We start from the raw sequence: 545,847 nt of genomic DNA, 5'->3' as shown, positions 1-545,847 counted from the left end.
CCCCACATGTTCTGATGGTATTAGGGTGCATTGTGAACCAGTATCAACTAATACCCTATATTCTTGTGGTTCTGATGTGCCAGGCCATCGGACCCACACCATCCAATAGACTCTGTTATCCCGTGCCTCTCCCTGGCTAGAGGCAGGGCCCCTCTAGCCCTGGCTATTATTCCTTTCCTGAACATACATAGTGGAGGTTCCTTCAAGTGGGTCTGACAGATCATCTTCCCTTCTGTAATGCCCAGCACCTTGGTCATGGGAGGTTGAGGCTACCTTCACTTTAGTGTAGCTCCCTCGGTTAGCATTTCCCTCCCTGAGTTGACGCACCCGTGCTGCCAAGACAGAAGTGGGTTTCCCGTCCCATTTTCCCATGTCTTCCCCATGGTCACGCAGGAAAAACCATAGGTCAGCTCGTGGGGTGTACCCTTTTCCACTAGCTGAGGGGCGTGGGGCTGTAACCTTGGGGTACGAGGCTCGCACTGGTGCTGCCTTGATCTTCCTGATCTCCTCCCTCATCTCACTTATGTCACCTCTCATGCCCCTCACCTCCCTGATCTCCTCCCTCATCCCCCTCATCTCCTGGACCACGGAAGAAACCTGGGCCTGCACTACGCCATTCATCATACTGTGAAAATCCCTAAGCTTGTTAGCAACAGAGCTCACTGTTTCTCGGTGCTCATCAGCATTAATCATTGCAATGAAGGTGGTGTATTGAGATGGCCCTCGGTTTGCCAGGTTCCACAGCATGTGACCTGTGCACCTGACCTTGTCAGGGTCATTGTCATGCTGTCCATCCCTCCCAAAGAGTACCTCCAGTACCGCCACCTCTCTCAGCTGTTGAATCCCTTCCTCAACGGTTTTCCAATGCACTCTATTATGGTACTCCTGCATTCTTTCTTTGTTGACAAACCTCTCTCTTACACTCATTAAAAGCCGCTCCCAGAGGGGAAGTGGGCCTGGCTCCCTTACGAATATTTGGTCCACACCTGAGTCCTGGGACAAGGATCCCAAATTCCTTGCCTCTGTACCATCCAAGTGCACACCTGTACCCATAAGGTCCCAGACCCGAAGTAACCAAGTTGTCAAAGCCTCCCGGCCCCGTCGTGCAATATCTTTCCGCAGATTGCGGAGATTTTCATAAGACAGGGACTCAGTGATGATTTCAACCTCTGGCTCCCCTGCTGGTTGTGAGGGCCCTCCTCTCTGGTCCTCTTTGTCTAGGTGCCTTGCTTTCATTTTAGACTTCCTAGTTTCTACAGGGGCGACTGCTGCTGGCTGTGAGTGCCCTTGCAATTCAGCTGGACCCTGGGCAGATGTAACACCTAGGGGTTCCACTACAGCATCACTGGATTCTCCCCCTTTATGGCAGGGCTTGTCACCAGCTGGGGAGAGGTACTCCTTCATCATCTGGCCCATCTCACTCATCTGCTTCACTAGAAGCCCCACCCACTCCGGGTGGTTTCTTTCTGAGATGGCCTGTGGGGCAGGGTCAGGCTCTGGGGCAGCATCCCTAGTCTTTGGGGCAGGGTCAGGCTCTGGGGCAGCATCCCTAGTCTTTGGGGCAGGGTCAGGCTCTGTGGCAGCATCCCTGGTCTCTGGGGCAGGGTCAGGCTCTGTGGCAGCATCCCTAGTCTCTGGGACAGGGTCAGGCTCTGTGGCAGCATCCCTAGTCTCTGGGGCAGGGTCAGTCTCTGTGGCCGCATCCCTAGTCTCTGGGGCAGAGTCAGGCTCTGGGGCAGCACCCCTATTTCCTGGAGTAGGTATCAGAGTTGTTATCCAGCTCAATCCCCCGTTATCTCTTAATGTTAAATAGGACAAGCCTATCAGTAACACCAGCCACTGTACGATATCATTAGCATTCAGAGGAAATCTGAACCCTTCAAAAACTGGTGGGGTAGACCCAAAAATTTGGGTGAGGGGTTGGGAGAAAATTTCCCCTGGTGTTATTCCCTCACAGTAGGTGCCATTATTAAAGTAATCCCAAAAACATGCATTTAGTGTGTGGTATCCCTGAATCCATGTACCCGCCGTCCAAAGGAAGTTAAAAATCCATGAATTCCTCACCTTATCAACCCACAAAGCAAGTTCGATAACAGTCACAGTAGCCTTAGTTACAGGGCCCATGCTTATGTAAGGGTTTGCAAATGGGAGATATACATGTATGAACACGTGCAGCCCAAACCAGATTAAACTGGACCACATGTTGCTAGCACACACAAAAACAAAACCAGTCTCAGGCAACCGAAGAACTGTTATTCCTTAACCTCCTGCCCCACGTTGGGCGCCAAAATCTGTCCCGGTTTAAAGGGACAGTATTGCCAGGAAAAGGGAATTCAGGAACTCGCAGGCACTAAAAAGGTATAGGTTGGGAATAACAGTTCTTTACTGAAATATTTATAAGACAAACAAAAACAGCATCAGCTATACGAAAGAAAAAAAACAGTGACAGAACAGAATGGAATTCAGTCCCAGTCCCTTTGTCAGTCACCGATGACTCTCCGATGGACCAGGGCGGGCGGCTTCTTAGTCGCGGCTGCTGCAGGGGCAGGGGAGGGGGCCAGGTGGCCTCACCACCCCAGGTGGAAGAAAAGGGTGAGAGGAAGGAAACTCTGCTCACCGTGGGCGTCCCAGTTCCCAGTTGTTCAGAGGAAGCAGAAAACTTTAGCAGTCCAAATCCAAGAAGCCTGATCCCAACAGGAGAAACGGAACCTCTCTCCTCCAGTTCGGCCGGCGAGCTGTGTAGTTCTCCTACCCCCGGTGTCCTCTTACTTGCCGAAGACAAAAGCAGGACTCCACCTTTCCCTAATGGGCCATCATTGCTTCAAGTAGTCCTTGGTCTCCAGCTCTTAACGGCTAATAGGAGAGCCATCCCGGCTAGCTTAACATAATAATGGGAAAAAATTTCTAAACCTCGCCAACCCACAACACATATTAATACCAAGTCCTTGTTTATTACCAACAAGTAATTGTTGGCTCAACAGCCATACAATTATCTATGTTTGAGCCACACACATTAGCTCCCTTACAATATGGGAATAGAGATCTCAAGGAGTCTCACTTTGGACTGTAGTTTACAGAGTGTCTTGGTTTGAAAGACAGGTGCCTGCCACCAAGGAAACCTCCCTTAGAAAGGAAAATATGGCACGCTGCCCTCCAAATTATTATAAATTCAAAATTATGGGTCAAATATATGGGAAAAGAAAAAACAGTTTTTTACTACAACATATATATATGTATACACGCACATACACACACACACACACACACACACACACATATATAAATAAATACCAAGACAAACAAACAACAGCAGCAGCAACAGACAGAGCCAGAATCCCAAGCCCAGCCTTCTCTGGGCCGCGGGCACTTTCCCCTGGGTGCAGTTCCGGGCACAGCCAGCAGGGGCGCTGCTGGCTCCTGGCCGGGCAGGGCAGTGCGGTGATTCCTCCACGCCTGCAGGGGGCGCTGTGGCGCACTCAGCCGCCTCTCCCCTCACAGTAATGGCGCCTCAGGCAATAGTGGGGGGAGAGAGAGAGAGAGAGAGAAGGGGCTGCCTTTGCAAACTCATGGAGGGCAGCCGGTCTCAGGGCCGCTCCAAATGGCAAAGTAGATCATAGCAGGAACCTTGGAGCAGGAGGCTGGAAAAACACAGGTGAGCACACCCAGAGTGGCAAAACAAAGTATAGCAAAAACTCTGGAGCTGTGCCAGGAGCCACAGGGTGTCCACAGGGCAGGCACAGGATATCAGGTTAAAATGTAAAAGCCCAAAGCAGTGGCAGAAAACAGGGGTGGGGCACAGCAGAGGCAACTCAGAGAGGGAGCGGAAGGGGTCCCGGATTTTCCCCTGGGGCACTCCAGTAGATGGTGAGTTTGGGTGTTGAAAAGATCCCAGTTCCACAGCCACTCTTAGAAGCAAAGGCTCACCCATGGCAGGAGAAGCAGTAAAGAGCTGGCCTCTGTGGTGGCAGCAAATTTTTCCCCGCAGTGGCACCAGCCCGACCATTGCCCTCTGGTCCTGAGAGCAAGAGAGAGCAGGGAGCTGAGCCCAGCCCCTCCCCTTCCAGCCAAAATCTCATGGCATCTCTGCACTTGGCAAGAAAAAGCTCCAAGCCAAGAGACAGCAACAAACCCCACCATTCCCCCTCCTCCTCCTCCCAGCTACATCTTTTGTCTCCCGAGTAGCCATCTCCCAAGTTACTATCTCTTGGGCAACAAATGGGAGAAAATTCCCTGAAAGAAAGAAAGAAAGGAAAAATCCTGACCTCCAATAGAGAGTCAATAGAGAATGAGAGGCCTTAGTATGTATTAGCCCCTCATAACTGAGAGCTCCAAGCAACTCACTTTTAACTACTTTATATAGAATTGAATGACAGTAGGCCTTGGTTATTAGCAATTTTTCTTCCTGGTTGCAATTCAGGTCAATAAGTTTCTTTGAAGGTTCTGTAGCAAAAGTATTATTACACTTGAACTATTATTCAGGCAAGAAAAAATAAATTTGCAAGGCTGTGTGTTAAAAAAATAGGTGCTTGCTAGATACCATTATTTCCTGGGAATAGTGTTTCTGATAAGCTCAAGAGGGGCTTAGTCCAGGTTCAGTTCATCAAGGCTGATGTCTAATGAGCATTAGATCATAGTGTGACCTGGGGAAGAAGATGCATCAGCACAATCCATCCCGCAACTAAAGTCAGCTTCTCAGGACCTCTGCTGTGGGTAACTTAATACTGGAATATTCTGGAGTTTTAGTATGACTGACTGGCTTAGTCCTGTAGATTAGATCACAAGACTATATGCTTCTTCCCTATTAAATTCCTGTGACAAGAGGAAAAGTGTGGTATTACTAATGAAACAGTCATAGTGCTTAGTTCTTCACTTGCAATCAGCTTCAGAGTGGTCATTTATAAAAACCACAGTTCAAGGACTGTTTTAGCCCTTTCTGAAAAAGCAGCACTTTACTGTCTTTACCCAACTTTTTCTTATTAGTGTCCTAGTAGAAAATAAGCAGAGTCTTTTTTTTTTCTGGATAGGAGCTGTCCCTAGGTACAATAGTCTTTGAAGTTGTCTTGTCTCATTTATCTTGGCAGATAAATCTTGGCAAAGTATTTGTTTGGGTTTTTTTCCTCCAAGTGTGCCTTTAGGTTTATAAAAAATAGAATGCTTTTCATTGGAATAAGAAATTTTGGCTGAATTTGGATTCATAGGGGAAAGTGGTGTGAGCATCCATCATTGCAGATCATATCAGAGAAGTACAAGTTCCACACTGATTACAAATGAGGAGGCAAGTCATAGGTCTGACAGATTTTGACTGTAGCCATATGATTTCTTGTTTACTGTAGGTAATTCTATGGAACAAGATAAATTCACATACACATATCCTGTCACTGTATGATAGTCACATGCTTGATACATCTACCATACTGCTCTTTCTGGTTATAATATTGTAGCTTTCAGGGAGAGAAAATCATAGAGTCATAGAATGGTTTGGTTTGGAAGGGACCTTACAGCTCATCTCGTTCCAACATTCCTGCCATGGGAAGGGACACCTTCTACTAGGCTAGGTTGCTCCAAACCCCATCCAGCCTGGCCTTGAACACTTCCAGGGATGGAACAGTGTGTTGATTTGGCACAGCCTGGTTTCTGGTAGCAGGGAAGGGCCACAGAGGTGGCTTCCATGAGAAGCTGCTGGAAGCTGTGGCCATGTCCAACAGAGCCAATTTCTGATGGCTCTGAAGATGGACATGGTGCTGGCCCAATTGGAGAGGTTGGTAATGCCTCTGTAATGACATATTGAAGAAAAAATCAAAACAGCACAAGGGCAGTTTGTTTTCCAAGGGTGGCGAGGCACCGCCACCAGGGCCATCCCAGCAGCTGGTGGCAATGCGCTGCCGTGGCCGTGGCCATCTTGGCACGGCCTGCGTGGGGCCTTGCCTGCCTGGCCACCCCAGCCAGGCCCTGGGGCAGAAGGGCAGGGGTGGCGGTGGAAGCTTTCCCTTCCCACGCCCCACACGAAGAGAGGCTCAAACAGCGCCAGCCCCGGGCGGCTGCCACTGCCCACGCCATGGAGGGGCCACAGGGCCGGCGGGGAAAACACGACCAGCGGCTCCAATGTGGGACTTGAACGAGATCGACCTCTGGGCACTGCGGGATCCTGCAGGAGTCTTTGAATTGGTGGAGCTTGATGGCAACAGGACCTACGAGCAGCAGTTTTTGTACTAGCCAGAGAAAACAAGGAAGTGAGGACATGGGAGGGAAAACAACATGGCAGCACCAAGGTCAGTGGAAAAAGAAGGGCAGGAGATGCCCCAAGTGTCCGAGCCAAAATTCCTCTGCTGGCCATGGTGAGGGCCATGGTGAAACAAACTATCCCCCTGTAATCCATGAAATCCACAGGGAATGCAGAGATCCACTTGCAGCCCATGGGAAAAGTTCTCATGCTGAAGTGTGTGGATTGCCTGAGAAAGCTGTGATCCAGTGGGAGACCCAAACAGAGAGAGGGCCCTTGCTTCCAGAGACAGAGAGGGAGGCTCTTGCTTCCAAACTAGAACAGCCTGTCCCCAAAAGACTGCACTCCATGGACCAGTGACCCACACCACGATTTTTGGGAAGACTGTTTGCCTGCAGAATGGGCCCCACAGCATAGCAGAGACAAGACTCCTCTTCCTGAGTGAACAGAAGATCTGAGGTGACCGACTGACTAAAACGCTCATGCCCTGTCTCCCTGCACTCTCAGTGAGAGAGAGGAGCTGGGGGGGAAAAAGGTGTTTTAAAGGCTTATTTTATTTCTCATTATCCTCCTCTGACTCTGTTAATAATAAATTTACCTTATACCTTTAAATTTGAATCTGTTTTCCCTCAGAGTGTTTTTCTCCCAATTCTTATCTCAGCTCATGAGCGTTTCATTAATTTTTTCCCTCTCTTCTGCCCAACTATAGCAGAAGAGGGTGAGCAAGGGACTTTCATGGGTGCCTGGTGTTTGGCCAATATTAAACCACGACAGGCAGCCACAGCTTCTTTGGGCAACCTGTGCCAGGGCCTCACCACTCTCATAGGGAAGAATTTCTTCCTAATATCCAATCTAAATCTCCTCTCTATCAGTGGGAAGCCATTCTCCCTTGTCCTGTCATTCCAAGCTCTTGTCCAAAATCTCTCTCCAGCTCTTATTACCAAAGGCAGTTTCAGTGCGGAATCAGTAGTGAGGGTTCAAGTCTTGCCAGAATACCAGCTGCTGTTTGGGATTTTGCCACATTCTTCTTCATGCTGATTTCTTCCTCAGAGCAGCAAAACTTCATGAAAGAGTGAGCTGCCTCAAAACTGTTGTCCATGTACCCATGACAGCATGATGACCTCAGCATCATCAACAAACAAGGCTGTAATATCTTGTAGTGTCCTCTTCAGTGAGCTTTTAAATAAGGTGAGCTAAGTATTTCCTTTAGGAACAGCAAGTCCGTTGCAATGGAGTGATTACTCCATTTTTTCATGGATGTGAGAGAACTATCTTTCTCATCTAGGACTAAGCTGAATGTAATTTGCTGCACAATTGGTAAGCAAAATTGATGCATTTTTGTTTAAATGTGGTGTTCCCAGTTAGCCAGTGCTAGCCAATGCTGGCTTTGAACATTCAGCTGTTGACCTCCCAATGAATTGCTGCACACTGTCTAACTGTATCCTCCTTCAGCATTCCCTGCTGAAATGACCCACCATCCTTCTTCCCATAATTAGCTTCTAAAGGTTATTTTCATCTCTGTGCTGATGTGAGTAAAGTGTGTAAATTTGCACCTGTTGATTTCTGACAATAGTGAAGCTTTTCCAGTAATATTTCTATCTTCAGCTTTCATCTTGTCTTCCATGCAGAGTTACACAGGGATCTTTGGCAGCATCATATCTCCAAGGCTTCAGCTTGCTTTGTCTCAGCAGAATTAGCTTTTTGCAGTTTCTGCCTGGAGTTTGCTGTGGAAGTGATGGAGTTTTTCACTAGTCAGGTTTTCAAATATTTTGCAATGTAGTTATTTGCAGATGATCTTAAGGCAGGTGTAAAAATTGCTGGGTCAGCTCCTGTAAATCCACATTACCTTAATTAAGCCAATCTTTAATTTCTCAGCAACTATCTCCTTTACTAAATCTGTGTGATCCTATGTAAGTGAATTCAGCTATTGCATATCCATTTGTCATTCATTATAAATTTGCTTTTTTACTCTCTTGTAATTGAGTGCACAATGTATTTTTCCCACTGATGTTAATGATTTGATTTCATTTAATCTGATGGGGTTCAACCATTCATGAGAGTAGAGCTTTGGGGAAAGTACATTATTTTACCTGTGTTAAAATACTACCTAGGCAGGGCAACCAGAGGTAATACCTAAGAAATGCTCTGTTGGTTACTCCAGTTTTTAGGATATGGTATGTTGGATTGTGAGTTATTTTGCTCTGTGTGCAATTTCAGGCAATACCTTTTCTTTTTTCTTGTTTCTTTTTTTTTTTTTTTAATTTCTTCTTGGAACATCTTCTGTATGCTAGAATATTTAAAGTGTATTTTTAAATAGTCGCTGGCAATCTGTGAAACACCATTTTAGCATGAATGAGGTCATATGCTACTAAAATACTACTTATACTGGGACACCGAGATGAATTTAAAGTAGCACAGCTAAAAAGTGAAGGCAACAGGTGTTTTATTAGATTGCAGATATTGGCTTTTTTAACATCTGTAGAATACCTGATACTTCATCCTAAAACTTTTTGAAAATTTGCATGTTTCCACTACTGAATATCAGTAAGTCCTAGTGTTCCTAATTTAGAGTATATTCCTTTAAGGTGTTTTTGACTAATAAAATGTGACATCCTCTTCTAGCACATCACCAGTTTCATAATGTGATGCAGGACTGGAAGAATTTTGGTTGGATACCAGGGACCTGATGACTAAGAGTATTCTGAGAAAGGAACAGGGCAGGCTCTACTCCTACAGACACACACCCCCCCAAAAAAAAAATTAAAAAAACAAAAAATAATTTTAAAAACCCTAGAGTTATCAGTGTTCTGTAATTTTCAGAGACGACTGTAAGGTGTATGTGCAGTCTGACAGGGAGAAGTATTTTTGCAAGAAATTTGAGAGTAATTTGTTTTTGTGCAATTATTTTCATCTACTCTTTAGTAAGTAAGAATTGTGGGATTTATCTCTACCCAAATGCCTTGGACTATTAAATTGAGCAAGTCAACAAAGTGAAGCATCCTAGACTTCAATTTCCCCATTGTTTACAATTGTTTAAAATTAAATTAAAATAAAATTCTCTAGTTTACGCTTATAAAGGAATTTAAAGATCTTTTAAAAATATACTGAGTTCATGTTGTTGAGAGTTTTAGCACAATCATCCCAAGAATAGATAGATGATAAAGCAATTGCATTCATCCTGATGCTTCAAATTTGGTCTTCTGTATGCAGAACGCTATAATAATCTCACGTTTTAAAAATATGCCAACTCCCATAAAGTACTAGTTTCAGGTGACTAATCATTGTGTAAAGCAGAGAGCTGATATTTGAATGCAAATTGGGGGGCTTCTGGTTTGTGCCATTTTGGAGCTTAGCCCATAGTTCAGAGGTGGCACACTTCACAAAAGCGTGTAACTGTGTCCTGTTCTGGGCTCCTGAGGACAAGAAAGATATGGAGCTGTTGGACAGGGTCCAGCAGAGGCCACAAAGATGATGAGGGCTCTGGAGCATCTCTTATGAGCAGAAACTGTGGGACCTGGGCCTGTTTAGTCTGGAGAAGACTGAGATGAGATCTCAATAATCCTTACAAATATTTCCAAGGAGGGTGCCAAGAGGGTGGTGCTAGAGTTTTGTCAGTGGTGCCCACTGACAGGACAAGGAGCAATGGCTATAAACTGAAACACAAGATGTTTCCCCCAAACATGAGGAAGAACTTCCTTTCATGGAGAGGGGCAGAGCACTGAAACAGGCACTCAGGAGTCCTTGTGAAGTTTCCCTCTCTGGAGATATTCCAAACCCACCTGTAGGCATTCCTTTGTCACCTGCTCCAGGTGACCCTGCCTGGGCAGGAGGGGTTGTACAGGGTGGTCTCCAGAGGCCCCTTCCAAGCCTAAAAACACTGTGGTTCCATGAGTCTGTGAATAATACAGATTTAACTAGAATCAGTGACATTTTAAAAAACATGGATACAATGGCTACAAGACATAAAATGATGATGTACTTAATTTGCAAATGCACATGCTATTTAAACTCATTGCAACTGAAGAGTCAGTCTGGAAATGTGGAGTGTCAGAACCATCTGGAAAAAAAACACCCTGCACTATTCAGACATTATTTCTGTCCAAGACCCTTGCTGTCATGGCTGCTGGAAATTTTGCCTGTCTTAAGATTTTATGTAGAGAGCCTTTCTTAGGCTTTACTGTAATGGCATGTAACAAGGGTACAAATACCCTCTGAATACCACCTGTCCATACAGAGCAATATCTTATGATTTGGGGAAAACCCCAGCTCCAAGAAAACTGATGCCGAATATTTTTTGCGACTGGAGCTGAGATTTAATGTATCTTCCAACAAATACTTTTAAAGGAATTGGATGTGGAGCTGGAGATCAATACCAACTGCTGATAATATTGAGCTGTAGAATGTTATTTGCGTTAAGGGTTGTGATCAGAGGCAAATCTGTCTTCTGCCCCATCCAAAGGAGACATCTAGGGAGGAACCATCAATCTTTTCAGAAACATATCGAGAGAAGAGAAAATGGTCAGTGCATGGGTGCAATCCAGCTTTCCACTAGCTTTTTGGGCCAGAGCTCTGAAATCTCACTGCAGTTAAAGACAGCCTCAAGAGATACCTGACTAATGGTCTACCTGTCTGATGCCTTCCCAGGTCATTGCTGGGGTAGTGTGGGTAGCATATTTTTGCAGTTTTGTAATTTTGAAGTAGAAAAAAGGTCTTTTGAGGCCGCAAGGGCAACTGCTAGCTTCCAGAGTTTTACCCTGGTGAAGATCAGTCCTGGACTAGGGCCAGAAGGTGAGAGAGTGAGGAAGGATGAAAATTTGAGTTCACATCTTCACATCTTTATTTGTCCCGCAACCTCTCTATATCTCAGCTGAACCAAGAGAATCTAGGCATGTGTCTGTACAGATCTGGATCAGATAAAGATGAAATATACCTTCACATACATTTTGAAGGAGACCCCCTTTTCAAGCACAAAACAATAAAAGTATTCTGTAAAATCATTCTGTAAATGTTCTCCATTTTTCTCCATTTGTTCTAATGACAGTGGTAGCACTCAAAGTCATGTAGGTAGTACATGTGTGTGACAGGGATTAAATTTTTATTTTCTAGCAACAGAAAATAAAACTTTGTGATGAAGAAATTAATCTCTTGTAATACTTCAAGATTTATCTATTAAATTGCTTGCCAGTAGTTTGTGGGGAAAAAAGCTATCTGAAATCACACTAGGACATCCTCTGAATTCAGACAAATCCCTGATTGAGTCAGCTTCATTTATCATCACCATCACCAGCTGATCTATAAATACATCTGCTTTTACAGCCTACGCATTCCGAGATTTGCCTGTTATCTCCTCAGAAGAGAAGGGCTAGCGGCTTCTCTTAAACAAGCCTGGCTTAGCCAAAGCCAGCACAAACGTAAGCCTAAGAGGCCAAGCCCATCGGCTGTTGTTAGCTTTGATAGTCAGTGCTATCATTTGAGAGTGTGCTTGTAGCCAGTCCAAGTTGGCAGTGTCAGCCCAAGCTGATTGGAGCTACAGACATTTTTGCTGACTGGAGTCATGCTATCTTTGCCAGTTTGCTGGAATAGACACAGACACTGATTGGGTCATGCTGAAAACATTCCTGTCCTATGAAGCAAGTCTGTTTGTATTTCAGGTTTGCCAGGACTAATGAATTAAAAATCTTGGGCTCACTACAGTTTTCTGCTAAATAATGCCTGTGACAGAAGGATTTTTTCCTCCCTGAAGTGTGACAGCATCACAATCCCTCATCTCTGGCAAGGAGAGGAAGGAAAAGCAGAATTGTGGAGAAAAGTGGAAAAGGGTTATCTTTTGGTACGGCAAAGCCTATGGGAAGTGCAGGTAGCAGCATGTTGCCCTGACAGCTGTCTCAGCTTCTCAGACCTTGTCAGTTTGTTGCTATGCAGCAGGTGCAGCCTTTTCTTTTATTGAAGCTTTACTCCATAAAGGCAGCGACAAGCCAAGGCAGTGGCTGGCCCTGGATTATACAAGTGCAGACACTCCGCAAAGTGAGGTAAGGCAACAGGTGTGAAAAAAATCTGTAAAGCTGTAACAGCATTTAATCTGAGTTCTGCTGCAGGTTTTTTACAGAGGAACAGCAGCCAGCCAGCTCTACAGGCAATTGTTGGGAAGACAAGAGCTGCTCATTAAATCTCATTATGTTCCAGGTTGCCCACTCGCTCTCATCTTTGTCTACAGAGATACTGTTCTTCATTCATGGAGAAAGCATGTGGGGAACTGGGTGCAGTTGGTCTGCATGTTTCCTAATATCACCTTGTTTGCACACAGGCTTTTTCCGTCCCTCTCTGTTCTCTGTGATTGCTTTTTGTGATGAAGAGCTTAAGGATTTCACAAAAAAGGAGCAAAGGGATAAATGCAATATTAAAAAAATAAGACCACGGTAAATGCTGAGTATAAATATGAGATTTCTTTTTTCTGAATTAGAATAAAATGAAGACTTTCTTTTGTATTTTGATAGAATTCACCGTTTCTTATTGAAAGGGTATTGATTTTTGCCCTCACAGAGCAGATGGTTAAAAGAGTTAATTTAAAAACATTGCACACCATATAAAATAACAGTCTTATAGCAATATTGTTATGGCAACTTTAAAAGCTCTAGCAGAATGCATCCTTTTAATTTCTTAGACTATGATGTGAAATGTGAAGTATACTCTTACGTGGAAGACCACTTGAGATAGTCACTGTCAGGGACAGTGTACGAACAGCACAGAACAATGAGCAGCCTTGTTTTAAGGATTTGCTTATCACTCAAAATCTCTTCATTCTGAGGGGTTTTTTTCTTTACCTTGTGTTGGGAAGTAAGGAAGGAAAATATGTTAAGGAATTTTACACTGGTAATTCTGTTTTATTTTTTAAAAAATGAGATGTCTCAGATGCTTCTTATGAAGTGAGGATGGGGAAGAGATCAAGAATGCTTAGAAGGCAAAAATTATTTACTCTGATACAATGCACTTCAAAATAAAATATTTCAGTTGACTCCAAGGGTCTTTTCCTGAATCTAAAACATGTATGGCTGCAATTTATTTGGTTTTTCTTTGCCTCTGCTCCATAGATAACAGTTCCATTTTTGTAGGTCTTGAATACTAGTAATGGGGAATTAAGAGCAATCCCTGGTATCTTAATCCTTTGTATACTAGCAGAAAGAGACACTTTCAGCTTCAAATAAAATTTATTCAAAGTAAGGATTTTAGATTATTTGTTGTTATTGTAAGAAAAGATTATGCACTTCAAATAACAAGTAACCATGTCACTCTGCTAGCTAAATATCAAGAGAAAGCAAATAAACAAGAAATGCTGAAATTAATGGACCCAATGCAAATTTGATCCTCTTCCACTGCTTGCATGGCAATGATGCCAGAGAAGTGGTTGATTCACTTGTGCTCTACTGAGAAAGATTATACTCCTGAAATTGTCTTTTGTTGTATTGACTTTTTGAGACTGCCAAATAATTCAGTATGAATTAGAATGACTTGGTAGAATTTTCATGCAATACAATAGCCACTTTACTGAAAAACTGCAGGATTATTGGCTTAGGAAACTGGCTCTTGTTTTCACTAGCTAAATGCTCTGTTGTCTGCTGACAATGAATTAGTAAATTCTTTGTACTTTCCCGATGAATCTCCTAATTCCCTAAGAAATTTTTATGGTAATTTAAAAGCATTATTGTCTACATATTTGGTATGAATACAATGTGTGCTGGACTGCTGTGGATAGCAGTCCAGAGTCCTAAAATAATTTCTTTATGGGCAGATCTTTTGCATGCACAAAGTCCCACTGACTTCACATTCTCCACACATGGTGCTAATCAGAAGATTAATATCTTTGAATTTTAGCAGCTCTGTGCTAGATAGTCAAGGGGATTGTTTGCATTCGGCTACCCAATAGACTTTAACCAAAACCATTCATTCAAAAGGTTAAATATACATAGTAGAGCTCAGAGTGCAACTTTTCAGGGCACAGAAATGTTTTAATTACGCCGTTAGAGACCAAAAATAGCTAATTGTTTTTTGCTCAACAATTCTTTAGTGCCATATTTGAAACGAACCAGCAGTTTTCTTAATGGACAGGGTTTCATCACAGTAAAACCACTTTTTGGAATTGATGGTCTCCGAAGAAAGACGGAGGACTGAGTAAGGTCCCGACCCAGGAGCCAAATCCATGCAGACAGACCCCTACACCTGCAGAGGCTTCCACTGAAGAATCACCACCAAGGTTTGGAGACCCCATGAATTTCTGGTCATGAAGTGTGTGACTTGCAGACGCAGTTGGACTGGGGGAGCATGGGTGGAAGGTAGGAGGATGAGTGCCTCCTCATTGACACCATGTGGAGTGGTGTGCACGGTTCCAATCACAGGGCAGGCTTGGGGTCATGTTACTCTCAACTCCCCACCCCTTCTTCCTTCTTCACCTTCAGAACCAGGCAGCATTGCCACGAGTCAAGGCTTGCTGAAGGGGCAATGGCGGGGAGCAAGCAGGTGAGAAGAGAGGCAGCTTCCTTTGCCATCGTTCTTTCTAATCTATAAATAGCAAAAATAAAAGCAGTCTCTGAATTTCACTTAAATTCTTTTTAAATGGAAAAGTGAAATGGCACTCCCTTGACTTTGATTCTAAACATTGCTTAGCTAGGTTGGGAAAGGCAGCTCTGAGTGCATGAAAAGCATTAAACTCATTTGTTGAATGATGTCACATGCTCTGTAATAAATATATTTTTTGTATTATTGCAGCTGGAACAAACAAGTAAAAACATTGACTCAAGTGCCCACATGATCACCACCGCCAGGGTACCTGCTGATAAGCAAGTACGAATTGCCTTCAGCCTTAATGATTCCCCAGGTACAGTTTACTTTATGGGGTAAAACACAATGCTTTTAAATTTAAACCATAACTGCTTTTAAATTTTACATTAACTTACCAGTGTTTACATTATCAAACCTAGTCCAGTGTAATGGATGGATTTTTTTTCCTGAGTGGCAGCATGTGATCAGTTTTCCTGTCTGATAACCTTTAATGTTTCCATTAACAATTTCATTAGACTAAACCATTAGATTGACAGTTTCAATCTTTGCTTTCTTTCAGTGGTTTGTGGAATGCAGTTAGAACTGTAATTAACTATCAAATTTACCCACGTGCGGAGTATGTCTGATTTTGCGGAATTGTAGAACAAAAAAAGTAAAAACTTTTTTGTAGAACAAAAAAGTAAAAGGACAAATTTGCATGAGCCTAGAGCAGGAAGAGACTTTTTCTAGGGGGAAGGTTGGAAAGTGCCACACATGCCCAGCTTGGTGAAAGGTTTCAGGAAACAGGTGCCCCACATGGCATGTTCTCTGAGACAGCAGCAGAAATTTCATTGATGTTATCCTACCAGCTCGTGCTGAGAGAGTATTACTTTCCCCAAATATACCCTGTACACACATGGACCCTTTGGAGTAGATAAATATTGTTGGTTTGCACTTTCAATATTATTAAGGACCATAGAGCTATCAAAATTAAAGTCAAAATTAAATAAATCAAAGGGGAAGCTGAAGCTGAAAAGAATCCAGAAAAGGTTGGCTGTTGCTTTTGCTGAAGGTGAGTGCCTGGAGTCAGGACTGAAATGTGTTTATGGCATGAGGTATAAGGACAACTGTTGAGTACTTTATGGGACTCTGTGCATTGTAGCATAATGTGTGAGGTCACTGAGTTTTGTGTGAACAGAATCTCAGCTTGAATACAATTTTGTCTTTTAACAATATTTTAGAATATGCATTATCTTTACTAACTAATTGTTGTGTACTATTAATTTTCAGCTACAATACTGAAATACAATCTCATCCTCTAAGCAAGGGAATTAAAAACCAAACATCTTCATATATTATTGAACCTAACTTTCAATTCATAAAGATGAGTGACAAAGAAAGATTGGGACAAGGAATATAAAGAAACGTGTGATAATCTATGCACTCTTTTTTTGTAAATTAAAATAATGTGGTAATTACATTTTTATTACAGAAAGCAGTAAGGAATCATTCACATCTTTCAAGATACAGTCACATCATAAATTGCTTGCAGGAATTATGGCATAAATAGGTCTTGAAAAGACATGTGAAAGGGGAGTGCTCTTAAAAATTATGAAAAAAGAATGCTAAAGTGAGACACTGAAAACAAGTCAGAGAAAGCTGAGACCATGGGAAAATCAAAGAGAGCAGAGAGGTTTGTGACAAGAGATGGCAGTAGGAAATGACAAGGTTGTGAATAGCTTGGAAGAAGGGGATATGAAAGGCAGGAAGCTCAACTTCCTTAACATTGCATCATACTTTATTTTTTACTTTTTTATCCTGCTCATAATTCCAGCCTCTCTCTTAACATTTACAAAAATAAACTCAATTAGAGAAAGGTATTCTTTTTCTTCTATATATTTTTAAATTGTTCCAAATGTTAAATTTTTTAAAATTTTGAGTCCTTTATTGTATATATACAAATGTTCCTGCAGTATGCAATCCAGAATCTTCATGAGTACTGATTTTAAAAAAACAGCAACCATTAGAGTGCATGTCCCCCTCTGCATCACATCCCTTTGGGGGCTACCAGGAGGTCTAAACTAACCTTATTGTTTCACTGTATCATAAGAATTTCAAGCATTTTTATGTTAGGTATATTTCAAGAAGGCAAAGGAAATAAGCTTTCGGTAGGTGTGAAAATTTCCAGCAAACCATGGTTGAATGAAGAGAGTACATACAAGTATTTAACAGGTTTTTTTTTAAGATGAGCTACAAAAACATTCAGCACAGAGACCTTTAGGTATTCCATAGCAGGTGCACTTCTTTTCCCTTACTCTTTTATATTTTTTCACTTTTTTTTCCCTCCTTGATGAGGATATTTGTTTTCAGTTCAAACAGGAGTTACCTGATGCGTGGTAGTAAAGCATCAGCTGAAGCTCATGCACTGCCAGAATACAATAAATTCTTGGCAAGGGCTAAGTGGTGAGGAAATCTCTCTGACTTAAGCTTTTCCTTAAATTCTACCTCACTTGAAAGGCACAGTGACACATTTCGCCAAGAAAGGCAGCATTCTTCTTCCGGGGGCTGTGCAACTGCTTACTAGGAGGAACTGACAGCATAACTGGATATAAAAAGAGGAAATGGAATGTTTCTTCTGGGTGGTGATTATCTCACTGGCTAGGATTGTAAGCAAGCAGTGGGTGTGAGGAGCAGTGAAAGGAAAAACTACTCTCAGCTCATGAGAAGAAATTACTTTGTGTTAACTGACCTACAAGACCAGAGCTGGCTTGTCCTGAGTGTACAAGAAATTATGTGTGTTACATTATTTGTCAGTCAACACCTGATGACTGAAATTCTGGCCAGCTTTGTGAGGTATTTTTAATGTGAAAGTAGAGAAACCAGTTCCTTAAAAGTCTCAGGAGCAGCCCATCAGCGGGTGCTATATAAGAAGACAGCTTTATTATGTATCTTTATTCCTGTATATATAAATGTCTATATTTGGCTCTTTCACTCAAGTTCACTAACACACGCTTCTCAGGGTATGTCTGTGCACAGTATCACAACAGTTTGACCTAAGGTACCAATTTAAAGTAATGAATTGGAAACATTCAAGTATTTCAACCTACCTTACATCACTTGGAAACTAATGCAGCTTGAACTGAATGTGTTGTTCCAAGGTTCAAATAAGTAAGTGTTCCAAAGTTGAAAATTCATTGTGGTTTATCAGCATCAATTTCGTTTAACTGGTGAAATTCAGTATGTCCTGATCATTCTTACAAATACATGAACTTCATGGAATTTAGACAGCTGGATTTATTTTATGTAATAGTTCAAAGGGAAGATATACAAGTTCATATCTATTCACCTTGCCTCCTAGAGAGGGAGAATATTAGAATAAAAGCTTTAATCTAGCTGTAAAGTTCTGCTCATGGTGTGTGGTGATAAATGACTGGGTCTGAAATTGTCAGTGAGTTCTTTAATTTTAAATTAGTCTGCCTCTGACAGCACTTTCCAGAAAAATCACTGAAAACAAAGGCAAAACATACATCTTCTAATGAACCTGACATACAGTGGAACAGCATCATATTTTTGCAAGCATAGCAAAATTACTTATTTTACTCCTCTTTGTGGTCATTATCAAGGAATTTATGCTTTTCTAGTTTCATATAAGACTGTTTTGCAGTGGTTGCTTCTTCAAAACCAACCTTCAAATTCCTGTCCTACCCTCTTATTGATTGTAATGGCCACAGAGCTTTTCCAGCGCATTGATTGACAACCAGTGAGGATTGCTAAAATATATGGCTAAAATTTAGTGAGCTGATTTCCTAAATCTACACCCAACCTACAGGGCTTGGTTCTTGGGGAATTAGATGGGAAATCAGGTGAGATACCCTCAAAGGGACATTCATTTGAGGATGCTTAGGCTTGAGTGAAGGTATATGAACTAGAAGCATTTTGCTCTTACCTCTTCTGTTATGGACGGTTTCTATTTTTGGGAGGCCCATAACTCTTATTATTGAGCAAGCTTTCACATCCTATTCCTGGGTGGGGCAGTGACCGTTCCCCACTATTTTACGAGTGAGGTAACTGCGAGGTTGTGTAAGGTCGTGTCAGGCAGGGCTGTGAATAGAAGCCCCGGAGCTTAACAAAGCAGTGCCAAGTCGCAGTCACTTAGCCACACAGCCTTCCAGGATGAATCTGATGAGTCTATGCTTGTCTGTCATTATCCAGGCTCAGAGCTGCTGGATCTCACAGCCCTCCCAGGGCCAAGACTGGACCTTGACAGGCAGTTTGCCACTGTTGTTGGTGCAAGTCGTGGTGCTTGCAGTTCAGTTTGAGCACTTTTCCTGTGCAAGAGCTGATCCACTTACAGGATAGCAGCCTACTTATGTTGCCAATTTAATTCATTAGTTTAGAAGGAAGAGATCTGAATACATTGGCCCACACATGTAGGAGAAAAAAAATAGAACCTGACTGTATAATTAAATACTGGATCATAACTCAGTTACTCAAGGAAGCAGAGCTGTGATTGGCATTTCCTAAGTTTCAAGTGCTTGATTTAGCAACCTTAATGTGCTTTCAACACGTTTAAATTTTTTTTATATTCTATTTCTGTCTATCTTAGTGAAGATCATAGAGAAACTAATTTCAAGATTATATTGCAAGTGAATCAGATATTGTTCTTAAAGAACATACTGCTTTTAGCTCACTGTTCAGTTAAATGGAACAGCCATATAGGAAAAGATTTGGGTATTACACTTAATTGCGCCAGACATTGTGTCAGTCAGACAGCAACAAGTCAACATGTGAAGGATTGCTCTCATTTGACTACGTGATGGAGGTTCTAGGATATTGGAATCTGCCAGAACACAGTTAAGTAAGTGAAGCTTTCCTGAAATCAAGCTTCATTCTCAAATGTGCAGCTTTAGCATATATCAGCTGCCTCAGGGCTAGAGGTGATCTTTTTGTACAAAGACAATCAGTGTTAATAGAGTTCAGATGCTCTTTGTTACAAATTACAGTTATCTGAAAATCACACTGTTTCATGCACATGAACTGAGTCTGTGGTTAAAAACACATGGGTTTTAATCAGGGTACAGGTCTTTAGGGCATTTTTAAATATAGAACTTCAAAATTAGATTTGGGACCTATGAGAAATCAGGAAATGCTACTCATTTAGAAATCATGTTACAGATATACTAACTTAGGTGGCTGTAATGAAATCCCTGATCTGATTCTTTCACATCACAGGATAGTTCTGTTGAGTTTGCTGGGATGGCCATAATATGCACATGTACATTTTTCCTCCTTTCTTATTTCCTTTTGGCCAAAATTTTGACTCATTTACAGGTGCAGTGAGTTTATGTCTCTGATTTTTAAAAATATTTTTATTTTAAAATAAATAGGTTTTCGACATCCAGATTGAGTTATAAATCACTTTTCTATCTGTGTTTCCTTACAGTGACTATAGGGATGAGATGCTGTTTGTAGCTGGTGAAGAATCAGCCTAGGTATTTTCAGGGATTTGTAGTACAGAAAAGCCACCAGTTCTATTATAAAAGGGGCCTTGATTATATCAGTGATTCCTTATAATAATCTAGATATTCATTAAAAATTGATAATTAATTGAGAAAGGGGGAAAAAGAGGTATTTCAGAATTTTGTTTTCTAGTTGAGAAGAGGTAGAGTAGAAAATAATAAACACAGAACAGGAGATAGCTTTGAAAATGTTTTGATCTTCAGAATAATTTCATTGGCATTTCAGACATTTCTTGTATCTGATTTCAGAGTGAATAGATTTTTAAGGCTAGAAGTCAATGTGATTTTGACTGTTATTCTGCATTTAAGGGCAATAGCAATTCTTCAGAAAAAAAATGCAGGAGTTTATATCTTTCCTCATGACTTTCTGAAAACATCCTCAAAAAAGTTTTAGGAGGCAAATGTCTGCTTTCATTTTCTTTCCCCTTGTGTGAAATTTAAGTTTTCATTAGTACCAAGTGCTTTTTATTGTTATTGATGTGGTTGTTACTTTGACAACAGTGAAATAAAGACTGATCCGGGGTAATAATTTATTTCACTGAAAGCTGTGGGGAAAGACTTTTGTTGTTCTTTTTGTGAAAAACAAGATTGCAGTTAGCTAAGAACATTTCTGTTAATTTTTGTAAACTAAAAACTTCAGCTGAAATTCTCAGAAGAGCCTAAGAGAATTAGCAACTCAGGATAATTTCAAAACACTGAAGTCTGTAGCATTTCTCGATGATGTTCTGCACATCAGATGATGATTTAAATAAGTCTTAAACTAGTATAACTAAAAAAAACCCCTAGCAGCTGTTCAATAGATGCTAGGGCAAGCCCATTATAAAATGTACTATGGTATGTCATAATGGTTAGGATACCAGCACATTCTATTTTTAGTACCATTGACTCAGTCACTTGAGTTCAAAAAATAAGCAGGGAACATCTGTTTATTGAAAGGATTTCCTCTACATTAATTTCTCTTTCTATTTCATCTTTTATAAAGTACTTCAAAAAATTTTAACTGGTTCATTTTGGATCCAATTTATTTTCCAGTATTTTGACACTGCATTAATTTTATTTTCTTATTAATAAATGATGCTGTGAAAATGTAATTGCCGTCTGACATTTCTTCAATTTTTCTGAATCATTGGAGTGTTACTTTTGCTATGTTTTTCTGAATTTTAAAGGTGTTCAAGATCCCGTAATAAAGCTACTGTACCAAAGATTGTACTGCTGGAATTGCCAAAACAAATAGCAGTTTAACTGCCATCCATGACTCTGGTCCAATATCCCTGTCAGAATATTTAACAGCTATTCAGCCAAATACTTGTGGAGCAGCTGTAGCCCTAGTCAGACTGAGTCTTATTCTGTCCTTCCTTTTAGCCCTGCCATATGATTCATCCTTCTTCTTTTAGAATAGTAGTCTATTTATATATTGTACAAGAAAGCAATAGCAAGTTAAAGGTAAACACTTGCATATGAGCATGATCTATGCAATTAAAGCAATTTAAGTGTTTTCCAGAATGGACATTCTTGACATATAGTGTGAAGAAAGGAGGACACTCACATGACATAGGTATGACCTTTTGATAATGCTAGCAAGACAACTACTCCACAAAAATACAGGAACTTCAGTTTGTCTTCTGAGGAAGTCCAAGAGCTTTTGCTTTTGTATCACTGTATTTTTTTTCTTCTCTGAGCATCTCTTCTCAGAGGCTGCCCAGCTCTAGCTATGTTATTGAGTAAGCTCTGACCATGTGTTTGCCAGTATGTTTATCTTCCGTAGGATAAGGTGGCTTATTTTGCTTTTACTCCCCAACCTCCTTTGCTGTATAACCGCAGAGGACAGGAGAAAGAGATATCAAATATTTAAAAAATAATTTAGATGCTAGTCTGTACTCTTTTAGAATCCTGCTTTGATATGAGGTCCTCTTGTTCTTGTTGGGGTTTTGTTGCTGTGTTCATGTCTACAGGTACACAGCAGGTTGCAGGATCTGAACTGTGTTAGCAATTTTCTCCTGCAAGAGCCATCATTATTTAATTTTGACACATTGCAAATAACAGACTGTAAGCTAATAGCAGCGTTCTCCTCACCTCCCATAACCTGTGGTAAGATGAATAAACAGTCATCATAATCCAATGCAAAACTGAGAGTGTGAAAGTCACTGAGAAAGAAATATTGCACTGGCGCTACCAAGTGTGATTCATATTTCTGATCTTGGTCCAGGTACTAGTGGGCAGGTGTCCACATCACAACCCTGACATAACTGGCACAATCTGTCCTACCTTTGCTGGAAGTCTGTACTAAAAATAAACCAAAAAAATCTCAAACAAATAAATAAAAACACAGCTTGGTTTGTTGTCATGATTGAACTAACTCTAGCCCATAAGGATTGTAATTGACAGGTTAAAGTCCTTTAAGGCAGTCATTTACTTAGCAGTGTAATGGAGACAGCTCAGGAAGAAAAACAGTTTAGATTTATTTGTTTTACTAAATTATCACGTATTCTACTGGACTAACAGTTTTGTTTCTTAATCACTGCAATGTAAAAAAGACTTTCTGTATTTCCAGAATGTAAACTTTTTATATTACCAACCCACTAGTATCTTCAAGGATTCTACTGAGGCATCTCAAGTGTAAAAGATAAGATGTGGAGGTGTTTTCAGGATCCTGATATAACTGTCCATATATGCAATATAAAACTTCATCAAACAGATTACTTGAAATGCCCTCTTTGGTAAACAATGACATTTAACATCATGTTTACTTTTTAGATGATGCTTCCCCTGAAAACTTCTCTTTGGCGTTTCCAGAACTAGATCAGCAGCTGCAGGTAAACTTCTCTTAGACAGTTCTACTTCACATACACTGTATTTGTTGTTACACTCTGGTGGAAGTTTTTTGTGGTGTTTTTCTAGCCTATTAACATTTAATAAGATTGTATATATCCATGTAAGAAAACATTGTCTTTTCAAGATCTACAGAAAAATTTTTGGTCCATCTGCAGGAAAATTACTACTCTAAAAATCTTGCCTGCTTTTAAGATTTTCTAACCAATTCCTGCAGTGCTGCTGCACTGCAATGAAGAGAGTTCTTGTTCAATTGATGGGAGAAGGAATGAGACCAGCATTATACATTCTAATGCCTGCAGGCTGTGCTATGACTGATATCACCAGTTTTCTCAGAAGCATTCCAAGAGAATCCTTGGGTGACCAGTCTGATTTGTCACCTCAGGATGATGGGCCTCCAATATACTGGACAGAGAGCAGGTGATGGCAACTCCGTGGTTCACCGAGCACAAAGCCAATTCTGCATCCAGGGATCATTTCCCTTTCCTCTGTGGTGCTTCTGGAGTGTTTGCTGGCTTTTGTAGACTACTTCAGATCATCTGTTTTCCCAGAAGCACTTAGACTTCCTCTGGTATTTGACTATGGAGGCAGTTGTTTCCTGACTGTAAATTGAGAAAGGCATTGGTAGGCCACTCTTAGTTGTCCAATAATGTCATCTTTTCTGTACCCATCAACTCATGAGACAACATGGGGGCGCTGCTGACCTCAAGGGCTGATGCTTCTGTCCTGCTGCTCTCATCAAAAGGACGATTGAGAAAGGAATGGAAGGTAACAGAGACTCTTCTTGCTCTATGCCTCTCATCCTGAGGATATGAGCAGGTTCTTTAGGCATAAGTAGGAATTAAGAACAGCTTAAGATTTGTGACAAAAGGAACTGGGTAGTATGCTAACGTCTTTATTCCACTAACCTTCCAGTGCAGCAAACATGATTGGTATTCTATTTCCTTAGAAGAATTAAATTTGAGAAAAGCAATCATGTTTCATGGCTGAAGCACTGTATTGAAAGTAAAGAACCTGCATTTTGTTTCCAGCTCTCTCAGTGACTCCTAATCCTGGAGTTGCTTCATACCTCTGTTAATCTCTGAAATTAAGTAAATAATTTTTACCTTTTTTGTTAAAGAATATTAAGACCAGTGGGTAAGGATTGTTCTAACAGAGCAAAGTATGGTTATTATTGCTGCTGTTGATACATAAAAACAAAATTAATAGCATTATATATAAGTACCCTGCAGAACAAGCAATTTTTTTATTAGGACTTTTATGACTTTTTCATTTCTGGAACCTATAATATACTCTATTTAAGGAATTTCATGATAGGCTGAAAATGGTCCTCTGGAAGCATTCAAATGTGCTGGTTAGATAATAGCCCTTCAGTAAAAGTTTTTAAGTATGCACTAGCACAGTCCCACTAAGTGCACCCAATTGGTCTGTTAAGTACTTGACATTTGTTTCATGAAAACCTTCATTTACTCTCATTATACTCATTATGATAACAAATTCAAAGAATCAATCAAAGGCTTTGATTCATGTAATGTTCTTTTGATTGTCCTTCCTAAACTCTCTTGGTAATATCAAGGTAGCTGAAAGGATAACTTTAGAGAACTACCTGTCTGATTCAGCTGCTTAGAAGTATACAATTTGTGGTAACAGTTCATCCTTTAGCTTTTCAGTCTTATGTGCATATTTATATTTTGATGCCTTTATGTTCATCCAAGGGCAGTGAAGTCAATACAAGGTTGTGAGCTGATGCAGAGGTAACGTTGCATTCAAATTTAGCACTAAAAGCTTGAATTTCCTTGCTTTTGTGAATCTGGATCACAGCTTCATGTGATAACTATTTAATGTAATTACAATATTTTTAATCTGCTTTAAATTTCAAACAAGCAGTAACTGTTATAAAGTTTTATTTACCTTGCTACATTTCTTATTAATTCAGTTACTACAATCCAAACTGCTGCGGGTTTGTCAGAACTGTATGGCATGTGCTTGCAATTCATGCCAAGTACCTCCTGTATTATGGAAACAAGTAAAATGGGCTTCACCAGGACTTGCAGAAGCAGTGAATGCTGATGTCCCTTGTCATTCCATCCATGCTTTTTTCTGTCCTGAAGTGCATTAATATAGAGCACACACATGAAAGGTCGTGTAAATGAAGCTTTTAATCAATTGTGGCAATAGCAGCCTGAAATGCTTGAATTTGTGAGAATGCTGGCACATATGTTCATAATAAAAATATTGTATCTTAGAGCCACAAGATTTTCATCAGTGTGCCATAAATATAGTCAAAAACAATTGAATTTTATTTAAAGAAGCAAACTATAAATGCAGGTTATGTGGCTATATAGTAATAGGAACCTTAAAAAAATAATAATAACTTTACAGATTTCAAGGAAAATTTTGAAACCTGTTTTTATAACAAACCAACAAAAAGCCTAAATTAGCTGATCTTTAAGCTGGATTTTGAAAGCAGCCTGAAAGCTATGTAAGTTCAGCGAGTCACTTGGAAATCCAGAGCCTTAGAATTCTATGCATGCAGGCAGCAGACCACAGCCTGAGTACCAAGCAATTTGCACCTCTGTTTTAGGCTTCGAGCCCTCGTCCTCCTATGTTAGGCCTTGGCAGACAACTTGGCTATTTGAGCAGAATTACCTAGTGGTCCCACTTTTCCTCCCACAATCCTTCCATACCTATTCCCTGGGCAGCAGTATCAGATGGCAGGGCAAAGTTCAGTGCAGCCTCCCCTTGGCAGGGTAACAAACCGTGCTGTCCAAGCACTCAGTTCTGCAGAGGTGGAGGTGGGATTGCCTGGAGAGAAGGAGCCGCCTCTCTTTCTAGGAGACTTAGCAAAAAAAACCTAATTCTCTGTAAGAACTCTTACTAAAGGACAGTCCTAGTTACAGCTTCTTTGAAGAATAAAAATGATCAGTCTCTATGTTCTGATGTACTAGCTAGCTTCAGACTAACATGTTTTATTTTCAATTTACTTTTTTGAATGTTACATTTTTCTACACATTCCAAGAAGTAATTTGTAAGAAAATAACTCAACTGCTCTAGATCAAAATTGATATGTGATCAACCAGACATGAAAGCCCTACAATGAGAACAGGTCAGTTTAAGCTGTATTTGCAGCTTTATTATTAAAAAAAAAAAAAAAAAAAAAGAACAAAAAAAATACACAGAGCTAAAATAGCTTCCTGTAAAGTTATCAGTGAAATAAAACTCATATTAATAAATTTCTTGCTTTCAATTCCTTTTGTTTGCAGTATTGCAAGTGATTCTCTTCCCACTGATGAGCAATACCTGCTCATTTGAGCTTTGGTGTTTTTCTCCCCTCCCGTGTGTGTGCCATGTAGTGCAGCAAGGGTAGGCTGGGTACACCTGTCACTCTGTCACAGGGAAACTTTAAACTTTGCTTTGTGTAAAAGCTGGATGGGTCCTTGGAAGGAACTTCCTTGATTAGCTGCATAGTGACCCCTCTGACAGACACTTAACTACAGGCTATCTGCTGTATTTAGAAACATGCATCAGCATCCAAGGCTTGGTTGTTCAGGTCACTGAATGGAGAGGAGGGTATCTCGTGTTAAATACCTGCATTGCTATGCCCTGTGCATTGCCTGCCCCATTCCAACACTTCCTGTGGCTTGCTCAGTTCATCTCCCTGTTCTCCATCAAAATCTTTATTCCAACTGATAGCTTGATCCTGAAGAGGGAAGAACACAAGTCACATATGGATATATAGGGTGCTCTATAATTTTTTATCTTTCAAAACCAGGTTGGATGAGCCTCTGAGCAACCTAGTCTGGTGAAAGGTATCCCTGGCAGGAGGTTGGAGCGAGGTGATCTTTAAAGTCCTTTCCAACACAAAACAATTTGATGGTTCTGTGATGTCTTCTCATGAAACTGTGAGCTTGAAAGACATTTATGTCATATTTTGTTTTGCAAATCTGTGTAGTTAGATGACTGTAAAATCGCTGCAACAGAGAAGAAGCTCCAACCTTTTATAACATCAGTTTTTTAAGTCAAAGGATAGTTTTTCTTCCTTTAGTAGAAAATGCTCATATAAAAGAAGTAGTGAAAATGTTATGAAAGGGGCGGTGTATTGTGTGTGATATAAGCATTTAGCAGAAACCATTTTCACTCTGCATCTTTAATTGCTTCTACTGAATGCCAGGATTCTTGTTAGACACATAAATTTATTTTAGAATGTTTAAAAGCATACTGTGTTTTTAAAGAGGATGCTGTAATTTTTTTTTACTATGTATTGATTTCCATGAGAATTCTTAGAGCACTATGTTGCTCTATAATTAGATTTGATTGCCTATGAACTTGATAAGTCTCCCATAATGCTGCTGTGATAGCTTTGGTCTTAGATTGTGTAAGACCATTTTATGCATGCGTGCATGTTCACCAAGTCAGAGCATCATACTGAGGTTAGAAAAGAATAGAAAATCTCCCAGGAAGGAGAGCAAAACTCACAATTGCTCTCATCCAGTTGACCTGAATTGTTTGGAGGAAAGAGAACTGTCTACTTTCATAGCAAAACTAGACTAGACTAGATGTATCCTAAGCTGGGTATCTGAAACTGGTGGAAGAGTTCCAGTTGTAGAACAAAAAGTAGCTGCAGTGTGCTGGTTTTGCTTGGCACAATGTGGGTTTTTTCGTCATAGAAGAGTGTGCAAGGCCATATAATGAACATAGGCCACATTCAAAATATTGCCATTGGATTTTCCAGAAGAGTTCAGCTGAAAGTTAGCAAATTTACAAAAAGCAACACACCACTCTTTAATTAGATCGGTGCTGAAGACTTCTAGACAAGTTCACGTGAGCTGGAAAAAAATGCCTGCTACAATTTTTTCCTGAAAGTTTAACTTTTTCAGGAGAAAGTTTTAACTTTTTTTTTCACAGTTAACCAAAATGTAAATGCAAATAAATGATGGCGAATTTAAAAAATCAACTGTTTTAAAGTTTTTTAACAGTTGACTGGCATTGTCAACTATACAGCTTTTGTGGATATGGAATGCTGATTTCCATACGGCAAGATAAAAGAACTTCTCATGTGAATGAAGCAAAAAAAAAATCCAAACCTGAAAACTTTTATTCTATGTCACCCCAGCAAAGATTTTATTTAGAAAACCTCATTCAACCTACCTTAAAAAGGAGGCAGAGAGGAAGCCACCCAGATAATTAAAGGAATGGAGCACCTCTCCTACAAGGAATACAGGTCCCTTCCAACCCAAACCATTCTGTGATTTTCTGTTTCTTCATTAACTGCTTTGGCATGTCATCTTCCAGCATCTTTCATATCTGGATTCTGATCAAATGTGTAAATAAACAGTGCATGTGTCTTGTAAAGATCTACATATACATGTCTAGGATGGTCTATAAAAGGATCCCTTAGTGTCTACTTGCTGAATTCTTCAGAACATTTGTCAATGTTACAGTGAGTTACTCAACAAAATACAAGGAAAAATCAGACCTTGTTGAAAATCAGGCATAATAGGATAGACCACCAGCACGACTTATAGCTCAGTACTAGCTTTGTGAACAAAATCAGAGATGCTGCATGTGCATATTTTGCCAGCACAGGAAAATGAGGGTGGATGACACTGAAGCCTGAAATAAACCAGATTAAAACTGGAACTTACTTTGGCAGGGATGTTTTTTGCTTGTCTAGCAGGTATGCTTTTATTTATTTATATTAATTTATGGACAGGCAAGGTATTCATGAAGTAGGAAGCTAAGGCTGTCATAAGAGGAAGTATGGCTGTTTGCTTCTGAGTAAAAAAAAACTACTGCAAACTGAACTTTATTAAGACCTTCTGAAATTAGTCACCTCGGTAAACTAGCAATCTCTTAACATAAAAATGTTATTGTGGAATGCCATTGGGCATTCTATACTGCAGTATCTGCAGTACTTCCCATTGCCTGGCCACAGACAGTTTAAAAAGTCCTTCCAGGTGGAATGGAGACTTGTCTCTCTCCTTTTCCCATGTTATTGCAGTAGAAGGTGCTTGCTAAATAAGCCTGTTTCATATCCTACTGACCAGAAATTACTCATGGATGCTGTAGGTAATATCTCTGGAGCCTTTCTTAGAAGCTTCCAAAATACAGGGGAGCAAACCAAATTCTCTAATTCTGGCTGCGCCATCCCTGGAAGTGTTCAAGGCCAGGTTGGATGGGGCTTGAAGAAACCTGGTCTAGTGAGAGGTGTTCCTGTCCGTGGCAAAGGGGCCAGAACTAAATGCTCTTGAAGGTCCTTTCCAACCCAAACCACTCATTATATGATCCAATGATATTCTATCTAGTAATTTAAAAACATAATCACATTTATGTTTTAAAGAAAAATATATTAATAATTTAAAATATTTTTGATATAATGCTTGCTTCCATCAGACAAATTTAAAATAATTGAGCAGAAATTAGTAAACTGATAGTATAATTTGTTTTAAGTTTAATTTAAATGTTAAAATATCAGTGTAAGAAGAAATGTCACTGAAGAGGAAACAATAATAGGAAGGGGTTTAAAAGTCAGCAACTGGTTCTAAGTGAGATTTAGATACTAAGTTTCAGCATGACTAGATAATTTTTAGCTCTCTATATATATCTTTTGAGTGGGAAGCTGGAATATAGAAACTGAACACTGTTTTAATTTTTAAACTGGTTTAAACCAGCTAAATTAGCAGAAACTAAATTGGAAGCATATCCAAGGTGTTTTTTGCTTTGTTTTGTTGTGTTTTTCTTTTGAAGTATCACTGTTTGGGGACTTTCCTCTTGGTACTGTTCGAAATTGTTTTATTGTGACGCACTTGTTGGTGGCTGCTATCTGGTAGACAGCAGAGATGCTGCTTTGGCTCATCCATGCATTCTTGGATTAGAGCACTGAGACTTCTATATTCAGTCTTGCCAAATTTATGCTTATTATTTGGGTGGCTATATGAATGGTGCTCTTGCTCATCCACATTGAAATGCAATTAAAAGCCCTTTTCTAGGGATTAGATTAATCAAGCATTGGGCTGCCCTTTCCCTGGGTTCCCAGAATCTCTAAGATCAGGGAGAACAAAACAATGTGCTGTGAAACAATTCTGCTGCAGCAGTGTTACATTTAGAACATGGAATATGAGTGTCTGTGTTAAAATTTCAGTGAGGAATCACATACCAACTACAAGTACTTGCAAGCTCCATACATTACTTATACCTGTGCTTTGGGTTATGTCTGAAGCCAGCTTACCTTGTCTCCTGAACTAAAATGTTTTTAATCTTTGTCTCTGAATGTCTTTAGTAAAATTTAAATTTCCAGTTTAGCTAAAACAAAGGATTACAAAATCATAAATAGGAAAAGTCTGAATAGTTGTGCTTTTCTTTTCCTAATAATATCATTAAGAGAATATTATGCTACGCAGAAGAATCAAGGTAGGACAGCAAGAAAAGCAAAATAATCTACTAATATTGTGAAATGCAATTGGATATTATTTAACTGAGCAGTAAAGGAACTATTTTAAGTGTTTCCTTTTACTTCAAACACGTGGCTCAAGCATGCTATTTGGAGTACATTTACAGTCAATAGATTCATAGCTAATAACTTAAAAATACTTCCTAAAAGTGTTATAACCAAAATGTGACAGTTGAACCTGAAGCCTGCATTGAGATGCATTCTTTTTTAGGGAGCAAAAAGCACCTACATTTAACCAAAATGTATTTTCAAGAATTTTGATGAAATTCACAAAAGGAGTCCTAGAACAACTTGGTTTATTTGCCGTATTTATTACATTCAGTGTGCATTGAGAAAAGGTTGATCTTTCTGCAATGATGTCAGTTCCTATAAAGATGTATGTGATAGGTCTGACCAATGCATCAGCTTTAGCATTTACATATCACTCTAGCTGAAAAAGAGGGAGGTAAGGGAGAAATCCTTCTTTGAAAAATCTTCAGGGATATTTTGCAAAGCTGACAAAGTGTCTTCTGAAAATTCTCACAATGTTTGAAGTTGTACACATATGTTCGAAGTTTTACACATATTCTTATGCAGGGGACTGTTTTGTTTTTTTCCTTCCATGAAAGGCCATCACTAGGAATAGTTGGCCACATAAAAAATTCTTTAGGTATTCTCACAAGTATTTAAATAAATATTGTATCTTTCAAAATATGTCGAGTTTTAACTAATATTTGTTCCTTCTTTTTTTTTTAAAGCCTCTGCCTCCTTGTCATGACTCTAATGAATCTATGCAGGTGTATAAACAGCACTGCAAAATAGCAGAAGAGTACCATGAGGTCAAGAAAGAAATTGCTCTGCTGGAAGAAAGAAAGTGAGTAACCTTCCCAAAGGATTTACTGTTGTATATTCTCTTTATAAAACCCTGTTTGAAACATGAAGGTTTAACATTGTATTTTCTGACCACATATACATATACGTATACGTATACGTATACATATACACTTATATACCTATATACTTATTTATACATATATTACAACTGTGGCCTTCCAGTATCTGGAGGAAGCCTACAAGAAAGATGGAGAGCAACTGTTTATAAGGGCGTGGAGTGACAGGACAAGGGGAATGGCTTCAAACTGACAGAGGGCAGGGATAGATAGGATATTGGGAGGAAATTCTTCCCTGTGAGGGTGGTGAGGTCCTGGTACAGGTTGCCCAGAGAAGCTGTGGCTGTGCCATCCCTGGAAGTGTTCAAGGCCAGGTTGGACAGGGCTTGGAGCAGCCTGGTCTAGTGGAAGGTATCCGCTGCCTGTGGCACAGGTTTGGAATTGGATTATCTTTGGATTCCCTTCTAACCCAAGCCATTCTATGATGCTGTGGTTTCATGCCTCTGCCTGATGGTCACAGTAGAGCACAAGTTGACCATTGCTTTATAGGATCAACTGAGGCCACTAAGGGCTGTCATAGTTCTGGGCCCTCAGCTTTGTGGATGTCCCTTAAAGCCTTCACTGACAGCCTCCACGTCACATAACAATCAGTTCAGCTGGTACAGGTTGCTTTTCAATTTTAGTTTTTTCAATAAACCTTGAAAACTTAAATAAAGAACAAAATGGATCCTCATTTAGGCTTAGAATACTTGTCAATATTAGTAAACATGTTTCTGTGAGGTGGTTTTTTTGTGTACACTGGTTCAATATACATTGGCATTTCAGGTTTTCATACCCAAAGTGAACAAGCTGGAGACTTTTTTTCTTGTCTATGGCCTGTGCTCACAGCCCTGTCATTTTTGCTTGACTTTCAAATGGCAAAGTGGCTGTCAGTCTCTTTCCACAAGAAATCTGAAAAAGAAATTCACAGAGAGGAAGGAAGGTGAGTAGTGAAATCTCTGCGCAGCTGAACTTGCAGTTCAGCCAAGTTTGCATCCATGGGAATTTTCAGCTGCAGAAGCAAGATGATGAGAGGGAAACAGTTTAAATCCTGTAGTCTTACAAGACAGTCGAAGAACTCCCTGAAATCCACACTGTGCAGGGTAAGAAAGTGAGATGTCTTGATCCAGGTTCATGGCTATAGGCACAATATAGTAACTTTTTGACTAGAGTGTCAAAGCTAGTTGAAGTTTCCCACTGCAAATCCCCTTTTACTGAAGAATCTATGTGGCACTCAGATGCTGGCAGATTGGAACAAAAGCTAAAAAAGAAGATGCGCAACGTCATGGGAAAATGCATTTTGCGTTTGATTCATATTTGGAGTGTTTGAGTTTGATTCACCATTAATTGAACTTGGCCGATCAAAGGCAATTAGCATTTTTTTAAAAATGGAAGAAAAGTGATTTTTTTTTTTTTAATTTACAATGATTTTTTCAAATTTGGGTGTCTGATATAAGCTGCTTACATGTGCATTTAGTAATCAATTCAGTGGAAACTACATGTCATTGTCTACTCTGAAAATCCAAGCGCAATATAAAATATTAAATAATTGTTTAAGTGCTTGACTTCACTTATATAAAAACCATAGGTAGCCTCCAATCATTTGGGGTTTAGAGTCTACTAATATCAATCCATTATTATTATTATTTATTGGCACTACCCTGAATCAGTTGTACCTATTTATGGAGAATTCTTGGAGCCCATGAAAATGAGACATTCGTGTATATTTTTGCACTTTCTGGAATTAAAAAAAGTTGCTGTTTGAATGCAATTTTTTAAAATCTATAAGTCTGTGGTACTAGCTAAATTAGAAATTGTTTGCTTCTTGAGACCAGTAGGTACATGCACAAAATTGTTTACCTGAACTCACAACTATCCTAATCAACCTCTGAGTCCAGAGGTCAGCCTCTCAGTGGTGCTTATCCTGGGTGAATTAAAGGGCTTCAGGCAGGCATTTTCCTTCATTCCACCAGTGGATGTCAACAGTGGAACAATGCCAGGAGGCTTCCACCACTGCTATCTTTGCTGAACCTGTTCTGGGAATCCCATGCCCCAGTAAACATATGAGTGGCTTTTTAAGGAATTATATTATTATATTTTTATGGAATTATATTATTGAGATTCATATGTACTTTCTAATTACATATTTGCAATCTTTTGTTCACATGCTATATAGCTGTGAAATGTCTAAACATGACAAATATCAGGGCAGCACCTTTCACACCTCCCATGTGTCTTAATCTGAAAAATTGATCCTACAGCAATGGGATCAAAGATGTTTAATTTCCTACAAACTGATGCACTGTGGTTGCCTGATTTTGAGGTTTAACAAGCTGCAAATGCCAACTGAAAATACTTTTTCGCCAGATGTGCACTGTTTATAACTCTTCTCTCTAGATAGATTATCCATTTTGTAGTCTTTTGGAGCAGGTCTCCTGAGACTGCCTTCCCCCATCGCATATCTTTCCTTTCTGTAGCAGTCTGTTTTTATTAAACCCTCTAGAAACTAATTGGGATCTCTTTACCGCATGAAGTTTGGCTGAAACTGAAAGGTGGATTAGAAAGTTACTAGGACCCATGTAAATTTACACACATGTAAGCAAACAAACCTGAACATGACAGCCTTAATTTTTATCTAAAACTAGATAGGAAGGGAGTATAAGAGTAGAGGCAAAGGAGTAAGCAAGAAGTAAAAGAGACGTGTTCACTGATTTATATCTAAAAACATTCTCAGCACTTACAGTTAAAGAGTTAAAAGTAGTTTAGGGGCTAGCATATCTTGATTAAAGAGTGAATTATAATGGCTGGGGTGGCATGCATGTTTTGCATTGAGTGTGTACATATATATATGTTTATATATACATACATATGCACCTTATAATTGTGGCCTTTCGCTACTTGAAAGAAGCCTGCAAGATGGAGAGAGACTATTTACAGGGGCATGTAGAGATAGGACAAGACAGAATGGTTTTAAGCTTATAGAGAGTAGGTTTGGATTGGATATTATTGAGAAGAAATTCTTTCCTTTGAGGATGTTGAGATGCTGGAAATGGTTGCCCAGACAGCCCTGGCTGCCCCATCACTGGAAGTACTGAGTATTCCATTTTTAAAAGGAAAGAATTCATTGACTTGTCTAAAAATTCTGATGAGATGCACAAGCTTTTAGCCTCAAAACTAATTACAGTTACAAACTAATTACAAACTAATTAATTGAAAACATGGGGTTTGCAGTTTTCTAAAATTTGCCTCTGCTGTGCATGTCTACTTTTGAATTTGCATGTATGGAAACAAAGATTTCCAATTGTCTACTACACCTGCTATCTATTGTCTATTTGTCTTAAATATTATTTTGATAAAATGGATAATGATCAAGTTACATCCCTTGTAATGGGAACAAACAGCTTTTATAGTGGTTTTCAGTGTACATTTTTACCAAGGCAATCACAAGTGCTGTTGGACAGTACTCTTGCCAGTGCTCCCAACTTATTTCCACCTGTGTCATTCCAATGACAAGTACCTGTGATGCCTGCTGATAGTACACACAGAATGCTGAAGGCTATGACTGACAGGAGAAAAGCAGAAAATGGATTGAGCAAATTTTTTTTTATTTGTTGACTAGGAGGAAGAAATAGTGTTAACCTGACATAAATATCTATATAGGTGTTAGAACTTTTTAGCAAAAAAAAAAAAAAAAAAAGAGGAATAGCGTTACTTCTACTTTAAACAATTTTTGTTCCAACCTCCAAAGTAAGTACAGTGTAACCTTTCATACATAAAATAATATATGCAGGTATATTTTAATATTATTTTATAATAAATAGAAAGTTGTAAAACATTGTTTTAACAATAGTGAAAAACATTGAATCTTTTACAACTTTTCAAAGGCTCTTACTTCTGCTTACCTTGACATGTAATGTGAGCATTGAGTATGGCCAAAGTAAAAAGTCAGTGAACCGAAATGACAGGAATTGCTTTCCATCAAGGCGAGAACAAAGTTTACTTGCTTTTTCTCTTTTGTGCAATATAGATGGCAAGAGAATATACTAGGCTGGCAGTGGGAGAGAAGATGACAAGTATTTCACAGGAAAATGGGAAATGTGTGAGAGAAAAAGAGGTTGCAATTTCATAAAAGGGAAAATCAAAGGACAAAGCAAATAAGGATGGGAAAGGAAGTTACTCAAGAACAAAAAAGGAAGCAAGAATTTGAAAGAATATTGAGTAGCTTTTTTTGCTAATTTAATCACAGCTTTGTTTGCTGTCTTCACTCAAACTCTTCACATTTATGCCAGCAATATGTAGTACAAGAGAAAAAAAACACTCTGGAATGGGAGACATGATTGAAAATAAAGAAAAGGGTGTGGAAGCGAGAGCACACCACATTTAGGGCACAGAATGTAATTTAATTTATGTTCCAGAAACACACACGTATTTCCATAGCAGATGGTTTTGGGTATCTAACTTTGGGTGAAAGGGATGAGATGGCTGGTTATTTTGAGCACTTGTTATATTGCTATTACTAGATAATGACCCTGGATTATGTAGTTAAATATTAGAGTTGCCATGGCTGCTAGCTGTATCTTATATTCTTAGCCCTGGATGGTTATCTCTTTTTCCTCCCCCAGACAATTCTAATATAACTCTACAGAAAATATAATTTGATCAGCACCTTGTTTGGGATCACTCATTTGCTTTGCCATGGGTATGATTTCTTTTCCTTCTTCTACACATTAGAGTGGACATAGAATCATAGAATTGTTAAGATTGGGAAAGACCTTTAGGATTATCATGTCCAGCCACCAACCCAACACCACCTCCCTGTTCACCATTAAACAGTGTCCTCAAGTGCCACCTCCACAGTTTTTTAACACCTCCAGGGATGGTGACTCAACCATTTCCCTGGGCAGCCCATTCCATGCTTGACAAACCTTTCAATTAGAAAGTTTTTCCTGATATCTAATCTGAACCTCCCCTGGCACAACTGTAGTCCATTTCCTCTCACCCTGTCCTTGTTCCCTGGGAGCAGAGCCCAATCCCCACTTGGCTTTACCCACCTGTCAGGGAGTTCTGGAGAGTGAAAAGCTCCCCCTGAGCCTCCTTTTCTCCAGGCTGAGCCAGCTCAGCTCCTCCAGCTGCTGTGGTGCTTCCCCAGCTCCATTCCCTTCTCTGGACCCACTCTAGCCCTTTAATGTCTCTCTGGTAGTGGGAGGTCCAGAACTGGACTCAGGACTCATGTGGCCTCAGCAGTGCTCAACAGGGGAACAGTCACTACCCTGGTCCTGCTGGATACACTAGTGATGATAAAATCCAGAATTTCAGTGACCCTCTTGGTAAATGGTATGCAGTGGAGATGTCTTAATTTTGTGGGAGCCTTTCATAGGTTTTAGCTTGCTCTCATGACTACAGGACTCTTTCTATGCTTTTTAGTCCAGAGGATTTCTCCAGGTATGCTGTTTCCTGAGTGTCTTTCCCAAACCATGAAGACAAGTAGTTTTCAGAGTTCAAGGTGCTTCAGAAAAAGGATTGGTGCAAACCTTAAAGGCGATATTTTGGCTCAATCATTTTCCCATTCTATACCTGTTTATTCATCATCTCATATGTATAGAAAATGTATGTTACTTGCCAAATACTAGAAATTAAATTACAGCTCTTCTAATACAAAGAGAGATCTCTTCTAGAGGAAGTGTCCTTGCCTTTGGAAGGTCCTTTCCAACTTGAATTATTCTGTCATTCTATGACCTTTTATGTGTTGGCATCTGAGACACATTTTTATTTATGTTAAAGCAGACTTTAATGTCTCTAATGGTGTTGTTTTTAAATTAACTAGTAGACTTTGAACATGCAAGGGCAGTTTTCTCAGACAGCAATTACCTTATAGGGTCTCATAATTCCCCCTGATGGGAAAGCCATGCCAAATGTGGGAAGAGAAAATGACCTTATGGCCACCAGTACGCACCAGTTGTTGAAGAAGATACTGAACTACCACAGATGCATGATCCTGAATACCTTGTTCACAATTGAAGAAAGGCAGATCTGATTCTTTGTATTCTGGAAACTGTTTTCCTTGTGTCTAGTCCATCTCTATCTCCAGACAGATTTATCTGTTTAGTGTGTCACTTTTCTTTGTATTTATTCCTTGTGAATATGAGTGTTGAGGAGCTCTGTTCTCTGCATGTTTAGTCATTAAGGCCAGAACAAGAGAAATAATTTCCCAAAGACCATGCTGTGTTTTTCTCCTGCTCATGGTTTATTGGTTCATGATGCGAATCACTAATGTTGCCTCCCAAACCCCTCCCCAAAAAAGAACCCTTCAAGTGCATGTTACAGATTGTCCCAAAGCTTTGAGTACCTCAGCACTAGTTTAGAAAATACCTTATCAATACTGTTAATATTTAAACTTGGGGTAACCATTAACAGAAAACACAGATTACACAGTGATACATCTATTTATTAAGCATCCACAACAAAGTCTAGATGGTGCAAGAGCTTAGTATGGTATTCTTTAACCTCTGAAAGATAAGTTCAAATCTTGGATTAGATCAGATGTAAATGTTAGTTACTGTCCTCATCCTTTTGTGAGCTCCGTAAACTACACCATTCATAACATTTAGCAATTCCCTGGTTCTCTAATTTTAGATCTGTGCAGGCTGACAGTATTAGCCTGAAACGTCACCCTATCCCGTAAACAGGTGTTGATCCTGATGGGAAGGAACTAAGTAGGTTCTGCTGACTCAGAAGTGGGCAATTTTACTACCTCAGTGCAAGGAAATTGCTTTCTGTGAGGGAGGCCCAAGAGTGTAGACTACAACAATGAATATATTGTGATTTTAATGCGTTTATAGTTTGATAGCAAAGCTAAATCCTGGGGAGGGGAGAGGGAAGTTATCTGTGCTGCTTGAACATTACTGGAGAGTGGCATGAAAGCCATGCCTGCACAGGATGTCATCAAATCAGGACTGACCTTCACTACTAGAGCTGTCTGAGTTTGCATGTTGTCTGTCTGTGCCTCTCCTGGATCAAGTCCAGGATAGTCAGTACCATTCCTTTTCAAGTACTGAAAGTTCCCACAGAAAAGGTTTACCTGCTTGTAGGATGCTGATTACTTAGAGTAATCCTCTCCCTTTTGAGAAGCTCATGAGTGTAAGAAAAGTGAGGAAGAATTCATTTGTTTGGACACTTCTAATTTAACAGTCTGTAATTTGAAAGAACTTAATTTAGCTCTTCGGTCCAATACTGCACCAGAGAATAATTGCAAAGAAATATTGCAGAAGTTCTCATTTAGTCTCCAAAGATAAAAGTCTTCCAGAGGAGGTCCAGGGAGACTGAAAAAAAAAACCAACAAAAAACAACTGTCTGGAGTTGTAAAACCTCATTGTGCCTCAATGTATTTCTCACGTGAAATCCATGGCCTCTGGCCCATGAGGGAACTGTCTAGCAAGATTGTCTTGACTTCGTTGCAAACTGGTTGATCCAGAATGGCCCAATCACAGAGAAATGAACCTGTTAGTGGCTTGCTATGTTTCAAATTTGTACAGCTATATTGTGTTAAACGCAAACAGAATTCCTCTGAGCAAAAATACCCTCTTGATGTTTCCCCTCAAAGACCTATTGAATGCATCCGTCACCTAGTGAAAGGAAAAAGAAGAGGCTTTGCTGCAGCATAGCTGCTCTGCATTACCTCAGTAGTATAAAACAAAGATATCATATAGGAGGATGCCTATATGCTGCCACTTTGGCTGATTTTAAAATTCTATAACACCTGCTAATTCTTCTCTCTTTTTTTTATTTTTCCTTTTAGTTTTTTGCCTATGGGAAAAATGGTAGAAATGGCTGTACAAGGAGTCTCTTCTAACTTGTGGCTCCTTGAACTGCAGTAACTGTGACTGTAAACAGTCAAGTAAACCATGGGCAAACGCTGCTATCACTGAAGGATGAAGTAAAGGCAGAGGAAGGTTAAATTGATCCTAAAAGAAGAATACACAGAAATGATTTTCAAAAGACAGATTTACAGTTTTGCTGCTCTAAGTGGTAGCTTTTCAGCTACAAGTCACATAAGTGATCTGCAAACACAGTAATGTTGTTATCTTTAAATGAATACTCTAACCTGTGGGAATAGAATTCCCAATCTGTAGGAATTTCCCGTCAGAAAGCAGTGGTCTAGCCTGACAAGCGGCTCCTTTAAGGACTGCAGTGAAATCTATCCACTATGAAAGCATTAACAACTTCCCTCTGATGATCTACAAGCATTGTTTTGACATGACTGAGAAATAAAGTCACAGGGTTATGAATAGTTAAAAGATTAATTAATCTCTGCGATAGAATGATCAAAAGAGTCCTTTAGCAGAGACTTCCTGTAAGTCGGTGAATTTTTGACTCAAAGGGAAAAAGAAAGCCAGAGGCCAGGCTAGCCTGGTGGGTGACTAAGGGGAGAGCAATTAGATACTCTGTGAGTTACTCATGCCTTCAGCGTGTTTCAAGACCTCTTTTATCTTAACTTGTGCTGAGGTAATTTCAGTTGATACTATATAGGAAACTCCTGCTCCTGGCCAGCTCTGGGAATACAGGGCACTGTGTGACTCCATCCAGAAGAACTCACAGCTTAAATCCTCTTATGTCTGTACTTAAGAGGACCAGGAGGGGTCAGGTTTGCAGCTGTATTGCTCTTCCTCAGCAATAGGGCTAAGGTCTGAGCCTAAGCACATTATAAAAACAATATACGTAGTTCAGATTCAGTGACTATTACTTACTGGATTTGTTTGTAGTAGAGAAAAGGAAACCAGGCACACTTGACAGAACTTACTGATAAATCTAAACAACCAAACAAAAACACCTCTCTCTCTTTCAGTGATATCTGGTAGTAAGATAAAAGTAAATTGTTATTCTTCTGGCAAATTATTAGCAAGTCATCTCCAGGAGCTTGATTCTCCATCGTGAACTTGTGCTCAACTCTTACTGAAGTTAGAGATCACAGAATCATACAATCAGTAGAATAGTTTGGATTGGGAGGAACCTTAAAGCTCATCCAGTTCTACCTCTTGCTGTGAGCAGAGACGCCTTCCACTATCCCAGGTTGCTCCAAGCCCCATCTAGCCTGTCCTTGAACACTTCCAGGGATGCGGCAGCCACAGCTTCTGTGCCAGGGCCTCACCACCTTCACAGGGAAAAATTTCTTGCCAATATCCCATTTCCTGCTCTCTCTCAGTTTAAAGCCATTCCTTTGTCTTGTCACCTGTGTAGAGTCCCTCTCCAGCTCATTTGGAGCCCCTTTTGTTACTGGAAGGGGCTTTAAGGTCTCCCCAAAGACTTCTCTTCTGCTGAACAGTCCCAAATACAGACACATAAACACAGCATTTTTCAGGCTTGGTCTATCCAAGATTTTGGAAGTTTAGTCTTTTAAAGGGGAAAAAGAGGACTCTAAAAAATTAATTTTCTAGGTCCCTGTATCACACAAGTTCAAGTAATAACAAGTAAGTTAACAACCCACAGCCCATCTATGATCTAATACATGACAACAAATTTTGCCTACTGCCATTTTTAATATTTGGGGTTTTTTTTCATAAACATCAGAAAGGAGCTGATTGCCAGACTGGAACAAGTGGAAAAAGAAAGCATGGATGCTGCTCAGCTGGCTAAGGAGTATGCAGAACTGACAGAGGAGAACCGAACACTGAAGCTGGCCCAGACGCAGTGCGTGGAACAACTGGAAAAGCTCAGGATACAGTACCAAAAAAGACAGGGTTCCTCATAACTCCCAACTAGCTCACTTCATACAGGATTGGTCCTGTGCTGGAAAGATATTTTAAAATAAAAATCTGTTTAATATGTTGCAACACTTTACTACAGATACAGAGTATGTAGAAGTCTATATTTGATTTAATGCTTGCCTCCCAGTAGCTTAATATAATGGATATTTCATCTGTTATATAATGGATGTTTTATTTCAAGTAACATAATTGAAGTTTATCTATACCCATTATATGTTCTAGTGCATCAGGTTTCTTTTCTAAACTTATTTCTTCCAATTTAAGAAGATATGGACACACTAGAAAATTATATAAATAGTCTCTGTGTTGGAAATTTGGATCATACTGAGGCATACGGCAGGGACAATGTTAATATATCAAATAAATGTATGTTAATTTTAGTTTGGTGAATTCTTTTTAAATTATTTTCCTCCTGCCTAAAGTGTTTGGAAGTTACCTTGACGCAGATCTCCTCACTAGTAAAAACTATACTTCATGTCATCTTCACACTGTTGTACAAAATTTGAAAAACTGCACATTAAAAATTGAAGTAACAAAATCTTTTTTTACCAAAAAGTGCTCTGCCAATGATAATTTGCAAGTTACAAAATTAAAAGGAAACCAATGAAATCAAACTTTCCTTCCTCAAGTGTAAAGATTACTTGAGTGTCTTTTTATTGTACATTTTGGCATGCAAGAAATGAAAAATTAATGTAAGAATCATAGTTTCATCATAGTTTCAACCAAGACTATGTCAGTAAAATTATTGTGAGGATCTTTTGTTCTTATTTTCTGGTCTACTTTGAAACATAAATGGCTGTAAGTAGGAACAGGAGTTTGTGATACACAAATAACTGAGAAGTAAAATGCCAGTTTTACTTGCTCTATTTATCCCTACATTTTCTTAGGTCAACTTAAAAATCTTCATTATACTTCCATTTCTATTCATACAGCAGTTTTTTCATTAAAAGTGCATGTAGAAAAGTCGGTTTATGTTCTGAATGTTCTCAAATCACCATGTATTTTAAACTCTGCTTGACAGATGCAGCTTGTTACATCTTCATGAGCTTGGAATTCAACTTAATTTGTTATTAGTACTGAAATGTGTCTTACTAATTGAAAACTATCAACTTAAGATATGCACCAGGACTTTAGCTTTGATTATTATCATTAATCTATCATGACAATGGAATTTCATGTTAATCAGAACAATTTCTGGCAGCAAAAAGGACGAAAAAAGGAATTACAAGCTGCGTGTAATTTTTCTGTGCTAATTGCCTTCAGTATTCCCTGCAGTACAGGTGTGAGAGCTGGCTCTGTGTTACTCCAAGCAGCTGGCACTGCAGCAGGAGAGCAAGAGGCAGCAGGAGAGGATAACCTTGTTCCCACATCTCCTCCTGAGCCACCAGGGCAGCATCAGCATCCAAACCTGGCACTGCTTCCTGCTGTACCCAGGAAATCACCGCTTTTGAGGCATGGCTTCCTGCTGGGATGCTCCCTGAGCAGTGTAACACTGTGTTTACTCCTCTCATTGTCTGAGGATCCAGTTTTCACTGTACACTGTGGAAGTTGAAGAGGAAAAAAAAACATAGTTAATAAAAAACGCTTGGAATACCGGACATGGACATGCTGAAAAAGCCTTGTTTGAGTTCTGCACTGATGGGAAACATAAATTGAAGAGAAATAAGAGCTTTGCTTTGAGCACAGAAAACCACAGAAGCTAGAATGTACTTTTTTTTTTTGCTTGTGTTTATGTGTTTTGAACAACAGAATTCTCATTTTAAAATAGTTTGTTATTTTAGTAGAAGGTTTCTCCATCTAGCCTTGAAAACATCATCCAGCTGGATGATTTTAGTGAATTCATTGAAAACCATATAAAGTACATAAAATTAGTTTCTTGACAGACTGACTTTGGATGCAGATGGATCAGACAGTAGACCTTTACTTGCAAATAAGTGTGTTCACCTTGAGATTTTCTATTTAAGTGCAGTCACTATGCTTTAGATATCAGAAAAATAGCAAGCCATATGCTGGGAGAAAAACCTGAGGCAGAGCCACAATTAGGTGGAGAAGGAAAACTGGGCCTCATTTGTGACAATCAGCACTTGGAGAATAGTCAGGGAGTATGTTTTTCCTAACCTGAAGGTACTGACCAGTATAGAAGAATTCAAGAAATATTTTACAGATATGCAGACACCAAATTTTTGGTGTAGTCCAACCTACCAGCCTGGATAAATACGAAATTCTTAAACCATCCCAAACTAATTTAATTCAATTATTTATATTCAACTTGCACTGCAGCTATGTGCAATCAAACTTTCTTCCTGCTTTTAGTTGTGGTGAAAGTAAAAAAATAACAGTCTTGTATGAACATATTTACCTGCATGCACGCTCATGTGCCTGAGAGCAGGAACTCAGAGAACTTGTATCACAGTACAAATGAGTAAAACTGATAAAGAAATACCAAGGAAGAAAAATGAAAGTGTCTCTTGAAAACTATTTTTAAAAGAAAAAATATTTGAGGAAGTGGGATTCAAAGGCAGGAAGGTAAGGAAATGGAATTTTCCAAAAATATTCATAGGCAAGTTAAATTAAAATGTAGCACAGTCAACATAATGCAGAAAATCATCCATTTGGAAAAAAGAGTAAAAACATCTGGAACCACTCTCTGAGAGGTAACTGCTGTATCTATCATCCATCTCTTGATTTGTTTATCATGAGCATAATAGTGAGAAATATTTTCACATTCAGTAAGTCTGCAGTTTTGACATACTGAGTTTTTCTCTGGATACCGTGGAGCTCTGCTGACTAAATAGCTGAAATTAAGCTTTTTAATAAAGCATTTATCATAGTCATCCTATATTTTTCACACAGACAATATGGTTTGTGTCCTGGTTGAAGCAGTCCCTGTGTTAGGTCCTGTTGTTTGTATAACACTATAAAAACAAGTTTTATACAATTATTTCAAAGATGATTTTACATTGTATTTCTGTTTATACCCAAGAACATAGAAGCCAGTTTTTGAAATCAAGTACCAATAAAAGGTTCAATTCTATAAGGTGACTACAGCCTGTGAGAACTGCAGTTGTATAACAAAATGTATTTCTTGCTGTTACACAGGTTATTCAAGTTAGCAAAAGTAAGCATGCCACTACCATGGTAAATGCATTTGCTTCAAAACCACTTAAAGCACAGTGAAATACATGGGTTTAAAATGAAAACAAGACCTGTGCTTTCCATTTTCTATCATTGTTAACTAACTTCCTTCCATCATAAAGAATGCTGAACAAACTCAATTTAAGGCTTCCAGTCAGCAAGGATATGACTCATGCGGTCTTGAAACAGCCAGAGCCAAGGGTGACTTGACACTCAGAAAGTCTGGAAGACGAGGAGCTGTGAGTTTGAGTTTGGTGCCTTTTCTTAAGAAAATGTTTCCCTTTCCAGGATTACCTCTATTCTGTCTGGTTTTGTGGATTAATGATCTTTGGAAGTGTGCCACCTTCCTCCAGGGGCTTTATTGCCATCTAGGCCTTTGTGAGGATTACACACTGGGGAGTGGGGATGAGTGGGGCAGAGAGGGGTTCTCAGCCTTCCCTTGGGTTGTGTGGTTGGGGAGCTCTGCCATGTGACTCTGCTGCTTCATCTCCAGTCACAGGACACCTTGCAGAAATGAGCTAGTCACAGTAATAATCATGAAGCCACTTGATGATTTTCGCTACCTAAAATTCTTTTTTTTGATCAGCGCATAAAGTGGAAGTGTCTAAAGGAACAGGGCACACTTGACTGGAGGAGTCTTGCGTCTCTTTCTGTGGGGAGGTACAAGATGTGCAATGGTGGAAAAATAGGGCTGCAGGGAAGGGAAGTTTGGTCCAGGCAGTGATGTAACAGGAAGAGCACTGGCCCAGTCCAGCAGGATTACGAGGAGAGTTGACAAAACCTTTTCTCTCCCATCCTCATTCTTCCACAGTCATACCTGTGCACCCACATCTTCTCACTTCTGGTGGAATGTCATTACATGCACATGCACGGATGATATGGTGATACATATCCTTGGAAAACCCACAATGAAACTATTAACTGTCTTCATGACAGGCCTGGAAGGTGTGCAGTGATGAAAGACTAAGGCTGAACCAAGTACCAAAAAGCTGGGTCCTGTTGTCCATCTTGATATACTTCTCTGGGACAAGACCAGACACCAACTGCTTGACTACACCATGGTGCACTTTATGGAGGGAGGGAAGTTGCAGGGGCAGCCTCAACCTCACCATTTCCTTCACTGAATCACTTGGTTTTGGATGCTAAACTGGGAGTTATCAAGATGGTCTTTCAGCTGCACACCAAAATTGTGAGGCTGATACTTAAAATTCAAAGTAGATTATTTTATAAGAATGAAAAATCTACTTTGCTGGAGATAGTGCCATTCACCTCTAGGTTCTTCAGGTCTTCCTAAGAAGTAATGTCATGTGTTACTCATACCTGTATGAATGAAAGGTGACAACCATTCACAAATCACTGTTATCCTCAACCCAGGCTTCCTCCACTGCATGGTTTATTGTGTAGAAAGCACAAGATTTAGCATATGAGTCACTCTGCTTTCCTACACACCAATTATCAGTTCCCCCTTCTAAACCTCAGTTCCTGTAATCCCCCGACCACAATCCATCCCCACTGAGTAAGCAGCATCAGTCTAGAGCTCAGATCCAGTTGTCTGACGATCTTATGACATGGTCTGATGATCACCATGTGGTCAAGGTGGTTTCCAAACGCTACATATGATGTTTTGTGGTTCGGTGCTGGTATGTGGCAGCAAGGAATTCTACCAGCCTGCAGGTGCCTGCTGTGAGACATACTTGGTTCCCTTGAACTGGTTAGAAAATATAAGAATAGGTGGTCTGTGGATTTAGTTATTCATCTGAATCTTATACTAAATTTTAATACAGGAATTAGGGAAATGAAATGAGGATGTGTGTGCTGACGTAACAAATGTGCAGCCAGATGCCAAATGCTTTGGGTGCTTAGAATGAGTTAAGCGATAAGAGAACTGTAAGTGATGGAAAGGAAGTAGGTACAGCTAGGAAGAGGAACTGGTGAGTAAGCTGTTGCCTTAACTGCTTGCTTTCTGGCTGCTTATGGCTTGCACCAATAGAGTGTATAGGCTGTTGTCTTTAGCTCAGCATTAAGGAGCTTTTGTTTGGATGTGTCCCAATGCTCCTCCAAGCCTAGTTTACACTAAAATTTTATACTGGAACATTTACTTCATGAAGGTTATGTTTTTGTCAACTGTGATACAGCTGTCAGAGCATTGCAGATGGTTCTTCTACAGAAAGAGGAATAACCAGTATAAGGAAATGACTATTCTGCTAATCATGGAATCATAGAAGATCTTGAGCTGGAAGGGTCCCATAAGGGTCATTGAGTCCAATCCTATTCCAGCTGCTGTATTTGCATTAAAGATAAATAAAACCTTGATAAACAGCCTATGTAGAATAAAAACTGCACTGAAGCCTGAGCACTTCAGTACTAAAAGAACTGCAGCCTCACTAATGGTCTTTTGCTGATTTCACTGCACAAGTAGAGTTTGGTACTTTAGATCCCCAGTTTCCCATATGAAGAAGTAACAGCAATGTGATGTTCTGTGATTGAAAAACTTTCACCTCTGTCTTGTAACTTTCCTATAAGTGTATGACAAACCTCAGTGCACAGCCCAGATTGCCTTGTGGCCACAGACTTCTCCAGAGTCATTTCATCACAGTGCTCTCCCCAGCTTGGGTCTTTGACTCTCACATTCCTCTGCTGTGTGTGCACAACCGAAATAAGTAAATCACTCTTAACTTTCTCAAGCTGTCAGGAATAAATGCATCATTTAACATTACCTGCTAAGAACCTTGACTGTCTTGTGGTCAGACCTTTTTGTATTCCTGGTCTGCAAGTAAATCTGTATATATGTTTACTGATCACATGTCAGTACAAAAAATACAAATGTTAATGTTAATGGAAGACAGAGGCACATTCAGACATACTCCTACGAATGCTGTTCTAAATGATAGAGTTTCATTCCCTATTATTCAGAGTGGCTGTGAAAATAAAAGCCAGCTACTCACATATGAAGAAGTACTTCCTGATGAAATTATCTATGCCAAGAATAAGAACACTTCTTTTTAAAATAATTTCAAAAAAGGAGTATTCTTTCAAGCAAAAAACCACAAACCACCCACGTTACAGTTCCCAGCTAATATAAATTACATCCAGCTATGCACTAACTGCTAAAATTGTGCTTAAACCCTTATTTATAACCCGTCAAATAGCTCTCTCTAATTTACATTGGTGGAACAGGCCCTTACATTTGACTGAGCTCCCTCTGGTGGGTAATGGGACATTACTATTACAAAGCAGAGATACCTAAGAAAACACACAATTATGTTTGTCCAAGTGGAGATTTATTTATTTGTTTATAGCAAATAGTTTTTTATATAAATAGGTAAAGGTCAGTGTACAAATTTATCACTATCTGATCACTTCTGAAACTACCCAAAGAGTGATATCCAATATTTTTAAGATACTGGAGATACTTCAACAGCGGTATAGCTTTCAACAACACCTAATACTGAATAGCATCTAACAGGAGAACCCAAGTTAAATGAGTTCTGGCACCCTACAAAAGCTGAGAGGGCTCATAATTAAAAATTATTACCGAAAGAGGGTAGGTTTACGTAAGATATTTGGAAAAAATTCTTCTTTGTGAGGGTTGTGAGGTCTTGGCATAGGTAGCCCAGAGAAACTGTGGCTGTCCCATCCCTGGAAGTGTTGAAGGAAAGGTTAGACAGAGCTCAGAGAAACCTGGTCTGGTGAAAGGTGTCCCTGCCCATGGCAAGGGAAGTGGAACTGAATGATCTTTAAGGTCCCTTCCAACCCAAACCATTCTATGATTCTATCAATGATAGAATAAAATCTCTGCTTTGTCAAACTACTTTTGGAGCTCAGCTGGATTTATATGCCTAGAAATCTGGCCTATATGGCTTTAGACAGCAGGCACTTTGCAGTGCTTATTTAATGGCACAATAACTAAGAGTCAAATATGCTTTAAATAACACAGTACAGAACAATGGACAAACATGCCTCTTTTTTACTGGTAAATTTTAATATGCCTTAAATCTCATACACCCTGGTATTAATGAGTGACCATTTCTAAAAGAAAGCACAAGTGTTCTCTTCCTATTTTTCTCTTTGTATTTAGGTTAAGTAATCTGAATAGGGGAAGTGTCAGGCTTCAAGAGTGTCCTAAAGCATGGGCAAGGTTCCAACCACAGTTTGAGTTTCAACAACCCGAAGTGGTTGTGCTGGAATATTAGGACTGCTTTGCCAGTAATTAATTTGGTGGCTCTTGCACATTCCACAGTCTATTTGAACAAACTTGTTTCTGGAAATTTTGGGTTCCTAGAACATGCTGAAAAGAAAAAGAGCAGAAAAAGCACGCTACGAAGTTTGGTCTTCTACTTTAGCTGCTTCAGAATTCACCTTAAAGTAATAAAAATAAGTTTATGTTTTGTCATTTGGTTGAAATATTGTAAGAGGTAAAATTCTAGTTACACTGTATTTAAAGGTGGGACACGAAGACAAAAAATAAGGAGGATTTTACAAAAGACACCATTTTTACTGGCAGGTTTTGAAAGTTTTGTATCTCCTGAGTATGGCTGTATGTGCAGTGTTTTCAGATGTTTATGATATTCTTCTAATCTGTAAATTCTGTTCAAGGGAATTTCAACTCATGGTTTGATTGGCAGAGTAAATCTACCACTATATTACTATAAAGGAAATCATCACTGAATGTTTATCATTAGAAAGTGGCATTTAAAAGTTCTTAACATTGCTTTTGAAATGAAGGTGTCCAAGTCTAAATGAGCAAGACTGCCTGGTAAGAAATCAGCAATGCCATAAAGGCACCACATGGTAAACTGGATTTAGGCTCTGGTTCAAACAGCACTTACTGTGGGGCACTGTGCCCACATCAAACAAATCTCTGGAACATACACCTAACTTGAAGCAATGAGTAGTTCCCACTGATTTGCCAATAGGACTATTCAAAGTAGGTTTATTCATGCACTGAAGTGTTTTTCTGGATTGAGGCCAGAGAGACTGGTGCCTCAGTTTGAGCCTTGACTGTTTTGGGATTCATTGGAATTTAATTACATGCTTGCAGTTTTCAAACACTGTGCTGCAACAGGGCCTTTCCATTGAGCTGTCTGTCAGGGGGCTGAAAAGGTCTTCACAGCATCTCTCAGCAGGGAGATGCTTCCCTTGGTGTGGTGAGGTGCACGCAGAGCCTTCTCGCTGTGGCACCATGAGCTGGGCTACATCCACTTGTAGTTGCCACACAAGCCAGATGCTTGTCATGCAGAAGTGGTGAACAAAACATTCTCTTTGTCATTCCTGGTAAGCACATTTGTTCCCACTCACACAACTGCAGCCATGCCAACCCATATGAAGTGACTCTGTAGGGTCATTATATGAAACTATATGAGTTTAAAAAGAAAAAAAAAGCAAGCAAATACAGAAGAAAGGTCAAGTATTTCTAAAGCACTATAAAATACATTTTGAAATAGTTCCTAACTCACAGACTAACAGCAAAATACCACTAAAAATTTTAGAAATGCTCCTCTTGCTTTGTTTTTTGGTGAAAGATGCAGCAGAAATACTGGACTAGGACAAAAATGCTGTGGGTGTCTGTCAGATGGGCCCCATTCCTCCTCTTCTCTCTCTTCATATACCCTTCCCTGTTTTTCCAGCAAGAGGAGATAGCAGCTGCTTCAAGGATGAGATAGAGAAATAAAATGTTTCCCACAGTTGTGGTTGTGGCACCCTTTTGTTGCAGAAAGTACCTGCTGTTTTTAATGTAGGTACTGGGCAGAGGAGGAGTCCTTGGGTTAAAGGTGGGTCCTCTGCACTCCCCATGAATTGCTACTCAAATTTGGATGTGTGATAAGCAAATGAAATTTTTAGTTGGCATGTGGTAAGTAAAGACATAGAGCTAAAATATTTCCCAGCTGAATTTACTCTGTAACCCAAGAATTTTGATGTGTTGGCAACAATTCAGCACACAGATCTCTCTCCTCACAAATGCACACCTCACACAGGCATATGTGGACACAGACAATTTTGGTTGTGATTTCATCTTACAATTTGATTTTCCCGTGCTGTCAATACCATTCCTTTGGTGTTTATAAATTGTGAAGGAAGAATATATCAAGTTCAAACACAAAATAATCCAGTATCTGGACCTAGGAAGGAGGAAGACTGCCTTTAAATTTGGCTTGAATCTGTTACTACTTTATTGATTTGCTAATAAAAATCACCAATCAGTACTAATCAAAATTACAGCTTTTCCTCCTTATTCTCTTCCCCATTTCTTTACTTTTTCTTTTTTTTAACCTAGTCAGGAGTATTATTTAAAGATATGTCTACAAAAGATAAGGAACTCTGAGTGCCTTTATAAAATGTCAGATAGCAGTGAGCTCAGACCTATAATGACATGTACAACTGAATAAACAAAATTACTATTTCAGCATTTGGAGGTTTTAGTCTGATGATGCACTTTCCTGTTTCAAGAGAAGGATTTACTCAACATCTCTGCTGTAAGCAGAGGATTTATGAAGCACATCAGCTAGTCTCAGCCTTACTGATGTGTAATTGAGGACTTTTATGTAAAAACAAATAAAAATATTTCCACGCCCATTTAAATATTTATTAAACACATTTCTAAATACCATTTTAGTTATAAGGGTCAGTGCCAGCTAAATGATGAATTAGAAGAGGAGTAATCTACACTGGGCTTAGATTGCTCACTGTGAAGTCTGAGTTTACATAAGCAGCATGCAGAGTCTCTTGGGACTTCATTCTCACGGACTGGGTAACAATTAAAAAACCAAAGTAACAATTTTTTAAAATATTATTGTGTTGCTGCAATGAAGAAGTATGAGACACAAACTGACAGTTGTCTGTACTGTATGGACAATTATATTCAAGAAGAACTTGAGCTTTTTCAGGGTTCAACTTGCAGCTTCTTCCAATAAGGGGAAATCCTGGAGAAGGGCAGTAGATAAGGGACAGGACACTGCTTTCCCAACATGCTGAAAGAATGCTATTGCTTGGTGATCTGTGCTAAGAAATGCAAGAAATGTACCCTACAAATAAGTTTGCTCATCTGCACTCTGACCTCCAGAAGGTTTTGATGATGTCTCAGCTTAAGAACAGACAGCAGAGTAATAAAGATCTGGAAAGCTGTGCATGATAACCTTTGTGACAGGAAAAATGCGTCTTAGGGAACTCCCTTGGAAAACTGCTTGGAATCATTTCATTCATGTGCAGTGAACAGGAGAAGAAAAGCATGCGGTGGTTTCCTGCCAGTCCTCCTCTCCAGAGCCAGTCTGTCAGACCAAAACCCCCAGGATACATCTGCTGATTCATCTCTGGTGCTCCAAGAACTCCTGGAAACTCCAAGCAGGAGCAGAGCCCCAGGGAAGGGAGGGAGGAAGCAAGGGATGGAAAGAGGCAGGCAGGCATGGTGCCTGGGCTGCCTGGCATCCTTTGCTGTGCCCACTTTGCCCGTTCACTCTGGGCAGCTGATCTGCATTGCTATTTTTTTCAGTTGCTACTCCAGGTGATTTCTTCCTTGTTCTTGTTACTAATTTTCATTAATGTTGGGCTATGCACTCTGTGAAGTCAGCTCCAGATTTGTCCTTTCTTCTACCTAATTATTTCTGGAAACCCTGTGTACAATTTAACCATCCATCATTGGTCTGAGCCAATAGTCCTTTCTGATAAAGCAGAAATGTTTAATTTTAATGCTGTTTACTAACCCTCTCAGGGCTGAACTTTTCTGTTACTTGTTCTCTGCTAGAATTTTTGTTCCTCATTTCATTTTTTAAATTGAACCATTTCATTGTGTTTTGCATTAGAACTGCTCAAACTTTCTGTCAGAGAGCTCTTTCTATAGAAAAATTAACTTATCCACCAATGCTTTATTTAAAAAATATAAAACCAATGCTTTATTTTTAAAAAAAAGAAAGATTTAGTGGTGGCAACACAACTGTCTTAATGGCCAGTTCTTCCCTCATTGTAAGAGTTTGTTGCAATTAACTGCTTGCTTTATAATTACTCTACTTCCCAATCTCTTACAGACTCATTGATTTATTTTTCCTCAATGCTCTTCTGAACTCCTTTTTTCATCTTTTTTTTTTTAACTAACAGCATCAGGTTTTCTCCCTAGTACAAGCTTATTTCCCTCTGACAGTTTGTAGGGTAGGGAGAGGACTCTATCTCTGGTATGTCTGCTCTGGCACTGATATGGAGGCACCTTTCCTTTCCAGAACTCGTTTTCATAGAAGTTTGTTTTCTGCTTTTATCTGATAATGCAAACATATTTTGTATTTCAGCAGCTTCTGACTGTTGAAGTACAAAATATGCTGACTTTAAATTCAACCCACAACAGCACAACTTTTCTCAGCACTTCTTATTTGTTTTCCAGAGAAGTTTTTGGTTAACTAATTCTAATTCATTCCATCAGTGGTTAAACTTTATGTTTGCACTGCAAGGATATTCCAGGGCTTTATCTACCTAAATACCATTTTTCCCTTTGGATGAAGCGTCATTATTATATATATAGATATAGATGTATGTAGATATATATAGATATATATACACACACCCCATAATACTTGCTCAGCTATGATGGCTGTGTAGCCAATGAATCAAGGCTATCTTGGATTTGGAAGTTAGCTAGCAGTTGACAATACGTTGTATTTTGCTGTTTGAAACTCTGACAGTATCTGAAAAAGCTCAGTTTAATCCAAGCTAATTATCACATTTTTAATGGCCTGCTCCCTATTTTTTATAACTCATGAATTCCAAGCTTAAAATAATACACATGGATTAAAATCAAATCCAGGTGATATCTTCAGAAGAGCAATGTTTGATCAACACAAACAGGCTAATACCTGGAGAACTAATGGTCAGAAGGAGATGAGAAGAGCTAAGGAAAACTGATGATGCAAGTTTTGGTTTTTGTGGCTCTTTAGTAATTTCTACCAAAATAATTCAAAGAATGCCCAGAGGAATGCAATAAAAAGTCTTATCAGCTTCAGAGACAGTGTCCCCACCACCAGAAAATAGACTGAGGAAGTCAGAGGACACAGGCAGAGGATGAACCCTGATCCTGTCATGTTGCAAACCAGTTATTTCCCAGCAACTTTTGCAAAATTTTGTGAGTGGGAGGAGACCAAACAAGGGACAGAAACCTAGTGTTTGGGTACTGGAGCTCTCCACTTAATCTCACACTTCTAATTTTGAAATACAATTCACAGCCCTGAGGTGAGGGGCCAAGTCCTCTCTGTTTCCAGTGAGGTACCCCAGCCAGAAGGCTGCACTTTGTCAGAGGCCAGGCTTCACCTGTGCTCCTAGATGGGGACATTGCAAATGCCCGTCCTGCACCTCAAAACTCCAGCACTGCGCTTAATCAGGGGTGAGCATGCGGCTTTCCTGGGCTGTGGCTGGTCAGTGTGTGCACAGCCAGGACCACTGGAAGATGCTCAGGTCAAACAGGGAAGGATGGACCAAATCGAGCAGTGTGAGAAGAAACAAGGAATATACTCCTTGGTTTTGCATTTTGGATGTACGTGGAGGTCAGCTTTGGAAAACCAGGTGTATTTGTGTACCTCGATACACCCAGGCATATTTCCAAACTCCTCCCACAGAGCAGTATTTGCAGTTGTGCTACTCTGTCACCAGATCAGGGCTGCTGTTTGAACTGCTTTATCAATGCAGTGCTTCAAACACACCAGCTATTATGGAGTTGCCTCCCTCCCCTTTCAGTCCAGTTAATATTTTACTTCTTCTAGCTCCCCAGAAGAATCACTGAAGAGCAATACTTGCAAATAAAACCTACGCTCTTTCATTTTGCAGCACAAGTTTTTGCTAATGTCTTTGCTAATTATTTAGCTAGAGGCCCTGTCTAACCTGTGGGTAAAAGTGAAGCTAAAACAGTGACCCTTGCAAGGAAAGACACTGAGCACAGCAGGTCCCCCTGAGCCTGAGTTGTGCACCCCTGGAAAGTTCTGGGATGTGCTCTGCTTTCCCAGGGGTCACTGGCTTTCAGACTAAGAGCCTTGAAGAACAGGCTCCCCAGGGCTGTGGTCATCTGGCCAAGCCTGCCAGAGCTCAAGGGGCATTTGGACAACACTCCCAGGCACAGGATGGGATTCTTGGGGCTGCCCTGTGCAGAGTCAGGAGCTGGACTTCAAAGATCCTTTTGGGTCTCTTCCAACTAAGGATATTCTGTGATTCTGTGATTCTGTGATTCTGTGATCATGCTTTTCTTTGTCAGAGACCTCCATCACAGGCTTTACCTGGTGAAAATGCTGTCTTCCTTGACTGAGAGAAATATATTCTTTATTATCATTCATCAGGGGATTTATAGTACCAGTGGCATTGTGTCACCTTGCACATTAACTCACGACCTGGTTGTCCAAATGTTCTGGTAAATCACAGATTTCTACAGCAGCAGCAGCAGCAGCAGCCTGGTCTCCAATACACATGATTCTTTATACTACTCTTAAGACACATTGCAATTTAAGAAATATCATTAAAATATTATGTGACATTTAATTAAAGATAATTTTATATTTAATATTGAAAATAACGAGATATGAGTTAAGAAGTTGCTTCTAATGTTGATCTCTCTATTCTCACCAGCATCAGCAGTGTAAAAACTTGGCAGCAGTTGAATTCAAGCAACTGCACCACTTGTGATAATCGATAGTGTTATTTCAAAACCAGAAAGTACCTAGAAAATACAACTGACTCTTCAGCAGTTTTTTTCTGCTGCATCATTTCCACCGCAATTGGCAAATAACAAAAAAACCCAAGCAGGCTGTTCATGTCCTGGCAGAAATATGTTTTCCTTTTTCCTTTGCCCTATGCAACTGAAAACCTTAAACCCAAATCTATACTGCAATGTACGTTTGAGAAGTTTCTAGAAAGTTTTAAGTGGTTATCAAAAGTATTTCTCAGTTTCTGCACCAGCAAGTATTGATATCAATGGCAGCCAATTTTATATTAATAGAAACATGTGAAGCTTAGTCATCATGTCCTTACAAATACGACTGCTGGGAACATAAAAAGTTTAATGTTTCTTGTTGGAACAACAGCTACTAATCCGAATCAACATGCCTGTGATGACACATGACCTCTCTCAGTCAAACAGGCAAGATTTAGACAATGAGAGACAGAATGGGTAGGACCTCAAACTGTGTTTTATCTATAAATCATTTTACATTTCAGCTAATCTGAATGAACATTGACAGACAGGTTTAGAAGCCCCATATAAGGAAAAGTTGCAAAAAAGTAATTTTCCAAAGATGATTAACTTGATTATTATTATTTCACAAGGGAATTTTCCCAAAACTGGTTTTACACAAAATATCTGTTACTCCTTGTTTTTTGAGATTAGTGTCTGGAAGTTTCCTTCTTATTCTGCTATATTGTTTCAGTTTGTTAAATCGCATTGTGCCACCAATGAAACTGCCAAGTGGTATTATAATAGCACAGATCAGAACGATGGAGAAACGTTTCTCTGACATTTCCTGATATGCAACAGAACAGGGTATGTTTTGAATAGATTTTTAAAGGCTTCTTCACTCATATCTTAGTGGGGCTACTCTTCTACTTATGTGCAAGTGCTCTGTTAAATGACTAAGTGTTAGCAGAAGAGGGACTCAGCCCATACTATATTCCATTTTACTCTCTCCTTGGAGTATTTAACTCAACAATCCTAGAGCTGTATAATTTTGCATAAACATTCCTTACATAGGCTGTAAGTGCCAGTCCCAAAGCCTACATTCCCAGATGCAGAGGCAGTTGATTTGCATTCCCAAATCCTTCTGTTATGTTTGTCATTTTACTTCAGAAACACTGTTAAAAATGCCCCTGTATTGTTCACCCTCATCCACACCTCGTGATCTATTAATGAGGAAGGAGTCACTACTGTGTATTTATGTACAATTTCTGCATGTATTTATTAAATTCACCTTCAGAGAAAAACATCTAATTTTGATTCATCTAAGGCATGTGAGGGAGCACTCTGAGCTGAAGGCTTGTGTCTTATCAGGTCCAAACCTTACTGTGCTCTGCCGTGGCTGCCAGCAGAGATGTAAACAAGTTGATCCTAACTTGAAAAACTCTACCTGAACTCCAGAATCCCAAATTTTCCAAGTACACCCACCCACAGACAACAGTCTTACACAAAGCCTTACTACAACCAGCTACGTAGTGGGACAGTCCTTGAGTCAATACAGCTGGAATTTGTGAGACAGAGAGAAAGAGGAGGATTTTGTAATGGAGAAAAGAATCACAGGGACACAGGAAATACTAGGAGAAAATAAATCTCCTAAGCAAAGCAACAATCAGGAATCTCCTTACAGGAAATTCAAGTTTGTAGGTCTCTTTATCAGGGAGAAAGTGGGCAAAGAAGGACCCACAAAAACTGGATTATCTCCCAGTCTTTTGGTAGTGTGGCAGCCCTTCACTTTCACACTCCTTTTCCTCAACCTTCCAAATACTTGCTGAGAGGTAAAACGCCAACATGTAACTAAGCCAGTCTCTCCTGGGGACTGGAAACCCAATGTGAGCTCTGCAAACAAGAGATAGGGGCCAATTTCAGGAAAGATACAAAATTTGCAAAAAACTGTCACCAATATGCCCACAGGCTGCTTTTCACCGCTGCACTCAAGCCTAGCATATGTTTGACCTTTCTGGATATCAAACCAGTCCCAAGGCATACTGTAACAGTAGGCTGCTGCACAATCCTGGATGTATTTTAAAAGCCTTCATTGACTTTTTCAGGTGCTTTTTTGCAGACTGTTTTGGAAAGGTCTCAGGCTGTGGAAGTTCTGACTGGAGCAGCACCCAAGCTCCAACAACACTCAAGACCTGCACTGTCATTAAGAGTGACATTTCCATGTTTGTCTGGGAAAAAAAGCAAGCTTCAAAACTGTTTGAATCATCAGGTTTTTGCTGAGGCACTTTGGCCTATTTCAGCCTTCCTTTAGTACTTTATCCCTGTTAAACAAAAGCTGAGGGAGGACCTTAGCAGGTAAAATACCAGAAGGGATGGTAGAGAGATGATGGACATGGGCTCTTCTCAATGGCATCCAGTGACAGGCAGCTGGCACAAACTGGAACACAGGAGACTCCATCTGAACATCAGGGAATCCCTTTTCCTTGCAAAGGTGACCAAGCGCTGGCACAGGTTGCTCAGAGGGGCTGTGGAGTCTCCATTTCTGGAGGTTTCTCTTTGATACCCAAAAGGTTTCTAAAAAAAGAGTGTGAGTCTCCTGCAGTCCTGATCCAACCAGACTCCTAAGGTGTGGATCCTGAGCTGTGCAAAGGAGAGAGAGGAAAAGTGCGAACAGTAAGAAATTCACTGATTATTGTGTGCTAAGATATACCTCATAAGACAAAAAATTAGCCAAGAACCAAGTTATCAGGAAATGACACTGTATAATCAGTTCCATCAGTTCTATAACAAGTTCCAGATTTGCAAATGCACTTTCCAATTGTCAGCTTGCTGTTTTCAGCAACTTTCATCCTCTGACAAGCACCAACCACTAGTTTGTGCATCATCCAACGATCTGGTTTTGAGAAGCTATCACAGCCAGTACAGAGAATTGCAGGCTTATGTCTCTCTTTTTTTTCCTTATTTTTCTTTTTTAAAATTTTTTTTAATTTTTAATTTTCATGTTGATGGCAGTATCTCCTTGTGCATCTGATTTGCACTAGGTTACTTTTTGCTGTGTGTTGCAGTTCTGGTGACTTTCAGGGAACTAACCTGGAGATAAAATCAAAAGTAGAGTTAAAATTGGCCTCCTTTTCCCTTCAGTGGAGTTGAGTGCTTAAACCATGACTCATCATGACTTGCAGTCACACCCAGGCCCATGATGACTGGCCAGTCCTGAGAACAGAAGGCAGTCCAGATAGACACAGCAGACGGGTGAAGGTTGGCTCCCTCCTCTTACTGGGTCACCACAGTGACAAACAAACCAGCAATCACCTGGTTTCTCAACTGAGGTTCCAGCTTGGTAATGAGTCCCAGAAACTGAACAGCCTCTGTTGTGGGGCATTTTAATGTGCAGCTCTAGACAGAAGTAGATACTGAATCAATTTTTCCCCTGCTATGACAAATGGGAAAATGTACAACGTCAGAAAAATAATTCACCTTTACTGAAAGCTGTAACAGGAGAGTGACTATGTCAAAGTCAAACTGTTTTATTGGCAAGTCATTGCATAATAATACATGAATAGCAGGTTACAATAAAACCTTATGTTATGAAATTAAAACTTAGCCAAGTGTTTGAATGCACAGTATTCTTTCCTACTTTTGGTATGCTTTCCAGCTTTAGCCAGGTCTTCAAATACATCATTCACTTTTGTAATCATTCTGTGTAGCACAAGCAAGGTGGGTGATCATAAAAAAGAATTTATTTAAGCTTCATAAGGTCCTTTAAAAATTATGTTATATCATCCTCCAAAATATGTGTTACTTTATACCACTGTCAGACACCTCCAAAAGCAAATGCAATTTCATTGTTCTCACTTCTGATCCTCATATATTCACAGTAGCCCTCAGACAGCCTAAGTATAAGTAATTCAGAGGTTTTGTACCAACAAATGTTAAAATTAATCTTTCTTCAGGCATTAGACTCAAAAAGAAAAGATGTTTTATTTCCATATTTTCTTTCAGAGTACTTGAACTGTTTCAGTCTGGTGCCTGAAAAACCTAACCTTTTGAGTCATTTAACCAGTGTTTGTGTTGTTCATCTGTCTGTCTTGGTTGCGTCTGACCCCTGGGATGATTGCAATAAAAAAACATTCAGTTGTTCTTTCTTTCCTTTCTTCACTATGACTCAACATCCTTCTCCTCTCAGGGGTATGACTACAGTTCACAGGGAATAGGTCCAAAGTTTCAACATTTCAAGTGTCTCACCCATAAATACTTTCATCATTTAAGAAATCTCTGGGTACCTTCTTGCAGATATACTGAACATTCCCTGGGTTATAGGCTGGGATGGGGGGGGGTTAACATTCTTCTAGAGGAGCAACAAACCAGTTCTCCAGATAGCCCAGATAATGAAGCACTAAGGAGTAGACTTCTGGCTTAAAGCAGTTCAGAGTGGAAGCAATAACCAGATACGTGTGGGAATATTGCACTACCAGCAATTAATTCTCCTAAACTAAACATATGCAGAGGGGTCATCCCAAATTGCTGCTTCAGGAGACTCTCAATAGACTGTATTATAAATTAAAGAAAACAGATGGGTTCTTCCCACCCTAGTAGTTTGTTTTGTGAAGAGATGACTCTTTTCCTCCAGCATGACCCCTTCAAAGGGGATGGCACAGGGAAACAGTGGGGTCTGTTACGCATTTAGTCTGTGCTCCTCTGAATGCACATCCTCAGTCCCCTGAGCATCAGGTGTTTCACCAGCTCTCCCTCCATCTTCCCAAACTGCTGGTGTTTCCATCAGTCCGTGTCTGGATATGCATCTGGCTGGAAACTAAGAGCCTGCTGGTTCCCAGATCAATCGGCTCAGGCATTGCTGTCTGACAAAATTACAGCCATTGACAGTGTTTACTCCAAGCTTCCAGGAAGGCAAATCCATTTTTCATCAATAAATAATTTTCCTTTTTAAAGTACCCTTATGAGGCTTTTTTAGCTGTCCTGCTGCAATTCCCTTTCTTTGGTCTTTTCATACAGCTCCCCCAGCCTATCTAAGCAGACCTCTTTTTTTTCTGCAGCTAGACACTTAGAAATGTTTCCCACCTTTTGGCATTGTTATACATGGTTTATATCCCTTCTCATGGAATCAAAAATCATTCTCATTCTATTCAAGAGAAGAAGTCTCTTTTTTCCCCATTGAAATGTTACTGCTAAATTTAAGGATGATGGCTTTAAAAATTATATCTGGGGAAAAAAAAGAATACAAACCAGATTTAACTGAGATACTAGTTCTGATTTTAAGATTTGATGTGAATCTGGACCATATTAGCTGTAGGTTTAAGAGAATCACCCTTACAATTGCATTTTGAGACAGTTTACTAGAATAGGTCTTACTTCTGGATAGAAAGCATTTTTTTCTCATTTTTTGTAAAGAGGAAATGTAAAAACATTTTCCTATGATTAACACCATGCTTTCCCAGGATGAACAAAAGACTTTTGTAATCGAGAAACCACAAAAAATAAGCATGTGTGTTCCCAAGGATTAGAACAGTATTACAAGCATGCAGCAGAAGACGGTATGGAAATAAATTCTAAAATAATGTATTCAAAGGCTTCAAAAACCACTTTAAAACAAGAGTCAGCTCATACATATTGACACAGCCCCGAGGTTTCAATCACTTAGACACATACCACAGTAGTTCCTTGGTAGCTCAATTTACAGTTAGAAAATGTTATCTAAACGTAGATTAGAAAACAGCTTTTGTGTTTGCAAGTTCATAGGAGGGAGTGGCTTGGCTTTCATTTACTGGAATGCAAAATGGATGAGTCTTCCATGTGATGCCTACAGAAGTCCCATTTGGTGTGGCCATGTGTTCAACAGGGTCATCAGCCTCTGCCCTCTGAAACTAGAAAATGGGACTTCAGCATCAATTTTTCCTAATGATTCCCCAGCACTTTTGCTCTGAAGGATTCTGGTGGCAGCATCCTGCAGAACTCTGTGGCCGTGGGTTCAGTCTGGGAGTTATATCTCTAGCCTAACCCACTTATACACAGGAGTTTGATCACATGTGTCACATGCACAGCCACACAAAGGGAACAGTTACCCCATGGAGATTCCTATCTAGTTCCACCAGGGATCCTGGATGAGCGGCTTAGACTAGACAGCTAAATTTTAGATGGCTAAAGATAGGTGAGATGAATCTTACCTTTAGCCTTGGGATATGTCACAATTTACCTCTGGAGAATTTATGAGTCAAGTTTCTATGGTAGGAAACCAGCTTCAGTATAGAAAGGATAAAAAGAGGGGACAAGGGCAGAAGAGAATGCACCCAATATTCCACAGTACAGCCTGTACCCTGTAGTCCACACAACTGACCTGCAGATTAGAGCACTTAAATCTTTCTGGGCCAGTATCAATCCACAGACCAACCAGAGCTCAACAGATCAAGTTACAAACTGGTGGTAGCTGAGGCTGGAGCCTTTAGGTGCCAGAAGCAGTAAACAACACAAAGACAGCTCCAGACAGGCTTCACAAGGAATTAACAACATTCGATAGAAAGGGACTTGGAGTCCTATTAATGCCACCAATGTATCAGAAAAATAAATCTAATATTGTTATTATTTGTTATCATGCATGCTAATTTTGTGAACATTTATCACCTAAGTTTTTCTATTGTTTTAAATGCTTAAAATATTTATTATTCATCTGCAGGAAGATGAATGTCCTTGATTTTTAGCTTAGATTCCCAGATCTCCTTTTTATTGGTTTTACTTCTCCTTTTTAGGAAAAAAATGGACTAGTTTTTCTTTTAATTTTTTTCCTCTTCCAGTTGGGTCTAATTTCAATGCAGAAAGCACTTATGCAGTTCTTCAGTTTGAGTGAGAACCAAGCTATTGCACTGTAACTTCACTCCCTATTGTGTGGGAAGTAAGAATTGCATCATCCCTAATATCCAGCACAGGAGATGAAGATCCCTTCTTGGTGGGTGCGGTCTGAGATTTGGTAGTCAATCTTTCAACCAAAGTAAGAGCTCCTTTTGTTTGGATTCATTTCTTCCCTCTTCTGTTTCCCTCTCTCCTCCACAAAAAATCTTTGTGGAAGATTTAAAAAAAAACCAAAAAAACTCAACTTTCAGTCTAGTAGTAGGTATTTTAAATGTTATGCTTAAACATTGTAAACACCTCATACTTCTGCAACTCAGTTTTTATCATCTAAAGAGTTGTCTTTAAGGTCCCCTCTTCACGTGGGAGTGCCAGGGGATTAGGAGTTCCCAACACATGTAAGAGTATGACAACTGCAACTCACAGGAAATATAAAAAGCAGGCACAGAAACTTTGGTACAGAATACCTTAAGTATTGTTAATCTCAAGCCAAATACCACTTTTTGGACACCATTACCTAATAGTTGTTCTTAAATTTAAATTCCAACAAATTGCTTAGGTTATTTTGTAACGTGACTCTTTGTACTGGTGAATACATTGATCAACCAATAAATAAAAGTAATTAAATTCTGCCTTCTTAACAAGGTGAAAGGCCATTAGCAAACAGACATTGAAGGAAAATCTGTATTAGCTTCTACCAGAACTGAAAGCCTACTGTAAAAACGGCTGAAGAAAGTTACATTTTACTTAAATACAACGTAAAACAGTGTGACAGTCTACTAGACACAAAACCAATCATTGAAAAACTAAATTGTTAAACTGAGTTAAAATATCTGAACAATGAAATTTCCATTAGCACTCTCGGCAGTGCATCATTTGCTGCCATTAGCGTTTCATTCAGGAGCTTGGGGAGGAGGCGCCCTTGGATGAACAGGTACGTGGAATTTGGGAGGGAAGAAAGGAGGGAAGGAAGAGAAGAGAAGGAAGAGAAGAAAGAGAAGGAAGAGATGGAAGAGATGGAAGAGATGGAAGAGATGGAAGAGATGGAAGAGATGGAAGAGATGGAAGAGATGGAAGAGATGGAAGAGATGGAAGAGATGGAAGAGATGGAAGAGATGGAAGAGATGGAAGAGATGGAAGAGATGGAAGAGATAGACGGAAGAGATAGATGGAAGAGATAGATGGAAGAGATGGAAGAGAAGGAAGAGAAGGAAAGGACGCCAGGGAAGGAGGCAGTGAAGGAAGGGAGGCAGGGAAGGAAAGGAGCCCAGGGAAGGAAGGGAGACAGGGAAGGCAGGAAGTCAGGAAGGGAGGTCAGGGAAGGAGACAGGGAAGGAACAGAGGTTAGGAAAGGATGGGAGGCCAAGGAAGGCAGGGAAGGAGGGAGAGAAGGAAGGGAGGCAGAGAATGCAGGGAGCAGGGGATGAAGGAAGGCAGGGAACGAAGGAAGGAAGGCAGAGAATGAAGGGAGGCACGGAACGAAGGAATGAAGGCAGGGAACGGAGGAAGGCACGGAACGAAGGGAGGAAGGCAGGGAATGAAGGGAGGCAGGGAACGAAGGAAGGGAGGCACGGAACGAAGGAAGGGAGGCACGGAACGAAGGAAGGCAGGCACGGAACGAAGGAAGGGAGGCACGGAACGGAGGCACCCAGGGCCGGCGCGCTCCGGGACCCGGCGCTCTGCAGCCGCCCCGTGCGCCGGCGGGGCCGCGCATGCGCAGCGCGCGGCGGTGTGGGCGGCCGCGCGTCGGCGGCGAGCGCCGCGTCCAATGGGCGCGCGGGGCGTGCGCGGGGCGTGCGCGCGCGGGGGGAGCGGCGGGCGGCGCTGCGGGCAGTCACCTGACGGCGCGCGCCGCAGTCGGGCCGCAGCCGGAGCCGGGAGCGGCCGGGCCCGGGCGGCGCGCGCGGGGCGAGAAGGCACGGCGTGAGGCGGCGGCGGGGCTGCCCTGCCCTCCGGCCCGCGGCGGCGGGCACCGAGGTAAGGCCGAGCCGGCCGCCGGCGGGAGGGTGCGCGGTGAGGGGTTGGCGGCGGGGGTGCTGAGGCAGCGCCGCTCGGGCGGAGGGCGCGGTGAGGCGCGGGTCGCAGCGCGTTCGCACGGCCGGTGTCCGCGATGCGGCCTTTCCGCCCCCGCGGCGCGCTCCGTGGCCCGGCCCGTGCAGGGTCGGGGGTCCCGCCCGCGGGGGCGCCGGGGCGGTGGCGGAGGAGCCCGGTCAGCGCCGGGCACCGGCGGCCGCTGTCCCTCGGCAGCGCCCCGGTGCGGGTGTTGCCCCCGCTCCCCCGAGAGCGCTCCTTGCTCGGTGCCTCGCCCCCGGCTCGCACGCGTGCCCTCGTGCCCCGCTGACACGGGCGCCGCTCTCCCACGCCGCGTTCCCCGGCACTGGGCGAAAGGGCCGGCTCAGCCCCGCTGGGAAGTCGGCGAGAGCCCCGCTCCGCCGGGGCGAGGCGTGCGGCGGGTGTTTGCTGCCCTTTGGGGGGAGCTGGGGAAAGTCTGCTCTAGACTGTAAACAACGAAATACAATTCCTGTCCGTCCTGTTCTGTGCGGTGAGATCCTTGGCGTGTTTTGGGGCTTGGTGAAAATGTAGTATTCGCAAAAGAACAGTTACCGATTTTAGCCTGACAGTAATCCCAAAATCATCAGCAGCGCCGTCTTCCAAATCTTTATGGAACTAAAAAAGGAGGGAGAAAGTGTTCTAGCAGTAAAGATAACTGTATGCGTAGTAAATTTTGACAGACACATTAATTTGAGGCACTTGAGGAAGGCAGTTTGTGTGAAAAACATCTGGCTGCCGTAATTGAGTAATTGCAATCCAGAAGCACTGTAAATTAAGGTGATGTGGCACTCAGAATGCTCTAGCATATAGAGTCAGTTCTTTAATCTCAAGTATTGCACCACACAGCAAGAAAAGGAAGGACTATATTCCTGTCAACATGATGAGTCTGAATTAAGGCATCTAAGGTAGACCACGGAATATGATTTGTAATACGAGTTTAACTGTGAAGGTGACTTAAGTAACATAATTACTCTTGGATGCCCTAACTCAAGTGAGTAAGCCTTGTACCTTAGCAAACAGTGAGGTCCAAAACAGGCAGATTTGCAGAGAGAAACAGTTGAAAACTGAATACTCACTGTGTTTTTCAAAGGGCTCCCTTTGACCTGGCTTAGTAAGTCTGAAAAAAACCCCTAGTATTAGTATTTGAAATTGCTGAGAACTTCTAGAGTGTGTTTTCCAGTTTACTCCAAAAAAGAACCTACTCTTGTTGTCCAGGTTCATCTTGTGAAGTGAAGAAAAGCTTAATAAATGGGGTGTTTGAGAAGTTTTCCCTTCTGGTTTTAACCAAAATGCTGAAGTACAGCTTTAACTTCCATCAGCTGTATCTTTGAGTTTATATGTGTAAAATGTGGAAGATCTTAATGTGTTTAATGGCTTTTAATAGGTTCTAAAATTCTCATGGAAAGGACATTTGGAATGCTAATAAATTTGTTATGATACAAATGGTCTAGTATTAAAACCCATACCCTTTGCCTGATTATTGGGATCAGGTGGGCACTCTTGTGACAGGTCTTTGCACGTGAACTCTGTAATTCCCAAATAACTCTGCCCTATGGTTCAGGGAAACATAGCTCAACAAGTCTCCTTGTCATGTCAACCCTGCCTTCCAAGTCTGATAATCAGAGTGTTTCTATAAGCACTTCATGGGTTTTCTTTTAATCACATTCCTGCACTGGACATGCTGGTGTGGGGGCAAAGAAGAGTAGTAGATCAGTCAGAGGGTTCACGTTTGTGTCTGAATGCTGGCATTTTAATTGTCCTGTAGAGTTTGACAACTGAAAGTTTCGTGGAGGAGGTTTTGGGGAGTGGGAAAAAAACTTGTGATATTCATAACGTGAGTCCTGTTTAGATGTAGTCCTTAGTTAAACCAGAGGTAGTGTGTTAGTTGATGCAAGTGTGGGTAGGAGCAAAACATTGGGTGAGCCAAAATTCACTGCTGAACCAATCATTAAGTTGTGTAGATTCAGCCTAGTGTCACCACAGTGGGGATGATGTGTGAGGATCCACCTGCAGCTTTCCCTGCCCCCACCTCTAATGGAGAGGTAAGCACTCTGGAGAGTGATGGAAAGGCTTACTTTGCTGTAACAAATCATGGGCTGCACCACAAGTCACTGTTTCCAGCAGTATGCAGTGTTTTCCTGTGAAGGCCCTCTTAAGGGTGGAAGAAAGTTTTGTTCCTGTGAAGTATGAAGGGAAAATGTAGTATTGGGTATAAATGTGAGTTAGAAGGTCAGACTAAGGCTCAACTGACTGATCAACTACTGAAGCTTTAAAAAGGGGAAAGTGTGCTGTGAAGGGTAAATTGACTTTAGAATCATTGGTGAAATACAAATAAATAGAGTTTAATGATTAAACATACATTGGAGAATAGGATAGGTATCCTAGGGTATCAGGAACTCAATGTCTTTAAATGAGAGCCTGTGTCTTAAAGAATATTCAGCTAATCTTAGAAATTGCTTTGAGATACTTTGTTTGTGAATGACTTCATTTGAACTGTCAATATAATGTTTATAGGTGTTTGGATTCCAGTCTTGGCCCACTGACAAATACTTTGATAAGTAAATATATGGCTCTTGTTCACCCTGTTCATGCTACTTTTAAGGTCATCAGATCACAGAATCCTGCAGTGGTTTGTGTTGGAAGGGACCTTGAAGATCATCCATTTCCCCCTGCCATGAGCAGGGACACCTTCCACTAGATTAGGGTGATCCAAGTCTGACCAGCCTGGCTTTGAGCACTTCCAGGGATGGGGCAGCCACAGCTTCTCTGGGCAACCTGTACCAGAGCCTCACCACTCTCACAGGGGAGAATTTTTCTAATAGCTAAGTCTGCCTTCTGTCAATTTGAAGCCATTCTTCCTTGTCCTGTCAGTTCAGACCCTTGTCCAAAGTCCCTCTCCAGCTCTTGGAGGAGCCTCTTTAGGTAGTGGCAGGGACTCTAAGTTCTCCCTGGAGCCTTCTCTTCTCCAAGGTGAATACCCCCAACTCTCCCAGCCTGTCTCCAGAGCAGAGGGGCTCCAGCCCTCAGAGCATCTTTGTGTTCTTCTCTGAACTCATTCCAGAAGATCCATGTCCTTCTGATGTTGGGGTCCCCAGAGCTGGAGATCGGTATTTTATGTGGTGCCATCCCAAAAGTGGTTATTTACAGGTCAGCTAGCAAGATCATGTCTTCAGACATTATATATCACATAGGAAATAGTCTACAGTTTCAGAATGAGAAGACTGAGGCAGTTTGATGTGATTTGGTGGAGACCTTTACTAGGGCTACTACCTGAAGCCTGGTCTAGGGCATTTTTTTATTATTAATTTTTATATAGGTATTGTTAGTTCTGATAAACCTGTGCTGTTCTGTTTTCATTGAAATGTTCCTGAGGTTCTTTGTGATTTATATCTAAAATATTTGTGGATTTCTTTTGGCTTCACATGCTGTGAAGAACAGTTGTGGAAACAAATCAAAGTTAACCAGATAATACCAAAAATGAGATTCTAAACGTAATTTTCAACCAGGATTTTCTTTGACTTGTCAATATAGCTGTTTCACAGTTCTTTCAGGTTGTTTCTTGTGTCCTTCTAAGCTAAAGTACATTAAATGGTTAATTTAGTATTCACCATAAATATTTTGACGTATATACTCATGATTGGACTGTGGTAGTCATTCAGGCAAAATGATTCATGTGGTTTGTTTAACAGTAGCAAGGAGTAGAGTATGCAGCTCTAAATACAAACGTGTTTGTCCTTTAAGTAAAGGCAGGAATTGACAGTAGATTTTTAGTTGTGAGTTCTTTACTTATCCTAAGTGAATGTTTTATTATCTAACCTAGTTCTTATTTAAGAAAAAATATAAACCAGTTTTTACTTTTATTTTTGGGGTGTTGTGTTTGTTATTTTTGTTTTTGATAGATGCTTTGGGGTTTTTTTTAAAAGTTTAGGAAATCTGTGGATCATTATCTTTCCAGAGTAATTCTCTTTGAATAACAGCATAACAGAAGGGCTTTAAGTGATGGAATTTTTCAGAGGAGTCTCTGAAATCACTTCAGACTTGTTTCATTTTTTAGCAGTGAAACAAAACAAATCTCACAACGTGATTTTTATTCCTGATCCAAAAATTAAACAATTAGTGTCATCTAAAATAATGGGAAACTGCAGAGTAATTTGGGGTTTATTTGGCTTTGATACTGACCTTGTGTCATCCTCAGAGGGAAACTTTTCAAACTCGTGTTCTTTGGAGAGTGTCTGCATTTGGTTACATGTTATCGATCTCTTTTTTTCCTTTTGAAATCATGGCTTCTTGGAAGCTTGTGACTACTAACGTTCTCAGGATCCCCCATGCTCTCCTTCCCATGTCCCAGCTTCTCATATAGCTTGCAAATACTGAGAAAAAGTATGTAGTCAGTCTTAAAACCTGGAAAACAAATTAAGACTCTTAGCACAGACTTAAGACTTGCCAGACTTCCCGTGATTCTTTTTAATACTCGCTTGTGACTTGACAGGAGTCCAAATGCAGTGTTTAAAATTGTGCCACAAAAATACAAACTGTATTTTTGTAGCATGGTTTTAAACACTGCATAAATGAGATTTTTAAAAATTACTAAACTAGTAGTTTTTCTAAATCTCATTTATGTAATTAAGCTGTCAGGAATATCATCCGAGTGTTGGACTAATAAAGACCATTTAGAATTATGATTCTGTTAATAACTGAAGATTAAATGTACTTTTTTCCTAAAGGAGAAAACATTGTTCTTGGGCAGCAAAGCTTGCTTTTTGCTTTTTTTATCACTTTCTTCTTTTGCAGTCTTTTTGAAGATGAAGCAATGAACATGCACCCTGAAATGCTTGTTCATTCTTTGTCAGCATAATGTGAATCAGCAACTATTAACCGCTGTAGGCATTCATCTGTAATATAACTATTTCCTTAAAAGGAGAGATAGCTGGGGGCAAGGACCGAGAAATAGAACTGCAGGAAAAAAGCCTTTGCAGTATGTTTTCAGTGAGCTGTGTCTTATCTAAACTGTCTTGTTTTAGCAGTAGTAAGTGATAGTTGTCCCTTTGGACCTCACATCTGTGGATGACAATTTTTATAGTCTAAAGGAAGTGTAAATGTCCACCCTAAGAGGACTGACAGTTACTGATGTGCTAGAACTTACTCAATAGATCAGCATAATAAGAGTAGCACCATGAGTTTGTTTTCTCCAGGCTATATTTTGGAGGGTCTACAATTGTATTTTTCCAACTGTTGAGGAATTTTGTGTTCCAAGAATACGGATATGTTAGAAGCATGGTGCTAACTGAACAGACCCTTATTGTTTGCAAGTAGTAAATTAATCTTGCTAGTTTTATCATTTTGATGATCAAAACTGAATTTACATCTGGGTGCCCAAGTTCAAGCAGCTCAGTGACAGCCAAGGTGTCCTGCCTGGGTTCTGCAGCTGCCAAGGGGAGCTTTGTTCTCTACTCTTCTATTTCAGGACTTCTGTGTACAAGTGACACTCACTGTGATTGCTAGAGAGGATTGATATCCAGTGTGGTATTGATGGATGCTTGTTCACTAAGGAAAGACTAAGGAATAGGGTTTTTAGTAATTTGGATAACTTTAGCTGGATCATGCATGGGAATGATATGGTAGTGCAGGTCAGAAAAAAGCCAAACACATGTAGACTGAGTTGGTTTGGATGGTAGGGCTGCATAATTGATATCTTAGTCTAGGAATAAAAGGTTAGCTCTTCTTTATAGGGTTATATGAATATGGTTTATTCACCAATGGAAAATAAGAGGCTTTTGCTCTTTAAAAGAAAGCACTGAGCTCATAGGATGTGACTCTTGTAGCTCAAGTGTTTTTGCTTGGCTCGTGCTAGAGCTATGGCTTAGTGGAGCTTAAAACAGAAGGACCACAGGTCCGTATTAGCTCATTTATTGCCCAGTTGCTCTTAGGTATGTTACAATTGATGGTAACAAGGTAGATTACTGTGTTTTATTTGGCAGTGAGTCTTTGAGACAATTGTTAGGTTTGGATCCTAGATTGAGTTAGATATGGATGCCTTTGGATGCGTCCTCTCTTCTTCAGTGTTCAGCTGGTGAGAAGGAAATTCCTGGTCACAGAGGCACGGATAGAAGTAGCTGCTCTGCAAGGATTACTGAAGTGCTGGGTCTTCAGCTGTCCAGGAGGAGAGGGAGAACATCAAATGATTTATATGTCAAAACCTTCTCCAGTCTACTCTGCTCTTCAATCTGCTTTGCTTGAATTTGGAAAACATGTAGTTTTGAGGAGGGGAAAAAAGGATTTGGAAGGCAAACTTTATGTGGGGATGGATTCTGCCTCTGGATTTGGTGTTACCACTGTATCTTAGTGACCATTAGATACTGGAATTTCATTTTCCAGATCCTTGGATTTAGCAGTTAAGATTGTGAAATGTAATCAGCTGTTTTTCCTGAAAGTCTGAGTCTTCAAAGTAGTAAAGGTACTGCTGTCATTGATTTCCATGGGTTTCTGTGCTCTGATGTAGTATTTTTAATGACACTTGAGACATTCAGATGCAGAATGTTCAAAAAGCATTTTGGTAAATGTGTACACAAATGTGTGTGCTTTTGTCATCTTCAGTGACAACTTGATGCCTTTTAGCTTCCTTCAACTCTTCTAGGACATTCATTTGTCCACAGGATGTTGATTGCACGTGTGGTGGTGGCGCTGAGCTTGGGTGAAAGTTTGTCTGCCTTGTGTGAGATGTTTGTGTGGATGGGAAATAAATCACATTATTATGAGTTCTACTCTGGTACTCTGTTCCTGCTCTTGTACTCTACCTGCACTAGGTACATTCCTCAACAATGTTACCTCTTTTATTAGTATTTTTCTTCTGTAACTTAGCAACAACCATTTCTTATAACTTTACCTGGTTTCAGCAATCATGATTCCCATCTTTGGAATGCCTTGGGTTTTTTTAACTATCAATGGAGAGATTTTATGGTTGACTGAGGGTCTGCACCAAGTGACTCCTTAAAGCAGAGATTGTGGTGGGAGGAAGTAAAGGATTTTATATCTGCCATTATTTTCTAGTCAGCTAGTAAAGAGCAGTAATTGTTACCAGTTGTAAGCAATCAGATAAGCAAATCTGCAGCCTAATTTTAAAGTACCTTGCACTCACTGTACCTCACTATTACCTTACTGTAATAATATATTGAATGATTTTGAATACATGAGAAAAATGAACCATGGAGGAGATTTGTATTTTACAATGAGTCCTGATAAGCATCTTGCTTTGGTCTCTGTACTGTGTACTTAAACAAATGTGTATTCCTTTTTTAAATGTGGTCGCAGTATGGATTTTCATTAAGATAAGTATTTATATGTTCTTTGGAAATAAATATGTGTGTGTGTATATAGTCATTTGGATGTAGAGATGTCTAAATTTACTGAAGATATGGTAATTTTGCAGGTAACTATTTGGCATATTTTTCATAATTGTATACTAGTAGGGAGGAAAAAAAATGGAGTTACTTCCCTTTGATAAAGTAGAATAAAGTTTTATAGCTGGTACTTAGGAGGAAATATTTCTGTCCTTATGCAAAACATTTTTTTTATCCCAAGTTCATTGATAAAGAATGAAAACTTTGTAGTAGCAGGCTTGGTTGTGTTCTCAAAGCAGAACTTGACTGATTGTGCTTCAAGTGTTTATGTAGGTTTCATATTAGCATGTATATGTGCTTATATTCACCTGATTTTTTTTAATTTTCAATTCCAAGAGTGAGGGGTTATTAGGTGTGCAGAGGAATTTCAGGAACAGTCTCAGTACTAATTTTCCTCCATGCACTGAGGATTTGAGTGAGTTAGTTTTCATGTTGTTACTTCTTGAGTCCTTCCAACCTGTATTGTAAGAACTGTTTAAATTTTCAGGATCTTTTTGGGCTCTCCATATTTTTTGTGGTAATGTCTGTTACAAGTATCTTAATACTCTTGCATGGGGTTTTTTTTTCTTAGTATCTTCTGCATCAGTCACATGGTTGTTGGCACCTCCTTTGTGAGCAGTGATTTCGACATAGAGTCATCTGCTTGTTGAATGCTTTTCCAAGTAATCTGTACTTGCTTTTAGTTTTCCTTGTTTGAAGGCTACTTTTAAAATGCAAATAGCATTATAGGAGTTTTAGGCTGCTTTCCAAGGATATGATTTGTTACTGTTGTTTGTAGTATCAGTTTTCCTTTTTAATACCTGGTTGCTGATGTTAGTAATATTATTGAGAGTGGAAAAAAAACCCTGATAAATAATACTTGTAGGAAGTTAAATGACGTAAAATGGACAGAAAAGCCTAGAAGGCCTATCCTTATGACAGTTGCAGCACAAACTTGTAAGTTTAATTGAATTGTTTTCTCTCCTTCATACCTTTTCCCCTCTCTGTCTACCCATTCATAAATAAAACTAAGTCTAAGAACTGAGTGCTCTAGAAGAACAGTTATGGTGGAAGAGAAATTAAACAGTTTACAGAAGAGATGTACTTTTTCTCTTTGCTGTGACAGAAAGCGTTCTTGTTGTGGATGTGTGTACAACAGATCTAGTTACAGAGAAGTTGTTTTGTACTCACACTGCTGGGGAAAATCTGGTTGGCTGTTGTGACAGATATGTCACAAATGTGATACTGTGCCCTTATTACTCAACTCGAAAACAGAGTTCAGACATTCACAAGTTTGACCTCTGTTAGTTCTCAAGTGTAACAGCTTTTTACAGTGGTTACATTCTCTTTCCCATTTGATGCTTTTGTTTTCACCAACATTTTCAGTTTTCTGGTGCTTTACCTTTGGATTTTTTTAATTGTATTTGACAGTACCTAAATTTTACTAAGACTGAGATGAATTTAGTGTTTGAGTGTAGTGTAGGAGTGGCGGGGTTTTTTTTGGTTTTGTGGGTTTTTTTTAAAGGTTCTCTTAAAGTTTGACATGCTTATTAAATGCTTCATTTTATATTATGGATACCTCAAAAAACTTGTCATCCTATTTAAATATAGAGGGAATGTAACTTGGCTGATGAAGTCCTCACAATTAGGATGTAGAACCCTGTGTCAGAGTCAAGTGTTAAATGGAGTTATGTTCAAACTGTGTGTTTCATTCACTTCTCAAGAAACAGAAGGTAGTGTTGCAGTGTTGAAAGCAGTTTTAGTTTTTTTGGCAGCTGAAACATTGGAAGCTCTCTCTCAGTGCTCCAAGTAGTCCACAAGCTGTTTTGAAAGGATGGTGAGTGCCTCACAGATAAGTGAGAAGGAGGGTTAACTCTTCTCTGCATTTGTCTGTATCTATAAAAATAGAAATAAACTAGTGTTCCTTTTAGCCTTCTGTGCTATGGAAGTGTAATGAACTGAACTGGATATTGGAATTGATTCTTTTATCAGGAGAAACCCAAAAGCACCATATATGATATGTGTGCTGTCTGTCTGAAGGTTCTTTCTTCAAAGAAGATAGAAAAAAAGAACACTTTAAGGCTTGTGTCTCCCTCATGAGTGTTCATCCAGAATATGTCCTCATCTATAATATTTCCCTGCACTCCCTACCACTGTGGATTTAGTCTTCAATTTTTCGGTTTTGTCCTCTGTTCCTTTTTGGTGTTTTAAGGTTTTTTTACTTTGTAACAAATACAGAATTATACTTTGTGTGCTGTAAGATGTGAGCAATATGATAAGTTAGGCTATGGACCAATCTAGTTAGGAATATATAATTTATATTGCACTGGTTGCTTCTCAAAAGCTCTTAAAAAATAGAATTTCATGAATAGCAGTTCCATGAGGAATTATTTTGTTCCCTTGTAAATTGACTGGAAATTAAATATTTCTTAAGTTAATCAGTCTGTAGCCTTGTTGTTAGGTATTTGAAAACATTTGACCTGTTTCCTTCCAAAAATAAGCTCTTTAGGTTTAACAGTTCATGGTATATAGCACTTTTCTCTACCACTTCTTAGAGGAGAAAACTCAGGTTTGTGGAACTCCTGGGATTTTCCCCTCAAAACTTTTGTTTTCACCATAGATTTGTACATTTTGTTGGTGAAGTTAAGCATACAGTTTTCCATAAGGGTATGGGAAGGGCACATGCTGATGTGCTGGGCACTTTACTGGGTCCCAGACTAGTACTGTGCTGCTATTGCCACTGGAAGTGGGGATCTTTTTCTTCCCTCTTTCTGTTCAGAAGTTCACTCAAAATGCCTGTGTGCCATGAAAATAGCTTGAGCAGTGAGTAACCAGGAGCACAGCTGGCAGCATGGTTGCTTTTTTTCCACGGTGTGTTTAAATATGGTCATGTCCTCTGTGCTCCCTGTGTTGTGAAAGTTTCCCCACATCTGAAACCTGAGGATGTGCACTGGCTACAGTTTTATTATTGTTGGGAGCTGGCAGATGGTAACAACCTCTGTTGAGCAATAGAATGATGAGGTAGTCCCATGTCAGCTGAAGTGCGTCTCTACAGCTGTGCTCAGTTACAGGAACTCTGGGGTCAAGTGTAATCTGAATGCTTGGTTTGTTAAGGTATAACGTGTCCTAGTCATACCATGTTTTCTTTGCAGGGTAGTTCCAAATCTGACTTAAGTGGTTTCTTGATTGAGCAAGGGCACTTCTTAGCAATCTTTTTTTCTTCCTTTTAAGTGGAAGAAGGGCTCAATTGAAAGTGAAATACAGTGTAAAGATCAGACTTGGAAATACTTTCAAATTTTGCACTCTCTAGCAGACCCGTCTTCTCCCTAGCCCTTCTTTTTTTTCTGCAAATTTAGGAATCTTCAGAACAGTTATATGAGTTACATATTTCAAGGTTTTAAATACTGTATACCTTTAACTGTTATTATCCAATTAATACTGTTATTTAAGAATTTTGTCAGAAAGGTGGTACTCCATTGCCAGATGATCTGAATCATAATGATCTATTGGAAAAGCAAACACGAACAGAAAAGGGGAAAAAAGTTTGCATTAAGGCAGGTAGAGAATTCAAATTTAAAAACAAAACACAAACCTACTAGAGAGAAAAATCGGCATTTTACCAATGCTGGATTGGTTTAGCAGACACAATACTTCCGGAAGAAGACCGAACATATATATTTTAGTCTACACTAGATGAATCAATAAACAGAAGTAGCTCACATAGTATTTTGGTGAATTTTAGTATAATGCATCTGCTTTATTTCTCTACATTTTCATAGTGTTGGAGTTAAAATATACCAATTGCTAAGAGTGAAATCCTAGGTAATTTCTAGGTGTTACAGTAAATTTATGTCCCTGAATCACTTGACGAGGAAAGAACTGCTCTTTTGCTGAAGTCCACTTTCTGGTCTATAAGATTACAAAAGCAGTGTTGAGATGTACATATCAAAGTATGGGTACTTTAAATGGGCACAACCATGTATTTATTTGAAGTACTAATTTGAAGAATTAGGCCAGAGCAATGAATGTTTAACATGCTCATGTTTCAGCACCCATAGGTTCACGTTGGACATGATTTTAAGAGGCACTGTTTCTTTGTTCCCCAGGTCTGAAGCACAGAAGCATGCTTTCCACTGAGCCTCACACTACCACCTGTGATACAGAATGTCTCTAAGTGAGAACAACAGTGTGGTGTTTGCCTACGAATCTTCAGTGCACAGTACCAATGTACTCCTCAGCCTGGATGATCAGCGAAAGCAAGATATCCTTTGTGATGTTACAATTTTAGTGGAGGATCAGCGATTTCGGGCTCACAAAGCTGTGCTTGCAGCTTGCAGTAGTTACTTCCTTTCAAGAATTGTGGGCCAGGTGGACGCTGATCTTATCATCACTTTACCGGAAGAGGTGAGTGACACTCCCTTCTGCATTTTACCTGCCAGTGCTTCTAGCCTGTTTTGTTCAATTCTCTTTTATGGTAGGCTGGGGTTTAACTGACAAGTTACAGTGGGGGATTTAAGAGCTGAAAGACATTAGCCTACAATCTAAGATACCAAATTTTTATTTTAATTCAAGTACTTTGTATGTATCTTGTAAAGGCTAAGTACTATCATCTTGTGGGGTCTGTTGGTTTTTTGCCAGTGTTTTTATTCTTTGACTTTCATCCCAAATAAAAATTAAATAAATGACTGCTGCAAGAGTTGTTTTTCTAGGTCAGTCACACTAAGAGTCTTTTTAGGGTTTTTTGTTTGAGCATAACTAGCTAGAAATGTGTAAGAGAAAGTGAAAGGAGTAGAGTGTTTGTCCCCTCTTAATCCTTGCAGTTTTTGCAGTGTTTCTCCCTTAAACAGAAAGAAGGTAGAATTTGAAAATAACATTGTATTTTTTTTTTCAGTTTCATTTATGAATGCTACTTATTTGTGAAGCCACTTTAATGCTTTGTTAACTACGCTGAGTCTGAAGACATCTTGACAGCCTATGGATAAACTCTTTGCATTCTAGTTCCCCACATTATAAAGGATGAATTAATGTGGTGGTGTAATCTCCAGAGCATATTTCAAATGCTATTTTAAGAATTCTTTAAGTAGTCTGTAAGAGTTTACAGACAGTTTTAAAGAACTGGTCTCTGTGCAGATCTCAACTTCCTTTCATGTGTTGTGTTCTTGAAAAACAACATACCAAACAACTACCAAAAAAACAAAGTAAACAAATCCTCAACTGATTCTTAAATTGAATTGCATGAATAATTCATTATTTTGCTGGCAGAAGGATTCCATGTAATTAATGCATTGATATAGTGCTTTATTTAGCATAAAATACTGTTCATTTCAGTAAAGGCAGGGAGCAGAGTGTGGACTTGAGTTTAAGTATTAGTAGTGGACATACTGCTTTATTCTTCATTTGCAGAGAAAAGGCTAAAGGAAGCGTCATGTAGTTAGTAATGTGTTGTGGGATTTGTTTGTGGCTTTCTACTTGATTCCTTAGACATTTTTTCATGTGCAGAAGATCTTGTGCAGTTACTAATGATACAGTTTTTGTTTATCTGTGAATTCCCTGATAGGCAACTATGTTGTGAAGACATAAATGTTCATTTAAAGTCACTTGCTCTAAAGGGGCTTTGAACTGAGAATTCTGTTTGGGGTACAGTTTTTGAGTGCATTTCTTCAAATGTGGGAGGAAAGTAGGTGGCTGTAGCAGTAAATAATAATATGTGGTCAAACTCCATTTTTTCAATTTTTTTTACATCAGTGGTGCACAAGACTAAGTGATTAACAGCAATTGCACTTCAAAAACTACAATTAAATACCAGCAGCATACTCCAGAGTAATTAATATACAACTTACTTTGAAATATATCTTTGTGGGGCTGGAATCTTAATTACTGGTTTTCAGCATACGGCAATGTTTTTCACTTTTAAAACATTTTATTAGGAGATTGATCACAGTGAAGAAAATTGTCACAAAATGTGCATGATACAATTGTATCAGAAGAATTGTTTCAAAAAGAGTTTCACCAGGTTTTCACCACAGAACAAGTCTGCTGCTTTTGTCCTGTTCTCTGTCTTGCTGGCAGGACAGGTAAATTTGTGTATTTCTCTGCTTAAACCCAAACTGACCATACTACTGTTTGTTTTTTTGTTTGTTTGTTTTTGTAATAGGTAACACTTAAAGGATTTAGTCCTTTGCTTCAGTTTGCATATACAGCAAAACTTGTTTTAAATAAAGACAATGTGTCTGAAGTTTGCAAATGTGCAGAATTTTTGGGTGTACGCAACATTGAAGAGTCCTGCTTTCAGTTTCTCAAATTCAGATTTTTGGACTTTAAATTGGATCAGCAGGAATGTCCTAGGAAGAAATGTTGCACACAGCTTTGTCAGAAAGCAAACCCTAAAACTGGCAGTGCAGATGATGGAGACCTAGAAATAAATGATGAAGTAGAAGCCCTTCTAGAAAAGGAATATAGTCAAATTCCTGACACAAAGCCCTGTAAAGATGAAGAAAATGCTAAATCATCACCTGTTCTCCAAGATAATGCCAGTCAAATCTGTGATCCTGTACATTTAGAAAGGGGAAGCGCTTCCAGCTTATCTTCCCAATGCCCAAAGTATAGAAAATTCCAGAAGGCTTTTGGAAATGACAAAGTTCATACTTCGGAGTCCAGTTCAAGTGTTAAAGATGTTCAGGTGCCACCATTTTCAACATCTCTTGAGAAGGAAACACCTGATAACGATGGCATACAAAAAGCTCAGGAGTGTGTGCCTATGCAGCTGATCTCAAACTGTGAAGAGACTCAGGTAGAAATGGAAGAAGGAGAAGAAAGCATTCAGAAAAAAGAAGAGTCAAAGAAAGATTCTGTAACTTGGAATGTGTCGTGTCCTGTGGAGAAAATGGATCTTGCTGCTTTCCCCCAAAACTCTGCTGCACCTCATGGACTCAACTCTGTGTCAATTTTACATAGTTGTGAGCAATATGGTAACTTGAATTTCAGTAGTATGCAAAACAACACAGTCTTAGCGGAAAAAACTGTGTCAAGTACTGGAGCTGGAAATGACAAAACTGAAAGTCAAGGGAACCCACCTTCAAAGGTGGATTTGTGCATTAGGGAAGCCACTAACATCACCTCAGCTGGAGATCGAAGCAGTGTGGAGAGAGAGATAGCAGAACAGCTAGCACAGGGGTTCTGGAGTGATGTTCACAGCACAGACACCTGTCAAATACATCTGCCACCTGCAGTTTCTAAAGAGTACTTGGAGCCAGTGTATTCGGGGAAAAAGTCCGAGTGTCCGTGGCTGGGGATCAGGATCAGTGAAAGCCCTGAACCTTGCCCTCAGCGAACTTTTACAACTCTGAATTCTGTCAACTGCCCCTTTATAAGCAACCTTAGCGCTGAAGGATGCTCCAACACCTCTGAAATTAACAGTGGAGATTATGCTCAGGGACAGCAACAAGAGCAGTGTCCCTATAACTATGTGATAAGTCTGGCAGAGGATTCGGAGACTGACACTGAGGGAGACAGTGAATCCTGTTCAGCAAGAGAACAAGAATGTGAGGTAAGAACATCCTCGTGTATCTTTTGCTTCCCAGTCTCTTAAGGCCATATTGAAACATCCAATTCTGAGCCTTTTGTGTTTTGTTGTTTTGAGGGTTTTTCCTGTGGCTGCTTGTTTCAAAAAGGTCTGGAACTGAAGCTTTAAATAATCATTCAGAGATTTGTCTTGAAGGTCACTGTTAATTCAGGGAGACTGAATTAAAATGTAAAAGTATTTTTGGTCAGATACTGAAGTGTTAGATGCTTACATTTTAGATCTTTTAAGATTTTTTCTGGAACAACTGTCAGAAAAGGTTGTGAGTCTTAAATCAAGGCATGAAGGTTTGTTCTTATTTTTTTTTTTCTTTTATGTGCTTCAGATAGATTTAGGAAAACTAAACTTCTTGGAACCTTTGTATAATAGAAACTTACCAGTTTTCTTGGTTTATTCTAACTGTGAGGTGAAGGTGGGAGAGACTTTCATGTCACTTTCATGTGACATGAAAATTAAGTTTTTAAGCTGGCTTTGTATTTAAGACTGTTTAATAATATCTCCTTCTCCAACACTAAGGTTATTTTTGTTTCTCCAGGTGCATTAATTATCTGACACTTCCTTTCTTTGTTTGCTTTAGTAGTGGTTTAGGCAGATGCCATACAAGAGTAGTCTAATCCTAAAAGATATACCTGGAACAATTTCCACCTCAGTTCTTGGAATCGTAGAAATGCAGTGTAACTCTGCATGATGGATCATTCAATATTGCAAAACTTTAGTTGTTCTCAAAGCACTAGGGTTTTTATCTTTTCAAGACACAGGGCCTTACTGAGACTGAGCATAAATGAAACCTGCCATCAATACAAAAATGCTGGAATGCCAGACAAAAGGCCAGAATTGGTTAAATACATTCCTCACCTTTGTGGTGGAGAAGATGGCATCATTGTTGAGGACAGTCCTCTGGGGTATTTTATTATTTTTTGCCTGTTTGTCACCAGTAGTAGCAAATCAGACAAAATATTTGTGTTGTTTTTAAACTATATTCAGATCTTTGACAACAGCAAGGTAACATATTCTGCTACTTACTATACTCAATTGTAAGGGTTAAAATCAGGTGTCTTTATACTCAAAAAACATTGTGATTATTTTGTAAAGGTAAATATGTTTTTCAGTATTAACACTCTGATCTCAAATGCTTTTTTAGCTCAGGTATACAATAGTAGCAACAGCCTGATCCTCACTCTTCTCCAACACTAAGAAATAAAAGACAAATACTGTAACTTCTGTATTTTAAGGAAATGCCTGTTTCAGATGAACTTTTCCCTGCAAAAAAACATAGGTATAAAAATGTATGCAGGATACAGTCTTAATAGCAGCTTTGGGAAAACTTTAGACTACATTAGTGAGTCTTGACACCTGTTTTGTATCACCTCCATATCTGATGCACAAACAAGTAGCTTTCATCCTGGTCTGAATATGCTTCTAAGGATCTAATGTAAATGTGCAAATATTCTCTTGCACCTGTGCTTGATGTCCTGTAGTTGAATTCCCTGGATTTTATCCCATCATCTAATGGTTGTACTAGTTTGCTATTGTCTCTGAGATGTAGGAAGAAAGATGGGTTGTGTGGTGAAGAATGCTTAAAATGGAAACTTGACTTGTTGGTGTTTGTGTATATCAGTTCCACCTTGGATTTACAACTGTGTCTCACATTCTAGGTAAAACTGCCGTTTAATGCACAGAGGATTATCTCACTTTCCAGAAATGACTTCCAGTCATTTCTGAAAATGCATAAATTAACTCCTGAACAATTGGACTGTATTCATGATATCCGAAGACGAAGTAAAAACAGAATTGCAGCACAGCGATGTCGCAAGAGAAAACTTGACTGCATACAAAATCTTGAATCTGAAATTGAAAAACTGGTATGTATAAATATTCATTGCTGTTGTCATGTCTTTCTCTAAACATCTTGACTGGCTATCTGGCAGTAGCTTGAGAGTGAGGTGGTTTACTACGTTTTCTACTCCAGCTTAAAAAGCTTTATTAGTCTTGTATAACTTCTTGATAGCAGTTCTTGATTTTTCTGAGCCTTGCTCTAAAGTACACATCTGTCCTTCTGTGGACTTGTTTCCATTCAAATAAAACATGCATCACAGCATAGTTTTTGGTAAATGATGTTTCTGAAACCCATAAGGTTAGAATTTAATTGTACAGAATAATTCCCAGACTGTTATCCTTTGCTGTTTTTTGCCTCTTCCCCTTTCTTGCTTTGAGACTTTGTTCTTCAGCTCATGGTATTGCTCATGGTCAAGTTTGCAGTTATGCAATTGTTAGTTGTGTAAGTACTGTTCTTGGAACACGTCAACATGGACTGGCAAACTGTTTCCTGAGTCTTGAATGTTAAAAATGAGACCCCTGCAGAAAGGCGGAAGATACAGAAGAACTTGGGAAGTTGCTTGCTTTTTTAGCAGTTGCATCAAGATTGTAGCTGAGGAATTGATGCATCCAGATTTCTCTGCAACCATCTGTTCATACATTTTCTCCTCCTTTAGAAGGCAGTAAAAAGATGCATATTTAACTTAAGAGAAATGTAGGTAATCTGAGGTTAGGATTATGCAAAAATAGCAATGGCAAGAAGATAATTGAGTGGCTTTTGAGAAAAACAAGTCTTTGTTTGACTCTCTCATATCAGTTTCATAGTGCATACCATGTGCACTAAATAGTTCAGTTGTTTAGGACTAGTGTACTCTTATTCTTGTTCATGGAGCATTTTAGGCTTGGTGTACCTGAATTTGGTGTTTTCATCAGCTGGAATACAGCGGTCATGTTGCATCTTTTTTGACATCAAAGTGAAAAGGAAAATAAAATTAGAGCCAAGTGCCTTGGACTGGAAACTTATATTCCCGTAATCATCATCTTTCACTGCATCTACTCCTACTTCTGCAGTGAGGAGATTGACTTTGAAGGGTGTGTGATGCCGTTGAGCTCTGGTGAGCTGACAGAGAAGGTTGTGCTCAATGAAAAAGGTGCTCTCTGAGGGAGGGTGATCAGGTAATTACCTGAAGAGAGAAGTTGCATTTCTGACATTTCAGAACTTTTTGCCTGGTTTTGTCATCATGTTGTCATTTCTTTTATGTAACTCTGTCAATATTTTGCAATACTTGGGCAGGGAATTAAAGGTTGATCTGCAAGATTAGACATGTGGTTGTTTGAGACTAATAATTATAACATAATATCCTTCTTTCTGTGGACCTGCTCTGCAACAGACTGAATGTCTGCTGTTTGATCGGTAACACTGTGCAAGACTAGATAATGAGTGTTGAGTCTTGAGAACTGTGAGGTAAGGTCTGAGTTATGACTCATTCTCTAGGCACAAACATGTTGCAGTTGCATAAATTTTTTTCAACTGTGCTGATAAATTTGTTCAGAAATTCCTGAAAAGACCCTCTTTGGAGCTGTTGACCGTGCCTGACGGCCACAGATCATCAAATTTGTGTAAGTTGTACACAAATACAGAAACATTAAGATCTATCTAGGTGGGTGGAAGAAAAGAGTTGTCTCAGAAGGGCTGTGTGTGATACATCCAGGTTGCTTCATGCATGTTAACTCCTGCCTTGTTCCTGTTCTCTGGGTCACTTGTGTCTCAGTCCTTTTGGACTTTGATCTTTTTGTGGTGTCATCTGTCATGTGGCTTTGAGAGGGAAGAGAGTGCTGTAGCTATTGACAGCTCTTGACAAGTAGATAGTACTCTGTACTACCAGTTAGGAAATACTTTTTGGTGGAATTCCTCATCCTGGTTTCCAGTATATGCAGCATGTTGTCTTGTATTAGTTTCTATTTGGTGCTGCTTCAGTTTTTTTTCCTCTCTTAGAAGATGCTTGTGACGTGTTTCTTGGAAAAGTGCTATATTTGGAACAGACTGACCCCTGCCTGACTAGAGGCTGGAGACTGACAGCTGGCAAGTAGCTTTGCTGACAGGCACCTTGGGGCCTGGGCAGATACCAGGCTGAGCATGGATCAGCAACATGTCCAGTCTGAAGAAAAGGCCATTGGTGTCCTGGGCTGTGTTGTTGGAGGCAGTGGTTGTTACATGTTGGCATGTGTAACACTGAATCTTTTGCTGGGTTTACACCCCTCCCAGTTCTAGGAGCACATTGATAGACAGGTGGGAGGTTGGGTGAAGGCCACTGGGATGGCCAGGCCTGAAGTACTTCTGTGGTGAGAGGCAGAAGAAATGGGGCTTCTACCTGGAAAAGGGTTGGGAAGACCTAATGGCTATCTGCCTGCATCTGTGGGGCAGTCCTTGAGGCTATACAGCCTTTGCTGGTGGAAGATCTTCAGCTTCCTGGGGGAGTACTTGACAGCAAGAGAACAAGAGACATGGGCTTAAATTACATGGGAGGATTTCATCTGAATATAAGGAAAGTTTTTTTTTTCTTGCAGTGAGGACAGGCAGGCAGTGGAGTAGTTCACCCTGAAAACTGTGCATGCCCTCTCTTTGAGGGTTTTGTGGCATGACTGAGCAAAGCCCTGAGCAGCCTGATCTTACCTGATCTCTGACTTTGTTTTGAGTAATAGGTCAACTACAGACCTGCTGAGGTACCTCCCCTACCAAGTGATTCTGTAAAATTGGAAATTTTACTTTAAGTTCTACTTATATTGAAGAAGAATACTGTTCAGTGCTGAATCTATTATCTGGGAGAGTTACCTTTAGTCATGTCTCTTGATCTTCTGTACTGATAAAGTAATTTTTTAGCTCTCCATACAGCTTTGCTTATTCACCTTTCAGGTGAATCTTGGTGTTCTTGTTGGCCACTAATGTTCTGTATTTCAGAATACACAAGGGCTACTTAAGAAGATGTTGACTTGTTAGAAACAGTTCTTTCAGAGACTGTGTATATTCACATTCCTTGTACTTTCTCCTGTACAATGGGATGACCCTGCCCAAGCATTCAGGTTGGACCAGATGACACACTGTGGTCCCTTCCAGCCTGAGACCATCCTTTGATTTTCACTTTGTAACTTTTAAAATGAGAGTGCTTGCAAGGGGGAGCAGAGTAGAGGACAACTGGTCTCAAGAAGCATTACTTTGTTGACGATTCTGTAGCTGAGGAGAAGGAGGATGTGTCAGTGCTCCAAGAAAAATGTAATTGAGATCTTGTTATATGTATTATAGCAGGGTGAGGTGTGTAAACTAAGTACATTCTTTAGCAGAAGATTCAGCTCTCAGTTTATTATAACCTCAAAACTAGCTGACATTACTTTGTAGTATTAGTTTAATGCTGATAAAATGAAACAATTATATTTTAATGTATTGACCTGTCAACACCTTCAGAAGGGGGGTGAGAAATGTATGCTGGAATAACTATTTCTGAAGATTCATGTTTGTTTTAAATAGCAGTCCAGATCATTTCATCAGTCCATAATACACAGCTGAGTGCCTCTACATACACAAAAAGTATTAGGTGATCTCTAACAGAATGGGAGAGATTATTCTGATAAGTATTAAACACCTGGAGGACAATGCAGGCATCAGACACAGGCAGCAAGGCTCCATGAGGGGAAAGTCCTGCTTGTCAAACCTGATTTCCTTGTATGACAGGACAACCCACCCCGCTGATCTAGGAAAGCCAGTAGATGTAATCCTCTTGAACTTCATCAAAGCATTTGAGAGGCTCTCTCAGGATCCTTCTGAACAAAATGTCCAGCCCACAGCTGGATAAACACATCACGTGGGAGAGCAGCTGGCTCATGGGTCAGGAACAAATGGTGGCAGTGACTGGGGTGGCACCAGGTTGGCACTGGTCCCTGGTGGGGCTCTGCAGGTTCTCCATCCTGAGCCCTGTGCTCTTCACCATCTTCATTAATGACCTGGACACAGGACTCAGTGGAACACACTGGAAATTTGCCACTGACACTAAACTGGGAGGAGTTGGCAACTCCCTCAAGGAGTTGCAGAGAGACCTGGACAAATTGGAGACTTGGGCAATCACCAGCTGGGTGAAGTTTAATGAGGGCAAGTGCCAGATTCTGCTCTGGGATGGGGCAAGCCTGGCTGTGTGTATGGGCTGGGAATGAGAGGCTGGAGGGCAGCTGCAGAAAGGGACCTGGTGTTCCTGGTCCATGGCCAGCTGAACAGGAGTCAGCAGTGCCCTGGCAGCCAGGAGGGACATCCATGTCTGGGGGGCATCAGGCACAGCATCACCAGCCAGGCAAGAGGGGCATTGTCCTGCTCTGCTCTGCTCTGGGGCGGCCTCACCTTGAACATTGTGTGCAGTTTTGGGCACCATGGCTTAAAAAAGGACATTAAACCATTGGAGAGCATCCAAAGAATGGTTATGAGAATGGGGGAAGGTCTGGAGGGGGGAAATCTTATGAGGGGGGACTGTGAGCATTAGTCTGTTCACCTGGAGAAGGGTTCATTGAGGCCTTCACTTGTTGCAATAATGCAGATGGGACTTAGTTTCTTCATGCAGAAAATCTCCTTCTTTATTCACATAACTCATGTTTATACAGTTTTCATAGATCTGTGTTTAACTCCAATTGGCTAATTGTTTTCTTGTCACTGAATTCATTAGTTAGAAAGTGCTTATGTGTGTGCATGTTAAGACTCTATGTGCAGGTGTTGACATTTTTTCTTTGTGGATTCTCATGGGACATCTTTTATTACAGGTGCAATTTATTTTTCTCTTCAAGAATAAGTGGTTGTGTTAACTGACTTTTCATTCCTCTGATTCTTTCTTATGGGAACTTACAGGCTTAACTGGTAATTCAGCAGAGCAAGGCCTGATTTTTATATGGCGTTTCTTTTATAATACCTTTACTTGTATGCAACATTCAACATCCTCAGAAGGGGCAGTGCTAATCTCTTCTCTTTGTGACCAGTGACAGGACTTGAGGAAACAGCATAAAGCCAAGTCATGGGAGAATTAGGTTGGTTATTAGGAAAAGTCTCTTCCCCCAGAGGGCGGTTGGACACTGGAGCAGACTCCCCAGGGCAGTGGTCACAGCACCAAGCCTGACAGAATTCCAGAAGCGTTTGGACAAAGTTCTGAGGCACAGGGTGTGACTCTTAAGGTATCCTGTGCAGGCCCAGGAGTTGGACTCAGTGACCCTGGTGGATCCTTTCCAGGGTGGCATATTTTATGATTAACAGCTGCTCCCAGTATGCTGACAAGTAGAAATTTATTCACAAAGTCCTCTTTCTACTAATTTTAGACAAGAAGAACTGGGAGCAACTGTTCCTCTTGCCAAATGCTCCCTAAACTTAATCAGTTCTTTCAAGAAGAAGTTGTAGAGATTGCACTATGAGGTTTCTCTGCAAAAAGGGGATGTCGGGAGGAGTGAAAATAATAAAACTTTCCAGGAGTGAATTGACATAACAGTAGTTGTAACATAGTCCCTATGATTAAAACTTGAAAACTATTTAAAGCTTTGTGTGTCTTAAAAACTGTATTTTAATTCATTACAGAATTTAAAGTGTATGTGTTGTGACATGTTTGGATTTGGGTTCTTTGTCCTTTTCATTCAACTTCTTCATGATGGTCTTGCTTGTTCCCTGTCCTTCTTTGCCATTTCCTCATTTTTCTTTATTCAAAAAATTGCTTGTTTCCATGATTAGACCTCTCAGTTATCAGTGTCTTTTCATCTTTAGCCAGTTCTATCAGAAACCTCAGAAAAATTCACAACATTGAAGCCAAAAATCAGCTTAATTTAACACAGGCTATTTCTTTTCTACTTGATATTTATCAGTGAGTTGCTGTCCTGTTTGTTGCCATGTGTTTGGATAATCCTGCTACTTTATCTCTAGGTTGTCAGTTCTTCAGCACATCTTCTTTCTTTACCTTTCCTAAATTTTCTGTCTAATTTAGGAACTATGCTTCATTGTTTGTCCTATAGTGGAGACTGGAAGTTACTTTCACCTAGTGGAATAGTATTAATAATTAAAATGTGATGTTTGATTTTCAGCATTTCAATTTTAAAATACATATTTCTTTGAAGACTGCTTAATGTTTTGTGGAATCATCAGTAATGGTTTGTGTTACTGTCATGTTAGTGCCAAATTTAGCTTTGATAGGAGCTTAAGCCGTAGTTTTTATGAAAATGTAGACTAAAATACTGGTTTTCTTTTTGCAGCAAAATGAGAAGGAGAATTTGCTGAAGGAAAGAAACCACATTTTATCAACTCTGGGTGAGACAAAGCAGAATCTGACTGGACTTTGCCAGCAGGTGTGTAAGGAAGCAGCCTTGAGTCAAGAGCAAATACAAATACTCGCAAAATATTCTTCTTCAGATTGTCCACTCTCATTTTTGTTCCCGAAAAGAGAACAAACAGCTCCATCTGATAATGAGCTTGTGGTACCAGCATCTGTAGAATCAGCAAATGGTCTTTCAGGTGTCACCCCTGAGCAGAGTTCCTGTTATCAGTGTGTCAAGAGCGTGTGCGAAACCACCTACGATCAGGTACAAGAACTGCATCCAGTTCCTGCCAGAACATTGGAGCAAACATCGCTCGTGGAGCCGTGTGGACAGGGCAGTGGCATCACAGACTTCTGCCAGCAAATGACTGACAAATGCACTACAGATGAGTGAATCTCTCCTTCCCACTGCCAGCCTCTCAGCATTGCAACTAGAAGTGGGATTGAGCATTATTGGAAAGTAACTTACTAAGTGAGACAAAAGAGAAAAGTTTAATCTTTTGAAAACTATATTGACAATTACATGGTCACCATTATTACTTGGCAAGCTTTGAGTTTGCTCTTTGTAGTTCCAGAACATAATTTGTATGTGTCAGCCTTGGAGCTTTTTCTATGTAGTGATGCCAAGGAGGGTTCAGGAAAGCTGTTGGAAAGTACAAATTCCATGCACAGGTGCTTATTTATGAGGAAGTTTTGTTCAAGTATAGAGCAGCCTACTCTGATTTATGCCACAGTTCTTAATGCCACTCTGCATTTTAAGGAAAGCCTCCTAACAGCTGTTTATGCACAATGACCTTTATACCTGGAATTCTTTTTTCCTGGTAGACAAACCTTAAGAAGCATGTATAGCTCTGTAAATGTTCATTTTGTAGATGGGCTAAGTAACCTGACAGGATGAGGAGATTCTGGAATAGCCCCCTCCCCATCATAGAGAAGACTTTTACTGAATTAAAGTAGTAGGCAACTATTACTACTACTAGAATTGGTTAGTAGTAGGCTTTTATTGAATAAGTGCTCTTGTCTTGTCTCTGTAGCACAGAATTAAAAGAACTGGAGCAGCAGAGGTGCTGCCACGTACTGCTCTCTTCTCTAAATCTAGTGGGAGAATAACAACGTGCTGTGGAAGGCAGACATCTGAAACTGGTGCAGTTCTTGGATGAGTGTGCATTGGATCCTCTGGCATCCGAATCCCATAGGCTTACTAAAACTCACTGCTGTATTGTGACTTCCTGTCCTAGCACCTTCAAGCTCGCTGCTTGTTTCTGGCAAGTTGGAATCAAAGTATTGTGAAAGTCTAAGGACAGACTTTTTTTTTTTTAAGGTATTCAGGCGCCACATTTTTTTCTTTCAGTGCCTAACTGCCTAAAGTAAGTTACAAATATTTGTTTTCTGATCACTGGGACCAGTAAAGTTCTATTTCAGAATCAGTCTTCAGAATGCTTTATGGCTAAACCTGTAGTATATTTTCAATGGCTTGTGCGATTAGCATAGATATATAAAGAGTTTATTGAAGAAATGAGCTGGAGATATTTCCTTTATTACTTTGTGAAGGAGAAATTCAGCTACTGAAAATAATCCCCATTTTCTAGATTTTTACATAGCAGTGGATGCATATTGTATACCAATGATGCTTTGTTATTTTGATGTTATTCTCACACCAGAACTAAGTATTGAACCTCACCACAGAAAACTTTGGGTTTGCTGGTTTACAAAACATGAAGAATCTTGTACAAGCCAGTGGAATTCTTCATTTCCTACCTCAGAATGTGTATTAGCTTTTTGTGTCTTTGTGTGCATGTACAGTAGGCAGCAGCTAAGCAAAGGCCCTTGTAAATACTGCTTTTCAGTTTTACCTTGCAGTGAGACAGAACTTGGTCTTGGCAAGGCTCTCTTTTTCCTCCCCCCCATCCATAGGTAACATAGCATTAATAAATACAGTAAGCCACTTATTTAAAACACAAATTTTAAAATTGACAGATTTCAACAGGACTTCTCATAACCAGCACATAACACAAATGACTACACTACCTCACCTATGGGACTGAAAGTTGATTCAAATCTCTAGTAAATCCTTGGATTTTCATCATATATTGTTACTTTTTAAGGGAAAAATTATGGATCATAGCTTGTATGAATCACAATACTTGCAATAATTGAAATTCAGAAATAAATACTATACGACAGACATCATGATAATTGAATTGAAATTCTTTTAAATTACAATCACTGAGATAGGATGATCCTGTATATGTATTACTTTATGAGGCTCTTTGGGCTTTTTCCCCATTTTCTGTAGATTCCTGGTTAATTTAATCCTGTCTCCCTCCCAGGCTGCCACCCTGGGAGCATTTTGCTCTTATGTCTCTATTTTATTTAAAAAGTAAACCAACAAGAAACAATCAAAACAAAATTCAAAGGCCAAACCTCTACTGTTCATAACTACTCTCACTTTTAAAGCTGGTGATATTCTGAAATGACGTGGACAGTGGCATTAAAGCATTGTCCTAATAGTGCACACAGTTGGAAATAGAATTCCCTGGGGTAAATCCTTGTCATAACAAGGTAGAGCATCTTTGTAGGGAATGGGAGCTTATCCAGTGCCCAGAGCCCTGACACACTTGGCTGCAGGTGAAGTTTGAGGGTAGGTTTTTACCTGACCAGCTGCATCTAAATAATTTTTAAAATATTTATTTAATACCATAGACCTACAAGTTGCATGTTGACTTCTATAAGCCTATATCATCAACTTGCAAATGTTACGAATGAATGGCAATTTTATGATACAGAATTCTCAGGAAAATGTTTTTGGAGTTTGGTTTTATTTTTTTTTTCTTCCAGTAAAGAAATACTCAATTTTGAAATTGTAAAATACTTTGTTAAAGCATGTTTTAAAATACTTTGGTCAGACTATCTTAAAGCCATAAGGGTATGATGGCATACAGATTGTAAAATAAACAAATAATTACAACAGTTGATTTTGTATTTTTCATAATTCAGTATTTTCTAAGTCTACAATAAAAACCACTATCCTTTCTACAAAGGCTTTTCTATTTTGTGTAAGTCCTCTGCTGTGAAAGTCTCTACTGGTGCATTATTCATTAATGTAATACTGCTCAAACAGTTCTGAAAATGGTACCAAAGTAGTCTCTATGTAGTTTATAAGTTTAATTGTCCCAAACCACTAGCTCAGACAAAGCTGATATCTGAAAATCCAGAAAGGTAATTGTACCAAAGTTGAGTATCTGCTAAACTACTCTCAATATTTCCTTAGTAGTGTGCATTTTGGTCTATTGATGTTTTTCTTTTTTAATTCCATATTCTTAAATACATGAGTGTTCTCTACTGAAGACTAAATTTGCCATGTGGAAGACTGTGCTGTTTCATGTGAATGGCAGAGCAAAGATAGGCAGAATGTAAAATAAAAACCCTAAAAATGATTAACAAGTAAGTAATGAGTGAGAGTAATATTGCAATACAAGTAAGTTGAGTATATCTTGTTAACTTGAGAAATAACATTTAAGGCTTTCTTGATGTGTGATAACAGTCTAGTAAGAATTCAATATGATACTTTAACAAGGTTTCCTAATTTTTTACAGTCTACTGTTTCATATTTACTGTGAAAGAGGAGGACATGGATGGGAGAGACTTGGGAAGAAATAAGACTCAGTAATTAAAATAGCATCCGAGAGCATGTATATATTCAACTTCATTAACTTGCTGAAGGCCATAAGTCTCAAGCTTTCAGGTGAACTGATTTTGTTTAAAAGTATTTGGTGATGAGAGGGCCTCAAAAGTTCTAAATCATATTGCAATTTTATTTCTCAGCCCAGTGGTGATAAATCAGATGATACACTTCATGTCAACCTGGCAACATTTGGGGCTTTTTCAGGCAATGATCTAGGAAATAAGAAAGATTTTCAGTGAACAGCCCCTACCAGTCTGAGTTTTCATTCCTGTTACTTTGACTCTTGTTAAAAATACACTTGATTTACATTAATACAGGATCCTCTAAAGTCCTTCAGATGGAGCCTCACCAGGTTGCACTTATACAGGCCTGTCAGATACTTCTGGGTGGCAGTGGAAAATGGTGCATTGAATCAACATGTGAAGGTAATTTAAATGCAGATGTTACAACACTGTTGGTACAGTGACATAATTGCTCATTGTAATTATAACTATCCATACGTAGAGTATTTGCCTGAAAGATAATCAGCTAGCAACTGTGTGAAATTGCAGAAATTATTATTCTTAACTTACAAGTAGAAGGTTAAAAACCAGGGGATGGGTGTAGGGATAAAAGACAGCAGAAGTCATAGAATGCCTAGATTTGGATTAATATCAGCCCATGGGATTTTGAGGCATATCACTGACAACTGTCTGTTGGGCTGGTCCATTTTTCACACATGGTGTAGGAATGTAGGAGTCCTAAAAGGAACATATACTTTTCAGACTCTTTATTCTGGTCTCTGAAGTAAATCAGTCCTGCTTACCCATAAACCCAAGAAACTGCTAACCTGCATCTATCCAGGTGTTGTCCCTAAAAGCCTATGGACCTGTCGTTATTCTTGTTGAAAATCTGTCCTGTGACTTGTTTCATGGGCTTTTATAAGGACTTTAAAAATGCTGACAATTTCTGTGATTTTATGTCCTTTCTTTTTTCCTCCTTCTACAAGAATTGCAGTAAACCTTTTACAGGCAAATCAAAATAGCAGATGAAGGACTGAATTAAATTCTGTGCTTTGTGTTATACAGAATACCAGAATTTGTCTTGGTCTTTTCACTTACAAAGTCTACTGTTTCACCTTGGTGATGGACTCACAAGGCTTCAAATTCTTACATAGAAATCTGGACTCTTTGGTTGGAAATCTCAGACTGATGGGCAACAACAGGACCATGTGGGCATGTTCTTTTGCAGGCTTTGTCCTTTTAGGTGTTTCCCTTCTGCTGCGTCCCAGGCTGGCAGGAATTGTGTAGTGTAGCCAGACCTGTTGTGAGTTCAGAGCAAAACACTTAAGTAGAGTAAGTGTTGAGGCTTGTATGCCCTCAGTTGCCATCAGAGGGCATGTACCTGTTCAAACCAGCTCTCACCCTCCATCTCCAGCAGTGCATTAAGGACAGAACTGGGAGCTCTCTGCCCTAAAAGGCAGAGCGTCCGTGTTGACCTCAAAAAGTAAGGTTTTGTCTGTGTGACTCCCTTTGTGAACACATCAGGTTTTCATGCAGTACTGTGCAGCTCTGAGTTTCTAGGTTTGTAGAAGGCAAATTAATCTCTTGCATTAAACTTTCTTATGCCCTTTTTAGTGAGAAAATACTGTGATGTGTGGTGGGCTGCTGAAGGAGGATGGCAGTGCCTTGCTTGGGAAGGAAAGCACCTTGCCACAGTGTTGGTGTGCAGATGATTTGTTGCCCAAGGGAGGTTAAGGCCAGCAATATCTTTCTCTTTTGGCATTGTGTTTGGGAGGAATACCCAGTGCTATTCCAAATTTTGGAGGTTGACTCACAAAGGAGGATTACATTACCTCACCTTGGGAAGGAAAGAACCCAGCTCCAGTGTTGGTAGTGCACATTTGTAGGCTGCCTGTGGAAATTCTCGGCCAAGAACAACTTTCTCTCTTGACATTTTTGGTGTGGGAGCCATCCCAGACATATTTTGGAGGTGGTGTCAAGATTCTGGAGTGGGCTCCTGAAAGATCAAATTACCTTTCCTTGGGAAGGAAAACACCTAGCCCCCAGTATTGGTGGGGCAGATTATAAGATGCCCAGGGGAGTTAACAGCCAGGAATACTTTATTTTCTTGGAAGATGTTGTGTGGGAGCAATTCCCGCATGTGTTCAGTTTTGGAGCTCAGCTTCACATTTCAATGTTGGGTTCATGAAAGAGGATGACAGCACCTTTCCTTGGGAAGGAATGCACATAGTGCCAGTGTTGGTGATTCAGAAGAAAGGCTGCCCAGAGGTGGTAAAAGCCAGCAACAACTTTCTGTCCTGAATGCTTTCATGTGAGATCAATCCCTGAATGTATTCAGGATGTGTTGGAGCCTGGCTCCAATTTTCAGAGCAAATCTTCTAAAAAAGAATGACAATACCTATCCAAGGAAAGGACAGAGACAGTGTTGGAAATGTGAGGTGCCCAGGGAGTATAACAGCCAACAATAGGTTTCTCTTCTAGCACTTTTCCTATGGGAGCAATCCCCATTTGTATTCAGTTTTGGAGCTGGTAGCCAAAGTTAGGAGAGGAGCTTCTGAAAAAGTATGGCAGTAGCTTTCCTTGGAAAGGAAGGCACATGTACTCCCAGTGTTGGCAATGCAGATGATAGGCTGTTCATGGGATATAAAGGCTGGGAAGGGTTTTCCATCCTGGCACATTTTGTGTGAGAGTAATTCTGCAGGTAGTCTGCAGAAGTGGGAAATGGGCTCCTGAAGGAGGATGAAAGGATTCCCCTTTTCTGGGGAAGGAAAGCACGTATTGGCAGTTTGAGTGCTCTAGATGATTGTCTGCCTGATGGAGGTAAAAGCCAGCAACAACTTTCTGTCCTGGAACCTTCTGTGTGAGAGCAGTCCTTGAATGTAATCAGTTTTGGAGCCCAACTCCAATTTTCAGAGTTGGTTTCCTGAAAGAGGATGATACTTCCCACAGGGACAGAATAGAACTAACTCCAGTGCTGGTGCCGCAGAGAAAAGATCACTCAGGGGAGGTAAAGGCCAGCAATAGCATTTTCTCCTGGAACCTTGTGTGTGGGAGCAAATCTTGAACATACTCAGTTTTGGAGCTCAGGTGCAAATTCCAGAGGTGGGATTCTGAAATAGGATGTCACTACTTTTAGCTCTCCTGAGCAGCCTATTGACTTCAACCACCACTGGGGCTACATGCTTTCCTTCACAAAGAAAGATATTACCATTCACTTTTTGGAGGGCATATGCAAATTTAAATTGAGTCTTAAAACTAAATAGGGAACAGGATTACTCTCACTGAAAAAAAATTCCAAGAAGAAAGGTTTTATTGTTGTTTACCTTGCCTGGGCAGCCCACCATCTATACAAAAGCCATTGGGGCAAGGTGCTCTCCTTTCCTAGGAGGGCTGTTTCACCCCCTTTTCTCTCCCTCTGAAAAATTTGATACCACTGCTCAAATACATCCAGGAAATGATCCCACACAAGAAGTTCCTGAACAGAAGGCCCTTGCTGGCCTTTACCTCTATGAGGCAGCCTCTCATCTGCAACTGCCACATTGGGACATGCTGCTTTCCTTCCCAGGTAAAAGCACAGTCATCCCCAGTTCCTGGACCCCACTTTTGGAAATTTCAGGGTAAGCTCAAAAACTGAGTATGTCCAAGGATTGCTCCACCACATCAGGTGCCAGGCTAGAAAGCTGTTGCTGGCCTTCACCTCCAGTGGGCAGCCTGTGATCAGCACTTAAAAACACTGCATCTCCAGGTTTACCTTCCTGTGGAACAGCAGTTTACCAGCCATAAGAAGGAGTGAATGCTGCTAGAACGTTATGTGAATTACGGGTTGCAAATGTTTGTCTGGCCTTCAGTTTCCTTTTCTGTCCTGGCACATTGCTTTTTGTCAGTACTGACAGTTTCAACTTGGGATGTGCACACTTCATCGCTTCTGGAGAACCAGGACATTTATTGCAACTCCACTGCTGCCATCATGTGGAGCTGAGCAACAGTGATGGGGAAGGTAAAAGACACCACAAGCTTTTTGTGACACCCTTAGTGCGGGAGCAGTTGGTAAACTGTTTGGGATCTTGGGTCTGTAAGAGGGAAAGAATGGGAAGGTATGTAGAGAAGGACATGGAATAGCACCAGGGTGTGCACAGGCTGCAAGTGGAAGGTGATGCCCAGCCCCTTCTTTATGCTCTAGGACCTTAGTCTGGGGGATTTTGGAGATTTCAAATCGGCGGGTGGATTCACCAGACTGTAGGAGTGTGACACCCTATATACAGCTGGCAGTATAGCCCCAGTTTTCAGGGATGAACTCCCAAGCCACTGGAGCAGAGAATTCCTCAAAAAATTGGCCAATTTTCTGGCCCATTCCATGCCACTCATGACTATTCCCCCTTGGGACAGGTCTCTGAGTGGCCTTCTTGGAAATCTCTGTTCTGCCTTACAAATGTGACTCCAAACAGTGTGGACTGCACTGAGACATAGCAGACATAGCAACAAGAACATGCTTTCCTTGCCATCCAAAGGGAATACAAAATTCTCAAAAGCTGTTGTAGCAGGCCTGAAGGAGGAAAAGGGGAGGAAAAGGGGAGGAAAAGGGGAGGAAAAGGGGAGGAAAAGGGGGAAAATCATCCTTCCCCTGTTCCCCCCCCCAGACTGGGTACGGTTATTAATGGACTCCCAAAGGTAGTGCTGAGGTAAGGGCAGGAGAGCAGCACTGAATGCACATCCCCGAGTACCATCATTGCCCTGGATGTTATCATGTCATAAACTCATATCCCACAGTACAGCAACAAGAAATCCTTGTCCCTGTTCTGTAAAAGGCTGCCCTGAGGAGCACATACAGGAATACAGGAATAGAGCCAGGGTTAGGTACCAAACCCACATGAACAGACCAAGCACCATTGTGACCATGGCTCCGGACCTAATCCAGCAAACGCTGAGATCAGGTTTGTTCCCAACCCACTCTTTTGTGGGTCGTGCCCTCCTTGTGTCTCACACTGGGACCCAAGTAAGGCTGTCTTGGTTTAGGAACGGTACTTCCAGATTTACTGCTCCCACTGAAACCATTCTAAACTGTGAGCCACTTGATCACTTCTCCCCCTCCCCAAGGCAGATTTGGGCACACGAAAGGTGAAGATCATGAGATAGAACAATGTACTAGAAAAGAGGGAGGAGAGAAAAAAACAGTAACAGCAACAGTATCAATAACAAACACTCCCTCAGCTCCAATTGATACTTACCTGTCACTCCCAGCCCTTGTCCAACGTCCCTCTCCAGCTCCCTCACAGGCTCCCTTCAGGTCCTTTTCAAGATACTGAAATCAGTAACATTTTTAGCACAGAAAGATCAAATCTGTCACTATTAAATCATGCCAACTACAACGGTATTTCAACTATCTAAACTATGATTTATGTAGGTATGTGCATTCCAGTGTTCATCCTGTTTGTGTTCACTCCAGAAATCCAGTTTTGGAAGATTATTTTTTTTCTGACATATTGAAATAGTCAACCAGAACCAGCACCCACATCAGTTCTCCTTCACTCCCTTCCTAAAGGAACAAAGCTTACCACGTTGCACTGAAACAACTCCTTGACAGATGAGTTTATTGAAGCCATTTTTAAAAGCAGGTATTTCTGAGTGTGCTTCATCAATCCCAACTGTTCAAAACAACTATCCAGTGTCCCAAGGAAGCGTGCATGTTACAAATGGTACGTGTTTCATACTCATTTATACCACATGACATAAGCATAAATATTATTCAGTATGCAAATTAATTGCTACAGTTCCCCTAAAAAAAAGTTGGGCACACATGGAAAACAGCTCTTAACCCAAGGTTATTGCAGCTGCCCACCTCCCTTGGACCCCAAAATCAAGTCACTAGTGCTCTCCTGCATATAATAGATTTTTGAAGTGGTTTTTCACATTTAAATTAAGCACCTTGGGTTTTTTTAGGACTATCCTTAGATGATATTTAGTGGGAAGTACAACATTTGAATAATTGCTACAATATAAATATTCAAAGGTTTTTTTCACCTTCATTTTCCTCCCTGTCTTCAGCCACTCTAACCTGAAGAAATAGGTTTCATGAATAACATTACAAAACAAAACCAAAAAACCAAAGCAAACAAAACACAACCCCCAACTCAAAATGCTGACACAACTTAAGCAACTTAGAAAAGGAAGGAGGGTCCAGAAACCAGAGGTAAACTATTAGTCCTACAAAATGAAAGGTGTTTGGAGCTTAGGAAGCACCACCATCTGCACATGCACAAGAATCACAAATTCTCATTGTTTGCCTATATAAAAAAAAAACTACTTCACCATTCATCCAGATCTTCCTTTGAAGAACAGTCATAAGAGTTCCATATTCAGAATGCAAATCACTTTTTAGTTATTCCACTTGGAGCGCACAGCTGCTTTTTAAAGGTCAGGATCCACTTCAACTCGTGACTTTTCACATATTTAAATGTTTTACCAGTCCTTTTGACCAATAATAAGATCATTTTATTGTCAAAATAAGTATTTTTTAGCAAATGAAAAGCTTTTGCGACAGTACAACATCTCTATATCCAGTGTGAAAGCAACATGGTGGTATAAATATATGCATACATTGTTTTACACAGAATCTATTATACACATTCCAGTTAACCATGGAACAATTAACAGGAGCAGATGACCACTGATTAGGGGCACAAAGTAGTTTTGTGAGCAAGGTTTTGAGAAACTTGAGGAAAAATCTGGTTTCTGGAAAGATGACAACCTTGGGATTCCATTTTTGTTTTCAATGAAGTCAATGATTTTTATTTTTAAGGATGTTGTATATAAGAATGCACTTTGTATTAAAACGAAGATCAATACTTTACAGTTTAAGAAACTTTACATATGTACATAAATTACACATCAGGAATGGTTTTAAAGCTCAAAATGAGTGGTGGGGAAAGTCTATTTTCCTTCTATTAGAATCTTGAACTCTTTTACATTGTGATCATTTGCAACAGTAACAGCATGATCCAGGGCTCGGATACTTGCTAGAAGCTTTATGATCTGCTTGATGTGCTCCCTAAAAAGGAGGCAGAAACAGAACAAAGACATGGATTTATTTTCCAGCAAAATACGACATGATGGAGCCATATATTTCATGTTCCTGTTGCAGATTTATTATATTTGCTTAATGAGGGTAATGGCAACAGATTTGTTGAAAGCTGGGAAAAAGCAGAAGGGCAGAAATCAAATTAGAACCTGCTATCCTGAAAGCAGGATAACTGGATGTTCCTCCTCCAACAAAAATTTTTACTAAGTTATAATTTCACCTGGTGAAGAAAATTGTTTCAAATTTAGAAACACACCAACAGAAGAACAGAGTTCAAAACTTAAATGAACTTAAATCCTGAAGTGAAACACAGGACTGTACCACGACTGGAAGACTGCTCATTCCTGTGCTGTTGCTGTTCCCATAGCATGTCAGCTTACTTGGCAGCAGTAACATGTCTAACGCAAACATTTAATTAAGCTCATCCTTGGATTCAAGTAAAATTACTGTTGGATCTCAGGCAAAACCAGGTTCACCTAGTTGGTTGTGTAACTAGCCAGAACTTTTGAACTGTATACAAAAGACAATTTGCCACCATGCAGGAATCAGCAACAGGCTCACCAGTGAAACAGTCCAAACTTGGTAGCTGTGAAATTTGGCAGAATCATAGAATGCTTTGGGTTGGAAGGTACCTTAAAGCCTATCTCAGTCCAAGCCCCTGCCATGGACAGGAATAGCTTCCAGCAAACCAGGCTGCTCAGAGCCTCATCCAACCTGGCCTTGAGCATTTCTAGGGACAGGAAGCTTCTCTGACCAACCTGTGCCAGGGCTTCACCACCTTCATAGCCAAAAATTCCTTCCCAATATCTAACATAAATATCTCCTTCAAATTTAAACCTACTCCCCCTTGTCCTGACACTATTTGCTCATATAAAAAGTGTCTCTCCCTGCTTTTTATAAACCCCCTTAAGAATTCAGGACACTAAGCAGTAGGGCAAAATATATTACCAGTGTTTCAGTATTTCTAGCAGTTGCTATTTTCAGATACTTTAAAAATATCCATTTCTAACATGCGAATTCACAAAGAATTTTCCAAAGACACACAGCAGGATGTAGTTACCCATGACTGCATGCACTGGCAAAATAAATTACAAGAACTGCAACTGCTTTAACTCAAAGTAAGTTACCTTGCATTTCTCTTCTCTACATCAGAGCAACCAATGCTGTTTCTGTAAATTGTATCAGCCAGGTGAACAAGGTATCTACAGAAGTTTTCTAGCTGAGAAATAGTCTTGTCTCCTGTTAGATGAGCGAACCACTGCTTAGGGAAGCAAGCAATTACCTACGAAAAACAGGAAAAAGGAAGTTCAGCACAACACAGTAAGATGTTTAAAAGCTATGTAAATATGACTTGTGAAGTCTGCCTAGTAAGACTGCAGAGACAAGGCCCAACTGAGTGAAAAAATGAGAAAACTACAAAAAAAACCCACACCAAAATACAAGTAGTAAAGCACTGAAACCCACAGTATACCTAATCCATCTACAAGCATGATTCAGAGAAGGTTCTTTAGTCTATATACTATAAAAAATAAAAAAAAACCAACTATTTTTCACTGACTACAGCTTTTAAGGTATCAAAGCCAAGATTTCATAGGCAACATCAAGTTTATAATAACTGTATTTTTCTTTCAGTTGAAGTCCATTACTTTAAACATTGTTTGATTTTACTTACACTTTGAGCTTTCTTAATGCTGTCCTCTCCATACTCTGAGTTTTGAAAAGCCATAAGAATGTATCTATTTAGCAACCCATCTATGGACAGCTCCTGTAGAGTTTTGTTTGATAGGATTCCATACCACTGGAGAAAGTTTCCCAATAACTGAAAATAGAACACAGGGAAAATAACTATTCCAAAATGTACTGAAACCAGAGAGTTGATCAAACACATCAAATACTTTAAAATATTTTAAATTTTTTGCAAACCTATTCAGGATACAGTCACCCTCGCTGCTGCAATTTAAAGAGAAAATTCCAAAGAACAGATTTTGTTCGTGTGATCATGGAGAACAGTTGTTCAGTTAACATCAGTCTCTACTTTTCTGTTTAGCAGCGAGTTAATTTTCTTCACAGTGTTTTATTGGAATAAACTATTACAGCCACAGCTTTGAGCTCTCCAATTCCCCAAAAGTAGCATATTTTATTCTGATAAGCACAAGGATATAAAAAAGCTGGGGTGAATAAGCTAAGTGACCCCATAACATTCAAGTTGAAATTATGGTGCTTCCACTTGACAACCTTTTCAACTACAAAACCAATGAGGCTGCAAAAGACCTCTGAGATCAAGTTCACTCTTAGACCAAACACCACCTTGTCAATTTGACCAGAATATGGAGTGCCACATCCACATTCTAAAACACTTCTAGGGATGTGACTCCACCACCTTGCTAGGCACTCCATTCCCACCGGTAATTATCCTTTCTGTGAAAAAATTCTTCCCAATGCCCACCCTGAAGCTCTCTTGGCACACCCTGAGGACATTTGCTGTCACTGGCTGCCTGGGAGCACAGCCCAACCCCACCTGGCCACACCTGACTGTCGGGCAGTGATAAGGGGTCCCATCCCCAGGCTAAACAACCCCAACTCCCTCAGCTGCTCCTCACAGGACTTCCCCTCTGGACCCTTTCCAGCTCTGTTCCCATCTCTAGATATGCTCCAGCCCCTCAATGTCCTTGCTAAATTGAGGGGCCCAGCAGCATTTGAGGTGTGGCCTCAGCAGTGTCCAGCACAGAGGGACAATCACTGCCCTGGTCCTGCTGGATACACCATGGCTGGTACAAGGTGCCCTTGACCATCTTCCTCACTTGGGCACACCTGGCTCACCTTCAGCTGCTGACCTGCACCCCAGGGCCTTTCCTGTCCAGCAGCTCTCCAGCCACTCAGCCCCCAGCCTGCAGCTCTGGGGTTACAGTGGACAAAGAGTAGGGACATTTGGCCTTGTTGACCCTCACCTCACTGGCCTCATCAATCCAGGTCACTCTGCAGAGCCTTCCTGCCCTCCAGCAGATCAACATTCCTGCCCAACTTGGTGTCATCCACAAAATTACTGAGGCTGCATTTGATCCCCTGATCCAGATCATCAATAAGGATTTAAACAGGTCTGGGCCCAAAACTGAGGCCTGGGGGACACCCCTAGTGACCAGACACACCGTGAAGAGGGAACAGTGCTTATCAAAGACTGAGAATCCAGAGTAGGAGTTTTTGTAAATGAAGTTGAAGCAGTTTACCATGTTCCACAAATTTGGGGAGGATTTTACTGCTACACTGTCTTAGACCAAAGATTTACTGGACATATTTAATGACTTACCTTAACAGAGGACCAAAACTGACGTTGGAAAAACAAATATGGACCAGAGTTCTTGTTTTCTAAGATGCTGGAAAGTAAGAAATCTCTTTAATGCACAACCAAGACCACATCTCTGTCTTGCATTTGCTGGCTTTTTCCTTCCAACACACAGTTCATTTCCATAAAAATTCCCTTCCATCCTTTTTGCCTTTGCTAAATGCTCCCAAAAGGATAACAAAAGATCTCCTGTACCCAGTCACTGAACCACACTGGGAGAAACTCCTGTTAACTACGGACAGAACACAGTGACTTCCTAAGAAAGGTCTGACACCATAGTTGAAAGCAAACTTACTTTTTTGGATACAAGGGCATGAATACATCATCATCTAGTGTTCTTCTCATCCTTAGCAACAGCGCCTTTAAAAGCATCTGAAACAGGTAATTTTATTTTAAATGTCCAATGCACTGCTTAGTAGTTAAACACTCAAAAACTGATTTTTAAAGCAACAGAGAACACTTGTGACCGTAACAGTAAACATACATACGTATTTCAGCACACAAATAAATAGTCTTAAAGAAGTCTGTAATAATTACAGAGGTGAAATTTGACACTCAATTAAAACCTGAACTCTTAATACTGGTTCCTGCATTCATAGAAGGCAAGTAAAACAATCCAATTTTCAGGCTATACATTTCAAAAGGCTACAAAGATCTAAAAAAGAAAAGCCTGAGTATTTGTGGCCAACTCTTACAGCAAAACGGGAGACCAACAAGGCTTAGTACATCTGGTGTACTTTCATCTCTAGTATCTGTTTTGGGGAGGCCCCACTGAGTTTCTTCTTTCAATTTATCACCATACTTTACTCCCCACAATCAGGCTGCACAGCACCAAATAATTTTAGAATTCTTTTTACTGCTGTATTTCCCAACCTAAGGTATTAAAAATGCATTCAAATTCCTTAATTTATGCAACATATTTAAGAAAAAAATCCAACAACTTACTTGTGTATTTTTGTTTTCTGCATTCACCACTGAGGGATATCCATCTATTAGTTTCTGTACCATTGCTACCATTCTAGATGTCTGTGTGGTAGAAAAGGGATCCCAGATATTTTCAGAAATTACTGTAAGAGATTAAAGACTCCACTTTACAAATACCCAAATACAGGACATCCATGCAATTATTTACAAAACGGACACCACAACCCCTCCCCTCTCATTTTCTAAGCCTATACCTGTTAATTTAGGAAGAACGACTCTCTCTACAATGGTAGGCAATAGTGAAATATCAGCATCATCTTTCACCTGCTCCTGCTCTTCACAGCCATAAAACAGCAATGACTCAAACCACAGCATTGTTTCAAAGTCTCGACACTTGCCCTAATAAAGAGAGAATTGGGGTTAGGCTCCTAAACAAATATTTGAAGTCAACACACAGAAAAAGTTTATGTATACAAGTACAACACACTCACAAAAACAGCTTTAAAACACTCTGCCAAAAGAAACAATTCATTCTACCAGCACAGCCACTAGATGCAATGAAAACAGAAAATGGTTGAGGCAAGATTGATTTTTTTAGCAGTTTTTGCCCCACAGATTTTAACTTCAACTTACACCTGAGCCAAACCAAAGGCTACAGATTAGGGTACAAGCTGGAAGTACAGCTCAGTTGCGCTGCATTATAAAATTACGCCTCGTGGATTTAAAACTCCTCTTTATGAGCATCTGGTAACTCCTCTACCTTAACAAAACGCTTACCAGGATCAGTAACAGATAGTAGTGAATACAGTTAGACTTGACAATTCTGTAACATGTCTCCAACTAACATGAGCTTTGTTTTGTCAACCTGAAAACTCAGAGAAATAGCATGGGGGAAGGGAGAATGCACAAAAAACATTTTAAATTCAATGAGGGCATCTTTCTTAGATTTATCCTTGTTTGATTAATGAAGTCAAACATCAAATTAATAAAATTATTTTAATACTCTGAACTTTCCCTGAGGAGGAATCATGCCTCCCCCTCCTGTGCACTTGGAGAAGAGGTGACAGAAAGTATTCTGCAGATAGTCTCTTCCTAGCTGAGGGGGAAAAAAGCACTTCTGTAAAAAGGAGGACCAGAGAAGGAGTCAAAAGCTACATAAACTGTTTGTCCTGGTGGCATCTCATGAAAGCATACCCAGGCTGGACAACCAGTGTGTGCCAGGGATACTGGGCTGCCATAGTGCTGTCCTGCTTTTCCCATGTTCCCTACATAACAGGGCAGTGAGTGAGTACTGAGAAAAACTTGGTAATTGCCAGCCAGAAGTCTACAAGGTATGGATGTGTAGGTGAGAGACAGATCTATAACCTAGAGACACAGGTTGCAATTCCATGTAAGAATAAGCTTCTTAGTTCTACTTCTGATGAAACAGCATTATCTAGAGTCACAATTTTCTCTGAAGTATTTTAAAGACTAAACACATTTTCATAGAACCATGCGATGTTCCCTGGAAAGGACTTTAAAGATCACCTAATCCCAGCCCATTGCCATGGGCATTTGCAGACTTTGGTCCACACCACTTCCTGAGAAGGAACTGGCAATGTGCCAAATTGTATTCTGGTCTGCTTGGAACATAGAAGATCAACTAGCCCAAGCACTCCCCAGAAAAACTTTGCCCCAAGGCAGGTGCCCATTTGAAACTTCATCCCTAGAACACACCTTTAGGAGAAGCACACATCAAAGGGGCAATTTACATTGCTCTGCTCAAGTGTGAAAGAACCACCAAGAAGCAGCTAACACAGAAGCTGCTTGCAAAGGAGCTTACCTCCAAAGGAGTCCAGGTAAGCAGCTGAAGTCTGATTAAAGGGTTAAACAACTTTGGTAAACAGAGGCCAATGTAAGCATCCTTATAAGAGGCAAAGTACTTGGAACGCCAGGCTTCAAACTGTGATTTAATGCAATCAATGGAGTAAAAGCTTTCCAAAACATCTTCGAAAACTTTGCTGGATTCCTTCAATATACGATCTAGCATGGGAGAAAAGAAACAAAAAGTTAATCACCTATTCCCTCTAATGCCTCTTTCAAGACATTCTTCAATGCTCACTGGCATCAGCTAACTCCCATCAACAAAACAAAACAAAATAAACAAACAAACAAACAAAAAAATCCATCATCTTTAGAAGTTCTGTTACTCCTGCCTCAAACACTCAAAGTTATAAAAACAGGAGCACGAGTACTCTTCAATACACTGTTTTATCAGAGGTCTTACTCTTCATGGAAGGATTTTAAGTTATAAGACACAATTAGGATTGGTGATATACTGTGCTGTACTCAGAGTGAATCTAACTTCAAAGCTGGCCTTGTTTCCTTGTTTTGCATGGGAGTTTCAAACATCTGATCTCCAGGCCCCTTCTAACCCAGATTATTCTACATCTTTGATAATCCAAGTGCAAATATAGGAGGGCATCTCAGATAAATCAACTGAATTGGCAGTTCAGACAGGGTGGGTCCTAGCAGACACCATGCCCAGAACATGACTGTTAGCACTGGGCAGTGATTACAATCCTTCAGCACCTTCTTTTCTGGCTTTTTGGGGTTTTTTTGTTTTGGTTGTTTTTTGGGGTTTTTTTGGTTTTTTGTATTTACAGTTGCAGTATTCTATACAGTCCAGACCTTTTTCTCTCTATATTATTTTCCCTTCACCTTTTCTAATCAGCTTCATTTTAACCAGTCATGTTTGCCACAGTTGTAAACGTTTGGTTACAGCAGTAACTCTCACACAACAACACAACTAGTTCACACAGCAGGCAGAGACAGGGCTGAGGGAACAAGAGATTATGTCATATAACCACACTTTTCATACTGGGATTAAGAAAAAACACTACATGTAAAGTTAGTAGGTCCAATGTGCACTCTTCTGTTCCACTGCTGTTTCTGGACTAACGTGAGGGCTACAAACAATAGCAAAAAAGCTTTACAAACACCGTGCCTATTCAGAAACTGAAGAAGTTTCTACAGAACACTTTTGCACACATAAACTGCCAAGTTACCAAGTACAATTCAGCCCCATTGAACCTAGATAATTTAATTTAGCAAAGTGAATTATAGCACCTAACAACCCTGAACAGTTTTACTGTTTTTCCAATACTCCTCCCTGTATGCAGAAAATCAGTGCAACCATAAAGTCGCAGTAAATCAGCTGGCAACTAATGATGTGGAAACTGTATGCCTTCCAAAGGACCTAAGAGCTAGACAGTTCACCTGTTTTTCTAATAGGTTTTTATTCAGGTCTCCACAGCCACCTACAGCAATGACTTTTCCATTTATTACCTTCTCTGTGGGAAATGACCTCTTTATTTTAAAACCATCCTATCACTTAATTTCATAGTCCCTAGCTCTCATACTGTGAAAAACCAATATTGTTCTACTTCAAGAGACCAAAACCATCCAATCCCTCCTAAAATGCAACACAAACAATTCTAGGTATGTAATCCTTGCTGCTCTCCTGCTCCTTGCTTCTAACCTGATTCTCTTTTAATCAGAGCAAATGTTATTTGTACCACAAGATTTTTCTGCAATGTTTGCATTCAACGTTGTTTTCTATCATTTGCAAGCTTTGTCAGGTTCCACAAAACTTCTGTCACTGCACTTCTAGAAGCTTATTCACAACTCCACTAAATACTTGCCACAAACAAAAAAAAGATTTTTAAAGCACTGAGGTTTTCAAAATTTCACAAGTAAGACAAACACGTATTTCAAGAATGATAAACTATTTCACAACTTGGAAGACTTACTGACAGTCCAAAAGTTTAATGCTTGCCAGCAAAAGCATGTTTGAATTAAATAAAAAGAACCTCACTAAGGATGGGCTATTCAATCAACTGCAAGACACACAACAGAATTGGTGATAGAGATTACTTAGGTCACACTGATGATCCAGGAATCAAAAGTTCCTAAACTCCTTCCAAAATATGGTGAAATATCTAAATAGGGCTGCATTAGCATCAATGTTTTCCTGTCAAATATTTGGTATTTTATTATGGAAGAGAACTGGGATTGTTCAGCCTGGAGAAGAGCTTCAGGGTAACTTAACTGTGGCCTCAGAGCACCTGACGGGAATCTGCAGGATGGAGGAGGACTATTTACAAGGGCCTGGAGTGACAGGACAAGGGGGAACACCTTCCCACTGACAGAGGGCAGGGTTAGGTGGGATATTGGGAATAAATTCTTCCCTCTGATGGTGGTGAGGCCCTGACACAGGCTGCCCAGAGAAGCTGTGACTGTCCCTTGCCTGGAAGCGTTCAAAGTCAGGTTGGATGGGGCTTAGAGCAACCTGGTCTAGTGGAAGATGCTCCTGCCCATGGCAAGGAGTTGGAACTGTGTAGACTTTAAGGTCCCTTCTAACCCAGACCACGCTGTGATTCTGTGACAAAGCTTGGGTAGCTCTTCTAACCTCGCTCCAAGTTGAAGTTTGTGATATCTGTTGAAGTTTCCTCGTCATCGCTGGAAAGGCCTTCGAGGTGATCTGCCATTTTCCCAGTTTGCTCTCTCGCTTGTCTGCGGCGAGCTCTGGAAAGGAGCAGCAGTATAAACCAGCTATCATCTGTATAAACCAGCTACAGTAAAGCAAGAGAAACCAGCTCTTTTCCCCCCCTATACAATGAATACACCCACTTAGGCTTGTCCTTTTAATTCTAGGAGAATAAAGCCAAAAAGAACTTTTACTATGAAAAGAACATTTACTATGCCACCACCTCAAACATTCCACTGTGTTGCTGTCTCAAACAATGAGAAGAAACAAAACCAGCAGAAACCACACAGATATGCAATGTATTTACTATGCTTTCTTTTAGTAATTTTAAATCAGTATCATAGAATGTTTTGTACACTTCCATTATAAACTGGGATACACAACAACACCCCTGCCTAGCATACAAGCTTTGCAGGGAAGAAGCAAACATTGCCACTCATGTTAGTATGTCACACAGGACAGCTGCATCTTGGAAGCAAAGACACATAAAGAAGAAAAGAAATCTCATTCTGTACCTTCTAGCCTCTCTTTCTGCAGTTCGACGCTTGACTTGTTCTTGATAGATCACTCTGTCTCGCCCAAAAGAATCAAGATTTGGTGCCATCAGTGCTTTATCTGTAAAATTACATCGATGAAAATTAAAATGCTTATTTATAATTCTATAAATGTGCTGTAGGCAGTTTCAAAAGAGCCTTTTACCCACTTTTAAACTAAGTGTAATTTGAAATAGAAAGCTCAAGTATTAAAAAAAGAAAAAAACCCACAATGCCCCCCAGAAGCCTGAATTCACAATGTGTAGAGGTTAAAATGGAAAGCAGGGGAGTTTGGAAAAATTTCCACTTAAATGTCAAATAGTTTTCACCATACTTCACTCAGTGCCAAACTACATAAAAGTCAGTTTTAACAGAAATAGCTTAAATGAAATGTCCAAGAGAAAAGTGTTCCTTACATAAACACATTCACCACATAATTTTTGAGAAGAAAACTAAAAAAAAAGAAAAAAAAAAGCAGACGAGTGACTGGGGCAAGAATATATGTTATGTTAGAGTTCCAGTAACAGTGTTTCCAAGTTCATATGCTTTAGATTGCCTGAAGTTTAAAACACATCAAAATCTACAGAAAGATAAACCATCTTCCCTCTTCTTTTCAAGCTTTGCTTATCTATGTTCCTGACTAAAGAAAACAACACAGGTAGAAAAGCAGATAGCAGGCAGGAGTGTTTCCAGTTCCTCCTCTCCAGGTAAATTTTAAACAGTAGACTAAATCCTAACCACTACTCAAATCCATCCATTAAAGTATAAACATTAACATTTAAACACCAGCCTATCCAAACTTCGGGAATAAATGTACACATTCTGAAAACATCTATTTACAAATTCATCATTTGAAGTATTAATGCTGATCTATGTCAGTATTCCAATTCAATACCTGCTCTGCTAACAGCCTTCTCTAACATTCCAGATACTAAAATAAGATCTCTCTGTAAAACCCAACCTCAGCAATGAGAACTATTTCTACCATTAAATTTCAGTATAAAAAAATCCATGCTAAGCTTCTTTCAGGAAATAGGTTTCCAGTTCTCACAACAGCATTTTCATGCTAAAACTGCAAGGCCGTGTGATGCCCAAAACTCCAAAAAACAGACCTAAAAGAATATGTATGCTAACCACTCTACAGAGGAATGATCAACTCTGACACCCTAGCACTTCATCATCTTCAGTGGGTTCTAGCTAATGGTATTAACAAGACTTTAGCTCTGACAACTGTGGTAGAACAGGGAAATGGTATTGATTATAGAATTTTACAACAGCAAGAAGACAAATCCGTTTTTAAAAATGGGAAGCTCTCTGAAGCATAAAGAGGATTAATAGGATATTTCATCCATTGATTTAGTATGCTGAATAAAACCTCCTCCAAGAAATATGTATTTCCATCCAAGTGAACATTAATGCTTTTGTAGAGTTCTACACACTGAAGAGTAATCACCACAAGAAACCTCCTCAGTGAGAATGCCCCAGCCACAAACTCACAGTAAGCAGAATTTAACTGACTAGTCTTTAGCTGTATTTCATACAGGGTCACTGTATTAGTCTGATTAGTCTTCCAGTTCTTTAATTTCCCATTAAAATGTCTGAAATCAAATACTTACACTGGCTACAAAACAGAAAATTAGACAGAAGTCTAGCCCAATGCTTTGTGGCTTTATAACTGTACATGTTAAATGACATTTATAGATTCAGGAAGGTTAAAATAAATTTTTTAGAAGTCCTGATATAAGAAGAAAATGGGGAGTCACATACTACCACTACTCCCACAGCCACCATGCATACATTTTTAGTGCTAGGAAGGAGAATATATAGTTAAGATAAACAGAAAGGAGAGACGAAATCAGAGTTACAGTGTTTTCAAGTTTAAAACAAAACAGATTAGAGAACTTTCATCTAAACTTGCTCCTACTCATCTCAAGAGTAAGAATAAACTTTAATAAGACAGTCATACATTAAACATTTACATTTCAATTAAGTTATACTAAGTAAACAAGGTTGTTTAATGAATAATAAAAACCTTCAAGATGGACTGACTTGAATGGCTTGAAAACTCCGAAGATTCATCTTTAATATCATCTTGTCGTCTTTGGACAAGGCGGGAAGCTCGCTGTTTGTACAGCTGGTGCATTGCAGATTCAAGTTCGTTAATCAGAGGCACCTGTAAAAATACAACACACCACGTAATACCCGGATCCTGAGCTGCTCAGCTTCTGGGGTCCCAGTCTATTCCGGAGCAAAACGCTGTCACTGTGCTCCCAGCAGCACAAGGTCCTGCCTTTTACTCGTATCATTTGCACCAGGAAATAGTTCAAGGTGTGGAAAATGCATACATTTAAGCTTTTAATCAGAACAAGAGCATTCTGACAGCAACTTCCGTGGCTTGAATGAGTCTACACAGCCAGACATCCTATTTAGAGTGGGAAATTTTCTTTCCAGTACTTTTGCTTTCCCTATCAAGTGTGTTATGTGCTGTCTAAAGGTCTGCAACTCTCCGACGTCAGCTGTTTCCTCTCTATCCTTAAACAAGAATGTAGAATTGTTCTCTACTTCAGTGAGAAAATAACCTGACTGTACACAGTGAAAAAAACCACCTATCAATCTAACCTACTGAAGCAGGCAGCTATTGTTTAACTCTTAATAGCATATGCTGAGATATCACTAAAATGAAATCAAACCCTGCACAAGGGTGTTATGCCAACAGGTAATTCAAATCAAATACTCCTCTAGCTAGCTTATCATTAAAATTAAAATAGTACAATTTGTGCAAGTTATGCATTAAGTATAACCTTGAATTAATCAGGTAGGTCAGGTCAGACCTGTCACTTTTTTTTTTTAAATGAACTATTTTAGCAGCATCTCTAACAAAAATAGATGATATTATGACAGTCGGGAATTTCCTGACATTAAATAGCAGGTTCACTGATCTTTTATTTTCCACTTCCTGGGACAAGTTAAAATTAGATCATTATAAATATTCAAATGCAAACCAGAAGTTTTCACAATCTCTTAATTTGGAAAGGCAAGTCCTTTTGGTATGAACACTTCAGCCATGTCCTCCTTACCTCTGAGATGTATGCTTACTCCAGTCTTCCAGTCTTTTATATTTCATTGCTGCCTACCATCCAGGATTATGTTTTTTTCAAAACAGAAGATAAAATCAGAAATTGTTTCCTGATGTATTTTAGAATGTGACTCAGCAGCTATTAAAGCTATTTACTCCTTCAGTAAAATGTAAAATTCTGAGTTTATAGCTACAGGGCCATTTCAGCTTACTGAGACTGACACACACATCAGAGAAGAAAAAGGTTTTAGCTCTGTGGGATAAACCAGGCTCCAGGGATTAAAATGAAAGCAGCTCTGCACCAACTCAAAATACACACACATCTTTCTTTCGGAGAAAAGAGTAGAGAGAAAGACAAGGAGGGAATAAACTTCCAAGTGCTGGAAGTTTATACTCTGAATTTAAGACAGTTTTGAAAGTAGAAATAATGGTTTAAAAATACTAGTTTTAATGTAGTTTACCATACAAAATATAGCTTTTTCTCTTACGCATGTTGAGGAAATACTAAGACTGAAAAGTTAAATGAAAATTTTTCAAAGCACCCCTAGTGGTTCCTTCTGTAAACTTCTCAGGATTAAGAAAGAAATTCAGTGATGCATTCAGATATAAGAATACACTCAAAATCTTTCCCAAAGAAACTTGGAAGTCCTTATTCTTCTCTATCAATACTATAGTTAATGAGTGGTTGACAATTCCACTGACTACTATAAAGTTACAGCTCTCATTCCCTGTTCTGTTTAGTCAGTACCTTAAATTCAGTGTTTTCAAAGGGTTTTTTTTGTTCACTTTCCCTGTAAACAGTGGAAGAGGAAAAGCAGAAAGGTCTCTAAACATTTAGATCACAAGGATAATTCTGACACACAGAGAGTGTTTTGATAATTCACTTTTGCAGGTAAAGAAGTAGTTCATCTGCTTGTACTGTCAAAGGTATGCCCAGAACAACGCGATCTTTCTGTATCCGCTGTACGTTCCTACATTCAAAATGTAAAAATGCCACTGCGACTCGTCAGCTTCCTCAGAAAGCACAATTTTGACAGTAATTACTTCTGAAAGAAGTAATGCAACCATCTTCCACTCTACTGGTTTTCTTATTTATGGGGGGAAAAAGGTATTACACAGGATTTGACCTTTCCAGTGCTTGTTTCTAGAATCTGTGTAATAGCTGTCTTGTTATACTCTCTGCTGAGTCTTAAGAATGGGCAAAGTGATCCTAACATTCAGAATCTCTTCAAAATATCATATTTAAAGATATGTTTTCATATATGTATGTATATATATGTGTATACACTATGGTACTATTATTACACACATATATAAACACATTCTCATGTATAATAACTACATATATCATTGTAAATATTAATAACAACACTTTAAATAGAAGCAGTTGGGAACAAAGGTTCTACAAAAAAGCTGAAGGTAATTTATCTCTACACTCAAAAGATTAGAACAATTTACCATCCTAGTGCATTTCATTTAAATAAAAACTAATACTAGTTTTATTACTGGACTTCATCCCCTCCTGACACCTCCTTTTTAGAAAACTTTTCAGTGTCCTGTGGGCTACTGGTTCTGAATTTGCCAGTACTCTCGTCATACTGGAAGCACTGAATTCCAAACATTACCTGGCCAAACAATATCAAAATAAATGAAATGTTCCTGTTAGACTGACCACATCAACTGCTGCTTTTGCAACTCACTTTACATACAAGTACAGCAGCAGCCACCACCTGAAACCAGCAAAACTCTATGAATGCCCCTAAGAAGCCTGAGATTATAAAAGTCATATCTTAAAAACATTTGAACAAGGCAGCTTATGCCATCAAGGAGAACCTCCAGACATGGTTTATAGTTACCACAAAAGTAATTTAACAAAAGGTCTTCACAAAGCAAATAGAGATACAGATATTTAACCTGACTTCTGAAATACAAATTTAACTCTGAGTAATAATGTAAAAACTTATGTTTAGTAGGAATTCAGGCATCTGGGTGACCAGCACTGCCAACACTGCTTAGGAAAGCACCTTTATTAAACTTCAACAGCTAATGCTAATACAGACTCAGGAATAGGGTTTCTTAAGTGAACAATTAACTGCAACTAATTAGTTACATTAATCAATCAGCTGGGTGAATTAACTGTCCCACACTTCCTGGGTTTGCTCATGACACAGTTACTCTTCACTTTTACATGATGAAGACTGGACTCTCCCAATGCCACTAACAGTGGACAATTCATGTCTAACCCATCAGCACCTAAAACGCTTTTCCATTCCTCTCCCACACCTAATGGGCTAGGCAAGCAGTAGCTTAAAACTATTCAATTATTCTGACAAGATATTAAGAAATTAATGTACTACTACTGTGCTCAAGTCAGAAGACAATGAAGAAATAGCCAATATACTGCTAACTGAATTCTACAGCTCCAGTGTGTGCCTAATATGTATGTCTTTTTTTCAGGAGTTTCTATTATATTTACAATGAAGTAAGTAATCAAAGCACAGTGCATAACACAAGAAAAAATACTAAGTTTTTGACTTAGAGAAGTATCACACTACATGAAAGAAATATATTTTTAAGTGTGAGTATCTTTGAACAGATATGGTAGCTTTAAAACCTCCCTCCTTCAGACTCCAGAGCAATACCAAGAAACATCTGGCAGGAGGAAGTTTATAACACAGAAAATACAAGTCTCTGTTATTGTGTACACCAAGCATTCCAGAAAGTAGCAATGTCATAATTCAGCCCTTATTTTTGCTAACCTGATATCCCACTCAAGTAAAAAAGAGTATCTGAGTAAAGTTGAAATGCAAGAGTATCTACCAAAATCCTGAAGGCATAAAATCTGCAAGTTTTTAGGCAATCTAAAGTCAGTGAGGTGGGAGGAGATTTCTGGTCATCAGCTTAGTATGATAAAAAGTTCTTTTCAATCCTCAAATAACCAAACCTTTTGAAGAATATGCTCTCAAAGGACTTTTTTTCGAAAACAGAGGGAGTTGTGGTGTTTGGCATGTAATAAGAGACTTTTTTTTTTTTTTTTTTTTTGTAAAGAGATTAATGTTTTTGCATCCTTACCTTTTCACTGAAACACTCAAGCAAGTCTTGGACATACCCTCGCATTTCTTGCAAAAACTTATACCGTTCACCAATACCCCCAGAAGACCCTTCTAATCTTTCAATTGCCTTGGTAGAGTCCTCTTGGCTTTGCTGATGTTTCTCATATTGCTGCCGATTAGCTTTGTGCATTTCTTTCATAGAGTCCAACCTGAAGGGCAATGGATAAATAGTAAATTTACATCCAAAAGTCTGCCTATTTCAGACCATTGAGACATCAAACAGACTGTACAGTGCAAGTACTGAGCCTATAGACCAGAAATTTTGCAAAGACATTCTTCACCTTTGATTTGTCACCTTCTCCCCTCTCTTCATGAACTGCAAGGCCAATGACTGCAACTCATTTGCTAGACTATGCTGTAGTGCATTGCACTGGCCACTCCCACAAACTTTTACAGGAGCTGATAGCACACAGAATAGTGCAAGCTGGACAGACTGGGGGTGGATGGGAACTACAGCTTATACAAAGCATTCTTTTTCCTCTACTAACTTGATTCACTATGAAAGGCTGCAACACTAGAAGGGGCATACCAACCAGTTTTGAAGACATGTAAAGTGCAAGCTGTTCATTACATATGATTTCTCATTGCAATTGTGTTGCTCATTCCATACCTTTTGTGTACCTGACAAGCAGATTAGTGTTTAAGCCAAAAATTCCCTGAATACACTAAAAATTAAATTCTTTATCTACTGAAGGGGAAATCTCTGATTCACAGTTTAAAAGAATGCAGCTTGATAAGCTAAACACCTCACTGGCCTTTCATTTCTTCACTATAAGACTGTGCAGTGTCCAGAAGATGCAACTCAGACCTCTCTTCAACAAGATCAGTGGCCTCATATTTAAAGCTTCACTTCCAGAGAAGCAATCCAAGGAGATTTTCGAACAAAGTGTCAATGTCATCTTCACTTTGAGTTTTTTTGTTTGCCTTTTTTTTTTAATGGATGTGCCAGTCAGTACTTTTCCAACGATGAAACTCTGTGTTTGCTCACCGAGACTAAAAGACACCTGAGGAACAGAAACCTAGGGGACAGGTCTTTAAGTCTAAAAAGATGGTCTGTCCTACCTGTCTTTAAGCTGTTTCTTTACCAAATCAATAGTAACAGGAGTCATCTCATTACTGGGAGTTTTGAAAGGAACTGTATTATCTGCTTTTTGAGACTTGGTATCCGATGATCCATATGCAGCATAGGTGTATGGAATGCCATATGATGAACCATAAGACAGTGTCTGGTAAGTGTTCTGGTAGTACACATTATTCACTTCTGCAGGCTGACTTGGTTGAACCTAGTGGCAGAGGAAATGCAATTGTACTATATTAGGCTTTAAAGAAAGGGAAAACTTACTCCCTTACATTCAAATCAAAGTGTAAAATGAAAGCAGATATGATTACAATATGTAATTTTCAAGGGGATTTAAGCATCCAGTATCTAAGGCAGAAGAAACAAATGCCCTCAAGAAGGTCAATGGACAAATTGTTAGTATCATTACCATTCTAAATAGTTACACTATTTCTCCTTAAAGAGCATCCAAAATTACAGACCTAATTTCTCACATGAAACAACCTTCTGTGAACTATTCAAGTTTATAAAGGATTTAGCCAGTACTTGCAGAAACAAATGAAAAAAGAGTGCACAACTATATACATGCCTGGGGTATGTTGATTCCTTTTCGTATCTGCTCTTGCTCCCATCTACTGAGTTCTTCATCTTGCTCCCCTGCCACTAGCGCTTCATCATCGCTTCCCTCAATACCTTCGTACAAGAAAAAGAGGATAATGCATTCATAAATTCAGATTCAAAAATCTGAAACCATGCCTCAGTGAGAACATCTCAGAGCATCTTCCTTTCCTCTTCATGAGGAATTAAGGACACTGGCCTGTGAGTTATTAGCACAGGGGTTCCACTTGAAAGATCCAATGGTAAAATTGCAACTCACTGCTGGTAAAATCCTCTAATGTCTAACTCCTTTTCCAAAAGGTCATTTTACCTGCTTGCTAGCAAGAAGAATTCTATATCATATGTTTTTCTTTTCCTAACTATATACTTCCTAAAAACAGAGTACAAGAAAAGCAAGAATTGATCCTTAGTGTAAGTTTCTATCACAGTCAGCAGTGTGCACAGGAACATAGTTTGATGCTCAAAATTTTACAAGCGTATTCCATTATGTAGTACTTTTCCTCAGAAATGTTATGCAACTCCAGATTGTTTGAAAAACATGTTGCTTAAAAATGCTGAATGGGAGCACTGACAGTGAAAACAGTGTGAATATTCATCAGCTGACCTTCCAAAAAAGGGTTTACCTATTTCCTCAGCAATCTTTTGCCTTTGGGATTTTTCCTTCACTGTAAAAACTATCCTCCTCTTCTCGTCATCATCTTCATCATCACTGGCATCATTTTCATCTTCTCGAACAAGGCGGCTTTTACCTGGTTCACTGTCAACGGGGGTAAAGTCTCCGAGTTCACGAGCCATTTGACGCTTTTTCCTAGCGGCATGAATAAAAGCAGCATCTGGAATTTCTCCTAGAGACAGATGTGTGCACTGTTAAACGACCACTGCAACAAAACAGGTGTTACAATTTCTTACTGCTCATCTCTGTCACCATACCAAATCATCTGTGCATATAGAAAAAAAACCCATGAGAGGAAACAAATCCATACTCTCAGAAAACATTTGCAAGCAATTTAGACGCTAAACATATCAACTTTCTGACCAGAAAACCTCAAAGCTGGGATCATAACCAGCAGCTCATGTCTTTAGAGCAGAAGCCTGATGTTTCTAAGGGAAATATTCCTAAAGAAGAGGATGCCCTTTACTGCAGCTGACTACTGCAAAGGGAGGAATAAAATGAGGTGTATGACTGTGTCACTTCCTAGCCCAATATTGCTCCCAGCTCTTCTTAGTTTGACAGAATAAAAAGCATCAGCTGTTTCAACAGACAATCACTGGTCAGAGATTAAGAGCCCACCAAACCAGACTCAGTTAATATACAGAAGACTGTACAATCAAGGGGAAACATGAAAAGCCTCAGACCTAACTGAAAACGCTGAAATCTACAGCACAAAACTTAACACAATTTACGTAAGTCATACAAATCAGTGTGCACCAAGGACACGCATGTGGTATTTGGGGAACAGACTACCATAATTAGCAAACCAGTTTCAAAAAGATTTTCTCAGAGGGATTTCTTTGGCCTCAGGGCCTGACTAGAACCTCAGTATACAAAACAGGATAGCAAAATATTTCTGCTATCTTGCAGACCCATAATTGAAACATTTGAATTAAAGAAGAGATTTTAACTGAAAGCAGTTAAATCTCATGTGAAGTCATCTGTTCCAAATCCAGATGTTTTTTACCAGTGTAATCTACTTGAGAGACAAATTCCTGCATCCTACATCAGGATGAAGCATTCTGTAGCAAAACGTTTTCTCCCATAAGGCTTGTAAAACTAAACACCTTTAGGAAATACCATTTCTTGAATTCTCAGATGCTAAATAGTTGGAAACTATTTCCTAATCTCTCACACACATTAGTCTGCTGTAAACATTGGCTAAATCACTTGGTAACTTATCAGACATATTACAAAGACCAACCTGGGCGGAGAACATTCAGTGATGATAGAGCACTTGAAAAAGCACCACCAGCTTTTGGTTTTTCCTCTTCCTTCTCACTTTCAACTTCCATTTCTTCTTCACCATGCTCACTGTTTGCAGTCCCATCTTCTTGGCCTATATCCTTATTCTGTCCTGTCTTTTCTAGTGGTGCCTCAGCTGGTAAGACAGCAAAGTCCATGTTTTACTCATTTTATAAACATCACTCAGAAGTATTTTTTTCTAAGATGTAACAACCAAAAGTGAAAATCAAATTAAAATGTTGAAAAATAGTATTATTGTTTGAGATCTAGGAAAAAATACTTTCTTAATTATGATTAAATCACAGACATCCTCTCAAAATAAAATATGACAAGGCAGGTCCCACTAACCACTAAACATTTTTCATATTGTGAAGTATTTAGAAAGTGGGGGACTCAACCTTGTGCAACCTTGTCAAAGTCTCTTACATATGCAATAAGCATTGCCTGTTTTACACCAAATCTTTCCACAAGAACCAAAAGAACCTTTCACTTTCTTCTTGGGCTACACCTGCTTTAGGTGGGTAACACAGAGATACGGGCAGCAAGTACAAATAGTATGCAAAAAAATTCATGTTAAACCCAGCTACCCGATCTGCACATATCTGAGGTTTCACACTCAAGCACTTGTTTAGAAAATCCAAGCTGCTCTCTCAGTAGCAGCCTTCAAGTCTTTGAACTATAGCCACATGAATTAGGGAGAGCAAAACAAACAGAAATCAAATAAATATGGCCCACACAGCCATGTGCAAAACGCAATGTTTTAAGGATCTTTGTGACAGAAGCAAGAATCCAGGTTTTCACAGATGACCTGAACATTAGCCACAGAAATTATAATTTCTGGTTTTGCTAATGCCCCACAGCACTACATAGGCAATTTAAGGATTCTAATAAGAATCTGTGGGTTTTCTAAATGCAGACAAAACCTTTAAAAACAATTTAATTAAATTTCAAAAGGGTATTTCCTGCATGGGACTGAGCTCAACCCCATGTGCTTCTCTAGATCACTGCAATCTTTGGATCACAAACCTCCCAGCTTGTGCTTGTAGCATTACATAATCTGTGGAAAAGGAACCTCTACACGTTACCAATGAGCTTCCCAACAACCAACAGTACAATGAAATTGAAGCCCCAGGCACTATTTCAAGCTCTCAAAAACTGGACACTGTTAACAGATCCTTTTGCTCCAACACTTTCAGTGTCATCTTAATCAAGTCTACTCGAAGGTCCAAGTCCTGAAACAGGCAGCTGTTGAACAATTAACTTAAAAACCACCACTCTGCTCACCCCAACAATCTTCCTTTTTGAAGAAAAAGCATTAGAAGGACACTTGGTACCAGACAAGCACCAGGTACATTTTCAAACTAATGTAATTCCTTCCTAATTCAATAAGCAACTCCTCTGTCATAAACACAGCTGCGTTTCAGAATACTGATGTCTACTGACAACCATCCAACAGAGCTGAGAAGTTCCATCCTTCTATGTTAATTTCTACACGAAAATCAAAGAACTCTACCAACTGCAAAACAGCATTCCTAAGGTGCAAGTGACACATTTCATCTGTGCTTTACTTCAGCTCTAAACGTGAAACCCTCTAGAAGACTAACAACTCATCTTGAAACAAGAAATTAAATTACAGTACTTCATATTTTCCACTAGAAAAATTACTATAAGTTTTGCAGTTACCATCTGTTGGAGAATTGACCTCTGTTCTAACTTTTGATTTTTCAAGATCTTCTTTGTATTCTTTCTTCAACTGTTTTACAATCTTTTTGCTGTAACTTGATTTCTTCACTTTAAAAACTTCTTCTGTTTCTTTAAAAGAGAAATTGGATAACATTACATTAGATCTGTCAAGCATACTTATTTATTAAACACCTTGATTTTGTACCTGGAATTTCACAGTGCGATTAACAAGCATTGTAAGGCTCTCTCACAGTCTATACTGAAAGCGTAATTCTACGTTTTCAGTACTTCCATCAAGATTTCAAATCACGAGTCTTAGAAACCAAATTTCAGTGAATTCAAGAGAATTCCTTCAAAGACGACTCAAAACTGTACGAACTGTTCGGGCAACAGGCAGCGAGTGCGAGGTGACCCGTGAACACCAGCCACATCAGATTCAAACAAACTCCACACAAAGCCACGGGACAGAGGCTCCTGAGCCAACGCTGCTGGCTCCAGGGGGAGACTACGGGCTGCACGACTCCCGCACAAACCTGCGGGCCACACAGGTGCGGTGAACGCAGCACAGGTGACGCATCAGCAACACAGAAGCAGAAGCCATTTGACCACAACTACAGCACGGCTAAGGCCGCTCGGAGCAGCACCAGGTCGGGCTGGGGAAGGCGCGGGCCCGCCGCTGCATCCCTGCCCGTCCGTACCCTGCCCTCAGGGATCGCCCCCTCTTATTGATCCCACATCACCCCACGCCACACGGGGGACCGCCTTAAAAAATAAATACGGATCCCGGCTCTCCAAGAGGAGAGGCCCGGTGCAGGCTGAGCAGCTCCGGGTCCCTTCCATTCCCGCAAAAAGCGACCCAAAAGCCAGGCAACCACCCGCCTCACCCTCCTCCTCGTCCTGGAAGCTGAGCAGGCTGGCCCTCGGAACCTCTTTGTTCTCCCGCGACCGCTTCTTCTCCTTGGTGCGCCCGGCCGCCGGCAGCCCATTGCCCTGCTGGGGCTGCGGCGGCGGCGGCGGGGGGCGCAGGGCAGCGGGCGCGGGCAGAGCCCCCAGGCCTGCTCGGTCGCCTCCCATCAAGCCCAGCCCCAAGCCGAGAGCCGCGCCGTAGCTGGCGGCACAGGCGAAGGCCGCGGGGCTGCCGGGCAGGGCGAGGGGCACGCAGCCGGCGGGCAGCGGCAGGAGCCCGGCGCCCGACGCCAGCGGCATGGAGGCCTCGCTGGGCCCTTCCCCCGCCGTCCCGACCGCCGGCGCCGGCTCCTGAGGCGGCTCCTCGTCGCGCTCCTCATCCTCCTCCTCCGAGTCGTTCCGCTTCCGCACATTCACCCTCCGCGCCTTGCGGAACATCCCGCCGGGCACCGACCGGCCGCCCCGCCAGGCCCCGGTGCCGCCCGCTCCGGCCGCCCCGCGCCGCGGCCCAGGCCCGGCCCCGCGAGCATGGCACCGCCGCCCGCAGCGCCCCCTGCCGCCGGCTCGGCCACCGGCGGGCGGAGGACGCGGCACTGCGCCTGCGCGGCGGGGAGCGCGCGGAGCGGCGGCTCGAGCGGCCCGCCCCGCCCCCGCTGCCCCCTCACGGCCGCCGCCATCTTGTGTCGGCACGGCAGCGCGAGCCGGGCGGGAAGGGGGTGGAGGAAGGGGTGGGGCGGGTGATGTAAGTATAACGTGAGTTATATTAAAGAAAAGATTCATCATGTGAAGCGAGTTTGTTTTACAAAATATGTATTATTACAGCAGGTGTACGCGCGTTTTGGAGACATTACTGTGGAAAAAATTCTGAGAGCTTCTTAATGCAGTATTTCCATAGGGCAAAGCCATATAAAATAGAATTGGAAGAATCAGGTTCGTGGTATCCGCTGGGATAGAATAGGGCCGTTGGGAAGATCACCACGATAGCGGAGCTGTGGATTGCTGTAGTTGAGGATTTTTTTGCTCTTTCCAGGAAAAAAAATCTGCAGTGCTTACTTAGGCACTGGAATAAAAGGACTTTTACACCAGCCACCTACAATGACAAAAGTAACTGAAATTTAATTTGCTCTGCTAGAAAACCCATGGATTTATTGACCTCGTTTCTTCTCCACAAGGCCAGAATGCATACATCTTCAGCTACTGCTGCATGTGTGAATTTTTGGACACCTCTGTCGTAGTAATGGGCAATTACTGTGATTCCAATTTTACCAGAGGGCAGCAGATCTTTGCTGAAGATCGTCTAAGTTTCATTTTTCCAGATTTTGGAAGCCTTGGTAACATTTAGAAATAAATACATTTGTGTGTATTGGTTGGTGGTTTGTTTTAACACAACACTATCAAATGTTGGATTGTTGAGTTGCTAGTTTGTGAAGGCAAGGTTACTTCTGTTGCACAGACAGCTGGATAAGGGGTTCCTGGGCAGATAACATGAGTTATGTGCCTGTGTGTGTAATAGACAGTCATGAGAGGTATCAGTAGAAACATTTGTAATTTGGAGAAAAAGGCTTAGGGTTTGTTGCCAAGGTGCTGACAAAGGAAACAACCTACATTGCTGATTCCAGTAGGAAAACTCACAGTAATGGGGGATTGCCATTATCACAAAAGTTGAAGCTTCCTGCATTTGGGGAAACTGCAGGTCTCAGCACATCCATCATGCAGGTGGCAGCCTTTCCCTGGAAAAAATATGGATCAGCTGCAGTGGTCCAGAGGGGAGTCATCGAGCTGGGGGCTGAGTGCCAGTAACCCACAGGTGTTTAGTTCAACAAATCTCCATATGGGCCATTCACTTAAGGGTTAGACTTAATGATCCTTGTGGGTCCCTTCCACCCCAGAGTATTCTGTGATCTGGAAATAAAGATTATGTGTGAGTTAAGGACGAAAGGACAGAGGCAGGGAAATACCTGCTTCACAGAGGGAAGTCCAATACCACTGTTTCTCTAAATCCTAAATGACTTTTTTCTAACTGAGGCACAACCTTAAAACAAAATCTATCTGCAGATTTCAATTCTCAGCTTAGAATATATAAACAAAAAAATTTTAACAATGCTTTGGAAAACAGTTGTTTCACATTTACTTTTAAGAAAGAGTTTCCTGAATTAATCTGAGTGTCTTACTTCAAACACCTCCTTGTAGAGTTGTCTCACAGTCCCCTAACACATCCTCCTGGACAAACCAGACAGGTTTAAAGGCATCCCATCACTCTTAGCAGCCTCCCATGCCTCTCACTGCTGACTGTGTTAAATAACTCAGTAAATGAATGTTACAACATAGCTCTCGTTGTCTGAAGTTGAGAAAACATCAGAGTACAGCAGGCTGGGAAAGTGCTTCATGACACTAGAGACGTTTTCCACACTGTACGACTTCAGCAATGAATATCCATTGAAAAGTGAGGTATCCAGAAAAGAGATATGTGCAAGCATTTGCCTGTCTTTGTTGTGCACCTCAAGCAAGTCTCCGTCATTGTTGCTGCTGCTGGAGATGGTTATGCTCTGCTCTGGAAATTGTCCCTTGACCTTGTTTACCCGGAGCTTTCGAAGTCCCCAGATGGCCAAATACTCCGTTGGGAGAGGAGTGGTGCCACAGAAGGACAGCTTCAAATCCCACACCCTTGTGAAGTTGAGGACCATCTCCAGCACAGAGGTGTCCGTGAACCAGATGGTCAGGTGGCTGTTGTAGGTAGTTTTTTCCATTGTAGAAGGCAGCACTGTTTTGCAGTTGCACATCAAGTTTGCCAGGCAGTAATCACAGTCACGGATAGCCACGGAACAGCTGCAGTTGCGAATTGTGTTTTCCTTAGTGAAAATTAGCGTGTGGTTCTTCTGACTTCTCACAAAACTGATGTGTATGCCAAGGAATTTGGCCAAAATGAGAGCCAAACAAATGGAGAAAGCAGAGTAGGCTACTGGCTTCATCAGCACTGCTGCCAAGCTGCCAAGTGTCTCCTCCTTTTACTGAGTGATTTAGGTCACTTGGCTTTACCTACTGAGGAAAAACAGTTTATTATACTGAAGATCTCTCAATGGTTAATATTACTTTGCTTTTCCACTCATTTGTCACAGCTCCTTGGCCTGGCCTGTGCAGAGGTAAGGACAGGATGAGGAGTTGTGCAGGACAATTCCTGCTTGTTTCTCCTTTCTGCTTTCTTTGCTTCCAGCCAGACAGGGGTGACAAAGAACCCTGTTCTCCACTTCACTGAGTGAGGCACTCTGAAAAGGGCTAGAGGTGATAGTTTTTACTGAATTGCTAAGTGATATTGTGACAACCTTTCCCTTAAACTGAGCGTGGGATATACTGGGAAGAGGGAGGGAGAGCAGTTAAGGGCAGAAGTATTGCTGGCCCAAGCACATATCCTTCTGAGCTATGTGAGGTGCTGATAAAACCTGATTTTGATCCATGTGAAGCTACATCTGCTCCAGCCTTAGTCTGTAAGTTTTGAGGACCAGGGACCATCTCTCATTATGTCTTGCACAGCAATTACTATAGGATAGATCTAGGCTTGGTCATTTGCTCTGCCCCCACTTCAGTTACCCTGGCAAAGCAAACTCCACACATACTATGACAATGGAACAAGTTTTCATCCCAGCCATGGGTCACCTCAAGTGGTTGGGAGCATGTTTAGTGGGATTCTTGGATCCTCAGATGCCAGCCCTTTGGTTTTCAGAGTGAAGTTGAATTTTACCAGGAGTATCTGTGTTTTCCTGACATATTATTATATGATGGTACAGGCAATCAAGCACAGTGCAATTTCTTAACACAAATTATAAAGATGTGGGAAAGTTTGTCTAATTTGATATAACTGTTTTGAAGCACCAAGAAGCATTAGAGACAAATTTTGACCAAAGATAAGTTCTAGTGAAAGCAGCAGTAGGGCACAGAATTTGGTCCTTAGCACGTAAAAAGACTGATTCACATCCAGAATGTTTGTCTGCAGCACTTCAGAAAACTTGGCAATACACCTACAGTTTTGTAGATTTCTGCTATTAACATTCCTGTTCCCGTTTGTCTTATTCCAGTTTCTGTTCATTTTCTTATCTCATTGCTGTTTCCAGTAAACTGTTCTTATCTCAACCTGTGAGCTTTGCCTTTTGTGCATCCAATTGGAGGGGAGGGGAGAAGAGTGTGGGAGGCTTTTTTAGTGGGAGTACTGAAGTGGAGAATACCATTCCCAAACCATGACATAAGGATGCAGACATTTAAGTTTTTAAATCAAACATTTAATCTATGTTGTGGAACATACCAGAAATTCCAGTCCAGCTGCTGGCTGATGTTTAACTCCAAAAGTCAGACTTACCCAAGCTGGAGATGCTGTGGTATCATTATTGCTAGAAATGGTTCCACTATCTAAGCATTTAATCACATTGGAAATCCTATTACTAGACCTCCACATTGCTTATTTTCTCAGTCCTTAACAGTGGTTAACAGTTGTGATAGACAAGAAATCTGTAATATCAACACAATTTCACAACTAAATGAAATTATTTCCATTTTTATGTGTTGGAGGTAGTGTTTGCAAGAAATCCTAGACAACGTTGACAACATGAGTTCGGTCCTGTGTCAAAAAGAGTGATACTCCTTTTTCCACTTAACATCTGAGGGCTTAATATTCATAAAGCATTAGACCAAAATACTTTGATGCATCCTCATTAGTTTTAACTCTTGTTTCCTTTCTTTTTCTCAGTACCTGAAGAGTGAAGAACCTTTAAAGTTCTCTACTGGTTTGCAGCCAACCAATCATGTTTAGCTTAGCTGAAAACATTTGGGCACCATCCATCAGAATCCAAACAAAATTCTAAATTATAACATTCCAGGAAATTTAAACTCCAGAAATACTTCTATTCTTCTCTGTTCCCTGCAAATCAGAAACATTCCTATCCAGTTCTCGAGATTTAGTTTCTTTGTGGCTTTGGTGAGGGATATGCAAGAAGTGAAATATATTTTGCAGGTTATGTGTCTGTGAAGTGAGAAAGTCACCCACAATGCATCTTTTCTTAAGCTAAAAACAATCTACAGAAAAATATGCATTATATGGTTCTTAAACCACATTGTTGTCTCCACTGCTTAAGGCTTGGAAAATTATTTGCTTTAATTTTTAGGGATGGGAGAACTGCCTTCAGTAGGGTTCTTGGAGATACACAGAGCCCTTTTTTGTAATACTGCCATTAAGATGAATTAAAATATGGGGTCATTTTCTTGCCTGTTGTAGTTCTGTTCTCCATCATCTCCAAAATTAAAAAGATGGAGTATTTTCAGAAAACTGCTGAATATGGTGCGTGGGGTACATCTTTCCACCATGGTCGCTCTCTGAGCATTACCCACTTCCCGTAACAGAGTTAATGTATCCCTTGAACTCACCAAAATAGTTCTAGATATAACCTATAGAAATGCAAAGAACACAGCAGATTGTGCTAAATGTCAAGATTTTCTATGCAATTTTCTAGGGAAAACTGGTGAGTATACCTTCTTCTCTTTCCTAAGTTTTCAGTAAAATTTAACTAAGTTTCCAGTATAATCAGAACAACTATTTAAAGTCTCATCCACCTGACACAATGGAATTTACAGCAATTTTACATAGCAGGTATAGAAGTTCTGTAAAAATCATAGAAACCCTTGTCAGCTTTCTAGTTTATATTAGAGGACTTTTGAACTCAGGAAACAAAAACAGGCTTTCAAATCTGAACTTGGCAAATTATCTGGATGCTCTTCCCTCACTGATGGGTAACCAAATCTACCTGCTTTTATGTGTCTGTTCTGATGAAAAGAATAACTCCTTTGTCTACAGAAGCTCAAGGTAAGAAGGAGCTGGTTTGTATTTTATCTCCATATAATTGTCCAAGACAGATGGTTTAGACCATCATCATTCTTGTCCAACCTTATACCCAGTGTCCATCAATGCTTGAAAGTGGCTGAAGTATAAAACTGGTAACACATTTGCATACCAAAAGTGATTGAACTTTTAAAATTATCAGTGAGATGATTAATAAATACATTTTTATTAAAACACATAATGACTCCATAACCTAAACGTGGCATGCACTGAAGGGGTCTTGGACTACTGCTGAAGGTTTTGAAACTTTCAATTAAAAGAATCCAGAGCTCTACCAGGCTGCAAGATGACCTCCAGCAGAAATAATATCACATTGGTAAATATCTCTCCTTTCCAGTCCAGCAAAAAATAAATTTCTCCGTGGTGGTATTTTTTCTATCAACATCCCAGACAACCATGGTTCAAATGATGCATGCCCTTCACTCAACTGCACTGCTATTTGTTCTAAGTTGGTCTCATACAGTCAGCTAAAAATTACACCGTGTTTTGAAATTATGCCCTCTGATTGCAATGTTTCCTTTTATGAGTTACTAGTCAGTTTTTGTTCCAGTGGTAACCTTCAAAAAATTCCCCCACCTCTGCATGGATAAATTAGAGATAAAGCCTACAGTCCTGTCCTTTCCATCTTTACATGCTCTGGTTTGGGACCTACGATTAGAAGTAGAAAAAAACAGGACAGTAAAATTAGGAGATAAATAGCTGCTGATCCCTTTCACCACCACCACCTCACCTGGCTTCCCAGAACCACAGTGTGGCAAGCACTTAGTGTGTGAGAATGAAGCAAGAAATCTGTGTGTAAGAACACATTAGTGCCTTGAATACTAATTAGACTGTATTCCCTAAGAGGTCTTTTCTTATGCCAGGTTAAGCTGTCACCCAAATTCACTGAGCAGGGTTGCATATTGCTACCCCATAGTAGGTAATCCAATTCTTCAAACAGCTAAGAATGTTTCCCCAGCAATTACCAGCCAATTACAGCATTAAAACAGCTCAGAAAATTTTGAAGTGTGGATTTTGCTTTCTATGACCTTAAGATACCTCAGTTCTGGTATCAGAGGGTAAAGATTCAGCAATTACAAGAAGAGTTCTGTTAGAAACTCTGCCACTGCAACTTTCTGGGAAATGGGAAAGTGGAAGTGAGATATGTTCGAGATCAAAAGATACTTATTTGTCCTGAAGATGTTAATTATCAAGGAGACCTTGGTGATAGGCATCATTTCTTGATTTTCATGTGGCTGAAGTCTGAAGCTACCATTGTTTTCCTCATAGACATCCCTGGGAGAGCTGAAGGCCAGGCTGGACAGGGCTTAGAAATATCGATTTCTAGGGGGAAAAAAGTATTTTAGGGAAATACTTACTTCAGGTAGCAACAAGCTGCTTCTGAAAAAAACTATTTTGAGTGATCTAAATGTAGTAAATAATTTGTTCATTTTTTGTCCTGAGTGGGGGGCCTCTCAGGAGAAAACCAGACTAGATATAAATAGCAGCAGAAAATTATTAGTTTGATTGTTTCAGCCATGAATGGTTTTAGATGTGGATCCTCCTTCCAGCATGGAAACACATGGTTTATTATGTCTTATCCCAAAAGTTTTCTAGCACAAGACTCCATCCCTGTTCCTTTTGCTTCACAGGTTTTGACTGCTAAAGGAGATTTTCAGTGTTTATTTAGTACTAACATCATTTCAGGTTTTTTGATAATTCCACTTTTTTTTCCTTCTAATTACAGGTCTGTGTATTAAAAAAACTGCAAAAAAAGCAATAAAAAGCTTTGACTATTGTGTGAGAATGGTACTGTCAAAAGGAAAGTTTATCCTATTCAATGGAAGTTCCATGCCTATAAAATTGATTTCTACCATTCTTTCTTCAGAAAAAAACTAATTACAGCCCCTCATTGATCACCTGTGTTAACATATGCCTATCTGAAAGTGGTGTATTAAGCAAAGAGGAGTTTAAATCTGTATAATCTTGTGCAGCTTGAGTAATGTACACAGGATGAATAGCAAACCCACCCAATTTACATCAAAATGGCATTTTGAACCGAGCAGGTGTTAAAATGCAAGATTACAGGAAAATGCAATGAGTCAGTCCCTGAATAAACCTAATCTGAGTCTTGACTGCAGACTACATAATCTGATCAGAAAGCCTGAGGGAGACTGCGGCCTTGAGGAAAACAAAATGCTAGATTTGCTGTTTTTACTCCATGGGAATTTTAGGAATTCCCTAAGTGGGCTGATGGCTGAGAGGAATTTTGTTTTCCATCTCTTTGGTTAAACAATTACTGTACTTAGTTTGTAGATAAATTGAGGCAAATAAATTTGTGATCAGAACTAAAGTTCTACAACCTTTGAGGCTGCAGCATGATTAATTCTTGTTGTCAATGACTTGAAAGTTATATTTGTGTCTGCTTATGCAGCTGAAGCCTGGGCTACTGGCATTAGGTTGAAGTGGTGGAGTATTCAAGTGTAGTGGAACACATTCCTTCCCAGCAAGATAGAAATGCAAGATAAAATAGGCAATACTGTAAGCACTGAACTTGAACAGTGCAATGACCCTTGAAATGTTCACTGTATGGGTGTTTTGATTTTCAGGTGTACACAGACTCCAGGAGAGGCAATTCATCTATAAACACCTCTCTAAAATCCTCAAGCCTGTCCATCCTATGCAGAGCTCCTGTCCTCAGCAGAGGCAAATGTTAGAGCAGGGAAGGCTGTGACATGAACTGCAGGGAAGCAGAATAACAGATAAAACCCAAGGGAAAGGAGGACATCTCCCAAAGAATGAGGAGTGGTGATACTTTCCGTTTTCCCCCAGATGAAGGTCACAGCCTTATTATTCCCAACCCTGAGAGAGGAGTACTTCATTTTCATGCTGTATTTCATACATGCAGCCTGCACTTTTCCCAATAAAGAGTAGGGGACCAGGATGAGTGGCAGGATTTGCTTTGCCAGAACAACACCTGGAGTTATTCCAGCTTGGAGGTGTGCACGGTACATGCTGTCTGGGAAAACAGACAAACACAAACCTGGGTATTCACATTTGAATTGCATCAGGATGAGCATTTAAATAAATGAAAAGTAAGAAGGAAGCGTTAAAAAGATTTACCAGCCTGGGAGGAGAGAAGTGTTTTGCACAGATGTAAGGCAAAATGATTGGTAGAGCTGTGTTCCCTGGTATTTAAAGTCCAAGTATTCAGAAAAAGCCCACAAGTGTATATCCATGCATAAAGCATGAACATGCAGGCTCACAAATACACAATTGTATTATCATACAAGAAGTACTTCTGTCATTGTAAGGTATGCACAGTCAAAGCCCTGTTTATTCATGTGTCCTCAGAAAGAGACACCTTCTGGGAAGCCAGGTGTCCCAAGGATGGGTGATCACCACTGTCCAAAAACCAGAGCTACCTTTGGTGGCTCAAGCTGAGCACTTCAACACTGAAATACTAAGATTTATTTTTAAAAGACTTTTCAAAATTTTCATTTTTTTATGTCAAACCAACTACTCTCTAGAACAAGGGCACTTACACTGAGTGAACTTTAGGAAAGAAAGCTTGACTGCAATTTTGGTTATTTCCCAGTACCCTTTCTAATGTGACCTGGACAAAAGTTCAAGTTAAATGTTACATGAAACTGAAGATTTGCTAATACCAAAACATAATGCTGAAAATTAGCCTGTTGGAGCACTTAATTTTCTATTGTTCAGATCCTAAATTAGGGGGGAAGAAAGTCAGGGCAGAAAGCTGCATGACCAAAAATCTGGTATGAAATATTAGTGGTCACTAAGCAGCTGGAGACTTAAACTCTGGAGCAGGGCACCTTAGGGCCAGATTTCTCAGCTCTGTTCACTCAAACAGTGGATGTTGCCATTGAGACTCCAGAGCTACATAGAGATAGTATATTTACTTTAGTTTGTCCTTACCTATCACTGGCTTTATTTATAAAGCAGAATAAAACAGAGGTCCTAAATGCTCTTTCCTTGAGCCTTCTCTTCCAATGCTTTTCTCAAGCAGTTTTAACTGAATAAAATGTCTCAAATTTTGTCAGCCAGAATAATTCACATGAAAATTCCTGTCCCCTTTTAAGATTTGCCTAAATGAGTCTTTGCAAAATGAAGCAAAATCTCTCCACCATTCTTTGTGGTTATTATTCATAGAACCATTAATTATTACCTTAGGCATACAGATAGTGTATAAACAATTGCAACACATGAGAAGCAATGTTACTTCACCCCGATTACAAAGGAACAAATTTGAAACACAAATACCTGTTAAGAAGAGTTACTGTAAAGGGAGAGAAACAGCCTCATTCATAAAAATACAAGCTATTAAACATTTCTCTCTTATTTAACCCCCTCCTCTAGAGCCAAAACAGTGACTTACTCTTTCTCTGGATGCCAGCAGGTTTGCCCGTGCCCAGTTTCCTGCTTGGTGAACTTCTCAGCTGTGGCTGGGAGTGGGGTCAGTCTGCAGGGCAGGCAGCAGTGCCTCCTCTCTCACTCGATGCTGCTCTTTTATGTTTTCATGGGCCAGCACCCCTTGGCATTCCTCACCAGCCAGGAGGGTGGTCCAAGGTCTGCTCCAACCATTAACACCACCTGTACCAGACTGTCAGGCACAAAGGGCTCACCTGGAAATGCTTAGAGATGCCAGCCAGCTCCCTGCTCACTCTGGGAGGGGAGCTGGCATGCTTGGCTGGTGACCTGTGTTCACAGGGGGTTGGCCAGCCTGCTGTGCAGGGTCAGAGGCAGCACCTCTGGTGCTTTGCTCACCTCATGCTCTGTGCTGGCCATCCACCTGGGGAGCCCTGTGACTGTCCCATGGGACATATTCTGCTCTGCCTGCTTCCTGGGGACTTCAGGCAGAGGTTTAAACCAGAAATTCAGGCAGACTTGGAAAGCCTGCTCAGCCAGCTGGAGGGAGTAGCTGCAAAGCCATAAGAGGAATGAATGGCTGAGGTCACCTGGCTTGATCAGTCTGGAGAAGAGGAGACTGTGAGGGGAAACATAGCAGTCTGCAGCTTCCTCATGAGAGGTAGCAGAGGGGCAGGCACTGATCTCTGCTCTCTGTGACCAGGGCCAGGACCTGAGGGAATGGCCTGAAAATGTATCAGGGGAGGTTTAGGCTGGATATTAGGAAAAAGTTCTTCCCCCAGAAGATGGTTAGGCAGTGAACAGGCTCCCCAGGGCACTGGTTATGGCCTCAAGGCTGCCACAGCTTAGCAAGCATTTGGACAATGCTCTCAGGCACAGGGTAGGATTGTTAGCGTGTTCTGTGCAGGGCCAAGAACTGGAATCAATCATCCTTGTGGGTGCCTTCCAACTCAGGATGTTCTGTGATTCTGTGAAATTTTCTGTCATAGCTTAGCAGAGGCACAACTGGCTCTCAACTGTTCAAACACGTTGTATGCTTCTCCCTGATCCAGCATGGAAAACACCATCTTTGTATCATGTTTCACATTCCTTCTTTTCACAGCAGAGTACCTACTAAACACTAGAATTTCTGATAACTGTCCTGAATAAGTAGTGAGATTATTTGCAAGAACTCATAAGCTGCTTCACAAGGAAATGTAGTAGGAGTACCCTAAAAAAAAATCATGATTCAATGTGCTGTGGAGCAAAGGCACTCTAGTACAGTACATGTAAGGAGCAAAGACTAAAATTTGATGTGATTCAAATGAAAATATATTTACTGCTTTTTCAAAAACAATGTCTTGCCTTTACATATTCCAGGTCCCTCTGGGAATGGCCGATACTGGTACCACAGTAAGAACATTTGGCCACAGTCAGGAGGAGTTAGGGTGCCATTCAGGCATTTTTTTTCTCCCTAGCAACCAGTGAACTTGTGCAAGCCATGAGCAGGCAGTTTCTCCAGAAAGCTGTGGGAAATGGTGTCAAAGGCTTTACTGAAGCCCAGGTAGACACATCCACAGCCTTTCACTCACCCACTGAACAGGTCATCTTGTGAATCATCATCACATCAGAAGCCAGGTTGGCCAAGCAGAACTTGCCTTTCACAAACCCATGTTGGCTGGGCCTGATCCCTGATTGTTCTGCACATGCCACATGATGGCACTCAGGATGGTCTGCTCCATCACCTTTCGAGGTACCTGGGACTTTTCCTCATTTGTTGTCTCTAGGTTTCCACAGCCATCCAAAAAATGAGATTCTCCTTAACCCCTGTTTTGTGGTTAATGCATTTATAGAAACATTTATTTTATTGTCTTTTACAGCAGTAGCCAGGCTTCCACTCTTCTCATTTTCTCTCTGCATAACCTCATGACATCCTTGTTGTTTTCCTGACTTGCTGCCGTTTCTTTCAAATGTCATAAACTCTCATTTTTACTCTGAGTTCCAGACAAAGTTCTTCTCCCTCTGGCTCTTCTTTCAGTATAGCCTGCTCCTGTGCCTCAAATGTTTCTTCTTATAGCACATCCAGCCTTCCTGGGGTCCTTTGCCCTTCAAGACAGCCTCCAAGGGACTCTGTCAACCAGGCCCTTGAACAGGCCAAAGTCTGCTCTCAGGGAGTCCAAGGTGGCAGTTCCACTGACTCCCCTCCTTACTGCTCCAAGAATCCAAAACTCTATCCTTTCAAGGTCACTGTGCCCAGGATGGCCTCCCACCATTGTGGGATTATATTTTCAGCAGATGTCTAGTGTGTTGAAGCCCCCATGAAGACAAGGGCTGGCCATCATGAGACTTCTTGTCTGCATCTTGGTCCTTGGTTGGGTGATCTGTACCCAGCTCCCACCTGGATATCTGCCCTGTTGGCAGACCACCAACACTCGACAGTTGCATCACCACTGTCAAGCTCTAGACAGTCAAAACACTCCCTCATTCATATACAGGACTACCCCACCACCTCTCATTCCTTGCCTGTCCCTTCTGAAGAGTTCACCACCATCCATTGCACCATTCCAGTGGTGCCAGTCATCCCAACATGTCTTTGTGATGGCAACTATGCCATTGTTTTCCTCCTCCAGGATCTCCTGTTCACTGCCCACACTGCAAGCACTGGAGCAGATGCACTTTAGTTGGGTTATCAATCCCAATGCCTTTTTGGGGAGAGAAGCTCTAGTTCTGACCATTCTCAGGAGCTTCCATGGTTTCTAGCACATCAATAAAACACTTGCATTCTTGCTGCTTCAGGGATCTCCATTTCCTATGTCTACTGAAATGGTAGCCTGAATGACCTCACTAACACACCATCCTTAGAACAGTGTCAAGCCGCTCCCAGGCTTATCTCAAGTGACCTGGTTCTTATCCCCTTCCCCCTTCAAATCCAATTTAAGGCTCACTCAACACACCCCTCTAACTCCTGCACAAAGATCCTTTCCCACATATACCCAGTCTGTCACCAGTAGGCTTGTTGCCATCTAAACCATCCCATAATCAAAACCCCCAAAATTCTGTTGGTGATACCTGGCTTAAAGCCAGGGATTTGTCTTTACAACTTTCCTGTTTCTACACTCCCCAGACCAGCCTCCCCCAGTTTTACTGCTCACCATGACAAGCTGTGGCTGGGAAAATGTCTGGGGTCAGCTGGGGTCCAATGTCCTGGCCATGCGCCCCTTTCCAACTCCTTTCACACCCCCACCCTACCTGCTGGTAGGGCAGCATGAGGAGCACCAAAGGCCTTGATGCTCAGCATTGACTGAAACATCCCTGGTTTATCAATGTTCCCTCCAGCAAAAATCCAAACCACAGCCCCAGGGAAGAAATAGAACTTTTCTGCCCAACACAATACATTGTCCATCCCTTATTCTATGCCATGTACATCCTGCTCAGGTCCTGTGGTATCCAATACCCACCAGTCCCTTCCCTCCCTTAGCTATCATGCACAGATACCATTCCCTTAGTCAATGGACCACTCCCATGAAATACCCATAAAATGCCCATAAAAAGTCCACAAATGTTCATAGAATCCGAATCATAGAATGGTTTGGGCTGGGAGGGACCTTAAAGCTCATCTTGTTTGAACCCCCTGCCATGAGCAGGGACACCTTCCACTGGACCAGGTTGCTCTCCAGGCCCCATCCAACACTGAACCTTTCCAGGGATGGGGCATATACCTGGTCTAGTTTGGCCTTCTGCATGGCTACAGTGCCTCCAGAGGTGTACCAGCTCTGTTGGGGGTTTATGCATGGCCACACACTTTGAGGTGTTTCAGCATGACCTCCAGCACAGCCACAGACACTTCAAGTTGTACCTTCTCCAGTGTGGGCTAATTCTTGGGTCACATTCTCTTCAGAGGTGCTCCTGCTGCAGCATGGACACGCCCACGGTCAGTGATGCTTTGAGGCGTCCTACTTCCACACGGACACATCCACAGGTCACAGTAAGCAGAAGCAGCCCCTAACAAGAACCAAACTAATTTACAGTAAGGCGAGCATAGAGGATTGTGGTTTCACTTTCCCTTCCTCCTCGGCCTCCAGGGCTGCCCTGGCCAGACTCTCCTCACACCAGAGCTTACTCCTCATCCCAGGTGCTCCAAGGGGACAGTGTCTCCTTCTCCTCACCAGGGTTCCCCCAGCTGGACTCCTGCCTTCAACCATGGATAGTGCTGCTTGCACTTCCCACACTACAGCAAATCCTTTGTGCAAATCCTCCTCCTCAATGTCCCCAACACCTCCAACTCTCATCACCCATGGATATCCCCCCATATCTGGCTATTGTCCATCTCCCTGCTGGCTGATGGTGCCCCTCCTCTGGGGTGGACCCTGCTCCTGATGGGTGAGCATGGCCAAGTCACTGCTGCCAGCATGGGAGGAGTCAGAGGTGGCTGAACCACACGAGTGATAAAGTCTTGGGGGTTCACTTTGGCTTGGAACCTAGCTGCAGGCTGCCATCCCAGTGTCATGAGCATTAGCCCCATGGTCCCCCTGCTTTGTCTCTGAACCTCCAAGTGTGCTGTGCCCTGCTGTGCAGACCGGGGTCCCCAGGGAGAGGTGTTGCTGCTGACCTGAGCCTACACTGTCGTCAGCAGCATGATGGGGACTGGGGCAAGCATCACATCCCAGGCCAGGAGCGCCCTGCACCCATACACCCAGAGGCTCAGGATATGCTGCTGGCTGGGATCCCAGTGGGATTGCTCCAGGTGGGTGATACAGGAGGGCAGGTCTCAGCTGGTGCTGGCATCAATGTCTGGATCAGTTCTGGGATGTGTTAAGGAGGGATTCTGCCCTGTGATGCAGCTGGGGTGCTTCCCCCAGCCTGCCCTGTCTCTCAGCAGCCCTTCCCAGCCCTCTATGACCTGACCTTGCTCCTACTGCCACTCCTCCCCAGCCACTTGCAGAGCAGCCAGTTGCTTCCCTGTCCGCAGCACCACAGCATCTGGAAGCTTCCCTCAAGGTGGCTCTGCCCACCACGGAGCATCTGCTGGCCAGGACCCTGGCCACTGGCAGCCCCCCACACCAGCAAGACCTCCACCTCATCAAGGAGATGGTGTTGGACATGGCCCCCACCTTCTTAGCTGCTACTGTGTCCACGGGAGCATCCCAGTGCCACCAGCCCATCCATGTTGGCTGCTCCACCTCACTCTAGAGAACGGGCACTCTGGCCTTCAACTGGGATGTCATCCTCATAATGGACACCTACTAAAGTCTCCCTACCAAGGACTTGTTCCATGAGGACAAGGAAGTCCTCATTCTGCTTTTCCAGATGTTTGAGGTTGCTGACATCACCCTCTTCCAGCTTTTTCCAACTGTGCTCAGCACCTACGACTGTGATTTTGTGAGAGGTGATGTCCCCACAGGAGAGTCTCTCCCACTTCTGGGCCACACAGACTCGTGCCAGGGAATGGTCTCATCCCATCAGCTCTGCCAGGACAGGGAGGTCTTGATCTTGGTCGTGGGTGGGGGGCATGCCACAGTCACACATGGCCTTGTGCCACGCTATCACACTTTGCTGCCCACAGACCCCACTGCAAACCCCAGGTCAGAGCAACTCGGCACGATGCAGCGTGGCCCGAGATGGCACCCAGTCCTGCCATGCTGTGCAGAGAGGAGTGTGCTGCTGCCATCACACTGCAGCAAGGAGAAGGGACTGGGGATGGAGCCACCAGCATCATGGGGACAGCAGGACAGGAGAGGGGACACGGAGATACCCACATAGGGTCTTGCAGGACGGGTATCTGCCCCCAGCTCAGCCTGGCCGTAGTGCCACTGCCCCCAGGACATTGGCTGAGCCTGGCAGAGGCCTTTGCTGAGTGGCAGCTGTGGTGTCAGGATGCAGCTGTGTGTGGAGTCTGTGAGAGGCTCCCCCAGGAATGGAGGCTGGAATTAATTGGGCTAGGAGGTGCAGCAGGGCTGCCTTAGGCAGGTCTCTGGCCAGGTGGCTGCTCCACTGTTTGACTTCCCCTCGCTCCTAAGAGTCACTGTGGAACTGGGGTGTCCCCAGGTGGCTTCTGTAGCTCCCTGGGCCAAGGGCAGCTCATGGGGGCTGCATCTGGAGGCTTCTCCAACCCCCCCATCCCTATCCCTCCCACATTCTGAGTATCCTGAAGTGTGATGCCCATAGCCCAGGGGTTGCTCAAGGGGTTCAGGATCTGCTCCCCTAGCCTGTCCTACAGCCCAGGGAGGTCACACACCCCAACAAGCACCTGAGGGAACAAGAAGGGGACTGGCATCCAAGACCAGGGGTCCTGCCAGCACAAGATAGTAATGGGGGCTGCCCCATGGAGCAGCAGATGGGACTCAGCAACGCCATGCTGAGGAACAGCTCCAACCCCCCCAGGTTCAGAGAGGCATGTGATGGACCCAACTTCTGGACTGCCAGCACCCCAGGGCTTCTCCACCCGACCCCCCCACTCCTCCAGGGCAGGGCACAGCCATTGTGCTGGGCAGAACTGGGACTGACTGTGGCTCTCCAGCCCTCTGCCAGGCAGGAAGGGGGTCAGGAATGGATCCTGCCCTTCACGGGCACCAGGACTACCTCCTCTCCCTCCCTCCTCATCCCACAGGTGCCCTCTACACCCCTGGGCAGCACCATCCCCAGGATGCAGGTGACACTGGGCAGCCTTGCTGTACTTTAATGAACTCTGGGGTCCCAGCTATGGGCAGGGCTGGTTCCCAGGCAGCACTCCTGACTCGGCTTGGGGCACCAGGAGCCCCACTCGCAGTGGTGCCAGCACATGTGGGGCCATGCAGTCCCCAAAGCAGGTTACAGACAGGCCTCCCTGGAGGTGTCACATGTGAATGCAGTGTTGTGGGGTTGAGCAGGGAGCTGCACTGCAGGGTGCTCACCCAGCACCCAGCACGGGAGCTGCTCCCCCATCTCAGCCCAGGTCCCCACTCTTCCCAGTGACAGGGGCTGGTGCTGGGGACGGCCATCGCACCTCCCTGGTATCGACACCGAGGGGACTGAGCAGCACGCAGGTGAAGTTGGTGTGCAGGTGCTGGCTGTCGAAAGAGTTGAAGTGCAGATCACGGTGCAGAGCCCACCCTGAGCCCTGCAGCTCCTCTCTGTGAACCCAGCAGGGACCAGTCAGTGCCCACTCCAGACAGGCAGACCCAGGGGCCCTGCCCCAACGGGGGGCCCTGCCCCAACGGGGGGCACTGCCCCAACTGGGGCTGCCCCACTGTCACCGATCCCCAGGCCTCCTGTCCCCGTACTCACTGCACTGTCCCCTCACGCACAGCCCCGTCTGGGTGCAGGCTCTCCACGAAGGAGCCGTTCTCCAGCCAGTAGAGCAGTGTCAGCTCTGGAAGCTCACTCCATGCCTCGCACGACACAGTCACGTTCTCGCCTGCAGCCGGACAGGGTGTGAAGGTCAGGGGGGCTGCAAGGGTGCCCAGTGCCCCCCAGGCACAGGCACAGCCCCCCTCCCCAACTAAGGGGAACATTCCTCCACCTCATCAGCACCCCAAAAACTTGGCTGTGGGTGGAGGATTCACCTTGTGTCTGCTGGAGGCTGGCACAGGAGCTGGCCCCCATTGCAGCCTCCTCACCCTTAGGTTCTGCCATGGCCCCGAGGGTCTCTCACCTGGGCGAGGGAGCTCTGCTGGTATCCGCAGGACGGTGATTCTGGGCAGCTGCAAGGCCATGGCATCTTGGGGAGCAGAGTAGGGTGAGGCGGGAGATCAAGGGTGACCTCCAAGACCCCACATATTTATAGTGGGGGAGGAAGCAGGGCCCCATAAAGGGACAGGGGCACTGCTCATCCCAAGACCCTTGAACAAGCCTCTTAAGGGGCGTAGAGCCCAGGATTCACCTTGGGCTCCCCGGCCCCCCAGTAATCCTACTTACCTGTGCAGCAAGCGGCCAGACCCCAGCAGAGCAAGAAGATCCAGGCAGGACGTCCCAGGCGCTCTGCAGACAAAAATGGAGCTCAGTGCTGGGCACACAGGGATGCTCCCCAGGAGCCTGGGATGGTCCCGTCCTCTCAGCATCCTCCCAGCTGGTATCCACAGTATGCCCACCCCAGGTCGACGATGCCGTACCTTCGTACCCACCCAGCACCCCCCGAGCCCGGGCTAGTCCCGTACCCCCCAGCATCCTCCTCCCGGGGTCCCTGCAGTCGCGGCCGGTGCCCCCCAAGGCTGTCCGCGCAGCGCTGCGGTACATACGAGAGCAGAGCCCGTGGCTCAGACACGGCCGGAGCTCGGCACCGCGGCGCTTTATGAGGCGGCCCGGGGAGGGGCGAGAGGCAGCGCCGTGACTCACCGGGAGCCGCCCTCGGCCTCGGCCACGTGGCGCGACGGCACCGCACCGGGACCTCACCTGGGCGCCGATGTGTGTCGCTGGCTCCTGTGCCGACATGTCACCCTGTGCTCTGTGTCGTCTGCACCTGGGGATACACATCCCTCAGGCGTCCCTTCCCATGATCGGCATCCCATGCCATCCCCCGCCCCCGGGGGAGCATCCATGGGCACCCCAGGGATGGAGGAGTGGAGCACAGTGGGGTTCCCAGTGTCCAGCACATGGGGCTGTGGCCGAGTGTCACAAGATTCTGAGCATGCTGGTTTGCTCCCCGATGCTTTGGGATCAGGGACAAGGCAGGTCTGCACAGGAGGAAGATGGGTGAAGCCCCCAGGAGACTGAGTATGACACTGGCTGGAGGAGCCAGGGTGCTGGCCCCTGGGTGTCCCAGCTGGTGCAGGACAACAGCTTAGCAGATAGAAACCCCCGGAGCTTTAGTTCTTGGCTGCAAGAAGCAATCTCCTGCGTCCCACAGCAGTCCCCCTAGAGCCAGCTCTTTGACAGCAGACATGGTTTTGACAACCCACTGGTTACAAAACCAGGGACCATATCCCACACCCCACTCCCCAGCAGCACCAAGGCTGGGAGCCAGCGTGGGCACAGCAATAGGGCAGAAGCAGCCACCTGAGTCACAGGCCCTGGCAAGGCTTGGGAAAAAGTCCCTAAACTCCCAGTGAGTTTTGTTATTCCTTCCCAGCAGAGCAGGAAGGTGGTGGGAACAGTTATCTTGGAGAGCTGACAAATGCAGTATGTTCCCACCCTCCTGCTGAGATGAGGCCAGTGGCTGCATCTTCCCCACAGCAACCACAGGTGTCCAGTGGACAGTGATGAGCCAGAGGCAGCATCCATGGCAGCACCCAGCTCTTCTGCCACCTTCCTGCTCCCACCACCACCAATCAGCTCAGGGTGCTATAGGGTGAAAGACAGAATGCAGATGGGTGCTTGGTCATCACCCACACAATATCCTTCCCCTGGGAGAGATGAAAGGAGGAACCATGGCCCTACCCTGCAGCAGGGAAGACGATCAAGAAAAACCCAGGGCAGCATCTCCGTTTCCAGGGCTCTTATTTCGGTGTTTGGCACAACACTGCAATGTGGTTTCACCCAAAAGAAAACTCAGAGAATGCAGCACGGTGCTGGGGTTTCCCAGGGGGGAACACAGGCGACGCAGCACCCACACCCATGCCACCACTGTGGCCACTTCCCAAATCCCCTGAGCCAGGAGCTGCCTTGTAACCCTCCACCATACCCCCGTACCCTCAGGGAATACGACTCAAGTCTCCACATGCCAAAATATCACCGCTGGCCTGGGACTGGGGACTTTGCCCCCACCCACTACCAGAATTGAGCCCGAGGCCACTAGCACCAGCAGGACTTCGGCATGGCTCCTACCAGCATGACCAGTAGGATGTCATGGAGTAACGCTGGGGCAGGGAAACACCAGCACCAGCCCGACCTTCACTCCATCCCTTTTATTCCAGTGCCAAGAGCAATACCCAGTGAGGGCGGACCCGCGCCCTGGGGCAGGGGCACCCGCTCTTGGCTGCTCTTGACGTACCGTTACCGTCACCCGAAAGGGCACAGAGAGGAACAGCACCGGCCCCGCTCCATGCCTTGGCTGAGCCCCCCTGAGCAGTCAGGGGACACCTCTGGACTCCAGGGAGAAACACAGAAAATTTGGGAGCATACAAAAGGGTTCCCCGAGGCAGAGCCCACTATCACCACACCAGAGAGCAGCTTGGTTCCTGCTGGCATACTCATGGTGCCCAGAGCAGACCTGGCAGCTGGGAGTAGCCAGATGACCTTCCATCCCCTCCTTCAGGGTGCTGGGCTCCAGCCTCTCCTCCAGAGCCTCCATATCCCATCCTCGCTGCCAGCAAGGCTGATCCAGAGTGCTGGTATTGGAGCTGGCAAAGCCTTCTCCCCACGGCTTCCCCTGACAGAGTGGCAGGAGTGAGCTGGAGAACAGCCCCCAGCCCAAAGCTCAGCCCAGCAGGGCACTGCAAAGGGCCAGAGAGCGGCAGGGAAAGGGGACAAGTGTCTCTTTTTGGCTGCAATAGAAAGTTTTAAATATGCTCATTAAAATAATTGCTTTTTAAAAAAATCCTCCCCTAGCCCCGGCAGGAGGGGCCCTGATGTTGCTGTCCTTGTGGGTGGCCAAGGTCCTGAGAGGTGACGGAGCAAAGCCAGCATCCCCGGTGGCAATGTCCTCTCGTGGTTCCGCAGCTCCCCAGCGCCTGCCCTTACTCCAGCCCGAGGATGTAGTTGATTCCCTGGACCAGTGCGATGATCACTGGCTGCCAGGCCACCAAGTAGCGCAGCCAGTCCAGCAGTTGCCCATACATGACATGTGGCCTCTCCCAGCTGGGCAGGAAGGAGTTAAAGAGCTGTGAGGAAATGGATGAGAGGAGCATGGCCCACCCAGAAACCACCCAAAGGTGCCCCAAAGCAGGGACAAAGAACAGAGGTGCCCAGGGAGGGATGGACAAGCAGCCAGGGAAGGACAGACATGGGTCCTCATGGAGGGAAAGCTGTGGCCAGGCTTGCCTTGGGTGTTGCAGGGTCTCTGCCACAGCCACACGCTGCAGCAATCTACTCAGGGTGCCAGGCAAGCCTTTCACCCCTTGTGTGCTCTACCCACTGCTTCCCTTCCCAAAGTGCTGGCTTCCAGCAGGAGAAAGGATACGGATTACTGAACATCCTCTTGAGATCCACCTTCTCTTTGCAGTATGGACACGTCTGCTTCTTCCCGACAATGCACCAGCCCCGGATGCAGAACTCGTGAAACCTGAGGAGTGGCATGTTAAGGGGAACTGGAAGAGGGGGATACACAGCTCAGTGTGGAGGAAACCACCAAGCCCAAGGAAGCGCCCCCAGAGCCATGGAAACATCCCACCATGTGATAACGGGGTATTGCACAACCACAACCCTTTCCTAGAAGGTGCAGCAGCTTCCAGGGACAGCGGAAGGAGTTCATGGGGCAGCAGGACGGAGTCAGAGTGGCAGTATGAAGGCCCTGACGAATGCATGGGCACCAGGGAGATTGAAACTCTTCAGTGATGGTGCCCAAGCACTGGGAAGGTGGATAGCCTGGGAGAGCTCTGCGAAATGCATGCATTTTGGAAGCCTTCAAAGGCTTCCTGGAGATTAACATTTAAGGAATTTCTCTGTAAGGGTGTGGCTTGCTGGTACCTGCTATGCTCTGTCACAAGGATTTGCACAACCTGAGCATAATCTGGAGCAGTTACAGGAAAACATGAGGTGGCTGCAGCTGACTCTGCAACGGCAGGGGTGTCACTGAGTGAATAAACTTTCCCCAGAATATCTCTGCTGCTCAAACATGCCAGGGAGCAGCAACAGGAGTAACTTTCTTGTCAGCCCTAGAGCCATCGATGCAGGAGTGCCCAGCCAGCTGCCACCCCCAAGGACTACCAGGAGCACCAACCAGCTCCTCTGGCAGCCACACCACCCCAAGCTGCTGCAGTCCCAGGCCCTTGCAGAGTGTCAGCCATAAATCTCACCAACAGTTCCCAAGAGTTAAATTTAGGCTCTGAGTTTTGCCAGCATGACCTTTGCTCAGGCTCAGTTTGGAAATCACCTCGCAGGGAGTAACACACAGTGCCAGAGGACATCCCATCTCCACACTGAATCACCACGGGGGAAAAACCGACTCGCTGCCCCAGCTGAGCACTAACCAGGACTACCAGTTTCAAAACCCACTTCCCATCAATCAGCTGACAGGAAGGGCTGAATGACTCCAGCGTGCTGGAAATCCTGGAGGACTTCTGGAGGAGAAAGCTGCTGGGCTGTGGCCAGAGCAGCTATGCTGGATCAGGGAGCTGTTTCCATAGGAGGGCCAGCAGTGTTTCCCCACTTCTTCCCACTTCTTCCTTATGGACATTTGGGACCCACTGTGATGAATCTCTGATGACAGGTCAGTGTGGCATGGAGCAGGGATGCCTTATAACCTGACCTCACACCATCACTTCTCCCAGAACATCTGCCAGGGCACTGCCAGGCAGATGGGTCACAGCAGATTTGTCAAAAGCAGGTAAAAACTGAGGTTCAGCTCCATGGCTTAGCTGAGGTAGCTGGGGAGAAGGAAGAGGAGACACCATTTCTGAGTGGTGACAAAGTAATTTCAGGGACACCTCCTCCCATGCAAGTCAGTAATGACACAGGCACAGATCACACGCAAATTCAGCCGGACAGCCCAAGTCCCCACAACAGGCATTTCTTCACGCAGTGTGAGAGAGGCCATGGGGCAGGAGCTCCCTGCTGCCCACCCCAGCGTGGGACCAATGAGGCAGGAGGCTGGCACCTGCAGAGAAGGATACACGTGGTTGCAGGAGAGGCGGTAGGTGTTCTCGATGATCCCTTCCTCATTGACATCCACGAAGATCTGCTGGCCACAGACGGCACAGACGCTGTCGGAGAGGTGCTTGGTGGGCATCCCTGAGGCGCTGTAGAACTGAGCGAGGGCAGAGCAGAGGGAGAGCGGTGACAGTGGCAGGGCACGTGTCCCACACCCACGGTGGCACAGCTAAGCTCTAAGGAGGGCTAGGGTCAGAGCCCCAGGAGTCCAGCCTTGGCCTTGGGGGCTTAAAAACCTTGTTACAGGTCCGGCTGTGGGAGACAACTACAACAGGACAGCTGCTCAGTGATGCAGTGGCCCATCACATCCCAGCCCCATGCAACCCCTCCACATGTTGAGGGGCAACCCCTCTTTGCTCCCCAACAGCCAGATGGGTTTTCAGCTGCCTGCCAGGGCCATGCACCCAGGGCAGAGACTGGGGGAGAGAGCAGGAGAAGCTGGAGGTCATGGCTTTGACCCAAAACAACAACCTTGGGCTGATAGTCAGATACAGCCCTCACCTCCAGCCCTGCAGGTCCCTGACACTCATTCAGCAAAGCACAGATCAGCCACCCCTCTCCATTTCCAAGCCTGCTGGCTCAGCACAGGACTGACACAGCACAGGAAGTGTGGGCACAAAGCCAGGTCCCATTCTCCCACGCTCCAGCTGTGAGAGACCCTTCAGGATCATTGTGTGAATGAGTGTTCCACCACACTACCTAAAGCTAAACCATATGACTAAGGGACTCTGAGCTCTGGCAGACTTGAACATGTCCCTGGGGAGCCTGTTCCCTCTGGGTAAATAACCTTTATCCCATATCCAACCTGCATATCTCCTGATTCAGCTTCACTCAATTTTCTCGTGGCTTGTTGTTGGACAACCACCTCCCCTGGCCACACAGTGATGCTGTGCCTGATGAACCCCAGGACACAGCTGGCCCCTTTTAGCTGCCAGGACACACTACTGACTCATATTCAACTTGTTGTCAACCCAAATTCCCTAATCCCGTTCACAGAACTCTCTCCAAACTCCTGTTCCCAAATTTGTACCTATAACCACAATTACACCATCCCAGGTGGGGAATCTGGCATGCCCCTGTTAAATTTCACACAGTTGGTGCTTGCCCAGCTCTCATCTTTCCAGGTCTCTCTTCAAGGAGGTCACAGCTCCTCCTGTTTAGTATCATCAGCATAACATGCCTCTGGCACACCTTTGCTCTGAGCATCCAACCGAGCCCTGAGAATTTAAGAGAGACCTGAGCTGTGCCAAGGTGTCCTAAGTGTGGCAGGCCAGGGGCTGGAGCAGAACTTCAAGGAGCAGCAGCAGAAAGTTCAGAAAGAAGGAAACACAAAGTCCAAGACCCTAAACAGCTGCTGCAAAGAAGAAACATGATCTACTCCGCTGGTGTCCTAGGTCATGTATTTTTGGTGGAGTCAGTTATTTTGATACCAGGTGAATGGGCTACAGATTTCAGGCCACTGCGTCCTCTGTCCACAGGGACAGCTGAAGTTGCAGCAAGGAGAAGGAAGGAAGGGAGCCCACAGTGTGAATCCTTCCCTGGTGACTGCAGGTCATAAGTCAATGCAAGCAAAGTGGTGCAAGAAATGGGAGTGTTTGTTGGCACTGGAGATTTTAAAGGCCCAGGAAAAGAAATACCTGTCAGTTTAGCAGGGCTAAACAGATCCTTCCTTCTCCACAGAATCAGAGAATGCCTTGAGGATCACCCAGTTCCAACCTCCTTCCATGGGTAGGGACACCTTCCACTAATCCAAGTTGTTACAAATCTCATCCAATCTGGCCTGAAACACTTCTAAGGGATGGGGCAGCCACAGCTTCTCTGCACAATCTGTGTCAGAGCCTCACCACCTTCACAGGGAAGAACTTCTTGTCCTGGAGATGGGACCCTTCAGAGGCTGTGCTCTTCAGGAAGGATTTCAGAGCAACTTGTTACATTAGGGACCCTTCCTTGAGCGGGGTGGGGAATTCCAATTTGAGGGAAGCTAAAGCTGCTGCTGAGACCAATATGTTTCAAGTCCCCCGATATGGGGCACAACTCTGGCCTGAGACAGTCCATCATGAACTCACCCCGATGGTTGAGGCCATGTAATCTGCACACATCTCAGCAAAGTCCCGTTCCAGCACTCCGTAGTAAAGACCATAGAAGAGGAGGGAGATGCCAAAGTCCATGGCATCTTCTGGTTTGATTCTACAACAGAAAAACCATCAACAGGGTTTTTTTGAGAGCAAAGCCACTCTAATCATATTCCAGAGAATGTATTATTCCAGAAAAGTATTTGACTTCTCTAATGATGAAGGGGCTAGAGCCCTCTACCACCACCCATGGATTGGCTGCTTCTTGCAGTATAGCAAAAAAAGGAAAAAAAAAAAAAAAAAAAAAAAAAAAAAAGCCACTGCTGCCCCCAGGCTGGACACCACAGAGCTGGGGGAGCTGCCAACAAGTGAGCTGGAAGGAGGGCTCTGCAGCAGCCCAGACCAGTTCAGGTACCAGCACCTCATCTCTGACCCTCCCAGGAGTGAAAGGGCTCAACAATCTCTTTGGCCCCATTAATCAGATTGCCAAGTAAACTGTTTTACCAAAGTAATAGCCAAAGGTGTGTTCCACCCATTGCCCCAGGAACGGGAGCTGAAAGATTCTCTCACCTGAATAATAAGTTAAGACCAAAAAGCGTAAACATGACAGCCATGTACCCCACGATCCCAGTAGCATAGCTGATCTTGTATATTAGCAGAAACCATTTATAAACCAGCCTGTAAAGAATGAAAAGAGTTTAATTACTTCATTTTCTCCTGAATGGAAGTGTGCCAATCATCTGAAGAGTTTTATTTTTCACACCTGTTGTGTTTTGGCAGACAATTCACCTATCCCTAGACGTGGGCAAGAGCTTTACATTCCTAATTCAACCTGTCACAGGCTGCTCACAGTCTTGACTTCCAAACTAGAACTCTCATGATCTCCAAAGGCTTAAGGAAGTGTGCTGCATGCTGGGAATGCCTTGAGTAAGGACACTGGCCCACGTGGAATCCACCTTTCCACCCTCCACCCAGGTAGCAGGAATACTGGGCTGGCTGCCAGCAGCCAGTCAAGTGATTCACACCCTTTCACATAAAGCAGGGCTCTCACACTCTCAGAGTGAAAAGCTTAACACACATCTGTAGCAGGGAAACTGGAAAGAGATCCTTGGAATGATTACCCTGGGGCTGGGGAATTTCCCCAGGAACAGCAGACAAACCTGGGTGTTGTCTGTACCAGAGGCTTTCGAGTTGCCCGGAAGGTGACAAAAGCTGTGACTGCTGAGAAGAGCACCCAGATCACCAGGAACCGCCACCAGTTCAGCTTGATAGTGAAATACAGAGGCACTACCCACATCTGGAAGAGGGTCACCATCTGCAGGAACAGAGGAAAGGCATTGGGAGCTGGTTCTCTGCTCCTCAAACATCAGAAACACCCTGCCAGCTGTGGCAGCCATTCTCCTGCCTGCATCAAATGACCCTGAACTGCATCAGGAACCCGGGGAGGTTTGACCTGTGGCACCCAAAGAAGAGCTCAAAGCTCAGCACACGAGTCAGATAGAGAGCAACTGAGGGAGCTGGGGAGGCTCAGCCTGGAGAAAAGAAAGCTCAGGGAGCACTTTCTTGCTCTTTTCATCTGCCTGAAAAGAGGTTATAGCCAAGTGGGGCTCAGTCTGTGCTCTCAGGTAAAAAGTGACAGGACATTAGGAAAAAGCCTCAAGTTTTGCAAGAGAAGGTTAAGGTTGCATATTGGGAAAATTTCTTCCCAGAAAGGGTGGTGAAACCCTGGCACAGGCTGCCAGGGGCAGTGATGGAATCACCATCTCTGGAGGGATTTAAAAGCTATGTGGACGTGGCATTTGAGAATATGGTTTAGTGCAGGGCTTAGCAATTCAGAAGGAACAGTTGGACTCAATTATCTCAAGAGGGCTTTTCCAACCCAAACAGTTCCATGATTTTGTGAGGGAGTCAGAGGCAGCAGCCACGTGATTTTTGGTACCAAAAGGTACAGCTGGCAGGAGAACACAGAGGAATCATCTCCAGAGGAATGTACAGAAGATGATCCACACAACTAATTGTTATAAGGCAGCTATATAAACCTTCATCTTCCCAGGGTCCCAATCCTGCAACCAGACACCTCAGACAGGTTATTACACAAGGCATGAAGGTTTTGGCTCTGCACTACAGCCTCTTCCCAAAAGGATCTACAGCTGTGCATCCGAGCTCTCTCCACTGCTGCTGGAGGAAAATAAGCAAACAGGTTTGGTTTAAAGTTCACAGAGGACTACAGGTATTACCTGGAAACATTAAATATATAATATTATTATTGTTATTGTTATTATTAGGAAATCAGAGTGAAGCTGCTTCAAGTAACTAACAGACCCAGACAAGCTGGTGACATCAGCAAGTGGCAGGGCTGCTCAGCTGAGTGCTGCAGGAACCATCAAACCCAGGCTGCCAGCAGCAAGAAACCCCCAAGGAAGCTACATAAAATGCAGCTTCCCTCAGGAAAACCCCCAGGACCTGCTTGTCCATCTCTGATGCTAAAGCACTATGTCACACCAAGTTCTTTGCATCACTTCCAACAGAAATCCAAGGCCTTCACCCATCCTCACCCCCAGCTAGAATCCCCCACGTGCTGGGAGAACAATGGAATCACAACACTGGACAACAGGAAAACCAGGAACGCTTTCCTCATCAGCGAAAGGAGGGCATCCCTCAACGCTCTCATGCAGCTGTGGGGGGAACTTACATTGTAGGAGCGAGGGTGCCGCTGTTTCCACTGGACCAGGAGGAGCTGTGCCACCACAAGTGTGGCGATGAGGATGAGGACCATTTCGGCGTGCATCGCCTCGTGCCCACGGTGCTTGGCGTGCATCCGTACGTGCTCCACCCTGCAACAAGCAGGAAAAGGCGGCTGAAGAGCACGCTGGCACAGAGTGCAAACACCTCAGGAGAGCCAGGAAGACCAGATGGTAAAACAGCACTAAGTATTGTGCCTGTGAACAATCCAGAGGGGAAGGGACAAAAGGCTGCTCTGGGACCAGCTCATTTTCTACGCTGTGAAAGCCAAGAACAACACTTTGCCCATCTAAGCGTGAAGGAGGTGGAGAACTCCCACTGATGTACCTGGACTAAAGAACATGGAGTGCACAGTCAACATAACTCACAATCCCAGAGTGGGCAAGGTCAGAAGGGACCACCAGTGGGGTCATCTCTCTCAACCTTCCTCATCAAGCAGCTTTTTTCTAGAGTACATTGCAACTGTTTGACCCAAAGTGTGTGCTAATCCTTAACACCAAACCCTCAGCCCTCAGTTTTGGAACCACTAACACTGTTCTCCCTCTTGTCCGACAAGGGAAAGGCTGGAAGGGTCAGGGTGGAGTGTGGGGAGAACAGCTGACATCTGGCAAAATCCCCAAACCCCAGCAAATTGCTTCTCTCCACCCTGAACATTCTGGAACAAGTGATTTCCAGACTGATATTTGCCAGACACCTGGGGCTTCTTTGCCCAGCTTGTACTGTTGGATCAAAAAATAAGGTGGAATTAAGAGCTGTGACATCCTCATGTCTTGGTCTCTAGGTGATAATACTGTTCAAGAAATTAGAGAAAAAAAAAATCCAAACCTAACAAATATGCCAAACTCTCTGATTTTAAGTCATTCTCTAGAAACTAACACAGAATCACAAAATCAGGTTGGAAGGCACCACAGTGAGTTATCTGGTCCAACCTCCCCGCTCAGGGCACATACCACAAGATTGCATCCAGATGGTTCTGGAGTATCTCCAGTGAGGGAACTCCACACCCTTTCTGAGCAATCTGTTCTAGTGCTCAGTTCCTGCACAGGAAAGAAGTTCTTTCTCATGTTCAGAAGAACATGGATCCGTTTCTGCCTGTTGCCTCTTGTCCCATTGCTGGGCCCCACTGAGCAGAGCCTGGTCCATGCTCTGACCCCTCCCTGCAGGCACTGACAGACACTGATGAGGTTCCCTCTCAGTCATCTCCTCTTGAGCAGCCCCAGCTCCCTCAGCCTTTCCTCATACGAGAGGTGCTCCATCCCTTCATCATCTCTGTAACCTCCAGGACCCACTCCAGGAGCTCCCTGTCTCTCTTGGACTGAGGAGCCCCAAACTGGACACAGCACTCCAGATGTGCCTCACCAGGGCTGAGCAGAGGGGCAGGATCACCTGCCCTGACTTGCTGGCAAAGCTATTCCAAATGCATCCCAGGATCCCATTAGCCTCCTTGGCCCACAGGGACAGCTTGTTGTCCACCAGGACACAGAGCCCCTTTTCCAAAAAGCTGCTCCAGCAAGTCAGCCCCCAGCCTGTGCTGGTGCAATACTGAGAGTCCAGTCTGACTGTGATTTTCAGTAAGCATCTGGATTGAACTGCTTTGGCTAAGGGAAAAAGAGGAATTTTTCATGCCCCTTACTGTAAGACAGACATGGAAGGGCTGGAGGGTGTCCAGAGAAGGGTAAAGAGCTGGAGAAGGGTCAAGATCGTAACTCTGGTGAGGAATGGCTGAGGGAGCTGGAGGTGCTCAGCTTGGACAAAAGGAGGTTTGGGGGAGATCCTCTTGCTCTCTACAAGGCCCTGACAGGAGGGTGGACCCAAGCAGGGGTTGGGCTCATCTTCCAGGTAATAAGTGATGGGACAAGAGAAAATGGCCTCAGGTTCTGCCAGGGGAGGTTTAGGATGGATATTTGGAACATTTCCTCACAGAAAGAGGTGTCCAGCCCAGTCACAGGCTGCCCAGGGCAGTGGTAGAGTCCCCATCCCTGAAGGGATTGAACAGACATGTAGATGTGGCAGCTGGGGACATGGTTTAGTTTCTCCCAGTTCAATGACCTCAGCAGTGCTAGGGGAGTGGTTGGACTCTACGATCTCTGAAGGCTTTTGCAACCTAAACTACTCCGTGATTCTATCTTTAGCAGCAGTTTAAAAGAAAAAAAAATATTATTGCCTTTTAAGGCAGTTCATACTTCCTCCCCATCAAAAAATGGTGACCCTTTCCTGCCCCACTGTGATCACAGGCTGTGCTGCTGCTAGCTCTGGTCAGTAGCAGGAGCTCAGCTGAGTTGCATGCACCAAATCAGCTCCCAAAACACTCACCTCCATCTCTCCTCTGGGGACAAGTGTGAAAGATCGACCTAGGGAGAAAAAAAAAACACTCATGAAATCAGCTGCTGTGAACCTCTGCATTGAGATGCTTTAAATAAGAAACCTCGACATGCCCACAGTGCTAGCACAGCCCAGAGCTGTCCTTCATCCTCCCAGGAAGAGCAGCAACTCCCGCTGCTCCTCTGCCACTTACACCCCCATATTTTATGGGAGCTGAGGCTCTGTCCACCATCCCATGTTACCAGAACCTGACAACTGGTTTAAATCCCACATTCACAACCCAGCCAGGTGCCTCAGGGCACAGAGTGGTGATCCCAGTGAAGCCAATGCTCTCACCAGAGGTAGGAGCCCAAAATCTCACTAGGCTGCAGGACAGGGGGCAGTATGTCACACACCAGCAACAAATCAGTGCCAAAGACATTTCAAAATCACAGTAAAAGAAAGATTTAGGCCTTGCTTTGCTGAGATAATTGGAAAGTCCTCCCAACATCACAGGCAGGAGCTACTGAGAGCAAAGGGAGCTGCTGTTATTATTGATGATCGACAATGGATAGTGGTATGCCATCTTCTCCAGGTGTGAAAACTCTCACTTCTGGACAGGGTAGGAGTAAGGGGAGTTTCAACACTGCATTTCTGCTTTCACCTTGATCTTTACATAGAATCATAGAACCATGGAATGCTTAGAGTTGGAGAGACTTTAGAGCTCATTTTACTCCGACCCTCCTCCTGTGGGGACAGCTCCACTAGAACAGGTTGCTCCAAGCACCATCCAATCTGCCCTTGAACACCTCCAGGGATGGGGAGTTCACAGCTTCTCTGGGCAAAACCTTCTCTCAATATCTTCACCTAACTGCTGAGAAGCCTCCTGCACCAGTCATGTCCCCCCATGGGCTCACTGACAATCCCACAGCTCTTCCCATCACCTTTTCTTGATGGAATACAAACTCAGATTAAATCAAGGGCAGCTCATCTGGGCTGGGAACATACAAACACATGGGGTTTCCAAATCCTCACAGTGCTGGAGACGCTCCAGAATTGCTGAAGTGCTGGAGATGAAGGTTGGAAATAAGCCATAGCATGGACTGTTATCACTCTTTCCTGCACACACTGGAGATGTGTGCACAGGAACAAGTTCCGCCTCACCCCACTAGGTACACGGCCACAGGCTTGGATCCAACCTTTATGCTGGGGCAGCAGCCACCTCACCTGCCTGATCACCACCACCAGCACACAGGTGTCTCCCAGGCAGAAGCTCTGATCACAGCCAGGCTCAGCAGAGGATGCACAGCTGCCTCCTTTCCTCTGTGGCACCTAATTATTCCCCAGGGAGAGAAGGTAGGAAAAAACACACGGCAGCAATCTGTCTGCCTGATGTGGAACATCTGCTGAGCTTCACCCCAGAGCAACACCTGCGAGAAATTCAGCCCTTGAGAAACAAGTCCTGAAGTGTTTCTTCAGGATGCAAAATCTAAAGCCATGAAAATCCTTGTTGGAGCTCACTGACTTGTTCACTGGTCAGAAGCCAAGAGAAGGGGGTGACAACCTAACACCAAGACAGGTGTTTGTATCGACCAGATTCCTCAAGTACCTCTGCTCCTAAAGCAGCCACATCCAGATCCATTAGTTCAGTAGCTGTGGTGTAATTTGGAGCAAGAACTGCTCCAAATAAACAGGAAAAAGGGAGATTTTAAAATGTTTGCTAGTCACTGCACACAGGAGAAGCTGAGGAACTCCTGGTGCTTGTTGGTTCCAGCACAGGGAGCTGGTCAATCCCTCCACATGCTCTGGGAGTCACCTGGGTGCTCCCACTGCCTTCCCCCACAAGACCCCCGCTCCTCCCAGGCTCTGCCCCCACTCTTGCTGGATGAAGACATTTGACAAGCACCTTCCAACCCCAGCAATAATTCTCATTCCTTTACAGTTAACTCCTCTGTACCACACCAGTAGCCACTCCATCCACAGTGCTGGTCCCTTCTTAGAGACTGGGATATTTACCAGCCTCTTTCTGTCGGCATCTTCCCTGAATCTCCAAATTCTTCCAGCAAATGCATTCAAGCTGCCTCAGCCCCAAACCCTGTGGAAATACTCCTGGCACTGCTCAGAGCAGGCTTCTTCTGAGCCATGCACCCAAACCAACCAGGGATCCATGGCCCTGGACACAATTTTCTCTCAATTACGAGGACTGAGTTTTACCAGATTCCCCAGAGCTCCAAGCTCCTGAAATAACTTTATTAAGGGGGGGCCAAGACGTGACAGAAGGGATGTTGGGAGGGATCTGATGACTGTCAGACAGGACTTGGCAGAGCAGCCACCCTGAGTCAGACCTGCCAGTTAACTCCTCCTTGATCTGCACTCTCTTAGCACAGAAGTTTTGGGATGGGGCTAAAAATGTACAGCAATGATGAAGGAAGCACCTGCTCTTGCTAGCAGGCATTCATTCCACTTGTAGTTTGGGGTTGACTGATTTTAATATGCAGTTTTTGAGCCTTTTGGATCTCTTTCTAACTCAAACAGCTAGGTAAAAGAACCTCTAAATCTCCCTTTACCAAGAGCAGTTTGACAAGAACATTTAGGGTGACTGAAGCAGCTGACGATCAGCTCTACCATGTGTTGAGCACCAGCCTACTCCTGCTTCAGCATCCTCCAGCTGCTACACCAACACAGGACTCAGTGTGCAACCAGCTACAGCTCTCAGACAAACTTTTTTTTTTTTTTAAAAAAAAAAAAGGAATTAAGAACAACTCTTCTGCTCTCTGTCTCCTTTGTAAATCATGATCCTCTCACAAACCTCAGCCTCCTCTGGTCATGACTAGGAGAAACTGGATATCTAGGACTAAAGTCTAATCCTCTCCTCAGACGTGGTATCATGGCCTTTGGAAGAGCCTCATGCCACTCCCTGGTTTTCTGCAGAGGCTGATGCCCCAAATCCTCCACAAACCTGTAATCCCCACCACTGGGACAGTCACAGAACAACTCCCTCTAGAAAAACACAAAGGTTGTTGATATGGGTAACATCCAAGCTGGAGCCACATGTTCCTCACAGCCCAGGGAGCTGGGAGGATCTCTGGACAAACATACATGCCACAGTGAGCTGTAATCTACTTATGCTCTAAATCTCCGAAGGAGGCAAGAAGAAAGTCTTGCAGGTGGAGAATAAGCAGCTGCTGATTTCAATTCAAAGCTCCAGGGCAACCAACAGCCCTGATCTCACTTTTCTCATTGCCCCAACCTCAGTCTTTGTCTCCCAGCACCTACCAGGAATAACCTGAAATAAGGGGAAGATAAATCTCTTTACAGAGATTTAGCACTGTAAGAGATAAAGCACTGTAAGTCCAACCAAGGCAGGTTGGGATGAGGCATATTCTTTAGTGAAAGTCTGAAGAGATTTTAGAACCTCAATTCTGCTCTTTTTATGCTCATAAGACACAGCAAGAAGGAGGGGGGAGCGGAAGTGTCCCAACTGATCAAATATTTGCATAACTGGAAAGTAAACCTTTGCCTCCCCACAGGCAGAGCCAGGGCCATGGGACACTTGGCTTTATTCTGGTGGAATGTCAAACTGCTTTCAGATCCCCACCATGAGTGGCTCATCAGCAACCTGCTCTGCCCACAGAGCTGCCAAGACCTCAGGACAACACAAGCAGATAGGTTTTGCACCAACAATTTGTGGAATCACAGGGAGAAGTACAGTCCTATATGCACCTCCTCATTCACTGCCTCCTTGTGATGCCCTCTCTGTCAGCCCCTGATGGAATGAAAAGTGGGAATTTCACTTCTGAGAAGCAGACAATTGGATCTTCCACTTTTTTACATACAAAGTCACCAAGGAGTATCTTAAAATAAAAGCAGTAGCAACTCAAGAGTGACTGATCTGTGGTTTCATCCTCCCATCACCTCAGCTCACCACTCTCTGGGAGCAACACAGCGCACAAGGAGGAGGGACAAGCTCCCAGAGCTCTGCCATACCCTAGGGAATCTCCACAACTTGGCCCTGACAGGAATCTTCTCCAAAACCATTATCACCATCTGAGAATTTTTAAGCCACACCACCAATGCTTGAGGAAAGGCACAGAAGAATACCTGACTGTACCAGCTAAGTGACTTATGACCCCTGTGCTGCTGCTCCCACAGTGCAGACAGGATGGAACCAGGTTCTCCTGGCTCTCTACAGGTGGAAGAAAAACTCCCAAGCATGAAGCACAGGGGACGGTGAAGAACCACTGCAAAGCCCGGGGCAGAAGTGTCAGAAAATGGCACACACACTGTGACAGACGCACCCACCCTGCTTCCAATTCCATCTTTCCAGACAGATTTTTTTTTCCCCAGTTTTGTAGCTTTTCATGCCCAGGAACATTTAAAAGCCAGCATGGGAACAACAGCTGAGCCTCCATCCCTGCCCTGCTGCCCCAGGGCCCGCACTGTCCCCTGCCCAAAGGGCCCTTCAAAGCTCCCAGTGCCACCTGGCTCGGGACCCTCAATGTCCTCCTACACCAAAGAACTCCCCCAGCCCTAACACTCCCCACACCCCCTTGCCCCGAACACCTACAAGCTCAGAGTGACCCAGAGCCGCCGCTGTCCCATTCCAGGGACCCTCCAAGCTCCTCAGCGCACATCCCCACCCCGCTCCCCCGGACCCCGCGTCCCCCAGGCCCCACGTCCGCTGCGCCTCCCCTTCACAGAGCACCCCACACCGCTCCTGCTCCCCACTCCGCAGCCCGTCCCCGCCTCCCCTGCCCTACCCGGTTCCCCCTAGCCCGGCCCCGTCCCCCGCACCTCCTCCACCTCACGCTCAACGGGGCCGCCAACCTCCACCTCCAGCACAGCCGCCATCTTGCCCCGCCCCCTAGCGGCCAGCTCTTTCCGCCGCCGTCCGCCAATCAGCGGCAAGCTGCCGCAGCGTGGGCCAATCGCTGGGCGCGGCGCTGCCCGGGCGGCCAATCAGGGTAGGGGAGGAGCGGAACAGCTGCCGGACGCGCCACTTCGGGCGCATAAAACCGGTGAGCTGGCCCGGCTAGGGACTGGCTCTTATTTCTAGGCCCGCAGCGGGGTGTGTAGCCCCCCCCCCGTCAGCAGCACTAGCTACCTCGCACTGTAATACCGGCACTGTTAGTGCTGCTGGGCCGCCGCCTTGCCCCCGCCCGTCCCTTTCCGCCACGGCCTCGCGGTGTTCCGGGAAGGGCACAGACGGCTCCTGAGCTCCGCCCGCGCGGGGCCGCGGCGCGGCGCTGCCCGCGGGCCGTGTGTCCCGTCAGGCACCGCGGCGGGCCCGGGACTGAACCGGGGCGGGAGCGGGAAGCGGCGATCGGGGGATCACGTGATCGGGCGGCGGGAGATTCGGGATCGGTGCGATCGGGATGGGGGTGAATGGGGAGCTGTGGGGTGAAGCACGGGGCTGGGAAATGGAGAGGCTGCGGGCAGAGCCAGGGGTTTAATTGGGCTGAGAAAGTGGGGAAGGGCTGGGAAGCTACAGCGATAGCAGTCTGGGGCGTTGTTTGTGGGTCTGGGAACGCGGGCCGTGGAGCTGAAGGGAGATACGGGTGAGGACTTGAGGGCACTGGAGATTAGGGCTGGATGTGGATGGCACCCGGGTGGTAGAATGGTGGTTTGTGGGGTGAGCTGGGGGCACAGGGGTGGCTGAAGGGGGCTGGGGGGTTGTGAGTCAGATGTGGGGATTAGTGCTGGGACAATGACCTGAGCGGTGGTAGGGCAGGTCTGGGCAGCACCGGGGCGGTGGGATGGGGCTGGGGAGCTGCTGAATGGTTCTAGAGCCAGGAGATGCCCAACTCTCCTCTCCCCACACCAGGTACGGGAGAGATGCAAAGGGAAATTGCGTTCTGGCACAGCGTTGTCTCCAAAGGATCCTGAATGGCTCCGATTAAAATCAGCTATGTGGTGTCCTTCTCCTCCCAGGTGCTTGATGGTTTCCTCTGATGGGCTGGGTGTGGGAGTAAATCCTCTGAGCTGCTGGGGTCTCGGGACAGGTGGGTCAGGGTGTGACAGGGTGCAGCACTAGCTCTCCTTGTTAGGCGGAAGGGCAACAATTCACGTGATTCTCCCTCTCTCAAAATGGGGTGTTGTTCCTGTAGGCTATCAGAGAATTCCGTGCTTCTCCCCTGTGCCCAGAACAAGCTGGAACTGGAGGGGAAGGTGTTTAGGGAAGGGCTGGTGCATGATGCTGTATCCCTACTGTGTATGCAGGACCCCAAGTACCCAGCAGAGAACCTGCTGAGTGAGGATGGCATACAGCCCTGGCTTGGCTGCCCCAAGAAGCACAGCAAGCATCTGAGTGTGGAGCTGCAACTGGAGAGAGCCAGTCCCATTGGCTACGTTGACATTGGTACTTCCCTGTCCCCCACCCCTGTGCAGGAGCCAGGGCTGTGCCCCACAATGGGGTCAGCAGCTCTAAACCCCCATGCCCCTGTCCTTCTTGCTGCTCCCAGGGAACTATGGCTGCGCCTTTCTGCAGATTGAGGTTGGACGCTCCTCATGGACCTGTGACCAGCCCTATCTCACCTTGGTGCCCACTGTTACACTGATGACTCCAGCCGAGTCGAAGCTGGACCAGAATCGCTACGGGGTTCGGATGTTTAAGGAAGGTAAGGACTGATCCAAAGGAAAAAGGCAAGGTGGAGAGCTGTGAGCCTGGTGGTGGGATGAAGCAGATTAGGGGGGATGGTGATGGGATGGGGCTGGCAGTAGGAGAGAAGAAGACAGATAGACCAGGGGTTAGGGTTGCTCATGGCCTCAGGAAAGCTGTCCCAGCCCTGCTTCCCTGCCCCAGCCTCTCTTGTGCCCATAATTCCCCAGATGTCCTGTTGGCACAGCAACAAGCAGAGGTAGTGGTGGTGTTGGGACGGTGGTCAGGGCCGTGCCTCATCCACCCCAGCTGCTGTTCCCCACAGCGGATTTCTCGGAGCTGACAGTGGGGCAGAAGTGGGACCGTGTTCGGCTCACCTGCAGCCAGCCCTTCAGTCCGTGCAGCCGCTTCGGGCTCTCCTTCATCCGCCTGCGCACACCACAGGAGCAGGAGCCTGACCCCCCCCGGCCACCCCTGGACACAGTAGGTGTCTCTTACACCTTCGTGTATCCCTCTCCGTGGGGAGACAGCAGGAAGGGGCTGCTCCTCCACAGGCACTGCTTGTGCCCCATGGAAAGCTCAGGGCTGAGCTAGGGGCTGTGCCCAGGGTGGTGGGCACATGGGAGCTGTCTCAATTGCCTGGGGCCTCCCCTTGTCCCACAGGAGATTGCCAAGCTCTCAGACACACCCTGGTGCTCCAGCCCTGCCTTTCGCCAGACTTCCTTACCTGAACCATGCTTGTAAGTGGCCTGGTGTGGTCCATCCCACCCTGTCCCTGCACAGTGTGGCCTGGAGCCCTTTGAGGTGCTTCCTTGTACCCTAGAGCCCCAGCTCCCATCAGCTTTGTTCTCCTGCGAGGCTGACACTGCCTATCCTTAGGAGATCCAGGGAGGAGGAGCAGCTGAAGAGCTGCCTGTGGAAGCTGGAAGGGGCTGCCTGGAGCCCGACCCACCTCAGCCGCTCTGCCCAGATGGTGCTGCTGGCAGCGCAGAACCAGGCGCTGAGGCCCAGAGCTGGCACGAGCACCTCGGGGGCTCACCTGGAGCTGCCGGCCGAGGATGTCGGAGGTCCTGCGGTGTCAGGTGGGTTAAACTGCCCAGCCATGTCCTGGGCTGGTCCCAGCCACTGTGGGCAGCAGGGCAAGGGGGAATTCGGCCCCTCTGCTCAGGTGAGACCTGCAGAGCAGCTCTGGGATCCCCAACATCAAAAGGGTGTGGAGCAACTGGAATGGGTCCAGAGGAAGCCATGGAGATGTGCTTGAGGGCTGGAGCTCTTCTGCTGTGGTGACAGGCTGGGGTGCGTGGAGATGAGAAGGTTCTGAGAACTGGGAGCCCCTTCCACTGCCTAAAGGTGCTCCAAAAGAACTGGAGAGGAACAAGGGCCTGGGAGGGCAAGACAAGGGGCAGTGGCTTCAAACTGACAGAAGACAATGTTAGATGGGATATTACAAAAAAATTCTTCCCTGTGAAGGTGGTAAAATACCAGCATAGATTGCCCAGAGCAGCTGTGACTGTCTCATCCCTCAAAGTGTTCCAAGACCAGGTTTGATGGGGCTTGGAGCTACCTGGTCTAGTAGAAAGTCTCCCTGCCCATGGTGGGTGGGCTTTGAACTAGATGAGCTTAAAAATCTCTTTCTACCCAAACTACTCTCTGTCTCTGATTCCCTACTGTCTGCTCTTCCCTAGGCTCTGCACTGGATGTCCCTGCAGCTCTTCCAAGAACCTGCAGGCAGCTGGACAGGCACTGTGCTCCCAGCCCTGCTGGCAGGTAATCCCATGGGTCACCATCTTCCTCCTGCTTTCACTCTTGCCATTCACTGCTCTCAGTCTTTCCCAGATGGTTCTGGGCCCAGCCCTTCACTCTTTTGGGCTGGCAGAATGTGGCATAGCGTGCCTTCAGCATGTGACTCCTCTACAGGGCTCCGGCTGCCACCTCAAGGACACCCAGGATGAAAGGAAGAGCCCGAGCCTGTGGCCCCCGAGAGAAACGCATCAGGAGGAATGACAGGGGCCAGGCCAGCAGTGACAGGGGGACAGGTGTCTGCCCCATCTGCTCAGGTGGGTGCTTGGCAGGGTGTCCTCTGGTGGCCAGGAGACCCTGAGCAGCAAATGGGGAATAGTGGTGGCAGTTCTGTTGCTGGGACCCATCGCTCCTGCTGAGGCCCTGGCACTGGAGGAACCTCACACTGTATTCCCAGGCTGCCATAAGAACCATCAGGAAGGGTATCAGTCCAAACCCCATATCATCCCAACACCAGTGAGCCTGTGACAACCACATCACTTTCCTTTTCCACAGGCTGCTTCCTGCTGGATGTGCTCCCCACACATGCCTCTCAGTGTGGAGAAGACCCTGCTGCAGCCTGGCCTTTCTTGTCCTCTGATGCCTGGGTATCCTGCCCCATTTGTCAGCTGCCCTTTGATGTGGCAGAGGTGGAGCAGCATGCCAGCAGCTGTGGGGAGACACCAGGGGCCCTATCCTCACCCCAGGCCCTGCAGTAGGATAGCAGAGCTGGGGCCAAACCCCTGGGAGCTGAACCTGCAGTACTCCAAAGGGCCGACACTACAGCACCTGGACACTTGTGGCAAGGCTGGTGTGAGGATGGAGAAGATGCTTCCAGCCCCATGGCAATGTTTGATGGGGTCTGAACTACTGTAATGGCAGAAGTTGCTACTGGAGAAAAATAATTTAAAGGAGAAAAAGAAGAAAGGAATCTGCACTCTGCTTGGTGATACAGCAGATTCCCTGGGTGAGCATCCTGCCTTGGGACACCCTGTGTAGTTCATGGGGACAGTGAGAGGACAAGGAGGAGGTTGTGCTTTTCTTTCCCTCGGGCCCTGATAAGGGTTTCAGTGCATGTGAACTGTAGGAGAGAGAAAGCCAGGATGCCCAGAGAAGTGAAAAATACACTTTATTTACAAGTAGAAACATTTAAAAATGCTGCCTCAGCTTCCCTGGGAGGAGCAGGAGGACAGGGCAGGTGGGGGAGTTCCACACACAGGGAACAGGGGTGGTGGCCCTAGGGATGCTAAGATTCACCTCTGTCCCTGTAACGGGGTGCAGGATCTCCCTGGGGAGAGCTCAGCCCCTCCAGCTGGAGCCTGATGCCAGCCCCTGCATCCCCATTTCTAGCCCTCAACCCCTGCACATCCCCATGCCTTGGGTCCCAGAAGGGTTTAGGCTGACAGTAGGTGCAGGAAGGGCAAGGGGGCTTTGCCATGCCCAGGGCACCTCCACAGTTGTCAGTGGGATCTGCAAGGCAGTCATGTGGGTGAACCCCACCTGTTCCCCCTCCGTGCTCCTGGGTCCTGGGGGGAAAGGGAGAAGTGAAGGGGTACAGGTGGGGGCCAGGGCAGAGCCAGCAACACAGGGACTGGGGAAACCTCAGGAGGGCTTGTCCTTGCGTGACTGGCGACTGGCCTGGAAAGGACAGAGCAAAGGCAAGAGGTTAGGGACCATGAACATGACTGGGGCACCATGATGGGAAATGCTGCTGCCATGGTACCTCAAGGACAGCAGGGACTGTCTCCCTTTTCCCATGGCCTCTATGAGCCAAGGCAGGGGTTGGGGCCACTGGGGCAAGCATGAGCTCAGAAGCGTGCCTGGGGGTCAGGCAGTACCTACCTTGCCCTTGGGGGACTTGGCAGTGGCGATGCGGGGTGAGCGGCGGGTGCCGCTGCTGGTGGAGGGTGTGGGAGTGCTCCTCTGGGCACGCATCCGGCCCAGCAGGTGCCTCCCCATCTTCCTGGGCGTGTTGAGGATATTGAATGCCATTGACTGGCGCCTCTGAGCCTGCAGAGGAGGGGCAGGACCATTAGCTCAGGGTGGGACAGGACAGAGGAGTCCCTCCTGATCCCTTTTTTTCCCTCTGACGCTTACCTGTGTGGCTGGGGCTGGCCGCTCACTCTCTTGACTGACCTGAGAGCTGCTCTGCTCGCTGCGGTCTTGGGTGGTCTGGGGCCGTGGGAAGCAGCTGGTCGGCTTCTTGGACTGGAAAACAGGGGGACTAGTTAGTACTGTCATCTGTTGAGCTAGCAGCAATGAGGGAACTGAGGGGATGGAGTGAGGGTAGCAGTGCCCAGGGAAGGCAGAAGGCTGAGCCCTTCGCCTCTGGAATGGCCTCCTTGCCAGCACTGAGAGCATGACTAGGTGGCACACCACTGGATGCTGGGAACACTGGGCACTGGGATCCAGGATCAGTGGGAATGTGTGGCCAACAGGGGTGTTGGCCACAGCAGCTCCCTCAAAACCTGGAACACCTGTTGTTCCCAGTAGGGTGCTGTGATGGGGGACTGGGCTGAGCTCACCGGGGGTGTATCCAGGCCCTGCTGCGTCTCCTCGGAGAGGCGCTTCCTCTGCTGCCGGGTAGTGATGCTGCTGGCCTGGGCGCTGTACTGGCTGCTGGTAGCCATGATCTGCGAGGGCAGCATGCTGGCACGTCGCAGCGTCTCTTCTGGGTCCCCTGTCTTCACTTCCTCATCCGTGATGGTCCCCAAGGAGGTGGAGGGCTGGAGAGGGCACGTGGGAATGTTGCCAAGGGGCACTGTCCATTCCCAGACCCCCTCCCAAACCCCAGTTCTGGAGAAAGGGCTGCCTGACCTCCCCCTCCCACCCCTTACCCTCTCTACGGCGTAGCTGGTCTTCAGGTGGGGAGGGCGGGCCTTGTTCCGCCGCTGCAGCTCTGCAAGACGGTTCCAGTCTTCTGGCTGTTCCGGCTCATCCTGGCACATGCCCAGGCTCAGGGTGCTGCGGCCTAAATCCAAAGCAAGGAAGGATGAGGGGTGTCCCAGGTAAGACTGATTCCCCCAAGCCAGGGCAGAACCCCACAGCCAGCAGTCTAAGTGCCTACCCTGCCCACCGAGGCTGGTCCGCTGCAAGCGCAGGGAGCTACGGGTGGCCGGTCGGTACCCAGGGAGGCCCAACAGTCCTGAAGTGCCAGGGTTCTTCTCTGGGGAGGAGGTTTCCAGCTTTGCAAGTGTTTCCTGGGAGGGGAAGCTGGTGAGGGAACGGGTGGAGGCACCTGAGCGCAGACGACCCTTAGCAGGGGAAGAAGTTTTTGTGGACTGAGCCAATGGCATGTTCTTGACACAGACCAGTTCCTCAGACTCTGCCGGTTTCTGGGAGAGAAAAATCCACACATGAAGGGATCACAGATGGGTTTAGGCTGAACAGACTTTAAGAGATCATATCCTTCTACCCCCACTTCCCTTGGCTGGGATGCCTTACACTAGACCAGGTTGCTGCAAACCCCATCCAACCTGGCCTTGAACACTTCCCAGACATGGGGCAGTTACAGCTTCTCTGGGCAGCCTGTGCCAGGGCCTTGCCACCCTCACAGGGAAGAATTTCTTCCCGGTATCCCATCTAACCCTGCCCTTTGTCACTTTGAAGTCGTTCCCCCTTGTCCTGTCACTCCAGGCCCTTGTCCAAAGTCCCTCTCCAGGTCTCTTGGAGCCTCTATAGACACTGGCAGGAGCTCTAAGGGCTCCCTGGAGCCTTCTCTTCTCCAGGCTGAACACTCCCCACTCTCCCAGCCTGTCTCCAGAGCAGAGGGACTTCAGCCCTTGGAGAGCTTCTGTGACCTCTGTCCTCACTCCAGTAGCTTCATGTCGTTCTGATGTTGGGGTCCTGGAGCTGGAAGCAGCTCTGCAGGTGGGGGTCTCACCAGAGTGGAGCAGAGGGGCAGTATCCCCACCTTGCCCTGCTTCCCACTGTGCTGGGGATCAGCCAAGGACATGGCTGGACTTTAGGCTGCCGGTGCACAGTGACAGATCATGTTCAGCTTTTCAGTTCCCAGCACGCTGGGTCCCTTTGCAGTGCAGCTCCTGATCCCTGCATTCCCCCAGCTGGGGCCCCCTGCTCACATCTGTCATGGTGATGTTGATGGTAGTGCGGCGCCGGGCTGAGCGGGTCTTGCACCCGGAGTCGAGCGAGATGTCATCCGGGAAGAAGCTGGTGCTGCTCTCCAGCTGTGACCGTGTCTCACACGCGATGGGGGTAGAGTAGATACTCTCCATGGATGCCTTCCTCTCGGCCCGCTGCTGAGACAGCAGTGACTCTTCACTGTCTGATGGCACCGCTGAGATGTCCAACTGAGAGCTGGTAGCCTTCCTGTAGAGACAGGGCACAAGGGTAGCACCAGCAGGCTTACCAGGTCATCAGGAACAGTGCATCTTTGGGGTGCTGGAAGCAGATTGATCTGGTACCTGGTGGAGCTGAGCAGCTCTGCCTCCTCAAGGCTATCAGTGCTCTGGTCAGCCACACTCTGGCGGGAAGTCTCTTGTCCCTTTGCTGTGGCAGTCATCACCTGGAACTTGCTGAGCTCCTTCACCTGTCGTTTGGCAACCTCAACCTGTGCCTGCAGCTCTGCCACCTTCTCCTGATGGCTGGTAACTGCTGCCTGCAGCTCCCCTTCGAGTGCCTATAGGCAGGGAAGAACTGGCTTAGAGGCAACCCAGGAGAGCCCCCTGGCAGCACCAACAGCTCCAGGGCTCACCCCCTGCCAGGCTTTCAGTCCCTCTTTACCTTAATTCTCTGCTGCTGAGTGCAGGTGGCCTTCTCATGCTGAGTCAGCTTTTTATTCAGCTCCTCCACCTGGAAGAACATGGCTTGGTGAGACCAGCTCCAAGTACAAAGCGACCATCTTCCTGTGGATGAGCACATCCCCTCCTCTCTAGCCAGCTCTAAGGCATGACAAAAATTTCCTGCCACAGGGCAACCATTCAGCACCCCCCACAGCCAAGGAAGATTCCAGGATATGGCAAGGTGACAGTCACCCCATGCTAGTCGTAACAGGCAGGCTGGATGAAGGAGCAGCCACATGCTGGAAGCAAAGCCTGTGTTAAGCTCCCTGCCCCAGCTTGCAACCTGGAGTCCCACAAGTCATCCAGCACTCTTGACACAGGTAGAACTTGGTGCTGCAAGTTCTGGCCTGACCATGCTCTCCCTGCTCCAGGGGATGCTTGAGGAGCCCCCAGCCCCCTGGACATAGTCGCAAGGCCTCTGCAGAGTCCTGGGCAGCTCTGGCTGAGACTGGACAGGGAAATGGGGCTTTTCCAGCATTGTTTCCCAAGTGCTAATTCCCACCACATCTGAAATCAGTGCTGCTCTAGCCACATCGGGACCATGCTGAGCACAGCTGTTCCTACCAGTTGTGGCAAGAGCTGGGCCTTGATTAAAAGTGGGGGGGAAGCCATCACAGCACTGAGAGTCCTACATTGAGGAGCCCTGGATGTTCCCAGCAGCCACTTGCTGTGTGTGCTGCCATGACTAATGTGAGGGGGCAGGTAGCAGGACAGGACCCCTATTGCTACCCCCTGGAGGTGAAGGTGCTCAGAGACTGGGAGCCAAGTGCCCCATGGCTGGGTCCATATTGTGAGCAACTCACAAGAGGAGAGGGTGGGTCCAATGGGAAGTGACAAACAAGGAGGGCTGTGCACTAAGCAGCCCAGCACTTGGTGCATATTACCTGCTTAGTTTGGTCCTTCTGGATTATCTCCAACTGCTCCACCTTCAAGCACAAAAGGTAGAGGTTAGTACACAGCTGGAATATAGACAGTTTTTCATAGAACTGTGATACCATTTAGGTTGGTAAAGCCCTCTAAGATGGACTCCAACTATTCCCCCAGCACTGGCAAGACCACCACTAATCCATGTCCCCAAGTGCCATGTCCACATGTCTGTTAGATCCTGCCAGGGATAGGAACTCTACCACTGTCCTGCGCAGACTGTGCCTTGGCTGGACAACCCTTTCAGGGAAGGAACTTTTTCCTAATATCCAACCTAAGCCTCCCCAGGCACAACTTGAAACCATTTCCTATTGTCATGTCACTTTGTTAACTGGGAGAACAAGTTACCTGGGGAAACCCCCATGGCTGTACCTTCTTTTCAGGGAGCTATTTCACCCTTTCAGGGAATAAATGGTCCCCCTGAGCCTGCTTTTCTCCAGGCTTAGACCCCCAACTCCCTTAGGCTGATGCTCATCAGCCTGGTGCTCCAGATCATTCCCCAGCTTTGCTGCCCCCTTCTCTGGAAAGACTCCAGCACCTCAACGTGACAATCCCTTTCACACCTAGGAATGTGTCCCAGAGCCCCAGTCCCCATGCTAAGCAGGACATGAATTCAGGGGTGTGCAGAAGGCTGAACACACCCCTTTTCCAGGAGGGCTTCCTCACCCTCAGCCCTCCTGCTGGGAGTGGCACCCCTACCTGAGTAGTCAGTCTTTGCTTCTCTTCCAAGAGTTTCTTCCTCTCTTCCAGGGCTGCTGCTTTGTTGCTCTCATACTTCTTGCTCATGTCCTCCAGCTTCTGTACTGCTTCCTTAGCCTCCTGCCTGCTGCTGGTCACCAGCTTCTCAGATGCTGCCCGCAGCTGCTCCAGCTCCTGCATGTGCCGCTGCCTGGCCTGGCCCAGTTCCGCCTCCAGCTGCAGCTGCCCTTGGCTGCGGCTCTTGCTGAGCCCCTGGTTCTCCTCGGCCAGCCGAGCGTTGGCCTGTTGCAGCCCTGCCAACTGTGCCCTCGCCTCTGCTGCCTCAGCCTGCAGCCGCTGAATGGCCCGGTCCCGTTCTGCCAACTGCTCCCGCAGTGACGGCACCGCAGCCACCTCCAGCTTGGCCTGCGCCAGCTCGGCTTGCAATGCGGACAGGGCTTTTGCTCTCTGCTCCAGGTCCTGGTGGTGCTGGCTTTCCAAGGAGGCACGCTCAGCCTGAGCGCTGTCGAGCTTCTGCTGCAGGGCAGCCAGGAGCTGCTCCTTCTGTAGACACTTGTCCTGGCAGACCTTTGCCTCCTGCCGCAGCTCATCCTCCCGCTCGCTCTGGCAATGGCGGTCCCTCTTCAGGGCCTCGATGGTCATCCGCTGCTTCTCCATCTCTTCCTGGCACCGCTGCACCTCCACCTTCATCAATGAGCACCTCTCAGCTGCACGGGAGGCTGCGGTGGCCATCTCTGTCTGCAGCACCCGCAGCCTCTCCTCCAGCTTCTTGCTCTTCTCTGACTCAGCTAGGATCAGGCGTTTCAATTCCTTGCTCTCCCCTTCCTTCTCCGCCACCTGGCGACGGAGGATAGAGACCTCTTGCTCCAGGCTGCTGATCATGCTGTTCTTCCTCTCCATCTCCTGGAGACACTGGGACACTTGCTCCTTCCAGCTCTCCTTCTCCTGCACGGCAGAGCGGAGGGACACCAGCTCCTTCTCTGCAATACGCAGCTGATCCATGGTGCCTTCCAGCTCCTTGGATTTGAGCTTCTCCTGGGAAAGCTGCTGGGAGACTCCCTCCAGTGCCTCAGCAGCCCTCTGGGCATCTGCCTCCAGCTTGGCCACGCGCTGGGCTGCTGTTTGCTCTGCCACAGCCATCTTCTCCCGCATGGAGGAAATCTCAGCCCTCAGCTTCTGCTCCTCATTCTCCTTCTCCTTTGCCCATGCCTGAGCGCTGGACAGGTCAGCCTGGAGGCCAGCCAGCCGCTCTGCCTGGGCCTCCAGCACAGCCACCTTCTCCTGCTCAGCCTGCAGCTGCTGGCAGGCCCGGCTGTGCTCCCGGCTCAGTGCCTGCATTTCCTCCTTCAGCCGCCTGCACTCTTCGTCCTCCCCTCGGGCAGCAGGAGAGGCTCCCGTGGGCTGCTCCCGGCTCTCCTCCAGCACCTGGCGTTTGGCCAGCTCCTCACTCCGCTCCAGCAGAGCTGCCTCTCGGTCCTGAACCAGCTGCTGTCTCTCTGCCTCCAGCTCAGCAATCCTGGCCAGGTTGCCCTCCAGGCACTCAGCTGCCTGTCTCTTCTCATCCTCCAATATACCCTCAGTGTTCCGCAGGGATTCCTCCAGGAGCAGCAGCTGCTCCTGCAGGCGGCTGTTCTCCCGGGCCAGCTTCTCCTTCTCAGCCAGCCTCTGCTGGCTCTCCTTAAGTCTGCCCTCCAGCTCCTGCAGCTGGGCCTTCAGTGCCTCAGCTGCCATTCCCTGCTGCCGCTGGGCACCCAGCTCCAGGATCTGGGCTTCCAGTTCACCGACCTTGTGGCTCAGTGCAGCCTTCTCCTCATCCACGGCCTGCAGCTGGCTGCTCAGGGATGTGTTGGCCTGCTGGAGCTGCTGCAGGGCAGAGTCCCTTTCCCGCAGGGTCTGCTCATGCTGGGCATTGAGGGCAGCCAGCTGTTCAGCCTGGTCCTCAGCAGCCTGTGCCTGCAGGTCTCGCTTCAGCCTCTCTCGGGCCTGGTGGCTCTCAGAGAGGGAGTTCTGGAGGCTGGTGACAAGGCTGTCCAGCTGCTGCTTCTCCTCCTCCAGCCGCGCTCCTTTGGCCGTGAGGCTGGACACCTCCTGCTTCAGCTCCTCCAGCTGGTAAAGAGAAGAGCAGGGAGACTGTACTGGGTCTGACTGAGAGAGATAGTGCTGCTCAGCAGTAGCCAAAACACTGGTGTGTTATCAAAACCTTTCCAGCTATCCATGCAAAGCACAGCACTGTGAAAGTATCTAAGGGAAAATTTACTCTTCACCTTTTTCCCCCTGCAAGGGTCTGGGAGTGGGGAAGATCCTGGGAGGGGACACAGTGAGGCCAACTGACCCAAATTAACCAAAGGACTATTCCACACCATGTGGTGTCAGCTCAGATATAAAAGCTAAGGGACATAGGAGGATGGGGGGCATTCGTTATTTTAGTTTTTGCCTTCTGAAGCAACCACTCCCTGTGTTGAAGCCTTGCTTCCCAAGAAAGTGTCTAAACATCACTCACTGATAGGAAGTAGAGATTAACTTTTCTCTTTGCTTATGCACACACAAACTTTCTCTTTTCCTTTTTTGCTTTAGTAAATTGCCTTATCTCAACCTACAAGTTCTTTTCCATCTTATCCTTCTCTCCTCTGTGCTGCTGGAAAGCAGAGTGATAGCGGGGCTTGGTGGGCACCTGGTGCCCAGCCAAGATCAGACTACTCCAGGGACAAAACATTCCAAAGCATTCACCCCCTGGGTGTTACTCAAGCTGTAGCCAACATGCTCACAAGAGCCCCCCATGCTGCATCCCACTGGGAGCTGCCCAGTGCCTGCCTTCCCTCCCATCACACCCCCAGCACACCTTGCTTTCCCCTCAGCCTTAGGCCACTCTGCTCCCTGGGACCAAACACCTTTTTTTCACCATGCAGGAGACGTTCTCTTCACAACCAATTCACTGGGAGCAGTATTTACAAATTCAGCCCAAAAGGGGTTCTCCCAGAGTGCTCAGCCCCACATCCCCCATCCAGCAGCAGGCTCTGCCCCACATGGCTATGCCATGCAGCTCGTGGCCCCTGCTGCTCTCTCCAACTGGAAGAGTTTACCATTCAAACCCTTGCTGCAGGAGCCACAGTGTACCTTCAAAATGTCACCCATGACTTCTCCCTTCTCCTGGGTGCTGCACTCCTCCAGCTTGGACAGCTGGTCCTCCAGCATAGAAATCTTTCCCTGTAGAATCTCGATTTTCTCTTCTGAGCATTTCTGGGGACAGAAATGGGACTGAGCATGGTGCAAGAGAGAAGAGCCAACCAACCAAGGAGAGGCAAAGCCACCCAGTCAGTATTGACACCATGCTTGTCTCTCCCCACTGCAAGGACAGCAGCCTGCCCCACCATGGAAAACCCTTCCTAGGAATAGGGAGAGACTTCCCACAGGAGCTGACAGCTACACAGCTTCTCCCTGTGTGCTGGCACAGATAGGCAGGAGGCTCCTGGCTGCTGCACTCTGCTTGCAGTTGGCATGTCCCCCAGCTGGAGGGGCATGGAAGAGCTACAGGGGGGCACCCACCCTGCCCTAGGCCCCCTGACCTTATCCTGCAGGGCAGCATGCAGCTCCTTCTCCAGCTGTTGCTGCTTTTCCTGCGACTGTGACATGGCACTGTTGTGCTCCTCCGAGAGCTCGTTCAGGGCTCGCTGCAGCTGGACCATGTTGCTGGCGATCTCCCGCAGCTGCCAAGTGAAAATCCACCCAATGCAGAAGAGGGTCAGAGTGTGCCTTTGCTGTCCAGGGCTCTGCCTACTCCCCATTCCCAAGAGCTGCAGCACACATGGCCATGTGGGTTCTGGGTGCTCACCACATGCAGGCAGCTCCACCCAGTTCCCATTCCCCCACAGTTCCTATTTGGACCAGCATCCAGAATCCAAGGCAGGTTTGGTTACTGGGTCAAAGATCACGTTAGCAGAACCATAAACACCCCAGCATCTGGCACTGCCATCAAATCTTCTCCCTAGGTTCCACCACAGCCATCTGGGTTGTGGGGACACAGAGATGACACTGCACCCCATACCTTGAAGGAAAGATCCCCATTCTCTTCAGAGAGCTGGTTGATTTTTCGGTCCATCTGGGCTTTTTCAGTCTTCAGGTCCTGGCACTGCCTGAAGGCCTCATGCAGGCGCCCCACGAGGCTGTGGGAAAGGAGGTGGTTAAGGAGGGGGTGCATGCTGGTGGCAGGCAAGGATATCACCAGGGATCAGTGCTGCTGGATACTGCCAAGGAAACTAAAGGCTCCAAGGGATCTCCACACCTTGCTGTGACTCTACCATCACCCCAGCTCTAAAACTGGGTCCCAACAAGTGGCAAAGCAGAGTAGAGATAAGCAATGTTTCTGCTTTGCAGAAGCCAAATCGCTCCAAACTGAGAACATAGGCAGCTGTTGGACTCCAGCCACACCCCTACAAAGGTAAATAAGTGAGGAAAGGACAAAAAAGACATGGCACTTGCAGTGGAGGCTGGGCAGCCTTCCTGAGTAAACAATGGCACAGGGACAGAGCAAAGATCAGAATGCAATGTGACAGGTGATTTCAAGTGTGTGACAAAGCCCAGTACATAGGATCAAAGTAAAGGCCTGGGAAACGGGCTGGAGTCAGGAGTTCCAGGATCACCCTGAAAGCTTCACCTTTTCCAGGACAGATGAGACCCACATGGGCAGCACACCCTTTTCACATAACAGAAAAGCTGCTCCCATGCAGGGTTTGGGTTAAGAGTGGACTGTTAGAACAGGCTGCATGGTTTGGGACTGGATCCATGCCCACTGCAATAAAAATGTGCTGCAGGCCTTAACTGCCCTGAGGGCATTGGCAGTGTGATGGACTGACCCCACAGGTTGGGCAGCAAAGGAGGAGGGGATTCTGCTCCTCTCTGGTGGGATCCCATCTGCAGAGCTGCCTCCAGCTCTGGGGTCCCCAGTATCACAAGGATGTGGAGCTGCTGGAGCAAGGCCAGAGGAGATGCTCCAAGGGCTGCTAGAGACAGGCTGGGAGAGACCAGAGGGTGCTCAGCCTGGAGTAGAGAAGGCTCCAGAGACACCTCAGAGCACCTCCCAGCACCTAAATGGAGCTCCATGACAGCTGGAGAGAGACTCTGGATAAGAGTCTGGAGTGACAAGACAAGAGGGAACAGCTTCCCACTGACAGAGGACAGGTTTAGATCAGATATTGGCCAGAAGTTCTCCTTGAGAGGGTGGTGAGGCCCTGGCACAGGTTGTCTAGAGAAGCTGTGTCTGCCCATCCCTGGAGGTGCTCAAGGCCAGGTTGGATCAGGCCTGGAGCAACCTGGTCTACGGGAAGGTGTCCCTGCACATGGTAGCTGAATGAGCTTTAAGGTCCCTTCCAACCCAGACCCTCTCTTGATTCTGTGCCTGCTGTCTTCTCCCCAGGGCACAGCAGCAGAGGACCAAGGTGGTTTGCTTTCTCCCCTGTTTTATGCACTGCTAGAGAAGAGACAGACAATATAGAGTCTGGGGATGTGGGAGTGACAAGGTCCCACCCAGGAGGAAGGAGCTGATGTTCCTGGAGGATTACCTCTCATTCTTCTCCCTCAGCTCCTCAATTTCTTTGGGCTCCAGACGGTCTTCAGCTTGCTTCTCATTGAGCTTTACCAAGCGATCAATCCGCTGCTGCATCGTGGTGATCTGAGCATCTGGGGAAGGGGCAAAAAAGGGCCCATTACCAACTTTTCATGTCACCTGAAGCCCCCACAGCAGCATTTCTGCACAGAAACCCTCTGCAAGAGATCAAAGAGCCAGACTACCAGTGCTGCTGCTCAGCATAGGTGTTGCTTCCGTCATGGCTTTTGTTGCCCAGGATATATAAGGGAATACAAGATGGAAGAAGGAACCTGGAGTCTCACTTGCGGCCTGGCAGGATGGACCATGTATAAGCAGAGTTGAGGTGGGGTCACAACAGCAAAGTCAGAGAAACAAGGGGAGATCTCTGCCCCACAGACCCCTCCCTGCACCTCAGGATGTCCTGCTAGTGACTGACCCTTCTCCATGACGAGCTTGTTATTCTCGGCCACCTCCACCTCCAGCTCTTCCCGGTTCTCTCTCTCAAAAGCCAGCTGCTCCTTCAGCCGCCGCAGCTGAAACTGGGGGGTCTGCATGATGTCCCCCATGGGTGAAGATGGAGTGCAGGGCAGGCTGCAGGGAGACACACACACACAGCTGGATTATCCTGAGCCAGCCCAGGCCCCATAGAGCCAGATCCACTCTGCTACCCCCATCTCTGGGGCAGGTTCTCCTGCCCGGCTCCCCAAGGAACTGCTGCCTTAAAAATCTACGAACAAAACAACACACATGAGACAATTTCAATAAAGGAGGTGATATAAAAGCTGCTCTTTAATTGGAGGCCTACAAGGGCAAATATGGAAAAATGCCCCTGGAGGCCTCCAATTAAAGACAGGCTTTCATATTACCTCCTATATTAAAATTGTTTTTTATGTGTGTTGTTTTGTTCCTAGGTTTTTAAGGCAGCAGTTCCTCCCCCTTCTGGTTCAACCCTCTTCCAGAGCCCTCCTTTGCTAGTTGTTTATGGGAAAGTGTCTTGGGAGGGTGGCTCATCCTTGGTTCCCAAAAGAACCAAGATTAGGATAGGGTCTTTGGAATGTGTTTTGTTTTTCTGTCTGTCAGGGTAGGAAAAATACTGGAGACAAATAGGAACTATATAACTAAATAACAGTCTACAGAGCTACAAATATATATGAAGGAAATGCAAAAGCAAAAATCGTTTTGGCATCAGGTTCACAGGAATAGCTTTGATGCCACATCACTTGAGCAGAAAGGCCATGCTCCTCCTCCTGCCTGTACTAACACAAACTTTTAAGTGTTGGGCTAAAACCACCTCCAGCATGCCCAGGTGACCAAGGGCTTCTCACAGTGTGACCCCACAGGGTTGAAGCAGTGACTGCCCCCCTGTGCTGGGCACTGATGAGGCACCTCCAATCCTGGATTCAGTCGTGGACCCCTCATAAGAAAAGACTCTGAGGTGCTGGAGTGTGTCCAGAGAAGGGCAACAGAGCTGGGAAAGAGTCCAGAGCATGAGTCTGATGAGGAGCAGCTGAGGGACTGAGAGGCTCAGCCTGGAGAAAAGGAGGCTCAGGGGGGACCTTCTCAATCTCTACAACTCTCTGAAAGGAGGACAGGGCCTGTTGAGTGTTGGTCTCTTTTCCCAGGTAACAAGGGACAGGACAACAGGAAATGGTCTCAGGTTATGCCATGGGAGGTTTAGGCTGGATATTGGTAAAATTCCTTCCCTGAAAGGGTTGTCCAGCCATGGCATAGACTACTCATGGCAGTGTTGGAGTTCCCATGGTTGGAGGGATTTACAAAAACCATGCAGATGTGACATATGGAGACATGGTTTAGTGGTGGCCTTGGCAGTGCCAGGGGCACAGCTGGACTTGATGGTCTCAGAGGGCTTTTCCATCCTGAATGATTCCATGATTCCACAAGGAGCTCAAGCCCAAGCTTATCCCCACCATCCATCCTCACATCATGTCCCTCCTTTCCTCATTCCTCCTGGGAGCCAGGAGGCAGGGCACGTACTTGGCGCTGGGGAAGGAGGCGATCTTCTGCAGCTCCAGGAAACGCACCTCTCGCTTGTGCGGGAGAGAGAACGGTGGGGAATGCTCCTCAAAGCTGCTGCTGGACACACTGGATGAGGATGGCTCTGCTGGAAATAAGAAAGGAGAAGGCGGCTGCCATCTTTAATATCTAAGAGGCTGAGCAGCTGAAATCTCAGGGGCACAAGAACCACAAATTCCAATGGGAATGGAACAGCCCCAATGAGGAAACCATAAAACTGCCCTACATCCCCATCCCTCCTGCTCCACAGTCCTTCCCCAAGGACTCTGCTCCACTGTCAGCATCCCACCTGCTCCATTCCTCCAGGGAAAGGCTGAGGTACTGCTGACTACCAGCAGGTCAGAGGCAGCCCCGCTCTTGGAGTTTACAGGGCACTGTTTTGTAGCTGAGGGCATCTGGTGGTGCAGCTGCCTTTATGGCTGGGCAGCTATAGCAGCAAAAACAGGAGGAAAAGCCAGGGCCGGGCACTTACCTTTCTTCTGCAGAAATGCCTCCAGATTCTCATTCAGGCACTCCTCATTATCCAGCACAAATTTGAGGATTGATGCCAGTTCAACCTGTGTTGAAGGAGCTGCAGAGTTAGTGGCTCTGCTGCAGGTCACAGGCAGCACCACAGCAGGCATGGGGTAGTGGGCAGCTCCCTGCCTGCCTGTGCTGCTGCCCACACTTGCCACCACAAGCTTTAGATAGCCCAAAAGCATCAGTGAGCACCACAGTGCCCACTCCACACTGTCTTTCAATGGAACCCAGGAGGGCAAGTCTCAGAGCACCTCCCCCAAAAGCACTGCTGCTTCCCCCTGCACCCCAGATCCAGAGGGGGAACCCCAAAGGGATTACCTGGGTCTTGTAGTCAAATTCATACCAGTCCCCAGGGTTCTTGGAACTCATAGAGGTGTGATACAGGAGCAGCACAGCCACCTGAGCAAGGCAGGAAAAGCATCACTAACCCCAGGCCAGTCACAAGCACATTGGCGTGACTAAAACATGCCATGCAGTTACCTTGGCCAGCGCCAGCTCCTCTCCATCCAGGAGTTTCTGTGCAGAGACCAGGTTCTCTGCAGCCAATTTGTGCCTGCAGTGCTCTGCAACATGAAGCAGAATTCCCAGTCAAACAGGGAGTGTATGCTGCCTCCCCTGAGGTCACACTCATGGCCAGGAGGGCACTGTAATGCATCCCCAAGGAGAAGGGACATGGGGCAGGATGGGCTCCAAAGCTGAGATCCCAGTGGTCAGCCTTGGCCATTAACTCTGGCCAACTTACATTCCCCTCCCTGGAACCTCACCCTAAATCCCAGCCTCCCCACTTTGGCATCTCCCCTCCAACATCAGCACAAACAGACAGTTCCATCTCTGGAGGGTGGGATATTGTGCCTTTCCTCCAGGAAAGGCTAAGCAAGAGTATGAGATACTTCCCATTTCCCCTCCCAGGAATTCTGATTGGGTAAAGGTTTTCCACTGGGATTTGAAGAGCTTGAGTCCAGGTACTCAACAAGGAAAGCTGCTCCAAGGTGGTATCACCAGGGCAGCCAGCCCTTCACACCCAGGAAAACTCCTTTGCTCTGAACCCAGGCTCCGGCAAGGATTTCCATGTGGAAGTTTCCCATCAGGAAGGTTTCCCTTCCACAAGCTGCTGCAGGAAAGCTGCTGATGCAGGGTGGTGGGGGGCAGGGGGGTGACTTTGTGGAGGGGGAAGCTGCAGACAGCAGATCAGACTCCCTCAGAGGTCAGGGGCATGAGCAGGGGCAGTTGCTTTCCCCAGCATCAGCGGAGGGTCTTACTCTGCAGGAAACCATGGATGAAGGAGATCCTCTCTGGCAGCGGCTGCTCCAGCACAGACTCCCCCTCCTTGTTCCCGTGGCTGGAAGAGTGCAGGGTTTGCATTAACTTCTTTTGGAGGGATTAGACCAACACTGAGTTTTGTGCAGCAGGGTTCACTGAGCCAAGGGCTGGCTCTGGGGCGCTGCTCTGCCTTCCACCCCCACACCAGGGCCAGCAGAGCCAGGGCCAGCCACACCATGCACGGGAGCGGAATCCCCTGGAATCTCCCTGCTGGGAGAGCAGCTGCAGCTGGGCAGCTGACACTCCCCCAGCACTGCTTCCTATTCTGCCTGCCAGCCCTGGCATCCAGCACAGCACAGGGAGTTTGTGGTGGCCACCAGGAGCTCCTCAGATCAGCCAGCTGCTGTGGTGGCTGCCCTGCTGCAAGCCCACTTGATCAAGCAATGGCCAGGCCTCTTTAGAGAGCACACGTCACCAGGATCCCTACTAATCCGAGCTGGAGCACGGACCCAGGAGATTAACCAGGTCTGACTAAATATATCTGCGGTGCAGGCAGCTCCTTCCTCCCCACCCACTGCAGGCAGATCCTTGCTCCAGGCAGGCTCTCCTTACCTCACACAGGAGGTAATCATAGCAGATAGGCTCCCAGCAAGCCTCCCACTGGAAGTTTGAAAGCAATGCATGGCAGCCTCACACCCTCTCAATTTGTTTTGCCAGCTCCTTAATCACCAGGCTTAATCCCGCCTCTGATGCCCATTATGGCCAGCAGATTTCAGTTGCCCCTTGCTCCCAGGCAACAAACACAATTCCTGAAAGAGGCATTCCTCCCACCCCTGCCCAGCCACCGCAGGTCTCAGGACAGAGCAAACAGGCTCCATCCTGACCACACTATACTGAGCAGCCACCTGGCATCCCCAGGCAACAGAAGCACTTCATGAGGCAGAAACTGTCATTCTTTACATTGTTTTCCAGACACAAGGCTTCCTTGGGATCCCAAGCCTGCCGCTTAGGAAAACTTGCTGTGCTGTTCCCTCACCAGAGCAGCATCAAAGGAAATGAATAATCTCCTGTGCAGCTGCAGGAACCCCTGTGCCACTGGCAGCAGCACTCAGATCTTTTCTTCAACGCCAGGAGCCAACCCAGATGTTAAGTGCCAGATGTCATAACAAGTCTCAAACGACAGGAACTCTGACCAAAACATTCCCCGGGCAGCTCTGTGGGAAACATTCCCCAACAGCCCTGCAGGCAGATTCCAGCTGTACAGTGGCACGAAGGAGATGGAGATCCCAGCATCTTATATGCCAGAGGAGGAATAAATACCCCAAGACCCCCACTCCCACCCTGCCCAAGAAGAGAGCCCCTTAGCTCCTGGGGGCCAAGGCCATGGCTCCAGGAAGGCAGCCCAGACCCAGCTGCATGGTTTGAAATGTGCACACAGCTCCCCAAACTCACATTTTGTGGATAATTCTGATGAAGACACTACAGTCCTGGAGCTGGGACAGATGATTGAGGGGATCAGGACAAACCTTTGTGCTGTTGACCTAGAAATGGGGTGGGACAGTCAGAAGGCAGAAACCAAGACAACACTGTGCTGTGCCACCCACCACCACCACCAGTCCTGGCAGGGGACAGCAAGACTGGTCTGCGTGTGAAAGTAAATCTACCCCTTCAAACCACCCCTTCCCAGGGAACATGATCCCCACAGTTCCACATCTGGGAGTCTGGCACAGGTCCCATTTATCAAGCTACTGGAGCCCCTCTTCTCTGGAGAGGCTGAGAGACCTGGAGGTGTTCAGCCTGGAGAAAAGAATGCTCTAGGGAGACCTTAAAGCCCCTGCCAGTGCCTAAAGGGGCTCCAAAAGAGCTGGAGGGACTTTGGACAAAGGCCTGGAATGACAGGACAAGAAGGAATGGCTTCTCACTGACAGAGGGCAGGGTTAGATGGGATATTGGGAAGAAATTCTTCCCTGTGAGGGTTGTCCAGAGAAGCCATGGCTGCCCTATCCCTAGAATTGTTGAAGGCTAGGCTGGATATAGTTTGGAGTAACCTGGTCCACTGGGAGGTCTCCCTGCCCATGGCAGGGCATTCCAGTTGAATGATCTTAAAAGTTCTTTCTAACCCAAACCATTCTATGAGTTTTTGCTTCGACACAGCAGTGCTTTGTGAGACAGATCCAACAACCCCTTTACAGTACAGCTGCTGCCTGCTTCAGGCTCAACTCCATCTCCCAGGCAGTTTCCATGACCAGACCAAGCTATTCCAGCTTTTCTGGTTACTCAACAGGAAAGGTGAGCAAGGCCTCACCTGCAAATTCCCATCTGCCCAGGAACAGTAGGAACTGGGCTACCCTAGGACCTGCCCCAGCCGCAATCCCTCCTGTGACAAGCCCCAGCATCGTACCCCAACGCTCCCAGTGCTGGCAGCAGCATGTCCCACCTATGCAGCAAGCTCCAGCAGAGGAGGGGGGACTTACCCAAGCGAGCAGAGCAGCAACTCTTGCGCTGTGAAGAGACATTGTGGCCAGCCTGTCAGGTCCCTGCCCAGACCTAAAAACATCAAAAGTGGGGGGAGGGGGGGAAATAAAAATGTGAAGTAGAGTAATTATGTTACTAAATTACTTGTAGCCATCACCAGGTATTTGTGGCCACCAAGGGAGGCCAGTTGTGCAGGAGCAGCCAGCATCCTCCTGCTTCCCCACAGGCACAGCGTGGGGAACAATGCTGAGCAGCAGCCAGGTGCACTCCCACAGATTAGGATCCTGACAAGGTATCAACAGAAAACTGCTGCTCAGGCTCCTCATTCTCCTGTTGTGCCTTCTTCCCTCCCTCTCACCTCCAAATGACACTAACATTTCTTGCCTGGCAAGGCAGTGGCCAGGCCATTGAAGCACTGCCAGCTCCCCTTCTCACTGCTGCTAGTGAAAGAACCACCTGCTAGAGGCAACAGGGAGCTCGCTGGGCATCGCTGCATTGGGTGAGAGCAGGGATGAGCTGCCCTGACGTGATCTGGGAACAATGCCAGGTCCCCTTCACAGCGACCTTTGCCTCCACACTGGCTGCCCCCAGGGCCACTCTGGTAGTCTTCCAGAGAAGGGGACTGCTGGGAGCCAAAAAGTCACCCAGATGAGGAGGGCGCTCCTCACCCTGTATTGCACCTGGACACCTGCACCATGACGGGCCAGGAGCCTGGTCGGGATCTGCAGCTGTTCCGCACAGCGCAGCCAATCAGTCATGGTGGCTCTGGGGACTGCAGAGCTCCCACTGCCGTCAGCCCAGCTGGGAAGCATGGGATCCTCAGCACGACAGGTCCTCCCTCCAGTTTGGCTAAAACCCAGCTCCTTGTCCCATCGCTGGGTCACTCAGCAACTACTGTCCCTCCACCCGGTGGCACAGCCGGGACCTCCCCCTAAAAATCCATCCAAAGGTACCGGGGAAAAGCGCTCGTACAGCACTGGATGCAGACCTCGGAGAAAACCATGTTCCACAGACGTCGAGTGGGGTTTTACCAGAACCAGCAACACACCGGTGCCTGGCGTGAGATCTGGACGAGCAGGGCTACCCGCTGCGACTGCGGGCACAGCCTGGCTTGTCACTGCTGACACCGGCCACCCTGAGCATCTGAGACAACGCCATGACCCTCGGTGAGGACGTGCCATTCGTGATGGCAGGCGGGAAGTGCCGGGGGAGCCCGCCAGCGGCCGTGAGCGCCTTCCAGCCGCATCCCCGAGGAGAGCAGCTGCAGGGGGGCGGTGGGGACGAGGAACGAGCCCCGGCGGTGGCGGCGGCCGCGGCGGCATTGTCCTTCCCCGCGTTCCCCTGCGCCGCTCCGGTCACAACACGGCGTTACGCAAGCCCGCGCTCCGGAGCTCCCGACGTGCCAGCGCGCCGAGGGGACGCGCCCGCGGGCCCCGGGCTGTCCCAGGCCAGGGCTCCGGCTGCGGGAAGCAGCCAGGCGGGCTGAGCGACCCACGGCAGCCCCCGCGCACGGCCGGGCCCGCAGCTGGCGCGGCGCGGAGGGGGAGAGCCGCCCCGAGCGCCCGGATGTTGGCGAGCCCGGCGCGGCCACCCGCGGCCCCGGGGATCCGCACCCCGGGGGCTGGCGAGGCGCTGGGCCGGGAATAGTACGCGGCGGCGGAGCTGAGCGAACTGAGCTTTGCCGCCCCCTCCTCCCTCCCCCCTCCTCCTCCGCGCCAGCCCCGTGGAAAACAAAACAAGGAAGAGGCAGAAAGTCTTTGTTGGGGCCTTACCGGGGCCGCGCGGCCCGTCGTCGGCGCGCTGGGGTTAATCCGCCATGAGCGCTGGCAAGCCGGGGAGGGCCGGGGGACCAGCGGCCACGCACAAAAGAAAAGTTGTTGAGCTTCTCTTCGGCGGGGCTGGCAGGCGGCGGTTCCCCTTCCTGGCCCCGGGCCATCCCACGTCACCGCGCCGGGGCCGTGCTCATTAAAGGCGCACGGCACAGAAAGCTCCGGCGCCTCGCCGTGGGGAAGGGGAATCGTCCGGCCCTGGACGCGCTCACTGCCATCACCCTGCCCAGGCCCTGAGACGGAGAGCTGGTGGGGCCGGCACAGACCCGCTCCCGGCCCCAGCGCAGCTCAGGAAAAGTCAGGGGCTCGGTAGAGAATGGCCCCCGATGCTACGTCTCCCTCTAATCTGACTGGAGTCACATCCCAGCTGACCCCCGAAAAACTACCCCCGATACGCACACACACCGCGGCCACGGATTCAGCGGGAACCGGACCCTACGGGTCACCAGCTAAACCAGGGAGCAGTCGGGCGAGGAAGGGACGCTCACCCCTCGCTGCTGTTCCGGAGACCCTCGGAAGTCATCTCCGCAGCGTCTGGGCCGCCTGAGGAAGCTCAGGGCCGCAGGATGGGGCTGCCCCGAGCACGGCACAGGAAGGGCACAAGGAGAAGGTTCCTCCAAACCGGCGCTGGGGGCAGCAGAGGAACCCGTGAGGAGCGCGGCCGCCGAGCGCTGGCGGAGGCTCCGACTTTTCCAAGCCCCAGGAAACGAAGAACCCCGAGCTACAAGGCTCCGGCCGGGACCCCCTCTTCCTCAGGGAAGGGGACGCCGCTGGGCTTGGCCCGAGACGGAGGGTGTGCCACAGGCGTGCCCCGCCGGCCCGAGGGTTTCGCGCCTTGCCAGCCCATGGCACAGCCTCGCTCTGCGGCCCTGAGCCCCGCCGAGGGAACCGCCGGGCCCGCCCCGCGGGTGACCTCAGCTTTCCCCCTACCTTGACCGTGGCCTGGGGATCGTGCTCGTCTTCGGCGTTGCCGGGGCTCCAGCCGTACTGATGGTCTTGTACCAGACTGAAGCCGCCAGGATCTGGGCCGCGGCCGCTCTTATTCGAACGGCAGCGCCCGCCCCCGCTGCTGCCCATTGGGCACCGCCGGGCCGGGGGCGTCACACGGGCGGGCGGACCGCGAACCGCGGGGCCCGGGACACACGCGGGACCGTGAGGGAGAGCACTCTCCAGGTCACCGGGACACACGCGGGACTCTGGGGGAGAGCACTCTGCAGGTCACCGGGACACACGCGGGACCGTGGGGGAGAGCACTCTGCAGGTCACCGGGACACACGCGGGCCCACGGGCTACTAGGGGACACATGCAACAACCCAAGAGAGGGAAGCCCTAGTGTTGAGGGGGTTATAGGGCTGCCTGTGGCCAAGAGGAACACAGGCAGCGGCCCCCCGTGAAGGTAGAGTGACACATGGGACCACGGGGGTGTGTGGGAGTGTGGGTCTCAGCCCCCACTCAGAAGAAGACACGAGGGGCGTTGTGTGGAGCCACATGCAGGGCACAGAGTACTGGAAAGCCACAGTGAGTAAGGGGACAGGTGGGGGACTCTGGTGCTGTGTCACATGCAGACACCCCATAGTGCCAGCTAGGCAGGGGTCCTCACCAGCCCCTAAACCTGTCCTGACCTATTAGTGGGGCCTCATCTCACTTGGGCTTGTCCCCATGGCCACAGCCCTATTTCATCCTGTAGAGGCCCAGAGAAGTTTAGTCATGGACTGGATTCTGGTGGTGCATGCCACCACCACCACCCAGGCCCCACCAAGACCTGAGAAATGCTTGTTGGACCTTGGCTTCACAAACAGCACCTGGGCTAAGCCCCTCTCAAGCTTATTGGATGTAATCTGTTCCAAGGAACTAACAGATGCTTATCGAGCATCTGTTTTTTAATGAACTGACTTGGAACCTGCCTGAGTAACAATCCAAGTGGAATAGTATTTTTGTTGTTGAACCTTCCACTAACTCAAATTGTGGCCAGGATGGAAAATTACTAGGACTAAAGCCCACTCTCTTGCAACCTTCTAGACAGCAATCCAAAGTGAGACCCTTTGAGCTCTCAATTATAAGGGGCTAACACATACTTGAGCCCAATCTCTAATGACCCTATAAACCACAGTCCAAAGGAAGTCTCACCGAGCATTCTATTCCCAGATCATAAGAGAGCTAATGTGTATGTCTCAAACATTATCAAACATAGATAATTGGATGGCTGTTGAGTCAAGCAAGGACTGTTGGTAATAAACAAGGACTGTTGATATTAACACACCATGAGAAAGAGCAAGATGTGGCTGAAGAAGAGGGGCAAGGTGAGATAGGGTAGAACTGAAAAAACATCCTTCTTGTAGTTCTTGCTGATAAGCACAGGACAGTACAGCATAAGCACAGGAATGAGTGGCAGGAAGTGGGCATGGACTATAGGGTGGGATTAAGATCACCCAAGACCCCTAAACCCCTCTGACCCATTTCCAGGAAGACCTGAAAGAACAGACTGTTCATGATAACTAATTTGCTTAGAAAATGAGAAATCTTCAGGATGGGGAAACCTATCCATAAAAAGGTACCCTGCAATTTCCATGCCAAGTGATTCCTGATTATTTGTAAACCCTCTGACTTTTGACATTCCTTTTGACCATGAGCATTTATGAATCTTAGGTGCTTCCTTTCCCTTAAAGGTGGGTGATCATACATTCCCTGTCCCCTTGGCCCTGTGGGACATGATCAAAGGGGTGACAAGGGGCAGACAGATCTGTGTAGCCCCCCCACCAGGGAACGGCTTCCCCACCATGTCCATGATGTATTCAACAGACAACAGTGGAGACAAGCACTGGATGAACGTGGCTTTATCTACTGTGGCAAAAAATAATAGTAATTAAAAAAAAAAAAAAACCAAAAACAAAAACAAACAACCGAAATAAAGGTCTAAACATGTAAAAAGGAGAAGAGATGGTGTTGGAGCCAGCAGGCCCCACGCAGAGCATCACATCCGCCTGGCTCCAGCCCACCCGTCCTGGTGACCTGGCACACGGTGCTGACCCACACCAGGGCCTCCTTGCACCGGCTGTTCCCTTTGTGTTCGTCCCTGTGCAAGGCAGCGTCCAGCTGACACAGCCTCCTCCCCACGCACACCCACCCACTCATGAGGAGGAGAAAGCCTCAAGCAATGCAGGTGGGCTCGACGTGCCAACGATGGGCGCCTTGGCATTTAGTAGGAAACAGGGTATCTGTCCAAGTTCTGTGGCAGCAGCATGGGGAGGGAAGGGATATAAAGAGAAAAAAATGGGGAAAAAACCGAAAACAACCCAAAGCGGTGAAGCAGCAGTGGCGGGGGAAGGTTCAGGGGATGCCAAACTGTACAACCAGTTCTTCTTTGGCGTCAACACGGATCTGTGAGAGCGCACTGAAGGCGTAGGCAGCTATCCGGGACACCTGCGGGCACGAGGACATGGCTGTGTCACCAGTGGCTGCTGAAACTCCCAGTCATCCCAAAGAAACTGTCGCAGGAGGTTAGCCTCCAGCCCTAACGAGTCCCTAAGCCTGTCCTGGCTTTGTCCCACCCCTAACAAGGCCTTAAACCTGACCTAGGCTTTGCCCTCAGCTCTAATAAGTCGTGTCAGGGCTCTGGGCAAGCCAGGAGGGCATCACCACTCCTCCAGGATGAGGATGTGTCTCTGGGGAGCATCACCAGGGCTCAGGGCTCACCCCAGCCTTGCTCACCTGCTGCAGGTCTGCAAAGGGGACAGGGTCACTGGCGAGCACTTGGTGCGGTTGGTTAGTCAGAGACGGCAGCAGTGGAAGCTTCTTCCAGTGCGTCAGGTTGTTGCTGAGCATGGCCAGGCGTGTGCTGCAAGGAGAGAGCAGAGAACATCAGTGCCATGCCAAGACATGGGGACACCCAGAGGATGGGTGCTGCACCCCCAGGCACCCAGCACCCACAGGGGAAAAAGGGAGAGCAGTGGTGCTGCACTCCCAGCATCCAGCCCTCTTCCCTCCCTGCAGCAAGAGGATGAGGGAGCTTCCAGCTCTCCCACATAGGCACCTTTCAAGCAAAAGCTTGAAAGTCACATCCAGTCCCCCACCATCTGCCCCAAGGGCTGGGTGAACACAGAAGCCCTTTGTTCTGGGCTCTGCCACCTGCACTGCCATGGGCCTTCCCTGAGCAGGCAGCACCCAGCTCTCCGAGATGCAGCCCTTCTACATGCCAAGTTCAATCCCCCAGGCCAAAACCCCTGGGACCCGCCCAGAGACAGACTGTGAAGGGACAGCAGGCACCCCAGGGGAGAAGTGCAGGTCCCACCTGTACTGCCTGGCTCTGTCCATGTACTCATGCTGCTCCATGCCCTGGGAATCTGCTGCCGACACGTCGATGATGTTGCTGCAGAGACAGAAGACAGTGGCTCCCACTGGAGGCTCATTGCTCCTCCTGAGTTCCCTCCCCATCTCAAAGCATCCTCTGACCAGGGCAGACAAAATCCAGCACCCGTCAGCACCCCAAAACAAACATCTCAAGGCCAAAGTCACCCAATGAATGCTGCCAGCTGGACACAAGTGTGCCAGGCTGGAATGGCTGTTTGCCAGGAAGGAAATGCCAGGGACTGTTTGCCCACAGCTGCCCTGGGGCAGAGGCAGGCAGAGGCTGCAGGAAGCTGGGGGCTGGTCTGGGCTCTGGGGAGCTTGGCACGCAGCCACCTGGAGAAAAAAGGAACCACTGGGAGGACAATGCCACTTGGCAGATGTCCTGAGAGCCCTGGTACTGGGCCCTGGACTCACAGAGGACCTGGGCACTCGCCCAGGGCCCTGCCGCAGTCCCATTGTGTGCACCCCACAGCACTCAGAGCTGCTGTGGCCCTGCATGTTGGACACACACCAGTAACCACCAGCTCCCCAATGTCAGGCAGGGGAGCAGAGGGGCCTACAAGCATCCCAAAGCCCCCCCAGCCAGGCTGGACACAGCCCTCTCCCCACATTGTCCCAGTGCATTTGAGGAAAAGCCTCCTCAGAAGGTGATACAGTGCTGCTGCCCCACCAGCCACCCTCTCCACATCCCCACAGACTCACTTCCTTATCCAAACTCTGCTCCTATTTCCAGCCCAACAGCCAAGGGGTTACCTCACATCTGGGGTCTTCTCTGTGTCCCCATGGGGCTCAAAGCTGAGGAAGGGGGCTGAGGGCAGAGGGACATGGGGGGCTCTGCCACAGCTTCTCCCTTAACCTCAGCACGTATGGCTGACCACCAGGGCCCCCAGCCAGACAGCCCCCCAGCCATGTGCCACATCCATGGTCACCACTGGTCCCTGAGGCATGCTGCCTGCCCCGAGGGCATGGCCTGAGGCTTACATGGCTGTCTTGGCGAGGATGGAGGACAGCATAGCCTGCTCATCAGTGCGTGCTGACGGAAGGTTGTGGTAGCTCTGCTCCGCTCCATTCAGCACCTTGTTGGGTGGGCTGGCTGTTGGCTCCAGCAGCCGCTTTGTCTCTTCCTCCTGAGTGAAAAGCAAGAGGAAAATCAGCTCTGGCTTCCCCACACCAGCACCGTTAATTCCACGGGACGAGGCGAGTCTCACCCTTCCCTCACTAGCCAGGAGGGCTTCCTGTGCATCCCAGTGTAGTCCAGAACAGCCTCAGCTCTACCAGGCACCTCTTTGCCCAATTCTTTTTCTTTCTTCCAGCTGAAGCCCCCCCAGCCACAAAGGCAGCAAGTGCAGCTGAAATCGGGCAGCACATTTAGAGTGGCCAATCCTGCAGGCAGGAGCCTGCAGCCAGCATCCACCTGCATGAAACCCTGCAGCTAATGAGGACCTACCATGGCCCCACCTCTGACTGGGCACCACTCTGGCATAGCAGGGGGCTCACCTGAGCCAGGTGAACCCCACCTGCCATAGCCCAGGGACTGTGTGGGGTGGGAATTCCCAGAGTCACAGGGCACAGTCCCCCACTCTCCACCCCCAGGAGGTGCAGAGCTGCAGCTCAGCCCGTGATCCTCTGGTTTGTCTGAATGGTGCTGCAGGGGCTGTGAGAAGAGCCCAGTAAGGGAGATCATGGGCACAAACACCCAAGAGAACACGATCACAGAATCAGTAAAACTGGAAAAGCCATCTGAGCCCAACTGTTCTTCCAGCACTGCCGAGCCCATCACCAAACCATTTCCCCAAGTGCCAAGTCTACACAGCTTTTAAATCCCTCCAGGGATGGGGACTCCAAGACTGTTCTGGGCAGCCTGTGCCAGGGCCATACAACACTTTTAGGGAAATTTTCCCAAATATCTAACCAAAACCTTCCATGGCACAATCAGAGGCCCTTTCCTCTTGTCCAGTCCCTTGCTCCCTGGGAGCACAGCCAGACCCCAACCCTCCTGTCGGGGAGAGTGAGAAGATCATCTCTGAGCCTCCTTTCCTGGAGGCTGAGCCACTTCAGCTCCCTCAGCCACTCCTTGTGATCCAGCCCCTTTTCAAACTCTGTTCCCTTCTCTGGACATGCTCAAGCCTTTCCATGTCTGTCCTGTCCTGAAAGGACGCTCAGCCTGTGACCATGGTGAGCTGGGAGTGCAACCACTCCTCCATGCACGCCGTCGGTGGCATCTCCAGCTCCTTCCCGGCCAGAAGCTTCCTCTCCCCTTCCTTCTGCTGGCAAAGGCTGCTGCGATACTCTAGCCCAGGCCGTTCTCCTTCCTTTGTGGAAGTGGGAGCTGGCTGGGCTCCCCTGGGACGGGCTGTCACAGCCGAGCTCTCGCCGCACCCGGGGATTAAGTTTCGCGGGACAGGTGACAGCCCCAGTTCTGCCCCGGCCCCTGAGCTGCGCAGCAGTCACGCTGCCCGAGAAGGAAAAGCTGGCGCCGAGGCCTTGGACCTATACCTGCAGCGGGACGGGGGAAGGGTCCGGCACGACCCCCGAGCCCCCGCCTGCAGCCCCCACGCGGGGCGGCGCGATACGCGCGAGGAACGGGTGACACGAAGGCGGCGACAGGCGGGAGCAGCGCTCAGACACTGCCCGGGAACGGCGAAGGGCCGGGCCCCGCCGGGGACGCGCGCTCTGCCCCCCCCGCCACCGGGCAGCCCCGGGGAAGCCGGGAGCGGGGCCGAGCGTCCCTCCCGGCGCCACCCCCGCCGCGGGCCTCGTGTCCCCCCGGCGCCAGGCCCACCTGGTCCGAGGCCTCGGCCTCGCTGCTGTAGCAGCAGCCCATGGCGAGCGCGGCCCCGGCTCCGGCACGGCCCCGCCGCGCGGTCACGTGAGCGCCGAGTCCGCCTGGTCACGTGAGCGCCGGGGGAACACACACACACATATACACACACACTCGTGCGCGCGCGGCCGCGCCCGGCACCGGGAGCGCGCACGGCGGTGTCACGTGGGACGGGACGGCGCTCGCACGCGGGCTAAGTCACGCGGCCTTGCGCGCGCGGTCACGTGCCCCCGGCAGCGCGCCGCCCCCTCTCCCCCGCGCTCCCGGAGGGTGCCGAGCGCGCTCCCGGAGTGTGCCGAACTAAGGGCAGGAGAGCAGCACTGAATACACATCCCGGAGTGTCAATTGGAGCTGAAGGAGTGGTTGCTACTGATACTGTTGCTGTTACTGTTTTTTTCTCTCCTCCCTCTTTTCTAGTACATTGTTCTATCTCAACCCGTGATCTTCACCTTTCGTGCTGCCAAATCTGCCTTGGGGAGGGGGAGAAGTGAGCAAGTGGCTCACAGTTTAGAATGGTTTCAGTGCGAGCAGTAAATCTGGAAGTACCATTCCTAAACCAAGACAGCCTTACTTGGGTCCCAGTGTGAGACACAAGGAGGGCACGACCCAAAAAAGAGTGGGTTGGGAACAAACCTGATCTCAGCGTTTGCTGAATTAGGTCCAGAGCCATGGTCACAATGGTGCTTGGTCTGTTCATGTGGGTTTGGTACCTAACCCTGGCTCTATTCCTGTATTCCTGTATGTGCTCCTCAGGGTAACCTTTTATTTTTTTGTTGCTGTACTGTGGGATATTAGTTTATGACATGATAACATCCAGGGCAATGATGGTACTCTGGAATGTGCATTCAGTGCTGCTCTCCTGCCCTTACCTCAGCACTACCTTTGGGAGTCCATTAATAACCGTACCCAGTCTGGGGGGGAACAGGGGAAGGATGATTTTCCCCCTTTTCCTCCCCTTTTCCTCCCCTTTTCCTCCTTCAGGCCTGCTACAACAGCTTTTGAGAATTTTGTATTCCCTTTGGATGGCAAGGAAAGCATGTTCTTGTTGCTATGTCTGCTGTGTCTCAGTGCAGTCCACACTCTGTTTGGAGTCACGTTTGGAAGGCAGAACAGAGATTTCCAAGAAGGCCATTCAGAGACCTGTCCCAAGCGGGAATAGTCATGAGTGGCATGGAATGTGCCAGAAAATTGGCCAATTTTTTGAGGAATTCTCTGCTCCAGTGGCTTGGGAGTTCATCCCTGAAAAACTACAGGACTTGGATAAAGTGACAGAATATTTGCAGGGAAAATGGTGTGGCAACTCCAGACATGAGCAGCTTACTGCAGTGTGTTGGACCCTGGCTACTCTTCATGGGACACTGCTGGTCAGTAGCCAGCACCCTCAGGGGAGCAGGAGGAAACAGAGCAACAAGCCATGCTAACTGCACCTGAACCAGGGGAACAACCCGTGCTGGGAGCAATCACCCCTGCCCAGAAGAAGGAATCCAAGACAAAACCAGTTCAGTTAGTGAGGGATGGCAAAGCAGGGCCCTCAGAACAGGAGGAGGAGGGAGGGCCAGAGAAAATCACCTGGTCTATGTCCCCGGGTGAGCCGTAAGATGTGTGAAAAAGTTCCAGTTACCCGTTAGGTGAGCCCCTGGTGACCTGGCTATTCCAGTGCCATGAGTGGAAGTGAAGCCAAGCAACTGGTATCCTTGTCCTGGATGTGAACATTGACAGGGGCGTCGGGAAGAGGACAGAAACTCTTAGGCTCTGAAGGCAACTCCTGTCAAGCATGAGGAAAAGGCATTCTCCCAAGGATGATGACTAGTGCACTGAGACAAGTGGAACACCATGCAGCAGGGTACCCAGTCGCTTGGAGAAAATCAGCTGTGCTGGAGGTTGATTCTACTCTAGGGATTCAAAAAACGAAGTCCCCTTTAGGCCCAGATGACCAGTGTGCACAATCCTTGTGGCACAAGTTTGTACAGAGCATGCCATTGTCATACAGCAACTCTGTTGAGAAAATTTTCTTTCCTTGTACCCCCTGTTGTTAGTGTTGTTGCTGTTACCATTCATGTTCTTAAAGCCAGTAAATTGTTCTTATCTCAGCCTGAGATCTTTACTTTTGAGCCTCCAATTCCATGCTACCACTGTGGGAAAGGGGAGAGGAAAGTAGGGGAGCAAGAGAACGGGCATGGTTTGGGGGGTCTCAGTGGGGACACTGAACAGAGGAGTACCATCCCTAAACTACAAAAGATTCCAGTGCCCCAACCCTCCACACCCCCAGTGCTGCCAATGCCCCCATGGTACCCACTGATTCTGGCTCCCCCCAGTCCTCCCCCCACCTCCTGGTGCCCAGTGCTTCTGCCTCCCCGTGCTCCTGTTGCCCAGTGTTTCCAGTACCCAGTGTTCACAGTGCAGTGATGGGACTCCAGCTCCAGTATCAGTACCACAGCTCCAGTATCACCACCCCAGGCCCCCCTGTGCAGCCCAGGACTACCTCCCAGCCCCCAGCCTGCTCTCTATTGCCAGCCCTACTGAGCTGGTAACCGGAGCTCTGACAGCAGGCACAGCCGAGGTGACACCATCAATAATTGAGTAGCAGCAGGGCTCCACACAGGACTGCCTGCCTCTGCCTGCCTGGAGCGTGGGGACAGGTAGGTGCCACCCCCATTGCCCTATCTTGTCGCCGTGGCTGGGCACCCCCAACAGCTCAGGCTGTGGGGAGCAGGGTGTGAGGTACAGGATATGGGGGGGGTGGGAGCAGCAAAGCTGCACCAAGGGGGGTGCAAGGGGTGCAAGGCACAGCAGCACAATCCCCTGGGATGCCAGCACTGTCGACCCCAGTATCTGGACCCTGGCAGATGAGTCCCCAGCACTCCCTAGCCCTGGCACAGGGACCTCCACAGCATCCTGGGGTGCCCCAGCCCTGCAGGTCCAGCAGCACTGGAGCCCAGGGAGAGCTACTTCCAGGGGGTGCCCGGCACAGCCAACTCATGGCAGGAGTGGGAGCCGTGAGGCTGGCACCCTGGGAGGATAGATTTGCCTCGTTATAGTTTAGGGCTCACATGCTTCAATGATCTCTGCACAGGGGAGATTTTCAAAGCCTGGGCTCAGGCTGATGGGTGCAGAATTTCCCATTTGGCAGAACTCTAAGTAGGAAACTAACAAAGTCAACTCAGTAACTGTGCAAAAATCACAGGCTCACTCGCTTGTGATGGTGTCTCCAGCGATTGCCCTGGCCTTCCTCCCCTTCATTGTCACCCTGCTGATCCGGTATCGGCACTACCTGCTGCTGCTGTACCGGGCAGTGTTGGTGGTCTGGCTGCGGGACCGGCTCACTGGCACCTCACGGGAGCAGCGTGCCTTCCAGTACGTGCTGGCCCATGCCATCCCTGGGGACCCCCACCACATCCTCCGGACCTTCGACCAGTGGTGCTACCACTGTGAGCACCTGAGCTGTGTGGGGCCTGACAAAGGTGAGTGCTGCCCTTGCTTGCTCACACCACATGGGGCATGGCACTGGGCACAGCCATGGCACTGCTGACATGGCTGAGACACCACTGAGACACTCATGATAGTGTTGGTGTGGGCACAGCACCATTGGCATGGCAGTGTTGATATAGCCATAGTATTGTTGGCATGATTGTGGCACCATTGCCACAGCCATTGCACTGCCAGCACTGTTGGTATGGCTATGGCATCACCAACCTGGCTGTGGCATTTCTGGCATGGCTGTCCTCCATCCCTCTGGGCACTGGGAACTGCTTGGCACCTTCACCCTGCCCAGGGCTGGGGTGGCACAGGTTCACGGGTGCTGAGAGGCACATGCTGTGGCAGGGCGGATCGTGGAGCGGGTGCTGTTGGAGCGGGCACCACTGCGGGTGCTGGAGCTGGGCACATACTGTGGCTATGGCACCGTGCTGCTGGCACAGGGGCTGCCCCCAGGCGCACGCCTCTACACCATCGAGGGGGACCCCCGACACGCTGCTGTGGCTGAGAAGGTGATCCGCCTGGCTGGCTTCAGTGAGCAGACGGTGAGTACCCGGGCACTGGGATAATGCCCAGCTCTGCACCTGAAACCAGGGAGGAGATGGGTGGGGGTCCTTCGCTGCTATGGCAGGGACTGTGGCACCTGCTGGGCAGTACACGTGGGAAGAGAAAGGCCCTGTCCCATGTGGACCTCTCACTACCTTGTGAAGCAGGGTGGTGGGTGGGCACCCTGATACTCTGCCCCAGCAACTGAGGGTGCTGCAGCACAGGTGGAGCTGATCGTGGGCCCCTCGGAGGAGGTGATACCCCGTCTGCGGGAGAAGCACGGCCTGATGAACGCCAACTTGGTCTTCATGGATCACTGGAAACGCTGCTACCTGCGGGACCTACGGCTGCTGGAGAGCCACCAGCTGCTGGCTGAGGGGGCCACCATCCTGGCTGACAACGTCCTCTTCCCTGGGGCACCCCACTTCCTGCAGTACGCCAAGACCTGCGGCAAATACCACTGCAAGGTGCACCGCGCCAACCTGGAGTACTTCCGCGCCATTCCTGATGGTATCGCCGAGCTCCGCTACACCGGCACCCACTGAGCGGGCGGCAGGCTCCTGCCTTGTGGTGGCCACGGTTACCATAGGAGTGCCAGGTTCCCGACTCCCCGCCTTGGCCTCAACATGGGCTCTGGAGGAAACGCAGTGGCTGCTGTGGTCTGTGGTGGGGTGCAGCGGGTAATGAGGGGGCTCATTCCCTGCAGTGCTCCTGCCTGCACTGCACAGGGAGGTGTGCCAGGCGCACCAGTGGATGGTGGGATGTAGCCCTGCACTTGCCTGGCTGGCACCCCCTGCCTGCCCTGGTGGCTTCACACACCAGATTTGGCGTTGTTTTCTCGAAAACAGTTTATTAGAAAAGATGCGTCAGCTCCAATGTGTTAGGTGCAGTCTCCCCTCTGGCTCCCCTGGGGGGCTTCCCTCTGAACCCCCTTCCCCACACAGCACCCATGGGAAGAGGAGCTTCACTGAACTGTCCCCTAGAGATGTGGGGGCAAAGTCTCTCCCCCAGACTCCGGTTTGGTGTGGTTGTGGCAGAATCAGATCATCCACTGGTCCTGATCCTGCTCTGTCCCCTCCATGTCCACCTGGGAAAGAAAGAGGTTTGAGATCTCCCACCAGACTGAGAACCCAAGAGAGGGAATGAAAGAGAAGACCCAGAGCTCATGCTCAGGGTCCCATACACTTCACATCCCCTGCTTTGGGGTCTCACACTATTTACCTCATTGATCTCCCCATCATCAGGAGACTCATTATAATCATTCATCTCGTCCATATCCTGCATGTCCTCATCATCTTCTGAGTCCTCTTCGCTGTCTTCATCATCCTCGTCATCCTCTTCCTCCTCCTCATCATAGTGCTGTGGACACAACAGCTCCAGCAACCCCATCTGCCCCTGAAGCCCTGTGACAACCCCCACTTCCATGCCCACACACCCACCTCGGACGCTGGCTTTCCTATGGGCACCAAGTTGTTGTCCTTCTCAGCGATGCTCTGGAGCTGGGGAAGGGAGAAAGATGTGTGAGCACCCCAAGAGCTCCATGATACTCAGGCAAACAGACCCTTCTGGGGCTGCTGGCTTGTGTCATTTCCAGACCATGCCTATTCCCAGCCCGAGTCCTGCTGCCTCCCTGGCATCCCCCAGCCAAGCAGGGAAGAGCAGCTACAGACATCTGCCTGAACACCCTGGCACCAGGCAGGGTGGTCCCAATGACACTCTGGGGCTGAGAGGGTTCGAGGTGTCCCCTGTGTGGCATGAGGAGCTCAAACACAAAGCTTACATATTTCTTTATAAAAAAGAACCAAATCTGAGACATCTGATCAGCCAGATGAACACAACCGCAGCAGATAATTAAAGCTCAATTAAAATCGTCAGCACCTCCCACCCAGAGGGACTTGGAACCTCTTCTAAGTGCAGGGGTTTTAATTGATTTAAACTTTATTATTTAATTATAAAAACTTAATTACTGATTTTTTTTTTAAACTTTAATCAAATACATGTTCTTCCCCCCCATACTCAGGGGCACTGCAGCACCAAACCACGCTCACAGCGCAAACATTTGTCAGATACAAGGATCAGAAATCGCTCCGCGCCTCCCTCGGGAGATTAGGTAATTAATTAATTGGGAGCTAGTGCAGGAGTCTCGGTTCAGCAGCAGTTTATTAATTAACCCCCACACAATAAACGGGGAGCTCCCGTACCAGCCCGCACCGAGACAGTGTGACACAACGGATGACAGACACGAGAATAGCCGTGCCCGAGCCGGCAACACCGGCACAGGACGCGGAAACACGGGCACAACCGGTGAACACGCCGGGGAGCGACGCAACGGGCGAGCCCCGTGTGCCGGGACACCCGCGAACCCCCACCCCGGCACCGCCTCGGGGCTGCAACGAGGAGAAGCGGGGGGCGCTTCCCCAGCCCCGAACCCGTTCCCGGCCTCCTGACACTCGGCCCCGCATCTCCCCTCAGCCGGTGCCCACCCAGGCCTGGTGCTGCTGCTCCTGCTGCTGCAGCTCGGTCTCGTCAACGCACGGCCGGTCGAGGTTAAACCAGAGCGACTCGGTGAGGCGGGGCAGGAGTGAGGGGAACAGCGTGGACATGGCGCGAGCACCGGGAGCAGCGCCAGGCCGGCGCCGGCCGCCCAGCCGGAAGTGGAGTCCAACCCGGAAGCAGTTACAGCGCACCGAGCATGCGCAGAGGGAGCGCGGTTATGTCTGAGGGGGCCATGCCCACAAGGGGAAGAATGGACGGGGCGTGGCCTAGGGCGTCGTCTGGGGGCGAGGCGATCCTGATTGACAGGTCGGGCCCCCCCGCACTGGGCATACGTGAGCACCCCGCAGCTATCTGTGACCCCAATGGGGAGGATCTGTGAGCCAAGTGAGGGGGTATTTGTGATCCCACGGAATATCTGTGACTAATGGTGGGTATGTGACCCCCACGGGTACCAGTGACTGCAGTGGGGAGGTACCTGCTCCTTTGGGGGCAACTGACACCCATGGGTGGGGGTGTCTGCCATCTGTGAGAGGGACATCTGCGACCCCACTAGGGGGTATCTGCGACTCTCCTCAGGGCATCTGTGACCCCCGGGGCATGTCTTCCCCATCCTGTGTGACCTTGGAAATACCTGCCCCTTCCAAGGCTTTTTACCTCCCTTCCCCTCTCCGGAGCCATGTCTCTCACTGGTGGATTTCTGTCCCTCCCCAGCCATAGGTGACTGCTCTCCCCCAGGGTATCTGCTGCTCCCCCTCCATGGGGCATCTGTGATCCCCTGGAGTACCTGTAATTCCATGAGGGGTACTTGCCTCTACCCTGTGATCCCCACCAGCAACATCTCTTACCCACGGTGGTGCTCCCCCCAGTCTCTCACAGGGACCCTGTAGTGTTGGGGGCCAGGCCCTTCCCCTTGTGCTGGTGTCAGGGAATCAGGCCACCTCCCACAGAAGGGAAGGAAAAACAGCCACAGGTGGATTTTGGCTGCTGCTGGCCCCAGCCTGGCGCCGGGAGGATGAATCCCAGCTGCATGCGGGGCTGGGGGGGGAGCAGCATGGTCACGAGTGTCGATCCAGAACACAGCAGGGTGCCAGGGCGCGGTGCACTCTCCTCCATACCCTCAGTGCTGCCCAATCCGCCGCATTCCCACATCCCGTGATCAGTGGCCAAGGGTTGTGCTGCGCCCCGACCTTTGAGATGAGCTGTGCTGGTCCCACGGCACCCGGAGCCCAGCTGCCCCCCAGGTAAGAGCCCCGACCCCTGGCACCCCCCGGTAAGATCCCTGAGCCCACTCTTGGTGGTCCTGGACAGTGACCGTGTGCTGCCGCGCTTCCATATGCACAGAGGGGGACTTTGTCCCTGCTGCCACCGCGTCTCTCAGTGCTGCTGTCCTGACCTGCTGTCGCCCTGGTAGAGCGATGGCAGCGGTGTGCTGCAGCACTCTGCTGGTGCTGATGGCCTGGCCAGCTGCCACCGCAGCAGCGGCAGTGACACCGGACTCGCTGCTCAACATCTGCATGGACGCCAAGCACCATAAAACAGAGCCTGGCCCTGAGGGGCAGCTCTACGGGCAGGTACGGTCCTCATCCTCTGCACCAGCACCCACTGGTGTCACTTGCTATGGGGTCACCAGGATTGAGGCTGGGGGACTCTGTACCCCGACATCAATTCCATCAGCCAGTGTCACCCACCTACGGGCACTGGTGCTTTCCCTGGACCCACAGCAGGTCCCACTGAGCCCCTGGTGGGTCCTGATGGGTCCCAGCTGAGCCCCGGCTGCCCCGGTGCAGTGTGTCCTCTGGAAGGACAATGCCTGCTGCACTGCCAACACCAGCATGGAAGCCCACGAGGATCAGTCCTACCTGTACAACTTCAACTGGGACCACTGTGGGGCCATGCCAGAGAAGTGCAAGCGCCACTTCATCCAGGACACGTGCCTCTATGAGTGTTCCCCCAACCTGGGGCCATGGATCGACCAGGTAGGTGCAGACCCACCCCTTACCCACCCACCGGGATCCCTGGGGTGAACTGGGGGAAACTGGGGACCCTGCAGGCAGATAGCAGCTGGAGGAAGGAGCGGATTCGGGACGTGCCACTGTGCAAGGAGGACTGTGACCAGTGGTGGGAGGATTGCCAGGACGCTGTCACCTGCAAGGTCAACTGGCACAAGGGCTGGAACTGGACCACAGGTGAGTGGGGGTTGAGGGGTACCCCCCATCATGCCGCAACCCTCCTGTGGGGTCTCCAGTCATCCTCCATCTTGCTGCAGAGGAGGTTGTGTCCACCCTCTCTGGTGGCTGTGAGTGGGTCCAGGGGTGTGAGGTCCCCATGGGGTGGGGGTGGCAGCCAGTGGGAGTCCCTTGTGCATGTGAGTGGGTTAGGGGGTGTGACAGTCTTCATGGGGTGTGGGGTGATGCAGTGGAAGACCCTGTGTCGCCTTGAGCTCAACTCGGTCTTCCCTAGCAATGCTAGTGGGACCCATCTGCACCCCACACGCAGGGGAACAACACCCATTTCCCAAAGCCCTTCACCCACTTCACCCCCTGCCACCCACAGGCACCAACCAGTGTCCCAAGGGTGCCATGTGCCAGAAGTTCAAGTATATGTTCCCCACGGCGGCTGCACTCTGCGAGCAGATCTGGTCTGGCTCCTACCGCTACACGTCCTACCACCGTGGCAGCGGTCACTGCATCCAGATGTGGTTCGATCCCGCGCAGGGGAACCCCAATGTCGCCGTCGCCCAATATTATGCCCGTGGCAATGCTCCCTCAACCTCCCCACTCTCCCTCCTGCTGTCCCTGCTGCCCCTCACCCTCCTGGCCCAGCTCTGAGCAGGAGGGGCTGCGGACAGGAGCAGGCAGTAGATGGTCAGGGGGGTCACCAGGCTGCCTTGTGCCTCCCCATGGGATGTCCCCATGCTGTGTCACCCCCAGGCATGTGACTCATGAATAAACGCTCCTGCTCTGCTTGGTGTTGGGGTGCTGTGGGGCTGAGGGTTGGGGAGGACAATAGGATGGTGGAGGGACCTGGGGGTGTCTGATCCTGCTTCTGGTGGGGAGATGAAGCAGACATCCTTCTGATTCATTTGTACCAACCAACCTGGCTACCCAACACTGCCTCCCCCAAACCACTGTGCCAGCCAAAGCAGAAGGCACAGGGCTGCCTGCCACTAGGGCATCCCCAGGGTGGTGGCATCGCTGAATGTGTCCTAGCACCTGACATGGCTCTGGGTGTCACTGGCATCCTGGGGTGTGCAGGCCAAGACTGGGAAAATTATGTGGGAAAAGAGGAGGACATCCTGGGGACCCTTAGGTGGGAGCATAGCTGTCAAGGGAGTTCTGCTGGCCTGCAGCCCACCCCAGGGGTGCCTTTCCCCACATGCTCCATATTCCCAGCTGTGGGGTGGCACCGTCCCGGTCCCTGGCCCATGAAGAAGTCACTGGTTTGGGTGGTGGAACCGGGTCGCCCTCCCCACTTCGTCCGACCCTGGCCCCAGCCCTGCCCAACCGCGGCCCCCCTTCCCCCAGTGCCCCGCTCCTCGGTGCCTTCACACTGCTGGTGCCTTCACACCACCGTGCCCCCCCTTCCCTTCGGTGCACCCTTGGGCGCCCCCAACCTCCCGGTGCTCTCCTGGTGTCCCTGTCTCCCCAAGTGCTTCCCCCGTCCCTGATGCTCCTTCCCCGGTGCTCCCCACTGCCCCTGCCCGCTACTCCGTGCTCTCCGCCCCTCGCTGCCGCTGCCCCTCGATCGGACCCCCTGATGTCCCCCTGACCATCCCACTGACGGCCCGGATCTGCCCCGGTGCCTCTCGCGGTGCGCCCCCCCGACCCCACCAATGCTCCCCCGTTACCTCCCCGGTGCCACCCCAAGCTTCCCCCCTGCGCGGAGAGATCCCCAAGGATCCCCCTCCGGTGCCACCCTCGACCCCCGCGGGTCCCCTCCCGCCACCGCCCCTCCCGGTGGCCACCCCCGGATCTCTCCCCGCGGGCCCCCGGGTACCTCATCGGTGCCCCCCTGGGGCTCACGGTGCCCCCAAGGCCCCCGCCTGTCCCCTGGATGTCCCCGTCCCCACCTTTCCCCGCCCCGGTGCCCGCCCCCCGGCTCCCCCCTCCCCCTCAGAGCGCGGCCCCGCGGCGCGGCCCCGGCGGCGGACCATGGCGGGTGCGGGGGGCGCGGGGGGCGCGGGAGGAGCGGCCCCGGTGCCTCTGCCCCCCTGGTACCACCGGGACCTGAGCCGGGCGGCGGCCGAGGAGCAGCTGGCGCGGGCCGGGCGGGACGGCAGCTTCCTGGTGCGGGACAGCGAGAGCGTGGCGGGGGCCTACGCGCTCTGCCTGCTGTGAGTGGGGTACGGGCGGGGGGGTGCCGGCGGGACACCCACCAGGTACCGGGGGGGCGCAGGGAGAGGTCCGGGAGCGGCCATCGGGGGTGACTGGAGGGGCTGCACCGGGAGGGGACCGGCGCGGGGCCGGGGGAGCTGCGGAGGCACGGGCAGGGTGTCCGGGGGAGGACGGGGGGCGACCCTGAGGGAGCAGCACGGGCGGAGCTCGGGGGAGCACCAGCGAGTTTCCGCCGGAGCTTTGGGGGGGTCCCGGGAGAAACGGGGCGGGGGTGCCGGGCGAGATTCGGGAGTGGGAGTGGAGTGTTCAGAAGGGCCTCGGGAATTGTCCGAGGAGAACAGAGGGTCGGAGGGGGAGCCGAGGGTGGGTCCTGGAGGAGCAGCAGGAGGATTTGGGGGAGCACCAGCGAGGTACCGGGGGGAACACTGGGGCGTCACGGGGTGGATCACTGCAGGGGTTCAGGGGAACACCGGGAACTTGGGGCGGGTGTCCGAGGAAGCACTGACTGAGGACCGGGAAGAACAGTGAGGGTAACAAGGAGCACAAGGGGAAGCATTGGAGATCACCAGAAGGGATCCAGGGGAGCATGCAGGGAGCATTGTGGAGTTCCAACACCAAGAGGGCAACAGGCAGACAGGGAAACTCACCTGGGGGTTTGCAGCAGACATGGGGGTCACCAGTACTGTTGGGGTACAGGGAGACTAGGACAGCTCTGATCAGTGGGTGCTAGGGGGACTTGAGGAGACCTGGGAGTTCAGACAGACACTGGCACTTCTGGGACACTGGGCACCAGGGGAATGGCACCTGCTCTGGCCTGGGTGTCCCAGGAGACCAGACACCAACAGACTCTGGCGGGGCTGGGGATCTCTGGGCACTGGGGGGGTACTGGGCTAGCTCCAAGGAGAGCTGTGGTACCCACCCTTGGTACCATGGGGGTCTATGAGATGGAGACCTGATCCCTACTCTACACTCTTGGGGTCCCTGAGCCTACACATGGCACTGGCTCCTGCCGTCATGTCTGAGAGTCCCCAGCCTGGGGAGGGGGGGCAGCTCTGTGACCTTGATTTGTGCCATGGAAATCCATGGCTCCCAGCTTGTGCCAGGTCACAGGTGAGTGTCGACAGCCCTGGGGGTCCTGAAATGCCTTTGCCCTGTGGTGCACCCCAGCACCCCACCATATGTGGAGCCTCTGGCACCTCATTGTGCTGGTGATGTTCTATGTGCTGGGATGCTCCCAGGGCATGCCACTGACTCTGTTTGAAGCTGGCTACCTGTGCCAGCACCTGGACCTTGATGTGGTTGTGGGATGGTGGTGAGGACACTCGAACTCAAAGCTTTTCTGTGCCCTGAGAGCCTGTGGGAGAACTGGGAGTGCACTGTGAGCTGGCCTGCCCTGGCCTGAGGTTGCCGTGTGCTGGTGCCACGTCCAGGTGCCAGGCATGCAGCCTCCATGGTAGAATGCTTGTCCTTCCCCATGGACAGTGCAAATGCAGTTTCCCAGCCACGCAGGCACAGCACGGCTCTGGGCACCGGCTCCCCACCACAAAGCTGGGCTGGCAAGCAGCACTAGGCACAGCACTGGGAGAGCACGCAGTTCTGGCACCTAATGGTGCCATGTGACTGGGGGGCATTGTGGCACCTGTGTGGGTGACAGGGGGCTACAGACAGCATCGTGGTGCAGGTGCCTGGGTGAGGTTTGTCTGTCTCTGATGTGTCTCACTGCCTGGTGAGGAGGCCATGGGTGCCCATGTGCTGGGCTGTGGGATTGTGACCATGCAACATGGCAAAGCCCATCATGGGGATGCCAGTTTGGGAGGCTGCACTCCAACAAGGACTATTGGGAGTCCCTGGTGCTGTGATCTCACCAAGCTCCCCTGTTGCCACTGAGTGGGTGGACAGGGCTGTGGGACCATTGGCCCCAGCAATAGCTGGGGCCCTAAAAATAGCTGCAGGGTCAGGAGGAGGAAAGGGAACTGCAGCGGGATCCCGGCAGTGTCGGCTTCCTTTAACCCTCCCACTGGTGTGCTGTGGACTCACCAGGCTGGATGTGGCACACTGGGACATATCACTGTGCCCTCGCCATGGCACACCAGGGTGTCACACTTGTGGCATACTGGGGCATCACTGGGACTCACGGTGCTGGCATACGGCAGTGGCACCCCAGGGCGTGCTGACATCACTGGTTGGGTGAGCAGTGCCAATGGGGACAGTCCTGGTTTGATGTCCCACAAGAGTGTGAGGACTTGGAGCTTCCATCCTGGCTCACTGCCAGTTCATGGGAGTTCATGGGGATCAGTGCCAGGGTGGTGCCAGTGGGCACATCTTGCCAGGGTGCCCACATCTCGCTCTTGGTGGAGCAGGGTGGTAGATACCCCCCTCTGTGTATCACTGAGCAGTGGGGATATGGGGTGCCTGCTGTGCTGGCAGGGCTGGGCCAGGGTGCTGGCTGTGCGTCACAGCCGACAGGGGAGTCCCGTTGCTCTTGCATAAAGGCTCTTTGTACCCAAGCCGGCAGCTCTCTGGCCACCCGCCCCCCGTCATTGCTCACCAAAATAGCAGCCGACAGCGGTGCGGGACTGGGCAGCCAGGGGGCCCTGCAGTCCCCCTCCACAGTACCACCCCCTGTGCTGGGTGTCCCTCCAGCCCCCCCGCCATGGAGAACCCCTTGATGTCCCCCACAGCTGAGGTTCCTCCCAAGGGTCCTGCTCCTTACCCCTCTGATCTGGATTTCCACATACTAGTGCTGTGCTGGGGTTCCTCTTGCACCCCCCATCACACCTCCACTGGTGTTCCTGCTATGGAGACCCCAGTTGTGTATTAGGATTTCCTACAGAGACCCCTTACGTTACATTTGTTTGGGGCTGTCTCTTTGTGCCCCTCCCCCGCCATCCTACCGGCTGGGATTCCCTCACAGACTCCTTCGAGCTGGGAACCCCTGATCCCCTCACCCACCCCAGCAGGGTTTTCCATACAGCCCCCCCATAGTGGATTCCCATTCAGTCCCCCCTTCGAGGGTTCTCCATGGCCCCACCCTCCCAATGACCCCTGACTGGGCATTGAGACATCTGAGAAGTCCCCAGCGGTGCTAGGATAGATCGTACCTGCAGGGGAGGCAGGAGAAATGAGGTACCTGGCCCTGCAGGGAGAGTGGTGATACCAGGGGACCTGGTGCTGGGGGCGGGGAGGCGACAGGGTAACCAGAACTGTAGGGTGACACCAGGGGACCTGACAGCGTGGGGCAGGACGTAGGGGCATGGCACTCTGTCCGGGGACACAGCACAGCATGGGGGGATGGATGCCTCCTTGTCCCAGTCCTCCAGTCCTGTGTCGAGTTGCCACCGGGGCAGGGGACACCGCAGCTGAGTGGCCTTGGTGTGGTGACAGCAGCCTCAGTGCTCACGGTGACCTCTGTGGCCAGAGGCCAGCCAAGGAGTTATTGTCCCTGCTGGCAGCCCTGGAGTGGGGAGGTCTGGCAGTGCTGAGGCTCCCTGTCTCCTGGAGCCCTGACATGAGGAGGGGTCCCAGTCCTGCTCCTTGCACCCACTGATGTTGTCACCTCATCTCTTAGCACTGCCTGTCACCTGCTGCCCTGGGATCACGTCCCCGGTTCCTGTCAGCTTCCACTGGAAAATAAATTGCTTCCTGGTGTCCTGGCTGCCAGCTCCTGCCTGCGCCTGCCAGCTCCTGCCTGTGCTGTGGGCTGGGGACAGTGCCTCTGGCACAGACAGGCAGTGCAGCAGGGGCAGCAGCACTGCCAAGGACATAGTGGTGTTGACTATGGGGTGGGAGCAAGCAGGGCAGTCACTCTGGGACTCCCAGCACCCATCCTTCACGCATTTTCCCATGGGTTTTCCATGGGTTTCCCTGTCAGCTCCTTGCATTCCATGGGGTGTAGTGGTACTGGAGCTCCTCGCTGTGGGTGCTGGTGAAGTAGGGGTCTGACTGCATGAGTACTGGGCATCCCTTTGGGGCTGGCAGGGGCCGTGCAGGCAGGTAGGGGGGGACTTCACCCAACCCCCAGCACCCTGATGCCCTCCCTGCTGCCACAGGTTCCAGAAACACGTGCACACCTACCGCATCCTGCCGGACGAGGAGGATTTCCTGGCTGTGCAGGTGGGCAGCGCGGGCATAGCAAACCCTCTGGCTCGTGGGCACCGGGGGTCTCCAGCTCAGCAGTGCTCAGTGCTGACCTCGTGCTGTCAGCTTGCCTGGCTGGCTGTGCTGGGTGGCTGTGCCGGGCTCAGCCCTGGCCCCGTGCCACGTGTGTGCCCGGCTGTGCCGGATGGCTTGGCTGTGCCCGTCTTGGCCGGCTGTGGCACCGGGTATTTTTAGAGCAACAGAACCCTCTTTGTGCTGGCCAGGCGGGCAGGAAAAGCTGCCCCTGGGAGGGAGGAGGCTGAGGGACGGCTGCTGGCTGCACCCTGTCTGCTCACCTACCAGCCCTGCAGCCCCATTGCAATGGGCCCTGCTCCCCACCGTGGGGCTGGGGGGTCAGCCCCCCATCCGCCATGGGGCTCCCTGCATGGAGGGGTTCCTGCACAGTGGCATTTCTGCATGGGAAGATCCCTGCATGGGGATCCCTTAATGGGAACATCCCTGCATGGTGGTAATTCTGCATGAGGGGATCCTTGCATGGTGTTTTCCCTGCCTCGGGGTCCCTGCATGGTGGTATCCCTGCCTGGGGACATTCCTGTCTGGGGAGATCCCTGCATGGTGGCATCCCTGGGTGGTGGGTTCCCTGCTCGGTGGTGTCTCCACCTAGGGGGAGTCAGGTGATGCTGGCTGCAGGTGCTGATGGTCCCGGTGTCCCCATGTCCCCGCAGACGTCACAGGGGGTGCAGGTGCGGCGCTTCAAGACGCTCAGCGAGCTGATTGCCCTGTACCTGCAGCCCAACCAGGGGCTGGTCTGCACCCTGCTCTTCCCTGTCGAGAGGGAGAAAGAGAAGGAGACCGTGGAGGACAGGGACTACTCGGGTATGGCAGGGTGACATGGGTGGGTGAATAGGGTGCTGAGACCCCTGGGGCGGCAGTGACTGGCCCCCTCATTGCCCCATTGCAGATGGAGAGGATGAGAAGCCGCCGTTGCCACCACGCTCCGGCTCTACCAGTTTCTCTGGAACCTCAGTGGGGCTCAGCCCCACTAGCCTGGGACCATCTGTGCCAGAGGGGCCAGTGGAGAGGTGAGGGTCTCTCTGTCTCCTGCCTGTCCCCTGTCTGTCCCTTGCTCCTCCCTGCTAGTTCTCACCCCCTGGGTGCTCTCTCTGCAGCACCAATGGGCTCAGCAGTATCTCCCATGAGTACCTGAAGGGCAGCTACGCCCTGGACCTGGAGGCAGTGAAGGGAGGGGCCAACAGCCTCCCCCACCTCAACAAGACCCTCGTCACCTCCTGCAAACGGCTGCACAGGTAAGTGCTGGACTCTGGGATAGATGGAGGGACATCTGTGCCACCTGGTGAGCCTGCTTCTCTTGCCTCTCCAGTGAGGTGGACAAGGTGCTGGCAGGGCTGGAGATCCTCTCCAAGGTGTTTGACCAGCAGAGCTCCTCCACGGTCTCCAAGATCCTGCAGCAGGTAAGGGGAATATGGGGACACAGCAGTGGCAGCCCCCACCATGGGGAGCACCCACAGACCCCACCATGGCACCGTCCATGGGTGGTGGGAAAGCTGTGGAAAAGCACCCACCATCCCAGATTGCCAGTGGGCTCTTGAGGTTGGGGGATGCTCTGGGGTGGGTCTGGGGTTCACATCCCAGTGCTGGGGTGTCCTGCTGGGGGTTCTAGACTGCAGGGCAGAGCGGAGAGCAGGAGCTGGAGAACCTGGTGCTGAAACTCTCTGTGCTGAAAGATTTCCTGTCCTCCATCGAGAAGAAGGTGAGGCTGAAGATGCAGGGGTGGATGGCCTGATGGGGGTGTTCTGAGGGGTCTGGGCTGAGGGCACTGATGGGGTTGGGGCAGCTGGCAGGGATTACTGGGCTGGTGGAGATGGGGGATGGGATGGGCATGTGGGATTGAGGCACCAGTGGGACTGGGGAGGAAGAGTGGGGCTGGCACTGGTAGGGCTGAAGGGGCTGGTGGGGCCTTGTGGACTGTGAAACTTGGTGGGGCTTGGAACACTGGTGGGACTGGAGGGGTTGGTGGAGCTGGGGGGACTGGTGGGCTCTCAGCTGACCCTGCTGGGGCTCTGGCAGGCACTGAAGGCCCTGCAGGAGATGAGCTCGGCCACCCCCGCCACCCCTCCTCAACCCCTCTCCCGCAAGGCCAAGAGCATCCCAGTGCAGACCTTCGAGGTGAGCACTTCCCTGCCCCCTGCCCTGCCCAGGTTCAGAGTTTTGAGGGAATTTCAGCAACAACTGAGTACCTCCAATGTGACCCTGAGGGCACAGACCCCCTAGGTGTCTCTGGGGGAGGCCAGATGCCAGATTTGGTGCTGGGGTGTCCCCTTTGTCATCCTTCATCCCGATGTTCCCTGGCAGGTGAAGCTGGATATCACCCTGGGGGACCTGACCAAGATTGGGAAGTCACAGAAGTACACACTGAGTGTGGATGTGGAGGGGGGTAAACTAGTGGTGCTGAAGAAGCAGAAGGACTCCCAGGAGGACTGGAACACCTTCACCCATGACAAGAGTGAGTGGGGAGGCATCTGGGGAGCCCCAGCACCTGTGGGACTGCCTTTGTGCTCGGGAGCATCCCTGTGAGGCTCAGTGGTGGGCTGGAAGCTCAGGGATTTCCTCATGCTGGGGTTGTCCCCATCTTTGGGGTACCCCAAAGCATGGATGGGAGAGTGGGGTTCCAGCACCCAGCTGGCACTCAGCACCCTCCCAGCTCTTGCCACTCCTCTCCAGTCCGGCAACTGATCAAGTCACAGCGGGTGCAGAACAAGCTGGGCATCGTTTTTGAGAAGGAAAAGGATAAAACGCAACGGAAAGACTTTGTTTTTGTCAGTGCCAGGGTGGGTAATGCTCAGCTGGGGGCAGGTGGGGGACACGGGGTCCCTTGTATGGATGGGATAGGGCAAGATTTAACTCCTGAGCCCTGGTGGGGGTGGGGACAGGTGCTGGGTACCAGTGCCTGATAGCTGGGCAGTCCCCTGTGCCCAGAAGGTGCCATGTTTGGCTGAGCCAAAGCAGGGAGGCTGGAGAGGGTTGTGGGGAGCCCCTCTAACCCCCCTCACTGCCCCCTCCTGCAGAAGCGTGAGGCCTTCTGCCAGCTCCTACAGCTGATGAAGAACAAGCATTCTCACCAGGATGAGCCTGACATGATCTCCGTCTTCATTGGCACCTGGAACATGGGTGAGTGGGCTGGAGGCAGCCCATCGTGGGGTGTCAAGGCCCTGGGGTCCCCCCTAACTGTGCTGTCCCCTTTGCAGGCAGTGTTCCTCCCCCCAAGAACATCACTTCTTGGATCACCTCCAAGGGGTTGGGCAAGACCCTGGATGAGGTGACGATGGCCATACCACATGACATCTACGTCTTCGGCACCCAGGAGAATTCTCTGGGAGACAAGGAGTGGGTGGACTTCCTGCGCACTGTCCTCAAGGACTTCACAGAGGTTGAGTACCGCCCGGTAAGAACCAAGGAGTCCAGGGGACCCTGGGGGTTGTGGGGTGCAGGCAGTGGTGGGTGGTGGAGGTGTGTGATGCTCAGTGTCCCAGGGAGTGGCTGTGCTCTGGCTCTGTGACACTGGCTCTTCTGGGGTGCTCTCATGGTGCTGGGTGGCTGTGGATGCTCTAGGTCTACTGACTCCAGGTATTTTGGGTTGGTCTCCTGGTGCTGGGTGGCTGTGGATACTGATTGATGGTGGTGGGATTCCCTGGGGAGCAGCCCTTGGTGGGAGAGGGTGGGGTGAAGCAGTAATGAGCATCCCCTGTGGACACAGAGGGGCCCCCGTGGCCCCAGGGGGCCCCAGTGCCTGCTGGCAGGGGGCTGAGGGTGCGGGCACCCACAGGTGGCCATGCAGTCCCTGTGGAACATCAAGGTGGTGGTGCTGGTGAAGCCAGAGCACGAGAACCGCATCAGCCACGTCAGCACCTCCAGCGTCAAGACAGGGATCGCCAACACCCTGGGTAGGGGCACAGCAGGGCACAGAGGGACACAGGGGGTGTGCACTGCTCTGGGGGGAGTCCTGGGGTATCTGTGCTATGGGGGGTTCTGTTGTTGCATGTGTTGCATGAGGAGGAGTCTCAGCATGTGTACCTTGCATGATGAGTCTTGGTATGTGGGCATTTCATGGGAGGGGTCCCAGGGTGTGTGTTGCACATGGAGGGGTCTTGGTGATGCACAAAGAAGGGTCCCAGAGCACAGGTGTTTCCAGAGGAGGGCTTTGTGCACAGGGAAGGTTCTGGGAATGTTTGTGTTGCATGAGGAGGCCCTGGATGAGTGTGCTTTGCACGAGGGGGACTATGGAGGGGGTGTTGTTGCAGGAGGAGGGCTCTCAGCGTGTGCCAGGCTGCATGTGCCCATGCTGGCCAGGTGGGGACTGTGCCCCATCACTGGGACCTGGGGCTGGCTGGGTGTCCATCCCCAAGGTAGAATCAGAGGTTGCCTGATCCCATCCCATGTCGCCATTTCCTCACAGGGAACAAGGGCGCTGTGGGTGTCTCTTTCATGTTCAATGGCACCTCCTTTGGCTTTGTCAACTGCCACCTCACCTCTGGCAATGAGAAGACAGCACGGTGAGCATCCCCACCCTGGGCTGGGCTGGGCTAGGACAGGGCTATTGCCCCTGTCCTCATGTCTGTGAAACCATGTCCCCATGTCCCCTACTTCAGGAGGAACCAGAACTACCTGGACATCCTGCGCCTGCTCTCACTGGGGGATAAGCAGCTGAGCTCCTTTGACATCTCCCTTCGCTTCACCCACCTCTTCTGGTTCGGGGACCTCAATTACCGCCTAGACATGGACATCCAGGTCAGGGGAATGAGTGGGTGGGGGTGGGAAGGCAGGTGGGGGTGTCAGAGTTCCCCTCCCAGCTCAGTGCCAGCCCCTTTGTCCCTGCAGGAGATCCTCAACTACATCAGCCGCAAGGAGCTGGAGCCACTGCTGAAGGTGGATCAGCTCAATCTGGAGAAGGAGAAGCACAAGGTGTTCCTGCGCTTCGGTGAGCACTGGGGGGGCTCCAGGAGGGTCTGGGGCTGCAGCCCCTGCTGTTGGGACTGTCCTGACCCACTGCTGTCCCTGCAGGTGAGGAGGAGATCACCTTCCCCCCAACCTACCGCTATGAGCGGGGCTCACGGGACACCTATGTCTGGCACAAGCAGAAGCCCACAGGGGTAGGTGCTGGGGCAGGGGTAGTTGGGGGAGTGGAGGACACCCTAGTCTGAACCCCCACCTGCTCCCCACCCCTGCCAGGTGCGTACCAATGTGCCATCCTGGTGCGACCGCATCCTCTGGAAGTCCTACCCCGAGACTCACGTCAACTGCAACGCTTATGGTGAGCAGTATGACCACCCCCTGCACCCTCATCCCTGTTCTGGGGACAGTCCCCGCCCCCATCCTGACTTCTTCCCCATCCCCAATGGCTGCAGGGTGCACAGATGACATTGTCACCAGTGATCACTCACCTGTCTTCGGCTCCTTCGAAGTGGGAGTGACATCGCAGTTCGTTTCCAAAAAAGGTGCCTATGCCCCTGCCCCTCTATGGTCCAACCTCTCCCTCTAAATGGAGAGGTCCCAGAGAGGTTCCAATGCCTCGCCTCTCCATGGAGGGCTCTCCAAGTCCTCAGAGCAGGCATACATCGAGTTTGAGAGCATAGAGGCCATCGTGAAGACTTCCAGTCGCACCAAGTTTTTCATCGAGTTCTATTCTACCTGCCTGGAAGGTGAGGACTGAAATGGCAATGGAGGGTCCCAAAGGGCTTGAGAAGGGTCCCAGGAACCTCATGGCATCCTGGAAGGCTCAAGGATTGATTCCATGTCCCGCTATCCTCACAGAGTTCAAGAAGAGCTTCGAGAACGACAGCCAGAGCAGTGACAACATCAACTTCCTCAAGGTGCAGTGGTCATCCCGGCAGCTGCCCACGGTGAGGAGGGGCTGGGGGCTGACATGATGGGTGCTGGGGGAAGCTGCAGATGGGGAGAGCCCCACTCAGTGCCAGCACCCCATTCCCTTGGCCGCAGCTGAAGCCCATCCTCTCCGAGATTGAGTACCTGCAGGACCAGCACCTCTTGCTCACGGTCAAATCCCTTGATGGTTATGAGTCCTATGGTGAGTGTCCACTCCAGCACCACACCAGCACCGGGGGGGTCTGTGGGGTGCAGATCCCCAACCTCCCCCACTGTCACCCCCAGGGGAGTGTGTCATTGCCCTGAAGTCGATGATTGGCAGCACAGCGCAGCAGTTCCTCACCTACCTGTCCCACCGTGGTGAGGAGACCGGCAACATCCGCGGCTCCATGAAGGTCCGGGTGCCCACGGAGCGCCTGGGCACCCGCGAGAGGCTCTATGGTGAGGACCCCTCACCCCAGGGGGGACAGTGGGGACAGGACTCCACCACTGAGCCCCTGTTCCCCAACAGAGTGGATCAGCGTCGATAAGGATGAGGCGACAGCCAGCAAAGGGAAGGTGCCGCTAGGTGCCAGGGCCACCCAGGACAATGCCAAGTACGGGGGACAGGGCTGGGCTGGGCTGGGGGTGGGGGGCTCTGGGATTCACCTGAGCACAGGTATTGCTCAGAGTATCCCTCGGGGTTGGTGTGTGCGATGTGTCTGGGGACAGTCCTGATGCCAGTTCTGTGCCACACAAGGCAGGGATGGGGCTCTGAGCCTCAGAATGTGGCTCTGGCTGTGTTTTGATGGCTGAACCCTGTCCTGGAGGGTAGAGCCCCATCCTGGGGATCTGAGCCCTGACCTGGGCTGCTGAGACCCATCCTACGGGGTCTGAACCTTGCCCTGGGTGATCTCAGCCCTGTCCTGGGGGTCTGAACCCCATTGAGGAGGTTCAAGCCTCATGGGGCACCCAACTCCTCCTGTTGCTAGGTCTGTGGGGAGGAAGCCCGCCAGTGCTGAGCCCCCCACCACCATCCTGGCCAAGCTCCCGGAGGAGCCTGAGAAGAGCAGCACCACAGCAGCATCGCGTCCCCCTGCCCCACACCGCAGCACCCCCAGGGATGAGGCCGCCCCGAGCCGGTGAGAGAGTGTGGGCAGGGCTGGGGAGGGGGAATGCTCTGGGGCTGCCACACTCACCCCTGTCCCTGTAGGTCCAAGGCAGAGGCAATGCCAGAGCTGTCAGGGGGTCCCCTGAAGAACAGCTTCAACAACCCAGCGTACTACGTGCTGGAGGGTGTCCCCCACCAGCTGCTGGTGCCAGGGGACCCTGGCAAGCCCCCCAAGGCCAAGGTGCAGCTGGCAGTGCCGGAGCGCTGCCAGTGCCCCTCGGCATGCTGCGGTGGTGAGAGCGATGAGGAAGAGGAGCTCGGCACCCTCAACCTGCCACCGCCGGATTTTCCCCCGCCGCCGCTGCCACGGGAGCTGGAGCTCCCCCCAAGCACCTTCTTTGGCACCCCCAAGGAGCTGCCGGTGTCCACCGGGTGTGAGGACCCAAAATCCCACCCTGCTGCCTTCGGAGAGGCTCCCCTGCCCAAGCTGCACCCCCGGCCACCCCCAGCCGCCAGGGCTGGATTTGGGATGGAGGGGGCTGGTGGGACGCCTGTTACCGGGGCGCTCCCTGCAGTTGGGGGGCTGCCCCCTCCAGGGGGCCTGCCAGGAGGGCTGCTGGATGACCGCTCCTGCTCGGTGCTGCAGATGGCCAAGACGCTGAGTGAGGTGGACTACGGGGGTGGGAAGGGGAGGGTGGTCCCCCCACCACCACTGCTGGCCAAGGGGGGGCTGCCTCCCCGCTGCCTGCACCCCGACTATGGCCGCCCCCTTGCCTTCCCTCCCCACTCCATCCAGGAGAGCATCCAGGAGGACCTGGCTGAGGAGGTGAGTGATACAGGGTGGGCAGGGGTCATCAGCACCTCAGTTGGGGCTCCCTTTGGGGTGCCCCTTGGTGCTGAGGCTGTTGGGTGCAGGCGCTGGGCCGTGGTGCGGGCGCCGTGCCCGGCGTGGGCGAGTGGCTGCGGGCACTGGGGCTGGAGCGGTACGAGGAGGGGCTGGTGCGCAATGGCTGGGATGACCTGGAGTTCCTCAGGTGAGCAGCCCCCCAGAATGGTGGGGAGGGACCCCTACCCATTCCCACCACCAGCCTGGCCATGTCTTCCTCAGGGGATCATAGTGATGCCTGGGTTCTGGGGAGGTCTGTGGGGATGCTGCATTTGATGGTCCCCACTGTCCCTGGGGGTTCCCCACTGCCCACTGAGGGTCACAAAACCCCACAGCAGGGGCAGGATGGAGCCTGGGTGGGTACCCAGCAACCTGAGTGGGGGCTCTACCGCCCCCAGGTGGGGACCCCACGCGAGTCTGGGGTGCCCCTTGGGGGCAGAGAGATCCATATTTGTGCCTCATTCCCAGTGACATCACAGAGGAGGATCTGGAGGAGGCTGGGGTGTTGGACCCTGGCCACAAGCGCATCCTTCTGGAGAGTCTCCAGCTGCGCAAGTAGCTGCCACCGCACATCCAGCATCCCGTGCATCCCATGGCCCAGCATCCCAGATCCTGCAGCCCTGCGTCTCAGACCTTGCAGTTGTGTGTCCTGCATCCCACAGATGCACATCCTGGATCCCATGGCTGTGCATTCTACATCCTGCTGCCACATATCCCGGACCCTGTGGCCTTGCATCCTGCAGCTGAGCATCCCAGATCTCCCGGATCCTGTGGCCATGTGTCTGCAGGCCAGCATCCTGTGGCCACATATCCTGGGTCTTATGGATGTGCATCCCAGATCCTGCAGCCGTGGATCCTGCAGCTGAGGATCCTTCATCCCACTGTCCTACATCCTGCATCCATTCATCCCACCACCAGCAGCAGCAAGTGGGAGCCCCATGACAGCCCACCCCCCACCCTGGATGCAGGGTAATGGGGTGGGAAGGGGGAGTGGGGGGATGGGGATGGTGGGTTCTGGTCAGATAATTTCACGTGAGGATCTCTACGGGGTACCCTCACATTTAAGTTATTTTTTATTTATTGGAAGAAGGGATGGAGGAAGAGGTGTCTGGGGGTAACCCTTGGGATCCTGGCTCCCCCCATGACCCCTCACAGCTAGAAGGAGGAGGCTCTGAGCAAAGTCGTGTCTCAACCCAAGTGCCTTCATGATGGGATGGGATGGGATGGCTTAGCCAGCCCCCATAGACAACACTAGACACAGCTCAGGGTCAGCATCCCCAACTCTAAGGATCTTGTCCCCACCCTGAAGGTCCCATCCCCACTGTAAGGGTTCCTGTCTCCACCCCAGGGCACCTGTTCCCCTAAGAGTCCCTGTCCCAACTTGGATGTCCCATTCCCACCCTGGAAGATCACTATCCCCACCCAGGGGGTGCCTGTCACCATCCCTGGGGGTCCCATCCCCTTGCTGTAAGTCCCTGTTCCAATTCCAGAGGATCCTGTCCCCACCCTGGACATCATATCTGCACACAAGGGGTTCTACCCCACCCTGATGATCCCCATCCCTGCCCTGGATGTGCTGTCCCCACCCCTGGGGGTCCCTGTCCCTATCTCCAGGGGTTCCATCTCCACCCCAGGTGTCCCTGTATCCACCAGAGGAGTCCATGTCACCATTCCTGGGGATCTCATCCCCACCGTAGGGGTCCTTGTCCCTTCCCTAGGGGTGCCTGTCCCCCATTCCTGGGGATTGTTTTCGCACCATGGTGGTCCCTGTCCCCACCCTGAGGGTGTTGTCCCCACCCTGGGGGTGCTGCCCCCATCCCCAGGGGTCCCACCCCACCCTGGGGGTCCGTCCCACCCAGAGGTTCTGTCCCCAGGGGTCCTATCTTCCCCATACTGGGGATTCCGTCCCCACCCCCAGGGTTCCTGTCCCCACCATGGGGGTCCCCATCCCCACTCTGGGAGTCCCTTTCCCAGCCTGGGAATGCTGTCACAGCAGAGCCAGACCAGTGCCTTCCCCCAGAGCCCACCCCACACCACCAGTGCCTCCGGGGCATCCCCCCCACTCCCACTCCCACCCAGTTTGCCCCTCAGGTACTTGCTGGGTCTGTCCCCCCTCCCCGAGGATTTGTGTTGCCCTTGGGGACAGTGGGGCTGGCAGCCAGGTCTCCTTGTGGGTGCTCAGCCCCCAGCCTTGCCAAGTGTCCTTCCAGGAGGGTCCCCAGGATGGGGATCCCCAGGACAGGGGTCCTCCCACTGTGCCTTCCCCACTGGGATGCCCCCTCCAGGCTCTCCCTGTCCCCAGGGGGGATGGGGGTGATGCCGCCCCCAGACCTCCCAACCCCCCACTCCGGCTGAGATGAAGGATGGGCCAGGCACCCCTGGCATCCCCCAACACCCCCCCTCTGTTACTGGGGGGTTTGGTGTGAACTTCCCCCCACTAAACTCCCAGCTCCTGTGTTTGGAGGTGTTTGGTAAACCTGGAGTGATTTTTGTCATGTTCATGTGGTGGAGCTCTCAGTGTGGCAAGCCAGGGAAGGGCCTGGGGAGGGGGGCAAGGTGGGGAACCAGGGGGAAGAACTGGGTCCCAGCATAACCTGTGACCTCTAAAAGCTGGCTGTACTGGTCCCAGCAAGGTGGGGACCAGGTCCCTTCTCCCTTTCTTGCCCATCTTGGGTACCTCAGACCACTCTCCCAATAGCCTGGCATGCTCCTTGTCACCATCCCAATGCCCTGAGACCTTCTTCATCATCACCTCCCAAAGGGCCCCTAGAGGCCGGGGGGCTGTGTGGGGCACCCCTCTCCTCACCCCACTTGAGGGGGCTTCCCCTGGGGTGCCCCCTCAGCTTCCTGCAGCTTCTCGGGGTCTTTAAATCAAAATAATCCCTAAGGTGCTGGGGGTCTGTGGCATCACCTGAAGGGTTCTGGTGGGGTTCAGAAGGTTCAGGGGTGGGGATTATGCATCACCCCCAACCCCCTGCTGCAAGGGGGGGCGAGGTGCAGCAAGGCCGGGGGCCAGCAGCAGCGTCAATAAATTAAGTTTAATTTGGATTAGTGGCATTTGCAAACATGGGTAATAAATTACAGAATGGTTAAAAAAAAAAAAATGAAAGAAAAGTAGGGAATCCACCTCGGGGGGAGGGGGGCCTTGGGGAACACAGGGGGAACAGGGACACAGGGATGGGCTGCCAGCATCCTCACCATGCCATGAAGCCCCCAGCACAGCAGCACCGGTGCAGTGGGGGCACCACCCCCGCTTCGGGAACTCTTTGGGCGGTCACGGCGGGGTGTGGGGAGTCCCGGCTGCACTCGTGCCAGCTCCAGGGGGTCCTGGCTGCTCCCAGGCATCCCACTGGCTGCTCCAGGGGGTTCCATCCCACCTCACCCCCAGCAGCTCTGGTGCCCTGTCCCCATTGGCAATGCCTGCAGCAAGGCAGATGAATGCTGAACCCCCCAGCCCTGCGTTTCCTCCCCGAAATATTCAGGGGTGGGGGGTGTGTGTCTTCTTCCTGCCAGGGTGCTGCTGCGGCGGAATCCTTATCAGCAGGCAGGATCTGGGGGAAATCAGCCCCTCCCCACAGCAAGGGGCATCTCCATAGCGGAGTCCCCGGCACTGCCCCCCGTGGGGCCCAGAACACCCCCCCCATAAAGTGCTTGCTCGCCCCCAGCCCAGCGGCACAGACCAGTGAGGGGGGCGTCTCCTGGGGCAGCGCTGTGGGGAGCCCCGCATCTGCCCCCAACCCTGCAGTGCCCCCGGAGCCGAAAGGGGCTGAGCACGGGGCTGGTGTCCCCCGCCTGGCACCCCACGGTCCCGCAGCACCCCCGGGTGTCGGGGGGAGCTGCCCCCACGCCGGGTCCGTCCCGTCAGCGCAGGGTCCGGGAGGGGGCGGGGGGCGGCCCCTGCTCCCTCTCCCCGTTTGCTGAAGCAGCGTGGCCGGGTCCGCGGTGGGGGCGGTGGGTGGAGGGTGCAGGGCGGGGGCCGAGGGGGGTTTGGGGGGCAGCCGGATCCGGTGGCTCGGCGATCAGAAGAGGTTTGTCTTGATGCCGTTTGGTTTCCGATGGAAGGAGGAGAGGACGCCGGAGAAGGGTCCCGGCACAGCCTCGGTGGGCTGCCAGGCCTTGAGCAGCTCGGCCGTGTTGGGGGCACCGCTGCCGCCGCCCACCCCTGCCCAGAGGGGTGCCTTGAGGGGCTGGGGAGCATGGCCGGGTCCCAGGGGTGCCCCCGCGCCGGGGCTGGGGCTCAGGCTGCCGCCGGGGCTGCCGATGGCAGCGGCGGGCAGGGACGCCGTGCTGTCTGGGGTCGGGCTGCAGTTGGATTCCTTGGATTCGTCGTCTTCCGACGAGGAGCGCGGCTCCGACTTCTTCCCGGCACTGCCGGTGCCACTGGCACCCTTGGCATTGGCCGCACGCTCCTGCTTGCGGAATTTGGCTCGCCGGTTCTGGAACCACACCTGGAGGGGATGGAGGGCACGGGAGCACCCCTTGCCACGGTTCCTGGGGTGTCGGGGAGCCCGGGGGTGCAGGCAGCCCTGCCGGCTCCGGGGTGGATCTCATAGCCCTCCATTCCCTCGGGGAAAATGTCTCCCACAACACCAGCGGGATCCGCGCATCCACAATACTGTGGATTTGTGAGGTGACGCCAGGGCGTGTGCTCCGGTGTTGGCAGGGGAGGGAAATGGGGAGGGGACATGGTCACACTGCACCCACAGCTGCAGTCAGAGCCCGCCCCACAGCCTGCACCCCCCAGCTCCCCATGGTGCCAACACCATCCCCCGGAGGGACAGGAACAGGACCCCCACTCCTGCGGGTCCCTGCATTCATATGGGGACAGATGTTCTGACAAAGGGGGTGTCTGCAGCCACAAAGCGGGGACCCCACACAGAAAGATCCCACAAAAAGGGTTCTGCATTGACACAGGGTGTCGGCACTCACGAAGGAGGATCTGCACCCACACGGGGGGTCTGCATCCCCCAGGAGAAATCTGCACCGACACAGCGAACATCTGCACCCACAAAGGGCCACTCTGTCCTTCTTGGACCCTCACCAACCTCAAGGTGTTTGGGACTGGACTAAATCATTGATTCCGGTGCTGTGGCATGAACCAGTGCCAGGCTGTCCCCCCGCGCTCCCGGCACAGCACGGCTGTGACAACAACGTGTCACTGACTGCAGCAGTGCCAAGGCCAAGTCCCTTCCTGCCGCCCCTCCCAACCAGGGAGCAGAGCAGCAGCGTCCCACGGTCAGGGTCCCTGCTCCGGTGGGATTAGAGCTTTCCACCCCCATCCCCAGCCCCCTCCGCCCTCCCCGGAGCTGACCTGCACCCGGGCCTCGGTGAGGTCGATCTTGAGGGCCAGCTCCTCGCGGGTGTAGATGTCGGGGTAGTGGGTCTCGGCAAAGACCCTCTCCAGCTCCTTCAGCTGCGAGCTGGTGAATGTTGTCCGGATCCGCCGCTGCTTCCGCTTCTCGTTGATCCCCGACGGGTCCGAGAAGAATTTGTAGGGAACTGGGAGGGAAACGGGGAGTCAGTACGGCTGGTGCAGCAGGAGGGACACTGGGGGACACCTAGGCAGGGGGCATCAGGCAGGGAATGGACCAGGAAGGGATGCACCGAGAAGGAATGCAGCAGGCATGAGACACTAGGCAGGGATGGATCGCGCGGGGATGGATCAGGCAGGGATGGATCAGGCAGGGGACACTGGCCAGGGACAAATGGACCGGGAAGGATGAACTGGGTAGGGGTGAACCGGGAAGGGAAGAACGAGGCAGGAAAGGATTAGGCTGGGATCGCCTAGGAAGGAATAGACGGGGAATACATAAAGGGGCAAGGAATTAAAGGATAGATGAACCAGGAAGGACGAACTGGGCTGGGATGGACTGAGAAGGTGCGGACTGGGCAGAATGAACCGGGCAGGATGAACCGGGCAGGATGGGAAGGACGAGGGCAGGGCTGGATCGCTGTCCCCGCTGCACCCCCGGCCCCGTTCGTTCGTTCGGCGGGACGCGGGGCCTCCGGGCAGGAGCGGGGCTGGGGGGCAATGCGGTGCCGGTGCGGATGGGGCGGCCGGTACCGAGCGGCAGCTCCTTCGTTGTCGGCGCAAACACAGGCAGTGCCTCCGCGCTGGCAACGAATGCGGAGCGGGGAGCGGGGCTCCGGTGGCGAGGACCTTCCCCAGACCCGTTCTGGGGCCGCCACAGCTCCAGGGATCCCCGGGGATCCGCGGCCGTGCTTGGCTCCCCACCGTGCTTGTTCGTCCCCACCGGCGGCGGCGAGCGGGGAGAGCCGGGATGGGGGGTGGTAGGGACCGACCAGGCAGGGCCAGCCTGGGCTTTGGGCACCGGCAGTACCGGGAACCGGCGGGACCGAGCACCGACAGTGCCAGGAATCGGTAGCACCGGGAATCGATGTCACGGGGAACTGACGGCACCGAGGAGCGACAGCAGCCGTTACCGACGGCATCGAGCCTGACAATGCCGAGCACCGGCGGCAACGGGAACGGGCAGCACCGGGCACTAGCGGTAGCGTGCACTGACGGTACCGAGAACCGACACTATCGGGAATTTGCAGGAACGAGCACTGGCGGCACCGGGAACAGAGGTTCCCGGAAACGGCGGCATCGAGCACTAACGGTGTTGGGCACTGGGGTCACCGGGAACCGATGATACCGATCACCAACAGTACCTGGAACCGATGGCTACTAATCCTGACAGTGCCGGGCGCCAGTGGCACCAGGAACTGGCAATAACGGGCACTGCTGGCACCGGGAACCGATGGTATCGAGTGCCGACAGCACCGAGCACTGACGGTACTGGACAACAACGGTTCCGGGAATTGGTGGGATCGGGCACCGGCACTACCGGGAACTGGCAGTCATGGGCACCGTCGGCATCGAATCCTGACAGTACAGGGCAGCTGCGGATCCGGGAACCGACAGTATCGGGCACCGACGGCATCGAGCACAGACGGTACAGGAGACCGACGGCTCCGGCCACCGATGGCACCGAGTCCTAACATCACCGGCAGCCGCCCGTCCCGAGCCCCGGCGGCCCCGGTCCCCCGCCAGCTCCGATCCCTGCCAGCCCCGACGGCGCGGCCGCTTCCTCACGCCCGTCCAGGGGCTGCTCGGGGGGTGTCCCTGGTGGCTCCCGGCGGGTCGGGGGTCCCTCTCCCTTACCTGCCGAGTAGGGCGAGGGCTGGTGGTCGCGGAGGGCACCCAGGGCGCAGCTGGCGGAGGCGAGGGGGGCGCAGGCGGGCGCGGGCCCGAAGCCCCCCCGCATGGGACTGTACTGGAAGGAGCCCGCCTGGCTGCAGGGGCTGAACTCGTAGCTCGCCTCCATGGCGGCCACGCAGGACTCGTAGGAGTTGAGGTAGGAGTAGTCCATGGCGAGCCCGGTGCGGCCCCGGCTGCCGCCCGCCCGTCCCCGCCGCCTCCTGCCCGCCGGGCCCCCGCCCGCCCCCGCCGCCGCCGCCCCGGCCCGTTAATATACCGGCGGGGGGAGCGCGGACAAAGGCTGCGCTCGCCGGGGGCTTTTGCATGACAATATCTCCCGGGGACGGCGGGAGCGGGCGGAGCCGACACCCCCCTCCCCTCAGCCCCCCGCCCCCCTTAACCCTTCGTGGGCGCACGCACCCCCCACCTCGGGCCGGCTCCAGCAGCCGCCACTTCGGGGCGGGGGATGGGGAGCGGCCCCTGGGCACCCCCGGAGCAGCACTCGGCGGGCCCGCTCTGGGACCAGCACTCAGACCTTCCCCCCCGTGTCCCCATCCTTCTGTCTCATACCTGTCCCCATCGCCATCTCATCCCGGTTCTGTCCCTGTCTCTGTGCCTGTCCCCATCCCATCCCGGTCCTTTCCGTGTCCCCCATCCTATCCCATTCCATCCCATGTGCGTGTCCATCCTGATCCCCATCTCCCTCCCTGTCACCATGCCGTGCCGTGCCATGCCGTGCCTCTGGGGCTGAGCATCCCAGGGACAGGAGGGCAGCAACGCCACCACACCCCATCCCTGGTGCCCTCCACCGTCCCCGGGTACAGGGGGGACGCTGGCTTTGGAGGGGTGCTCAGTCCCACCCCTCTCTCCTCGGGGGGCTCTGGCCTTTGCAATCCCCCTCCCCAGTTTTCAGCCCGGATGAATTTCAAAGCACCCCATCCCCCCACCCCCCTGCGGGGACCAAGGCAAAGGCTTTCGCCCCTTTCAGCGGCACCAGAGGGGGACGTGGGGAGGGGGGATGCGGGAGGATTTGGGGAGGATTTGGCGGGATTTGGGACATTTTCAAGACAAACACTTTCACTAAAGAGGATTTAAAAGTCTAATTGTGCCCAGTGAAGGACTTTGGGTCTCCCAGGGGACTGGGGGGGCAGGGGAAGAACGGACTCTGGTTGGGTCCTGTGAGATCGGTTCGAACCTGTCCTGCCCCATATCCTTCCCTGTATTCATCCCTGCATCCTGTCCCACCTTTTCCCCATTTTCTTGTCCCATCTCCTGTCCTAACCTGTGTCCTTCCCCATTTCCTGCCGAGCATCCTACCCTGTGTCTTGCCCTGTGTTTTTTCTCATATCCGATCTGCCCCACGTTTTGCCCCGTCTCTTGGCCCATGTCCTGCCATCTGTCCTGCCCTATGCCCTGCCCCATGCCCATCCTGCATTCTGCCCCACGCTTCAAGCCACAAAGGGTCCTGCTCCCTCCCGGACTCTGTTTCCTGGGAACAGCCCCCACTGGCCCCGGCTGGTCATCTCAGCCTCCGCTCCCCCGCCCGAGCCCCCGGGCCCCCGGTGGGTGCTGGAGGTGCCCCCCCCGCGCCCACCCCAGCTGCACGGCCGAAGCGGGCAGGTTGCTAAACAAGTTAATTCGATCAGGGCGTGGGGCTGGCGCGGAGCGAGGCCCCACTGTCGGGCTGCTGGAGCTGTGAAAAGTTAATTGAATTAAGTTTTCCCTCTAAACTAATTAGGCAGCAATCTGCCACGCAAGGAGCTGCTGGTGCTACCCAGAGCCGGGGAGAGCCGGGAGGGCGAGGAGGAGGAGGGAGATGTAGGGGGAGAGCAGAGGGAGGGGAACATGGAGGGGAGTGGGATGGGGCACAGCTGGGGGGTAGAAGCAGGGAACTGTCCCGAGTCCCTGCGGCTCCCGTGGGATGTGGATGATCCCTGCGGACTGTGGTCGATGAAGGAAGATGGGTGCTGGCAGTGGCCCAGCCACCGAATGACGCCCCCTGCCCCCAGAACGGGTAAAATTGGCAGCAAGGAGGGCTGGACACAGTGGGGGAGATGGGAACAGGATCCACCATCCCTCCATCCCATTGTGTGCTGGGAGCTGCCTGTAGGCTTGGAACTATGTCCATGTGCCTGGGTGGATTGGGGTCCCTCCAGAGCTGATTGGGGAGGGCTGATGGGACCCTCTCCAGTGGGACCCCTTACGATAGAATGGCTCCAAATGTCCTGATGACAGTCTGATGGGGGAACTCCTTGAACGGGACCCCTCTGCTGGATCCCCTCTGATCACACCCCAGACTCCCCCAGCTCTAGCCCCACCTCGGGTGGGATGATAGCACCCATCTCATTGTTGCTGTATTGCCCACGCTCTCCAGCCTTCATCGCCCATGGAGTCCCCCAGGTTATGTGTCAGGGGGTCCTGGTGGGTGCCCCAGCCCCACAGCTGCTCCCAGTGGTGCTGAAGGCTTCTGTCCACTGCCACATTGTTCCTGGGGACAAAGCTGGGGTGCTCCAGGGTGTACTGAGGTGTACCCTCTGCCCTGACTGGATCAGGTGCCAGCATGGGGTTCAGATGCTGGGAACTGCATGTGTCTGGCACAGCTCAAGTGGATTCTTCCTCCAGATCCCATGCTCCCAAGCACCCTTCCTGGCAGTGGGAGCCCATTTGTGCTGGTACCAAGAAAACCATCTCAAAGGAATGGCGTGGTATAGGGTGATGTGACTTGGCATGACACAGTGTGACCTGGCACAGCAGGACATGGCACAATATGGCACGGCACTGTGTGGTGGCACAGCACGGCATGGCATGGCAGGGCACACCTGTACCTCTGTGGATGCCTGAGCACAGACCCAAGGACACAGCCCAGCGCTCAGAGGTGCACACCCACCCATCTGTGTACATTTCCCCTACCTTTGTGCTTCCATGCACACACACGCAGACCTCAGACCACCTCAGTGCACACCTATGGAAGTGAATCTGACCTTGGGAGGCTCCAGCAGAGCCTGCTGACACTCCCAAACCCTCCAGGGATGGGATCCCGTTCCAGCCCTGGCATTAAGCCAGGAAAAAGCTACTGGGATACGAAGGAGGTTCAAGGAATCACCCACCAAACCTCCTTGTATCCCTGGAAGACAAGAACCAGCATCAGAATCCAACCCTCCTGGGGATATCAGGGTAGGGGGTAACAGTGAGATGGGGATCCTGTCTGCATCCCAAGAGACAGGGGACTTGGGGGTCATTAATCCTGGGAGGGTTCAATTTCCATATGTATTTCATGTTCTACTCTTCAAAACCTGTATCTGGGGTGCTCCAGTAGTGACCATGTCTCCTATTCCACCATGAGCAGCTCCCTGAAGGAGCCCCCACGGAGGGGCCACAGCCTCTGTGTCCCCATGGGGACAACTTGGACACCTCAGCTCCACCTGAGATATTAAATATTTTCTGGAAGAAGGTCAGGAGAAAGATTCAGCAAGGGGTTTGCACTAAGATGTTGCCTGGCTGGGCTGGAGAGATGTGACAGTGGGTCCCAGCTCCCAGTGGTGTTCCCCACTCTTGGTGACATTCCTGGTGATGAGCAGGAGACCCAGGAGTGCCCTGGGATGAGGATGGTGGTCTCAACAGCTGCTCCTTCTGGGGACACAAAGGGCTGGATGCGCATAGCATGTTTATTGCCATAAAGAAACAGGGACAATGCAGAACAAGTGCTTGGTGCCTTTTATACTCACACTCAGTTCCCATTCCCCACCTTGCCAGTCCAGCTAACGCAGCAAGCCCCCTCCCATGGGAATGACAAATTCATCCCAGCTCCTGCATGGTCCATAATTTGCTTCCCCTTTCCTTAAAAAACTCCAGCACCCTGTGAAACCCCAGGACCATCCACTGGCCCATCCCTGAATGGCACCAGGGCACCTTGCCACCCACAGCTGCACCCCCAGAGCCCTTCATGCCCATCCCGGGGCAGCTCCTGCCCATATCTGGGTCTGTGCCTCTGTCCATCTCCAGCAGTGGCAGGATGTGGCTCTGCCCTCTCTGACAGCTCACTCCAACTCCTGGGGTATTTTACCATCACTGTGAGCGCCCAGCGCTGCCTACAAGAAGTAAGTGATGTTTTCGGGGTTCAGCGGTGCCTGGATCTCCAGTTTTCGGGCCTTGCTGTCCTTCTCTACAATCTCCAGCCGCAGGGTTGGAGCCTTGGATTTTCCTGTGCTGGAGGAAGACCCCTCTGTGGTTTTCAGCAGCTGCTTGTCAGAGTCCTCCACGGTGATCCTGAGGGTGCAGCCCCGTGGCAGCAGGTCCTGCTCGTAGGCAGCTGCCAGCTGGTTCACCACGCGCCGCTCCACCTGAGGGACAGAGCAGATCCTGACAGGAAAACCCTGTGGAAAGCCTCCTGTGGAGATGGCCAGCTCCTGCCCACCCTCAGGTAGTGCAAAATGATGCAACCTTTTCTTCATCCCACTTATTCCCTGTCTCTGGAGTGTGGGTGTGCCACTTCCTCCCCCAGACCACGACATCTCCCCAGAGATGAGGACAGTCAGACCCACACAGGCATAAAATCATGGAAGGCTTTGGGTTGAAAAGGAGTTTTTAAAGTTTGTTAACATTTCATATCCCCCTGCTATGGGCAGGGTCACCTTCCACTAGACCAGGTTGCTCCAAGCCACATCCAACCTGACCTTGAACACTTCAGGGATGGCGCCGCCACAGCTTCTCTAGATAACTTGTGCCAGGGCCTCGCCATCCTCACAGGGAACAATTTCTTCCCAATATCCCATCCAACCCTGCCCTCTTGCAGTTTGAAGCCCTTCCCCTTCATCTATTACTCCAGGCCCTTTTTCCAAGTCCCTTCCAGCTGTCTTGGAGCCCTTTTAGGCACTGGAAGGGGCTCTAAAGTCTCAATGGAGCCTTCTTTTGCTCAGCTTGAACACCCCCAGCTCTCCCAGCCTGCCTCCAGCCCAGAGGGGCTACAGCCTCAGAGCATGACATCCTCTGGATTTCCTTCAGTGATTTTATCTCTCTTTTGATGCCTTTCCAACTCTGGCTCTCCCATCGGAGGTGACAGTACAAACTTTACCCCCACTTCCCTCGTGCCTTCACCTCGTGTTTGATGGAGCGGGCACCGTAGTGGAGGTTGTAGCCATCAGCCAGCACGTCCATGACCTCCCTGTCCCACAGCAGTGTGATGTTGTGCCTTGCCTTGGCCTGCCAGAGGGAAGGGGAGGAAAAGGAAGAAGAATTATGGATGCCCCCCAGCAAGCCTGGCACCCTTCTCCTTGAGCAGCACTGCAGTGCTGAGAAGGTTTGAGCTCCACCAGGTCAGTTCTTCACAACAAAGGGACCCCAAAATCCCATTTAGCCCCCAGAGAGCTCAGATGTGCAAAGACCAATCAGACAAATGGCATCTATGAAGGCAGCCTGGAGCTCATTCCTGCTCCAGTCCAACAGGAACCATCTCTGGTGCTCCCAGAGGTGCCAACTCTCCCCAGCAGCCCAGGTTCAACAGCTTGTAGGATAATGGTAAAGATACACATCACTGTGTATCTTTACCCCAGGACAGATGCTCTGGCAGGGATTTCTTCCAGAGTTATTCTGAGAAGTCCCCTCTAAAACAAATGATGTTTTTTTACCTTTTTGGCCCAAAAACTGAGCTCCTTGTTGACCAGCTGGATGAGCTCCGAGTGGCAAAAAGGGAGAAAATAGACAATTTCATTGATCCTCCCCAAGAATTCGTCCCGTCTGAAGTGAGCCTGCAAGGACAAGGGAGGAGGTCAGCAGGGAGAGGGATGGTGACCCTGATGGGAACAGCAGTGAGAGTGGCACTGCAGAAAGAGCTCCCCAGGGATCACCCCATCTCCCACAGCTTCCAGCAGCCATCCAGCCCCCATGCCATGGAGCTGGACAGCATCCCCTGAAGTGCTTCAGAAACATCTTAAAGAAACTGAAGGTCATGGGGATGTCACTGCAGTGACAGGAAAACCTGACCTTGGAGAGCAGACAACCCCCAAATCACACTGCAGCACTTCCTGTCCTGTGTCCCCTTCCCACCACACATCGTGGTTCCACTCCAAGAGTAAAGAAGCTGTGATTTATTTCTCCTGGGCTCTGACATCTCCAACATTTTTAGTGGGGTTACATCCCTTCTCTCATAGCTGGGAGAGAAACACAGGGAAGGAGTCTGGAAGCAAAGCTCAGGACAGCTGAAACATAAGCCATGAAAACACCACCCATACCTTCAAGATGGGGCGAATAACCTTCTCCTTGAACTGCTTGGAAATGGTGATCTTGTCGGTCATCTGTACGTCGTCTGGAAGAGAGGTGGATGGAGGGTGTCAATAGGGACAGTAGGACAGTGGCTTCACCTCTGTCTGGACAAGCTGGAGCTGAGGGCAAGGAAGGGTGGGGTGGGTACTGCAGGACAGACCTGGGACCTCCACACATGCCAGCAGTTTGCTTTGGCAGCGTGGTGTCCCTGCACTTGGCACTGTGGACAGCAGTTCTGGGTCCTGTGGTGCTCCAGGGGAACATCCTATGCTGATGTGGCTTCCTTGAATGGCCAAAATGCCCTGGCTCTGCCTCTGCTCCCTGTTCTGTACCCACAGGAGCTGCTCCCAGAGGTTTTGGGAAGCTGAAGTGCCCAGCTGGGCTCCACAGCAGATGATGACCTGACACACAGAGCACTCTGCCCCTCTGGGGCTGTGAGCACTGGAAGAGCCTGCGGCCTCTCCAGCAAACACAAACTCATGCTCAGGGCGCCTGCAGCACAGCTCAGGCTGCAGTCTACTTCCCTCTGCTGACTGCAGATGGAGCCAGGGTCTGGCTGCTCTCGAATCCTGGCTCCCAGCCACTCTGGATGTTTGGCTGCAGCATCACCCTTCTTCCTCTCAGTGCCTGTCTTCCTCTTTGTCTTTATCATCACAGTTCTTCCCACAGCTTCACCCATTCCACATTCATTCTCCTCCATGTGCTGTTCGATACCAGGGTGCTCACAGTGAGATAGATTCCTGTGCTCTGTATTGGATTCTGGCACACAGGGCAGGGGATGCAAGACCCATGCTGGGTGCTGGGACCCTGTCCCAGCTTTGCAGCCTCCATGAAGATTGCTGCCCCTCACCAGCAGTGGCAGAAGGGGTTCTCAGACTCCATTGGATAGGTAGTTTAGGCTGGAAAAACCCTCTGAGACCATTTAGTCCAAGTGTTCCCCCAGCACTGTCAAGCCCACCACTAAACCGTGTCCCCAAGTTCCCCATCCACGTATCTTTTAAATCCCTCTAGGGATGGGAACTCCACCACTGCCCAGGGCAGCCTGTGCCAGGGTTGGACAACACTTTCGGGGAATGAATTTTCCCAATATCCAACCTAAACCTCTCCTGGCATAAATTGAGGCTATTTCCTCTTGTCCTGTCACTTGTTACCTGGAAGAAGAGACTCCAACCCCTCTCTCTTGGGCAGGGATGCCAGTAAGTCCCAGTGTTTTAGCAGAGGAGAGCTGGAAAGGCAGAGGAGCCAGCACTGCTACCAGCATTTCCACTTCCCATATGTAATATCTGCTGCTGCCACCAGTAGATGCAGAGCCTACTGGGGAAGCTGCTCCTTCCCTTTATCTTCCCATTTATCTGCCTGCCAGGCACTTTAGTGACCTCCTGCCACGGCATCTCCACACTGAGAGCTCAGGAAATGGACAGGAGCTCCTTGAAACCCAATTGAGGGCAGCTGCTGTGCCCAAATGCCCTCCCCAGCTCCTCTCCTGCTGCAGCTGTACTGTCCCAGAAATTAAAATTCAATGCTCTCCTCATTGAGCAGGGAAACGTTTGGCATTTTCAAATGTTATTCTGGAAAGTTCAGTTGACAATGTGTTTTGTCCTTTACCCAGCCTGATTGAAGTTTAAAGATTCTGAATTAAGCCAGTGTCGACAGCCACTTCTCCAAAGTAAAAGGAAGAGAGAGTAAAAGAAAGAGAGAGTAAAAGGGAGAAAGAAGCTGCAAAATAGATTTGATGCCAAAATCCAACATTTTTTCCCACTCCTGTGGAGCTGATGCAGGAATATGGTGTATCTGAGATGGCACAGGCTGCTGGATACCTTGAGAAAGATGTGGCATCCAGACAATTAAGATCATAAAAGGATCTTAAAAACCCCAAAGTAAGTTTTTTAAGACTGATGAGAAAAGAAGGGATGCAGTCTCCTTGGTTATCCACTGGCACAGCAGCATCTGATGGAAACAGGCTTTCCCTCTGCTCTGTGTGACAAACATTGCCTAAAAGGGACAGTCCCTAGTGCTAGGTTCACCATTCATCTGTATATCCTCAGAGTTACCAGCAAAGGCACTGGAGGTTGCACATCAAGTTGTTAATTTTTAATCTCAGAGACTGCCCTTCTCCTCATTCCCTTTTTATTACCTAATTCACATTTTGGGAAATTTTTCTCCAGGAGCCTGATATGTGAGGCCAGGGCTCTCATTCCACAGGGAAGTAAAATTCACTAAGCTCAGTCCTTTTGGGAAGGACTGAGAGGAAACAAAACTTTTCCCCTTTCCTATGAGAACCTGAATCAGCCACAGTCTTTTGCAGGAAGCATTTGGAAGGGTAAAAAAAAAGAGAAGGGTGAGTTGAGAAAGAGAATCAGGGAATCACATAAGAGTTTCCACTGAGAGGGACCTTAAAGACCATCCAGTTTCAATCCACCTGCTCTGAAATCCTCATTATTTTACATTGCATCCTTCAGAGGAAGACTGCATCTTTTAGGTTCTGTCCAGTCTCAGCCTTTCTCATCCCATACTCACTTCTCTGAGTGTTTCAGGCCAGATTGGATGGAGCAACCTAGTCTAATGGAAGGTGTCCTGGCCCATGGCAGGGGGTTGGAATGGGATGGTCTTTAAAGCGCCTTCCAACCCAAACCCTTCTGAGATTTCAAACTTCCTGGCAGAGGAGCATTCCCAAGCCATGTGGGCCAGTTAGAACCAGTGGAGAGGGTCTGAAGGGTCTGGGTGTGCCCCCTGCTGAGGGATGGCTGAGCTGGTGTTAGAGTTGTGTTAGGAAGGAGGGAGGGTCTTTAGGGATTTGAAGATTGAAACCCCAGTACCTAAGTTTTCTGCGATCCTTTTCTTGCTCATCTCCATGGCCTCTTGCCGGAGCTGCAGTGCATGCTCTGCAATCTCCTCACTGGCCACGTTGGAGGTCATGATGAAGATGGCATCCTTGCAGTCAATGGTCTTCCCCTTCCCATCTGTCAACCTGCCCTGCAACAACAGCAAGATGACACCAGCCATGTCAGCAGGTGCTGGAGGACATAGCAAAAACACCAGGAAAAAGAACATGGAACATCCTGTTTTTCCCCAGAGTGAATTTATTTTTGAAGGGACACCTGAGGATTGAGTGGAAGGAAGCAAGGATGAGGTTGGAGAAGTCCTTGTCTCTACATAAATGGAAGGAACTTCTCCTGCACATGGTCCCAGCCTGCCCCATCCAGGACAGAATTGACAGAAGCACTGGGAGATGCCTTGCCAGGAGGGTTGGGCCAGTCCATGTTCAGACTGGAGAGAAGGAGGCACTTCCCATTCTCTACAACTCTCTGACAGGAGGTTGGATCTGGGACAGGGTCCTGGTCTCCTCCAGGTAACAAAGGACAGGACAAGAATAAATGGCCTCAAGTTGCACCAGGGAAGCTATAGGTTGGGTGTCAGGAAATATTTCTTCCCTGAAAGTGTTGTCCAGCCTTAGCACTGTCTACCCAGGGCAGTGTTGGAGCCCCCATCCCTGGAGGGATTTGAAAGCTGTGTGGATGTGGCATTTAGGTTTAGTGATGGGCTTGGCAGTGCTGAGGGAAGGGTTAGACTTGATGGTCTCAGAGGACTTTTCCAACCTCAGTGATTCCGTGACTGCGTGGCTGCCCATATGTAACTTGTCAGCCTTTGACCCTCTGCCTGTCTCCCTGTGGTGGTTTTAGGTCTGACACGAGCCCCAGACTCGGGTCAGCGCTAATGCTAGTGCTAATCCTAACTCTGCCTGTGGCTGTGGTTTGGGCTGGGCAGAGCCCACAAATAACAACGTTATGGCTGTAACAGAGTGACCTGAGTAGCAGAGCTCCTCATCCCTGTGGGATCAATCACCTAGAAAACCAGGGCTGCCCAGCACACTGCTGCAGTGGCATCAACCCTCAGCCCCCAGTCCAGGAACCTTTCCAAAGCACCATTGCTCTTGATTAATAATATAAAAAAGAGAGGGAAATAAGGAAAAAAAGCAGCATCTCCCCAGGCTGTTTCTTTCCTCAATCCATCTCCAACAGCAGAGATCCAGCACAATGACACAAATCCTTGTTGGGTGCTTGAGATTAACATTTGGGTTATTGCCCTGTCAAGTGCCTGGTACAGGAATTGATTTCACATTGAACTGCTACTGTGATGATCTATGCAAGAAAAATGGTGTTATTAATCCTTACAAGAAAAACAAAAAACCTTTTAAAACCTTCCGGCATGTTGGCCTGGACTTTGGTGGCTTCTGAGGACAGACTGGGACCTTCAAAATCAACCAGACAGCTGGAGAGTGACTTTTGACAAGGGCCTGGAGTGACAGGACAAGGGAGAATGGCTTCCCATTGACAGAGAGCAGGATTAGACACGATATTTGGAGGGAATTCTTCCCTGTGAGGATGGTGAGGTCCTGGCACAGGTTGTTCAAAGCAGCTGTGGCTGCCCCATCTCTGGAAGTGTTCAAGGCCAGGCTGGACGTGGCTTAGAGCAACCTGGTCTAGTGAAAGGTGTCTCTGCCCATGGCAGGAAGGGTGGACTAGATGTGCTTTTAAGGTCCCTCCCAACCCAAACTTCTCCATCTGTCATCCCTCTCACCCCACATTGTCACCTTCTGCATGTCCCTTGTGTGGACTCTAACCTGAACAGTGAATTTACCTCATCGAACAGCTGCAGCATGATGGTGAGCACATCAGGGTGGGCTTTGTCCACCTCGTCGAAGAGCACCACAGCATTTGGGCACTGCCTCAGCTTTTTGGTGAGCTGTCCACCCTCTTCATGGCCCACATAGCCAGGTGGTGAGCCAATGAATTTTGCCACCTGGAACAAAGGAACAGGGAAGGTGAAGGCTGATCCATGGACAGTAGGAATGAAGCCCTTCTGGTAGCTCGTCAGGCCACCACCGCTCTTTGCTGCTGACAAAGCAAGTTCTATGTTCTTTGTGACACCTACCACACCCAAAATCAGATTAATAAGCAACAATTAAGCAAAATAAGGATTGAGCAATTCCCTGTGCAGAGCTCAAACCAGCATCCACGGAGCAGGCATGGGCAGGTTGGAAAGCACCAGCCATGCTTTGGTATGCAGGGTCTGAGCGACCTGTCCCAGACATCCAAGACCTATTTTCATTCATTTTAGCCTTTTTAAGAGCAAGGATTCAAAGGATTCTGAGTGGCAGGTGGTTCTGGTGCAGAATCAAAGCCGTAAGTAGGCTTTGTGGGAAGAGGCCACAAGTAAAACACCTTTCCTATGTCGTCATTTCTTGACACAGTGGTTTTTTTTTAATGTTTAGAAATTTAGAAGGTTATATAGAATAGTATTTCTGACAACAGGAATGTTTCGGCAAATGACAATTTTTGACACACAGCTTGGTGTGTCTTACATCCACCCGTGTCTGAGTGTCACCCAGTCACAGTCTGTTATCACAGAATCATGGAATGGTTTTGAATTGGAAGGGACCAGGCAGTGCTAGCCCTGCTGTAATACACAGGGACACATTCCACTGCACCAGGTTGCTTCAAGCCCCATTCAATCTGGCCTTGAACTCTTCTAAGAATGGGGTAGCCACAGCTTCACTGGGCAACCTGTCCCCGTGTTTTACCACTCTCAGTGCTAGGATTTTGCTGCTTTTTGGGGACACAGGGCCCTCCAAAGAGATTCAGGACCCCCTCAGCTGCAGGTGACCTTGGCAAGGATCACAGAAAACCTGGCATGTTGGACCTCCTGTGGCACCAGTATTAGGCAGAAGCTATGATGGGAGGGGTGGACTTGGCACCACTGTCCTGCATTCTGCTGGATTCTCCCCTTTTCCTCCATGGAAGGTAGGCTGAGGCAATGGTCCCACACTGGACCTAGAAATGTTTTGGGGATAAGGTGTTTGGGGTAAGCTGTGCCTGCCTGGGCATTAATAGGTGATGAACAGCATGTGGCTGTGGGTTTTCATGCACAAGATGCTTCTCAGCTGCTCCCTCCCCAAGGGCTCACCCCACCCTAAGGAACTCACTGTTAATTTCCTTGCTCTTTGGTCTCTGTTCCTAATTTGCCTCAATGCCTTGGTTCCAGCCAGGACAGGGTTAATTTTTGCAGTAGTCAGCAAGTGCAAGGCTTGGACCTGGAGGTATCTTATCTCATTGCTGGGAGCACAGGGAAAGGAGTCTCTTCTGGGGAGAACGGGTTCCTTCTGGTCAAATAAGAGTGGCAGAAAGATGTGGAGAAACCTAAGTGGCCAGTTCTGAGCTGGAGGGCGTGGCTGTGGCTGTGGCTGGGTTGGATCAGTGAGCATTTTGCATGTGAATCACTCCCTCTCTTTTTTACATACTTTTGTTACTAATATTGTTGCTTGATTGTTTTCTTATATAATTTCTGTTTCCAGTAAATTGCTCTTACGTCAACCCACGGCCTTTACCTTTTGAGCCTCCAGTTCTCCTCTCCAGCCCACTGCTGTGAGGAGGGTCAAGGGGAGATGGGGAGTGAGTGAGTAGATCCTGGTTTGGAATGTCTCAGTGGGAGCACTAAATTGGGGAGTACCATGTCTAAACCACGACACTCAAAGCTGCTTTCTGACAATTTACTTGCAATTTAATGCACAACTTGGAAAAACTCCTGTTGTTCTGCTGTGCTCCCACCCTGACACACCAAAATGCCCATTTTTTCTGGATTAAATTTCAAGCTGCTCCCTTCAGAGCCCATTTACTGACCTCATGCCTCTCCTGGAACTCTGACATGTCCAGTCTGATGAAACCCTGCAAGAGATTTAGGACGAGATTTGATCAATCTGCTCGCTGCCAGAGCTGGAGCAGTACTGACAGGGCTGAAATTTTCTAAATAAAATAGTTATTTTTGTGGTTCAGCTTTTCAGAAATCAATCACAAGAAGAATGCAACACCCCTCTACAAAAATCCAGCAAAAATCATAAAGCTGAGGTGAACTGGGCTTGTGGGTGAGCACCTGAAACAGAGAATAGTGTTAGAGAATTTATAGCTTCCGCCCCAGTTTCCATTTTGCATATGAAAAGCTGATGATTCACTGCAGCTACTGAATATTGTGATCATGGAGCTGTAATCCACATCCTAGATGGAAAAGGAAAAGAATGGCAAGGGGAGGGAAGAGGAATATTTCAGTTGGAAAGGACCTACAGTGATCCTCTCATCCAGCTGACCAAGAAGCAGCCAAGTCTGAACTTCCCAGAACCATCCTGGACATAGTCAACCAGATATAAGCACTGTCCATGATGGAGAAGGAGACATGTCTGGGAATACATCTCATCTGGACATGTGTGCATGGCACACACATGGACACCACCACCTGGGGATCCCAGAATTAGAGAACAGAATCATTGAACCATTTGGATTGGAAAAGCCCTCTGAGACAACAGAGCCAAACTTCCCCTAGCACTGCCAAGCTCACCACCAACCCACGTCCCCAGGTGCCACATCCACACATCTGTTACATCTCTTCAGGGATGGGGACTCCACCACTGGCCCAGGCAGACTTTTCCAGAGCTGAACAGAAAAAAAGAATCCCTAATATCCAACTTAAACCTTCTTTGTTGCAACTTGAGGCAGTTTCCTCTAGTCCTGTCATTTGTTACCAGGGAAAATAATGGAATCAGAAAATGGTTAGGGTTGGAAGAGACCTTTAGGACCAACCCATTCCAACCCCCTTGACACAGGGAAGGACACTTTCTACTAGACCAAGTGGCTCCAAGCCCCATTCAGCCTGGTTTTGAACACTTTCAGACATGTGGCAGTTCTCTGGACAAAATATTCCCATGCAGTAATTTCCCTTAAAATTATTAAAATATCTACAAACTGCCCAGGGCAGAGCGAGATGGAAAAAATTGACTCTGTCTTGCAGACGAAAGGGGGACAGTTCCAGGTTTTCCTTTCTTAATCCATCAGTTCCTGTGAATTGCTGCCCCTCATCAGAGCCTGTGGGGGGTATGACCCCCTCTCATCCCTCATTAGGGCACCAATGGCTGAGCTGGTTCATTACTAATAAATCCCAGATTCCCACTGCTATCAAATTAACACAACACTCAGGGTTTAACTGATTTCCCCACTGGATGTCTGGCCATGGAGCAGTTCCACGTGTGGGATTAGGGATGAAGGTGCTTGAGATCCAGGATTTATGGCTTCTGGAAGGCATTTATAGAGTCTTGAGGAAAAGAAACCAGAACAGTTGTTTTTATAGCATTGGTTCCAGTTTGGTCTTTCTACACGAGTCGCTGCATTGTGTGTCCATCCTCCACTGCTGGAGGATGTGGGGAAGAGGGGATTCATCAACACACAGCTCCACTTGTCTTCCCTTCTTTTCCCTGGCACCATGTGGAAAAGACCTAAGCACCTCTTACAGGAAGGCAGAGGCTTAAATGTGAAACATTGAAGAGAATGTAATGTAACAGATTGGAATGTAATGGAATAGAATAGATTGGAATATTTTGGAATGAAACAATAGAAAGAATGGAACACATTAGAAAGGAATGGAATGGAATAGAATGGAATGGAATGGAATGGAATAGAATAGAATAGAATAGAATAGAATAGAATAGAATAGAATAGAATAGAACAGAACAGAATAGAAACCCCAGACACCACTGAAGTGTCCTCCTGCAAAGCTACCACCTTCATGAAGTAATTCCAACCCATCTTCTCTAAAATCCGACCACTGGGTAACAAACTAAATAATTCAAACTGCTTATGGATACCAAAAACTTCAGCACTTAAAATTCTGAGCAGGAAATCAATGTTGCATTGCTACACTCCATACTGGCAGGATGTGACAAGTGGTGGAGCTGGGGACATGAAAACCAGATTTCTGTAATTTTGTCCTTCTAACAATTTACAGTGATATTAGTAATAGAGGCAAAAATTATGGATGAGTTTAAAAGGCCCTTCCAACCCAGACCAGTCTGTGACTCTATGACCTTCAAAGGTCCTTCTCAGTGCAGAAATCTTTTCTCAGGGCAGCACAGCCACACAATGAACCCCCTGATGACCCTCCCCACACCCCTTTACTGCCAGCACAAAGCTGGGATGAGCCATTACCTTTTTGATGTCCTTATGGATGTACTTGGCTGTTTGCTTGGCCAGCTCTGTTTTACCTGTTCCAGAGAAGGGAAGAAAAAATTTACATTAAACCAGGTCTATCTTCTGTCTGTTCACCAGTTCTGCTAACACCAGGGCTGGAACTTCCTGCAACCAATACATGTATTGGGAAGTGGTTATTGCTGTTTTACCTCTGGGATCACACTCACTGGGGTTCCCTGCCTGGGCAGGGTGAACAGATGCATTAGAATAGCAGCATCTCTGCACTGGCTCCTTCAGCTTTCATTGATTCTCACATGATGGGAACAAAGCTCTTGATGTTTTCCACAAAAAATGTGGATAAATCAGAGCTTTGCTATATTGCGTAGATCAGATTTTTGTAAATTTACCCTCAATATTCCAAGTTCTTCATGCAATGCCTTGTAATCTTCAAATAAAGAATTTCAAGGAAATGGGGTGTTTTTCCTTTGCTTTATATAAGATAATGGTCAAAAATTTCTGAGATTAGGAACAATCAGTAATGGAGCAAATCCACCGTGATGGGGGTGAACACATGCACCAGCTCATGCCAGGCCATGTTTTGTTCTCCCAGCCCATCCATCTGGGAAAAAACATCATTACAGAGGCGGTTTTATTGAAGTGTGGGTGCCAGAAAACTTCTCTTCTCTGCTGCTACCCCCCAGCATGACACTGCTGGCTTTGTCAGGTTGACTGGGAAGGACTAGGCTGATTTTGGCTCCTGGGGTGACTGGCAAAGCTGAGGTGAAGCCCGTCACCCCTCTGGAGATGGATGCTCTGGGGGTTCACACTTGTCCCTCACACACCCATCCGCAGTGCACTGCACAGGGATCCCTGTGGGATTTACCTGCACACTGAAAAATAAATGAGCATGGACAGAAACAACTATTCTGAAGAAAAAACCCACATGGTTTTAAATGGAAATTAGGTTTAAAAGTACATTCTTACTGGAGTATTGTACATCTGCCCACAGCTGTATTGCAGGAACAATAGATCTGGTGGGTCAGATCAACAAACCACCAAAAAAAAGGCTACAAATATGGGAATTCATGGGGTGTGCTCTGCTCCACCTGATAAATCTCTGCCAAAATTTAGCCTTTGATTTCAGTTTGAGCTTTGCCAACTTTGGATGATGCTGGATCAGAGCTCGTGATGTGTAAGGATGCAAGAAACTTTGCTTCCTATAAAAAATAAAGAGAGAAAAAAGGAAAATAAAAGAGGAAAGGAAAGGAAAGGAAAGGAAAGGAAAGGAAAGGAAAGGAAAGGAAAGGAAAGGAAAGGAAAGGAAAGGAAAGGAAAGGAAAGGAAAGGAAAGGAAAGGAAAGGAAAGGAAAGGAAAGGAAAGGAAAGGAAAGGAAAGGAAAGGAAAGGAAAGGAAAGGAAAGGAAAGGAAAGGAAAGGAAAGGAAAGGAAAGGAAAGGAAAGGAAAAGGAAAGGGAAAGGGAAACTCCCATGGAAGGCCATGGGAGTGGAAAAGCCAACAATTTACATCCCTGAGTCTTCAGATCTGCTGTAACAGGGCAATGAAGTATCAAAAATATTTAATCCTGGTTTTACACAGCTTTATAGCAACTTATTTGGAGTTAATGCTTGGCCTGGCACTGTTCTGTGGCAGGAGCATGGTCTCACCTGTGCCCCTTTAACCCCTTGGCACCGGAGCATTCCTGAGCCCTTTGGGAGGCAGTGGAGGCAGTGGAGGCAGAAGCCCTGAGGTTGTTCCAAATGTCACAGATCAGTTACTTTGAAGCTGTTTTGTTGGGGTTTTTTTCCACAACTAAAAGTCATTTGGACCATTTCATGAACTGATCAGCTGTCATGTGGCATTTGATTGGGCTGGAGGACAAATCTTATTGGTGTCAATAAAATCCTGTCATTCCAAAGCAACCTGTGCCCACAGGAGCAGACGAGCAGAGATTCAGTTTGCAGGCAGCAAATTTCTACCATTATCCCACTATTCCCACTGAATAGAGGGGTTTTCACCAGAAAGTTGTTAAAGTAATACTTTTACTCTGAAAACTGTCCCTTTTTGAGACTTGGAGGGGACTTGTCCTCTGGGATAACTCAGCATGAGGCTGGATGTGGCTGTGTGTGCTGGTGTCCAGCTGTGGTCACCCTGCTGGATGATGGGTGACCTGCTGAAAGATGACAGTGTGTTTAACTGATATTTTATTCCCTGCAGCCCTGCAACAGCTCCCACCCCCTCTCCTCAGGGCTCTGCATCCCCCTCACCACAACCCAAACGTTACCTATTCCAGATGATCCCAAGAAAAGAAACACCAGCGGGTGCTCCTCATCATACCAGCCATTTTCCTTCCTCCGAATAGCTGCATTTGAAGACAATGAAAACAAAAAAGAGGGGGGGAAGCATATAAATCAATGCCACAAAGCAAGTGTAATTATCACTAAGTATACACTATGTTTTACTGCTCTCTACCCACTCCCAGTCCTCCCTGCCATTAGTGCTCTCTAATTTGATTAGCCAGCCAAGGCCCCAGAGACACCTAATAAGGTTAGCATGGATTTGGAAAGCTGCCCAGAGCAGATTTCGGATAAAGTTTTCCAGGATGTGCACTCAGCGTTGCCAGGGAGACGGCAGAGGGGGGGGACAAGGATGGATGGATGGACAGAGGGATGGAGAGGCACTCGCCAGCTCCCAAGTGCAACCTTTCTGTGAGGAAAAAACAGCAGTTTTGAAGAGCTTTATAGGTTATTTCTGGCATGGTACGGGAAGAGGGAGGTGGGTGAAGGTCACAAATGCTCTGAATTGGTGCAAGGACTGGGAAAAGTGTGGTGATTATCTCAGTGCCTCTCTGGACAGCAGCATCCAAGTGCATCCTGGGTGAGATACCAGTGGAAAATTTTACAAAAGGCAAGAGCTCTGATTCCTTCCCAAACTCCCAGTCTGACCAGCACAGCCCTTTCTCAGGACAGACATGGATCTGCTGTGCAGAGTGGGTGATGGCTCCTACCCCCATGGGAGCCCATGGCTCCCCAGGATGCTCTTCAGCCCCGCAGAGCAGCCTCAGTCTCTGTGAACATGCTCACCAAACCAGCAATATAATTTCACTGGGCTTATTTGAAGGAGAAGGAACTGCTTTTGAGGCAAGAAGATCAAATCTCATCCTCTGCTGGCTGAATCTGGTCTCTGGAACACAGAAGTTGTTCCCCTGGATCAGACCAGCTTCTAGCTCAGTGTGAGAGATTACTGACATCCCAGCCTTTCTGCTTTATCCACAGTATTTCAATCCAGCCTGTAAATCTTGTAAGGTGTTTTGTAAGAGACAACATGCAGACTCAGGACCCCTCAGATCCAGCAAGGTGTCATGACTGGCACACAGTGCTCCCAAGTCCAGCTGAACCCAAAATGTGGCGCATTAGGAAGCATGGCATGAAAATGGTAAGATGTCCAAAAATTGTAACTGACAGTAAAATGAAGGTAGTAGGGGAAAATAGCAGCACTGGAGGTGGGATGAGCAGAAGGAAAACACTGGGAGAGCTGTGGCTTAAAGCTCTTGGAATGCTGCTGCACACAGGCACGGCAAAGCTCGGCCTCTGCTGCCTTTCAGTGGTGTCCAGAGCAAAAGCAGGAATAACACCAGTAAAGAATAAATCCACTACTTTTTGTGACTGTCACCCTCAAAGCACAGCTCCCTCATCTCCTGACCACTATCCTTGTGCCTCAGACCTGTGTCTCCCTTGAACGAGGCACTGGCTGGCTCTGTGGGGAGCTGTGGGTTTATTTTTTTCCCTAAGCTGGCAGGAGAGCACGAGAGTGGTTTTAAAAATTGTGGAATTCTTAAATTCAATCTCAAAGTCAGTCCATAAAACCCTTTTCTTGACAGGATATGGTAAATAGAAGACATCTAAGAAAAGGCATCCTGGGCATGGCATGCTGAGAGTTCTTCCTGCAGGGGTGAGCAAACTGACATGGGAAATAAATAGTGCCATTTTGCACATAAAAAGATTTGCACATAAAAATATTTAAACAATATTTCCATTTTGCATATAAAGCCATGGAATGTCACAGCCTACAGCCTGGCACAGAAATGCTGCCTCTGCCAGCAGGGACACACTGGGAAGATGTTAAGCACCAGCAGCAGCTCAAGTGAGGTATTCCAGCAGCTGGACTGTACAGATACATGGAGGGGTCTCATGGGAATTTGGAGCTGTAAGACCTGCATGAAACCGAGCTCCTCACAGTCCATGCTTGTATTCCAGGAGACCCAGGTAGCATGGGAGCCAGCAGATCCAATGAGGATTAGGAAAACAAGAGCAAAGCCTCACTGCAAGAACAAATCAATGAGCTGAGGTTAATGATGAGGGGTGTGAGGAGTGACCTGACCACAGTCATTAAGGATCTCCCCAAGAAGGCACTGAACTTGCTCAGCTACAGAGAAAATTAAGGTGCTCCAGGGGCTAGAGTGAGAGGATCAAACTACAAATAAAGCAGAACAGTTTTAATAATGAGGGTGATTAACCACTGCAGCCACTTAGGAAGACAGTGGGACTGAATTCCTAATCCCTGTAAAGTCTGCAGGGAAAGCCAGAAGGGCTTCTCAAAAGGCAGTGGTAACTCAAGATAAAGATAAGGTTTGCACTGCTGTCCAAATATCAAAAAAAGCCCCCAATTAAACTTAAATCCAAGGCATGTAGAATCATGTAACTGTAGAAGGATGTGGGTTGGAAGGGACCTTAAAGTTCCAACTGCTTCAGAAATGGGACTGAACCCTGGGATTGTGTATTTAGTCGGAGCTGGACCCCAGTGCTGCAAGAACTTGCCATTCCATACCCAGACACAGGCAGATGCATTACCTGTCCCCCTGGCCATGCTAATGAGTCCTGACTCCTGCCAAGGCTTAATTAGCTCGGGCACAAGGCCAGATGCAGCACTGGCTGGTGCCTGGCTCTGTCTCACCCAGCCTGGGCATATCAGTACAACAGAGCAGCCAGCAGTCTGGTTCTGTTCAAAATCCTGGGCAAAGCCTGGTGGGTGGGAATCCCATCCTGCCCTTCAGCTGCTCACTGGACATGTCATCCCTGGAAACCGCAGGAGATCAGGAAGAGAAAATGCTCTGCTACTGACAGGAAGGTGCAGAGGAGGGTCTGTGCTGCATTCCTCTGTGTGCCCTTCCAGTGCTGCACATGTTCCTTCTCAACCCTTTACGAGAGGTCAAACACCTGGGGTGGGGAAATTTCATAAAAATTGATGGGGAGTAACACAACCACCGACAATTCCTGCAGCCGTCTCAGCTAGGATAATAATGGTAATAAAAGTAATAAACTTCTGCTTTGGGGCATGGAGTGACCACTCACACGGTCAAGCACATTCAGGGTCCATAGACAGTGGGGTTAAGTATTGCCTTCTTTCCTTCCCCTCTGCACCAGCATGCCAGAGTTTATGGATTACTAGACAACGTCACTCCAGGGATATAAAGCACCCCTTAAAAAACTGCCATGAAGTTAGAGCTTGATATTCAGCATGTGATCTCTGTTGGAAGATGCTGAACCTCATACTTAGGAAGAAATTCTTCCCTATGAGGCTAATGAGGCACTGGCACAGGTTGCCAAGAGAAGTTGTGCCTGGAAGGTAAGGCTGGAACTGAGCTTAGAGCAACCTGATCTAGTGGAAGGTGTCCCTGTCCATGTCAGGGGGGTTGGAATGAGATGGGCTTTAAGGTCTCTTCTAAACCAAACTGTTCTATGGTCACCAGTCAGCAGGTTAGCCAGATCAAGACAGTGATAAGGTATAAATGCTTTTCTACAAGCAGCCTTAAAATGATGAGCTATTCGAGCACACAGCACTCTTGAGGTTTGGAAAAACTTAAAGTATCTAGATATTCCTAGGGAAGGGATATCCCTAGATTCCACCACTGAGGCTGGAGGAGGCTGTCTCAGGCTGTCCAGTGCAGTGCTCAGCTTCAGCAGTAGGAACAAAAGCCCCATCCTGGGCCAGAGCAGAACATCAGTGCCAGTTCCAAGGATGAAAATCTCAGCTAGGAAAGCCACAGAAGTACTCTTCTCCTTGGATTTTGCACTCCCAAAGCAGCTGCTGGCCACGCTGACCGCCTCTTCATTATCACCCAAGCATGAAATCCATGCTCTGCCTCTGGGAAAGCTGCCCCCTTTCTTCCTCCTGGCAGAAATAACTAACTAACTAACTACCTAACTAACTAACTACAAGGAGGGAGGTCACACTGCTGTGCTGAAATCTCATCATGACATTTAGCCCCAATGTCCAAAATGAGAACCTGATGATGATGACGCTGGGGCCTTCTTCTGCAGAGCTGTTCCTGGCATTGCTGCCGTGCTCTGGCTTTATTTTGTCCATCTGTAACGGTGTGACTGCAGCCCTGCGTCTCCAAGAGGCCCTTCAGCCCGCTATTGAACTGATAAATTCACTGTATTACTTTACACAAATCAATAGCCCAGCAGTTATCAGCACTTGATGTGACTGAAATTGGTTTCAGCCAATTTGTGAGTGTAATAAATGTCCATTTATCAAATCAATTCATTCTGCGGGGCTCCTCGGCCTGTCCGGGTTTGGGGTACCACAGGGTGAAGGCTCTGGGGCCAAACCTGCCATGGGATCATTGCCTTCATCCAGGTTCTGCACTGATGTTCCAGGGTCTGCAGCATTCCCAAAGAAGCTCCCTTCCAGCCCTGCTGCTGGTGGCTCAGGGTTATGGAACCCCAAATTAAACCAAAGCTGTATCCTTGCAAAGTTTCACCTGACCTGCAGGCAGCAACACACATCAAAAAACAGCCTTCATAAAGGATCCTATAATGTCCAAAATAACCCCAGTTGCCTTTGGACCAGAGCAGGATGATAGTCCTGTTCATCCATTTTCCTACAGTTTTGAAGCACTGACTGATTTCAACATTATAGCTGCTCAAAATTGGGAATTTTATCATTAAAACATAGATTTTTCTGCACTACCCTTTCTTCAAAATCCCTGAAAAATAAAGAGCACCTTTCCTTCCTCACTCCTTATTAAACTTCAGGAAGAGCTGAAACAGATCGCTTCAACCCTCAAGATTTATTCCCCCTGAAAGGGGGAAGTGGTAGGTTTGAACCACCCTACTTCTAAAATGAGCACTGACCAGCAAACATGGCATATCCATATAAAAAAAGTATTCTTAACCTGGCATAATATTTAGGATGTTAGACCAAAAAATAAATACACATATATATATTTGGGAAAAATGCCTCCTTTAGCTTATAACCTCAGAGCAGAGAGATGCTGCTGATCCCTTCTGCCTCCACATCTTCCAGTGAAAAGGCAAAGCAGCCCTAACCAGATCCAGAGCTCAACCATTTATGGAAGTGCTTGGAAACACAACCCTAAGCCTTTTAGCTGCTCATTCATATGTACCAGTTAGAGAATCCCAGCAGTTCCTGAGATGGCAGCAATGACCTGCCTGTTTCTGATGTCAGGAGATGGAATATTTAATGGGGATTTTGTTAAGATGAACTGAACATCTACATCCGTTGAGGGAGGTGCCTCCTCCCAAGCTGCCTCCCACCATCACCCAGACACTGGTGGAAACCCTGTATGCTCAGAGATGCCCAGTTACCATCAGTTAACCATCATCCACCTTTTCCCAGTCCTGTCCTGCTCCACATAGCAGAAAAGAGTGCTGCAGGGCTTGGATATATCCCACAGAGGCAACAGGGAAGGATTTTCCTCTTTGGCAGTGATGCTGTGCAGTCAGGGCTGTGGTTGCAGTGAGCTCCCCACCAGTGTTCCTGGTGCATCCCCTTGTAGGGGGTTGCTGGGATAACAGCTGGACTCGGTGATCTTAGAGGGTTTTTCTAAATGATTCCATAATTCTGTGATTCCATTCTATCCCCACCGCTTCAGACCTTGTGCTTCTAACCCCAGATCACACGTTCCCTTTGTATTCCTGGCTAAGCCCCTCTGGAGACTGTTTGGATCATGCACTGAGTGACAGATTAAATCCAATTATTTAATTAAGACACCAGTTATAAATTAAACATATCAGCCAGGCTCGGTGGATCTGAAGATGTGGCGTGTGGCAGGTCTGCTCACCAGCAAATGGCAGTGGTGAGGGCAAAGTAGAGGGATGTAGGGTCCAAAAAGCTGTAGGAAAACCAGCTAGGCACAAAATAAATAGCAAAGATGGAGAGGGAGTGCTTGAGAGACAAAGTCCTGTCTCAAAACTTATCCTTTTGGACAGAAAACAAAAAGAAAAGAAAATGAAAAGAAAAACCGGGCAGAAGGGAAGGGGGGGAGGAGGGGACAGAGAGTCTCCCACTACCTTTTGGTCCAATATCCTGAGGCTGCAGGGGTATCAAGCACATTCCCTATAATTCAATAAGAAAAACCTCCATAAAGGCAAGGACGTTAATGCGCAGAAACGCCACCTGTGTCAGGAACAGGCACTGCCCATTAATCACAGCTCCCCAATTAGCCGGGGCTGCTGCCCCCAGGCACAGCCGCTCTCTGAACACACAGGGTGGCTGTTGTTTTTGCAGGAGTGTAGACTCCTTCCCAGCTCCTTCTCAGCTCCCAGCCCACACTGGGCTCCTCTTTGTTAAGTAAAGGCAATGGGGTTGTGTTTATGACAGGCATGTTCCTTGTGGCTCTGCCCTGGCCTCAGCAGCTCTTATTTTGCTCAACCATTTTCAGGCATTAACTGGGATGCACAGATCGGTCAGGAATTATTGACAGGATCCAGAGGCTTTGGACTGGCAAATCAAACCCAGCCCAGATTGCTGGAGCCTTGATTTCACAGAATCACAAAATGATTTGTGTTGGGAGGGAGTTTCAAGCTCATCTCATTCCAACCCTCTGCCATGGGCAGGGACATCTTCCACTAGACCATGCTGCTCCAAGCCCCATCAGACCTTTAAACACTTTCAGGGATGGGACATCCACTGTGAATTCCCCAGCAACCTTGGAGACCTGCCCAGAGGCAGTCTCAGATCAAGGCTTGAGGAAACAGTTTGTCTTCCCTGTGGAACAGGTGTGGGAGGGCAGCCAGCAGCATGTGAAGGGTCCTACCTGCCCCCACTGTGGCTATGGCATTCTCCTGACCAATGATGTGTTCTTTCAGCCGCTGTTCCAGTGGGAATCTCCGCCGTTCCTCCACCTCCCTCCTGCGCTGCTCCTCCTGGAACTGTAGAGGGAAGCAAACAGAGGGATCAGAGACTTCACAGAGCATTGGGTCAGTACACAGATGTCAGAGCCCTATATGGGGATCTCTCTGACATGGAGCCAGAGCATCCCCAAGGCAGATGCAGTTTGGTCTTGGTGCACCAGCCCTAGCAAGAGGAAATTTCTGGATTTGTCATGGATGCAAGTTGGGGTGAGTGGGAATGGGGATCTGTTTATTTTGGGAAATAAAGACATGACTGTTCTACCTAGATTTGTCTTCCTACCCTCCAACCACTTCCCACTCAAAGACTCCAATCAGATCCTGAAGGGATGGCAGAGTATCACTGTGCCTTACATCCAAGAGAGCTAGAGAGAGACTTTGGACAAGGGCATGGAGTGACACAAGGGGAACAGCTTCCCATTGACAGAGAGCAGGGTTAGATGGCATATTGGGAAGAAATTCTTCCCTGTGAGGGTGGTAAGGCCCTGGCACAGACTGCCCAGAGCAGCTGCGGCTGCCCCATCCCAGGCAGTGTCCAAGGTCAAGTTGGATGGGGCTTGGATCAGCTTGGTCTAGTGGAAGGTGTCCCTGCCCATGGCAGGGGCTTGAAATTAGGTGAGCTGCAAAGTCCCTTCCAACCCAAAACCTACGATTCTAAGACCTTTAGAAAGTGCTGCTGAGCACCCCTTCCTGCCACGAGCCGAGCCTGGCCATTCCCCACTGAGACCACTGCCATCCCCCAAAGCCAGACTCAGATGAAGACAGAACACAAATGGCCCATGGGGTTTGCCAAGTGAGTAACTGCACCCACAGAACAGTCCCTGTCACTGAACCCACCTCACTAGGGGGAAACACCCTCTAACAAAGCCAGAAGGCAGGTGCCAAAGCTGCAGCAGGATCCAGCTGCTAGAGCTGGAGTGGAAAACCCCCAGCCAGGCTGCTGACATCTCCTGGGCCAGCAGTGATTCTGACAGAAGTTAAAAAATAATAAATAGCAAACAATCCAATTTTGGCCAGTGCTATCAGTCTCACATGTAACAGAAACGACATCAGCCCCGATCCTCACAGAGAGCAATAACTTCCCTGCAGATCCCAGTGGAGCAGCTCTGGACAGACATCCTGCCTGTGCTGATCCCCTGGTGCTGGGTACAACCTCACAATACAGCTGTGTCTGTTCTAGGATCCTGACAAATCTTTTTTCTCTCCCTTTTCCCTGGCCTTTTGGAAGGTGCAGGGATGTGATCAATGAGTTAGGACACCAAATGATTCCCATGGGTTTATGGAGAGTGGGTAAGATGTGCAGAAAGAGGAGTAAAAGATACCCCTCTCTGCAATGCCCTCTCCCTCCCTCCTTGGAAAACTGACACAGTACAAGACTGGGTAGGAAGAAAGTCCCTTTTATGGGTAACAGACCAGTGTTAGAGCTTTTTCCATGCTGTCCCACTACTGTTTTCTGCTCAGGATCTGTTCTGGAGAGCTCTGCACTCATGGCAGCTACTCAGTGGGCCTGAAGTGCTAATACAGATCCTAACTGGATCATGCAGCTGGCCTGGAGCATCCTGAACATCTGCCTTAGCTCACACTGTATAGGGTATACTGGGAAGAAAACCCACCAAGAAAAACATATTTTAGATTCATCTGTGACAGAACCTCCAAGAAAAAGCCCCACTAATCTTGGACTTCACATAAGACACAAACTTCTACTCCTTTCTCATCTATTCTTCTCTGCATATACATCCAGCTGTTCCCACTTCCTCACTTTATGATGTGCATGGTGTTGGTGTCTTCACCCTCTGGCAGCTCTGACTAGGCTGCTCCAAGCCCCATCCAACCTGGCCTTGAACAATTCCAGGGAAGGGACAGCCACAGTTTCTCTGCACAATCTGTGTCAGAGCCTCACCACCCTCATAGGGAAGAATTTCTTCTATCCCATCTAACCTTGCCCTCTGGCAGAGTGAAACCATTCCCCTCTAGTCCTGTCCCCACAGGCCCCAGTCCAAAGTCTCTCTCCATCTCTCTTAAAACCCCTTTAGACACTGGCAGAGGCTCTAAGGTCTCCCTGGAGCCTTCTCTTCTCCAGGCTGAACACTGCCAGCTCTCCCAACCTGTCTCCAGAGCAGAAGACCTCCATGAAGGCCTTGGAGCATCTCCATGGCCGCCTCCAGATTCACTCCAGCACCTCTACATCTTCCTGATCTTGGGAGCCCCAGGGCTGGAGGCAACTCTGTAGATGGAGTCTCACCTGAGTAGAGCAGAGGGGCAGAATCCCCACCTCATCTGCTGCCCACGCTGTGGGATTAACCCAGGACACAGGGGGCTCCTGGGCAGAATAGTGGAGAATAAAATAACTGAACTCTTTAAGAGCAGGAAGGGTAGAATTATCTGCTGGGTAAATGCTCTCTTGAGCCCAGCACCAATAAGAAAACCTGCCTTGAACAGTTTGAAACTTGCCTTGGTTTTTATGCTTAAGTAATAGTTGGAAAAGAGAAAGGAAATATATCTCTGGAGCTGTTCCTGAGGAAGATGATTGTACTTGTATATAAACCACCAGACTGCCAAGCCAGCCTGTGATGAATATTCAGCTGGGGGGGAACTGGTGCTCCCGGGGTTTCATCCTCCCCAGCAGCCGCATTCCACAGAGAGTCTTTGAGAATTTATTGCTCATTTTAATCACTGCTAGAGAATGAATAGGCAGAACTATTACGGGACGGACATATCCCATAGATTTTATTTACATATCCTTGTGACAGAATAACAAGGAGTTTTCATATGTATTTTTAATTTATTTTGATTTCCTTTTTTCTTTTTAAAAAAACAAACCAGAACTCTGTGTGTGCTTTTCCTGAGCTTAGAGCACACTTGCCTGGTGTTGAGAACTCTTAAGTAGGTTCCCAGTGCTAAACAGTCTGAAGAAATTTAAATAAGCACTTGTGTGTCTACAACTAAAAGGGAGGGAAAAGCCCTTGAAACTGGTGTCTTCCCTCTGTCACTGGAGGGATAGCTGCCCTCGGACTGAGCTTGGCTTTTGCAAATCTGTCTTAGCCATTCAGCTCCTCTTTGCACTCTGTCAGACCCATCTAGTGACCTTCCTTGTCTCCATCACTGTCTGCTGAAGGATTTTTAAGGAATATTTCAGCCAAGAAGAGCACACAGTTGCCCCTTCCCTAATCCCCTTCTGGAAGCAGCAGTATGAGACCTCCTGACCAGGAGCTTCATGCCAGTGAGTGTCCTTTGATAGACCTTTCCAAGAAAACAAGCCTCTAGCTGTGATTTATGTGCTTCTTTTTTCATCCTGAACATCCTCAGGTTGCTGGTTTAAGCATATCTCATGAGAAAAATGTCTCTTTTGGTTATTTGAAAACTGGCTGTTGGTTAATCTGGGCACAACCTTCTATGTGGAGTTTGGAGCAGTGAAAGCTCATTTTAGCCTTTCTTTAAACCTACAAGAATTACCTCAAGATCTATTCTGCTCTTCCTATGGACCTCTCTGGACCTCCACAAAGCTACCACAGCTTAGCTCACGTCCCTGACATCTGAGCTGATCAGTTTATATCCTGTTTTCCTTTAATCTTTCAAATTTTTTTTTCCTGTAAGGTGAAAGACACTGTCACCCTTCGCAGGTATTATGCCAAGGTTTGGTTCTGCTGGTGTTGTGCCCATGAACCTCTTCCCTTGGACTGTTTTCTAACAAATCCAGTTATGCTTGGGAGGGATAATTGATAATGAAGCTGATGAACACAGAGGTACTGGATCACCTCTGTTCTGGAGACAGCGTGAGAGCTAGGGGTGTATACTCAGAGAAGGGAAGGCTCTGGGAAGACCTTAGAGCCCCTGCTAGGGACTAAAGGGCTCCAAGAGACCTGGAGAGTGATTTTGAACAAGGGTGTGGAGGGACAGGACAAGGGGGAATGACTTCCTATTGAGAAAGGCAGGATTACATGGGATATTGTGAAGAAATCCTTCCCTGTGAGGGTGGTAAGGCCCTGGCACAGGTTGTCCATAGAAGCTGTGGCTGATCCCTGGAAGTGCTCAAGGCCAGGTTGGACAGGGTTTGGAGCAACCAGGTCTGGTGGAAGGTGTTCCTGCCCATGGCAGTGGGGAAGAATAAGATGAGTTTTAAGGCTTCTTCCTTCATGATTTTATGAAAACCTGCTCTCAGAGTTTCCAAAGTGACTACATAGTGCTATTGGCTACAAAAGCAGCCATCAGGGCCACAGAGGATAGCCATGAGAGGATTTCCTTTCCAGGAAGGAGTATGGAGAACCTCAGAGGAAAGATCACTCAGTCCCTGCTTAGGACAGAGGTTCAGCACTGGGGAACGTGGTTTTGAACTCCTGCCTGAGCAGTGGCTTTCAGAGATAAGCACAGACAGTGCAGCAGTTGACACCTGGAGGGTTTATTTCGTGATAATACCTCCTAAGTGCAGTAATTGACACAGTTTTAATTACCTTCATCCTCCACTTGTGGCTAAGTTCTAAACCTCAGGTTTACAGCATGCAAGTTTAAATTCCAAACCCACAGAACAAACACTGAGGTACACAATGTCAGAAGAACTTTGCAGCTAGGATCAAACCTCGACCCCTTGTGCCTCAGCTCCTGCTCTTGCAGTCTGGTGGCAAGGGAATGCCCCTTATCTGGGATGCAGGGGGTCCCCTCCCATAGCTGATCTGTGCTGCTTGGAGAGATGATGCTCACAAGGCATCACAGAAGGGTTTGCGTTGAAAGTGATCTTAAAGCTCACCCAGTTGTAATCCCTCCCATGGGCAGAGACACCTTCCACTAGATCAGGTTGCTCCAAACCCCACCCAATCTGGCCGTTGAACACTTCCAGGGTTGAAGCATCACTCATCACTGCTGTGATGGCCTCTCCTATCCATTGATAATTCACAGGACAAGGCCTCTGCCCAGCAATTTTAAATTCCGGAGATTTAGCTGCAGATCTCTCACTGTCTAGTATCTCACTGCTCCACAAATGTACTGATTCCTGGCATTTTTATTAGAACCACGATGGCAAATGTGTTTCTTTTCCTTCTTTAAAGCAAATGGGACTTGGAAGCTGAAGGGATGAGATCCCACCATGGAAATGGGTGTCTTTTGCCTTAGTCTGGTGTACATGAATACCTTGATCCCAGGCCACAGCTGGACTCTGGATTCTCAGCCCTGCTTGTCTGACAGAGAAATTCAGAAAATACAGTAAAAACAGGCTATGGATTTTCCTGCATCCAGGGGTTACAGAGCAGCATTACTTGTCCTGGGCAGGTCACTGCTGAGTCAGAAATGGTAACTTGGAAGGGGTGGGCACAGCCACAGTTAAAATACTACAGGAGTGGGTGTTTTTCTTTATGCATCATGCTGTTAGTTTTTACAGACTATTTTGGAAAAGGATAGAGCTATAGGGGTGCTAAGGTGGTCTTCCATTGCTTGCACCCTAAAATCATAGAATCATAGAATGATTTGGGTTGGAAAAGAGCTTTCAGATCATCGAGTCCAACTGCTCACCCAGCACTGTCGAGGCCACCACTAACCCATGTCCCCACATGCCACATTCATGTGACATCTTCTTTAAAATTGTTCTTGTAGTAAGAAAGGAAACCCAAACTGGCCAGAATCTCAGGCTCACCTTTGCCTCTGCTGCTCTCAGAAGGTTCATGACCTCCCCTTCACGGGCATAATCCAGGGGTGTGTGTCCCATTTCGTTCTTCTGCAGGGGGTTGGCACCTGACAGCACAAGAAATGAGTAAGATCAGGAGCTCAGAGTTCAGTCTTGGGACAGAAGGAGCAGGAAGCACATCCTGTCTGTGTCCCCTCCTAACCTTTGCTCTGGAGGGTGTCTGGATGAGAAAGAGAGATCAGAAAAAAAGAATGGACAACCAGCGGTGGCGCAGATCTCCAGGGAGAAGGAAAAGGGATTGTCACTGCTAACAGCTGGTTTGTCAGTGAAGAACTGCTGAGGGGGAATGAGAGCACAAGGTCATCAAAAGGAAAGACAGTCTCACAAAAGCACCCATTCCTGTGGGAGCCACATGGGACCATTACAGCTTCACTTGGACACACTGCCTGTGCCAGTTGGAGTGGAAGCTGAAGCTGGAGCTGAAGCTGGAGCTGGAGCTGCCTGTTGCCTGTGGAACAGCTGCTCCACTGAGCCCCTGGAGCAGTTCTGGGGGAAAATCACACCCTTCCTTGGAGTACAATCTATTAAAAAATAAACAAATCCCAAAGACTGAGCTGGATTGAGTTGGATGGGCACCCCACAGAAACACATGCACATGGAGAGAGCTCTCCCTCCAAGACTGAAGAAGAGCATTCCATGTCAAACTGGTGCAGTTACAGTGATGGGAAGCATATGGAGGGAAAGTCAGCAATATCAGGAGACAGGAGTAATGGGCAATAGCCAGAGGGGCAATTAAGGACTGGAGATTCATCTCTGACTCTCAGTATCTCAGGAGCTGTCCCTAAAGGCAGAAACTTGTCACTAACACTGGTGCACTCCATGACCCCATAGCAGCTCCTAACTGCAAGAGTTTATGAGAATGAATCTTCAAATTGGTCCCAAATCCCCCAAAATGGTGCTCAAACAGACTATCCCACCAGTTATCAAGCCTTGGAAAGCAGCCTGTGTGCAGCAGGTCTGGAATGTCTTCTATCCCAATCCTTCCACTGCAGTTTTGTGCCATGTGCTCCTGCCTGAGCAGGGGAGCTGGTCCAGGTGACTCCACTGGTGTCCCTTCCAGCCTAAATTACTCTGTGATCCTGCTGGAAACATGGGATTGAGACAAGTACCTTGGCAGAAGTAGACCAAGCTACTCCTGCGCCATGAGACAGCGCAAAGCACCAGGAGTGCTCAGTAACAGCGAGCAGCAATCAGAATAGATAAATGAAGAAAGGGGAGTCTGTGGGAGTGGAGCCGGAGAGATTAGCCATTCCTAGGCATTGGCATCAGGGAACTATATTTGCTTACAGAATGAAAAATGTGCTCCATAAACATTCGACACGGACTAATTTCTACGGCAAGCCTTGTCTTCACAAATAAAGAATATGATCAAGACAGGTGAGATTACACACTGCCGGGGCTGGCTGCTCCATATACGTTAAAGAGACAGTGCTCCCATCATCCCCCCCTGCCAAAACCCACCTGGGTCTGTGCAGTGAGCAGTGGGGCATGTTCCTGACTTCTCCAAATGATGACATCCTCGAGGCTAGGCCTGCTCTCATTTCTGATGGAGGGTTTGTTTGGTTTTGCCCTGGATCTATCAATAATGGCTCTCCAATATTGGCCTAATCCCCCTGTTAATGGCTTTGACGACTTGACTAATTGCTGCAATAATTGATAGAACCCGACTCCTATAACTGGTCGATTCCAACCCCGAGTACCGGCAGCAATAAAATATTATGCTGCCATAAATAACGGTATCACTTGGCTTGCTAATAGAAGGTAAAAGTGGCCACTGGTCTGTCGGTGCCCTGGCTGACCCCACTCCACATCCCCACCTCCTTCCCTGCCCTCTCCCACCCTGTGCCACAGGCTGCAGCAGTATCCAAGGGGACATCAACCTTCCACGACTTAATAGAAGGCAATTTGTCACCTCCCACTCGCTGTCTGTAGCTGGGGATGGACACCTGGGCAGCACCTCGGGCTGTATGAGCCCATCGCCTCCTCCCGCCCTCCATGCTCATATTAGAAGGCCCCGGCTGATAATATTTGATAAATAGCGTGGGGGTTCTCTCCCTGCACCCGCCCAGCATTGTGGTGTTGCAGCAGCTGCAGAAGGTCACTCATTGGGGAAATATGTTTCTGTCAGTGGGATCGAAAAAAGTTTAGTGGAGTGACAGGCCTCAATTTTTCAAATTTTATTAACTCCATCCTCTTAACAATTTGTCTTGAATTCCTTCAGTTCCTGGATAACTGTCAATAGAGCTGGAGACGCAGCGGATACTGGTAGGATACTGGACCTATGCGGATACTTAGGTCCCCCACTGCTGTCAGGATAGGGATGGGGATGGCAAGAGGAGGGAGAGATGGCAGGAGGAAAAGGAGAATGCCAAAGGGCACAGACAGAATCTGGAGGAACATCCCAGTAATGCTCCCTGTGTCCTCAGCAGCCCCAAGACTCTCGTCACTCTGTCCTGTCAGGGCAGAAGAGCAGCAGATCTGAGCCTGCTGCAGCCAGAAAAAGGTTCACACTTCTAACAGACAGGACAGGGCACACAGTGGTACTGGAGTCTCATATGGACAACCAGAGAATGACATTCCCCCCACGAGTGGACACATCACAGCTTGAGAAAGCCCTGAGTACTGGGACAAGGAAAGGACTCTTGAGGACCTTGTTTCATAGCCCAGCCAGATGGTGTGAAAGCTCCTGCTCCTGGGCATACCCACAGGTAGCCTCCAGCTGAGTGCCTGGGTCCTCAGCTGTTCCCAGGAGTGGGTGTGGGGACAGAGAACCAGAATGAGACAGTCCCTGTCCTGATGCCACTCCAAAGGTCCTGCCTGCAAATGAGCTGGGCAGCAGCAGTGGCCTGTGGTGACCTGTGATACAGAAAGACAAGATTCCAAAACGTTCAATGTCTCCTATCTTCCTTCTTTGGTGTCCAGAAGGTACAATATGGTGGAGGTGGCAATCAAGTGCTTGTGCAAGTCTCTGGCACAGAAGATGGCACTGCTTCAGTCAGGAGAGTCAGGGAAAGCCTTTCTGCCAGTATAAAGCCATTCAACAAGGACAGAATCACAGAACATTTTAGGTATGAAAAGCTCTCTGACCAACCATTCCCCCAGACTGCCAAGGCCACCATTAATCCATGTCCCCAAGTGCCACAACTACAAGGCCATCCCCTTCAAGGATGGGGACTTCACCACTGCTTTGGACAGCCTGTGCCAGGGCTGGACAACCCTCAAAGGGAAGGAATTTTCCCCATATCCAACCTAAACCTCCCCTGGCACAACCTGAGGCCATTTCCTCTTGTCCTATCTATCACTTGTTATCTGGGAGAAGATACAAATCCCCACCTACATAATACAGCCATTGCATAGAGCCACTCTCCCCAGTATAAAACTGTTCTCCCAGTATGAAGTCACTATAAAGCCATTCTTCTTGTCCTGTCACTTGTTGCCTGGGAGAACGTAGCTACGACCTCCTTTTGAAGAGTAGTAGAGAGTGAGAAGGTCCTCCTTGAACCTCCTTTTCTCCCATGAGGGGCACAAAACCGACCCTGATTTGAAGTGCAACCTCACCAGTGCCTGGTACAGGGATCAGTCGCTGTCCTGGTGCTGCTGGCCACACTAATGGTGACACAGGGCAAGATCCCCTTGGTCTTACCGTCCACCTGGGCACACACATTGCACCTGCACCAGCTCCAGTTCCACCACATCAAGTGCTGCCTAATGCACAGCCCTGGGCTGGCAGCAGCGCTCACAGAGCTCTACGGAACAGGATCTGTGCACCCTTGCTCCTGGGGCTGCACTCTCAAAGCACAAGAAGCCTTTCCAATCTAAATTTGTCCAGTCAGGTTGGATGGGGCTTAGAGCAATGTGTCCTAGTGGAAGCTGTCCCTGCCCATGGCAGGGGGTTGGAACTGGATGAGCTTAAGATCTTTTACAATCAAAATCATTATGTGATTCTGTGGACGAAGGATTTTGACTTAACTAAGAATTAGATGTTTCTAGAGTTGAGTTTACATGGAAAAGCAGATATCCAGAGCTATGAGATGAAGATCAGATGCAGACAAGGGCAAGTAACAATCAGCAAGGAGAGGTCCTCTTGGAGGTGCAGTACTTGGACAGATACAACAGTCGTGTAATGTTCAGGACTGGGATGTGCAGGCTGGAACAGAGGCAAAGAAGGAGACTGGTTGGAGCAGTATGTAAACTGGACTGCAGGTAAGGACTGAGCCCCACTGGTGGAGCAGTGAGACCAGGTATTAAAGACTGGAAAAAAAAAGAAACTAAAGAAGGCAATTGTATGAGCCAGTGACCCAGGATTTGTACAGAATTAAATGCCCTGACCGAACAGGGAAAATACAGCTCGAGGGTCACCCCTCTGAGAGACTGAAGGGCACTGCAACACACTGAAAACTAGCCCAGGGACTGCAAGGGTAAAGAGCACAACACCAATAAACTGTTAAACTGGTGAAAACCAGAAACTAAGAGCTCTGGCAGTCAGAAAGCTCCCAAGACAAGGTGCAAAAGGCTTTCTCCAAACCTCAGCTCCTAAGCACCACACTGCAATGGGACACATGTTCATGCCAAACTTCCTCACCAGAAAATCCAGCAAAGAATCCATGGCCAAAGAGCTTTTTACCACAAGGGGAAAACATGGATCTTGCTAGAAACAAAGCAGCAACCCACTAGCAGGTAACATGGATGTAAAGACTAAAGAAACCCACGATATTTATTAAAGTCCTCATCATAAGAAGAATTAGGAGTTTAGGAATAAACCACACCATCATCCTTCCAAACCCAGGGGAGATGAAGAAAACCCAATGAAGTGTTTGCTCTGGCAAATTAAATGTAAAAAATCCACAAGTAAAGAAGGATTTAAAAGAAGTCTCTTCTTTAGGAATGAAAGCTAGGATCTCTGAGCCTTATCAGAAACTGGAAGTCAGCCTGAGAGGGTGAGTTTCCACAAGTGATAAAGATCAAGGCCAGGCTGGACAGGACTTGGAGCAACCTGATCTATTGAGAGGTGTCTCTGTCCATGAGGGTGAGGGTTTGTAACAAGATAAGCCTGAAGGTCTATTCCAATCCAAAACTGTTCTCTGATTCTATGGCAAATGGGAAAGTTGCAATGGAAGAAATAGAGAAAAAAATGAATGAATGTCTTAAATGTTTGCACCTTTCATTCTTGCTTTATTGGAACCTGAGTGTAAGCTGGTCTACGCTTACTTGACAACTGTGTGTGAAAACAACCCACCTGACTCCCGACTCTTGTTTTGTAAGGTTAGAGAGAGGAAACTACAGAATCATACTCTCCCCATATATCCATCACCCTTTCTCCATATACCCATGTGTGCAAAGCTCTTAAGACCACGCCAAACATGTTGTCACTGTCATGTTTCTCCCCAGAAACACTTCAAAAGGGATCTATTTACTCTCCTGCCCTAAGGGAAAACTATTCCTAAGTGTTCCAACACAGACAGAAATGTGCTAGCACTTTGGACTCTTATTGCTCTCACCACCAGTGGGATGCTGGATGCCTCGATGCTGGGATATGATTGGTTTCTAAATCCCAGTTTCATAGGATTTTAATTACTGGTCTGGCATGGTGGGGAGTGGAACTGGCTGCGGTCAGACGAAGGATCGATACGCCGGCCCAGAACATATTGAGCCTCGGCACTCGCAGATGCTATTGCACTATTTAATCATCTTTTGCAAAATTTACAGTGCAACACAAGGAATCAATACGGAATTTATCACATTCCCTTGTAAATATGAGCATGGAGAGGGAGAGAGGATGTCAGGCACTCTGGCATGACAGCTGGCCTGGGCAGCAAACCTTCACCACAAACCACCCAGGACAGCTACCATGCATGTGACTCGCCAAAAAGGGCTCAGCATTCCTGGGGACAGCTGCATCCACAGTGGCTGCATTTGCATGCTCTGACCTGCCTCCAAGTTAAACCTTGTCCCAGTTACACTAAAGGAGACACGGGAGGAAACCATACAGGTTGTGCAAAGCCTTACTCTGCACAGCGTGGTTTACAGAGCCCGTTATACAGTCATCAAACAGTTTCATGGAATTTTTGGGCTGGAAAAGGCCCACCAGACCATGAAGTCCAACCACTCCCTCAGCACTCACCCATATTCCCAAGTGCCACACCCACAAGGCTTTTAAATCCCTCCATGGATGGGGACTCCAACACCTGGGCAGCCTGTGCCGAGGTTGAACCACCTTTTTGGGGAAGAATTTTTCCCCACACCCAACCTAAACCTCCCTTGGGGCAATTTCCTCTCATCCTGTTGCTTGTTACCTGGCAGAAGAGCCCGACCCCCACTTAGCTCCACCCTCCTTTCAGGGAGCTGTAGAGAGGGAGGAGTTCTGCCCTGAGCTCTTGTTTACTGTGGTAATTGCTGACTGCAGCAAAATGTTACTTTCCCAGGATGTGTTCAAACGAAAGGTACCTCCTCTGTGGAACTGGCTGCTGGGGACCTGAGAGCCTACTCCCTAGGCATATCCTTTACTCTCCCTCTGGAAGAATGAACACTTTGAATCTGGGATGCAACAGAAAACACTCCAAGACATATTATGCAGTAGTTAATAATAAATTAATCGGGTTAGAAAAACCCAATTAATTAGAACCTGATTTTCCCAGAGAATACCATAAGCACTTTTGCTTTCTGATGTCCAAAGCCCATCCCTTGCAATGCCAGCTCCATAATCTGTTTACCCATCACTCACCCTACTCACAAGATCTGCAATTACACTGGACTGAGGAGAGGAGTGCACAATATTACGAACAAATGCACTGGTCTAAATTTACCAGCAAATCGAGTTCAGCAGACCAGGTTATTGCAGCTTCAGCTAAAATGTTTTCACAAATGTATGTTCATTTCTTCCTCTCTCTCTTTCACATCTAATTAGAGATTAGAGACTCCAAGATTGCTGAAGAGGACCTTTGGACAAGGGCAAGGAGTGACAGGACAGGGGGAATGGCTTTCCATTGACAGAGAGCAAGGTTAGATTGGGTATTCGGAAGAAATTCTTCCCTGTGAGGTTGGTGATGCCCTGGCACAGGTTGCCCAGAGAAGCTGCGGCTGCCCCATCCCTAGAAATGTTCAAAGTCAGGTTGGATGGGGTTGGAGCAACCTGAACTAGTGGAAGGTGTACCTGCCCATAGTAGTGGGGTGGAATGAGAAGAGCTTAAAGGTGCCTTCCAACCCAAACCATTTTGCAATCCTGTGATTCTGCTGAGGATGTATTGCAGGAGGCATTTCCAATGCAATGACAGCCTGGTCAGCCTGTGTGCTGGCTCTAGGAGGAGCTGGGAGCAGAGGGATGATTTATGAAGGTGGGAAATAGCAGGACAGTCAGGGAAGAGGAGAGTACTGGGGAGAATGGGACACATACGGAACCTGCTCAGGTTTGGCAGGAGGGCAGGTGTCAGTTTCTGCAGTGGGGATAGAGACAGGGGAGGTCCCACAAACTGGCATGGGTCAATCTCTGAAGGAAGGAACTGCTCTACTTTTGGGCAAAGATAGGAAATACAAGCCTCTACCCACCTATATGCAGCAGCAGAGTAGTGCACTGCCCTCAACTGTGTGAAAACAACACTTACGTGTGTCAAAAGATGACAGTTCAGACAACCCCTTGCTACATGGACACACACACACATTCCAAACACACCTTGGAAAAGCACTTGGAAATTAATTTTGAGATACTAGAAAAACATTAGCTGAGCTGCTACACACCAGGCAAACCTTGCTTCTATGCTTCTTCCTGTGCCTAGTTTCTCAGGTGCATACCTAAGCAAGTGCTCACAATATTCTGATTTTGCATTTTATAAGCTCCAACCTAAGACACTTCCTGCAGCATCTTCTGTGCTTTGTCTAGTGTAACTTCAATTTTCTGAAAGGTTACCACAGCCATGGCAACTCTTCCCAGCACAAGGCTGTGAAAGGGGAACAGTTTCTCACGCTGGGAGAAGGGTCATTTACCTGCAGGGCAAATCCCTGAGCAGCAGCAGTGCTGTCCCTAGCTCTGAATCACAGAATCTCAAGATTGTTTGGGCTGAACAGACCTAAAGCCCACCTCATTCCACTTCCCTGCAATGGGCAGGGACACCTTCCAAAAAACCTGGTTGCTGCAAGCCTCATCTAACCTGGTCTTGAACACTTCCAGGGATGGTGCAGCCACAGCTGCTCTGGGCAACCCGTGCCAGGGCCTTGCCACTCTCACAGGCAAGAATTTCTTCTCAATATTTAATCTCACCTTGCCCTCTGTCAGTGGGGAGCCCTGGCTTGTCCTGTGACTCCATGTATGTGTCCAGAGGCCCTCTCCAGCTCTCTTGGAACCCCTGTAGGTACTGGCAGGTGCTCTAAGGTCTCCCTGGAGTCTTCCTTTCTCCAGGGTGAACAACCCCAGCTCTCCCAACCTGTCACCAGAGCAGAGGGGCTCCAGCCCTCGAACAATCTCCATGACTTGCTCTGGACACATGAATCACGTGCCTGCCTGATCTCTGGCTCCCTGCATTTCAGCAACAGGTTCTGGAGCAGAACCATTTGTAGAAGGGTGGTTAGTGTTGGCTATGCTTCATGTCATGGTTATGCCATTGCCAGAAAGCTGCACCTTTTAATACTGGCTATTTCACTTAAATACTGACATAATAAAAGCTCCCTCTAAAACAAAGGAGCTGGTGACCCTGCCTGCCTTCCTCCGAGCCAAACACAAAGTCCCTGGAATCAATTGTGCCTGCAGTAGCAACTGGTGCAGTCTGTAGATACGAGTGCTCACCCACCCCTTCCCCAAACACTGATATTTATGGTGTCGCCTCAGGTCAGGGGACTGTGAAATGTCACCAACAACTGCCAGAAAGGACAACAGAGCCGCCACTTTCGTCTCGCGGTCTGCTGGGCACACACATGCTGACCACAGGGCTATAAGGTCCTGGAGGGGTCAAGCGAGTCACTGAATGAGCCACAAAAGGCTAGGGATGTGGGGTGAGGGGCAAGTGCAGGGGGCTTCCCTTAAAAAACAACAGGGGGGTAGGGAAGTGGTTGGAGCAGAGAGGGGCTGGGCGGTTAATGGCTTTGGCCTGAGGGCAGGGCACCATCGAGGGAAGTTAGAGGGAGAGTAAATGGAGAGTTAGTAAAAGGCAGGTGTAGGGAGAGATCAAGGGGAGCCTGTTACTTGTCAGCAACCAGAAGCCACCCTGTGTGCGAAGTCAATGGCAGCACACGGGCATTACCCTCACAAAGGGCTGAACGGTGTTCGATCTCCACACCAAGACCCTTGGCCATGTATTCATCCCAGATTACGCTGACGAGGAGGCAGGGATCCCCTGCTTTGTTATCACATGGAACTGTGAGGAGGGGAAGGCCCCCAGTGAATGCCCTGAAATCCTCCTATCATGCACCCGTCAGGAAATCCAACTCCAGCACCCAAAACTTGCTGAAAGGGCAGGGGAAGGGTCTGCTGTCAGCCTGCAGCTGAGAGTCCACCTGACAGAAAGGTGAAGCTTATTACATTCAGCAAATAATCCTCATAAATCTGCATCCAAACCATGACTGCAAAGGGTAAGTGGACATTATGGATGGTAAACAGGGATTAATCTGAGGAGCACTGTGAACTCAGATCAATCAGCCTTGGGATTCTACCAGGGCTCCAATGGGATCTTTCACACCATCACCAAATGGAGATTACAATCGGTGCGTTGCTGTCTCCAGGATCTGAGCACTGGGACATGCTCTGCAAGACCAGGATTTCCGCTTGGAAATGAACTCTTAGTGCAGGCTCTTGAGCAGGATCCAGAAGGATTTCTGTGGGGCTGGACTAAGAATGGAATAGTGATGAGTGACCGTCACATTTTCTGGCTAAGTTTTGAATTTTCACTTTGATTTCACACACTCTTCCCATTTGTACCCAAACAAACACAGTCCCACAGATTGTTAAATGCTTTTTTTTTTTCTGAGATCTAAGTGAGTTCTTTCAAGCTGAGACACTTTGCTACAAACAAAGAACTCTCTGTGGGCACCAGTCAGAGAAAGGGCCATTCACAGGGATGGCAGTGGCTCCAGGACAGACACAGAAACATCTCTGGAACAAAAAGCACAGTTGCCTCTGTGAAGTGAGCCCTGGATTAGAACAGTACTCAGAGAGCTAAGCAGGGCACAAATGGAGAAATAAGGTGGACTTACTGCTTACAGTGATTTATTCAGAATGGAAAAAATGTTTAGTGCCAACTTCACTGATTTGCACCCATCTTTTACCTGTACTTAGGGTAACCAAGGATCTGCTTTGGTACTTTCAATCAACTGAAAAATACATATTATGCAAGAAGACTTTCCAAGGCAGAAACAAGAAGCAGTTATCTTTGTAGAAAATGCTATTCCAGGTGATTCTGCCACTCTGCCCCACTCAGGTGAGTGCTGCAGTGCTGCCTCCAGCTCCAGGATCCAACAACAGAAGGACCTAGAACTACCAGAGTGAGTCCAGAAGTGGACTCACAGAAGTGCTTTGAGGGCTGAAGTCCTTCTGCTCTGGAGACAGGCTGGGAGAGCTGGGAGTGGTCAGTTCAAACCACTCTGTGATCTTATGATTCACACCATGACATATGTGAAACACTCTCCAGCCTCAAATACAGCCTCTCTCTGCACAGATCTGTTCCCAATACTGCTTTGACAAGAACTTTTCCAGCACTTCAACCTCAGTATCACTCTTTGTAACAGCCCCTAAGCAACAACCTGTTGCTTAAGCAGGTAAAGCCCACTCTGCTCCACTCCTCCTGTGGGCATCCCTGCCCACAACTGTGGGATCCCAGAGCAGTTGCTTCTGATTGCCAGTGCCCATGGCCAAGTGACCACAGCTGGCCCATGCAGCAGGCATGCAGTAAGTCATATGCTCTGGGACTATGCCACATTCTGTGTTCACACAATGCTCACATGTGCTGCAAACAGAAAGGGGAGCTTCTATGTCAGAAAAATGCGATGGACCCCACTTAGGCCAGTATTTTTGTCTGAAGACTTCCCAGCCACCATGTCCACGCAGCTTCCTGAGCAGCTGCCTGCTTTTTCAGCTCTCTTCCTTGCAAGGAACACTGCCTTTGCAATAAAATGTCTTTGTTCCTTTAATTCTTTTGTTTCTTTAACTTATGGCCAGGAGCTGGGGTTCTGGTACCTGTAAGGCTCCCAGAGAAACCCTGACTTGGAGTTTAGTGCTACAGAATCTCACCCTTTCACTCTAACATTTCTATTTGTGAAAGATAATAAGGGTACAGTACAGATGAGTATCAAGGTTCAATGTTGCCACAATTAATTTTCCTCATCCCATCTGGGGATGTTAAGCCATCACAGAGACTTCTTTCTATTATCTTTTCAGCTGCTTTCTTAAGGAGTGAGCCTTATGAGACCACATCATACCATTACATATTTGTCTGCTTCCCTAGAATCAACTTCTGAGATGCCCACACCATGAAGACTACAACATTCCTCAAATCTTTGCAAAAATCAGCATCTGGCCAGCCAGGCCCTGGTGAACCTGTCTCTGGTAGGGCCAGGCTGGGACAGGTGGCCACTTTATGTTCCACCTGGCAGAGGCTGCTGGCAGCATACACCTGAGGCAGGCACAGCATTGCTATGGCTGGCTCATCTCCAGCTGACCTTGGGGACATCACAGGAGGAGAGCTGCTGAAACTGCTGGAGGAGAAGGAATGCTGGGGAAGAAGGACATCACATCTGGAGGAAAGCAGAACTATGAACTAGCTTGGTGGACTGAGAAAGAAGGTAAAAGCACTGTGCAAGTGCAGGTACACACTAAGTAGATGCCAGCTCTGGAGAACAGCTTAACAGTCACAAATATCTCAGGAGGAACAGCAGGAAGGCACATATAACAACCAGTGTCATGGCAGCACATTCCTGTTCTGTTGGCTAAATGCATCTTCTCATTCTACTCCACTAGTGCTGATAAGCTTTTCCCTCATGAAGACAGCTGAGCACTGAACAGGTTGCCCAATGTTAGTAGGGTGTGGAGCTGCAGGAGCGAGGACAGAGGAGGTCACAGAAGCTCTCCAAGGGCTGAAGTCCCTCTGCTCTGGAGACAGGCTGGGAGAGTGGGGGGTGCTCAGCCTGGAGAAGAGAAGGCTCCAGGGAGACTTTAGAGCCCCTGCCAGTGTCTAAAGAGGCTCCAAGATATCTGGAGAGGGACTTTGGACAAGGGCCTGGAGTGACAGGACAAGGGGGAGTGGATTCCCATTGACAGAAGGCAGGGCTAGATGGGATATTTGGGAAGAAATTCTTCCTTGTGAGGGTGGCAAGGCCCTGGCTCAGGCTGCCCACAGAAGCTGTGACTGCCCCATCCCTGGAAGCATTCAAGGCCAGGTTAGATGCAGTTTGGAGCAACCAGGTCTAGTGTAAGGTGTCCCTGCTGATGGCAGAGGGTTAGAATTGGATGATTCTTGAGGTTCCTTCCAACCCAAACCATTACAGGGTTCTGTGGTTCTCTGGCTGCTGAACTGCAGGAGGAAAGGGAAAACTCAGTGACTAAGGCAAGAAGACCCATCAAAAGCACATGGGAAAAAAACACTGGAAATGAATGGGAACACAGAAACAAAAAAGTAAAGAGACGAAAGCAAACAGCAAATCACACCCAATTGTGACAGTGACAGAGTGTGGTCTGTGTCTGAACCTGACAGTTCTGTGGGATGGGCTGACTCAGAAGTGCTCCTGGCCCATGAGCTGGGTAGAAATACAAAACTCACCTGCATCCAGCAGCAGTTTGACTGTCAGGTAGTCATCGGCCAGAACTGCGTAGTGTAGAGCTGTGCAGCCCTTGAAGTTGGCTCGGATGTTGAGACGGTTGCTGAAGTCATCCTCCCGGGTGACAAGGACTGCAGGGGACAAAGAGTGAAAGCTCAGCTCACTGAGATAACTACAGAACTGCTTGTCTGGATGTGCAGCAGCAGCATGGACACACCACTGCTCACCAGGCAGGAAGCTCCTTAAGGGCTTTTCTGGGACCATCAGTGGGGATTTCTGGTGGCCATTGTCCCCACTCTACTGAGCAGCAGTAGAGATAAGGAGAACATGGTTTCCATCTATCCCGGACTGCCTACACAGCACCCAGGCAGGGGAGGAGGTGGGTGGAGAACACCTGAGCAAAGACCTCAGCCTTCTTCCAACCATTTATTGTAGGGTAACAGGATGGCTTGGAAGGGACCTTAAAGTCCATCTGGTTCTGTCTCCCTGCCATGGGCAGGGACACCTTCCACTAGACCAGGCTGTTCCAAGCTGCATCCAGCCTTGCCTTGAACACTTCCAAGGACAGGGCAGTCACAGCTTCTCTGGGCAACCAGTGACAGAGCCTTGCCACCCTCACAGGGCAGAATTTCTTCCCAATATCCAACCTAAATAATGATTTTAGCAAACAGAAGGGAAGCTGCAACAGGAAAGAATGCTGCCCAATGTGGCTTGATTATCAAGCAAATTCCTGATTTTGGGAGTCTCCAGCACTAAGTCCATGCATCTCAGCAGGGCATGGCTCTGCAGGAACAGTCTGCAGCACCCCTGCTCTCCTGCGGCTAGTCTAAGGATCAGGCTTTAGAAAAACTGCATTTTAAACTCTTTGCTTTAGTCATCAGCAAAAAAGTAAGAGTGACTTTTTACAGGGTCACTCTCCTGTCACTACAGATAGTGACAGGACAAGTAGGAAAGTCTTCAAACTGACAGTGGGCAGGGTAAGATTGAATATTGGGAAGAAATTCTTTCCTGTGAGGGTGGTGAGGCAATGGCACAGGTTGCCCAGAGGAAGCCCCATAAATACCATGGAGCATGAGTAATGGTGGGACTGGCATGTGCTGTCTCCATTCAAATGAACAGCACCCACCTTGTGGGCCAAATTCTGCTCCTGGAGGTGTGTCCAGCTCCTTGGTGAAAGGGTCTGTACCCAAAACTCAGCATACTCAGATTCAGGGACAGGGAAAGCTTCAAAGTGCTCTGAGTACCTTATACTGTGCTATGGCAAAGCAAGCAGAGCTGGAAAGCAGGTGGGCCACAGGGACTTCTTCACGGTCCCTCCTAAAAGCCATCAAAAGATTTCCAAGGGATTCAAAAAGTTCAGAAGAGAGAAATGCTGTGATGAATACCTGATGCTGTCCAAGCCCAGCATCTCCACTAATGAACCACAGTCCCTCCAGGAAGATCAATTAATGCCCTGGCTCCTTTCCTTCCCTGGGTCCTTTCTTCAAGCACACAGGGTGAGTATGTATATTTATTTATTTGTCGTCATTTCCTACCCAGGGAGGAGCAGGATAATGAACTGCGTGCGTCAGGGAAGATGAATCTGAGATACTAGGGAGCAGCGCAGTAAAGAGATTAAAGTGTTATTATTGTTGGTTTTTTTCCCCCATGGTCCGTTGTGACAGCTCGGCCGTCATCTGTAAAAAATGTCTCTGAGAGAGATAATCATCGGAAACTCAATAAAGCGTCAGGGGAAGCCTCGTGCACCATCCATCACTGGGTGCCTGGAAATTTTCAGCCCTCTGTCTCCCTTCCTGCCATCCATATAAATGTCTGTAATATATTTTGTGCAGTGGTTGTGGAGCACACCCTCTCGATTTGGATGTTTTTATGAAAAAATATTTATACACGAAATATGTAAATGTCTAAAAAAAAAGGAAAAAACAAAGGCAGTTTCTCTCTCTCTTTTTAAAAACGCAACTGAATTTATTCTTTTTAATAAAACATGTCAACCAAAGAATTAATGCAACTTCTCATGGAGTGGCCTTATCTTTTCTTCACCCCAAAATATATAACATTACCGAGGAATGAATGCAGACAAAAACAATTAACTTTCTTGGTTGATATACTTTATCTTAAATAAAGTCTATGTACATGCATTATGTATTGGCATTCTATTGCTCATTTTTTAATGTAGTTTCATACATTTTACATTCCCTGCTATAGGGATGTGATCTATGCATGCTCTCTTTCCCATCAAGAAGTAGGTCTGCTGCACGGGTGGGTCAGTGAGGGATGAGAGCAGGGAGCTTTCAAAAATACAGAATAACGCCCTGTCAAAGCTGTCACTTCACTGTTCCATCTTCTTAACTCAACCTGTGCTTTATGAAAGGTTCAAATATTACACCTTCATTAGCACTGAGTCAAAAGCACAGACAGGCCTGTGGATAATGTCACTGTGCCTCAACAGCATCCATGGCTGCAGGATGAGGGAACTGACCCTGTGCTGGGCGTTGCTGAGGCCACACCTGGGCTCAGTTCTGGGTCCCTCACTTCAAGAAGGACACTGAGACTGGAGCATGTCCAGAGAAGGGCAACAGAGCTGTGGAATGGTGTGGAGCACCAGTCTGGTGAGGAGTGGCTGAGGAAGCTGCAGGGGCTCAGCCTGGAGAAAAGGAGGCTCATGGGGGACTTTCTCACTCTCCTCAACTCCCTGACAGGAGAGTCAAGCCAGGTGGAGGTAAGGATCATCTCCCAAGGAACAAGGAACAGGACAAGAGGAAATGTCATCAAGCTGTGCCAGGGGAGGTTCAGGATGGATACTGGGAAACATTTCTTCATGGAAAGGGTTATTAAGCCCTGGCACCATTGGCCCATCCCTGGAGGGCTTTAAAAGTCATGTGGATGTGACACTTGGAGACATGGTTTAGTGGTGGCCTCAGCTGTGCTGGTAGAATGGTTGGACTCTATGGTCTGGAAGGGCTTTTCCAACTGAAATGATTCCATGATTCTATTCTATGATTCTATGACCCTATGACTCAGGCTCTGCAAACCACGCTGTGCTGACTGAGGCTCTGGACAAACTACGTGGCTTCCCCCAGTTTTCCACTCAGAGCAGCTGGGACAAGGTTTAACTTCCAAGTAAGTGAGAGCACACAAAAGCAGCCACTGTGGATGCAGTCATACCTGGGAATGCAAGTCCCAGCAGTGGCTAGGCTCTGGTAGGGCAAGGGGGATGTCTGGGAAACATCCTGTGATCTGCCAGCTCAGAGGTGAGGCTGGTAGGCCAGCACAGTGCTTGGGTGGAGAAAAGGCTTCTGGAATGGGGAAGGATATTTTAGGGGAGTTTTGAGTCCTACTATCATTTCTGTCAATGTGGGGAACAGAAGAATCTCTGAACATGCAGCTGGCTGCTCCAAAGCACAGCTGGGACCAAGAATTAAGGCATATTCTCATCATCACAAATCCAAGAAAATTTTATCACAATTTATTCTCATAAAAAATGGCAACAGTCTGGGCAATTTAAATAGGCTTGAATAAACAAAGCCTATTGAAACCTGGCCTAGTGGAAGGTATCCATGCCATGGCAGGGGGTTGGACTGGATGGGAGCTTTAAAGGTCCCTTCCCACCCAAACCATCCCATGATTCTATGATTCTGAGTCTGCATCAACATCCCAGTGATGAGGATAATGAAGGGGTGAGAGTGGAAACTGAGATCTGCCAAGAATATCCATAATGAGAGGACGTGACTCTGCAGAAAATGACCTTGTTTCCATGGAAAGCTATCTAGGGCTGAGAGCTGGTCCGGATGCCTGCCCAAACCCAACAGTAGTCACTGCAATCACTTACATCATTCAGTTTTATTTCCATTGGCCAAGTCTGTCTGCATTTCACAGCTCCTGATAAGATCTGGATTAAGGCTGCTGGTGGAATACACTGCCCTGAACCCTTCTCCTTCCCCAAGATGTGGCTGCATGCAAGTCAATGGAATGGTGTTCCTATCTATGACTTTGCATTATGCTCTGGCTATATAAAAACAGTTTATCTCTGGTAAATTGAAGGATTGCTTCTATATAATATCTATGTAAGGCTTCTTTCCTCTTCAGACACACATTTACCCAAGTACCATCAATTACTTTGCATTTAAATGGAAGAAGATGAAACAAGCTCTAAAAAAACCACATGAGGTTAGATCAGGAAACAAAATTTTGGGACCTGAAAAGCAAATGTCGGTAGCTACACACAAACCATCTTACCTTCCAAGGAATGGAGGCCTCTTTCTTTGGCAATCTCATACACACTGCTGAAATCATCCCCAAGGTTTGGATCTGCATTAGCTGTGAGCAGAGCCTTTACCACACTGTCACAAAACAGAAGGAAAGTAAGGCAGACGTAGATGAGGAATTGAAGCCCTTCAGAGACTGAGAAGTGCTCAGAAAGCCCTCTTCAAATATTCATGGGAATGTTAACATTCTAGGGAAGTTAACCCACAACATAACTGAACATTTCAACAAACAGAGCTCCACCAGTATATGCTAAAATGAATGAGATGGGGGAGGCACTGGAGGAAGGTTTGATGCTGTAGAGGTATGCAATCCTTCTGAGGAGACATGCACAGAACATGCTTCTAGCACAAGACGTATTCCTAGATACAGACCTTGGCCCTAAGGCCACCCCTGTCCATGCAAAAAGGAAGATTATTGTAACACTCTGCAGATTAAGGGAAGCAAAAAGACAGAAGCAAAATTTCTTTTGGGAGGCAATTGTACAGCACCTGCACCTCTGATACTAAAGGTGCCATCCTACCACAAGAAGCGCAAACAGCTTCCACGGCAAGCAGTTCAGAGGAGGCTCTGAAGATAATCAGATGCTCCAAGGTCTGGAGCACCTCTGCTGCGGAAGACAGGTTGAGAGTGTTGGGGGTGTTCAGCCTGGAGAAGAGAAGGCTCCAGGGAGACCTTAGAGCCCCTCAGGGCCTAAAGGGTCTCCAAAAGTCTTGGAGAGAGACTTTGGACAAGGGCAAGGAGTGACAGGACAATGGGAATGGCTTCCCACTGGAAGAGGGTAAGGTTAGATTGGATAGTGGGAAGAAATTCTTGTCTGTGATGGTGGTGGTGCTCTGACACAGGTGTCCCAGAGAAGCTGTGGCTGTCCCATCCCTGGGAGAGTTCCAGGTCAGACTGAGGCTTGGAGCAAACTGATCTAGCGGCAGGTGTCCCTGCCAATGGCGGGGGATGGAATGACATGGGCTTTAAGTCCCATTCAACCCAAATAATCCTTCACTTGAACTTTAAAGCCCTTTTAGAAACTGGAAGGGGCCCTAAGATCTCCCTGAAGCCTTCCCTTCTCTAGGCTGAACAAGTCCAGCTCTCCCAATCCACCTTCAGAGCAGAGGTACTCCAGACTTTGAAGCATCTCCTCGGCATATGTTGACTCACTCCAGCAGCTTCCCATACTAGTGATGTTGGACCCCAGAGCCAGACGCAGCTCTGCAGGTTGGGTCTCATAAAGTGGAGCAGAGGGTCAGAAGCTTCTCCCTTCCCCAGCTGCCCATGGAGCTGGGGATCAGTCCAGAACACGCTGGATTTTGGGCTGCCAGCAAATGTTGCACATTATGAACATCCTGCAGCAGGACAGAACGCATGGGATGCACTGCCCAGACAGTTTTGGTGAGGAAGTTCTCACTCTCTGCTTCTGAATCCAAACAATCATCAGGCCAGAATTAGATTTCTCCCTCCTCCTGAAAGCAGCTTGAAGCCAGTTAATTCTTAATTTTTTTCCAGTGTGCAGGCTTCCCATGACAACTAGACAGTAACTCATTTGTTAGCATTCATCACCAGTGACATGGCTCACAGGCTGACAGCGATGTGTGCCGCAGCCTGACATGTACCTGCAGGCTGTGGCTTGTCAAGTCACATCTGGAATTTAACTTAAGCTCCTCTTCCATTTACCCTATAATTGCATTAGCAGAATCAAAGGTGGTTATTTTATTATTTGAGCATGGTATAACAGAGGCCGGCTCCTTATCAGCACTGGTGTGCTCCTCACTGTGTGCAGAGTCGCCACTAGTGAGCACAGCACCAGGACTGGGGGCAGGAGATACAACCATGGAATTGTTTAGGTTGGAAAAGCCCTCTAAGACCGAGTCTAACAGTTCCCCCAGAATTGTCAAGCTCACTGATATCTGGAAAATAGAACAGATCTTTCCAACAATGTTAGAGTGAATATAGAAGCAAATCCTGAAAGTTTTCAGGTACACAGTATGGTGAAAATTGCACATGGTATAGTAATTCTACAATTTTTATAAAGTTAGTTGATTAGTATACTTATCATATACTGTCCAATTAAAAGGTTAATTGGTTAAGTAATAATTCCTGGGGTCTTGTCTCACTGGAAGCAGTCCAGAGGTTTCTTTTGCCCCACTTTTGTTGTGTCTGGTCCAGATTCTGGTTGGAAAAGAGAATGCCCTTGTAGCTGCTTCTCTTCTTGGAATAAGACTAAACAGTACTTAGGAATGCGTTTATAAGGTTAGCTTACTGTTCCTAAATGTAGAGAGGAAAACCAGGAAAAGTACTAGAAGCTACAGCTATGCTTTAGCAATCTACAAAGCTACAAATAAATGAAAAATATAAAAATCTTAGGCATCATTTCCCCCAAAACTACATCCCCATGTCAAACATGAAAATGTTTTTAAACCCTCCAGGAATGGGAACTCCACCACTCCCCTGGGCAGACTGTACCAGAGCTGGACAACCCTTTTGGGGAAGAAATTTTCCCAATATCCAACCTAAACTTCCTTTGGTGTGACTCGAGGCTGTTTCCTCTTGTCCTGTCACTTTTTGCCTGGGAGAGGAGACTGACCCCCACCTGGCTCCATTTTCTTTTCAGGCAATCCCTGTGAGCATATGGAGCTCACTTACATCTGTAAATACATTTATATCCATATTTCATTTATATCCATATTTCAACAATATTCTATAATATTTAGGTTGAGAGGTTCTGGCTCTTGTTCTGCAAACAGCAATTTGAATTAAGACCCTTCCCCTTTTCCATCATCGAAAGCATGCTGCAATGCACAAGTTCTTGAGTGGATTGAGTTGCACAGCCATGATCATATTACATACCTGATGCCTTAGAACAGGCACTAAGGATGGGCATCACAAAAACCTGGAATGCTTTGGGTTAGATAGGGACCTTAAAGTTCATCTCATTTCAACCCCCTGCCAGGGCAGGGACACCTTTCACTAGACCTGGTTGCTCCAAACTCCAACCAATCAAGCCTGGAACATTTTCAAAAATGGGGCAGTCACAGCTTCTCTGGGCAACCTGTGCTGGGGCCTTGCCATACTCACAAGGATGAATTTCTTCCCAATATCCCATCTAACCTTGCCCTCTGCCAGTGGGAAGCCACTCCCCTTGTCCTGTCACTCCAGGTCCTTGTCCAAAGTCCCTTTCCAAGTCTCTTGGAGCCTCTTTAGACACTGGCAGGGGCTCTAAAATCTCCCTGGAGCCTGCCTTTCTCCAGGCTGAACAGCCCCACATCTCCCAGTCTCTCTCCAGCCCCTGGAGCATCTCCACGTCCTCCTGAGTACTTGCTCCAACAGGTTGACATGTTTCTTTCCCCTCCCCTGCTTTCAGACATCAGCAGTGGAAGCCATGAAGCCTAGAGCAGCTTCCCATCACAGACATGCTCATTCTCTACCATACAAATCTCTTCAATGAGCCTCACTTTTCTCTCAGTTCATTAAGTAGTTTTGATCTTGTTTGAAGGGTCAGTGTGTGAGATAACCCATGATCTTCAGTACAGTTCCAGTGAGACATAACCTCACTGTCTCATCCTCAGGCCTCTATGGTGGTGCATCCCCTGCTCCATCCCCAGGCCACACTATGATCTGAGAACAGACAATGTGATGCCAGGGAAAAGACACTGATCCAAATATCTGCTCCATGTTCAGAAGAGACATGTCTACACTGTCTTGCTACACTGCTCCTTAAGGCCCTATCAGCGAGGACATCCCATGTAGGAGAGACACAACAAGCCTATAGAGCCCTCTGGACTACCTTAGGAGCACTGATAAGGCACAGGGCACAAAGCATATCCTGCAATTCCTTCAGCACCTCTAGGAAGGGCTGCTCAGCATATACCTAGTTCCACTCCCACCTCTGCTTCAGAACTCAGACCTTTACCGCTGCCCTCTATGGGTGCAGCAAAATGCAAAGCAAGGAAGTTGTCTGGCTGCAAGAACAGCCCTGTGAGGCCAAGAGTGTGGCCTTGGACATCCAGAATAGATGTAGGCAAAGGCCATCAGCCAGGCTTTCCCACCTCTGGTCACTAGGTAGGTCAGACCTACTCTCAGCATCTGTCTGGCACTATGCCATCTGTCAAAGACTGTGGAACAGAGGGAGATGTGCCACATCCAGTCTTTCTGCCTGGGAAAGCTCTAGCACAGGTCACTGATCTGTGCAAAGTTATTCTGGAAGATCCAGTGCTGGATTCTTCTGGAAACATCTTGCCTTTCCAGTACATGGTGCTACTGTGGTGAACCCAGTCATCAAGAGAACTGCATCAAGAACCTTGAAGAGGAGGTCCTCATGAAAGCAGCATGTACAGGATGGAAGAAGGTAGAGCAGGTTCTGTCCTGTTGTTTTATGGGAACCTCCATAAAATTGACAACCCCCATGCTGTTTAGAGATGGATATCCACCTACTGAACAGAAATGATCATAGAATCATGGAATCACAGCTTTTAAATCCCTCCAGGGATGGAGATTTCACCACCGCCCTGGGCAGCCTGTGACAGGGCTGGACAACTCCTTCAGGCAAAAAATTACGTGCTCCAATTAAGCCTTTGATGATCTTGCCCTAGCAGTTGACTTACTGTGATCCTTGCAATCAGGGCTTCCAGCATCCCCACCAGGAAGCTGAGCCTCATGGATCACTCAAGTTTTTGGAAGCACAGGTTCTGATATGGTCAAACCACCCTTCTGGGACCCCATTCTCATGGCTATCACCACCAAAGAGATCCCTCTACTTCATTATTAGCTCACAGGCTACGATATACCTTCAGGTCCCTGAATCTGCTTCATTTTAAGGGAAATGATCCCAAGTCCTAGTGTAGGACTTTAATCCACAACATTGTGCCTCATGAGTGAGCTATAGGTACTGAGTCATATGGTAAAACAGGACTTGTCATTTTCTTGATAACTCCATCCATCTGCCCCTCCTGCCCTCAGTGACTACATTGAAATAAGCGTTCTTCCCAGGCACAGATACTACCTCCATGTGCTGCTGGATACTCAGGACACCCTGTCCTTTTCATCCATTCCCTATACATTCACCATTCTTCTCTGGGAAGTGACCTTGTTTAAGAAGTTGAGCAGAGGACCACAAGTGCTAGATGCAAGGTGGTCCAAGAGTGATGCAGCAGGTGATGGTGGCAAACTGCTCTGCTCTCCCTGTGAATTACCCTCTGCACCATATTCCCTGTGGTAAGAAACATTTCCATAGCTCTCATGATGGCCAGGAGGCTCAAGTTTAATAATAAGCACTAAGATCATCATTTGCTGGCAAAACTGTGCCAAAATACTGGCACTGGTCTAATAACAACACATCACACATCCAGCCTTCCTTTCCAATCATCTTTCAATCTCATCTCCTGCTTCTGGGATGTGCCGACCCCTCCAGGCACATGTCCATCAGCTAGACTCCTGGAATCACAGCTATTGATTGTAACTATTCAATTTGCAGGTAATGGGACATTCAAGCAAATTACCCTGTAGGAAAAGTAACAGCACCATGAAAATGCAGAGGAACTGTACTCAGTGATAAGAAGCATATGAATATCCCTGGAAAAAAAGGAAGGGACTTGCAAAATTAGGTGATTAAAGGGGCTCCAAGGGAGCTGGAGGCAGACTTTGGACAAGGGCCTGGAGTGACAGGACAAGGAGGAATGACTTCAAAGTGACAGAGGGCAGAGTTAGGTGAGATACTGGGAAGAAATTGTTCCCTGTGAGGGTAGTGAGGCCTTGGTACAGGCTGCCTACAGAAGCTGTGACTGCCCCATCCCTGAAAGTATTCAAGGCCTGGTTGGATAGATCTTGGAGCAACCAGGTCTAGTGGCAGGTGAACCTGGCAATAGCAGGGGGATTGGAACGAGATGAGCTCTAAGGCCCTTTCAAACTCAAACCATCCCATGATGAGTGAGTTTCAAATGAGGGATTCTCTGGCCCACACACTTTTTGTGTTCCTCCTCTTACTGTGAGGCACTGGGGCAGAACAACACCTTACACCAGATCCTAGAAGGAGTGGGATGCCACTGTCCAGCTGGGCTGCTCCAGCTTCCCTCCATAACTCACCTGTGCTCAACAGCCTCAACAAGCTGAGTTTTAATTTGCTGATCAAGTTCTGATTGGATTAGACACAGAGCCTATTCATCAGCACGAATATAAATCTAAATTGACCCTGGTGATGACTCAGAGGGCAATGCTGAGCTAGAGTTGGCTGGGCAGTTCAATCGATTGGGGAAAGTGCTTTCTGCTTGTAATGGCTGGACTAACATATTGTTCAATAAATAAATACATATATACAATACAGGGGGTGGGGAAATCAATGGTGACATGGTAGGAGGTGACTGGGGCTGAGTCAAGAGAGATGTTGTGCCTGGACTAAGGCAGCTGGGGTTGGTGAACCAAGAAGCCTGGTGATCCCCATGACCGTGTGTTATCAGCACAATGCAAACGCCTGCGTGGGTTTTGATATGCGGCTGCCCTGAGCTCTGGCAGGAGCCACATGTCCTGCCTGGACACAAAGAAGATCCTTGTGTGGTTATATCTTAACTGTGTAAAACTCAGCACAGCAGGAGGGCTGGGAGGAGCTATTGCTCAGATGAGGCTAAATGTGGATGTGTGCCTTCCCAGGAGCATGTTTATATCTACCTATGGCACAGAAAAACAGGCAGCTGCAGCAATCCCTCGTGCTGTGATGTGTTATTATTAACCCAGATGAAAATGACTGACTCCTCAAAAAGGGATAAAAAGGTATTATGGAATCCAAAAAGTGGAAAAAAATAAATCTTGAAGGGTGGTAATTGTTATATTGTTCAGTTTTCTTTAAGAGTGTGACATGGGTGAATCATTTTTCAGAGGCATAGTGAAGACACACAAGGGAGTTGAGGAGTGTTAGAAGTCCTGCTCCCTGCCTGGAGCAGTAAGAAAATGTGAAGAGAAGCCATTTCTGTGGGTTGAAGAGGTGCAGGAACCTGCTAAACTGACAGTATCACATTGTGCCTGAGTTGCAAGACATCAGGTGGTGTTCATCCCTGAAAAGAGGGATGCTCATGCCCAGGGGTCTGAGATGGGGGCGCTGCCAAGGCAGAGGCATGAATAACAGCTGCAGGAACAGCCAAGTGGTCACTGTTCATCAAAAACACCCAGAAACGGAGTAGTTCAAAGTCAAGGCCCCAGTTTGTAGGATCAGGCTCCCCAAGTGTTCTGTCATCACAGCTGAAACCCACTCCACTCCTGAGCTCTCTGACAGGTGACACATTGGGCCATATCTTCTTCCAAAGGTACTCAGATATTTCTCCAGCTCCACTGCAGACAGCTCTGAATGACTTGCCTAAAGTGAAAGGAGTGAAAAAAACCCCATGGAACAGATGTATGTACCTAATATAGGTGACAAGACTGCACCACTTCATCATGTCACTGTCTGTAGACAGGGAACAGCTCCAGCTCTGTCACCCTTCACCAATCTCAGAACAAACCCACTAGAATACCACTGTGCATGAGGAATTGTCATTACCAATATAAAACAGCCACACAGCATCTTTTGTGCACATGTGGATGAGGCACAGCTCCCAGCAATGCACATGAAGGCAAGGAACAAACTACTCCCTGTCTCCTCTCCCTAAGGATGGTTGGAGGAGGGCGAGGGATGGGACGAGGCCATGTTGGCCCCTGCTGGTTCTGGTTCCATGGGACAACCCTTGACCACAGCCCCTTTGATCTACATAGAAAGGCAAGAAGGAAAAGGAGAGCCAAGGCTCAGGGAGGAGTCACTTGACATTCGTCATTCCCAGAAGAAAGTTGAAAAGCAAAAGTGAAGAAACACAAAGAGATCCAGAGCTGAAAAGGAGAGCAAAGAGGAAAGGGTGTGCAGGAAGCCAAAGCTGCAAAAAGAAAATGAAGATGAGTAGATGATGTGGGGAAGAGTCAAGAGGAATTTGGAGGCCGAAACCCCCAGTGAAACAGGAAGACAAAGCTCAACATGACCAGACAGTGTGCTGTCAGAAACCCATGCCCTGGGCTGATCCCACAGCATGGGCAGCAGAGGAGGGGGCAATTCTGACCCTCTCAGATGAGACCTCACCTGCAGTGCTGCCTCCAGCTCTGGGCCACCCAAAATCAGAAGAATGTGGAGCTGAAGTGAGTCCAGAGGGAGACAAAATGATGCTCTGAGGGCTAGAGCACTTCTGTCCAATTAAAACATGAGTATTGCTGCTGCTGCTACTACGAAAGCCATTATGGATCTTGCACAGACTTGAACTGTGCTTGAACTGGATTCTGAGAAAGGAATCCCTATGAGTGCACCCAGGTGCTCCTCCCCACCACCTGAGCCATGCAGAGAACTTTGGAGGCCCTAAAATCACAGAATCACAGAACCATTTAGGTTGGAAAACCCCTCTGAGATCACTGAATCCAACTGTTCCCCCATCGCTACCAAGGCCACCATTAAACTTTGTCTCTAAGTGCCACATCCATATGACTTTTAAATCCCTCCAGGGATGGTGACCCCACCACTGCCCTGGGCAGTCTCTTCCAGGGCTTGGTAATATTTTCAGGCTTGGAATTTTCCTAATAGCCCACCTCAAGCTCCCATGGCATGATTTGAGGCTGTTTCCTTTTTTCCCTGTCCCTTGTCACCTGGAAGAAGAGACTGACCCCCTCCTGTCAGGCTCCACCCTCCTGTCAGGGAGTTTTACAGAGTAATGAAATCACTCCTGTACCTCCTTTTCTCCAAGCTGAGGCTCCCAGCTCCCTCAGCTGCTCCTCAGCAGACTTGTGCTCATGCTCCAGCCCCCTCCTTCAGAACTGCTGCCCAGGGGTTGTGCCAATGCAGTTGAATGGGAGCAGAAGCAGGTTCCGGTGTTTGTTAGAACTACTCAAACTTATCCCAGATTTTCCATGCTGTTCTGTGCCTTAGTTTCCCCTACTACACAAGTAGTTTTCTGCCTCAGAGGAGCCTGAGAAGATGACTTGATATTTCACTGTCACTCTATTTCTGTGGAAATGAGAAAAACCGGAGTAGCTGATAACTGGATACAGAAAAGGTCACTATGCTACAAAATACAGACATACAGCTAAAGTCCTACCTTTGGGGTTTCATTCATGATAGCTTTATTGCATATTTTAACAAATGCACAAAACCCACAAAGCTCTGAGCATGCATTTAATTAAAGCTTGAATACTAAAAATATGCCAATGCTCCGGTAATTTCCGCAGCAATGGGAATTACAGTATAAAACTTTGCTGCTGTAAACATGGTCACAGTTGATATGTCTGTAGCCCACGACCCAGTTACAACCTGTATAATCATGGAGCCAAAGAATTTGGACGTTGACTCTGTCTCATGTGAAAAAGGAACCCTGAATGTCCATCTCCATTAGATCCACTGCTGCATCTCCCCTCCTAGGCAGACACCAGCCTCCTCTTGGAGACCTATCCATGGCAATATTGCAGAATGCTTATTAATGCCTCCCCACATTTTGGATATAAGACATTTCCAAGAGGAAGAAGATGATGATTGTTTTGCTGTAAAGAGAAAAGATGGACCCCAAACTTGCCTTCCAGCACACTGGATTTCATCTTGTAGCTGATGGCAACTGACAGAAATCATTAAAGCAGTGCCTCTGGAATTAAATTAAACAGATGGACTGAGGCTGTCTAATTGGAAGAGTGAGGGCTGTGGAAATTGGGAAACATGACAAAGCTAAAGGACAGGTCACAGAAATCTCCAATGCACAGCAGAGACTGAAAACGCCATTCTTCTCAGAAAAACACCTTTGGAAAGCCAGTAATCTGAGGGTGAAGGCTTCTTTTTTCTTAGCTGAAAACTCGTCTCATTTCCCAGTTCCTTACTGAACTCATCTCAGTTCCCAGTATCCCAGCCCTTCAGAACCATGCTGAGGAACCTGTGCAGGTATCAGCAGCCGTAAAAGAGGAAGTGGTGAGAGAGCCGTTAAGTTAAACATTTCAATGACCTTGATCTTTTCGCAGGCAAACAGTACCTGTAGGTCCTGTGAGCTGGACCTGGAGCTCAGCTGGCTGCACCTCAGCCATCTCTTGAGCCAGGAATAGCCCAACTCACCTCTCCAGAGGCTGCTGGCCTGAGGGGTTAAGGACCAAAAGCCCTAACAACTTCAAATCCATCACACTGTGTGGATGACACAGGCAATTGGACAAGGAGGGGATGGCTTCACACTGCCAGAGGGTTAGAAGTTAGATAGAATATAGGGAAGCAATTCTACCTTGAGAACATGGTAAGGACCAGGCACAGGTTGCCCAGAGAAGCTGTGGCAGCCCCATCCCTGAAAGCCAGGGATTCAAGCAACCTGGAGCAACCTGGTCTAATGGGAGGTGTTCCTGCTCAGGGCAAAGGGGTGGAAGTAGATGATCTTCCAGGGCCCTTCCAACCCGTGGTTCTGATTCTGAGATCAGCTGCAGTGGCTGGAGAAAGCAGATTTAGAGCATGACCTTTTACAGAGGGACCACACTCTACAAACAAAACCAACCTGCATCCTTGTGCCTCTGACTCTTCCCTTCCACAGTACACCCTGACCAGAGCATCTAGTTTCAGTTACACAGTTCACCTTGTGGACTAGGTCCATTAGCAAACCCTTTCAAACTCTCTGTGGGTCATGTTCCAGCTCAATGCATTTCCCACTTTGCACTGTGGACATTACAATTCTATAAACAGGACCAAGGTCCAAAATGTTGTCTGGCACAATGCTGGAGCTGGTACATACAGAGTAAGTCTGGTTTGCATTTATATTTGCTTCCAAGAAGGACAGAATCAGAATCACAAAGATGGGAAAAGACCTTCAAGTCCAACAGTATTTAATTATGCTTCTGCTATATAGAGACAAGTTCTACTGAGCTTCAGGTATTCCAGGTTTTCTTAATTTTCACTTTAAGTCAGTATTAATCTAAAATGTGGGAAAATTAAACAGAATTTACAAAACAGCCAAACCTTTTTTTCTTTTGGCCAGGTACACAACAAACAAGGATGTGGCAATCGCTCTGTCCTCTCAGCAGGGACCAGCCTGGGGTCCACAAATTTTTTACTGTCAAGATGTTTTCATTAGCATTTCCACTTGATTTTAGGCCTGATTTTAGGTAATTATTGTCCCATGAACAGCCTTTCTCCCTGTCTCCCCTTAGCCTTTGCAACTCGGGAAGTCCTGTTCTGCTTCACCAGTCACTCGGAATGGTCAACAGTCGTCACACTCTGCTGCTGACCATTGTCCACTGGGAAAGGTGGGAGGCTCCCAAGCCCATCCCTTCGTGGACAGGCAAATAAGAGGGCCCGTTGCTGCTTGGACATCAAAGTTAAACAAACATTAGCAAGCCCCCACCTCTGGGCCTGTTTTAAGGAGCTCCCTGAGGAGGTCACGACTTTCAGCTTGTCATAGCACACATCAAAGTTTGCACCACACACGAACTCAGCACATGGATTGGAATAGTGTCACCCGAGAGCGGATATTCAGCCTTTGTGCACTGCTTTAATCCTGTGTTTTCCCAAGTAATTAAGCTTTTTTGCTTATGAACTTGTGACTAAGTAAAGCATCCCTGAGAGGTTGTAACATCAAAGCTCATTCTCCCGTCTGTCCCACATTTTCCAAAATTGGATTTCTTTTTCTCTTTTTTTTTCCCTAAATAAAAAAAACCCTAATTGAATTTAGTTGTAGACTGAATATATTTAGGAGTGTCTTTAAAAGGTTACAAGAAGCCAGAGTGATCATCATGGGAACTGTGGAGCAAAGGCACAGTATTCAGCCCCAGCTACAGCCTCACCAGTGAGAAGGGATGGGACAGTTCTTACAGGAGCAATTTTGCCTGGTGGGGTACCCACGGCAACGACACCACGAGCCACACAGGTATGGGCTCATCCATGGCCAAAACCTGAGAGCTGCTGTGGAAGGGCACCATCAGCTCAGCTGTCACATCTGTGGGACTGGGGAGCAGCCTGACCTGATCTGTCACACCACATACTGGGCATAAGGAGAGTGACAAGCTCCTTTGGGTTAAGCTCCACAATACATCCCAAATTTTATGGAAAACCTCTACAGAGCTCAATATGACTTCAGGAAAAGGTTGAAGTGAGTCACCACAATGTGAGATGCACATACCTGGAGTTCCTGCTGATGGCTGCCACCATGAGAGCTGTCCAGCCAAGTTTGTGCCTTGTGTTCACATCTGCACCTTCTTCCAACAACCTGGAAAGAGGAGAGATGTGGTCAGGAAACAGATATGAAGAGAGCACCCCAAGCATCCTGGAGCTAATGAGGGAAAGCAGAATGTTTTACTGTGCAGGCACCTGCTCTAGCACAGCCCAGAAGACCCAGCATGAAGTTGATTCAATGCAGTTCTCAAAGGTGACCAAACTTAAACAAACATCCAGGTGATGGCAATAATTTCTCTGCCCCTTGGTTTATTCTTCTCCCTTTTCACAAGGGCTTTTCCATCTTATTTTCTGTCTGAGGCTGTCCCTGCACAGTGCATTCTCCACACAAGTATAACAGGGAAGCACTATCATTAAATTCCCTGCTGGGAGAGACACAAGTGAACACAACAGCCATGTTCCACCTGTGCAAGCACCACACTTGAAGTCTTGAAATTCCACCCAGAATCCCAGGCAAGGAAATCAAAGTCAGGCGTGACTGCTTGCATGCACTGATCAGGTCAGATCACCTCTTTAAGGACTTGGAGAGGTACACATCTGAACTCAGCCTTTCCAAATGTTTTGGTCTGCTCTGGTGGCAACACTGTCAGCTGGTTAAGAGTGCTGGGATGGAATGAGTGAAAAGGAGATAAATGATACAGCTGAGAAAAAAAATAACGAAAGCAGGAATGCTGGTTCAGGGAACACTAACAGCTACACCCAGGGTGTCTTGCCAACCTTCCTCCACCTCACTGGAAACTTTCATAGTGGTTTCACTAGAAATTTATCCCAAGGAACAGACACTCATACACTGAGACACCCGGGGTGTCCAACCTGAGTAAGAGAAGGTTCCAGGGAAAACTTAAGAGCCCCTGCCAGTGCCTACAGGGGCTCCAAAAGACCTGGAGTGGACTTTGGACAAGGGCCTGGAGTGACAGGACAAGGGGGAATGGCTTCCCACTGAGAGAGGGCAGGGTTAGATGGGATATCAGGATGAAATTCTTGGATGTGAGGGTGTAGAGGCTCTGGCAAAGGTTGCCCAAAGAAGCTGTGGCTGTCTGATCCCTGGGAGAGTCCAATACCAGGTTGGCCAGGGCTTCTGGCACCCTGGTCTAGTGGAAGGTATCCCTGCCCATGGCAGAAGAGTTGGAACTAGATAGTCCTGAAGCTCCCTCCCAACCAAACCCTTCAATGCTATGATATATGGTATGATAATCCTAAAGTTATTTCCAACTAGCAATTCCACTGCCTGAACTTTGGCTGGTATCTTGAACACAGCTGAATGCAGTTCACCCCACTGACTGGAGAAACCAGCCAGACAAACATAATTTGAATAAAAAGCCTGTATTCTAGTGCTGTGGTTCTGGATGCTCTGAACTGTTCATCACACACTTGGACAGAAACCTAATAGTTGAAAGACTAGACTCATAACTGGCAGCCTTCATTTGTTGCTCCCAACTGTGATTCAGGAGGCTGTGACCACTGTAAATGATCACAGCACCAACAGAAGGTTTATGCTCTCTTTACCATGGTTACAATTTAAAGTTTAATGGTAATGAACTACCTGGTTGGTCAACAACAGGACCTTGGTCCAAAGAAGTTTGATATTTGAGCAACAAATTTTCACACAGAATCCATACCAGATCCAATTTTTATTTCTTTTTTCTATGCAGTTTAATACCTGAAGAAGCACCCAGCAGCATGATGGAGAGCAGGGATGATTCACCCACAGTCTTATGGGGGTTTGGATCTACACAGCCCTGCACAAGGCTAACACTGTAACTCCTGCACTATGCAGTGCCCCAGTAAACTCATCTGGGGAGTTATACAAGAGCAGCTTTGGTCCTCACGCAGCGTATGGAATAGAATTATGGAATCATTTGGGTTGGAAAAGCCCCTCTGAGACCATTGAGACCAACCCCAACACTGGCAAGCTCACCACTAATCCATGCACCCAAGTGCTACATCCACACGTCTATTAAATCCCTCCAGGGATGGAGATTCCACCACTGCCCTGGGTAGCCTGTGCCAGGGCTGGACAACCCTTTCTATGAAGAATTTGTGAAAATATCCTTATGGTTTCTCCTTCTGCCAGCACCACATTCCTGCAAGTGAATGCTAAGAGCTGGTGCTGCCAGTTCTGCTGCCTGAAGAGCACTCTCAGACAACAGAATGCTGAAAGGAGAAATATCCCTGTGCAGCAGCCACAAAGCTTTCTGCCCTGGTGAGGCCGGATGTGCCCAGCCACACAAGCGATAGCAGATTGCTATCTGCAGAGATCAGCTCTCTTTGCAGCTCCACTTACAGAGGTGTTTGCACTCACAACAGAGATAAGGTAGCCTGACTCAGACCTATGGCCACTGCTGGTCACACCATCACCTGCTCCAGCTGGAAGGACACTGCCTGCGGGAGAAATCTACACCACAGCTCCATCTGTGTCACCATGTGTGCCGTGTTCTCTGCACAGGCACACGGAGTTGCTCCCTCAGTTGCAAAACTGCTCGCTGCCACTGCAGGAACTAACTCCATACCCAGCTCCCCCACACCCTACAGAGCCATTCCCACCAGCACCAGAGCTCAGGATGCTGGTCAGGATGCTGCAACGGCAGAGATCTTACTGTCTCCCCCTGACTCACCCAACTGCTTCCAAAAATCCTTTCCCACTGTGACCCCCTTCCACTTGTCTCTCAGAGTGGTGTGGACTAACATGCCCAGGTTATTTCTGCATTTCATTTACTTGGCCATTTGGAAGTCCTTTGAAAGCAGTAACATTCACATCACTCCCTTCCTACAGTATGTCACTGTGACAGCCTAATAGCCACAGAAAATCCAGGAAATAAAGGTATCTTGATGACAAGGGAGAGGGAGCCTGAAAGAGGAACCCAGAAGGGGCAAGGTAATCCCAACATCAAAACTGCAGGTAAGAATGCATCAGCTATGCCAGGATGGAGGCACACAAACCCCTCCAGGCTGGGAATTTTTGCCAGGCAATAAATACCTTAAAGCCCAACACCAACCACTGATCAACATCCTCAGTAGAGTTTAATTAATGTAGTTTTGCAAAGTATCAGGCCCATTTGCACCTGACCATGGTATTTACATAATTTTACATTAAAGGGGCAGAGAGACCATCCTGGTCACCTTCTGTCAGCCACTGGGCTGCTGTGCTGCAAAGGGCCAGTCTTAATTTATTCTGTCATGAGTTTTAACATTTCATGGGAGGGTTTCGACTGGAAGTGACCTTGAAGATGATCCAGTTCCAACCTCACTGTCATGGCCCTCCCCTTTGCCATGGACAAGGACACCTCCCACAAGACCAGGTTGTTCCAAGCCCCATCCAACCTGTCCTTGAACACTTTCAGGGATGGGGCAGCCACATGGATGGACATTTCTTCTCAATATACAATCTAATCCTGCATCATGTTAGTATGAAGTCAACCCCCTTTTCCTGTTACATTTGTTTTCTCATAAATGGGACCTGCAGTGTAACTCCTCAGCATCTCCCTTTGAGACAAAGGGCAGGACATCAACCCTTATTTAAAATAAAAAGATGATGTTTTAAACTGAAAGATGAGAGATTTACATTGGATGTTGGGAAATTATTCCCTATGAAGTTGGTGACACCTTGGCACAGGTTGCCCAGAGAAACTGTGGCTGCCCCAACTCTGGAAGTGTCTAAAGCCAGGTTGGACAGGTCTTGGAGAAGCCTGGTCTAGTGGGAGGTCCATGGCAAAGGGGCTGGGACTAGATGATCTTTAAGGTCCCTTCCAACCAAAGCCATTCTACCATCCTGTGATTTTAGAATTCTCAAGGCACTTCAGAGCCACTGCAAAATACCTATGAACTCGCTGAAAATCTTTTGTCTCTACAGACTGTACTGGAAGAACATATGAATAATGATTTTTCTTCATTCTTTAAAAAAAATAAAAATTAAAAACATCCTAGTCCGGCAGTCAAACCAGTTTTATCATCGTGCATCCAACAGGAAGGATGCTGGAGCCTCTCCTGTGGGATCAGGTTGCAGGTTTGGAGCAAAGGTATTAGGATCAGTCAAGTAGTTTTCCGTTCAGGAATCTAGATCATCATAAGCATCTGGAATGCCACATCACTGAGCCCAGTGAGAGAATTACTTGTATCACATCATCTACCATAATATGCATTGACATTTCATTTAGGAGCTGGATTGCCTTTTTTTTCTTTTTTTTTTTTTGTTAAATCATTGCAAGATGCTCAGCAACTTAACAGATTTTCAGACAACTGAACTTTATGTTCAGGGTCTTCAGGCCCATCATTTATATTTTCTCCGCCTGATTTAATGATATGACAATCGATAAAGCCACGACCACTGCTCAGATCCCAGACAGCCAAATGTATTTACCAGCAGGAGTATTTTATTTTAATTAAATAAAATCCTCTGATCAATGTTTAGGATGTTTATCCACATTTTAACCAAGTAAGATCCAGGACACTCACCTCCTAAGGAGTTTCTCACATGGATACAGCTCTATTAGCGCCATTTCCAGGGTTTCTCAAATGACAAACTGTTCCTTGACTGCAGTGGTGCCACCAAGATGTCCCTGCCCATGGCAGGAGTTGGACTGGATGACCTTTAAAGGTCTCTTCCAACACAAACTCTTCTGGGATTCTGCTATATAAGACCCGGTCAGGAGAAGAGGCTTGAGTCAGAGCTGGTGCTATTTCTGATTGGGGAAGTACTCATATTTCAGGGATTTCAATTAAACTTTTCTTTCTATTTGTTTGTGGGTTTTTAAAAAATGGTTTTAGGGCAGAAAGCTGACAGATAGCAGGTTTAGATTGAATTATTAGGGAGATTTTTTCCCTGTGACAGTGGTGAGGCCCTGGCATAGGCTGCCCAGGGAAGCCACGTCTACTTCATCCCTGTATATGTTCAAGGACAAGTTGGATGGGGCTTGAAGCAACCTGGTCTAGTGAAAGGTGTTCTGTCCATGGCAGAGAGTTGGACCTGGGTGAACCTTAAAGTCTTTTCCAACCCAAACCACTTTGTGATTCCCTGATTCTATGAACATCACTGTCTGCTCTGGAATTTGCTGGAGGAATCTGGGCAGAGCAGCACCCACTGCTTTGTGCATATGCCCTATTTTACCTCGAGACAGCAGCTCCCAAGGCTCCAGCACTTTGATCCCCGCAGAGGAGATAAAGAGCCCACGTCGGCAGCGATGAGCCTTCTCCCCCCACTGCCCTCGGACAGATGTGCCTTCTATTCACCCCGCCACTGGGGTTCTGGGTGACTGACTCGGTGACACTGCTGAGCCCAGAGGGCATGTTTGAGTTTGTGCTCAGTGCCGGGAGCATGCCCAGCGCTCCCTCCTGACAGGTGGAGGAAGAGGAAGCTGGAAACTTGAACTTTTGCAACAACAATAGCTTCTGTTTCTCTCAGCCTCTTAAACACTTCCCCCAGCCCTGTCCCAATATGTCACTGTTTAACTGCGGAGTAGGGGACACTCTCAGATGTGCTCACCCTCTTGGGAACTGCCCTCTGCTTTGCAGAAGAAGGGGGAAAGAAAAACATCCCAACCGAACAATATCTTGGAACATGAAAGCACAATCCCTGCTAGAGGCCAGGGAAAGGATCTGCTTGGACGGGAGGACACAGCGAGCTGCTCAAAACCCTTTGATGCAGTTGCTGCCTTCTTGGAGAGAGCTCATGGCTGTTTGGCACTCCTTACCATCTTTGCATGGCCAGGAACACACCATGGTGCTCCATGAAAATTTATGGACCAGTACTTTGTGGGGAAGGGAAGGGAAGGGAAGGGAAGGGAAGGGAAGGGAAGGGAAGGGAAGGGAAGGGAAGGGAAGGGAAGGGAAGGGAAGGGAAGGGAAGGGAAGGGAAGGGAAGGGAAGGGAAGGGAAGGGAAGGGAAGGGAAGGGAAGGGAAGGGAAGGAAGGGAAGGGAAGGGAAGGGAAGGGAAGGGGGAGAGGAACAGAATTTTTCTGCAGCTCTCAAGGCAGGAAAGCTGCTCCCAGGACGTGGGGAATCCTGGAGGAATCCTAGTAACCCTAGCCCTGACAGCACAAACAGGCCATGCAGAGGGGCCAGTGGCCAAGGAGAAACTCCTGGAAATAAATTTTCAAAATCAAAGGGAAGGTCTTATAAATCCAAGTTTCAGGAAGTAAAGCAAACTCCTAGAGGAGAGCAGTCTGGGGGCACAAAGGGTGGGCAAAACCACCACGAGTGAGAGCACACAGAGTGGGGAAAGAAAAGGAGGTATAAGCCAAGCATGAAAAGGCTAATATAGACATGTGAGTAGCTGTAGCTGCCCCGTGTCTGTAAGTGTTCAAACCAGGCTGGACAGGGCTTTAGGAGCAACCTGGATTAGTGAAAGATGTCCCTGCCCATGGCAGGGGGCTGGAACTGGATGAGCCTCAAAGTCCCCTCCAATCCAAATCCTTCTGTGATTTGACAGTTGGCATCAGCAGGTTTGGAAGAGAATGTGAAACCTTACATGGAGCAGCCCCAATTCAGTCAGCCAAAGCAACAGCTGAGCTGTGTGCCAGAAAATTATCCTACCAGCCTGCTGGCCTGCTGTGGCAGAGGCCAGCAGTGTAGTGGGAGATGAGTCCTCGCTGTTTGCACAGGAATTTGAGCATAATACCCTAACTTCTGACAGTCCATTTCCACTGGAGGTGGCATGTGCTACCTGCTCGACTCACTCTGCGCAGGTCTGAACTCAAGTGTCACACTCCTTCACATCCACCAACATTCACGGTTCATGTGCTGTGCAAGCAAGCACTTGGCATGTTTTTAACCTGCTGCCTGACATCTTCCAAGGTGTCCCCTAACTCCTGAGCTGTGAGGAAAGTGGAATAATTGCTCCCCTGGTTGTACAGGCCACAGCTGGTGGACTGCTTCTCCTCCAAACCCAGAGCTGCTCAGGAGGCTGTCCTGCACTCAGCCCTGCTGATAAACATCTCCACTAACTGGAATTAACCCTGTGATGGTTCCCAGATGTATTCCAGACACACAGAAGCTCCCATGCATCCAGGTGTGTTGGTGTCTGCTTCCAGAGAGAGGGAACTGGGATTTAGGGGCTTTAAAGCTTTTTTGGAAAGAAGCACGAGATCGCCTGTCTCGGTGCCAACTGCAGAGACACTGCTCTATGACTCGGTGTGCAAACTCAAACAATCCTGGGAGGCCAAAATACACCAAGAAGCAAATAAAAAAGGGCAGATTTCCAACTATCTAGTACGGGAAAGCACAGCACACACAAATCTCCCCCAATACTTCATTGCCAACATGAAGAAATCTGGGCTGTTGTACCTGCTCTGAATTCCCAGACCCACTGGCCAAATCAAACTCAATAACCAGTAACAAAACTTCCACTGAAACCCAGTCCTGGGTTATGTGGTATTTAGGAGAAAAGACTAAAGGGGACACTTACATAAATAAATGTCTTTTTATTCTAAAAACTCTAGGACTCTGTAACTCAGATACACACAGACAAATGCAGGCTCAACTTTATATAAACACAGAGCAATGGAAATAAATGTAATTATAAATCATCTCCCAATCCTGTCTCCAACTTGCCCACACTACCACTGCTGAAGATGTGTCACAGCTGTTCAGCACTGAGATAAGGTACATGATGGCTAGTGGCCAGAGGCCATTATGCTCCAGGAGCCAACATGACTCTTCTGCTCACCCTGCAAAGCATTCAGGTATCCCTCAAGCCTCAGTCATGACACTCACAATTATCCTGTGAGAGAAAACGCTTCAACAGGTACAGCATGAGATACCAGGTCCCATAAAGGCCCACCTCCTCCATACAGTGCCTTTCAATGACCTGCATGCAAAGCCTGACTCACTACAGAGGGATTTTTTACCTATTCTCTGAATTCAAATGCAGTCTCTGAATTCTTTAACGAACCCTTGAGCCAGGAGCAAACAAAAGTACCCCCAGTCCACCCCTCAAACTGGAGAGAATTGGAAGGGTTACAGCTGGGAGAGATTTTAAAGACCATCTTGTTTCTACCCACTCCCGTGGGCAGGAACACCTTCCAATAGGTCATCTGCTCCAAGCCTGTCCAACCTGGCCTTGAACACTTCCAGAGACAGGGATGGGGGAAGTTGTGCTCAGTGAGCTGTGCTGCTTGCAAACAAAGGAGAAGAGACAAGCACAGTCTGGAGGAGGCAGAACTGCGATGACTCAGAGCCAAGATGAGTGATGCTGCTTGAAAATTGAGAGATCACTGTTTGGGGCAATCAAACCTAACTTAGCTGTTTCTGTATCACTTCCACCTAAAAAATCAGCTTGGGGAGAGCAGACTCAGCTGCAGCAACTGAGCAGCAGGAGCTTCCTGCCCCACTGCCATGTCTGACAGGATCCCTGTGAGAGTAGGAGAGCACCTGGTCAGCTCCAGATCTCACTGCACACAGATCTGAGTGGCTCCTGCTGTTAGGAATGAAGCTGGTAACACGCATCTGACACATGCTCTGTCTCCATGAGTCACAGTTGCACAGGGCTGAGGAAAACACTGTTCCATCATGGTTATCTGGTGAGAAAACTGCTGGAAGCCTGTGCTTTTGGGGTGGCTTTACTAAGAAACAAAACTGGAACACAAAGAATCAATATAAGTACTGAATATCAACACAAGTGGGATTGAGGTGGGCATTTTTTTCTGCCTTTGCTTCTTGCTTTCCCTCCAAATGCACAGAACAACTGAGGGTGAGAGAAATTAAACTATCTACATCAATTAGGCATTATCTTTTGTGTAGGCTAACAGCACGAACGGCTTGGAGGGAAGAGCTGGTTTGCCACATGCTCCAAAAGGGATGTTCTCAGAAGCTACCATGTTCTTTCAGCTCAGTGAAGAATTCAGCCTGGTTCCCTGCATTGAACAAGTGGTTAAAGATGAGAAAACTTGGCTGGAAGAGCAGAGAAGCCAGACAGTAGAGGGAAACCTACAGCAGAGGGGCTGATTCAGCCTGTGGGTATGCGTTCCTCCTGCAGCAATACACACTTGTATTCCAGTGAGTTGTGTCTGCTATGCCTAAAAGGCCTGTTCCTTCTGAGAGTTAAAAATCACTGCTTGGAATAATGACAGAATCATGGAATGGTTTGGGTTGGGAGAAACCTTAAAGTTCAGCTAGTTCTAACCCCCTCTGCCAAGGTAAGGGACACCTTCCACTTGACCCGGTTGCTCCAAGACCTGTCCAACCTGGGCTTGAACACTTCCAGGGATGGGGCAGCCACAGCCTCCTTAGCCAGCCTGTGCCAGGGCCTAACCACCCTCACAGCGAAGAATTTCTGCCCAGTATTTCATCTAACTCTGCCTTCCATCAGTTTGAAGCCATCCCCCCTTGTCCTGTCACTCCATGCCCTCGGAGTCAGTCGCTCTTCAGCTGTCATGGAGCCCCTTCAGGCACTGGCAGGGGCTTCAAGTTCTTTCCAGAACTTTCCCTTCTTCAGGTAAACAGCCCCAGCTCTCCCAGCCTGTCTCTAGAGCAGAGGGGCTCCAGCCCTTAGAGCATCTCCATGACCTCCTCTGGGCTCACTCCAGCAGCTCTACAGCGTTCATATGATGAGGGCCCCAGAGCTAGAATAAGTACTTCAGGTAGGATCTCATGATTTTCTTGGTACATGTCACCCTCTCTCACATGGCCATTTTCTACACTTCAGACTAAAAGATTGTAAATGTATTCTGATGTTCTCATGTGCAGAGGGCCATGACCAGCTGTCAGCTGAAGAAGGCACTTGGAAAAGGTCAGTATTCCACTTCAAACCAGCCTGAAGCTGTACAAGAAATACCAGCACAGCCTCCCCTCTCCTGACACCCCAGGGGACAGCAGTATGGCGGGAGGACAGGTCATGTTCCATGGATGGATGCCCAGCTGGATTGTCACACTCCTGCCCCATCAAGGCTCAGTTTGGACTTTACCTCGTGCAGGTGGACAGAGCATTGAAGGCAAGACTGTTTGTGTCTTCTCTGTCAGCCTGCAGTAGCTCTGGCAATCCTGAGCTGTGGAAGCTTGTTGCAAAGCGATTCATGGAATTAGGGAGTGGCTGGAGTGGGAAGCAACTTCTGGAGATCACCTTGTCCAACTTTCTCCTTCAGCAAGTTCACCCAGAGCAGGCTGGACAGGATTGTGTCCAGGTGGGATTTGAATATCCCCAAGGAAGAAGATTCCACAGACTCTCTGGGCAGGCTGTTCCAGTCCTCTGACAAACTCACAGTACAAAGTTCTTTCTCATACTGAGATGGAACTTCCTGTGCACCAGTTACTCCTGATGCCTCTTGTCTCACTGCTGGGCACTATCGAGCAGAACCTGGTCAATCCTCTGACAACCTCCCTGCAGACACTGGCAGGCAAAGATGAGTTCCCCTCTCAAATCATCTCTTCTGCAGGCTGAACAGCCTCATCTCCCTCAGCCTTTCCTTGTAAGAGGGATGCTCCAGTCCCTTCACCATGTTTGAGGCTGAAACTGCCTGCAGCAGGGCGAGTCAGTAGCTTTCACCACTGATGGTTTTTGCACAAGCAAAGAGCACGTGCCAAGCAGAGTTAGGCACAAAGCTTCAAACAGTGGGAGGGCTGCCTGCCCCACAGGGAACAGGATGGGAAGGAAGGCCCTGGAGAGCCTTTGCAGAGGGATCTGGACAGGCTGGCTCCATGGGTTGAGGCCACTGTATGAGGTTCAGTAAGGTCAAGTGCTGGGTCCTGTACCTGGGTCACCATAACCCTGTGCAGACACACAGGCTGGGAGCAGAGTGGCTGAAAGTGCACAGCAGGAAAGGCCCTGGGGATGGCTGAACATAAGCCAGGTGTGCCCAAGTGGGCAAGAATGCAAATGGTACCCTGACTTGTATCAGCTACAGTGTGGCCAGCAAGCCCAAGGCAGATCCTTATTCCTTTGCACTGAGCATGGATTAAGTATCTCCAATCCTGTATGCAGTGCAGAAAGACTTTGAGGTCCTGGAGTGTGTCCAGAGAAGGACAGTGGAGCTGCTGAACGGTCTGGACAAAAGGGGCTGATGAGGAGTGGCTGAGGGAGCTGGGGTAACTCAGCCTGGAGAAATGGAGGCTCGGAGGGACCCTTCTCACTCTGTACAACTCTCTGAAAGAAGGGTGTAGCCAGGTGGGGGTCAGGCTATTCTCACAGGTAACAATGACAGGATGAGATGAAACAGCCTCAAGTTGTGCTATGGGAGGTGCAGGCTGGATGTTTGGGAAAATTTGTTCATGGAAAAGGTCACCAAGCCCTGGCACAAGCTGTTCAGGGCAGTGGTGGAGTTCTCATCCCTGGAGGGGTTTAACAGACATGAAGACGTTGCACTTGGAGACAGGTTTAGTGGTGGGCTTGGCAGTGCTGGGGGAATGGTTGGACTAAATTATCTCAGAGGGCTTTTCCAACCCAAATGATTCTGTGATTCCGTGGCAGAGCACAAAAAAAACCGGGAGAAGCAGTAGACGTGCAGCCCAGCAGGATGGTGTACAGCCACCAGCCCTGCCCTGACCAGCTGGAACACAGAGCATCCCTCTTGCTGTTCTGCCTGACCAGGCCCACAAATCACCCAGACATCCCTAAACAGCAGCTTCCTGCAATTACAAGCAGCAGAACACATGTGCCAATTAGCTGCACACCAATATCCTCTTTGGCCCTTGATCTAGGCCAGATCTCAGCCCTGGGGTACAGCAGAGCCAGGCTGCTTCATCCAAGATCCTGGAAACTGGATGGAACATCCCCTGGCTGCAGGCAAGAGTCTCCTCCCCCTCTCCTCTTCCTCACTTATCCTTTTCTTCCCTTTTCTTCTCCACAGGGACAGCAGCTCCTGCCTCCCCAGGTGCCTCTGCTGGGTGGGTGATCTCAGCCAGAGACAGAAACACGTGTGTGGTGTACACAGAACAGCAGCACTACCTCTTCCCATCCTACACAGGCTGCCAGGCTGCCAAAAAGTCTGAATTCCATACTGGCTGAGGGCAGCACTTGGGACCTGGGAGAATTGTGGCATTCTGAGAGAGAACAGGTAGGAGTGCCAGGATCATGTTCAAGAAGCAGCTCCAAGGTTCTCACACTTCTCTTCCCAGTTTAGGGGAGAATTGCTTTCTTCCCACGGTCTCAGACCTTGTCCCCAGCATTGGGTGCAGCAATTGGTCAGAGACATGGTACTGCTGCTCACAAACCATCCTGGGAACCTTTGAGTCCCCCCTGGAGTTTTGGCTGCAGAAAGAACATGCCTTCTGGGGACTAATCACATGTTGAGCCTGAGAAACTGGCTCTTTGGTACCACCTCAGGGAATGTAATGCTGCCACATGCACCTGAAAGGTGCCCTGGCACCACCCCAACGGGGCAGGCACAACCAACTGTGACAAAAAGCCTGCTGCCATGGGACACAGGCTCTGGAGATGCTCCACTCCCTAACAGCTGTATCTTTGGTCACACAACCATTCACTTCCCTGACTTCCCTGGGTGGGTGGAGCTCTCTCCTGTGCTCCTTGTGGGAAAAAGGCCTTGGAGAACCCCTGGCTCAGGTTGAGTAACCCACAAGGGCTGTTTGTTCAGAGACAGATCCCAACAATTGAGCCTCTGCAGGGTGTCACTTATGGGGGTACATCCACATCTGCACAGTACGGCCTTGCACTGTCCTCTCTCAGCACAAGGATCTGCAATCCACCTCCTACTCAACAAGTAACAGTGCTCCCCATCTCTCCCCACCCATTCTGGATCTGAGAGGGTGAGGGGAGCACCCTATGGGGGCTGGGAGCAGCCAGTCCCTTTCTTCTCCATGTGCTGATGGGGTTTTCCTGCCTTCCCAGCCCTTGGCACACTTCTCTCACGTCTCAGAACCCTGCTCACCTCTTGACTTCTGAAACGTTGTTAATCCTTGCAGCTTCCAGAAGGGCATCCTCTGAAATGCAGAAAGAAGGGAGAGGGAGTTAGCATGGAGGACATACATGGCCATCCCAACCTGGAATGTGCAGGGGCTGCTGCTGCTCAGAGCTCTCACTGCCCACCCCAGTGAGCAAGAGCCTGTTCCTGTGAGCAGGTTACCTAAAAACTCCTTGCTGTCTTGGTGACTGACTCCAGCCCCCCATCACACACCCTGAGAACAGGGGGCTGTGGGATGCAGCAGGCATCCCAAGGCAGTGGACACTGTCACCCCAAGGCGTCAGCCTCAGCCAGAGGTTTCCAGACAACACAGCAGCGTTCCTACCACAGAGCCAGAATGACACCCCCTGGCTAGAGAAGGGAAGAGCAGCACTCGGCTCTGGGAGATGGGATAAGGGACTGTTTGGGTTGGGAGGGACTTTACAGCTTATCTCATTCCACCTCTCTGCCATGAGGAGGGACTCCTTCTATCAGACCACGTTGCTCCCAGCCTTGTCGAACACGTCCAAGGGACAGAGGAGCCACAGCTTCTCTGGGCAACCTGTGCCAGGGCCTCACCAAACCTCACAGGCAAGAATTCCTTCCCAGTATTCCATCAAGCATGCCCTCAGGGTTAAAAGAAGCCAGTGAGTGGGCAACCATTCCCCCTTATCCTGTCTCTCCAGACCCATGTCCAAAGTCCCTCTAGCTCTCTTGGAGTCCCTTTATGCACTGAAGCATTAAGGATAACCCTTTCCCTGGAGAGCAGTCAGCAGGCAGGTTCCATCCCCAACGAGGGACCCCACATCCCCTCCCAAAGCGCACAGCACTCTCTGTCCTGCATCCCACTCCTCCCGCCCCAGGGGCGGCCCAGCAGCGATAATCACCCTTGGACAGGCGGTCCTGCAGGTAGCAGTAAGCCAGCGCAGCGATGAGGGCAGGCAGCCCTGCTCCCGGGGAGCAGCTCCCAGCTCCGCTCTGATGCCCGCCGGGGTCTCCCGCATGACAGCAGCGCTGCTCTGCACCTGAGGGCCATGGCGTCGGCTCTCTGAGGGATGCCATGAGGCTGGACGGTGTTCCTGGCACAAGGCAGCCAGTGCCGGCCACACCGGTGGCAGGTGCCCGGGAGGGCTGCATTGGGACCAGGTCTGGAACAGGCAGCCCCGGCCTCTCCGCTGTGGTGGCCGCCTTTAGGCCTGGCCTGTTAACCACGGGAGAGCGCCCTGGGCCTGGCCCCACAGGTAAAGCGGGGCCTGGCGGAGCAGCTACCGGAGAGCCCCCGGGGACCGGCCCCCCCACCGGGGCTCTCCCCCCCAGGCCCTGCTGTCGCCCCCTGCAGGCAGCGATCCGCCATGGCAGCCTCGCTCTTGGCGGCGGCGCGAGCTCACGGCGCCCCCTGGCGGCAAATACCGGGAGCAGCCGCGGTCGGGCGGCCCCGGCCCCCTCAGCCGCAGCCGCCGCCGCAGTCCCGTAGGTCGCACGTGACGGCGACCACCATGGCCGCGCTCGGAGGAGCCGCGCTAGCCCCTGTGGCAGCGGACGGAACGCCAGAGAGGCCAGCATAGTCCTCTCGCTCCTCCCGCTGCGCCGCTCGCACCTTACCCCCCCCCGTCGCTGAGGCCGGTGGACCAAGATGGCGGTTGCCGGCCGGCGGAGTGTGATGCGGGGGCGCGCAAGGCATGCCGGGAGATATAGTCCCCACAGCGCCCTGCGGCCCGCTTTTTCTCCGCTGCGGACTACAACCCCCAGGAGGCACCGGCGGCGCGGCCTTCCCGGAGCATGCCGGGAAACCAGCGTCGGCTGCGGGACATGCAGGGAAGTGGGTGGCGGGCCGGCAGGGGGCGGGCAGGGGCGCGCACGCACATCAAACACCACACACATCAAACACACACATCAAACACCACACGCACACATCAGACACCAAACACCACGCACACACCAAACAAACATCGCACGTCACACATAGACACACCTGCACATGCATGGATGCGCACGGGCACACACATGTACTCACACATGTACTCGCACGCACACACAGCTCTTTGCCCAGTGCCATACCACCATCACTCCTGTGCTTCCACATGGTCCCACAAACTCCGGGATTAAACAGAGCTGCCAAGAAGATGCATTTTAAGATTTTTTTTTTTTAAGAAGACTTAGGTGTATTGCCTGAATTACTGATTCCTGGATTTAGCTCGGCACACTGCTGGCAGGTGTGGGATGGTGGAGCAGAAATAAGGATTGGGAGCCAGGGAGCTGGGAAAGACCCAGGAGTGTGGGGGAGGGTGTCAGAAATGGGCATTTCTGCACGCAGACTGGGGCCCGCACAGTACTCCCAGTTCCCCAGTCCACTTCCCCAAGCTCTATCAGCTCAGTGCTCCCACTTCCCCAGCTCAGCTCGCTCAGCTCCATCAGCTCAGTGTGCCCAGTTTCCCAGCCCAGCTCCATCAGCTCAGTGTGCCCAGTTTCCCAGCCCAGCTTGCCCAGCTCCATCAGCTCAGTGCTCCCAGTTTCCCAGGCCAGTTTCCCAGTTCCATAAGCCCAGTGCTTCTAGTTCCCCAGCCTAGTTCTTCCAGCTCGATCAGCCCAGTGCTTCCCTTTGCCCAGCCCAGCTTTCCCAGACTGACTGCTGGCTCCCCTTGCTCAGTTGCTCAGTCCAGTTCTTCCAGCTCTAACAGCCCAGTTTCCCAGCACAGTTTCCCCAGCTACCCAGCCCAGATATCCCATTTCCCCAGCCTGTCCTCCCTACCCCATTTCCAGTGTTCCAGACTGGAAATGGCATGTGGTGCCACATGGCTGGACTGGCTGGGAATGTGGGTGCTCCTGCTTCAAGCACAGGACTGCTGGGGGCTGGGAAGGGCTGTAGTGTGATGGTTTTCACCTTTCCACTTTCCCTGGACACAGGGTGGGAACAGTCCAGGCTACCACACCAAAGCTGCCAGAAAGGGCAGAGAAGAAGGATGAGGGGACAGGGCCCCCCCTGCACCAGCCACAGCACTCTGTCCCCAGCCATCCACTGCAGATGTCCACTTCCAGTGGGACAGGATGCCAGAGATTCCCTTGGCTCCTTTTCCCAGGTGAGGGTGCTGGGAGCAGTGGTGTGGCATGGTGAGCCCTGTAATGCCAGGTCCCTGTCTCCTCACAAGTGCTGAGCATGGTGACATGCCTGTGCCCTCCTATCCCTCTGGCTATTGCATCCCTGGAAGAGCCTCATCCTGGAAAAGGGACTTGGTCCCACATTCCTGCTGCTGAGACAGGCTTTGCTTTGCTTGTCTAGGTACACGCCACACTGCTCTGTCATCATTTACACAGTTATTCATGGGAGCTGGAAGAGGGTTCCTCAGTGTTCCCAAGTGGAAAGAAAGAAATCCTGAGTCGGCAGCATTTTCAGAGCTGGATGGGAGCCAGAGCCTGGGCTTTTCCAAAAATAACATCCTAGTCAGCACTGCCAATGGCAGCATGCCCACCTGCTCCTGGCCACGGTACTGTGGGGATGTCATGGCAAGGCCCAGCACTGGCACAAAAGATTTGGATAATGCTTATGTGCTGCACGGGTACAGAGCAGGGGCTCACAGTGACAGTGTCACACCAGGGTGACCTGCAGGCTGGACAGAGGCCGTGAATCTCTGTCTTGCACTTGTAACCCCTCCTATCCCAACTGGAATAATGGAATCATTTGGGTTGGAAAAGCCCGCTGAAACCATTGAGTCCACCCACTCTCCCAGAACTGCCAAGGCCACTACTAACCCAAGTCCTCATGCGCCACATCTACATGATTTTTTACACCCTCCAGAGACGGGGACCCCACCAGTGCCAGGGCTGGACAACACTTTCACAGAAGAAATTTTCCCAATATCCAACCTAAACCTTCCCTGGCGCGCAGTGCAAGCGCCACAACTCTACACCTGTGTCCTTCAGCTGCTCCCGGTACCCCGCCAACCTGGGCTGCTCCCCTCTGCCACGGGCTGCCCTTCCTCCCAGAGCTCTCGGTTCCCGCCTGCTCCTCCCGGTTTCAGCTTCGACGTTCCCGTTTTCCCCTCGGCTCCTCCCCATTATTTCTCCCAGGGCTAGTGCTAGTACTGGTGCCAGTGCCGGTGCCCCCTCCTCCTCCCTCCCTCTCGGTGCTCCCGGTCCCCCCCAGTTTTCCCCCAGGTCTCCCCCCCGGTCCCGCCCCCCGGTGCTCCCGCCCCGGTCCCGCCCCGTCCCCGCCCCCGCCGGTCCCATCGCGCCCCGCGCCCCGCAATGCCGCCGTAGGGGCTGGCGCCTCCCGCGGCACCGGCACCGGCGGGGCGGGGGCGTTCCGGGGCCATGTCGGGTCACGACGGCGGCATGTCGGGTCGCGACAGCGTGCAGATCCCCGACGACCGGGACTTCGGGGCGTTCCGGGCAGAGTGCGAGTCGGAGCGCGGCTGGAGCCTCACCTACAGCAAGGGCGGGGTGGGGGTCTGGGTGCAGCTGCTGGAGCCCGAGCGCGCCCTCCACAAGATCAAGGTGAGCCCTCCCGCCCGGCACACCCTGGTGCACGGTGAGACATCCCCACCCACGCTGGGCACCCCCGGTGCGCGGTGAGACCGCCCCGGCATCCCCCGGGATTGGGGTACCCAGCGGGAAGGGGGTGGCGCGGGTGAGTCCTGGAGGCAGGAGGGACCCTGGGGCGATGCTGCCCCTTGGGCTTGGGGGGAAGGAGCGGGGACCCCACAGGGAGCGGGACTGGGGACCCCATAGTGAGTGGGAACTCAGGGGTTCAACCACCACCCAGAGGTGAGTGGGAATCCCAGGGAATAGTGGGGTCCCTCAGGTGATGCAGCACCTTGGGGCAAGTGGGGACTTGGCCGAGCTGGCCCCCGATGGCCAGCAGGGATGCAGGACAGGTGGGGTTAACTGGTACACCCGGACAAATGGGCAGTCTCCGGGGGGAATGGGGACCTCAGGATAAACACAGCTCCAGGGGTGAGCCAGGGACAAGTGGGTACCCCTGAGGGCTGTGCAGGGGGCACTGGGGACTCAGCCAGCGACAAACAGGAACCCCCACGGTGTGTGGGGCCACGACTCCTGCATGCTACTTCTCCCCACTTCACCCATTGGGAACACACCTCCCGTGCTTGCTGGGCTAGGGGACACCTTGGAGCTGCAGCCACTGGCCTGCTGTCAGTGGGGTTGTCCCCCTTGCCCAGAGCTCCCTATGTCCCCACTGCGTTTCCCCGTGGGTCCCTTCCCTCTTGGTGCCAGTGTGCTGGCACAGGCAGGTGCACGCTCACCCTGGCTCTTCCCTCTGGCAAAGCAGGGACACTGGGGTTCCAAGAGGACAACTTGAGACAGGAGCAGTGTCCAGATGGGGTTACACTGGAGTTTCTGGCCTGTGTTCCTGTCCCTGGTGGCACCCTCATTAAGCTGTCCTGGTGTGGTGGTGGCATCGCCCTTGCTGTGGTGTCGAGCTCGGGTGGTGGCAGGGTTGGTGACGGTGGCAGCAGTGACGACGCGGCCTGCTCACACACTGCTCTGCAGCACTTGGCACCGGCGCTGCTGGGGAAACCTGTCCCTGGGGCACTGGCACTGGCTGTGCCCAGCTCCCGCCGTGGAACCACTGCGTTGCTGCCGCCATAGCATGTTGGAGGAGTTTGGGCTGCTGTGACCCAGGAACGGGTCCCTGTTGTGCCCTGGTGGCAGCAGTGAACCCTGGAGGGGGGATGGTGTTCTCTGGGGTGTAGGGAGTCACTGGTCCCACTTGCGCCCTACCCCATCGCCACAGAGATGGGGACCCGCTGTGGGTGGGATGCAGAGTGTCCATCACTGTGGCATCCAGGCATGATGGCATGAGCATGGCTCTGTGGGACAGTGCATCCTGACTCCCACCCCCCAAACTCCTTGTGTTCCCCAGCCCTGCTGCTTGCCCTTGGGGGTTGCATACCAAAACATCCCCCAGACTGAGATGGCGCTTGGGTGCGTCCCCTGCCTGTCCCACAATCCCAGTGTGCCACGTTGGCGGTGCAGGGACCCAGCCCACTCCAGGATGTCCTGGCACAGCTGCTCCACCACCTGGAGCTGTCTTTTGCCTGCGGGGGTCCCTGAGCCAGGTCCTGCCTCTTTCCACACCCTCCTGGACAAATCCTGCTTGGAAAGGTTCTGCTAGTTGTTAATGTGTTGATTCCACGTGTGTGCCACTGGATATTGGAGACCCTGTGAGCTAACAGTCCTTGTCCCCTCCCCATGGCCCCCAGCAGCACCCAGACCCACCCAGGATGAGATGGTCCTGCTGGATTTTGAAGGGATGGACTTCATCTGGCATTGCTGACATGGCACGGCAAGGTGCCCCTCATGCTGGGGGTCTCTGTGGCTACTGGGGATTCTCTGCAGGTTCCCTGCAGCTTCCCAGGAGCTGTTTTCCCCCTGAGTTCATCCTGGATTCCTCCTGGATTCCTCCTGGATTCCTTGCCTAATTAAGTGGAACCTGAAGGTCTCGCCCTGCTCTGAGGCTGCCGCCCCCTCCTCCCCACCCCCCTCCATTAGGGATGCAGCTCCCGTCTAACCTGTTTTCTGGAGTCTGGGAACAAGTTGGTGCCATGGCTGATTTCTCAGTGGGACATTTGGTGGCCTTGGGACTGGCTACAGCTTGCGGGAACCCATCCAGGACACCCCATCCTACCCGGTGGGGCAGTGAGTTGGTGCCCTGGGTATCTGAGATCTCCCAGGGACGATGGTTTCCCCTCTAAATGGGCTGTTCCCAAAGGATGGCCATCCTGTAGGATGCAGCCAAAGGATTTGGGGTGTTGGTGAAGCCACCAGTGAGGCTGAGCTTGGGGACCCCCTTGGTGCAGCCTTCACCACTCTGCCAGGCAGGGGTGGTGGATCTCGCCTTTGGATCTGCTCCCGTCCCACAGTCTGCCGCCTATTCTGTGTTCCCTCGGGCACAGCATAACCCCAGCCCTGGGGACTTCATCTCTTCCTCCTCCACGTCCTCTTCCTCCTCCTTCTCACCCCATTAGTCAATATTGACTCAGGGCTGGGGCGTGCGTTTCCAGACGCTTCCCAGGTGGCACCATCTCCTCTCCTGCCGCGACCCCCCTAGCACCCCCCCGGGCTGTGAGTCACCTGCAGGGCAGGTCCTGCACTACTGGCTTGACCAGCCTCGCTGCTCTGGGAATAATCCACCTGAGCATGGTGCCGGGCTGGCCTGGGTGCAGGTGGGAGCAGGGGTTCTTCAAGGAAGTAATCCAGGCAGGCTCTCCCCAAAACTGCCCTGCAGGGGTGGGTGTTCCCAGACAAGTTTTTGGGTGGATGGAGGAGCTGGAGATGGGCTCTGTGGAGCAGGGATGGGTCTCTGAGATTGAGGATAAGCACTGTGGGGTTAGGAGCAGGTTCCATGGGGCAGGGATGGATCTGTGGGGTTGAGCACTGTGGGGGTGAGGATGGGCTCTGTCCAGCAAGGATGGGATTGAGGACGGATGCTGTAGGGGAGCAGGCTCCATGGCTGTGTCCCACCAAGGGGCGTTGTGAGGCTGTGCTCCATTTCTGGGTGCTTCTGTGCCCCTTCCCAGGACTGGGGCATCTCTAGTACTGTGTGCTGGAGTGACAGGGCCACCCCTAAATCCTGAACCACAGGGTCTGGGGGGCAGGAAGAGCTGGTGCCATCCCTGGGGATAAACAGTGGCATTCCCAGGGACAGGCTGCTGGCTGCTCTCCCTGCCCCACACTTGGCTCCAGTGCCCTTGACCTTGGCAGATGGCATCCCTGCTACAGGGGTAGCTGCCCTGACCTTCTCTGTTCTCCTTGTCTCCTTGCCTTCCCTGGCAAGGAGAACCTGCTGTGGTTACAAACATGTCCCCACTCTGCACCCCCCAACCCCTTCTGTGTGATTCATGCTGCCCCAAGGCACCAGGCACAGCCCCACATACTGGCTCCCCTGTGCAGGAATGCCACTTTGTGGGGAGCACATCTATAGTGATAAGGGGGCAGGTGGGAAACAGGGTCCTAGTACCCAGGACTCAGCTCCACAATGCCTTGAGGCCCTGAGTGTCTGTGCTATGGGGCGGCTCTGGATGGCAAACTGAGCTGCTGGTTGAGTTCCAGATCTTCTTGGAGGAGGTTGAATTGATTTTTCTAAAAAAAAGTCTGAGAGAAGACACTTCCCCCACTGCTTGCTGAAGCTTTCCATAACTGCCTTCCCGCTTGGGGGTCCCCATGGCCGTCCTCTTGCCCAGGGTCCCCACTGCCACTCTCACACTTTGGGGTCCCCACTGCCACTCTCACACTTTGGGGTCCCCACTGCCTCCCTCCTGCTTGAGGGTCCCCAGTGCTGTCCTTTTATGAGTTCCCCACAGACACCTTCCCACTTGGGGGTCCCAATGACCATCTTCCCACCATGAGGTCCTACTGCCATCCTATTGGGGGTGCCCACAGCTGACCTCCTGCCCAGGGGTCCCCATGGGCGCTCTCCCAGCCTGGGGCCTGTGGTAGGTCTCTCATGCCCCCTGCCTTGCAGTGCAGGATGGAGTGCAGGGACGTGCCAGCAGAGACGCTGTACGACGTGCTCCATGACATCGAGTACCGCAAGAAGTGGGACACCAATGTCATCGAGACCTTTGACATCGGGAGGCTGACGGCCAACTCCGATGTGGGCTACTACGCCTGTGAGGAGGGGGCTGGCGGGATCTGGGCGGTCCTAGGGGAGGGCTGAACCCCAGGGCTGCTACCACTCCACCCCTGGGTTTGGCATCTGGGGTATCCACCGGGGTATCCATGGTGTCTGGCATTGAAGGGAGGAGCCTGGATACTGGTTTGGGGGAATGTGGAGGGCAGGAGGGGACGCCATACTTGAAGGTGGGTGTCTCACTCTGGAATATCCTACCCGGTGCTGTCCCTAGGGAGGTGTCCCAAGCCCCTGAAGAATCGGGACGTGGTCACACTCCGCTCCTGGCTGCCCATGGGCTCTGACTACATCATCATGAACTACTCTGTCAAGCATCCCGTGAGTTCATTGGGGCACCGGGGGTCCTGTGGTGGTGGGTGGGGTTGGGGCTCACTCAGAGCTTGGAGAGGTTGGAGAGTTGAGGGGTCAAGACAGCTCTGATTGTGGCTGGGGCCTGCTGTACTCCACCTGCCCTACCACTGACTCATGTTCCCTCCTTGTTCCCCACCACAGAAGTACCCTCCCCGCAAGGACATGGTGCGGGCGGTCTCCATCCAGACAGGCTACCTGATCGAGGGGACGGGTGCCAAGAGCTGCACCATCACCTACCTGGCACAGGTGGACCCCAAAGGTAAGAGAGGGACCCCCAGCTCTGTGCCTGGGGGCTCAGCACCCTCAAGTCCTTCCCTCATGTCAGTGTGTGCTTGGGGGGGGGTCCCAGTGGGTTCTTGGGGGAACTCAGGGGGGGCTTAGTGGAGGTCTCAGTGTAGGCTCATTGAGAGTTCAGGGTGGCCTCTGTTGGGGCTTAATGGGGGCTTTGGGCTCAGTGGGGGCTCAGGAGTAGCTTGGGGGGCTCAGTGGGGGCTCAGGGTGGTTGGTGGGAGGGCTGAATGGGCACTCACTTGGACTTAATGGGGGCTCACTGGGAGCTCAGGTTGGGCTGGAGGTGGCTCAGTGGGGATTCAGTTGGGGCTCTGGGACTTCAGTACAGCTTCAAGAAGTCTCAGGTTGAGCTCAAGGGGACTCAGGGTGAGTTCAGGAGGATCTGTGGATATGCTCGAGGTGGGCACAGGATGCAGCCAGAGCCAGACACAGAGCATGGAGCAGTGTCAGGAGGAAACATCTTGGGCTTGTACTCTTAAAATCTTTCATTTTGGGGCGTTGAGAACGGACCCAAAATGCTGAAATCACTGTTTTTGACCTCCGCAAGAGCAGACAGCAGTATGGACTGACCCCTGTTCCCTCTCTCCAGCCACATGTCCACATTGAGAGTGCTGTGGGGGGTCCCATGTGTGGGGGTCCTGATTTTCAGGCACCTGGGGGGGGATGCTGGGGGTCCCACTCCCAGCCACCCCTCCCTTCTCTCCAGGTTCTTTACCAAAGTGGGTGGTGAACAAATCCTCCCAGTTCCTGGCTCCCAAGGTGAGTTTGTGGCGCTGGGGTGGGTCTGGTGCGGGGGTAAGGGATCTCTTTGCCCATCTCACTCTTCCTCCCAGGCAATGAAGAAGATGTACAAGGCATGCCTCAAGTACCCTGAGTGGAAGCAGAAGCATGACCCTCACTTCAAGCCCTGGCTGTTCCCGGAGCAGAGCCGACTCCCACCCCTGGCACTCTCCGAGCTCTCCCTCCAGCATGCGGATTCCCTGGAAAACATTGATGAAAGCTCCCTGGCCGAGAGCAAGGAGGACCGTGGCGAGGGCAGCGACGAGGACAGCCTGACCTGATTCCCCTGGGAGCTCCTCTTCTTGTTCTCCTGGCTAGGACAGCCTGACATGACCCCCCCGGGGGCTCCTCTCCCTGTCCCCCTACTTCCAACATGGTTTGTGTCTCTATCTCACACACCTGCACACATGCACCCCCACTTTGGGTTCAGGGGGACCCCCCGTTGTTGTACTCCTGTCTGGGGACAGCAGGGACATCGTGGGTCCCCCGGGGTGGCAAGTTGGGGGTTGTCTGGTCGCTTAGCCCTTGTGGGACACCAGTGTTGTCCCTGTTGGTGGCAAACCCAAAGTGCCCTTCAGCTTTTGAGGGAGCAGAGGAAAAGGGGGACCCTGTTCCTGCTCCTCAGCCCTGGACACCTTTACACTGCGCTCCCCCTCTACCCTCCATCCTTGCTTCCCATCTCTGTTTTGGTCCAACAGAACTGCCTTCATCCCATGGGATCCCCACCCCCAGCAGAGCCCCAGGAGGTGCTTGGGCACCTGCCTGCACCTCTGGGCATGCAGAGGGGTTTTGGGGGGCTCCTGGCACCTCCTGGCATGTTGGGAAAGGAGGGCCTTTGGGGTTTTTTGGCATCCCCAAGCATGTAGAGGGGAAGCTTCTAGGCTCCTGGCACCTCCAGCATGTTGGAGGGGATATTGGGGTCTTACCTTCAGGCATGTGGGAGGAGTTGAGGGGCTCATGGCACCTCCAGATGTGCTGCAGTGGGTGATTTGGGGGCTTGTGGGATCTCCATTCATGTTCAGGGGGATCTTATGGGCTCTCAGCATTTTCAGGTTTGTTTGGGGGAGGCTTGGGGTAAGCTCACACCTCCAGGTGTGCTGAGTGTCTCTGGGGGCTCCCAGCATCTTCAGGCACGTTGAGAGGACTTGGGGGGGCTCCTGGCACCTCCAGATGTTCTGCAGGTCCCTGAAGGCTCCTGTCCCCTCCCCCACCTTTCCAGGATGGGGACCCTTTCCAAGCTGGGTGCCTGGACCCTTCCTCCACTGGAATTTGAGGCCTTGACTGGGGGTTTGGGAGCTGGTCTTTGGCCATGCTCCTGCCCCCTCCTTTTCTGGGGGTGCACAGGGACATGGGAGATTTTGTACCTTGTACTGGAGCTGATTATTTAGGAATAAAATAATTAAATCTGGCATGGGAAGGACTCTGCCTCTGTCCCACCTCGGTCCTTTGGGAGCCATCCCTGTCCCCACAGTGTGCTCAGGCAAGGGGTCCCTGCTCATGGTAGGTGCTGGTGAGACCCTCAGGGGTTGTGGGCACCTCCAGGTGGACTCTGGGTGATGGTGATACCACCAGAGGGTGACAAAGAAACCCCTAAACTGAATTTGTGCTGGGCATTAATTAGGGATGAGGCTACACGCCCTTGTAGCCAGTTTTCCCACAGCCTCAGCCAAGCCAGTACTGCCAGTACATTTCCCCCAGAAGCCCCTCTGGGAGAGGAGACATGGGGTGCTGAACTTTCCCCCATTCTGTGGGGATACATCCTGGCTTCTCCTGGAGGAGAATCCTGCGGAGCAGAGCTGACATTCCCAGGGACTGTGAACCCTTTGTGGAGCTCTGGGACTCCTGTCTCCTGGGGCAAAGCTGCTTGTGCACCCTACTTCTGCCCTCCTAGTGCTCTGGCACCCCAACACCTCAGCAGACCCCAGCTCTTCTCTGCACCCCAGCAGGGGCTTGGTGAGAGGGATTGGTGTGGGCACTAGGGACATGCTTCCCATTTCTCCTGTTAATTTCCACCCACCATGCCCTCCTACCCCTCCCACCCTCCTGCGCCGATCCCAATTAAAAATAGAACCCAATTAAAAAGGAACCTGGCCACCATCCCCCTGCAGGGTGAAAATGGAGCTGGACTGGATACAGGACGTACTGCAGCAGCTCTGGAGCCAGGGGGACACATAGCAGGGCAGCTGATGGGGTAAAGCCCCTTGTGGGGAGGGTTTAGGTCTGTCAGCTCTGGGAAGTACAGCTGGACACCCAAAATTGCCAGCACCGGGGAGAGAAGAGGCTCCAAAGGGAAGTGGAATATGCTCTGGCACACGTCTGGTGCCAGGGGGTTTGAGAAGAGCTGGAGCTCAGGTAGGATATGTGGAAGGGGGCAGTGATCTCAAGGCTGTGCTGGGGATATCCTTGGGTACTGACATGAGTGATCCCTGAAATGCTGCTGGGAAGGACTACAAGGCTTCAGGGCTGAGGTTTCGGCATTGCCACTGGCCCCTGGGGTCTCAGACAGCACTTTGTTGTGTGACACCCCCAAACTGGGCAAGGCCATGGCACCCTTATCCTCTGCCAAAGGCTCTGGGAGGGTATCCCCCCGGATGGATCTGAGGGTCCAGGATCGGATGTGATGCGATAGGCTGTGATGGATGGGGCAGTGGGAATCCTGGGAGTAGGGGGGATGCAGGCAGCAGAGGAGTATTTTTGGGGTATTTCACACTGTCCCCCTGGCTGAGCCCCACCGAGCACCGAACCCCAAGTGTGGGGCCGAGCCATGGCCCCTCCTGCCCTGGCCTGGCGTGGGCGAGGGGCCGAGCGGGGGGGCCCTCCCACCCCCGGAGCAGGCAGCCAGCGTGTCCCGCTCCCTGGGCGCCGCGATGAAAGGACCATTGTCCCAGGCTGGGCAGCCGTGAGGGCTGGCCATGGACACCCCACATCCCCTCTGCGTCCCCAAGCCCTCCCACTCTCCTCCTTACCCCCCACCAAGGCCTTGGGAATTGTGTGGGGAGGCGAGAACGCCCCACACAACCCGTTTATTATTTTTTTGGGGAAAGTCCTGGCAGCCTTCCCCTTGAATCCTGTTTCCATGAGGCAGCCAAAGCTCCGTGCGGGAACAAGCCTGGGCCTGGCAAGGGGGGCCCTGAGTGCCCCCGCCCCGGGAAGCGCCCCGGCATCCTCCGGGAGCCGCCGCTGCCACCAGACTGAGGTACTGGGTGCTCCAGGGGGGCTGAGGGGCAGCCCAGCTTGGGTGGGGGGCGGCAGGGGGGCACTCCACCTCCTCAGCCGTGGTTTCTCTCCTGGGGGAGGCTGCCTTTCTTTCCACGTGCTTCTGTGGGTCCCTGGGCACACAGTGCTGGGGGGGGCGCTGGGAGCTGCTGGGGTGGTGGGGGGAGTACGGATTGTTCCCTGCTCAGCTGCAGCAGCCGTGTGCCCTCCCCATCCCCCCCCCCCCGCTCCAATTTGGGCACTCATGCCCCAGATTAACCCCAGCTCAGCCCCAGTACTCCCCAGCCAAATTCCAGTATGCCCCAGCTCTCTCTCAGCGTTCCTTAGCTCGACTGCAGTATGTTCTAGTTCACCCCCAGAGCACCCCACCGCAGTCCCAGCACATCCCAGCTCAACCCTGGTTCAATTCCAGTGTGTGCCAGCTTCCCTCCAGCAGACCCCAGTTCACTCCCGGCAGACTCCAGCTCACCCCCAGGACACTTGAGTTCAATCCCTGCTGAACCCCAGTACACTCCAGCTGAACCATGGTATTCCCCACCTGCCCCTGAGCAGACCCCAGCTCATTCCCAGCACACCCCCACTGAACCTCAGTTTACCTCAGCACATCCCAGCTCAAACCCAGTTCATCCCAGTACTCCCCAGCATATTCCAATTCACCCCAACACTTCCCAGCTGAGTACCAGCACATCTCATCTTAACCCCAGTTTAACCCCAGCCTTCCCAGTTCACTTCCAGTATATCCCAGCTCCCCTAAGCCCACCCCAGCTCAACCCCAGTATAACCCAGTTCAGTCCCAGTCTCCAGGGAGCCCTGGCATTGCTGATAGCCCTCATTCCTGTGCCACTGCAGGGGTCCCACTGCCTGTTTGGAGCGAGGGATATGTTGAGGGACACTGGGTGGTTTGTGCTGCCGATGCTGGGGGTGAAGCTGGGGAAAGGGGACCCTGAGGGCCCAGCTGGCAGATTTGTTTTCTGCTGGGGATCTGGCATGTCCCTGTTCACAGCCAAGAAATGGTGTCAGCTGCGGCTGTGCCAGGGCGCCTGCCGGCAGTGCCCGTGCCATACCAACCACCCCCAACAGCACCCGGATGCTGGGTGATGCTGGTAGTGGGCTTCCCTTGCTTTTCTTCTCCTCTTCCTCACTTCTTCCCAGTCTGTCTGGTGAGGCCTTGAGCTTTATCAGTGCTGTGCAGCTGGAGCTGGGACGGTGGTTGCTTTGTCCTCCTGTAATGGCAGGCTGGTTCCATGGGATACCTTCACACTGCTGGGGCCGTCAGGTTGGTGTTTGGGGTGCCCAGGGGCTGCACCTGCAGGGGAGGCTCCTAGGTCTAGCACCATTGCAGGGGCAGCAATTTTAATTTGTAGGTTCAGCCCCAAAAGCCAATTTTTGGAGGCACGGTGCTGAGTGCTGGGGGGATGTAGGTGGCTGTTCTGGAGTGCTGGAAGGAAGGGAGCAAGGAAAGCTCGTCCAAGAGCTGATAATGGTTTTCTGGGGGTGCTCCAGCAGCTACTGGGGATGAGTTATTATGGGCCACAGCCAGGACATCAGGGATAGGGATATTTAGAGCAATATTGAGGATGTGTTTGCTGTCAGAACTGAGCCTCAGAACTGAGCACTTGAGATTTTGGGGATGTCTCGTGGGAGGCAGGGAGTGATGTTCCCCCATGCAGGGAGTGATGCAGCTCCTGTGGCAGGACTCTGTGGCTGTGGGCGGAGGGTGGGTTGATACTTGGGGAAGTTTTGCAGATAGGCCCCCTGAATCTACAGGTGAGGGAGACCCTGGCTGTGTAGAACGGCTTTTGCAAAGTAGGGGGTGGTGCATGTGGTTGGCAGTCCCTGTACTTCCGTCCCTGTTGCAGCATCCCCTGGCTTGGCTTGTCTGCAGTGGTGTGGTGGCCAGGGGGATGCAGGGGGTGGCCCTGGTATGGTGTGACCCTGCTGTTGGGGACAGGGACTGTGCATGGTGTCGACTTGCACCCCAACGAGCATGAGGAGGAGGTGGGAGGGCATCAGGGCTGGAAAAGGGGACACCTCATCCACAGCTGGAGGGGTCACCCCTTCCCTATGACACTTTCACTTCTCACTTATGGGAAAGTGAAAGAGGGACCCGCATGGTTTCAGTGCTGGATGTTGGGTGATGGGGCTGATTCCTCACAGAGGAAGGAGGTGCCATGGTTCCCAGGGGGACCCATCAGAGACCCATCTTCTGCAGCCAGGCTGTTGGCACAGCCTTCCCCCAGCATAGCCAGACCCTGGGACACTGGGGCTCCTCTGGGATGGCTGTGCACGTGGGGTTTGGCTTCCTGACCTAGTTTGCTGGCAGCTTCCATAAATTGTGTCAGGAGCTGAGGGCGTTCCAGTGGGACTCAGTGGGTAACAACAGCATTGCCAGATGTATTTACCCCCTTTCTGGCTGGACTTGCCCATTTCTGGTTGGATTTACCACTTCTTTGACTGGATTTGCTCATTTCTGGCTGTATTTACCCCTTTTCTGGCTCACATTTGTGAGGCAAGCAGCAACGCTGTGGAAGGGAATGCCGGGAAACTTATCTGTTTGTTGGTGCCACAGCCTGGGACGTTTCACCTTCCCAGGTTTTACTTCTATGGGGGAAGGGGAACGCAGGTGGAACCTTGGGGAAATGAGGAAGCCCTAGTTTTCCCGCCCCTTTGTCCCTGACTTCTTACCCACCTCATCACTGGCCGCCTTCCACCTCTATGCACACCCTCTATCTGCACGTGGAGCCAGCTCGGGGCAATTCCCATGTTGGGGCACATCCTGGTGTGTGTGTGAGCCCTCAGGCTCCCGCGCAGGGGCCAGGCACCCTCTGGCTTCTTCACATGAACCACCTGGAAATGGCAACTCATGGCAGAGGGAGGAGGCTCCAGAGAAGCAATTCCACCTCTGGATTGTGATTCTGCAAGCCTGAACTTGATCCCTGAACAGCGCCTGGGGGGTGTGAATATCATTTGCAATTTCTTTGGCTGAGAAGATCTTGAAAATGAAAAAGCTTCACTCTGCCAGGAAAGATCTTGGGCACTGCTGAGCAGATGGATACCCACTGAGGTGGAGTGTGGAGGGTTTGGGTGGGAAAGGGTCTGTGGAGTGCTGGGTGCTGTCCTGGGACCCTTTGTTTGCTTTGGGGTATTCGCTGCTTGCTGAGGATTCTGCTTGGGCAGTTTCGGGGTGAGGATGTGGTGCTTTCAATTCCCAGCTGGGAAGGGAATCTGCGGTAGCCCTGGCAGGTCTGTTGGGGACATCACATTCACCCCCTGGATCCAGCAGGGACACTGGTGACATTGGCTTCATTCTGGCTGGCCATGGCCAGCCATGGCCTGAGGATCTTTCCTTAATTTAGGCAGGAAAAGGGTAAAAATCACTGTGGTGTGATACTGGTTGCCCAGTGCTGCTGGAGCCTGGTGGCTGAGGAACGCCCTACCCTCTGGTGGCCAGCCCTGTTCCCACAGGTCCTTCTGCCACTTGGCTTTGTCCCCTGTGCCCACAGGAACCCACCGGTGGGTAACAGCTTCCCAGGTACTACCCTCCTAGGAATCCATAGGGCTCCTGGGACATGGTGGTGGGGCATGGCAGCCCCCTGCCTGCTTGTCCTTTTCTATCCAGTGGCCAGAGCTCGGCTTGTCCTGCTGCCCCTCAACGCCCCATCCTTGGTACCTGGTTCCTGCCGCAGTACTGGTGAGCTCCCACTTCCCGGAGATCACCCTGCCTGGCTCTTCCTTCCTTTCCTGAAAGCCCTGCCCCATCCTTCTGTCACCCAGGGTTCACACGGCCTCAGGATCCGGCCCTCTTGCTCCCCATGGCAGCTGTGGTCGCTGCATCACCACACTGAGGCCTCACGTTCTGCTGGGGCCTGGGGTGGCTATTGCACCACATCCCGGCGCAGCACTTTGCTCGGCGTTCCGGAAAGTTCCCATTGCTGAGGTGGCGTTTGAGGAAGTACCGGGGCAGGCAGAGACCCCTTGGCAAGGCTCCACTGCGCCAGCTGGACCACGGGCAGGCTTGCCACCTTCTGCTGAGCCGAGGGACCGTGTGCTGGTAATTAGCTCTCCTTGATTAAAGAGCCCACAGACCTGGGGAAGGGGAACTTGGGGTGCAGGCAGGGTTTGCCTACATAGGAGGAGGATTTGCAGTGGGAACTAGATCATTTGAGTGGGTGCCAGACACCCAACAGGGCTCCTATGCTGGATTTTCTTGGCTCTTGGCCACTATCCTGGTTGCCATCAAAGGGACAGGCAGGGAAGAGCTGTGGGATAGCCACCACTTTATTCTCGGTGCTTGGGTGCTGAGTGCAGCTCTGTCAGTGACATACTGGTCACACTACTCGATCCCTGGCACCTCCTTAGGGGTAACATTGATTACCTGGGGGAAGCTGGAGCCTGCTCACCTGTCACTCCCAGTCAGAGCCCATAGCCTCCATGGCATACACAACTCCTTAACTGAGCAAGCCTAACCCTCATTGGTGCCCCACCAGGGCTCTGAGAGCAGTGGTGGGATGCAGTGGGTAAAGGGTGGGCACACCCCTGCGTCATGAGGGGCTCCTCCCACGGCCAGGATGCTCAGCCCTGCTGGGGGAAGAGGTGCATCCCAAACGCTCTGTTGAGTTTAGGGCATCCGAGGTGGGCTGGGGTAGCTGCAGGAGCCCCCAGAAAAGCAGCCAGTGCCCAAGTTTGGTTGTAGAGGGACTTGCTGAGCCCCTTGGTCCAGACACCCCTAGATCCTTCATCCTGAGCACTGGGAGTGTGAGGGCTTTGTGGGTTTGGGATGGGGCTGAGGGTCCTCATGTATTTTGGCGTCCTGACTTATGCTGGCAGCCCTCACCATTCCCTCCTCACGCCATTTGTCCGGCCTTTAAGTCTCTTACAAAACAGCCCCTGTGGTGTTGACTAATCCCGGGGAGGAATGCAGTGGGTCAGCACTGGGAGGATTTGGGCTTGTCAGGGGGCCACAGCCAGGGTTGCCCCCTGATCCCCAGCAGCCAGCTGGGTTACGGCACATCTCCCTGTGCTGGTTTCACTTCTGGAACATCCTCATCTTGTTTAGCACAGAGGTTAAATTATTAATGACTGAAGGAGGGAACCTTAGCAAGGTCCTGATTAATTATTTACTTGGTGAGGGCCCAGCTGCCAGACTGGCACACTGGGGACCCTGTGCTTCTCTCGCTGGAGTTTTGTCCCTGATGAGCAGCAAGGAGAGCCCTCAGCCACCCCAGCTAGTGCTGGGACAGTGCCAATGGTGAGTGCTAGTGCAGCTGTCCCTTCCTGATAGGTCTGTCCCACCACTGCGTTCATGTCTTGGCACAGCACTGGGGATCTTGGCACTGGTGTCAATGGGTGACACTGGTGGTGACTCCTTGGCTCTAGCCAGAAGGGAGGATTTTGTGGGAGTTCCATACTGGTGTCACTGTGTTTCCTTCTGCCCCTCCAGAGCCAGTGCCTAGCTGGGGTTGAGCCTGCCTGTGCTAGTGTCACTGGGATCTGGTGACAGCAATGTCACCTAGCACCATCCCTTATCCGTTTTCAATAATAGATGAGGGCTTTCTAGGTGTGGAGGTGGGAGAGAGAATTTTATTCTTACTCTGGGATTTTTGTGGTGCTGGTTGGGGATGCTAGAACCAGTCGGTGCAGCTGATTGCTCTGGTGCTGCTGATTGCTCTGGTGCTACCAGCAAGGAGGCACAGGGGGTCAGTCAGCCCTGGGTTCCTGTTGCTCCTTCCTTGGACACTTGGTCCCTGGAGCTTGAAGTAAAACCAAACTGTGCCACGAAGTGCCAGGGAGGTGGCACTGTGGCCACATCCCAGCATCACCACTGGGATGATGGTGTCTCAAGGGTAGGGGTCACTGGCTGTGGGGTGCCTCAGGCTCAGCAGCATTCAGTTAGTGCTGGGTCAAGAATGAGCCTTGCTCAGCTGTGCACTTTGCACCGAAACCGCAAGTGCTGCAGAGTGCTGGGACCTGCCTGAGTCACACAGAAAATGTGACTCTGAACAGCAGATCAGACTGGCCTATTTACGGCTCCAGGAAATCCTCAAGCTCCTTCTCAGCAGGTCTAAAAAAACCTCCAGCAAACCCAAAATAAGATGGTGCCGGAGTCACTAGCAGTGCTGTGTGTGCCAGCATGACGGGATCTGCCTCCTGCCTGGAGCCTGCTGAGGCCATGATGCTGGTGGGTGGGAAGGGCAGGGTATCCCATCTGCTACTTTTGGGGATAACAGGGATTTGCCCTGCCAACAGCTACGGTGTGGGATGGGTGTTCTGCTCCAGGATGTGGGATACCAAGTGAACCCCCATGTCCCAAGCTCTGGATGCCACAAGGGCATTCTGCTGGCACTCCAGGGTGCCATGCTAGAGCAATGACAAGGACAGATAGGGCTCTGGAGTTGGGAGCAATGCCATGGTGGGCACATGGTCTGTGAGGTGGGGTTTGGTGTGGTTTGAGCTGGGGGCTCCAGTGGCAGCACTTTGCCACTGGCTGTGGTGGGGACGGCCTGGGAGAGGGGACAGCATTCTGGATCCAACTGTCCATGTCACTCCATCCTGGCTTGCTGCTGTAAACCAGGGGAGCTGCATCCTGGAGGGTGACAGCCCTGAGGTGCAGCCAACAGCATATTCAGGCATATTCCCTGATTATCCACAATGTGGATAATCCCCCACTGCTCTGTCCCACAGCCCAAATGTCACCCCCTGACACCATGCTGGGGCCCCATGGTGTCTTCACCTCTAAAGGGATGGCACCTATGTTTCATTGCCTAAACTGGGACCCTCCAGCATTTCCCTGCAGCCCCCAAGGACTGGAGAATCCTGGGGACACAGTGTGGTTGGAGGCCATAGGAAAACCAGGATGCTTCACTGGGAATGTTGGTTTTGGGACTCAAGGCTTCACTTGGTTCGTGTTTGGGGACTGATCCTGATGTCTCCATTTCCAGGTCCTGATGTCATCCTGAGCCTCGCTGGCAACGGAAGATGCACTGAGTGGTGCGGGTTTCTGTGGCCAGCCCCCTGCCATGGAGGAGGAGGGATCTCTGCCGGTGGCCGCCTGGCTGTCTGCCCTCCACCTCGACCAGTATGTGGAGAACTTCCAGCAAAGTGACCTGTGGTCAGTGTGGGACTGCCGGGCTCTGACGGACGAGAGGCTCACCCGCCTCGGGGTGCTGCTGCCCGGCCACCGCCGCCGCATCCTCCTGGGGTTGCAGAAAGCCTTTGCTGAGGCCTCGCTGCCCGCCGGGACTCAGCAGCCCCCTGCCAGTAAACCTGTCCCCATGAAGCGCCACATCTTCCGTGTGAGCGCTGCAACAGGGCAGGAGCAGCCGGAGCCCCGGTGCCCGCCGGTGGCCGGTGGGACCCCACTGCTGGAGCCAGAGCGGGGTGCAAGCCTCACCCAGCTGCCCCCACCCATTCCACCCAGGGTGGGCTGCCGTCCCCCCCTCAAATTCTCATCATCGCTATCTGGGGGCAGCCCCGAGCCCCCTCCTGCATCCTGCAGCCATCTCCCAGCCCTAGAGGAGCCCTCTCCACCGGTGCTTGGGGAGAAGCCCCCTGCTGACAGCAGGGCGAGACCCCCATTGCCACCGCTGCCAGCCAAGCGACACCAACTGGAAACCAAGTGCCAGAGCCTGAAGGGCCCCCCACTGCCTGACCGCCCTCCCGAGCTCCCCCCAAGGGCTGTGTCCCAGAGGAGGTAAGGGGGTGGCAGGGGTGGGGGCATGCCCCAAGGCAGCAGGGTCTATGTGGGGGGTACTGTGATGTGGGTGGGACCCTTGAGGTCAAGGGAACCTACACCCTCTCCAGACCTTAGCACATTTCCTGGGAGTACCTCCACCCCAGAGCTCAGCACATTTGGGAGTACCCCCAGCCCCAGCACATCCCATGACGGTACTAACCCACCCCCCAACCCCAGCATAACTCCTCGGGGTACCCCTGCCCCACATTTCCCCGGGCTACCAGCATGGGTGGGAGGTGATGGGGAGGTGGTGCTGAGATATTTATTTTGGCTGTGGCTGGATATATCCATCCTGATCATCCCAGTCACCCAGGTCACCCCAGCCTGGCATGGGCTGGGGTGCAGTCTCCACAACAATGTCTTACCCCCTGCCTTACCCCCACCTGCAAATGTAGGCAGTGCTGAAGCCCGCGGAACTCTTGACACCAGTGGGTGCAAGACAGTGAACTGCAGAGCACAGGGAACATGGAGCAAAGCTGTTGCCAGCTGCTGTGGCCAGATGACATTGGGAGCCGGCTGGAATTTTGGGACAGCAGTGCTTGCAACCCTACCTTTGATGTCCCAACTCCCCACTCCCAAATCCTGCAGAACGCAGGCAGATGTGGAGTGAGAACTAGGACTGCAGTTTGGAGGGGGCAGATGAGCTCCTGGGTGCCATCACCCTGCCAGGGTGAGGTGGGGGAATGTCAGCAAGCCTATGTGGCCCCCCTGCCCTGGGAGTCTCCTCCCCTGCAATCTCCCCAACACACACAGACCCTAAGGGATATGTTCCTGGAGCTGGGGTGTCTAGCTGGTCCCCTGAGGGTATCCTGGGAGTGGGCTGGGTTTGTCCTGACTGATGGTGCTGGATGGGACCCTGTGTGTAGTCAGGATGAGAATGGGAGGGCCGGTGGCTGGGCTCTCCCTCCAGCTTCCCATCCTTGTGTCCCAGTGGGTTTTTTGTGGTAAGGTGGATGGAGGTGATCCCTCTGCTCGTGGAGGGAGTGGGCTGGGATGCTGAGCTGGGGAGGGGGCTCAGGCAGCTGATGTGGGGGACTGGCATGCCATGGGATGGGCAGCATCTTGGGGCTCCTTGGACTCCAGATCGAGTGTCCATCCTGGCACCCCAGGAACTGTTCCCACCACTGCGTTTCTGCACCGAGATAGTCACCCAAATCCTCCTGGAGCCACTCTCCATCCCGCCCTGGCCAGGAGGGTACCCGGGCATGACGAAGCCAATAGCCGCCACTTCGGTGCAAGCTGTGCTGGTTTAGTGCTGGACGTGCCGTGGGTTTGGTACTTGCCCTGCTGGTTCGGTGCCAGCTGTGCCGTGGGTTTAGTACCGTCCTTGCTGGGTGTTCGGTGCCAGCCATGCCCGAGTTCTGGCACTGCCGTGCCGTGGGTTCCCACTGGCAGTACCGAGGATTTGGTGCCGGACACGCCGCTGCTCCGGCCAGCTCAGGAAGTTTTGCTGCGGGGCAGGAAGTGCCGGTGCCGGGGGTGAGAAGCTGCGCTCCCCGCCGGCCTCCCCCAGCCCTGCCGTGCTGCAGCTCGGTGCCACCAATTCCTGTCGCCCGCCCAGGTAGGAGGGCACGGCTGGCACCGTGCCGGGCGTGCCGTGCAGCAGCAGCGGCGGGGGCCGCGGCGGAGGGATTTTTGGGATGGGATCGAGCGCTGCCGGCGCTACTGGGTGCGAGTTTCGCTTTGGCTCCAGGGTGTTTCCTGCCTGGCCCGTGTGTCCCCGGGCATTGTTGGTCGCTCCGTTCCTGTCCCCCGGGACGGGCGCTCTTGCCGCGGAACAGGCGCTGCCCAACCTGGCACGGCATCCCGAAGGCGGTGCGCTTGGACTCGGGATTCCCCCCTGGAGCTGCCCCGCGGGATCTGGGGGTGCTGCAGGGGATTCAGGACGGGATGAGCCTATGGCCTCGCCAGGCTGAACAGCACCCTCAGGACACAAAGGTGCTCCAGTGGCTTGGGGGACTCTGGGGTCACTGTGGCAGAGCCCTGGGGGCTGTGCCAGCCCGGGACAGGGGGTGGCCACAGGGCTCTGGCACCTGGTGTGCTGTGATGCACTCGTAACATACAGATTACACCTATGTGTTGGAGCTTGATAGCGTCAAAAGGGAATATGTATGGGTGTATGTGTCTATATATATTTCTCACATAGATCTTGATGCTGTAGTGAATATATACAGGAGTACATCTGTGCATCCATATATATGTTATATGTATATTATATGGATATATTGGGGAGTTCGGAACTAACCAGTTGAACCCCAAAACTCTGATTTTAAAAGTCACTTTAATTGTATGACCAGAAATATATTGGCTATAGGTGGGTTCTTGTTTTGAGAACATTTTAAAAATAAAGAGCTATAATTTCCTAAGAAATTCTTACCTCTGAGGGTGGTGAGGCCCTGGCACAGGCTGCCCAGAGAAGCTGTGGCTACCCCATCCCTGGAAATGTTCAAAGCTAGGTTGGATAGGCTTGGAGTAATCTGGGATTGTAGGTGTCCCTGCCCAAGATGAGCTTTAAAGTCCTTTCCCAACCAAACCATTCCATGGTTCTATGACTCTGGCCATGGTGCCTGGCTATGCCTGTGGGTGGAGGAGATGCCGTGGTGCAGGACAGCTGGCATGGACAAGGGCTGCATTCAGGAGGGTGAGGGTGAGTCACCCTGTGGCGGGTGTTGGGTCCTGGCTCTACGTGTGGGGCAGCAACTGCTGGGAGCTTGGGAAGTTATCCACACTGGGGCTCCCCAGAGCGATGGGTGACCGGCTAAAGTGCCCTGTGCTGGGTCAGAGGGAGCTCCACAGCCCTAGGGTGCTGCTGTTGGCTCCAAACCCTTCTCCTGCCTCCTAGCTGGGTGCCTGCAGCCAGTGAACAAGAAAGGCCTGGGGTTGGAGGGGATACTGCTGGGCTGCCCAAGGACCAACAACAGTGGGGGATGCTTTGCCCGTGTTGGGATTGATGGTTTCTCATGTCTGGATGATCCTTGCCCATGCTGAGTTGATGCCCACATCAGGGTGATGTTTGCCCAGGTCTGGATGGTACTTGCCCACATCAGGGTGATGCTCACCATCCAGGACAGGGCTGGAGCTCTTTGCCAGCAGCTGTGAGGCAGCTGCGTTGGTCTGGCCATGTCTGGGTGGCAATGAGACCCCACCATAACCTCTTGTGGAGGTGGGAGTGCCCATGGGGGAGGGACCTCTGAGAACGAGGGCTGAGGAAGAGCCGGAGCACCCCTATGTATGCAGACAGCCTGGCAGCAGAGCAAGTGACCTGGGAATTTCTTGGGGTGACACCACCCACCCATCTCCCCTCACTTCCGGCTGTGCTGCCGTGGTCCCTGCGCTTCCTCCTAGCTGCTTGCAGAGCCATATTGTGGTTTCCTCCAGGCCATGTTCACCTCCGGGTTCTCACCATCCCCCCAAACCCTGGGCCACTCCAGGCACTCCTGTGCATCGAGGTGATCGGATCACCCCAGCCCTGCTGGGTGTGGGATGTGTGAGATACTACCTCCAACTGTGTTTGACATTGGGAGCTCTCTCTCACCAGTTCCAGACTTGGCACCCTCCCAGTGCCAGCAGCGGGGATGTGAGCCCCCCAGTTTTGGCCACTGATGGCTCAGACCTAGACACCCCACAGAGGATCCCATGAACAGTGGGTGCTCATGTCTTGTCATTGAGGGGCACACCTTCTCCATGCCCAGGGGACGGTCTAGGGATTATAGCAGCCCTCCAAGCAGCTGGGGGGGGGGCGTTTGTAGAAAATGATGTCCAAGGAAGTGATGACAGAAAACTCATTTTCAGAGGGCTGGGTGAGCTGGGCAGGGGTGGTGGCCTGGGCAGAGGTTTGGCTTTGGGGTGGTGCCTGTGGGAGAGCAGCCCTCTCTTCCCCCCTCAGAAGAGAGGCTGTCCTAGATAAAGAACAGCAGATAAGGTGCTGCTCAGATAAAGGGCAGTACATAAGGCACTGGTTTGCCACTTCTCTAATGGCAGAGGTGGAACCAGCCAGCCTGGACCAGGTCTGGCATCCTTTGGGCATGGTTGCATGGGAGTCCAGGGGGTGATAGGGCACCCACGCTACCCCATGAAGCCCAGAGATGCTACAGCAGCAGATGATGACATGGAGAGCAGGCAGACCAGTGGAGAGGGTGTTTTGGGGAACTGGGGTGTTACTTGCTATTTGTTATGTTATGAGCTCTGTGGGTGCTCATCCTGCTGGTTCCTGGGATGGTGGGGCTAGGGGCTGGACAGAACAGGGGCTGAGCCAGAAACCCTCCTGAGAAGTCCCCATCCAGGACATGGGGGTTGTCCTGGCCTGGGGCTTGTCGTCTCACTGCTGGCCATGGAGCTTGTGCCCCCCAACCACACCCCAGGGGCAAACACCATCCTGGGTGGCTGCACAGATGCAGACCCCAGCCAGGCTCTTGCTGAAGGCTCTGTGACTTGTGCAGTGTCACCTCCATGTCTCTGGGTCTCTGCACACTGGGGTGCTCCAGCAGCTCCTGCCTGGTGGTGTTGGGAGCAGTGTTGCTCCACTGCCCACACTCCCCTGCCCATGCTCCCCTCCTTCCCTGCCAGCATTCCATAATGTATGGATGGTTGTGGCTGGTTCCCATGGAAATAGCTGCTGAGAAATGAGGTCAGGCTGACCCAGGGAGAGCCAGCCCTCCCATCTCCCCTGCTTCCTGCTCCAGCCAGGGAGAAATTTCTTCTCCAGCTCACCCCAAGCTAAGGGAAACTCCTGTGCATGAGCCATGGTGCTGGGAGGCACATCCCCAGAAACCATGGGGTGCTGATGGCATCCTTGGCCATAGAATTGTGAGATTGGATGGGACCTTAAAGCTCATTTAATTCCACCCCCTGCCAAGGGCAGGGACACCTCCGACTAGACCAGGTTGCTCTGAGCCCCATCCCACCTGGCCTCGAACATTTGCAGGCAGGAGGCAGTCACAGATTGTCTGGGCAACCTGTGCCAGGGCCTCACCACCCACAGAGGGAGGAACTTCTTCCCAGTATCCAGTCTAACCAGGTGTTCTTCTTGTGGCTGCAGTGGGAGGTAGCTGGGGCAAGGATGGGGATGGTGCCAGCATGCAACTCCCCTGGGGCTCACCTACCTGGGGCTTGGTGTTGAAATTCTGCCCACTGCCTCTGCCCTCTCCCTGGATTCAGGGATGCTCCAAATGTACCTTGTATTTTTATACCCTGGAGAAACTTCTTAATTTCCTGTCCTTGAAAACACCATTACCCCAGAGGTTTCTGTGGATTGCCTGTCACCTTTGAGTCTCAGGAAGGCAGGAGGCAAGGAACAGGAGGTGGGAGTGGCTGAGCCCAGCTGCTCAGGGGCTTTGTGGAGAGGACAGTCCCCATGGTCCCTCTCCCCACTGGTCAAGGTTTTGGGGCTGGGAGCATGGCTCACTGAGTCAGGAGAAGCTCCATTTCCAGGATTTCTTGCTGCTATCATAGCAGCCACCCTGGATCTCCAGAGTCCACCCCACCATAAGGAAGCTGGTGGAACAGAGCATCCCTAGGACCCCTATCCTGCTCAAGGAACCCTGCGGCCACCTGCAAACCAGAGAAGGAAGCGGCTCTGCCATTGTTTAGACTAGAGGAAAGAAAACAACCTGCTCTGGGATGTGGCTTCAAGGCTGTGGGTGGCTTGGGGTGTCCCAGAGTCAGATAAGGATCCTGAGTTGTGGAGGACACACGGGGGAGTGAGGTTGGATGCCAGGAAAATATTTCTGGGCTAGAAGAGTAGTCATATAGCCCAAGCACAGGAAAGGCTTTGCCATGGAGTCTTAGGAATTGGTTTGTGGGTTTGGATCTGCTGGGGTTTGGTCCCTTTTGGGGGTCCTCTGTGACCCCCCTGCAGGTGTATCAGGTTGGGAAGTGAGGCAGGGGCTGGCATAAGGCAGTGCTTGCTCCTCTCTCCCACAGCACCCCTGCCAAAGAGGAGGTCCCCATCACTGAAAGAGCACCCGGTGTCACCCTGTCCTCCCTGCCTTGCACGAAGGCGCCAGCCCCGACGCCACCAGCGCTGCCCTCCAAGGCCACCCTTCCCTTTGTGCCAGAGTTTGGTGAGTACAAGGGGGGGGCCCTCCAGTCTTCCCCTGTCACAGATCTTCCCTTGGCATATCTAGCTGCCAATCCATCAGCATCCATTCCATCCCACGGGTGCTGTGCCTTCCTTCTTGTCAGTTTGTTCCTCTGTCCTTTCTGCAGTCTCTTTCTTCTCTATCCCCTTTCTTGCCTTCTGGGCTGGGGGTGTCAGGGGTGCAAGACCTGAGCTGGGGGACTTAGGGTGTGTGAGGTCTGAGCTGGGGGCTTCAAGGAAGGAGTGCAAGACCTGAGTTGGGAGTTTCAGGTGATGCAAGATGTGGACTGGGGGTTTGGGTGTAGCCTCTCCTGGGGCAGAGCGAAGGTTTCTGTGGGTGCTGGAAGTACCCACACACATTCACACAGGAAAAGTGAACATATCAGGAGGGTGAAATGCAGATGTCCCTGATTCTGGGGTCCCAGGACTGTGCCTTTCCATCCCCCAGCCCCATCCTCAGGGTGTCCCTGGGGCTCAGCCCACTGCAGGGAGGCAGTTCTGAGCTGGGGACCGCCATGGAAGGGTGAAGGTTTGGTCTCAGGATGCAGCCTTGGTTGGACTATATTTCAGCTGGAATAGCTCTGCTAGAAGGAAGAAGAAGGGCTGACTTGTGTGGGGTGCTGGGTGCCTCTCAAGGCCAGCAGCCCTGCAGGAAGCACCACTGGTTTAACTGGGAACTGGGGTGTGTTTCAGGAGCTGGGAAAAGCCATGGACAGGGAGTTTATCTGTCTGTTGGGGGGTACAGCGGGGAAAGCTGCTCACACCCTGATGAGTTTGGGATGCAGAGTCTGCAGGGGGTTTCTGTGGTGCCAAGGTGAGCATCTACCTGCACCCCTCAATCCCCTGCAGCCTGGGAGCATCCTTGCCTGCTGCCAGGGCCCAAACACCATAATCTGGGTTAGGGTTTTTGGAGGAATCTGCTCCAGATATTCAGTGGGATTTGGGAGTGTGTGTCTGCCAGGGCCAAGCTGTCTGGGGCCACTTGTTCCCTATGGGGTTACGGTCCTGACCAGGATTCCTGCTGGGTGCTGGTTGAAGATGAACCATCTCTTGCTCCCATCATCCTCTGGGATCTCATTTCCATGGTGCACAAGCTCGGGAGCTGATAAGTAATGGGAGAGGAGGAAAGGGAATCCACCCTGGAAAACAAGCTGTGGAAAAAGCCCCTGGGAACCCCCAGCAGCAGGAGCTTCCAGGCAGAGACATGAGAGCCTGGACAGGGCTGGGGCTGGTGTCACAAGTCCCCTTCTGGCAAGGCCAGGAGTGTCACGACAGTGGTGGGAGGTGCTACTAGCTGGACTTTGCCCTTTCCCTGCTCTTCCCCAAACTCTTTGATAAATCCCTTGTTGTCACAGGGATGGGGTGGTTATTTGCCAAGGGCAAAGCAAGAGGAAGGCAGCCATGCCTGCATCATCCTCCCCAAGGGCTGCAGGGTAGCAGGGGGAATTTGGACCCCTTGCTCCAAGCCAGCTGATTCCCAGCATCTTCCTTCTCCTTTGTCAGATGACTCAGACTACGAGGACTCGGCGTGGGAGGAGGAATTAGCCAGACCGGCGGGGGAGATGGCCAAGGTTGGTCCCACTGTGGGGCTGGAGGTGGGCAAGAGCTAGCAGAATGACTGGCCCTAAGGACAGGTACCAGCCTTGGGATGCTCCAGAGATACTGGTTAGGGCTGGAGGAGCATGTTGGCAGTGGCCAGAGAGGGGGTTCTGCCTCACTGAGCAACCACTGAGTCTCCCATGGGGGTTGGAACTCCAGGGTTTTCAAGGGAGCACCCACTGAATCTCCTATGGAGGTTGGAACTCCAGAGCTGGAACTGAGTTCTTCAGTGTCCTTGGGACATATCATCAGGTCTTTCAGTGGTACTGGAACACAAGGATCCTTAAGGTCTCACCCCAGTGTCCCAGGAAGCATTTACTGGATCCTCTGGGGCCTCTGGGGAGCACTCAGAGCTGTGCAGCGCCCTGCCACACTCATGTGCCCAGAGTGTGTGCAGGTAGACATCTCCAGCACTGCATCTTGAATGTCATCCCTGGATTGTGAATTTCCATCTGCCTCCCTCGCTCTCTGAGGTGGGAATGGATGGATGTGAGGAGTTTCAGAAGCTGCAGATCCCCCTGAGCACCTGAAGCCCCCATCTGCCTTTGCTTGGGAACACCAGGGCCAAGGAGGCAATGCCAGATTTCTCATGAAGCTCCAACATTTTTAACTGCTATAAATAACCATCCTGGTGTTCAGCTCCTCCTTTGACTGCACTGCCCTCTCTCTGTGAGCCTCAGCATGCCTCTCCTTGGGCACCCTGGCACCGTGGGCACCTGTTGAGCTGGGGATGGGCTGGTGACATGGCATTGTGCCACGTGCATTGTGTCTCCTTCCATCCACCCTGCACCCGCACGGTGCAGTGGGGGCACTAAGGAGACCCCATGTGTCACCCATGTGTGTCTCTGCAGGAGGATGCTGAGCCTAGGACGAGGAGACCACGATCCATGCGTTGCAGCCTCTTCAGTGAAGATGAGTTCGGCGAGGACCACCCCAGTGCATCCCCTGCCAAGTACGAGCTTGGCTGCCGTGCTGTGTGCAGGGGACGTGTGTGTGAGGCTGGTGACATGCTGTGTGTGTATAGGCAAGGGTTGTGTGTGCATGTACCAGGGAGTGTTTTTGTTTGTGTGTGGGGGTGTGAGCAAAGGTACAGAGCTCTTGTGCATGGCAGGGCAGGTGAGTGAACAGGTTCAGGGCTTCTAGTGTATGCACAGCTCCACAGTGTGTACACGCATGGGCACATGCAGGACCTGTGTGTGGGAGCATATGTGAGCAGAGAGCAGCTCTGTGGGTCATTGGGTTGGGGCTGCAGTCTTGGGGATGCCCCTGTTCTCCCTCCCAGAGCTGGGACTCAGGCCTGGGCTGTCCCTGGGACTGGGGGAATGCCGGGATCCCACTGAGGGACTGTCCCCAGTGTCCCCGCTTGCATACAGCTGGCCTGCATTGCCTGTGCCTCAGGGAAGGTCACAGGGAGGCTGAAGCATGCTGGGGAGCCTCAGCCCCTCCCGGGACCCACCAGCTCTTAACCCCCTCCCTCGGCTCCTCATCCCCAGTGGTGGCAGCAGCTGGAGTGACAGGGACCCCAGCCTGCACCCGTCTGCACCCGACACCTTCCCTGGCAGCAGCTCCGACACATTCAGTGACAGCATGGAGGGCACCAGTGCCACCGCCTCGCTGTCACCCACCATCAGAGCAGGGTGGCTGGACAAGAACCCACCACAGGGGTGAGTGATGTACTGGGGGTCCCTGTGTGACACGGAAGGGTGATTGTCCCCTCCTTTTCTCGCCTGCATTTCCTGCTCATGGGGGTGTACTTTTGCTTTGGTGAAAATCCATTGCTAGGGGTTCCTTCCACTCCTTTCTAGCCTGTGATTTAGGTTAAAACCACCCATTTTTTGTGAAAGACCCTTTCTCAGAGCAGGTGCCACCAGTTGTACTGACTTTGCTGAGAAGGGGAGGCTGCAGCTCGAGCTTCCTCTCTGACCCTGCATCACTGGGAAAAGAGCTGCTTTTCCTCTGGGGGAGCCCTGGTCACAAGAAAAACTGTCAGGGATGAGGTGGGGTGTTTGGGCTGAGCTGTGCATTTGGGATTGTTGGGTTTGCCGCAGGAGGAGGTGGTGATAGCCCCTATTGCATGGGATGGCAGCCCCAAATCTCGGGCTCATGGTGGAAAATCAGAGTGATGCAGCAGTAAAACAGGGGAAGTGCTGGGCTCGTGTCTGTGTGCTCCAGGGTGAGCAAGCCAGAGAGTCATGGGGAGGCCAGTGATCCCCTACGGAGTCCAGTGAACCCAGTGAGCACAACCAGCACAGTGTGCACAGAGAGCCCACTCAAAGAGCCCCTGCACTAGCTGGGACGCAACAATCAAGCAGGAGATGTGACAGATGTTTGGGGGCTTCTTAATCTGGGCTCAGGGGAAGCCCTGAGGCAGCAGTTCCACTGAGGAGGAAGCTCAGCTATTTGCAGCAGAGCAGCCGTGCTGTGGGGAAGTGAGAGCAGCTGGAAGTTCCCTGGGAAGCTGCTCCAACAAACCTTTCCTGAGTAAACAAGCGCTTGAGCAACTGTGTCCCTGCCACCACACCAGCCCCCAGCCCCACCAGCATTGGGGGTTCAGCCCCACTGACCTGGGGGTTCAGTGCTGGTAGGGGGAGCTTGCATGGCAGGGCTTGCTGTGTTGGAAAAGGCTTGGCTCCTCCTGCAGCCCTAATTCTAAAGAGATGGGTTGAAAAGTGTCTTGCCTTTCCCTGTAGTGTGTGGTTGGTCGGTCTGCACCCTCAGCTGGGGAGGGCAAAAGGGTCTCTGGTGGGCTCTCTTCCTGCCCCCAGAGGGTCCTGCTTCTCATCTGTATCCCTGTCCTGATACTGAAGCAGAGGGTTTCTCGCTGTGCTCTGGTGTCACTGACCCCTCCTGGAATGTGTCTCCTGGACTGAATCCTCCTGCCTGGCTGTTAGGGGCAGCCCTTGTTCTCAGCTCTGTGTTTTAATTGGTGCCTAGAGGAAAGCATGAAGTCCCCATTGCTATCCCCACCAGCAACATGAGGGCACAGGATCAAGGGCTGGGGACTTCAAGGGCTGGCTGGGACAGGCCTCTTATCCCTGTGCAGGATAGAGGAGTGGGGATATAGCACCAGATCAAGGGTTGGGGACACAGGGCAGAATGCAGGGCTGGGGATATCCTGGGGTGGGGACACGGCACATGATGGAGGGCTGGGGACATTGAGGGCTGGGGACACAGGATAGGATCAATGCTGAGGTGGCCCCAGGCTTTTGGCAACTGGGGCGTGAACACGCAAGCAGAATCATCCTGAGTTCAAGGGCATCCCCTCCAACGGGTCCCTCTGGTCCCCTCCCAGGTCCTACATCTACCAGAAGCGCTGGGTGAAGCTTGACGCTGACTACCTCCGCTATTTTGACAGTGAAAAGGTGGGTGGAGAAGGTGGATCTGGGGGTTTGGGATGAGAAGGTGGCAGAGGAGCTGCCCCAGCAGGGCCACCTCCCTCTGGGCATCCCAACTCGGAGATGTGGCTGTGCCAAGGGTCAATATCCCAGGGAGCAGCCATGGCTGGGTGGTGGGGATGAGATATGGAAGGCTCAGAGCCTCCTGAACATTGGAGCTGGAGCATTGGGAAGCCGGGGCATTAACCGCCCTGTTTCCCTGAGGCCACAGACATGAGCAGCGTGTCTCCCCACTCCCTGACCCAGGATACCTACTCCAAGGGGCTCATTCCCGTCTCCTCCATCTCCCGCGTCTCCAGCATTGGGGACCAGAAATTTGAGGTTGTCACCAACAACCGCAACTTCGTGTTCCGGGCCGAGAATGATGGTGAGTGACAGGGGTCCCTGTTCCCTAGCTGCTCTCCCTTCCCAGCCCAAGGGATGAGTCCCATTGGCTCCTGGCCCCAGGCTGAGCCTGACCCATCTCGCCTCTGCCCCTACAGCAGACCGCAACCAGTGGATAAGGACCCTGCAGCAGATTGCAGAGGAGCGGAAGAGCAAAGCTCCAGAGAGGACATCGATGTCCTTTGCCACCGACAGTGCCACTGAGCCAGCTGATAAGAGTGGCTTCCTGGAGCTGCGGGGCTTTAAGCACAAGCTCTTTGTGGTGGTGGTTGGGGACAAAGTGTTCCTTTACAAGAATGCAGAGGTGGGTTGCTGGGGGGGCTGTGGCACTATGGGGGACTCTGATGACATTTCAAGGGGGACCCCTTCCTTTTGCACTCTCAGCCTGAGCAGAGCAGCAGTGAGCCAGGGCACCCAGGCCCCTGCCATCCCTTAAATGGGACAGCATAGAAACCAATGGGTGCTGCCCTCTGAGCCCTTCTCTGCTGGCTCTGAGCCTTAGGATCTCCCAGGAGCATCACACCCACTGTAGCTGCTTCCAGAGTCTGTGGTGCCCTAGGTACTCCCAGGATGAGAGTTGGGCAGGGAAGGGACAGAGCTGTCCCAGCTCCCAGGCACTGGATCCCATCGTCCATCCCCCTTCTCATCCCTTGCCTACCCCAGGATTATCGGCTGGGGATTGGCATCACCTACATTGAGATGAATGTGGGGAACGTCAAGGAGGTGGATCGCCGGGGCTTTGACCTCACCACACCTTACAGGATCTTCAGGTGAGCCCAGGGTGGGGAGGGGGTGCTGAGGGTGCTGCCCACCCTGAGCCATGGTATGTCTCACCCCCATCCCTCCTGGCAGCTTCTCTGCTGACACGGAGCAGGAGAAGGAGGAATGGGTGGAGGCCATGCAGCAGTCCATCGCTGAGGCACTCTCCAACTCGGAGGTGGCCGAGAGGATCTGGGCAGCGGAGTCCAACCGCTTCTGTGCCGACTGCGGCTCCCCCAAACCCGACTGGGCCTCCATCAACCTCTGTGTTGTCATCTGCAAGAGATGTGCAGGTACCCATATCCAGAGGGGCACAAATGGGGATCCCTGGGGACCCCCAGATCTTTCCCTAATGGCTCATCTCACTGGCAGGGGAACACCGGGGATTGGGCCCGGGCATCACCAAAGTCCGGAGCCTGAAGATGGACAGGAAGGTGTGGACTGAGGAGCTGATCGAGGTAGTGGCACAGACCAGTCCCAAAAAGCCCTTTTGGGAGGTGACACCCTGTTCCCTGAGCATTATGGAGCAGCTGGCTGTGGGCTGGGGGGTGCTGGAGCCCCGCAGGGCTCTTCCAGGCTGATTCCAGCCCCTTGGGGGGACACCATGGGAGAGGACCCCCAGCAGCCTTTCCTTCTGTCCCTGCGGACCCCTGGCAGCCAGTTCAGCACGCCGGCTGAACAAGGACAAGCGGCCCTGGATGTGCCACGGACAGGCGGTGTCTCTGGCCGTGGGGACACGGCTGTGGGGCCGTGGCCGTGGGTTTGGAGCGGGGCCAGGGGCAGAGCACTCTGCCGGAGCGCCATGGCCGCCGGCGCGCTGGAATGTGCCGGCGCAGCCAGCGCCGGGAGTGAGTGGGCGGGGGGAGCTGGGATTCGTTTCAAGACCTAACCTGGCAGCCATTTCCCGCCGGCAGAGCCCGGCTGGTTCCGTTCTTCTTCCCATCCATCCTGCTCCGATCCTGCATTCCTGCTCGGCGTCCCACCCGCGCAGCCCCCGCCTCCAGCACTGCCTGCTCCCCGAGCTCCCAAACGCTTCCAGCTGCTGCCTGCGGCTGCTCCCTTTCCCCTCCCCTCTCTGGGAACGCTGCCTGAAACCACTCCAGCATCCCCAGGCCCCAGCTCGCCCCTCCTCGACTCCGGCATGTACCCATTCCACCCCTAAGAGCTGCGGGCTGCTGGCAGTCTCCCGTGGGTGTTGCGGTGATGTGGGTCTCCCTGACAAACCTCCTCAGCTGTGGGTAGCGGGGTGGCAAAGGGCCACCAAAAGCGCTTTGAATCTGTCCCCGTGGATACCGAGCACCACCCCACCTCTCACAGCTGGGTGCTGCTTTCCAGATGTGTTTTTCCGGGGCAGGAAGGGGAGTTGGCGGCTATGGGGGCTGTCAGATGCTGCATGCCTGCAGTGGGTCGGTACACCTGCACCCTGCCCACTCACACTCCCCATTCCCCTACACCACCCATGCTCTTCCTGCACCCCACTGTTCCTCCGGGGCAGCACCCTGCCCCCAGCAAAGTCCCCCACACATGCCCCAATAGTATTGTCACGCTGGTGTCTCCTTGTCCTTGTCCCCACAGCTCTTCCAGCAGTTTGGCAATGTGACGGCCAACCAGTTTTGGGCTGCAAATGTGCCTCCCAGTGAGGCCATCAGCCCCACCAGCAGCAGCCAGGAGAGGAGGCGCTTCCTCATCGCCAAATACCGGGAGGGCAAGTACCGCCACTACCACCCGCTCTTCGGCAACCAGGAGGAGCTTGACAGGGTCAGTGGCCCCCAGGGATGGGCACCCGCTTGGGGGTTCTGCCTGGGTGCAAAGTGGTGCTGAGCTGGTGTCTTGAACCTCTTTTGGGAGTGAAGTCTGTGTCCAAGCAGACTGCCCACCATCCCTCCCTGCCTGTATCCTCCTAGCCCCCACTGCACACCCTGTGTTCTCACTGTGCACCCCAAGCCAAAGCCTGGGGTCTGCAGGAGGGATGAGCCAGCTGTGGCGACAGGGTAACATCTCTGCCATGGGGCGTAACCAGCTTCATGCCCAGGCTGGAGAGCCTAGTCCAAGATGGGATCTCCCTACCACAGCCAGGCAGCCCAAGGGTTTATCTCTCCCTGGCTTGGAGATTGTTTTGGGGTCAAGCCCTTGGCTGGATTGGGCTTAGGGAAGCTGGTGCTGGGGGTACACCCCAGCTGAGGCAACTTGACATTCCTCTCCAGGAATACCTGGCCGGCACTCCTAATCACCAGCCAAGGCACCTATTCCCTGTGCTGCTGGCAGGGTGCCAGCAGAGTCACACAGGGAATATCACGCAAGGAATGCCATCCTGGCACTCTGACTGCTGACTTTCACCTCCTGCTCTGCCATGCAGGCTTTGCCCCTGCCATGGCTTCTCCAGTGTTTGCACAAGCGGTGGGGGTACACGGGGGGCCCAGGCAGCCAAGGGAATTCGCATGTGGGCTTGTTTGTTTTCCTACTCTGGCTCGGCCGGCCCGCCCTGCTGCCGTATGACTTCACTCTGGCTCCTTAAGGGAGGGATTCGCTGCCGGCTCCAAAGTTTTTCTCCCAGTTTGAGCCTCCTTTGTTCTGACCAGGCGGCCGGGGGGCCGGCAGCTCACTGCACTCACCCGGCTCCTTTTGCTGGGGGTCTCCTCCTCCTCCTTGGTGGGAGCCACTGGCTTCACCGCTGCCCTCCTGGCTCTGCGGCAGGCTCTGTGTGCGGCTGTCACCACCAGTGACCTGGCAGAGACGCAGGCTCTGCTCTTCTGTGGGGCATCGGTGACCTGTGACACCGGGGACCCTCAGTGCCCAACGCCCCTGGCCCTGGCTGAGAGAAGTGGGCAGCGGCTGCAGATGGAGTTCCTGCTCCACAACAAAACCTCAGGTAAGGGCTGACACCCTTGAAGCTCCACCACGGGCTCACACCCACTGACAACATTCCTGGAGTTGCTGCTGGGGTATTCGGAGGGACACAGCTATGTTTGGAGCTGATCCCAGCTCTGTGTTCTGCCCAGCAGCTTCCTGGTAGGAGGCTCTCCGTCTGCTGGCACTGTTGAGGGTCTGTGTTCCCCGTGAGAGGGAAGAGAGGCTTTGGGGAGCCCCTGTGCCCCTGGGGGCTCAATCCCAGCTGGGAACACAGGTCTGGAACCCAGCTGGGGACGCAGGCTGGTGTTGCACACACTGGAAGGGACAGGAGAGAGTATTCCCACACCATCCTGGCATGCTGTGGGCATTCCAGGCCGCTTCAAGGGACATTCCTCTGTCAGATCGGCACCTCCAGCATGTCCCTGGGGCGGGAGGGCTGACCCCCCCTAATGGCCAGTCCCATTCTGCTGGATGTGCACGCCTGCCCCTGAACTTGACTGCATGAGGGCTGACGGCTCCCATGGGATGTGCACCCTAATACAGGCCTTGGGTGGGTGGGCAGGAACACTTGGGCAGGTGGAACAGAGGTGTGGGGGGCTGACCAGCACCTGCCAAAGCTGTTACCTTCCTCCTCGCCTTGGCAGCCAAGTCTGTCCTGCAGAAGTTGGAATTTGCCCAGGACTGGGGCTGGCCAAGCTCTTCCTGATGTGTCAGCACTAAAAATGTCTGGGAGAGCTGCGAGGCCTCCCAGGCCACCCCAATGAGCCAGAGAAATCCAAAGCTTGGGCTCATACTGCTGGGGCTGGGAGAGCAGGGATCCGCCTCATCCTGGATTCCACATCTCCAGAGCTCCAGGCACCCTGCACTCTGACCTGGGTGTGATTTAGGGGTGTACCTGCATCCTATCTCTGCTTCATCCTGGAGGAAGTGAGGGTTGCGTCTTGCTGGCAAGGTAGGGAAATCGAGGCAGGGGACATGACTGTGAATAGATGATGAGGCAGTGACAGAGCCCTGGGCTGTTATTTCAGCTGCAGGACTGTGATGCTCTGCCCCGCACCTCCTACAAAGCAGCAGGATCCTGGGACAGCCTGGGAGGGACCTCAGTGGTGGAGGAGCCTGGACCCCACCTCCCCCCATTGTTCCCACCCAGTCCCAGCTCAGTGCTTAGGGAGGGGCTTTGGGAAGGACTCAGGATGTGGGATGACTCCCAGGCAGCTCTGGGTTTGGATACCAGCACTGTTCCTTGCACCCCAGCTGTGCTGTGGTGGCAGCTCGGGATGCAGCCTGTGAGATGCTCCTTGTGCTGAGATGGGGGAAGCCCAGCTGCCTTGTGGGGCTGGGGGAGGAGGGCAGATCTCCATGACAGACTGATCTCCCTGCTTGCAGAGCCGCCACGCCTGGAGATGGTGTGCAGTGAGGAGAAGCACTACTCTGTGCACCTACCCTCCATTACCCACAATGGCTTCCTCTACAAGACCCCCTCCATGGTCAAGCCCATCACTGAGCGGAAGGGCCCAGAAGGTACATGTGTGAGACAGGGAAAAGGGAGCTGGGAGATTCACAGGGGAGATTTCCCCTCTCAGGGGAAATTGCACCCTCTCCCATTATCTCAGGCATTGAAAAGGTGGCGGGGAAGTGAGCATCACCTGGTAGCCTGCCTGGTTTGAGGGGTGGTCACATCGGGTGGGCACCCAGTGGGTGCTGCTGGAGTGCTCAGGCTGTGGAGTGGGCCAGAGCTCAGGGAGGCTGCTCAGTGCTCTCCTGTGCCCTGCAGAGTTCAGCCGGCGGTGGTGCACGCTGCAGGATGGTGTGCTCAGCTACTATGAGAACGACCGTAACACTGTGCCCAATGGCGAGATCAGGGTGGAGGAAATTGTCTGCCTGGTGAACAACCCACTCCATGCCCATGGGTAAGGCTGCACTCCCCTGGAGCATCCCAATAGCCCCTCGGTTCCTGCAGGGCCTGGCACAGCTGCAGTGGCCCCCATGAGGGGTGGCAAGAGGGGACTGTAGTCCCCAACCCCACCAATGGCCCCTGAGCCTATGGCTTTGTGAGGATACTGTGTAAATAATTTGCAGCCCCTTTGGAACATCTTTCCAATACTTTTGTTATACCTTTGTGACTTCTTTGCAGCTGCTTTGTAATTCCTCTGGGACCCTGGTCCAACTCCCTTGTAACAATTTTGTGGCCCCTGTGCAGTCCCTTTGTCCCATGTTGGAATGCATCTGGCAGCACAGGGATCCTGGAGTGCCTGGGGCCATGATTGGGGTGGATCAGCCATTATCAGAGCCATCAGCAGCCATGTAGCAGGATGCACCCCTGGAATAGCCCTATCACCCACCCAGCTCTATCCCACCCCTGTGGACACCCAGAATCCCCTTTTCCTCCCTCCTGAAGGTTCGAGAGCACGTTTGAGGTGTACACCGAGGCAGATCGACTCTACCTCTTCGGGCTGGAGAGCCCTGACTCCGCTCGAGAATGGCTCAAGTCTATTGCCAAGGTGGGGTGTGGGGTGCAGGGGTGGCCCTGGGTGCTGTGGCAACTGAACACAGTGGTGCTGATGGATTCCTCCTCTACCTGGCTCAGTCCTTTGTCCACCCCTGTGCCGAGGAGCTGGTGGCACTAGACTTTGAGCGGCTTGGCCGACTGCATTACAAAGGGGGTCTCACCCTGGAGCGTGCCCAGGAGGGCTGGTTTGCCCTGGTCGGCTCCACGCTCCATGTCTGCTCCGAGGATGGCCGTCGGCAGGAGCCTCTCCAGCTGCGCAAGCTGCAGGAGCTCTGTGAGTACCCCAGCCCTGCTGACAGGACCCCCTGGCTGGGAGGGAGGGTGTGTCCCCCAGATCCTACCCTAGGGTGCACCTAGCTTTTAGTGGGAGTCTGATGGGTATTGCTCCTGTGGAGCTCAGTCCCTTGAAGGAGAGGGAATGCAGCTGCTCTTTTTCCTCTTCATGCTCTTCTCCCTCTCCGTCCTCTTCTCCCTCTCTGCTTGTCCCATTTGACTGGAGCTGGACCTGTTGGCAGAGCCTCCCACAGCGTGTGGGTCTAGGGGAGCTGTGGCACCCCATGTTCCCATAGGTGCTGGACTCCCTGCCTTCCTTTCCAGCCATCCAGGGGGACCATGAGGTTCTGGTGCTGGTGGAGAGGCGGAGGTAAGAGGGTGGGGGAGAGGGAGGGCCCCCCAACCAAATACCCCTTCTTGTTCTGGAGTGTCTTTACCCTCCCTGCCATGTCTCTAGACCCCCAAAACTGAGGTGGGATCACCTGAAGGCCTCCAGGGCCAGCCTTCCTGGGGGCTGCAGACATGCAGTGGGGTGTGGGGGAGCACCCAGCCCCCTGCTGAGCCCAGGCATGCTGGCAGGACACTGTACATCCAAGGGGAGCGGAAGCTAGATTTCCTGGGCTGGGTCCACGCCATCCAGAAGGCTGCGGGCAGCGCGGGGGACACCTTGTCGGAGCAACAGCTGACGGAGTCGGACGTCCCACTGCTGGTGGACCGCTGCATTGACTACATCACCCAGTGCGGTACGGCTCAAGTCTTGGGGTGCTGGAGGGACCAGAGTGTGGCATTCAGCTCATCCCATTGGTGTGGAGTGGCAGGCTGAGAACCCTTCATGCTTGTGGTGCATGTTTCCCTCCCTCCCTGAACATCTACTCAGCTGTGTGGGAGGGCTCCATCTCTAACAGGGCTTTGGCTCCAGTCACAGGAGCACCTGTGGGATGGGACACTCTGTGGTGCCTGGCAGTGTTTGATGGGGAGCTGGTGGGCCAGGAATGGGGTCTGTCTCCTGCAGAGGGGGTCTCATTCCCACTGGCTCCATCACAGGGCTGACGTCTGAGGGAATCTACCGCAAGAGCGGGCAGAACTCCAAGACCACCAGCCTCCTGGAGGTGCTGCAGCGGGATGCGCGCCGTGTCTGCCTGAAAGAGGGCGAGCACCAGGTGGACGATGTGGCCAACACCCTCAAACGCTTCTTCCGTGACCTTGGGGATGGGCTCTTCACTCGGCGGTGGGCCCCGGACTGGCTGTGGGCAACGGGTGAGCCCTGGGGCTGCTTGGGGGTGGCAGGAGGAGAGGCGTGGGCTACTCAGTTCTGTGCAGTCTCTTTGTCCCCTTCATGGGTTGGAGAAACATGTCTGGGCTCCACATGTTCCCCTGGGCTGGGATCTCAAGTGGTGGGTGGGGAGTGGAGTGTGTTCATGCTGCCCTTGTACAGACTTATGCTCTGGCAAGGGTGGGGCTGAGCCAGGGAAAACAGCCAGATCCCCCTTCCCTTCTGGATCTGCTCAGTGAACACTGGGGATAGATGCACCCAGCAGAAAAACAGACACAAGCTATGGCCCCATAGAGCTGGAATGCTCTGGCTTCACAGAGCTGGGATGCTCCAGCCTTGTGGTGCTTCAGCTCTGTGGAGCTGGGATGTCCTGGCCCCATGATGCTGGGATGCTGCAGTCCCATTATGCTGAGATACTCTGTTCCCATGAATCTGGGGTGATCTAGTGCTGCAGAGCTGGGATGCTGTGGCCCCATGGAGCTAGGGTACCTTGGCCTCACAGGTCGGAGATGATTCAGCCCCATAAAGCAGGTGTGCTGTCACCCCATGGACCTGGGATTCTCCAGTCCTAGGATGCTCTGGCACCTTGGAACTGGCAGGTTCTGGTCCTGTGGTGCTGAGATGCTCCTTCCCCATTCAGCTAGGGTGCTCCTACCCCATGGAGCTGGGATACTCTGGTCTCATGATTCTGGGATGCTTCAGCTCTGGCATGCTCTGGCTCTGCAGACCTGGGATAGTCTCTGGCCTAATGGATTTGGGATGCTCCATCCCCATGTTGGGACGGGAGAGGGGAAGTGGAGTCTGTAGAGGGGATGGTGTGGCCCTGAGCCTAAAGCTCTGCTTTGTGCTCCTCCACGTTCATTCTCTCCCTCTGGCAGCGCTGGAGGATGAGGAGGCAAAGATTGGCAAGTACCGGCAGCTGCTGGCTGCCCTCCCTCCAGTGAACCGGGCCACGCTGAAGGCGCTCATCAATCACCTCTTCCGGTATGGCATGGACCCCCTGGGCGTCAGCCTCTCCACTGCGGGTCCTTGGGGGCTCTGGGGTGTGGGAGAGCCCTCATCCCCATGTCCCTGCAAGGAAAGGGGAGGAGTTTGGGTCAAACTGGGCCTGATGCCAAGCATCATGTCCTGCATGGGGGTTGAAGGGAGGGGTCCGGGGGTGGTTCTGGGGCAGGAATATTGACAGAGTTCCCCACAGGGTCCAGTGCTTCTCTGGGGAGAACCAGATGAACACACACAACCTGGCCATTGTCTTTGGGCCCACACTCTTCCAGACGGATGGGAAGGACTACAAGGCAGGACGTGTGGTGGAGGACCTCATCAGTCACTATGTGGAGATCTTTAACGTAGGTTCAACCCTGGGTCCCGGTGTGTGGACATTCATAGGGAATGGAGAGGTGGAAGGAGGAGGAAGTCAAGTCTGCTTTGTCTGTAGACATCTTGCTTTGGAGACAAGGGGAGAGAGGGCCATGTCTTCTCAAACCTTGGAAACCTGAAGCCTGGAGCCGGGATGGTCTGGTCTGCCCTGATGGCTTCTCTTCTCTGGCAGGTCAATGACCAAGAGATGAAGAAGCAGCAGGATGAAATCACAGCCATCATGAAGATGCGGGAGGCATCATCCAGTGGAACACAGGTGGGTCCTGAACATGGGGACATCTTCTCTTGGGGCCCCCAATGTTTACTGTAGCATCTTCTGGACATGCCCTGGGCAAGGGATGTCCACACTGGTGGGGAGGATTTCACCCACACATGGGAAGCTGCAGGTTGAAGCACTTTACTGTTTCCCTCCAGCAAGCTGGGGACTTCATCTGCACTGTCTACCTGGAGGAGAAAAAGACAGAGACAGAGCAGCATGTCAAGGTGAGCAACTGGGCAGAGGGTGCAGAGGGTGAAGAGAGGACAGGGGTCCCCTCGTTGTGTGTCCAAGCATGAGCACTCATGCTGAGCTGGCACCTCTGTGGTGTGAGGATGGAAGGGCCCTGAGCACTGACTGTTGGAGACTTGTCCCCTCCCTCTCAGATCCCAGCCACAATGACAGCTGAGGAGCTCACCTTTGAGATCCTGGACCGGCGGAAAATTGTCATGAAGGAGAAAGACTACTGGAGCTGCTTTGAAGTGAATGAGAGGGAAGAGGCAGGTTGGTGCAGGGGCATGAATGAGGGTGGTGATGAGGGGGAGAGAGATGGAGATGAAAGTGGGGATGATGTCAGAGGTGGAGATGGGGATGCAGATGGGGATGAAGTTAGAGATGAGGATGAAGTGGGGATGAGGATGGAAAAGATGATGGACATGGTGATGCAGATGGAGCAAGGATGGATATGGGATAGAGATGCAGATGGAGATGGGAATAGATATAAGGATCGGTATGAAAGAATCTCCCCTTGTGAATGCACCATGGAGCAATCTGGGATGGGCTCCAGGTGCTCAGAGGAGGACAGTGGCTTATGTCATCCAACTTGCACATGGCCGAGTACTACAGATGGGCTGGAGTTTGGGCCAGCACTTCTGTCTGTATCCTTAGGAGTTCAAGTGCCTTTGAAGCTTGATATGGGCAGGTGTCCAGGTTCTGCAGCCACCAAAGTAACCAGCCCTACATTGCAGAAGCAAGGGAGAGATCAACAGAAGCAGGATGAGACCCTGGTCCTGCCTGCTGGTGCCTTGAGCTCTTGCTGCCAATGGGCCGGGGTCGTCTTTTCTCAGTAACAAGTGACAGGACAAGAGGAAATAGCCTCAAGTTATGCCAGGGGAGGTTTAGGCTGGATGTTTGAGAAAATTCCTTCAACCAAAGAGTTGTCCAGCCCTGGCACAGGCTGCCCAGGGCAGTGGTGAGTCACTATCCCTGGAGAAATTGAAAAGACCTGTAGATGGGGCACTTGGGGACATATTTTAGTGGCAAGACCATGCCAGACCATCAGGACACAAGTGTGATACTCTCTGGATGGGAGCTGGCCCTGGGTACACTTCCTGAGACCTGCCTGTCCCCTGACTGACAGAGCGGCCCTTGCACTACTCGGAGAAAGTTCTGCCCATCCTGCACTGCCTGGGGACAGACAGTTACCTGGTGGTGAAGAAGCAGATGTCCATGGAGAACATGCTCATCTACCTTGGTGAGAGGCAGGGGCCATGGTCTGGGATGGGATGGGGATTGGATGCAGATGGGGACGCAGAGTGGAGGGGATGGAGAAGGGGTTGGGATTTCAAAAGAGGATGGTATAGGATCCATGCAAGGCACCAGCTCAGTTAGCATGTGACTTGGAGCCCCATGATGTGGTGTCATGGCCAAATGCTGTGCCCAGAGCAGTAGGGAATCTGCTCCTGCCTGGCCTGCCTGGCCAGGGGGGCAGGCAGGAGTTGGGGGGCAGTCTCAGGGTTCTGCAGCAGCTGGAGGGCTGCGTTTTTGGGGGGTGAGCGTCTGGCTGTGCCCTCCTTGGGGGGCCTGAGCCACTCAGGCATGTGCCTCCAGCCAGCAGAGTGGGTGACTGCAAGCATGGCATGATGAAATTCCGGGAGGAAAGGAACCTGCTGGGACTTGGGCTGAGCACTGGCTTCCATGATCGCTACTTCATCCTCAACCACTCCTGGCTGCGCCTCTACAAAGAAGTGCGGGTGAGCCATGCCTTCCCCTTCTCCTTTCCCTTCCCTGGCCCTTCCCTGGCCCTGCCCTGCCTTGCCCTGCCACACACAGACTTTGTAGGGATTCCCTGAGGACAGGAGACCCGTGTGGGCTGGCATTGGCTCAGGCAGTGCAGGCAGCAATGGGGTTGCCATGGCACAGGCAGTGCAGGCAGCCATGGGCAGTGTGGGCAGTGCCAGAGCTGGCCCCAGAAGTGCTGTCACCCAGACCTGGAGCAGATCCCAGAGATCCTGGTCAGTGCCAGGGCTGAGGGGGGAACATGCTGGCATAATGGCTGTGCAGGGACAGCCACTCCTTGTCCCCATTTCCTGGTCACCCTGATCTGACCCTGCACACAAGCACATTACCACTCCATCCCTATGCCCTGCCTGTGGGCACAGAGGGGCTGCAGGGAGGGGTCCCCCAGCTCTGCTTTAACCCCTGTCCTCTGTTGAACAGAGCCTGAGGCAGCGGAGCCCCCCCTTGGAGAGCGTGAGTAGGGAGGGGAACGGGGGCTTGGCTGGGGTGCAGGGGCTCCCATGCCCTCTGCCCTTACAAGTCTGCCCAGGGTTGACCTCAGATCCAATCCAGGGTCAGTCCCAAATCCAATCCCGCAGCACACGTGTGCCAATCACTGTAGTGTCCTCTGTGCTACCATCTCTCCCCATATGGCCTTTCTGGCTTGAAGGTCCTGCTGTCCTTCACTCCAGGCAGCCAGAGCTGGGTCTGGGGGAGGGACCAGAGAGGATGGGGATGGGCTGAGTTGCTTCCCCATCCCGCGGGCATTGGATCGGGCTCTTGTAAGTCAACGCTGCTTGCATGTGAACACGGATGAAGGGTGCCTGGGTTTCCCAGTGTGGCACCTGCTTCTGGGTCATGGCAAGGCACAGCCAGCATTGGAAGGGTCCTCATGCTGTGCCATGATGGCGGTGGGATGTTTAGGAAAGTGCTCTGGGCAGAGTGGATCCAGGTCCACCACTGCCATGGCTGTGGCCATGATGCTGAGGAGGGGTATGAGGTGGGATCCCATGGGGAATGTCTAGTGTCTCGAGAACCTGTCACAATGTGATGTCTAGTGTCTCGAGAACCTGTCACCATGTGCCAGTGCTGGTCCCAGCTCTGAAGGCAACTGGCACTGTCTAGGGGGGGACAGGCCACCTGTGTCCCTTTCCTGCTACCTGTGGCTCCTGCCGTGGGTGACAGACACATGCTCTGCTCCATGCTGGGCTTCACCCTCTTCTCACATCACCACATCCTTCCTGCTGAGGGGTGGACTCTATCCCAACAACAGTGGGGACTGTGGTGGGTGGGACAGGTTAGCAGCCACCAACTCAGTGCCGGTTCCCTGTTCCCCCAGAGTCACAAGCCAGAGAAGGAATGGCCTGTCCGAAACCTGAAGGTCTACCTGGGTGTTAAAAAGAAGCTTCGACCCCCGACGTGGTGAGCAGCAAAGGGGTTGCCTGTCGGGCCAAAGGATGGGGACAAGGCTGCTGGACCCGTCCCCTGCTGGCCAGGCCTCCTGCCACCAGGTGTCAGAGCAGCCCTGTAGGACGCTGCTGCAGCAGGGTCCAACAGCAGGGACTGGGCTGTCCCAGGCACTGTCCCTAGCCCTGTCCAGTATTCCGCGCTGTCCCTGCCCTGTCTTTGTCCCGAGCCCTGTTCCTGGTGCTGTCCCCGGGGATGTTTGTGGGGCTGGGGGGACCTGTAGAACTGGGGGAGGGTTTGTGGGGCTGGAGGGGGCAGTTGCAGGGACAGTGGGGGTTTTGCAGGGATGGGGATTTGCAGGGATGAGAGGGGTTTGTGGGGTGCTTGGCCAGCACAGGAGGGCAGTGTAGACTGTTCTCATGGATTAATGTTCTCACTGCTCTCTTCCAGCTGGGGCTTTACAGTATTCTACGAAAACGAGAAGCACGAGAAGCAGCAATGGTGAGGGAAGGCAGCATGGGATACTAAACTTATCCCTGGGACAGAGGGATGTGTGGCAGCTCTTTGGAGTCTTTGCCATGGCAGGGGGAGGTGGGGTATCATAAAAATCATTAAATGATTTGGATGGGAAGTGACCTTGAAGATCATCCAGTTGCACCCTCCTGGCATTGGCAGGGCCATTATATGTGTGGGCACTGCCTGGCTGAGCACTCATGGCCCCATACAGGTTCCCCCTGGGGCCTGCAGCTCTCCCCCAGTCCCCTGGGGTCTCATGCAGAGCAGCAGCTGAGATCTCTGGAGCAGCCAGGTGTCCCTGGAGTGGGCAGAAGGGATACCCTGCTTGCCTCCACCACCTCCTCTGGCTGCTGACACTGTTTCCACAGGTACCTGTGCTGTGACACCCAGGCCGATCTGCGGGAGTGGTTTGCCACCTTCCTCCAGGTGCAGGTAGAGAGTGGGCAGGATGATCACTCCCTGTAAAAGTGGGACAGTCCCAGAGGGATGCTTGGCCAGCAGAAACCCTTTGGGGTATCCAAGCATCCCTAAACACCAGCACCCCAGGGCAAAAGAGAGGTCCTGGGGTGGATGAGTCTCTGGTCTCCATCACTGTCCCCTCTGTCTGCAGAATGGGGGTGCCCTGTGGCCCTCGGAGCGTCCCAAGATGCGGGTGGCACGGCCGCAGCAGGATGCCAGGTTGGGTAACATCTCCCTCATCCCGCTGCGGGGCAATGAGAGCGAGATGAGGAACAGTGTGGCTGCTTTTGCTACTGACCCTCTAACTGTGAGTGATCCAGGGACACTGGGTGACCCTCCATGCGGGGCTGCATCCCTCCTGCATCACATGATGGGGGGGTCCTGGTCTCCAAACCTGGGTGGGGGGTATCCTGGGCTCTCATTCCTGCTCCCATTAGTTGTGTACTGCATCATCTCCAGTGATGGATCTGGGGGGGCTAGCTGATCCTTTGGGGGCTGGTGGGATCTCCTGGATTCAGAGGGGTCCCAAACCATGTGATGCAAAAAGAGGGGATGCTGCCATGCTCCTGATTTTTCTCTAACAGGGGTGAGTTTTCTGTCTTGGTCACAGATCAGCTCCCCATCCTGCTGTCTTGTCTGTCTGCAACAGCTGTCCTGCCTGGGGACTGTCACCCATCAAGTGTCCCTCAACCATGCGGGTGCTGGTGCTGGACTTTTGCCCAGCCACGAGGCTGGTGGTGGGACAGAGATGGTCCCACCACCTCCAAGACAATCACTTGGGCCCTCGTTGCTGTTATAAACCAGGAAACAGGGCTGTGCCAGGGGAATCCCCCACCAGCATCAGTTGGGCATCACCCAGTGGGTGCTCAGGGATGCTCCAAGGGCAGACAGTAGCATATTTGCTGTCTTGGAACCCCTGCACAGACTCAGGTTTATAACTGAGGGCAGTGGAGAAGCCTCCAGGGGCTTTGCTGTGGGCTATGCTTCACAGTGTGCTTGTAGTGGTGTGGTCTGGTACAGGCTACCAGCACACCAGGGCTCCCAGGGGACAGTGGGTGAGTGTCCCCTGCCACAGGGCCAGCATGGGAAGGGGTGCTGGGACCGCAGTGACCCTGGGGCGACCATGGTTTCTCTTGCTGGGGGTTTTCCCTGTGTCCCCCTGGGTGCTATGCTGCCAGTGATGCCCAGACACAGAGGAGGAGGAGGCTGAGGATGAAAAGTGATCTGTCTGCTCTTTGTCCCCAGCTTCTGCGGAACGTCTGAGCTGGAAAACTGACATGCCAGTGAGTTTCCCCCCCTGCCTGCACCCTCTGTCCTGATCTGGTGACAGTGGGACCCAATGGCTCTGCCTGTCCTATTGCCATCCTGCCTTGGGGACATGGCATATGTCCCCTAAGGTAGAAAGAGGTGGGAAGTGCTTGCTCTGTCCACTTCACTGACACTTTGCTCTCCCCTTGTGCCGCAGGTTCATCTCCAAGTGGGGCAGCCCTCGGGGTACCGCACAAGCCCCGCACCCTGGCATCTGCCAGGGGTCCTGTTGCCTCCAGAGCCTCCACTGGGCCCTCTCACCTTCCACTGTGGGGACCACAGGCAGCCAGGAGGGGAGATGGCAGCGAGGCCACCCCCCCTGCCTCAGCAGAGCTGGGCTTGGGAGCCATTGCCAGACAGCCCACAGGATGTCAGCCCCCCAGTTCTGTGCCCCAGCCATCTTTGGCCACCACTTCTTTTCCCAGCTCCAGGAGGAAAAGCAGAGCCTGGCTGGGAGCTGCTGTCAAGGGCTTTTACGTTTCCTTTATCATCCCCTATTTTTAAATCTTTCTCCTCCAAAATGATAAGGCTGGTGGGAGCTGCCCTTCCTGTGGGATGCAGGACTAGCCCTTCCCATGGGATGCATGCCTGGCCGCAGGCACTGGCATCATCATACTCCCATCACTCCTGGGGAAGAGTCCCCTCTATGCCGGGTAGGGCAGGGTGACAAGAGCCTCAGTATTCACCCAGCACTGGGAAGGGGGTGCCCCTGGTCTCTGTCCCCCATCTGTCAGGATGGAGACAGCAGGAGCAGCTCCTGCGTCCCACTGCCGCCTCCTGACGATATTAAAGGTCTTAAGAAACGAAGTGAGAGTGTTCAGGTCTCTGCCAGCCACACAGGGCAGGGGGCACCGGGAGATGGCAACCTGGAAGTGCAGAGGGATGGTCCTGGATGCACCTGCTGGGTTGTTGCCAGAGAATGGATGCCGTGAAGAAGGCAGTGAGCTGCCCTTTTGGGGACAGAGGAGTGGCACCACAGTCCAGCAATCCTCTGCTGGGATTGCTGAGCCTTGCCAGTGCAGTGTGCCAGTGCCAGAGTTGGTGTCTGTGCTGGACTGCCACTGTAGGTCTCCATCACTGGGTGGGAGCTACCAAGAAACACGTGTGCAGGTGTGTTTCAAGGCCTGGGCCCCTGCAGTGTGAGTCATAATGAGCATTTCAAAGCCAGAGGTTGGAAGCTGTCTCTTTGAATTGTGGCAGCCATAGGAGCTCTTCCCTTCGGCCCATGGCTGATGCTGTGTGCTGCTGCTGCCTGCCAGCGCTTGTGACCTTGGACTTGCCATGGAAACCCTTTGAGTTTCATCTCACAGCCATCGTGGTGGGGAACATCCTTGGAGCTCAGCCTGAGTGGCAGAAGGTAGCTGGAGCTCTGCTTTCCCTGTTTTGCAGAGATGTGGGGATACTAATCCCCACAGATGTGGGGTGCAGGGGTGATGGGAGGCAGGGACGCTTGTCCCCAGGGATGGAGGGATGCAGGGTGTAACTGCAGGGCTGGGAGCATCACTCCCTGCTGAGTTGTCTGTGGCAGCCCTGGGTGGGGGTGTCCCACCACCCCCTCCTTGTGCTGAGCCGCCACAGGGGCTGTTGGTGAGTCATGCGTGGGAGCAGAGGGCTGTCAATCACCTGCAGGCGCTGCCAGGGTGCAGGATGGTGGCAACGGTGCTGGCAGTGTCACCTGCAGCACTGGGAGGGGCGAGGAGCCACCAAGAGGGAGACAGAGGGGAGGCACCTGTGTTGCCACCTCCCCCTGAAAACAGCACCCCACAAGCCTCAACTACACCAATGTGTGGCTCAGGCCCCTCAGTGTTGTTTCAGGGTGAGAATCCAGGGGTTGGGAAGAAGGGGAGAGCTTTCACCACCAGGTGTCATGACATCTCTCCCCTTCTGCTGTGCCAGGCTGCCCCATGGGGTTTCTAGTGCCCAGGACTCTGTGGGTCAGGAACAGATGCCTGGCACCAAACCCCAGGGATGTGCCAAGAAATACTGTTAGTGCTCAGCTTTGTTAGATACCCATCCATCCCTCCCATTCCTCCCTTTCTCCCTCCTTCCTTCCCCACCTCTATCTCTCCCTGCCCCACCACCATTCCCTCAATCCACCCCCTCCTTCAGCAGCCTACCTGTCTCTCTGGCCATGCAACTGTCCCTCTTGTCCTCCTTCCCACTCTTTTACCACAAGGACATCCAACCTCTTCATCTTGCCCTGCTCCAGGAGCCGAACAAACTCTTTGCAGCTCCCAACCAGCCCAGCTTGCAGCCAGGGCTGGGTCTGTCCTCCTGCACCCCTCGACAGAGGAGGGGCAGAGTGTGGGTGCAGCAGGGGGATACTGGGGCCCCTTCAGATCCCATGAATGTGAGATTTGGGGTTTACTTCATCTCTAACCATATTCTTTGGGGAAGAGAACTGCTGGTGACCCACTTGAGGGAATCTGGGAGTGAGCAGGAGGGATGCAGTGGTGGTGCTGGGAACTCCTGGATCCTGTACCCATAAGCATGAGGTTTGGGGTTCCCCTCACCTTCATACTGTTTTTCTGGGGAAAGAGATGGGCAGTGAGCTCCTGACAGCCCCTCTGAAAGTAGCCAGGATGCAGTTATGATATGGGGGACCCATTGTCCTGATGTCCTCGAGCCCAGTGAAGACAGCAGGGGCCAGGACACTCTGCAGCACCACTGCTGCACTGAGCTGGTACAGCACTGCCCAATGGAGAGCTGGATCCATCCAGGAGCCTGTCACTCCAGAGCAGGATGGATCAGGCCCCTCTCCAGCTCTCACTATTCATAGTGCTGCGGAGGCGAGCGCCATGTGACACCCCGCATCGGCAAGTGATTAATTGCAGAGACATTTACAAACAACTTAATAAACTGACATCGGTGGGGGTTGTGCATGTGAGGGTGTCTTCTGGCTTCTCCACAGGCTGGGACTCAGCTGGGGCCTGGCTGAGACCCACAGCCTCTTCCTGGAGTGCTGGAGCCCTTGGCACTGTCCCTGGCCTTGACCATGGTCTGGTGGTGGTGGGAGCATCAGTGTCCTTGTGTGCCAGACACTTAGATTAGCTGAATGCCAGGCTGGAGTCAGGGTCATGGTGCCACCAAGGACGATGCTGCCATTCCTGAGGTGCTGCCTGCCCTGAGTGCTGCCATCCCTGGGTATTGTGTCTTGTGGTGGGGACACCCTGCTTTCACTGTCCTCACCTTGTGTACCCTGAGGAGGAGCCAGCAATAGCTGGACAGTCCAGCACGATGCCACAATCACCCCATGGCACCAGTCTGGATGGGCTCCAGGGCTTCTCCCCTGCATCCTGCCCCCACAGCAGCTCAGCCCACCCCTCTGCGTCCTACTGAGTGGCTTCTACCCCTGCATTCCCCCTCCCCGCTCAGTAATGAACTCAGCAGATTATCAGGTCCTGGGTTATTATAGAGCAGCCACACTCCAGCAGACTTTAAACCAGTCATTATTTCATCAACAGGCCCATTAAACTGTCACTGGCTTTTTCCAGCCTTTTCCCCCATTATTTTTCCCTTTTCTTTGCCTCCTGCCTTTTCTCCACTTATGCTTTTTTTTATCAGAGCATGTGGCTGCCAACATACTCAGGATGCTCCCAAGGGGTTCACCACATCCTTCAGCTATCAGTTTACCCATCCAGAAAATGGGATCAGGATAGTGAAGGATTTGTGGAAATCTACCGCTCCCCAAACTGACACAGGAGCCCTCCTCCCCACGCTCCATTCCACTTTCAGCCTGGCTTAGTGATGGAAAGGGGCTCTGGAAGTGAGAGACAAGCCAATGGGAGGGTTTTAAAAGCAGAAAGTGAAGGGGCAGAGGAAAGGCACAGCTGCTTGAAGCATTTTATCCTTCACAGTGCTCTCTCCCCCTCCCCCTGCTTTGTCCACTCCCAACTTCCTCCTTGGCAGCCACCCACTCACCAGTAGGCTTAGCAAGAAAAATGAAGAAAGTTTAAATAGCTAGATAAATGTTGGGCAGGTATGGGGGGGAGAAAAGGCTGCTGAGGTGGGTTGGACCTAGGAGGGTCTCATGGGATGGGGGATCTGCCTCTCCCAACTCCAATGGGATGCTGGCAGTGCCAGGGACTCCATGCCCCATTGCAGGTGATAGATGTTGGGAGCTTGGTGCCTTGGGAGAATGGAGAAGGTATTTAGGAATTGCTTTGCATGGTCAGAGCTGGTCAAGGAGACAGAACTGAAGCAGGTGGCAGAGGTGAGAGCCAGACTGGGATTTTCCCTGTCAGGGGGATGTTCCCAGTGGGCACAGGGACCAGTGGGCACAGCCAACTGCCAATCCTCTTCCCAGCAGACTCCAATGGTGTCATTCCATCTCAGAGCATGAGGGTCCGGCACTTGAACAAGGATGCTCTGGCTGATGGCTGTTTATCCATCACTGTCACAGCACTGGCTCTGATGAGGAGCTGGGTTTTCTTTCTCCATTTAGTAGACGTTAATTTGCATTTATTTAAAAATAACAGAGCTTTCAATCTCTTTGTTAACATCGGAGCAGCAATGCTTCTGGGTTGTCAGCCCAGAGACATCCCTGATGCGTCCCTGTCCAGGGCTGGGCACAGAGCCCAGCTAGGATCCCTGGGGCTAGAATCCCCAGGGAGATGTGTGCAATGTGGGACAGGCAGATATAGATAATTGCTGAGTTGTCAGCAATCCTGGCTGCTGCATGTCCCCTGGGTGACAGCCCGGCTCCCCTCTGTCCTCCAAGACTTCCAGGGGTGGGGAGAAACAGGGATGAGATTTTCAGGGATAGTGGGGGAACTCGGTGTCCCCATGGGCTGTAGAAGGATCACAGAAGGGATCTGAAGCATCTCTGGAGCATCCCTGGAGCATTCTTTCCCAAGTGGAGGCTCAGAGCTGCTCCCTGAGTTACAGACAAGACCCCAGCAGGTTCTGCAGGTTAAGGCAGTGAAATCCCTATGGAATCAATCTTTTGGAGCCCCATGGCTTAATGACCACAATGCTCCAAGTAGTGACATGGATGTGCCACCTGTCCTGCAGGCTGGGCACCCATCCCCTATGCAGCCCTGCACCCAGATGCACCAGACATGGATAGAGCTGCAGAGCTCTCCCCATCCACTCATGGATGACATCTGTCTCTGCTTCACCAGAAGTCCAAAATCTCTGTTTGCCCTTTTTCCACCTGCTGGGAGATTCCTGAGGAGCCCATGTTGGGCTGTGAATCCCAGATGTATGTATGAGCACCCCATATGCTTCCATGGCATGCCTGGACCTCCAATTCCATACACACCATGCATCCAAACACACTCATACATGCTCAGGTGCACACACATGTATTTATCCCACCTAAATACGTACCCATGCAGCAGCAGCTCCATGGACATGTGGCCCTGAACCCCCTGAACAATGTCACCCCACTTCCCTACGGGCTGCCACTGAAATAGCAATGACCTTTGGCCTCTGTCTTGAGTGTTCATGGAGGCCAGGCCTTGAATCAAAGGAAAATTATAAAGAAAAAATAACACAAAATAAGGAAACAAATGACAAAATAATGAAAAAAATAATAAAAGAAAGGAAACAACAAAACAAGCAAAGGTAAACCTAACAAATCCCTGAGACTTCATATATAAAAAATACAGGAGGGAAAAAAAGCTCTTTGAGAAGAATCACTTCAAATTGGCTATTTATCGGTGCAGCATCCCGCTGGGAGGTTTCCATGGCTACCTGGCAGCCAGCAGCCGGGGCGGCAGCATGCCAGCCCCATGTGCCTCGCCGCGTGTCCCCGCGGCTCCCCCGGCCACGAACCTTTGTGCTGCACTGGCCGTGCCCGATGCTGCCGGTGTGGAGCCAGCACCACCCTCCTCAGCCCCGCCGAGAGCTGCTCCCCTTGAAGGACAGATCCTGGGGATTGGTACCCACCTGGGGGATGTCCGAGGGACTAGATGCTGGCATTGGAGGCACGGTGGGAAGGAGGTGTCCTTGTAGAGACCCCTGTGCAGGTCGGGAGCAGAGCTGAGCCCCCATCTGGGAGGGAGGGATGACTCAAGACGCTTCTGCTGCCCAGAGGAGCACTGAGTTCCCTCTTTACCCCTGGAAACCTCATTGCTGCTTCTTCCCACCCCAAGAAGCCCTGGAACATGGTGGGGAGCTGGGCTGTCATCCAGAAGACATGCTATCACCACCCTGGAGGAGCTGAGCCCTCCACTTCCCACTCACCAGCCGTGGTTTGAGGCAGGTGGTTGGGAAACCTTTGGGAAGAGTATTTTGAAGCCTTGTGCTGTCCCCTTGGGGATGCTGCTGCTGGGTTTGGAGGGATAATATGCAGGAGCTAGAGAGTTCCCAGGTCAGCACTCGCATGGATCCCTTCCATGACCCCGAAGGACCATCTCAAAGGCACCCTCTCTCCATTCCTTCTTCTGGGTGCACCCATGGGCCATGATGAGGGGACACTGATTGACCCTGACCCCTACTGAAGGTGCAGGGAAACTTCTCATCTGCCCCAGAACTGTTGGAAGGCAGAACACTGAGACACCTCTTCCCAGGAACACGGTGCTCCATTCTGCTCTTCCTTTGTCACCAAGGCTGCCTGGTTCCTGCCCTGTCCCTGTCCCTCACCTCATCTGCCACCCACCCTGGGGGCATGGGGGTGTTGGGGAGGAAAACCCCTCCACTCCTCCTATCATCTCCAAAGTAGGGGTGAACCCCTGCCTCTGGATGATGGGAAGGGGGAAGAGGGGATTTGGGACTTCTGGGCTTAGTTGGCACCCCAGTGCCACCCCGGGACTGGATGCATGCCCTCTTCCACAGGCAGCAATGTGAGAGCTGGGAAGGGCTCAGGTGTGGCAAAAAGGATCTCAAAACCCTTGAGCATCTTTGGAATGAAGACTCAGTGGAGAGGATCAGCTCTGGGTCCTTGGTATGGGGGAGGACTACAGGGATGGTCCGTGGGCTTTGGTACCTGGTAGAGCCCTGGGAGCATCCTTATGACTCCTGACAGTTCCCAGTATCAGGGTCTGATCCTGCAGCCCTGCTTCAATCCTGTTTCCCACTGCCTGTGTGCTGAGTGTCCCCCCAGTACAGCCCAGGTACAGAAGCTGTTACCTGGAGAATGGCACCATAGGGATATTTTCCCATACTTTGGGCTCAGGGACACATCATGTTATGGGAGGACAGAAAAATCTGAGTGGCAATGAAAAGTGAGGTTGGAAAGTGGGGGCAGAGTGTCCCTCCATGCCCCCTAGTGTCCATCAGCACCTCATTCTCCTGGCTCAGCACTGGGGAAGGTCACCCGTGTGATGTCCGGAGTGCGATGGAGCCGGCGGGTCCCTGTCCCCTCCTGCACCCAGCTGACAGATGTGACCAGGCAGGGGACACTGGCAGAGGCTGCAGGGCAGGCTCAGTGGCAAGTGCTGGATGGGGCTGCAGGAGCTGGCACCAGCCCTGTCAATCCCGGGAGCCTGCAGGCTGAGGGAGCTGCGGGTGGGGGGGCTGTAGGCTGGGGGGGCTGCTGAGACCAGCTTATGATGGTGTGAAACAACCTTGGAGAATATGGCTGACTCAGATGTCTTCCTCTTTTTCCTTCCTTTCCCCTCTCCTTTTCCCTTCCTCTTCCTTTTCCTCCTTTTTTTCTCTTCCTCTTTCCTCTTCCCTATTGCTTTTCCTCTCTCCCCTTCACCTTCTCTTCCCTTCTTTGCTCTTTTTTCCCCTTCTCCCTTGCCCCTTTTCTCTTATTTCTTACCCTTTCCCTTTTTTCCTCTTCATCATCCTTTCTTTTCCTCTTCTTTCCCCTTCCCTCTCTAAATCCCGTTTCTAAAGCCAAGGAAAGCCCTTGCGTCTTCAGATTACCCAAGCCCCTTCCTGTGATGTTCAGAAGCTCCATCCCACTTCCAGCACCTTCCAAACCAGCAGCACCAAACCAGCATGGGATGGGTTGGCACTGGTGACAGCATTGCCCCACTGGGGGTGTGGGATGTAGTGTATACGTTGCACCCTAACAGACCCCAAATAACTCCCTTAAATACACATGGGGTGTTTCTCCCTGTTCTGCCCCCATCATGGGTGAGCTGTTGGACCTGTGGACACAGGGAATAATTTTCTGGTTCAATGTGAATTTATTTCCCCTTTTTTTTTTGTTTTTTCGTTGAGAACATCTTGTACTGACATTGCAATAAAAACAAGGCTTCAGGTTCCTCTGTGTGTTTTTTTCTGTTCTTTATCTGTTCCCAGGATAAATGTCAATGGGAATGGAAAAGCTTTTCTCTGTTTTGCTGTTTTCTTCCCTTCTTGAAAAACTCCTCAGGTTTGTGAGGGAAAATGGTGGAAAAATCAGAAAGGGGAATAAAATCCCCAAAACTTGTTGAAATTCAGCTTTCTCATGGATATGTCTATGTACATGGCAGGACCAGGAGGGATTAAACAGATATGTAGATGTGGCACTTGTGGATGTATTTTAGTGGGGGCTTGGCAGTGGTGGGGAACTGGTGGTCTTTGAGGGCTTTTCCAACCTTAATAATTCTGTGATTCCATGATTCAAAGTTAGGAAAGTGTACCGTGGCTGGGACCATCCCATGAAGCTGGACTGGGTGCCTTCAGAGAATGGAAAGTATCTCCTTCATGCACAGCAAGACAGCTCACAGCTCTGAGTATGATGTAGAGCCCATTTGTAGGGAAGGTATTCAAGGAGCAAATTGCTTTGTATCAGCAAATACATCTCCATTAGCGCTGGAATTGGTATCCTGCACAATGTGTGCTCGAGGACAAAGCCTGGCTATTCAGAGCTCACAGAATTCAATCCTGTTGCTGAGGAGTATCAGCAGAAAGCAAAGCAAGGCTCGTTTCATATTCATGCCACAAATATTGGTATGAAACCACGGAGATGGAACACTGCCTACGGAACATGGGCATCACTTCCCTTTCCCAGCAGTGAATAAAGACATGCAGCCCATGCTGGTGCCCGCTGCAGGATACCAGCTCCAGCAAAGAGAAACAAGAATTTTAGGAGACATTGTGTTAGGACTTCTGACTGTTGTCATGTCTCCCAGGACCCTCTCCCTCCAGCCAGGAAGTCAGGCTGAGGTGCACCTGAGGGAAATTTCTTGGCAGATCTCACTGGCCATCACTGCCACTGCTCCTGTGAGATGGATCAGTGAAGCTCTGGCTTGACCAGCTTTGCAGCAGGAGATTGGACCAGGAAAGTTCATGCTCTATAGCAACCTAGCAAGGCAGGGAGGGGACAGCAGGCAGCACACCTTCCAGCAGGCACATTCCTTCTACTGCCCACAGGGTGGAGGGGGCTACCCAGAGATGTCTGCCCAGAGATGCCCATCCAACAATGCCCATCCAGCGATGCCCACCCAGCAGTATCCATGCAGCAGTGCCCCCCTAGAAATGCCTTGTGTGCTTCCAAGCAAGAATTAGCAGGCATTTATTTGGAAAAAAAAAAGCCCCACCCAACTCAAACTGAGTATTTTTAATGAAACACACCAAAACACTCCAGGAGCAGTAAAAGCATTCCATCAGGCTTTTTCAGATTCTCAGCCACTGTGACACTCCTGGGGCTTCACACACTTGCAGAAGGACTCTAAGATGCTTCTTGGATATGGGGCAGAGTTTTCTCTTGAGGAGAAAATAGTACAGAGAGGTGTGGAGCTGAGAAAAACACGTCTCTTAAATATCAGGAATGACATTTGGAGAGGGGAATAAGAATGGAGAGAGCAAGGCATGGCACTGACCACATGGAAGGAGTCCCAGGGGGTTTGGAGCAGGTGGGATGGTGAGGATACATGTGGATGTGGCACTTGGGTCCATAGTGTAGCAGAGGGCTTGGCAGTGGTGGAGGAATGGTTGGATTTGATGGTATCAGAGGGTTTTTCCCACACAAATTCCATGATTCCATGGTAATATGCAGACATGATGGTCCTTGATGGCAAGGCAGATGATGAAAACCCAAGTCATTCAACCTGAGACTCTGGGTGGGAATAGGGATCAGGTTAAAGTGATAGTCCTTAAAATAATCTCAAATTAGTCCCCGCTCTACTCTCAGCTCTTGGGGGGAAAATTTGGGCAAGTAATTGCAGGTCTGGGCCTCAGTTTCCCTTGCAGATAACAAAGGCAGAGGATCTTGTGTAACTGATACAATCCACTGCCTGTATCTGTAGACCATGGGAATATTAATCCTGGTGAATTTGACAGGAACTGATGCGATTTGAGTGCTAATCCCTTAATATCTATTGCTGCTGGTGGATTCACAATGGAACAGGGAAGCAGCAGCCCATCCTCTGTGATTTTAAAGCACATTCCTCCCTTCTCCCCACAGGCAAATGACGCTGAAGAGATGAAGGTCTGCAAGGCTAGTGAGGAGCAACCAAAATAGCTCTTTTTGGTGCAAAATCTTAATTCACCAAGCCAAGTTCCCAGTTTGGGCTGGGCCTGTGGTGCAGAGGATGCAAGTACCTGTGGAGGGATGCAGTGGAGCCTGCAGATCCCAGACATGCTCCTGGATTCACCTGTGTGGCTGTGCTGGCTCAAAACAAAGGTCCATGGCTCCATGTTCCAGTGGCCCAGAGATGCTGAGAGCAAGGGAAAGAGCAGGGCAGGGATATGCATCTTTGTTAGCAGCACAGGCAGCGGGACTCAGGGCACCCCTGGCATGTTCACTGGCAACACTGAGCTCTGTGGTGTGGTCACCATGCTGTAGGGAAGGGATGGCATCGAGGGAGACCTGAACAGGCTGAAGAAGGGCACCATGCCAGCCTCATGAAATTCAACAAGGTTAAGTGCAAGGGCTCTGCTCTGCTCTGCTTTGGTGAGACCTTTCCTGCAGTGCTGCTTCCAGCTTTGGGGCCCAAGAAGGACATGAAGCTGCTGGAGGGAGTCCAGAGGAGGCTGTGGAGATGCTCTGAGGACTGGAACACATCTGCTATGGGCATCCCTCCCATGGCAGAGAATTGGGAGTGTTAAGCCTGAAGAAAAGAAGGCTCTGGGGAAACATTAGAGCCCATTCCATTGCCTAAAGGGGCTTCAAGAGAGCTGGAGAGGGATGTTAGACAATGGCCTGGAGTGACAGGACAACAGGGAATGGCTTTAGTCTGACAGACAGCAGGGTTGGATTGGATATTGGGAAGAAATTCTTAGCTATGAGGGTGGTGAGACCCTGACACAGGTTGCCCAGAAAAGTGGTGGCTGCCTCATCCCTGGAAGCATTCAAGGCCAGATTGGCTGGGGCTTGGAGAAACCTGGTCTAATGGGAAACATCCCTGCTCATGGCAGCAGAGTGGAACTGGAGGAACTTCAAATGCCCCTTCCAACCCAAACTATTCTGTGGTTCTATGATCCTGAGTCAAGGCCTTCATCCACTGGATGATCTCCTTACAGTCTTTGTCCAAGGACCTGGTCCCTAGGAGCTTCACCTTTTGTCTCTAGTGCTTGCACTGGAAGAAGTTAAAATTCTTAAATATCTTTGAAAGCTCAGGTTGCTGCTGCTCCTTCTTTATTCCCTCCCCTTGTGCCAGGAGGTGTGGGGTTTCATAGAAACATCTGATTCAAATTCAGTGTAGGATTGGTGTCCTTCCCCAGGGTCCCTCTTGGGAGTGCAGCTCTGATGCATCGTGTTTTTGGCTGGAGAGCACAGGGCAGTGCTGGCACTGCAGCAACTTTTACACTTCTCCAGCCACTCTGTGACACTGTCCCACCCTGCTGACAGCTCACACTGCCAGACCTCAGCACATGGGGCCCAGGACAGGAGACCAGCAGGTTCAAGCTGGGGACCACCCATGTGGCTGAGACTGTTTACAGGGCGTCCACTTTCTGACAGGGATCTGTTTGCAGACCAGTGCTGTCCAATATCATAGAATCACAGAACCCTGATTTGGAAAAGCCCTCTGAGACCACTGAGTCCAACCATTTCCCAGCACTGCCAAGCCCACCACTAAACCATGTCCCCAAGTGTCACATTTATGTGCTTTTTTAATCCCCCCAAGCATCGTGCCTGCAGTGCTTGACAGCTGTATTGGGGAAGAAATTGTCCCTTATACGAAATCCAAACATCTCCCGAAAAACTTGAGGCCATTTCCTCTTACAGAAAAGGAAATATATTGCTCAGTGCTGCTCAGTGCCCTTAGGAAAGCAACCTGCCTGTGGATCGAGTATTGCCTAGTGCAGCTCAATACCCCAGGGAACCTGTGGGACCAGCGCTGCCGATGCCACTGGGGCAGTAGCAGCACACAGGGGACCCGACCTGCGGTCCCAGCAGGGCTGGAGGCGCCGGGTGGACGGCAGCCCCCGCGGGGAGAACGCGGAGGGCAGGGCCCGCGGCCAATCCCCAGACAAAGGCAGCTGCTCCCCGGCGCGGCGCGGCGCACGGGCGAGGCCGGGCGCGGCCCGGGGTGGGCGGCGGCGGGCGGCAGGTGCGGCCCCTTCGGCCCCTCCGCCGAGCGCCTCGGCCCCCGCCCAGCCCCGCGGAGCCGCAGCAGCGCCGTCAATCAGCGTCGCCCCCGCTCCGTCCTCCCCTCCCGCACGCCTCGGCGCGCTGCATCGGGCTCGGTGACAGCAGCGAGCTGAGCGCGGCGGGAGTCTCCGCTCCCAGCCAGCACCGAGAATCGGGCGCGGCGGCGGCGGGGCTGGGAGGGCTGCCGAAGCATGCAGAGCCATGGGCCAGGGCTGCGGACACTCCATCCTCTGCCGGAGCCAGCCGTACCAGGCGGCCGCATCTGACATGTGAGTTCCCTCCCGCCGGCACCGGGGATGGGGGACCACGCCGAGAGGGAGGGATGCTCTGGGAGTGATGCTGGGCAAAGGAACGAAGGAGACGTCAGGGACGCAGGGAAAAGTTGCACCTGCCTGACAGCTGTCAAGGAGGGGATGGCAGGGAAATGACAAGAGGCTGCGACCCCTCCCTGTTCCCCGCTTGCCACCTATGTTAGCCCTGGGGCAGGTCATCGCTGGTGTTTCTGTGCCAGAGGGCTGATGTGAACTGAGTCTCCCCGTTTCCCTATCACCCTCATCCCATGATGATTTCCTGCAAGGGTGGATGATTTCTGCTCCTGGCCCAGTGGTGGGCTGCATGGGGGTCCGGGTGACTTTGTGAAATTCAGGTCAGGCCTCTGAATTGTGGTTTCAGCAGCTTCACACAGGGCAAGAGAAGCTACCCCCTGCACATCCACCCACTCACCAAACTGATTTGGGGGTCCTGGTGTCACAGTGCCTCTCTCTATATGGCGAGGTGGGAATGGGGCCCCAGGGGTCGTGGTGGTCTCATGCTGCAGCAGACACGAGGGGCTTTGTGTGAGAGTGTGGGTGACCTTGCTGAGGGATGACAGTGCTCCCTGGAAGCAGGGAAGGGTGATGCTCTGAAGAGCCCACGTGGGAAGAGGGGCTGTGGCGGCTAATGGGAAGCTTGCAGTGTCTCAATTCCCACTGCCCACAGGCTTGGCTGGGGCTGGCAGAGACCCCCGTCTCTGTGCACACGCATGTGCAGCGCTCACGAGGCTCCACAGCTGCTGGGGAGCAGGCTATGCATGGACAGTTCACAGTATGTGGATGCTCTCATTCCTGGGTACCAAGAGATCTGGGGTGCTCCCGATCCCTTTTCCCCCTACTCCAGTGGGAGCAGATCCCACATGGCCAGACGGTGAGCTGAACCACAAGAAAGAGATACAGATCTAAGGCAAAAAGGAGGAAGGCTTCTCAGTGCTTGCATTCCTTTGTCTGGCAGTGCCAGCTCCACATGCTCAGGCTCTGGCCGAACTGCCTGGCTCAGCAGCCCACACCAGGACCACCAGAACCAGGAGGCATGTTGCTGCACTGGGGTGTGCCCAGGAGCAGTTTTGGGTCTCCTAGAGCAGGTGCTTTAGGTGATGACAGGACTATTGGGGTGTAGGGAAGCTTCCATACACTCCTGCCCCAGCGTTACACATTTCCCTCACCGGGTTTTCGCATCTTTGTGAGTTGACCTTCGGATGACAACTTTGTCCCTCTCCAGAGAAAATACCCTCCAGCATCTCTCTTGCCTGCATGCAATATGTGGCTTGGATCTGTCTTCTCAAGGCCCCAAGAGGTGCTGATCCTCCTACGCTTCCAGGGGTGCTGGGTCTGTCTCTGCAGGCAGCATCCTTCCCTCCGCTCTCCTGGCTCACTCCCTGGTGCTGTGTGTGCTTTGTTCCCTGCAGAGATCCTTCCCTGGTGCTGCCTGAACATGTGCACACGTCCTTTTCTCTAAGCAAAACACACAAAGGTCTTGAAATGCCATGCGGTCCCCATGTTCCCTCCTGCCTCTGCTGCTGTTTAAAGGCTTTTTTAGAAAGTAGATGACAGAAAAGATTGGTATAGATGGGTTGGCTGTGCCCCTCAAGCTGCCCCGGGCAGGCGAGGTAGGAATGGTGAGTCCAGCTGCTTTCCCCTTTTACCCAGGATATGCCCTTCATAGATATTTGTCCCCATTCCTATAAACCCCAAGGGGTGTACAGAGGTGGAAAAGCTTCCCAGGAGTTGTCAGAGGATGATGCCCTTGGCCCTGCAGTGCTCCCCAGAGGGGTTGCAGTGTCGAGGTTAGCGCTGTGGGGAGGGGTGCTGCCTGCTCCCTGCCTCCACTCCAGCCCTGCGGTGTTCGATGCTGGCTGACAATGCTGCGTGAGGCTGGCATCCAGTGGTGGCCCAGCTCTCCCATGTGCATGGTGCATTTTTTGCGAGGGGATGCAGGTGCAGCATTATCCAGGTCATGTTTTAACCCATTTCCTCCTTGTCTCCCGCCGGGAAGTGTGCTCCCGGGTGGGTGGACGCTGACCTGGTTAGAGATGGGTGGGGTGTCAGGGTGCTTGGAGCTGCTGTCACAGCATCTGACAGCAGCTGGGGCTGGGGAAGAAGCTACTGGGCTCTGCGGATGGAAAACACAGAGAAGGAGATGCAGCTCTGAGCGTCTCTGCGGGAAGGATCCAGCTCAGCCGAGGCTGGGAGGGGTCAGGGCTTCCTTCAGGGCACAACACTGTCTGGGATGCAGGGGGCATGAGCTGGACTCAGCCACCCTTTGGAAGCCTTGGAGCACCTGCAAAGGTGAGAGCAGGCTGTCAAATCCCCTGGAGAACCCCCCAGACCCTTCATGGTTATTGCTAGTCCCTGGGCTGCATGCGTAAAGTGCCATGGAAAATACCCACTCCATCACTCCATTGTCCTGTCTGACTGGGATGGCTCTGCCAGGCAAGTGGGTTCAGTGGAATGAGGATAACCTGGTCCCCCATTGTTGGGGCTCTTAGGTGATGTTCTCTGGGTTTCTCAGAACCTCAGGCTCTTCCTGCCATTGTAAATGGGGCTTTTCAGGATCACCCACCTGCCTGGGCACCCAGCCCTGGAGACTGGAGGTGCCTGGCAGGGAAAATAGAGGGGAAACTCCTGGTTGCAAGCTTCCTGCATTCTGCATATGCCAGGAGCTTCCCAGCACCCTGCACCTGTCCATGAGAGGTCTCCAGGGTGAGCGAGGAATTTTCCCTCCATCACTTGGGGGCATTTCTCTGAGCATCTTCAGCTTCAGAATAGCCAGGTGTTTGGAAGTGTTGGGAATAGGGCCAAATTCTGGCTCTGTTAGTGAGCCAAGTGTGCCCTGGCCATCATCTACAGTAGAGCCCTGCACATCCCCTGTGGGCTGTGCTGCTTTGGGGGCTCTGGGATGCTAAGCATCCATCTAGGGCTGAATGCAGGATTCCCAGGGGCAGCGGTGGATGCAGCTGCAATTTCTGGGAATCCCTCCTTCCTCCTGCTCCCCTCTGACCCTGGTCCTTGCTTTTGCTTTTGTCTCATTCCCAGCTCCCACGTGGCTCAGCAGGAGCTGCGCTGGGCTGCGGACAGAAATGCCAGGAGAGCCCGGAGCTGCCTGGGACTTTCTGCCTGTCCAGCTTTGTCCTGTCGTCCTTAATGCATCGGCCTGCCTGGAGGGGGGAGTGAGTTGCATAGTGAGTGTTGGGAGATGCTTTGTTTGCTACCATGGCTCCATCTGCACAGCAGCAGCAGCAGCACCGGGGTTAGGCAGTGGAGAGGTTGCTGATTTGATGTTTGAGGGGTTGGAGCCTGAACGGCAGGATGATTGGTTTGGGTTTGAAAGAGCCCAAAAGCCCATCCAGTTCCTATGTCCCTGCCATGGGTAGGGACACCTTCCTCTACACCAGGTTGCTCCTCATCCAATCTGGCTTTGTAGGAAGGTCTACAAAGGTGTAAGAAGGTGGAAACACCTTGTAGGAAGCTGTTCCCAAACCTTGTCATCTACACAACATCGTTGGGGAATGGACCAGTACAGCAGCCTATGGGACTTGCTGAGTGTTCACTCAGGAGTGTCCCTGAGGCTGGTTATTTGGCAGCAGCCACCCTTGGTCTGCTCCTGTCCCCAAATCCTGCTTCCAGTACCAAATCCTGCTCCTGGACCCAAGTTCTGAGCCCTGGCCGCCTCACTGGTGTGTGGAGTCAGAGGGAAAGAAAGGCATGGGAGAATCTTGGGTGGGTTCAAGCCTTTGTCAGTTTGTATTTTCTGTGACAAATCAAATAGAACAAAGACAGGGATTTGGAAGTGGGATGGGTTGCATTTCCCACTGAAAATATTAAACCCTGGCTTTTTTGGCTGGGGCTGGGGATAGGTTAGGGCGTAGCCTGAGCATTGTGGCCATCGAGGACAGCCTCACTATGTGTTTCAGCATCCCCAAAGCCCTCTGCTCTCCACCCAGGGAGGGAATAACAGACAGCAGCTGCCGGTGCAGCTCTGGGACAAAGTGCTGACTTAGCCAGAAGCCTCCCCTGGCTCCCAGTTGCTTCCCAGCCCCTTCTCAGGCTGTTAGTACTTGCACGTTTCAGCTGGGTGACTCAGAAGACAGTGAGAAGATATTTATAAGGAGCATTTAAAAGGCAGAGATGGGTGGAGGGTTTTCTTCCCCCTTCTCTTCTCTGAAGCTGGTGCCAGCTGAATGAGGCTGTGCTTCGCTTGGCTGTGGAGTGGGGTCTGGAGAGTGACCTGTCCATGTCCCCTGAAGTTCAGTGTCTGCTTGCTACGAGGATGCTGATGCTCCAATGAAATCTCCATGCAAACTCCTCGTTGTTGACAGCCACACTCAATGTCCCCCATTGCAACAGAGCCCTAATGGTACTGCCTGCTAGGGCAAAAGCAGGCAGGGCAGCCAGAATTTGGGAACACAGGGATTTTCAGCCCCTGCTGGTCCCCAGCCTGGCTCTGAGGCATGGAGCCCTGCCAAGCGGTGGCATCGATCAGCCTGGTGAGGATGTTGCTGCTTGGTGGTGATGCTCTGGGACGTCTGTGCAGCTTCTTGGTGGTTTGGGGTTTATCCTCACACCAGAGCTGCCTTGTGTACTTACTCCTGCAGCAGGATGTCTCCACAACCCTGTCCTCAAACCAATGCTTGGCTGGAGCCTGGCTGGAGGGACACAAGCTGTAAGTGTTACTGTGCTTTCTCTTGCTCTCCCCAAAATGGGGTCTTTCCCCTTGTTTTTTACTAGTGTGATCACAGGCAGGTGGATGGCAGCATTCTTCCAGCATGGAAAAAGCAGGTAGAAGCCATGAAGGCTTTAAGTTAGAAATTGGGATCCAGGAAGGTGGTACTAGTGATGGGGAGCAGTGCCAGTGTCAGATTCCCTAATCTCCTGACTCAAGCAGGGTGATGCCCATTTTCTAGAATTTGACTGTCAGCTGCTCAAGCCAGGAACTCCTGTGATGGGATGGAACTCCTGCAGATGCTGATAGGAGATTTAAGTGTTAGTTTAGCGTTAGGCTTATGGTTAGGTTTAGATTTAGAGCTAGGCTGGGTCTAAGTTTAGGGTTAGAGCTATGACTAGGTGTAGGTTTATGGTTAGGTCTGTGACTAGCACTGGGGTTAGTGCTAGACTAGACTTTGTGTTGGGTCTGCCAGGACAAAGGTGTCTCTCTCTCCCTCAGCAGAATATGCTCCATTTCCCCCATCAGCACAGCCTTGTGGCCCTCCCATCCATGATCTTCCCCCTCTGGCTGAGCCAGAGGCTCTCTGGGACCTGCCAGGTGGTTTGGTTTTGTCTTGCACCTGTCCTGGCTTCACTGGGGAGTGGGACAGATGCTGAGTCAGCAACACTGCTGGATGAAACCCCCAAAACTGGAGTGTTCTGCTACAGCTCAGGTGAGGAAAACCAGTGCTGGCTGTGGACAAAGCAGGTCTGGAGGCATGAGAAGTGTCCACATGGGAACGCTAGCCAAACTGCTGAGGGCCAAGCATTCCCCAAAATCAGCCCAAGGGCACTGAGGTGCGTTTTGGGTGCTGGTTTCCTTTGGTTGGACTGAGATGCAGGTGGATGCAGCAGCAGAGCTAGGTAAGCTCTGCTCCAGAGGGTGCCACAGGAAACAAGTAGCTCACTGTGGGAGCTGAGTATAATGAACCCCACGAGGCTTAGGAAGAGGTTGAGGAGACCTGCTGTTGGGTCTGACTGTCTCCAGGGAAATTAGGCTCCTGGGAATGGCTGTGGGTCCCTGTCAGGCACCTGCTGCTGATCCTGCACCTACCAGATCACCAGGACAGCCCTGGAAGTGCTTGAGGTAGGATTCCTGCTGTGTTGTGCCATGCTGTGGACTAGGCTGAAGGGCCACCAGTGCCAGTAGCTCCACATGTTTGGAAATCCAGAGTTCAGGGTAACATCCTTGGGGGCCCCATATCCAGTTGTGGCCATCTCCCCCACTTCAAGGAGATGAAGCAACCTGTCCCACTGTGCTGCTCCTGTGGGAATGCAGGGATGGGAAGAAAAGAAAGGAATAGCGTGGGAGCTGGCTCCTGGGGTACGTGGGTACGCTGCTTTGGTGAAGATGGAGGGCTCTGCGAAGGTGGGGACTTGGCACTGTTGGAGAAGCCCCTCTCCCCCGCTGCGGGGGCAGGGACAGGGACAGGGACAGCAGGTCCGTGGGCTGGTGAGAAGTGCAGAGTCAGGCACGGTGTGCTCAGAGCCTGGAGGGAGCTCCGTGTGCCAGCTGAGAGTGAGGAGAGCTCTAGCGTGGGCAGGGGGACCCCGGTTATGTCCCCCACTCTCCTCCCCCCTGCGACCCCAAATCTGCAGGCACAGCAGAGAACCCCTGTGCTCCCAGGAGAAGGGACCGTGGGGACACTCTGGGAGACCTGTTTCCATCCTTATCTGTGGATCCCAGCTCCTGAACCGGCCGTGTCGTGGGGACTGTGACACAGGGAAGAGGACAAGGCTGGGGACTCCTGTCAGATGGCACCTGGCTGCCAGCTGTCCCTCTGGACAGTGCTCTGTCCAGGCACAGTGTGGCAGGGAAGCTGGAGCCAGCAGTTCAACCACAGAAAAGCCATTAATTAATGGAAAGCATGATCGAGGATTAAAAGCCTGACATGCTCCGGCGTTTGTCCCAGCACTAGTGAGATCTTGGCTGTGCCAGGGGCCAACCCAGCAGGATGCACCAAGAAAGATTTAGTTTGGGTATTAGGGAGAACTCTTTTCCTGAAAGGGTGCAGCACAGGCTGCCCAGGGCAGTGGTGGAGTCCCCATTCCTGGAGGGATTTAAAGGTTTTGTGGATGTGGCACTTGGGGACATGGGTTACTGGTGAGCTTGGCAGTGCTGGGGGCATGGTTGGATTTGATGGTCTCAGAAGGCTTTTCCAACCTCAACAATTCTGTTTCCATATTCCATATGGCATGTCCATGCCTTTCCCAGGGCTGAGCTGAATCTCTCTGCCAGTTCCATCTCTCCCCCAGTACCCGCACCAGCCCCACCCCTGGAAGTCTGCACAGCCAGTTCCCATTCCAGTTGCCCCCTCCCTTCCTCTCAGGGAAAGCTGAGGCTTTGGAATTTAAAAACTCAACTCGGCTCTGGGAAATGGGTTGAAAGTGTCAGACAGAGCCACTCTCATTCTGATGAGCCCCCAAGGTATGAGTGGCTTTGAGCTGTGTCCTCTCTTGTCCCTCCACAGATGGTCCCCACTCCCTACACTAACTCTGGCTCATGGGAATATTTAGATCATTTGGGAAGAAGTCTTGGCCCAGTGAGTGGGTCCCACTTGTGCCATATTCACAGATGGAGAATCCAGTTAGAAATCTGTGATGTTGCTTGGGAGATAATCCCTGCTTCTGGGATCTGTGGTTTGTGGAAAGCATGGGATGTGGAAAGCACAGGCAGGATCCTGGCTCCTGCTCTATTCCCACTATTTTTAAGGGAAAAAAGTGCTGGAAAGGAAAAAAAAAAGAAACAAAGGGTAGTTGATGAACACATGCTGAACCACTGTCAACAGCAGCTTTTTTCCCCCCTCTAGTTATCAACTACATGAACTAATTGAAAGATGATTTGGCAGCATCTGTAGTGTTGCATTTATCCAAGGATAATTCCCCAGGGATTCAGAGTAACCCTGTTTTCTCTCTCATCTTGCTATGCTCCCGCCTGGTTTGGCTCCCTTGGGGTGCTGGTGGCTTTGCTTGGAGGTCCCCATGGTGGTGGGATTTGCAAGGATGCCAGGCAACACAGGGATGAATGGCATGCAGGGCTGCCATTGCAGTAGGGGCAGGGATTTGCAGCCTTGCAGGGCTGCCAGGCTTTCCAGCCCTATCACTGAGACCACCTGTGTTCCCGTGGCTCCTGGCAGCCCCAGGGATTTGCAGGGATGCTGCGGAGTGGGGATAGGGATTTGCGGGGATGCTGTACGACAGGAATGGGATTTACAGGCATGCCACACAACGGGCATTTGCAGGGCTGCCATTCCATGTGGACAGGCGTTTGCAGCCTTGCCAGGCTTTCCAGCTCCTTTCCAGGGCCAGCTGCATTCCTGCGGCTCCTGGCAGCCCCGGGAGCTGCTCCCCCAACCTGGCAGTGGGGGCAGCTGCTTGCATAGGACCTGATGCTCCAGGGCGGAGCACCCGGAGCAGAGTGTTTGCCGAGCAAACAGGGCTCAGCCTTCTGCAGCCGGATCAACAGCCTCCCCACGTTTGCTCAGCAAATAAATCCCACCCGGCAGAGCTTTGGTGCCGCCGGTCCCCTTCCCACCATGCTCCTGCCAGCTGCTCCGCCACTGCCCGGCTTCCTGCAGCACCTGCCCATTGCTATGCAGGTCTGGAATTGTGCAGGGCTCATGATGGCTTCAAATGAAACATGGCAGCTCAGCAGCCATTCCTGCTTTTTTTTTGCCTGTAGATGCCAGGGTTGTTTAACCGGGTGCCCGTGCTTACATCTGTCCTGTGGATGTGCAGGGTGAAATCCTTCGGCTGCAGTGAAATGTTCCTGCGCTGGACTGAGGAATTTCTGTCACTGCTGGAGGCTGGGGAAGATGGAAACTGCGTTGGCAGGTGTTGGCCCAGGAGGCTGGCTGCTCTGGTCATGGAGGAAAGGTGTCTGGGTGTGTGGGGATCCTGGAGCACCATGCCGGAGCACCATGCCCTGCCATTGCTGCTGCCTTTGCTCCAGGCTCTCCTGTGGCCCTCCTCTGCCCCAGACCAAGTTCCCTCTGGGGTCCTTGTCCCCTCACAACTGCCCACAATGAGGATACTATTGAGGTGGGGACAGATGCCACCCCCCCTTCCCTTTGCCTGGAGACTGTGGGGTGTGATCCCAGCCGTTTCACAGTTCTCTGCTTCCCTTTTATTTTCCCCTCACAGATACACTCTTTAGCCCCTGCTACCTGCAGAACTGGAAAAACTCCCTTTGCCCAGGCACTATTGTCCACCTCAGGGATCCATTTTCTTCCTGCTCCCTCACTCCTGAGGTGCTGGAGGCATATTCTTCCTTTTGCCTTCACTCCCAGAGCAGCAGGACTGTGGTCAGGATGTGACTGTGGGTCTCCCATCTTGCTGCACCCTCCCTGGCAGAGTGGACAGGCTCTGGAGTCACTACTGTCACCCCAAGGGGACACTGCTGCTTGCCCTGCCACCGAGCTCCTTGGCGCTGGGGCCAAGCCACCCGCCAGCCTTCCAGCTTCTCTGAAGTCACCAGAGTCACTTGTGCTCTTATAGGCCACTAAGTGCTGTAATTACAGATATGCTTTAATTAACATAATTGCGTTTCTACACAAATAAAACATTTGGCACAGTTAATTCCAAGGCTGCAGCTCCAAACACAAGGCTTCCTGGCCCCCCTGTGGAGATGGCAGGGGGGCTGGCAGAGAGTGGGCTTCTCACCTCCCAGCCAGAAGATTGTCCCAGTCCCAGCCAGAGCCTGGGCCAGCACCCCCGTGCCCCACTGGAGTGTCCTGCCCTGGTTTGGTGGGGACAGCTGTGCCGGCAGACACTTGGATTGCTGGGACATGGCACCAGGTTTACTGGGATATGGCACTGGGATTGCTGGGGCACTGTACTGGCCTTGTTGGGCCGCAGTTCTGGATTTAAACACAGCACTTGGTTTGTTGGCAAGTAGCACTGGAATTGCTGGAGCATCGTACTGGACTTCCTGGGATGCAGCAAGGGGTTTGCTGGCATTCAGTCCTAGGCTTGTTAGGCCGTGCCACTGGACTTGCTGGGCTCGATGGAACACTGCATTTGGCTCAGTGGAACAGAGCACTGGCATTTCTGGGATGCAGAAAACACAATGGTTTGCTGGGAGACAGAACTGGATTTTTTGGGATGCAGCCCCAGGATTGCTATGTCTTAGCACTGGGTTTGCTGAGCCATGGTGCTCCACGTTGGGCTTGCTGGGTTTGCTGGGACACAGCTGGAGCCCTGCTGTGCCCTTGCAGCTGTGCCAGGGGGTGTTCACCCTGGCTGGGCAATGGGCACAAGGGGTGGATCTGGCTCCCCCAATCGCATCGCATCCCATCCCATCGCATCCCATCGCATCCCATCGCATCCCATCGCATCCTATCCCATCCCATCCCATCGCATCGCATCGCATCCCATCCCATCCCATCCCATCCCATCCCATCCCATCCCATCCCATCCCATCCCATCCCATCCCATCCCATCCCATCCCATCCCATCCCATCCCATCCCATCCCATCCCATCCCATCCCATCCCATTGAGTTGCCTCCAGGGTACTCTGCCCTCCCAGCACCCAGAGGCCCCTCACTCCCCATTCCCTCTGTAGCAGACCCCAGAGCTCACCAAGCTCTTAGGAGTCTTTGGATGAAGGCTGGAGCCGTAGGCAGCATGCCAGCCCTTTGCCAGGAAGATGCCAGGAAGAACTGGGAAAATGGCTGGTGCTCATGTGCTAAAATGCCCTTTTCATTTGAAAAAACAGAAGAAAAAGGGAAAAAACATATTCCATTTTTCTCCAGCTGAAAATGAAAGTGATTATGTAACGAGCAATAAATTACAGAAAGGAATGAGTCATTGGAACAAATCCCAAGAAAGGCACAGTATTTTTAGCTCCAGCACCCTGTGCTGTATTGTGCATTAACCCTCACAGAACTTGGCCCCCCACTTCAACCTGCCTCTAGGGTGATCCCCCCAGAGGCATATATTAGTTTCTGTGAGGATTTTGTTCCTATGACATTCCCAAGGGAAGATGGAAATGATGTAAGCTGTGGGCCCCTCATCCCATGTCCCTCCTTTGTGTGGGATGCTTATGGGTGGTCCAGGGAATGCTGGGATCACCCCAGATCCATGTCCCCATCCTGGGCTAAGCCCCTGATTTGCTTCCCCTCTGTTTGTTCCCATTGGGATAATTAATCCTGATCCCTTCCTGAGACCCTGGGCACCACTGTTGTTTCCTTGCCAAAGAGCCTGAAGAATTAATTAGGAAATAAAAGCGAGGAACAAATTAATTGGAAGAGAACTAGCGAGGGAGCAAGTGAGCAATACTGCTTTAATCCAGGTTAAATTGGGGAGTGATTGCTTTGCTAACAGAAGAGATGATGAGGGAGAATTGGAGCAGGCAGGTGCCAGGTGAGACAATGGCAGCAAGCATCCAGATGCTCAGGGACGCCCATGGAGAGCTGTACTGAGTGGGGAGGAGAATCCTGGGGACACCAGTGGGAAGCTGGAAGAGGATTCTGGAGGAGAGGCTCAGAGCATCCTGGGGTCAGGGCTCAGAGTGTCCCAGGGTCACCACTCAGACCATCCTTGGGGGGCCAGAGCTTGGAACACCCCTAGGAAGAGGGCTCAGAACATTCTTAGGATTGAGGCATGGAGCATGGAGTGGGATCTGGGCTTGGAGCACCCATTGGAACAGGGCTTAGAGCATCCCTTTCTTAAGTGATGCTATCATTCACGCCTGCTTTTGAGAATTCTGTGGGATCAGGTACCAGCACAGGGACAGGCACCCTATTCCTTGTGTGCCACATTTCTTTGAGATCTGGGGGGAACCAGGCCTGCTTCTCTGTCTCTGAACAGATCCCTGGGTGCTCATGGTGGCACCACATACCATTGTCACCTGGCAGCAACCCCACTCCTAAATAAGGGGCCAAGGAGCGTGCAGGGATGAGTGAGAGCTGGTGGCCAAGTCCTCGTGTCCTGCAGCTGGAGTGGGGTCAGCTTGGAGTGACACAGGCAGTGCCAATGGACGTCATCTCCTCGTCTTTTATTTATTCTGGCAGTAAATTCCTGTCCTCCATATGCTTGGGCTGAGATCTTCCTTATTGCTGCTGGGCCACCTGGAATAGTGGCGTGGCACTGCGTGTCCAGGGGCTGCTGTACCCCCAGTACACGCTGTGCCACAGGCACCTGCTGTCCCTTCTGCTGCTGCATGCTCTCGTTCTGCACATGCTTTCCCCAAAATCCATGTGTCCCTCCAGAGACATCCTATCCCTCCAGGCAACCCCTGTCCTTATGGACACGTGCTGTCCCTTGCCAGACACGCTGTCCCTCCGCAAATGTGCTGTCCTTTCAGGCACCTGCTTGCCCTCAAGACACATGCTGTCCCCAGGTGTGCAGTGTCCTTCCAAACACAGTGTCCCCAAGATGTGTGCTGTCCTCGTGGATGTCACCTGTACCTCTGGATGTGTGCTGGTCCCATGAATGCAGGCTGTCCCTATGGATACATGCTGTCACCCTGGATGCAGGTTGTCCCTCTGGACACATGCTGTGCCTTTGGGTTCAGGCTGTCACCCACGGACACATGCTGTCCTCCGGGATTCAGGCTGTTTCCATGGACACGCTTGTCCCTGTGGATGCGTGCTGTCCCCATGGATACACGCTGCCCCGATGGATACATGCTGTCCCTTTGGACACATGCTGTCCCTCTGGATTCAGTTTGTCCCCATGGACACATGCTGTCCCCATGGACACATGCTGTCCCCATGGACACATGCTGTCCCCCTGGATTCAGTTTGTCCCCATGGACACATGCTGTCCCCGTGGATACATGCTCTCCCCATGGACACATGCTGTCCCCCTGGATTCAGTTTGTCGCCATGGACACATGCTGTCCCCCTGGATGCTTGCTCTCACCATGGCATATGCTAACCCCCTGGATGTAGGCTGTCCCCATGGATATCCCTCCTCCCTCACCCCTCTGAGGGGACAGTGGGGTTGTGCTCTGTCCCTGCCCATACAGCAGAATCTCATGGGACAGGCTGTGTGCGACTCAGGAGATGAAACCCCACTAGCCAGGCTGGAGATGCTGGTGGCCACCATGTGCAGAGCTTGTCCATGGGGACTGTCTGAGCCCGCTGGGAAAGCAGCCAAAGAATGGGGAGAGGTATGGGAACAGAGCCAGGAGCCATCTCAGCCCCACAGTGGGGCCTTACCACCACAGTGGGACCAGCAGGGCTCTGCTGTCCCATTTGTCCCTCTAATTAGCCCTGCCATGTCTGTGGGCTGCTAGTGGCCCCCCAGCCCCCACCGTGCTCTGAACTGTCTCCACAGAGACCCTCCAAGGGCTCTATCACTTATTCATCAGTGGTATCACTTCATCAGCTGGGCCTGTCCTTATCCTTCATCATCCCTCCACAGAATCTGCTCAGTGGGAAGGAACCCACAAGGACCATCAAGTCCAGCTCGTGGCCCTGCACAGCACCATCCCCAAGAGTCACATCACATACCCCAAAGTACTGTCCAAATGCTGCTTGAACTGTGTCAGGCTTGGTGCTGCCCTGGACAGACTGTTACGGTGTCCAATAACCCCTCTGGGTGAAGAATCTCTTCCTAATATCCAACCTTAACCTCCCCTGATGCAACTTCAGACCATTCCAGCATCACTGGTCACCACAGAGCAGAGATCAGTGCCTGCCCCTCCTCCTCCCCTCACAAGGAAGTTGTACCTGCAATGAAGTCTCCCCTCAGTCTCCTTCAGACTGAGCAGACCAAGTGACCTCAGCCCCTCGTCATACAGCTTCCCTCAAGGCCCTTCACCACCCTGGTTGCCCTCCTTCAGACTCTCTCTAGCGGCTTAATGTCTTTTTTATTTCGTGATGCCCACACCTGCCCCCAGCACTCGAGGTGAGGCTGCCCCAGCTCAGAGCAGAGCAGGACAATCCCCTCCCTCACTCAGCTGGTGATGCTGGGTCTGATGCCCCCCCAGGACATGGATGTGACTCATGTGATTCATGTTCAACTTGCCCCAGGTCCCTTTCCATGACACTGCTTTCCAGGAAATCATTTCCCAGTCTGTACATACATCGGGGTGCAGAATGCTTGTTGAACTTCACACACTTGGTGATTGTCCAACTCTCCAATTTGTCGGCAGCCCCTCCCGGTTTTTTATTGTCTGTGAACTTGCTTAGTCTGAACTTCCAGTCCTGTGTACAAGTCATTTATAAAGATGTCGAAGAGCACAGGATTTCCTCATCCCTTCCTCATCCCTTTGTTATCCTGCTTTGAATCCAATGATAGCCCAAGCCCCAGACCTGATGCAACCAGGTCCCTGCACCTCTGGGGGCCATCCTCAAAGAGGGGCTGGTGCCAGGACACCCCATCCCTGCCCAGCCTGAGATCATTCTGGGCTGTGGCTCCTGTGGTGGATCAAGGGATTCACCTAGATGCCACAGCATTATTCCCTGCCCCACAGCATTCCCTGCAGCATTCCCTGCCCCATTCAGGCACTGCAGCTGCATCCAGGGCACTGGGTGGGATTTATCCATGGGGAAACCACAGAGCAGCAAATGGGATATCGATCAGGTGCTGTTGTGGGGATTAGTGCAGAGCGGAAGAGCAGATGGATTGATTTCTGATGGGATTTAGAGCTGTCAGTGTACCTTGGATTAGCAGCTCTAGAGTAAAAGCACCCCAATTCATTCACTGATCCAGCAGATCCTCCGAGCTCAGCTGAGTCTCAGTCATCTCTGTTCTATGGGCAGGACCCCAGCCCTATGTGCCACCTGCACTGGCCACTGTGTCCCCTTCTTTCCTGAAGGACAGGGATGCTCCAGAAGGCTGCACAGTCCTGTGCCTCCCCAGAGCCAGCATCTGGCTGCCAGTGCCACAGTTTAATGGAGCACTGCTGATCCTACATGACTCACAGCAGTGCTGGCCCAGCTGGGAACAGCCAGCCATGCTGCCCTCCTGCCCTGCCCTTCTCCCATCCCAGTGCTCCCAGTATATCCAGTATGCCCACAGATGCTGCTCTAGGGCAGGCTACTGCAGTTGCTAGGGATGGGAAGAAATGGGATTTCAGGGTTACACAGGGTGTGAAGGCTCATCTTGGTGCCTTAACCCCCCAAAATCTTTAACTTTGGGAGTTTGATACCATTTGCTGCCAGCCCCTCCCAGGGAAAAGCTGGTGTGGGGTTCATCTCGGTGTCTTTGGTGTGGAATATTCCATGACCATAGAATAAAGGTTAATATTTACTCTCCTGCATGAACTTTATTCCCATTGATGCCATCAGACACCCTCCAGATGGGATGCGGGGTGGCTGCTCCCCAAGTTCCCAGGAAGAGACAGGAGGTGCAGCGTTGATTGATCCACTTCAGGCTGGGAACAAGGGAAAACTACAGAATGGATGGAAATGTGGGAAGCCCACACTGCTGCCTCTCCTCAGCACCTACAGTTATTACCCAGCAGCTCCAGGGCTGGGTTCTGAGGGTGTGTGTGCCCATCTCACTGCTCTGATGTTCTTGTCCAAGGGATGCCATTCCTGGGGCACACAGCCAGGGAGCAGCTCATAATTACCCTGGGACTGACTGGGAGACGAACAGTGATGCATGGATGCAACGGTGGTACTGCAGCACAAATCCCTGCACCCTTGTGTCCCTGGACCTGTGTCCCATTCTGCTGTCCCCAGGTGCTCCTGTGTCCCTCCACCCCCATGTCCCTGCACTCCTGTGTCCCATTTCCCTGTGTCCCTGTACCTGTGTCTCACTCTCTGTCCCCAGGCCTTTGTGTCTGTATCTCTGTCTCACCACCTGCCCCCGAGTCCTCTCCCATGTCCCTGCAGCTCCTGTGCCCCTGCACCCCTGTGTCCCACCCCATGCCCCCAGGTACCTCTGGGTGAGCACTGGGGACAGCTCCGTGCTGTGTCCTTGTTCCCAGCAATGGCTTTGTGTGTTCCTGGGCAGCTGTGCTGGCTGTGAGCTGCTCCGTGGTTGGCTCTGGTGACACGGTTGTGCCAGGAACAGCATGGATCCTGCCAGCTCCCAGCTCCTTGGGGTGTTCCCACTGCTGGCCCCACTGGGAATCTGCTTTATTTATGGATTTATTTATGGAGCTGCATCCATACCAGCAGGACCTGTGAGGCTGGGGTGATGCTTGGTACCTGCAGCTGGGTGAACCGATAGTGGGATTCCACCCCTTGATCTTGGGGATCTGGCAGCTCTGGTATATCCTAGACAGAAAGATGGGCACTGTGACACGCTGCCCTGGGTGGCTGCGTTGAGTTTAGGTATTCACGATCCTGTGGCACCCCTGGGGAGAGACGCCCGTCACGTTGTGTCACCCCCAGGGGCAGGACCACCTGGAGGCCGGGGTTTCTGCGGGAGGGTGTCCGGGATCGGCCGGGATCGGCGGGATCAGCCGCCCGGCAGCTCCCGGTGGCTCTGGCCACTAGATGGCCCCGCGGCTCCACTGGCCACCCCGAGCCTCCTCCGGGACCCCTGGCCCGGCATCCCGGGGGTCGGGGTGCAGGAAACGAGACGGAGGGTGCACCAGGCAGAGTGTCCCCAAACCCTCCCCTGCTTGGCCCATGCCTTGAGGTGGCATTTCCTTGTCACGACCTGTCCTAAGGAGGGATGAGAGACGATGCGAGAAGGTCGAGTCCTTTACGAGCCACCAGCGAAACCCAGAGCACCCTGTCCCTGAGGAGCACCCTGGGGACAGGGACACGAGGTGCAGGAACACGGTAGTGCCTGGGCAGGGAGTGGGACACGGGACCGCAGGGACATAGGGACGTGGAGGGGCAAGGATACAGGGGTGCAGGGACACGGGAGTGCCTGGGGACTGGGGAGTCCCGGGATGCGGAGAAGAGCAGGGCACCCTCCCCTCGACCAGAACTTTCTCTTCTGCCCAGAGGAGGAGGAGGAGGATGTGGGGAGGGATGGAAATTGTCGCGCTGCCGGTGTCCCTCTCACCGTGTGGCGTGTGGCCATCGTGTGACGGCTGAGCACGTCGACCCTCCATGCAGATTCCCTGGGGCCACTGGGGTAGGGCAGCATCCCGAAATCCTGGTCCTTGTCTCGGGGGCGGGTTGGGGGGAAAGATATCACAGAGAAGGTGTCACTGCTCGCTGAAGGAATGGGGGGTTCTACAGGAGGGTGGGGGCGAACAGACCCTGTGAGGGGTCCCCAAGATGGGGATCCCTTCCTATCCAAGAGAGGGGTGCCGGGTAGGACCCCTTCAGTATCCTATGGGATGCGGGGCAGGGAAGACTTTCTGATGGAGCCCTGAGCCCTGCATCAGAGTTACCCCAGGGCAAGGGATGGATGAGATTTCTGCCCCTCCATAAGAAACGAGGGGAAGACCGCCCCAGCCCAAACGTGGGGCGCATCCTTTAAGGGGGCAGGGGTCGCTTTATTAGGAAGTGAAACATGCCCCAGAAGGGAGAAGGGGCAAGGGGGGAGCTCCTGGCGCGATCCCCAGGAGAGGAGGGTTTAACAAGGAGGGGGATTGTTGCCCCCACCAGATACCAGACCCAGTACCTGCCCCACAAGGAAAGCACTGCCAGCCACCCAAACTGGGGAGCGATGCCCTGATCCTCTCCCAACATGGGCACCTCCGCCCCACCCCGGGTTCCCCCTTCACCACCCCACGCTGGGACTCCCACCCCGACCCCCTCCCAATACCGGGGGGTGACATCCCGACCCACTCCCCACATCGGGGCCACCTTCTCGACCCCCACCACACACTGGAGAACGATGTCCGACCCCCCGCCCATCCTCAGAGCCCCGCGCAGCAGGTGCGGGGCGTGTCGTGATCGGCCGTATCGTGACGGGGCGTGTCGCGGCGGGGGCGTGCCCGCAGCCCGCGGGCGGTGCGGGGGTGCGCGGCACCGGGATGGTGCCGGCATGGTGCCGGGATGGTGCCACGGCTCCTCATCGCGCTCCTTCGCTTTTTCAGCCGCGGGTTCCTGCGGGCGGGGGACGCCGCTCCCGGCCCCGAGGCGCTACAGGTAGGGACGTCGGGACCTCCACCCCGAGGGGTCCCCCGCACCTCCCTCCCGCTCGGGACCCTTCTCAGCCCCCATTTCCATCCCCAACCGCGTCCCCTCCCATTCGGGACCCCAATCCCAACTATCTCCCGTTCTACCTGGGACCCTCAAACCGCACCCCCCCCTTCCTCCCAGACTCGCCAACCCGGGACCCCAACCCAGTGCCCCGACACCTGGGACACCGATTCACCTGCCCTGCTACTGGGGACCCCCACCCTCCTCCCCTCCCAAACCACGACACGACCCGCCCCCTCTCCCATTCCAGCCGGGACCCCCATTCCCACGGGCTCCCTTCCCGCTCGGTCCCGGGGGCGGTGGTGGGGGGTCCCCGTGTTCCTGCTGTGGGGCGGGGCTGGGAGCCGGGGCTCCCGGCTCGCCGTGAGGGGTAGGGGGCGATGGGAGCGGGGTTGCTGGACTCCCCATTCCTTCCCGCACCAGGGCTGGGGGGGCTTTCCCGAGCACGTTTCCACCCTCTTGTCTCCCCCCTTTTCGGTGGGGAGCTCGGAACCCCACGGGGAGAGCTCGACAGGGAAACTGAGGCACGAATGGGGCTGCCGAGGCGGGGGTGCCGTTTTGTGTCCCCCCCACCCCGAGGCTTGGGGACACGCTGGGCTTCACGTAGGAAGGAGGCAGCGGGTTGGAGGGGGGTGCGGATCCCGGCGGGATCCCGGGAGGAAATGGGCTGGACTGGGAGAGGGGGTGGGGGCGGCCCGGTCCCGGGGGGACCCCCACGCCCTCCCGCAGCCGCGCCAGGAGCCGGGCCGCGCCATGGGGACTCTCCAGGACACTGTGAGCAACCCTGGGGAAAGGGGTATCCGGGGGTCCCGGGGGATCTGTGGCGTCGGGCTGGGGGGGTCTATTCTGTCCTGGGGCGTTTGGGGGGCTGTCTGTCTAAGGGGGTTGGAATCCCCCCTTCCCTGTGTCCCCTGGCCCCGCTGGCAGTGGGAGCCTCAAGATACTGGCTGCGTATTCCATTCTGCGCCCAGACCTCGGGGTGGGTGTGCTGGGAAGGAGGGAGCCCCTCCTGCACCCCCAGCAGGACCCAGCTGCGAGTCCCCCACCCTCCTTGCACCAGCTGCACATTTTGGGGAGATGGAGGCTGCATCCCGGTATATGGGTGGGAAAACACTTGGTCCTTCCTGCTCCCGTGCCTTCGAGCACACCCAAATTTGGGGAGGGGTAACTTGATGGGGATTCTTCCCCTCTTGCGACTGTCTGTTCGCATGGATGGATCCCTGACCTGTGTGCCCATGGTTTTGGGTGTGAGAACCGTGGCCTGGGTCCCCCTGGGGGGTGCAGCCACTTGGGGGGCTCCAGGGGGGTCAAGACAGGAGCCAGGACCCGGAGATTCAAGCTGGGAAGCGAAGGGAAGGAAACGCTCTCTGCCGAAAGCTGCTGACGGAGAGAAAGAAGCTGAGCAGGGCCAGTGTGCCCCGGGCGGGGGGAAATGAGCCCCCCCTCCCCCTCCGGATGGGAAGGTGGCGGCTTGAGGACATCGGAGCTGTCAGCACGGGGGTGGGATGTGACACTCTGCACTGCCCAGTGCAGTGCCGTGGGGGGCCGTGTGATCCAGCTCGGTCTCAGCCCCCCAGAACCCCCCTGACCTGGGAGGGTGCTGGCAGCTGGGCAGGCTCTGAAACCCCACAGCTCCCCCAGGGGATCTGGGGTGGGGGTAAGGGAGACACAACTCCCAGCCTGGGGGGCACAGAACCCACCCAGCAGACTGGTGGGCAGACTGGTTTTAAACCAGACCACCAGTGCTGGGGTGGCAGCAAGGAGGAGGAGGAGTGGATCCCGTGGTGGGGCAGAGGTGCAGCCCCAGCTGTCCCTGGTGTGTGAGACCACAGTGGCGATGGTATGTGACCCAGGATGTATGAGGAGTGAGTGGTGGAGATGGATCCTGCTCCTTCCCCAGCATATCACAGCTCAGGGTGGGTGAGGAACAGCTCATCCCCCACGAAATACCACAGGACCCCTCTCCCCATTGGTATCCTGGGTACTGGCTGCATCTGGAGCTCCCATCCCCGATCCTGGGGGGGGTGTATAGGGGGTATCAAGGGCTTGGGGCGGTTATTACCCCCAAACACCCTGCAGTGGGGCGAGGCTGAGAATGTCTGTTCCTCCTCTCCTTCCCCGCCACCAGCTCCAATGCAATTACCTGCAGACTGCATCATGAATCAAGCCCTAATTGATACATGTTCACAGCCTGGAGAAGCAGGATGGGCTGGAGGGCCCCCCCGCTGTCTCCAGGGATTGGGAGGGGGCTGTGGGGGATTGCACTCGGGCACGTTCACTGACCTGCCAGGAATTGGGTGGCCTCAGCCAGCATTATGGGGGTCCTCCTGCCTCAGTTTCCCCCTGTGTGGGACCAGCATGTTCAGTGGGCTGAGGAGCTGCTGAGGGCAGTGAGGGGACATGCGTGTGCGGGCGTTTGTCCTTGCGTTTCCTCTGGCAGACACAAACACATCAGCAGGGCAATAAAGGGGAGGAAAGGGCCGTGGCGGCTTCTTTCCATTACATGCGGCAGGGCTGGCTTCCTCCCACACTCAGCAGGGCTGGGGGGTAGAGCTAGATCCCAAACTGGGATGGGTGGGTGCACCCCAATGTTCCCCAACCAGGTGGTCCCTACACCCAAAGGAGTGACTGCTTTGAGGTGTGGAATCAGCCTGTGCTGGTGCACTGGTGCTGATTTTTGAGGGGCAGTGGGGTTTGGGATATAGGTTCCAGTGCTCTCATGTCCCATGACATCACCCAGGAAGGGAGATCTGAGGTGGGAGTGCCCTGCTGCACCCCAGGCAGGGGAGTTGGGATGGGGGTATTCTGCTGCACCCCAAGCAGAGGGAGTTGGAGGGGATTAGTCCTGCTGCAGCCTGGGCAGTGAGAAGCTGGGATCAGGATGCTCCTGTTGCAGGATGACATGGTGGCATCTTCCCCCTGAGCGGAATAGGCCCCACGGGGGTCCTTGGCATTTTGGAGTCAAGCTGTGACATTTGGCAGGGAGGTGATGGGCTGGGATCCCCTGCAAGCCTGGGTCTGGAGGGTGGCACTCTGGGAGCTGAGTCCATGGATTTGGGGACTGGCCTGGGACCTTTGCAGCTGATATCCATTGCATACCCACGCTGGCCACTCCATGGATGTGGGGGAGAGGACAGTGGGGGGCTGCCCGAGGGAGCCATGGGGTGGAAAATGCCAGGGAATAGAGCAAGCTCCTGATTCTCCCTCCTCTTGGTGTAGGAGGGATCACTGCTCCTGGTCTGGCTCTGGCAGATGCAGGGTACCTGGCACCTTTGGATGCCCTGGCCACAGCTTTGGAACCCCCCCATAGACAAGGGGGGGCTGGAGGCCAGACCCCTGGCTGGGTGCTGACCCATTAAACACCAGCACTGAGATCCTTTCTGTCATGTAATGGGCTTTGTTCTTCTCTTGGCTGTGCCTCAATTTCACCATCTGAGTAGCGAGACCCTCCCCCCCCAATTCCTAGACCCCTTCATGGCAATTAAGACCTGCATCCCACCACCAAACCTTCTCAGGCATGGAAAATAAGAGCAGTCCCTGTATAGACAGAGTGGAACCCTCTGGGGGGGGCAGCTCTGCCAGCCCCCAGCCCCCCACACCCTGCTCCGGAGCACTGCCCAAATCGAATTCCTCCCCAGCTGCAGATGGCCAGGAATTCAATTTTCCCAGATCCCATCAGAGGCTGATAAATGAGGTCCCTAATCACTGTGCAGATCCCATTAGTGCCAGCCATACCAGGGGCTGCGTGGATGGATGTGGGAATGCTGCATTCTCATCCCACTGATCCTTATCCCTCCAAGGGACTTAGATGTCCCCCGAGCCCCTCTCTGGCTGCATCCCCAGAGCTTTGCCATGATGCTCCCAAGTAGAGCCAGGCACAGAGACCCCTGCATGGCTAATCCACCAGAAAATATCTAGGAAAGTCCTGGAAACCCATCCAGTGTGGATGGGAAGGGGACTGTGTGCCAGGGAAATTTTTCCAGCAGTGCCATGTCCCAGGAATGCACATCATGCCAGCTCTGTCCCAGCGCTGCCACTGCCAGTACCCAGAGCTTGGAGCCAGCTGGGTGCCAGGATGTCTCTGTCCTTTGGGGTGAAGGCACCCACATACCAGGGATTCTCCTAGCCATGGAGCAGTGTCCCTGCAGCTGCTGTAGGAGGGTCCATGTGCCCCTCCCTGACACGGGTTAGGGACAGGTGACACGCTGAGGGGGGTCCCTCTCCCCCTCTCTGACATGCTTGGAGACAAGTCACAGTGAGACCCCAGCCCTCACCGCCTTCTTTCTTAGAACAGTGAACTAATTAGTGACAAACGAGTGACAGATCATTAGGCTAGTGGCCGAGCCGGCTGTTCCAGAAGGCCACGATGTTCTGGGGACGGAAATCCTTGAGGAGTGTGGCTGCTGTCCCGATTTGTCCTGCCCGACAAAGGGACATCAACAGGAAGCAACCTTGACTCCAGCCCTGTTCTCTTGGCCCCGGGAGGCCAGGCCAGGATGTGGGGGGACAGACTAGGAGCACCCCAAGGGCTTGTGAGCTGCCAGAGGTTAGGAAATGTGCTTGGTTCAGCAAAATATCCCACTCAGAACGTGCGGGGTCCTCAGGGAGCGGCGTCTGCCTGGTTCCAGGCTATAGAAACTCCACGTGCAAATGGTCTGTGCAAATGTCCTGTGCAGTGTGAGTGTGCTAGGCTCCAGCCTGGCTGATGTATGGGGGGAGGGGGAGGAGGAGGATGGGGTGAGGGATGCACTGAGCTCTGGGGAGACACTGGGATCAGAATGGCTCATTCCACCTGGACCAAACTCTAGTGCCATCCTAATCAGGTCTTGCACAGCCAAGACCCTTTGCAGGTAGGGAAACTGAGGCAGGAAACCTCCACAGAAAGGGAAACTGAGGTAGGCACAGGCATGAAGGACTTTTTGGGGTGTGTGCTTTTTTTTTGGGATGGCTGATTGTACAGATTTGCATCCTTCAGCCCTTGGAAGCCTCATCCTGGATCACTGGGTCCCAGGGTGGCTCCATGTCAGGGTCCTGCACTTCAGCCCTTGCTTCCCATCCATACATTGCAACAGGACCCCAGGCAAATGACCATGAGGAGACAAGAGATATCCCAGAAGTGTTTCCTTCCTGTTTGCCCTCATTATCCCCCTGGAAAAGATGAGGTAATTAAGGAGCTACCGTGTTACAGGTTGTTGCTGCCTGATTAGATTAAAGCAATGTAATTTGGGACTAAGAGCAGTGCTGGGAGGAAATGGATGGATGGCTTCCCAGCTGGAGTTGGGCAGAGCTGCCAGCTCTACCTTCCATCCATCCCTCCATCCTCTGATGCCCTGGGCCTTGCTCCAGTGACACTGCTGGAGGGTTTTCAGGGGTGCTGCTTTGGGGGACTAGGGGTACTTCCTCTGTTTTCTCACCCCTATGGAGAGGATTTCCTGGGAAGTTGTGGCTGTGGGGCAGAGGGAAGGAGCCTGGAGCAGTGTGGGGGGTGACAGGGACAGGGTGCCAGGGTGTCAGCAGTGTCACTCAGCCTGTGGCAGAGCTGAAGGGTATCAGGGATGCTGCCAGGTGCATTTCCCCAGCTCTGTGGGGAGGATTCCCTGGGAAATGGTGCTTTTGAGCCTGGGTGAAGGAGCAGTGCAGGGGACAAGGTGCCAGGGTTTTAGCAGTGTCACTCTGCCCACAGTACAGCTGGTGACAGCAAAGCTGCAACCTGCTGCCTTCAGGAGCCGCTTCCCTGCTCCTCAGCTCCATTTCCCCACCCAGAGCCCAGTGTCAGAAGCTGGTGTTCTCCTGCCTGGCCCTGCCCTGCTTGTTGCCAGCCCAGTGTTGCCAACACACAGAGCTTGGCTATATTTAACCACCGTGGCCAGGGCACGAGGCTGAGCGGCCAGGGGAAAGCAGCCCCACAGGATTGCAGTGGGGCTGGGGCGGCTCAGCATTGCTGGAGGTGGGAGAGGAGGATGAATCACGGCTCAGGGATATTTTGGGATCTTTTTAATGCCGCCAGATTTCTCAGCAAATGCTTGGGCAGGGCGGCGCGAGCGCAGGCTGGGTGTTTGCTGGCAGCTGTGGCTCAGCTTGGGGGGCCTAGGGGGATCAGCTGCTCCCCGTGGAGCTGTCACCCTGCAGCCAGGCATTGGAGAGGTGACAAAGGCAGGGACATCTGTCCCCATGCACTTGGAAACAACTCTGGGTGTGATGGGTGGGGGCAAAAGGGGTCCTGAAGCAGCAGCTTCTTCCTTGAGGGGGAGGCAGGAGGGGAGAAAGTTTCCCCATCACTTTTCCTGGAAAGGGGAAAGGGCTGGGAAAAGGCAGAGCTGGGGCATGGGAGAGGGTGGGTGTTTCTGCCTGAAAGGTTGAGGTGGGTGGGAAACCCTTGGACAGGGACAGGTACCCAGGCACCCCATGGATGGGACACAGGGAGTGGTGAGGGGCTGTGCGAGTGGAGGCAAGCTGCCTCCCAGGAATCCAAAGGGAATTTTGCTTTTCACCTGTCAAATGTAACAAGATCCAGAGGCTGGTGGCTAAAAATGCATCCTATCTGAAGGGACCGCAGTGGGAGGAAGCCCTAAGCCCCAGCCCTGCCTCTCAGCCTTGCAATGAGGTGACCACATGGTCATGCTCCTCATCCAGGGCTCTACTCGGTAGGGAATTCCCTGAGGAGCAGCTTCTCTGTCCTTGAAGTCTGCAAACCCCCTGTGAGAGACATTGGGGCTGCAGGGGAATCCTTTGCTCTGCCCCAGACCCCTCCTTGCTGGGTTCTGCACTCCCAAGCATCCCAATCCCTTGCAACCTGAGCCTGTAAAATCCATTGGGAAGCATCTGCATGGGATGTGGGTACTGGGATGTGCTGCCCACAGGCAGCTGCACACTCAGCATCTTGGATGCTCTAATTTGATTTGGGGCCCACAATTGGGGGTGAAGTTGTCCAGACAGAGCGATGTCCAGCTCCATCCCAAAGGTGATTGCTCAGGCAGGGGCTAATAGACTAATCTGCTGCTGAAATTAATTGGGCTCATTTTCCTTGCGTTCACAGATGGATAAAGTCCCATTGGAGGGCAGGAGCCGAGTGAGCTCTGAGGGCTCACGGTGTCATGGATGCCTCAATCTCAAGCAGTCACCTCTGGCAGATCATTTTCTTGGAATTTTTACAGCAAAGCTGGGCTGGAAGCTCGGCAGGGAGATGATTCATTTCCTCGAGGTTCCTTGGAGAGGGTTGTGGCAGGAGTCTGCCACAGAAGCCTGGGCTGCTGCCAGCATCCCCCTGTAGAATCAGCACCCAAGGGTGCTCTGGCAGCGATGGCAGATCCATCTGGGGCCTCCCCAGCCCAGCATCCCCTTGCAAGGCAGGGTGGGGTACTGCAGCCCTGCTCAGCACTCCTCCACCAGCAGGATGCTCCCAGGGACACAGAATTGCTGCCTGGCTCTCTGTGCCTGTTTTCCCATGGTTAAAGAGGAATCCAGTGGGTGGCAGGTCCCAGTTTTGAGCTCTGCCTCATGCAAAATCTACTCACTGAGTGCTCAGGTGTGTCCCCCCCTCAGAGAAAGACTCCAAATTCCAGGTACTCTCAACAGGGCTGAACATTCCAGTGGGTGCCTCACTGCACTGGATCCAGCCTCTGCCTGTTGCCAGGGGGCTCCTGCTCACCCTTGGGGACCTCCATTCATCTCCCAGGAGCGAGGCCAGGAGAAGGGGTGCAAGCTCAGAGACCTGGGACCCTGTGAGGTCAGTGTCCTCCTCCTCCCCATGGCAGGTGTGAAATGCACCTTTCTGGAGAGGAAGCTGGCCAGCATGGCATTTCTTCTATTTCATACACATCCAGAGAAGCTGGGGTTGGCAGGGGGGACAAACCAAGTTTCCACAGCTGGTGGTGGGGCTAGGGGACAGACGTGGCTGAGAAAAAAGTGAATTCCCTCTCCTGGTGAATTCCCTCTCCTGAAAAAAGCTGCTTTTAAATCCCAGCAGTATCTGTGGAAGCCTGTGCTGGGGGTCCCCATCACCACATGCATGGGGACAGGATGCTGCTGCAGCTATCCAGAGGGAAGAAGAGCCCCCTCTTAAAAATAGCAAAAATAGCAGGGGAGAAAAAGGGCCATTTTGCATGAGAGAGAGAGCAGGCAGTGCTCTGGGGCTGGTCTGTGCAGGATTTGGCTTTGCTGGAATGGGAGGGTCATGTTGGAGCAGAGACAAACCCTTACTCTGAGGAGATGAATGGTGACATTAATCTTCCACCAGCTCCAGTGGGAATATTGAGGCAGATACGGCTCTGGTGTTGCACCACACCATGGGATGCTGGCCAAGGAGAGCTGGCAAAATTCCTGCCATGGGTCACCCTGTCAGCTCAGCGGTCTGGCAGAGTGAGACCAGTATCCTTGTCCCCTCAGGCCAGAGAGAAGGTGACAGCAGTCCTGGGGTGGGGGCCCCACAGGGCCACGTGTGTGCACATGGGGACAGGACAGGGACAGGGTGCTGCTCACCTGCTCTGCAGGAGCAGCACCCTCAGCTCCTGGGGCTGTCAGTGATGCTATGCTGTGTCCCCTGCCCACACCCTGTCCTTGGATCTGTTCCCAAAAAGATCCCCTTGGATCTCTCCATGCCCATTTCCAGACAGTGTTTCCCTCCAGAGCTGCTGGGTGTGGAGCACCTGGGATGAGGGTGTTGAACTCTGCTCCAGCAGCTAGGAATTGCAATCTCTCTGTTCTTTCTCCTGTTTTAGTGAAGTTAATTATCCCCCTGTGCCCACTTGGGAAGTTACCGTAGCTCTACCCTCCAAGGAAGCTGGGATGCAGAGCAGGTGCTGGGAGCTCTCCCTGGGAGAACTTTGGTCCCCTGTCCCGCTGGGTGCAGGTACAGGGCTGTGTGAGTCTGGCTCAGTGGGTCCCAGTGACATTCCTGGTGACAGGCATGGGGTGGTTGATGGTTTCATCTCTCCACTGGTGCTGGGGATGCATGTGCCAATGCATCCTCATCCAAACAGCCCAACATCTGTGGAGTAGTGATGGATCTGGAGGAGCCCCCACCCAAACTGGAGAAGTGCCTGGATGGTGTGGATTGCTGAAAGTGAATCCACAGCAAAGGGAAAGGCTGCTTATGGCAATAACTGGGATGTGGCTGTGGTGGTGGCTCTGGCTGTGCTGGCTCTGGGCCCAGGCTGTGTCCTAGCAGAGCCCCCAGAGTGGATCTGCAGCATCCTTAGGGCCGAGGGACATGGGGTGGCAGGGGGTGAGGATGTTGGGGTAAACCTCTGCTCTGGGCTGGAGGATGTGGAGTGGGAGTGGGATGAGTGGGACAAATTGAATTAGTGGGATGAGCAAGTGGGATATGCAGGACAAGTGGGACAAGTGGAAGGAGTGGGATGAGCCATTGAGTGGGATGAGTGGGTTGAGCTGGATGAATGGAACAAGCAGGATGAGTGGGATGGGCAGGACGAGTGGGACAAGCAGTTGAGTGGGATGAGCCATCAAACAGGATGAGTTTGATGAACTGGATTAATATAGTGAATAAGCTTAGTGGAAAGAGCAGGATGAGTGTGAGAAGCAGGTCAGCAGGATGAGTGGGATAAGTGGAATGAGTGTGATGTCCTACCCAGCCCACCCTCACTTTTTCTACCTTCTTGCTAGGCTGCAAACCCTCCTGTGAGCCTCTGCTGCTGTCTCTTTGTCTTGGGAATATCTTCTTTTAGCCCCTGCAGCTTTCCCCTCACTGTTTCAGGGATGGACCTCTATTCCCAGCCCTAATAAAGCCACCACCCATGTCCAGCTGCCACCTGTCCATCCCCACACCAAGAACGCCACCAGCATTTGATGCCCCAAGCAGACCCAAGGGACCCGCTCAGGCTCTGCCCCATCTTCCCTGCCCCAGGGGGGCTACTGTGGAGGATCCAGTGGGACAGAGGGATGGCAGGACAGCCACCTGCTGAGGCCTGGCTGTATTCTACAGTGCATGTGTCTCCAGTGTGAGTAAGTGACTGGAGATGCGGCCCTGTTGGAATAACATCCAGTGCCGATGTCTTCAGCTGGAAGCACCCTCACCGCCGGCCGCGCTCCCAGTGCCGCTTGGATCTGGCCCCATGGCTGAGTGTGCTCTCTGGGTGGGTGGGTGGTATGGCCCTGTGTGGGGCTGCTGTCCTGGGTGGGGTCATGGGCGACATGACAGTCCCCAGGTCTGGTTATCAGGAATGGAGCCTGGAGCCATCTGGCAAAGCTGGGACCAGAGGAAGAGCAAACCCCAACACAATTATCCAGTGTCTGACTCGAAGCATCTACTCTTTCCATCATAACATCTTCTTTGTCCCAGTCCCCCAGACAAGGGCTGCAGGCAAGAGTGGAGCTGGGAAGGTTGCACCACAGAGCCCCCTGTGCCCCCCAACTTTTCCACGTGTCTGTCCCAACACCTCTGTCCCTCTATGGGGTTGTAATCCCCAGATGAGCTTTAATCCATCTCCTTGCCCCAATGGTGCTTTATGGCATGGCTAGCACTGAGGGCAGTGTGGCTCAGTGCCAAAGCCTGCTCTCCCTTTTTGGGGACCTCCCACCACCCCACATGATGGACATCAGTCAACACAGGAGGGTTTGGCTCCAAAAAAGGCACCAGGCAGACTGGAGGCCACTGCAAGGGGTCTGGGGGCAGAAGGACCCGTGCCATGGCAGGGTTGAGAGGGGGTGGGTGCCTCAGTGCCCTTCCCCATGGCATCAACCCCCAGTAACCCCTGCTGTGCTCTTGTCCCTCTGCAGGATGCCCTGCTGAGCCTGGGCGCTGCGCTCGATGCCTCATCCCTGCGTGATGCCCTCCGCCATGCCCTTGTCACCCTGCTGCCCGCTGTGGTACGTGGGGGCTGGGAGGAATGGGGAGCAGAGCATCATTCCTTGGATGGGGATTGCTGAGGCCCCCTGGACTGGGGGGAGCCCTGGAGGGAGTAGAGAGTGGATTATCTGCTGGTTGGTGCTGGGGTTCAGCCTGGGGTGGGGTGTCTTTATTCCCAGCATTTGTGCATGTGTGCACATGCAGCTGTGTTCATGCACGCGTGCGGCTGTGCATGCATGTCTGCACACACACACCTGTGCTGCCTCCCTCTCCCCCAGGAGCATGTCTATATCTACCTGCTGGATGGGGACTCACGGCTGCTCTGCGATGATCCCCCCCACGAGCTGCCAGCCAACGGGAAGCTCAGGTGAGCTCGGCCACTTCCCCAGCCCTGGGCATGCACACACACGTGTGGCACAGCTGGTGTGCGTGCAAGGCAGGAGGGTTCCCATCCCTGTCCCCATCTTCATCCTCATTCCATCATCATCCTTGTGCCCATCCCCTTTCCCTTTGCATCCTCCTCTTCATCCTGGATGTGCACACACGTGCACAGGGGCTGTGTGTATATGTACAGGGACACACGTGTTGGCACAGGGGCTGTGTGTGTGCAGGAAGACACACATTTGTGTCCAGGGGCTGTGTGTATGTACAGGGACACACGTGTTGGCACAGGGGCTGTGTGTGTGCAGGAAGATGAACATTTGTGTCCAGGGGCTGTGCATGTGTGCAGGGATGCACGTGTTGCACAGTTCTTGAGCTTGTCCCTATCCCCTGGGTGTCTCTGCCCTCCTTCCTGGGGGTTTGCCTTCCCAGGTGCCCTTCCCAGGGAGTGCTCAAAGTATCTCTGTCCCCAGGGATGCTGTGCAGAAGCAGAAGCGGTTGGAATGTGCGGGGCTGCCCCCTGCCGAGCTCCCTGGCCAGCACCTGGGACCCTTGGCAGCCCCCCTGGCCTCTGGCACACAAGGTGGGAGCTGTGGGAAGGGTGGTAAGGACATACATGGGGGTGTGGGCATAGGGCTGGGTGGTGTGTAGGTACATGGAGGGACAGGGGGGGGATGGAGATGTGAGGAGATGGATGGATGGATGGATGGATGGATGGATGGATGGATGGATGGTCTACGGGTGGTCAGAGGCACTGGCTGAGACAACAGCGTGTGGGTGAGTGATGGATGCACAGACAGGATGGAGTCATGAAGGACAGGTGGGACTGAGGGATATTCTCAGGAACAAGTAAACGTGGAGGTGGGCAGATGGATAACGGATGGATGGGAAGATGGATAAATGGCTGGCTGGGTCATGACACATCAGGATGTAATAGGGACGTGCACCCAAGAGCTGAGCCCCTCAGCTCCAGGCTGCCCCTGGGGCTGACACTCTCTTGCTTGCAGTGCTCATCATCCCACTGGTGGACAAGAACAGCGGGGCCGTGGTCTGCGTCATCCTGGTGAGTGCAGGAACATGGGCAGGGCTCTGGGGACAGGGCTGGGCCATGATGATCCTGACATCACTCCTGATCCAGGTACACTGTGGCCAGCTGAGTGACTCAGACGAGCAGAACCTGCGTGTGCTAGAGAGACACGTGAGTGACTCCTCCTGAGCTGTGGGACCTGCCACCTGGGGACCTGCCACCCTTTCCCCCAGCCCTGCTGTCCTTGTCCCTTCTGCCCAACCTTGCAGGCCCTGGTGGCATTCCGGCGCCTGCAAGCCCTGCAGAAGTTGCAGCCCTGGCCCCAGGTCAGCCTCTCCACCAGCTCTTCCCAGACCTCTCTGGCCAAGCCTGAGAAGGCACCTGGCAGCAGCTACAGTGACCTGGACTGCAAAATCCTACAGCTCTGTGGTGAGTGGGGGGACACTGGGAAGGGGTTGGGATGTGTGGACAGGGTGAAACCTGCTCAGCCCCTCACGGCACTGTGACCCTCCTACAGGTGAGCTGTACGACCTGGATGCCGCCTCGCTGCAGCTCAAGGTCATCAACTACGTGAGTAGCTGCTCCTCCAGCCCCCTGTCCCCATCTGCCCCCAGCCCCAGGACACACCAGGGAGCCCCGTTTCATTTCAAAACAAGAGAATTCCCCAAAGCCAAGAAAAACCTCAAGTATCCACTGTGCAGTCATCAGTAGTGACCACAGTGAGCAGCTTTGTAACAACCATCAATGGCCTCCAGAGTTAACAGTGCCAGCTTCACCCCAAAAACTCCTTGAGAGAATGTACAGATTCCTCTCTTGTTCTCTGTCATTATGTACCTCAGTATGACCCTCAGGAGCATCCAGAGTGAGCAGCCTTCCCCTTGCTATCAGTAGTCTCCAGAGTGAACCTGCTCAGTCACGGAGAGGAGATTCTGGGGAGGGGCACCTGGTTCTCTGTGGCATGTGTGGGTGCCCTGGGCACACGGAGGCAGAGGAGGGGCTGGATTCTACCTGGGGAGTGCTTGGGGCAGGCTGGGGTGCTGACCCTCCCCTTACTCCCCAGCTGAAGCAGGAGACCCAGTCTCTGTGCTGCTGCCTCCTGCTCGTCTCTGAGGACAATCACCAACTCTTCTGCCAGGTGGGTGCCGCTGGGCCAGTCCCCCAGCCCTGATCCCCACAGAGGATTACATGACACCCCCTGGCATGGTGTCATGCTCATGGGCACCCCCTTCTTCCCATCTCTTCCAGGTCGTGGGGGACCGTGTCCTGGATGAGGAAATCAGCTTTTCAGTGAGCAGGGGGACGTGGTGAGGGGTTCAGAGGTCGGGGGGTGGGCAATGGGTTCCATGGGCTAAATGTCCCTTCTCCCCACAGCTCACCTTTGGGCGCCTGGGGCAGGTGGTGGAGGATAAGAAGCCCATCACCCTGAAGGACATCAGTGAGGTGGGCACCAGCTGTGTCCCCCCCACACCTGGAGGCATGGGTGTCACCCCAGTGTCCCATGGGGCTTCCTGGAGGGACGCTGGTTCCAGCCCCATCTCGCCTCTCCCTGCAGGAGGAGCACAAGCAGCTGAGCAGCATGTTGGGCTGTGAGGTCACCTCTATGCTCTGTGTCCCTGTCATCAGCCGGGCCACCTCCCAGGTGGTGGCACTGGCCTGCGCCTTCAACAAACTGAGCGGGGAGAGGTGAGCAGCATTTTGGCTGGCACTCTGTGGGGCTGCTCCCCCTCACTTTTGGGGTGCTGGAGCATTGCTGCCCTGGAGAAGGGGGGGAGCCAATGGGGATGGAGAACTGAGGTGTGCCCCCGCCAGCTACACAGACACGGATGAGCACAAGATCCAGCACTGCTTCTGCTACACCTCCACGGTGCTCACTAGCACCCTGGCCTTCCAGAAGGAGCAGAAGCTCAAGTGTGAGTGCCAGGTGAGTGTGTGCAGGGCCACGCCACATACGTGTGTGTGCTCCATCTTGCACTCGTCACTGATGGTATCCTCTCTGCCCCCTCAGGCCCTGCTGCAGGTGGCCAAGAACCTCTTCACCCACTTGGGTAGGTGCTTTGGAGAGCAGTCATGCTGAGGGAGTGGAATGGGAGATGGATGACCAACCCCACACCCAGCCCTGGAGGGTGGTGGCACTGGGGTCTTTGTCCCCAGCTGGGGAGAAGCTTGTCCCTTTGTTGGGGAATGGTTACAGAAGGGTGATGCAAGCTGGCACAGAGCCTGGCACGCACTGATTCTGCATGGCTGCAGCATGTAGCGTGACCACAGAGCTGTCAGAAACGTGTATGCACATGTGCAGCTGCGTGTGTGCACTGCTGCACACAGGTATGTGCTGCTCACACGTGCCCCACACAGCCCCCATCCTTCTGTGCCCCCCAACTTCCTGCTGGGACCCTGAGCTAAACCCTCCCCCTGTTCTATTGCATGAGTGGGGAATGAGGGGGCAGTGCTGCCTGGCTGGGGGTCCCTGACCCTTCCCTGCTCCCCCTGCAGATGATGTCTCTGTCCTGCTGCAGGAGATCATTACCGAGGCCCGGAACCTCAGCAATGCTGAGATGTGAGTGGTGGTGGCGGGGCACATGGGTGAGGGGACACAGGGGGACACTGAGCTCCCCTGTGGGTGCGAATGGCAGCTCTGTGTCTTGCAGATGCTCTGTGTTCCTGCTGGACCGGCTCAGTCATGAGCTGGTGGCCAAGGTGTTTGATGGTGGAGTGGTGGATGACGAGGTGAGCACAGGATGGAGCTGGGGAGCCTGGGGTTGTGTCCCTCCCCTCAGGCCTTGCTGGTGATCCTCTTCCCCTGCCCACAGAGCTATGAGATCCGCATCCCAGCAGACCAGGGCATCGCTGGCCATGTGGCCACCACTGGCAAGATCCTGAACATCAAGGATGCCTACTCACACCCGCTGTTCTACCGTGGGGTGGATGACAGCACCGGCTTCCGCACCCGCAACATCCTTTGCTTCCCCATCAAGAATGAGAGCCAGGGTGAGGGAGGGATGGGCCACACTGGGAAGAGGGGGGGCACAGGTCTGGCCCAGCAGGTGTCTTAGTCAGCATGTGGTGATTTGGTCACTCATCACGTTGATGTGACACTGTTCCCAGCATACAGGCACAGCATCATCCCTAGCCTGAGGGCATGAATCATGTTCAAACACAAGGGCACAATCCTGGCTCAGCACTGTCCCCAGCATGTGAACACTGTCCTGTCCTCAGCCCATGGGCACCATTCTGTTCCCAGCCCATAGGCAGAGCACTGCCCCAGCACACGGGCATGACCCTGTCCAAATCCCATGGCCACAGTCCTGTCCCTAGCATCAGGGCACCATTCTTTCCCATGAATGTGGGCATGGTCCTGTGCCCATCCTTGGGCTCAGTGCAGTCTCCTGGCACAAGGGCACAGTTCCTGGGTGTGATCCTGTGCCCCTGCAGACAAGCACAGCACTGACCCCAGCACATGATCTTGTCCTAATCCATGGGCTCAGCATGGTCCCTGGGCATGATCCTGTCCCCTACAGACACTCAGCACTGTCCCCCAGCCCATGGCCATGATTCTGTCCCAGCCCATGGGCATAGCACTGTCCTTAAGCACATGGGCATGATCATGTGCCCTGCGTGTGGGAACGATCCTGTCTGCCAACACATGAGCACAGCACTGTCCCTGGGCATGGGCCCCTGGGCACTGCACTGTCCCCAGAATGTGGGTGTCATGCTGTCCCCAACCCACAGGCACTGTCCCTGTGCTGTGTACTGGGGCACAACCCTGCCCTAAACCCACGTACACAGTGCAGTCCCCAGCATACAGACATCACCACTGTACCCAGCACAAGGGCCTGATGCCCCTTCTGTCCTCCCTCTGCTCCAGAGGTCATTGGGGTGGCAGAGCTGGTCAACAAGATCAATGGCCCTTGGTTCAGCAAGTTCGACGAGGACCTGGCCACTGCCTTCTCCATCTACTGCGGGATCAGCATCGCCCATGTATGTGCTGGGGGGTCCTCCACTTGGAGGGGGTCACACACAGGGTGTGTCCCAGCTCTGCCACAGCACAGAGGGATGGGGGAATATGTGTGCATGGTCCCCATTCCTTGGGGACAAGTGGTGGTGGCCACGGGATGGGAAGAAAATTCGTGGGCACAAAGATGTGCTGTGGTACCAGGGTGGGCTTGGGGGTGCTGGAGGGCGTTTGCCCACCCCCAGCACTCCCATATCCTGATCCTGCCCCACAGTCCCTGCTGTACAAGAAGGTGAATGAGGCGCAGTACCGAAGCCACCTGGCCAATGAGATGATGATGTACCACATGAAGGTGAGGTGGCATGAGGACAGGGACAGGGATGGGACCCCCACTGCCAGCATGGTGCCCCACACTTTACCCCAAGGTGGTCACACAGTTGGGTGGTGGTGATACCCCGGGGCTCTCTGCTCTCACTGTGGTTCATGTGGCCTTTGGGACACCTGTAGCCCTGCTCATAGTGTGGACCACTGGTTATGGCTCCTACAGGTGTCTGATGATGAGTACACCAAACTGCTGAGTGAGGGCATCCAGCCTGTGTCCACCATTGACCCCAATTTTGCCAGCTTCACCTACACGCCACGCTCACTGCCTGAGGACGACACCTCCATGGTGAGGACCATGGGGACAACTCTCAACTGCCACCATCCCCTGCCTGGCCTCGGTCAGGTCATATATCCCAACCCTGGGTGCTGGGGTGGTGGGGTGAAGGGACGTGGCTGCACCCCTGAGCATCTTCCTGCTGAGCAGGGGCAGGGGTGGCTCACGGGGGACCTTGCTGGGCATTGTCATTCCCTGCGACCTACCCTATCCCCTCTGCAGGCCATCCTGAGCATGCTGCAGGACATGAATTTCATCAACAACTACAAGATGGACCGTCAGACGCTCACCAGGTGAGTCCCCATCCCTGTACACTTTCCTTGTGTCCACCCTCATTTCCATCCCCATCCACACCACCATCCACCTTCCCCATTCCCCTCCTCTTCTCCATCCCCTGTCTCCTTCCCCATCCCTGTCCACACCTGTGTCCCTGTCCCCATCCACATCCTCATCACTGTCCACCTTCTCTGTCCCCTGTCCATATCCTTATCCCTATGCCCATCCTCATCCAGATAACTGTCCCCATCCCCCTCCCATTGTTCGTCCCCAATCCTTTCCCATCCCATCCACATCTTCATCCCCATGCCTGTGCCTGCCTGGTGGACACCTGGCCAGGTGGAGGTCTCTGTGGGGTGAGACCCTCCCCACATGGCTTTGCCCCTGTCCAGGTTCTGCCTGATGGTGAAGAAGGGGTACCGTGACCCTCCCTACCATAACTGGATGCACGCATTCTCCGTCTCCCACTTCTGCTACCTGCTCTACAAGAACCTGGAGCTCGTTAACTACCTGGAGTAAGGCCAGGTGCTATCCCTGTCCCTGTTCTCCATTCCCTGGCCTGGCTGGGGTGCTCCCTGCTCTCCTGCCTGCCTCAGTTTCCCTCCTCCCCCTCCCCAGAGACATCGAGATCTTTGCCCTCTTCATCTCCTGCATGTGCCATGACCTGGACCACAGAGGCACAAATAACTCCTTCCAGGTGGCCTCGGTGAGCCGAGCCCAGAGCTGGGATGGGCAAGGGGGAAGTGGGGGTATGGGGACGGCTGTGGGGGTCTTCACCCCCACAGTTCCATCATTCTGGCTCCTCTACCTTGCAGAAATCGGTCCTGGCCGCGCTGTACAGTTCAGAGGGCTCTGTCATGGAGGTAAGATCACCCAAATCTCTCACTGCCCATCTCTCCTGGGTTCTGGCTGTGTGGCAGCATCCTTGCCTGCTCCCTGCCTGCTTTCATGATCCTGGCTTCTCCCACAGAGACATCACTTTGCCCAAGCCATTGCTATCCTCAACAGCCAAGGCTGCAACATCTTTGACCACTTCTCCCGAAAGGTGAGCCCCCCACCTTAACAGCTCTCTCAGGCCACCCCCTGCCCATGCTGAGCCCCTGTGTCCTCTCCAGACCTCCTACTCCCCATCCCTGGATCCTAGGGGATGTGGGAGCTAGCAGGGGCACAGAGCTGGTCATGGCAGCTGCCTTGCCCACAGGACTACCAGCGCATGCTGGACTTGATGCGGGACATCATCTTGGCCACTGACCTGGCCCACCACCTCCGCATCTTCAAGGATCTCCAGAAAATGGCAGAAGGTGAAGCTCCTGGGATGGGGATTGGGATTTGAGGGGTGGTAGGAACTCATCCCACCAGGACTGAGAAGTGGCACAGGAGGTTCTTATGTCGGAGGTGATAAGGGCTGGGACATGACACAGGAGGTTCTGGCTGTCCCTAAAGTCCTTGTGTGGTGTGATGGGGACTATGGAGCAATGTCCTGAGCCCCCATCCCAATCCCTGCCCCACACTCTTCTCACAGTGGGATATGACCCCAAGAACAAGCAGCACCGCAGCCTGCTGCTCTGCCTGCTCATGACCTCCTGTGACCTCTCTGACCAGACCAAGGGCTGGAAGACCACCAGGAAGATTGCAGTGAGTGCCACACCATGGAGCTAAACCCCCTGAATGCCACCTCACAACCCACCTAGGCCACCTGCATGTCCCCAGGCACACACCTGCCCCTCATGGAGGGGGTTCCTCCATGCAGAACTGTGCAGCAGTTCCCCCAAGCCAGACCTGCTCGATTCAGAGCTGTGGGGAGGGGTCTGGAGGGCAGGGGGGCTGGGGGATCATCCCAGGCTGCACCCCCTGTGCTGACACCTGTCTCTTGCAGGAGCTGATCTACAAGGAGTTCTTCTCCCAGGGTGACCTGGTAGGTACCACCTAGCAGGGTTGGGCTTGGCCAATGCTCCTAAAAAGCACCGATGGAATGGGGCTGTGGGCAGTGGGCAGAGAGGTCTTGCCTGGGAATGGGGGGAAAGTGCCACTGGCACTGACCCCCCCTTGCCATCCCTGCAGGAGAAGGCCATGGGGAACAGCCCACTGGAGATGATGGACCGGGAGAAAGCCTACATCCCTGAGCTGCAGATCAGCTTCATGGAGCACATTGCCATGCCCATCTACAAGTGAGCCCCGGCGCTGCCACCCCCACCTCCCTTAGGGTGGGATGGGGTGCTGTGTGGGGAGCCTTGCGGATGCTGGGGGGGTTTCAAGCAGTGGGGATGGGGTTGCACTCAGCTGAGGGGTTGCATCGACATAGGGGGGTGCAGTCCTGTGCTGATGGAATGCATCCCCCATTCCACAGATTGCTGCAGGATCTCTTCCCCAAGGCAGCGGAGCTCTACGAGCGAGTGGCCAGCAACCGGGAGCAGTGGACCAAGGTCTCCCACAAATTCACCATCCGGGGGTTGCCCAGTAACAACTCTCTGGACTTTCTGGATGAGGAATATGACCCACAGGCCCCTGACCCCCAGCTCAACGGCTGCCTGGAACCTGAGGCGGGGCAGCCCCCCGAGGTTGGGGCTGAGTGAGGGAGACCATGGAGGGGCCACAGCCATGGCTGGGCCAGGAGCGTCCCCAAGCCTCATCCCCCAGCCTATGGGGAGGAGGTTTGGGGGGATATCAGTGACTCTGGACTACCACGGCAAGGGCTGTGTGCTGCCAGCACCCACCACCAGCCCTTCCCCACCACTGGGTGACTATCTCCTCCCTCTGGGGCAGGTGTTCAGGTGTCCTGTCCACCCGGTGGTCCCTGGGACACTGCCTTGGTGGCTGGGAGCACCAAGGGACACAGTGGGGCTGGGGGATGGACGTGCTTTAAGCTGCCTTAAGACTGCAGGTCTGTCCCCATGGGATGACAGTAGGAATGATATCCTTGGTGGAAGCACCCACAGAGGGGTCGGTCACCATGACATGGTGTGCATGGGTTAGCAGGACAGAGGGGGATGGTGTGGGGCAGGATGGCAAGGGGCGGTAGGAGAGCTGTGGGGTGGCTGTAGAGCGTATGGGGGGTGTTGCCATGGACCATGGATCAGGTCCACGGAAGAAGGTTGGCTGCAGCTGGAGGGAAGAGACACCAGAGTGGGATAGCCATGTCCATGGGGGTTCCACACTAAAGAACCAGCCCCAGCCTCTTCCTAGCAGCATCCCTTGATGCTGAGCATCTGTTGGCTAAGAGCCCCACCTCTCTAGGACCCCTGAACCCACTCACCCGTGGAAGGGCTCATATATCTCACACAGCCCAGTCCCATGCAGCCACACAGCCACGTCCCCTACAAGGGCTACACACTTGCCAAGGCTGGGGGTCCTGCTGCTGGTTTGCATGCACAGGGGAGGCTGTGCTCCACAGGGGGTCCATCTGCTCCCATACATGTCCTTGCCGTGTCCCCACTACGTAGGTGTTCCTCTGAGGTGTCCACCCAGGAGCCTCCTCACTGCAAGCAGCTTCTCTGGTGACCGTGTTGTGAGCGTCCCTAGCTCACAGTGGCTTCACAACTCCTGCCATGCCAACCTCTGTGCATGGATCCTGCTGACATTTTGGGATCCCTCTGGTCTTGCAGACCACTGGGCATGAACCTCAGTGGTCTCCTGTGGTCCCTCTGGTCCTGCAGACCACCATGCATGGACCCTGCCATTTTCCTATGGTCCCTCCGGTCCTACTTGACCATGCATGGATTCTGTTGGTCTACCATGGTTGATCTGGTCATGCATGGACCCTACCCTGGTGTTTTCCCGTTAATCCTTTCTTGTCCTGACTGCCATGCATGCACCCCACCAACCTCCTGTGGTTTTTCTGGTCCTGCAGACCACCATGCATGGACCCCAATGCTCTCCTCGGTTCCTCCTGTCCTACAGACCACTGAGCATGGATCCTGCTGACCTTCCTGTGGTCTCCAGTCCCACAACCCAACCCCTATGGACCCTCTCAGTCCCAGGGGCTCCACCAGCCTCCAGAGTCTGACCAGCTGCATGTGACCCAGGGGTCTGTCACCCCAGCCAAAGCCACCTGAAACACCCATGAGCAGGGGAGCTGCAGTAAGCAGCTTGCCCTGCTGGGGCAGAGTTGAAGAGGGGGCTGGGGCTGGGTGGGGGGGGGGGGCAGGGTGCTCAGACTTGAGAGATGAGGATGCGCTGAGCCCCCAGGCTGCATCATCTGGCTTGTAGGAGCTGGGTGAGTCCACCACCACACCAGGGAAAGGCGATGGGAGCAGCATGGTAAAAAAATTCTGGCACCACTGGCATTGGTGTTGGTTGTGTTGGGATCAAAAGTGGACATGGGGCCATGTGCTGCCCCATCCCCACTCCTCTGCAGTATCCCATGGCACCATCCCAAGTGGTGGCACAGCAGGTCCCTCCTGGATTTGGGCTACACAGTGGCTGCTTCTCTCCTTGGCTTGTCTGTAAGCAATGGCTTGCCTGTGTTCTCGGGATACCTGGAGCGTGTGTCTGCAGGAGCAATGGGAGACCCCAACACTGAGCTGCTCCACGTGGATGAAGTGACCTGAATTCCTTTTGCCTTACCTACTCGGAGATGCCTTTAGTGAGATGCTTTGCCCAAACCCTGGTGGGACCCACCTGGTGACTGAGTCTGTCTGCTGGCCCATGGCTTTGCCTCCAAGACCCCCTTAAACCCTTCTCCCCCTCCCCACACTGCCATAGGGGGTGGGGATGGTCCCAGAATTCAGCAAACCCCAAAGCTGCAAGAGGAGGACAGCAGCTTCATCCCTGTCGTGATGCTGGCACAGCCCTGGTACCAACGTGCCAGTAGGTACAACTGTTCAAAGACAGTCCCTGCATCCCAGTGCTGATCCAGAGATGCCTGATGAATGGATCCCTCCATCCAATAGGTGTGGGGGTGTCCTGCACTTGGGTTCTGCATCCCGGGTACCACACCGTGGTGGGGGCACACAGGGATGCCCGTTTCCCAGCTGTATCCCACTTTTCCAGCCCCTGCTGCTGGTGTGTGTAGGTAGTCAATGCTTTCCCAGCTCCTGCCCCTGTATATACCCCTCTGGATACTGGGGAGTGCAGCCTGCACCCAGCCCAGCTCACTCACGAGTGTGCACAGGTGTGTGTGGGTGTGCAAACCTCCTCCAGCTTTTCTGTCCTTCTGTCTTGCGGCACTGGTTGTTCTGGACTCCAATGGAGCCTAAGGAGGAGATGACTACTCTTTCTTCCTCTCCTCCTTCTTTTCTTATTCTCCTTCTTGTCTTCCTCCTCCTCCTTCTCTTCCTCCTCCTCCCCCTACTGTCTCCTCCTCCTCCTCCTCCTTCTTTATTATTATTTCTCTTTTTTTGGTGGGTTTTGGTTTTCCTAAATAAATTTCATATGTCAACCTCCCCGTGACAGGTTGATGGGTGGCCTTGTTGGGGCCTGGGGAACTCCAATTAAGACTTAAGAACCCCCAAATCACCTTCAGGGGTAGAATTCAGCTTCGGCCATGTAACTCTGACACCCCCAGGAAGCTCCAGCCCCTCCCGGGATGTTCCACTCCTGTGGAATGCTCCAATGTCACAGGATTCACTGATCCCCTCTGAGTGCTCCAGGTGCTCTCATCCCTTCCCTGTGCCCTGTTCTCTCCTGAAATGTTCCAGAACCTCAGGATGCTCCAATCCCCTGGGATGCTGTGTCTATCCTCATATGCCGGGTTGGGACCCCTCCATGCCTGGACATGCTGCTCCTCTGGCTCCTGCAGCCATCCCTTCACGGCTCCAGAGGGGACCCTCTAGTCTGCCCATCATCCGTGCATCAAGGGCTGCTGCGGTTTTCATTCCTGCCGTCCAGCTAAGGAGCAATTTATTATCCAAGATCAATGCAGCACTTTCATCCCAGCCCAATCTGACAGCTTTATTCTGGGCATTTGACACCCAGGGGAAAAGTTCCCGGAGCTTTGGTGCTGGCATGCTCTGGCACCCCATGAGCTGCCAAAATTAGGGTGAAAATCTGCCCAAACTACCAAATGCTGCTCCAAGCGCCGTTTCAAATCCCGGGATTAAATCTTTTAATCCTCCGAATTAGTCCCAGAGCAGGGTTTATGATCCCCAGCCAGGAGCTGCCCCAATTCTGCCTCTGCCACCGATGGCTCCATGCCCTTGGGTGACATCCTTTCCTGGATGCTTCGGGGTATCACAGCCTTCCCTCCTTTTGTCCCGGCTGATCCCTATGGCGGGGTGCAGGGTTCTCCAAGGACGGGGTAAAGCTGTCCCGTGGGTGGGTTCAGGTGTCCCCACGGTGGGGCAGAGGAGACACCACGGTGGCCTTGGCGGGGGGATAGGGAGGGGATGCTCCAGCCGGGGATGGATGTACCACTGGAATCACCTGAAGCCCATTCCCACGGGCTGCTCTGCGCCAGGGCGGGAGGGGGGCGCAGCCGGTGGGGAGGCCGGGAGAGGAGAACGGACGTGTTCCTCCGGGGAAGGCGGATTCCATGGGAGGAGAGGAGGGGAGGGACACCTCGGGGGCGGGGTGCGCGCTAGTGCCTGTGTGTGTGTGTACATGGGTTGTGTGTGCATGTGTGTGGGTGTCTGTGCCCGTGCGAGTGCATGTGTGTGTCTGTACTCGTGGGTTGTGTGTGCATTCTGTGTTGTGTGCGCGTCTGTGAGTGCAGGTGTGTTTGTGTGTGCACAGGGGTGTGTACATGCATGTGCACACGTGGAGAAAGTGAGTCTGCATGTATGTGCAAGTCATGTCTGTGTTCACAGACATGGAACTCTGTGTTCATACTCAAGTATCTGTGTTCAGAAACGTGTCTCCATGCACACACACACGTGTCTCCGTGCACACACACGTGTGTCTCTATGCACACACACACACACACGTGTCCCTGTGCACACACACGTCTCTGTGTATACACACTTTACACAGTGCACGCACACACGTGTCACTGTGCACACACACGTGTCCCAGTGCACACACACGTGTCTCCGTGCACACACACGTGTCTCTGTGCACACACACGTGTCCCTGTGCACACACACGTGTCCCAGTGCACACACACACGTGTCTCTGTGCACACACACGTGTCTCTGTGCACACACACGTGTCTCCATGCACACACACGTGTCTCTGTGCACACACACGTGTCCCTGTGCACACACACGTGTCCCAGTGCACACACACACGTGTCTCTGTGCACACACACGTGTCTCCGTGCACACACACACGTGTCTCCGTGCACACACACACGTGTCTCCGTGCACACACACGTGTCCCAGTGCACACACACGTGTCCCAGTGCACACACACGTGTCTCTATGCACACACACGTGTCTCTATGCACACACACGTGTCTCAGTGCACACACACGTGTCTCCGTGCACACACACGTGTCCCAGTGCACACACACGTGTCTCCGTGCACACACACGTGTCTCCGTGCACACACACGTGTCCCAGTGCACACACACGTGTCTCCATGCACACACACGTGTCTCTGTGCACACACACGTGTCCCTGTGCACACACACGTGTCACTGTGCACACACACGTGTCCCTGTGCACACACACGTGTCTCAGTGCACACACACGTGTCTCTGTGCACACACACGTGTCTCCATGCACACACACGTGTCTCAGTGCACACACACGTGTCCCAGTGCACACACACGTGTTCCTGTGCACACACACGTGTCTCTATGCACACACACGTGTCTCAGTGCACACACACGTGTCTCCGTGCACACACACGTGTCCCAGTGCACACACACGTGTCTCCGTGCACACACACGTGTCTCCGTGCACACACACGTGTCCCAGTGCACACACACGTGTCTCCATGCACACACACGTGTCTCTGTGCACACACACGTGTCCCTGTGCACACACACGTGTCACTGTGCACACACACGTGTCCCTGTGCACACACACGTGTCTCAGTGCACACACACGTGTCTCCGTGCACACACACGTGTCTCCGTGCACACACACGTGTCTCCGTGCACACACACGTGTCCCAGTGCACACACACGTGTCTCCATGCACACACACGTGTCTCTGTGCACACACACGTGTCTCCAAGCACACACACGTGTCCCTGTGCACACACACGTGTCACTGTGCACACACACGTGTCCCTGTGCACACACACGTGTCTCCGTGCACACACACGTGTCTCTGTGCACACACTAGGGGCTCCCCCCGCCCGTCTCTTTCCCCGCGCAGCCGCTGGGGGGCGTCCCGAGCCGTGCGCGTGCTCCCGCGCTGCGCCCGTCTCCGTGTGTGTGTCTGTGTGTGTGTGCGCGCGCACTGCCCCACACTCTCCCACTCCCTCGCCGCCTTCCCGCCCACCTCCTGTCAGCCCCGTGCCCCCCCGCTCTCCGCATCCTCTCCCCGCGTCTTCTCCCCGCCTTGTGCGGCCCGCGCGCGCCGCCGCCCCCGGCCCCGGGGCCGCGCCGCTCAGGGGCGGGCGGAGGCGGCGGCGGCAGCGTCCGCACCGGAACCGGGACGGGCCGAGCCCTGACGAGCGCCTCCGAGCGTGTCCGAGCGCCTCCGAGCGGCTCCGAGCAGCTCCGAACCGCCTCCGAGCGGTTCCGAGCGGCTCCGAACCGGGCGGCGCGGCGTCCGCCCGGGCCGAGCCGAGCGGTTCCGAGTGTTTCCGAGCCTGCTCGAGCGTTTCGAGCGGTTCCGAGCGGGCCCGAGCAGGGCCGCACCGGGCCCGGCGCCCGCCCCGCCGCCGCTCCCTCCACCATCCAGCCAGTAATTTTCCAAGCCCAGCCGGCGCTTCCCGGCTGAGCCCGCAGGATCGGCGGGGCCATGGGAGACAAAGGCACCCGGTGAGTGAGGACCGGGACAGAGCGGAGCATCCCGGGGGGGCATGGCCCGGCATGGCGGGGGAGGGGTGGCACGGGCGCTGCCGGTGCCTGCGCTGGTGCTGGGGGTCCCCCGGGTGGCCCCGCTGCTGGGATGTGGTGCCCCCCCGAGGGGCAGCGAGGAGCCGGAGACTGGGAGTTGTAGGGAAATGTTTGGGGGTCCTGCCTGGGGTCCGTGGAGTTACCGGGAGCGTCGCTGCTCCCTCCCCGTCAGATTTGGAGCCTGGGTGGGTTTGGGATGGGGGAGGCTGTTGTCACCCCGGTGACGCCGGGGGACCCAGGCCCTGATGTCACTCCCGGCATGCGGCACAGCTGGGGGTGTCAGGGAGCACGTGCCAGCCCTGGAGCGCGGGGACACGAGGGCTTGCGACGCCTTCATCCCATGGGAATGCTGCCGTGGGGATGCTGCCTTTGGGGGGCTCCTGTGTAGAGGTGGATGGGTGCCCCCCTGTGCCCCCCAGGGCTCCAGGTGCAGACCGGGGCAGGACCCACTACGCATCCTGTGTGGGCTGCACATCCTGCAGAGGGCTGTTGGGATTTGAGGGAGAGCCTGATGGCCCCTGCCAGCCCTTGCAGGAAGGCCAGGGGGATCTCCTGTGACATCCGCTCACCAGATAGCTCTGGCAGAGTGGTCAAGGAGTTGACACTCCCATTCTTCACCCCAATCCCTTTCTGTCCCCATTAATCATGGAGGACCGGGGATTTCAGGGTGCTCCTGCTCACCCCTCAGCACCACAGCCCTCCCTTTGCTCATCTCCATGTCCCCTTGGCATCAGGATCACGGGGCTTCGGTGCAGCCACTGCCATGGCCACGGCAAGAGAGAAGGATGAGGGGTCTGTCCCTGCCTGGGCGGAACCTTCCGGAAACATTGCAGTGTTTTGGGGTGGCAGGATAGGAGTTGTGGGTTCCTGTTGAACTCATCCGGCGTTTTGGGAAGCGGCTGTTGCTGCTGCCAGCCTGCTGGGTGTTGGTGCCCCAGCCGTGGCTGCCAGCATCCGCTTCCTCCCTGCTCAGTATCCTGAATTCTGGAGAATTCATGTTGCACTCCTGGAGCAGGCGGACAGCCCCACAGATCAGGGGGCTGGAGCATTCCCTGGGTGTTGGGTTCCCTCCAGCATCTGGGTGCAAACCCCAGGATGCAGCTGGTTTGGCCTCCAGGGCTTTTCAGGTGCCAGGGGGAGCTTGGTGAGCGGCATTCCCATCAGCAGGCGTGCCGGCAGGAGAGACATGAGCTGATCTTCTCCCTGCCTACGCAGCGTGTACGGAGGGAGCTGGGAAGAAGTGGGGGGGCAAGAATTAGGCTGACAAATCCTTCTTCCTTTCCAGTTTGGATCTCCAAACCCAAATCCACTGAGTGTGATCAGGAGGTTCAGCTGTGGGAGCTGATTAACTGTGTGATTCCCCAAAAGCCCATTTCTACTGATTCCTGCTGTGGCACCCCACTTTTCTTGGGAGTCACCAAGCTCTGCAGTGGGAAGAACTGGAGGAAACAGCTGAGTTGGTGGCTGTTGGCATCATTGATCCCCTTTTCCTGCTCTACCCACTCAGCGCCCAGCCAGGGCAGCTGCAGCCCCACACAGGATGCCCAGCTACTGGAATTCCTGGCTGCTGGGATTCCTAGCCTATGGCTTGAACATGGTTTCCTGGTGGCTAGGAAGTGCTGCAGTGGTTCTAGTACACCAGAGCCCACCTTGGTTGCCATTAAGCAACCCTTGCACCTTTCCTCTGGCCCCATAGTCCCATCCAGCCCCTCCATAGCATTCCATCATAGCATCTTGCTGCCAGGGGGGTGACTCTTGCCTGCCACCAGACCTGCTGGTCAGTCCCTTTACAATCCCATTCATCCCCCTGGATTAAGCCATAGGATCTGAGAGCAGGACAGGGATCTCCATTGGGAAGAGAAAGAGCCCTAGAAGGTGGACCAGGACGGGAGACTTCTGCTTCCTGGATGTTGTTTGGAGAGCAAACTGGTAATAACAGCAGGATCCAGACACATCCCGGATCCCACAGCTGAGGTGTTTCCTCGCCAGGGAAGTTGGTGGAGCTCTGACCCAGCTGGGGGATGCTGCTGCTGAGCCTGGCGGAGGATAGATGGATTGATGCAGTAGGGATGCAAAATGCAGCATGGGGCCTGTGGGATGCTCTGGCTTTGGGATTGGCTGGCGTGGTTCTCCAGGCTCATCCCGGCACAGCTGGCACGGAGCTTCTGGCCGCCACCACGGGATTGTGCTGGTGTGTATGATGTGGTTGCTGGTGGTTCCGTTATCCCTGGAGATTCCTTTTAACGTGGCTCTAGCTAATTAGATCTGCCAGCCAACCTTGTTAGCATGAGAGCTGGCAAAACCCCTGGATTCTCTGCCCTGGGATCAAAGGCAGCCATTGGATCCTGTTCCAACGCCCAGAGGAATCAAATCCTCATAAATCTTCCCAACCAAGATCCAACAGACCCCACTCAACTATTGGCCACCCAATAAAGCCACATCGTAAGCCCTGGCTGGGTGCCTGACAAGCTCATTAAGGGATGAGATCCACGGCAGGGAGAGGGCAGGGGAGATGTGATCCGGCTATGTGGCAGCAGGACAGGCTCAAGGGGCACTGGGACTGCCAGCCCACGGCGTGAGGCCCCAAGCCCCTGATGGGCAGCGGCAGAGGCCACTTCCTGCCTCGTGTCTCGAGTGTTTCGACACCAGGAAGGGCTGGAGGGGGAGGGAAGGCTTCACACTTCCTCCTTTCCTCCCTCTAAATCCGGTAGCGGGCGAGGGTCACCCCGCTGGCAGCAAGAGGCCACTGTGTCCCCGTGTGCCCCTTCCCTTCTCCCAGTGGTGCTTCAGGGGAGATGTGAGCTCCTGCACTCATGGGGTGGGGCCAGGCAGGGCTGCCGCACCCACAGGATGAGGGCACCACACACTTCTGTACCCACAGCGTGGAGCCAACCTGGGCTCCTGCATGCACAGTGTGGAGCTGTGTGTGTCTTGAATTCTGTGGAGCTTCTGCACCCAAAACGTGGGGCCTCTGCACCTGCAGCGTGCGGCTGGGCAGGTCTCAGGCTCTCTGTGGGGCTCCTGATCCAGTGTGGGGCCAGCACAAGTGTGTGCCAGGCAGTGTGGTGAGGAGTGGCTTCCCGCAGCACCTGCCATCGATCTCACTTGCACTGGGTTCATTAGTGGCTCCAGTAGTGTCTCCAGGGCTGGTAGGAGCATCACCCGTGTCCCAGGGGGCTGGCAGTGGCACCCACTGAGCCTCCAGCCTTGGCTGCCTTTTCTGGGGCTTCCTAGCACACCTCAGGCTGTGACCAGCATGCTGGACCCTCTTTGGGGTTTCCCTTGGGAGCTGGTCTGCGGGGTGCGGGGTGATAAGGGGCTGACAGGCTGTCAGGGGATGCTTCTCATCCTGCTTTGAAGTAATGCCTCATTAATTACCCATGAAAATTTTGCTGTTAGTTGCTCTGGGCTCTCAGGAGGATGTGTTCATTGCTCCTCCATCCCTGTCTCTGGAGAGTGATGCCCCCATGGCTTTCAACCCCAAAAACTGTGGAGTGCTGATGACCTTCCATGGCAACTTGAGGTCTTTATTCCCCCAAGTTATTTAATTGCAGCAACATTCCCATTAATTCCATCTTTCCTTGCACCAGCACAGGATCACACCTTCACTAGCAAACCCTCATGACAAACATTCTACTGTGGAAGTGCTTTCCCATTTTGGCTGGGAAAAGTCAATCCCCCAACCCCCACAGGGAAAAATCATCCAGGAAGAGCCAGCAGGATGTCCCTGACATTCCCAGTGGCTTGGGACAGCCAGAAGGATGTCCCCAATATTTTATGTGTGTGGCAGAGGATTCCTGTAGCTTGTGTGGGGACAAGGGAATAAGGGCTCCCAGCCCCCACATTCCCTTATTGAGACTAGATCCTGCTTCTTGGGCAGAGCTGGGCCAGGCTGTGCTGGTCCTCATGGCTCTCAAGAGACTGGGATGTGGAGACTTGGCCATGCAGGAGTGCAGGGGCACAGGGAGGTGGGGACACAGGATTTCAGGGATGTGGGAGTGAGGGGTGTGCCCACTCATCTCCTGATACATCATACCCCATTGCCGAGGTGTAGTCACCCCCAAGCTGGCACCCACCAGCTGCTGCCTTCCCTGCCTGCCCCTTGGCTCAGTGTGGGCAGCTGCAGGCACTGGGGCAGCTGAGGGTTACTCCTGGTGTGGCTGAGAGTCCATCATCCAGTAGCAGCCTGGGCCATTTTGGCAGAGCCAAGCAGCTGCCCTGGGAAATTGTTTTTTTCCAGCCTAAAACCGCTACTAATCTTCCCGGATGGTTTTAATGGAATTTAAAGGCGAGGAGGGATTATCTGAGGAGAACCCATTATGGGTGGCTTTGTGCCAGGGCAGGCTCCGAAAAATCTGGCAGCGCCAGGCACCCTACCTGCCTCTGCCCGCTCCCTGCTTGCAGCAGACAGGCTGGGAATGCTCCGGCATTTTCCAGCAGCGGCATGTTGGACCCACAGCCTTTCTCCCATGTCTCTGTGGGGAGAGATTTGTGTCTGTCAAATCCAGAAGGATTTTGGGAGTTGAGAGGGGTGTCCAGGGGCTGGTCCAGTCCTTCGGAATGGGAATAAAGAGGCCTGGTTTGGAAAGGAGCACCCAGACTTTCCTTGCTTCTTCAGTGGGTTACATCCATGTGAGGTGATGGTGAGGTGGGTTCATTCCATGGGATGCTCCCATCCTGTGTGCCTGGACCCCATGGTCCCACACTCTGGTTCCAGGGCCAGGTGGGTGCTGGGGTGCTGCTGCCCTTCACAGTGGTCTCTGGGCACCATCCTCAGGTGAAGAGGTGGGCTGGGGTCCTGATGCCTCCATTATCCAAAGCTGGGTTCTGGCAGTGGGTGCTGTGTGTTGGATGCATCTGGCACCCAACAGGACTGTGCTGCTGGATGCTTCTTCCCCCAGGGACCCTACCTGAAGGGGAGAGCTGGACAGCTCCATGGGCAGGGAGCCAGGAGCAGAGAGGGGGGTTCGGGAGTGGAGGGTATCCCCTGCTCCAGCACTCACCCCCCGCTTTGCTGTTTTGCAGGGTGTTTAAGAAAGCCAGTCCTAACGGGAAGGTAAGGGGGACATGGTGAGGGAAACCATGGGCTCTACAAGCATGGCTGGGAGTGGGAGATGAGCATATCCCTGAACCCTAGATTCCATCCTTCACACTGCTGCCTGACTCAGAATCCTGCCAGGGCAGCAGGAAGGGAAGCTGCAGCACAGTGGGGCTGGGGGGAGGGAGGCTTTCCCAAGGTCAGGGGTCAAGCAGACAGGTTTTGGAGTGCTGGGGTGCAGGTGACCCTGCCTGTGGGGGTTTTGGGTCTGGCAGCAGGAGCTGATGCAGAAAACCTGCCTAGAAGCTGCCTGCTCATGCCTCAGTTTCCTCATTAGGAGAAAGGTGACCCTGGGGGGCTCATCCCTGCCTGACAGAGAAGCACAAACCCCTGGGGTGCCACCCCAGAGTCCCTAGATGCAAAGTGCCTGCGGCTCTGGAGACATCTGGAAAGGTTCCAGGCTTTGAATGGAGTGGGATGGGGTTGGCTTTTGGGTACCACAGGGACAGGGTGACACTGGGGATGATAAGGAATATAGACTCCAGTGGGTGGTGACAACATGGGGGGGACCCTGGGAGGTCTGCTCTGTGCACTCCTGACACCCTGTTCCCCCCTGCAGCTCACTGTCTACCTTGGGAAGAGGGATTTCGTGGATCACATTGACGTGGTCGACCCCGTGGGTAAGTGGTGGCAGGAAAGGGACCTCAGTTGCAGGGAGACATGACAGGGTGGGCTGTCGGGGAGGAAGGATTTTGGGGAGCAGGAAATAGCTGATTTGGGATAATATTCATGTCCTACTGTGGCTTTGCAAATGCTCTGGATGTGGTAGGTGCAGACTGTCCCTGCTGGCAGCCTGTTCCCCCCAAGCCCTGACTGGCACCTTTGAGGTGATGACTCTCTTTGTAAAGGGGGGACATGTCCTCCCTTAACTGTGCTGGTGTCCCCCCAAACCCTGCCTTGTACATTCCCCTCTAACCCTACCAGCATGTCCCCTGACCCTGACAGCATGTGTCCCCCTGACAGCAGTGTCCCCCCATCCCAGTGGCATGTCCCCTGACCCTGCCATCATGTCCCCTAACCCTGCCATTGCATTCCCTGACCCTGCCAGTGTGCCCCCCCCATCCCTGTGACACATTTCTGACCTGGCTGTTCTGTTGCAGATGGAGTAGTGCTGGTGGATCCTGAATATCTGAAGGAGAGAAAAGGTAATGTCTACCCCTGGGATCCCTGGGGCCACAGAAGTGGCACTGACACAGAGTGATGCAGTCCTACCCAGGCACTGGCATCTATGGGCCCTTTGGCGACGTTTTCCAGCCCCCTGTCCCCATGGCAGGTGCCCTGTCCTGTGGAGAATGGGAGTGCTGTGGTGGGCATCCCAAGGCACAGCTGACTGTTGAATCCTGATATTCTCAACATGGCATGTCCTCAGGCCACCACTGCTTCCCAGCGCTGGTGGGACTGGCATGAGCCAGGATGCCACCTTGCCTTGGTGCCGCCATACCATGATGGTCCCTTCCATGACCCACACCCTGCTACCAATCTCCCCTTTTCACCCTCTCCAGTCTTTGTGACACTGACCTGCGCCTTCCGCTATGGCCGTGAGGACCTGGATGTGCTGGGGCTGACCTTCCGCAAGGACCTGTTCGTGGCCAACTCCCAGGCTTTCCCCCCGGTCCCCGAGGACAAAAGGCCTCTGACACGGCTGCAGGAGCGGCTCATCAAGAAGCTGGGCGAACACGCCTACCCCTTCACCTTTGAGGTAGGGTGACAATAGGTGCTCTAGGGTGCTTGAGGGGACAGAGCCCTGCAATGGGGACATCAGGGTCCCATCTGGCCCTGTGGGGTCGTGGTTGGGGGTGAGATGCTGCTCTCTGTAATCAAGACACAGCATTTGGTGGTGGATCTTCAAACCTGTGAGCAGAAAGCAGAGACCAGTAGGGAAACTGCCAGGCCCTGTCAGCACCAGGGGGTCCACGCTGACACTGGGGATCCATGCCAGCAGTGGACAGCTCTGGCAGGGAATGGGGTGGGGGTAGACCCCCTGCTTTATGCACCTACTCCTACGATTTCTCCAGCACAGCTTTGGCAGTGGTGGCCACCCCCTCTGGAGCTCTGACATTTTAAGGCACTCAATCCTATGGCCTCAAAAATGGCCCTGATGCCCTGATTTCTCAGAATCGCCCTGATTAATTAAAACCCTCTAAACTAATGTATTTTTGTAATACTTTGGGATTTGAGAAATGCAATAGTAAAATTAGGAAATCCTTCCTGGATTTCTTTCTTTCCATTTTGGACAGGAAAGGGAAGTACTGGTAGCCCCCCAGAAAGCTCCTCACCGCTCTTTCCCTTCCAGATCCCCCCCAACTTGCCTTGCTCCGTCACACTGCAGCCAGGCCCAGAGGACACTGGGAAGGTAAGGCCCCCATGTTCCCATGCCACTAGGCTGTGGTGAGTGGCCACTGCTGGGGTCACCTCTTTGGGGACTGCAAAGGGGTTTCCCTACCTCCTTCTTTCCCCTCCTGGTTTTTCAGGCCTGTGGGGTGGACTATGAGGTCAAAGCTTTCTGTGCCGAGAACCTGGAGGAGAAGATCCACAAGAGGTAAGCAGAGAGGATCCATCCAGCCTGGGTGGAAGTGGAATCCTTCTGGTGCTGACAGCAGGGAGGGGGCACCGCAGCTTGTTGCCCACCTTGGGTGAGATTTTTTTCCAGAATGGGATAGAGTTGTCTCCCAGGATGGGGCTTGGATGGAGGTGTTTGCCCAGGTAGAGATGGATCAGAGAACGTCTTGTGGCTAGGATGTCCACCACTGTGCAAGGAGCCCAACACTTGCTGTGGGCAACCTGACCTGGCATGGGGCTTTCCCCTTGTAGCTCTGGTGGGCATCCAGACAAGACCTTCTGTGGCATCCTTCTGACCCAGCAGACAGAAGAAAAGAGGAATTTGACCCAGAATGGGCCAAGAAAGAGGGTAGCCTGTGGGCAGCCCGAGTTTTCCTCTCGCTGTCTTCCCCAGGAACTCGGTGCGCTTGGTGATACGTAAGGTCCAGTATGCACCAGAGAGACCCGGCCCTCAGCCCATGGCAGAGACCACCCGGCAGTTCCTCATGTCAGACAAGCCACTGCACCTTGAGGCATCCCTGGACAAGGAGGTGGGCAAGCACTGGGGAATGTACACTGATGGGGTGACCCTGGGGGTTTCACCATCCTCTCTGCTCTGCTCCTCTACAGATCTACTACCATGGGGAGCCCATCAGTGTCAACGTGCATGTCACCAACAACACCAACAAGACCGTGAAGAAAATCAAGATCTCAGGTGAGGAGTAGGGCTGCATCCCCATCCGCACTAGTGTCCCTGTCCCCATCCCCATGGGGGCCTACCCTGATCCCCATCTTGCTGTGTCTCACCCCAGTGCGCCAGTATGCCGACATCTGCCTCTTCAACACTGCCCAGTACAAGTGCCCAGTGGCTGTGGAGGATGCCGAGTGAGTTCTGGCACCTGGGGGACATCGTGAGGAGCCCTGGAGACCTCAGGGGGCGGATCTTGGAGGAACCTTGAAGGTTTCCTGCCCCATTGCAGCCCCCACTGGGATGTTGCACTTAGCAAGCACGGACCTGTGAGAGGAATAGGGAGATGGAGACCCTTTTTCTAGTGGCATCTTGGGGATGTCACTCTCTGCATCCTCTGGGAAGGAGATACTCATCAGGCTGGGGCAGGGATGGGAATATGTGGAGAAGTTCACCAGGCTAAGATGGAGATGTGGGGGGTGGCTTGTGGGGCTATGGGAGCTGTGGGAGGCTGGGGCTCTGCCTGATGATGGCAATCATCTCCAGTGACATGGTGGCCCCAAGCTCGACGTTCTGCAAAGTCTACACCCTAACCCCCTTCCTTGCCAACAACCGGGAGAAGCGGGGGCTGGCGCTGGATGGGAAGCTCAAGCACGAGGACACCAACCTGGCCTCCAGCACGCTGTGAGCCCCTCTACCCCCCAGGGCTCCTGTTTCCCCTGCAGGATGGGGGCAGGACCTGGCCCTGGTGGGCATCCAGCCCCTGCTCCAGGGGTGATGCTTGGGGTGGAGGAGATCCCATGGGGGAACCTTTAGGAGAGGGGGCTGGTTCCCATGGCCATTTCCTCACTGGTGCCCACCTGCCCCTTCCTCCAGGTTAAGAGATGGAGCCAACAAGGAGATCCTGGGCATCATTGTCTCCTACAAGGTGAAGGTGAAGCTGGTGGTGTCACGAGGAGGGTGAGTGTTGGGCAACCCCCCACTGTGCTGCACCTCCTCTCCAACCTTGGGACTGGTCTGTGCTGCAGGTGGGGCCCTATCATCCTTAAAGCTCCCCTGGGACTAAGCAGCACAGGGCGGGACAAAAGGTGTGTGGGGGTTGTGTGTCCTTGGGAGGGGACAGTGACTAATGTGTTTGTATCCTTTGACTCATGCCAGCCTGCTGGGAGACCTCGCCTCCAGGTAACACCCCACTCCCCCCAGTGCCCCCCAATCCTCACTGCAGCCCCCTATTGCACCCCCCAGCCCCTCAGGGTGTACCTGATCCCATACCTGTCCTTGGGATTCCACTGTGTTGGGATGCTGTCTCACCTAAAGCAAAAAGCCTGGCAGAGGTGGGGATGAAGTGGTGAGGCTGGGAATGCTGGCAGGGTTTGAATCCTGCATCCTTGTACCAGAGGGAGAGGCCTATGGGTGCTGCTGGGGAGAGTGAGCAGCACACAGAGGTGGCTCCATAGGGCCGAGCATCTCTGGATGTGGGGAGGCAAGTCTCTGGGGCTTCCCAGGTCTTCATACTCACATCACTTCCCTCCCCTCTGGGGATCATAGGACTACTCATCCTCTTTTGGGACACCTCTCTGTCTGAGCTCTGTCCTACCTGCCCCTGGGGCAGCTTAGGCTGTCATGCCCTGATGTCACCATGCCCACTGAGCACCGGGAAAACTTGGTGCACCTCCTGCCATTCCCACGGCACTGCTGGCTGCAGCCTAAGTCCAAGGGATTTGGATCCTCCCCCATAGCTGCTAAAGACAAATTTTTGCCATGCTGCTCTCCCTCCTGATGCCGCTCTACTTCCCAAGGGGCCTGTGCTGATCCCCCACCCTGGGGTCCAAGTGCAACCAAGAGTCATGAGAGCTGCTGAGGGAGCTCCATGGAGGATAACACAGGGGTTTGCCCAACTTTGTGGTCTACAGCAGCTGTGACGGGGGGTGCTATTCTGTTCCCTCTCTGCAAATTTGCCTCACTCTGCACATGAAGTGCAGGCAGGCCCGTGCTTTACCCTGGTGTCTCTTGCAGCGATGTTGCAGTGGAGCTGCCCTTCACGCTGATGCATCCCAAACCCAGGGAGGAACCAGTACACCGGGACAGTGAGTGTCTGTCCCTGGGTGACAGGGACGGCATCCCTGGGGGTGGGTGGGGGCAAAGGGGGCCAGTGAAGCTGTGTGGAGGGAGATTCTTGGCTCCTGTTGACCCTGTTCACAGGGCCTCAGTATTAAAATCGTGGGGGGGGTGCTCCCATCACCCCAGTGCAGCCAAACTCCAAGGGGGTTGCATCCACAAACTGGAACAGTGGTGACGACTGCAGGGGAATCTCAGCCACCCCAGTGGGATGGCAGTGATGACTGCAAGGGGGGGTCTCACCCACCCTGGTAGGAGGGCAGAGATGATCCTGGGGAAGGTGTCACCCACCTCGGTGGGATGGCAGTCACCACCCTGTGACTAATCCTGTGTCATCTCTTTGTTCAGTTCCAGAGAATGAAGCACCCATAGATACAAATCTGATAGAGCTCGATACAAAGTAAGAGACTAAAATACACCTCTCCCCCAATTCCCACATTTAGTGTGGGAATGTGAAACATGGTGGTTGCATGGCATCCTCCCCCAGTCCTTTAACACCATGCTGTGCCATGGGATTGGCACGTGTGATTAACCCCACACATGTCACCTGTAATGCATGACGTGTGCTGTTCCCCTCTCTCTTCTCTCCTCCTTCGCCCTTCCCTGCATGGCTTTCCAAAAAACAGGAGAAACTGCAGTAAGAGGCCGCCGGGATCGTGTTGGGGGTGCGGGAGGTTGTTGCCACAGCGTTCCCCGGGCTGGTGATATGTTTGGGAGGTTTTAGGATACTTAACCCACCCAGCTAATCTCTGCTGGTCTGCAGTTCCCCCAGAGTGGGGAAAATGCCAATGGCCCTGGTAAAGCTGCACATGCTGGAGAGCATGGAGGCTCTTTTTTGGGTGCATTGGGCAAGTATTAATAAGGCTTTGAAAACTGGGGCTGTTTGCTAGGGATTGGGGATTTTGGGGCCCCCTGAGCTGCGGTAACATTATGGTGGTGCAGGTTGAGCTCACTGGGCCAGCTGGGACAGCTTTTTGGGGCAGGGGGTGTTTAACCTTACACCCCACCTAAACCCCTCTCCCTTGTGTCCCCCCCAGCGATGATGACATTGTGTTTGAAGACTTCGCCCGCCAGCGACTGAAAGGCATGAAGGATGACAAGGAGGATGAGGAGGAGCGGACAAATTCCCCGCAGCTCAATGACAGATAAGCGAGCCCCCCCTGCTCGCCACCCTGCCCCAGGGACACCCCTACATTAGGCTGCTTCTCTTTTCTATAATTAATTAATTTTGTTTTCTACCTGTACTGGGAGCCTACGAATCGCCCGATGGCCACAGGACCTATAACCGTCCAGCTGTGCCGTGTTGTCTCTTCATCCAGCTGCCAGAGCTGCTGTTTCTTGTGCAGGGCATGGCCAGGGGGGTGCTGGAGGCAGTGGGACTCACTATAACCCCATCCCTGTCCAGCCTCTTGCCACTTACGAGAGCCCTTTCCTATGAGCTGCCTCTTTTATGAGTTTTCTACAAGCCCAGTCTCAACACCAGTTTGTTATGGAAAAGGGGATTGCAGCAGAAGGGGGGGGTGAATGGTGTGTGGTTTTTTTTAGGCAGCCTTCTCATGGGAAAAGGCACCTGTGCACCTTGGTGTCCCCTCCTTTCACCCATGGCCAGTCCCCCTCTGTCCGGCCCTGCTGCATGTGTTCCCTCCCTGGGATGCACGAGCCTGGCTTTGACTTTGGCCCCTGCCCCAGCTGCTCCAAACAAAGGGGGTGGGCAGCACCTGCCCTTCTCTTTCCCCAGGTCCCCCCAAAGTGGCCAGCACCAGGGGTCCTCCCAGCTACATCTGTTTTCACACCAGAATAATCTCCCTGGAGGAAACCAGCTCAGAGCTGGGAGCTGCTAGCGCCAGGTTAAGGCAGCAGAGGGGACCCTGTGGGTCTGTGCCCTTGGCCACACACTGCTTGCTCTGGGAGAGGCCTCAAATGCCTCTTCACAGCCATGGCAGTGTTGTGGCAGAATAGCCTTGTCCCCAGTGGGATGTTGCCAGGGATACTTTTGTCCTGCCAAGCCCTCTTGGTTGATGTTTCGCTCTGCCTGCATGGGATCTAGCACCTATTTGGGGGTAGGGGAGAAGCAGGGCGTTTGCCACCATAATCAGTGTTTCAACAGATGCTTGTACCTCCCAGATCAGTGGTGCCTGGACCTCCTCCCCACTCCAAGGGTCTCTGGTCTCCCACCACCCACTGAGAGGCAATTCCCACTATTTATTGTGCTGTTGCAGTTAGCATTGTCATCTGAGAGCATTCTGTGGGGATAGCTCCATCCCCCCCACCCGGTTTGTGGGGTGCTGAGCTGAGCCCACCCCCCTCCCCCCGTAATTTTTGGGTAAAGCTGATGGGCAGCGTGGTACTTCTTTTTGTAAAGTGGTTCCTTTGTACTGATCATTGATACCTGCTGCTTTGGTTTCTCCACCTTGTCTGTGATGTTTCTGTGTTCTGTCAAATAAATTATTCTAGTTTATTAAACTCAGAAAAAAAAAAAAAAAAAGAAAAAAAGGAAAAAAACAGTAAAATACAGTCCCAATGCCTGGACACTTCTATTGGCTAAAGATGAGGGAACTGGCAGCAACCATGGAATAGTTTGAGCTGGGAGGGACCTTGAAGCTTATCCAGTTCCATCCTCATTGCCATGGGCAGGGACACCTTCTGCTGGACCAGGCTGCTGAAAGATCCATCCAACCTGGCCTTGAACACTTCTAGGGATGGAGCAGTCACAGCTTCTATGGGCAACCTGAGCCAGGGCCTTGCCACCATCACAGGGAAATGTTTTCCCTCCTGTGCAAGGAGCAGTGAGCAGCAGCTACCTCCCCTGCTCATGCCACCCCATGCCTCCGCTGATGACAGCCTCCCTGGTGTGCAGACATGCAGAGAGGAGCCAAGGAAGAGATGAAGGATTCTGTATCCTGCAGCAGGGACTGGGCATTATTTTGGAAATGAAATGCATGGCCATGCAGTACCTCATGAGCACAGGGCACTAATGAGCTGTTTGTTTAACAAGCCATGTCTAGTCTGTATCCTGCTGAGGAATTGCTCAGAGCTGATGGTTTTAAGGATCATAGAATCATGAAAGTTGGAAAAAAACTCTCTAAGATCATAGAGTCCAGTGGTTCCTCTAGCCCTTGCCAAGGCCACTAAACTTTGTCTTCAAGAGCCATATCCAAACATCTGTTAATGCTGCAGGGAGCTTCTCATCCCCTTTGAGAGCAGCAGGAGCCAGGACTGGGGAACGAGTCAAGTAGCATCTCCATTTATGGGCCGGAATTCAGAGACAGTCCCTCATGGAAGGGCTGTTACTTGTCCCCTCACAGTCAAGAAAGGAGAAATCCTGCCTCAAGTTGTGCCAGAGGATGTTTAAATTCGATATTAGGGAAAATTCCTTCCCTGAAAGGACTGTTCAGCCTTGAGACAGACTGCCCAGGGCAGTGGTGGAGTCCCTCTCTCTGAAAGGATTTAACGGATGCGTAGATGTGGCAATTGAGGACATACATGGTTTAGTGGTGGGCTTAGCTGTGTGTGGGTAAAGATTGGACTCTTAAAGAGCTTTTCCAACATTAATGATTCCATGATTCTACGTCCCCAGCTGTGTTACCTTGCCCAGAGGTTACAACTCTGGCCTCAGTGAAGACAGGCCTTCTAGAGGACCTTTCCATGGTCCCAGAGAGAGCAGAGGTTGGACACATTCATGTCCCATGCAGCTTGAGCTCCCCTTGCCATGCTGATGCTGTGGGGAGGGAGAGACTGGCCTTAAGTTGGTTCACTTCATGGGTGCCAGCATTTTTGCCAGAGGCTGTCCCAACTTTCCTTGCTGAAGACCAGTCTGGCTCCACCAAAGCCAGTCTCCAAAGTCACACAACCAGACTCTGATCCCACATGGGCACTGCCAGGGGCTGCATGGGTGCATTCCTGGGAGCAATTGCCCAGCGCAACTCTCCAGATCCCTCCTGTGTGCATAATCCCTTCCCACAGCATCTGTGACTACTTAATATTTTTGACATCTCCAGTCCCTGTCAAATCTGGTTCAAGCTGGACAAGAAGGCTTAAGTTATTTTAGGAAAAAAAGGAAGTTTAGATGGGTACAAACTGAGCTATTGCTTAAGCCCCATTTTGAAAGCCAAGCAAATTTGGTTCCCTGTCCTCATTGCACTATCTGCATCACTGTGATGTGGGAGGGGATCAGCTCCTCCACAGGTCCCGGCAAAGGAGGCAGTGAGGAAGAGGTAGCTGGGGTACTGGGAAGGCTCCAGTGGTCTTCTCTCCACCTCAGAGCCCACCTCCTCCAAGGTGAGACCCTCCCTCTGTGGGTGTTTCGCCCAGGAAGGAGGAGCCGCACAATCTGAATCTGCACCTTCTGTTTGGCAAATCACCTGCTCCTAGTCGTGCTTGAGGAAAACCCATTGAGCTCCAAGATCCCTCTCTGAGAACCCTTCATGTCTGTGTACTACACGCTGCCCCTCCTGGGGCTGCTGTGGGTCCCAGTCATGGGGCAGAAAGGCACCTCCTAAACGCAGGAACCTGCAGGGCTTGGTGCAGGCAAAGCGCGCACTCGGCTCTACCACAGCCGGAAGGAACTGACTCGAGTAGATGGAGAGAGTAGAGAGTCAGGAGCTCTTCCTGCTGCCTGCACTGGGCAGAAATGCTCTCAGAACCCACTTCCCCCAGTTCAGCTCTGGCTCAGCTGGATTGGTTTTGCTGTTCACCCTTGGTAGTGGAAAGGATGCTCAGGCACTCCTGCAGGAGAGCTCAGCTCCTCTAGGATGGAAATAGGCTTTTCCCTTTGCTGATGGTGGTGACACAGATCCATGCCTTTAGTAAGTGACAAAACATCAACAACCTCAGCCTTGGGCAGGACATGTTGCACCCACTTCACATGCTGCCAGGCAGAGTTTTGGGACAAGTGGAAATGCCCAGATGGTTTGTCCTGGGAGAAGAATGGAGCAGGTTCCAGGCTCAGCCACCAGGCAGACAACTGTTGCCATGGCACAGAATGAGTCAGTACAGCACATTCCCAGCGTAAGGTTTCCCCAGGTGCTCTTGAAGTACAGCATTCACCTCACCTCAGCCGACACCCAGAGCAGAAGGGAACCTTTTGCAGACAGGTTGTTACTTCCCAATTAACATCTTCATAACAGTGTGGGTGTTGAAGGAGTTATCACCTGCTTCCTCAGCCCAGGAAATCACATCAGTTCCATCAAATCTAAACGTGCACTTGGTGGGAAAAGAGCCAAAGGACACCAATGCCTTATCTTAGTCCATGTGCTCTAGGATCTAGAGGGGGAGGGGCAGAGTCTGGAGTAGGCTAGGGTTAGAAAGGTTGTTCCTGTTCCTTTTGAAGGCTGCAAGCAGGAACACAAGTGGTTACACTGAAACTTCCTGAGCAGAGGTCAGTGCTTCTGAAATACGTTCACATGATAAATGTCAACACCCTTCAGGGGGTGCAGCTTCCCCTTGGTGCTCTGGGCCTGGAATACAGTGGGTAAATATCCCACAGAGGAGCCCTGTTTCCTCAAACTCCTGTTTTTTTCATGAAATAGAGAATGGTTTGGTTTGGAAGGGACCTCAAAGCTCATCCAGTTTCAGCTCCCTGCCATGGGCAGGGACACCTTCCACTAGACCAGGCTGCTGAAAGATCTATCCAGCCTGGCCTTGGACATCCAGGGATGAGGCAGCAGCAGCTTCTCTGAGCAAGCTGTGCCAGGGCCTCCTCACCCTCACAGGGAAGAATTTCTTCCCAATATCCATCTAACCCTGCCCTCTGGCAGTGTGAAGCCATTCCTTGTCCTCCAGACCCTTGTCAAGTCTCTCTCCTTTTTGTTCCTCTCCCTTTCTGCAGACATGACACAAGCCTATGATCAAACAACAGCAGGACGTTCTCTGCCAGCAGCTAAAGCCAGAACCACAGGCACAGCTCTCGTCTGAAGGCTGGTAGACAGGAGAACAAATAACATAGCCAAAAATTTTACTATTATTAAAATAGAAATTTTACAGTTGTTCTGCTCACTGCATCAGTCTCCAAACAGTATCTGCAGGCAAACACACACCCTGCAGCCCACGCAAACTACAGCAGAGGCAGGAAATGCCCCATCTCACCAAAACAACACCTACCCACACTTCCCACAGGGCTGAACCCAGTCCCAAACATGCAAGGAACCATCACTTGCTGCTGACAACAAAGTTCTGGGTTTCTGCAGATGCCATGTGTGCACAGTGACCAGGGGAGGGTCCCCGCTGCCACCTGCTCCGCCAAATGCGTGGCCTTTGTGAACGAAGATGGGCTCTGCTTCCCTGCCAGAGCTGTCCCAGCTCTGCGTGTCATACACGTGCACGGTGCCATCAAAACCTTGGATAAAAGGGAATTAGAAAGTGCAGGAATTAATTGCTTTGCTCTACTCCAGCTTGGCTCAGGATCACCTCCCAGCACGAACAAGGAAAAATGGCCCAGACTAGAAACCTGTGAGGAGAGCAACTCTGCCTCTGAGGGGAATGTCTCAAGGAAGTAGCTGCTGCAGAGAGCCCAGACTAGATCTCTAAAGTTTGTGGATTCGTGAGTGTGAACATGCAGGGATCTGGTCAAGAGGCAGCCTTGCTGCCCAGCTGTAGCATTATCAATGCTGTAGCTTGCAGCCAGGCTGTCACTGGCATTATCAGGGTAGTGCTTGTGGTCAGCTTGGGGCCTTTGATCTCACAGAAGGACAGCAGGCATCTTCCAGAACCCGCTCAGGCCCCTTCCGGAGTTGTTGGAAAGCAGCAGCTGCAGAGGACAATTAGCTGGCATCTCCACTGACTCCAGAGGCAGCTCTGAAAAGCCACCCTGTTACTGGTGGGTTTTAGGTGGAGTGAACTGGGCCTTGATAAAAATATAAATCAAAAAAGCACCCATAAAAGGAGACCTTTGCCCTAAGCACCTACCTGAAATGGCAAGGTAGCCTTCCAGAGCAGGAGCCCAGGAGACGCACAGGAACTCTGCACTTGAGCCAGGAGAGGGGACTGTGGCCTTTGCCAAGGCCAAGAGCTCAGAGGTTTTCCTGAAGTCTGTCAGGGTGAGGAGCCCCCTGCTCGAGAGGCGAGCCACAGGTTGGGAGCTTGGCTCCAAGTCCTGAGCTCCATGCCTGGTGCCCATGCACCACTGCTCACTGCACGGCGCCGAGGGCGCTGACATGGCCTCCACGAGGCTCTGCGGCTGCCGGATGTCGGCCAGGCACAGCCGGCCTGTGGAGCAGCACAGAAGCAGAGTGTTGCAGTCCAGGAAGGCCAGATTGCTGAGCTCCTCGCTGCCTCTGGAAGCTGGAAAAGAGAGGCAGGTCTCAGGTCCAATGAGGAGCATTTTCAGGATTTCTGTGCTGCAGTATTGCCTGAGAAAGGAAGCAGGATGTATGCTCAGAAGTAATGTGTCCAGCTCCAGGGCCCCCAGCATCAGAAAGATGTGGAGAGGGCTACAGCCCTTCTGCCCTGGTGACAGGATGGGAGAACTTGGGGTGTTCAGCCTAGGGAAGAGAAGGCTCCAGAGAGAAGGGAAGGGGCCCCTTCCAGCACTTTAACGGAGCTCCAAGAGAGCTGGAGAGGGACTTTGGGCCCGGAGTGACAGGATGGGGGTATGGGTTCACACTGACAGAAAGCAGGGTTAAATGGGACATTGGGCAGAAATTCTTGTCTGTGAGGGTGCTGAGGCCCTGACAAGGTTGTCCTTGGCTGTGGCTACCTCAAGCCTGCAAGTTGGTCAGGGCTTGGAGCAATCTTGTCTAGTGGAAGATGTCTCTGCTCATGGCAGGGAGTTGGAATGAGATGAGCTTTAAATGTCTCTTCCGAGCCAAACCACTCCAAGATTCTGTGAGTCCCTGTGGCACAGGGACAAACAGACCTTCCTTTTCCTCAGTGCTGTGATACTGCCACTGGACACACACATCCCCTCTTCTCTCCCCAGAAATGAGGTCTGTGAGGACTGGGTCTCACTGCACAGGTGAAGGCAGACAGTTCCCAAACCCCCAAGGAAACCAGACCTGCACCCACCAGCTGTTGTGATCAGGCTGTCACCTCCCTTGTTTGGGACAGCACACACAGCACCCCTCTGTGAACCCAGTTCTCCACACTGAAACTACCCACAGGATGCTGGTAGTGCCCAGATTTGGAGCAGAAATGTGAGAAATGAGTGTAATGAGAGTGGTAAGCAGCTGGAGATGGACCTGACTATTGTCACCTCTTTCCTCAAGACAATATACTTGTGGCAAATATCTTTATAACCACTTGCACATGTCCAAAAGTACCTGCTCAGTGAAATGTCTGCTAACTAAAGCAGTTAGCACTGATTTACCCACCTTTCCAAAAATAAGACATTAGGCTTGCCTTGAATACCTGTTGTGTAGACATTTTTCCTTGATTCAACCTCTGTAATTTGGACTCTGTCAAGTCTTGAGCCATGAAGAACCCATGGGGCTCTGGCTGAAATGGTGTCAATTTTAGCCCAGGATTGCCCAGTGTCATTTTCTGTTGCTATGGTGCTTACAGGTTTAATGACATCTATTAAGATGAGACAGAAGAGACAGAAGAGACAGGAGACAGAAACAGATGTAAAACATTGAGAACCAAGCAATCCATCTAATTAAGCTGCTTCACAATACCTCACAAAGGTAAAACTGACCTACAAAACCATTAAGAAACCTAATTATGCCTAAACCCCTCTTCAGGGTCAAACCCCTTTCCAACCCATCCAGGAAGCACAGACAAAATGCCAAGCTAAACGAATGAAAATTACTGAATTGAGATGTTTATGTTCAATGAAGAAGTTTTCTTCTTCTTTTGCACTTCCTTTCTGGTGAATTACAAGTATTTCCCAGTAGCAGCCTTAACAATGGTGATCCTTTATGAGACAAATAAGGTGGATCATGGTCTATCCCAAAAGACAATGGATGGACCTGTATTTCTAACCACTGGAGTTACTAAGGGGACACTGTGCCAACACCATGCAGTACAAGGCTACTGTGACAGGCCTAAACACACTAATTGTCTGATGAGGTATGAGCTGTTAAATTCAAACACCAAAACTGGTACAGACCCTTGTCTTGTACCCTTCTCCAGCCTGTGCCACACAAGGGTGGTAACTCAGGACATGGAAGTGGCACTCCTCTCCTCTTTTGACACACAGGAAGAAGGGAAAGTTAGAGATACGAGATGCAACAACCGCATTGAGAAACTGCTTGACCTCAGAAACCCTTACCAGAGTTCTCTGCTGACACCTGCCAGACCTGGAGGGAGCTGTCGGGTGGGCCGCTGGTTACCAGCAAGCTGAGGAAACAGAAAAGTCTCACAAAAGAGTCTCCTTAGGAGCAGAGAACAGCCTTGTGTTCAACAGCCTGGGACAAACGGGTCTGCTGCTCCTGTAAACAGGGATTCTGATAGAAGGACCATAATCCCAGAACTCCTCGTGCAGGGATGGTCCACACAGCCCATGCAAAATCATTTATGAGGATATTTTATGAGGGTCTAATGAGAAGTGGCTGAGGAAGCTGGGGAGGCTCAGCCTGAAGAAAAGAAGGCTCAGGGGGCATATTTTTGCTCTCTACAACTCCTGACAGGAGGGTGCAGCCAGATGGGGATTTGGCTCTGCTCCCAAGGAACAAGGGACAGGACAAGAGGAAATGACCTCAAGTTGCACCAGGGGATCTTTAGGTTGGATATTGGGAAAATTCCTTCCCTAAAAGTGTTGTCCAGCCTTGGCACAGACTGCCCAGGGCAGGAGTGGAGTCACCATCCCTCGAGGGATTTAGAATCTGTGTGTGGCACTTGGGGACATGGGTTAGAATCCATGGTCTCAGAGGACTTTTTCAGAGGACTTTTTTGATTTAATTATCACATTTTCCAGAAGGACTAGACTAAAAATGATGCAGACAGCCCCAAAGTAGTCAATGGGGACTTGTGTAGGAAAAGAGACTGAACAAGGGAAATTATCAGCCAGAGGTGTTTGTTTGGTCTAAATCCAGAGCAGGAAAAAAAGCTTTTGAACCCGCACACACAGGGTCTCAGGGTCTTGAAGAGCAGCAGCACCAGCCACCAGTGTCCTACTCTGCTGCTGAGCACCTCCAAACACTGTCAAATGCATAAGGAAGGGAAGGTAGAGCAGGAAAACTCTACAGATCGCTGCTGCTCAGAAGTGGGGTGGGGAGCAGCAACATCAGCAGTTCTTGGTATGTCACTGGTCCAGACTCACACTGGTCTCAGAGCTGGCAGGATTGACCAGCTGAGCTGGGAAGCAGGCAAGGAAAAGTCCCCTCTCCATCTCCAATACACCCTGGGAAGGACCCTGTGTGTGGAAGGACCGGCGTACCTGGTGTCCGGCACATATTTCAGGCTGTACACTGGGCGCTCTGAGAATCCACCACATTCTACCTTGAAATCTCTCTCTGGACACAGGCCCTAGAAATCAGAAGCAAAGCCATTTCTTCACACAAAGGTGAACAACTTGTGTTATCACAAAAAAAATGATAGAGACATGAGGCAAACTCTTGCTTGGTATAGCTCTTCCCTGTCCAGTGCTGCCTTTTTCATCAGGAGACAATGACTGAATGATCCCAAAATAGTCAGAGAGGACAAAAATCTGGAGAAAGCTGCTGCCAAGAGCTCTGCCTGTGTTTGTTGCCATCTGTGCACATCTGGTTCAGGAGCTTTCTACTTACCCAGTGACCAAACACCACCAAAAACCACTAACATGGAGATCATCCACCCAAGGGCAAACTTTGGTGCTCTGCAGCATGGTTCCCCAGGCCTGGGCTGCTCAGCAAGCCTCTTCTTCATTTGGCTTGCTGCCCTCATCTGTCCTCTTTCCCCATGAAATGCTTTCACTCACACACCTGGAGATGAAGCATCCACAACCCAAGGTGTCTGCAGAGCAGCTGCATGATAACATGACTGGACAACAAACAGTTGACTTATGTGTTACCTTTCAACCAAAGCTGCTCAGTCCCTGGCCATTGCCAGGTCCCTTGTCACAGCAACAGGTTACAGCTCATGAAGGCCACCAAGCCCTGGCTTGGTCTCTGAAAATATCAGGTCAAGGAAGTCACAGAGGTCTGGTGCCACTCTGACTGCAACACCCACCTGTGTCTCCTTTGTCAGCAGTGTTGGCGGTGGGATCAGCTGCAGGATCTCGTTCCCATCAGACTGTCCATACCCGGCTACACAGACACCTTGGTGGGGTGGGCATGAAGAGCCAGGAACAAGGTGAGGGCCGCCCCCCTGCCCAGCCCGCCCTCCCTGACACAAACCCGAGTTACCGCACAGTCCATGGACCCCAGACCCTGAGCTCGAGCCCAGCCTGAACCCGGAACAGCTCCAGCCACTTAGCTCCACTTTTGGGGTCCTGGCCCTGCACCCTGCCCCCTCCGAGCCCCCAGACTGGCCCAAACCCACAGCCTCCTTTCCTCCGGCTGGGCACAGCCACCCCACGCCGCCAGACCCCAGCCCGCTGCCTCTCCTCCCCTCAGCACTCCCCGCCTCGCACTCACGGTCCCCGCGGGCCCATTCGATGAGGCGGGTGGGCGCCTGGAGCTCGAAGGTGTGCAGGTCGCGGTACCTGCGGGGAGAGGCGGGTATGAGGCCGGCGGGGCCGGCTCGGTGCCGGGTGCCGGGGGTCCGGGGGTCCCTCACAGTCGCAGCGACTGCAGCAGCCACTCGTCCGCCGCCTCCATGGCAACGCTCGTCCGCCCGGCGCGCGCCTGACGTCACACGCCAGCGCGCCGTGGTGACGTCACCGGTGCTGAGGCGCCGCCATGATCGAAAGGGCGGCGTGTGGCAGCGCGGTGACCCGAGTGGCGGAGTGGGCTGGGATGGCAGTCAAAGCTTACCCAGTTCCATTCCCCTGCCATGGACACCTTCCACTAGACCATGTTGCTCCAAGTCCCAGCCAGCTTGGCCTTGAACACTTCCAGGGATGGGGCAGTCACAGCTTCTCAGGGCAGCCTGTGCCAGGGCCTTGCCACCCTCACAGCCAAGAATTTCGTCCCAATATCCCATCTAACTCTGCCCTCTGTCAGTGGGAAGCCATTGCCCTTTTCCCGTCCTTCAGGCCCTTGCCCAAGTCCCTCTGTTGCTCTCTTGGAGCCCTGCTAGCCACTAAAGGGCTCCACTCCCTGGAGCCTCCTCTTTTCCCCAGGCTCTCCCAGCCTGTCTCCAGAGCCGAGGGGCTCCAGCCCTTGAAGCATCACCATGGTTTTCCCTGGTCCCAGAGCTGGAGGTGTTACTCCTAAACATAAAACCCACTTTACCCCTTGTTCTGTTGCTCCAGGCACTTGTCAAGCCTCTCCCCTTTTTGTTCCTCTTCCTTTTGAGAAGAATGATGGATTTGTCTTTACAAACAAGCTGTGGGTCTGCTGGTAGATAAAACTAGCACTGAGAGATAAAAGAAACAATGGGAAGAAGAAGAAACTGATTGATGAATGGAAAAAGATATTTGCCTTTACAAACAAAGTGTAGGCTTGCTGATAAATGAAACTGGATATTGAAAGATGAAAGAAACAATGGGGGAAAACCATTAATTCCGTAAGAACTAAAAATTAAGAGAGAGGGTTGTACATTAGAGGGGAATCTTAGGTATCAGGCGTTCTGAGCAAGTGCCTCAGCAAATGAGGAGAGGGAAAAGCGGCTGGGAAATTAGGATAAAAAGAGAGACTTTGTCCTCCAAAAATTTGAGCGATCCCAGGGGAATGCCCCATGGCCTCTCCCTTTATTTGAATAAAGTAGAAAGACTCCTTTTTGGACATAAACCTCTGGTGTTTGTGGCTTAATTTTCCTGACAATTTTGGTATGTTTTCTTTTGCAGGCATGACAGCCAAACAACTGCAGGATGTTCTCTATCAGCAGCCACAGCCAGAAACACAGGAACAGTCACATCTCTCATTTGCCAGGTCATATCCAGCTTTTCATCCAGTAGAATCTTCAATGCTTCATGTTTGAAATTCTTTGCCCCTTCTATGGCATGGGTTTGGAATGAGATAAATTTTAAGGTTCCTTTCAACCCAAACCATTTGATGGTTCTGTGACTGTGTGGTAATGGCATCTTTCAAAAAACAAGTATTAGGTATCTTCAACTGAATGCAGATGAGTCACATGTTCTCTGACATAAATATGTAGAATTATAAGAAAATAGAAATAAGAAGTGAGTTAAATCTCTAATCTGAGATCCCATGGATCACTGTGTTAAGGGGAAAGCATGATTATATCTGTTCTGAAGCCTATAACATAGGGTAAAGAAATTGAAATTAGAGAGAGAAATATTCAGAAAGAGCAGGAAAAAAGACACAGATTGCCCAGAGAAACTGTGGCTGCCCCACCCCTGAAAGTGGCTTGGAGCAGCCTGGTCTAGTGGAAGGTGTCCCTGCCCATGGCAGGGAGTCTGGAATGAGATGATCTTTAAGGTCTGTTTCAACCCAAACCATCCTGTGATTCTGTGATTCTACTTCCTGAAGACCACAACAGAACCTTAAAGCATTTTCTAATTTACTTTTCTTTTTTTATAAATAGCAAAAGTATTTTCCATCCTGTGTGCAATAGTCTGGGGTCTTCCTTTGGAGTCACTGGATCCTGGCATATCTCTGAGTGGCTGCTCACCTTCCTCTGGCCTCAGGCTCCTGCCATTTCCCACCACACAGAACTTCACCTGCAGCTTGCACACTGAGCTACTTGTGCTAAATGTATTCTTTAACAGTTCATTTCCTAGTCTGGGATTTTGAACATTCTCCCAGTCTACAGCCAGATTTCCATATTCTTTCAGTTAAGCTTATAAACCAAATTGACCTGCAAAAAATGCATAAAATGGTAAGAGGATAAGAGAGAATTTATCCTCCACACACTGTTTAAAAGCTGTTTCTTTTTTTTAAACACTTGTTTACATGTTTTTAGTGAGCAGTAGAGTGGAAATGAAAGGAATGTCACTTGGGTTCCCTCCCAAGGGAACAGAGAGGTGAAGTGTCACCATGAGTTGATAATTGAAGAATGATTGATTTGATCTATAAACTGTTACCTGCACAAAATAGTTGTCATTGTGCAGTGCCACGGGGCCTCTTACTGCCTGAGCAACTGGCCATTTACCTGGCCAAATAAACAGCAGAAATGTCTAATAGTTTTTTGTCAGTAGACGAATTAATGAGCAGAGGGTTGAGGAAGAGGTGGAAGGATGTCAGCTGTTGTGTGTGGTGGGTTTGTGGAGCACTGCCGAGTGACTTAGAACACATAATGCATAGGAAGGTTGCAAAATATCTCTGTATGTCCTGTTCTCTCAGGGCTGGAGCTCAGCTGCATATCCATGTTAAGAGAAGAGGAGGATTTTCCCAAGAGGGTTTTGATGAGCTCAGAACAACACTCCTCATAAACATCTTAATGAGCTATTTTCTGGCTGCTTGGCCTATGTGCTTAATTGAATTGATCTGCAGCTGGGAGAGTAGTCTGATAGGCAAGAAAAGCACAACTGGAATGATAAAAACAGGCAAGAGAAGAGGAAATAAATAACCTGTCATGGCCAAATAGCAAGGGAACAAAGCCTGAAGTAGTCCAAAAGTATAGATGGGGAACTTGTTGGAAAAATGAAACTGAGACAGGCAGCTTGATGTGCAGAGAGGTCCCACCAAATTATGCTGACTCGGCAAAGGAGGAGGTACTCCACTCTCAACACTGGCTTCAAATTCTTCCAGCTTGTGGTCCAGAGGGGCCCATCCAAAACGGCAGTGACAATCCTTATGGTCACACATTTAAAACAAAAATAAATTGTAAGGTGAGCCTGTGTTCATCTGGGGAATTGCATGGCAGAGACAGGCTGGGTGAAATCCATCTCCTAATTTAAATTTGCTACTCTGCTTTAGCTGCCACTCTAGTAATATTCAACCTGTTGGGTGCAAAGGTGACAGTCTGATGCCCCTGGTCATGGGCTGCTGTGCGCTATGTGGCTTGTACTGATCTGTTGGTGTTTGCTTTGTTGGTGGAAATTCCCAACCCATCACCGAGGTCATGGTCATGTGTAAAAGTGCTACAAAGGCAGCAGGAGGAGGGGACAGCACATAGAAGGTGAAATATGATTGTAGTTGTCTTTTTGTCGCTTAATAGGAGTGCTTTTTGCATTTCTCAAACCATTTTCACCTCAGAATTGAAAAGCAACTTTGCTCTTGTAAATGTTCTGTTTCTGCCATTAAAACATTCACAAGTATGTTCAAAATGAAATTGTCACCTTTAGTTTCAAAATGACAGGTTTTCCTGCAAGATAGGCTCATTACTCCCTCAGTTGCACATTTATTTTCCCTGTCCAGGCTGGACTACTCAGCTCCTGCATTTCTTGGTTCTCAATCATGGTCTGTAACAGCTGAAAACTTCTCATGGGGTGCAGTGAGGGTGTGGTCCATAAAACCACTCTGTCACTCCCCTCCCCAGCATGGTAAGGGAGAGAAAATCTACCAAAAGGCTCATGGATCAAGGTAAGACCAGAGGGGGATCACTCACTCATTACCATCTTGGCAAAACAGACTTGATTTGGGGAAATTGGTTTCATTTATTATCAATCAAGTCAGAATGGGATAATGAGGAATAAAACCCAAATCTTAAAACACTTTCTCTGTATTCCTCTGTTCTTCCACTCTTTCTGAGTTCAGTCAAGGCTCAACTCGACTGCCATGGAGTCCTCCAGTTGCTGCAGGTGGATCTCTGCCCCTCCATGCCCTCCATGAGCTGCAGGGGCACAGGTGCCTTACCATGGGCTAAGCTATTGGCTGCCAGGGAATCTCAGCTCTGACACCTGGAGCACCTCTTACCTCTCCTTCTGCACTGACCTTGGACACTGCAGGGCTGTTGCACTCAGATATTCTCACTCCTCTGTCCAGCTGAAGTTGCCCAGTATTTTTTACTTTCTTGAATGCTTTGTTTGAGAGGTGCTCCCAGTGTTGCTAATGGGCTTGTGATGGATCTGCCTTGGAGCTACCTGGCATTGGCTCTCCCAGACATGGAGGAAGTTTCTGGTATCTTCTCTCAGAAGCACCCCCTGTGGCCTTCCTGTTACCAAAACCTGGCCACACAAACCCAATACAGAGGAGTTGTCAAAGAGTCTGAATATCCCCAGAGCAGAGGGAAGACTTCCCCCAAGACAACTGCCCTGATTTTGGGTTTTGCTGCTTTGTGGGTCTGCACTCAGCCTGTGCCTCTAGCGTGCCTTGAGGTGCTGCAGAAGTGAGCCTCTAACCCTCTTGCTGCATGTTAGTTTGGGGTTAGAACCCTTCTCTCCAGGAGAGAGCAAAAAGCCAGCATTACTCCAACAACTTTGAGAACACTGATGCCAAGAATGTAACTTCTGTTGATCAAGCAGAAGGAAAGCAGACCTCAGATCCTGCCAATTACAGCTTGATAGACTACCAGTGGCTGTTTTTACTGGCCCTTTGCAATAATAAAGGACAGATGGTTGCCAATCTTCCCACTATTCTGCCTTAGTATTCACACTAACAGCCAGACAGATCCTGTCATCTACAATAATACTTGTCTGGGAGGGGGCAGGTACCTTGGAAGTGATGTCAGAAAAAAAAAAAAATCCTATGAAACAGTTTTGCCAGTGTTAATGTCTGAAAAGTAGAGTTTATATAAGACTAAGTGCAGCCTGTGTTGTACAAAATGTGCCATTTCTGTCACATTTGTAAGGAAAGTGACAGACCTGAGCATGCATATTTATAAGATCTCTCTGACTCCACCTAATTTAAATTCAGTAGCAATGATGGACGCAAGGAAAGGTGAAGTGTTATGTTTTGGAAGTTGTTTTTCACCGTGTTTGAGAGAGCAAGGAAGAAAAACGGTACAACTTAGAAACAAACACTGCTATGAAGAGCTGAGGGTGGCCAGAGCAGGATATGTGAGGACAGTCATAGGTGAAAACCAAGATAATCCCTGTACTGCTGACCCAGGAATGGTTCTTGACTTCTGAGACTGCTTTATACACTCTGCTAGTCAAAGAATACTTAGGGTTTTTGACTTAGCCCTTTGACATCGAGCTTTTTTTCTCACTACAGTTGTTCATAAGAGCTTCCCTGATACACATCCTGTTCCTACAGATCTGCAGAAAGGGGCAGATTCATATAAATGAAATTATTCCATGATATATGCTATCGACTGGATAAAACTAGTACGAAACAGTGGGCTGAGTCTCTTCAGTCATTCATTTAATTATTTAATTTCATTCAAGACTTTTCTTTCTCCAAACAAGCATGTCTTGGTTTGAGAGACAGGTATCTGCCAAGGGAGGAGGGAAACCCTCTTGAAATGGAGGATATGACCCCCTTCCCTCCGAAGTATTATAACTTTGAAATTAAAGGGGTTTCAGGCAAAGATATGAGGAAAGGAATAACCATTTTTTACTAGTATGTGTATGTGTAACGAGGCAAACAAATAATAACAGCAGCAGCAACAACAAACAGGAACAGAAAATCCAATAACCAAACCAGTCTTGTCCTGCTCTGTAAGCACTTTCCCTGGGTGCAGTTCCAGGCACAGCCAGCAGGGGCGCTGGTGGCTCCTGGCCGGGCAGGGCCATGCGGTGATTCCTCCACGCCTGCAGGGGGCACTGTGGTGCAGGCCCGACCGTTTCTCTGCTCATGGACAGTGGGGACGGGGCTTCCTGTGCAAGCCCCCGGGACAGCCGATCCTAAACCCCTCTGAGAGCCAAGGGAGCTGGAGCGGGAGCCTGGGAAGCAGCGAGCTGGGACGGCAGGGCGAGCTCACCCAGGGCAGCAAGCAAGAGGCAGCAGAAATGTCACAGCTGTGGCTGGAACTGCAGGGTGTCCTGGCAGACAGGGGCTGCAGGGCTACAGTGTGGGAAAAACCCAGAGCAGTGACTGAGGAACTGAGGGGCCTGGGCAGCAGCAGCCCTGTTCTCGAACAAGGCAGGGAGAGTCTCCCTAGGAATGGAAAAGCACTCAGGATCCTGGGTTTTCCTCTGAGGCACCATAGCAGATGATGAAACTCCTTTTTTTAGTGGGGTAGGGTGTTAATGAGGTCCCAGTTCAGTGGCTGCTCTCATGAGCAAAGGCTCACCCATGGCAGGGGACAGGCAGGGCAGGGCTGGGCTCTGGTGGTGACAGCAAATTCTGCACTACTCTCCCCCCACAACAGTAGCTCGACTATCCTCCTCTGAAGCTGAGAGATAAAGAGCCAGCACTTCCCCAGCTCCCTTTTCCCCAGCCCAATTCCTGAGGTATCTCTGCTCCTCCAAGAGAAACCTTCAGATAAGAGAGTAGCCAGCCACACTGTTCCCGGGGCAACTCCTTTTGTCTCTCTCAGGTTGTTTATTGTCTCTTAGCAACAAAATGGGAGAAACCTAAGAAAACAAAATGAAAAACCCTAACCTCCAGCAAAGCATAAAATGGTGATCTTGTGTTCCAGGGGAACACAAAACCAAATGGGAGACTGAACTGGGTTACAAAATGCATAGAAACCACTTCTCCCTCAGGAACTGAGTAATTAAGAGTTGAAAATACTTGAAAACAGTGTCAGTGTTAGTAGAACACTGCTCTATTAATATTCTTCTCGAGACTTAGTATTCTTCTGAGACTGGTGGGGGACTAGGACTGGGTGGACTCTTGGAATGACCCTGCACAGCACCCATTTCTGTGCCATTCTCAGCTTGGTATAGAAGTGCAACACTGTTTGCCCAGCTCCCACCTGTGTGTGCCTTGGAAACTTCTTCTTGTTGTTGTTGTTATTATTACTATTATTATTATTATTATTATTACTACTATTATTATTATTATTATCCTACCCAGATCACAGACCTTGGAAGTACAGATATTTGAAGTGTGCAGTGAATAACTTGGGGTCTGGGAGATCCAAAATACATCTCCTCTGTGCCACAGGACAGTGAAGGAAAGAGACTTTAAACTTTTTGCCTTGCAGGTTAGTTATTTTTCAGAATTAATGTTTGCATTTGGTGCTGTGAAATCCCTGTCTCCTGAAAGGAGAACTCTACTAAAACCACTACTGATCAACTCCTTCCATTTTGGTGGAACTCAGCACCTCTGATTTCCTTAGAAATCTTTTCCCTGCCATATACAAGCAGGAAAGTCATCCTTAAATAGGTCACTGACTTGTCAGGAATTTGGTCTTCTGTGTGGATTAAAGGGAAGAAATTAGTCCTATTCCTGGGACTACAGCTCAAATTCATTTGAATGTACAGCAAATAAACTTCGACTTTGGTTGGTTGCCTGAAAAGAAGAGCACAACCTTTTCCTTTTCCCTTCTAATGAAAAAAAAAATTAGCAGCAGGAATATTTGAACATTAAATAAATGCAGAACAACTTCCTCTTAATAATGACCAAGTGTGCAAAGAGCAGCAATCCGTCTTGCTAGCAGGGATGTTGAGGGATATCACTGGCCTTCTTTCTACTTAGTGTCCTTATAGGAAATTCAGTAAAATAAAATTACTCTAAATTCTTTCCAAAAAGATTTTACTAATTCAATAAAATAGAATTATTCAAAGGTATTTTTAGAAGATTTGGCCATATAGTACATTGAATTTTTAAAAATTAATGTTTAATAAATTCTGAGTTATTTTAATATGCAGAACGATTCTTTCTCCCAGAATGAAGGAAAAAGGAACAGAAAAAAAAAAATCCCCAATCAGAAACAAGCTGCCAGGTCCTAAAAAAGCAAGTGAGTGAAATAAGTGATTGAACACAGAATCTTGGAAGGGTTAAGGTTGGAAGGGACTTTAAAAATCATCTCATTCTATCCATACTGCCATGGGCAGGGACACCTTCCAAGAGACTAGGTTGCTCCAAGCCCTGTCCAACCTGGCCTCATCCTCTCAAGAAGGTTTAATTGAAATCTCAGGTTGTAAACCATATATAAAAATTATTATATATTTAAAACAAACAAACAGACAAACAAACAAGCAACCCCAGTATGAATGAACCCAGTATATATATAAATGAATAAAGCTAAAAATGAGATGGAAATTATTCTGCTGCAGACAGCTGTATCAAAATCGGAAATGAGCTGTGCCCTCTGTGTGTGTTCATGAGTGGAAAAATACAAGAGAGGACTCTGAAAGGGAAAAATGAATTCTTGTAACAATTTACATGACAAATATGTGGTGATTAGTACATGGATTAATTAAACCGTTACATTTCCCCCCCACACATGATATCACTGGGACAAAAGACTTATTAGCATATACATGTAAAAATTAATAGAAGCAGCAGATGAAAATATTCTTGCTCCATGCTTATCTCCCCGTAGCTGGTGTGTGAGTTGAGTGATTATCAAGAAGGACTCTTACAGCAGGACCTGGACATGGTCACCATTAACATGGCTGACAGCAGTCTGGCACCTGGTGGCCAAGGCCAGTATGGTCCAGGCCAGGTGGGGAGCAGATGGCACCTGCCCTGTCCTGGTCCTTGTCTTGATGAGCTGACCACTGCAGCTTCATGCACTTGCACACCTGGAAGACCCCACCTTGCAGAGCTGCCTCCAGCTCCAGGGCTCCCAACACAAGAAGGACATGGAGCTGCTAGAGCAAGTTCAGAGGCCAGAGAGATGGTCTGAGGGCTGGGGCCCCTCTGCTCTGGAGCCAGGCTAGAATAGCCAAGGGTGTTCAGCCTGGAGAAGGCTCTAATGGCCTGCTAGGGCCTAAAGGGGCTGCAAGAGGGCTGGAGAGGGACTTGGGACAAAGGCTTTGAGTGGCAGGACAAGGAGAATGGCTTCACACTGCCAGAGGGCAGGGTTAGATGGGATATTGGAAAGAAATTCTTCCCTGTGAGGGTGGGGAGGCCCTGCACAAGTTGTCCATAGAAGCTGTGGCTGCCCCATCCCTGGAAATGTTCAAGGCAGGTTGGTCAGGGCTTGGGCTGGATAAGCTTTGAGGTCCCTTCCAACCCAAACCTTTCTGTTATTCTCTGATTTTATGAAGAGAGTGAGAGCTGGCAGCCCATGGGGTATGCAGCAACCCTGGGCTCCATGCTTATCCCTGCTTTGTTCATGCAAGAAACAGTTTCTTGCTTAAGCTGAAAGAGCTGGGCATGCCATTTATTTTCATGCATTCCAGTAATTTAATTGAGCTTTCTGTGTCAGTCATTTTTGAGTACTTTGTGGCTGATGCACCAGTACCTTATTGGTGCATTTAGCCAGAATCAGCAGAAGATGAAAAGTCCTGTGGTGCTTTGGAGGACTCAGAGCAACGGGGAGGTGAAGAGACAGGTCAGTCACAATTTAGTAGCATTTGCTATCAATAATGTGCATTCCCAAGCATTTTAAAGGTGTGGTGTCAAAATTATCTTTACGCTTACTTCTACCATGTTTGAAGTAATTGAACCATTGAAGTGGGTGTTTTATCAGTGAGGAACACATTGGTTCCTGGTGAAGTGGCTTCAGTCAGGCACAGATCATTCCCCCTTTCCCAGGGCAACGGCTTGGACAGCCAGCCAGTGGTGCAGAACAGTGATTTTTATTACCACTTCATTAAACTCACTGTGTTCAGGAGGTTTTTTATGGACATGAACTGCTGTAGCATCATGGTTTTTGTTGCAGGTATTTAAAATGCAAGGGAGTAGGGCTACATTAGGATAGTGTCCAGTGGGCACAGGCAAGATCTGGAGATCAGAAACCTCCTGGAAGTGAACAAATGATTCTGTAGTTATTGACGTAGGTTCAGGAGCTTTAAAGCTTACACCACATTGCAAAAGCCCAAAGTGGTGTTACTCAAACTAATCCGGAATTTCCCTTAAGTAGAAGAACACAGAGCAATTATGCATTAGAGAAGGATTAATGAACATAGTGGGTTAATCAGCATGAAAGCAGAGAGATCCAGAGACAGAACACAGTTTTAAGTGGAGTTTTCTTGGAAGCTGGGGGATTACCTGGCACTGCCCATGCTAAATCAGCTCACTGCTGCAAGCTCTTCAATGTACTTAGACCATTTTTTAATCATTACATTTGACACCACAAAAAACGTGTCAAAGGGAAAATTGAGTGGAGCCAAGTATTTTTTATTTGTGCCCTTTGCATATTTATCTGCTTATGGGCAGCTCCAAGGTCAAAATTTGCTCTTAAGTGTGACAGGCCTGGGCTGGGTACAGTTTGTACATCTGGCATGTTAAATGCTGGTAGCAATTGGTTAATGGGTAATCTGGGGAGGGTATCCCCAAAATCACAGAAGAGTTTGGGTTGGAAGAGGCCTTTAAAAGGTCATTCAGTCCAACACCCCTGCCATGGTGTCTTGGCTTAGAGACAAATTTTAGGAGAAAACTGCCCTAGAATGAGCATTTAGTCTGAAGAGAAGGGATTCAATAATCCCTTTTTGCTGATGAGAGGACTGAATACCTGTGGGTAAAAGTGAAAAAGTAAAACCGTTTATTAACAAAGCAAGATACTTGCAATGGACAGGAAAAAAAATTGAATCTTACACCTGTGAGAAATGGCCCTCACTTTTAAAAATTTTAGGTTTATTAAACCTTAATAAATACAACAAAGGACTGAATAAGGAAGAAAGGCACCTCCCTCCACATGACCCTGACAAGCAAGGTCCAGTGCCAACAGAACGGGGGAAAGGGGACTATGGGGAGAACAGAGGACATCCAAACAACAAATTCCAACATAATCATACATCAATAAAACTTCTCTTAACATACACACAATATTTATTCCCCAATTCCAATCATCATATTACCTATCCATAACACATCCCACCTCTATCTTGCCACATGGCTGGGAGGCAAAGGTGGTGGCTGCCCTTCTTTGTCTGTGGGAAGGGAGGAGAAAAAAGACTTCACGCAGCAGCTGGGAACCCGTCGCATTTCTGGCCTGGGTCTTCTCACAGCAGGCAAAGTTGGTGGAGTTTAATGTCTTCTTTTGCTGTGTCAGTCTTTCCCAGGGTTTGGACCATCCGTGGCTGCCCCCCGCAGGCTCCTTGGATTGAAGAAAAACAACGAACTGAGACAGTTCAAGGAAAAAAACCCAAAAGGCTGCTGAAAGGATTTGCCAGTGAAAAGCCTCCAGACCAGGGGAAGGAGAAACCAAAAAACGCAGAACCTTCTTGCCCAAATTGGTAAAATTGATCCAGCCAAGGCAACGAAATAACAATCTGTGTAGCCACCGACCACGGCAGAGAGAGAGATTGTACAGAGCCGGTGCCCAGCGTTCCCAGGCTCCAGCCCCACACCCTGCTTCATCTAAAAGATACCACAGCCCTTTCTGGGCATAAAGCAGATGATAAGGAAATAAAGTATCATCATAAAATCATCCCAAGACACGTGGGCAGAGACACCCTCCACTAGACCAGGTTGGTCCAAGATACATCCATCCTTGAACACTTCCAGGGATGGGGCAGCCACAGCTTCTCTGGACAACCCGTGCCAGTGCCTCTCCACCCTCACAAGGAAGAATTTCTGCTCAATATCCCATCTAACCCTGCTCTCAGGCAGTGTGAAGCCATTTTCCCTTGTCCTGTCACTTGAGCCCCTTGCCCAAAATCCCTCTGCACCTCTCTTGCAGCCTCTTTAGGCACTGGCAGGGACTCTAAGGTCCCTCTGGAGCATTCTCTTCTCCAGGCTGAGCACCCCTGGCTCTTCTAGCCTGGCTGCAGAGTAGAGGGGCTCCAGCCCTCAGAGCATCTCTCTGGCCTCCTCTGGACTTGCTCCAGCAGCTCCATGTCCGTCTTGTGTTGGGGGCTCTGGAGCTGGATTCTTTTCTTCCCAGCATGGTGCTGTTCAGTGGCAGCACTGTCCCCTCTCTGCAAGGGTGAGTGTACAGTAGGACTGTCCAGGTGGTATTTGTGATCTGAAGATTTGGTCAAGCAACGAGGAGAATAGGAAAATGACCCTACACATTTGTGGGTGGCTTCTTTGGCACAAGCTGGGAGATAGATGGAAATAAGGAAGACATGTTAGCATCCCTTTGAGTAGTTCCTAAGTGCTTTCGTGGTAGAAGAGAGGAGGAGGGTTTGCTTTCTCTCAGAAAGATAACTTTCTAAATGCTTTGGCTTTTGCATGGCTAAAAAGATGGTATTGCTGAAAGTCATTTTAAGCATGGGGACTTACCTGTCTGTTGAACAAATAGATTATTATTATTATTATTATTATTGTTATTATTGTTATTATTGTTATTATTATTAATTTTTCTCTTGCCCTGGTAGGTTCTTAGTAAATTCAGTGAAACTGTAGCAATTTATAAAACTGTGTGAATGTGTGAATGCTAAGTAATTTTTTTTCATCTGAGTGCTTCATACTGTTATCAGGAGGCAACATCTCTGAATGTCACTCCTTATTTTGTTCACCTAATGCAATCACAGTGCACTGGCATAGGCCAGGCTGTTGCTATAAATATTCCACACTCAAAGGTGCAAAAATAACATTTTATCTCAGCTCTGTTGAAAGCAGGAACAGCAATGACAAAAGTCCTCACGAACTTCAAAAGCATTCATATAAATCAAGGCAAATATTTTTTTAAACCAAGGTGTTTCTGAAAACAACCATGTCAGTCATATCCAATATGAAATGATGTCAGAGCAAACTAATTTCCTTTGAAAACATGGCAACTGAGTTTCTCAACAGAAAAGAAACAGCAGAGATGTGCATTTTGGCATTGCTAAAGCTGTTTTTTTGGTGTGTTATTGAAGCAAACTGTGGCAGTAGAATTTAGATTTGCCATAGAATTTAGATTCGCTGTAAGGTGAATACTAAACAGATAGAGAGAGGAGTTGTTGATCTTTTTTGCCAAGATGCAAAGATGCACTAAATGAAGTCCCAAGGGAGTCAGACCCAGAGCAGGACTGTGCAATGTCTATCCCAGCAGCCTGCAGCTAACACAGCCTGCTGGCAGATTTGCAGAGAGGTCCATCAGAGAAGCATGATGTGTGGAAAGGAGACTTGAAATTCTTTTGCTGTTCAACGAGGGAAAAGAAAAGAAGGACACAAAAGCAGGAGTTGCTGATGCCAGTAAGAGAAGCAGTGTAACCTTCCCCCACACTCCTTAATCACAGGATTTCAGAGCAGAGGCACCCAGCTGTAGTCCCAAAGACTGGCACCTCCCAGGTGCTTCAGAAGGGAAGGGAAAGTCAGAACACTGAAAGCTGTTCAGAAGTTTTTCTAAATGAGGGGAATTACATCCTCAGGACACCTATTTCTTACACACTAATAAGGAAGATTCAACTGCAGGAGGTTACCCTGAGGTGTTGTCTCCATCCTTGGAGGTCTTCAAGATCCAGATGGATAAAGCATTGAGTAATGTGGTTTGACCAGGTCAGACTGACTCTGTGTGGATGAGGTGGCTGAACTGGAATCCTCCTGAGACCCCTTCCACCTGGGTCAACCTATAAACCTGTGAGATGGAGCTCAAGATTGTCCTGTTTCAAGCTGCCACCATCCCTCCTCTACCTGCTACCTACCCTCTCCCATCTTGTCTTGTCCTATTGCACCTCCTCATACCAGCTGGGTCCTCTCCTCTGAACTCTCACTGGTTACCAGCTGCCCCCAGACCTCAGCTTGTGCCATTCCCAGCAGCACATAACTGAATTCTACAAATCAGGGTGTTGTTAATGCTGAAATCATCATTCTTCCCATCAGAGCATTTAAATGGAAATTGCTGCATCACTTGTGCTTGCCATCTCTTCTCACTCTTGGGGGCCTGGTGCTGGGCCAAGCTCAGCCCATCTTCTGCCCATGGCATGAGGCATCTCCCCCGGACAGACCACCTGGAAGGAAGGCTCTCAGTTTCCTGGGTCACCTGTGACTCCTCTGGTAACAGCCTTGAAGGAGCAATGTTGAGATCATGGTTGTGAAGCAAAGGGAAGACAAAAATTACAGGGTGACATCAGCCTTTTAGGAACCCTTCAGTGAACACCCAGCAGAAAAGATAAAGCACAATGGTCATGGCATGAGGCTGCAGGAGCAAAACTGGAGCAATCTGTGAAGGGTCAGAGCCAGCCAGGGCCAGAGAAAATCTTCTGTGGGTGGATTTGTAGCCGAGGGAACACCAAATAAGCACTTTTGAGGTGGACGAAGTGATAAAAAGCATTGGTGCAGTATTTGAGGATTCAGGGCACTGTGTGAGATGCTGATGCTTTTACTTCGGCTCTGTTTGCTTCCCAGTGCTGGTGATAGCCCTGCTCTGTTTAGGGGGCAGTTAATGGTGCTGGGCAGATGTTTTCAGAGAGCTCCCATGGTTGTCTTCATGCCTTTTCCCAGGCATTAACACTTAATTTCTAACTCATTAGTGTAAATCAAAGCCTGCACACAATTGCTGTATAGTACAGGACCACAGCAGCCCTTCCCAAATCAATTTTGTTACCCTTCATATTTGTGTCATGGGAAATCTTCCCCCTTTGCCATTTTCCTTCTTTGCAAGAAGCATGACAAACTGCATGGGATTCAAACCAGACCCCAACAGTCTTCCATTTACTTTCTATCCTTGTGAAAAATGTCTTTATTAACCAGGTACTGAGAGGAGACTTTTTTTAACCTATGGTATCTTTGTTCCTTTTTGTTGTTTTTTTTTTTTGTTTGTTTTTTTTTGTGTGGATAGTCAGAAAGTAAGGATTATTCAAGGTGGAATTGCATACAGAGATATCTGAAGTGGATGGAGTAAAGTTGACAGGCTTCTGTATACTCTCTGCGTTGGTTTAAAAGACAGGTGTCTGCCAAGAAAGGCAGGAACCTTCCTGGAATGGAAAATACGATCCATCTTATCTCCATATTATTATAACTTTGAAATTATGGGGCTTTCAGGCAAAGACATGGGAAAAGGAATAACAGTTCTTTATTAGAAGCTCACTCCCCAGCTAAGAGACTGCAGCAAATGCAACCTCTCCCCCCTTCTCCTCATCCTGGCTACATCTTTTTTCTCTTTAATGTTGTCATTCATAATCTCTTAGGCAACAAATGGGAGAAAATTTCCCTCAGAGACAGAAAAAAAAATTAGAAAAAGCCTAACCTTTAATACTCTCATAATAGAAATTCCAGGTAATTTGAAAAAGCATAACAGCCAAATATAGGTAGGCACTAGCCTAGGGGGATGGACCAGGAGAATGCTCTTAGCAGCAAGAAGGGAGAGGAGGGTCTCTGTTGATCAGGTCAGGTCAAAGGGGAGCCGTCTCGTCTCAGACACAGCATCATCCCTGCTCTGAAAAGTCAGGTCACCTTCCCCAGATATGGGAGAGGTGACATTTCAAATCAGAGGTAGGGAATACCCATGATTTCGTGACCTGGAAGGTCTGAACTGAGGGACTGACACTGCAAGACCCTGAAAGATGCCCAACTCTCCACAGGCTTTGCACGGATTTCTGAGGAAGAAATGGAGAAGAAAGCTATTAAGCCAGGAAGCTGCAGTAAAGCCTGGTTTGGGAATGGCTTCCCAGTTGTTCCTGGGCTCTCTGGATTCAAATCATAGGGTTTTTCTTCTCTGTACAAGAAAAAAGTCTTGCTCTCACTCCTCAACTATTTTCTGACTCTCATGGTGTGGTAAATGCACAGCAAACGTCACATAGCTCCCTGGGAGTGGTGGGAGGAAGTCAAAAGCAGAAGGAGCTATGCAGATAGCACAGGGTTAAAGACAGATGTCTGTGTCACCAAGTGGTGCACTGTTGGTGTTAAACCACCAAGAGAATGATGAGTTCATTCTCCATTCTCTGGGAGCTTTGCTATGGCACATCCCAGTGGAGCAGCTGCGGGACGAGGGCTCTGCTTGCAGGTACACCCACTTCACAAACTGCAGCTTTACTTTTTTAAAATTTAAAACCCCCAATAAATCAAAATGTGGATCACTCTACTGCAGATGTTATGACATTTCCAACCCAGATTTCCATGGCTCTTAAATTTAGAAACATCCCTGGAAACCGCATGACTTTGTATTTCCCTACTGGGATGCTGTAGCGTCACTGTGTGAGCTGAGCAGAACTGATCTGCTTTAAGAAGAGATGTGTGCAGCCCACTCATGCTGGTGACTCCAAATATTTCAGGTGCAGCCCCTCCTTCCTGGAAAAATACAAGAGGCAAGATGACTTAGTGTTGTGAATGGTTTTTTTCCTTGTTGGCTGTGGAGGAGCTCAGCTGGAGATGTTGGCTCTGAGGGATGAGAAGGGGGAACATCAAGTGAGGGGTATGTTGCTTGTGGCACTCTTCAGACTTCTGAATGACCCCAGTGAGAATTGTGTCTTTTTTGGAGGGAAGGAGGTGCATCAGGGTACCCTTGGGTGCATTCTCCATGGCCTGTGGTAGTAGGTGAGGAAAGCTTTCAACTCTTGCATTGCAAAACCAAACAAAAACAACAAAAGAAATGTGTTTTGGAGTTCTTGTGTTCAGATGTGAGCCTGAAGGAACCATGGAAAAAAGGTTGTCTACTTTTACAAGAAATTAATGCAGAAAAATTCTGATTGAAACGTAGATTATATTAATATTATAATTTTTAGCTATTGTTTGCCTTGGCTTGAAAGACAGCTGTCTGCCAAGGAAGGTGGGAAGCTCCCTTGGAATGAAAAATATGAACCCCTTCCCTCTGAATTTTAACTTTGAAATTATGGGGCTTTCAGGCAAAGATATGGGAAAAGGAATAACAGTTCTTTACTAGAATATATGTTACAAGGCAAACAAACAACAGCAGCAACAACAACAAACAGAACCAGAATCCCAAGCACAGCCTTCTCCTGGCCTCGGGCACTTTCCCCTTAGTTCCTGTGGGACCCCCGAGCAGATATGAGGGTGCTTTTCCAGTGAGGTTGGGTGTTCATAAGGTCCCAGTTCAACAGCTGGTCTTATGAGCCGAGGCTTACCCATGGTAGGAGAAGCACTGGGGGGACAAAAACCCCATAGTGGCAGCGAATCCTCAGGGCAGCAGTGGTCCAGCACCAAACCCCACCTGTCTCCGCTCCAATCCTGAGAGAGAGAGAGGAGCCAAGCCCAATCTTTCATCCCCCTAACCAAAACCTCGAGGTATCTCTGCTCTTCCCAAGAGAATGCCCCTCAGCTACAAGAGTGCAGCCAGCTGTGCTATTCCCCCTCCCTGGCTACATCTTATGTCTCTCTTAAGTACTGTCGTTATCATCTCTTAGGCAACAGATGAAAAGAAACATCCTAACCTCCAGCGTGTTACAAGGGCACAAAACAATCCGGCCTTTGCTTCACACCCCTGTATGCATAATTTGCATGATGTGGAAGCTTGTGACATAGGCAGGGAGTCTCAGGCATAAAGAAGCAGCAGCAAGCTGAGGGGGAGAGGGGTCTGTTACAGGCCCGGGGAAAAACCTTGAGGATTTTTCCAATCTGACTTTCTCAGGCTCAGCTAGGTTTTTCCCAAGCTAGAGACCTTTCTCTAGTGTAAACATAAGAGAAAGAATTATAACAAAAGATAAACACCTGCTGGATCCGTGAGAAAGCCTGGGACAAGGGGTTTTGCTTTCTCTGACCAATGATTCTTTTCTGCTTTGTTTTGCACTATTACAGTAACACTCATGATGGAAGGGGAGACCTTCAGATGAATGTGGACACTGATAAGGCCCTTGGTGTGCAAATGTTTTTATATGGATGCAAAACTAGACACACATTGATTTGATTTTTGGGTTTTCTCTCATTTTGAAATGAGAAGAGGGGAAAAAAAAAATCAAACCACTGTTTTCCTGCAAGATAATAATAGAATTACAGAATAGTTTGGGTTGTAAGGCACCTTCAAGATCATGAAGTCCATGCCCCTGCCACGGGCAGGAACACCTTCCACACTAGGTTGCTTCAAGCCCTGTCCAGCTTGGCCTTGAACACATCCAGGGATGGGGCTGATTTGCTCCAATGCTGAGCTAGAAGTCACCTGATTGAGTGAGGTGGGTATTTGCTTTATTCAGCGCCAGCTGCGTGGGGAATTGCTCCTCCTAAGACACACAGCCAGCACTTTTACAGAGTACAATAGATGGCTAAATTTCATGCATAATCCATTACCTTTCTTGGGATAGGAGTGATTACACAAATTACTTCTCAGAAATCATTAATATCATTAGAGCAGTGACTCTGTACTCTGTGATGTGCAGTGTACTCTGGTGGTCACACTGAGGAAGGCTCTGAATCTTCCTCAGGGGTCATTCTGATGAAGGCTGGCAGTCTTCCTCACTTTGCACTTTTCAACTTTCTTTCTCAAGCATGCACAGTCCTTTGCTGGCCGGTTCAGTGTTTTCTGTTGACAATAGGTTTTGTTCCTTTTCATTCTGTTTCCTCTCCATTCTGTTTCTCTTATCTTAACAAGGCTAAGGCACATCCTGCTTCTTAGGCTTGTGATTAATATTTGCTGTCTCTTAGTAGTTAACTCATGCTTACATGAGTTAGCCATTGATCAGCTCCTTTCAGGGCAGCCACAGCTTCTTTGGGCAACTTGTGCCAGGGCTTCCCCACCATCACAGGGAAGAATTCCTTCCCAATATCCCATCCAACCCTACCCTATGGCAGTGTGAGGCCATTCCCCCTTGTTCTGTCACTCCAATGCCTTGTAAATTGTCTTTCTTAATCTTTTTGTAGGCTCTGTTGAAGAAGCTTGAGCTTCTGTAATGGGGAGGGGCTGCAGAAGGAGGGCTAATGTCCCCAAAGATGAGGTGGAGTAATTTAAGGGCAGTAAGGAGTAATAGGTAAGAAAATTTGCTTCTTGAATAGAGAATAAGGTATTTAGCAGTCCTGTTCTGGATAACATGATATTTGGGTATTGTAAGTATTTGGGGGTTTATATTCATCAGCAGAGCGCCTCTCATGGTTCAATTATGACCTGGAAAAAAATGGTGCTCAGAGCCTGCAGCTTCTTCTGCTTGATTGAATTCTTATTATTTTTTGTGTCATATATAACTGAGATGAAGGTGTGAAGCAGAAAATGCATTATGGGAATACAATGTCTTGTACAAGGCATCTGCATGACCCTGTGGATATTAGGATAATGCTATTGCTGCAGATAACAAATAATATTAGTTGGAAATGGTTTCTAGCTGTTAGGCAAAGTTATTATACTGTCAGATGTGATGAATGAGGGAAATAGAAAAGTATTGAACATCCCATCTTGGGATTTATATTCTGTGATGTATTCTTCATCAGTTGCAGGCCTCTCAGCCCTCCCTGCTCTGACCTTCCCCTTGGACATAGGTCTTAGAAGCCAGCTGAGGTGTTTGCTTCCCTTTTGAACAGCCAACAGCACTTCAGGTGAAAAAGTCCAGTTCCTCAAAGTGAGGGAACAGGTCACACTGTAAAAGGGGAAAGCTATTTCAAAACTATGTAAAATCCTCTGTGTGGATATTCTTCTTTTGCATAATGGGGAGGTTTAAAACCAGCTGGAAATTAAAGTCCAAATAAGCTGTTCCTCCCTTCCCCTGCCCCCTCCTCCAGTTAGAGAGGGGCAAATGCAGACACTGTGGGTTCAGATAACAATTTACCAAAAGCAAACATCAATGAGATGAACAGTAAGAACAGAAACAGCAATATTAATAACAAGAGTATACAAGAGAGAAGGTACTTTACACATCAAAGTTGTTCACCTCCTTGACTCAGTCCATGTGGCTGCCAAGGCAAAGACAAAGTGCTGGGTGTTTCCACAGCCTAGCAGGGACATGCAGATTTTCCTGAGACAAAGACAAGAATATTGAGTGCAATTTTGGGCACCACAATATAAGAAAGACATTAATGATTAGAGAGATTCCAAAGGAGGGTAACGAAGAGAGTGAAGGGCCTTGAAGGGAAGCTGTGTGAGGAGTGGCTGAGGTCACTTGGTCTGTTCAGCCTGGAGAAGGGATGACTGAGGGGAGACTTCATTGCAGGTGCAACTTCCTTGTGAGGGGAAGAGGAGGGGTGGGCACTGATCTCTGCTTTGTGGTGACAGTGACACTCCTGAGGGAATGGTCTTAAGTTTGGTCAGGTATTAGGTTCGATATTAGGAAAATGTTCTACACACAGAGGGTGATTGATCACCGGAACGGGTTCCCAGGGAAGTGATCACAGCCCCAAGGGTGCTGGAGCTCAGGAAGTGTTTGGACAATGCTCTCAGGCACAGGGTTTGACTCTTGGGGGTGGTGCTGTGCAGGGCCAGGAGTCAGACTCGATGATCCTTAATGCTTCCTTCCAACTCAGAAAGTTTTGTGATTCTGTGAAGATGGCTGTTGTTTCCGCAGTTGGTGTTCCCCTTCCCCAAGCCTAAGACAAAGAAAAACAATGATGGACAAATCCTCCAAGCCATCTTGTCCTGGCTGCACTGCTCTGACTATTCTGCTGGGCTTGGCTGTGTCTGGCAATATTCAACTGAGCTTGGCTCAACTCAGCTCAGCTCCATTTGCTCCTGCTCTGTTCCCTGTGGCTGCTTCCAGCAGTGGTGCCCATGGCATGTGCACTCTGCTGGACCTGGCTGTGTTTACCATTTGGAGCTGTGTTCTCCTGAGGGATGAGAAGGGACAGGCAGCAGTGGGAGAAGGGTAGAACACACAGTGGCAACTGAGGCAACTTCTCCAAAGAAGAAAAGGAGGAGAATGGCACCACTTTTGGTGTGTGTTCACCTTTTCCTTCCCCCCAAAGCCACACCCTAGTGATGATTTGAGTGATGTAGAATAGCAGCCTTGCCATGCCCACATGGCTCTAGGCTTTGCCCATTCTCCCAACCTGTGAGAAAAATTAGGACATTATCCCCCCCAACTCTGTACCATCTACTCATGACCAGATCCTACACCTTTCAGCTATGTATATGGACATATAAATATACACAAGCACATTTCTGTAGTCATGACCAGTCCCAGATGTCTGTTGAGTTCATTCAGTCCATGATTGTGGGTTCTGTGCCTTCTAGATGTCTTGTAGGCAGGGCATGAAGGTTGTTGTGCTGTTGGCTGGTTGCTGCACCTGGAGCTCCTGGCTGCTGTATCCATCCTCACATGGCAGTTGTGACATACAGTATCATTCAACAACCAATATTATAGAATTCAACATAACAGACTGTTCTGAAAAATCAGATTCCCACCCAGGTACACGTTGTGTTTTGTGTTTCCCCATCCCCCTGCATTACCCATCAAGCCCTTGAGCAAAAACAATCCCAAGGGTGGGTTCACCTTTACTTGAGGCTTTGAGTCAGGATTAATCCAATCTGTCTTCCCTAACACATTTCTCATATGCACCATGAGGACTTTATCCCTTTCTGTGGTTCATTGAGATTCTGATTGGGCAGGGCCAGCTCGATTGGCGGAGCCTCAGTTGCTACTAACCACATGGCCTTCCCTAAATATCTATCCCAGTGTTTGAAGGTCCCACTACCCATTGCTTTCAATGTGGTTTTTAACAGTCCATTGTACCATTCAATTTTCCCAGAAATGGGTGCATGACAGGGAATATGATGCACCCACTCAATCCCATGGTCTCTGGCTCAGGTCTCTACAAGACTTTTTGAAATGAGTCCTGTTTTCCAACTCAGTTCCTTCTGGGGTGCTGTGTCTTGCTTTTCAAGGCCCAGGATGGTGTTCCAGGCAGTGGCGTTGGGCACAGGGTACATCTCCAGCCATCCAGAGGTTGCTTCTAAAACTCTAAGCACCCGAAACCCTTCCTAGATGGGTTTGAATGAGTGTGATGTAACCACTCTGCCACAGTCATGCTGCCAACGAGGCACTGCACTTGGGCTCTTCCCTTCACTTCAGGCTCCTCTCCTTCTCAGGAAGTCCCAGAAAGGTCCCCTCCTTTTCGAGGTGAAGTCCCAGTGATACTGCAATGTGCAAGGCAGGGCAGAAGGTCAAGCCATGGCTTTATGCTAATAATTTCAAGAGACAGATGTACTGGAATGATGCCTTCTGGTGTAGCTCCTGCAGACAGTCCCTGTGAGGCACCCAGAGGGGACACCTGCAGTTTGGGCGAGGTTTATTCCCTTAGAATCATAGAATCACAGAATCCTTAAGGTTGCAAAAGCCCTCTGGGAGGCCATTGAATCCAATTTTTCCCCCAGTACTGCCAAGCCCACCAGTGATCCCTTGTCCCCAAGTGCCACATGAACATGGCTTTTAAAATCCTCCAGGTGTGGGGACTCCACCACTGCCCTGGGCAGCCTTCTAAGATGTGCTGTGTCAGTGTTCATTTTTTTGGGAGCCTTTTTTTTTCCCCCTTTCACTCTATTTTGCCCATGAGTGTTGGAAGGGGAGGAGTGGTGCTGCTGAAGTGTCTTAGCATTTCACTCCTGTGGCTTCAGTGGCTGATTTCCCATTGTGCTTTGTGGTTCTGAGCCTTCCCTCGAGACCACCATGGGATTTTTATGGCAGCTGGGAACATCCTCCCTTGCTGGCACTGGGGGAAACCCAAATGTGTCTTCTCTCCTTGGTTTAGTTTTTCTTTCCTGGTGACTAGCCATGGGAAGAGCACAGCACTCCCCATTTCCTTACAGGCCATATTCTCTCTCCTTCTGGATTACAATGAATTTTTAATCCTTTTCCAGCATCCCATCCCAGAGTTTTTGGAGGAGTTTTCAAGCTGTGGGTGAAAAAGGCATATAAGCAAGATTGGATACTGGGGAAAATTTATTCCCTGAAAGGGTTGTTGGGTCCAAGGACAGGCTGACAGGGCAGTGGTGAAGTTCCTGTCCCTGAAGGGATTTAATAGATCTGTGGGTGACACTTGAGAACATGGTTTAGAGGTGGCTTGGCAGTGCTGGGGGAATGGTTGGACTCAGTGTTCTCAGAGGGTTTTTCAGTCTGAATGCTATGAATGTATGCCCTGATGGCTTGGAAGACACCCTCTGGGATAGGCACCTCGATGATGCTGGACTTTGCACAACTCCCTGTTTGATGTGCTGTCTGTTTCCCATCCTTGGGGCACTTGTAAACATCCACACAGTCCAAATAGTAGCTGAAATTCATATATTTAGGGCTTTTTCCTCAGGAACAATTGTCTCTGAGAAATGACTTGTTGAGAAGAGTCAAACTATCCTATGTATATCAGGAGGGAAATGCTGGAACCACTGGGTAAGGATAATCTCTGTTTTATGATGCTACAACCAATACAGGATTATTATATTGATTTTTTATGGTTATTCTTTAAAAAGGATATTAAACCATAAACAGGGTTGAAAGAAAAATCTAGAGAATTGTTAAAAGTCTGGAAAATGTGTCTTGCAGTCTGAGCCTCTGGCTACTCATTTCATAAGGAAGAGTTGGATCATCCTGTGTGAATTTACATGGACCAAGGGATCTGGTGTCAGGCAAAAAATAAAAAAAGGTCTTGTGGTGGGAAATGAATTACACCAAAGTGGAAATAAGGCCTAAATTTTTAACAGTGAAAGTAAAACAAAAAGAACATTTCGCTGGTCATTACGAACTGTTCTTCGTTGCTAAACACTTTGTTAGGAAAAGGATTTCAAGAGAAAACTGAAAACAATTGAACTAGATCAAACTATACTGTTGTGCTGCAAGGAGATGTCAGCTCTTCTGGACACAAAGGTCACAGTCTGCAGAAGTTGGGACCAAGGGAGAATTTATGATACATGGCATCTCTAACTCAGGTTAATCCTGGATTTCCTCAAAGCTCATTAGAGACTTCCTTGTCCCATGAAAGCCCTTCAGGCATCTCAGCGTGGTCTGCTTGTTAGTGTGTCAGCAAGATCCCTGGTGGTAATCTCTCATTTGACATTTGTGCAGATCTCTTCTTTTGCAAACAGGGGATCAGTGCTGAGTTTTCATGTGCTAACCAATACACGAGCCTCTTATGTTCCCTGACTGGATCCCATGGTGCCTCCCATGTGGAAGAAGCGCATCTGCCCCTGAGCATGGTAGCCACTTTTAGACAACCAAGATGATACCATGTGTCCTAGTTTGGAGGACAGGTGTCTGCTGAGAAAGGCAGGAGCTTCTCTTTGAAATGGAGAATGCAAACCCCCCTCCCTCCAAATTATTATAATTTTGAAATCAAGGGGCTCTCAGGCAAAGATATGGGAATTAGGAATAACAGTTCTTTACTAGGGAAATTAAAATAGAAATACAGTACTACAAAGAAACAAACCCCAAACCCTGACAAAGTCAGAGTACAACCTGACACCCCATTCAGGCAGGGTGTTGGCAGCAGTCCCATTCCATGGTGGCTGCATCCTCCTGCAGTGACAGATGTGATTCAGTTGGAGCAGTGCTCCTGTACAAGGTGCCGTTTCCCTCCGGAGGTCCAGTGGTGATGTGGAGAAATCCGGTTTTCCCTCTGGAGTCCAGTGGAGAAAGGGGCTCCCTTAGTGTCCCAAAACCTCTGTTTTTATCTTGGCAAGAAATGTTGGGCTCTTCCCCCTGGCTGGAGCAACTCCCAATGGGATGCAGTAATTTTATCAGTCACACAGTGGGACTCAATGGCCATTAGCAGAAAATGACTGGCTGGAGGAAGGATGGGTTGTGAAAAGATAAAGAACAATGCCCCGCCTGGTTTCAATGAATGGCTCATTAGCAGAATATCTGCCATTGAGATAAGGATCACTGTCCCCCACTCTCAACAGATGGTGATAGAATAGATAACTTTTATCACACTCTGTATTGTAACCCCAGACACCAAACCATTGCTTGTGGTGACTCTTACACCGCTCCTGCTCACATGCTTGTGATAGAGAAGATGCTCTGTTCATTGGGGGCTCTACAGGAAATTGAAAGTCTATAGGCATTTTAAAACCAACATCTTCCACCCAAATCAGCCACTATCTTTAGAATAATTCTTTCTCATCCCTTTTCTCAATGAATTCCAATCTCTGTGTACATTTTTGGTAATGGACAGTGCAGGAAAGACCATGTCATAGACAGCACATCTGGCTGTTCTCTTCTCCAGCACCCTTGGCTGGAAGTCCATTGCTTGGAGGCTGGAAGGGATTGATCACAGGAGGGTGGTATCACTGCATGGAGAACAAAGACCCTTCTAAGCTTACATGGACTTGAAACAATGGGTTGAATCTGGACTGAATCATCATCTCAAAAATATTAATGAATGAGTGAGGAAATAGCACAAGGCTACCCCCATTGCACACTCCAACACCTTTAATGAGCTTTAAAAGGTTGTGTTAAACAGATCCTGTGGGAAGGACATAAATTTCAGTCTGCTAATCTCAGACAAATCCAGGCATGTCTCAAAAGGGCAAAGATTTGCACTAGACTAATGGCCTGCTCTGGAAGAAAAAAGAACGGAATAAACTGTAGGTAAATAATCCCACTTCCTGATGCTTGATAGCATTGACAGTTGGTGGTTTATTGTCTGTTTTTCATGTTGGCTTCCCTAGAGTAGGAGCCTGTGAATCAGGCTGTTGGATGTAAGAAGTGGCTGACAGTACTGTATTGCACACAGACATAGTTTCATCCAGCTGTGCCTGCTCCCTTTTTAATTATCTTTTACTTTCCCCACAGTTCTGCAGTGCTGTGAAGTGATTTTGTAGTTTCCTTACCTGGGAACAATGAGGTCTGGGGTCACCTCTGTCATTTGTAAGGAAAATAACTTCTGTCACCCCAGAAAGTCTTAAATGGAGGAATTAAAAGAATGCATCCCTCATGGTGGAGAAAAGTGTAAAGAAACATGGTAATGCTCTAGTTCAGCTTTATTTAGTGCATTCATGGCTTTATTTAGTGCATGGGTGATTTAGTCACTGAGGGATAGAAGACAAACTAGAAAATTATAAATGCTGTAGCAAGTTGACTAAAAGAATCATGGAAATTGGTGAAATATATTAATGCATGTGCCCTAGTTCAGGGAAACCACACAGAATGCTGAAGGCAATGATGTCTTAATTAATCAGAGGAGTGAAGTAATAAATAAATAAAGCTTTCAGTCCTCCTTTGGAACTGATCTGTAGTATTGAGTGGATAATGTGGACAAAGGACTGTGTGATGAGGCCAGAGGGATACCAATGCTGTCACAGCAACAGGGAACCCCAATGTCTGGAAATGGGTACTGAAGTCCAAGCATGTGGCTTGTCCATCTGCCAGGTGGTCAGAAAAGCAGTGGTGACCCATGTTTTTGGGTCTATAACCTAGTGAAGAGGTCAGTGTGATGATGGGCCCAGGTGTTAGCAGTGCAGGGATCCAGGTGCACACTGCTAGCTGGATGCTCATTCTTACCTTGGCTGGGTAATGGGGGAGGTTGCAGGTGGCAGGGTAATGGTCACAAACCTTCCAGTGCTTGGAAGGGCTCTGAGAGAGCTGGAGAGGGGTTTTGGACAAAGGCCTGGAGTGACAGGACGAGGGGAATGGCTTCATGCTGACAGAGAGGAGGTTTAGATTGGACACTGCTAAGAACTCTTTTTGTGTGAGGGTGATCAGACCCTGGCACAGGTTGCCCAGAGCAGCTGTGGCTGCCCCATCCCTGAAAGTCTTCAAGGCCAGGCTGGATGGTAACTTAGTCTAGTGTATGGTATTCCTGTCCTTGGCACTGGGGTGGAATTGGATGGTCTTAAACCTCCCTCCCAAATCAAGTAATTCTGTGATTCAATGATGATTCCATAAAACAGGCTGATTTTCAAGGTATTTCCCTAAGGAAATTTGCAGAGCTTCTGTGAGGAAAACCCTTATTGGACCAAGGCTCATAGAGCTGAGCACTTTGCAAGATACAGCTTAGCCCGTCTTGTCTCTAACTCGTAATTAAGATGATTTGGATTCTCTGTTGGAGATGTGGATTTTGTCTGTAGATAGTATGTTCTTCGGCTTTGGGCACAAAAGTCAAGGATTTGACCCACCTTGCTTTGGGTGTTCTCCATGCAGAGTGTCCCTGTATGGACTGGTCATTTGGGATCCCTTTTCTGGTCTATGGGGAAAAGGCACATTTGGGGTGAGGTCCTTCACCCCATTCTGCACTGAGGAGAAGATCAGCCATATTATGGAAATGCCTGCTTCTCTAAGGGAATTCAGGGAATTGGCTCAGGAGTGGTCCATCAGCCTTCTTTTTTTTTTTTTTGCTAAATTACAATCTTTGCTACCCAAAGTCCCCCTCACTGTTTTTCATACTCAAACTGGCACTGGTTGGATACTTCCAGCATTTTCCATGGCCATTGCAGTCATGTTCTGCTGTTGTTGCTGAATTTCAGAGGAAAATGTAGAATTTCTTTTGACTTCCATGTTGTTTCCTGGTACATAAAACACTAATGATAACAATTTTCACTGATGGAGGTCATCATCATGTCTTTTACCATAGTAAGAAATGTTTCATGACATTCAAAGGCACTGTAACAAAAAGTAGGAATGAGCTAGTGACTTCATCTCAGATAGAGGGGGACACACCCTGGCTTACAGTTTACAGCCCTTACACATCTTTATTTTACATAATGTAGCTCTACAGTTGTATTATTCATATAAATACAAGTTTATTTATATAAACTTGCAATGCTTTCTGAATTTGTCCAGGAAAGTTAAGACAGTGTGTGCAACTTTTTCCCATTTATTTTACATTATGAGCTTTTAAAATTCTTGAGGTACAAAGATTTTCTTTTTTCTCAACAGAAATACTTTCTTTGTTGTTCATAAAGATTTCCTGCAGAAAGGACTATTCTACCAAAACCTATGGAATATGCTTATTTGCTGCAGAAAAAAAAAAATAGCAGCATTTTGGACAACTTCATTTCAAGCCAGAAAAGAGCTGTTGCCCTTTGTGGGCACACATTCCTAGGGGATTTATCTCTTTTCTCTAACAGTATGTAAATCATAACTAAGATAATGTTTGTAACTAAAAAATCCCCTTGTATTTGTTAGGTTTAAGCTAAAAAAAGAAGGAGAAATTAGGCTTAATTAAGTTTTTATGCCTTTCCTTGGTTTCCTTATCCCAGTTTAGAGAGGGGAAATAAAGATCAGTTGGAAACGTTTTGTGCATGGCCATGAGTAATTTAGAGTAATGGTTGATCTCATGCAATTTCCCAACTTTATTAAATCTCTGGTAATTTTCAGATAGTTTTACCTTTCACCTAGAAACTCCTCTCCATAACCATATAGGAGGTATCCATTAATATTACAAATAAATAGATTTTCTGCCACTCCAATATTTAAATATAATTGGTATTTTGTTTACTGTCTACCTCTCATCTCTTCTCCACTTCTCTTCCTTTTTTTTTTTTTTTTTTTTTTCCAAACTGGTAAGCTCTGAGTATGTAATTCATACAAAAAATTCTATGCTATTAAAGAAACCCAAGGTAATTTATTATACCGAAATAAAATTCCCAGCATGTAAAGTCTTTAAAATTAGCATTGATTTGAAGTTGTTTTCAGACGTATTAGATCAAAATCTCATCCCTTGGAGCCTGTTGACATGGATTACAATAATATTTTTCCATCCTGGACCCCAATAGAAAAAATAATCACAATAAAACACTTAATTAGTCTGCAAAATATTTTCCTATTAACTGAATAGTCTCAGCAATAACTCACTTGTACTTTGGAGTTAACATGGTTTTCTACTTCCTCAGTGTTATCCTTAGTGGGAAGTGCATAACTCCTGCAATAAATCAACGGGCACAGCTACTGCTGGTACTGATTATGCTTTGAACCTGCTGCCCTGCTTCCCAGAGATGCTCTCCAGGAGGTCTTCTTGGCTTGAGCCCACACATTTATTTAAGCCACGTGTCATTTTCCCAAAGGAGCATCTCAGCAGTTTTGAATCCCCCTCAGAGCAGATGGAGATGGTACAACCATATACTCAGGAGCACCAAAAGAGGAGTTTCCACTACCCAGCATTTGTCATGTAGTGGAATTGGGCTGTTGTGTCAAGGCCAGTGGGAAACTCTGAAGGAAGATTGGTCATTTCTTCCCACCTGGTATTTTTGATGTAATCCTGCCCTCTCACAGTGGGAAGTGATCTCTCCTTGTCCTGTCACTCCAGGCCCTTGTCCAAAATCCCTCTCCAGCTCTTTTGGAGCTCCTTTAGGCACTGGCAGGGGCTCTAAGGTCTCCTGAAGCTTTCTCCTTCTCCAGGCTGAGCACCTCCAGCTCTCCCAACCTGTCTCTGGAGCAGAGGTGCTCCAGCCCTCAGAATATCTTTGTGACCTCCTCTACACCTGATCCAATAGGTCCATCTTCTTCTGATGTTGTAGCCAGGTGGGGATCAGTCTTTTCTCCCAAGTAACAAGCAACAGGACAAGAGGAAAGAGCCTCAAGTTGTGCCAAAGCTTGGGTTGGATATTAGGGAAAATTTCTTCTTGGAAAGGGCTGTTCAGCCCTAGCACAGTCTACCCAGAGTACTGATGGAGTCCCCCATCCCTGGAGGATTTAAAAACCACATGATGTGGCATTTGGGGACATGGGTTAGTGGTAGGCTTAGCAGTGCTGGGGAACAGTTGGAACTGAGGATCTCAGAGGGCTTTTCCAACCTGAATAATTCTGTGATTTTATAATCCTATGATTGCCAGAAGCAATGTCCCACTTTAATTCTGATTGCATACAAGCAGACATGGTGCCCCTCATGGTGGAGTCTCTGGACACCCATATTAAAAATATTTCCTGCAAACATTTGAGAGAAGTTGTATTTCCAAGTATGGTTGTTTTTGAAATACTCGGGTGGCAATATCAGTAAAAACAGTGCAAATTGGTCTCTCAGTGGCTTGGAGATCTTTGGAGTCTTAGGAATGCTTTTCATAATAATTAATATCCAGGGACAAACACAATCAAGGCTTGCACAGCTAGGGCTGGAGCATGCTGAAGCCTCAGGCAGCCTGAGCATCAGATGGCCTGGGTCCTAGAGAGCACACAGTGGGACTTCTAATGAGATTAAATCCTTTCAACTCTATTTTATTTTGCAGCTCTGCCATGTGAAGGATCTCCAGGGGACTTGAGCTGTAGAAAAAGGTTACACTTCAGGCTGCTTTGCAGATGACGGGCATCATCCTAGAATCACTTTTTTTGTCCAGCTGTAACTAAACTCAGGGACACTGCTGTGTTCTGTGCATGTTCATTCTCCTAATTATGACTTACTGGGAAATACTTTCATTTTCACATAGATCCTGGAGTTAAAGAGAAAAGATTCAGTGAAGCATTAATTTATGTAAAAAAAAAATCTTACATTGATGCTACGTGAATTAACTTTTACTCTCTTTATTTATTTTTTTAAAAATTAAAATAACATACCTGCATGTCTGTTTTTAACTATTCATAGAATCACAGAATGGTCCAGATTTGAAAGGGCTATTAAATGTCATCTAGTCCAACCTGCTGCCATAAGCAGGGACATCTTGCACTAGACCAGGTTGCTCAGACCCCTATTCTCTCCTTCAGTAGATTCCTTTACTGGTTTTGTGGAGCATCCCCTTCTCCTACCTCAGTGGGAGGGGATGGGGGGTAGAGGGGGGTTCAGATGTCAGCTCTGCAGTTCACCTTATCTTCTTCCCCTCCACCCTGCCCCCTACTAGAGCTGGGCATCCCATATAGGGCCAAACAAATGCCTCAGGAATAACAATCCCAGCTTGCCCAGTTTAAAAAATTACTTACCACACCATTGATTGGAATTGCAAAAGTTCTGGGTAGGAAAATGCTAATTTCTTTTTATGGAGGTAAAACTCTTGGTATCACTCTTCAACTCTCCAGTTTTACCAAGCATGCACAATCAGTTCTTAATAAAATAGAGGAATAAAGGCAGATTAAGAAATGGATATGCTATGAATATGTGAGTGACATGGCTGGATCCAATCTGTATTTGGTTGTCATAAAAATGCATTTCCATACAGCATGTGAATTTCATATAAATCCCCCCCAGAGCTCACATTGCAAGAACAAGAACTGACGAGAGGTACAGGATCAGGGGACAATGACACCCTCCTACCCCTATTGTCTTTGTGTTTTTTCTGTGCACCAAACATGTGCCATCCTGTACACAGGGGTGAAGGACTTGGTGATTCTCAAACCCACAGTCAGTCTCATGCAGCTCATGCCACACAGCCTCCAGGATGCTGTTCAGGTGAGCAGCCCCAAATTTACAGGCAGAGATACTGAGTTTTCTGGGGAGTGGATGAAGAGGTTGGTATCAGTGAGTTGATTCATTGGGTCAACTGAACAGCCCAGACTGGGCAGGTGAGGAAACTGAGGCTTGCAAAAGCCATAGGACCCACTCAAGGTGCAGGTGTGGGCGATCCAGCTCATACAAATCTGTGGAATCCAGAACTTGCTGTTTGTTTTTCACTTTACTTAGCTAAAATTTTTCAGTTAAAGTAATTATTTTTAATTTCCTCACTTTGCCCAGAGATATGCATAGAAATAAAATTCAGCTGGAGGCAGCAGGACTCTCTGGAGAGCTGCTGGGCTGCAGGATATGGGATGTTCATATCTTCGGGCATTATAGCTCTGGACTTCACAGGCTCCCGACTGGCATGGAGGAGTCCTCCTCCTTCTGTGCTTTAACACTGCCACCCCCTGGCACATCCGACACTTCCAGGGATGGAAGCCACAGCATTCTCTGGCTTCTCTGGGCAACCTGTGCTGGCACCTCATCACCCTCATAGGGGGAGATTTCTTCCCACTATCTAATGTAAATCAGAGAATCACAGCATGGTTTGGGTTGGGAAGGGCTTTTAAAGCTCATCTCATTCCAGGACCCCTGCCATGAGCAGGAACACTTTCCATAGACAGGGACACCTTCCACTAGACCAAGGTGCTCCAAGTCCTGTGCAAACTGGCCTTGAGTATTTCCAGGGATGGGGTATCTACCACTCTGGGCAACCTAAATTCCAGAATTTTGCACTGTAACTCCGGGGACCTCCAATGAAGCCACCAGTGGGTGTATCAAAATGAACAAGACAAAGTGTCTCTTCATGTGGTGTCCTTGAGTTCTGCAGCACCCATGACCCTGAGGCCTTTGGCTGCCCTTGATCCCTGACTGCTCTGCCACCTCAGACTGCTGAATCCCCTAGCCTTGACCCCAGAGTCCCTTGGCCTCCTACAATTCCAGAGTCCTCAACTACCCTTGAACCATGAATTCTGCCATTGCTTTGACCCTGGTATACCCTCAGTTTAGAAAGGACATTGAGACACCCAGATGTGTCCAGAGAAGGACAACAAGGCTGGTGAGGGGCTTGGAACACAAACCCTGTGAAGAATGGCTGAGGTAGCTGGGTTGTTCAGCCTGGAGAAAAAGAGGCTCAGGGGAGACCTTATCACTTTCTACAGCTCCCTGAAAAGTGGTTGTAGTCAGGTGGGGATTGGTGTCTTCTCCCCAGGAAATCACTGACAAAATGAGAGGACACAACCTTAAGCTTCACAGGGAGAACTTTAGGCTGGACATCAGGAAAATTCTTCACTGAAAGAGTAATTGGAGCATTGGAATCATCTGACCAGGGAGGTGGTGGAGTCATCATCCCTGAACGTGTTTAAAGAAAGACTGGACCGTGGCACTCAGTGCCATTGGTTTAGTTGATGAGGAGAGTGTTAGATCATAGGTTGACTGGATGGGCTCAAAGGTCTTTTCCAACCTAGTTTGTTCTGTGATTCTGTGACTCTGCAGTGGAGATGACAGCCATGAAAATTGATGCTGGTTCCCTCTCCTAGGTGCTCCCCAGCCTGGGTGTGTGCCCTGGCTGCCCATCTTACTGTCAAAGACCCTCTGCTATTTTTCCCAGAGCCTGGGGATGGCATCACCACCTCATTGTCCTGGATGTGTGGCGAAGGAGCTGACGGCATGTGGCTTTCATGGATTCTCTGCATCTTGCTTAAAGAAGGATGAGGCACATTTTTTGTGGAAAACAGATGCCATGCTTGGAAACAGAAGCTCTCATTTTCAGCTTCAAGCCAGGGTTTGCCAGGGAAAAAGTACATGCCAAATTTCAGTGGGAAATGAAGCTGGAGCATGAGGATTCAAAAGACATTCTCTCCCTCTCCCTCCCAGGATTGGATTGGGTATTGAATCAGGAAAAGGAAGCCTTTTGTGTGTTGACATAAGAAGAGTTTAATAATTAAATAAGTAAAATATAATAGCTAACAATAATGATAATAGTGATAACAACAATAACAATAGTAATAATGAGAGCCCCAGAAGACAAGTGATACACACCTGAGGACAGTCACTCACCCCCTGCTGACTGATGCCAGCTTGTCCCCGAGCAGTGACCGTCCCCTCCTGGCTGACTGCCCACAGTTTATATACTGGATGTGATGTTCAGTGGTGTGTTGTATTGGTTTGCACAGCCTGGGTTTTTGGTAGCAGGGGAGCCACAGAGGTGGCTTCTGTGAGAAGCCTCTAGAAGCTTCCACAACATCAGGTAGAGCCAATCTCTGATGGCACCAAAGCTGGCCAAGACTGGCTCAATTAGAAATGGTGGTAATGGTGGTAATGGCCTCCGCAATAACATATTTAAAAGAAATAAATCAAAGGTTGGGGACACAGCTTTAATTCAAGTCAGAGAAGAGAAGAGTGAGAATATGTGAGACAAACAACTCTGCAGACACCAAGGTCAGTGGAGAAGGGTGGAAGGGGGTGCTGCAGGCATTGAAGTTGAGATTCCTCTGCGGGCCATGGTGCAGCCCATGGTGAAGCAGCTGTCCCCTTGCAGCCCATGGAGATCCACAGGGGATGCAGAGGTCCACCTGCAGATCATGGAGGAGACCCACACCAGAGTGGGTGGATGCCTGAGAGGAGGCTGTGATCCAGTGGGAGGCCCGTGGAGAGAGCGGCCCCGCTCCATGGCGGAAGCAGTCTGTCCTTGAAGGACTGCAGCCTGTGGAAGAGTGACCCATGGCACAGCAGCTTTGTGGGGAATGTTGCCTGTGGAATGAACTCTGGTTGCTCATGAGATGGAGCCACGTCAGAGAAGTTAAGGAGAGCTGTGTCCCATGGCAGGGATCCACAGTGCTCTCCCTGAGCAATGGAGAAGCCATGGTGATGAACTGACCATAACCCTCATTCCCTGTCCCCTGCACAGCTGGGGTAGGCAGCAGAGCTGGAAGGAGGGAAGACTGTGGGGAAGATGTTTTTGAGGGCTTATTTTACTTCTCATTATCCTGCTCATGATTTGTTAGCAATAAATTCACGCTATATCTCTAAGCTGTGAGCCTGTTTGCCCTTGATGGTATTTGGTGAGTGATTTCTCTAGTCCTCATCTCAATGGCCCTTCATTAAATTTTCTCTCCTCTGTTCAGCTGCAGCAGGGGAGTGAGAAAGTGGCTTTTTTGAGTTCCTGGCATCTGGCCAGTGTCAACCCATGACATGTGGAATATCACTCTGGCAAGTTTGGGTCAGCTGTCCTGGCCATGCTCCCTCCCAGCTCCTTGTGCAGTTCCTCACTGGCACAGCATGGGACAAGGAAAAGTCCTTGATTTAGAGTAAGCACTACTGAGCAAAAATGTCAGTGTGTTCTCAACCTTGTTCTCAGACTCAATCCAAACCCCAGCATGTTGCCAGGTACTGGGCGAAAATGAACTCTATCCCAGCTGAAATCAGGACAATGGAAAACGCTGGCAGCACAGAGAAACATGAGGCCTGCCAGGAGAGGGGTGGAGGGGCCTGCACAAATCCTTGATCACCAGAGCATCAGAGAGAAAGAATATGAGGAAGCTGAACTGGGAGGGGTAACACAAGGGAGCAGGATGTTGATGGAAAAGCAAGGCTGCTGAGTGCAGGGGAATCACAGACAGAATGGAGGGAGGTAGATGAAGAAGAGCTTCATTCACTGCTCAGCAGGGAGAAGAACAGACAGAGGAGGATGCAGGGAACGCAGAGGAGTTTGGCAATTCTTTTTTTAGCTTTACTCTTCATAAAAATGCAGATGTAACCAGATAGATTATGAAAGGGGAGTGAGAAACCAGGCCACAACAAGAGAGGTAGGGTAAAGGAGAATGTAGATGTATACCATGTGTTCAGTGTGGGGTGTCTGGGAGAGAGTCTGAATATACTGAAACTGAACAGGAAGAGGAACAAACCCAGTCAAAAAAGAGAGTTTATCAACTCATCTTCAGGGTGATCTTAAATAATTGTTCACTGGATACTTCTGTTTTTGAGACCATTTGTGCCACAGAAGATGAGCTCAGGTGGTTTTTGGCTTATGGGATGTCTCGGTGCCCCTTGTCAGATGAAAATTCAGAGTCCCAACAGAACTATTGCTAGAACCCAGACAGAAGAGAGATAGTAGAGGTGTGTGTGTTACAGCAGTACATTGCTATGATTGTTGTATGAACTCTGGCTGCTACCCCAGGGCCTCAACACTCCCACCAAGGAGCAGGTCTCCATTGGCTCCTGAAGAGGGTGATAAGCTGGAGGCAGGCCACGTTTTGGGCATCTGGCAGAGTTTGCTGAGGGCTGTCCCAAAACAGGGGGCTGGGTTAAATCACAGTGCTGAAACTGTGTGGACAGTTGCCTTCAGGAGCCAGCTCCATGCCCACAAGATTTCTGATGGCTTCATGGAAGGGGTCATTTTTTCAAGGCTAAGGAAGTGCAACTGCAGAATGGAATCTACTGTTGCTCCTTAGTGGAGCCAAAACAGGGAATCCTTCCCCACTGCAGCCCACAGCATCAGCCAGGCAGACTTCCTCTCCTCATCCTTAGACCTCTTGTTTGCAAGTCAGTCTCAGGGAGGAGTTGGGAGACTGGGCTCAGTCCAGTGATTCGGCAGGTCCCATGAAAATGAAGGGCTGCAGGGCCCCTCACTCTTGCACTTGGCAAGAGTGCTCAAGGTGGCTCAAGACTGGATGTGTGAACTGATGTGAGTGGTCGTGGCAGGTACCTTGAATGGTCCATGGGGAGAAGCAGGAGCTTCCATGAGTTCATTCAGTCAAAGCAGGGCCAGTGACCAATTCTGACATATTATATCCACAGAGGACATAAGAAGGACCTCAAGGTCCTTCTGCACAGAGCTATACTCCCTTGCATGTGAACTCTGCTTTGGTACATTATTGCTTGTAAGAACAAACCTGAAGACTTACTCTAAACAGTTCTGATTTTAAAAGAAAACATCAGGTTTGGCTCTGAATATGCATTTTGAGACTTGTGGCTGTTTGCAAAAAGAAGCATCACAGGAGCACAGCACTCCTTGTTTTGAGTTGTCTGTGAAATCTGGGCACCATGTCCCAAGAACACTGTATGGAAATAAAGCTTTTGTTTAACATACTTATATGGAGGTGATTGTCTACCTGGCCAAATCTTGTAACTCTGGCTGCCTGAACACCATCATCACATAGAAAGCACTGGGGGAAATAGCTGCAGGTTGTTATAATCCAAATAACGGTGCCAGAGTTTACTACATGGAGAGATGTCATTGAGGGTGCTCTGACCTGACTGCAGCACAGCCAGGACAAGAGGGAAATATGACCCCTTACTCATGTTGGGTTCAAAGCCTCAGGTCCTGTTTGTAGGCTGACCCCAGGAACTCCATTTCTCACACAATGGAGGGGAGAGATCAGCCTGAAAACCTTCTCCTCTTTACTCCTGCTGCTGTAGCTTTGTCCTTGTGGCTGATGTTATGAAGAGTGCAGACTGTGGACACTGGTGTCTGTGTTTGTGGAGAGGAACAGGAAACATGAGAATAATGCCCTGACCAGGTGAGGTTAGACACAAAAAGGTCTTCATTTAGTTAGAATGACTCTGCCTTGGTTCCCACCCAGGCAGTGTTCCCACATGTACCCAGCCAGCAGAGAATGGGTAGGTGGAAAGAAAATGAGTGAAGAATCTCTCCAGATAGGAGGTCCTCCAGCTGTGATGAGTAGGTTTCACATCCTGAGAGATCTCTAGCAGATCATTCCCTGTATCTGGAAAACAGGAGGCCCTAAGCAATGAAAGGAAGTAGTCCTGCATGTTGCTTCAGTGTACTCAGAAAAGAAAAGGCACAAATGAATTCTCCTCAGAAAGCATTGGAGATACTTTTTGTGATTAAATGGCATCTGCTTGATACTTTTCCCTGGCACTGGAGCCAGCTAATAAACTGCCTTCCCCTTCCCACATTACATGTTTGGAATATCTGTGGCCCCTGCACGGATCATCCCAAGAACTCCACCATGTGCCTGAGAGTGTCATCCAAACACTTCTGCAACTCTGGCAAGGTTTTGTGATTGTGACTCTGTCCCTGGGGAGCTGGGACTTTGGGCATAACCTCCATATTGCCTAAGACTATACAAGTCCAGAGAATAGTGTGCTGATCCCTGTACATGGTTTCAAAACAAAATCTCAAGTAAATATGTAGGCAGGATGATGATAAATTCACTGAGTGGTGAATTAAGGTATTGAGAAGTTACTCGTTGTTTACTTTCCTCTGGACATAGACAAGGCCCATGGATATCACCTTTGCTGTCCTTCTCACTGTAATAGATCATCTGAAGAGAAGAGGCTGGAACACCATGTTTAGACAATACTCTGATATTTATGTAAGTCATAGGAGATGCAGTGTTGAACACATTTCCCCTCAGTGCCTCACACCAGGTGCTCACACATTTCTAGGAGGTGTTACAGGCTACATGGCAAATTCCCTCTGCTCTTTGCACCTACAAGGGAAATGGGTTTAAAATGACTTGAAAATAAACCCACCAAAGGTCAATGAATAGATCTTCTCTAAACTTTCACCTTCTGGGCCCCTCTGCTATCCCATAACTGGCATTGTGTAGGAAAAGGCACATCCGTGCTGTTGCAGCTGTTTTTATGCTGCCCTGTATTTGCCATAAGAACTGGTCTTAGAAAAACATTTTGCTCTTGATTTTGTACAGCTCACCCAGTTTCAGCAGAGTTTATAGAGAGGAAAGGGACACATGGAGGCCTCTCCTGATCTCTCCAAGCTGGAAAAAAGATTTTATTATAGTTCCATTTGTTCATGCTGAATATTTTATCTGAACTAAATTTTAACCAATCACAGGTAAATCTTCAGCATTAGAAGACCACTACAGCCAAAGGAACAATTAACTACTGCTCACTTCTGTACACAAGATACAAATCTGATGAAATTGTTTTCTGCTGTATATGTCAGTGCATACATACATATGTACTTATACATTCATATGTGTTCATAGAAATAGATACATATGCATACACTGAATCAGCATCCATTCACCACGAGAGGGCAGACAAAGAATATGAAAATCAATAGTGCTGTGTGTTCCATGCACATACCGATGAGCAAATCATTCAGTAGCCAGAAAGATCATTACTGTTTTCTTTAATCATCTCCAATGACTTTCTTATTATAGAATCATTCGAATAGTTTGGTTTGAAAGACATCAAAAGTCATCTATTTCACTCTTCCTGAAATGAGCAGGGACATCTTCAACTAAGACCAGGTTGCTCAGAACCCTGTCCAGCCTGGCCATGAACAATTCCAGGGATATGACAACCACAGCTTCTCTGGGCAACCTGTGCCAGTGCCTCACCACCCTCATGGAAAACATTTTCTTAATATCTAAACTGAATAATCCATCTTTTAACTTAAAAACCATTACCCCTTGTTCTAGTGCAACAGACCCTTCTAAAAAAGTTCTTACCCTGAATCTCAAGCCTTACAACAACTTCATAAGGCACAGTTTGATGGCTGTTTTTTGTTTTGTTTATTTGTTTAGAAATTCTCTGCGTTTTTAAGGATGAATTGGTATGAGCTGAGAGTGGTTTATCATGTATATAACTCCAAGAATGTCACAAGTGAAAGGTAAAAAAACTTGCTGAGTGCTGTGGCCAAAACCTCTTTGGATGGCATGGGTGTTGGCATGTGTGTGTATGGAGAAAGGGAGAGATCAGTAGGAACTGTATGTCTACCCACTTTTTCATTGGGTGTAAGTGGGTATTCACTGATGTATGGTAAAAAGAATGGTCCCTTATCAAGAATGTCTTACCTGAGAGCTGAAATGACTGAGCTCTAAACCTAGCATGGATAGGTTTGTCCATTTCATAATCCTTAGTCCTGGGAACAGGATTGATGATTTCATCCATTAAGTTTTGAAGTGTGCTATCAGCAAGAGGGACCTTTTGAAAATGTCCAATGAGCAAAGAAGAGCTCTTCTTTTCACTCATTATGTGAGTGATATCAACATTACTCACTGAAGCAATCTTGGTGCTGGAGAGCAAATCCAAAGAAGCACACATAAGGAGATGCTTATAATATGGCATCTAGTAACATAGACATCTCTTCTTGATGAGCCATGAGATCTGTAGGGATCACTGTCTAATACACGGTGCCTTTGACCTGAGGAAGAGAAAGGGTGTACAGTCTAACCCCAGAAGCTGCATGCCAATTTCTTAATAAAGATCTTCACACTTTCATATGAGGAAAGCATATTCATGCTTTGTAGGGATACTGAGGCTCATCATGGAGGAATCCTTTGCTCAGTGGGATGATGGATGTCAGACCCTCAAAGCAACAACAGAATGGCAGAATCACTTATAACATTTGCAACACATCCAGAGATACCATCCTCAACTGGCTTCTCTCAAGGAAATCTGGGCATTATCTTAAGGAGTTGATATATCCAACCTGGGCTGAAAAGCTGGGATTTACACCAGCAAGAGGTACACCCACAACCAGCAAAAAAAGTCCCCAAATTCTCTCTTTCCTGGCTACAAGAGGCACTAATTTCCCTTAATTTTGAATCCCTGTCTGTGTTAGTCATTCACACTTTCTTGTTCACAGGAGAAGATTGGAGCTTCTTGGTGACTCATCTGCTGGAGAATCAGATGAATCACAAGCAAGAGAGCTTCTATTCCCTCCATGAGCTGTGGAGGTTATCAGAATGTGTCCTTTGATAGATACTAACCTTGTACATGTCTACATTTGATCAGAGATATCACATCTTTTTCAACTATGGCATCATTCTGGATTATAATTTTCTGTGAGGAAAAGGAGACCATGAGTTTACTCAGCTCTTCAAACCTGCTGCCATCACTTCTACGTGTCAGGGAGCTGGTGAAACATATTTGAGCATAATTATCTGTGCTTGTGTGTTGCCCATATTTCACCATTCCAGTGCACTAAACGTCCTAGTGGAAAAGTAGACTGTGCACTGTCTCTGAAGTTTTTGCTGAGTGCATCCCACCTCTGAAATCTAGAAGATGTTCATCAGCAAATTAGTTTTCAGTGTTTGGAAAAATCAGATAGATGAGCAGGATGTTTCCTTCGGATTGCTGCTCTGTGTCTGCTTTCTCAGTGCACTGAAATAACTCCAACATTCCCCTATGTCTCCAAGTGTATCCCCAGCTTCATTCTTTGGTCCAAATGTGCTGTTATGATGCCTTAGTATTTTAGCCTTTATATTTTTCAAATCCTGTATTGCGTTAGTGCGTAACTCTAAACTCCACATGAGGTGTTAGTTAACTGTCTTCACATTTTGGTCAGACAAAAAAGTCCTCTAGGCCTGAAATTCAAGAGCACCCTACAGCCTCAGGCCCCCAAAAATATAAAAAAATATACAAAATTGAGTTGAGGGAGAGCAAACTGGGGGTACATGACTCTTGACCTGAAGCTGTAATTGGGGGATTAACTCCTGTTTATGTAAATGGACCAAACTCAAAATTATCTGAAAAGCTCGTGAGTGTTGTTCATCTTGAGTGTAGCTTCTCTCAGAGGCTTTTTACTGCCCAAGGTGTACCTGTTTACACCCAAGGTGTGCCTTTAATAAATACCTACTTTTCATTCTCTTAATCTTGTCTAGCCTCTGTTCTAGGTAGCCCCGCCAGGGCATCAGTTGATGGTGATTTCTCCTCCTGCAGTATGTTCTACCTGAAGCAGTGCACACAGGTACTACCATTACAGACTGTCTGCACAGCAAGGACCATCCTCAGGGTTTAAGTCGGGGTTTCAATAATTTCCTTCATGGAAAAAAAATCCAAAGTATGTCACTGAGGGTGGAAGTTATATTATTTGAGAAAAGCTAGCTCACTGTGCAGGAAGCAGAGGCATTTTGGAAATAACACACCTGTGAGCTATAAAAAAAATGATGACATAGTGATGGAACAAGGGCTTGTTATGGGAAGGATCAAAGGGTTTAAGGAACATGACAAAAATAGAGCATTTCTAACCAATTTCTTCTCTCCCTAGGATTATGATTACAAATGTCTTTTCAGCACTTGGATAAAAAAACTGACATCAAAAAATCACACTCTCAAACAGTGTGGTGAAATAATTTTCTCCAGGATCTGAAAATTACCTGTGTCATCATCATCTTCAAGGCCTTGTACACAAAATGACAGTAATAATTTCATTATAGCGTCCCTGGAGTAAGACATCACCTAACCAAAATAAAGAGGTGGAAAGGTGGGGCAGCAAAAAGGGAACATTGATGGTGTTTGGTAGTTTAAACTGATTTTCATAATGTCTGAGTCAATAGCAGGGACTGAAAATGCCAGCCATGAATGACATTCATTCCCCCACCCAAAAGGAAACCTAGAGAAGGAAGAACATTTTACTCTTTAAATGGAGCAGGAGGTTTAGAGTGAAACATGATGTTTAACCCCATTAGCACAGACAACAGAGAAAACTCTTCTGCTGCTTGTTTGGCACCACCTGATTCATAGGTCCTCCTGCTATGGCAGTGGAAGAGCAGAGTTATGAGAAATATTTGCAATACAAACCATATCAGTCTCATCTGATGTGCATTTCAAGATAAACCAGGTTTGTCCTGTGGAGCACAGTTTCCAGAACCTGCTGATTAAGCTTTGGAATGCTCAAACAGGCTAGAAGATGTCCCTGGAGATAACAGCGGGCAGAAGAAGTGATGGGCAGATAGTAGTGGACAGAAACACCTGAAATCTGGGTTGGATGCAGGCTGCCTCCAACCATCTGAGCTGGCAGGCAAGTGCAAGTGAGACAGGAGCTCTCTGTCTTTATTTCCACCTTCTTGAGATACACACCTGGCAACTCTGCTTGCAAGCCATACCTCAAAGTCTTACTGGGCAGTGGTGTAAGTCTGAGGTCCACAGGGGATGGAAAATAAAACCAGAGGGCCCTGGAGACAGTTTTGGCCCCTCACAATTCACACGCAAATTCCATTTGCCCCATTTCAACTGCCCAAAAATGATGAGACTCAGAAACTCCTGTGGTATGAGTTTACTTGTCTGGAAGTTTTGCCCACATGTTTTTCCTCTCCCTTTTCCCTTACTGCCTTACTGCAGCATGGTCCAGCAACCCCCACATTTGGGGAGATGTTTCAGTCTCAATTTATTTGTATTATCTTCTGTGGTCTCTCAGACTGCAGAAGACCCTTATCACCAAAGCCACCTCATCCTTACCTTGCAGTGAAAACCAGGAGTTTTCACAATATGTGCTATTCCAAGTGATGTACAACATTCCAAAGCACTCCACAAACCTCTCAAGCACTGTGAACTTTGCATTCTTGCTCAATTTTTTGTCATTGCCTGCCAGGGCATCAAACAGTGCCTGGGGACCCTGTCACCTAAGAGTGATATGATGAGCCAGGGACTATGCCCAGGACTGTGCTCATCCTTCAAATCACTGATTCATAGCATGGGTGCAGCTGACTGCTTCATACTGGTCACATCTGGCTGGGTAAGTGTGAAGTGTCCAGGAGAACTGAACATACATCTGCTTTTGGGATGAATTCTACTTGGGTCACTGGTAGCTGATTTGGAGGTAGCCAAGGTATGTCTGTTTTGTAGTTGTGTGTGGAACTGTCTGCATCTTGCAAGGCCGATGTCTTCAAGGCCTGAGGTGAGGTGGACCTAAGGAAAATTATGGCTAGGACCACAGCGGACTGAGCCAAGCCTAGTCCAGGGAGATGCCAAGAGCAGCTTCTTCTTTGAGTTCAGCTGAAGACACAGAACCTGAGGCACCATATGATGAGTCTGATATGGGACAGGAGTCACAGCTGGCCAGGACAACTCCTGTGTGCTGCTCACCACCAGCATCAGCACCAAGACAAGCCAAAATCCTAGCATGTGAGGCATCATCATATTCCCAGTGTCAAACTTCCTTCAACACCATCAGGAATAGAAAATGGGGCCACAGCAAAGCTCTTGGACCTCTTGTTCCTCATGTTTGTTTTTTTTTTAAAGAACAAGCTATAATCAGAGCAGGAGGAAATGGAGCATAAATATTAAACTTTGTTTAGTCTTGGGAAATATAATTATAATTAGAGTTGGGCATCCTGTTGACATGATAGAACCTATTTTAAGTGTGAGGTGAGCACATGGTCAACCTCTAATCTTTTGCAGGTGATTAAAACTGCCGGTTCTTTTCTTCTCGTCTTCTTTCTTTTGTCTAATTTTCCTTCTTATTTTTTTCCCTTTTTAATGTAATTTCTAGAAAACAGCTGGGCTAACATCAGTTCAATATAATGATACTTATAGTGGCAGTGGTGTCTTGGAGCATCTCAGCAGTTGGAAATTTCGCTTTCTGTTCATGCACTTCTGCTTGTCTTCATGCCAACCCCACCAACCAGGCCTGTTCAGCTCATCTATGGAGTAGTGGGAATCTCATGAGACTTGGAGGGTGGGGAGATGGTGAAGACTTCGTGACCAGCAATGACCTGTGGACTTTTTGTTTTGAAGTGGTGTTTGCCAATTGTCACCTCCTGCTGCCCTGGTACAGAGGAATGTGGGATTTGTGCATGGCAGGTACCAGCAGATATTGTTGCTTCCAAGCAGTTTCAGAGGCAAGATCCTACAAGTCTGCAGGGTGTGGTGACTTCCTAGAGACCTCAGGTCCTTTCATGGAGTATGCATGGGTACATCAATGGTGTCAGATAACCTGGCTCCTCAAATTGACCACATTGAAGTTAGTTCCCTCATGGGCACCCTTCCCAACCAAACCAGATTGTTCCCTCCAATATATGCTTTTTCCTTGACTCCCTCTGTCAATCCGTCCAAATAAGCTATTATGGGCTATGAGGTGAGTTTGGCCCATAACAACAACAACCACAACAACAACAACCACCACAACCACAACCATGCATATACAGCTACACCTGTATACATAGGCAATAGCCAAGGCAATAATAAAACCATTATTGTTTCCTTTGCTATCATTATGTACATGTTGCTATTAAGTTGATTTGTCTTATTGCAATGTTATTGCAACAACATGAGCAAAGTATATTGACTGAAATATTTAACAAACTACATTTTTCACATCTGTTGATGTTTTTGTCTTGAATCTCCCAAGTAGGATGCAGTTCTGAGGTAAATGACTCAGAGGAGCTGGTGTGCTACAGAGAACAAACCTTGTTGCAGAGAAGCAAAAGCTGGAGCCTGCAAATGTTTAGCAGAATTCACAAAGCTGTTTGGCACATGGTATTGAAGGATGTAGCTTTCAGCTGATTTTAATAAGCAGATCCAGGAGAGTGGGACAGAATTGATGATGTCTGGAAGAAGGTAGCCAGCATGTGTCTCTCTTTATTTTTTTTTTTAATTTTTTTTTTTTTTGGTGAAAATTCTTGGCCATTGTTGCATATCCAAGTGAAAAGGGGATAAAACACTTGATGCTGAAGGAAAACCTCTCCTATGAGGGAGATCACTCAGTTGAGATGTTCGCTGTACGTGCAAGGTGGGGGGTTTCCAGTGGTCCCTGGGATGTTTTCTTTGATCCCTGGTGGCAACTCCCCAGCTGGGGGTCCAGGGGAGGTCTTAGCCTGGCTGGAGAAGCCAAGACTCAGTTTGGTGCTAAGACATCCACTGAAGAGCTAGCAAAACCCTGACAGAGGTTTACAGTGCTGCAAGCAAACACGCAGAGCCAGTGAATACCTGCCCAGAAGACAACACAGAAAATATGCATGTCCCCCAGCAACTTACAGAAAAGCATTGCATCTGAAATAAAGGGGAGCTTCACACCCAAAGTAAAAGAATCAAAATTCATCCCACAGCCCTTTTTAGAAGGTATTTATGTTATTACCCATTCAAGCATTAAATTGAATTTATCTTTCCCCCAAGGCTGTGTCCAGCCATCCCACTGCTGTGCCATGAAGACACAAATGACCTGTTGGGACACCAAACATGATGTGTTTGTCCTACTCCCATATACCCTTTCCCTGCACCCTCTATCCTGCATGGACTTGAAATGTAAGGTTTGCAGCGAGCTCAGTGCCCTGATTTATCCCAACCCCTGAGAATCTCCAGGCTGACAGCTGTGGGACAGGCACGGATGACTTCAGAGACAAGCACGTGTCCCCAAAGCCTGTGGAGGAGATTTTTTGTGGTATTCACAGACTGTTTCATGTGTCAGTACGAGAGGAGCATAATTACCAGCTGAGAAACTGCAGGAAATAAGCAAAGGCTGAATGAAAAAAATGGAAAATAAAGAGAAGCTCAGAGGACACACACATTTTAAAAGTATTACGGAGGTATGTATTCACGTGCTCTGGGGAGCCTGGGAATATATAAGAGCTTATGACTGCAAAGGAATGAATTCAAGGACTAGTCTATGGGGAGTTTTTTTTTTTCCCTGTGACTTCAAACTTCTCTTGGCGCTCGCAGAGTTTTAGTCAGCTGGCATGCAACAGAGGTACGACTTCCCCAAGGAAACTCTTCCTCGGCTTGTGCTGGAACGGCTGCTGGGAGAGTCGGGGAAAAAAAAAGCTGCAAGCAGAGACAAAACCTCCTCCTCCAGCCACTGAGCAGGTATGTGGAGATGTGTGTGAACCCGGGAGCCTGCTGGAAAGTTGCACTTTCAACTGTGGGAGAGGTGAGGGCTCTGGTGACTTTGAGGTGCAGCCTTTGAAACTAACACAGATGAGGAAGGTTACTATATAAATAAAATGTTCTGTGTTTATGAATAGGCTGAGGAACTGGCTAAACATGCTGTGTAGATGGCTCTATCCACTCAGTTATATATTTAATCCATCAGGGACTTGCACTATGTGAGTTAGATCATTTATGTTAAGGAGACACTGGTTAGTTTATAACAGTACAGTTGTCATATACCGTATTTGTTATTATTCTCTGTGTTGGTTTTTTTTATTCTTCCCAGGACTTCAGTCTATTTATGGTATTACTGCATTATAGCCTTCTGAACTAGGAGTGCTGCAGAGATCATCATTGTACACTAATTAAATGCCACTCACCCAGCTTTCCAACACTGAATCCTAATATAGCTTTGGGCAAGTCACACAGTCCCAGAGTAAAATAGGTAAAATGTTTGGCTTGTCTGTTCTTCCGGTCAGTGCTGTCATTGAGCTGTCCCTGTTGGAGCAGGAGGTGTGAAATGGCAGGGTTATCTTGCTGCCCTTAAGGTCCTGACAGCTTGAATGTCACCTTGGGTGAATGATGACTGAGATAGCTTTGCTGCATCTGGGCTGTCATCATGAGAATGGATGTTTAGGCAATATTTGGAAGTAGTAAAGTTTTAGCAAATCATAGTTTATATAAAAATCACAGAAAGTTTTCTAGGGCTAAGCCCAGTTGTAATTTGGATAAAAGTATTTTTGATAAAAGACAAATATGCTTCCCTTAAATAGAAGCAATAATTTGGCTATGCACAACAGTGATAATTTTTTTTTTTTTAAACTAAGATATATTAATCTATACTTTAAAATAAACTCTGAAATTCTACAGTTTTCAAGAATAAAAACTTACAACCTATCATGCCTTTTTAAAGCAGATAATTACATCTTAGTGACTGTATCAATGCTTGGCCTTTTACTAATACAATGATGGGTGGATTCAAGGATGGATATCAGTATTATATAAATCAAATCTATCAGAAATAATTTTCCTCACCTCATTTTGTCTCTTACTGCATCTTATAAAATGAGTACACCTTTTACCAAATACTGACCCCACTGCCTATAAAAAATAATATTGCTGAATTAAAAGCTTATTTTATAAGCTGGTAAGAAAATATTCTGGTTTGGTTCCTGAACTTTGTTCTCCAGAGACAGTATTTCATGCTTAGATAGTTTAATCTGCAAATGTCAGTACATGTCCCGTTCTGCTGATGTAAGAGTTTTCATTTTCCCATCTCCCTCTGTCCCTTTGCCCATCCCCTCATTCACAAATTCTCCAAGCTTGTGGGTTTCATTCAGTTCTTGTTCATTTGCATTTTCCTTCCTGGAGAGATTAGGAGGAAAAAGGGTGAATAAAATAGAGAACCTGGCTAAAACCTCAATAATTGGAAATGTTAATTTTTGGTGGGGAAATGCTGTTGGCTGAATATCTGTTAAAGATGCACATGGAGAGAGGACAGAAAGAGAAGGAAGGAAGACAGCAGCTTCAAAAGGCAGGAGAAAAGCCTTGTTGGGTTTGCAAGAGATGGAGGAGTCTGCTTTGGTCTGTGGGCTTGACATCAGAAAGATTGGGGCAGCATCTTCCTGTGAGATGCCAAGCACAGTGCAGCTTGCAGGAGCAAAATAAACCAGGAGAACCAGCTTCTGGAGATGTTGTAGAGTGTCAGGAGCTGAAGCTGTGCCTCCTTCTCACAGTCTGTGGCTCGGGATGGCATTGGCTATTCTTTTCAATAGGGTTAATATTAATGTTGTCTCCAACTCCCCATGGGATGAATCACCAGAGAGCTATTCCAGCCAAAAGGGAGCAAGACTAGTCCCCTCCTGCATTCACAGTTGAGACACACTTTCTAAGGCAGGAACTTGTTTTATTTACTTCTCTAGAGAGTTTGATTCATAGAGCTTGACACGGGACTCAAAAGCAGTGCCTTAGAAAGCAGCATCATTATGGATGGACTGGCTCCAAAAGGTCTGGAGACTCAAGACTTTTTTTGTTCCTCTGAAACCCTTGGGAACCTGCAGCAATTTACAGACTGACTGGTAAGAGCCAGCAGCTAGGATTTGCTTTTCCTTCTTGCTCTGGGCCATGCTGGGGAAAGGATTTGGAGGAGAGGAGAGGGCTGATAAGTGTCCTTCACTTCAGGTGACAGAGGATGAAATTCCATTGACAGAAACTGAGTAGGAAGTGACTGCTGAGACACCTCTGGAAAATCAGGATTGCACAGAGTTGCAGGTGCAAACCCTTTGGCATTGTTGGGATGGGACAGCCCTTGCTATTTTGGGGGCAAAAAAGCTTGACTCATCTGTGTGATGGGGATGAGGATGGCTGGGGCTTTGAGCAACCTGGTCTAGTGGAAGGTGTTGGATTATCTTCAGGGTCCCTTTCAAATTGGGCCATTCTCTGACTCTATGACCCAGTCTCTGTCAGGTGACACTTGCTCTGCAGAAGTGTCTTACCAAGCCCATACCATGCTAATGTTTCAACACCACTTTAAGATGTAAATTGTTGAGTAGCTCAAAGCCAAAAATATTGAAAATTTGTGAAATCAGCCAAATGCTTTGGTGTCTGACACTGTTTGCTGCCAGATCCCCTTTGGGAAAGGACAAAGGTGGCAAGGACAGCTCTGATCTTTTCCACTGCAGCTGGTATCCTCTGAGAGTGTGGTTTATTGAAGCAAAGCCCTGAGCAGTAGAATCAGTGCATGCCCTTCCCTCCTGCTTTGGCATTTGTTTCTCTCCAGGCTCTTTACAGTTCAGCTGGCACAGCTACCTGGTTACTCAACAAAACAGCTTAAGGAACAGAGCTGGCTCTTTAAAATGCACAAAACTCATGTTATTTTTATCCTTGTAAATCCAAACTTCACAAAGTGCTCTGAACATCCAGGTGTACAAAAATTTGAAACTGCCATCATCTGGTTACTTGCTGCTCTTAATTAGAGGCATGATATTTGTACTCCAGATCAGATCAAAATATCCTATTTAAAAAAAAGAAAGAAGCATTTATTTTCTTTGGAGACCTCCAGTATTTGAGGTTTGCCTTGCAAAGGTGTCTGTGCTTTTGGAGTGCTATTGCACACTGCTGACGAGGCAAACTCTAAACCCAGAGCATCCAAAAGATATTTAAATCTCTGGATATAACAATGGTCCCCAGTTTCAAGATGACTTTCCTGCTCACCCCAAGGGGATTGCAGATGGAGAGCTTGACTCCAGGGAGCATGTGAAAGGGATGAAATGAAAAACAGCACTGCAAAATGGAGCTGAAGACACGACATGCTTGGGGGAAGGTGATCAAAACTGATGATGGGATGAGAGCCCAGTCAAGTGAAACTTCTCTGAGGTTGTGATAATCTCACTGGTGGACAATTCTCCTGAGAGCTTAATGTGCATTCTTCTATCCATTGTACCTAATCATGCCCTCCCCTGTCACCTTGTCATACTATTTTTATAGCCAGACAAGCAACCTGGTCTAGTGAAAGGTGTCCCTGTCCATGGCAGGGGGGCTGGAACTAGATGAACTTTAAGGTCCTTTCCGATCCAAACCATTCTGAGAGTCTATAATAAGTGATTTATACCTCTCATTTCAGGGTGAATTACCAAGCAAACCAGGAGCCCAGCTCTTTGGTTTATTATTTCAGCCACAGGAAAACTGTGTTGTGGCAGTTCAGGCTTGTGTCTCTGTGAGAAAAGAGCAGGGAAATCTATGTAGATGTGGGTTTTCCTGAAGCAGGACTTAATTAGCAAAAGGAAACGAGGAAACCAGCTGCTCCAGCTCTAGAGGGCAGCACAAAATAATAAATAAGAAGCAGAACATGGGTATTTTGAAATCATCTTCTTCATGACAAAAGCACTCCTTTGCAGTAGGAATTCTTCCCAGTGGATCCTGTATATTCAGCTCTATGTACTTACAGCCAAAAATTCACCAGTTCATCTGAAAATGCCTTTATGGAGCCTTTATCCCTAATTCCTGCCTCATGCCATGAAAATCCATCAATGGACCCCTATCCTGCCAGCAGACTGCAGTCACACTCTCATTAGTAGGATGACTGCAAAAAGAAAAGTTATTTCTTCCGGAACCGGTTTCCAGATTCTGGGGTTTATATTTATCAGCCATGAATTTTAAACATTTAATCCTCAAGCACTACTTTTCTAAAGATGCAGAGAGAAATTTAGGTGCAGGAGGCTACAACCCTCCAGGAATGTAATTTGTGGACACAAAAACCCAAAATAAACACACGTGCCATGCCCCACGCACACAGCCAAACAAAGGCATCGCCAATAAGTTACTAATTCTCCTGAGCAAACCCACAGCCCGATCCTGACAGTTCCTCTGGCAAAACCCCCCCCTGTTTCTCAATGCCTGCCCCAAGGAAGGGCTTCAGGATGTCACACAGTAGCTGACTCCATTCAGAGCACAGCGGTGGCAAGGACCCAGCAAGAGCCCGGGGAGGAGTGGAGAGGAAGACAAGCAACATAATTTAAAGCACACACTGTTCCAAATAAGGTTATTTCCCTGAAAACGCCTTCATTCTGAAGTTATGAGTGAGCCTCTAGGTGTCCTGAATGGGTGAACATGAAGCTGAAGAATAATTGCATTGATACCAGGACTGAACTGATTTTGAAGAGCTGGATATGCTTTTTAAAGAGATGATAAGCAGTGTTTGGGGATGCAAGAAGCCCTTGAAACAAGGTAAATGTGAACTAGTTACTCTTTTTACCCCTGAAGGCTCTAACTTAACAGGAAAGAGTCTTATATGGAAAAGGATCAGACCCTGGGGAGTGTAATTTGTATTCTGTGTGTTCTCTTGTATTTAACTTTCCTTGGCACAGGAAAGCATCTCCGTTAATTGTCTGAGCAGTAACAAAAATTATGTTTGGGAGAAATCTGGAAAGTGCTGCTTTTATTAGCTGCAAACATCATCTATGAAGTAATTTCAGGATTAATATTGTGATAGAAATGGAGGCAAACATTGTTCTGAAGAGAAAACTGGGAATAAATTGTTGTTATTCCATGGTTTGAAATCTGTATTGGGGCAAATTCCTGGTCTTCTCTGCTTTCTCTGCCTTTCGTGTTTTTAAAGTGGATATGCTGTCATGATTAGGGTACATTTTTTCTAGAATTATTTGACTGACTTACTAATACTCCTTGGAGATTATATTGTCTTAAACCACCTGTATTTTTCAGCTGGGATTGGCACCAGATAATTTTGAAGTGCTGTGATGGAAAGCTGTGGATTTAAATATCCAGGGTTTCAGAGCTCAGTCCTGCTCTGAAGTTGTGCTGGGGTTTCTATCACAGCTTCCAGTGGGAGCAAACTGGCACTGATCATGAAGCTGATTCAACTCTGGGAAAGCCTCAGATCAGTAAAAGCTCCTTTAAGTCGAGTTGTTGCTACTGCTCCCAAACTGTTTTTATAAGCTGTGGATAGACAGCAGGAAGAGTTCAGTGTCAGTACATGTCCTTTCTCACACCAAGGGAATGGGCGTCCTGTAAACCTGAGCTTGGCACTGGGAGAGGGTGAGGGGATGCTGAGACCTGCCCAGAGGGTGGAAAAGATGGGGATGCACTGATGTGTGACACTAGAGGTTGCTGAGAAGGATCTCAAGGCTGCTCAGAGAAAAACTGGGCAGGAAAAGCTCCTCAGCTGGACAGCTGAACTGGAAACTCTCCTAGGAAGGGAATCTCCACGAGCAAGGAGGTTGGGCTGTACCATGACAGGTCAAGAGGAAGTAGCTTCAGGTTGTGCCAGGGGAGGTTCAGTTGGGATATTAGGAAAAAATTATTCACCACAATGGCTTTTAAGCACTGCACAGGCTGCCCAGGGCAGTGGTGGAGAGCCCATCCCTGTAGGGGTTTAACAGACTTGTGGATGTGGCACCTGGGGACAGTTGTGGCCGTGGCAGTGCTGGGAGAACAGTTGGAGTTGATGGTCTTAGAGGGCTTTTCCAAACTAAATGGTTCTGTGAGGACTGAGTCTATGTTGTTCTATGCTGGAAGAGACCACCACATCCTTGATGAGCTTCAGGATGTGACAGCCACCTTAGGAACACCTTGAGGCACAGCATCCTTGCTTATTACAGATTTGCCTTACACAGAAAAGCATTACATCAATTTTTTTTTGTCTTCAAATACATCAATTTTCCATTTGCTTTATAAACCCTAAAATTTAGGAAGTTACAAAGTATGTTAAGACCCAGGATTGTATCAGGTTTATTATTTAAGAGGAAAAGAGACCTTTCTTTGCACTGACAGTGTGACAAGGGAAGACATTGCAGAGCACATGGGCCACGTGCTGTGCCTTAGGGTGGTGCCCTGTTGTGGTTAATATCCTCAGCTTAATTCATTGCATCTTAACAGAAAGGATTTCCCTTTGAGGGCTTGGAGAAAAGCATTGTAATAATTGGGATGTTCGTCTTTTATCACCACCTCAGCAAACTAATAAATTATAAAAACAGATTTCTCCTCCTTAAAGGAGGTCCCAGATGCTCTAAGCATGGAGAATGAAGATCAGAGGGGGACAACAGAAACATTATAGATGGTGATATCTACAATTCCTCCTTCCTTCAGATGATTTCAGCGTGTTTTGAAAACACTGATTCAATGGTAGAGAATTAACATCATTGGGTTGGTTTTAACAGGGGGGAACACACTTCTGATCCCATTACTGAGACCCCTTCTTTCACCTTGGGGTCACAGAACATCTTCCATCACTGGGGTTTTCTTGTGAAATGGAAGGAATATGCAAACTGTACACAGAGTATCTGTGGTCTAATCCTGCCCAGTTTCTCTGGTCCTAGCACACAGCTGTGCTCTCTGGTTGGGAAGGGGAGAAATGGGCAGATTCCCATCAGAAACTTGTTGGCATTGATGTTCAGAGATTGTCAGTGCTGTGAAGGGCCTTCAAAGTGACTAAGCAGAGGGATCTCCATCAGCTGAGAATGATCCGAGCTCTTTTGTTTCCAGCTTTTCAATGCTCTGTGGGTGGAAGCCACTGAGCAACAGTACATTGATGCCAGTGGGTTGTGCATGGGGTTGGGGTTGCATTTGGAGCTGTTTGAAGCAGGAATGCTTGCCTTTGGCTTTGGTTCCATTTTCCACCATTTTCCAGTGACAGGCCTCCCAGTGCTGTTTGCTCCTTTTGCAGTTCTGTGCTCTTTTATGGAGCGCTTTTCAAACAGTTAAACTCTTGTGAATTCTCTGTTTCACACAAATCCATTCTATTTTATATCTGTCTCTTTGTAAGGTATCTATCCTTGTCCATGGCAGGGGGATTGACTTTTAAAGGTCCCTTCCAACCCAAGCCTGAGACAGTTGGAGAAGCATTTGGACAACACTCCTGGACACAGGGTGTGACTCTTGGGGATGGTGTTGTGCAGAACGAGGTGCTGGACCCAATTATCTTTGTGGGCTCCTTCCAGCTTTACATATTCTGTGATTCTGTGGAACATATGGTTCTATGATCTCCTGTCAAATGTATTTAAAAGCCTGTCTGTACCTGGAATGTGTAAAATGAAAAATCTCAGTTCACTCCTTAAGCTGTTTGCTTTAACTCAACAAGGATGTACATGTAAAAGCTCTTTGACACTCTGGGATAAGAGGAGTAAAAAATGTTGTGGATGGAAAAGAAAACTGTTCCACTTCTGGTTGTTTCTGAGTGGCCCTCATTGGCTTTGCTCAGGACATGGCACCCAAAACTTCAGCCCAGTTGAAAGCATCTGTGCTGTGTCTATAGGGAGTGTGAAGATAATTCAGTCTTCAGTAGTTTTCTTTCTCCATGATGCCAGACACCCTGCCCAGCTTGAACATCTGGACTTTGTTGAGTGTCCATTTAGGCAGCAGCTGAAATCACACTGGGAAAAACCCATGAAATGCCTTGGACTTTCCTTTCAATCCTCATATAGATCTCTTTCCATCAGGTTGAAAGGGATGCAAGGCTACACAGGTGGGTCACTGGTGCTGTATGGTCAGAGATGGCTTAATTTATTGTACTGCTCGTGTTCTTCTCCATGTTAGATGATGACCTGGTGCCAACTTTTGCATGTGTTGACCACTGTGTCCCATATGAAATCTAACTGTAATTATTTTTACCCGCAGAGCCATGAAACTGTACATCATCTTCTTCCTGGCAGTGGTGAAAAAAGAAACCTCTAACTATCAACTCTCAGAGGGGACACCCTGTGAAATGGTAAGGCTGTCTCTCTACTTAGGCCCCTTGAGATCCTGAGTGAGGTTGGGATCCCCTTGTTACCGGCACTGCACAAGTCTCTGAGAAGGGAAACCCCAAGGACCAGGCTTCCTGTGATGGCAGAGGTGGCACTTGCAGCTTTAGGGGGTGCTTAGCAGTCTGTCACTAGGCTGTGTCCTTTTTGTAGTGACAGCAAAGGGGAAGGGAGAGGAGGAGAGGCAGGCAAAGATGGGTCATCATCTCAGTTTTCCTAAAGATGAGCTGGTTAAAAGAAATTTGACTGGATTTCCCTAAGATTGCACAGGGTTTGTGTGGCTGAGACAGAGAAAGAACAGACTTAAAATCAACTTCTTTATATCAGTTGTTCTTTGTGTTTTAATTAGAGCATCTTCTGTGAAATACTTCTATACCAGCTCTTTGGTAATAACAAGTAGACTGACCTCCTCTGCCCTGACACAGCACTTCTGCCAGGGAAGTTGTACCTGACTGCTGCTGGAGCAAAGAAAAATGACAAAGATTCTTGCACAAGTACAAAATCTTCTCCCTGGATTTTTGCAAGCACCTGGTACAATATTATAAATGTTATTTGCAGCTGAACTTTCTCCTTTCCCTCTCCAAGTGCTTCTGACCAGGATGTTTAAAAATACTTTTCTTCCCCCCTGAACATTGAAGTTGTTCAGCACTAATCCTCAAGAATTTCCAAAATAGGGAAAAAAGAATTTGCTAGCTGTACACATGTCCCTTGTGGGACTCATTCCATTCCTGCCCACCCTGCCATATTGCTGCACTTCCTGAATTCCAGAAAAATTAAGACCTAGTGTATATATAAAAAGATCTTGGGAAGGTGACTGAGTAGCTCAGCTCCTTGGCTGGAGAGGGAACTCTGATGAAGCCACTGTAAACAGGACAGCCTGGGTCCCACGTCACAGTCACATGAAGGCTGGATGAGACACGCAATAATCCAGGCAGCTTCATCCTGTTCCTTGATGGGTCACAGACCAGGCTGATTGCTGAGAAGTAAACACATGCTTGCTTGCACTACTCCACTGTAAACTGCTCTCATCAAGCCAACAACACAGCTATGCTGGGATAAAATCAGCCCTGACAGAAAACACGCTGCAGTCAGGGGCCGGGATGCTCATCTGCTGTAAATCAACAGCTCAGAATTGCTAATGCCCATGCAGATTGCCTTCCTTCACTGGGCATTTGGTGTGGATCCAAACAGCTCAAAGAAGGAAGGAGCTACTGGATTAGCTGGTTAGCTGTCCATTGGCAGTCCTGCACTGCATCACAGCCTCATTGTTTTATGTGGTACTTTCCCTGTGGTGACACCTTTAGAATAGCAGACGCTCAGAAATGGAAACTTTAATCTCAAATCTCATGGAAGAGGCATGAGTCAGAAATCTGTGCCACTTTCTGAGTCACCACTGATGGTTCTGTTGCTGAACTGAACTCTTTTACAAGAGATTTTAGGAAGTAAGCTGTCTCTACCAGACCCCTGACGTGGGGGTGAACTGCACTGATACCCATTACAGCACATCTATCAGTTTGTGAGACAAGGAACAGATCAAATGTCAGGATGTTCTTCCTAACTCACATTATTTCCCAAGGATAGGCAAAGCTTCAACTGTATCATATTTTACCTCCCAAAGAAAGATGATTTTGCTGATTCATGTTAATTGACAAAGGAGGACATTTCAAATAATTTATAGAAGGGAAGAGATTTTAGGAAATTCTATTTTACCTTGCTTTGAGGTGATGCAAGGACAGATGCATAACCAGATGTCCTAGGTCAGCTGATGTGTGGTACCTGGGCAAAATGCTAAGGTTTGATTGTGTAGCTAAGCCTCTACCTCATCTCTTCTAAGAATAGTCAGGATCACCATACAAATACAGGTCAGTGCCAAATGGCTTCAGCCCAGATTCTTGGTTCAAATGTTCATGAATTGATAAAGGAGAACTCAAGGGCAGGCTTGAGTCCAACTCCTCTTTGTAGGGCTCTTACTGAGGTGGCTGAAAACTTCCACCCAGTGCTGAGCAGTGAAGAACTGGAGTCAGAAACCAAATGATGTCCAGCTTTTCAACTGCTGGGTCATTTTTTTTTAACCAGCATCTTAATGGGACCAAGTGGTCCTCACCCTCCAGTACTTCTTGACAATGGACTTGAAACAAATTGATGGCAGCACTGGCAGAGATGATGAAGTCAGAACATGAGACTGACAAAAACTTCTTTTCCAGTCTCAGGCTACCAACCCATTGGACTAAGGGGTGAGAGGAGAGGAGATAAACCAAACAGATGCTGTTTGCTCCATCCCACAGAGATGTGCTTCATCTTTTTTTTTCCTACTGCTGATGAGAATGAAATTCATATAGTTTGAGTTTGGGGGAGAAAATTTGGTGCAGAAGAAAAAAGATAAAGTTACTGAGGATCAAAATAGTCAGTGAAAAGGAAGGAAAGTTTAAAAAGAAAAATGAGAGTGGAAATGTTATAGGAACAAATGGCAGACAGAGGGTAGGATAGATTTTATCAATCCCTTTTATCACTGGGAGGGTTCTGTGGATGCAGATTAAAAGCCAAATCATGCAACATACATGGAGAACAGTGTCTGACCTCTTCCCCATCAACCTCAGTGAAAAGCAGATTGCTGGCATTGACAGGAGTTGCACCAGGACTTCGGTAAGATTCTAGGTGCCTGGGGCAATGGAGGCTGCTCAGCACTTGCTGGGATCTGGCTGAAAGTGTGAGAAGAAACCTGGCATCTGCCTTAGGATGCAAAGCAGTTTCTGCTTTTTCACTCTGGATTTTTGTATCCTCCTGGCTTCTTCCTCTTCCACAAATGAGTAAGAAGAGGATTCCCACCCTGCTATTTGTGCCTGAGAAATAAGGCCAACTCTTGGTATAATTTAACTCAAAATGAGGAAGTGTACAGTCACTTTGCAGGAAAGAAATATTTTCAGGGAAAAGCCAGAAAATCTCCTTCTTTATTTTTCTAATTTTTTTTTTAGCTGAGGGAGATTTGAGTGAGTTGGAGGGAAAAGAGAAAGGGATTTAGGTTTTAACAGTCAATTTACTTGGGATCATTGAGAAAAAGTTGTCATAGGAAGCACTGTGGAGCAGCTTGTGTACATCTAGAGTTTGGATGAGCACTTGCTTTTCTCTGGCACATTCTTGTTTGCTCTCCAGAACTAAGATGATGCAAAAGAGATTCACAAAATGCTGACTAGTGCTCCACTTTTCCTAAACAGATCTGCCACTTCATTCATCTCAAAGTTCATATAAAACAGATGGTTTTTAATATTTTTAACTTTCAATATTTGCTTGATTTCTGAAAAGTTTTGTGTCATAGAATCTGGATTCTGAACCATGGATCTGAATCCTTGCCCTTGCCCTTCCCCTTCCCTTCCCCTGCTATATACTGTCCGAAACAACAAAATGGAACTGGATGGTTATGTAAGGATGCTCGTGTTCATGTTTCCAATGTTCCCTGTGAACACACACCCCAAATTTTGCTGTGGACACAGACCTCAGTCCTAGCTGCAATTAAACACAGATGTATCCAGAAGATGGATTTGACTTTGATGCTTGGGGTTTTTTTCCCCCTGTTGCTGAGAATTGGGCTGAAAAGGCCTGACACTCACTGCACATCGCATCTTTTTCCCTCTCAAAAACTGAATTTACATAATTAGTGTTTTCAGTGTTGTATCACAGGTGTCTTGTGTGGATGGCTTAATAAGGCTCCCCATGCACGTAGAAGGGAACTGTTGCCTTAGGAAAAGGATAAACATGGAAGATAAAAGCAGAATGGGTTTGGGGATTGGCATCAGAAATGTCACAGCTGTTGAACAACCCTATTTGGTTAAAGCTGCCTTGCTTAACTAAGCCATGGCTAAGGGAAGGCATATTTGAACATGTGGCTGCAGAGGAGAGACAGGGTTTGTGCTATAGGATCCTTATGGATTTTTATACCTCCTTACTCTGGAACCCACATTGCCAACAGAATGAAGCTCTTTGAAGTACTACTGCTTACTACTGCAAGTAGAGCCTGCAAAATCTAATACAGTGATGAAAATGAGAAAACTAAACATCAGCACAAAAATTAGGAAATGGTGCTTGATTGCAGAGAAAATTGGGACTGTTCAAATGAGTCCAGGAGAAAGGTACAAACAGGAGAACTTTTAGTAGGTGTCACATGCAGATAAAACTCTACTATTTGAAGCCAGAAATCTTTTTAAAATGAAATAAGTGCTGTTAGTTGCTGAGAAGCTAATTGGGATTGTTGCTCTTTCTGTCTAAATGCTCAGAAAAAGTGAACAGTGTTTCAGAAGCAGTGTCTGCCTGGATGCTGAATGTTATTTTTCTTATATTTAATGCAAAGACATTTTTCATTTGTCATGTTACAACTCCTTTTCTCTCTTTTTCTGGCAGGCAAACTCTCAGGCATTTTGCCACAACAAAGACCTCCACCAAATCCCTCGTGAGCTCCATCCAAATGTAAACAAAATAGATCTGTCAGGAAACCTGATTAAAAGCATTCCTGAAATGTCATTATCATTTTACCCTTCCCTTCAGTGCCTGGATTTAAGCTCTAACCAGATAAGTTTCATTACACCTGGAGTCTTCGCACACATGAACAGTTTGCTGGAAATAAATTTAGCCAACAATCACTTATATGAGCTTGCTCAAAATGGCACGGAGGGGATTGGACTCTTACCCAAGGTGGAAATACTGGACTTGTCCCACAACAGTCTGTACAATGGGATGGCTGAGTATTTTATTAAAGAAGCTCCAGCACTGCAGTATCTTTCCTTGGCAGACAACAGTATCATAATGATATCACAAAAGATGTTTCAGGGATCTCCCAATCTTGTGGAGATAGATCTTCAGAGCAACATCATCATGGAAATAGAAGAAGGTGCTTTTGAGACTCTAGTGAGCCTGTCCAAACTCAATCTCTCAAGGAATTCAATTACTTGCATCTCTGATTTTAACCTCAGGCAGCTGGAGATACTTGACCTTAGCAGGAACAGCATTGAGACCTTCCACACCACAAAATCAGATGATGAATATCGCTTAAGGTATTTGGATCTGAGTGAAAACAAACTGTTTCACTTCCCAGTGTTCCCTCAGGTAAATAAGCTGGTAACTCTGAATTTATCAAAGAATTTAATCCGGCTCACTGCTGAATCCCCTCATAATAAAATGGACTATGTGAAAAATGAATGGCTAAATGCTTCTTTCCATCTTCTTGATCAGAAGCAAAGTAGAAACAAAAGTTCTCTTTATTTATCCCACCTTGTATATTTAGACTTAAGTTATAATGAAATCAAATCCATTCCAGATGAGTTCTTTGAATCAATGTTGTCCCTTCACACCCTTAATCTCAGTAAAAACTGTCTTCAGGCATTTGCAGTAAGTTATGACAGTGCATTGATCACTTTAACTGTCCTTGACTTGAGCTACAATGTTTTGCAGAACCTTCTCCTTGATGCTGGTGTATTGTCAAATCTGAAGGAGCTCTATATTCAAAACAACTATCTACAAACTCTGCAGTTTGATATCTTCTCAAATCTTCCTAGCCTTAGACTGCTTAATCTACAGAGCAATAATATCAGCCTTTGCAGCATGTACTCAGGATTAGCTAAGCAAAGACTTGCTGGAGAGGAAAGTGGTTGTGTATCATTTGTTGGCTCTCCTACTCTGCAGTACTTGTACCTAGCTGACAACATGCTGAAGATCCTACCAGCATACAGCTTCTACAAGACTCCTCTGGTTGTCTTGGACCTCTCCATGAACCCTGGACTGAAAATAGAACTTAAAGCATTATCAGGGCTGGAAAAGTCTCTGGAATGTTTGTATTTGTACGGTAATAGACTGATAGATTTAAATATTGACTTGCCTTGTTTTAGTCACCTTAAACATTTAAACCTCTCTGAAAATCAGCTGAGCTGGCTGCCTAAGTGGGGTAGTGACTCTCCACTAGAAGTTCTGGACCTACGGAACAACAGGTTCAGTACGTTACAGAACAGCAATATTTTAGCATTAGAAAATTCACTTAAGAACTTGTATCTCACCGGGAACCCACTCAACTGCTGTGGAAACATCTGGCTTTCATCAATGATCCAGAACAAAAATGTCCAGATCCCCAACGTGGAGTATTTAATGTGCCAGCACACTCAGAATTTTGGGTACAAGGATGAAATGCACATCAGGAACATTAGACCAGAAGACTGTGAAAAAGAGGATCTGAAGAAAATCAACTTCCTTATTATATTAACACTTGTGTTGGTTTTATCTGTGATCATCATTGGTGTGGGTTCATTTTTTTGCTTCCGTAGACGAAACTTTACCCATCAGTTTAAAGCATAGTAACACACAATGCCTTGAAAACTGAAGAAATTGGGTGCTACACTGACACTGTGTAGAAATGAAGGGTAAAATTCTCATCTTTGATATGGATTTTAAGTGCTTTTGAAGTGCCCCTGAATTACACCACTGATATGGGTTGCAGGGAGTGGAAGGAGAATTTGCCATGTTTTGCAGATCCACGGTTTCATTCAAAGAGGAGAAATTTGGCCCTAATGTGCAATATATATTTAACTGAGTTTAATGTGAAGAAAATCATCTCTGGGGTGAAAGCTTTTTTAAAAAAATCCTGGAGCATGAATTTCAACCAGCCAACATTGAATAGAAATGTTTATATTTCTAAGAAAAACTGCTGAAAATCATTGCATATGGTTGCATTTCAATGCAGAAGAACAGTATATCTATTTTTAAAGGCACGGGAGGTTAGACTGCAAAAACGTGTTTTGAAGATACCAGTTTGAAATAATGCATAAAAAACACAGTCCTGGGCCATTATTCAAATCTGTCTTTCTACTGTCTTTCCCCAAAAATATATTATTATCTGGAGAATGTACTGCAAGAAAAGTTCTGTAGGTCCTCATTCTGTGCTGTGTTTAACATGGCTAGCCTGTTGTGTTGCTAAAAGTTGACACTGACAAATGTTATATCCCATATTCTCACAGAAAATTCACCCTTTTGGAGGGAACATGACAGTGAGTGGGAGTCTGACCTGCTAGCAGGGTTCAGTGGCTTTGAAAAGGAACTATATCAGGTCTTCTGTTAATGCCAAGCACTGTCCATTCAGGCACATAAGAGAAAGAGTGGTCAAACTGAAACCTGTCCAGGTAAATAACTCAGAGTCAAATTGCTGCTCCATTTCTGTTTCTTCCAGCTAGTGAATGTCCAAACTTCCACACTACAAAAAAAGGTGTATAATTATATTTTTAAAGCAGTTATGTATGAAACTGGCTGGTGGTTTTCATTGTGGAATTTTGTACAATAAAAACAACTTTGAATTTTGTAAAAAGCACAGGGTTGTGGATAAATTAAAGCTGGCTTGGAATGTTCCACAGATGGAAAGAAATGTCTTCCTATTTTTCTATGGTATTTGGGCTCCACCTTAGATCTTTACCTTCTGGTCCTGAAGCAGATACAGCTGCTCCATATTACAGAGTACAACCAATGGAGAATAAGGAGATGTACTGGAAATGTAGGCAAGAATTTGGAACAGGTTGCCCAGAAAAGTTGTGTCTGCCCCATCCCTGGAAGTATTCAAGGCCAGATTGGATGGGGTTTGGAGCAGTCTGGTCTAGCAGATGTCCCTGCTCAGGGCAGGGGATTGGAACAAGATAATCTTTAAGGTCCCTTCCAAACCAAACCATTTTGTGATTTCTGAGATCCTATGAATTTGAACACACCATCAGCAGCAATAGGTCTAACATCTAACATCTACAAAAGCCAATGGCTCCAGCACTTAATCTTGTAGGACAAGGCTTGCACAAGCAGCGATCCCAGGGATTAGTTGGAAGCTCAAAAGCAAGCCAAGCTGTGCACCCAGATGCCCATTTGCCACACACTGAGTTCATAGTTTTTGTGTCAAGCATGGCAAGACTATTTCTCCTGCTGTGAGAGCCAGTATTAGCTTGGCTGCTGTGACTAGAATTAGTTAATAACCTGATGACAGAGCCAAACCCATTTAATTAATGGTTTTAACACTGCTATTGTTTTGATCTACAAAAAGGAAGTGCTTGTTATTACTAAACATCTGGGACTAATTAGAGTTCCATTGACTTCCCTGGGAGCAGAAATAGTTTTTGCAGGAGTCTCAGAAGTGCAGCATGGCTCATTTGGATTTTTCTGTAAGCAGCAGAAGCAACCAAGTAGTGATATGAACCTGCTTCAGCCAATTCTTTTACTCTGGATGAGATGACAAATGTGAGGGAAAGAAAATATGACTAAGTTTACAAAGAGAGGGAAAACAGGGAAAATGGGAGGTCTACATTACATTGTTCAAAGTTATTAAAAATAGGGATATGTAGATGACAGCCCCACCTCTTGCCTCTGCTGTCACTGTGCCTGCAAGAAGACCAAATGCCAAAGTACCTGATCCACATCAAAGGTAGCCATCACTAAGCCATTACACATCTTTCCACCAGTCAGCCCCACTGTCCTAGAAGGTTGGTGTCATGGTTTAATGAAGCAGAATATGAACCATATCGCAGTAGAATCAGAACAGTAGGCATGATACAGCCTGTAATTTTGCAACCAAAATTGACATCCTCATTCATTGCTTTTTCACAAAGTCTTTACAAAAACTTCTGTTGATGCAAAGAGCTCCTTCTGCTAAGCCAAGGAATATCCTTCTGTGATTCTGTGATAGAACATTTGGGATTTATGCAATCAATGCAAACTCTGTTTTCTGTAAATTGCACCATGCAACAAATAGCTTCCCTTCTGCAGCTGTCTGCATGGGACAGGACAATAGAAACCGAGTCCTAAACTGGTTTGGGCTAGAAAGCACCTTAAAGTTTCCAGAAACTTGATTTTTTCTGCAAAGCCAAGAAAAAGTAACATCCTCACAGGTTACCAGTCTCTGGCCGTGGATTTCTGCTGGGACCCTTCTCAGCCCTAAACTATCCATGATGGGTGAGTACACAAGACAGTAATTGTCTCCTAATATTTTGGGAACTCAAAGCATTTCCTCTCCCCATGTCATTCAGTACTTTTTTATTTGCCTGTGGAGAAACAAACTGAAATAAAAGTATAGGCAACCAGGGAAATAGGGTGAAACTGAAATGGGAGGAAGAAGAAACTGAAAACACATGGAAGGACTTTCTGAGGAGGACCCGTCAGGCTATACCAAATTATTCCACAAAGACATTTGGAGGCTGATGCAACATGATATTAAGCAAAATTTTGGCAAATATAAGGGAACAATCCTGCAACACTGAGTCTCTTTTCTCCCAAGCTATTGATCGTGGTTGTTCTGCTGCGTTGAAGAGCCAAATCAGTTTCACATTTTCCATCGTCCAGTCCATTTCTAGCAGCTGTCGCATCAGACACTCATTTGGGAGAGAGTGGGAGACCTGACTGCAGCCTTTCCATACCTAAAGGGGGCTTGTAAGAAAGAAGAAGAGTGGCTTTTTACACAGGGAGATAGTGACAGGACAAGGGGAAAAAAGCTTTAAAATAAGAGCAGAGATCTGGTTGAGGAAGAAGTTCTTTACTGTGAAACACTGGCACAGGTTGCAAAGAGGCTGTGGATGCCTCCTGCATGGAAGTGTTCAAGGCCAGGTTGGATGGAGCTTGGAGCAACCTGGTCTAGTGGAAGGTGTCCCAGCCCGTGGCAGGGGACTGGAACTGGGTGTTTTTAAGGTCCCAACCAATCCAAACCATTCGGCAACTTCATGATTTTCCAGTTCATAAGCAGGGTACTCAATGAAGAAACATTCTGGAAGGTTTCAAGAGATTCTTCTTTACTGCTCCTGACTTTCCCAGAAAAGGGAGTGGAGAAAGGAGTCCCTTGTCCTGAAGACCAGTAAAGGAGAGACTTCCATTTGCAGGTAGAAAACTCACCAAAGGGAAGAAGATTTGGAATGGGCAGCTAGGTTGGAGGTGTGGCACAAGAAGAAGAGAAGAGGAATAAGAATAGCTAAACCAGGAATTTGGAATCCAAATTACAGGATCACTGGATGGCTAGGGTTGCAAGGCACCTCTGGAGATCAACCCCACTGTTAGGGCAGATTCACCCAAAGCACATTCCACTGGTTTGTATCCACGTAGGCTTTAAAGATTCCAGAGGAGGAGACTCCACAAAATCTCTCTGGGTAGCCTAATGTACTCTGTCACCCTTGCAGAGAAGAATGGGGAAGGAATGGTCAGGATGCAATCAGAACTAGAAGCAGGAACTATCAGAACCAGAAGCAGGAACTAGGCTTGTTCAGCCTGGAGAAGAGACACTCTTGAGGAGAAATCTTTTACCATTTCTGGATGGACAGCTACAAGGAAAACCATCAGCTCCTCCCAGGAGTATTCACTGAAGGGACAAGATACAAATGCTGAGAGCTGCAGCTGGGGAAGCTCACATTAAACATAAGGGAAAAATTCTTCATAATGAGAGAGGTCAACCTCTGGGAAGGCCTTGGAGACTCAAAACTCATCAGAGCAAGGCACTGAGCAACTGCTTCTGACACTGAAGTTGGCCCAGCTTCAATCAGGGAGCTGGATTGGAGCTCTCCAGAGATCTTTCTGTTCCAAATTATTCTCCAAATCTCTGGAAAACAAGAATGGGTCATGCACTTAGGTGAAGAATAGAGTAGCAGAGAAACAGAGCCTGTAAGTGACATCTGTTCCCTGCACTGATGTAGAGGAAGGCATTTGGCAGGAGAAGTGTCCAGGAAAGATGGCAAAGAGTGGCTGATAATGTCAGATGTCAACAGAGCTGATAAATTCATGGAAGTCTGAGTTCACATCATCTTTCCCCCTCTTTTTCTCTCCCGAGTTTTATAGCTCAAAATTAAAATTAATATTTCCAAAATTTCCCATGAAAATTCTGAAAAAGATGAAGTTGGCAAATGTCTCCCTTGTAAAGCTAGAGCTTCAATTTTAATTCAGATATTCCTACTGCTGAAAGCACATACAATAAAAATCTAAAAAAATAGAATTATGGCTACATTCAGTTTACCTTAATTATATTTGTTCTAGAGAAGATAAGGAAATATTTCAATCAGCTAATGCTAAATAAAATGCCTCCCAGTTATCACCAAATTAAACAGAGAAAATAAATCAAAATAAAATAGGCATAAAATATTAGGCTGTTGAAATTATATAAGTCTTGTTTTGTTTTAAAATATCAATTAGTACTGGAACATGGGAAGAATATAAAATAAAATAATGGTAGTTACCATTCAAAATTCCAGAAGAGCCCCATCAGGTAAAGTTTTCATTCAAAAATATTTTATGTTGTAGAAATTTCTTCCATCATGAGTCCTTACATTGTAATTCATACTTTTAAAAATAATATTTGCAAGTTTTATGTCTCCACTGCCTTTCACTTTAAAATGTTGTTACAAAAGATTCTGACAAGAAGCATAGATTGAAGAATTTCAAATCCCCATTTTCACTGATGGTTTAGTCTTGGAAAACACTTTGTACCAGACTTTAGCATAAGTTTCTTGCCTCACACATAATTGAATACTGCATGTTTTCTTTAATGTGTCCCTGTGTTACACCACAGGCATCAGGCCTGTGAATTGAATTGCTAAAATTGACCCATCACCCCTAAATCAAGCTCCTTTCCTATTTGGAAAGAATGATGCCATTGAGGTGAAGATCCAGAAAATTATTTTTTGGTGTGCTTTAACTGCCACTCTAGATATTTAAACCCAAAATATAAAGCTTTGTTTAGCTGCTGGTTCTTCCACCTGGTGCTGAAGTCTCTAGAAGACTATGTTTGATGTGATTCCCTGTGAATTTCTGCTTCTTGTGATATTCAGAAATGCCACAAACAGCTCAAACCCATTTTCATATGACTGTAAGCTCCAACAGAACTCTTACTTTGAACTTTCCTCTACCAGGTCTTCTAAGTGTACAGATATTGCCAAAGCATCCCTTCTGGATAAAGCTCTGTAGGGAGTGTAGCTGGAAACAGCTGCCATGGTAACTCCATGTCTAGGTGTCTAGTCCAGTCCTCTCCTCTACCCTCATAAATGTTTTCTATTCTTTAAGCGTTGTCCTCCTTTCCAGGCCAGGGGGAGTGCCACATGGATCCTAGCAATTTATCCTCATAAACTGAGTTTTGTCTCAATATGCAGAATATTGTGCTCCTTAAAGGACATTTAGGTAACCTCTGGAGGACAGAACTATTCTTTCCAGACAAAAATCTGGCTGCTGGGACTGCAGAAAGCAGAGGGGAAGAGCTTGAACAAGACACTTGGGAAGTACCACGATCCCATATTTAATGACACACTAATTAAAACAATTCCTTTCCTGCAGAGGAGGATATTAAATCACGATGTGTCATATGTGTTCTGGACACTATGTTATAGGGGAAAAGAGAAAGAAAAATCACCACAACCTCCATTTCCTGTTTCATAAGGAAGGCTGAGGTATGTGAACCACCAGTGGTCAGCTCTGTCTCACTCTATAGCCCAGATTACAGCGTTTAAGTCACTGAGGGAGGCTGAAATAAAAGCACCATCATGAAGGATTACGACACTGGAGTCCCCTGACAGACATCTAAATTCCCTTATGGTCTCTATATCCATGAGTTGGAGACAGTTTGTCTGGGAGGCCCTCATGCAGAATGAGCCACACCTCTCTTCAGCTTTATTGACAGGACCTTCAAAGGGTTTGGAGATTTGTGAGGGCTGAGGGGGTGAACAGATTGTAAATTGTCCACAAGCTTATTTGGTGATGTTTGCATTTATGTGTAAGTATCTTAGAATCATGGAATTATTTGAGTTGGAAAAGACCCCTAAAGTCATCAAGACCAAGTGTTTCCCCAGCCACTAAGGCCACCACTAACCCGTGTCCCCACGTGCCACATCCACATGGCTTTTAAATCCCTCCACACATGGTTGTCACCACTTCCCTGGGCAGCCTGTTCCAATGCTTTCAATTATTTTTCAATGTTCTTTCAGTGAAGAAATATTCCTGGTAACCAAACCAAACCAAACCCTGGTACAACTTGAGACTATTTCTTTTCCTATTGTTTGTTACTTGTTAGAGGAGACCAACTCCCATGGGCTACACCATTCTTTCAGGGAGCTATAGAGAGCGAGAAGATCCCCACTGAGCTCCCTTTCCTCCAGGCTGAGCCCTCCAGTTCCCTCAGATATTCCTCATCAGACTTCAGACCCTTCCCAACTCTGTTGCCCTTCTCTGGACATGCTCTAGCACTTCTGTGTCCTTCTTATCTTGAGGGTCCCAAAATGACCCCAGGATTTGAGATGTGGTCTCAGCAGTGCCCAGCACAGGGAGTGGCCACTGCCAGGTCCTGCTGACCACACTGGTGCAGGCTGGTGCTTAGTCTTACCTCAGAGCTAAAGGCTTGGATCCACTGTCTAAACATAGGCAGCCAGTTCAGTCGGAAACTAGTGCCATTGGGGATGTTCCTGGTGTTAGGGCTGTACCCAGACAGAATTTGCAGGTATGATACATGATAGAGAGGCAAACCAGCTTGACACTCAGCTGGAGCTCAGGCTGCAAACCTCAGGGTAGCTCAAAGGCAACTGGACATTATTTGTGGGTATCCAGGCAAACTCACTGTTGGACAAGAAACGCAGAATTAGTTTGGAAAACAGATTTTCCACCTGCTAACTGGCTGGTATGTTAGATCTGATCTCTGAAGTTGACTGTCAGCTTACCCTCTTAAAACTGTAATCAAATACAAAAATCAAGACCTGCTTTCAATGAGGAATGTTTTGCACAACTATCTGCCTGTGCACATCCAATGTCATATTGTCATATTTTCTCACCATGTACAGTAATTTCACGATTATAAGCCGCACCATTTTGACTAAAATTTTGGTCCGAACCCAGAAGTGCGGCTTATAATCAGGTGCGGCTTATATACGGACAAAGAACGGAAAGTTGCTGTTTTAGTTTGGAGGACAGGTGTCTGCTGAGAAAGGCAGGAACTTCTCTTTGAAATGGAGAATGTAAACCCCCTCCCTCCAAATTATTATAATTTTGAAATCAAGGGGCTCTCAGGCAAAGATATGGGAATTAGGAATAACAGTTCTTTTCTAGGGAAATTAAAATAGAAATACAGTACTACAAAGAAACAAACTCCAAACCCTGACAAAGTCAGAGTACAACCTGACACCCCGTCAGGCAGGGTGTTGGTAGCAGTCCCATTCCATGGTGGCTGCATCCTCCTGCAGTGACAGATGTGGCTCAGTTGGAGCAGTGCTCCTGTAGAAGGTGCAGTTTCCCTCTGGAGGTCCAGTGGTGATGTGGAGAAATCCGGTTTTCCACTGGAGTCCAGTGGAGAAAGGGCTCCCTTAGTGTCCCAAAACCTCTGTTTTTATCTTGGTAAGAAATGTTGGGCTGTTCCCCCTGGCTGGAGCAACTTCCAATGGGATGAAGTAATTTTATCAGTCCCACAGTGGGACTCAATGGCCATTGGCAGAAAATGACTCGCTGGAGGAAGGATGGGGTGTGAAAAGATAAAGAACAATGCCCTGCCTGGTTTCAATGGATGGCCCATTAGCAGAATATCTCCTGTGGAGATAAGGATCACTGCCCCCACCCTCAACAGATGGTGATAGAACAAATACCTTTTATCACACTCCGTATTGTAACCCAAGACAGTTGCCGACTCCTGGAAGTGCGGCTTATAATCAGGCACGGCTTATAATAGTGAAATTCCTGTAATTGCTTTTTCAGCCTCTTGCTTCTTTGGGCTGCTTACAAGGAGGCTTCCAAGTAGATGCAATCAAATGCAATGGCGTTACATGTTTGTGCACTACAGAATGTGTCACTTCATTTGGTCTGCATCACACACTTCCTACTGCTCTTCAGCAGACCTCTGCATTCACCCACACAAAGCATTCTCAGATGCCTCCTAGCAGAGAGCCTGAGTGATGCAGTTAAACAAATCACTGTCTGAGGTCTGTGGAGCAAAGCTTTCAGCAACTCATCACCCAAACAGTGTTGGTGGTTTCTCTTACCAATTTTTACTTCACAACTTGTTTGGATTTTGGTCTTGAGCAAGAGTTATTATAGGAATAAAGACCTATCACAAAGAAAGATCTTACTTTATTTGGGTGGAATAAAATGAACAGATCTCCCTAACTTCCTTCCTCCAATAATAACAACAACAACATTAATAATAATAATAATAACCTTTCTTAAAATAATAAAGGTGTAAAAGGCATATCTAAGTTTTCCATGCAAACATTCAAAACTCTCTTGCTTTTCCATGGCACTATTTCAGATATCCCACAAATATGAACATGCTATGCACATTGGGAAGGCATGGCAGTTATTTTTTCTGGTTAAAGCAGCAGTTTTGAAGATGCCTCAGCTGTAAATGAATGAGGTCAACTTATAGTCTGTTCACCAGCCAAACCCTCACACCTCTCTACACTTTCTCTGCTCTTCTGAAGTAGTTTAAATCATCAGTTTAAATCATCTTCATGTTTAACTTGACAAATGGACCAGGCTGAGACCATGCCCAGTAACATTTACATACCAAGTCGGGATAATTTATTAGGTCATGAGATACAGCTCCATGGCAGCTGCTCCTGTCTTGCTTTGCAGAGTTCCCAGGTGGGGCTCCCCAGGATCCCTTTAGGTCTCAAGATTGAGTTTATAAAATCTGGCAAAGTTTTCCAGCCAGACACAGTGAGACAGTTCAGAGGGGATCCAGCAGCATCTGGGAAAGGTGTGAAAAATGGGACCTTTGCAGAAAGGTTATGAGAATTGTTTCACAGTGGAGCGGGGAGAATTAAAGCACATAAACAGAAAGGGATGTTTTAAACATTCTGAATCAGCAGGGAAGAAGGAAGAAACACATAGAAAATGAAAGTCAAATGTTGGGTGGATTTTTACTGTCTCACTGGTGTGAGAGAAGTAAATATATGTTGGGATCAATCCTGAACCCAAGGAATCCAGCAGAGGAAGAGGGTTTATGCATGGGGAAGGGGGCAGATACTTTCCCATCAGTTTGGGTGTAGGAATGTAAATTATTCAGGCCTTCAGAGGTAATTGTCATTATCCTGGAGATCAGCATAAGTGCCTGAATAAAAGTTGTCCCAGAATAATTAAATAATTTCCAATAAAGCATTTCCAAATTCCTGCTTTGGTGAGATAGTTTCTGTCACATCAGTAAAGGCAATACTGTTGTTGGTGCTCACTTTTTGCTCTGCAAAGGGTACCAAAACATGTAGGGGACTGACAGCGACTGATGCTCAATGTTCAATGCATCCAGCAACTGCTTGGACTGTGCTCAGAGGACAATTTGAGTGAAAACCAGTGACACCATCAAAACTGAGGCTTTGTACAAAATATTCATTTTTAAAATGCATTTGTTTTTCCTCCAGCTGTTGTGTTTATTCCATCTTGACCATTGCTTTCCTCCCCCTCAGTTTTTTCACTGGATTCCTCTTATCTGTTTCAAACTATCTGTCCCAAACAGGACATAAACTCAGCAAAATTTGATCCCAAGCTGAACTTTTGAGCTGTGTCATATTTGAGTGGACAGGAGATTATGTCAAGTGAATTTATGCTCACATAGTTCATCAAGAGGTGAGGTCTCTCTTCCTTGTTTATTATTTCTAAAATATTTAAATCTTTAGAAACAATATTATAGACTAGGAAAAAAACCCCAACAAATCAACCCAAAGCTCTGCTCTAATTAGAACAGTCATTTCAATGCATCAAATTATTATAGTATCAGCCAAATCTGTTCTCCAAAGGATGTAGGCAAACATGAATTATGGGCTGGCACTCAGTCAAAAATGCAGCTATTGTTCTCAAAAACAGGATGCAGACCAAGGGGAAATGGTGTCGAGTCTTGACTGTTCTTGAATAGGAATAAAACCCCCACCACAGTCCTACTGAAAAGGAGGAAGGTCAGACCTTCCATGGGACAATTATTTTATAGACACATTCTCCTAAATCTGTTGATTTCCACTCTGGGTCATCAGGCCTAGATGAAAGCATTTGATTCATCCATCATGTTGTAGAGTGTGTTATCCCTAACATGCAGCACATGCAGAAGACTTGAAAGCAGCAATAGAAAACTTACAAACTTGGAAAGTACTTTTAAAGCCGTATTTTTCATCAGAACCTGCATAAAATTAATGTGAAAATCAATGCAGTCTTTGAACCAAGGTAGAGAAAGAAGAACTGCTCTTTTTACATTGCTGTGGTGAGAACTTGTCCATGTTGCAGTCATACTGAGAGTCCTGCAGGGATCAGGTGTGTTTGGTGTGCATCAAAACGTGTCTGAAAATCTTCTCGTCAAACTCAATCAAAAATCGGTGAAAAAAAAAATAACATGGTTTCCTCCACATTATGGGGAGGACCTGTAATTTGTTCCTCCAAGGCAGGGACATCTTCCACCAGTCCTGGTTGCTCCAAGACCTTGAACATTCCGAGGGATGGGGCAGCCACAGCTTCTGTGGACAACCTGTGCCAGGGCATCACCACCCTCACAGAAAATAATTTCTTCCCAGTATTTCATCTATACCTGTCCTCTGGCAATGGGAAGCTGTTCTCCCTTTTCCTGTTACTCCAGACCTTTGTCCAAAGTTCCCCTCTTGGAGTCCCTTTAGACACTGCCAGGGACTCTTAGGTCTCTTCAGAGCTTTCTCTTCTCCAGGGAACACCCCCAGCTCTCCCAGGCTGTCACCAGAGCAGAGGGGCTGCAGCCCTCAGAGCATCTCCATGGCTTCCTCTGGAGTTTCTTTCTGATGCTGGATCCCAGAGCTGGAAGCAGCTCTGCAGGTGGGGTCCCACAGAATCCAGAGGGGCAGAATTCCCCCTCCTCTGTTGCTCACAGCACCAGCCTGGCAGAGCTCAGGAAGCGTTTGGACAACGCTCTCAGGCACAGGTGTAACTCTCAGGGGGGTGCTGTGCAGTCAGTCGAGGAGGAGTGACACACTGCAGGAATCAGACTCTATGGTCCCTGTGAGTCCCTCCTAACTCGTATTCTGTGATTCTGTTATATTTTTAACTTATTTCACTTGAGATAGAAAAAATTAGTTTCAGCAGATTTCTGAAGATTATCAGATTGAACTCCAGCTGCAGAAGGTATTTTTCAGTGGGACAGCCATGGTTATTGTGGAGAAGCTGGCATCATATAAAACTGAGTTGCATATGGCCTTTGTTGAACATCTGCATATGGGTAAAATATCATCGCTTTGTGAGAGGTTACCATGGAAATGAGGAGAAATAACAGCATCAGTCATCAGCTCCACAGACTTAATTCAACCCAATGTGCTAACACTATCCCAGAACTACTCATGTGGCTGCACATATGTATCATTCAGCAAAAATGAAGGCTCAGTGTGCATTATCTTACTCATCTGGGACAAGAGGAAGTGGAAGGGAGCTTTGATCACACACCCTTGCAGACTCAAGAAGCCTCACTGCACAGGTACATGGCTCCAACAAGGCTGAGATTATATTAGTTCGTTTTTGTCTAAAAAAACCCCAAACACATCAGGCTGACATGAAATCATGGCTGCATCTGTGCTGTATGTCCTGCTGGATTTCACCAGGGAAATTTGCATCAATAACCACATAAAACCAGCATGAACCTGCTGATATCATTGATATCTGTTGATTACACATGTGACACAGCTTCCCTGATGCTGCTGTCATAGGGAAGCCTCATCCAAGGGGAAAGAGAAGGAGAAGGAGAAGGAGAAGGAGGAGAAGGAGAAGGAGAAGGAGAAGGAGAAGGAGAAGGAGAAGGAGAAGGAGAAGGAGAAGGAGAGGAGAAGGAGAAGGAGAAGGAGAAGGAGAAGGAGAAGGAGAAGGAGAAGGAGAAGGAGAAGGAGAAGGAGAGGAGAAGGAGAAGGAGAAGGAGAAGGAGAAGGAGAAGGAGAAGGAGAAGGAGGAGAAGGAGAAGGAGAAGGAGAAGGAGAAGGAGAAGGAGAAGGAGAAGGAGAAGGAGAAGGAGAGGAGAAGGAGAAGGAGAAGGAGAAGGAGAAGGAGAAGGAGAAGGAGAAGGAGAAGGAGAAGGAGAAGGAGAAGGAGAAGGAGAAGGAGAAGGAGAAGGAGAAGGAGAAGGAGAAGGAGAAGGAGAAGGAGAAGGAGAAGGAGAAGGAGGAGTGAACCCCCTCAACAGAAGATGGCTTGAAAATTTCATTTGGAGTTGATACAACCTATCTGTTCAGTTTGTTCTGTGGTAACTAAACCAGCAATATAATAGATGTGATTTATCTTCACCAACCATATCTCTACCAGCTCTAGTCTAGACTGAGACAGTCACTCTTCAGAGCAGCATCTGCAGCCTTAGCTGGGCCCAAGAATGATTTGTTAGCTAGTAAGGTGCCACTTATGTCTTTCATTTTCTGGAAAATACAAACAAAAAAAAAAAAACCAAACAAGACAACCTCAAAAAATTCAACCAAACAAAAAATGCACTGGAAATTTATAGCTGAAAGCAATTTTGCAGTAGTCTCCATGAAATACAAAGCAGATGTCTTCAAGAAGCAGGAACAGAGCAGAGCTGACTAATGCTTCAGTGACACAGACAACTTTAATCCTTTTTTCAAAGACTGAACTGAGTATGTCTGTACTTCCAAACTTGGTTTGTGCTTCTTTCATAAAGCACTTATCCAAAATACAGTGTTTGGCGTTTGTTTGCTTATAAAAAATGCAAAAAACCCTTACTCATTGTTTCTTATAGTCTCTTCCCTTTGGCCTGTTGTTTGTGTTTCGAAATACTTGTTCCCAGTTTTGACTCCTGGCAGATATGTCTTTGATATTTTTCTGAATGAATTAAGATTTATTGCATTCTTGTTTTGGTATTCCAGTCTTACTTCTGTAGCATTACTTGAGATTAGCAGGAGATCTGGGATCCAGATGAAGTTTAAGTACAACTGGTTGAGGACTTGAAAAGTACCAAGAGTCAGCCCTCAAAGAAGCCAGCATAAACCAATGCATCATTGCTATTAGAAAATATGCAGTTTCAGTCTCAGAGTTTCCAGAATATGTAGACAGCATTCTGACACCAAGAGACATTTACAAACATGTGCTTGGAATTCAACAGAAAACAAGAAAGTATCAGAAAACAGCTATTGGGAAAATCAGTTAAATTCTCAAAATTATATTTCCTATACAGCAAACTGTTGTCTGTTTCATAATGGGTTGAACTGGGAAAAACATCAAAAAGTGGAAAAAAAAGTTATAGATCATTAACAAGTTCAATAGTTGCAAAAAATGCACGGATCCTGGTAATTAGAAACATCACATCATCAAGCATAATAAAATGGACTATCATCAAAGGAATCTTATATTAAAAAAATATGCATATTACAAAGGGAGACTGTTAGTGATATATAAAAAGCTTGCATAATAATGTAATGATTAACAAAGAGTCATATGAAATCCTGTCTCAGACACTTAGGTTTTTGTCTTATTTATGTAATTATTGCCTTCATTTCTTTACACAATATTTACTTCATCAGGCATTTTGCAAAGTTAGCAACCAAACTGTGAGATTTTGGACTGTATGTGCACCTCTGTTATTGAAAAATCCTGCATAATAAAGAGGCATGGTTTGACCTAGGATCTCTAGAAGGATCAAGATGGGCCATTTACAGCACTGAAACTGAGAAAAAAAATAAAAACAAACAAGAATTTCCAGGAAGAGCCTTTCACTTCACTTCACTTCACTTCACTTCACTTCACTTCACTTCACTTCACTTCACTTCACTTCACTTCACTTCACTTCACTTCACTTCATAGGTTTTCTAAAATATTTTTTCTCCCCTCATACCTGGCATGATTTTGGTCTGCAATCTTAACACCTTCAGGGTGACCTTATGAAATTTAATTTAAGGTGTTTAGTGTTGGTTTACAACCAACAGTGATACAGAGCTGCCTTCAGAGGAGTTGCATACCAAGAAATGCTTTTAGTTATTTTGAGGTACAAAGGATGTTCATCATTCATTTTCTCTCTCCATGGCCAACAGCAGAAGTACAACTTAAAGTAGTAAAACTTTTTAGAAGCTGAAATTAAAACATCAGATCCAGCAATTAACACTTCACCAATTAGTGTGGGATTAAACCATCTTAATGACCTTTCTATTTCTATTTTAAGTCTTTTCTACTGAAGTCAACACAGCACCTTTTCCCTTTTATTAGCAAGAGCTCAGAGAAGCACCTGCTAAGGGAGGTTCAGAAGTTCTTGATCCACCCTTGGAAACTGAGTGAGGATACTGGTGACCTTTTAGGGGCTTTCCCAATCTTTATCTCTGTAAGACTGTATGGGATCAGTTGCTGGATCAGATTCTTCTACAATCAGTCTCTAAAAGTGCCTCTTTCTCTCCAGTGGCAAAACCACTGAGCTCAGACACGAATATTGACATCACATACATCTACGTGTAATCCCACCAATTTCATTCAAATATAAAACACATATTGTGCAATTTAGTGTTGAATACTTGTAGTCTTGACTGTGTACCTGGATATCTCCTGTGTTCTAGCAAAGGAAGATCTCCAAATCCATTGCTATGCATATGATATTTATTAGAGGTAAAGTGTCTGTGATACCTGCTATTGAGTGATAATGTGGGAGGTTGAAGGTCAACCTCAGAGTTTATAATTCAATATACTTTTTATGATCATCTAAAGGCCAGATGTTTGGGCAAGGAGATGTTTAACACTGAGTAGGTGGAAGGTTTGAGGGGAGAATGCTAATGTAGAACTGAAAATTTCACATTCTCCAGAATGTTATTGCTATATGTCACAGTGGGCTTCTTCAGATTGCACCAGGAGCCAAATTTCATGTATGTCCTCAAACAAAGTGAAAAATTACAACAGTGAGAATAGTTACAGTCTGGCTTTGAACAAGCAGGTGTTGATAAACTCATAGGATCAAAGAAATGTATTTGAATTTCAAGGTAACATGAACAAAAAACCCCCTGAAGATCATGTTCTACTATATTGTGACAATGAAGTTGAATGGATAGATGAGTGCAGCACATAATAATCAAAGCAATTCAAAGAATTAATCTTTGGAGAAGGCAAAGATTTCTTCATGTGCATATGAAAAGGGTTAATTATACCTTTTACTCACAGTCTGGGCTCCTTCTGGTGAGGCCTCTGCTCCTGCTGTATCTCTTGTCTCCTGGCCTGTCCCACAGCTCCCTGTGGTGCCTTTTGCAATGGAAGGGGTTGGTGCCAGCATGAGCCCTATTGCTTTGGGTTCCTACCACCCAGAGCTCACCCTGCAGCCTGCACACCCAGCCAAGCACAGGAGGTAATTCCATGGGAGAGATTTCAACCACAGCCTCGAGAAACCAGCTCAAAAGGAGTGAAACACTGAGCATGCAGACTCAGTAGCATGAGAAGCAAGGGAATAATTCAACCAACAGACATTTTTGATCCAGTTTTAAAGGTTGTGGAAGGACGTTCACCTAGAATTGGTTGTCTCAAACTGTGTCCTCTTGCAGTGCTCATGTGCCACAGCAGCAGCAATATCATTATCCAACAGCAAAATGATGTGACAAAATGAGTTTTTCGTAGAGACTGGATTTACAGACCCCAGAGTAATTTCCTTTAGAGATATGGATCATATAAACAGGATCAGAACTTTCTTCCTACAAGCATTTACGTATGTGTTATGCTTCGTTTATCAGAGTGGGCTAGTTGACATCAGACACTTGTGTACATAAAGCTAAATATGTGTATAAATACTATAAGCATGAGGGGGTTGAAAAGTAAAAGAAAGTCCTTATGCTAGCAGTTAAATACAATCTAGTGGGTGATTAAGAATTGTCATTTTAGCTCTGGTACTTGGCTTGTGCAGGTTCTTAATGTGCAAGAGCATGACTCTGCTCTGACACGCTGGCTGGGCAGAGATTCCAGCAGGAGCATTTCCCTGCACAGCTGAGCTGCACTGAGAGCAGGGACATGCATGAGGAGGGCACCTTAACAACAAGTAGCATCTTGGAAAAGGTCAGGGGAGATGTGCTGCCAAACCTGAACCATCCTTCTTCAAACGCGCTTCTCAAAGGTCATGGCAAGTGATAGGAGGGATTGTGCAGGGGATGAGGAGTGAGTTTCTGTTTTAGCTCAGGGAGATGCACAGATCTTGCTGTAGGTTTGGGAAAAGGTCTTGTCACCTCCTTGAAAAATAAATCATGATTTTATCTGAACACTATATTTTTCCAGAAAGGAGCAGCACACAAAAATTTGCACAACTAAAGCTGAAGTGATTACTGAAATTATTCAGAAGCATTTATCTTAATACAGTGACTCTTGACTAGCAGGACAATCTAAAAGGGACACTTACAAAAGCTTTTCTTAGTTTTTTTGTTTGTTTGTTTTGGTTTGGTTTGGTTTTTTTTCTTGCACCTCTGTATTCCCAAATTTTAGAAATGGTTTGCAAGCTAATAAACTTGAGTGTAAAACATATTGCAAAAATTTTCAGCTTGTCTGAGTCTTCCTTATCTACGTGGGTAAAATCAGGTAGGTTCAATAAAGAGAGTAAGACAAGAGAATTTTGTATGACAAGCTATCAGGGAGGGGAGGAAGGACTGTGTTACTCGGTGATTTGTTGATACCAAAAGTGTACATGCTGAAGGAGAGGCTTTCTGTGATTTTCCATAAAAGGCCTGGAAGGATATAATTCCAATAAACAAATGTGACAGCACACTGGGTCTGGGAGCAGGCTGAATAAACCTGAGTCATGTGAGTTACAATATTTCCTTCAGCAGAAATACAGGAGTGCAGTGGGAGAGAGGAAACAAGAAACAGTTCTTGGCACCATCAGGGAGTGCAAACCAGACTGTGCCAGGATGACTCTCGCAGCATATCTGATTAAAAAAAAAAAAAAAACTTTGCAAAGGAGAGGAGATTAAAAAGAAATATTGCTCAAAACCACTTCTGATAGATCTTGGGAATATTTACAGATATATTAACGCATATATATTGAAATAGACCTTCCCAAGATCTATTATGTCTGGTTTTCTGGTTTTGATATATTAATATATTAATGTATTTATTATTATTATAATAGATCTTTTCAAGATCTCCAATGAGTAGTTCTGAGCAATGTTTCTTTTTAAATCTCCTCTCCTTTGAAAACTATTTTTATTTATTTATTTATTTGTTTTAAATTAGCTTAAATATTGGTCTAAACTGCACAAGGAGTTAAAGCTCTAAAAATCACATCTGACTGGGCCTGTTGGAGCAAGCCCAAAGGAGGCCATGGAGATGCTCCAAGGGCTGGAGCACCTCTGCTGTGGAGACATGGTGTTTTCTGATATAGTATTTATATTTCTGACATTGTATTTAGGAACTTAATTCCATAAAGAACATAACACCATACAGTGCTAAAACTGAAAGGCACACTTACATGATGAAGAAGATTATGGAAAGCACCAAGGCTGGAAGAGACTTGTGAAGTTTCTGCTTAGGTGATCATAACCATCTCATAATATCTCAGAATGCATTAGCAGGGGAACTAAGCACAGCAACCAAGTTTGGAAACATTCAGGCAAAAGAACCAAGGATAATTAAGGTGTTAAAAATTTGCCTTGTAGTAAAAGTCACAAAGGATTAAGACTGTGTATTAATAGTATATACGATATTATTTCTGATATAATACTATATATATGTATATACATATACAGACATACACTCTATATATAGTTTCTGGTTGCAGAAGAAACTAACAGCAAGGGTGAACTTACATGCTTCATTAGGAATGGTAAAGCAATGACATTTTAAAATCAGGGTATAACCTGTTTTCCTGGATAAATACTTTTTCCTTAAAAATAATTTTGATTAGTCACAGCTTCAATATGTCTGAGTGCCATAGTTACCTTTGGCTGGTTGCAAGTGTTAGTATGAGCTATCTTAATATTTGAAAAGTGACTAAGAAGCCCTGCTGGTCATTTTGAACTTTGACAGAGTTCAGAGGGCCAGTGCTGTCTCCTCAGCAAGCATTGGTGGGCTTTACATCGCTCATTTCTATCAAAGAAAAGTTGTGGATGAGCAGAGGAGCAACACAGGTCTTCAAAATCAGCAGTGGGTTGTCTTTCCATGGGACCCAAAGCACTGCATCAAGTGGCATCATAAAAGGAGACAATGTCTTTTTTGTACACAGTAGTTTCCTACGACTCTGAGCCATAATCCCACTCCTTAAGGGCTCAGCGCACATCACCCACAGCTCCCTGACTTGGAATATCTCAATCCTTTGGCACCACAAAACTTTCTAATAGAGGAGGTGTGAAATACAAAGCACTCTCAGTGGCCAGGATGGAACAAGCTCCCCATAAAGAACCCTCCCAAACAGTCCAACTATCACATTTCTGACCTCCTGCCTCTAAAGTAAGTTCAGAACACTAAAACCTCCCAATAATACTTCCAAAACAAAACAGCCCACTCTATCTCCTTCCCCAGAGAGAATGAGAGAACAAACACATGACACATTAGTCATAGGCTCTAAGATCAGAGGACACCAAGGCTGATCATCTTGTCTGACTTCTTGTGTAAGAGGTCATCAGGATTTTGGCAGTTAATTCAGGCTCAAAATGGAGAAAAATATCCTGTGGTGCTTTGGAGATTGTTAGCAATGAAAATTCAATCTCATTCTGTGTTCTAAGCTGCTCCAATGACTTGTTTCACGTCTAGATCCAACCTCCATCCTCTAGGTCTCATTTTACTATTTTCTCCTAATATTGAAAATTCTCCTGTCATCATCCACAGCACTGTAAGAATCTGATCAAGACCCACTTTTTTCTCCTAGTTGTGACAGCTACACAGTCTCAGTACTTTGTGGTTTTTGCTACAAGGCAAATTTTTGAATACCTTAATTATCCTTGATTCTTTTGCCTGAATGTTTCCAAACTTGGTTGCTGTGCTTAGTTCCCCTACTAATGCATTCTGAGATATTATGAGATGGTTATGTTCACCTAAGCAGAAACTTCACAAGTGTCTTTCTGCCTTGGTGCTTTCCATAATCTTCTTCATCATGTGAGTGTGCCTTTCAGTTTTGATACTGTATGGTTTTATGTTCTTTATGGTATTAAGTTCCCCCTTTATCCTTTGCCTTTTTTAATCTTTTGGCTTTTTTGCAGTGTCTTTGTCATCTGTGAATAACTGATCACAGGTTTCAGTGACATCAAGGCTCTGGTAGGATTATCAAACTTCAAATGGTCAAGATATTCTCTCCCAAGACCTAGTATTCCCTAAGAAAATGAGTAGGGAATGATAACTGAAATAGCAGAACACAGAAAGCCTTGCTTTGATTTGGTTTAGTAATTTATGAATATTGTCTCTGGAAACTGATGCTATTCTTCATATTCAGATGGAAGTTCTTTGCTTCACTTTGTGTTACATGGAACATCAGTGCCGTCCACTGTCATTACCTTTTGACATCAAGCTGAATCAAGAACACCTCCCTTTAGTCCTGGACAGACATCAACACTTGGAACATGCCAGCTTTCATTCTCTGGGAAAAAGCTGAGAGGTTTGTTCATGGTGCCCTCTTTGCACAAGGACTGTCCTTAGTTCTGTAGTTTCCCTTTCCCACAGGGAAGATGTTCAGTTTGGCTCCTCTGCTGGCTATGCAGAGATGTTGGCGATAACACAACGCTGCTCATGCTGGATCTCTCCTCATCTGGACAGATGTTTCTGAGCTGATCTGATGTTTGGCACCAGCTGAGGTTGTCTAAATGAAATCTGTCTTCCATGAGAGGATATTCCCTAAGGATGTGTGTTCCCAGGGGCACAGGCTTCCTGGGATGCTGTTTGCTCCTGAGCAAACTCCCCAGGGCCCCATCTGTAGCCTTGGTCCACCCTGCCCCGTGTGAGCACAGGAATTTGCACCCCTGCACCCCACCAGCAGTGGGAGGAGCAGACTCTGCGTGAGTAACTCTCTCCTCCAGGCTCTTGGCTGCTTGGCAGTAGAAGCCAGGTCTTCTCCAGCATTTAGGTTATTGCTGAGATCCCAGATCCCCCTCACTCCTTATTCAACTGTAAGCCACCCCAGCAGCTGACAACTCCACCCAAAGCAAAACAGAGACCTTTCCTTCTGCTGTGGGACCTAGCTCAGCTCTTCCAAACACATGGTTTTAACATTGTTCAGCCTCCTTCAAGGAGTTTATCAAGTTCAGCTGGCACAAAGCAAGCCATTAACACTTACATTTATTAGAAGCAAGCAGAAAAAAAGAATATGTCAAATACAGGAGTGTCATATTCCCCACAAGCTCATTTCCAGCAAATGTTGTCCACAGATTTTTTCTCCAAGTTATTACAAACAAAGCTGTTTTCTTTGATCCCAAGCCACTAGAGATTTCTAAGTGAGTTGGCTTACCACAAAACCCTCTTGCACACACATAGCTTTGACCTCAAAACCAACCCACTGATTTGGTCATTGAAGAGACAACACAGCCCCTCCATGTGAGAATGTCCCAGAACAAAGGCTTTCATACTCTGACTGTGGGGTCTGATCCAGCAAGGAAGCAGAACAGACCCCAAATTACCAACCTCCTAAAATCTAAAACAAAAATAAATAAAGAAAATACAGTCTAAAGCAAAAAAGCACTTAATTTGCTTAATTTGAGAACAATGTCATAGCTTTCAGAAAAGGATGTACTTAATTGAAAATTAAATATCAGATCTTGGCATCCTTCAGTGGTTATAAATTAGTTAACTGAGGATCTGATATGTGCATAAATAATATAAATAATTCAGGCAGATAGCAGAGTTGTGATAAAAAATTAAAGGCTGTTCCCAGCTGAAAAAAAAAATGTATGCAGGGGGGTTGAATCGTGGCCCCGAGGGTGTAGTGTGTGAATTGCTACTCTGAGCCAAAGTGGAAACAGTGTTTTTGTATTTGGAAACCAGACTTTGTAGAACTTGATGCAGGAAATTCTTCTTGGCTTTAATTTGTGTTATTTCTCATGACAAGGAAAGAAGAAATATGCAGGTCAAATTTTACTTTCATTTATATCACTTCAACCCCAAGAGCCCTCCAGAAGCTCCTCCATAGGCTTGTCAGGAATGGGAATCTTGAGCATGACTGACTCATCTGCCTCTTGAGTGTCTGGCAGTCCCAGTGCAGTGCCTAATGCAAGAGGAGCCCTTTGTGTCCTGCTGCTTCTCAGAACTGCTTGTCTCTGCTATCACAGCTTGCTGTCCTCTGATGCTTAAAGGACAGTGAGTTCTGTGGAGCTTCTGCTTGGAAAACACCCATTATTAGACCATGGATTTCCTTGGCAACGCCGGGAATTGAGGTTTCTTCAAGATTTCGCCTTTGCCCTATTTTTTACATTATTATTTTATTAGTTATGTTAAGCAATGGTTGAAAGCAACTGGGCAACCTCTACTTTGCTTGAAAGACCAAGTCTCTGCCTACCCATCCAAGAGGATTGGACTAGTGGGATTCAGAAAAGGACAGACACCTGTTTAGGGCCTGCTGATGCTTGCCATCCATGTATGACTTTGGTGTCAGTCACACTAGTAAAAAAGAGTTTGATTCATACATTATAAGACCAGAGTGGACCAGTTTGATTTTTCAACCTGATTGCCTGCATAATGCAAAGAACAGGCTCCTCTGGGCAAGCTTCTATGCACAAAAGAGTATTTGTAAGAAAAGTGTTAAATTTTGATTTAAATATGGCCCTGATTAAATGTTACAAAAAATATATTTTTTTTCTGTTTTGTTTTCCCTGCATGCTGTTACTAATGTGTATTTAATTAGTTCTACACTGATTTAAAAAAAAAAGTTTAATAAGGAATGTAAGGAATGTTTAAGTCTAAGATTGTAAATTTGCAGATTTTACTTCAGGGGAAAAATCATGCTGCTAATTCATGATCTAGGCCAAAGTGTTTATCCTTTTTGAAAAATTAGAGAATTCAAAAATTTCAGAAGCGAGGACACACTGGTCCATACTATCCTTAAGTTTTCAGTGACTTCCTCCAGGACTGGTAGTGAGGATCAGAATGAATTCACAATTCTTTCCTGATTTATGAACATGATCCTAACAAAAGATGCTTGGCTTTCGTCTTAGCAGCTATTCCCAGAAATATTTCATATTCCATACATTTTTCTGTCCTAGCAGTTACTTTTAGTTCAACTGGTATATTTTGAAGTCAGCAGGATGGAGGAACTGGGAGGGGTTTGTTCTGTTTTTATTAGCTTCAAACATTTCCTTAGTACCTTATATCATGTATGTCATCTGGAGGCAAACAAACTATAATTTTAACTACCATGAAAGAGTAAAAATAATGAATAAATCTGCTGCAATGAAGTTCAAAAGTCAGTGGGATGTTCTCCCCTTGAAAGGATGGAGCAGTCACGGATGGTGATGGAAAAACAAACTGCTCAGAAGAGCTTGAGGGGGTGTGATGTCCTTGGTCAAGGCAGAGACTGAGTCTCCATTTTCACAACAGGACTAAAACACTGAAGGGTTCCATTATCTTGTGATACTGCCTCTTCATCATTGCCTTCATCTCCTGCTCTAAAGCTTCCTGTTGAAACTATCTGGCAAATTCTGCCAAAATTTGGGATTAGCTTGAAGATTAGCAAAATAATTTTGTCTGGTGCTTAAAATTATTGATGTTAGTTTTCCCACTTCATTTCTTGCAATATATAATTATAGAATCATACAGTACCAGTTTGGTTTGGTTTGGAAGAGACCTTAAAGCTCATCCAGTTCCGCCTCCTGCCATGGGCAGGGACACCTTCCACTAGACCAGGTAGCTTCAAGTCCTGTCCAACCTGACATGAACACTCCCAGGGAAGGGGCAGCCACAGCTTTTCTGGGCAGCCTGTGCCAGACCCTCAACACCCTCACAGCATTTAGTGTGCCAGTAGGACCTGAGCTCAGGACTCTGACTCCTGTTTCCAGTATTAAGTCTAAGGGACAGCTCTTAAATCTGTCTTTTAGATCACCAAGAGCCACATTTAACCTTGAACACTTCAGCAAATTATATAACATACCCTGCTGTATCTGCTGACTAAGTAGTCTCTTCTCACTCCAAAAAATGCTGATTTATCTGTCTCATTTGCAATCTTTTTGAGAGAAAGGTTGTCACTGCTCACATCTTTCCCTGTGTAGCAGGATCCCATTTCAGTGCATCTCTGTACAAGGCTGTGGGCAATGCCACTGAAGCTCTGCCAGCAGGTTACATGCACACATCAAAGGGAGCATGACCCTCTGTCCTCTGTGCCACTTAAAGACTGTAAAAATCCAGGAACAACAGGAGCCAGTGAGAAATTTTGAGCGAGGAGACTGCATGTAAAGTGTTGACAATAAGGCCTACAAATACAGTTTAAAAGAAAAACCATGGTTTGGAGACTTTTTATCTGTTCTTTGAACTGCAGAGCCAAAGGTATTTTCCTTTCACATTCCATGCTCTCTGGGGATTATTGGGATTTTCTGCCAGACTCAAGACTATCTCATCTTCATTTCCCAAAAAGCAAATATTTTTTGTGAATTGTGGTTACCCAACAATGGTACTCTAAAAGCTCCTTTGGAAGAAAAAAGAAAGGAGGCATCTCTTCACCAGATAAGTCTCTGCACTTATCTGTCAGCGCTCATTAGCCTGGAAGCCCTTCACCTGCTCAGTCTCTGCCAAGGATGCTCCCAGCAGGCATTTTTAAGGCAAAGTCCCAGAAGAGGACTATTGCTGTGAGAGAAAAGGAAAACACCCTTGTATTTGTTGCTACTATCACATCCTTCTCAGGTTTCAGTTTTAAGTTGTTTTTAAAATTTCTCAGTTCCCTGGGAATTTTCTTCTAACATGGTGGAAAGTGTTTACACTATTAGTATTTGAGAAAATAGAAAAAAAAGAGCTTTCCACATTTAGATGCTAAATTCCACCAAAGGACTAAGCATCTATTTGTTACTTCTGGCACCAGAGCAATGCCAAACCCCTTCAATTAGCTGTTTGTTAACCCTAAAGAACCCTAAAAACCCAGTTGTCTATGTTCCCAGTAGTGGCATTCCATAGCAGCCTATGATAATCTCTTGGTGGTAAGAAAAGGACTGTGTAAGTTTTGGCATCAGCCTTTTAATACCCAATTGGCTCCTAAAATCCAATGGGGCTCATAAACCAAATGTTTTATTGTCTCCTCTTGAGCATCTGCTCTTCTAAAGACATCCAGATGTTGCCCTGCCCCACAAAACAGCAGCAGGGAAATGTACTGGCAGGGTCTTTAGCAATACTGCAAGGGCACTCTGATTTTGGGAGTTTTACCTTCTAGTCACCTGAGAGAGAGGAGAAGCTTGGATCCAGCATGTTGTTTTCCATGAATGCTTTAAAGCCACCTTGAGTTAAATGGGAGAAGCTTTACTCTTTCAACATACTGTATCAGAAAGGATTTGGGTGGCACCAGAAGAAACCTGATTAATCCTGAGAAGCATCTTCCAGCAGGTCAGCACTGGCAGGGCTGGTCCTCTTCAGAGCCTGAAGATAAAGCACATTCCTCCCATTAAATTTTCTGGGTTTTATCATAAGTAACTCTGCTCAGCAACGTAAACCTTGTCCTTGATGCCCTTCTTATGGCAAATCCAGCAGGAGCTGCCCAGGAGAGGTTAGGCATCTGAATCACTGCTACACTGAATAATCCTTCTTGTAAATCTGACCCTGATGAAGACTACTTACAGCTGAAATTAAAATAGCACCCAGAAACCAGAACCATAGAATCATAGAATATGCTGAGTTGGAAGGGACCTGTCAGGATCATAAAATCCAGCTCCTGGCCCTGCACAGGACACCCCAACAATCCCAACCTGTGCTTCAGAGCATTGTTCAAACGTTCCTTGAGCTCTGTCAGGCTTGCTGCTGTGACCAGTGCCCTGGGGAGTCTGCTCCAGTGTTCGAATACCCTCTGGGGGGAGAATATTTCTAATATCTAGTCTGAACTTCCTCTGATATAACCACATGCCACTCCCTCAGGACTGTCACTGGTCACCAGAGAGCAGAGATCAGTGTCTGCCCTTCCGCTTCACCTCATGAGAAAGTTGTAACTGCGATGAAGTCTTCCCTCAGTCTCCTTTACTCCAGGCTGAACAGACTAAATGCTCACAGTCCCCCCTCATAAAATTTCCCCCCTCCAGACCTTCCCCCATTCTCATAACCCTTCTTTGGATGCTCTCCAATGGTTTAATGCCCTTTTTAAGCCATGGTGCCCAAAACTGCACACAATGTTCAAGGTGAGGCTGCCCCGGTGCAGAGCAGAGCAGGACAATGCCCCTCTTGCCTGGTTGGTGATGCTGTGCCTGATGCCCCCCAGACATGGATGTCCCTCCTGGCTGCCAGGGCACTGCTGACTCCTGTTCAGCTGGCCATGGACCAGGAACACCAGGTCCGTTTCTGCAGCTGCTCTCCAGCCTCTCATTCCCAACCCATACACACAGCCAGGCCTGCCCCATCCCAGAGCAGAATCTGGCACTTGCCCTCATTAAACTTCACCCAGCTGGTGATTGCCCAAGTCTCCAATTTGTCCAGGTCTCTCTGCAGCTCCTTGAGGGAGTTGCCAACTCCTCCCAGTTTAGTGTCAGTGGCAAATTTCCAGTGTGTTCCACTGAGTCCTGTGTCCAGGTCATTAATGAAGATGGTGAAGAGCACAGGGCTCAGGATGGAGAACCTGCAGAGCCCCACCAGGGACCAGCGCCAACCCGGTGCCACCCCAGTCACTGCCACCATCTGTTCCTGACCCATGAGCCAGCTGCTCTCCCACGTGATGTGTTTATCCAGCTGTGGGCTGGACATTTTGTTCAGAAGGATCCTGAGAGAGCCTCTCAAATGCTTTGATGAAGTTCAAGAGGATTACATCTACTGGCTTTCCTAGATCAGCTGGGTGGGTTGCCCTGTCATACAAGGAAATCAGGTTTGACAAGCAGGACTTTCCCCTCATGGAGCCTTGCTGCCTGTGTCTGATGCCTGTGTCTTTCTCCAGCTGTTTTTAGTACTTCCCAGAACACTCTTTTTCATTATTTTACCAGTGACTGAAGTGAGACTGATAACACTTATTTAATTTGCTTATTTAATCCTTGCTCTGTGAATCCTAAAAATATTTTCTGAAAACCAGTCTGACATTTTCTTTTGGGCCTCATCCCATTTGTGCCTTTTCCTCTCACAAAGTTGCATGAATAATCCTTTGCTTCCTTTTATATTCACATCCTTCACATCTCAGCTGACTCCTGTCCTGTAATCCTCCTCGGTCATCTCTGTGCCAAGTTTTACATATAAACCCCTTTAATCCTTTCTCACACATCCCTAGCTATCCAGGAACATGGTTCTCAGAAATGAATTACATGCTTATGTGGAGACCTACCACAGCTTGGAGCACACCCACAGCTGCAGCTTGGGAAAGGGGGGTAAGAACAGCTCTGCCTAAGCTGCCCTCATCCAGTCCGACCCTGCACCATGTGAAGATGAAAGACACCTGAAAAGCCTTCTTACAGCCATGTTCCAGAGGCTGGGACAGACTGAGGTCTTCTGGACAAACATCTGTAGAAGTTTCAAGCAGATTTTAGAGTTATTTCATAACAGCAGTGGCATAAAGGCTGTATCTCTGCTTTCAGGTAGGGTAGGTAGTTGATACCATGGGGTCATTGGTTGCAGACAGAGACGACACAATGTAATGGGTTGGAAGCAAAAGCAGTGAGAGACTCCAAGTCAGAAACACAATTTAATAGGAAAATAGAGAAAAAATAAAATACATGCAATAGTACAAAAGAAAAACCACTGACAGAGTCAAAATACAACCTGACACCCTGCTAGTTACGGTGGTGGTAGCAGTCCAGATGGTCTTGTTGAAGTAGTGATCCTGTAGAAAGGTCTGGTAGCTTTTGTTCTCTGGAAATCAGCGGGTAAGGCCTGACTTGGTATTCCAAATCTCAGATCTTATCTAGGTAGGAAATATTTGGCTCCTCCTCCCGGGTGGAGCATCTCCCAGTGGGATGGTGTAATTTTATCAGTCACACAGTGGGACTCAATGGCCCATTAACAGAAGATATCTTCCTGGAGGAAGGATGGGTTGTGGAAAAGATAAAGAATACTGGCCCACCTGGCTTTTTACAGATGACCCATTAGCAGAAGGTGTAAGGATCACTGCCCTACCTGGTTTCAGCAGATGGTGATAGAACACGTACTTTTGGGCATATCTTTACATTGTAATCTAGGACTCATGAATTTACTGAGGGTCTTCATCAACCAGCACTGAGTTTACTATGGCTGCCCCATTTTATGGAGGGATTGAATTTCCCAGACTTAGACAGCTGACTTTTTTTTAGTTTGGACTGCCCAGCTCTCTGAGCAGTGAGGTGTCTCCAGCTTAGGATGGAACATGACTGGATGAAGTCTCTGTTTGAATATATCCTATCATTGTTCACCCAGGGACCTGTTTATCTAACCAGGCTAGCTGAACTGGGTTCCTTACTTGTGGCTGAATTATTTGCCCAGCTACAGACTGGCTGTGCTGTGACAGTGATTGGAGTTGCTTAAAGCAGAGTAGGTCCTTTAGCTAGAGCCGAAAAGGTCAGAGAACTAATGGGGAATCACTACATGGCTCTCAAAGAGAGGAGAGCACATTACTTGCTGCTGAATTATTGCATTTGAATTTTGTGTTGACTGGGGCTTAAGGCAGAAGGGGTGAGATTCAGCTGACCTAATGCAGATATATCAACTGAGCTGATGATACTCAGAGCTCCTGGGGATGCCTCCACTTCATAAACATCAAAATAAGGGGAATTAATTTCACCTAAAGTGCTGCAGCTACATCAGAAGACTAACTAGACAGTGGTGTGTTTCTGAGGAGCAGTGTGATAACAATTGGTAACCAAAGAGGAGAATACTGACTTAAACCAGAGCTATAAACACACTCTTAAATTAAAACCCAGCTCTTGGTTCACTTTGGTTAACAAGATCTTGCAACTGGCTTTTGGAGGATTATGAGAGCGAGAGTGGGAATTCTGAAACAAGCTGTAACATTGACTTGAAAATTACCACTGAAACTGTATTTTGGGGCTGTGGTCCTCCTATTTGAGTTGTGTGCAAACAAGAGGCTTAACTGATACCAAATGAAGCACATGTGTGTAAAAAACCCCACTGGTAACAAAACCAGAAGCAGAGGCCAGTACAGACTAGAATGAACAGCACAAAACAAACCAAAAATCCAGCAGCAGCTCCAGCTGATTTATGAAAGTTATGAAGTTATAAATGTGGTTATGAGACTGATGGAAATTAACTTTTTTTTTTTTTTTTTTTTTTTTTAGATTAGGACATCACAGTGATTTAAATGGAGTTATATTTCAGAACTCATACCACAGAAGAAAAAAAATTCGGTGAAACTATTTTCTTTAAAATAATGAAGTATTAGAAATTTAAAGTACTTAAGGAGCAATAGTTCAACCAATCAGGGATCAATTTATGATTTTAATATTTGATATAAATGCATTGTTACTATTAGAAATAGCTAAATCCTCTTTTGGTAAAATTTTAATAGATGCCTCCATATTTTCTACAACTCTGGATGAGTGAAATTAATGTCTTCCTAAGACTCAGACAGGGAACATCTGTTTTGCATCACTAAGATCTGAAGTGTGTGTTTGCATGTGTAGAAAATAACTTCATTGCTGACCTCCCTCATTCACTGCTTGTCTTCTCTCTCTGCTTTGAGACCAGAAGAAAAAGAAAGGGAAGAAAACCAAACACATGCCCTGTGATCTCAACACTTCACTGGAACAAGACCTCAGATTCTCACAGGTTTCCTCTGAAAAAAACATTCTAATAGAACCATCAAGGAGGAAAAATGAGACAGTCTTGAAATTAGTCATAGCTGTATATTTTCCATCTCCAAAAGATGTCAAACTTGGACTGTATTTTCCAGCTGAAAATTTGTTTCAGAGAGCTAAAAAATCTTATCTGAAGTGAGATTCTTCCTTTCTCCCAGGCTCACCAGCTGTATCCAGCTCAGTTGGCCTCAGAGGTCCCCAGGCTGGCTGGGCTGTGTTCTAGCAGACGCCCCTTTGCTTCAGATGTTTATCTGCTCTATCAGGAAGAGAGCCTGTGAACTCTGGGGAAAAAAGCTTTCAGATCTCAGAAACTTTGGACATGGCAGGCAATAAAAATGAGGAGGGGAAATAAAATCAGAAGACAGAATTTAAAATAAACAAAGGCAAAGAGATTTTGCTGGTGGCACATAGGCACTTGTGTTTATATATCCGTGTATAATCACATATACTTTATATTGCTGATTGGGAATTCAATTTATATATATATTCATTTGGACAAATCACAATTGTCTTGTATAACTTTTTCCCAGGTGACAGCCAGGCTGTCCCTGTGGACAATATGCCTGTCCAGGTGCTCAACACTTATGCCATCTGAAATCAGAATTCCCTGCAGGGGCTTCCACACACTCCTGGGACCAACAGTCAGCTGTATGAATAAAGCAACCTCACCATCTGCCTGCTCAGAGGTAGGTGCCATTTAGATAATTGCATTGGAGAAGAAAGGGCATTTTTAAGGACAATCCTGAAGTAATACTTCATTTTTTTCCAACTGTGTTTATTCATAATTTATTTCTTTGCCAGTATCAGTACATAAAATCCAGCAGATAGACAGCTTTGCTTTAGCTTTCAGTTCTGTGGAGATACATATGTTTCCAATTCATCTGTCTCAAATATTAGGATATTATTCTGAATATGTGTCCTGGTATGCACAGTTATCTGTCTTGCCTCTTCTGCCACACCCATGGGGTGATCCGCTAACCCCATGGGAATCTGCAGCAGAAGAGTGAGTAAGAGGATCCCTTTTTTCTGAGTAAGAGAATCCCTTTCTCCTAACAGAGTCCTACTGCAGCCTGGACAAGTAGCGTGTGTCTCTGGCCTGGAGACCATCAGATACTGAAAAAATAATATGTCAAAATTAACATCCTAATCTGCCTCCTCTTCTGACCCAGACAATGACAACAACAAGGATTTTTAGAGGCAAAAAGCTATCAGACAACCATCTGCCAAATTCTGGGAATGAGTACCACAGCTCAGGGATCCTGTCTCAGGAGCTGGCTCAGCTCCTGGTGCAATGAGATAAGCAAAGCAGAACTGGGACTTTACAACCAACAAACACACTGGTGCTAACCAATCCATAAACAGATGGCTTACAGCAGATCCTCCCAGGTGAGCAACATAAGCTTTTAACAAGACCAAAAGCCAGGTAGGGATACAAATTGATACCACAGCTTCCTCACAATCCAATACCCAAGAGGCATTTCCCCTCCCTTCGAAAATATATTCTTTTAGAGTGAGTGTTGGAGGAAGCCTCCAATCCTTGTAGGTGACAGACTGAGGATCTGGCAGAACTTTCCTTAGTGTAGGTAAGTCCTGTTCCTGACAGTTTTGTTGTTATCAGTGCTGTTTGGTTTTGATTTGTGAAATAAAGCTGATTTTAACTCCAGAGCATCAGCCTCTGATGGCTTTTATCTGCAGTTGGTGATGTTAAACTGGCAGCTCACTCCACAAGTCTCTTCAAAACAAGGTTGTGAAGGGAATAAATGACTTTCACTGATTCAGAACTATTTTCTCTTGACTAGCCTAACCTTTCTGGCTCTGGTATTTGAATATTATTAATTTCTTTAACTCAGCTTGAATTCCTCGGAATTTCTACAGGCTTCACTGCTTGAGACATTTTAGCTAAGAATTACTAAATCTTTTCTGTGTCCCTGTATGAAGTCATATTGTCCCCATATGAAGTTGCTTAAATACATACAGGGAGAGGCTGCAATTGTTTTGAAGTTGTCCCATTCACCCCTCTGGGTTTTGGATTAAAAAATCCCCCAGTAAAATTTATCAAACTCTCAGAGTTTTTCCACAGTTTTTCAGGCAACAAGCATCTATGTTTGAGTTTGCAACCACTCCCTATGCTCAAATAACAGTGATGTGATTTTGATAGTCATGGTCATGACAAATATCTGGGAAGAGCTCTTTGGAATCTTTAACATCTGGGTTTTTGCAGGACACAGCTGCCTGCACTTTGGTGAGAAGGGGGAGTCTTTATGTTGTTTTAATCCTTCAGCTACCTAAAAATATTGTGAAACATTTAGGATCTGGTTAAACACAAACTCCCTTTGACAATCACTATGAGAGGGAAGGGTCCCATACTTTTCCCCTGTTCAACCTATCTAATAAAGCTGGTTGGTGTTGTTATTTTGATCATTTGTCCCCCTTATTCTGCTCCCTGTGTGCTCTTGCACAGCAAATTGTGATGCTGAAAAAGGTCTGTTGGTTTGGGCACCTTCAGATTTCTTACCATTATTATTGTTGTCTTGGTTTAGAGGGCAATCTTCTTTTCCAAAAAACAAAAGATGTAACAACTTCATCAAGCTCTGTGCTGTATGCCACACCAGATTTTTTCCTTTCACTTGCAGTACATATGCTGTCCTAAAGTAAGCTTAAATGCTCCTCTAGCTCAAAGAGGACACTCTGATGTTTCATTATCTCCATGGCAGCATCTTTTATGTGTATGGAGAAGTCTAAGGTAGAAGAATACCACACTAAACAGAAAGTAATTCCAAATTTCCAAATAAAGATAATGTAAAGAAGATGTCTCATATCTCTTTAGAGGTTTGCAGGATAAAAATCTGGCATGTAAGCACACAAAGGGGGTAACATGGAGCATAGAGTTCACAAGCAAAATTCCTGTTAATCCCAGTGTTTTCCCAAAGGACTGAGTAGGTCTCCAGGAAACAAACACCAATGAACAAGACAGACAGCATCACCTTCTATTCATTTCTCCCAAGTTCTCACCCTGATGTGTACATGCTGCAGGAGCCCTTTCACTTTTCAGCCGTGGCCAACAGAGCTGCCAGCAGCTTCTGCATTTTTGGTCACAGACTCAGCATTGCTCATTCCCATCGATGAACATTTGTGTGCAATCACTGACATGTTCTCCAAGGAGTGCTGGCTGTGAATCCATGCACAGTTTGACAAGAGCTCCAGCCCATCAAAGCTGCCAAGTCTAGAGCATGACCCACCAACACATTATCTTCTTTGATACATCTTCTCCACTTAATCTTAAATTCTATCATCCAGTTTTTATCTCTATAGACATGACACTTACGCCTGTCTTATAATATTCTGCCAGGGATAAAGAATTATTTCCTTTCTTGCTCTTGTTGAGTCATCAGGGCAGGCTAACCACACCAGGATGAGTTTATTGAAGCCTAGTTCAAGAAACCATCTAAGAGTTTGAACTGTCTAGGAACACAACTCACTAATACATGTGTGAGAAAGGAGGCTCTGGCACTGTGAGCACAGGAGCTCCCGTGTGAGTGTTCCTGTTCTCCTGGGGCACAGCAACCAGCATCCCTTTGCTACTCTGTACTAACTGGATGCAAAATTTTCTCTGTACCACAGTCTGTGCTGGGAGGGTGACCATGTGAGTCATCAGAAGGGGATGAGATGGGGTGATGACACACACAATTTGATATGCAGGGAAATAACCACTAAATCACATTAGCACTTTGTGCCATCGCAGCTGATGAACAGCACAGCAGGTCTTAAAGCATCTGTCTGTGTGTATCAATGCACTCCTGAATAAATGTTTACTACAGACTGCACTGAAGAAAATTCTGCCAGAGAGGTACTTAAGCTTTCAAATCTGGCTTGCCCATCCCTGTTAATTTTCCCCTACTCCTCTGGCTCTGTTGAGGCTTGAAGTTGATCCAGGAGAAAAAACAGTCATGCAGACTTCCAACACTGGTTCAAAAAGCTTTGTATCTTCAAACATCTCCCAGTGGCCTGATCTACCACCCAGAGCATTTGAAACCTTTGTGTTTTCATCTCACTGCCACACTCTGCTGACGGGGTGAGCACAGCCTGAATGGAAAAACACTCGGAATCATAGAATCATTTAGGTTAGAAAAGATTCTTATGATCTTCCAGTCCAACCCTAAAATCCACAGTGCCAATTTGGGTTGGAAGGGACTTTCACAACCATCCAGTTCCATTCCCTGCCATGGGCAAGGACACCTTCCACTAGACCAGGTTGCTCCAAGAACTCTCCAACCTGCCCTTGGATGCTACCAGGGATGGGGCAGCCACAATTTCTCTGGGCTACCTATGCCACAGCCTCAACAACCTCACAGACAAGAATTTCTGCCCAATATCCCATCTAACCCTGCCCTCTGGCTGTGGGAAGCCATTTCCCCTCATCCTGTCACTCCAGACCCATGTCCAAAGTTTCTCTCCAGCTCTTGGAGCCCCTTTAGGCTCTGGCAGGGGCTCTGAGGTTTTCCTAAAGCCCGCTCTACCCCATCTGAACACCCCCAGCTCCCCCAGCCTGTCTCCGGAGCAGGGGGGCTCCAGTCCTTGGAGCATCCTTGTGGATTCCTCTGGAGTAATTTCAGCATCTCCACATCCTTTTGATGCTGTGGACCCCAGAGCTGGAGGCAGCTCTGCAGGTGGGGTCGCACCAGAATCCCCTCCCTTGTGTGGCTTTTGATGCAGCCCAGGATACAGTTGACTTTCTGGGCTTTTTTGGGCTTGAAGACACAGTTCAGAGCAGAGTCAAGGCTGGGCAGGTTCAAAGCAAACCATTGGCTCTAGAGAGTGATAGCCATAAACCACAACTGTCAGCCCTAGAGCAGGTCTCTGTCACTGCTGCTCTGGTTTAGTGGCACAGAAAGTAAACACGCTCTATTAGCAAGAGACACAGCCTGGAATGACGTGCTTGTAACATGGAAAGCACAGCTCATTGCCTATATTTAGGTAGGATGAATCCAGGCCCTTCCAAAATGTTTACAGTGCCTTTTATTTGTGGCTTGAACCGGAAGATGGCAATTATACACATCCCAGATGGAGAAAGATGTTTAAAAGGAGACTTGGTTATACCAGGAACCCTGTTGCTTGCTTTTTCTGTTTGGTTGTTTCTTCACTTCTCCTACAGGAGCAGCAGGAAATCTTTAGGGACTGGCTTTCCCTCCTCCTCTGTTTCCAAGAAACTGCACCTCTTTCATCTCTTTTAGTAACAAAACCTGGGCCTGCCCTTTTTCCAGCGGAAATAAGTGACAAACTCAGAGGTTCACATCCTTGTCTGGGTATAAATTGGCAGCTGGACTTCAAAGAAATTCTCCTGATTTACACTTCTTGCAGACCACAATCCTCTAGGTCTTCATGGTAGGTGAGAGGCTGTGCTGCCAACCTTGGTCAGCAAATTACTTAATTAAAAACAGTCATTAAATAATCTTAAGTTTAATATTTATTTCTCTAGGCTGATGCAGTTTCACTGCTTGCTGCTGCACTGCATTGTGCTAGAGAAGGCCACAGCAAGGCTGTTCTGCCTTGGCAGTGGATTTTAGTGCCTGCACTGCTGGGAATCTTGGATGTGTTTGCTCACAAGAAAAAGTGAAGTTTAATGTTTAGGTGGGGAGAGGGAATCAAAAACCAAACCATTGCAGAACTTCACAGTGGAAAACTTAAGTGAGCCATTCCTTCTTTTCTGCCTTCCTCTCTCCTTTTCTACCTTCCTTCCTCCTTTTCAATGACCAAGTTTTACCTTGAATCTAAGATTCCAAGTGAAAGAAGCCCATGGTTTCCTCCTGAGTGAGGTTATGCAGGTGATTTCTGCTGTCTGGGCTCATTTTACAGCTTTTCCCTTAGCTGGACCCTTTACTGAGACTTTGTTGGTTTTCATTGCATTGTCTTGAAACCCTCTGAAACATATTCACTACTGGGCTTATAAAGAAGTGTCTGGCAAACAGATCCTTGTGCTACACACAGATGCCAGCTCACACAGTCCCCCTGCCCTAGGAGCCAGCCCCAAAGCCCATCCTGGGGCTGCATTGCTCACTTAGAGTAAAAGGGGGGTATTCCCACCCCTGAGCTCGGAGGGACCATGCTATGAAGTCCTTAGAGTGATTTCTGGGGTCTCAGTTCCTCAGGCAAATCTATTTCAGAGCTCTCCAGGAGATATGATTTGCAAAGAGCTCCTTTCTATGACCACTGGCTTTAACTACCCAGGACCAGGGTCAAGTCCTTCAAGCATCTCACCCAAAGCTCAGTTTTCTGTTCTCAATTCACTGTCTCAGGAGCAGCCCCAAGAGCTCTCTGTGCTCTTCATCACCTCTGAAGATGGGAATGACAGGAGGATGGTCTCCTTAGCATATGTCATTTTAACTTTCCTCTTTTTTCCCCCCCAAAATTGTGTTTATAATCTTAAATATCAATTCCTTCCATGAAGGCATACCTTCAACCTCCTTATCAGGTGTTGGAGGAGAAAGTCTAGGTTCATTCTTCCCTCTATGAACAACTTCTTGTCAGTTTATAAGAAAGAATGGGATTATTGACACATGCTTTTAGATGCATTTTAGATCAGCCACTGAAAATTGCAGTTTCAGATGTAGTTCTGCTAGGGATGAGTTCTCAAATGTTGAAGCTATTCTTTCAGGAAGGTCAGGCTGTCATAACAAACAATTCACCAAAATAGAAACAATACCCTGGGAATCTGAACACTGGAGTGGAAAGTCAGCTTCCTGGCAGATATTTGTAAAGTGCTTTGAAGATGTGAAGAATGACACTGTGGCTAAGAAGTATTTGTTCCCTTTTTTTGTACTGTGATGATGCCGAGCTTAAGGGTTTTTTTCAGTGTGTAATAAAACAGAAGCAGCATCCACTCTGCACTTGGGGATTTTATAAAAAAAGAACACAAACCAACCCCCCCAACACCTCCCCCACTTACATAAGAAAATCTCTGTGAGATCTCTGCTATCAGCAGAAACATAAACAGTTCTGTTTTATGTATAGATTTTTCCATAGTTCTCACTACTGTGGTATCTGAATGACTCTACAAATATTTAATAGCTACAATAATGTGAAAGAGTCAAGTATTGTTGTTTATATTTTGCCCAGAGGGAACTGAAGCACAGAATTAACTAAGCAACACAAAATGAAACAGAAGATTAGATACTGAATGATGATGTACTGAATCCCAGTTTGTTGTTTGTTCTATAAATTAATGCCTGTTAGACAAGAAAAAGAAAAAAACCCAACCATTTAGTGTACTTTAAAGTACAACCTAGATAAGATAATCTCAAAGCTTCCAGGTAACCTCAAAGTCTTGGAAATGATGAATTTTCTCTCATTCCTTTGTATTTGGGTATAAATCATTCTGACCATGTACAATCCCCCAAAAGAAGGCTTTTGTGAGCTGTGAGTGGGTGTTTATTTCATGTCTCAGCTGTGTCATGCTCCCATCAGGTGGGCAGGAGAGACATCCTCCAAATGCTCATCTGAGACTGGGGTAAAAGAGAGAATGTTAGAAATTACTCTACAGCAAGAGGAATGTGAGTTAGAGTTCATAAGTTTTACAGGAACAAAAGGAATCAACCAAGAGCTGCAGCTCATTAGGAAGCTGGGCTTTATAATTTCTTGTGTTTGTAGTACTCCTGGCATTTCAGAAAGTGAGATGCACCTTTTACACTGTGAATGATTTCTCCTCTGGAGAGGTGACTCTCACACTGTTAATTTTTAGCACCAGTGGAGTGTGATAGCACAGTCTGGCTGCAGATGAGACACAATCTCATCTTCAGTTGTGGCTCAGCCCAATTAGTCATCCAGAAGGCAGATTTGGGCTTGGTTTATGTTCCTCATCTCTGATATGACCTCCAGCTACTCTGAAACAGTCCTACCACCAAAAGCTTTGCTTTCCTTGGCTTGTGCATCTCAAATAATGCAACTGTCTATTAGACTTCCCATTAGGATGGAGACAGTCGTGCCCTGGTATCTGCTGAGGTTCCTGAGGAGGCCTCTGAGGGGATGGTGAGTCAGTGCTCCCAACACAGCCCTGCCTCTGCCCTGGGCTGGCTGCTGCCTCTCAAGGCTGGAGGAGTAGCCCTGGTGCAGAAGAATGTTATCAGACCCTTGACATGACTGTAATTGAGCAGTTTAAGGGGATTCAAGTCAAGCTTCATGCTGATGAAATGGTTCCTGTGGCTGTGGTGAATAAAGCTTATTGCTCCCAAGCTCAGAGCCATCCCTACCATCCACACCAAAGAGAGGATGGGAATGATACATTTCCCTCAATACCTGGAAATAAACTTCAGGCCAAATCCCAAAAAAAGATTTTTTTTTTTTTTGCTTTGGACCCTTTAGCTCTAAAAAGACTAAAAATACATTAACCTGTCAAGATACCTTGAACAAGCTTTACCAGCTCTACTTAGGTAGCAGGGAGTTTTATGAAGAGCAAGGAGGGAAGCAGATTTCTTTTCCAGTGTTGCCCTTGTTTGCTGTCTGTTAAGAAGTCTGTTAAGGGCTGCTGTTGTCAGAAGCACTCGTGTTCTCACCTGTTATTCAGTCTCTATGAAGGACATTAGGCTGACCATGAGTTGGTGTCTCTCAACAAGCTGTTCCACATAGGAGCATGGATGAGAAGAGACAGAGAAATAGTTTTATATGACTGGGTGGATGTTTGGTTCTCTTCTTGTTTGCTTTTCTGCGACTTTGGAGAAGTTTAGGAAGACTAAACCAAGATACTTCTTTTGTTTTAATCCTACCTGGCAGGGAAACCATTTTCTTGGTCTGTACGTCAGACATGGTAGGAGGTCCTTAAATGCTGGAGCAACCCACACAAAGTGTTTCTTTCCAGACTTAGGAAATTGTTATAATGGAACTCTTTCCAGAGATGCAATTAAGGAATGATCTGGCTCCCTGCCTGCTAGTAAGGGCTTTCTTTGAGACTCGGCTGGAAGGCTGTTGTTCATTGTGTTAATAAAGGAGGTGAAATTTCTTCTAATGCATGAGAAGAATAGATTGATTTTCTGGAGAAACTGTGGCTCTCCCATCCCTGGAAGTGCTCAAGGCTGGGTTGAATGGACCAACCTGATCTGGGTGTTGGGGGTTAGGTTTCTTTCCTTTTGTTCCTTTTCATGTATAGAATTTCTTCCCATAAGTTGCTAGGACACACTAATGACTGGGTATTTAAGAAAACAAAAGAAGTGGCCAGGCTCAGGGGAGGACAGAATATGGCTGCACTTCTCAGGGAGTTTCTCTCCAGGGGACAGAAATACCATGAAAAATTGGAGAGGTAAAGGACTTAAAATAAGGACTTGCAATGTGAACCTTTCTCTCATTCTATGGTTAAGTCCTGGGAAGGACAGAATAGCACGATTTAAAAGTGCTATGCCTCTGCTTCAATTTATTACTTTGCTCTGGAATTGTCCTTGTTCCAGTACCTGCTCCCCAAGACAGATGTTGCAAGCAGAGAGGAGTTTGATCACTCCCCACTCCAAGCAGTCACTGCTGGCCAATGCCAGAGGCAGGGCAATGCAGCAGAGGAACTGGCAGGTATCACATAAGCTGACATTTCTAGTAACTAAAGAAAACTGCCAAAAATATGTTGTATTCCATTACATACCAAATTGTGTAGAAGGAGTGGCTGAGGGATAAAAGACAAAGGCAATAAAGACTAGGTTGTGTAGATTAACACAAACAACCCTTTTCTCCTCAAAGAGGAAACACCTCTCTGAAACCCTTTAGCACTCAGTAAAAAACTGTTGGGGTCATACAAAAGTAGCTCTGTGAAAATGTCAGTTAAACACTCACCTGTGACTGAAAATACTCAGAAAAAACTATTATGGGGAATTATTATTCTATACCTGAGAAGGGGTAGTGAACTACAGGATGATGTCACTTCAGAAACCACAGAGTATACAAGTTCTTGAAAGATCTTCTGCACTCTGAGCTTTACTCCTCAGCAAAGATATAGCAGAATTAGAAAAGATTTTAGAGGGTCAGAATGAAATGTATGAAAAGACTAGGACTGTCTACTCTCCTAAGAGATTACACGAAACAGACACAATAAATATCTCTACAAAACAGGGCACTTCAGATCATAGAGAATAATCACACATTATTTCTAATAATGACAGAATTCGGGTCATCAAATAATTTTATATGGCAGTAGGCTTATAAAAATGTCAAGACTCACAATGTCTTGAGTCCAGTTATAGACATCTTTGTCATCAGGTATTATGACTTCAGAGCATTTATACAGATCCTAAAGACCATTATTTAAGTAAGGGAAAAATATTCTTAAAACTATTCTGGTATTCATATTCATACACAAATGTGTAACCTGGGGCTTCACAAGTCCCCAAGCCACAACTCTGTAGGCACATAGGAGTTACTGGGGCAGTACCACTACCCACTGGTGTTGTTTGTGTGCTTCTTCCCCACCCTTCCACCCCACAAGGGATTGGGAAAGGAAACAGACCTGGTCTGATTCAACACAGTCATCCTTATGCCCTTAACCTTCTTGTAAAAGAGCTTGGAAAGGTCTCTGGCCACCTCCAAGTCAGCAGAATCACTTGCTCAGTGACCCAAACCTTTGCTTTCTTTCAGCATGTTGAGCCCTTGCAAAATCAACTACTTGCCAGGAAGGTGGGAGACCTGGAGGAACCAAGGCACCCCTTCAGTAATGCTGCCATTAGAAGTTATATCTCAGCAAGCAAGAGAGACCAGGGCAGGTTTTCATCTCTGTTGTAGAGGAGCAAAGTCTCAGACCTGGTCTCAAAGCAGTCTGGCCAAAAGCTTTGTGAGGTGGGACAGTGCAGGAAGGAGTTGGATGCATTTCCCAAGTCTTGATCCCATGCCTTGCTTCCTGTAGGTCTATGATACATCTGTGATGCTCTGCAAGTAATTAATATCAATTCTACACTAAAATAAAACCAGCAGTGGCTGAACAATGAGGATTCAGACAGGAAATGCCTATTCATTGACCTCTCAATCCACTTGCATGTGAAACCTGGAGCAGACAACAAAACCAATTCAGCATCAATCCCTCTTACTCCATGTAATCACTGGCCCTTGTCTTCTTGCTCTAAGTTAATATTCATCTCTGCTAGGAGATTTCTGGCTGTTTACATATTGAAATATTTTCCCTTTTATCCCTCATGATGGCTTAATGTCTCATTCCTTCTTGGCTTCCCTGCATTTCTGAGTCACAATTTCTCTATATGGGACCATTTCAAATAAGAAACAGCTCTGACCAAAGCAACTGCTGCCTTGTCAGCTTTAATTTCTACAGATGATGACTAATGCTTCAGCTTATGATTGTGCTGGATTTTTGTTCTCTACTCCAGTGCTTTGATATGGGATTTTTAGTCTACAGAGTTCTCAACATGTTGGTCCCATTAGGACCTCATCTGTGAGTGATGGCACGTCTGGAAATGGCTCTACCAACCAACCAGTTTAATTCCTGTTGTTGGCTTCTGTTAACATGCCCTTCGTTTGCCCTGAGCAAATGGCTGGGATCAGCAACACACCCTGCAGTCCTTGTGTGGGAACAGGCTGCTCTCTGTCCTTTGGGATCTCCCTCAGCTCCACCCTTTATCCTTTTATCTCTTCCAGCCAATCTCTGGAGCCACCAAATGATGATATTTTTCTGTGGTCTGAGAATGTTAGTGATGGCTCACCCAAAATGGTCAGCATGGTGTGTGTGAAAGTTACTGTTAGGAATAAAACTTGTACTGCTACTGGCTGCAGGTCCTCAAACAGAGTGAAAACTTCAAGTGAAGACCCAAAACTTACATCCAGAAAGCTCTCAGGGGAAGAATACTCAAAAATCTGAAGGGGAAATAGGACAGATAGGGGAGTTATGCAGTTATGTCCCTCACAAAACACCTCTAATTGTTCTGACAACTCTCTAAGGGCTTGTGGCACTTGCATACACTCCTGACAACATCACAGAGTTATAGAATATTTGGTGGGAGGTGACCTCTAAAGGTCATCCAGTGAAACACCCTGGCATTGACAAGGACACTTCCCACTAGGCCAGTTTGTTCAGAGCCTTGTCCTACCTGGTGTAGAATATTTCCAGGGATGAGGCATTTGAACTCCAGCAGCTGCTACAAACATTGAGTAAACATCTGGAAAGAGGTTTGCTTTTCCCAAGGATCATCCCAAGTACACCAGACAAAGGAAGCATTTGATGCATCTCCACTTTACAGCTGATGTGCTGAGCAGGTTTAAGAGGGATAAGAGCACCCAAATGCTATGGAAATCAACAGGATCTGGGCATATGTGTACTTCTGAGGACTTCAGGTTCTGCTTTTAAAAGAATTTGGTGATTGTTGCAGAATATGGCTTTTTTTGCCCCTTGCCACATGATGAAATCCTCAGACCTGCAGGGTAGAAGGTGCTGCCTTCCTTGAGACAATATATACAGAGAAGAGATCTCCAAAGCTGGAGAAACAAAGACCTTTCAATAGCTAGGTAAGAAAATGGAAACATGCTTTTAACGCCTCTAGCCAAGACATAACCCTCCTGCTTCAGGTCCAGGCTTTTTATCCTCTCTGCTAGATTCCATTGCCCAAAATTTCTGTTCAGAGAATATTTCCCATCCCATGACAGTGAGCATCTTGACAGCATGTGTCCCAGAAAAGAGTGAGAAAAGCCTTGGATATGTCAAGGTACCGAATCAAATCTCTTCCTTATATCCAGTGGAGCAAGAATGAGATCTGGGTCACTTGTGTGAAGAAGTAATTATCCATACAGGAACATTGTCACCTGGCTGTCCCTTTTGCAGGGTGCATCAGCTCAAGGCTCAGAGATTCTCTGCAGAATCAGGTAGCAGAAGGTACCAGCCTAAGTAAGGCTTTGATGTAAGGTTTAATCAAAGCCTTGGCTGGAAACTTATCTTTAGGACTTTGATGTAAAGTTTAAGCAAAGCCTTGGCTGAAGACATGAACATGTTAGAGCCAACTAGCAGGGTGTAGCGACTACATCCTCAGGTCTAGACAGCAGTTGAGTAAGCAGTTCTGTCATTCACATCCATCACAACAGTGACAGACAATTACTAATTTATTTAATCCAGATCTGGCAAAGCATTTTAGCCAAGCTCCCAGACTACTCCATGGCAGAGCTGGGATCAAAATCTGACCCTTTGACCTCCAGTCGAGTGATTCAACCATGTGAACACATTTGTTGTGCAATTTGCTCTCCCTTTTCATGAACTTTTCTTTATTTATCATACCTAATTTGCTCATAAGGAAAAGAACTACCCCCTTTCCAATGCAAATTGCAATGAACAAAAAAAGTATTCATGGTTCTCAAACCCTTTCTTTTTTTTTAAGTGTCTGTAAAACATGTTCTTTGGGTGTTTATTAATTACAAAGTTTGTGAGACAGTAATTTTAAGTACACTAATAAATATATTCAGTCAAACAATGATACTGGGAATTTCATCCAAACAGGGGGTTATGCCATTAGATTACAGAAAAAGTTTCCTGAGACACGTGGAACAAGTCAGTACTTCTGGGGATTCAGCTATAAGCCTTGAATGTGCTGATCCCTCACACACTCTGCAGAACAGGTGAGTGGGTCAGAAATACTGCAGCCTGGGCACCAGGCTGGGAATTATTGTTGATGGTTTGGGTCCAACAGATAAGCAGGGGTTGGTCATGGGAAGTCCATAGGTAGAAAGAAGCTCAAGCAAAACAGGGAGAAACACAGAGATCTGCAGAACCTGAATGTTTTGGACAGTGAAATGAACATCCAAAACTGGAGCTTGGACTTTATGTGCTCTTCACTACCTTGAGCCTTTAGGTAGTGCATCCTTATAAAGAGTCACAGTATTTGATATTTAATCTAAATACCTTCTGTCATTCCTACAGATATCAACACAACTTCTTGTCACTGCCCTGGTGGCTTCAACAAGTTCAGAGTTGCATTTTCTGTGTCTCCATGAGGAACAAGCATCATGATAGCCTTTTCTGTGCCTTCCCACCAGGTCCCTCCTTCCCTCAAGGGTTAAACTCATCGCAACAAAGATCAGCTACCAGGGAGGACAGCTTTATGTCTTCATGTCTCTGCAGAAATAGGGACTTTGAAGTGCAATGTGTGCATGCTGCTGCTCCATGTCCTTGCAGGCTTCTGTCTCAAGGACTCCCAATCTACATGCCTACCTGCCCAAACTTGTTTGCTGTGGCAATTCCAAGCAGCTTTTGCCTTCTCTTGGAATAAAAGCCCCCACAAGTGCTGTTTCAGATGCTCTCCCTGCTCCCTGTTCTTGGTCTCTACGACTCTTGGTATTTTCCATCTCTGCCATTTCAGCCACTTTGCCCTGTGTCTTTCCAGGGTGGGGCTAAGCTATAAAAGGGATCTGACTATCTTTCCTCGTTCCTTGGCACAGAGCCTTGGGCTATACACAGCTTGGCTAAATCATTCCATGCATTCCTTCTGCTCTGTAGTAAGAGCATAATTCATTGCAAAGGTCTTTTTCACCATGCCCTCCTGTGACAAAATTACTGTTTTGCAGCTGCCTTGACTCACAGATCTTGGGATGAACTTATCTCAAACATCTTGTGTGCAGAAAGATTCCATGGCAGCACTGAATAATAAACAGATGCTGAAAGTGTGTGCAATGTGCAAGCGGCACGAAAATGCTTTGTGTTCCTAGACAGACATTTCTACCCAGACCTTCCTCCTGCTGCCATTTTCCAGTCAGAAATACATGGTTTCACCCAACTGCTGAAATGTCAGAATTTTATGAAACATGCCTCAGTTACCATTGGGTGGACCCTGACCCAGCTCTACCTTTTCCATTGCTGACTGATGAACCCATGGTTTCTGACAAAGCAGAAATGATCATCTTGCATAAAAGCCATGTCCCACCCCAAGGATAAGGACTACCCACAGTTTCAGCTTTCCTCTACAGAAACTTGGGAAGCAATACAAACCCACACAAGCTACATCATGCCAACTGTCTTTGAAAGAGGGTTTCGGGATTGAGAAGGGTTCTTAAGGATCTGCCTGATCTCTAAAGCCTTTTGCAGGCATCAAAAGTCACAACTACTTCACTAAAGGTGTTCATCCTAAGGAGAGAGGCTTAGCCTTAGGTCGGGGGCCATGGGGAATCCTGCTTCTGTCTCCAGTGCATAGCTCTTGGAACTGTATATTCATACTTTGTGCTTTTTCTTCTCAGAAAAGCATTTGAATCCATCAGCTCCATACTGCAGCTCCAGATGACGTTTTAAACAGGACATGTGTCTGTCTTTGGGTGTGCATGGGGTGTCCTGCAAGCAAGATCTCCTGGGCAGTGATGGAAGACTGTGTGGAGGGTGGAAAGTTATAGAGTTGGCTCATTCCTAAAGATAAATTAGCTTTTCTTTATTCGGGGTGATCAGGGAGGCGGAATTGGGAATTATTTGGGGAGATAAATTAGAGGATTTCATTGGCAATCCCCATTTCCTGCAGTTAGAGAGAAATGTATGTGACAAGGTAGCTAGAGGTTTTTAAATATTCCCACATCTAGTTTCATCTCCCAGAAGCCTTCCATGCCAAAACCCCATCCAAGTCCCTTATTACTGCTTGTTTTCAAACCCAGGCTAGATATCCAAAGTCCACGATGGCTAAAATTTCCAGGATCCATCCACAGCCTGGTTGTTTCACCCATCCTGAAAAAAGAACTGAGAATACCCAAAAATTGTCTGATCTTTTGCACTGAAAAGTTAGATCCTTCAGCATCTGGTGTCATGGTGAACATGGGACCCCACTGAGAGTCTCACATCTCCTTCCTAGAAGATGGTCATGTTTGCTTATTCACTTGCACACCAAATTTTTTCTTGTGTTCAGAGCCGTACTGTACAGGTTGTGAAGTGAATGCACATCATTTCTGTGGTCTACAGAGTTTGTTTACTGGGAACTTGGAAAGGTCAGTACAACAGCATGCCTTTTTGTTTCTCTGTATCTCAAACTTCAGACTTCTAAATATTTGGCTTATACTATGGACAGCTGCTGGAATGCAGCTTCTGGAATACTGGGTAAGGGTGAGAGGGCACTGCCTTTCTTCAAAGGGTCTTGTAACTGGGGAAATAACTTATTGGAAGAGTCTTGCCATTGTACATTGGATGTGCTGGATGGTTCCCATAGGATACCCAGAGGAAATGGCTTTTCTTTAGCACAGTTAGAAATGTGACCTTGCAATCAGTGATGACCTTGGTAGGAAAAGGGCACTGGGATTTTCAATGAGAAGCCAGGAGGGAATATTTTATATGCTTTTTGATCATTTGCTCCAGGGCTTATAGATTGCATCCTCTTCAAAGAGTCCATTTTTAGTAAGCACAGAGTTTAAATTCCATTTGAAGGGCAGGGGATTTAGCACGGGCCTCTGTACTTTGACAAATCTGGAACACTTAACACGTACTCGGTGTTGTGGTGACTTCAATGAGAAAAAACTTCTGGGGGTCCACTCAAGTGTTGACTAATGAATTGCAGTCATACCAACCCAGATGCTTTTTCCTCAACTCAAATCTGAGTCAGATTTCTTGTTGCTGGCTCTATCTCCATTTCTTTCCAAATGTACCCACTGAGGTCTAGAAAGTGCTCAGAATATTACAAATTCAGAAATTCTTGTCTGAAGATAGCACTACCACAGATTTTGCTTCAATGGTGCGTGATAAACTTAATATTTAGCACCAGACAACAAACCTCCTTGCTGATACAAAGCAATTCAGAAGAAAAAAAGGTGACCTGTGAGGACACTTAACCACTGCTCAGTTTTCTAGCCCTTGTCCCAGTGACAGTACCTGTGTTTGAGGGAAATGGCACTCGAGGCAGTGCAGGACCTGTATTTATGGAATCATTAAATTAATAGAATTGGGTAGGAAGAAACTTTAAAATTATCCAGTTCCAATGCCCTGTTAGAGGCAGGGACACCTTCCACTAGACCAGGTTGCTCCAAGCCCTTTCCAACCTGGCTTTGAACACTTCCAGGGATGGGGCAGCCACAGCTTCTCTGGGCAACCTGCACCAAAGCTTCACATATTAAGATGAAATTTAGTTAGTTAAGGAGCTGATGGTGTGGGCTTTTGTGCGGTCTGATTCTGCTTGCAAGGAAGGAGACAGATGCCCACAATTTGCTCTCCAGGCTGAAACATAAATACGGGACTTGTATTTTGCATCAACAAGTCTCAAAACATCTGGGGGAAAAAATCCTTTTCATCCATCATCTTCAGGAGAGCAGGTCATGAACAAACACACAAAGAGAAGTCCCAAGGGCGCCTGGCAGCACAGAACATGGTACCCAGCACAGAGTGGTGAGAACTCACATCAGCAAGAGCGTCCGTCTGCCCACCAGACCAGGACTGTGGCCAAAAGGCTTAAAATGCTTATACTTTGTTAAATGCAAATGAGATTTTTAAGGCTGTAAGAAAGATGAGGTCAGGATGACCTGGAAGTCTGGAAGATATCAGCATCTTCCCACAGTGTCTTCTTCAGCATCCAAGTTTTTCTGAGTTTTTCCATCTAGGCTATATGTAATTTTGTACATTCTTTCAGTTATACATATTCATGCTATGGTTCCTCCCAGTCATGCCAAACATCTTGGTGCTTCAGTTATTGCAACTTCCTCTACTCTTGTTTTCATAAGTGCAAAATAAGGATTTTCAGAAAATAGTTTTAAATAAATTTAATCATCTCTCCTAACTTTATATACCAATATAGGCTTCTTTTTTTTTTTCTTTAGCTCATAATCAAAAATCAGATGGCTTTCTTACCTCAGGTCTCTTTATACTTTATCCTACCTGTTTTTGGCTTGACTCTAAAAGTTTGGATTTCACCTACAGTTGATGTATTTGCTGTGTCCTAGGCCTCTAAGAGAATCATACGTGGACCTGGATGGCATGTTTCAGTTCCTGGCAATGTCCCTCTTGGGAGATTTTTTAATGTACTTCCGTTCCCACACAGTATGCAGGAGAATAAATCTTCTTTGCCCACTATTTTTACCACTTGCTGTAGTTATGCCATTTAGTCCATATTTGTAGAACATTTCACACAGCCCTGATCAGAGATGAAGTCATCAGACACTACCAAAACCTTAACAAAAGTGACATTTTTAGGAAAATAAATTCTATGATCAATGAGAAATTCCTAATGAAATTAGTTATTTGGGTGCAGAAATGCCTTCAGAAATACTGAAAGTATGTAGGTTACAGTAGATAAACTATAATAAATATTGGACATCCATTCTTTCTGTCATGTGGGGCTGGAGCAGAGAACATCAGACTCCAGAGGGTCTTTGTTATGAAGTTCACTAAAAGAAATCACGATCCCCTGAGCAACAGAAGAAGGTATTGCCAACAGCAGACTGGAAACCCTGCAGATGTGTGAGTTCTTTTAATACCCTCTCCAAATCTTCAAGAGGAGCAGTTAGCAATTCTGAAACTGGAGATATTTTGGGAGTATGTGTATTTGTACTTTATTTACTTATATGATTTTTTTCCCCATTCTTAATCTGATCACCTTCATGTTCCAGGAAAAATAACCAACAAAGCCCTGGTGGAATTACCACCCTAACAGTCAAGATTGTTTTCATTTACTCCCTTACAGCACAGACAAGTTGGGAAAGAATTCTTAGTCATGAATCTGGTGCTGCAGGAAGTGAAATTCCTGGGCAGTGGATTAACACAGCAATATCCCAACTTTTTTCCTTCTTTTTTTTTTTAATGAGCATTCCAAAAGCCAGCATCAACTAAACTTTTAAAATTGTTTTGTTCTGATCAGCACTTCCCACGGAGCAATTCTCATCTGCATGGAGTTAGCTGGTATTGACTTCACCTCTCTGGTATCCTGATGAGGTGACTTTTTGCTGGAAACAGAATAAAGGCCTTGAACACTTCCAGGGATGGGGCAGCCACAGCTGCTCTGGGCAACCTGTGCCAGAGCCTCACCACCCTCACAGCCAAGAATTTCTTCCAATCTAAATCTGCTCTCTTCCAGTTTCAAGCCATTTCCCCTTGCCCTGTCAGTACATGCCCAGCTTAAAAGTCCCTCTCCACCCTTCTTGTAGGCTGTCTAGGATTTATCCATAGTTAATCCACATTTTTATCTGTCAGCTTGACAGAGAAATTTGGCCAATATAAATACTGCTATCAAGTCTTGGTATGTCCTGTTTCATGGAAGAAAGGCTTTAAATGGCTCAAAAAGAAGCCAAGAAATTGTCCTGGTAAACACTACAGAAAACAAGTTATCAATACTGAACTGCAGACCAGTGTCTGACATTTGGTTTTAATTTCTTTATCTGCTGCTCAAAAAATACAAGCACAGCAGAATAGATTGTCTGGGGAAACCTGAAAATATATTTATTGAAGGTAACATGGAAAATGCGGCTTCTTAAATGTCTCTCCATTCCCATTTGAAATTATTAAGGTGGAAATAGCTTTAGACTGACAGAGGGCAGGATTAGATTGGATATTTGAAGGACTTTCTTGACTGTGAGGGTGGTGAGGCCCTGGTAAGGGCTGCCCAGAGAAGCTGTGGCTGCCCCATCCCTGGAAGGCCAGGTTGGACAGGGCTTGGAGCAACCTGGATAATTGGAATAGTGGAAGGTGTCCCTGCCCGTGGCAGGGGTGTGGAACGGGATCATCTTTAAAGTCCCTTCCGCCCCAAACCCTTCCTATGCTTCTGTGAAATCAGAGCCCAAATATCCCTGGAACCATTTAGATGTAATACTCCATGTCATCGTATTTCACCCTTCTGGCTTCTTGAGACCACCACAAATTAACTTATTCATAACCTTGTCTAACACATTCCATACCACTGCTGAGCATTCCAGGGCCTTGACAGTGAAACCACCAGTTGTGAAGTGCAAGTTACTCCCTGACATCAGCCTGTATTTATCATATTTACATCTCTGTAGCAATAGGATGTAAACACATTGTGGACTACAGGAAATGCAACAACTTTCTGCTGCAACGGTATTGCCAGTCCCAGTGAAGACTCCGGGGGATCTGTGTGGAATCAGGCTCATGCTTTGTGTATGATGCATGCAGTTGGTGCAATTGATACACCAGGAGTGGAAACCTGACCACAAATATCCTGCAGTGAATATTTCACATTACTTTTTGTTCCCTAAATTACTGCTGCACTTCTGAGTTCAGAAGAACAATGGAGAAGATTGACTGCTCTTCCAGCTTCCTCCTGGAAAAGGAATAGGAATCTGACAAATCCTTCATGGATTTGAGACTTGACACAAAAGAAATCTGCTCCAGAGATGGAACCCAAACACCATCTGGTCCTACTTTTGCTATGAGCTGTGGGTTTTAGGAGAAAAGCCAGTGGTAAGAAGAGGGCACTTTCATCTGGAGATGATCCACTGGCATTCAGTGTTCTCATGGCATTTCAACAATGGTCAGGTGCCCACACGAAAAATCACGACCCAGCTGACACTCCTCCAGGGCACCTTGCACTTGCAAAAGGCTGCTTGGAGCTGTACAGGTTTCTTTAACTCAGACACTGTTTGTTTGTTTTCATGGGGATGGTTCCAGCGCACCATGGAGAGCTGTAAGAAATGAAGAATTTTGCAGTGTCTCTAGATTGAAACCACCAGAAACCTTGAAATGGCAGAAGGGTGCCTTCAACTGAAATAGGATGGAAAAGACCCAAACAAGGGAATTTTTCCTCGTCCCGGTATGAGCTCTGCTCTTTGCTGGGGTGGCCCTGGCTGGATTCAGAGCAGGATGGGCAGCAATGTTCAAGTGTTGCTTGATTCCTTATGATACAAATTTCTAAGGACTCAATACCAGCCTCTCCATTCTGGACACACCAGAGAGTTAATAAACTTTGTTACTGTTGGTTACCTTTCCTGGAGGTGCCTTTGCCACAGCTTTTGTGATCAAATTCCTTGGTGAACCTACATTTCCCTGTGGAGGATCACAACTACCATGTACATCTTTCATGACCCCCTGAAGCATTGGGGCTTACATTACTTCAGAGTTCAGTTTTCTCTGTCTTTAGTTTAGAGACACAGTTTTACTGAGTGAAATTTGCAGGCATGTGAGTCAAAACTGGGTTCCTACTACCATGTTTAGGTTTTCTGAGAAATGTGATCTCATTCAGAGAAGTGTCAAGAAGTTTTCTGTGGCCATGGAAAGCAGAGGTGCTCAGCACCTTTGAAATATTATCAGCTTTGAAGAGTCTAAATATAGGTTTTAAGGTCTAATTTGAGAACATGGTTTAAAAAAGAAAATTCTGTGGTTTTTATTGCCCTGAATATCTACAGAATATAAAAATTCTAGTGCAATATACTGTCATATACTTGTCATTTTGATTATTTTGCTTACCAAGAAGTTGTTTTTCAGTAGACTTCAGATACTTGTTCAAAATAAGTTTGATGTAGTATCTATGTTGTCCCATTGCATTTTGAATTTTCATCTGAAATTTCATTTAAAATTATTTTAAATCCCTGTATTAAGTATCTATCATGAATAAAGTCCTATTAATCCTTCCAAGACACAAAGTATGAGGTCTTTCTTTAAAAAAAATAATAAAGGAAGAATAAAAAAGTTGCACAAATATGTGTACATGCCTTATGTCCCGTTTCAAAAGCACAGAACACAGTTTTGGTAAGATGTCATTTAACTGAGACATCTGATAAATTTCCACTCAATGACGTGCATTTGCATTCTTAATTTAGCTAAACATTCTGTCCTGTATTTTTGTTGGGAAATGCTCAGGAGAGTGATGCAATGATCTGAGATTAGAAAAAAACCCATGAGAATCTCTCAAACTTTACCCCTGTCCTCAACACAGCATTTGACAGGAGAGTGCTGTAGCAGGGATGTCAGCCAGAGCACTCTGACTGTGATCCATGGCCATTATTCCTCTGAGCACCAGGGATGGAGCCAGGAGAAGTATGAGGAGCATCAAGAAGGACTGCAGAGCTCTGGGTGTGGTGGTAAGAGGGAGTGCAGGTAGCTTTTTTCCTGGATGTTCCTGGTCAAAGGGAAGGGGTCTGACCAATCTAGTTGAATCTGGGGATTCCACAAATCTTTACAGGACTAGTGCCACAGCCAGGGATTCAGATATTTAGAATATGAGGCTTGCTTTGAGAAACCTGCTCTGCTGGGGACTGATGGGGTCTTTCTGTCAGAAAAAGGAAAAAGCAATTTTGGTTACAAGTTGGCCAACCTGGTGAGGAGGGCTGTAACCTGAAGTTGCTGGGGAAAGAGGACCTCAATCCATCCCACTCCTGCCAGTTTGGTGCCAAGGCCAGCAAGAGATGCCCAGAACCTGGAAGGAAATCACAGGTCAGCAGAAGAGCACCTGAAGACAATCACTGGGTCAGCTTAAATGCCTCTGTGCAAACGCCCACAGCATGGGGAAAAGGAGAGGAGACAAGCACACACCTGCAGCTCTGCAAACTTGTCAGGGCCACGGAGATGTGGTGGGATGGCTGCTGTGCCTGGGGTGTTGGAATGGTGGGATACAGGCTCTCCAGGAAGGACAGACAGCAGTGGGTGCTGTCAATGACCAGCTGGAGTGCATGGGGCTCTGCCTGGGGAGGGATGAGGATGAGCTCACAGGTCAGGATCAAAGGAGAGAAAGGGACAGGTGACACTGCAGTGGGGCTCTGCCACAGGCCACCTGAGCAGGAGGAACAAGAGGATAAAATCATCCACAGATAAGAGCAGGCACACATTCAAGCCCTGGGGGACTTCAGCCAGCCCAACACCTGTAGGACATCCTACCAGGAGGCTGCTAGAAAATCTTGATAATAACTTCCGTCTCCAAGTGATAGAGACACCAAGGATGAGAGGTGTTATGACAGACCTGGCTCTCACCCACAAGGAGAAGCTGGTGGGGAATTGGAAGCTCAAGGACAGCCTGGGCTGCAGTGACCATGAAGTATTGGATCCTTACAGAGAGGAGAGCACACAGCAAACTCACTGTCCTGGATTTCAAGGGAGCAGCCTTTGGTGTCTTCAGGTATCTGTTTGGAGGAGTATTATGGGATAAAGCCCCAGAGGGAAGAGGGGTTTGAGAAAGCTGTTAAATATTCAAGGATCATCTCATCTAAGCTCAGGAGCAGTGCATCCCAGCAAAGAGGAATTCAGACACAAACACCAGGAGGCCTACAGGGATGAACAAGGAGTACCTGGACAAAGTCAAACATGAAAAAAAAGCCTTCTGAAGATGGAAGAAAGGAAAGGTAACATGGGAGGAATGCAGAGAAGTTGTCTGAGCAGCCAGGGGTCAGGTTATGAAAGCGAAAGCCCAAGTAGAATTAAATCTGGCCAGAGATGCAAGAGCAACAAGCAAAGCTTCTAAAGGTATGTTGGTGATAAAAGAAAGACAAGGAAAAATGTATGCCTCTTCATAAGGAGATGGGAGACTTGGTTACCCAGGATATGGAGAAGGCTGGGATACAAAATGATGTTTTGTCTTGGTCTTCACCAGTAAGTGGTCCAGCAGAGATGAGGCCATGGAGATGCTCCAAGGACTGGAGCTCCTCTGCTCGGAAGACAGGCTGGGGGAGCTGGGGGTGTTCAGATGGGGGAGAGAAGGCTTTAGGAAGACCTCAGAGCCCCTGCCAGAGCCTAAAGGGGCTCCATGAGCCGGAGAGGGACTTTGGATAAGTGCCTGGAGGAGCAGGACAAGGGGGAATGGCTTCCTGCTGACAGAGGGCAGGGTTATATGGGATATTGGGCAGAAATTCTTGTCTGTGATAGTGTTGAGGCTGTGGCACAAATTGCCCAGAGAAGCTGTGGCTGCCCCATCCCTGGAAATGTTCAAGGCCAGGTTGGACAGGGCTTGGAGCAACCTGGTCTAGTGGAAGGTGTCTCTGCCCATGGCAGGCCATTGGAACTGGATTATCTTCAATGTTTCTTGCAACCTAAATCATTCCATGACTCCACAATTTGGTATTTACTGAAGATGTAGGTTTTGTACTCCAGGCCATGCTTTTTCTCTATTGGACCAACAAATCAAAAGAAACATAGCTCATTTACCAGTTGCTTATTGAAATCCCATTAAAATTATTAATTGGCCATTTATTTCTCCACAGTTATTTGCTTGTATGGTCCTGTTATCATTCAGGAGGGAGAAAAAAGATATATCTGATCCACAAATTTAATTATCTCATTTTAGGATCAGCTATAGAATTTAACTATTTTTTACAGAAATAAATGGGACATCTCTTGCAGGTGAGAGTTTCCAAAGGATACGTGCTGAGTTTCTGAGCACGTGTATTATCTTCAGTATGATGACGTATTGTCTGAGCCTTAGATATTTTAAGTCAAATTAAGACATGATTTGCAGTTTGCATCACTTTTTCCAAATAACCATGGAAAGTCCCCAGCTGCGAAATTTTCGCCAAAAAATAGTGATGAGCTGGTATTTAGCGAAAAACCCTACAGACCATTTTAAAAATTAAACTCAAAAGAAGAGTGGGGCGAGGAATGGGTGGTTTAAAATGCTTAACCAGCTTACTTTGTCCCCTCCCTAATTCCACAGTCTTGCTGCGCAATCAGCTACACCCTTAAAAGAAAACTGTACAGTGGGACCACGTCACACACCACAGCCACAATGATACATCCTGGGCCTCATCCCCAGTGGGATCGAGGTGATGGAAAGACTTTGTTTGCCTCCTTGTCATCTAAGGATGCACAGCACATTGCAGAGCCCATCATCACTCACAAGGGCTTCAGAAGAGAGCTCCCATCTCTGCTCTTTTCATCCATGTCAAGCTGAGACAAAATTGCTGGTCATCATCTCCAAGGCACCTGGAATCCTTTCCTGGTGTCCAAAAGCTCCCAGCTCCTCCAAGCAGAGCTCTTCAGTTGTGCACCAGCTGCAGACAGGCACAGCATGATCTGCTATGGGTCAGATGATGTGTCCTGAGGCTCCCTCCATCCCTTCCCCTCAATAATGATCTGCACCCAGGTATTATCCCAAAACACTCTTGACACCCCTCATCCATCACCATAAGGATATATGGTGTGGCTCCAGCAGGAAAACAGAGTTGGGATCAAACCAAGCATTGCATCAAGCAGATTAAAGTGTCTTTACTCCAACATCCATACAAATCACACATACTTCAGAGGAATTACAGTGGCATCAAAATGGCCAGCAACAAAGTGAGCTGTAACTGGCTGAATGTGAAGTATGAAAAAAATTCCTTAAAAGAGAAAAAGCAGGAAAAATCTTGTGGCAAGTTGTTGTAACAAATGTGCCTGACCTTGCTTTGAGCAATCTTTGCCAATTTGAGGTGAAATTTTCAATGGTTTCCTCAGGGGACTTGCTCTCTTCTGACCTTGTGGTGGGAGCACATCCCAGGAAAATGTGGTAAGAAGGAACAGTTTTATTTTCATTATTCCAAGCACTTGCACAAGATGATTTTTCTTGACGGCAACGAATTCTTCGGAAGAAACTACCACTCACTGACACATCCCAGATGTCCAGTCCCCTCCCAGTCTGAATAGCAGAAGACCCCTCCTAGGCAGAAGAATTCAGCTTAGGACATCACAGTGTCCTTTGTTTAACCTTTTAATGCTCTGTAGGCTCCTACCTGTTAGATTCTGCTTATTACTGACTATCAGACAACCTCTAGATAGAAATGGTGTTTCTTTATGTTCAGTTTCAGCTAAATTTGGAACAGCATCTTAAGAAACCTGACGTCTCTGCAAAGCTTAATGTGAATCCATCCCATGCTCAAGGCTTCAAAATCTCTTACAGGTTTTGGGAATGAAGAGTTTGTGTTTATTGCCTTCAGACCTGTAAATCTGTGAGATTCACAAGCAGTTAATTTTGTGTAATGCTGCAATATTACGCTTTAGCCCCTGTTTTGTGAACAAGACCCAGTTTCCATCAGACATAGGAATGAGATGATCTCACAACAGGTTTGCAAGTGAGTACTGATAAAAGTAATTGAAATGAAAGTGCTTTGAGGATGCAAAGGTCGCTAGGTAGGAGTGAGAGCAGGAGATGACATCAGGCTAAGGCAGAGGAAATGAAGAAATGGAAGCAGTCTATGCAATGGAGACCTTGCTGCTGGGGAAACATTGCATCACATCTCTGAGTGGCATCACTGTGGTGGCAGGAACAGGTTTGGGGGATTTTTTACCCTCCAGATGTGCAGGCAGGGGGATGGTGGTGACTGAGACCAGCTTAGACTCACACAAACCTCTACCCACGCACAAAGGCAGAACTGGGTTTTCAAGTACGTCTTGCCCTTCTCAGAAATTACTATCACAAATTAGGGGAAGATAATTTGACACCGTTCTAAACCTTCTTAGGCCACAAGTCCTCTGTAGCTAATTGCAGCTTACAGAGACGACTCTGAAAACATCCAGGCTACCAAAACCCGTATCTGTCACACAAAACATCTGGATTTCACCTCGGAACATAGAGCCAAACACTGGACTCAGAAAACTGAGTTCAGGGATAATTTGAGCAGCAAGGAACCTCTACTTTTTTTACCAGTATTATGCAAAATTGAGCTTAGAAGCTGTCTCAAAAAAAGTCTACTAGGAAATCACATCAGTAGGATTCAGATTTCAGAATTGATCACTTTTGCTCATTTCAAGCCCAGCCTCTGTCAAATCCTTGCTCTGCTGCTTCATCCTTTCTCCCAAGCTTCAGGGCAGTGCTGCTCTCACACCACCCAATACAAAGCAGCCAACAGTGCAGTGAGTGGTGCCATGGCTGTCATGAGAGTCATGGGTGAAGTGACACCTAGGAATACATCTGGAACACTGCCTGGCTCAGCTGTGATCCCACTCCCCCATCACTGTCCAGCTCCACTGAGCTGCACAAGAAGATAATGGGGTGGGACTGGACTCCAGGCGTTGCTGCAAGGACAATTGCACAGACTCCAGACAGAGACTTCATCCACATGTGATCTCAGCGTGTGCAAGGTGGGGACATCCCCAGGATGTGCCTTAGAGGCTGTTTTGGGGTGCCTGCTCATTAGCAGCCTGGAAACCACCATGAGAGGTGATACTGATGCTTTAAAGAACCCAGAAATTAAACAACACCCTTTTGAGATAATATTAGTCTGGGAGGTAATATAAAGACTGGTCTTTACTGGAGGCCTCCAAGGGCCAGATAGGAAAATTCCTAAATGCCCAAATGCCAAATTCCCAAATGCTCATCCCCACACAGGGTGAATACAGTTTTATAAGTTTAGCAAATTAGCATAATTGACAAAAATTGCCAATTAGGAGCACAAGTAGTGAGGCAATTCCTCCCCCTTCCTAAATTCTTCCCCCTCAGATGGGGAACAAAATTTTGTTTATGGAAATGTGTATCAAAGAGCTGGTTTCAACCTTAGTTCCCAGAAAGAACCAAGATAGGATAAAGGCCTTGTTCCTGCTGGGAATTGGAGGTCTGGAATGTGTTTTGTCTTTCTGCCTAGGGAAAAGGTAGGGAGAAGTACTGGGACTAGCTACAAATACAATAATAGGCTACAGAGCTACAAATATATGTGTGAGGAATATAGAGAATATAACAAAAGCAAAAAGAATTCTGGCAACATTACCACCATGGAGCTCAGCAGCCAGCCAAGGCACTCAGCTGCAGTGCAAAATAAATGCTCCAGAAACTGTGTAGGTCAAGCTATAAATTTATGCCACCCACCTGCCCCCCAACAATATTGTTTTGATGTATTTTGAGGCAATCAAATCCCTCTGGGCTCCCACTGATCCTCCTTCTTGTTTTTACAGGGAATAACAGGGGAGCTTAGATGATTAAATTCTTCCCTGTGAGGGTGGTGAGGCTCTGGCATGGATTGTCCAGTGAAGCTGTGGCTGTTGCACTCCTGGAAGTGCTCAAGGCCAGGCTGAATGGGGCTTGGAGCAACCTGATGTCCCTGCCCATGGCAGGGGGGCTGGACTGGATGGTCTTTAATGTCTTTTCCAACACAAACCATTCTATGATTCTATGAAACTCAACATTTTGCAGAAAGCCCTGGAGTCAGAAGTGACTTCGAGAAATTTGATTCCCATGGACTGTACTGGTGTGAATCTGGGGAAAAAAGGGAAAGAGCAACCATTGGTCTAGAAACAAAAACCTAAAGCACTGAGACTGGACATGAATTAGAAATATTCATCATAGAATAACAATGGTTTTGGTTGGAAGGGACCTAAAAGATCTTTGGTCCTAAACTCCCTGCCATAAGAAGGGACACATTCCACTAGACCAGGTTGCTCTAAGAACTGTTCAACTTGCCCTTAAACATTTCCAAGGGATGGGGCAGACACAGCTTCTCTGGACAACCTGTGCCACAGCCTCAACACTCTCACAGACATGAATTTCTGCCCAGTATCCCATCTAACCCTGTCCTCTGGCAGTCTGAAGTCATTCCCCCTTGACTTGTCACTCCATACCCTTGCCCTCTAAAGTCCCTCTCCAGGTCTCTTGCAGCCTCTTTAGGCACTGGCAGGGGCTCTAAGTTCTCCCTAGACCCTTGTCTTCTCCAGGCTGAACATCCCCAATTCTCCCAGCCTGTCTCCAGAGCAGAGGGGCTCCAGTCCTTGGAGCATCCTTGTGGCCTCCTCTGGACTCACTTTGCATGGTTACTTACCCATTGAGCAAATTACATTGATGTGCAGGGATAAAGGTATGATACATCATCCCTGACTGTCTTGCTCTGCTGTTTAACAAGAACCCTGAATCAATTTTTTCCCCATTTGTCCCCATTTGAAGTAGAGTTGGTATTTCCTGACTGACCCAATACACTGATTGATATAATCAACAGTCACATTTTATGATTATTCCAACCCACTTATTCCACTCAGCCTGAGCAGAAATTAATTTCCCTGCTCAAAAAAAGGCCAGTGACTTTTGTTATTATTTAGTTTCAGACCTATTCAGTTCTTCAATTTCTCTGTGAGTCAATCCCCTCCAGCTGTGAATCTCAGCTATTTTCCTGGGAAAACAGTTTTTGTCCTGCCCAGCGTTCCTTCGAGAGCACTATACTAAGGGAACAATCATCTTGCTATTATTCTTCAGCACCTTTGCCTTCACTCTGAATGTTAATGCAAACTAGAGGTGCCAGCTGAGGCGTTTTATAGACTGAAGCCCCTGAGCAAATTCTCTCCGCTACTGTAAAACATGAAAGAACATAAACTTGGTACAATCACGTAGACATCACAGTTTTTGTGAGTCCTCTTGGGGACTTTATGTGTTTTGAATAGAGGAACACATTCCCTTAATTTGGGTGGGATTTGAGGGTGGTGTGAGAGATGGGTGTGGATTATGCATAAAAGAAATTATGGAGTTTATAAGATTTAGCCTAGGAGACAGTTTTGTGCCCTGTATTGAAGTTAATCCATAAGATATAAATGGAAATTTCACAAGGTAAGAGGGGTGGGTTGTACTTGGTTACATCTGAGCTGGACCAGGAAACAAAGTTTGGGTTTAAATAAACAAAACTCTGGAGAGAATGGAGAGAATCTGCAACTCTGAGGTCCTGACCCTGAGCTCAATGACACCCTCTTTTGCTATTAGACAGACTTAGCGGTGCCTTTAGATAGACATTAGCTTAGACACATGGAGAGATGTCTGCCAACCCTATTACGAAGCCCAAAAACTGACTTCGGAGCCCCATATTCCTTGCCCCTACAAATGCAGTTTCTGTTAAATCATTTTGCACATTACAGATGGGCTGAAGTCTTGGGAGGACTTCTTAAGGTTCATTACTTTATTAATTCTGTTTATCTTTCTGTTCCATGGTGATAGCTGAAGTAATCCCAGACTTTACTGGGAAATAAACTCACCTGTGTGATCTTTGCCTGTGTTTAGTTAAAGACCACGAGGTGGAATATTTTCCACAAACACAGCCTTGTCAGGGGAGTCATACACTCTGCATTGTGGTGGAAATGATACTGTCCACACTTAGCGCCCATTTGGTGCCCAGTGGAGCTGGTGGAAACTTAAAAATGCTGTCAGCAAATAAGGAAAACAGCTCTTTATTTTTAGTTCTGCCAAAATCACAGCTGAAGGTTTGTCAGGAGGTCACCAGTCCACCTTTCATTACAAACTTGCTGACTCTGAACTTATGTTGTTTGTTTGTTTGATTTTCTTAAGTGTCTGATAATCCATGTAAAAGACTGAAGCAGAGTGTTACTGAACAAGTTTCAACTTTGCAAAGAGAAGCAATAGAAAAACAAAACAAACAAAACTCCTTAATAAATCTCCAGTTAAAATGTTGATTCTGAGCAAACTACTGGCATCAGTTTCTGGCTGAAACTTTGTCCATCTCCCAGTGAGCCTTTGAGCCAAAGTAATTTTTGGCCAAGTACAGTTTCTTCAGGAAGGTCAAGCCCTTAACCTCCAGTCCTCCTTTTGCTGGCAGCCTGGAGCCTGAATATTTTGGGACAGATGTTCAGGGCTGTGGATCACTTAAAAAACAGGGGGACCTGTTTGCCTTTCTTGGAGTTATTCTGAAGATATTATTCAAAGCTCTTTGCTGCATGATGGATTTTTCATTTCAGTTTCGAATCAAATGATCTGTTACCTATTTCCTTGCTGCTAGTGAAAGAAACCACTAATAATTTTTCACAAAAAAAAGAAAAAAAGTTCTAAATATTCAAAGCGAAAAGCCTCATAACCTTTATTTAGGAGACACTGGTTAACAATTTGTGCTGCAAAACTTGGCATTTTACCCACCTGCTGTCCTGTGCAGATTGTATGGGTGCATCAAGATAGTGTTTCTAATAATCTCCCTGAGGACAAAGAGCAGAAGAATTTGCATCCTGAATGAAGCAGGGATCCAACAGCAAATTACACTTCTAAGTGTAAGTTAGTTAATGCCTGCATTCCCAAGCTTGCTTCCCAAATCCATACCTGGAAAAGAGTGTGGAAGGAAAAGGGATTTTTGGCAGAAGGTCATTTACTACATGCATCCTGAAATGGTTGGAGTGTAAGATGGGCATTGAGGAACAGCAAAACAGTAGGAACAGGCAGCACTTCTCACTCCTAAATGTATGTAGCAAGGAGACTCAGCTGCACCCCTTTGTCTGCTCTTCCTGTGGTGGTTTCCTCAGCAAAAAAACCTGTATTCATGTGAGAGAAAGGAGCTAAAGTGCCTTCCAGCAGGTCTCTGGTTGAAGTGGTTGGCCCCAAGTTTAGATACTTTGGTAGACAATCAACTCAGATGAAGTAAGGGATTGCCTGAATCTAATGTAGCTTTAGTTTCCTATTATAAATGTATATCCTCAGTTTTTCAAGAACATCAGATGAATTTGCAAGAGGTTTTTGGTTTCTTTCTGGAGCTTGGGTACCCCTCTTCCAACTGGCCTGTACCCAACACACGTGTAATCTTACCCAGGTTTCTACCAAGAGCAATGACCAATGACTCTTCCACCAGAGGGTTGCTTGGGTGATACCAGAGATGTTGGGATTGCTTGGTCCTTGGGAAGACAGTCTGGGAGGATCCTGGAATACTCAGCTGAGTGCTCAACTATCCATGCATTGAACCAGCAGTGTCTGAGAGGGCACACACTGCTCCCATCCATGCCATGACTCACGAGGCACAACCAAGCCCAGCCTCCTCTGGGCCGTGGGCACTTTCCCCTGGGTGCAGTTCCAGGCACAGCCAGCAGGGGCGCTGGTGGCTCCTGGCCAGGCAGGGCAGTGTGGTGATTCCTCCACGCCTGCAGGGGGCGCTGTGGTGCAGGCCCGGCCATTTCTCCGCTCACGGACAGTGGGGACGGGGCTTCCTGTGCAAATCCCCAGGGCAGCCGATCCCGAGCCCCTCTGGAGAGCCAAGGGAGCTGGAGCGGGAGCCTGGGAAGCAGCGAGCTGGGACGGCAGGGCAAGAAAAATCCTGAAATAATAAATGGAATGTATAAAACTCCAAATCTGTAGCAGGAGCCGAAGGGCCACAGGGTAGCAAAAAGCAGCCCAAGGTAGCAGCAGACAGAACCAGGGCTGGCCTGGGCAGTGGCAGCCGGGCTCCTCCTCAGCAGTGCCACACCAGCCAGGGACACCCCTCACCTCCAGGAATGGGATGAAAGTTGGGGTCCCAATCTTTTCCTCTGAACAGATGGCAAATGCCTTTCCAACGAGGCAGGGTGCCAATAAGGCCCTGGATCAATGGCTGCTCTCACGAGCAAAGGCTCACCCATGCCAGCAAGAGCATCACGATGCTGTACTCCGACGGCAGCAGCGAATTCTACTCCCAGTAAGCAACAACTTGACCATTCTCCCCTGATGCTGAGAGAGAGAGGAGCTGAGCCTCTCACACTCCAATAGCCAAAATCTGGTGACATCTCTGCCCTTCCCAAGAGAACGCCCTTCAGCTGCCATAGTGCAGTGAGCTGCAGTATTCTCCTTCTCTGGGGACACTTCTGTCTCCTGTAAGTACCGATCATTATTGACTCTTAGCAACAAATGGGAGAAAATTCTCTGGAGCAATCCTAACCTCCAGTGTGTTAAAAATGAGGTTCTCTTTCCTGGTAGATTTTAAAAGGTTTAATAAAAGACAATAAGCAAAAGATTATAATAGCCAGGTGCTTGGCATTCAGCCAAGAACACACCTACTATTTTGGAGACACCCCTTAAATCCATCAGCCTGTTGCATATGCATAGACCTATCATCATACATTTTTAAACTTTTCTACAAACAATTTTCCATCTTCCAGGAACTGTTTTATATGGCCACTCCTTGAGTCTGCCTTTTTAGAGCATGTGTGTTTCTTGGCTGTGGTTTTAATTTAATTTTCTTATCAGTTTTAATTTGGGCTGTAGTCTTCAGTTTCTATGGATGGTCGGTGCTGGTAACTGGTGTATCAGTAGCAGGTGTCTTCACTGGGTGTTACCCAACCAAGCAGGTAGTTCACTTGCTACAAAGACACTTTATCAGCCTATAAAAAGCTACTCCTAAAGAAAACTGTTATCTTAAAAACCATTTCAACACCACACGTACAGTATCCACCCCAATATGTGTGAAAAGACAATACCATAATATGTATTTATAACAATTGCATGCCATGAGTGCAGTCTGTTCCCTACAATGCCAGTAAATCAATGGCAAAAAACCAAACTTAGGATCTGAATCCTAACCTGGTGTCACCAGCAAACAAACAAACGCTAGAAAACCAAATAAACAAAAAAGCCCCACCACAAAACAAGGTAAGAATTCCTGGTAACTTTTTGCCTGGAAATGTGGCTGAAGTAGCTATGGATAATTGATAACAACATAGACACATAGCAGACCCACTGTCCTGGTATTAGTTGGCAAGAATTATCTAGCAACTCAATCTAAACTGCTGCAAGGAGGGTGAGATGGAATGGAGCCTGAATACATGTCACAGAGGAATTTATATCACAGGCTACGCTTCACATGCGATGTTTTTTCCCCCACCTACTCACACAGTAGGTTTGTGACTTTAATCTGTTTATTTTTAGTAGGAAGTATAAGTAGGTAAATACATGCTCTGAGCTGATATTTTAGGCAGGGAGGTTTAATTGTGTATGTGTGCAAATTGCTGTTATGTTTCTGGGTATTATTGATTTTGGACTTACTTCTGCACACTCCCTCACTCCGGGAAAATCGGTTGTTTGGCTACTGTCACAAACACTCCCTGCTACTACTGTACAAACTGCTCAGGGTGGGGTTTCCATACTTCCCACATCCCCCTCCTGTGCTCTGCTAAAAAAGTTGGAGCCGTTGGAAGCTGCCAAATAGTTCTTTGGAGAGAATCCTCTTGTGGAGGAGAGACTATGGCTATGTAGGCTGTCCCTACACTACACCGGCAAAAGGCAGCCACCAAGATGGCCAGATGAGACACAGGCTCTGCTGTTGCTCTGCTTTTGCTTCCTTTGCTTCAAGAAGTGATGAAATCACCCCTACCAGCATAGAAACTGGCTGTGAGCTTTGCCCATCTTGCTAAACTGCTCGATGGCTTACATCTTGCTGCCCCCAGCATGTCAGTGAAGATGCTCAGGGCTCAGGTTGGTAAGAAAGAGCCTTTCACATCCTGCCTATGTTGTAAAACTGCAGTCACTCAAGTAGTTGTGCAAGCACTTGGCCCCAGTTCCAAGTCCCACAAGCAGCACAAGATTCCTCAGTCATACACAGATATCTTCTTGGACATGCTTGCATGGGAACATTTGTTGAAGAAAACTTTGTAAGCTGGTAAATTTGCACTGAGCTTGGAATCTTTACACAGCCCTCTCCTGATTCTCTATTTCATTCAGACTTCCTGAGTTAAAAGCTCTTTAGATAAATACCAGATTTTTTTATAGTTGAAGTTCAATTCCAAACAATTTACATGGTCTGGGTAATATCATCAAATAAAACACAGTATAAATAATGCAAAAAACCAAGTGCAAATAGGTTAAACAAATTACAAGGTCTTGTAAAATGACTTGATTTTGATTAAAACCAAGAATTAAAAGGCAGACCAGAGTTTAGTCTTCAAATGGCTGATGTTATAAGTAGCTGTGGAATTATTGGGTTTCACTGTTATGTGTTTTGCAAATTATTATTAATCACAACAATTTTGATGTAGTACTATTTGTAATCTCATTTAACTAATAATTTAGCTTTTGGATGCATACAAATAGCAATGTGATAAATATATTAGTTTAGGTTTTAGCAAAAGGTAAACTTTTGCAGGATGCTTTAATTTTGTAACTAGCTAACACCAGTGAATATAACTCAGAAATGGCTGAAACTGTCTGCATGATTAGATAACATTGAAGGGACCACACCGATAACATCGGAAAGAGGATGTGTAAAAACTCCTTTTACTGACTCGACATTCCCTGTGGGTGGTTGTGAGGAAGTGGCACACATGTTGTGAGGAAATGGCATATACATTGTAAGGAAACGACATACACAACTCCCCAAAATAAAATCTACACTGCTGAACCATGGGTCAAGGGTCCAACAAAGCTTGAAGAATTCCCGGAACAAGAACTCATAGGAATGTTTGGATATGTATGATCTTATTAATATGTGTGTAACCCCAAGAAAGAAAAAGTATGTAAGAAAATTGTTTCAAGCTAACCACTAATGCTTCTGGCATTTAGCCAAGGCACCCCAGTGCTGGATATCGTCCCTTTTATCCCTTAATAAACCTTTAAAAATTTTAACACAGGGAGTTGTGTTTCTCACAGCCAAGGTCAGCTTGGACTGGCTGAAGACCTCTCAACCAAAGTGTTAACATGCTTCCCTTACTTTCTAGACTATAAATCAAACTGCAATTAATCACTTTCACCCCAAGCAAACAATCTCCTCTAATCACCTCGTTGTGACAATACATTTTTGTGATATGGCAGATGCTCAGGGACATCTTATAAACAGGATGTAAGTGAACGTCTATTAAAAAAATTAACTGGATTACTGCAGTTGCTAAATATTATTCCAAGTTTCATAATACTCTGTGCTCTAAGGCTGTTAGAGGAGTTTGTTTTTCTACTAATAATCAAATTTTGGCTTGTGAAAGGCTGTTGTTTTTCTACCCTCTTTTTTTTCCCTGGGAATTGTTGCACCAAGCACAGGCATAAAAAAAAAACAAGGGGAGTGGGAGGGCAAGCTGCCTCCCTGATTTTTTTAATGTGTTTCTTTATTTTTCTCTTTAATCTACCCACCTCCCCACTCATCAATTGCTGGTAGCTCTCTTCTGTTATGTTGGTGCTGCTGGAGGCAGCTCATTCCCTCTGCTAGGATAAACCAGGATATTTCTCAGATTCTGTGTCCAGCTAGGTGCCACAAACTGGCTCCTGGATCCACATCATGATGCTAATTTTTAACTCAAGTTCTTGTACAGATTAGCAACACAAAGTAGAGTGTTCTTTTTGTCACATATTACTACACACAAGGGAGAGAGCTCCACCAGTCCTGCCAAGAAAAGGATGATATCCCATTCTGCATCAGCTGCCAGGGTGGAAAACCTAGACCAGGATATAGCTCTCCTGCATCACTGAGGGTCAACTGGAGGGTCTGGTTGACTCATAGTCAAAGAATAAAGCAATGGGCAGACAGCTCCATACATGCAGGGGAGCACAGGGTAGCAACAGTCATGCTCAACAAAAGCCAACAAGGTTTCTGCAAGGTGTAGATTTTCTGAAGGGAAATTTTATCAGGGGTAAGGCACAGAATGGAAAAGCTCAGACTTGTGGGTTTGGAGGTGCACCTGATCTAATGGAAGATGTCCCTGTCCATGCAGGGAGCTGGACTAGGTGATCTTTAATGCCCTTCCAGCCCATTCCATGATTCTATGATAAACCACAATGGCCACATACAGGCAGAAGCAGTCGGCTTCTCTACATTGGAGAAGACAGAGGGAACAATGTCTTTGTCAGAACAAAGTTGAAGGTGTCCCTGAACATTTTCCCACAAACCTTTCTGCAAGGGCTCCTCTATCTCTAATCTTATTCTGTGTAGTGGTGTTGGGCTGGATCATGATTTTGGTCCTCCAAGTTTCCTTCTATCCACCTTCTCTCCTGAAGTATTTCATCCATGCTTCTCCTGCCATCCAGCCATGACGCTGGACCCTGGCACTGGGTCTTGACCTCTCTTCCCCCTCTATCTCGACACAGGGAGCTCTCACTACCAAGACCTGCATTTCAAACACACTTCTTGTTCTCAGAAGTGAATACATTTTCCTTCCAGATCCCACCTCTCCACCTTGTTGACTCACAGACCTCTGATTCTTTTTCCTCCTTTTCTATGCTTGGTGCAGAACATCACTCATGTTTTTCTTTCATTCCCAAGCCCACACTTCCCTCTTGGAGACTAAGAAGTCACACAGTATTCAATCATACAGCTGAAGTTATAAACACAGCTGTCCTGTGATCTCTTCTCTACCTGCACTACTCCCCAGCTTCCATAACTGCAGTTCTTCCACCCAGGACCAAGATCCAGACCACTATTTCACAGTGCACTGGCTTATCTCTATCTTCTCATCTAATTTCTTTTTTGTATCTCTGCACATTTTTAGCCTTGTGCCTTTGCCCTTTCTCTGTGTTCATCTGTCAAATGTCCTCTTTTCTTCAAAGCACTGCTTAAAATTCAGCACTCCCCTTTTCTAATCACTGGAAACCTCACATAATCCTTGTGATGAAATATTTTCTCATACCATGCCATGTGTTAAACTTGACTACTTTAGATTTCAAAGGGTCCTAGACAGGGAGCAGGCCTTACATGCAATATATAAAATACTGTTCACATCTAAGGTACCCTACAAATGTTATCTAATAAATGGAATTCATTGCACTGTATTTATGATCAGCTACAAAAGGATGAGGAAGGCCAGCTAAGATGTGAATTTAACTGCTTAAAGCCTAAAACAAAGAACCCAGCAATGTGAAGACTTGGATTAAGCCTTAAACTGAAGACAGGTAGATATAGATTGGATCTGAGGAAGAAATTCTTCCCTTTGAGGGTAGTGAGGCCCTGGCACAGAGAAGCTGTGGCTTCCCCATCCTTGGAAGTGTTCAAGGCTGGGTCAGACAGGGCTTGGAGCAACCTGATGTACTGGAAGGTATGGGGTGGAATTGGAAAAGCTCTAAGGTCACTTCAAATCCAAACCATTTTGTGATTCTATAACTTTCAAGTGAGATTTCACTTTGTATAAAGAAATTTTTTTTTTTGCATTGGAGCAAAATGCTGAGTTTTGCTTCAGGGCTTCCACTCAGGAAGAATTTACTCTGAAGCATGTGCTCAGATCTGTGAATAAGCATCTCAGATTGCTTTGCATGAATGGCAATTGCTGTGTTAACTGTTAAGGTCTTGACAACCACACGACCATGCTCTGACCCTGTTTGGCTTACTGGAAGAGTTGCAGCCCATGAAGTTAGGCTACTGAGACCATGCGTATTGCCATAAGTCAGGAGAAAGGGAATAACAAAAGATAAAAGTGGCTTTTGACAATTCAGTAAAAGCCAGAATGATCTCTAGTTCCTTTACAGTCACCAAACTGGTACCTCCTGAGCTTCTATGTAGTGGGAAGATCATTTGGGAACAGAACAAAAGGCAGTTTAAAATATTAAAAATTAATAGAATTGAAGCTCATAAGCAGGTTTCATCCAGTGCAGCTCTGCTACCATGAGCATGGACTGGTTGATGTACAGTCCCTTTGAACCCAGCTAAATGATCTTAACCTAACCCTGTAAAACACTTTATCTCCTATCAGAACTACAAACACCTTGGACATCCTGCATCATTGTATTTGTACAGTCATAGCCAAGACTTCTGGGGATTTTTTAGTCTAACTCATAAACTTGGACTTGAATTAGGTAACAAAGGTTATAGACAGATAATCAGAGAATCTCTCTCTATATAAATAACTTATAATTGAATAGCAAAATAAGGCTAAATTTGCACAGCTTCCTCTGAGGAGCAGATAGTGTGGGGAAAGCCCTGGAAAAGGATGTTAGTTGAGTCTTACTCTTCCAGCACCACCAGGAATATTGCAGGGAAGGGAGGAATTGTGCTGGAAGAGAATGATGATTGCCAATTAAAAGCTGCTAGCTGGGGAGAGAAGTTGCAGGGCCCTGTAGAGAACTGCTGAGTGAGGACATTAGATGAGCAGCAGCTTAGGATGTCAAACTGGCCCAAGGAAAGACACAGTGGTTGGTTAATTACATGAGGAGGGTTGGAGACCAGAGAAAATACTCTAAAAGATGCTTTTTTCTATTTATGTACTTTTAATTTTGCCCTAAGTGCCAACAGTATCCAAGCGACTCAATCACAAATGGATTTTATCTTTGCACTACCCTGTGGAGAAGGGAGATAGCCAGAGGCTTGGGAAGCCAAGGGGAAGAGCAATGCAAGTGATTTATTAGCCTGGGGTCACAGAGATTCTGGTGATGTGAGCCTTTGTTAAGCCTCTTCACCACAAAGGCATGCTTTCCCCAAAGGAGGGAACTGATCAGCAGCCTACTGGTGTTTATTTGAAGTAAGGCCTGAGGATAAGGAAAACACTAATCATAGAGCCATTAAGGTTGGAAAAAACCCTCTAAGATTATTGAGTACTCATTAAACCAGCACCACTGAGCTCACCACTAAACCACGTCCCCAGCTCATGAAGTGTCACACACACACAGACACAACCACAACGTGGTTATAACAGTTTTTCACTGGAAAAAGAAATACGTTATTACAAATGTGCCAAGCTGAGGCAGAGCTCACACTGTATCATACTGTGGGGGTCTGCTCATGAGATACAGTAGTGGGATGGGTCTGATGAGAGGCAAGATATTGCTCCACTACAGCCATCCATGTGGGGTTTTTTCCATAGACTTACGTGAGAGTGACTCCTGCATACTTCTCAACTTGGAAACCACAGCTGGTCCAGCTGTGTTTCCCACCATCTGAACAGTTTGGTGAGGTTAACACATTTTCCCCAAAAAAACAATACTCCCTCGTGGCTTTTAGACTGGCTGTTCAGTACTGCTATAAAATTGATCATTGTTAGGGGATGTTCCCATCATTTGGATACAGCACAGTCTTCCTTGCTTCAGCACAAGCCTTTTGTGCTTAGAAGTTCTATTACAAAAGTTCACCCATAAAAGCAGAATATGGGAGACATGTGAACATCAGAATAAGAAATTAAATGCAGAAGCAAAAATTTTTTGACACAGAATCATAAAATGATTTGGGTTGGAAGGGACCTTAAGGATCATCTACTTCACACCCCATAGTGAAGAATTCATTCTCATAGTAAAGAACTCCTATTTATGGTACATGGTATGACCAGATTAAATAATTTGGGGATTTTCTAAAATTAACTTGATTTTTTGAGCTATTTCTTTTGTCAAAGGATCGTGAAAAAGACCAGCCTGCCACCACACTCAAACTGCAACATAAAAACTGATTAGGTATTGTTCTTCACAGGAAACCATTTATAACATGATGCAGTTTGGGCTGTTCTGTTTGCTGTGACACATCTGCATGGGATTGTTTACACCCCTGGAAAACAAGACAGTGCTAACAGCATGGCTGGAGAACTCTGGCTATATTCCTAGAGAGTTTCATGCAGGTGGCATCCAATTAAGGCACCTGACCCTTTGATTTGTCTTTTACGTCGATAATTGTATGTTTTTGAGGGGGACAGAGTGAAATCATATGTTGAATTTAAAACTCATGTACATTTTCTGCCAGCTAAATCCTTCATCACTCATAAAAGAAAACCAGAAACATACGACATCATGAGCTCATATTTCAAAAATGAAGCATCCAATTAAAGGAGTCTTTTTCAAATAGCAGTCTTTCTTCACTTCCATTGTAATCAAGTTATATTATTTTGGCAAAACTATTTACTTTTTTCATATGAAACAACGAATTCTGAGTAGCTGTACCTGAAAGTAAACAGAAATTGAAGCTGTGGCAGAGAAACCCATGGAAATCCAGGGGGGATCAGGGACAATAGTTTTGAACTAAAAGAGGAGAATTTTAGATTAGAAATCCATTTCCCAGAGAGTGGTGAGGCCCTGGCACAGGTTGCCCAGAGCAGCTGTGGCTGCCCTATCCCTGGAAGTGTTCAAGGCCAGGCTGGATGGAGCTTGGAGCAACCTGGTCTGGTGGAAGGTTTTCCTTCCCATGGCAGGGGGATTGGAATGAGATGATTTCAAAGGTCCCTTCCAACCCAAGCCTTTTGATGGTTCTATGAAATCCAATTTCAACCTATCCACACTGTTCATGGCCCTGAGCTACTCTTTGTCCTTAGTGCATTAGAAATTGCAGACTCCTTGCTTTTTTATTACACAAACAAGCAGTATCCTACATAGTTCAGAAGGGACTGGTGTTAGTCGAATAGTAACAAAATAGCAAATAATAATAATAAGAGAAAATTAAATCTGTAAGTAAAAGGAAGGAGCAGCTAGGTTGAGCAGCCCCCTGGTGACCACTCCCTGCTGAGAAGATGGACCAACACAAGGCACTAGCATTAAGATGAATTTTTTCAAAATATTTGTGAAAGAACAGGACAAATTTGAACACAATAGCAAAGTGGGCATGTTACAGCCACAAACGAAGAGGGACAAGACTGTAGCCAAGACCCTGTGCACAGCATGGAACATGTCATGGACCTCTGTGGGCTAGGTTCCTGCCAAGCCAAACAGAAGATATCTACACTAAACTCTCCCCAGTTGGAAAATTTATTTTGGTATCAAGAAATTAAATGCAGAAATTAAATACCAAACAACATTTTTGGTGATACTCCAACAGCAGCAATAATGAGTGTTATTTTGAGTTGCTATTACAAAACATGTCTGGCAAAGGGAAGCAGGAGACAAGTCTGATGGACAAGTCACACCAGAAAGACACCCACCAGAATTTCAGGAGTGAGATTACTCTGTTTCACTGCACTGGTTTGGTGGAAACTCGGGACTCTGCAAGAAGCATTATGATCAGCAGGATGGGTGGAATATAACAAAAAGAGGGCTCAAATCACAAGACTTTGAGTTTTTATAAAACATCAAGCCAAAAAGTTGAAACATAGGTTAAGATTCTTAAGTCTGTAAGAGAAACTATCACTATTTTCCATAGGAATAAAATCCAAGCTGTCCAAGTGCATCCTGATGTTTCCATTGCCTTTATATTCCAGGGTTCGTGAGTGAGCTCAAAAACTAACGCAGGAGCTGTCCTTGCTCTAAGGGACATTGTCATAGGATGCAGCAGCAAATGGGATGTCTGGCAACAGGGAATGTTTTTGTGTCAACTCATTTATTTGTGGAGGACTGTGCAGCACCCTGCCAAAAAAATAGGTGAAGGATGAAAACACGTTGGCTTCCTCACAGGAGACTCTCCAGGTCCTTGGGAGTCATTATAATGCCTGCTTTTGTACTGCTTAATTTCATCAGATCCAGGACTCTTTACACATCCCACGGGAGAGTCGTAAGGATTGCATGGTTGATGTCACCACATCTCTCAGTGGTATGATTGAGGTTTGCAAGCTTATGTGTCATTTCACTGCTGAGCTCATCAGGCTACAGAAGGCATTCTCTTCCTTCCTTCCTGCTTCTCAACGGCCCCATGAACTCCACTGACCTGTGCAATAGCTCATGTGTCTCTCCAAAGAAAAAGTGCATGTGCAACACAACATCAATACCTTGGTCTGTGCCATGCCTCCTCCAAATCATAAACCACACAATTGTTTAGGCTGGAAAAGATTATTGAGTGCCACTGTTACCCAGCACTGCCATATTCACCACCAAGCCACATTCACATCTTTCAGACACTGCCAGGGATGGCGATTCCACCACTTCTGTGGGCAGCCTGTTCCAGTGTCCCATCCCACAGCAAACCTCAGTTCTGTGAGGCAGTCTCCACAGCATGGAAATCCACATCTTTTAGGCCTATGGTGAAGAAGCTGTCTTATGCTTTTCTACAGTCATCCTAAACAACTAAGCCATTTCTTGGCAATTTCCAAGGGGAACTTAATTTAGATTTGACCTAACAACCTCCATTCCTTACATTACTACTGTTCTGCTAATCTCTAGGCTGCAGATTACTGCATTACGACCACAAAGTATAGGAAGAAAAGGACAGAAAAGAAGGGAAAGGGAAATCATGAAGCCCTTTGGAAATCACACAAAGAACACCCTTTCTGCCAAGATCAAGAATGTGATTTGTAATGAAAACAAACCTCACTCTCATAAAAAAGTTGTTGGACAGGAAAAGTGATTTCCACTAGCTTTAAGAATGAAGTTGGGTAATTTTAATTTATTTTCTAGGGGTGGAAGGTAAGGAGAAAAAATGTAATGGGGGGCATAATC

The 545,847-nt window shown here is 48.7% G+C and overlaps 21 protein-coding genes across 45 annotated transcripts; 11 read left to right on the top strand and 10 right to left on the bottom strand.

Moving 5' to 3' along the window:
* The first annotated feature begins 11,738 nt into the window (after positions 1 to 11,738).
* Positions 11,739 to 41,964, top strand: MAP3K7CL (MAP3K7 C-terminal like). Of its 2 annotated transcripts, XM_033084264.2 has the most exons (6): positions 11,739 to 12,249; positions 14,324 to 14,468; positions 14,981 to 15,089; positions 23,026 to 23,084; positions 31,288 to 31,403; positions 41,023 to 41,964. In XM_033084264.2, exons 3-6 carry the CDS (start codon positions 15,020 to 15,022, stop codon positions 41,201 to 41,203), a joined length of 426 nt encoding a protein of 141 aa, XP_032940155.1. In that variant the 5' UTR covers positions 11,739 to 12,249; positions 14,324 to 14,468; positions 14,981 to 15,019; the 3' UTR covers positions 41,204 to 41,964. The 2 variants fall into 2 exon arrangements, with proteins under 2 accessions (XP_032940155.1, XP_032940148.1); XM_033084257.1 differs by lacking the exons at positions 11,739 to 12,249; positions 14,324 to 14,468 and adding an exon at positions 14,650 to 14,731.
* Positions 41,965 to 63,751: 21,787 nt separating this feature from the next.
* Positions 63,752 to 89,957, top strand: BACH1 (BTB domain and CNC homolog 1). Of its 2 annotated transcripts, none has more exons than XM_033052771.1 (5): positions 63,752 to 63,819; positions 75,377 to 75,674; positions 77,425 to 78,816; positions 80,505 to 80,711; positions 86,926 to 89,957. In XM_033052771.1, the coding sequence occupies exons 2-5, from the start codon at positions 75,435 to 75,437 to the stop codon at positions 87,379 to 87,381; spliced, it is 2,295 nt and encodes a 764-aa protein (XP_032908662.1). In that variant the 5' UTR covers positions 63,752 to 63,819; positions 75,377 to 75,434; the 3' UTR covers positions 87,382 to 89,957. The 2 variants fall into 2 exon arrangements, with proteins under 2 accessions (XP_032908662.1, XP_032908663.1); XM_033052772.1 differs by lacking the exon at positions 63,752 to 63,819 and adding an exon at positions 64,323 to 64,384.
* A 6,288-nt stretch (positions 89,958 to 96,245) lies between these two features.
* Positions 96,246 to 119,994, bottom strand: PAXBP1 (PAX3 and PAX7 binding protein 1). 2 transcript variants are annotated; one of them, XM_033051346.2, is made up of 18 exons: positions 119,463 to 119,994; positions 118,579 to 118,707; positions 116,855 to 117,031; positions 115,562 to 115,783; positions 114,910 to 115,013; positions 114,326 to 114,546; positions 113,223 to 113,412; positions 109,124 to 109,247; positions 107,057 to 107,156; positions 106,464 to 106,579; positions 103,836 to 104,035; positions 102,268 to 102,412; positions 102,035 to 102,156; positions 101,385 to 101,461; positions 101,054 to 101,120; positions 99,422 to 99,568; positions 98,877 to 99,031; positions 96,246 to 97,719 (listed from the first exon to the last, which is right to left on the bottom strand). In XM_033051346.2, the coding sequence occupies exons 1-18, from the start codon at positions 119,920 to 119,922 to the stop codon at positions 97,602 to 97,604; spliced, it is 2,874 nt and encodes a 957-aa protein (XP_032907237.1). In that variant the 5' UTR covers positions 119,923 to 119,994; the 3' UTR covers positions 96,246 to 97,601. The 2 variants fall into 2 exon arrangements, with proteins under 2 accessions (XP_032907237.1, XP_032907238.1); XM_033051347.2 differs by having other exon boundaries at positions 115,688 to 115,783.
* A 762-nt stretch (positions 119,995 to 120,756) lies between these two features.
* On the bottom strand, positions 120,757 to 130,397 carry C2H21orf62 (chromosome 2 C21orf62 homolog). The gene is made up of 2 exons (XM_033053400.1): positions 129,744 to 130,397; positions 120,757 to 122,520 (listed from the first exon to the last, which is right to left on the bottom strand). Exon 2 carries the CDS (start codon positions 122,451 to 122,453, stop codon positions 121,788 to 121,790), a length of 666 nt encoding a protein of 221 aa, XP_032909291.1. The 5' UTR covers positions 122,454 to 122,520; positions 129,744 to 130,397; the 3' UTR covers positions 120,757 to 121,787.
* An 82-nt stretch (positions 130,398 to 130,479) lies between these two features.
* Positions 130,480 to 137,968, bottom strand: LOC116993111 (interleukin 18 binding protein). Its single transcript, XM_033053404.1, has 5 exons — positions 137,845 to 137,968; positions 137,606 to 137,668; positions 137,343 to 137,408; positions 136,976 to 137,105; positions 130,480 to 136,821 (listed from the first exon to the last, which is right to left on the bottom strand). The coding sequence occupies exons 1-5, from the start codon at positions 137,921 to 137,923 to the stop codon at positions 136,635 to 136,637; spliced, it is 525 nt and encodes a 174-aa protein (XP_032909295.1). The 5' UTR covers positions 137,924 to 137,968; the 3' UTR covers positions 130,480 to 136,634.
* A 1,138-nt stretch (positions 137,969 to 139,106) lies between these two features.
* On the bottom strand, positions 139,107 to 154,437 carry RNF121 (ring finger protein 121). Of its 3 annotated transcripts, none has more exons than XM_033053517.1 (9): positions 154,342 to 154,437; positions 149,560 to 149,597; positions 147,197 to 147,338; positions 145,665 to 145,819; positions 145,075 to 145,182; positions 144,499 to 144,619; positions 142,396 to 142,529; positions 140,745 to 140,846; positions 139,107 to 140,422 (listed from the first exon to the last, which is right to left on the bottom strand). In XM_033053517.1, exons 1-9 carry the CDS (start codon positions 154,396 to 154,398, stop codon positions 140,302 to 140,304), a joined length of 978 nt encoding a protein of 325 aa, XP_032909408.1. In that variant the 5' UTR covers positions 154,399 to 154,437; the 3' UTR covers positions 139,107 to 140,301. The 3 variants fall into 3 exon arrangements, with proteins under 3 accessions (XP_032909408.1, XP_032909409.1, XP_032909407.1); XM_033053518.1 differs by having other exon boundaries at positions 139,107 to 140,445; positions 154,342 to 154,425; XM_033053516.1 differs by having other exon boundaries at positions 154,351 to 154,416.
* A 785-nt stretch (positions 154,438 to 155,222) lies between these two features.
* LOC116993169 (short transient receptor potential channel 2) lies at positions 155,223 to 159,072 on the top strand. Its single transcript, XM_033053521.2, has 9 exons — positions 155,223 to 155,478; positions 155,767 to 155,905; positions 156,009 to 156,164; positions 156,471 to 156,628; positions 156,809 to 156,885; positions 157,025 to 157,227; positions 157,831 to 157,912; positions 158,063 to 158,202; positions 158,441 to 159,072. Exons 1-9 carry the CDS (start codon positions 155,434 to 155,436, stop codon positions 158,641 to 158,643), a joined length of 1,203 nt encoding a protein of 400 aa, XP_032909412.1. The 5' UTR covers positions 155,223 to 155,433; the 3' UTR covers positions 158,644 to 159,072.
* NUMA1 (nuclear mitotic apparatus protein 1) lies at positions 159,037 to 179,062 on the bottom strand. Of its 5 annotated transcripts, XM_033053510.1 has the most exons (25): positions 178,978 to 179,062; positions 177,991 to 178,674; positions 176,218 to 176,290; positions 175,196 to 175,284; positions 173,743 to 173,822; positions 172,964 to 173,046; positions 172,802 to 172,882; positions 172,437 to 172,521; positions 171,926 to 172,052; positions 170,367 to 170,521; positions 169,905 to 170,022; positions 168,392 to 168,509; positions 167,913 to 168,053; positions 167,464 to 167,586; positions 164,350 to 166,455; positions 163,611 to 163,652; positions 162,668 to 162,736; positions 162,349 to 162,563; positions 162,007 to 162,253; positions 160,992 to 161,259; positions 160,762 to 160,895; positions 160,450 to 160,650; positions 160,022 to 160,132; positions 159,767 to 159,934; positions 159,037 to 159,562 (listed from the first exon to the last, which is right to left on the bottom strand). In XM_033053510.1, the coding sequence occupies exons 2-25, from the start codon at positions 178,152 to 178,154 to the stop codon at positions 159,527 to 159,529; spliced, it is 5,034 nt and encodes a 1,677-aa protein (XP_032909401.1). In that variant the 5' UTR covers positions 178,155 to 178,674; positions 178,978 to 179,062; the 3' UTR covers positions 159,037 to 159,526. The 5 variants fall into 5 exon arrangements, with proteins under 5 accessions (XP_032909401.1, XP_032909405.1, XP_032909403.1 ...); XM_033053514.2 differs by lacking the exon at positions 177,991 to 178,674; XM_033053512.2 differs by lacking the exon at positions 178,978 to 179,062 and having other exon boundaries at positions 171,926 to 172,049; positions 177,991 to 178,964.
* A 1,804-nt stretch (positions 179,063 to 180,866) lies between these two features.
* On the bottom strand, positions 180,867 to 185,301 carry LAMTOR1 (late endosomal/lysosomal adaptor, MAPK and MTOR activator 1). The gene is made up of 5 exons (XM_033053519.2): positions 185,177 to 185,301; positions 183,376 to 183,521; positions 182,336 to 182,413; positions 181,756 to 181,882; positions 180,867 to 181,467 (listed from the first exon to the last, which is right to left on the bottom strand). Exons 1-5 carry the CDS (start codon positions 185,216 to 185,218, stop codon positions 181,375 to 181,377), a joined length of 486 nt encoding a protein of 161 aa, XP_032909410.1. The 5' UTR covers positions 185,219 to 185,301; the 3' UTR covers positions 180,867 to 181,374.
* A 164-nt stretch (positions 185,302 to 185,465) lies between these two features.
* Positions 185,466 to 189,971, top strand: TOMT (transmembrane O-methyltransferase). Its single transcript, XM_033051187.1, is given in 4 exon segments — positions 185,466 to 188,676; positions 189,038 to 189,238; positions 189,357 to 189,367; positions 189,403 to 189,971. Coding segments are annotated over 4 exon segments (852 nt in total). The 5' UTR covers positions 185,466 to 188,414; the 3' UTR covers positions 189,781 to 189,971.
* A 94-nt stretch (positions 189,972 to 190,065) lies between these two features.
* On the bottom strand, positions 190,066 to 191,940 carry ANAPC15 (anaphase promoting complex subunit 15). Its single transcript, XM_033051184.2, has 4 exons — positions 191,719 to 191,940; positions 190,675 to 190,734; positions 190,457 to 190,594; positions 190,066 to 190,322 (listed from the first exon to the last, which is right to left on the bottom strand). Exons 1-4 carry the CDS (start codon positions 191,836 to 191,838, stop codon positions 190,275 to 190,277), a joined length of 366 nt encoding a protein of 121 aa, XP_032907075.1. The 5' UTR covers positions 191,839 to 191,940; the 3' UTR covers positions 190,066 to 190,274.
* A 133-nt stretch (positions 191,941 to 192,073) lies between these two features.
* LOC116992050 (folate receptor alpha-like) lies at positions 192,074 to 194,694 on the top strand. Of its 3 annotated transcripts, none has more exons than XM_033051181.1 (6): positions 192,074 to 192,158; positions 192,853 to 192,972; positions 193,143 to 193,302; positions 193,519 to 193,707; positions 193,782 to 193,917; positions 194,285 to 194,694. In XM_033051181.1, exons 2-6 carry the CDS (start codon positions 192,926 to 192,928, stop codon positions 194,557 to 194,559), a joined length of 807 nt encoding a protein of 268 aa, XP_032907072.1. In that variant the 5' UTR covers positions 192,074 to 192,158; positions 192,853 to 192,925; the 3' UTR covers positions 194,560 to 194,694. The 3 variants fall into 3 exon arrangements, with proteins under 3 accessions (XP_032907072.1, XP_032907074.1, XP_032907073.1); XM_033051183.1 differs by lacking the exon at positions 192,074 to 192,158 and adding an exon at positions 192,542 to 192,615 and having other exon boundaries at positions 192,648 to 192,972; XM_033051182.1 differs by lacking the exon at positions 192,074 to 192,158 and having other exon boundaries at positions 192,881 to 192,972; positions 193,073 to 193,302.
* A 1,188-nt stretch (positions 194,695 to 195,882) lies between these two features.
* Positions 195,883 to 211,088, top strand: INPPL1 (inositol polyphosphate phosphatase like 1). Its single transcript, XM_042778976.1, is given in 28 exon segments — positions 195,883 to 196,064; positions 200,115 to 200,178; positions 200,889 to 201,039; positions 201,125 to 201,245; positions 201,333 to 201,470; positions 201,545 to 201,635; positions 201,845 to 201,934; positions 202,252 to 202,350; positions 202,537 to 202,687; positions 202,906 to 203,012; positions 203,250 to 203,352; positions 203,430 to 203,626; positions 204,008 to 204,125; positions 204,638 to 204,734; positions 204,831 to 204,969; positions 205,060 to 205,159; positions 205,243 to 205,331; positions 205,411 to 205,492; positions 205,587 to 205,676; positions 205,767 to 205,880; positions 205,993 to 206,081; positions 206,179 to 206,266; positions 206,350 to 206,505; positions 206,576 to 206,660; positions 207,036 to 207,185; positions 207,257 to 208,062; positions 208,065 to 208,188; positions 208,509 to 211,088. Coding segments are annotated over 28 exon segments (3,912 nt in total). The 3' UTR covers positions 208,600 to 211,088.
* On the bottom strand, positions 211,060 to 215,431 carry PHOX2A (paired like homeobox 2A). Its single transcript, XM_033051180.1, has 3 exons — positions 215,209 to 215,431; positions 213,352 to 213,539; positions 211,060 to 212,488 (listed from the first exon to the last, which is right to left on the bottom strand). Exons 1-3 carry the CDS (start codon positions 215,414 to 215,416, stop codon positions 212,060 to 212,062), a joined length of 825 nt encoding a protein of 274 aa, XP_032907071.1. The 5' UTR covers positions 215,417 to 215,431; the 3' UTR covers positions 211,060 to 212,059.
* Positions 215,432 to 218,891: 3,460 nt separating this feature from the next.
* CLPB (caseinolytic mitochondrial matrix peptidase chaperone subunit B) lies at positions 218,892 to 288,971 on the bottom strand. Its single transcript, XM_033051178.2, has 16 exons — positions 288,220 to 288,971; positions 287,321 to 287,372; positions 274,455 to 274,541; positions 262,306 to 262,409; positions 258,072 to 258,200; positions 245,287 to 245,384; positions 239,573 to 239,687; positions 232,793 to 232,870; positions 230,529 to 230,584; positions 228,180 to 228,224; positions 226,141 to 226,302; positions 224,319 to 224,475; positions 221,472 to 221,545; positions 220,869 to 220,988; positions 220,339 to 220,443; positions 218,892 to 219,584 (listed from the first exon to the last, which is right to left on the bottom strand). The coding sequence occupies exons 1-16, from the start codon at positions 288,893 to 288,895 to the stop codon at positions 219,333 to 219,335; spliced, it is 2,310 nt and encodes a 769-aa protein (XP_032907069.1). The 5' UTR covers positions 288,896 to 288,971; the 3' UTR covers positions 218,892 to 219,332.
* Positions 288,972 to 291,569: 2,598 nt separating this feature from the next.
* On the top strand, positions 291,570 to 298,812 carry STARD10 (StAR related lipid transfer domain containing 10). The gene is made up of 6 exons (XM_033051179.1): positions 291,570 to 291,823; positions 295,812 to 295,959; positions 296,194 to 296,297; positions 296,472 to 296,589; positions 297,328 to 297,380; positions 297,455 to 298,812. Exons 1-6 carry the CDS (start codon positions 291,641 to 291,643, stop codon positions 297,680 to 297,682), a joined length of 834 nt encoding a protein of 277 aa, XP_032907070.1. The 5' UTR covers positions 291,570 to 291,640; the 3' UTR covers positions 297,683 to 298,812.
* Positions 298,813 to 299,538: 726 nt separating this feature from the next.
* On the top strand, positions 299,539 to 335,598 carry ARAP1 (ArfGAP with RhoGAP domain, ankyrin repeat and PH domain 1). Of its 11 annotated transcripts, none has more exons than XM_033051170.2 (35): positions 299,539 to 299,753; positions 307,556 to 308,307; positions 314,272 to 314,411; positions 315,932 to 315,999; positions 316,879 to 316,979; positions 317,521 to 317,691; positions 319,320 to 319,389; positions 319,669 to 319,789; positions 319,905 to 320,110; positions 320,470 to 320,576; positions 320,659 to 320,858; positions 320,938 to 321,023; positions 322,141 to 322,323; positions 323,260 to 323,434; positions 324,802 to 324,936; positions 325,190 to 325,325; positions 325,814 to 325,916; positions 326,003 to 326,198; positions 326,522 to 326,567; positions 326,777 to 326,940; positions 327,242 to 327,454; positions 328,349 to 328,454; positions 328,669 to 328,816; positions 329,020 to 329,103; positions 329,262 to 329,330; positions 329,490 to 329,607; positions 330,464 to 330,577; positions 330,934 to 331,076; positions 331,543 to 331,575; positions 332,441 to 332,523; positions 332,959 to 333,009; positions 333,393 to 333,452; positions 333,635 to 333,702; positions 334,729 to 334,766; positions 334,949 to 335,598. In XM_033051170.2, exons 2-35 carry the CDS (start codon positions 307,634 to 307,636, stop codon positions 335,456 to 335,458), a joined length of 4,920 nt encoding a protein of 1,639 aa, XP_032907061.1. In that variant the 5' UTR covers positions 299,539 to 299,753; positions 307,556 to 307,633; the 3' UTR covers positions 335,459 to 335,598. The 11 variants fall into 11 exon arrangements, 9 of the variants coding, with proteins under 9 accessions (XP_032907061.1, XP_032907062.1, XP_032907059.1 ...); XR_004416987.2 differs by lacking the exon at positions 299,539 to 299,753 and adding an exon at positions 300,279 to 300,597 and having other exon boundaries at positions 333,635 to 333,790; positions 334,949 to 334,997; XM_033051171.2 differs by lacking the exon at positions 299,539 to 299,753 and adding an exon at positions 300,279 to 300,597 and having other exon boundaries at positions 319,908 to 320,110.
* Positions 335,599 to 347,231: 11,633 nt separating this feature from the next.
* PDE2A (phosphodiesterase 2A) lies at positions 347,232 to 387,718 on the top strand. Its single transcript, XM_033051411.2, has 31 exons — positions 347,232 to 347,478; positions 365,130 to 365,181; positions 375,970 to 376,059; positions 376,318 to 376,406; positions 376,894 to 377,003; positions 377,428 to 377,483; positions 377,559 to 377,618; positions 377,717 to 377,876; positions 377,965 to 378,017; positions 378,508 to 378,582; positions 378,693 to 378,734; positions 378,819 to 378,887; positions 379,000 to 379,130; positions 379,257 to 379,368; positions 379,453 to 379,492; positions 379,938 to 380,001; positions 380,093 to 380,171; positions 380,255 to 380,432; positions 381,310 to 381,422; positions 381,671 to 381,748; positions 381,944 to 382,066; positions 382,277 to 382,347; positions 382,723 to 382,845; positions 382,949 to 383,036; positions 383,146 to 383,193; positions 383,301 to 383,375; positions 383,532 to 383,631; positions 383,853 to 383,965; positions 384,207 to 384,245; positions 384,392 to 384,498; positions 384,678 to 387,718. Exons 1-31 carry the CDS (start codon positions 347,411 to 347,413, stop codon positions 384,901 to 384,903), a joined length of 2,832 nt encoding a protein of 943 aa, XP_032907302.1. The 5' UTR covers positions 347,232 to 347,410; the 3' UTR covers positions 384,904 to 387,718.
* Positions 387,719 to 390,900: 3,182 nt separating this feature from the next.
* On the top strand, positions 390,901 to 404,753 carry ARRB1 (arrestin beta 1). Its single transcript, XM_033052245.1, has 16 exons — positions 390,901 to 391,142; positions 396,246 to 396,276; positions 396,878 to 396,938; positions 397,419 to 397,463; positions 397,821 to 398,017; positions 398,612 to 398,671; positions 398,790 to 398,857; positions 399,272 to 399,407; positions 399,487 to 399,571; positions 399,669 to 399,741; positions 400,091 to 400,228; positions 400,421 to 400,504; positions 400,703 to 400,726; positions 401,561 to 401,631; positions 402,011 to 402,062; positions 402,700 to 404,753. Exons 1-16 carry the CDS (start codon positions 391,123 to 391,125, stop codon positions 402,809 to 402,811), a joined length of 1,257 nt encoding a protein of 418 aa, XP_032908136.1. The 5' UTR covers positions 390,901 to 391,122; the 3' UTR covers positions 402,812 to 404,753.
* Positions 404,754 to 407,598: 2,845 nt separating this feature from the next.
* Positions 407,599 to 413,360, bottom strand: WDR73 (WD repeat domain 73). 2 transcript variants are annotated; one of them, XM_033053146.1, is made up of 8 exons: positions 413,294 to 413,360; positions 413,152 to 413,219; positions 412,745 to 412,833; positions 411,975 to 412,063; positions 410,868 to 410,935; positions 409,997 to 410,170; positions 408,566 to 408,940; positions 407,599 to 407,996 (listed from the first exon to the last, which is right to left on the bottom strand). In XM_033053146.1, the coding sequence occupies exons 1-8, from the start codon at positions 413,332 to 413,334 to the stop codon at positions 407,758 to 407,760; spliced, it is 1,143 nt and encodes a 380-aa protein (XP_032909037.1). In that variant the 5' UTR covers positions 413,335 to 413,360; the 3' UTR covers positions 407,599 to 407,757. The 2 variants fall into 2 exon arrangements, with proteins under 2 accessions (XP_032909037.1, XP_032909038.1); XM_033053147.1 differs by having other exon boundaries at positions 410,006 to 410,170.
* A 45,653-nt stretch (positions 413,361 to 459,013) lies between these two features.
* On the top strand, positions 459,014 to 474,738 carry LOC117010358 (transforming growth factor beta activator LRRC32-like). 3 transcript variants are annotated; one of them, XM_033084769.2, is made up of 4 exons: positions 463,602 to 463,854; positions 467,260 to 467,350; positions 471,777 to 472,478; positions 472,824 to 474,738. In XM_033084769.2, exons 1-4 carry the CDS (start codon positions 463,832 to 463,834, stop codon positions 473,715 to 473,717), a joined length of 1,710 nt encoding a protein of 569 aa, XP_032940660.1. In that variant the 5' UTR covers positions 463,602 to 463,831; the 3' UTR covers positions 473,718 to 474,738. The 3 variants fall into 3 exon arrangements, with proteins under 3 accessions (XP_032940650.1, XP_032940640.1, XP_032940660.1); XM_033084759.1 differs by lacking the exon at positions 463,602 to 463,854 and adding an exon at positions 459,014 to 459,066 and having other exon boundaries at positions 471,777 to 474,738; XM_033084749.1 differs by having other exon boundaries at positions 463,553 to 463,854; positions 471,777 to 474,738.
* The last annotated feature ends 71,109 nt before the right edge of the window (positions 474,739 to 545,847 follow it).

The sequence above is a fragment of the Catharus ustulatus genome, chromosome 2 (genome assembly GCF_009819885.2).
Source record: "Catharus ustulatus isolate bCatUst1 chromosome 2, bCatUst1.pri.v2, whole genome shotgun sequence".
NCBI lineage: Eukaryota > Metazoa > Chordata > Aves > Passeriformes > Turdidae > Catharus > Catharus ustulatus.
Note: the sequence above shows the minus strand (reverse complement) of the source record. Positions and strands in the feature narration are given on the sequence as shown.

Excerpts from the sequence above, each read along its gene's own strand:
- MAP3K7CL (XM_033084257.1), top strand. Across the intron at positions 15,090-23,025 it reads CAGCCTTAATGATTCCCCAG|ATGATGCTTCCCCTGAAAAC; the intron begins GTACAGTTTACT and ends TTTACTTTTTAG. Across the intron at positions 31,404-41,022 it reads GCTCTGCTGGAAGAAAGAAA|AAAGGAGCTGATTGCCAGAC; the intron begins GTGAGTAACCTT and ends CATAAACATCAG.
- BACH1 (XM_033052771.1), top strand. The coding sequence starts at position 75,435 with ATGTCTCTAAGTGAGAACAACAGTGTGGTGTTTGCCTACGAATCTTCA. Across the intron at positions 78,817-80,504 it reads CAAGAGAACAAGAATGTGAG|GTAAAACTGCCGTTTAATGC; the intron begins GTAAGAACATCC and ends CTCACATTCTAG. Across the intron at positions 80,712-86,925 it reads AATCTGAAATTGAAAAACTG|CAAAATGAGAAGGAGAATTT; the intron begins GTATGTATAAAT and ends TTCTTTTTGCAG.
- PAXBP1 (XM_033051346.2), bottom strand. The coding sequence starts at position 119,922 with ATGTTCCGCAAGGCGCGGAGGGTGAATGTGCGGAAGCGGAACGACTCG. Across the intron at positions 102,413-103,835 it reads TTACCTGGACTCCTTTGGAG|GGCAAGTGTCGAGACTTTGA; the intron begins GTAAGCTCCTTT and ends TCTCTTTATTAG. Across the intron at positions 99,032-99,421 it reads GCATTAAGAAAGCTCAAAGT|GTAATTGCTTGCTTCCCTAA; the intron begins GTAAGTAAAATC and ends TGTTTTTCGTAG.
- C2H21orf62 (XM_033053400.1), bottom strand. The coding sequence starts at position 122,453 with ATGAAGCCAGTAGCCTACTCTGCTTTCTCCATTTGTTTGGCTCTCATT.
- LOC116993111 (XM_033053404.1), bottom strand. The coding sequence starts at position 137,923 with ATGTACCGCAGCGCTGCGCGGACAGCCTTGGGGGGCACCGGCCGCGAC. Across the intron at positions 137,106-137,342 it reads AGCAGAGCTCCCTCGCCCAG|GCGAGAACGTGACTGTGTCG; the intron begins GTGAGAGACCCT and ends GTCCGGCTGCAG. Across the intron at positions 136,822-136,975 it reads GTGCGTGAGGGGACAGTGCA|AGAGGAGCTGCAGGGCTCAG; the intron begins GTGAGTACGGGG and ends CTGGGTTCACAG.
- RNF121 (XM_033053517.1), bottom strand. The coding sequence starts at position 154,398 with ATGGCGGCTGTGCTGGAGGTGGAGGTTGGCGGCCCCGTTGAGCGTGAG. Across the intron at positions 145,820-147,196 it reads GGCACCCTCGCTCCTACAAT|ATGGTGACCCTCTTCCAGAT; the intron begins GTAAGTTCCCCC and ends CTGTTCCTGCAG. Across the intron at positions 142,530-144,498 it reads ACATGGCCTCAACCATCGGG|TTCTACAGCGCCTCAGGGAT; the intron begins GTGAGTTCATGA and ends GCCCTCGCTCAG.
- LOC116993169 (XM_033053521.2), top strand. The coding sequence starts at position 155,434 with ATGGCTCCGATTAAAATCAGCTATGTGGTGTCCTTCTCCTCCCAG. Across the intron at positions 156,629-156,808 it reads CCCGGCCACCCCTGGACACA|GAGATTGCCAAGCTCTCAGA; the intron begins GTAGGTGTCTCT and ends CTTGTCCCACAG. Across the intron at positions 157,913-158,062 it reads GCTCCCAGCCCTGCTGGCAG|GGCTCCGGCTGCCACCTCAA; the intron begins GTAATCCCATGG and ends ACTCCTCTACAG.
- NUMA1 (XM_033053510.1), bottom strand. The coding sequence starts at position 178,154 with ATGGCCCGGGGCCAGGAAGGGGAACCGCCGCCTGCCAGCCCCGCCGAA. Across the intron at positions 168,054-168,391 it reads ATGGGGATCTTTCCTTCAAG|CTGCGGGAGATCGCCAGCAA; the intron begins GTATGGGGTGCA and ends TTCACTTGGCAG. Across the intron at positions 160,133-160,449 it reads AGGGCCTGGATACACCCCCG|TCCAAGAAGCCGACCAGCTG; the intron begins GTGAGCTCAGCC and ends CCTGTTTTCCAG.
- LAMTOR1 (XM_033053519.2), bottom strand. The coding sequence starts at position 185,218 with ATGGGCTGCTGCTACAGCAGCGAGGCCGAGGCCTCGGACCAG. Across the intron at positions 183,522-185,176 it reads AGGCCGAGGCCTCGGACCAG|GAGGAAGAGACAAAGCGGCT; the intron begins GTGGGCCTGGCG and ends CTTTTCACTCAG. Across the intron at positions 181,468-181,755 it reads CCTTTGCAGACCTGCAGCAG|GTGTCCCGGATAGCTGCCTA; the intron begins GTGAGCAAGGCT and ends TCGTGCCCGCAG.
- ANAPC15 (XM_033051184.2), bottom strand. The coding sequence starts at position 191,838 with ATGTCCACGCTGTTCCCCTCACTCCTGCCCCGCCTCACCGAGTCGCTC. Across the intron at positions 190,735-191,718 it reads AGCAGCAGCACCAGGCCTGG|CTCCAGAGCATCGCTGAGAA; the intron begins GTGGGCACCGGC and ends TCCCTTCCCCAG. Across the intron at positions 190,595-190,674 it reads TAGGAAAGCCAGCGTCCGAG|CACTATGATGAGGAGGAGGA; the intron begins GTGGGTGTGTGG and ends TTGTGTCCACAG.
- LOC116992050 (XM_033051181.1), top strand. The coding sequence starts at position 192,926 with ATGAGCTGTGCTGGTCCCACGGCACCCGGAGCCCAGCTGCCCCCCAG. Across the intron at positions 193,303-193,518 it reads AGGGGCAGCTCTACGGGCAG|TGTGTCCTCTGGAAGGACAA; the intron begins GTACGGTCCTCA and ends GCCCCGGTGCAG. Across the intron at positions 193,918-194,284 it reads GGGCTGGAACTGGACCACAG|GCACCAACCAGTGTCCCAAG; the intron begins GTGAGTGGGGGT and ends TGCCACCCACAG.
- PHOX2A (XM_033051180.1), bottom strand. The coding sequence starts at position 215,416 with ATGGACTACTCCTACCTCAACTCCTACGAGTCCTGCGTGGCCGCCATG. Across the intron at positions 213,540-215,208 it reads GCCCTCGCCCTACTCGGCAG|TTCCCTACAAATTCTTCTCG; the intron begins GTAAGGGAGAGG and ends TTTCCCTCCCAG. Across the intron at positions 212,489-213,351 it reads TCACCGAGGCCCGGGTGCAG|GTGTGGTTCCAGAACCGGCG; the intron begins GTCAGCTCCGGG and ends CATCCCCTCCAG.
- CLPB (XM_033051178.2), bottom strand. The coding sequence starts at position 288,895 with ATGCTGGCCTCTCTGGCGTTCCGTCCGCTGCCACAGGGGCTAGCGCGG. Across the intron at positions 258,201-262,305 it reads AGGCCTCCATTCCTTGGAAG|TCCTTGTCACCCGGGAGGAT; the intron begins GTAAGATGGTTT and ends TGTCCCCTGCAG. Across the intron at positions 232,871-239,572 it reads CATAGCCACAGTGGGGGCAG|CTATTCGGAGGAAGGAAAAT; the intron begins GTAGGACCCTTC and ends CTTCAAATGCAG.
- STARD10 (XM_033051179.1), top strand. The coding sequence starts at position 291,641 with ATGTCGGGTCACGACGGCGGCATGTCGGGTCGCGACAGCGTGCAGATC. Across the intron at positions 296,590-297,327 it reads GGCACAGGTGGACCCCAAAG|GTTCTTTACCAAAGTGGGTG; the intron begins GTAAGAGAGGGA and ends CCTTCTCTCCAG. Across the intron at positions 297,381-297,454 it reads CCCAGTTCCTGGCTCCCAAG|GCAATGAAGAAGATGTACAA; the intron begins GTGAGTTTGTGG and ends TCTTCCTCCCAG.
- ARAP1 (XM_033051170.2), top strand. The coding sequence starts at position 307,634 with ATGGAGGAGGAGGGATCTCTGCCGGTGGCCGCCTGGCTGTCTGCCCTC. Across the intron at positions 327,455-328,348 it reads GGACTGGCTGTGGGCAACGG|CGCTGGAGGATGAGGAGGCA; the intron begins GTGAGCCCTGGG and ends TCCCTCTGGCAG. Across the intron at positions 333,453-333,634 it reads TTTGCCACCTTCCTCCAGGT|AATGGGGGTGCCCTGTGGCC; the intron begins GCAGGTAGAGAG and ends CTCTGTCTGCAG.
- PDE2A (XM_033051411.2), top strand. The coding sequence starts at position 347,411 with ATGGGCCAGGGCTGCGGACACTCCATCCTCTGCCGGAGCCAGCCGTAC. Across the intron at positions 377,877-377,964 it reads CAAAATCCTACAGCTCTGTG|GTGAGCTGTACGACCTGGAT; the intron begins GTGAGTGGGGGG and ends ACCCTCCTACAG. Across the intron at positions 384,499-384,677 it reads ATTGCCATGCCCATCTACAA|ATTGCTGCAGGATCTCTTCC; the intron begins GTGAGCCCCGGC and ends CCCATTCCACAG.
- ARRB1 (XM_033052245.1), top strand. The coding sequence starts at position 391,123 with ATGGGAGACAAAGGCACCCG. Across the intron at positions 396,277-396,877 it reads AAGCCAGTCCTAACGGGAAG|CTCACTGTCTACCTTGGGAA; the intron begins GTAAGGGGGACA and ends TCCCCCCTGCAG. Across the intron at positions 399,572-399,668 it reads GAAGAAAATCAAGATCTCAG|TGCGCCAGTATGCCGACATC; the intron begins GTGAGGAGTAGG and ends GTCTCACCCCAG.
- WDR73 (XM_033053146.1), bottom strand. The coding sequence starts at position 413,334 with ATGGAGGCGGCGGACGAGTGGCTGCTGCAGTCGCTGCGACT. Across the intron at positions 410,171-410,867 it reads GGTGTCAGCAGAGAACTCTG|ATGTCATTAAACCTGTAAGC; the intron begins GTAAGGGTTTCT and ends TCATCTTAATAG. Across the intron at positions 408,941-409,996 it reads CTACACAACAGGTATTCAAG|CTTCCAGAGGCAGCGAGGAG; the intron begins GCAAGCCTAATG and ends TCTCTTTTCCAG.
- LOC117010358 (XM_033084749.1), top strand. The coding sequence starts at position 463,832 with ATGCAAGAAGCCCTTGAAACAAG. Across the intron at positions 463,855-467,259 it reads CAAGAAGCCCTTGAAACAAG|AGCCATGAAACTGTACATCA; the intron begins GTAAATGTGAAC and ends TTTTACCCGCAG. Across the intron at positions 467,351-471,776 it reads AGGGGACACCCTGTGAAATG|GCAAACTCTCAGGCATTTTG; the intron begins GTAAGGCTGTCT and ends TTTTTCTGGCAG.